This window comes from Meles meles, chromosome 1 (assembly GCF_922984935.1).
Source record: "Meles meles chromosome 1, mMelMel3.1 paternal haplotype, whole genome shotgun sequence".
NCBI lineage: Eukaryota > Metazoa > Chordata > Mammalia > Carnivora > Mustelidae > Meles > Meles meles.
In genome coordinates, this window is record NC_060066.1 from 85,855,659 (window position 1) to 86,398,533 (window position 542,875).

Here is a 542,875-nt window from a genome sequence, read left to right on the forward strand (position 1 = left end):
ATAGTCTTTCTCTGAAGGTGCACTGAAGAGGGGGGTGCATGATCCTTCAGCTCTGGGACTGGAGATTGGGGTGGCACCATTTTTTTTTTTTTTTAGTTTTTTTGTTCATCCTATAAAGCAACAGGAAAAGACAAATAGAGAAATCCAAATGAGTTTACACTGAACCTGGCCCCTGGCAAGGAATGGTGCAATTCCACCCAGGCAAAGACACACGAGAATCAGTGCAACAGCCCTCTTCCCCAGAAGACCAGCAGAATCCTCAGGGGAATACCAAATTAATAGATCCTCAAAACTGAGAAACTCTTGTGCTAGGGGAAAATAGTATATAGAATTGGGGTTTTGGCATGAGTCTTTAATCTTTCAGTTTAAGATTTTTCTTTTTCCTTTTCAACTAGTTTTTTATTTTATCAACTCTTTGTTTTTAAGTCTTTTTTAAATTCCATTTTTCCATTTCACTTTATAGATATATAATTCATTGTTGGCTTCCTTTCACTGTATACAATTTTATTTTTGTGATATATAAATTTTGCTTTCTTTACAGTTCTGAGATTTAGCGTCTTCTAACAAACAGGACAAAATACACACAGGGCAAGTGGATTACCCTGTTTTGTCCACCTGTGTATACCTCACCTGTGAGATTATATTCTTTCTTTTCTACTTTTTTTCTTTTTCTTTTTTCTTTTTTTTTTTCCTGACCTCTTCAGATTCATATAGTGTGTATTTCACTTGATATTTTTTATTTTATTTTCCCACTCATCCTTTCTTCTCTGGGCAAAATCACTAGAAGAAAGAAACCACAACAAAAGAAAGAACCAGAGGTAATACTTTCTGCCACAGATCTTATCAATATGGACATAAGTGAAATGTCAGAGCTGGTATTAAAGATATCAGTTATAAAGTTACTAGCTCTCTTGAAAAAAAACTTAAAAGACTTTAGAGAATCTCTTAGTGCAGAAATAAAATCTAATCAGGCAGAAATTTTTAAATGCTTTAACTGAGATGCAGTCTAAAACTGCTGCTCTAATAGGGTAAATGAGGCAGAAGAGAGAGTCAGTGACTTAGGAGACAAGACAGTTGAAAGGATGGCAGCTGAGGAAGAGAGAGAAAAACAATTAATGGACCATAAAGGGAGACTTTGAGAAATCAATGATATCATAAAGTGCAACAATTTTAGAATTATTGGGGTCCCAGAGGAAAAAGAAAGAGAGAGAGACAGAAGGTATATTTGAGCAAATCATAGCTGAGAACTTCCCTAATCTGGGGAAGGAAATGGGCATTCAAGTTCAAGAAGTAAACGAAATGTCCCCTAAAATCAATAAAAATAGATCAACACCATGCCATGTAATAGTGAAGCTTGCAAATTTCAGAGATAAAGAGAAAATCCTGAAAGAAGCTCAAGGCTGGAGCTCCTTAAACTACAATAGTGGAAATATTAGACTGGCAACAGTCCAATTCACAGAGACCTGGTAGACCAGAAAGGGCTAGCATAATATATTCAGAGTACTAAATGATAAAAAACATGCAGCCATGAATACTTCATCTATCAAGGCTGTCATTCGGAATGGAAGGAGAGATGAAGAGTTTCCAGGACAAAGAGAAACTAAAACAATTGTGATCATTAAACCAGCCCTGCAAGAAAGATTGAAGAGGATCCTGTAAGTGAAGAGAGAACCCAAAGTAGCATAGACCAGAAAGAAACAGAGATAACCTACAGGGACTTTATAGGTAATACAATGGCAATAAATTCATTTCTGTCAGTAGTTACTCTGAATATAAGTAGGCTAAATGTTCCAATCAAAAGGCAGAGGATATCAGATTGAATAAAAAAGCAAGAACCATCCATATTCTGTGTACAAGAGACTCATTTTAGACCTAAAACTCCACAAGATTGAAAGTGAGGGGGTGGGGAACCATTTATCATGCTAATGAATGTTAAAAGAAAGCTGAAGTAGGAATCCTTATATCAGACAGGTTAGGTTTTAAACCACAGATGATAATAGAAGATGAGGAAGGACAGTATATCATACTATCCAACAAGAAGATCTAACAATTATAAATATTTATACTCCTAATTTGGAAACAGCCAATTACATAAACCGATTAATAACCAAATTAAAGCAACATATTGATAATTATACAATAATAATAGGGGACTTCAAATCCCCACTCACAGCAATGGACAATCATCTAAGCAGAAGATCAACAAGGAAACAAGGGCTTTGAATGACAATGACACACTGGACCAGGTGGACTTCCTGGATATATACAGAGCATTCAATCCTAAAACAACAGAAAACACATTCTTCTTGAGTGCACATGGATCATTTTTCAGAACAGACAACATACTGGTTCACAAATAAGGTCTCAATGGGTACCAAAAGATTGGGATTATTCCCAGTAATTTTCGTACTACAATCCTTTAGAACTTGAACTCAATCACAGGAGGAGATTTGGAAAAAACTTAAACACTTGGAGGTTAAAGAACATCTTACTAAAGAATGAATGGGTCAACTAGGAAATTGAAGAAGAATTTTAAAAATTCATGGAAACAAATGAAAATGAAAATACAACTGTTCAAAACCTTTGGCACACAGGATAGGTGGTCCTAAGGGGGAAATATATAACCATCCAAGCCTTTCTCAAAAAATTAGATAAGTCTCAAATACACAATCTAACCTTATACCTAAAGAAACTGGAGAAAAAAAACAACAAATAAAACTTAAACTAAGCAGAAGAGAAATAACAAAGATTAGAGCAGAAATCAATGAAACAGAAACAAAAAGAAGAGTAGAACATATCAATAAACCTAGAAGCCAGTTCCTTGAAAGAATTAATAGGATCAATAAACCCCTAACCAGATTTACTTAAAAGAAAAGAGAAAGAACACAAATTAATGAATTGAAAATTAATAAACTGAAAAATGAAAGAGGAGAGATCACGATCAACATCAAGCTAATACAAACAATTATAAGAACATATTTTGAGTTACTATATGCCAACAAATTAAACAACCTGGGAGAAATAGATACATTCCTGGAGACTTATATACTACCGGAACTCTAAGAGGAAGAAATAGAAAACCTGAACAAACCCTCGCCAGCAAGGAAATTGAAGCAGTGATAAAAAAACATCTCCCAACACTTGAGTCCAGGTCTGGATGGCTTTCCAGGGATATTGGACAGCCACATGCAGAAAAATGAAATTGGACCACTTCCTTACACCACACACGAAAATAGACTCCAAATGGATGAAGGACCTCAATGTGAGAAAGGAATCCATCAAAATCCTTGAGGAGAATGCAGGCAGCAACCTCTTCGACCTCAGCCGCAGCCAAACATTTAAAGAAGAACTAATATCTACTCTTCTGAACCTGTTCCAAAAAATAGAAACAGAAAGAAAACGTCCAAACTCTTTCTATGAGGCCAACATTACCTTGATCCCAAATCCAAAGAACTCACCAAAAAGAATTACAGACCAACATCCCTGATGAGCATGGGTGCCAAAATTCTCACCAAGATATTAGTAAGGTCCAACAAATACATTAAAAGGATTATTCACCATGACCAAGTGGAGTTTATTCCTGGGCTGCAAGGGTGTTTCAACATTTACAAATCAAACATGACATATCACTTTAATAAAACTAAAGACAAGAAACATATGATCCTCTCAATTGATGCAGAAAAAGCATTTGACTAAATATACCATTCTTTCTTAATTAAAACTCTCCACAGTATAGGGATAGAGGTAACATACTTCAATATTATAAAAATCTATCTACAAAAAGCCCACAGCAAATATTATTCTCAATGGGCCAAAACTGAGAGCTTTTCCCTTAAGGTCAGGGACACAACATACTTCAATATTATAAAATCTATCTACAAAAAGCCCACAGCAAATATTATTCTCAATGGGCCAAAACAGAGCTTTTCCCTTAAGGTCAGGGACACAACAATGGATGCCCACTCTCAACCACTGTTGTTCAACACAGTACTAGAAGTCCTAGCCTCAGCCATCAGACAACAAAAGGAAATAAAAATAATTCAAATTGGCAAGAGGTGAAACTCTCACTCTTCACAGATGACATATCCAAAAAACTCCACCCCAATTTAAATTCCTTACTCTATTTTTTGCATATCTATCACCAGTTTTTTATTTGTAGTTATTGTTAGATTTGTATATAACATCTGCATATAGCAGCAGTCCATACTAAGTTGATAGTTGCTTATGTTTGAACCCATTTTCCCCCTCTCCTTCCCAAGTTTTATGCATATGGTATCTTACTTTACATCTTTTTATTTTGTGAATTCCTTGACTGGTTTTTGTAATTATAATTAATTTTACCACTTTCTGCTTTCTACTTTTCTTGCTCCTTCTTATGGTCTTTCCTTTCCATTCAGAGTCCCTGGTACCATTTTTTTGTAGGATTTCTTTGGTGTTGATGAATTCCTCTAATTTCTTTTTTGTCTGTGAAACTTTTAATCTCCCCTTTTATTCTGAAGGATAGCCCTGATGTATAGAGTATTCTTGTTTGCAGAGGTTTTTGTTAGCACATTTAATATATCGTGACACTCCCATTTGGCCTGCAAAGTTTCTGTTGAAAAATCAGCTGATAACCTTATGGGATTTCCTTGTATGTAACTGTTTTCTTTTCTCTTGCTGCTTTTAAAATTCTCCTTTTGCCATTTTAATTAATATATGTCTTGGTGTAGACTTCCTTGGGTTGATTTCATTGGGTTTCTCTGTGCTTCCTGGATCTGGGTATTTGTTCCCACCCCAGATTCAGGGAAGTTTTCAGCTATTATTTCTTCAAATAATTTTTCTGCCCACTTTCCTCTCTGTTCTTTTGGGATCCCTATAATGTGAATGTTATTATGCTGAATGTATCACTAAATTCCCTTTGTTTCTTTTCTTTTCTTTCTTTTTCTTTTTCTTTCTTTCTTTTTTTTTTTTTTTTTGGTTATTTTTTTCTCTGTGTCACCCCACTTCATTGTTTTCCATTACTCGTTCTCCAGGTTGCTGATCTGTTCTGCTTTCTCTTGTCTACTATTTATTTCCCCTAGTTTATTTTTAATATCCATTACTGATTTCTTCATCTTTGATTGGCTCTTTTTTATGTTTTCTATCTATTAAAGGTCTCACTGAGGTCCTCCACTCTTAAGTCAAGTATCTTTTTGACCATCACTTAAAGTTATCTCTCAGGCATATTACATATCTTTATTTTATTTAGCTTTCTCGCTGTGATTTTGTCCTGTTCTTTCATTTGGGACATATTTTTCTGCCTCATTTTTTCTAACTACCTGTGTCTTTTTTTTTATACTAGAAACATCAGCTTCATTTGGGACATATTTTTCTTCCTCATTTTTTCTAACTACCTGTGTCTGTTTTTTTATACTAGAAACATCAGCTACATCCTTTGCTCTTGCAAGTAGTGGCCTTATGACCAAGAGGTCTTGTAATACCCTGCAGTGCCATGTCTCCTGTTCCCTAGGACCTGGTACTTCAAGGAGTGACTCCTGTGTGTGTTGTGTGTGTCCTGTTTTGTTCTGGACACTTTTTCCTTCAGTCCTTTTGGCTTCAGTGACTCTCTTGCCCATAGTGAGCAGTGTTTGGTCCATAGCTGACATAGAGTGGGTTTTAACAAGGTACATGCCCATCTACTTGCTCAGTGAGACCTGGAGCCCCTGCTTCAGGACTGGGCTGACCTAGCAGAAGTGTGGAGAGTGCATGGGCTGTCACTTCCAGGAAAGAGGATTCCACAAAAGGCAGGGGTTGTGTTGCTGTGAAAATTTGCACTGTTCTTCTAGGGGCATGAACTGGCAGCATCAGGACTGAGGCAAGTGTGACTGGGAAAGGTTTATCTGCTGAAGTGACGGGGGCAGGGCTTGGTCCAAACATGTTAAGTAGGGAGTGTGGGCACTGATCTGGTTTCTGCAGATGGCAGTGTGTTTATGCTAGGAGCTGGGGGCAGGGAGGAGGGGAAGGAGAGAGGAATGGTGCCTATCAGTTCCTTTGATCCTGGAGGAGTCTCTGTGAGATCCTTGTATCTCTAGGACATGCCCTGTGATGAGTAAACCACTCTCCCTCCAGTCTTTCCCTGGTGGTTTTTCAAATTGCTGGTTCTATGTTCTATCTGCTAAGGTTTCTTGGCATGCTATCTCTTCAAGGCTGGGGACTCAACTTTCTAACATGTTCAGGGTTCTCCTAGAGCTGAGCTTACTGACATTTAGAATTCTATCCAGGTAATAACTAGGCCAAGCTTTAAGGCTGCTTGTTATTAAGAACTTGTGAAATGTGTCCCCTCTCACCTTCAAAGCCAAATGTTACGGGTTTGTCTTACCCTTGCAGTTTCCTCTGTGTGACAGTCTGTTTCTCACCCTTCTCAGCACCCCTGGATCCTTCCTCTCCACAAGTAGCCATGATCTATTTAGGCTTCAAATCACCTCTCCACCTTTCCTACCTTCTTCAAGGTGGCCTCTCCTTGCCAGTCTTTGGGTGGTTTCCTGGGCTATTAACCTGATGTGAGTGTTATCTGATTGTGTCTGTGGGACAAGGCCAGCTTAGGTTCCTCCTACTCCACCACCTTCCCAGTCTCCTATGTATGTATATACGTATTGGTTTAAAATAGGATGACCACTGGAGCTTTGCAAAACAAGCACTTGCCAATATTGGTTATAATGTTACTTGGCAGGACAGGGAGGGAGGAAATAGAGGTTGAAACCTATGCCTATGGGTGTGCTTTTTGACTGTGCCCAGCCCATGCATCAGACATTTGAGCTATGAAGTCATCAGAATGTCTCTAGCCCAGCCCCTCTCTGCCTATACTACAGGAGACATCCTCAGTGAAAAATACTTAACTGAGTCCCGTCTATCCTCAGGTCTATGAGAGATCATAACAATAAATGATTCTTGCTGTAGGACGCTAATTTTGGGGTAGCTAGCTTACAGAAATAGGCAACTGAAACAGGTAGTAACCACTACCATTACTCTTTACTTTTATATATTTTACTTTTATATTTTTCCTAATAGATGGAACTTTAATATTTACTTGGGTTATTTAACTAATTTAGATTTTTTTTTTTACTTCATCTATGGCAGAAATAACTTTTGACCCAAAGGCTTTACCTTTGTCTTATGGATTAGTTGAACATATTTTGATCTTTTAAAAACTCTGCTTCTGGAAACATTCTGACTAACACTGTGATCTTTCACAAGTCACCTATACAAAAGTCTAGAGAAAAAAACACTCCTTGGAAATAACTTTTTATTTCCAAAGCCATGGGTGGCTCAGTGGGTTAGAGCCTCTGCCTTCTGCTCAGGTCATGATCCCAGGGTCCTGGGATCAAATCCCATGTCAGGGTCTATGCTCAGCAGGGAGCCTGCTTCTTCCTCTCTCTCCACTTACCTCTCTGCCTATTTGTGATCTCTGTCTGTCAAATAAATAAAATAAAATCTTTAAAACAAAACAAAACACAAACCAAAGTTTGCACAACATCTATACAAAAGAATAAAAGAAATACACCAGTAGGATAAAATGAAGGCATATTATAGCAATCTTATAATAGTAAAAAATTTGTTTTTTATTGCTTAATGTTATTCACTTAGTTGACCGTTTCTTCTGTTTAGTAAAGCATTAAAAATAGAACCTGCCTTCTATATACTCTGTTGAGTAGATCTTTTGCTTTGTCCCTTCCTCTGTTCAGACATGATACAATTAACTTCTTCAAATTGAAAATAGCTTTCAAATGTCATTATCCTTTTCTAATTTTCATGGGCACTTAAAAGAATGCTAATTAAGTTCAACTTAAAATTTTCATATTTTTTCATTAGTTGATGGAGCTGCATTATTTTGAAGAGAGAACCTCTTTAACAATATTGTCATAAATATTTTTTGAGAACTCTACATTATAAAATGATGAACACTATTTCAGTGAAGTACAGAGGTTTTATAACAGTAATGTCTGAATATACATCCATCAAATTTTGATTCATTGCCAGTTTTGGGGTTCCTAGTGATCTGTGCTAGAGGTCATTGCACATCCTCTCATCATTCATCTCCCAACTATATATAAAGAATTTTTAAAATAACATATCTGTCAGTTGTTGCCACAATAATTCTGCTCACCAGCTACCCTAAAATTCTGTGACACTTTACAATAAGCATCTGTTTCTCAGTCATGTATCTGAGATTCAGCATGGGTGGCTCTGTTCCATGTGTCTCTTCTGAGGCCATGTGTTTCATTCTATTCTCATGAGAATGGCAGAAGAATAAGAAGCCTTAAAGTACAAGCATATTTCAAGCCTCCTCTCTTTAACATTGAACATTACATTGGCCAGAGCAGTCACATGACCTGAAGTCAAGGGGCAGAAAGATGAGGCCATGGCAACTGCATAGATGTCTAACTCTATTACAACAGAGTTACACATCAGAACCAAAAGGTCATTTGTCATAAATGGTAGATGAGGACAGGTATGCTTCCTTAAACCCTGAATCCTATACCTGGACCACCAGGATACACATCTAGACCCAAACCCTAAAGACCAGCCAGGTTAGTTCTTCAGCATTTGCTCTACTTCTTGTTCAGGTCTCATTCCAGGTCAAAAGTCAATTTTCCTCCTTGTCCAGACTGATTCCAAAATGTACTAGTAGTGTGATTGTCATGACACTATCCTCATGTCATGCCACTATATTCTAAAGGAGTGGCCTAATATGAACTTTTTCCAGGACAACATACTGAAATATTTTAAGGAAATATAAAAGCCATAATTTTGAAATGACAAAAGCTTTAGTAACTGCCATCATTTATTGATGGCTTAATATATGACCAGTATTGTGCTGAGTACTTTACAGAATTATTTCACAAGATAGGATATATCCATAAGGAGTTACCCTAAAACATGAACTATCCATCTCATGAATGGGGGTTTTGAGAAGCCAAGTTTTTAATCCACTGCCAAAGCCTAACTGAAGGTGGTAAATATTATGGTTTTTGCTGCCTAGCATCTATTATCACCATTATTATGGTAAAAGAATTGATGAATTTATCAAGACAAAATGATTTGTCCTTCTTAGCCTGACTATTTATTTCCTCAGATTTTACAGTTATAGGAGAGAGACAAAGAGAGGGAAAAATTGTGGAGCTGATTTATCAAAATTATAGATTAGTCCCTGCTATGGGATGCCCAGAGCATCCCATCTTCCTATCCTTTCTAGCCTAGGTCCTCAGCAGCTGTTTTATTTGGTGAACCATGACAGATCCTTCCACAAGTTATCATTTTCCATTCAGATCCAGTTTTTCTTGCTTTTCACCAAAAGACTTAACTGTTCTCCCACGTGAGTGAGCTAAGTAGAATCATGTAAATTGTCAACATTTATTAAATAGCTCAGGTCCTTGAGTGTGGAAAGACATTTTTCATCTATATATATTTTGTGTCTAAAACAAATTCCTGAGACATAACATAATATATACTGAATGTGTGTGTTCTCCCACAAATTCATATCCCCAGTGTGCTGGCATTTGGAGGCAGGGTGTTGTGAGGTGCCTAGATCATGAGGGTGGAGTCCACATAAATGGAATCAGTACTTATATAAAAGAGACTCCAGAGAGACCTCTGGCCCCTTCCATCATGTGAGAACACAGAGACAAGACAGCTGTCTACAAAGTAGGAAGTAGATCCTCACCAGATCTGCTAGCGCCTTGATCTTGGATTTCCCAGCTTCCAGAAGGATGAGAAGTAAATTCTGTTTTTTATAAGGCACCCGGTCTATGGCAGTTTATTATAGGAGCCTGAAAGTACTAAGACAATACATAATTTATTTTTTCCAGATTTCCATGCAGAGTTCTGACTCTTCTTATTTAAAGATGACACCTAGCTGTCTCCTCCATCCTACCCCTGTGTTTCAACTTCTCTAATTCCAGCAAGTTTTAACGAGTGAAGATCAAGGATCTCAAATTGTTTATAAGCAAATATTCAATAATCAAAACTACTCTGTGAGAGTTTATGTTAAATATAGTGCTTCATATTAAAAATATGCATACAACTACTTATGAAGTGTTATTCCAAAAGAAAAATATGTGTCATAGTTCTCTTAGTCTGGGATGGAAATCTGCATGGAATGATAAATGTACCCCACAATACATTGACATAGCTAAGGAAAACAAGGTTTTATTAAATATGTTAGCTTCAGAGAAAATAAGAAGATTATTCTGAAACCATTGTGGGTATTGTCAGTGACCAAAATAGTTTGGACAAGATTTAGGAATAAGTATTTCTTTAAGAAAATATATTCCTTATCTGCAAAATAAGATTCAGATATAACATTAAAAGACTAAAATTTCAACACCAAAAATAAGGAAAGAATTTGGTTATACTATTTTGGAGAATTAAGAACAATTTTGTAACCCTTATGGGTCATGGTGGGGGGATTCTATTTATAACTATTATGTATATCATAGAAAAATGGAAAATACAGAAAGATACTAAGAAAAAAACCCATAATTTATAACTGTTAGGAATCTTTGTACTCTTTGTAACATGAACACCCAGTTAAATTTGCTTAAACAAAAGGGGGATCTATTGGTTCGTAGTACTGAAAACAGCAGGGATTGAACTAGCTTCAGTTACCAGTTGACTTGACGTCAAAGGATGTTATGAAGACTAGATTTCCGTCTCACCATCTCTGGCTTTGCCATGCATGAGGCTGACTTCATTCTCAGGTGGGCTACCTCTTGAAGGCTGCAGCATGGTTATGCTCCAACTACTCTAAAGTTCCAAATCTATGGGAAAAGAAAGAATTGCAATCCTAAAGGCTGAAACCAAAGCTTCAGATTTGAGATGGCTCCAAATGGTCCTGGCTTTGAATCCCTCACAAGGTCAGCCGTGACTAACTCAGGGAACCATGGATGAAGCCCTCTTCCAGAGTACAAGGCCTGCAGTAGTGGAGAGCTTGACACTCTAATGAGACCTGGGGCCCATGATTGAAGGTGAAGGAATGGGAATGAGAAATGTCTGCTATTATGCTGCCATCACTTAAAGATAATAACCATTAAAATTTGTTATATGTGTGTGCACACTCATGCACACACATATAAGAAATTAAAGCGTTTAAGAATTGATTTCTAGCGGTGCCTGAGTGGCTCAGCTGGTTAAGCATCTGCTTTCTGCTCAGATAATGCTCTCAGGGTCCTAGAATTGAGTCCCACATCAGGCTGGCTCCCTGCTTAGCGAGGAGTCTGCTTCTTCCTCTCTCACTCTCTCTCTGTGCTCTCTCTCAAATGAATAAACAAAATCTTCTTAAAAATGATTTCTAGAAACCAGGGAGCAAAATTAAAATTCTGTATTTTTCCATTTATGTGAAACTCTTAAAAAATAAATCTAAAACAAGGTTAGTGGGTGCCTGGAGCTGGAGGTGGGAAGATGATGGATATGTTTTATGTCTTGATTATCGTAGTATTTATGACCATACATTGAAATTTTTCTCAGCCAAAACAACTTTAATATAATAATACCATACTTGTCGGGAACCAGAGTAACTGATACCAAGTATAGCATGAACAGAGTTGGTTAGAAAAGTCAGGTTCACATTTACAGGACAATGTAACAAATAAATGCACAGCACAGACAGAGTTGGTTAGAAAAGTCAGGTTCACATTTACATGACAATGTAGCAAATAAATATACATCTGCTTCAGATTTATTAAGAACAAAATATGTGGCATAAGAGAAAGTTTCTACCAATGGCACTAACTGTTCATATTTGATTTCATTTTTCATTTCATAATTGCTAAACTGCATTTATTACTTAGAAGGTCTCAGTACTCTTTACTACAATCCCCTCTTTTAACTGAATTTTGTGATCCTATACCTCAGGGCATATAACACTCAAAAGATGCTACAGTGAGATATACTGGACACAAACATGAGAAGTGTGCTCTGTGATCAAAGAACAACAAGATCTGTTTCTTCCATGTATTGCAGTAAAGGTCATTTCTCAACTGTGTATCCTTGGGAACAGGGCTATGTTTATTGTTGGTGGTACAAAGTATTTATGTGACATTTGAAAGGATCAAAAGCCTCCAAACAACTTTTACATGCTATGTCTCTCAATGGCTTGACTACATAGAGGGTCATTTTAATATACACTTTAGAGGTGGAGGGTCTAAGTCAGCATCAATGGCTATCTCAAAAAAATAGAGGGCCTTGACTCCAGAACAAGGAATTATTAATGATTATTCATAATTCCTTCTAAAAGATAGAAAACTCATCATGGACTTGGAATGAGACAGAGTTTTCAGTAGAAATGTTTCTCTCTTTAAGAAAGATAACTTTGACAGAGTGGCAGAATGGATTTGTGTGCAGGGACAAAAATAAAAGATGAAGAAAACAGTTGGGGTATATTCCAATAGGTCAGGCTTGAGGTGACAAGGGCCAGAACAAGGACTTAGCATTTCCAAGTGTAGGTGTAGATAATAATGGTGAAGAAGAGTCTGATCTGAATGCATCAGTACATACAAAGGTTTTACTCTATACTCCTTGTTCACTGAGTCTGGCAAAAGTTACAACTGAAGTGGGACAAAGCAATGGCATCACCACGGGAAAGCCAAGTTTCAGTTATAGGAAAGGGAAAGAAGGTAGAGAGCATGAATGCATTCTTTCAGAAGGTTGGACAAAACAGAAAATTTCAGGTCTGGAGCTAGAAATACCCATTTGGTGGCCAGACCCACTTTCTAAAAGGTTCAGAATTTTAGGTAGTTGGATTACAGAGAATGTGATGACAGCCAGTGGATGGAAATCTAAGTTGGGAAGGTGACATCAGCATGGTTGAAGAAAGTAAAAATTGTTGTCAGAATTAAACCCAAAAGGTGAATGTGGGAGCCAGTCACATGTGGAGATCCAACTAGCAGTCCACAAGGCAGATGTGAAGCCTGATGGGGCGGGATCTATTCTACGTGACCAGCACACTTGACAAGTATTTGACACAGGAGTTTCAGCAAGAGGAACAGGGCCCAAGTTACTGGAACTAGAAGGCAAAAAAGTGTAAAGTTGGTTAGTGCTCAACTATGAAAATTAAGACACAAAATCAGAGTGGGGTTGAATCAATGCTAAAACATTTGAATATTGAAGAAAAAAGGACTGGCCACAGAGTCTGGAGCCAGTGGTCAGGTGGTCCTTTCCATGGATAGAGAAGGAATATAAAGGCAAAGAGATACTAGATTGCTTTCTGAAGTATTTCAAGGAGTAATTGAGATCAAGGGGTAGTTTGTTCAAAATGGAAAGGGGCTTCTAAAGGCATGATGAAAGAATTAGATGCAACAACTGTCTAAAGTCTAATTTAAGATGAAAATATAATTTTCTCAGTTATATTTGAATATAACTTAATAATTGAAAAGAAACAACTCCTTTCTCTTCACCCATAACATTATAATAGGAAGGAAGGAGGGAAGGAGGGAGAGAGTGCAGGAGAGAGAGAGAGGAAGCATGGAGAGGGAAGAGAAAGGGAAGGGAAAGTGTAAGGGAAGAGGCCTTCTTTCAAGAAAGAGGCTAAAGGAATTGCATTCATGATGCTGTTGCTGTTACTATTGTATTATTGGTATCACATGACTTCTCTTTATCATAAGGACCACCCAGTGTTTTAATCATACAATTTTTGTCAAGTATAATTAATTCTCTTCTTGAAGACATCTTGAAAATTTTTCCATTTGAATTTGAATCAACATAGCTTCTCAGCCTTTTGGCTAAGATCAAGTGAATTTGAATCGACAATTTCCAGATTTCTGCATAGTATTCATTCATCATTCTAGATTCCCTTTTGTTATACTTCCAGATTATCCCCATTATTTTGGGTCCTTGTCTTTCTTTTTCATGTATACTTGGGTTTTTTTTTTTCATTTTTCCAGTACTTAAAGTAGTTGTGTCAGTAACAAATTTACAAAATATTCCAAATCTAAAACTGTTTCACTCTGCCCTCATTATTTTTTTAATAATTTTTAAATAAACATATAATGTGTTATTAGCCCCAGGAGTACAGGTCTGTGAATCGCCAGGTTTACACACTTTGCAGCACTCACCATAGCACATACCCTCCCCAATGTCCATAACCCCACCACTCTCTCCGTATACCCCTCCCCCTGGCAAGCCCCAGTTTGTTTTGTGAGATTGAGAGTCTCTTATGGTTTGTCTCCCTCCCAATCCCATCTTGTTTCATTTATTCTTTTCCTACCCCCCAAACCCTCCACATTGCATCTCCACTTCCTCATATCAAGGAGATTATATGATAGTTGTCTTTCTCGGACTGACTTATTTCACTAAGCATGATACCCTCTAGTTCCATCCACCTTGTCGCAAATGGAAAGATTTCATTTATTTTGATGGCTGTATAGTACTCCACTGCACATCTTCTTTTTCCATTCATCTGTTGATGGACATCTAGGCTCTTTCCATAGTTTGGCTATTGTGGACATTGCTGCTATAAACATTCAGGTGCATGTGCCCCTTCGTATCACTACATTTGTATCCTTAGAGCAAATACCCAGTAGTGCAATTGCTGGGTGGTAAGGTAGCTCTATTTTCAACTTTTAAAGGAACCTCCATGCTGTTTTCCAGAGTGGCTGCACCAGCTTGCATTCCCACCAACAGTGTAGGAGGGTTCCCCTTGCTCTGCATCCTCACCAGCATCTGTCATTTCCTGACTTATTAATTTTAGTCATTCTGACTGGTGTGAGGTGATATCTCATTGTGGTTTTGACTTGTATTTCCCTGATGCTGAGTGATCTGGAGCACTTTTTCATGTGTCTGTTGGCCATCTGGATGTCTTCTCTAGAGAAATGTCTGTTCATGGCCTCTGCCCATTTCTTGATTGGATTATTTGTTCTTTGGGTGTTGAGTTTGCTAAGCTCTTTATAGATTTTGGATACTAGCCATTTATCTGATATGTCATTTACAAATATCTTCTCCCATTCTGTCAGTTGTCTTTTGGTTTTGTTAACTGTTTCTTTTGCTATGCAAAAGCGTTTGATCTTGGTGAAGTCCCAATAGTTCATTTTTGCCCTTGCTTCCCTTGCCTTTGGCAATGTTCCTAGGAAGAAGTTGCTGTGGCTGAACTTTGCCCTCATTCTTAATTGGTGATGTGATTAGGGTCAAAATATAGTATTAAAGTAATTTTTCCTTGAAACTTGTATGACATCATTACTGTCCCAGTATTGTTGGTTCTCACCAGCAGATCTCACTTTGAAGGTACTGCTCCATTTTCTTTAGAATCTAGTGACACTGATGACAAATTTGATGCTGATTGATATCACATTATAGTGTAAATAACCTGCCTTTTGCTCCCAAGTCCTTTTAGATGTTAGCATTATCCTTAAGGTACTGGAATTTTGCAAGAGTGGAACTGAGTGTGGATCCTTTTTAAATTATTATTCATTCTTCTTGATGTTCAGTGAGTCCTTTCAACAATAATATGGATTTTTCTGGGGCGCCTGGGTTAAGCGACTAACTCAGCTCAGGTCATGATCCTGGAGTCCTGGGATCCAGTGCCACATCAGGCTCCCAGCTCCATGCGGAGTCTTCTTCTCCCTCTGACCTTCTCCCTTCTCTTGCTCTCTCTCACTCTCTTTGTCTGTCAAATAAATAAATAAATAATCTTTTTTTAATCTATTTTTCAAAAGATTATTTATTTATTTATTTGACAGACAGAGATCACTTGTAGGCAGAGAGGCAGGCAGAGAGAGAGGAGGGGAAGCAGGCTCCCTGCTGAGCAGAGAGTCTGACTGGGGCTCAATCCCAGGACCCTGGGATCATGACCTGAGCTGAAGAGAGAAGCTTAACCCACTGAACCACCCAGGCACCCCAGTTAATAAAAAATCTTTTAAAAAATTATATGGGGCTTTCTTTATCTCTGGGAACACATCTTCCTATAATTTCTTTGAATATTCTCTACTCATTCTTTCAAACATACACAGCTCTGTATGGACTAGGCTTAACCTCTTTTCTCATCTTTTGTGTATTGGCTCATACCTCTTGGTCATTTTGCACTAAATTCTGAGATTTCCTAGATCTTTTCTTACAGATTTCCTGTTGATTTTTTTAAAAATTGCAGCAATTTGTATCTTTCTTAACTTTCTCTTTAGAAGTAACTTCAAACTTATAGAAAAATTTGCAAAAGCAGTATAATAAACAACTACATGTCCTTTACCAAGGACATGTCCTTTAGTAAGTCCTTTACCTTTGGTAAAGATCCTTTACCAAATTCACCAGTTGCTAACATTTTGCCCCATTGGCTTAGTCATTTCCATGTATGTACACATAGTATCTCTGTGTGTATGTATGTATGTATGTATGTATGTATGTATGTATGTATAAACCAAGGAGAAAGGCCTGGGACAGATTCTTCTCCTACAGCACTCAAAAGAAACCAACCTTGCCAGGGTGCCTGGGTGGCTCACTGGGTTAAGCCTCTGCTTTCAGCTCAGGTCATGATCTCAGGGTCCTGAAATTGAGCCCTACACCAGGCTCTCTGCTCAGTAGGGAGCCTGCTTCAGCCTGCCTCTATGCCCACTTATGATGTCTCTCTCTATCAAATAAATAAAGTCTTAAAAAAGAAAGAAAGAAAGAAAGAAAGAAAGAAAGAAAGAAAGAAAGAAAGAAACCAACCTTGCCAACACCTTGATTTGGACTTTCAGCCTCCAGAACTATGAGACAGTAAATTTCTGTTGTTTAAACCTCCTAGCTTCTGTTATTTTTTCTAGCCAACTAATAGAGCACTCAATGTCCATTTGCCTCTCAACTGTGATGTTAGTTTTGATGATCCAGTGAAGATGTTGTTATTTCTTCACTGTATAGTCACTGTTTCTCTCTAGCAATTAATAATCTGTAGGATTATTAAGACCACATAAATATCCTTCCTCTCAAAAATGTTACCTTCTCCGATTCAGCATCTATTCATGATTATTGTCTGAATCAATCTACCATTTTGGTCCCAAACAATAATTTTCCTGTTCTAGTACTTTCTCTACATTTACTGGTTGGAAGGCATTGTACTATAAATAAGAGTTCTCTTTCCTTCTGCATGTTTTTATTTATCTATGTAGAAAGGATACATACAATCTTATTTTTTTAATCTAGAATTCATTACAGTCTTCATTAGTTTAATGACCAAATTTTCCACATTTCATCAGTTGGAGCACCTTTATGTGTGTTGAATCTTGTGTCCTCTTAACATGTCTCCAGCATTTAAAAAAAATGTTTTCTTGCTTCTGGCTTAACAAGACATTCTATTAATTCTGTACTTTCCTTTCCCTTGCTGTGGAACCAACTGCTTCTCTGAGGAGCCCCAGTACTTTTAGTGGGGAATGGTATTACAGAGCAAGATCTGAGTACTAGAGGTAACTGTTACTATTGGAATGTCTCTGTTTCTGGGATCTTTCAGCAGATAAAGCTGAACACACACACACACACACATGTGCATGCACATATATGTACATGCACACATACACATACATATACATATTTTAGAATTCATGAACTTGCATCAACATCCCCATTCTAGTTTGTCTCCTTAAGGATCTTCCTTGCCTTCTCTCTTTCCAAACACATGTGACCTTTCTTCCTGGCTCCCAGAAACATCAACATATTTAGTTATTTGCTTGATTCTATAATTTAGCCAAAATAGATAAAGAATTACTTCACCCACCCTACTATAAAAAATAATCCTAATAAAAGTAATTTTGTATTTCCTTGTCATTTTCACACCATCTCCACCACCATGAGGGGACATGGTCAGACACTGTGTTCATAAATGACTGAAATATATGTAGACTAATTCTTGTTTTATAGATCATTATCTTTCCAATCTCTCAGAGCATATTAACAACATTTCTTTTAAATCTCTCTTCTGATCTCTCAGTTGTCTGTTTTATCTAAGATCAGTTCTCTTTTTCTTTTGTATCTTTAATGTCCTTGAAAACGAATGATTGTTAATTGTCTATTCTCATTCATGGATAAAGGGCTGAGTTGTTAATGTGCTATACAGCATGGATGTTCTGAATATGTACATTCTAATTTTCCTAGTAACTCCCTCACCTGAATGGGACCTTTAACTCTAGTCTCCATGTGCATGAATGCTTCCTTTCAATTGGCAAGAAAGAATACCCCACCAAACTCCCATCCCCACCAAACAGCAACAGAAAGGACTTTACTTTGGAGTGCCTATATCTAAGCTCAGGTACCTAGCTCTTCCCCACACAGATCAGCTGACATTTTTAGAGATCATTGTTACCATTTTATTTTAGAAACTATCAGAATATATTGAGGACATGATGGCGAGTGATGGGGGTGATAGCCCCAGATCAAAATATTTCTTTTGATAACTCTTTAATAAGTCACCAACCCATTCTGTCTTCCTCCTTACCAGCTCTTGGTCTGTAGTTCATTCTCTTTCTTTCTTTCTTTCTTTCTTTCTTTCTTTCTTTCTTTCTTTCTCTATCATTTTCCCATGACTATGGCACTAGCTGTTACCTCTATCATAGACATTTACCTAATATTCTTTTGAAATTTAGTTTCTGCTCTAGTTAGTTTTTTAATATCACCGCTTTGGTTTTGCATCTTTAAGAAACTGTTTTGGTGTTTTTTTTTAATTAAAAATTGAAGTATACCTACTCAAAGGGTCTGTCCAACAAGAATATCTAACAATTTTAAATATCTATGCCCCTAATGTGGGAGCAGCCAACTATATAAACCAATTAACAAAATCAAAGAAACACATCAATAATAATACAATAATGGTAGGGGACTTTAACACTCCCCTCACTGAAATGGACAGATCATCCAAGCAAAAGATCAACAAGGAAATAAAGGCCTTAAATGACACACTGGACCAGATGGATATCACAGATATATTCAGAACATTTCATCCCAAAGGAACAGAATACACATTCTTCTGTAGTGCACATGGAACCTTCTCCAGAATGGATCACATCCTGGGTCACAAATCAGGTCTCAACTGCTATCAAAAGATTAGGATCATTCCCTGCATATTTTCAGACCATAATGCTCTGAAGCTAGAACTTAATCACAAGAGGAAAGCTGGAAAGAACCCAAATACATGGAGACTAAACAGCATCCTTCTAAAGAATGAATGGGTCAACCAGGAAATTAAAGAAGAATTGAAAAAATTCATGGAAACAAATGATAATGAGAACACAACCGTTCAAAATCTGTGGGACACAGCAAAGGCAGTCCTGAGAGGAAAATATATAGCAGTACAAGCCTTTCTCAAGAAACAAGAAAGGTCTCAAGTACACTACCTAACCCTACATGTAAAGGAGCTGGAGAAAGAACAAGAAAGAAACCCTAAACCCAGCAGGAGAAGAGAAATCATAAAGATCAGAGCAGAAATCAATGAAATAGAAACCAAAAAAAACAATAGAAAAAAATCAATGAAACTAGGAGCTGGTTCTTTGAAAGAATCAATAAGATTGATAAACACCTGGCCAGACTCATCAAAAAGAAAAGAAAAAGGACCCAAATCAATAAAATCATGAATGAAAGAGGAGAGATCACAACTAACACCAAAGAAATACAGACAATTATAAGAACATACTAGGAGCAACTCTACGCCAATAAATTTGACAATCTGGAAGAAATGGATGCATTCCTAGAGACATATAAACTACCACAACTGAACCAGGAAGAAATAGAAAACCTGAACAGGCCCATAACCAGTAAGGAGATTGAAACAGTCATCAAAAATCTCCAAACAAACAAAAACCCAGGGCCAGACGGCTTCCCAGGGGAATTCTACCAAACATTTAAAGAAGAACTCATTCCTATTCTCCTGAAACTCTTCCAAAAAATAGAAATGGAAGGAAAACTTCCAAACTCATTTTATGAGGCCAGCATCACCTTGATCCCAAAACCAGATAAGGATCCCACCAAAAAAGAGAACTACAGACCAATATCCTTGATGAACACAGATGCAAAAATTCTCGCCAAAATACTAGACAATAGGATTCAACAGTACATTAAAAGGAGACAAACCATAAATGACTCTTAATCTCACAAAACAAACTGGGGGTTGCTGGGGGGAGGTGGGATTGGGAGAGGGGGAGGGGGCTATGGACATTGGGGAGGGTGAGTGCTATCGTGAGTGCTGTGAAGTGTGTGGACCTGGCGATTCACAGACCTGTACCCCTGGGGATAAAAATACATTATATGTTTATTAAAAAAAAAAAATTGGAAGGGGAGGCGAACCATAAGAGACTATGGACTCTGAAAACAACCTGAGGGTTTTGAAGGGTCAGGGGTGGGAGGTTGGGGGAACAGGTGGTGGGTAATGGGGAGGGCACGTTTTGCATGGAACACTGGGTGTTGTGCAAAAAGAATGAATACTGTTACGCTGAAAAAAATGAATAAAATGAAAAAAAAAAAAAAAGGATTATTCACCACGACCAAGTGGGATTTATTCCAGGGCTGCAGGGTTGGTTCAACATCCGCAAATCAATCAATGTGATACAACACATTAATAAAAGAAAGAACAAGAACCATATGATACTCTCAATAGATGCTGAAAAAGCATTTGACAAAGTACACCATCCCTTCCTGATCAAAACTCTTCAAAGTGTAGGGATAGAGGGCACATACCTCAATATTATCAAAGCCATCTATGAAAAATCCACCGCAAATATCATTCTCAATGGAGAAAAACTGAAAGCTCTTCCGCTAAGGTCAGGAACATGGCAGGGATGTCCATTATCACCATTGCTATTTAACATAGTACTAGAAGTCCTAGCCTCAGCAATCAGACAACAAAAAGAAATTAAAGGCATCCAAATTGGCAAAGAAGAAGTCAAACTATCACTCTTCACAGATGATATGATACTATATGTGGAGAACCCAAAAGACTCCACTCCAAAACTGCTAGAACTTGTACAGGAATTCAGTAAAGTGTCAGGATATAAAATCAATGCACAGAAATCAGTTGCATTTCTATACACCAACAACAAGACAGAAGAAAGAGAAATTAAGGAGTCAATACCATTTACCATGGCACCCAAAATTATAAGATGCCTAGGAATAAACCTAAACAAAGAGGCTAAAAATCTATACGCAGAAAATTATAAAGTACTCATGAAAGAAATTGAGGAAGACACAAAGAAATGGAAAAATGTTCCATGCTCCTCGATTGGAAGAATAAATATTGTGAAAATGTCTATGCTACCTAAAGCAATCTACACATTTAATGCAATCCCTATCAAAATACCATCCATTTTTTTCAAAGAAATGGAACAAATAATCCTCAAATTTATATGGAACCAGAAAAGACCTCGAATAGCCAAAGGAATATTGAAAAAGAAAGCCAAAGTTGGTGGCATCACAATTCCGGACTTCAAGCTCAATTACAAAGCTGTCATCATCAAGATAGCATGGTACTGGCACAAAAACAGACACATAGATCAGTGGAACAGAATAGAGAGCCCAGAAATAGACCCTCAACTCGATGGTCAACTAATCTTCGACAAAGCAGGAAAGAATGTCCAATGGAAAAAAGACAGCCTCTTCAACAAATGGTGTTGGGAAAATTGGACAGCCACATGAAGAAAAATGAAATTGGACCACTTCCTTACACCACACATGAAAATAGACTCAAAATGGATGAAGGACCTCAATGTGAGAAAGGAATCCATCAAAATCCTTGAGGAGAATGCAGGCAGCAACCTCTTCAACCTCAGCCTCAGCAACATCTTCCTAGGAACAACGGCAAAGGCAAGGGAAGCAAGGGCAAAAATGAACTATTGGGATTTCATCAAGATCAAAAGCTTTTGCACAGCAAAGGAAACCGTTAACAAAACCAAAAGACAACTGACAGAATGGGAGAAGATATTTGCAAATGACACATCAGATAAAGGTCTAGTATCCAAAATCTATAAGGAACTTAGCAAACTCAACACCCAAAGAACAAACAATCCAATCAAGAAATGGGCAGAGGAAATGAACAGACATTTCTGTAAAGAAGACATCCAGAAGGCCAACAGACACATGAAAAAGTACTCCACGTCACTCGGCATCAGGGAAATACAAATCAAAACCACAATGAGATATCACCTCACACCAGTCAGAATGGCTAAAATTAACAAGTCAGGAAATGACAGATGCTGGTGAGGATGTGGAGAAAGGGGAACCCTCCTCCACTGTTGGTGGGAATGCAAGCTGGTGCAACCACTCTGGAAAACAGCATGGAGGTTCCTCTAAAAGTTGAAAATAGAGCTACCTTACCACCCAGCAATTGCACTACTGGGTATTTACCCTAAAGATACAAACAGTGATCCGAAGGGGCACGTGTACCCGAATGTTTATAGCAGCAATGTCTACAATAGCCAAACTATGGAAAGAACCTAGATGTCCATCAACAGATGAATGGATAAAGAAGAGGTGGTATATGTACACAATGGAATACTATGAAGCCATCAAAAGAAATGAAATCTTGCCATTTACGACGACGTGGATGGAACTAGAGGGTATCATGCTTAGTGAAATAAGTCAATCAGAGAAAGACAACTATCATATGATCTCCCTGATATGAGGACATGGAGAAGCAACATGGGGGGTTAGGGGGATAGGAGAAGACTAAATGAAACAAGATGGGATTGGGAGGGAGACAAACCATAAATGACTCTTAATCTCACAAAACAAACTGGGGGTTGCTGGGGGGAGGTGGGTTTGGGAGAGGGAGAGGGGTTATGGACATTGGGGAGGGTATGTGCTATTGTGAGTTCTGTGAAGTGTGTAAACCTGGCGATTCACAGACCTGTACCCCTGGGGATAAAAATACATTATATGTTTATAAAAAAAAAATTGGAAGGGGAGGCGAACCATAAGAGACTATGGACTCTGAAAAACAACCTGAGGGTTTTGAAGGGTCAGGGGTGGGAGTTTGGGGGAACCGGTGGTGGGTAATAGGGAGGGCACATATTGCATGGAGCACTGGGTGTTGTGCAAAAACAATGAATACTGTTACGCTGAAAAAATAAATAAATTAAAAAAAATTGAAGTATAGTTGACCTACAATGTTAGGTTAGGTTCCAGTTCACAACATAGTGAATCAATACTTGTACACACTGCACCATGCTCACTGTGTTAAGTGTAGCTGATCTCTGATCTTTGGTTGTTCTCTCCTCTCCTCTCAGGACCATCATGAATTAATTCTAACTTAAATTTCCTTATAGTCATTTCAGTATAATATATAGAGGGGAGAGAGGTCAATGTAAATATTTGGTTGAATAAGATTGTGTAATTTTCTTTCTTGAGCGTAAATAGCACCATGAAGTGTGCATGGGTGATGTAGAGTGAGATCGTCCTACTTACACAAGTGTTAGTTGTACTTGAGGGTTTATACCTTGAGTAGGAAATGTGGCTCATAGGAAACCTGTTCTAAGTTCTGCTGCAGGCTGTCAGCACAAGTCATTGAAGGTAGAAGAGCTAATGGAGTAAAAGATGTGCTTGGTTTGTTGTCCTGGTCGGTGCAGAGATTCCTAGTGGAATGTTTTGCTTTTTCAGTAAGCTCTTCCCTTTGTGTATCACAACATGCAATTCCATCATCCTAGAACTTAATAAAGGGGTTGTATGGTGATACAATCATAAGTAGATACCAGAATTTCATTCCTAGTCTTCCCACTTTTTTTTTTTTTAGATTTTATTTATTTATTTGACAGACAGAGATCACAAGCAAGCAGAGAGGCAGGCAGAGACAGAGAGGAGGAAGCAGGCTCCCCACTGAGCAGAGAGCCCAATGTGGGGCTCGATCCCAGAACCCTGGGACCATGACCTGAGCCGAAGGCAGAGACTTTAATCCACTGAGCCACCCAGGTGCCCCCCTACTCTTCCCACTTTCTAACACTGCTATACATCAAGGAACCTAAAAACTCTGTTCATCTCGCTATACCAACAATACCCATCTTCCATACTAGATTATATTAGATACAAAAGAGAGTTTCTTGGACTGAATCAACCTCAGGATTCAACTACAAAGGAAAACCAAACTGCTTTTCCTATTTATATATTACTTCTGCACACTGCCATTTTATAACAGTAGCAGTAATACTCCATTTTTAAATATCTTTATTAGATTAAGGAGAATGTTGAATATTTCTCAAAGACCATTCATGATAATGGCGTTCTACTTTTTGAACTAAACTTTAAGGATTTCCTGAGTATCACTTCAATTTTTAACATTAGGTGTTAAAACTGAAAGATCCTAGAAAATAAAAGCTATTTTTCTTCATAGGCACAGGGAGAGGGAATTTTAACATTTGGTAATGACCAAAACTCATTTAATTGCCAAATGATTCTGCATTCATTGTACAGCAAGAACTGGAAAGACTTGAGCTCTGCTCAGTTTCTCCTATAGCATTTTTATCTCTGCATGTTTCTTTATGCCTGCTGCAATGATTAATCAGCAATATTATCCATTCTCCATTGCATATTTCCTTTTTAAAAATCCCTGTATGAAGTTCCTAAATATTCATTTCTTTATTTTTTCATTTGTTCTTGAGCCCGGCTTTCTACTGCTTTGTAGATTTTTCATTAATGATCACAGTGGTGGTGGGTATTATGGAGGGCACATATTTCATGGAGCACTGGGTGTGGTGCATAAACAATGAATTTTGGAATACCAAAAAATAAAATAAAATAAATTTTTAAGTTGATGAGAAAAAAATGATCACACATAAAAGTTTGCTGCAAGGAAACTAAAACTCAAATTAGGAATAATTTTTTTAAAGAATCTGACTCCCATTATCCTTATTCAATGTCTTTTGTGAGGTTTCTTTGTGTTTCTTTTATTTGCTTTTGATTTGCAATGTGACATATATTAACTTGGATTCACATTCATAGAAAAAAGATTTGTCACTATCATAATCATACTTTCAAAAAAGTATGCTGAGGAAAGAATCTCAAGCATGAGTTGCTAATTGTCATCTAAAATTCTGTCTGATTTGTCATCTCTTTCTTTTTCTTTTTCTTACCTATTTACCTGTCACTTAGCATGCTTTAAGGGTAAGAGTTTCAAAAAGACCAAAAGAACAGATAAGGCAGATATGAAGTTGATGGGAGCTTGCCAGACTCCAGTGAATTCTTCAATATGAATAGAATTTAGAGAAAAGTGGAATTTAGAATTTTGAAATTTAAAAATGTAATAACCTTCTGACTCAAATAACCTTCTGTAATGTTCTATGATGACTACTTGGATGTAGCACAGCCCACTCATTCTATTATGTATGAAATTTTACAGAAATGTGGTCAAAAACATGGATTTTATAGTCAGAGAGTCCAGGGTTCAACATCATCTCTAACAGTTATATGTTATGATTTGTAGTATGTTACTTAATATTTATGAACTTCATTTTTCTAAGGTGTAAAATGGGGGTGATAATAGTAGTAATAATAATACTTATTTCATGGAGTTGTTACAAGGATTGAATTAGATAATGTATGCAAAGTGCTTAGCAGAGTGTGATGCATAGTAAGTGCATAGTAAGTGCAGTAAAATGTTAATAAATGCAAAGAAATAGCTTTTGAATATTATTTCTATACTATTTTTTAAAAGTTTGTGAAATTGCTTCCCTTATTTGTTATTCCGTTATATTTTATAACTGGAATTGTTACCTTCTAGATATAACTTCTAAAAATACTTAATAAAATATATTTTTAAAATTCTTGGGTGGCTTAGTGGGTTAAAGCCTCTGTCTTTGGCTCTGGTCATGGTCCCAGGGTCCTGGGATCAAGCCCCGCATCAGGCTCTCTGTTCAGCAGGGAGTCTGCTTCCCTTCCTCTCTCTCTGCCTGCCTCTCTGCCTACTTGTGATCTTTGTCTGTTAAATAAATAAATAAAATCTTAAAAAAAAATCTATTCTGACACCCTATAAAGGGGCACCTGGGTGGCTCAGTGGGTTAAGCCTCTGCCTTTGGCTCAGGTCATGATCTCAGGGTCCTGGGATCAAGCCCCGCATCAGGCTCTCTGCTCAGCAGGGAGCCTGCTTCCTCCACTCTCTCTGCCTGCCTCTCTGCCTACTTGTGATCTCTCTGTCAAATGAATAAATAAATCCTTTAAAAAAATAAATAAAATAAAAAAAATTAAAAAAAACAAAATTCTTTTAGAATATTAAATAAGCCTGTGAGGAAATGTGGGGAAATTAAAAAAAAAAACAAAAACATATAGATGAGGGAGCATGAGATGAGAGAAGAGAATGAGCACCGACTCTGTGAGATGCTTAGGAGCAACCCCCATCTTAAAGCCTGGAGCTTTAGGGTGCAAGTGCGGCTGGGGACAAAGTCTTGGACCTTTGTAGAGGAGGGAGCTGGATCAAAGGTCATTGACTTAAGGTCAGGATTCTGGAAGAAATAGACTCCAATGAACAAGACAAACTAGGAGAAAAAATAAAATGGGCAAAATAACCATTACAGAAGATTTTTGACACATCTCCCATATTGGATAGAACAAGTAGTTTTTGTTTTGTTTTGTTTTGTTTTTTTAGCATATAATGTATTATTAGCTCCAGGGGTACAGGTCTGTGAATCGGCAGGTTTACACACTTCGCAGCACTCACCATAGCACATACCCTCCCCAATGTCCATAATTCAACCACCCTCTCCCTACCCCCCTCCCCCCGGGCAGCCCTCAGTTTGTTTTGTGAGATTAAGAGTCTTTAATGGTTTGTCTCCCTCCCCATCCCATCTTGTTTCATTTCTTCTTTTCCTACCCCCCAAGCCCCCCATTTGCTTCTCAACTTCCTTATATCAGGGAGATCATATGATAGTGAACAAGCAGATTTTTAAAATAGGTAAAAAATTAATCATGAATGTCAGGATTAACCAGCTTGATCTAATGGGAATACATAGAACCCTAAACAAAAATTGGAGAATACCATTTTCCTCACATATGGAAGATTTCTGGAAACTTCTACATCTTGAATTATGAGGTTTCCACAGAAACACTGCTCTGCAGGATTCTATGGTTTCTATCAGTTTGCTGAGTTTTTTCTGCTACTCTGTGGACTGAAATGCCAGGGGCCAACCTGGTGCAATCCAACTTGTTCAATATTTTTCAAACAGTCATGCATATTATTTAATCTCCCTCAGTCCCTGATGTTCTCACAGATACTGAACAAAGTTTTCCTCTGCCCTTCCTTTCATAAAGCTCCTCTTGAGAGAAAGCTAAAATTGCCCATTTTAAGTAGATTCCCAGGAAGTCTAAGAAGCGTTATCCCTCAGTCATAGTAGATGCATCTAGAACATGTATACTTGCTCTTAAAATCACTTCAATTCCCCACCCTGCAAATTCAATGAAAACCAAATTGAAAGATGATTTTCTGTTTAGTAATTTGCTCTTCATGCTGACTCTAAAATTTTTATAAGCAACAAATGTGTTTTTCTTTTTAAAAAATCTTCAAATACCTAATCATGTAGTACATAAAAAAATAGTTTTGAATGATACAAAATGTCTATATAGTATCTGATGCCAAAACCCTCCTAGGGATCATGCCATCTGCCTATGTGTATCAGAGTTCCATGGTCAAAGAGGTGATGAGGAAAAGGACTTATGATAAAATAACAAGGTTGAACTTCATCTGAGCCCTGTGTTTTTGAGTGCAGCAACAGGTGAGAAACTTCCCTATCCCTTTGTAATTCTTTGTTTGAGAAGTGACAAAATGGCTAACAGCTAACCAGTTAACTGCAAAAGACCACCATGCCCCTTCATACTCTGAATTAAGACTCTTCCTAAAGGACTCTTGTGTTTTATAAAATCTCCGATTTTGTCCATCTTCTTTAAGATATTTATCATAATGAGTGTTCTCTCTGTTGCAATGGCTTGAATAAAATGATTTCCATAACTATCTGGAACATTTTGTCTTTAGGATTTGGTGCTCCGACCCAGGTAGTATTTGTCCCTGCCTCAGGATCCTATTTACTCCTACCAGGTAATGAGACCCCTTCAGAGCTCTTGTGCTTCATTCCTGTGTGATGATTCAGGGACCCAAAAGTGAGCTCAGTTCCTAATCCTGTGTTCTGGACTCCTGTCCATTCATAGCATGATAAAGATTTGATTTGATACCTTTTGAGTACTTGCTCCATATATGGTGCCAGATTCTTCTGGTTTCATGGTCTGATCATTTTTGTGATTCCTGTAAATGTATCAGTGGTTTATAGAGATCTTGTTTTTTTGGCTGAAAGACAACCACCAATCTGGTGTTAGTCGTTTCTGTTTATCTTTTTCCCTGTCTTGAGCTAAAAACAGCTAGGAATTTGTACCCACTACTAATAAAACCCTATTTAGACCAGTGATATTTTGTTTCTGTGTTTATGCTTGACTCATGACTGAATTTTTTACAATAAAGTTATAAGCTCTCCATTTATGTCTGTTTGTATGTTTATATATTTGTAACTCAGAAAGGTCTTTACATCTCATTGTGTAAGTATATAATATTTTCCTACCCTTCATGGTATTAATAAATTAGATCATAAAATCTCTTATAGGAGCCCTACTCTGATTGACTTAGTGATAAAAAGCACTTAAGCAAGCTGAATATTTCTAAAATTTCCAGATACTAAGGAAATTAAACCTCATATATTTTCAAAGTTAAAAAAAGAGGGACACCTGGGTGGCTGAGTGGCTTAAAGCCTCTGCCTTCAGCTCAGGTCAAGATCCCAAGGTCCTGGTATTGAGCCCCACATCAGGCTCTCAGCTTGGCAGGGAACCTGCTTCCCTTCCTCTCTCTCTGCCTGCCTCTCTGCCTACTTGTGGTCTCTGTCTGTTAAATAAATAAATAAAATCTTAAAAAAAAAAAAGAGGTATCCTTATAGAAATGAACCCAGAAATGTTTTAAGAATTCAAGTGCACATAATTTAGGTAAATCCTTGGCAATTAAGATTTGTTTTGATTTAATTAAAAGCAGTTACCTATTTTCTATTAGAGCAAAGTTAAGTATAATATGCATAGAGTCTTTTTTCTATTTTGGTAAGGTTTTCCTAAATATACACATTAACTATTAAAAAAAGATAAGTCTTCTACTAAATGTTTAAGATTATGAAAAATATGAATATGCTTAACCAAAATTGAATCATAATTTTGACAAATTTTATTTCAACAGTGTTTTAGACCCTCTTGCAAAGAAAAGACGGACATCCACCCAAAATGTGGTTCAGATTGGAGACTGATGTTGCTACAGGAAAACCAAGAAGGTAGGACTATTACTCACATTAGGGCCTTTCTGGAGAGATCAGGGCAGGCCTACCAAACAGGTCCAAAGTGTCCTGACAGAGAAAAAGGAGACTGGCATGGGTCTTTTATGGTGGTTTGGGGGAGGGGCTGGAGTGAAGTTTCCTTCATGAGGGCAGGGACTTGGCATGGTTTGAACTTCCCACCAGTAGCAAAGGAGGAAGCACTTGGTCTTTCCTATCAACTTGCCTAGAGTAGTCAAACATCAACTTAGTCAGACTCCTAATTAAAAATAGTATCAGTGTTTTGTAATATGTCAACTTGAAGATAATTTCTAAGATTTTTAGGTAATTTAAACCCTTCTATTGATATTAAATTGAGTTAATCAATCAATATTTACTAGATGCCTAGATCATTTCTAAGTAAGACAGAATACTGAAACATTAATTACTAAGCATAATTTTGTTTATAATTTTGCCTCTTATTTCTACGGTATAGAGAGAGTATGTATTTGGGTCCATTAACATGTTCATTTTTGCTACTTTGAGAAGCTATGCTATAAGGGATGTGTTTGTGTTAAGGAGATGAGAGTAGTTTTGCCTTAAGGTAAAATGACTTTCTAGAATAAGAGGAAAATGTAGGACAAAACCCAAATGAATACAGATAACTGTGGAAAGTGTTCTGGAATTTTTTTTTTCTTTTTGTAATGGTCAAAGCTGACTAAGTTTGATGGGTGTATTAGTTTCCTTTTGCTTCTATAAAAAATTACCACAATGAAGTAGCTTAAAACAGTTCAGAAAAGTCCAAAATGGGTCTCACTGGGCTAAATCAAGACAGCAGGCTGAGTTCCTCCTGGAAGTTCTAGGAGAGAATCCATTTTCTTTCCTTTTCACCCTTGTAGAGTCTTCCTAGAATCCTTGATTCACAGCCCACTTCCATCTTCAAAGCCAGCAATAACCAGTTGGTCTTTCTCACATTATATCATTCTCACACTGACTCCTCTGTCTCTCTCTTCTACATTTAAATAGCCATTGTGATTATGTTGGGTCTACCAGATAATCTGGCATAATCCTGTTACTTTAAGGTCAGATGATTGGTAACCTTAATTCCTTCTACAATGGAATAATTCCCTCTTGTCCTGTAACATAACATATTCAGTTCTCAGGAATTAGGAAGTGAGCATCTTTGAGGGGCCATTTCCCCACCTACCACAATTAATTAATTATACAATTTTCAAAAAGTTTCATAACAGAGGCACCTGGGTGGTTCAGTCAGTTAAGCATCTAACTTTTGATTTCGGCTTAGGTCATCATCTCAGGGTGGTGAGATGGAACCCCGTGCTGGGTTCCATACTCAGTGGGGATTCTGCTTGAGATTCTCTTTCTCCCTTTCCCTCTCCCCCCCATGCACTCTCACTCTCTCTCTCAAATGATAGGTAAATAAATCTTTTTTTAAAAAAAGATTTCTAATAAATGTTGTATTGGTACAAAGACAGAATTTGGTCTTTTTGGTTAATGTGGAAAATTTTTCTTGTATTATTGGCCTGCTCTAAGAAGCAGTTGTAAAAGATTATTCTGATTCTATGTAATCTGTCTAGATTACTGCCCAGATCCCTATTAGGATTCTAGGTTGTCTGTCAGCTGGCCCTTTCCCTCAAATTATGATAAAGCCCTGTGAGCTGCAGCCCAAGGACTTCATATAAACCTCATAGCACTCAACACCACAGCAGACATGGGTCAGAGTTCCTTATGAATGTCTGGGCCACTAAGTTCTCTCCCTCTTCTTTGAGACATTCATTGATGAACATTCTCCCTAGTGCAATAGCCTAGGTAAAACATTTCCTTAATTGTCTAGTACATTCTTTCACAAAAGCAAAACAACATCCTTAAATTACCTGTTTTCCAAGCTGACTTTTGCTTCACCTGAAACTCTTGCTCTGAAGGAGAAATATAGCTTGATCAGTTGTTCAGAGCATGGAGTCTGGAGCAAGTCTCAAATTTTGGCTCTGCCATTCATACTGTATGACCACGGGCAAGGGACTTGATCTTCCTGTGCCTCAATGTACCTATCCATAAATGGGGATGAGGAGGGGAATGATCATGGTGGTGATAGTGATTGGAATGTTGATGGGGACGATGATGATGATGATGATAGTGATGAGGAGGAGAAGGAGGAGGAAGATGGTGATGGTGACGATAATGATGGAACCTACCTCCCAAGGATATTATGAAAGGAGCTCAGATGGCTATACATACATCTGCTATTCTCATTTGAGGAACCTCTAAGGTTAATCATGTCCTAATATTGAGGAAATATTCTGAGGAAAGTTTATCCATTCTAATGAACTGAAATTTCATGCTCACCTTTAACCTCAGGGCTTACATGACACGTACATTGTAAAAGAATAATAAATGTTGAGTAAGTTAATGGAAGATGGTGAATGGGTGGATTTGGGGAGGAAGGAAAGAACTATGGGTGAGGAGGAAGGTATTATTATAACCAAAGATGCCTGTAATATTTCTTTACAGTTAAATGAGCAATTTGAATTCTAAACTCTATCTTACAGATGTGTCATTTACTCTCAGAAATCAAATTAAATACATTTCTTCAAGGAAGTGTGTGCTACACAGGCAGCTGATAGGATCAAGACCACTGCACTCCATGTTCTGGGGTCAAGGCGTGTAAGGCAGTTTGACCTAACTGCAATTAATGACAGCTGTCTCTGGAAACCTGGTTTCTTTCCTAAGGTAGAGAGTATAAATTAAAGTCTAGCCATATTGAAATGCATCACTGCTCAAATGAGTACAGAAACTTGAATTCACACTTTGTCAGGAAGACAGAAATGCTTTCAACATATAATCAACCCCATCATTCTTCCACCAAATGGAAATACACAGACTTATCTAGGCACCTAATGTGGGAAATCTTTTTAAACTTTAAAACAGACAGTAGAACTGTATGTCATTTTTAAAAATTAAGCTGTAATATGATATTCAGGTATGTTCTCTGAAACAAATCAATATTCCAGGCAATCAGCCATAACGCTTGCTATATTCTGCCCTCTAGTGGATTCCTTTAAGAATAATGTTCCTCAGAACATTATTTCAAATAACCTATGCATAAGTTTTCTTTTCAATGGGATATTAGATCTTTGACATAAACTTTAAAAATGCATTTGAAAATACTAAATGATAATCCTCAAAACTATTTTTTAAAAATCACCTTGTTTAAAATTATCTGATGTCAAGGTAAAGTACTTATTTATTTCCCCCAGAGCTTGGCTCCACTTTAGGAGTTTGCTATAGTATTGGTTTATTTCTGTTTTGGCCCATGTTTTTAGCAGTCCCTCAGCCTACTACTACTTCTGAATTCACTCTGGGCAAAAGAGGGTTGGCTTTATACTTGTCAGAAGAAGCTCACATAGCTCCTTTAAACACTGCCTTGACATTACGGGGCAAGCAACCATTTCTTCTCATTTTACAAACAAAAGTCGCAAATCAATGCTAAAGTGGAGAGTAATACTGAGATGCTCCCATTTCTGGTGCTCCCAAATGTGTGAAGTTCTGATAACTGGAAAGTCACACGACATCCAGCATACTGTGATTTGACTTGTTCCATCCGAATTTGGTTTGAGGTGTCTGCCTTCTGCTTGGGTCGTGATCCCAGGGCCCTAGGATGGAGCTTTGTGATGGGCTTCCTGCAGCAGGGAGTCTGCTTCTCCCTTTGCCCCTCTCCCCATCCCCGACCCTGCTTAGGCTCTCTCCCTCACTCTCTCTCTTTCTCAAATTAGAAAATAAAATCTTAAAAAGAATTTAGTTTGATGAAATATTACCTGTCTTTTCGTTGCTACCCAATTTCCTACTGCCTCCATTTCTGTAACATTTTCTGTTGTCTTAAAAAAAAAAAAACTCACAGTACAGCTGTTACTCATAAGGTAATTTTCTTCCTCATTTTTTGGTGAACATTACACAGCAAACATTGTGCAAAATTGGGAACTTAATGTATGAGATTTTTGGGGGGGGCAGGAAATTATGAATACTAACTAAATAACAGGACTCTCACAGGTTACTAATTATGTGGAAAAGAAAATGACCAGAAGGAGCTTTCTGGAAGAAAATTATTGTTTTTTTTCTCTTTAAAGTAAGCATGACTAAAGCTAAGCTCAATTTAGTCCTCTAAATATACACATAAAATATGAAATCATTCAGCAGAAACTAGCCTCCTTCTAGCTGGTAAAAGACTTCTTTAGAAGTGGGATTCAAAAATATTGCTCTAGCAGTTATTCATCACCAGATTGATGAATACTGGAAATATGTTTGCAGTCTAATGAAATTTTGAGATAACACAGCACTTCAAGTCATGCTATTTGAGTTTATTTTGAATGCATTTCTATATTCTATTTGCTTATCAATATAGTCCTTCAATCTTCACAATAATGAGTATAGTCAATTGTCTGGTTAGCCTATATTAATATCCTCAATTACATTTTAAATATGCTATAACCAAACTTTGAGATAAAACTCTTTACAGAGAGGGGAGTCAAGATGGCAGGGAAGTAGGAAGAGGTGCCATTTCAACCTGTACCCTAAAGTGAGCTGATTACCTACCAAAGAACTCTGATCACCCATGAAATCAGCCTGAGATTCAGAATTATACATGTCTGAATCTCTACAGGAGCAGAAGATGCCAGTGGGCAGGTAAAGCGGAGTGGGAATGTTGGACTGATATCGGAAGATAAACAAAAGTGGGAGGGACCCACCAGAGGTGACCGATTGGAAAGTAATACCCCAATACAAGAGTGCCCTGCATCTGAGGACCAGCATTAGCTTGGAGTCTGGTTGAAAGCACTCAAAAAAAGAGCAAAGGATCACGGGGGGGGGGGGGGGGGAATTGTGGGAATTGGGGCAGTTAGGGACAGGGGCTTAAGTCCTAGGACCCAGGACAGCCTCCCCTGGCACTGAGCCAGAGAGTGTGCAGCGGAGAAACCAGGTCTTGGTCCCTGAACTGCCAGCGCACCTGAGCCACCAGCGTGCCTGAGAACGCATGGGGTCTGGCTCCCATGAGGGGCTGGGAGCCTCACCACAGGGCGTTCCTGAAACACGCAGGCCCCACACCCTCTCTGAGAGAGGTGTGGGCAGGCATTAGCCTGGTGCTCTTAGACACCACCACAGAGGGATCAGAGCCTGAGGCACGCACCCCACACCCTCCCCTGGGAGAGGTGCTCACAGGTGCTAGCCGGGAGCTCTGGCACAAGGAAAAACCAGGCACTCCCAGCCCAGGCCAGCGGGAAAATCTCAGTGTGCGATTGCTGCTTGGAACCTCTCTGGCAGTCTGGAGCTGCCCAGACAGCTGCCGCTGCCCTGGTTTTGGGTACAAGGAGGAGATCCTGCATCCCCAGGGACCATGACTCGGAACGTACTCTGCCAGCAGCTCTGCAGAGCATTCTGAGGCCTCTCTCTGAGAGGGAGGTCTAGGTGCAGTTTGCTCTCCTCTAAAACTCCAAAAACCATCAAAAGCTGTCAAGGCGAGAGAAAACAGATGAACGAACATAAAAACCTCCAGAGAACAAAAGTCTGAAAAAAACGGTTTCCTCAGAGCCCACCCCCTTGAGGGGGGCGGGAGGACCTAACTCAGGGAACATCATTGACTGAAAACCCACGTGGCAGGCCCCTCCCCCAGAAAACCAACCAGAAAGGAAGAAAAAAAAAAATGACGACAAGAGAACAACCACCGCTACTTCATAAATGCAACTTTTATTTTTAACTCTTTACCACTATTCTGGTTCATTATTTTTATACATATAGATAATTTTTTAACCTATTTACCATCACAGTGAGATGTCCAGAGCATCAAATTCCTTAATAACCTTCTAACCTGAACTTTTTGATACATACACCTGTGTTTTTCTTTTGCTTTTCTATTTTTTAAATTTTTTTAAATTTTAATTTGTTTAGTTTATTCTTTTTTAATTTTTATTTTCTAATATACATATAGAGTTAAACTTCAAGGTAATCCCCTTTCCCCAATCAATGCTACCCCTATAGGCAAACCAATTTTTAATGCCACTTTATCTTAGGAAAGTTGAGTCCCTTAACAAAGACATCACAGGAAGAATCAAAATAACCTTCCTCGCCCACACTGAGAATTTATAACCACTCTCCCATCTTTTCCTTCTGCCAGTGTTTCTGTGTATTTGTGTTCGTCCTGATAGTATATAAATCTTATACTTGGGGTTCTTTTTGACGAGGTTCTTCCTTTTTTTGCTTTTATATATATATTTTTTTCTCTTGTCATATACTTTTATCAGTCTTTTTGTTTGTCTGTTTTTGTTTGTATACTTCATCAATCTTACCTTGAGGCCCATTTGGGCTGAGCCTTCTCTTTTATCTTCTCTTTTTTTCCTCTCTCTCTCTCTCTCCCTCTCTTTTTTTCCTTTTTTCCCCCCTCTATTTCTTTTTCTTTTCTTTTCCCTCTCATTTGGGTGGGGAATCCTGATTGCACAGAAGTGTTCCAGGGTGCACCTTGACTGCACCACAGTTGATACATCCAGCTGCATCCGTTCAGTCATCTCTCACCAAAATGACTTGGAGGAGGAATGCCCAACAGAAAAAAAACACAGAGGATGGACCTTCTGCAACAGAGCTAATGGCTATCAACATAGACAATATGTCGGAAAAGGAATTCAGGCTAACAATTATCCAGGCAATAGCTAGGTTGGAGAAAGCCATGGATGACCAAACAGAATTGATTAGGGCAGAACTGAAAGCCACCAGGGATGATGTTCACAATGTTAGGGCAGAACTGAAAGCCAACAGGGATGATGTTCAAAATGCTCTCAATGAATTCCAATCTAATCTAAATTCTCTAAAAGCTAGGGTAACTGAGACAGAAGATAGAATTAGTGATCTGGAGGACAAACAGATAGAAAGGATCAGGAGGAAGCCTGGAACAAACAGCTCAGAAGCCATGAAAACAGAATCAGGGAAATAAATGATGCCATGAAACGTTCCAACATCAGAATTATTGGAATCCCTGAAGGGGAGGAAAAAGAAAGAAGTCTAGAAGATATAGTGGAACAAGTTGTCTATGAAAATTTTCCCAATCTCACGAATGGAAACAACATTCATGTACTAGAGGCAAAGCAGTTTTCCCCCAAGATTTTAGATTCTCAAAAGTCCTCGCAACACCTGATAGTTAAAATGAAGAATTACAATCCTCGGTAGACCCTCTTAAAAGCAGCTAGGACAAAGAAGCTCCTTACGTACAGAGGAAAGCCCATTAGAATAATGTCAGACCTCAAAGTATAGGGATAGAGAGAACATTCCTGAACTTCATAAAATCTATCTATGAAAGATGCACAGCAAATATCATCCTCAATAGGAAAAAGCTTGCAGACTTCCCGTTGAGATCAGGAACACGACAAGGATGCCCACTCTCACCACTCTTGTTCAACATAGTATTAGAAGTCCTAGCAACGGCAATCAGGCAACAAAGAGAAATCAAAGGTATCCAAATTGGCAAGGAAGAAGTCAAACTCTCTCTCTTCGCAGATGACATGATTCTTTATATGGAAAACTGCAAAGACTCCACCCCAAACTACTAGAACTCATACAGCAATTCAGTAACGTGGCAGGATACAAAGTCAATGTACAGAAATTAGTTGCTTCTTATACACTAACAATGAAAATACAGAAAGGGAAATTAGAGAATCGATTCCATTTACTATAGCACCAAGAACCATAAGATACCTGGGAATAAACCTAACCAAAGAAGTAAAGGATCTGTACTCAAGGAACTACAGAACACTCATGAAAGAAACTGAAGAAGACACAAAAAGATGGAAGACCATTCCATGCTCTTGGATCAGAAGAATAAACATTGTTGAAATGTCTATACTGCCTAGAGCAATCTATACTTTTAATGCCATTCCGATCAAAATTCCATCGGTATTTTTCAAAGAGCTGGAGCAAATAATCATAAAATTTGTATGGACTCAGAAGGGACCCCTAATTGCTAAGGAAATGTTGAAAAACAAAAACAAACTGGCGGCATCACGTTATCTGATTTCAAGCTTTACTACAAAGCTGTGATCACCAAGACAGCGTGGTACTGGCATAAAAACAGACACATAGACCAGTGGAACAAAGTAGAGAGCCCAGATATGGACCCTCAACTCTATGGTCAAATAATCTTCGACAAAACAGAAAAAAAAAATACAATGGAAAAAAGACAGTCTCTTCAATAAATGGTTCTGGGAAAACTGGACAGCTATATGTAGAAGAATGAAACGCGACCATTCTCTTACACCGTACACAAAGATAAACTCAAAATGGATAAAAGACCTCAACGTGAGACAGAAATCCATCAGAATCCTAGAGGAGAACATAGGCAGTAACCTCTTCGATATCAGCCATAGCAACTCCTTTCAAGATATGTCTCCAAAGGCCAAGGAAACAAAAGCGAAAATGAACTTTTGGGACTTCATCAAGATCAAAAGCTTCTGCACAGCAAAGGAAACAGTCAACAAAACAAAAACAACAAAACAAAAAGGCAACCCACAGAATGGGAGAAGATATTGCAAATGACAGTACAGACAAAAGGTTGATATCCAGGATCTATAAAGAACTCCTCAAACTCAACACACACAAAACAGACAATCATATAAAAAAGGGTAGAAAATATGAACAGACACTTCTCCAATGAGGACATACAAATGGCTATCAGACACATGAAAAAAATGCTCATCATCACTAGCCATCAGGGAGATTCAAATTAAAACCACATTGAGATACCACCTGACACCAGTTAGAATGGCCAAAATTAGCAAGACAGGAAACAACGTGTGTTGGAGAGGATGTGGAGAAAGGGGAACCCTCTTACACTGTTGGTGGGAATGCAAGTTGGTGCAGCCACTTTGGAGAACAGTGTGGAGATTCCTCAAGAAATTTAAAGATAGAGCTTCCCTATGACCCTGCAATTGCACTACTGGGTATTTACCCCAAAGATACAGATGTAGTGAAAAGAAGAGCCATCTGTACCCCAATGTTTATAGCAGCAATGGCCATGGTCGCCAAACTGTGGAAAGAACCAAGATGCCCTTCAACGGATGAATGGATAAGGAAGATGTGGTCCATATACACGATGGAGTATTATGCCTCCATCAGAAAGGATGAATAACCAACTTTTGTAGCAACATGGAAGGGACTGGAAGAGATTATGCTGAGCGAAATAAGTCAAGCAGAGAGCATCAAGTATCATATGGTCTCACTTATTTGTGGAGCATAACAAAGAACACGGAGGACATGGGGAGATGGGGAGGAGAGGGAGTTGAGGGAAACTGGAAGGGGAGATGAACCATGAGAGACTATGGACTCTGAAAAACAGCCTGAGGGTTTTGAAGGGGCGGGGGGTGGGAGGTTGGGGAACCAGGTGGTGGGTAATAGGGAGGGCACATATTGCATGGAGCACTGGGTGTGGTGCAAAAACAATGAATACTGTTTCGCTGAAAATAAAAAAAGAAAGAAAGAAATATTACAGTATAAAAAAAAACTCTTTACAGAATGCTTTAACAAAAAAGATTAAGAGATAAAGAGGAGCTCTTGAAATTGACTAAATTTGACTCTAGTGTAATTTGATATATTCATCATTTAGTTATTCACTCTCTTGCTCAAAAAATATTCATTGAGCATCTACTATATACCAGAATGTAAAATGCAGAGTGTTCAAACATGATCAGGAAGGTCCTGCCAAGGAGGAGTTCAACATTTAGTGGACAAGTCAGATGGGTAAATAGATTAATTAAAATACAATATAGTTCAATATTGTAATAGACAAATGCATGGGTTATTATGGGATATTTTACAGAAGGAGATTATTTTCATTTTAAAAATAAGTGAGTTTGTTGGGTACACAGTCTGCAGAGAGCCTACTCAAAATGCAAAAGTAGCCAGGCACCAAAAAGTCTGGCTTGTGCAAGAAACTACATATTGTTCCATTTGGCCTGTGTTAAGGCAGCCTGGAAGGAAAGGGGGAGTTTTTTGGGTGGGTGGAGGTCTTCACATATTTCAACAGGTACTTTGAAAAGTTTGTGGAAACAGTTGAAGAATTTTAAGCATAATAATGATATGATCAAATTTAAATTTTAGAAGGTGTACCCTGATGGAGGAAAAATGTGAGGGACGTTTCATTAGCAGCAGGCAAACATGTTAAGAGGATTGGGGGTATTCCAAATATGAGATGATGAGAAATGCAAAGCCAAAAAGACCATAAATCTAATGAAATGCATCTTAAGAAACTTAACATTTATTTTCAAGATTTACAAATTCTGTAAAGTGAGTGTTTTATAAATCATATCAAATCCTTTCTCAGGTGAAAAATGTATAGAGTAAAATTTCTAATTGGAAATATAGCTACATATTATTAATACAAAAGGTGTTATTCATATTTGCTTATTTATTCTTTCATATTAGGTATCATTCTCTATACCTTTTTGTTTCTTATTTGTCCAATATGTAATCAGACCTGAATTTTGCCTTCTCAAATACATCCTGTCCCTTTCTAGGCTATTTTGGTCATTTAAAAAGCATTTTTCATGGACCATTAGAAATCACTGACATAAAATCAGTGGGTGGAAGGAGTTAATAAGAGAAAGATGACAAGGAACACTGCTAGACACCTAGGATACAACACTGGCATGCCACAATGATGGAAGACAGTCTAGAACACAATGCACCGACCCTTAATTAGACAGAGCTAATCTAAGAATCATATAAGGCACCTAAATCCTGGGTTGAAAATAGAATAAATATGAGCCCAATTTCAATGGTTAAATGAACTTATACTGGGGGAAAAATAAGCAAAACTCTTTATATTCTTTATGAAGCTGAACTCAATTTTAGTAGGGAAAAATTAAGAGAGCTTAGTTTAAAGGGAAAAAAAGCAAATTTATGTGCGTTGTCATGAGTCAGGTACCCTGGAGCCTTCACTCCAGACTGGATGCAGAAGGCTCTTGGTTCAGAGCCCTCTAGGTGCCAAGTGCTACATAGTCACCTGCTGGCTGTGAGTCCTTGGACACATTTCTTAGCCTGTCTAGGCAGAGTTTCTTCATCTATAACAGGGTGTGATGGCACTGTTGACATTTTTAGGCCAGATAATTTTTTGTTGCAGGGGACTCTCTCAAACATAATCCCAAGCTGTTTACCCAGGAGATTATGAGCGAATTTCATCCAGTATGAGGTGAATTTCCTGCCTGTGTACAGCTTCGTTTCCCTATAGGTGACTGCTTACACACACATCTCCACATTGCGAGTCCCATACACCCAAGCTAAATCTTTGAGAAGAACAATATTTCCCAAAGAATTAAAATCTACAAAAATGGCACACTGGCTAAAAACGGAAGGAGTTCACATTATCAAGTAAACATACAGGTTTTTAATCTTACACGTCTGCATTTTAATCACTTTACAATTTTCCTTAAGAATCATGGAGTGAATTATTAATATTTGGATAAATAATCTGTTATTTTTCATAAAAACACAGGAACAGTCTGAATTCAAGTTTTTCTTTCTTGCTAGATAGAAATCATTTGCAGGCACATTTGAAGTCAGAATTTGCTCCAATTTCTACCATCAACAGAATGTTATGTTCATTTAGTTCATTGGTTGATTTTAGGAACTGAGTTCTAATTAGGGCCTCTTGCTACAAATATGAATTTCACACTTTTCTGTTTCTTTTAAAATTTTGACTGCTAATTTTAGCTTCTTTTTATTTTTTTATTAAAGATTTTATTTATTTATTTATTTATTTGAGAGATTGAGATTGAGAAAGATCACAGAGGGAGAGGGAGTAGCAGACTTGCTTCTGAGCAGGGAGCCCCATATGGGACTTGATCCCAGGACCCTGAGATCATGACCTGAGCCAAAAGCTCATGACTAACCCACTGAGCCACTCAGGTGCCCCTGTTTTTGTTTTTCTTTTTTTTTTTAAATTTTTAATTTATTTTTTAATAAACATATAATGTATTTTTATCCCCAGGGGTACAGGTCTGTGAATCGCCAGGTTTACACACTTCACAGCACTCACCATAGCACATACCCTTCCCAATATCCATAGCCCCACTCCCCCTCTGCCAAGCCCCCTCCCCCCAGCAACCCTTAGTTTGTTTTGTGAGATTAAGAGTCACTTATGGTTTGTCTCCCTCCCGATCCCATCTTGTTTCATTTATTCTTCTCCTACCCCCTTAACCCCCCATGTTGCATCTCCATGTCCTCATATCAGGGAGATAATATGACGGTTGTCTTTCTCTGATTGACTTATTTCACTAAGCATGATACCCTCTACTTCTATCCACGTCGTCGCAAATGGCAAGATTTCATTTCTTTTGATGGCTGCATACTATTCCATTGTGTATATATACCACCTCTTCTTTATCCATTCATCTGTTGATGGACATCTAGGTTCTTTCCATAGTTTGGCTATTGTAGACATTGCTGCTATAAACATTTGGGTGCACGTACCCCTTTGGATCACTACGTTTGTATCTTTAGGGTAAATACCCAGTAGTGCAATTGCTGGGTGGTAAGGTAGCTCTATTTTCAACTTTTAGAGGAACCTCCATGCTGTTTTCCAGAGTGGTTGCACCAGCTTGCATTCCCACCAACAGTGGAGGAGGGTTCCCCTTTCTCCACATCCTCGCCAGCATCTGTCATTTCCTGACTTGTTAATTTTAGCCATTCTGACTGGTGTGAGGTGATATCTCATTGTGGTTTTGATTTGTATTTCCCTGATGCCGAGTGACGTGGAGTACTTTTTCATGTGTCTGTTGGCCATCTGGATGTCTTCTTTACAGAAATGTCTGTTCATGTCTTCTGCCCATTTCTTGATTGGATTATTTGTTCTTTGGGTGTTGAGTTTGCTAAGTTCCTTATAGATTTTGGACACTAGCCCTTTATCTGATATGTCATTTGCAAATATCTTCTCCCATTCTGTCAGTTGTCTTTTGGTTTTGTTAACTGTTTTCTTTGCTGTGCAAAAGCTTTTGATCTTGATGAAATCCCAATAGTTCATTTTGCCCTTGCTTCCCTTGCCTTTGCCGATGTTCCTAAGAAGATGTTGCTGCGGCTGAGGTCAAAAAGGTTGCTGCCTGCATTCTCCTCAAGTATTTTGATGGATTCGTTTCTCACATTGAGGTCCTTCATCCATTTTGAGTCTATTTTTGTGTGTGGTGTAAGGAAATGGTCCAATTTCATTTTTCTGCATGTGGCTATCCAATTTTCCCAGCACCATTTATTGAAAAGGCTGTCTTTTTTCCATTGGACATTCTTTCCTGCATTATCTAAGATTAGTTGACCATCGAGTTGAGGGTCTATTTCTGGGCTCTCTATTCTGTTCCATTGATCTATGTGTCTGTTTTTGTGCCAGGATCATGTTGTCTTGATGATGACAGCTTTGTAATAGAGCTTGAGGTCCAGAATTGTGATGCCACCCACTTTGGCTTTCTTTTTCAATATTCCTTTGGCTATTCGAGGTCTTTTCTGATTCCATATAAATTTTAGGATTATTTGTTCCATTTCTTTGAAAAAATGGATGGTATTTTGATAGAGATTGCATTAAATGTGTAGATTGCTTTAAGTAGCATAGACATTTTCACAATATTTATTCTTTCAATCCAGGAGCATGGAACATTTTTCCTAGCTCCTTTTTAAAAGATTTTATTTATTTATTTGACAGAGAGAGAAAGTGAGAGAGAGAACACAAGCAGGGGGTTGGGAGAGGGAGAAACATGTTTCCCACCAAGCAGGGAGCTGATGCAGGCCTTGATCCCAGGACCCTGGGATCAGTGCCCGAGCCAAAGGCAGTTGCCTAATGACTGAGCCACCAATGCACCCTATCTTTTTTTTTAATTTTATAAGTTACAGAGCCACATCTGATGGTCCATTTAATGTAAGAAAGTTCTAGACTTCACTGTTAGAGGATTTCCTTTTCTTCTCATAGTCACACTTGCCATCTTCAAAACATCTTGAACTTATCTTTTATTGACACATCTTCTCTATCATTACTTGCCCTGGATCAATAGTTGGGCTTCCAGAGCTAAACGATGGGATAAAAAGACATGTAGAAAGGGATGCCTGGATGGCTCAGTTGCCTTAAGTATCCAACTCTTGGTTTTGGCTCAGGTCTTGGTCTCAGGTTCCTGAGAACCTGAGGTGCTGAGTACTGAGAACTGGGTACTGAGACCCACATGGGGCTCTGCTCTCAGTGCCATGGAGTCTGCTGAAGATTATCTTCTTCTCCCTCTGCTCCTCCCACTGCTCTTTCTCTCTCACCCTTTCTCTAAAATAAATGAATAAGATCTTTTAGAAAAAAAGACACGCAGAGGGAGAGAGTTACATACGAGATAAACATGGAGGATTTTATGGTTTTTTAATATTCAGCAGCACTTTTAGTTTCTAAAACAGATTTTTAAATAAAAAAACGTGGAATTTAAAGTACAAAATTAAACATGAGTTGTGTGGCCTAAGATGTAGCTGAGGGATTCCAAAACTACCCCCAAAATGGGATCTGCAATCAGCTATTAGTTCTCCAGCCATTGCTTCAAGAATTGAGGATAGAGAAATCACCCCTGACCTCACTTACAGAGAGCAGAAGTCCTGTAGGAAGCAGAGGAGGGCATTTAAATATCTTTTGTGACTTCTGTCATTTCTCTAAGCAGACCACTTTGAACATCTCCACGTGGTATGATCAGAGGCAGAAGTGGAAAACTCTTAGAGCGGAATAGCTACTCCTCTTTCTGCTCGCATTAAAAATAATAGTATTAACAATTATAATCCAGGGTCCACTCCAAATTTCATGTAATATTTTGATAGTCTCAGCAGGCTAAATGACCCTTGCATAGTTACTTATCCGTATAATAACATGCTATTTTTGCAAATTAGAAATGCTTAGCTTCCAGCAAATCTAACCAGGTGCGACTTCTGTATGTGGGGAGTCACCACCAACATGGTGTGAGTTTATGGGTACAAAGAAAAATCTTCCCAAATACCTCTGGAACCCTTTTCTCAGGCATTTGGGCTTCATGTCTTTGAGACAAGAGTTTGCTTCATCGGCAAAGTGGGAGTAATTGTCAGTATTCAGCTCTTTTAACAAGATAGTAAAATGTGATACACCTGGCAGGAGCCTAATGTGCTGGGCACTGCCATGGGAGGGAAGAAGGAAACTTAAAAAGGAAGGTGGGCAAATGTTGAAGGCAAACTTGCTCATGACACAATTTTTCCAAGGCCCACTCCATTCCAGTTCCCATGATTGCCCTCTTCTCTTCTCACTTATTAAAGTTAGAATTGTAGGATATAAAAGGTCTTCTTGGGCAAGTTCCCAGGCCACTCAACCAAACTGACAATGTTCTACTGATAAGGTCTTTTGCTAACTCCAGAATTCATTGCTTGAAAGGAATAATTAAAACAATTTTATAGCCACCAGCCGCACTGAGAATTTCAGTATTCTGCAAAAGCAAGTAAGTCACCTGGAACTGCCTAAAGCTTGAAGTGTTTATAACACCCCAGTAAGTTTCCAAAATGTCATTAATTATTATTATTTCTCTGCAAGGGAATATATGAGCAAAAAAATCATTTTATAAGGACAATAACACTTTCTCTTAGCATTTGGTTCAAGATCTATTTCACAAGCTTGATTCAGAGACAAATAGTACTTCCTAAAGTTTCGGGTAACACAATTCCAAACTATTATCTTTACAACCAAAATCTGAAATAACATTATCTCTGGGAGATAAAAGACCCTAAGTCAATAAAAAAGAGGATGTTAATATTACTGTGTATTATTACTGCACATGTACCAAGTGCTTAGCCCATTTTATCCCATCTGGGGCAGAGGCTCTGTCATCCCGTACAGTCACAATAGCTTTCTAACATACTATTAGTAATAAAGATAAACATTTTTCAAGTTTTTATTTTCATTCCAGTTAATTAACATACAGTCATATTAATTTCAGGTGTAAAATCTAGTGATCCAACACTTCCATACATCACCTAGTGCCCGTCACAACAAGTGCCCTCCTTAGTCCCCATCCCCTAGTTACATTCAAAGTAATGCTTGATAGATATATATTCAGTAGTGCCATTTTATTACTTGTTTTGTTGTTGTTTCTGGATAGTTTCTCTGATCCTTCCTTGTCTTTCATGTTTTGCTGATTTGGTTTTCTTTAGTGATGTATTTGGCTTTCTTTCTCTTTATTCTTTGCATATTCTTTAGTGGTTTGGGATACATGGTTATCATTAGGTTTGTATATAACCTCTTTGAATATAGCAGTCAATAAAAGTTGATCAGTGAAGTTTGAGCCCAGTTCTTTTCTCTTCCCCTCCCTGTACTTTAGGCATCTTTTATTATATTGTATGCCCTCTTTTGGTAAGTCTCTTGACCGATATTTTTAAGAGAAATCTTTATTTTTTCTGTGTTTGTGTTCTTGAGCTCTATAGTGTCACTTTGGGTCTCTCTTTCCATTCAACAAGTCCCCTTTAGTATCTCTTGCAGGTCTGGTTTACTGGTCATAAACTCCTTAGTTTTTGTTTGTCTGGGAAGCTCTTTATCTCTCCTTTTTTTGAATGGTAGTCCTGCTGGATAGAGTATTTTCAGCTGCACATTCTTCCCATTCAGCATTTTGGATGTATCACACCACTCTATTTTGGCTTATAAGGTTTCTATGAAAAATCTCCTGCTAACCTTATGAGGCTGTCCCTTGTAAGTTACTGACTTCTTTTGTCTCGATGCTTTTAAAATGTTTTCTTTATCACTCTATTTTGCCAACTTAATTATGATATGTTCTGGTATGGACCTGTTTTTGTTGATTTTGATAGGACTTCTCTGTACCTCCTGGATCTGGATATCTGTTTCCTTCCCCAGATTGGGGAAGTTTTCACCTATATTTTCTTCAGATAAATTTCCTGTCCATTTTTCTCTCTTCTTCTAGAACTCCTATAATACAAATGCTATTATGTTTGAAGCCACTGAGTTCTCTAAATCCATTCTCATTTTGTATAATTCTTCTTTCTCTTTTTTGTTCACTTTGACTACTTTCCATTACCCTGTCATCTAGGTCACTAACTCATTCTTCTTCTTCTTCCAACCTGCTATTCATCCCATCAAGTGTTTCTCATTTTATTTCTCATTTTATTGAGAAATTTATCTCTGCTACATCATGCTTCATTTCTGTGGTAAGGGTCTGACTTATGTGTTCTACTCTTTTCTCAAGTCCAGTGAATATCCTCATGATCCTTGCTTTAAATTCTCTATCAGGTATGTACTTATATCTGTTTCACTTCAATCTCTAGCCATGGCCTTGTCCTGTTCTTTCATTTGAAATACATTTTCTCTGTCTCCTCATTCTATCTGCCTCTCTGTGTCTGTTTCTATGTGTGAAGAAAGTCAGCTATGGCTTCTGCTCTTGCAAGTATGAAAAGGAGGTTCTGGAGGGCCCTGCAATGTCCTATTCCTCAGAGCCTGGGACTTCAAGAGGGGACCCTGTGTGTTATGCTTACACTCTACTGTTGTGTCTGAGTCAGTTGTCCTTTCAGTGGGTTGTCTTCCCTGACTCTCTGCCTGTTGTGGGCTGTGCTTGTTCTCTGTGGTGTTAGTGGGACACAGACAGGCCAGTTCTGAGCCATTGTGCCCTCTGGGGAACTTGGGAGTAGAGCACCTGTGTTATCAAATTTGTGTTGGGCCACTAGTCCTATGCCCGATCCCCCAAAGCCCTTGATGGCTGGGGGCTGCATGTTAGGTCAGTCAGAGGCATGAGGCTGGGGGCAGCAAATGACAGTGGTTGGGGGCACAAGGCTAGGCATGGGGTGTGGCAGCAGCTGCACCCAATAGCCCTGTGAGGTGTGCACACAGCTTTAACAGAGTTTACCCTGAGCTCTGGATGGAGTCTAGGAGGCTTGGAGTAGGCAAGTTCCTCAGGACACTTTGTGAGTATGGTCCACTGCTTGCAGATTAGGTAGCAAGTGTCTGTGCAGCCTTGCCTCCTGCAGGTAGCTCTGTGTTTATGTTTTGGGATGGGGGAGGAAAATGGCCCCTGCCAGATCCCTCATTTTTAGAGAAGTCCCCCAATGTGCTCTGAAATCAGTATGAACAGATCTATCTTCCATTTGCCCCGGGCAGTGTGTAAACTGCTGTTTTTATTGCCTGTTCATGCAGGCTGTTGTCTCTTTGAGGGTGGTGTCCCAGCTATCCCTGCCTTCCCAGCTCGCGAAGCGCTGAGTCAGCTAACTTTTAAAGCTTCAGGCTCTAACTCCCACTGATTTTACACACACATGTAAATCAACCCCTCTGGGTTTTAAAGCCAAATGCTCTGGTGATTAGTTTTCCCTGTGTGAGCTCCCCGGTGCCAGGGCTCATTTCTCAGTCCTCTCTGCCTACACAGCTTCTTGTTCCTGCCGGCAGCCTCCCTCTCCTTTTCTGACCTTCCTAATCTTTCAGATCCAGCTTCTTCTCTATGTTTCATTGTGGAGTTTGTTCTGCCAGTCTTTGGATCACGCTCCAGCTTATTGACTTGGATGCTGATGACACCTAGTTATAAACATGACACAGGGCAAGCTCAGGGTCCTCCTACTCTGCCGTCTTTCCAAGCTTTGAGTTAAAAATGTTGAGATCATAACTGCCTAGCTGATGGCTGCAATTTTAAAGATGACACTTGCATCAAAAGTGTGAAAATATGTCTAATTTCCAGACAAGGGGGCATGAGTGGAATGATGTGCACAGCTTCCAGGTCTTGTCCTTAAAGGAAAGGACACACTGATTACTTCCCTTTCGCCCAGCTCCCACTGCTGGGATGTGGGAATAGGCATCTTAGAGCACTACTGAGTACTAAATATTGATAAATGTTAAGCAACAGGGTAGGAGCCTGGATTCTGAGGATCAGACAGCTGCAACCCAAGCCTGAACTGTGTATTGAGACTTTTGCATTATAGAGAAATAAACGTCCATCTTGTTTAATCAACTGTTATTTTGGATCCGTCATTAGCACCAAAGCAACTCCCTGATAAATCATTCCATTTTCACAAAATCCTAAAAAGGAAGGGTTATTATCTCCATCTTACAAATGAGGAAATTATAAAAACAAAACAAAACAAAAACCTACCAAGTTTCCAGAACCAGTAAGTAGCAAACCTAAGTCTAAAACTCAAACCCAGGGGTGCCTGTGTGCCTCAGGCAGTTAAGCATCCAATTTTTAGTTTTGGCTTAGGTCATGATCTCAGGGTCCTTGGATTGAGCCCCACATTTGGCTCTGTGCTCAGCCGGGAGTCTGCTTGAGATTCTCTCCCTCTATTCCTCTCCCTACATGTGCACTCTCTCTCCACCCCTCTCTCTGTCTCAACCTCTCTCAAAATAAATAAATTTTTAAAAATCCTTAAGACCCAAATCCAGCTTTCTACTGTATCACTAAAACTGCTAACACAGTTTTATGCTAGATCTGGCTTTTTATGGCCTTGGAATTGTCCTCCCTACCCCATTTCAGCCTCAATTGAGTTGTTGTGAAGATTAAATTAACATAAAAATATGTAAAATATTTAGACAGTGACTGACACATGGTATTATATAGGTTATCTATTATAACTGTTATCATTATCATCATTAAGCTTCTTCTAATCCCAAAATCCTCCAATATTTATTCCTGGGAAACATAGGTAACCGACTTCAAATTCAAACAAACTGAGCTAAAAGTACAGAATTTTAGAGACACGTGTACCTTCAGTTTAAGAAATTGCAAGAATAGTCACCGAGCAACCTCTGATATTAGCTGTGTGAGGACCCTTTGACTGTTGGAGCAGGCAGGTCTGTGATGTATCTCTTCTGCTGAGATTTCTAAGATCCTCTTAAAATTTACTGAGATTTCTGGTTGATTTTTTTTGCTATAATAGTATAGAAGGGGCTGAGGTTTTTTTTCCCTCCAATAAATGTTCTCTATGTCTCTTAGAGATCGATTGTCTGATTCTTTGGCTAGCTGTATGCTAGAGATCGATTGTCTGATTCTTTGGCTAGCTGTATGCTGACCGGAAGAAACACGGCATTTCAGCCTCCTTGCAGCTAGGATGAACATGGTCATGAACAGAAATGAAACCTCACTTTACCATTAAACAGAAGGCTGTACCTTCTCCTTCCTCTTCCCTTTTTTCTGTCTATGGTATGCTTCTTCCCACTAAAACCACCTTACAAAAGTCAACTATTAAACATTCAAGAATCTAGCAAGCCAGTTATTAAACTGTTGGTAGTTTAATATCAGCCATGAGAGAAGTGTTTACGAGATGCAAATCCATAAATCCAATCAGAGCCAATGTCCTCCAGCTGGGGACTTTTTTTTTCTTTACAGAATAAGTTTATCAGCACCGTTTTCCTTGCTCTCTTAGAATAAGGATACTTGAGTAAGATCCGTGGGCCTGTATGATGAGGGCAGATCCCAGAGATGACAAAACAAGGAGGAGTCTGAGGTGCTAATGTGGAACAAAGCCATTGTGCCCGCTTAGGCTCTCTGGGTGAGTCACACATTTATTTCTAGCTCAGTGATTCTCAGTAGGGGACAACTTGGCCCCCCTGATCCCCAGAGGATGTTTAGGAGATATTTTTGGCTGTCATTAACTGGGACAGTGTGGTTATTTCTGGCATCTGTGGGTAGAACGTAGTGATGTGGCTAAACATCCTACAACACACAAGAAAGCTCCCATTTCCAAGAATTATATAGTCTAAAATGTCAACAGTGCCAAAGTTCGGAAATCCTGATCTAGTGTAAGCCACTATTTTGTTGGATTTCTATTATTGCCAGAAAACCTGTAGCCTAGCTAATAATACAAATATACAACTAAAAGCCCCAATATCCTTTTGTATAAATACAAATGCATACATACACTCATATATAAATATATATGCACATGCCCTTATATAAGAAACACTTTTTTTAAATTTATTTTTTTCAGCGTAACAGTATTCATTGTTTTTGCACAACACCCAGTGCTCCATGCAATACGTGCCCTCCCTATTACCCACCACCTGGTTCCCCCAACCTCCCACCCCCGCCCCTTCAAAACCCTCAGGTTGTTTTTCAGACTCCATAGTCTCTTATGGTTCACCTCCCCTTATAATTTTTTTTTGATAAACATGTAATGTATTTTTATCCCCAGGGGTACAGGTCTGTGAATCGCCAGGTTTACACACTTTTTAAAATAAAATTTGAAGGAAACCACTTATATATTGGGTTTCTTAGCATTTTTCTACTTTTGAAGCATTCAGTCCTTGAGATCTCTGAGCACTGTTCTGGACAACCGAAGAGGTAATTTACCAAGTGACTGGAGAGGTCTAAAAGAGTTAATCCTTCTTCAGAAAATGAGTAACTCACTCTTACCCAGAATCTTATATGGGGAGCAAGAGGTGAGTGTGTTAATATTTCCCTTCCAAGAAAGTGGTAAACCTGAGGTGCTCTCTGGAATTTCCTCCTGAAATTACACCAAGGATGTTATTGAATTTGACCAATAGAGTTCCTGGGATCACATAGAAGTAAAAATGGATTCTGCAGAAATGTCCACTGGGGAAATAAAAATGTTGACAAAGATAAAGAAATAGAAATTTAAGCTATCCATAGATGTTCTGTTGAAATAAAACTGAAAATGTATATTCTGTAAGACCAGAATGAACCTGAGGAAGAAAAAGCAATAAGTACTTTCCAGTCATTATGTAAGGGGAAAAGGGACAGAGTTCTGATTTCTCCAAAGCAAAGAGATTCTTTTTGGAATTAAGTATTAAAAGTTATATCATTTATATCATGTGAATTGTATATCTATAATGTAAATTATATAGGTGTGTATGTATGTGTATATGTGCATGTAAACTAAACTGATGAGTTCTAAAATTTCAAACATAATTATAATAAAAATCAGTTTAACCTGATTTTATCACTCATATTTTACCTAATCAAGGAATCATACTTCTTCAAATAACAGTAACCATTTTTCCTGTCATTCCAGACCCACCCTCTGATTTCTACTCCTTAACCCCAGCTGACTTTTTTCTTTCTAACTTTCTTTGTCTAAAATTCATCCTAGTCTGTCATTTCATCTATCCCTTCTTCTATCCCCATTTCACCTTCTTGAGGAAAATTAACTGGTGCTCAAAATTGTCAAGTATACTGTCTCCCAACAATGTCTAATATTCACTATCATTATCATTTATAATCGAGGTACTTCCTTCCCAGCCTCTCAATTCAAATCTTTTACTGATTTATCAAGTTTTAAGGTTTTTATTAATCTCATCACCACCAGACATATATTTATTGAATAGCTTCTATGTGCTAATGTTCTGGAGGAAACAAAAATGAATCAGAAAGGCCCTTCTCTACAGAAACTTACAGTCTTATTAAGGAAGTTCAGACATTTTAAAGAAATTATATTTCATTACATCATGTTTGAAGAGGACGTTGTTATGGCTTAATGAATCAGCATTATATTAAAGTGACCCATAGTGCTTTATGTTTATATATTCTTGAGTTTTTATGCTTAATAATTAACTCTCTTTAGGATGCTTGCTTCTTCAAAGAAAGATTAATATTTAATTTTAAAGAATCTCTAATTCCTCTTCATAATTTTCTATACAGTAATTATGACTATTGGTTTCCCCCATGTGTGTACAAATTCAGCCTTATAAATGTTAACATATATGTGTAAAGAGCAAACAAAACTGCAGCCTGCATTCCACTTCTGACTCAGAGATTGCAAACTGGCACCTAAGTCACTTCTAAGCCCATCTATGGTTGAGGACATACTATCATGTTTTTTAAAAAGTATTATTTTCCATGCTATAGGCAATTTATCATGCACATTATTAGTTTTGTACCTTTTCTTCTGTTGTTCCCCTGATGTTCAGGTTTGGGCCATTGCCTCTGCTTGGCTCTTTCAGATATGCAGATTCTTCCCATTCTTCAAAACCTGGAGACCCAAGCACTGCTATAAAGCTTTTCTCAGTTGCACCAGTTCTCCATGATCTGACTCTCCTCCCTTTCTGTTATCCATATTATTTATTTATACATCCTCTTTTTATATATGAGGTCATTCATTGAAAGATTCATTCATTCTTCAACTCTAGAAGTTGCTTCTCCTGCAGAGACAAACTGACCAAACTCATAAAACCATATACACACATATGGTACCTGAAATAGCAACAGGTACGATATCTGGGTGACACCCCTGTCATGTATTAGTATAGGAAATTTACAACACAAATGGTGCACTAAGACATTTTTTCTGTCATGCATAATTTTAATTATTAGCATTATTTATGGTACAGTTTGTTGATTCTTTATACACAATGCATCACTATAATTCCGAATAATTCTAGAGGTCTTGCTCCATTTGTATTCTTAATTTTCTGAACTAATACGTGACTTGGATATCACCCAGATATCATATCTGTTGTTAATTCAGGTACTACATATGTGTGTATGGTTTTGTGAATAAAAAAAACATGATCAGAATAATTTTTCTTGACATAAAAAATGATAATATTTGTTTCATTCAAGCTTTCCTATAAGAAATTAAACTAAATGATCCCCAGTTGAAGGCATTACCAAAAATATTCTTTTTAAAAAAGATTTATTTCTTTATTTAAGAAAGAGGGGGAGAGAGAGATTGCCCTCAGGTGGTGTAGGAGCAGAGGGAAAGAAAGAGGGGAAGCAGACCCCCACAGAGGGTAAGAAAGAGGGAAGCCTGACATAGGGTTCCACCTCCAGACCCTGAGATCATGACCTGAGCCGAAATCAGGAGTCTGATGTCTAACCAACTGAGCCACCCAGGCACCCTAACAAAAATATTCTTAACATTCTTTCACATATCCCTTCAGTACTCAGATAAAGGAAAACTTACCTGGATGAAAGAATAAGAATGACCATCCTTACACTGGGTTTACTTAGGTATGTGGAGAAAAAATAAATCCATTTAGGTTAGACAAAATAGCAAATGAACTTTCCTGTTCCATACAGGTGATGGAAATCCCACTGATGTATTTAAAATTTCTAAGAGCTCTCAAGACCTAGGGATCACTTTGCTGCAATTATAGAACAACCATAGGTATTCCCATAATTCATTGCCTTTTCCCTCAACTATTTTGCAACTAAAAGACAAAAATGGAAGCAAAATACAATTTCCCTACTTTCATGTCAGTCTCTTGGCATTCTTATTATGGGAGCTGATTTCAAAAGAGGGATACCTAACCCATGGCATGTAGGAGCCCATTACCAAACTTCTTGTGAATGTAAATACCACATTGCCAGAAGACGTTGAAATTTACTGTTTTGAAACATACATGCTAGACTTACTAATATGCCTATAAATGGCTATGAAACAACATGAATCATTTTTTCAGTCATATGCCCAACACACAGGAAAACTGTAATAAACTATTTACACATGAATAATTTTAATTATTAACATTATTTATGGTGAAATTTGCTAATTCTTTACATAAAATACATCATTATTATTCCTAAATAATTCCTTAACATAAATGCAAATTTATGATGGATATATATAATAATATATATTATAATATATGTAATATAGGATATATAATGGATTGATATATATATAATATTATATATATATATAATATAAACATTTGATGTAGAACCAAGAAAAAAAAGAATGAAACTAAACAACCTCACCTCCTCAAAAATAAAATGAAACCTAATCCCTAGTCGCATTTTAGATTAGAATTTTTATTGAAGGATTTTCATTTTGTTTTTATTGTTTTTAATTAAGCTTACTTCTTCCTAAGTAATATATTTGTAAATCTTTCTCAGGAGGACAATCACCCATATTGACAAAGTGCATTATGCTAACTACAGCATGAAAGGTATGCTCTATGACAAATGCTCTGATTTAACATTGATAAACCAGCTAGGTCAGGCAGCAACAGAGAGACCAGATTCCATAGGCATTTAGGCTCTCTTTTTTAAAGTAAAGAGTTGAGGTGGAGAGGCAGGTGTGCAGAAGACTCTGTAGATATACACAGAGTAGGTGTGACTTTGTGGTAAGATCTTATCCATGAATGTACACTAGTACCAACCAGGGGTGGTTCTATACTGCCTGTTCCTTCTCCAGCAGCTAGAGGAAGACTGAAGACCATGTGGGATGTTGGGACCTCAAAATTGGAAGAGCTTCAGTGCCTGAATCATCACCTGGAAAAAGCTCTTCCTGACTATGAACACAAACCCTCACTTTTATAGGAGCAAAAACATTCATTTTGCTTGGCCACTAGATTTTGGTTTTGTTGTTGTTGTTTTGATATAGAAAATATAGTTAACTAAGCTGTAGACCCCCCCCTTTTAGACAGCAACTGGTCAACTATAATAGCAATAATGTTCATACTATTGGATTATGTTATAAAGTCATGACTTTCAGTGAGCCTGGGTGGCTCAGTTGGTTGAGCATCTGATTCTTGGTTTCAGTTCAGGTCATCTCATGGGTCGTGAGATTAAGTCCTGTCTCAGGCTTCCTGGTGAATGGGGAGTCTGCTTGAAATTTCTCTCCCTCTGTACCTCCCCACAACTTGCTCTCTCTCAAACAAATAACTAAATCTTTAGAAATAAATAAATAAACTCATGACTTTCAATGAACATTACTATTATTCATGATATTGGTCAATTACAACAGAAGTTTTTATTAAACTAAAAAGTGACTTACCGTTGTGAAAACTCATCGTTCTCTAGTTATTTAGTATATAATTTAGATATGCACAAATGAATGTTTTAGTATCTCTGATGCGAAGAGTTCTGTTTTCTTCCTATGTCTTCTCATTTGAAATATACTGAGCATATAATTCAAAGAATCAATTTTTTAAAAGATTATATATTTATAATCTTATTTTTATATTTATAATCTTACATGTAAGATTATATATAAATAAAATAAAGATTTTATTTATTTATTTGAGAGAGAGAGCATGAGAGAGAGCATGAGAGGGGAGAAGGTCAGAGGGAGAAGCAGACTCCTCATGGAGCTGGGAGCCTGATGTGGGACTCGATTCTGGGACTCTGCAGGTAGCCACCTTGTGGGACTTCTCAGCTTGCACAGCTGTGTAAAACAGTACATCATAGTCAATAAACAAACAAACAAATGCACACTTCTGAACTGCTTCTCCAAAGAACCCTAACAAAATGATTTTTTCTTTCTTACATTTGTTCAAATGAATTGAAAACAAAATATCATCAGATATTTTAGAAATACATTTCACTAAATAATATATTTTTAAAATTGGATGTAATGCTTAACTAGTTTTTTATGTCACAGGGGAAAAATAATGTCAATAATCATATCAAAGTTACCCTTAAAACAGTCATTTTATAAAGTTTTAAGTTACCAAATTATAGAGAATATATTTTTCTCTAAGTACTATATAATTCTTATTTTTTATTCCAACATAATATTCATTTTTTGTATAAGACTCATAGTTTTACTCAGTAGTTCAATTTTTAAGTTTCCAAACACAGATGAATTAGGAACAAATTTTAACAGATTAAATAAATTACAGAATAAAGATAACATTTAAATTAGTGTTCTCTGAATATTCCTATGTATTAACAAGTGACACTAGTGATCAATGACTTACTAAAAGTTTATCTTTCTCAGTCACTTCTCTAAACCTTGTTATGGATTTAATCGGTCTCCTTGAGTGTCCTGAAAACATTTCTTTGACATTGCTTCCAGAAGTCTCTGAAATGGTTCAAGATATTATTTCAGTGATATTTACTCCAAGGCCACACCAAGTAAAAGCTCATGTTTCCTAAAGCTGTATGTGCCTCGGAATCATCTAAAGTATTTATAAATGGTTTTATCCTCATATGTTCTGGCTTAGTAGATTCAGGAAAGTATCCACTATTTTGTTAATCTCAAACAAGTAATGCTGAGACACAAAGAATAGGGTCTAGAATCACAGTTCCCCAATATATACTCAGATGGTACAATGGGGAGAATATCATTGTGGGGTTCATTATGCCAGTAGGTGGTTCAAGCCACACACATGCAAATAGTGCACAATGAAGGACTGCCTACCAGTGGGATGAGTCATCTAAATGGTGTATCACTGTACTTGCTGAAGAGGCTACCTTCTTTACTTCTAGAATCACTCCCATTCTATTTCCCAATTTATATGAGGAATCATGTCTTCATCCCAAATTAGGCATATCCCCTTACAATGAGCTAAACGTTTGTGTCTTCCCAAAATGCCATGTTGAAACCTTAACTCCCAATGTGATGGCATTTGGAGGTCAGTTTTTGGGAGGTAGTTAGGTTTGGATGAAGTCATGAGGGTGGAGAAGGGATATGGCTTACAAGAAGGGATATGGCTAATTTACTCCTCTCTGCCATGTGAGGATATACAAAGGCAAAGCTGTTTGCAAGTCAGGAAGAGGACTCTCACCAGATCCCGACAACCCTAGCACCCTGATCTGCTCCCGCTAACATTCCAAACTCCATTGTTTTGCTCTATTTTTTTCTGTAACATTCATTGCCCTCTACCATATTTCAGAATTCACTTACTTTTACATGTATTAGTCTCACAAATTTAACTTCATGAAAGCAGAAATATTTGTCTCGTTTTAATTTAAATCCAACTTAATTAACACATACTGTATTATTAGTTTCAGAGGTTGAATTCAGTGATTCATCAGTTGTATATAACAGCCAGTGCTCATTACTTCAAGTGCCCTTCTTAATGCCCATCACCCAGTTACTGCACGTTCGCACCTATCTACCCTCCAGCAGCTCTCAGTTTGTTCCCTATAGTTAAAAGGCTCTTGTGCTTTACTTCCTTCTTTGTTTTCTTCTTACTTAATTTTTCCTTCCCTTCCCCTATGTTCATCTGTTTTGTTTCTTAAATTACACATGTATTAAATTACACATATGTGTGAGAGCATATGGTATTTGTCTTTCTCTGACTGACTTATTTCACTTAGCATACTCTCTAGTTCTATCCATGTCATTGCAAATGGCGAGATTCCATTCTTTTGGATGGCTGAGTAATAGTCCAGTGTGTGTGTGCATGTGTGTGCATGTACCACAGCCTCCTTATCCATCCATCTGTTGATAGACATCTGGTCTCTTTTCTGTATTTTAGCAATTATGGACATTGCTATCCCCTATAAACATTGGGAGGCATGTGCTCCTTCAATCACTATGTTTGTATCCTTTGACTAAATACCTAGTAGTGCAACTGCTGTTGCAGTGTGGATCTATTTTCAACTTCTGAGGAGCCTCCATCCTGTTTTCTGGACTGCCTGCACTGCCTTGCATTCCCACCAACAGTGTAAGGAGGGTTCCCCTTTCTCCGCATCCTCACCAACATCTGTTGTTTAGTGAGTTGTTAATTTTAGCCTTTCTGACAATCCGAGCCCATTATGACCTCCTCCTCAAAGCCAGAAGACTTTTTGGACTAGAATCTCTATCATTAATTTAACTGTTTGATAGTTTTTTTAATACAATTTTTTTTGTCTTCCCAACTTTAGTATGTATAAACAAAAATGACAATTTTTAGGTAAAATACTCAGTTCTAAAAGAGAAATCATATCACCCAGGAAATACTTTAGCCAATCCCTCTCTAGTCATAGCCACACAAAAGAATCTTCCGAGGAAAACTGACCAGTGAGACAGTTACACTTGTGCTCTCAGCTATAAAGAATTAAATTTAAAATGCATTCACTCTTTCATCTTCTAATGAAACATAACCTATTCTCAGTAACAGTGTGAGCACTGTTATGGTAGTCTAACTCCTAAATGAAAATATGAGCTGAGATACAGTTTAAAAATTATCTCCCTGCCTTACCATATATAACTATCATGAAAATAAAATACTATAACTTTCTCATCGATTAAAGTAAGGTCTCTGAGTTGCCTTATAAGCTCAGCTTTTCATGTTTGGAAAATCAGTGGCATCAAAATATTCTGGGCCATAGGCACAACTGTTATGGGATCTTGGATGCCCACCCCATGTCATTCTCAGATGTTTCCCAGCCTTGACTCTCTGTAAACTAAAGATAGCAATGCATTGCAAGACTCCTTGGAAATGTCCCAACCTATAATTAGGACATCACCTTGTGCTTGGGAAGCTTTCATATGACCCTTCCTATCTAAGAGTGACATGTGGGGAATAGGTAGCATAGGAAAGTAGCATCATTCGTACCACCGGGACCTGCCTCATCTGACCAAATCTGTCATGACATTCCCAGGTGCCAAATTCACCTAGAGACTACAATGGCTTAAGGTCCAAAGTCTCAAAGAAAAATAAAATGTTTCCCTGTGCATAGGGACGTTCTCCTGGTCCTGGCGATTAATGTATGGGTGTCCTCTGTCCCTTTTGAATCTACTAGCACACTGAGTAGCCAGGGGAAATGCAGGGTGTTCAGCATATTGGCTATTTCACTCTTCCCGCACACCTGTCTTTACCTTGGAGTTGTGACTAACACTTATTACTGCACAGCTTACAAGAGTTGAATTGAATGAAGGTGAGAATAGGAAATATTAGCTAAAATGGAATGTGAGATTATCTTGAAATTCCAGTAATGTGTGCTTTTCCTCTCCCGTTTGCTTTGGTTTTGATTTTTACTCTGTTTGATTACTACTGGTGCAAAATTGTGTACAACTGGTAAGAAGACAAAAAAACTTAACCACTAAGATCCTCATATTATTGCCTCCAAGACAACACCAAAACCTTATTTCAGTTTTGAAATAACAAACAGATCTCTTCTCTTCCCTGGTTATGATCTCTCTGCTGTGAATGCCAGTTAGCACACCATCTTGTTCTGGGGTAAAGCTTCAATGACGCTTGTGCTCATCCCCAATGCCCTTTCACCTCTTGCCCTTATCATGCACTTCACCAGCCCCCAGAAATATGTAACCTAGAAGCCACTGAATTTCTATTTTCTAATTTTCCTGCAGTCAAAAATAAGCCAAAGCCATTGCCCAAAGATAACGATCTGAAACTGAGTCCTATGCCCTCTGCTAGGGATAGATCCAGGGCATTCTAAACAATCCAAATGGTTTCATGCAATATCAGTGTATAAAAATTGCATAACCAAAGATTAAAGAAATATGAGGGGCCTCCTGGTATTTAAAACAAAAACAAAAACCTGCCCCCTGGTATTAAAAACACCAAAGGACTCCCATACAGCTGAATTTAATAAACCACTTTTCAATGTATGCTTCATAAGAGACATTTCCAGTGTGTGTCTCACGCTATAATGCTCAACAGCTGCAACTGTATCCCTCAATGTGTTCCATATGGGGCTGTGGTTATAATCGGCTCTTTCTGTGAAAGGCTCTCTTGGACTTCTTCTGTAATTAGGATTAAAATGTGCTGAGGGCACACAGGAGATGTGAAAGAGGCCTTTTATTTCAGTCATTATCATTTCTCTCAGGCAAGATCACCTTTCAGAAAAAAGCTGTGTAGAGTCTGTCTCTAACCTTCACCAAAAGAGGTCCAGCCTGTTAAACTAAATTCCTTCCTCTTCTTCTTCTCCTGTTTTTTTTCTTTTTTTCAATCTGAAAATGATTTTGAGGCAGCAAGCTTTAGCAGAGTAACAATTGTTCATTGCTCCTCAAAACAATGCTGCTAGGACAATAGGGAGTTGGGGAATTTTAAGAAAATTGATAAATGTGAGCCTCATTGAGAAGAACAGACAGAGGAACCTTAGAAAACTGACAGGACATGACACTGGATCCCAGGATCCAGGGATCATGACCGGAGCTGAAGGCAAATGCTTAACTGACCAAGCCACCCAGGCAGCCCAAAACAATTTTTTTTTTAAAAAAGAAGCACTTCTGAGGAATTTTCTTCAAAAGACGTGCTTTGAGGAACTAAAAAAAAGAAGTACTTCCAATGCGATAAGGATGTCAGGAAGAAAGATTAGAAGGAAAGCAAATTGTTAAGAAATTTTTGAAGGAAAATTTGACAATATTTTAAAAAGATAAAATTTTACCTATCTCCTTATTGAAGGAATGTGACTGCTGACTGAACTATGAGCTGGACCCAAGCAACTGGAGACCCCTCACCATCTCCTATGTCCTTGCAGTGTACATTCTGCCCACCGTTTCCATTGCACAAGCCAGTTTCAAGGATGAAAACTCAAGAGAGCAGTGTGGTGTTGAGACCATCTGGACTAAGATAAATGACTGAACCTAGGTAAGGTCTTTATATAAAGTTTTAAGATCTGGCAGGTGGGTGTGGAGATCTACTTATCTTATGGCACCCAAGATGAGCCTCATATGTAAGTTCCCTTGCTTATTGAAACTGCCAGCTACCAATCTGGTTTCTTCAGTCTCTCTTTGCCCTCCATGTGCTGGGCCAGTTTCAGATTTCATTCGGGAAATTCACACATTTACAAACCAACATTCTTTGACCCAGCAATTCCACAGCTAGGAATTTTTTACCTTTAATTTGAAGTTTAATACTGAAATTTGCATAGCTGATATTTAAATCTTTTTATGTTTATAACTTAATGCATTATTAGCATTTTAATAAATGACATTCATGTTCATTTAAATGGATTCAAAACACCTAGACTGTCAATTTCTTAATACAATGTCCATATTTTCTTGAAAATAATATGAAAAAGGAAAAAATTACCTCATAATATTTCTCCACCTGATCCTGTTCTCACTGTCAGGTACTTTCCATTTCTTCCCTGCTAAGGACTCTGCTTTGTTATCATCAAGGCAAGGAAAGACAGCATGATAGTGGCCCAAATATTAGGTGATTTGAGTTAGCACCTGACACTGCTTCTTACTACCTGTGCATCTGGGGCAGTTGTGCTAGCCAAAGTTGACCAACTTTGGTTTCCTTATCTGGCCACTTGGGAATAATTATCAAATCTATGTGCTAGGACAGGTACAAGGATTACATGAGATACCATCCTGATCATTTAGCACAACCTGCCTTAGACTGGACACCTAATGAAGGGTAGTTCTTTTATAAAATATGTATAAGTAAATATTATGCATTTTATATGTTGCTGACATTGATGCCTTAAATGTGGTGTACTAAAATACCATTGCTAATATAATATTGACATTCTGGTCCATCACAAATAAAAATTTCCCTGTCTCATTTCTCTATTGAATAGTAATATGGAAAATTGCCCATAACAGTGAAATTTGAAAAACAATATTAAGTTCCTACAAGATAGAATTCATTAAATAAACTATTATATCTATATATGTAGTCAACACTATGCACCTATGTTACAGACAAGTCTTAAATGCATTTAATGGATGTTTCTAGGTGCTTGTTTTCTCATCTGTGAAACCAGACAATGAGAGATGATTCTTCATCACTTTGAGCTATTTTCTTCCATTTTCGCTATAAATTTTCATTGTCATTTAATTTTTAGTTTGCTACCAGAGTGGATTTGAAGATCTTTTACTCACACTGAAAGATAATAGGTGAGAGTGAATAGGCGAGGTCATAACAATAACTAGATTTTCAGGAAATAGTGAAGAACGTTCCACATGGAGTACAGCAGCAATGTGGATGACGCCTTGGAGTTGTGCAGTATGGCAACTCTATGGTGACTCCCTTGCTTTAGGTAGGAGAGGCTCTTCCCCAGTACTTGCACCTAATGCTGGGACAGATGGGTCCAGTCAAAATGGCATCAACAATCCGAAGCCTGTTCCAGCAACCAGCAGCAGAAACTCTATAGGATTTCCCTATCTAGCAGAAAAGAAAATAATTTGTTTTAGAAATATGTATTGAATCTTGCCAGTATCTGGAAAATCATGTAAAAAAAATACAGAAAAAAAAAACCAGATGATCTTGTAATAACCACCTCAAAATTCAGAAAATGATACCAAACAAACCAAATAAATACCATATAGTTAACATTGGTTTCCTCTTCAACTGTAGAAAGTGCATCCTGAGTGGGCATCCAGTCCCTTCTTCCTGGATCTCTTTCCCTCTTTTAGCTCTTTTCTTTCTTTTTTTTTTAATTTTATTATTTTTTTATTTGTTTATTTACAGCATAACACTGTTCATTGTTTTGGCATCACACCCAGTGCTCCATGCAGTACGTGCCCTCCCTATTACCCACCACCTGGTTCCTCAACCTCCCACCACCCCCCCCCCCGCCCCTTCAAAACCCTCTGGTTGTTTTTCAGAGTCCATAGTCTCTCATGGTTCATCAGCTCTTTTCTTTTATCTGGCCCGTAGGTCCCAGACTCATCCTCCCACAGCCCCCTGTGGTGAAGGCAGAGGAATGTCCTAGCTCTGGGGAGAGAAAGCAACATCTGTAAAGCCAGGCAGTTCAGAGCAGTCAAACCTTTCTAGAGAAAAGTCTGAATTAAAAATTTAAGATAAATTCTGGAATGGGTCCTGGAATATGCGTTTTCACAAGCCCTCCATGTGATTCTGTTGCCCTTAAATTTTGAGAACTACCGATTTATTCCATCTGTTTCTTTGCTACATCTTTGGCTCAGTCAAAACAGGTACCTTCACAAGGATGTCATCTCAAGAGCATCCTTTGAAAGTCTCCCTACTCAAAAGAAAAAGAAAAGAAAAGAAAAAAGAAAGCCTCCCTACTCATTTTTCTCTTTTATCTCTGCTTATGAGAGGCTATCCTCACCTGAATAATTTAAGGTATTAAATTAGACAGTGACATTTATTCTGCCACTGTTGTATGTGTATGTGTGTTTCTGTTTTACTCAGACAGAGGGAGTGAACTAAAAACCCGAAGATTGAGATTTTAAATATGCCTTCTTTTTTAGTGTTTTGAGTGTCTGATTAAGAGATAGAGTACTTACTTGGCATTAACATGTTCTGTTTCCTTCCTAAAGCTCATTCCAGCAGTTCACCCCTCATTTCCGTGTTGTAGTTCCTACAATAATTAATTCAGAATCTATTTCATTATACCTCACTCCAAGAGTACATTAAATGCATTCTCATAATTCAGTATTGATCTCTCCCTTCTTTACCTGGTTAGTGCCAGTGAAACCCAGGTGTGATCTCCTAACAATGAAGGACCCCAAGGTGTGCTTTATTTTTAAGAAACTAGTAACTAAAAGTCAGAGAGGGAAATAATCCTTGGGTTTTTGACCCACTGTTGTGGCATTTGCTAACACGTTCCATTATTACATTTGTGTATGCCATCATCTTAGATGTCCTGGTCACACTTTAAGGTACTTTGTTTGCTCAGGGGTAGGAAGAGAAACATTTAATACTTTAGTGATAGCTTTAGTGAGAGTTGACACATTTACCACAGGAGCTAACACCAGACTGATACAACGGAGTACTGAAGCCTGATTTATTAAGTGAATGCCAAACAGTGTTTGCAATTAGGTTCACAGAAAGAATTTATCCATAGGGATTTTCTTCCCTTCTGATGGCATTCTGTCTAGAAAGCAATCTCCAGTTAAGTCCCATGGCAGGTTGCAAGGAATGACATAATGCACACTCTGCCCTCAATGAAGTACACACTGCTTCTTCACCCTGGGAATCATTTTCCATTTCAATCTAGGAGCAAAACATATGGCTCTGCATGCTTTCCTCTCCAGATCACTAAAACCTAGAAGTACAGGGCTGCTTTCTGGCTTTTACATCAAGAACTAATATATTGGGGGGCTCCTGGGGGGCTCAGTGGGTTAAAGCCTCTGCCTTTGGCTCAGGTCATGATCCCAGGGTCCTGGGATCGAGCCCCGCATCGGGCTCTCTGCTCGGCGGGAAGCCTGCTTCCTCCTCTCTCTCTCTCTGCCTGCCTCTTTGCCTACTTGTGATCTCTGTCTGTCAAATAGATAAATAAAATCTTAAAAAAAAATTTAAAAAGAACTAATATATTGGGCTTAAACAACTCTCCATGGAAATATATGCTTTATAGGTTGCTCATAATTATGATTAGGAGGCTGAATAGCCTGACTCAATTTCACAAATATCTAAGGCGAGGGAGCAGCTTCCAGGCCCGCCAACAGACGGTGGTTCAGCGAATTTCACTGCTACCTGGCATCATTTATCGGTTAAATTAATGTGCCCCGTGGATTAGAATGTAGGGCTTTTGCTCTCTATCTCCAGAGTCACCTACTTCCCCTCACCCCAGTTTTCTGCTACCATCTCCCTAAGCCTCATGGTAGAATTTCACAGATCACAAGATCAATGGAGAGGGAGCATACCAGAAGCTTGTTCTCTGCCATGTTTAAGGACAGCTGGCAATTTTCAATGTGTTCTATCATGCAGCCTTTTCACCCTACCTTTGCCAACCACATAGTCACATAGCAAACACATGGATTTGACCCCAGGACTTCAAATTCACAAAAAAACAGATGGTAAGAATACCCATGCTGGTGTATGACCTAAGTGTAGCTTTTTCTTATACTTGAAGTAAGTGGACTTCAGAGGTGACAATTTTTTTTTTTATATTTTATTTATTTGACAGAGAGAAATCACAACTAGGCAGAGAGGCAGGCAGAGAGAGAGGAGGAAGCAGGCTCCCTGTGGAGCAGAGAGCCCGATGTGGGGCTCGATCCCAGGACCCTGGGATCATGACCTGAGCCGAAGGCAGAGGCTTTAACCCACTGAGCCACCCAGGTGCCCCCAGAGGTGACAATTTTATGTAGTATCATTTTATCTCTGCTTTCAGTGTATATTAAAGTACCCTCCATGACTTTTTTCATACCTTTTTCACACGAGGAGAAATAAGAGGTGGGGGAGGGCAGCCCAGCCCACCTCCTCAAAGCCATCCAAGGGCCAGCCATCTGTCCTACCATCTTGCCTGCCACCTTAGTCACTTCATTTGAATATATACAAGCACAGACACCAGCTGTCGTCATCTTCTATGCCTTTCTGACCAACTATACCCTAAAACAAAACTTGGCAAAAACAAAACCAAGAGAAGATAAAACTGTGAAGCTGATAAAGGCTTCCTTGGTTGCCTTTTTTCACTTTGCATTTCAGTGGGAAATTCTGCATTTCCTGCATTTCCTCCTTCCATCCAGGTCACCCACACCTTGCCAACCCACTCTGCCCTCACGTTATTTCCAATAGCTGAAGGTGGCCACTGGGGGATCCCATCTGGACTGTCCTTCCTGAAGGACAGGTAATATGAATAACCTTCCGAGTTATATGGATAAGAAAGGTTATCTCTTCTCACACGTGCAATCAAATAGTATGCATTATATTTCATTTGTATCTCTTAGAACCCTGATATCTTCTTGTTTCTCTGGCAAAAACAGTAATCCAATTAATTGGACAAATGCATTAATATTACCTTTCTTGGAAAATAGCATCTTTTATTTTCCTTACTTAACTTACACATTAAGTAGTTACTGTGACACAGCTCCATGCTACAAACAGGAATAAAATGTGTTTTCTGCATTTAAGAAGCTTGCATTCTAGCTAGGAGGAAGGGTACATACCTAAACACTATTTACACACAAAAAAAACAAAACACAGTGTCATTAAGTACAATGATAGAAATGTGCAAAAACTCTTATGGAGACATTGGACAGAAAAAAGAATTGAGCACAAGAATGGACAAGAACATCTGGAACTGAAGCTAAAAATAATGGCTAAAGGCCAGTGATGAAAATTCCATGTTGTCCGAACAAGTTAGGGCCTTCTTTCTGACTATAAGGGGAAAATCTGAAAATTATTTTCTGAATATAACCTGACCCAGTGAAGCAACTGTAAATGGAAGGTTTCAGGTACTCCCCCATGGATGATATGCTTTAGGTCCTGTAAGTTTTTCAGAGTTACCACTGCCTACCATAGCCTTGACCCTCCACTGTCCTGACACTGTATTTGGGAAGTAGTTTTTAAGGTATCATTTTAAAACATCTTCCTGTCTGTATAACCCTGTCTTCTCAGAAGATTTTGGAAAAAAAAAAAAAAAGACATTTATACTTCCGATAGAATGAAGTACAATGTTATCTAAATGGAAAGGTTTAGGAGAACAATATTCTTACTTGTTTGGAAACAGCAAAATCCATCAAAGATAGCACTAAAAGAAAGTATATGATTTAAATTTAATTAACAGATTATCAACAGAAGTCAGATGAAATAGAGTAGAAGTGCCTGGAATAAAAAGTATATGATAAAAACTATGGTTTAGAAATCAGCAACGAGCTTTGCGCAGTGGCAGTATCGTAGCCAATGAGGTTTATCCGAGGCGCGATTATTGCTAATAGAAATCAGCAGCGAGTCTTTTGTTTCTTTAATATGATGCTTGGAAAACCAGCATGTAAATGTGACAAAACATAGCATTTAACATTATCCATCTCCTTGTGAATTTTTAAAACACCAACACATGATTTTGACAACCACAGCTATGTACTATGGGAAAGTCAAAGCCAAAAAACACAGGAATTGGAGCCAGTGAGTGAAAGGAGGGAGCATGAGATTGATGTATGGTAAGCTTACAAAGAAAAAAATTCAGGACTTTCCAAAAGCACAGAACTAAAGTCAGTCCCATAGCTACATAAAGAAACTCTTAACTAAAATAGATATGTTATTCAGTGTTCTGAAATTATAATTGGCCTTCTAGCATTATTTTACATGGAATTAGTCTCCTCTATTAATCCAGAAATACCAGCCCCAACCAGTGCATCTCCCCGTACCCCTAAAATTTGATAAAGATCATTACTTTCTTTAGTATACATGAATTTCTCATTTCTGCTGAATGATTTCTTAAACTACATCCTAAACAGGATTACAGACATTGGCACAGAGGAATGCTAATGAGGAGCTACAGGCATTTCCCAATTTAAAACTTGATTGCATTCCAAAAATGTATCAGAAAGTTTGACTAACTGGAACTCAGAATGTATCTTCTTGTGGAAATAAATGGTAGATAATTTCCTGAACTGACCCAAGCCAGGCCATGAGATACCTGAGCCATCATTTCCAACAGCACAACCTAAATTCTGGGTCCAGCCAACAGGATCTTTTGGGGAGAGTAGGAGGAAAGGCAATACAGTGAGGTTTGCTCCTCTTTTACTTAGAATTACTGTTATTATACCTTAAATAGGTTAAACGTGTCTTGGCTATTCTCTCTCCTCCCCCTTTAATACCCCTTTAATACCACTTCAGCCCTCCTATCCCTGCTAGTGAAATGCTCCAAGCTCCAAATGTATCTTCCCTACGTCTGCCCCAACCCTACCCCACAGTCTTCATGTCAAGAGTTCAACAGAATGGGAGGAAGTGATAGAAAGACATATTGAGATCTGCCACTTACAAGCTTCCTCACTGGCCAGAATTACACTGGTAGCAGCAGTTCCTCTAATTGCTTGTTCTGGCTTTTGGGAACTCAAATTGTCATTAAGAAAAAAAGAAATCAATAACTTTTCAGATGTTCTATTCTTGGCAGGAAAAGAGCCTTGGGAAATGTCCATATAGCAGAAGTCCCTGCTGCCATCAATTCTTGCTCCTGTGCCAGTTTTGAATCGATTTAAGAAAAGCTATCTATGGCTTATGTCTCTCCTTTTCTCTTTCCTTGAATCTTCAGCACAGTTTCTCTAAACATTCAGTGCTCCCTTCAAGGGAGATCTTTGTCTTTTGGAGCAGGTATATTTTCCACTGCCCTATTCTGGTCATGAATATCCTTACTCAAGACCACATGTCTTTGCATCCAGTGTGAACTTGGATCATGAGGCAGCAGGTGAGGAAAGGCATGGCAGGGAAGGTTTGGCTCAATGCAAATGGCATTGGCAGGGAAGGTTTGACTCAATGCAAACTCTAATGATCAATGAGGGCTGCCTGGAAAGTGGCGAATGGCGGCTGGCAGAAAGAGAAGGATTCCAGGGAGATCCCAGCTCCAGAGCAAGAGGGTCATAGTTGATTGTTGACTCTGGCAAGAGTACTGGCCAGAGGACAATGAGGGAACCCACACACTTACACTCTCAATCCTTGGCAGTATGGAGTCAGGATGATTCAGATTCATATCTGATTTTTCCATTTGGTAGCTATGTGGCATTGGGCAATTTACTTTGTTTCTTCTTTTGAAAACTTGAGATAAAAACCTACATCAAAGAATCCTTGTGATAAAGTTAACATTTCTAAAGCTACAAAAACACCAAAATATTAATTCTTATCCCCTTCACTCACACTGCCTGCCATTCTTTTAATCGACTGGATTAATAAATATAGGTCTTGGCCCTCTTTAGACATTTTCTCTTAAATTATTGAGTTTTTCTGTTATTGAAAAAAATTTTTTAAAGATTTATTTAATTATTTATTTATTTGACAAAGGGAGAGAGATCACTAGTATGCAGAGAGGCAGGCAGAGAGAGAGGGGGAAGCAGGATCCCTGCTGAGCAGAGAGCCCGATGCAGGGTTCGATCCCAGGACCCTGAGATCATGACCTGAGCTGAAGACAGAAGCTTAACCCACTGAACCAGGCACCCCTTGTTATTGAAAAAAATTCTTTTTATCCACAATGATTACTTGGAGCAGATCATATGTCTTTCTTCCACATAATCCCTCACTTCTAACATGGCATTAATTGTATGATGTCTTGCATCAGGTTTATAAAATAGCTTTTTGATGGGGGTGGGGTGTTACACATTCTAGATTAAATGCTCATTTCATCCTTTAAGTCAAAAATTCCTAATTTTTTAAAGGTCAAAATTAAGATTTCTAAACATTGAGTAAATAAGGTAGATTCCCCTCTATTTTGTTATCTATCAAAAAACAATTCATATAAAGTAGTGCAATGTTGGCCAAGGTCTATTTTCTTCAAGGTGGTTAGGTATAGCTGGCACAAATTCCCTTGAATTTATGCAAATACCCAAGTGGTCACTTTCTCGTAGTGCTGTCTACAGCCCGAGCACCAACATGCTTGAGCTATGTCTGTTCTGTCCCTCTTTGACTGCAATGTGAGCATAACAGGGCAGGAAGACCCAAAGGGCTCCATACCCCAAAGTATGCAGAAGCAACCTGGACACACCACAGCTTTCCTGGGGGAGTCATAAATGGAGTCAATAGGCACCCCATATCTCACCGCTCTTCAAACATTGGTTAGTCATCCACTACGGCAAAGTTTCACTGTCCCTTCCACTCATCCTAGACTTTGTCTTAACAGCTCCACACCCTTACTCTTATTCTTCCTGTCTCTTTATCCTTTCCAAGAGCAACACAGAAGAATTCCTGCCCAGTTTTAGAAGAGCTACATCCACTCTTCCGTGAACTATTGTTCCTGCCAATACTAGGAAATTCTCTGCCCCCTGCATTTACCAAGACCTCCAAAAAAAGAATTTTTTCTTATGAAGAATCCTCCTCTTCCCATCACCTTCTAAAAAGAGGAAGTGGCTAACAAGGACTACCTTCTAGAGGAAGCCCCAGATAACTGGAGAGGTGAACAGAACAACTACCTCTACAAGTCTTTCAACCAGAAGGCATATCCTACTAAGATATTTCCCCATCTTTGAAATACAGTTATGGAAATTGTTCAGAGAGAGAGGAAAGTCAGGTTGAAATTTTCTAAAACAAAACAAAACAAAAACCAAACTTATAATTTTTAGTTTTTTAAAAATAGTACTAAAAATTATTTCACTTCTTCATATATCCTAGAAATTAGGAAGCTACGCCTACATTGCTATTTAAGATAAAATACATGTGGTGTAGTAGAAATGATGTAGATACAGCCAAACCTATGTTGAACCCTGGTTTTGCCATTTAACAAGTGATTCTGTGCCCATACTTTTTACTATTTCCCTTTAAAAAATTATTCTGAGGGGCACCTGGGTGGCTGAGTGGGTTAAGCCTCTGCCTTCAGCTCAGGTCATGATCTCAGGGTCCTGGGATAGAGCCCTGCATCAGGCTCTCTGCTCAGCAGGGAGCCTGCTTCCTCCTCTCTCTCTGCCTGCCTCTCTGCCAACTTGTGATCTCTCTCTGTCAAACAAATAAATAAAAATCTTAAAAAAATTATTCTGAGCCTTGAATGGATATAATAAATCTTGCTTCAAATGGGTTTTTTTCCTAGTGTTTTTTAAAATACTTTTTTCTAGTATTTTTTTAGTTGGAGAATGTTAATTCTCTTCTTTGTCTTTCTTCTTAAGTTGTGTATTGTGTTTTCCTCTATGCACTGCGTATAATACCATTGGCGATTTCTGTCTCTAAGGCCTAAAATGAAGCAATTACTATTTTCTGTTTTTAAAAAAGTAACAAAATCAGGATTAAGTGAAAGATGACAGGTTTAGAAGCTCAATAGACATGAGATCCAAAAGTAATCCCCAAAAGTTAGTCTTTCCATCAGTTAGCTCCTCTGCACATGGGGGGCTAACACCCATCTGACAAGGCTGTTGTAAGGAAGAGAGAGGCTGATGCAGAGTCGGTCATATAGGTAACGTACAGTGAGTGAGATCTTGGCATGGGGTGTACTGGTCCCAAACTCATATCCTAACACCTCACATAGGATGCCATCCCACTCAACCCTGTTCTCCACATAGGGACAGTCACATGGAAGTTGGTGGAGAGCTCACACCCTTTCGAGGGACATTTTGGCTTTGCCTGGTAAAGCACCACTGTAATGGCCTCAGAGGGTGGCCTCAGAAATAGCTGGCCCTATCAGGGAGATTCAAATTAAAACAACATTGAGATACCACCTGACACCAGTTAGAATGGCCAAAATTAGCAAGACAGGAAACAACGTGTGTTGGAGAGGATGTGGAGAAAGGGGAACCCTCTTACACTGTTGGTGGGAATGCAAGTTAGTGCAGCCACTTTGGAGAACAGTGTGGAGATTCCTGAAGAAATTAAGAATAGAGCTTCCCTATGACCCTACAATTGCACTGCTGGGTATTTACCCCAAAGATACAGATGTAGTGAAAAGAAAGGCCATCTGTACCCCAATGTTTATTGCAGCAATGGGTATGGTCGCCAAACTGTGGAAAGAACCAAGATGCCCTTCAACGGATGAATGGATAAGGAAGATGTGGTCCATATACACAATGGAGTATTATGCCTCCATCAGAAAGGATGAATACCCAACTTTTGTAGCAACATGGATGGGACTGGAAGAGATTATGCTGAGTGAAATAAGTCAAGCAGAGAGTATCCAGTATCGTATGGTCTCACTTATTTGTGGAGCATAACAAATAACATGGAGGACATGGGGAGATGGAGAGGAGAGGGAGTTGAGGGAAACTGGAAGGGGAGATGAACCATGAGAGACTATGGACTCTGAAAAACAACCAGAGGGTTTTGAAGGGGCGGGGGTGGTGGGAGGTTGAGGAACCAGGTGGTGGGTAATAGGGAGGGCACGTACTGCATGGAGCACTGGGTGTGATGCCAAAACAATGAACACTGTTATGCTGTAAATAAACAAACAAAAAAAAAACCATAAAAAAAAAGAAATAGCTACAGTACCCACTTCCACCTAAGACTTCCATCCCCCCGAAAACGAGTTCCTGTCTGCAGCCCTAAACATACGTCCTATGAAGTAGGGTAATGGGTTTTAAGAACCTCTACAGATGCGAAGCATTGACCCAGTTTGTATGACATCAGAGCATAGTGTCACCCTTTCTGGATGCAAGAACCCAGAGCTCCAACAAGACCTGAGAGTATGGTGTGATGACGGAGCTCTTTCACTTTGAATTTAGTCACCAGACACCAAAGATGGGGTTAACACAGACACTCAGTAAATTTGTTGGTGATAAATTCATGGCACAAATGCCACATACATTCCTGGGCCCAGGAGTGCCAAAATGTTCATGCAGTGAAGCAATGATGCAGTCAGTAATTAGAATACCAAAAAATGTTAACATCGTACTTAATCAAATCCAGAAGTTCTACCTTATTTAGTTCTATTATAGCAATCAACTATTTGATTATTTCTACCTCAGGCTTAAACTCCCAGGCAAGTTATCCAGCTTACCATTGCCTAGACTTAAGATTCAAATGAATATAGTATTGGCAGTCACTTTTAGGGTTAGTAAGTTTTCTTCACTTCTGATACTTAAGATTAAAGATATTAAATTACCAATTTCCTGGTTGTTACCAGGTCCTATAGTACCTACCCTGTAATTATAGATACAGGTCAAAGATAGCCAAGTGAGAGTTAGCAGCAGCATATCGACTTTTACTTAATAATTTTAATGTCATGCACCCAAATCCGAATAAAATAAAAGGCCAAAATGATATTTGTTACTCTAAAGTTTAACACATTAATGACAGCCAGAATTTCTCATATTGTCTGTCCCCAAAGTCTCTAATATAATTTTATTTCCTGATACTAAAGCATGCACTTTATTCAATGTAAAGGCATGAGTGTGTCATTTTTGTCACTAGAGGGCAGGAAATTAAAGTACATTATTTCCAAAACCTTTTAAACATACATGTCATATTTAGAGAATCTTAATGATTTTCTGAAAGGAGAAAATAATCTGCTAAATACATATTTCCCTAGCAAATAATTCATAAACACTAATAAATATAATAAATAATAAGCTCAATTATTTTTGTTTTAATCATTTTTATAAGAATGAAATAACTATTTCTATTGGATAATAATATCAAGAATGAACATTTCCCCTAACATAATATGTCTTCTGTTTAATAGTTTCCATTTGATGTAAAAAAAAAAAAATCCTTCCTTTCTGCTGTGACTATTCATATATTCAATGTGTTTCTTTTCTCAGAAGTTTATTTAATCTTGTTAAATGTTCACGATTTGTCTCCCCCTCTGATTTCCCCCAACTCACTTCTGAGATACTGTAGACTCTGAGAAACAAACTGAGGGTGTTGGAGGGGAGGGGAGTGGGGGGTTGGGTGAGCCTGGTGGTGGGTATTAAGGAGGGCACATATTGCATGGAGCACTGGGTGGGGTGCATAAACAATGAATTTTGGAACACACATACACACACAAAATTTAATTTAATTTAATTTTTAAAAAAAGAATATATACACATAGATGTAGCATCAACTAATTCAGATTCTTTTGAAAATTTGGCCTGAAGCCAATAAGAGTTTAATTCATATGAAAGAACAGGTCTATTAAGAATATTTATGTTATAATCAGGGGGAGGAGTCAAGATGGTGGAGAAGTAGCAGCCTGAGACTACATCAGGTAGCAGGAGATCAGCTCGATAGCTTATCTAAACATTGCAAACACCTACAAATCCAGTGGGAGAGCGAAGAGAAGAACAGCAACTCTAGAAACAGAAAATCAACCACTTTCTGAAAGGTAGGACTGGCGGAGAAGTGAATCTAAAACGACGGGAAGATAGACCGCGGGGGAGGTGCCGGCTCCCGGCAAGCGGCGGAGCAACGGAGCACAAAATCAGGACTTTTAAAAGTCTGTTCCACTGAGGGACATTGCTCCAGAGGCTAAACCAGGGTGAAGCCCACGCGGGGTCAGCGTGGCCCCAGGCCCCGCAGGGTCATAGAAGGATCGGGGGTGTCAGAGTGTCGGAGAGCTCACAGGTATTAGAACAGAGAAGCCGGCTGCAGAGACAGAGCCGAGGACTGAACTCTCAGCTCGGGGTTACCTTGAACCGGTCGCGGGCTGGGTAAGCTCGGAGCGCGGCTAGAGGCTGGGGATACGGGAGTGATTGGGTGCTGTCCTCTGGGGGCACACTGAGGAGGGGGGCCCCAGGCTCTCGGCTCCTCCGGGCCGGAGACTGGGAGGCCGCCATTTTCATTCCCGTCCTCCGGAACACTACGGAAAGCGTTCAGGGAACAGAAGCTCCCAAAAGCGAACCCGAGCCGATTACTTAGTCCGGCCGCCGGTAAGGGCGGTGCAATCCCGCCTCGGGCAAAGACACTTGAGAGTCACTACAACAGGCCCCTCCCCCAGAAGATCAACAAAATATCCAGCCAGGATGAAGTTCATCTATCAAGGAGAAAGCAGGTTCAATTCCTAAGACAGCAGAGCAATTCCAGAGGAGGAGAAAGCAAAGCACGGAACTCATGGCTTTCTCCCCATGATTCTTTAGTCTTGTGGCTACTTCAATTTTTTTTTTCTTTTTTCAATTTTTTTTCTTTTTTCTTTTTTCTTCTTCTGCTAAATTTTTTAAAACTTTTACCCTTTTCTTTTTTAACGTTTTTTGACTAGTTCATCTAAATATATATATTTTTTCTTTCTTTTTTATATTTTTTTATTTGTTTTATTTTTTAAATTTTTTTCTTTTTTTTTCCTTTTTTTTTTCAGAACCTGTTTTTATCCCCTTTCTCCCCCCCACAATTAGGGGTGTCTTCTGATTTGGTTACAGCGCATTTTTCTGGGGTCTTTGCCACCCTTTTAGTAGTTTATTTGCTCCTTCATATCCTCTTACCTGGACAAAATGACAAGGCAGAAAAAATCACCACAAACAAAAGAACAAGAGACAGTACCGAAGGCTAGGGACCTAATCAACACAGACATTGGTAATATGTTAGATCAAGAGTTCAGAATGATGATTCTGAACATTCTAGCCGGGCTCGAAAAAGGCATGGAAGATATTAGAGAAACCCTCTCTGGAGATATTAAAGCCCTTTCTGGAGAAATTAAAGAACTAAAATCTAACCAAGTTGAAATCAAAAAAGCTATTAATGAGGTGCAATCAAAAATGGAGGCTCTCACTGCTAGGATAAATGAAGCAGAAGAAAGAATTAGTGATAGAGAAGACCAAATGACAGAGAATAAGGAAGCCGAGCAAAAGAGAGACAAACAGCTACTGGACCATAAGGGGAGAATTCGAGAGATAAGTGACACCATAAGACGAAACAACTTTAGAATAATTGGGATTCCAGAAGAAGAAGAAACAGAGAGGGGAGCAGAAGGTCTATTGGAGAGAATCATTGGAGAGAATTTCCCTAATATAGCAAAGGGAACAAGCATCAAAATCCAGGAGATGCAGAGAATCCCCCTCAAAGTCAACAAGAATAGGTCCACACCCCGTCACCTAATAGTAAAATTCACAAGTCTTAGTGACAAAGAGAAAATCCTGAAAGCAGCCCGAGAAAAGAAGTCTGTAACATACAATGGTAAAAATATTAGATTGGCGGCAGACTTATCCACAGAGACCTGGCAGGCCAGAAAGAGCTGGCATGATATATTCAGAGCACTAAACGAGAAAAACATGCAACCAAGAATAATCTATCCAGCTAGGCTATCATTGAAAATAGAAGGAGAGATAAAAATCTTCCAGGACAAACAAAAACTGAAAGAATTTGCAAACACCAAACCAGCTCTCCAGGAAATATTGAAAGGGGTCCTCTAAGCAAAGAGAGAGCCTAAAAGTAGTAGATCAGAAAGGTACAGAGACAATATACAGGAACAGTCCCATTACAGGCTACTAATGGCACTAAATTCATATCTCTCAATAGTTACCCTGCATGTTAATGGGCTAAATGCCCCAATCAAAAGACACAGGGTATCAGAATGGATAAAAAAACAAAACCCATCAGTATGTTGCCTACAAGAAACTCATTTTAGACGCGAAGACACCTCCAGATTTAAAGTGAGGGGGTGGAAAACAATTTACCATGCTAATGGGCATCAAAAGAAAGCTGGGGTGGCAATCCTTATATCAGATCAATTAGATTTCAAGCCAAAGACTATAATAAGAGATGAGGAAGGACACTATATCCTACTCAAAGGGTCTGTCCAACAAGAAGATCTAACAATTTTAAATATCTATGCCCCTAACGTGAGAGCAGCCAACTCTATCAACCAATTAATAACAAAATCAAAGAAACACATCAATAATAATACAATAATAGTAGGGGACTTTAACACTCCCCTCACTGAAATGGACAGATCATCCAAGCCAAAGATCAACAAGGAAATAAAGGCCTTAAATGACACACTGGACCAGATGGACATCACAGATATATTCAGAACATTTCATCCCAAAGCAACAGAATACACATTCTTCTCTAGTGCACATGGAACCTTCTCCAGAATAGATCACATCCTGGGTCACAAATCAGGTCTCAACCAGTATCAAAAGATTAGGATCATTCCCTGCATATTTTCAGACCACAATGCTCTGAAGCTAGAACTCAATCACAAGAGGAAAGCTGGAAAGAACCCAAATACATGGAGACTAAACAGCATCCTTCTAAAGAATGAATGGGTCAACCAGGAAATTAAAGAAGAATTGAAAAAATTCATGGAAACAAATGATAATGAGAACACAACAGTTCAAAATCTGTGGGACACAGCAAAGGCAGTCCTGAGAGGAAAATATATAGTGGTACAAGCCTTTCTCAAGAAACAAGAAAGGTCTCAAGTACACAACCTAACCCTACACGTAAAGGAGCTGGAGAAAGAACAAGAAAGAAACCCTAAACCCAGCAGGAGAAGAGAAATCATAAAGATCAGAGCAGAAATCAATGAAATAGAAACAAAAAAAAAAATAGAAAAAATCAATGAAACTAGGAGCTGGTTCTTTGAAAGAATCAATAAGATTGATAAACCCCTTGCCAGACTCATCAAAAAGAAAAGAGAAAGGACCCAAATAAATAAAATCATGAATGAAAGAGGAGAGATCACAACTAACACCAAAGAAATACAGACAATTATAAGAACATACTATGAGCAACTCTACGCCAACAAATTGGACAATCTGGAAGAAATGGATGCATTCCTAGAGACATATAAACTACCACAACTGAACCAGGAAGAAATAGAAAACCTGAACAGGCCCATAACCAGTAAGGAGATTGAAACAGTCATCAAAAATCTCCAAACAAACAAAAGCCCAGGGCCAGACGGCTTCCCAGGGGAATTCTACCAAACATTTAAAGAAGAACTAATTCCTATTCTCCTGAAACTGTTCCAAAAAATAGAAATGGAAGGAAAACTTCCAAACTCATTTTATGAGGCCAGCCTCACCTTGATCCCAAAACCAGACAAGGATCCCACCAAAAAAGAGAACTACAGACCAATATCCTTGATGAACACAGACGCAAAGATTCTCGCCAAAATACTAGCCAATAGGATTCAACAGTACATTAAAAGGATTATTCACCACGATCAAGTGGGATTTATTCCAGGGCTGCAGGGTTGGTTCAACATCCGCAAATCAATCAATGTGATAGAACACATTAATAAAAGAAAGAACAAGAACCATATGATACTCTCAATAGATGCTGAAAAAGCATTTGACAAAGTACAGCATCCCTTCCTGATCAAAACTCTTCAAAGTGTGGGGATAGAGGGCACATACCTCAATATTATCAAAGCCATCTATGAAAAACCCACCGCAAATATCATTCTCAATGGAGAAAAACTGAAAGCTTTTCCGCTAAGGTCAGGAACACGGCAGGGATATCCATTATCACCACTGCTATTCAACATAGTACTAGAAGTCCTAGCCTCAGCAATCAGACAACAAAAAGAAATTAAAGGCATCCAAATTGGTAAAGAAGAAGTCAAACTATCACTCTTCGCAGATGATATGATACTATATGTGGAAAACCCAAAAGACTCCACTCCAAAACTGCTAGAACTTGTACAGGAATTCAGTAAAGTGTCAGGATATAAAATCAATGTACAGAAGTCAGTTGCATTTCTGTACACCAACAACAAGACTGAAGAAAGAGAAATTAAGGAGTCAATCCCATTTACAATTGTACCCAAAACTATAAGATACCTAGGAATAAACCTAACCAAAGAGACTAAGAATCTATACACAGAAAATTATAAAGTACTCATGAAAGAAATTGAGGAAGACAAAAAAAAATGGAAAAATGTTCCATGCTCCTGGATTGGAAGAATAAATAATGTGAAAATGTCTATGCTACCTAAAGCAATCTACACATTTAATGCAATCCCTATCAAAATACCATCCATTTTTTTCAAAGAAATGGAACAAATAATCCTAAAATTTATATGGAACCAGAAAAGACCTCGAATAGCCAAAGGAATATTGAAAAAGAAAGCCAAAGTGGGTGGCATCACAATTCCGGACTTCAAGCTCTATTACAAAGCTGTCATCATCAAGACAGCATGGTACTGGCACAAAAACAGACACATAGATCAGTGGAACAGAATAGAGAGCCCAGAAATCGACCCTCAACTCCATGGTCAACTAATCTTCGACAAAGCAGGAAAGAATGTCCAATGGAAAAAAGACAGCCTCTTCAATAAATGGTGCTGGGAAACTTGGACAGCCACATGCAGAAAAATGAAATTGGACCACTTCCTTACACCACACACGAAAATAGACTCCAAATGGATGAAGGACCTCAATGTGAGAAAGGAATCCATCAAAATCCTTGAGGAGAATGCAGGCAGCAACCTCTTTGACCTCAGCTGTAGCAACATCTTCCTAGGAACAACGGCAAAGGCAAGGGAAGCAAGGGCGAAAATGAACTATTGGGATTTCATCAAGATCAAAAGCTTTTGCACAGCAAAGCAAACAGTTCACAAAACCAAAAGACAACTGACAGAATGGGAGAAGATATTTGCAAACGACATATCAGATAAAGGGCTAGTATCCAAAATCTATAAGGAACTTAGCAAACTCAACACCCAAAGAACAAACAATCCAATCAAGAAATGGGCAGAGGACATGAACAGACATTTCTGCAAAGAAGACATCCAGATGGCCAACAGACACATGAAAAAGTACTCCACGTCACTCGGCATCAGGGAAATACAAATCAAAACCACAATGAGATATCACCTCACACCAGTCAGAATGGCTAAAATTAACAAGTCAGGAAATGACAGATGCTGGAGAGGATGTGGAGAAAGGGGAACCCTCCTCCACTGTTGGTGGGAATGCAAGCTGGTGCAACCACTCTGGAAAACAGCATGGAGGTTCCTCAAAATGTTGAAAATAGAACTACCCTATGACCCAGCAATTGCACTACTGGGTATTTACCCTAAAGATACAAACATAGTGATCCGAAGGGGCACGTGTACCCGAATGTTTATAGCAGCAATGTCTACAATAGCCAAACTATGGAAAGAACCTCGATGTCCATCAACAGATGAATGGATAAAGAAGATGTGGTATATATACACAATGGAATACTATGCAGCCATCAAAAGAAATGAAATCATGCCATTTGCGACAACATGGATGGATCTAGAGCGTATCATGCTTAATGAAATAAGTCAATCGGAGAAAGACAACTATCCTATGATCTCCCTGATATGAGGACATGGAGAAGCAACATGGGGGGTAGGGGGATAGGAGAAGAATAAATGAAACAAGATGGGATTGGGAGGGAGACAAACCATAAATGACTCTTTATCTCACAAAACAAACTGGGGGTTGCTGGGGGGAGGTGGGATTGGGAGAGGGGGAGGGGGCTATTGACATTGGGGAGGGTAAGTGCTATCGTGAGTGCTGTGAAGTGTGTAAACCTGGCGATTCACAGACCTGTACCCCTGGGGATAAAAATACATTATATGTTTATTAAAAAAAAAATTTGGAAGGGGAGGCGAACCATAAGAGACTATGGACTCTGAAAAACAACCTGAGGGTTTTGAAGGGTCAGGGGTGGGAGGTTGGGGGAACAGGTGGTGGGTAATGGGTAGGACACGTTTTGCATGGAGCACTGGGTGTTGTGCAAAAAGAATGAATACTGTTACGCTGAAAAAATAAATAAAAAGGGGGAAAAAAAGAATATTTATGTTATAATCAAACAAATGTTTAAGCTATCTAGCACTCAGCTGGACTTTTGAGTCTGAAATTCAAGGGAGATGTCTATTTTAAAAGTACGAATATTGAAGTTATCAATATATGGCAGCTAGGGAGTTGTAAAAATCATGAGTGGCAATGATTCCCACAAAGATTATGTAGAATAAAAAGAAATAAGAATCTCAGGTTAAACCTTTGAGCACACAGTATTAGAGCCATGGAGAGAAAAAAGAACCCACAAAGAGACCAGAAAAGGAAAGTCAGGGGTAGAGTGTGGAGTAACCAAAGCAAAGAGAGAAGAGAGAGTCCAGAAAAAGGAAATCGCTAGCAGTAAGGTGAACCTACAACATGTCCTCGAGTCCAGCATTTAGGAAGCCATTGGTGATGGCACTCCCCGTAGCACAGGCGACGTCGAAGCAAGTTACAGAGAAATGAGGAGTATATAGCACATGATGAAATAAAGAGAGTGAGATTTCTTCCTTCAGAGGAAGATAACATTTTCATGTCTTACCAGGAAATGGTGTCTTGCCTGTTTCATTAAAACTAAAGTTTACTGAGCACCTGCTTAATGCAATACTGTGATAAAGGGAACTATGGAGAAGACAAAGATACATGAAGATGTAGGGTTTCTCTTAAAAGACATATAATTGAAATACAAAATAATGCATAATAAAAACAATTAAAAAAGTTATGAAATTATTGCATAGCACATTTTCAATGTGCTATGCAATAATTTCATAACTTTTTTAATCTTTATAACCATTAATGGGCATGATTATGAGCCTTGGTTTTTGTTTTGTTTTGTTTTGTTTTTTCAGGTGAAGAAACTGAAGCACAGAAAAGTTATGTAACTTGCCCAAGGTCACTACATAGTGAATATTCACATAAGAATTCACCTCTGGGAGATATGGCTTCAGAATGTGTGTACTTAACTATTATGGACCACAACTATGAGGAAATGTCAAACAAAATAAGAGTCAGGAAGAGAGGAAGCAGGAAGCACTTCAGGGGTTCAGAAGAGAGTATAACTTTTGCTTGGAACCAGGAAGAAGTCCATGAGGATGTGGGCATTTGGGTAAGCCTTAATGGACACATGAGGCATGGTGTGATGACAACAAGAGCCACTGAGCTAAAGAAGGTTGGTGATCAAATGTCCGGAGGTGGAGATGGGTTGCATGTGGGATGCACAGTACAGAGGTATGCCTGATTTGGTGTAAAAAGACAAAAAGGAGCAGTATGGTTAAAAAGGAAGTGTGGTCAGAATGTAGAGGAAACTAATTAGGCTTTTTAAAAACCATCCCTCCACCAAAAATCATCATCATCATCATCATCTACAGATGATTTTGGAAAAGGTTAGGAATATGATTGGTATTATATTTTTAGAGGGATTAATTCAGTAGCAGTGCTTAGGGAGAGCTAAAATATCATCTCTTTTTAATCCCATGAACCTCCCCGAATTGTCTTAGAAGCTATCCAAGAATTTGTATTATTCTTTTATGACTGTGATAACAAAGTACAAAACTTGGCTTAAACAATGTACATCTATTCTTTTATAGTTCTGGAGACCATAAATCCAAAATGGGTTCCACTGGCCTGAAAGTGTTAACAAGACCATGCTTCCTCTAGAAACCCTAGGAGAGAATATGTTTCCTTGATTTCCCAGTTTCTAGTGCTGCATTTCTCACATTCTTTGACTTGTGGCTGCTACCATCTTCAAAGCCAATAGTGTAGCATCTTGCTTCAGTGGTCACATTGCCCTCCTTCTCGGTGTTATATCTCCCTAAGATGTTATGCCTCCTTCTTGTAAGAATACTTGTGATTGCATTTAGGGCCCACCTGGATAATCCAGGATCATCTTCTCCTAGAACACTTAGTTTAATTACATCTGTGATATCCTTTTTTGCCTTAAGAGGTAACACTCACAGGTTCTAGAGATTAAGACTTGGTTATCTTTGGAGGCCATTATCCGGCCTAGAACAACATCGTTTAGAAAAACAATTCCAAATCCTTTGGCCTCTTTTTCATTCTTGTCCTTGAGTGACTGAATGGTGACAAAAACATAATCATTCAATTGGAAGATTGGTTTGGAATTGGCAGTGGGATATGGAGAATATGCCAATCCCTCTATCCACCCCTGTGGTGTTGAAGGAAGGAAAGAAGGATGGAAGGAAGGAAGGAAGGAGATACTAAAACACCATTTGACCAAGAGATTAGTGAGATGCCCACTACAGTTCATGTGGGCAAAGTGTGTGATTTACTTACAAAAGATGTATTCTTTTCATGGAATGGTGGATGAGACCAGCATGCAGGTATACTGGAGTAAACACTGCCATCACTTAGGATTAACCTGGCTGAAGACATGGAGGAAAAATCAGCGAGGAAGAGCTAATACTAGGACATGAGTCAGTTATAAGGACCAAGTGCAGAGCCCCTCGTTGCAGCTGAGGTACATGGAAAGGAGAGGAGACCTAAGCTGAAGAAAGTCCTGAACTTGGATATAATGAAGAATGGATTTACAAAGGAGAGGTTGGCTCAGCCTCTGTCATAATGATCAGAAATTCTAAATGTAAAATAACCAGTTCCTGAAATTTTACAACATCATCAGCTCATCTTTTGCTCTATTACAGTTTTCTACAAAATTTGGATTTTTATCTTCTTTTTATATTGTTCTATGCAACATACGTACACATTGTGTAATAATCAAATAGGCAATTAAGTTGTATTAAGGAATGTTTATTAGTGAAAAAGTATTATTAAAGGATATAAACCTTTAGGGATTGAATTACAATGATCTTCCATAAGACATTCATTTCATCTGGGCCAGAATAAAAACTGGAAATAAAATAGTGGCTTTTTATAAATACATGATTAAAAATCTAAAGAAATTATTTTAAGCTGATAAGCATCAGATGTTACCATATTGATAAATCTCCAGAATGGAAATGGGAGTTATCTACTTTGGAAATCCATGGTAAGATATTACTATGAAGATGTTTGCATACTACATGTTTCCATCAGGGTCCTGGAATTGGACAGACAACACCATCAGTTGGTATGTTTGTGGAAGCCTTTTTGCTGAGGAATTGTTTGCAGTGGTGTAGACAAGGTTAAGGAAACCAACAGGAGGTGTTGAAGCATGCTTGAGGACTAGCAGCAGCTGAAAACCATTACTACCCAACAGGCCTGAAGGGGAAGAAGAGGAAGGCTTTCCTAGACCCAGACCTGGCCAAGGCCTTGGGAGACAAAGAATAATCATCACACCAGACAATAGCATATACTTTGGTAAGACTGGGAAACTTCAAGAACTAAAGTGTAAGCAACTCTACCCCTTCTCCCACCAGTCACAGCATGTAAGATCTTGCCCTGACGTGTAAGAGTTGGCCACAATCCAGAATAAAGATAATCTTTTTTGGAAGAGTTGGCTACAATCCAGAATAAAGATAATCTTTTTTGGAGATCGCTTTTGAAAGATTGAGTGTATCCTCAATTTCAGGCAAACGAGGAACTAAGGTGCCTCTTAGCAGTCTTTTGTTTCTCAGAGCTCTGATTGGTTTGACACAGACTGGAGATTAGAATAGCCTGAAGCATGGAGCATGGACTGTTCCATCTTGCCATCAATGCTGTATGAAATACAGAGCCTTACTCAGGCCCTAAGCCACAGTTTTAACTTCACCTAAGAGAGGAAGAGAATGGACCTTGTTTCTCATTTACATAACCCCGTGTAGGGGAAACTCAATACTGAGCATGGCTTACAGTGAACCTTGACTACAGAAGCTGGGAGGAGCATGCTCTTCCCTCAGGGCAGAAAACGATTCCTGTAGGACTTGACCCCCACATAGATATCCCTAGAAGGCAATATAAAAGCTTTGAACAGGAAACACTCTTGCTAAAGGATTCCATACTTTCTAAATGAGAAATGTCAAGACTGGAATATTATTTTGAGTGTCATTATTATCATTTTTGCTGGAACAAACAAATCATCGCATATGGACTTTACAGCTGAACAGTATTTTCCAGCTTTTTAGTTCCTCTGTCAGTACTGAAATAGGTAATTACGGAAGCAAATGAAACCCTTCATACAATCCAAAGGTTTGGAGGGAGCCATCACCACCTACGCACTGGGCAGCAGGTCCTATGGGAAACATTCATTGTGAGCCACATGTGAATCAAAGTAGAAACTGACAGCTTTAATTCTGGCTTTGGAACATATGGTGCGGTAAATTATCAGCAGGCAGTCTATAATTAAGGACACAGTTTCTCGATAATAACGCCTAAATGTGCATGTACTCAGCTGCACATTACCTTCTGAAATGGAGTCAGATATGGTCAAGCTTTGGTCTGAGGAAACACTGATGCTTTGGGGAGTGTAATGAACAGTCCTGAATTATAAACGCCTTCCTCACCAACCCTCCCCCACCCCAGCCTCCAAGCATCCAGCAGAACTTTCTCACCCACATGTTTCATATCTTGTATTGTGTGACCCATCATCTTGGCCACAAGCAAATGGGATCAGGGCCTGGGGTCTGCGCCAACACCCGTGATCAGCAGCCAATGGTCCAGTTTAGCCTGAGAACCCCACAGAGGCACGCTGCACTCAAGAGTGTCAACGCAGTCCAATAACATATTCTCTCCAGAAGTCTCAATGGAAGCAGAAGCCAGGCAGCAGAAGCATCCAGGAGCAGACACAAACTGTGCTATAGAATGCAAGAGAACAGTGAAGAAGGCAGTAGGAGGTGACAGAGAAGCTGTAGGTTGGCATAAAGCAGAGCAATAGAAACTGAGGGTCCAGAATAGCGGTATAATTAAAATAGAGAGCAGGGAGGGGAGGGGGATGGAGGCCTGGTGTTGGTACAGCTCCTGCAGTGGCCCGAACAGCCAGGAGTGACACTTCACTTCCTTAGGTGCCTGGCTGTGAAATTGCAGGTGTCATTTCCCTAGGTATCCCTACAAAAATTCCTACCCCTGATGATGTTTTTGTGAGATCACTGAGCAGGTGCTGTCTCTGAGTGTGTCTCTGTGCCTTGGAACTTGAAAACAAAACAAAACAAGACAAAACAAAACACAGGTTCTGTGTTGAAACCGCATTGGTACAAAGGAAGGTCATCCCCATCAGGGACGTTCTTTTTGCACATATAGGATAATGACAGAGGGATATAGGGCCTGGAGAAAATTCAAACACCAAAGCAGCATTCCATTTCAGCTCTGCCAAACCAACTAAATACGGACCATGTGTCAGAATTGTGCTAAGACAAAATTGGTCACAATTTGGGAAAATCATTGCAGGTAACTTTTAAGAAACAGGAATGCTTATAGATTTTAATTCCTGCTGAGCGTAGCACTACAATATTTGCATCAACACAACCTTGAGCACCAGAAATGCATTAGTGATCTTCGTACTTATATAGGGCCTTACAGGCTTATTGGACTCTGTGACGCTGATCACCACTTCTTAAGTCTAGGTTGTCAAGGTGCCTGGTCTGGCCTTTATGTAGATGCACACTTGGAACTGCATTGTCTTAGATTTATAGTTTTGTGTGATTTCCCCACCTGTAAATCAGTGAACTAACCAAAAGTAATCTCTTTTGACTATAATTGTTAACAAATACCTCATTATGAAGAACAAGCAAAAGATAACTACCAATTCCTAGGTAGAAACACCCTGTAGTTTGCAATGGAAGCAATTCTCACTTCCCAGGAGAAGGCCAGCTAGTCGACCAGTCACTCACAAAATGGCAGCAAGTGGTGAATTCCCCACAGGGCAAGGTTGGGCCTCAGATTTGCAGACTCACATAGATGAACATCCGAGGTAGAATGCTGGCAGGGGAGATGAACCTTGAGAGACTATGGACTCTGAAAAACAACCAGAGGGTTTTGAAGGGGCGGGGGGTGGGAGGTTGAGGAACCAGGTGGTGGGTAATAGGGAGGGCACGTACTGCATGGAGCACTGGGTGTGATGCCAAAACAATGAACACTGTTATGCTGTAAATAAACAAACAAACAAACAAAAAAGAATGCTGGCTTCAAATAATTTACATTAACAATGTCACCACCAGGTGGCAGGCAATTCACATCTGTTTGAGAGAGGTCTCCCAAGAGGCAGGGTGCATGAAAGGCCATATTCCAAGTGGTTCTTCATTTGGACAGATCAAAGGAGAAGGGGTAAAGTGTCCATTTTAAAATTCGTGGCATCAGACTGTGTTACCTCACGACATCCATCTCTAGCATGGGCAGGTTTCTGCCTGGATATGGTCCCTTTCACTGGCCTGACAGGACACACTCTCTTCTAAACAGGGTTAGTATGAGCCCCATCACCTAGTTCTGGCCTTCCGCATACCTTTTTTATGTTACTGGTCTGAAATTATTAACTTTGTTGGCCCCCAACTCCTTTGGCCATCTGACAAAGACCATGAATCCCTTCTTAGAATAGTAATTTTAAATGCCTACAACAACACATAGGATTATAAATGAAACCATTATAATGAAACATAGTTCAGTCCACTCAAGTTAAGATCCCCTGCAACCTGACCAATTCATATAGTCTGTCTCCAAATCTGGTATAATAAATTTGACTAGATTTCCCCTTGCTAAAGTAAATTCCTATTTCTGCCTGGCCTCTTAATTATTGCTTCGATTGCCTTAGTTAGAGTTTGGTAAATTTCCAACTCTTTTGTTCTCGTGCTGCACAATCACACACCATTTCCTGGTCGTGTCAGCACATGGCTCAACACATGGCTGACAAAATCCACCATTTCTTCCATCTCTAAGTCCTTGAGATTTAGAGTGATAATGAGGAAGCCTCAGTATCCTCCTGAGTAATAATACAAAGATGAGAACTAGTAAGAAGCAATGCAGTATAGTGAGACAGCCTAGAGATGGAATCCCCTAATTGTAGCTTGCCTTATATATACCAAGCACTTACTATGTTTCAAATTCTACACAAAGACCCACTCTCTGCTCTACTGTAAGTCTGGAGTCAGAAAACTTGTTTTGCAATTCAGTTTCATCTCCCAAGCAGCTCTGGGCAAATCACCTAACCCTCTGGGGTTCAATTTCCTCATGTGTAAACTATGTAAATAACAGCGATAGTTTGTGTTTTTTTTGTTTTTGTTTTTGTTTTTAACAGGTTTCTGGGTGTTTTGTTTTGTTTTTTATAGATTTCTGTTTTGGTTTTACAGATTTCCTTATCAGAACGTCTGGAACAATCTATCTGCACTTGCTCTATAGGACTGCTGTTAGGGTTTTCCTTCCGAGTCATCCTTTCAAATTGCCTCCCTACTTCATCTCCAGGTCATGGATGGGTTACAAGCTACACTCACATGTAAAAGGAAAGGCACAATGACCCAGGACTTCTTTCTCTAAACATGCCAAACAGGGATGCCTGGGTGGCTCAGTGGGTAAAAGCCTCTGCCTTCAGCTCAGGTCATGATCCCAGGGTCCTGTGATCGAGCCCCACGTCAGGCTCTCTGCTCCGCAGGGAGTCTGCTTCCTCCACTCTCTCTGCCTGCCTCTCTGCCTAGTTGTGATTTCTCTCTGTCAAATAAATAAAATATTTTAAAAAATAAATAAACCTGCCAAACACATACCAACTATGTAGAACTTTGTCACTGAAGTCTAAACCCTGCTAATATTAGAAAGGACCTCCAGCTCTTTTTCCTGTGCTCACCATATCAAAATTCTTTTGAGGAGTGAAGAGGGAGCACAAGAGAAATATTTTTTTATTTTTCTTTCGCTCTCTGAAATACGAGAGAAGCCCTGTTATTAGCCCTCATAGACATATGACAACCTTTCTACAGTCGTCACCACTGTCTTATTCAGAGTGAGGAAAATTCTCTCCTATTTGACATCAGTTCACAGGAAATAAATTCTGCTAGCTACATCCGACTCCCAGAAACTACACATTTCCTAGAAATCTCGTTTAAAGTCAGAAAATGTTCTTGTCTCAAAACTTGGAATACACCAGAGTAACTTTTATGTCATGGAGCAGAGACACCTGTTCCCACATCAGCATTTCCACCATGTTTATCATTGGACTCCTATCCCCCTGTGTCACAGCGTTTACCTCTGCAGCAGGTGTGTTTGAAGTTAGAGCAGGCCATACGAGGATGAGTGAGACAAAGTCCTTGCCCTCTAAGAATTTACGATCTTGGTACGGGTTTTAATACTGGCATCATCACACATCAGTTATAAAGTAATTTCTTACCATCAATGGTACCATTACTGACCTACTAAAGAGAGTGGATAATTTCCTTTCTTTTTATAAATTAGACCACATTTAAAGTCATCCCTATAGTTGTATGTGGATTATCCCGATTTGCTTTCTTGAGTGAGATAGAAATGGGTAGAGTTACAGTGACATTCAGATTATACACAAGGGATATGCAAACATCACATTTCACAGAAAGAAAGAGGGTGCTGAGAACAGCTGCCTTGGTACATGCAATGATGTGTTGACTTTGATAATTACAAGAAAGTTAAGACATGGCTCCTGGACTCAAGGAGCTTATAATTAGCAGTATCTATCAAATAACCATATGGATAAGATATAATTAAGAGCTAAATTATGGAGTTTAGACAATGGACCTCGGGGAGAGCAGGACCCAGGGAGGAATGACTTCATATCAGTCTTGGAACATTTTGTAGAAGTGGGGCAGTTCAGTGTTGAGGAGGTTTTGACAGGTGAAAGTCATAGAGACAAGCATATCAGAGAGAGGAGGCTTCTCCAAAGTGAGACTGACTGATTGCTGTTCCTGGTGTCTTCAAGAGTCTTCCTACATCCCTGTGAATGTACTCAGAGCTACAGCTCTCATCAGGAGGAACTTCAAATCCACCCACTTCTCTGCATCCCTACCCACCTCCACCTTAACTCAGAACCTCATCAGAGCTCACCCTTATTTCTGCTACAGCCAGCAAATCGCTCTCCCAGCCTCCACTATTGCCTTTCTTGAATCCATCCTCCACAGAATGACCCTCTCCATATTAAATTGACCAGATACTAACTCCTCTGCTTAAAATCATTCAGTGACTCACCTGCTACCTCCAGGAAGAAGCCCAACCATGGGATACAAGACCTTTTATAGTATAGTTGTCACTTAGTCTTCAGCCTTATGTCTTGCCTTTTCCCCGCTTCCATCCTTCTCCCCAGCTATTAAATTACTTGTCTCAGTGGAGTCAGGTTGCCACAACAAAATACCATAGGCTGGGTGGCTGAAACAACAGAATTTTTTTCTCACACTTCTAGGGACTGGAAATCCGAGATCAAGGTGCTAACGGGATCAGTGTCTGGTGAGAGCTCTCCTTGGGTTGTAGATGGTGGACTTCTTACTATGACTTCACATGACCTTTCCTTGGCACACAAGCATAGAGAGTGAGAAAGAGATGAGTAAGCTTTCTTATGTCTCTTCTTGTAAGGACAGTAATCCGATTGCATCTGGGCTCTACCCTTATGACTTAATCTATCCTTAATTACCTCCCAAAGGCCCTATCTCCAGATACTCCAATATTGTAGTATCTGGAGATAGGGCCTTATTCAATATGTGAATAAGGGAAGGAACACAACTTTGAATCCATATGGTTGCTATTCCCTGAGCACACCATATTTTCCCACGTAACCCAATGCCTTTGGACCCAAAGCTGTTCCCTCTACCTGGTATGCCCATCTCTGAGCCACTCCCTAACACCCTTATCTTCCACCCCCTCTACCTCTTATCTTTGTTTTGATAATTCCTTTTTCCTCTTGAGGCTCAGTTCAGGCTGGGCTATGTTTTCTAGGGTAGGCTCCAGTGGGGGTCTCTGTGCCTCCATTGGAAATGAAATATAGTTAACTAATGCAGGACTGTGAATTCCTTCAGGGAGAAACTATGTCTTATCCTTATCTATCATTGTATCCCTCATGCTTAGCATAGTGGCTGGCACATGCTTGTTGCACGCAGGCAACAATGTGAATAAATGAATTAATGAATGAATGATGAATGCTAAGTAAGGCAAGGCCATGTTTTGCAAAAAAATGAGGCAAAAAATTTAGGCTAGGTTAAATAAGTAGTGTGAAGGCCTTATATTCCTTTCATCATAAAAATATGATTCAAGTGGTTTTAGAAGGATGATTGGGAAGGTTTATTCAAGAAGGCTAGAGGATGGGTAAGGAAACCACCTAGGAGAGTATCATAATAATCTTATAGTAATATAATGATACTAGAAATAGTAATGGTAACAATTATATCTAACATTTATTTAATCCTATATGCCAGGCCATGGTTTTTTTGTTTTCTTTCATTTTCAGTTTTTTGGTTTTTTTTAATTGAAGGATAGTTGACCCACAGTGTTACCTTAAGCTTAAAGTGTACAACATAGTGATTCCACCAGTTTATACATTATGCTATGCTCACCACAAGTACAGCTACCATCTGTCACCATACACCACTTTGACTATATTCCCTATGCTGTATCTTTTATCTCCATGACTTTTTCATTCCATAACCAAAAGTGCCAGGCACTGTTTTTTAAGTGTTTCAAATATATTAACTTGTTCTCACAAGAACCCCAGACTAAGGGATTAAAAAGGATATATGTAGAGTCAAGATGGCGGGGAAGTAGGAGGAGGCACTATTTCAACCTGTACCCTAAAGTGAGCTGATTACCTACCAAAGAACTCTGACCACCCATGAAATCAGCCTGAGATCATATTTATACACGTCTGGATCTCTACTGGAGCAGAAGACGCCAGTGGCAGGTAAAGCAGACTGGGAGCATCGGACTGATATGGGAAGATAAACAAAAGGGGGAGGGAGCCACCAGAGGTGACCAATTGGAAAGTAACACCCCAACACGAGAGTGCTCTGCGTCTGGGGACCAGCATTAACTTGGAGTCTGGTTGAAAGCACTCAAAAAACAAACAGCAAAGGATCGCGGGGGGGGGGGGGGTAATAGTGGGAACCTGGGCAGTTAGGGTCAGGGACCTAAGTCCCCGGACCCAGGACAGCCTCCCCTGGCGCGGAGCCAGAGAGAGTGCGGTGGAGAAATCAGGTCTCCGTCCCTGAGCCGCCAGTGTGCCTGAATGCCAGCGCGCCCGAGAACGAGTGGGGTCTGGCTCCCCTGAGGGGCTGGGAGCCTGGCCAGACAGCAATCCTGAAACGCGCGCGTCCCACACCCTCCCTTGGGATAGGTGCTCATAGGCACTAGCCTGGAGCTCTGGCAGCAGGAAAAACCAGACATTCCCAGCCCGGGACAGCGGGAAAATCTCAGTGTGCGATCTCTGCTCGGAACCTCTCTGGCGGTCTGGAGCTGCCTAGACAGCCACCACTGCCCTGGTTTTGGGCACAACGAGGAGATCCTGCATCCCCAGGGACAGTGACTCAGAACCAACTCTGCCAGCAGCTTTTGCAAAACAGTCTGAGGCATCTCTTTGAGAGGGAGGTTGGGGTGCTGTTTGCTCTCCTCAAAACCTCCAAAAACCATCAAAAGCTGTCAAGGCGAGAGAAAGCAGATGAAAGAACATAAAAACCCCCAGAGAACAAAAGGCTGAAAAAAAAACAGTTTCCTGAAAAAAAAAGAGCTCACCCCCTTGAGGGGAGCGGGAGGACCTAACTCAGGGAACATCATTGTCTGAAAACCCACGTGGCAGGCCCCTCCCCCAGAAAACCAACCAGGAAGGAAGAAAAAAAAAAAAAAGACTACAAGAGAACAACCACCACTACTTCATAAATACAACTTTTATTTTTAACTCTTTACCAATATTCTGGTTCTTTTTTTTTATACATACAGATAATTTTTTAACCTATTTACCATCACACTGAGATGTCCAGTACATCAAATTCTTTAATAACCTTCTAACCTGAACTTTTTGATACATACACCCGTGTTTTTCTTTTGTTTTTCTATTTTTTTAATTCTTTTTTAATTTTAACTTAGTCTAGTTTATTCTTTTTTTAATTTTTATTTTCTACTATACATATAGAGTTAAACTTCAAGGTAATCCCCTTTCCCCAGTCAATGCTACCCCTATAGGCAAACCAGTTTCTAATCCCCCTGTAACTTAGGAAAGTTGAGTCCCTTAACAAAAACATCAAGATACCTTCAGGAAGAATCAAAATAACCTTCCTCACCCACACTGAGAATCTATAACCATTCTCCCAATTTTTCCTTCTGTCAGTGTTTCTGTGAATTTGTGTCTGTCCTGATAATATATAAATCTTATACTTGGGGTTCTTTCTGAGGAGGTTTTCCCCTTTTTTTTTGCTTATATATACATATTTTTTTCTCTTGTCATATACTTTTATCACTCTTTTTGTCTGTCTGTTTTTGTTTGTATACTCCACAAATCTTACCTTGTGGCCCATTTGGGCTGAGCCTTCTCTTGTATCTTCCCTTTTTTTCCTATCTCTCTCTCTCCTTTTTTTCCTTTTTTCTTTCCCCCCTTTTTTTTTTCTTTCTTCTTCTCTATTTCTTTTTCTTTTCTTTTTTCTCTCATTTGGGTGGGGAATCCTGATTGCACAGAAGCGTTCCAGGGTGCACATTGACTGCACCACAATCGATAAGTCCAGCTGCATCTGTTTAGTCATCTCTTACCAAAATGACTAGGAGGAGGAATACCCAACAGAAGAAAAATACAGAGGATGGGCCTTCTGCAACAGAACAAATGGCTATCGACATAGACAATATGTCAGAAAAGGAATTCAGACTAACAATTATCCAGGCAATAGCTAGGTTGGAGAAAGCCATGGATGACCAAACAGAATTGATTAGGGCAGAACCGAAAGCCACCAGGGATGATGTTCACAATGTTAGGGCAGAACTGAAAGCCACCAGGGATGATGTTCAAAATGCTCTCAATGAGTTCCAATCCAATCTAAATTCTCTAAAAGCTAGGGTAACTGAGACAGAAGATAGAATTAGTGATCTGGAGGACAAACAGATAGAGAGAAAGGATCAGGAGGAAGCCTGGAACAAACAGCTCAGAAGCCATGAAAACAGAATCAGGGAAATAAATGATGCCATGAAACGTTCCAACGTCAGAATTATTGGAATCCCTGAAGGGGACGAAAAAGAAAGAAGTCTAGAAGATATAGTGGAAGAAGTTGTCTATGAAAATTTTCCCAATCTCACGAATGGAAACAATGTTCATGTACTAGAGGCAGAAAGATTTCCTCCCAAGATTTTAGATTCTCGAAATTCCTCATGGCACCTTATAGTTAAAATGGGGAATTATGTTTCAAGAGAGACCCTCTTAAAAGCAGCTAGGACAAAGAAGCTTCTTACATACAGAGGAAAGTCCATTAGAATAACGTCAGACCTTTCCACAGAGACCTGGAAAGCCAGGAAGGGCTGGCAAAATATATTCAGAGTACTAAATGAGAAGAACATGCAACCAAGAATACTCTATCCAGCAAGACTGACATTTAAAATGGATGGAGAGATAAAGAGTTTCCAAGACCGGCAAGGCTTAAAAGACTATGCAACCACCAAGCCGACACTGCAGGAAATATTAAGAGGGGTCCTATAAAAGAGAAAAAATCCTAAGAATATCATTGAACAGAAATATAGAAACAATCTACAGACAGAAAGACTTCAAAGGCAACACAATGTCAATAAAAACCTATCTCTCAATAATCACTCTCAATGTGAATGGCCTAAATGCGCCCATAAAATGACACAGGGTTGCAGATTGGATAAAACGACAGGACCCCCCTGGTTTAGGGGGGTCCTGTCGTTTTATCCAATCTGGGGGTTCCTGGGGGGAGGTGGGATTGGGAGAGGGGGAGCGGGCTATGGACATTGGGGAGGGGAGGCGAACCATAAGAGACTATGGACTCTGAAAAACAACCTGAGGGTTTTGAAGGGTCAGGGGTGGGAGGTTGGGGCAACCTGAGGGTTTTGAAGGGTCAAGGGTGGGAGGTTGGGGAACAGGTGGTGGGTAATGGGGAGGGCACGTTTTGCATGGAGCACTGGGTGTTGTGCAAAAAGAATGAATACTGTTACGCTGAAAAAATAAATAAAATGGAAAAACAAAACAAAACAAAAAAAAAAACGACAGGACCCATCCATATGTTGTCTACAAGAGACCCATTTTGAACCTAAGGATACACCCAGACTGAAAGTGAAGGGATGGAGAAGCATCTTTCATGCCAATGGGCCTCAAAAGAAGGCCAGAGTAGCGATTCTCATATCAGATAAATTAGATTTTAAACTAAAGACTGTAGTCAGAGATACAGAAGGACACTACATCATTCTTAAAGGGACTATCCGACAAGACGATCTAACAATTGTGAATATCTATGCCCCCAATATGGGAGCACCCAATTACGTAAGAAAACTATTAATCAAGATAAAGAGTCATATTGATATGAATACAATAATAGTAGGAGATCTTAATACGCCTCTCTCAGAAATAGACAGATCATCGAAGCAGAAAATTAATAAAGAAATAAGAGCATTGAATGAAACATTGGACCAGATGGACCTCATAGACATATACAGAACATTCCACCCTAAAACAACAGAATATTCATTCTTCTCAAGTGCACATGGAACCTTCTCCAGAATAGACCACATACTGGGTCACAAAGCAGGACTCAACCAATACCAAAAGACTGACATTATTCCCTGCATATTCTCTGATCACAATGCTTTGAAACTGGAACTCAATCACAAGGAAAAGTTCAGAAGGAACTCAAACACCTGGAAGCTCAAGACCACCTTGCTTAAGAATGCTTGGATCAACCAAGAGATCAAAGACGAACTTAAACAATTCATGGAAACCAATGAGAATGAAGACACCTCGGTCCAAAACCTATGGGATACAGCAAAGGCGGTTCTAAGGAGGAAATACATAGCCATCCAAGCCTCCCTCAAAAACATTGAAAAATCCAGAATACACCAGCTGTCTCTACACCTTAAAGAACTGGAGAATCAACAACAAATCAAACCAACTCCACACGCAAGAAGGGAAATAATCAAGATTAGAGCAGAGATCAATGAGGTAGAAACCAGAGATACAGTAGAACGTATCAATGAAACTAGAAGCTGGTTTTTTGAAAGAATCAATAAGATCGATAAACCATTGGCCACACTAATCCAAAAGAAAAGAGAGAAAGCCCAAATTAATAAAATTATGAATGAAAAGGGAGAGATCACAACGAACACCAAGGAAATAGAAACAATCATCAGAAATTATTACCAACAGTTATATGCCAATAAGCTAGATGAAATGGATGCATTCCTGGAAAGCTACAAACTCCCAAAATTGAACCAGGAAGAAATTGACAACCTGAATAGACCGATAGCTAGTAGTGAGATTGAAGCAGTGATCAAAAACCTTCCAAAAAACAAGAGCCCAGGACCTGACGGATTCCCTGGGGAATTCTACCAAACTTTCAAAGAAGAAATAACCCAATTCTCCTGAAGCTGTTCCAAAAAATTGAAGCAGAAGGAAAACTTCCAGACTCTTTTTATGAAGCCAGCATTACCCTGATCCCCAAACCAGGCAAAGACCCTACCAAAAAGGAGAATTTCAGACCAATATCACTGATGAATATGGATGCAAAGATTCTCAACAAGATCCTAGCAAACAGGATCCAGCAGCACATTCAAAAGATTATCCACCATGACCAGGTGGGATTCATCTCTGGGCTGCAAGGTTGGTTCAACATTCGCAAATCAATCAATGTGATAGAACAAATCAATAAGAGAAGAGAGAAGAACCACATGGTCCTCTCAATTGATGCAGAAAAAGCATTTGACAAAATCCAGCATCCGTTCCTGATGAAAACGCTTCAAAGTATAGGGATAGAGGGAACATTCCTGAACTTCATAAAATCTATCTATGAAAGACCCACAGCAAATATCATCCTCAATGGGAAAAAGCTTGCAGCCTTCCCGTTGAGATCAGGAACACAACAAGGATGTCCACTCTCACCACTCTTGTTCAACATAGTATTAGAAGTTCTAGCAACGGCAATCAGACAACAAAGAGAAATCAAAGGTATCCAAATTGGCAAGGAAGAAGTCAAACTCTCTCTCTTCGCAGATGACATGATTGTTTATATGGAAAACCCCAAAGACTCCACCCCCAAACTACTAGAACTCATACAGCAATTCAGTAACGTGGCAGGATACAAAGTCAATGTACAGAAATCAGTGGCTTTCTTATACACTAACAATGAAAATACAGAAAGGGAAATTAGAGAATCGATTCCATTTACTATAGCACCAAGAACCATAAGATACCTGGGCATAAACCTAACCAAAGAAGTAAAGGACCTGTACTTGAGGAACTACAGAACACTCATGAAAGAAAATGAAGAAGACACAAAAAGATGGAAGACTGTTCCATGCTCTTGGATTGGAAGAATAAACATTGTTAAAACGTCTATACTGCCTAGAGCAATCTATACTTTTAATGCCATTCCGATCAAAATTCCACCGATATTTTTCAAAGAGCTGGAGCAAATAATCCTAAAATTTGTATGGAGCCAGAAGAGACCCCGAATTGCTAAGGAAATGTTGAAAAACAAAAACAAAACTGGCGGCATCACGTCACCCGATTTCAAGCTTTACTACAAAGCTGTGATCACCAAGACAGCGTGGTACTGGCATAAAAACAGACACATAGACCAGTGGAACAGAGTGGAGAGCCCAGATATGGACCCTCAACTCTATGGTGAAATAATCTTCGACAAAACAGGAAAAAATATTCAATGGAAAAAAGACAGTCTCTTCAATAAATGGTGCTGGGAAAACTGGACAGCGATATGTAGAAGAATGAAACTCGACCATTCTCTTACACCGTTCACAAAGATAAACTCGAAATGGATAAAAGACCTCAACGTGAGACAGGAATCTATCAGAATCCTAGAGGAGAACATAGGCAGTAACCTCTTCAATATCAGCCACAGCAACTTCTTTCAAGATATGTCTCCAAAGGCCAAGGAAACAAAAGCAAAAATGAACTTTTGGGACTTCATCAAGATCAAAAGCTTCTACACAGCAAAGGAAACAGTCAACAAAACAAAGAGGCAACCCACGGAATGGGAGAAGATATTTGCAAATGACAGTACAGACAAAAGGTTGATATCCAGGATCTATAAAGAACTCCTCAAACTCAACACACACAAAACAGATAATCATATTAAAAAATGGGCAGAAGATATGAACAGACACTTCTCCAATGAAGACATACAAATGGCTATCAGACACATGAAAAAATGTTCATCATCACTAGCCATCAGGGAGATTCAAATTAAAACAACATTGAGATACCACCTAACACCAGTTAGAATGGCCAAAATTAACAAGACAGGAAACAACGTTTGCTGGAGAGGATGTGGAGAAAGGGGAACCCTCTTACACTGTTGGTGGGAATGCAAGTTAGTGCAGCCACTTTGGAGAACAGTGTGGAGATTCCTGAAGAAATTAAGAATAGAGCTTCCCTATGACCCTGCAATTGCACTGCTGGGTATTTACCCCAAAGATACAGATGTAGTGAAAAGAAGGGCCATTTGTACCCCAATGTTTATTGCAGCAATGGCTACGGTCGCCAAACTGTGGAAAGAACCAAGATGCCCTTCAACGGATGAATGGATAAGGAAGATGTGGTCCATATACACAATGGAGTATTATGCCTCCATCAGAAAGGATGAATACCCAACTTTTGTAGCAACATGGACAGGACTGGAAGAAATTATGCTGAGCGAAATAAGTCAAGCAGAGAGAGTCAAGTATCATATGGTCTCACTTATTTGTGGAGCATAACAAATAACATGGAGGACATGGGGAGATGGAGAGGAGAGGGAGTTGAGGGAAACTGGAAGGGGAGATGAACCATGAGAGACTATGGACTCTGAAAAACAACCAGAGGGTTTTGAAGGGGTGGCGGGGGGTGGGGGGTGGGAGGTTGAGGAACCAGGTGGTGGGTAATAGGGAGGGCACGTACTGCATGGAGCACTGGGTGTGATGCCAAAACAATGAACACTGTTATGCTGTAAATAAGCAAATAAAAATAAATAAATAAATTTAAAAAAAATGTAAAAAAAAAAGGATATATGTAAAACACACATTATTTTTATCCCATTTCACACATAAGGAAGCTGAAATAGAGAGAATTGGGTAATTTATCCAAGGTCATAAAGCTAGGAAGTGACAGAGATTAAAGGAAAACTATGAGATATTTCAAAGGGAAAAAGAAACACAGCTTGATAAAAGTCAAGATATAATGGGATGGGAGAGGCAAAGGCCTTTAGGTTTCTCACCCAGGAAAAGAGAAAACTGAAGAAGTCAGGGTAAGAAGTCAGTTTGTTAAGAGATGTTATGGTTGTTGGGGACAAATAAACCTTGATGTCATGACTGGACATCTCCATAAATATTCATAGCAATCCTGCATAGACCTACTGAAAGTCTACTGTAACCGACTTGTCTAGGTTTAAGGAGTTGCAAACACGGATTTTATAGGATTTTATAGGGACTTTATATTCTGTTGGCAAAGGGGAATCAGCATTGTAAACAGCAGGTAAATGTGGTTTTAGTTCATTTAAGAAACCAAGTAAGTGAAAGCTGGAATTGAGAAGGACTTAATGAAGTCAGGGACACAGGTTAAGAGTTAAAGGGTTTCTACACTTAAAAATGATTGAAGTGGTAAATATAATATTACATATATTTTTCCACAATAAAAAAGTTAAGAAGCTGTTTTAGGAGTCCAGGTAAGAGATGATAAAGGCATCATCTGGGGAAGGGTCGGGGGAAATGTAATAAGGAAGATTTACTGAGTCATCCATCCCCCCAGTTATTCTAGCTAGACTCATAGTAGTTATTTATTATTTAACATTTATTGACCTGGTACTAAATGCCAGGCACTGTGCTGGGGCACAAAGATGAATAACAATCGCTATCTTCAACTGAATAATGCACTCAATTGTCTAGTGAGATAAACAGTACATATGCAACATTCATAATACAACATATCAGGGCAGCATTGGAGACAAGTCAAAGGCATTATGGAAGCACAGAGGAGGGCAACCTATTGGTTGTGGCAAACAGGGAGGAGTTCTGAGACATGGTGGCTCCTGAGTTGGGTCTTAAGACAATAAAGAAGATTTTGCCAGGTGAAGGAAAATTGGAGGGAGGAAGGGCATTCTTTTTTTTTTAATTAATTTATTTATTTTCAGCGTAACAGTATTCATTGTTTTTGCACCATACCCAGTGCTCCATGCAATATGTGCCCTCCCTATTACCCACCACCTGGTTCCCCAACCTCCCACCACCTGCCCCTTCAAAACCCTCAGGTTGTTTTGCAGAGTCCATAGTCTCTCATGGTTCATCTCCCCTTCCAATTTCCCTCAACTACCTTCTCCTCTCCATCTCCCCATGTCCTCCATGTTCTTTGTTATGCTCCACAAATAAATGAAACCATATGATACTTGATGCTCTCTGCTTGACTTATTTCTCTCAGCATAATCTCTTCCAGTCCCGTCCATGTTGCTACAAAAGTTGGATATTCATCCTTTCTGATGGAGGCATAATACTCCATCGTGTATATGTACCACATGAGGAAGGGCATTCTGAAAAGAACACATGAGGTGTTGTTGAAATATTTGCTGGGATGCAGAGAGGCACAAAGGAAGGGACTGAGAGGCCCTGGCACTCAAGGGACCCATGTAACTCCAGCACACCCACTCCTACCTTGACAGGACCCCATTCCCTTTGCCCATAAATGGTAGTGGAGCCCAGAATCCCAACCACCCCAGGTGGGAAGAGCAGCCCTATCAGCAAGGCAGACAGCCTAATGCCTTTGGAGGCAGTGGGAGACAGCCCCTATGAAGTTCCTAGGTCCCACTCCAGAAGGCAAAGCAGTGGAGAGGGTCTTTCAGAAGATTTGGAGGACAGCGTAAACCTCAGGAATGGTGTAGTTATCACCAAGAGAAGATTATGAGTGGGGAAATGGAAGATTCTTCGGGTTAACTTTAGAATTTTATTAATGAGTGCTCATGGGACACAGCTTAGAGATTCCCAGAATAACTATGGTAGTCACCTGAGGGGAAACGAACTTCCAGGGGTATCTCTAACAGTGGCTAAAAGCAGAAAAAATGCATTGTGTATTGGATAAAAGCAGCCCTCTAAGTCAAGCATACTTGCTTTAAAATTTGCTCTACCAGCTAATAACTATCTGAACTTTTGTTAAGCTTTCTGAGCCTCTACTACTTTTTCTATAAAATAAATAATATCTGCTACATGATGCTTCCATGACAACTAATAATAAGAACACCCCTGTTCTTTGCATAGTCCCTAACACACGGTAAGTAAGGTTAGTCACTACAACCATTAGTACAGTCAGAAGAATGAGACATATAGAAATGGGGAGATCAGTGGTAACATTTTCATATTTATCAGGTAAATCAGCTATCTTTTTAAAAGAGTTAGTTTTCTAGATGTTTCCCTCCCATGGAGTGAAGGATACCTATGTAATTAGTCTTTTTAATGACTAAATACCTATTTATGAAGCAAAAATTGGGGGAAGTTATAGGTTATTGAGAAATTGCTTTCAGTTTACTGGAAATACAAAATAAAATATGCCAACTATGTCTCAACATTAAATTTGGAGTGAACTAATTGACGATAATTTTCTATTTCTGTTCTTATTTTCATAGTTTCCTTGTTTAGTAAAAACCAAGTGGTCCAGTTAATGAAGTTTGTTCCATAAATGAAGTTGACGTCCTCAGAGATTCTTGCAGGGGAAGGGCTGATGTTTCACAAACAGGGTAAAGGAGCACACAGCAGCTATTTCTGGAGCTGAAAAAGGGAACATCAACACATTTCAGTTTTTCCCCTTGGGAAATTGTGCCAGGTACACATTTTACATTTTCACATATTAGGAAGCTAAATATCTTAAAATATAGGAACTAATTCAGTTCCAGTGCTATATATTAACAATCCTAAATCACTCTTATCCTGTAAACCCAAAAGTTAAGTGAAATGAAGCTATTTTTTTTATAAAAAGAAAAATAAAGCCAAGGAGGGAAATGATGCCTGCCTTCTTAGAAGTAGAATTCTAAAGAATAAAAATAAAATTTATAGGGAAAAACATAAAATTCATCTATGTGAAACTCAATCTTGTATTCATTTTGGAAAATAATAAAACAATTTTCATTTGGAAAATAAAACTGTTGCCTTAAAAAAATTGAGAGTACATGGGGTGGCTCAGTTGGTTGATCGTCCAACTCTTAATCTCAGCTCAGGGCTTGATCTCAGGGTTGTGACTTCAAGCTCTGCATTGGGCTCCATTCCCAGCCTGGAACCTACTTGAAAATTAAATACATACATTCATACATACACACTGGGGGTACAAAATTATCTGACAATGTTAAAAATTTCTGCCTTGTCCATTGAGAGAAAAGATCTTCAAAGCATGCAAACAAGTCAAATATAGTTAAGAGGAAACTGAATTCCAAGATATGGAGAAGCGTGAAAGACCACTGTTTATCGGTCACAATAAAGACTACCATACTTTCAGACCAAGATATATCACAGGATACAAAAGGAATGTGCAGGTGCAGTCAAGGACCCAGATAGATTATTATTGAGAAATCATACAGAAATAAAGCATCTTAAGATTTGAGAAAAAAAGACACCTCTCTCTTCCAAAAGGTTAGCCCATGAAACTACTGACAAATAAACTTTGTATCTATACCTAACAAAATCCTAAAATTATCTATGACTTGCCAATACTTCAGACACAAAAAAGTGGTCACAATGACTGACAGAGACCAGATGGGTTCACTAAAGGAAAGAATTGCTCAACTAAGCAGCTGTTAAGGAATTTCACAGATACCAAATACCAGGATTTTAGCAATGCAGTTTAAAAGCTTCTCAAAAACCCTCATGAACTAAGGACATATTCACATGCTTAATGTAGGTGAATTCATAGGTGGTTGAATAATGTTAAAGATGAATGAGAATCTACTTAGAGGCTTAAGGAGTTTTGATCTGGTCTAGTTCTTTTCTGTAATGATGGTGAAAGGACACCAAGAAGGCACATAAATCTCAACTGCATGATTATTTCATTGAATTAGAAAATAAAAAGACCTTTTTAAGTTTTAGAATAAATACTTCTATAGAGGCAAATAGATCTTTGCCTTTTTTCCAAGACTGGTGAAAAATTGGGTCCAAAATAAGTAAAGTGAAATTTATGAAATATAAATAGAGAATTTTACCTACCAATTCAGAAGGCAAATATGTAAAGCGTTACTAACCTTATCTTTAGAACGACCCTGTGAGGTAGGTATTATATTGGTCATGTTGTAGATGGTACAACCAAGGTTTGCTGAATTAGTAATTTTCCCAAGTCATATTACAATTTCTTCCATTGTCACATCTCCATTTATTCAGTCTGACTTCCTCTTACCAGGAATCTTGTGATTACATTGGGCCTACCCAGGTAATCCAGGATGATCTCCTCATCTCAAAATCTCTAATTTAATCCTATCTGCAGAGTCTCTTTACATATGTATAAAGGAACATTCACAGCTTCCAGAGATCCAGACAGGGACACATTTGAGGAATATTGTTCAGCCTAACCAAACTGTGCATAGTGAGCAAGGTGAGGAGTGGTTGGATGTGACTAAGAACTAAATTACATGGGCCTTGAAAGCCGTCATAAGAATCTTGGGTTTTACCATATATTAAATGGAGAGCTATGCAGAGCAGTGACACAGCTGAACTTGTGTCTTTAGAGGATCACTGCAGTGGCTGTATCGAGAAGAGATACAGGGACACATGATGCAAGAACAGTGAGAAGGTGCTTGCGGTGGTCTAGGAGACAGAGGTGGCAACTCATACCAGGCTGGTAACACTGAAAGTGGTCAGAAGTGGTTGGATTCCGGAGATAACTTTGAAGAATAGATCCAACATGACAGGTTCAATGTGCTCAGAGAAAGAGTTGTCCAAGGATTATTTCATTTCATTCTGAGCAACTTGAATTGCCATCAACTCGAATGGAAACTTCTGTAAAAGGACTAGTTTTGGAGGGGTGGTTGGAATAGAACCACACATTCTGCTTTTTAGTCAGTATTATTATGACTATTAGACATCTAAGTCGAGATAGTGAATGAAGAATTGTATTTAGGAATCTGCAAATTAGAAGAAAATTCAGAGTTACAAATATCAATATGGGCATATAGGAATTGTCAGCTCATAGGTAATGTTTTCAGCCATAAGACTAGATGAGATCATCAAAGGGGTAAGTGTAAGATAAGTAAGAAATGATCAAGGATACATCTGGAGCACATCCTCATAAGGAGGATGAGAAGAAGGGAAGCCATAAACAGGGGCTAAGAGAAAATGACAGTGCAAATGCAGTTTCCTAGAAGACAAGTAAAAGAATATGTATCTTAAGGATGATGAATTATTAAATGTGACCTGTGAGCTGAACTGTGAGTACTGGATTGACCAACCCACGTAATCTGGGATAATTTGATAATTCAGAGTGGTAATGGCCAAGACTCTGAACAGATATATCGATAAATCACTTAGAGCAATCGCTGCATTTTTGGAATCAATCACTTAAGAATCTATTTAAAATAGTGATACCTAGGCACCCCCCCCCAAAAAACCCCACACCACTCTGATTAGCATTTTGTAAGCTCTCCAGCTGAATCTAATGGGCAGCAAAGTTTGATACACACTAGTTTAGAACAATGCCAGCATCTAGAAAACTTTTTTGGTATGATTAAGTTGAGGAAGCTTGGTGGGAAGGGACAGGGTTTGTGTGGGAAAGAGAGTGGAAATTATTGTGCAATTGACAAATTGTAAATTTATTGCTCATTATCCAAGGGTTACCTTGGCAAGTATAATTACATCATGTTTTCCTCATTCAGCGCACCAAAACTTTTGGTTCTTATACCAAAATTGAGTAGACACTTAGCTCTGCTCAGCAAATGTTGGACAAAGGCAAAGAAAATGTGTCTAAGAGTGAGACTATACCTCCAAATAGTGGGCAAAGCCAGAATGCAAAGACTAAGTAAGAGCCAATGAAGAGTCACCTTCAGCCCCAGTGACAATTTGTAGTGACACTTTCTAAAGAGCTCTGAAAACAGTTTATACCACCACTTCAGACTGCCTGAAGAATTAAGATCACAGATAAGTTTTATTTCTTCTGTAGCTGATGTAAACCTATCCAAACTATTTTTTCTCCCTCCTAGAAATCTTGCAGCTGTGAGTTTTAGGCCAAGTCGCATGTTTCAAATAAAGTTCAATAAAGAAGTCCTAATTCAGATAACAAGAGAGTCTCTGAGATTCTTTATACACCAGCTGTTAACTTTTGTGTTGAAATGCTGGTTGGATATTTGATGCTTCCCTTTAATTCAGAAAAGCACTTAAAGCACTTAGGGAAGCACTGGATTGATTTTCAATTTGGGAATCCCATGTGTGCAGAGCAACTCAGAAATAGTTCAATAAAATTTTGTGAGTAAGGTTTCTGCTCTAGCAAGCAGGTAAAATGGAGTTAAATGCATTCTGGAAAGACAAAATTTGCTTATGATGCAGTAAGAAGTTCACACAGAAAGAAACGTGCATGCAATCAGGAAGGAAATCGATGCAAGCCCCCCAGAAGGAGGATTCCAAGGTTACTCGAGGGAGTCAAAGATTAAAAGTTGGGGTGACAATTTAAAAGAAAAAGGAAAAAGGAATGAGAGAGATCCTTAATCAGACAGAACAGGTAGATAAAAGAATAAAGAACTAATGATTAGGAATAGGAGAGACAAGAAATGAAAGAAACAGACAAAAATGAGAGTCCCCAAACTAGAGAAGAGGCATAAGAAGGTCAATTAACATGGCAAACTTTGCTTCAGGGAAAGGAAAAGGGAGTGTACCTGGAACTAAAAGGGACAGTGGTTATGCCAGCAGCTGGGAGAAAGCCACTCATATCCTGTTTTGAAGGAGGAAAGAAGGTCAAACTCCCTATTTTCTGTCATTGCTGATGACTTTTCAAACTGTTATCCCTACAGCAAAAAAGCATCAGAGTAAAACAAAACTATCTGCAGATGACAGAAATTAAAACAGTTGCGGCTAACTTATTCCTGATCATTTTCAAATGTGAAAGGTCTGGTGAAAGTTCTTAACAAGAGTGGTGTACTTGACAAGCAAATTTGACTTATATGTGGCATGAAAAACAAGACAATAACGTCCTTTCAAGACGCTTCAATAAATGTCTATAAGGACCACGCATAAGCCTATTTGCAAAGAAGTCGGTGGATGTTGTATCTGATTTGTAAAATTAAATGAAGATACGGAAGAAATACTTTTGAGATAGAATAATCCTGAGACATAACACACATACCAACAGTATGCAAATAGTATGTTAAGAATATCCTAAGATTATCGAGTAAAGAGATCTAGTAAGTCTGGAGTACACCATAGAACTTAAAGCATGAATCTGATGTACATCCTCAACTGAGAGTCACTGGCCTAGAAGATATTAGATCCAAATGAAGCATGCTTATAGCCAATAAGAATTTTAAATGATAACTGAAATCTATGAGTAATAACACTTTAGCATTTAGTTTCATGTCTAATATCATCAGACAAAATAGCACCAAGCAGAAACATGTCATGGATAGCAAGAGCATTGACCCTAGGAACTTCATATACAGGATGCATTTTCTGAATTATTTATAGTAACAATATTTTGTTTATAAAAAAAGTTACCTTGGGGAGAATAAACATCTCTTTTGATTCAACAACTCTTCTCATGTAACACATTGATAGGAATACAGATTTATTTTTAAACCTAATCATTTCTAGTATTTTTTACAAGGTGAATGAACAAGTCTTTGTGATTTTTCAGTGACTCCCCTGGGAAATCACAAATAAAGTTTTAGGTGCAAAAGATATCCTGTAAGTTTTACTTTTTTTTTTCCCCATACTGAGAGCTTGGTTTGGGGAAGAAAAAATGAATATTATTGGAGAAGATTTGGACTTGATTAAGATAAGATCATGGGTGCCTGTGAATAATACTAGCTACCTATTTAACTGAAGTGACAAAAGAATTTTGAAATACACATAGAATGTAACATAATTGTAAAAATATGAACTCTTTCAAAAGTGAAACTTCTTTGTTCTTCTCTTTTTTTTTATTGTTTTTAAAAATAATACCGGATGTAATAAAGTCAACATAAGGCACAGAAAGTTACTCTGATAAGACAATCTTTGTTATGTAAGCAAATAACACAGAAAGATTAACCCTTCATATCATAATGAAAGCAATAAACAGTAAACCAAGGAATCAATCGCATCAACACTGAGCAAATTCTGCCAAGCTATTAAGGCATTCCATAGCTTTTCAGGCTCAGTTATTATAAACCAAGGCAAATAAAATTTACATTCCAATCTTTGCCTTTCATTGTGCTTTTTAGTATTCTACAACGCACTGGGACTTTAGGACAAATCTTGCAAGACCATGAGAACTAATTTTATAAGAAACAGAATACGAAGCTTTCACCATTACTACCTTCAAATGAACCAATAAATAAGCATTTTTAAAAGTTCTCCATTTTAATTGCCAATACAGTTAAAAATCAGTAGACATAACCCACATGAACAAACTCTTTGGTGTCCTTGATAAATCTTCAAGGTGTAAATGGATCTGAAGAACCAAAAAAAAAAAAAAAAAAAAAGAGGAAAAGGAACAAAGCAGGACTGTGTTAGGGAAAAAATTATTATTTCCCTTGAAAATAGAAGTACATATATTGTTATATTTTCTGTTACTATTACTCCTAGTAGTCTCAATCAAAAACTAATGATAGTTTTTTTTTTCAGTGTTCCAAGATTCATTGTTTATGCACTACACCCAGTCTTCCATGCAATATGTGCACTCCTTAATACCCACCACAAGGCTCACCTGTCCCCCCATCCCTCTCCCCTCCAAGACCCTCAGTTTGTTTCTCAGGGTCCACAGTCTCTCATGGTTTGTCTCCCCCTCTGATTTCCTCCAACTCACTTCTTCTCTCCATCTCCCAATGTCCTCTGTGTTATTCCTTATGCTCCACAAGTATGAAGTGAAACCATATGATAATTGACTCTCTCTCTCTGCTTGACTTATTTCACTCAGCATAATATCTTCCAATCCCGTCCATGTTGATACAAAACTTGGGTATTCAACCTTTCTGATGGCTGTATAATATTCCATTGTATATATGCACCATATCTTCTTTATCCATTTGTCTGTTGAAGGGCATCTTTGGAGAAAGGGGAACCATCTTACACTGTTGGTGGGAATGCAAGTTGGTGCAGCCACTTTGGAAAACTGTGTGGAGAGTCCTCAAAAAATTAAAAATAGAGCTATCCTATGACCCTGCAATTACACTCCTGGGTATTTACCCCAAAGATACAGACAAAGATACAAAGTACAGTTATGACCCAAAGAAGGGTCATATGTACCCCAATATTCATAGCAGCAATGGCCACAATTGCAAAAATGTGGAAAGAACTAATGATTTTTTTTTCCAAAAGAAGCCTTTAATTTTTTTTTCAGTGTTCAAAAGTTCATTGTTTATGCACCACACCCAGTGCTCTATGCAATATATGCCCTCCATAATACCCACCACCAGGCTCACCCAACCTCCCACCCTCTTCCCTCCAAAATCCTCAGGTTTTTTTTTTTTTTCTCAGAGTCCACAGTCTCTCATGGTTTGTCTCTCCCCCTCCTATTTCCCCCAGCTCACCTCTCCTCTCCATGTCCCAACGTCCTCTGTGTTATCCCTTATGCTCCACAAGTAAGTGAAACCGTATGGAAATTGACTCTCTCTGCTTGACTTATTTCACTCAGCATAATCTCTTCCAGTCCCGTCCATGTTGATACAAAAGTTGGGTATTCATCCTTTCTGATGGAGGCATAATACCCCATTGTATATATGGACCATAACTTCTTTATCCATTCATCTGTTGAAGGGCATCTTGGTTCTTTCCAGTTTGGCAACTGTGGCCATTGCTGCTATGAACATTGGGATACAGATGGCCCTTCTTTTCACCACATCAGTGTCTTTGGGATAAATACCCAGTAGTGCAATTGCAGGGTCATAGGGAAGCTCTATGTTTAATTTCTTAAGGAATCTCCACACTGTTTTTCAAAGGGGCTGCACCCACTTGCACCCACCAACAGTGTAAAAGGGTTCCCCTTTCTCCACATCCTCTCCAACACTTGCTGTTTACTGTCTTGTTGATTTTGGCCATTCTAACTGGTGTAAGGTGGTGTATCTCAATGTGGTTTTGATTTGAATCTCCCTGATAGCCAATGATGATGAAAATTTTTCATGTGTCTATTAGCCATTTGTATGTCTTCTTTGGAGAATTGTCTGTTCATGTCTTCTGCCCATTTTTTGACGTGATTATCTGTTTTGTGTGTGTTGAGTTTGAGGAGTTCTTTACAGATCTTGGATATGAGCCCTTTGTCTGTAGTGTCATTTGCGGTTCTCCTCTCCCATTCTGTGGGTTGCCTCTTTGTTTTGTTGACTGTTTCCTTTGCTGAGCAGAAGCTTTTGATTTTGATGAAGTCCCAAAGTTCACTTTTGCTTCTGTTTCCTTTGCCTTTGGGGACATGTCTTGAAAGAAGTTGCTGTGGCTGTTAATGATAACTTTTAACCTAAGTAACTGACTTCTATTTCACAGAGAAAATTTGGTTGTGGATAATGGAGAACAGTCTGCCACAAATCAGCACTTTAGCCACAAGCAGAACTCATAAGTATACATAACACAACTTTCTTTTTTTTTAAAGATTTTATTTATTTATTTGACAGAGAGAGAGAGATCACAAGCAGGCAGAGAGGCAGGCAGAGAGAGAGGAGGAAGCAGGCTCACCGCAGAGCAGAGAGCCCTATGCAGGGCTCGATCCCAGGACCCTGAGATCATGACCTGAGCCGAAGGCAGCGGCTTAATCCACTGAGCCACCCAGGCGCCCCACATAACACAACTTTCTATAGACACATGCTTGCTACAGCCTTAAACACATTCTAAAAGTGGCAGAACGTAACCAAAGATAAAGCCTATCTGTAGCATATTAAAAGCAAAAGCATATAAACATAAAAGTGTGCTCAGTCATCAATGTTTCTGTGTTCTTACTCAGAAATGATTTAGGTATCCAGGATTATTCACTAATTAGCTCATTTTAATTAATCTAAGGTTTCAAGTTCCCATTTAACATATACAATTTCCCAGAATTTCCCATTTAACATGTACAATTCAGTCGGTTTTGGTATATTTGCAAGATTGTACAACCATCACCATTAACCAATTCCAGAATATTTTCATCACTCCCAAAGAAAACCCCATCCCATTTCCCCCACTCTCAGTGATTGCTAATATATTTATTGTATGTCTATATGTTTTACCTATCCTGTACATTTCATATAAATGGAATCCTACAACATATGACCTTTTGTTTCTGGCTCCTTTCAGTCAGCATGATGTTTTCAAGGTTCATCCATGGTACCATATATATCAGTATTTCCTTCCTTTTTATGGCCAAATAATATTCCATTGTATGAATATACCACATTACGTATACCTCCATCAGTTGATGGATATATGGGTTTTTTTATACTTTGGGCTATTAATAACACTGCTATGAATGTATGTGTACAAGTCTTGATATGAACATATGATTGGATTTTCTGGAATGGAACGTAGGAGTTGGAGTTTCTAGATCGTATGATAGCTCTACATTTAATTGTTGAAGAAAAACAAAACTATTTTCCACAGCAGCTGCATTATTTTGCATTCGTATTAGCAATGTCTGAGAGTTCCTATTTTTCTACATTGTCACAAATGGTCATTATTATGTGCCTTTGATTATAGCCACCTCAATGTTTGTGAAGTGGTATTTTATTGTGGTTTTTAATTGCAATCCCTTAGTGACTAATGATGGTAAGCATCTTTTTCATGTACTTACTGGTCATTTGTATATATTTATTAAATGTCTATTCACATCCCTTGCCCATTTTTCAATTCATTATTTGTCTTTTTATTGTTAAGTTCCCTAAAGAGCTTAGAAATTCAAGCTGGCATACTAGAAAACACGATTCCTATGGAAATAAGGTGTTTTAAGATAGTGTGTTGAATGTTAATGAATTTTAAATATACGAAATCACATTTTTATAACCAATCTGTATAAGTTTACAGAAAGCATACCCAAATAGAATTTATCAAAAGCACTTTTATATTATATTTAACATTAGTAAAGTAAATATCGCTGTTGTTTATCATACCAAAATTACTCAACTAGTCATATTTGCCAAAATTTTACCTTAATTATATGAACTTGGATTCTTAAAATGTTTCTTAGTTTCTGTATGAGCATCTTAAAAAATTATAGCACATTGGAAGTTATTCAAATTCTGTATATTCTTGGAATTTGGGGGATATCCAAATTACACATTTCTCTCTATAAGTTCATTGGAATAGAGCTCTTTTATTTTTCTATTTACTCTTTCTCTCTGTCTTTTAGCATCAGGAGCACATTCTCCTCCTTCTGCCTTTATGAGTAGTCTGACCATGAAACATTGCTGCCTGCCTGACTTCCCTCATTCCTCACAGCTTTTCTTTCTTAGGACAGGTTCCATCCCCTATTTTCCTGATCTTTGGTGTATCAGAAACTCCCCCTCTACCTAGTCTTTTTTTTTTAAGTTGTTTATATCTGAGCCTTTTCTGTCATTACTTTGTTTCCATGCTTACTTGTTTTGTCTTTTTTCACCTCCCACTGCCATAGGCAAATGGATGGAAGGATAGGTCTTCAATCATTTGCTTAAACATTGCTTTAGACTTTATTCTAATCAAACTTTCTTAATCTCACTTTCATGCTCCATCTGTCTCAAATTTCTCTTAATTTTCATTAAAACAATGTTAAAAATGGTATAACACAAACATCCATTCTCTGTCATTTGAAATAATATTTAAAGTATTTTTTATTTACTATTTTTCCCTACCTTCTTTCTTCATGAGAGCCTTGGAGACCGGTATCAGGAAGGAAGGGGAGCCAGGAGGGAGAAGAGAAGGGAAGGAGGGAGAGAAAAGAACAAAATGACAAAGAGAAGGAAAAAGAAGGGAAGTCTCTTCCGCTGTTTGGAATCAGCAGACCAAACTCCTTGTTCCCACCTTCCTGAATTAAAATACTTTGACTTTGCTCCATAAATTTTGTAAAACATCTTTGTGACATAGTTACAAGTGTTTAAAAATGTAATAATAGGTTTGTCCATCAATAAAGCTTGCTCCTCAAATTGTTCTTTCATCTGAGTGGGCAAGATTCTCTTTGTGAGAGACCTAGCCAAGGACAAGGGTTAAGTCTGGATTTCTAGAAAAGGGCTCCCCTGATAGCTGAAAGGTCCCATGAGTACTGGGCTGAAAGGCAAGCCAACAGCTTTGTTGTTAATGGATGTTAATTGTGGACCGAACAGAACTCTAGACACTATGGACCATGAAGATGTACACAATAGAGTGCCTGCCCTTGAGCAGTTTATAGTAAATGGTGCTACTGAATTAAGTGTCAATACACACTAGAACATAAGGGTATACAAGAATGAATGTATCAGTGCCGGGAAGGTGAGGACTGTGGACAGAAGTGGGATTGGAACAGTTTCATATATGAGACTGACTTGAACGGTGTCTGGAAGGGATGGAAGGATTGGAAGGATTGGCTGGATTGAGGACATGAAGGCTGGAGAGAAGTGGTCATTATTATCAAAGAAATATAAACCAACCCAGAGGAAGGAAAAGATAATACAGAGTATTAAGGAAATATTGAAGAAGATAAAAGTGGAAACGTTCTCAAGGGCCTTGAATGCCAGACTGAGGACGCTGAATGTCCCTCTCTTTATCCTGTCTTGACATAAAGAAGGACACTGATTTCTGAACAGGACTTCTTTGTCTAAGCTCCAGCCTGAGCTGCAATGGTCTTGTTCCTACCCATACTCCCCCCACCACCCTTTTCTTGCTACAGCTGTTTCCTTCTCATATTTGCTTTAAATGTCCACTTCCTCATAACACCCTGTATGTGTAATCTACTCCCCTTTAATATTTTATCATAGCATCTCTGACTTGTTTGCATATAATTAATTCAACCACCAAGTGCAACTCTATGTTTATTTATTGGCCCAGCCCCTCTGGCAGTAGTACCAAGTGTCACAAACTCAAGGTCCACACCCTCTGTATTTGCTTCAATGTTTTCTTGATAATATGGGCCACCTTTCTCCAACCCTTCTTATCTCAGTCCAGCCAAATCTTTCCTTCCCTTCCAGACCCAGCTCAAGCCATTCTCATCCACAAAATTGTTCCAGCCCATTTCTGTCCATGGTACATCAAGAACAGGAGAAGGCCAACACTGCCATGAAACATCAACTTTGTAAGCAGTCAAAAAATAGGAAGTAACCCTAGGAAAGAAAGGAATAGGAGAAACAGTGTCCCCAGTCACAGAAAGAAGAGTTTCAAACAGGGGGTGATAAATAGCCTTAGAAAACATACAAATACAGAGTGACAACAGAGGGCTTCTCACTTAGAAATAACCATGGATCTTTAAGAGACTGTTTCATTGGGGTGGTAGGGATGGAAAACATATTGTCAGGGTTAAGAGTGTGCTTTTGAGAAGCCTGAAAAAAGAAAGGGGTCAGCTTGCATTTAAGGAAGAGAGGAATATGGAGAGTTAAGATTAAAAACATGGGATCAAGAAGAGATGGCTGATGGTGCTGAAAAAGACAGTTGTGAGGAAATCATTAGCAATGCATTGTTAAAGGAGGCTTTAGAACATTCCTCACAGAATTGCCAAGACTGCATAAGGCAGCAACCTGACATCACATTTGCTAATTCCTCACATGTTGGAACAATAGCAAAAGGCCATAAAAGAGACCTGACAAGCAATAGGTCTATGTTAATAAGACATTGAAGAATGAGCATGAATCTGCAATGGGAGGGTTTTCTGTATCACAAAGCCCAGCTGTACCCATTTATCTTCTTCTCCAGATATCTTTACAAAGATAAATCTACATGGCTCTCATTCACATACATAAGAAAAGGTTTTGCGCAATCTTTCCCTACAACATCATATAATTTCAGACATGGAAGGTACATTAAAAATATCTAATCTACAATTCAATAAAAAACCCCTGAAGAATCCAATTTAAAAATGGGCAGAAGATCTGAATAGACATTTCTTCAAAGAAGGCATATAGATGACCAAGAGACACAAGAAAAGATGCTCACCATCATTAACCACGAGGAAAATGCACATCCAAACCGCAATGAGATGGCACCTTACACCAGTCAGAAGGGCTATTATCAGGGCACCTGGGTGGCTCAGTGGGTTAAAGCCTCTGCCTTCGGCTCAGGTCATGATCCCAGGGATCTGGGATCGAGCCCCGCATCCGGCTCTCTGCTCAGCAGGGAGCCTGCTTCTCCCTCTCTCTGCCTCTCTGCCTACTTGTGATCTCTGTCTCTCAAATAAATAAATAAAAATCTTTAAAAAAAAAAGAAGGGCTATTATCAAAAACACAAGAAATGACAAGTGTTGGCAAGCATGTGGCAAAAAGGGAACGCTCATAGTATTGGTGGGAATATAAATTGATACAGCCACTGTGGAAAAGAGTATGGATGTTCTTCAAAAAATTAAAAATAGAACTACTCTATGACCCAGTTATTGCACTGCTAGGTATATAGCCCCCAAATACAAAAACACAAATTCAGAGGGATATCTGCACCACTATGTTTATTGCAGCATTATTTACAACAACCAAACCATGGAAGCTGTCCAAGGGCCCCTCAATAGATGAATGGATAAAGAAGATGTGAGCCTGGATATCAACCTTTTGTCTGTACTGTCATTTACAAATATCTTCTCCCATTCCGTGGGTTGCCTCTTTGTTTTGTTGACTGTTTCCTTTGCTGTGCAGAAGCTTTTGATCTTGATGAAGTCCCAAAAGTTCATTTTTGCTTTTGTTTCCTTGGCCTTTGGAGACTTATCTTGAAAGAAGTTGCTGTGGCTGATATCGAAGAGGTTACTGCCTATGTTCTCCTCTAGGATTCTGATAGATTCCTGTCTCACGTTGAGGTCTTTTATCCATTTCGAGTTTATCTTTGTGAACGGTGTAAGAGAATGGTCGAGTTTCATTCTTCTACATATCGCTGTCCAGTTTTCCCAGCACCATTTATTGAAGAGACTGTCTTTTTTCCATCCAGGATCTACAAAGAACTTCTCAAACTCAACACACACAAAACAGATAATCATATCAAAAAATGGGCAGAAGATATGAACAGACACTTCTCCAACGAAGACATACAAATGGCTATCAGACACATGAAAAAATGTTCATCATCACTAGCCATCAGGGAGATTCAAATTAAAACAACATTGAGATACCACCTAACACCAGTTAGAATGGCCAAAATTAGCAAGACAGGAAACAACGTGTGCTGGAGAGGATGTGGAGAAAGGGGAACCCTCTTACACTGTTGGTGGGAATGCAAGTTAGTGCAGCCACTTTGGAGAACAGTGTGGAGATTCCTGAAGAAATTAAAAATAGAGCTTCCCTATGACCCTGCAATTGCACTGCTGGGTATTTACCCCAAAGATACAGATGTAGTGAAAAGAAGGGCCATTTGTACCCCAATGTTTATTGCAGCAATGGCTACGGTCGCCAAACTGTGGAAAGAACCAAGATGCCCTTCAACGGATGAATGGATAAGGAAGATGTGGTCCATATACACAATGGAGTATTATGCCTCCATCAGAAAGGACGAATACCCAACTTTTGTAGCAACATGGACGGGACTGGAAGAAATTATGCTGAGCGAAATAAGTCAAGCAGAGAGAGTCAAGTATCATATGGTCTCACTTATTTGTGGAGCATAACAAATAACATGGAGGACATGGGGAGATGGAGAGGAGAGGGAGTTGAGGGAAACTGGAAGGGGAGATGAACCATGAGAGACTATGGACTCTGAAAAACAACCAGAGGGTTATGAAGGGGCGGTGGGAGGGGGTGGGGTGGGGTGGGAGGTTGAGGAACCAGGTGGTGGGTAATAGGGAGGGCACGTACTGCATGGAGCACTGGGTGTGATGCCAAAACAATGAACACTGTTATGCTGTAAATAAGCAAATAAAAATAAATAAATTAATTAAATAAAAAAAAAAAAGAAGATGTGAGCCATAAAAGGAATGAAATCTTGCCATTTGCAACGACGTGGATGGAGCTAGAGAGCATTATGCTAAGTGAAATAAGTCAGTCAGAGAAAGACAGATACCATATGATCTCATTCATATGTGGAATTTAAGAGACAAAACAAACAAGCAAAGGAAAAAGAGAGACAGACCAAGAAACAGAGGGGAGGTGGACCGGGGAACAAGGGAAGTAGGGGATGGGGATTAAAGCGTGTACTTTGATGAGCACTAAATAATTGTATAGAATTATTGAATCACTATATTGTACACCTGAAACTAACATAACACTGTATGTTAGCTATACTGGAATTAAAATAAAAATAAGAAAAAAAAATGAAAACACTAAGTCGAAAAGGTATGTATACCCCTATGTTCATTGTAGCATTATTTACAATAGCTGTGATATAGAAGCAACCAAGGTGTCCATTGATAGATGAATGAATAAAGAATATGTGGATATATATCCAACAGTAATAACTTGAGCACAAAAAATAATGAAATCTGGGCACCTGGGTGGCTCAGTTGGTTAAACAACTGCCTTCGGCTCAGGTCATGAACTCGGAATCCCAGGATCCAGTCTCACAGTGGGCTCCCAGCTCCCCGGGGAGTCTGCTTCTCCCTCTGACCTTCTCCCCTCTCATGCTTTCTCTCACTCTCTCTCACTCAAATGAATAAATACAATCTTTTTAAAAAATGAAATCTTGCCATTTGTGACATTAATGAACCTAGAGGGTATCATGCTCAGTGAAATAAGTCAGACAGAGAAAGACAAATGCTGTACGACTTCACTTATATGTCGATTCTAAAAAACAAACAAAACAAACAAACAAAACCAGACTCAGATAAACAGAACAGACTGATGGTTTCCAGAGGAGTGGAGGATTTGGTGGCGGAGGGAGGGGGAGTGAAATAGGTGAAGGGGATCAAGAGGTACAATCTTGTAGTTATAAAATAAATAAGCCATGGGGATATAAGGTACAACAGATGGAATATAGTCAATAATATCATATTAGCTTTGTATGGTGACAGATGGTAACGACTAATTGTGGTGATCATTTCATAATATATATGAATGTTGAATCACTATATTATACATAGGAAACTAATACAATATTGTATATCAACTATACTTCAATAAAAATTTATCTATTCATGGACAACAATGGACCCAAATCAAGATGACATTTTCCTTTCCCAATTGTAGTTTCCTTTTGTTTCTCTGCAGGGAATAATAATTTCTTTTTAAAAAGTTCACACTTCAACTAAAATATGACAAAGGCATAGTTGATAAATAGAAATTCTCATCTTTCCATCTTTAAATCTTCCACTGGTTTAATAATTCACTCCTTCTCAGTGCCTTAAAAATGGGACTTTTATCTTCGAATCCATCTGTAAAGCCATTCTCTTCTCCTCCCACTTACTAAATGGACTCCATTTATCACTCATTTTATGGGAATTTATCTACTCCAGGAGAAGTTTGATCAGATAACCTGGTCCTTAGAAAACCAGAGGAAGATTGTTAGGAATGACTTCTATTGTTTGAGAACAACTCTTTAATCTGAAATGTTGAGGGAGGCTATAGGATGTCCCCTGGGTCTCTTGTGTTTTTGATAGTCCAGGAAATGATTACCCTGATCTCAGAGTCTGGAGAGCCTTTGCTGAACATGCTCATTGGATCCCACTCTTCAGAATGATTTGAGGATGAGCTTCATCCCCAGCCAGAGACTGAACATTCCTAGTTTAATGTTGTGATAGAATATGACAGATTTATACATTATTCTGACATAATAAAATGCAAAGAGATGAAGTGTTTTATTTACACAGTAACCTCTTATTTTAACAGTTCAGTCATGGTTACATAGGCTTTCTTGGCCTCAGGAAATGGCCTTCAGAAATGGCCTCAGGAGGCATGGCCATGCCTTGCAGAGCAGCCTCACCCCTTCAAAGACAGGAGATCCAAGCCATAAAGTCATGAAGGAAAAGAACGACAACACAAACAGGAAACAAAACCAGGAGACCTGGGACCGTCCACTGCTCTAGGGCTTCCATCTTCCTCTGTTTGGATACAGAAGTCATAGAATAAATGTTGAATGAACCCCTTTTCAGGTTCATCATTCACTCAACAAACATGGCTGATCATTGCTTCAGCAAATATTGTGTTCCTTCTAGGAGATATAAGGAAGTGACATAAAGGTGAAAGGGGGTGCTGTTCTGCTCTCAAGGATAAGGCAGCCTTGGGAGGGAACCACACAAATACTTAAATTCAATGGGCTATGACCTTCAGTTGACAACACACTGGTTATTAGAGAGGGGGACACAGAGAAGAGATTAAACTAACCTTGGGTAGTCAAGAAAGCTTTAGAGAATCATTTTAACTGAAAATCATTACGGCTCTCTTACACCAAACTTATGACTTCACTAGAGAAGATAAGGAAAAATATGGTACTTTCTCTTCTAACCAGTTTTCTGGACATAATATTGGAGGGCACAGAATCCTTGGCTATGAATCTTTGGGAAATTTGAAAACTGTGTGAGCATATAGAGAGATGCTGGCTCCCACACTCTTCCAGAATAGGACCAGGCCTTGGCATGGGGCGAAATGGGAGTCACCCTAGATAACGCCATTCTTATTTATTAGAGCAAAGTGTATCCTTCCAGATGGGTTTTCTGGTGTAACTGGATAGGAGCACGTAGATGAAAAAAACATCTTCTTCATCATCAACATGGAGAAAATGAGGAGATGGTTTGCTCCAAGGCTTTTTACCCACTCCCCCTCCAGTTTTGAGAGAAAGGAGAAAAAGCAGACCTCATTCTAAAGTAAAGCCTCACTACTCAACCTGTGACTGATGCACCAGCAGCATGAGCATCACCTGGAAGCTAGTTAGAAATGCAGAATCTTGGGACATCTGGGTGTCTCAGTTGTTAAATGTCTGCCTTCATCTCGGGTCATGATCCCAGGGTCCTAGGATCCAGCACCACATCGGGCTCCCTGCTAGGCAGGAAGCCTGCTTCTTCCCTCTGCCCCTGCTTGTGTTCCCTCTCTCATGGTGTCTCTCTCTGTCAAATAAATAAAATCTTTAAAAAAGAAAGGAAGGTTAAATACCCAGTAGTGCAATTTCTGGGTCATAGGGTAGCTCTAGTTTCAACATTTTGAGGAACCTCCATGTTGTTTTCCAGAGTGGTTGCACCAGCTTGCATTCCCACCAACAGTGGAGGAGGGTTCCCCTTTCTCCGCATCCTCGCCAGCATCTGTCATTTCCTGACTTGTTAATTTTAGCCATTCTGACTGGTGTGAGGTGATATCTCATTGTGGTTTTGATTTGTATTTCCCTGATGCCGAGTGACCTGGAGCACTTTTTCATGTGTCTGTTGGCCATCTGGATGTCTTCTTTGCAGAAATGTCTGTTCATGTCCTCTGCCCATTTCTTGATTGGATTGTTTGTTCCTTGGGTGTTGAGTTTGCTAAGTTCCTTATAGATTTTGGATACTAGCCCTTTATCTGATATGTCATTTGCAAATATCTTCTCCCATTCTGTCAGTTGTCTTTTGGTTTTGTTAACTGTTTGCTTTGCTGTGCAAAAGCTTTTGATCTTGATGAAATCCCAATAGTTCATTTTTGCCCTTGCTTCCCTTGCTTCCCTTGCCTTTGCTGGTGTTCCTAGGAAGATGTTGCTATGGCTGAGGTCGAAGAGGTTGCTGCCTGTGTTCTCCTCAAGGATTTTGATGGATTCCTTTCTCACACTGAGGTCCAACGCAGTGATCCGAAGGGGCACGTGTACCCAAATGTTTATAGCAGCAATGTCTACAATAGCCAAACTATGGAAAGAACCTAGATGTCCATCAACAGATGAATGGATAAAGAAGATGTGGTATATATACACAATGGAATACTATGCAGCCATCAAAAGAAATGAAATCTTGCCATTTGCGACGACGTGGATGGAACTAGAGGGTATCATGCTTAGTGAAATAAGTCAATCAGAGAAAGACAACTATCATATGATCTCCCTGATATGAGGACATGGAGAAGCAACATGGGGGGTTAGGGGGATAGGAGAAGAATAAATGAAACAAGATGGGATTGGGAGAGAGACAAACCATAAATGACTCTTAATCTCACAAAACAAACTGGGGGTTGCTGGGGGGAGTTGGGGTTGGGAGAGGGGGAGGGGGTTATGGACATTGGGGAGGGTATGTGCTATCGTGAGTGCTGTGAAGTGTGTAAACCTGGTGATTCACAGACCTGTACCCCTGGGGATAAAAATACATTATATGTTTATAAAAAAAAAAAAAATTGGAAGGGGGGGGCGAGCCATAAGAGACTATGGACTCTGAAAAACAACCTGAGGGTTTTGAAGGGTCGGGGGTGGGAGGTTGGGGGAACAGGTGGTGGGTAATAGGGAGGGCACATATTGCATGGAGCACTGGGTGTTGTGCAAAAACAATGAATACTGTTACGCTGAAAAAATAAATAAATTTAAATTAGAAAAAAAAAAGAAAGGAAGGAAGGAGGGAAGGAAAGGAGAAAAAGAAAAGAAAGAAAAAGAAATGCAAAATCTTGGGCCCCAGCCCCAAATGACTTCATCAGAAGGGTGGGAATGACTCCATCAGAAGGGGCTGCTTAACAGGATGCATAGGTGATTAGATTTGTACGCGTGTTAAAGTTTGAGAAGCCCCACTCTAGACCAGCATGGTGGCTGAACATTGGAATCACCTCAATATCCTTTTAAAGCACTGATCCCACCCCCAGGAATTCTGATTTAAATGGTCTGGCTTCCTAAGTGATTCCAAATGTGAATGAAGGTAGTAAAGCACACGGGAGCCTCTTGTTCCCTATAAGAACCTCTGAAATCGCAGAGGGTCTGGGTGTTGCTGACATGGAATGGATATGGAGAGCTCCTGGAAATCCGGTGAACCTCCTGCCCCTTCTCTGTACAGGTAGGAGCTGGGACCAAGCCGGCTCTTCAGAGTCAGGGGCCTGACCTTATCCTTGCTCCTAGACTCATGAAGGCTACTCACCATACATCTCAGTATGTGGAATCCATGTAGAAATTCGTTATGGTAGCTTAGAACCTTAAGCCCAGAATGTTCTATGTATGCCTAAGTGTTTTGCTCATCCTCAAGCAAATCATTTGTGTTCAGGATAGGGTCCTGTGCTGTAGAACGTAATAAAAGGAGAAAGGTTGTCCAAGAAAGTTAGGGGCCTAAAGTCGTAAAGCAAGAAATGAACAACAACAACAAAAAAAAACAAAAGAAGTTATCCAAAGGAAGCAGCACCCAGTGAACCCCAGCCATGAGTCAGCACAGGGGAGGCTCAGCCCCTTCTAGGGCAGCCTGATTAAGGATCAGGCTCAGCTGCTGGGCTGGGCTGTGTGTGCTGCTGCTTCTCGTCCCAAGACAAAGTTTTAATAGCAACTTCCCTTCTTCGGCTGCTTAAATTTTTTTTTCCCTCCCTGTGGCTGGAAAGAAGTGTCACATTTTACTCACTCCCCAGCCTTTGTCCCCACCCCCTCCCAGAGAAGGTTTGCACATGTGGAGGGAGCCCTGTGAGCCACCTCCAGCCTAGGGCGACTGCTGTAAGGGAACTTTCAGCTCCTCTCCTTGCAACACTATGAAGTTCCTCGGGAAGCCCAGGACTCGGACAGCTGCTTTTCTGCCTCTTTGCCTGCTTTTTTTGAAGATTCTGCAAGCAGGGCATGGCCACCTTTATAACAACAGCTATGCTGGGTGAGTGAGTGACTTTCGTTTCCTGTGTGACTTTTAGTTGGATAAGGGGACTGGTTTGCTCTTGAGTCTACCTCAGATTTTTTTTTTCTCATCTGTGATTTTTGTGTGAATCTGTCCACTTCGCCCTCACCTAAAGTAAAGCATGTGTGCAGTTCCCAGCTCTTAGGTAGAGCTCACTGAGAGAACGCGGAGGTCGCAAGTCTAGCTTTTCACACTTTTTATAGTGTGCCACCCTCCACTGTGGACCAGTGTTGAATGAGATTCTGTCCTTGGAGTGGCCAGCATTTACAGTATCTGCGTAAAAAGGATGCTGTTGTGCCACGTGAATTATGACCTGAAAACTAGAGCTTCTCCTTCAGGATTGTAGACAGAAAGGGTTGAAATTCACCAGTGATTAAGACCGGAGGGGGTGGGGGTGGGTGGCTGTGTGTGTGTGTGTGTGTGTGTGTGTGTGTGTGTGTGTGTTAGCCTGCATAGTGGTTATTAGAAAGATTTTAAAATCTGAGCCATGCAAATGAGCCAGCTCAAAATAAGCCGAATAAAAGTAGTCAACAGTAAAACTGGGTGTTTTTTTTCGGAAGGGAAGAATGTAGAAGGGGAAAAAACAATAAGCTCCCCCACCCCACCCCACCCCACCCGTGTCTGTAGCTTAGGGTACCTTTCTTAAGGAGGCACAGGACTGCATACGAAGCAGTGTGCAACTCTGCACCTTTTTTCCCAAAGGCTTGTTGTGGACGCTACAACACTTGTTTTACTCAGATTTGCAGGATGTCATTCTTTGAATCTGGAAATTACGACATTACTGCATTTTAAATCAGGAAGAATCTTAAATAGCTCATCTAATTCAATTGCTTTTTATAGAGGAGGAAAACCAGGGTCTTAAATCTTTATCTTTCTGTAACTATCAATTGAGGAAAACTTTCCCCTAGGTGTGTCCAGTGTGTTAAGGCACAGTTGTTCTTACTAGGAATAATGTAAAGAAGAACTTGTAAGTATGACCCTGGAAAGAGAAATACTTCCCTTTTGTCTCCTAAAGAATTTAGTGCTGGGGCGCCTGGGTGGCTCAGTGGGCTGGGCCTCTGCCTTCGGCTCAGGTCATGATCTCAGGGTCATGCTTCCTCCACCTCCTTTGCCTGCCTCTCTGCCTACTTGTGATCTCTCTCTGTCCAATAAATAAAATTTAAAAAAATAATAAAGAATCTAGGCCCTCCCTTTACTGTTTCTCCTGAATATGGTGCTTACAGGGAAAACTTAAACAAAACAATACAAAAAAACCTGTCCTCAGTTTTGGGGACAATAAGATGGGGGAGGAGGCATTGGTGGAGATGAGGGCTATAAACGGTAATACAATCTTGATTTTTCCACTCCTGTGTTCCAGGGAGAAAGAGAAAGGGGCGAACATCAGAAAGGTTGCTTATCAGTCTCCTAAACACACAGGGTTCAGGCTTCACATCCTGTTGTTCGTCATGCCTTTGGAGATCTGGACAAAGGAGCCATGTTTCATGACTGGTATTGACCCCACTGTGGACTTTACGGACTCTCCTGTCTGGTGTCAGGCCACGTGATAATCATAGATCACAGGTTTAGACACACCGTGTGACCTAGGACCACACTGCTCCACTCGGCTGGGGCCCTGTTCTTAATTATTTCAGTGTGTGGTGCTTGATGATGACCAAGTTAGCAGACCTGCTTCAGCGGAGCAGGTGCAGGCACTTAGCTAAGCAGCACGTAGAGGAAACGCAGCCAATGGCAGTAAATTTTTCCTTCTAGAATTTGTTGCAACTGGAACTTTTCTGGAGGAAGCTGCACTATTTTTCTGTTCTGCAATGAAAGCATTAATTGCTGTTTTCCCTTTGGCTGCGACATAATAAGTCAGTCCCAAATGTATGAATTAGCGGATATCTGAAAGTTGGAGAAAAAAGTTGAAACATTTGAGAAACTGAAGATCGCTTTACCTGTCCATCACTGTAGAAGCCTAGAGCATCTTTAAAACCGGAAGTGTCTGGGCACATTCCCACCAGAAATGGGGGATTTTAACTTCATCTTACTAAAAAGGCCATTCTCTCATCACGAAAGACAGAAATGCTGCTTATGTTTGGGATTCCTTTGCTTGCCTCCCTCAGGAACTACTTTCTGCCTGTCTCGTTCTTGAGTGAGTAAGAACCTGATGGCATGACATGGTGGCATAGTTACTTCGTGTGATCTTTGTTGCCAATTCAAGATTAAAATTCTAGACCACCTCACTTTTTCTCCATTAATAGGTTTAGGCTTTGTTAATTATGGAGCGGTCCCATTTCTTGCATTTTGGTAAAAACAATTTTGTAGGTCTTTATCAACAATATAATGCAGTTTTGGGTATCCCCATTTTACAGTTAAGCTAAATGAAGTACAACTGGGTAATCCAACTTCAGAGCTAACTAACCCAAGGTCATTGTAAGGGCACAGTTGGGATTCTAACCTGGCTCTGCTTGACTGGACAAGCTACTTCCTATTCCATCACTCCTTTAAGATACAGAAGATAATTGGTCTTAAGGAAAACTGAAGGTTTAATCTTGTTTGGGGAACTGATAGTTTCAGGGATTATGTAGCTAAAAGTCTAATTGTGGTTCCCTTCTCTAGGTGATGAGTCATTGATGGTGAATCTTATTAGAAAAGCAGGCAGACAACACAAGGGATGGAAAGTGGAAGATGAGTAAAAACAAAGTAGCACAGGAACTGGCCATGGGTGTTTGCCTTCATTCATTCAAGAAGTAATATTACTCTGTGCCAAGAACATTAACCAACAGAGTCCATGCCCTCTGATAGCTTGGTTTAGTAAATAACCCCACACATAACATTAGTAGAAATGTATAAATGTTGTGTGGAATGAAGAGACCATGAGGATTGATTAGTGAGCTCTGAACCAAGAAGGGAGGAGTGGAAATCTATTCTAGGCTTCGCCTGTTCTGATCACTCAGCCCTGCTATAGCTCAGCTGGGGAGGAATGTGAACATGCTTCCTGACACTAGGGTTCCTTGTTGGACTTGAGCCCAGTGGTACTGGATGTGCCTGCTGAGTACTGGAACACTCCTTCCTCACTCAGCCCAGCACATGCTGAAGACTCCTTTCCTGTCACTGTGTGGTCATTTCTCCTTTCAGGGGAGCAACTCTAAGGACTGCCTTTGTCCCATGACCATAGGTATGTATGTGCAAGGCTGGTTATGGCCCACTGGACAGCTGGTGTATGCTGAATAGTCAGTGTCCATGCAGTATCCACACCCCCATCCTTAACCCTGTTGCCCCCAACACCCCATACCCCCACCTTGGTTTACTAGTCCTTCATGGAAAACGATATGGAGAATTAGGAATGGAAGGAAACAGGGTTTGCTTTTTAAGAAGGCAGTTTGGTCCTTGAAACCGTTAAGCAAAGAGACCCCAAATCAGGATGTGACCTATTGAAAAGCAGACAACTATGAGAAATACGGTAACTCAGAACAGCTTGAACTTCAGGGACATCATATTTGTTTTCCAGCTTACCACTCTGGCTCTCAACAACAGCTTTTTATTTTCATCCTCCAATGGTAGCTTCCTTTTAGAGTCTAACTTTTAGAAACCCAGAGCTAGAGTTCAAGAGCACAGGGTGGTCATTGGAATCTGAGTTGTCTTCTATGGTGGTAGTTAAAACCCCTTTCAGGTAAGATGGCTCGAAATCCCTGTTTGCCTGAGACTGGCGCTGTTCTCACCTGCTCTTCTGGCCTAGTAATTGGCAATACCCCATTTCAGTCTGAACAGAGTCCTGATTTAGATGGTAAATCATGGATTCAGCCTTATTCACTGTGTTTCCTTCTTTAATAAGCATTGTTTCAAGTTTTCAGCTCCCTTCTTATTTCAAGACTGCAAATTTAGTTCCTTACTATCTTCCTGTAGAAAGTCTCCTCCTTGTCCTCTCTCTCTTCTCCCTTGCCATAGCCACCAGTCATATTCAGTATTTCCTTATCGTAGCCCAAATTAAGGTGGCTTTCTCCTAACTGCTCTACCTCTCTACTCCATTCTCATTCTAATGATCTTACTAAAATAAGCCTTTGCACGTGTTACTCCCTTGCTCAAAAATCTACTTTGGCTTCCTATTGCTAATTACATCAAATCCAGAATCCTTTGCCTGGCTTTCAAGGGCTCTATAATCAGACTCTCTGGTTCTCCTGTCTCTATTTCACTCCTCTTCAGCCTTGAGACTCCTCTGTAGTCCAGAGAAAAGGGAGTGCTTCAGCCTTGATCCATCTTTAACAAAAGAAGGCAGGCCCCATTCATCATAAGGGCCTAAAGCAAGAATGAGCCATCTCAGATCATGAATGATAGATTGGAATGTGTGAGCTATAGGGGCATTGGGGAATTATGAAAGATGTACAGTAGGTTTTAAGTTTGGTTTTTGAACTCATTCTTCACAAGTCATTGTGGTTTATAGAATAGTTCTTCAGTGTTCTCTGGAAAGTTCCTTTGAGCTCTTGGCCCTTATTAATGGGAGAATAACTTAAGTTTTCCTTATGCACTAGCTCAAAGGGCAACTCCTAAGTGCTGATTATCAGGTGTTTATTCCAAAAGCTTTATTCCCCACAGTCTGTTCTGTGTGTTGAGGCCTCCTGCTTTGCTTGGTAAAAGCATACGATGCTGTAGGTCTCTATTTCCTCTGACCTGAACTCCCAGGCAGGCATAGGGATCAGCATTCCCTCTGCCACTGAGCTAGTAAAAAGAGGAGTGTTTTATGTGCTTCTGGGCCACTTCTTGGATCCCAGTCTGATAATGAAGACTTTATTTTATGGCACCAGGATACATTCTGGGTAATACCGTTAAGCATGATCACTTCCACTTCCTGAAAAGTAGTGAAGGATGTTACTATTCCATAATTTTATATTGTGAAAGCTACAAAAGCATAAGTCTTTTAGTCTGTGTAAATGGAACTGCTGATCAGAAAAGGAAGTTGTCTTGTGAACTATTCTAGTCTTCACTACAATCCCTCAGTACATAACTGGTTCATAGGATTAGAATTTGCTTTGCCAAACAAATACCTTTTCCAGTCTGCCTCTGGTCGTTAGTTTCTTCATAATAAAGTGAATGTAGAATATGAAGTTTTCAAGTAGCTTGTTCTGGGTAGTATAGTAAATGTCATTAATTATTTTATTAAAGGTTCAAGCAAGCTTTAAAATGACTTCAACAAAATTACCATCTTCCCAGTGTATTTGAAAATAATAAAATATTAGTATTTTTTACTAAGAATACTGTTGGGTTGTGGGTTTGCTGGTTTGTTTTTGTTTGTTCTTTTTCTACAACAACCCCAAATCTCAATGGTTTGAACAAGAATTTCTTTCTCATGTAGAAATACAAGCAGGTATAGTTGGTAGTGCCAGAGGAATGGACTCTGTCCTGTGTCTCTGCCATGCTCAACACTCAGCTCCCAAATGTGGTTCAGTGAGTCTAGCTCTTGAGGTCCAGCCAGCAGGACCATGGAAAGTGTTGGTCCCTCTCCTTTAAGGGAACAATCCTTCGCCATCACTCCCTACTGGCCAGAGTTAGACAGATTTAGCTGCATGGGAGGCTATGAAATAATGGCTGGGAATGGTGAGTATGGCTTGGGGGAAACATACTAGGAAATAACTAGCAGCTTCTCTCAGTGGTCACTCTGACATTTAATGATTACCAATCTACTTTCCCTTCTATTTCATTCTCCTATAGAAGCAATCCATCCAAATGGGCTTTTAGAATTGTGTACTTGACACAGATTCAAAATGTGCATTTTTATTTTGTAAATGGTATTTAAGTCATAGAATCAGAAAAGAAAGACCACAAAATTAGAGCTTAGTCCCTTTCTTTAATACACGAGGAAGCAGAACTCAAAAAAAAAAAAAAAATTTGCAGAGCTGGTGGAGTGGGACTAAAACCCAGGTCAGGTGAGTTTGAAGTAGTCCTTATAGTTAACAACACTGTTTGGTGAATCCAGAAATCTTACTCTGTCTTATTCCTTAGGGTTATTGGGGATGAAGTAAAATGACTTCTCAGCCTTGGCAAATCTGAGAAGTGTTTAATGAGGGAGGATTTAATTTCATTTCTATAAATATTTGTAGCATATCTGGCCCTCTGCTAGTCTGGGACTACAGATAAAAGAGCAGTCCATGTGCATAGTGTAATGAGTAACTTGGGTAAGTAAACAATTTCAACTCTGGGATCACTGTGCCCACAGACAAAACTCTTGGTGCCGAGTGAGTGCAAGAGAAAGGATCACTTAATCTAGACCTCTGAAAGGTCAAAAAAGGCTTTTTCATTGTGAGAAGAGTCTTTAAAAGACAGAAATCTGAGTGAATTATTAAATATGCAAAGTATTTTACATTTTTCTTCTGAATGTTTGGGACTCCGAGAACATGGTCCTCATCTCAGGCATAAAGAACAAATAGAAATTAAGTGAAGGCTTTCCAGACACAGGGATATATTGCCTGTGCAAAGAACAACAGGTGAGAACTTGGTCAAATCTAGAAAATGAGAGCAATTAAGTATGAACAAAATAAGGTATTTCTCTTGGTAGGAGAGGTGAGGTAAGCCTTCAAGGTCATGAACTCTTTTATGTCCCATAACATGAAGTTCTGGTTTCTCCCAAGGGTGATTAGATGCTAGTCAAGAATTTTACAAAAAAAAGAAAAGAAAAGAAAAAAAGAAAGAAGAAAGAAAAAAAAATCTAGATTACTTTCTTCCCCTGCCCCCCAAGGAAAATTCCCTTTCCCATCATTGAGAAGGGAAGACTTAAAGGCTAATAATTGGGGACAAAAGACTGGGATATTATAGTGATCATGGTAATAACATGGTAGAGCCTTGTTTCTGGCAGTAACAATCAAAGAGAAAGGATGGAACCAATTAAAGAAATACTTAACAGGTAGAATTTTCACAATTGGGTAACTGAAGAGGAGACGAAGGAGGAAATAGTGTAAAATGATTCTTAGGATTAATAGAACTGAGCTCTTTGCAGAGAGGGTAAGTACTACTTCAGCTCTGTGTAGTTTGAGGGATTTATAAAGTACCCAACTGGATAGATGGCTCTGAAGCTCAAGATATCTAGACTGTGGAATTGATTCCAGGAACTGATGTATGCCTTCTTAAAACCATCAAGTATAGGATGGGGCATCTAGGAAGCACTCATTACATTAAAAATAAAGAACTCAAACCAAGATAGAACAATGAGGGGAAGGAAGAGCCAGAGAAACTAGTAGAAAGTACTAGAACAAAACCCAGGAGAGTAAGATCCAAGAAAGGTGAGGCCAGTCACATTAAATATGACAAAGTGATATCCATTGGCTTGGCCATTCAAGATCTCAGTTGTATTATCATCAGAGGTGCTTTTAGTGAAATGGTGAGGGAAATCCAGAGCACGGTCAGCTGAAGACAAATGGGATGTGAGGACATTAGCGGTGAGTGTAGACCATAATTTAAAGAAGCTTATCCATGAAGTCAGAGTGGAGAGTTGATAAATATTTGAAAGGGTTTTGTTCTTGTTTTTACTACTTAAGATAAGGGAGTATGACCATGTTTTATGCCAGGTGGCAAGAATAAGAGTAATAGGGGCACCTGAGTGGCTCAGTGGGTAAAAGCCTCTGCCTTCGGCTCGGGTCATGTTCTCAGGATCCTGGAATCGAGCCCCACATCAGGCTCTCTGCTCGGTGGGGAGCCTGCTTCCTCCTCTCAATCTCTCTCTCTCTCTCTCTCTCTCTGCCTGCATACCTGTGATCTCTGTCTGTCAAATAAATAAATAAAATCTTAAAAAAAATAAGAGTAAGACTATAGTTAAGAAATAGAGTTAGGTGTCTGAAGAGATAGGAAGCTAGCTGGCCTCTTTCCTAAAAAACAAACAAAAAACAAAACAAAACAAAAACAAAAAAAACCTAGCCCTATGAAGACATAGTAGATAGAGGACCTGATAAAAGATGATTTTTCAGGGGCACCTGGGTGGCTCAGTGGGTTAAAGCCTCTGCCTTTCGCTCAGGTCATGATCCCAGGGTCCTGGGATCGAACCCCGCATCGGGCTCTCTGCTGGGCAGGGAGCCTGCTTCCTCCTTTCTCTCTCTCTCTCTGCCTGCCTCTCTCCCTACTTGTGATCTCTATCTGTCAAATAAATAAATAAAATCTTAAAAAAAAAAGAGTCTCTTTAAAAAAAAAAAGATGATTTTTCAGTTTTCTTTTTTTTTAAGATTTTATTTGTTTATTTGACAGACAGAGATCACGAGTAGGCAGAGAGGCAGGCAGAGAGAGAGGAAGGGAACCAGGCTCCCTGCTGAGCAGAGAGCCCAATGCAGGGCTCAATCCCAGGACCCTGGGTCAAGACCTGAGCAGAAGGCAGAGGCTTTAACCCACTGAGCACCCCAGGCACCCCTCAGTTTTGTTTTCTTAAACTTAAATTTTAAATTTACTGTACAGAGGATTCCTATACCTTGCTTCCTCTAATGTTAACAAATTTCTCACAAAATTTATAAATTGGAATATAATATAGGTGTTAAGTGTATTATTATGTCTAATATTAGTTGGAAAGTCTCTCATGTAGATAACCTATTACAAAACTGATTACCTTTCATCTTCCTGGGAAATTAAAAGTTCTGTTAAAATGTCTTCATGTTGTCTTAGCCAAATGAATGGGCTTCCCTTTTCCCTCCTCCTGTCAATTCCCTCCGGACTGGAGGTACACCATCCTCTCCATCTTTCCAGTCCCGTCTTCCCTCATCATACCACACTTACCAAGTACCAGCCAAACCAACGTATGCCTTACCACCAATCCTATGTTCCAGGAAGGGTTAGGAATCTCCAAAGCAGAGAGCAGAAGAGTCTCTGCCTCTTGAGGGCATTTTTTTTTTACTCTTTAAAATTCAATTTAGTTAACATACTATATTAGTTTCAGGGATGGAATCTTATGATTCACCAATTGCATTTAACACCCAGTGCTCTTTATGTCAAGGGCTCTGTTTAATACCCATCATCCAATTATCCTTTCCCTCCAGCAACCTTGAGGGCTTTGATCTTAATTCAGTGATCTAAACTGGGGCAGGGGAGAAGGGGAGAATGAAAATGCAACTGCATTAGATCAACAACCCTCTTCCTACTCTTGACTTTTGACACACAGAGTGTGTATTTGTATAGCATTTCAGTCTTAGATTGAGTGTTGCTAAATGTTACAACTAGGGTATCACATTTTATCACCAGATGAGCTTATTTTTGCACTTAAAGAATCTGTGACAACCTATACAGGTGACCTCATTTGCCATATTTTCACATCCCTCTTCTATCTTTTAGATTTCCGTCTTAATGGGACTAATTTATGAATCCTCTAAATGTCTAAGTTCCTATTTGTGATTTTTGTGAATATAATGAAGACACAAGGTTTCTAGTAAGAGACTATAATAGGACTGACCATATCAATCATGTTTCCGTGGAAGGTATATAATGTGTGTATGATGTAGTAGCAATACATTTGGCATCAAAATTGCCAAACATATGGAAGGTTAGAGGGATTTGGGACAACCCTGTATAGCAGGCTGTTCGGAGTAAAAATTTGCTGCTGGAAACTGTATTCTATGCCCTTGACTTACAGGGTAGAAAGGAGGACACAGGAAGAACTGGGCTCCCCCATAGGAGTTTTAAGGCCTCTGTGTGTCAGGAAAAGGGAATGACTGCAAGTGACAAGTAGGAAATCCTCTTAATATAATACCAGATAGAAAGACTACTTCTGCATTTCAGAGAGAATTATAGTCTGACTGGCTTTTCCTCTGCCCTAAATGAGGGTGTTTATTCCCTTAGAATATAGCTGGCCTTTACAGAAGCTGTTCTGAAACTCTGCAGTTACTTAAAGCTCTTACTGTACCTCACTCTCCCTCCCTACTACCCCTGACCCCAAACTTTTTACTAATAAAACCAAAGATGTGTGTCCTTAAGATGGAGTCAATGTGGTGTATGGCCTGAGTTATCTTGTCTTCCATCCTCTCTGACTCAATCTATGAGTCCCAGGCCCACCTCTCTTTCCAAGACAATATCTCCTTTATCAAGTCAACACTAATTTTTTCCCCAAAGTATAGCTGATGGTTACATTAGTTTCAGGTGTACAACATAGCGATTTGACAAGTTTATACCTTATGCTAAGTTCACCACAAGTGTAGCTGCCATCTGTCATCACAAAATCTATTACAATATCATTGACTATTACCCTATGCCGTTCCTGTCACCCCCGTGACTTACTCATTCCGTAACCGGAAGTCCATATCTCCCACTCCCTTTCTCTCCTTATGCCCTTCCCCTACCCGTCTCTGCTCTGGCAACCATCTGTGCATTGTCTGTATTTGAGTCTGTTTCTGTTGGTTTTATTTTTTAGATTCCACATATAAATGAAATCATATGGTCTTTCTCTAACTTAATTCTCTTAGCATAATAACCTTTAGGTCTATCCAAGTTGTTGTAAATGGCAGGATCTCCTCCCTTTTTTACAATTGAATAATATCTGTGTGTGTGTGTGTGTGTGTGTGTGTGTGTGTGTGTGTGTACAACATCTTTATTCATCTATTGGTAGACACCTGGGTTGTTTCCATATTTTGCCTATTGTAAATAATGCTGTAATAACATAGGGATGCCTATATATTTTCAAATTAGTGTGTTTGTTTTCTTTGAGTAGGTCTCTAGTAGAATTACTGGATCTTATGGTTAATTAAGTTAATTAACTTAATTTTTATTAACTTTTTGAGAAACCTCGATTGTGGCTGCACCAGTCTACATTCCCACCAATAGTGCAAGAGGGTTCCCTTTTCTCCACATTGTCACCGACACGTGTTTTACCTTTTTGATTTTAGACAATGTGACACATATTAGGGGGTATCTCACTGTGGTTTTGATTTGCATTTCCCTGATTAGTGATGTTGAACATCTTTTCATGTGTCTATTGGCCACCTGCTGTCATCTTTGGAAAATGTGTATTCGGGTTCTTTGCCTATTTCTAATCAGATCACTGGATTTTTTTGGTTTTTTGTTTGTTTGTTTGTTTGTTTGTTTTGATAAGTTGTATTCTTAGTGGGTTACTATTTAAACTATGTAATCGGAGTTATCCTGTACAAGTTTCTCCTCCCATTCAGTAGGTTGCCTTTTCATTTAGTGTTTCCTTTGCTGTGCTAAGCTCTTTATTTTGGTGTAGTCCTGATAGTTTATTTTGCTTTTGTTTCCCTTGCCTTAGGAGACCTATCTAGAAAAATATTGCTAAGGCTGATATCAAAGAAATTACCGCCTACATTTTCTCGTAGGATTTTTACGGCTGCAGGTCTCACATTTAGGTCTTCCATCCATTTAAGTTTATTTCTGTGTATAAGAAGGTGGCCCATTTCATTCTTTTACATGTAGAGGATCAGTTTTTCCAGTACTGTTTGAAGACATTGTCTGTTTCCCATTGCATATGCTTTTCTCCTTTGTCCTAGACTAATTGACCATATAAGTGTGGGTTTATTTCTGTGTTCTGTTTTGTTCCATTGATCTTGTGTCTATTTTTATGCCACTGTCATACTGTTTTGATCACTATAGTTTTGTATCATATCTTGAAAACTGAGATTGTAGTATCTCTAGTTTTGTTCAAGATTGCATTGGCTTTTGGGGGTCTTTTGTGGTTCTACAAACTTTAGTATGCAAATTCTGTGAAAAAATGTTGTTGGCATGTTAACAGGGCTGAATCTGTAGATTGCTTTGGGTAATATAGACACTTTAACAGTATTTTTCCAATATTGTCTTTGGTTTCTTCAGTGTCTTACAGTTTTCAGAGTATAGGTCTTTCACCTCAATTAAACTTATTCCTAGGCATTTTATTCTTTGGGGCAAGTCAACACTATTTGAGTGCCTACCATGTGCCCAATGGTATTTTAAAGTCTAGAAACGCAGAAATTTAGGTGCTAGGAATTACAGCACTGCTTAAAGCAACAAAACTGTCCTTCATGGGATTTATATCTTAATGGGTGATAAAAAAAAATTACCATAGTGTTAAGATATGATAGGGGTTATGAAGGTACAGCATAGACCAGGAATAAAGAGTGTCAGGAGACAAAATGAGAAGAACAAACTGAGGCCAGGAGCCATGTGACTATCTGGGGGTAGAAATTTCCAGGCAGAAGAAATAGCAAGTGGGATGGGAGCTTGTTGGCCATATCTCTGGACAGGGGTTCTCAGACCAGAAGCACCAGCATCACCTGGGAATGTCACAGAAATGCAGACTCTCAGGCTACACATGTTCCTCCCCACAACCCCCTCTGCATAAAGAACTCCAGGGGTGGACCTAGCAAGAAAGGATTTAACAAGCCTTTCAGGTAATGTGAGCTTAAAGTTTGAGATCCCTGTGGTTCTCATGACATGGCTGCAGCTGAGCCATTGAAGGGCATAGTTACTCTCTTTTTGCCCCTCCCCTGCAGAAAAAAAAAGAAAAAAAATCCTTTATTTCCTTTTTCTTTACAGTGCATAACATCCCCCAAATCCCCTCCACCTCCTTCTGTGGGCCTTTGTCTCTGTGGCATGCATTTCTGGGGAATCCCTCCTTCTCCCTCTCTGAAGCCTGCCTGCCTTTCATGAGCTAGTTCAAACATCACTCCTCAGAAAGGAGTTCCCTGATGCCAGCAACAGCTGTGACTGCTCCCCACTCTGTGATCCCATAGTACTCTATCTGTCCTTTTTTACAATCACCACCGACTGCTGGGTATTAATAGCTTTTTGTGGCTGTCCTATCTTTGCTTTTCCAGGAAGAAAGTTGTTTTACAAGCAAATTGAGAGTAAGGTGCTAGATCTTCCTCTTCTTTTATATTCTCCCAGTGTCCAGATAGTATTTGGGAGATTTGGTAAAAGTTTAGAAGGATGTGAGGGAAGGGCGGGAGAAGGCAGGCAAGGGAGGAAATGAATACATTAGGAATCAAACTTCTGACATTTGCAGGCAGTTTCGCCAGACTAGATTTCATAAAAATAAAGATGGTAGTGAGAACTAGAGGCCATTTGCCCCTCAGGCCTGCAGGGAGGATGTGGGGAATATTGAAAGCTACCACCTGTATGTACCTATGTGCAATCTATCCTACCCTCGTGTCACTTTCTCCCTGCTCAATGCATTTCATGTATCACTCCAATGATTACCCAATTCTGGTCTCAGATACTTTCCTTCTCATGCTCTTAGGACTGCTTTGAACAGTATTGTACCTCATTATGGGCCCAACAACTGGTAGGTCAGTTCTTTCTAAAAAAGGGAACCTTATAAGAAAAAGATGGATGGTAAAGTGGAATTATTACCAATTCAACCATCTCCCCCCAAATTAAATACTTCTAAACCAACTACTGTAAAGATGCAAAATGTGTATAGCATTCTCATTTCTAGAACAACAAGATACCTAAAAGGATTGAGAATGGAAAATATTTAACCAAGGTTTTTATATTTACACATATGGCTTGCTTATAAGTTATTCACAGCTTCTGGTTAAAAAAAAGTACATCTTTAAATAATACTCCTAAAATTGTTCTCTTCATTCATACTGTAATGGAAGCCAGTTCTTCACTTTACCCAATCTGAAAGTGTTAACTTCAAAAAAAGAGAAACGGCCAAAGTGGGGCCCATGAAAATAGTACACCCTAAATGGTGAGACCTGTAAACTCTCATTAACTACTATGACCGTTAAAGGACAACATAGTCCTTAGTTTTCTTAGTTCAAGTGGCAAGTCATAGCTCCCAAACTTTGTGGAGCACCTTATATACTTAACCAATTGGTTTAAATCCGATTCTGCGAAACTTCTGGGGATGCCCATATAATACTTTGACTAAGGCTTGTATGCCTGCCTTTTTTGCCACTAACAGAAGCAAATGATTTTCCATGTTTATTTTCCAGAACATAACTTACCTTCTTCCAAAGCTCTCAGAATGCTTTCCTGTAGCACTTACCACTTTGCAATGTAGGTATTTAATTGTGTTTTCTTCCTGACTAACATGTATATTCACGGGGGATAAAGAACCTCTTCCACTTCAAGTCCAATCTCTACTCAAACTAATACCTGTTTTATTATTGTTATCCTTCCACCCACAGAAGTTGAGCCACACTAAGTTGCCAATATTAAATGTTTTCTCTAAAATAACAGCAGTTTCATATGCTTCAACCTCATAAAAGCTTTAACTAACTGAAAAATGACTTTTTTTTCATGCTGTGGAAATACTAGCAGTTTATATGCAGATTTTCCATTGAAATACCAAGATCTATCAAGTTTACAGTGTATTGCCAGAGCTTCTGGAGTTTTAATGTACAAAGGAATCACCAGGGGATCTTGTTAACATGCAGATTCTGCTTCAGGAGGGTTGGGGTGGGACCTGACATTCTGCATTTCTAACAAGCTCCCAGGTGGGGCTGATGCTGTGGTTCATGGGCCACCTTTGGAATAACAAGTGTTTGGACTGCAGGATGAGGAGTCAAGATGTAAAACCTAGATCTGCCACCAGCGATTTGACTTTGTCGCTTAATCTTTCTAGGCCTTACTTTCTGTAGCGTCCAGGGGTTCAAGTAGGTGGTCTATTACTTCCAAGTCTAATGTGGATGACCTGCGAAGGTCATGTTTACCTAAGTGATTAGAGAGTCCCTACAGCACAGGGGTCAGGAGCACCAGCTCCAGCCTCAAATCTCCTGGGGTAGCATCCCAGCTTTTCCACTTACCCTATGACCTTAAAGAGTTAATCTCTCTGTGCTTCAATTTTCTCCCTTTGTAAAATTGAACTAATACTAAATGCATATATGTAAAGTGCTGAGGACAGACCCTAACACACATAAACTCCAACATAAGCTATTTCCAACACTAATATTCTCGGCAGTTTAATTTCTTAAGAAGCGTTCCTAAGGGAATTATATGAAGTGTGGGCAAAGCCTTAAAGTAGATGGAAAGATGTTTATCACCAATTTTATAAAAATGTGGAACACTACATCTATGTTCAACAAGAAAGGTTACTTATATATTATGAAATCTGTGCCCATTATAAATGCCTAATATATTAGTGCTCAAGATACAATATGAAATGTTAAGAAAACCAGACACCAAACTGTATTAACAGCTTATGTTCATGATTCCTTACAAATGATATGGTTAGCTATCTGGTGGGGGGAAATGCTCTAAAATATTAAGTGATTATTATGACTAAGAGACAGCATCAGGGGGTCCTGTTTTCTTCCTACATTATTTACTAATTCTACATGAGGGATGAACAACTTTTGTATTCAGAGAAATTTTTAACCTGTGTAAATCCCATGGTATCCCCCCTTCCAAAAGTCAACACTATTGCAAGGATTTCAGCTTCTGTTATGCCAAAAGTGTTCTAGAAGCATTGCAAATACGAATCAGAAGCCAGTAAATTTAATAATACAGCACTCAATACCAAACAAATGACTGAAAAGAAAAACAAACGCACTCATCTTTTTTAGTTCAGAGCAAAATTTGAGATTGAGTACTCTAATGAAGCATTAAATGGCCAAAGCGGCTGCCTTGCTGTGTGTCCCATAGATACCAAGGAAACTAGAAAACACTGGAGCAGGGTTTATGACTTTGCAGGTTGGCAAAATACCAGGCACAACCAGCATCATGCTATTGTGTTGTTTAAGTAGATTTTCAAATAGAAATTCTGTGGTTGCCATACCATACTACAAATAAATTTGTATTTTGATCTTTTTCATTTGAAAGTTAATACAATGAGTCAGGACATGCATTTGAAATGACTAGAGGGAGACTCCATTATGCTTTTAGTCTGTTCCTCTATTACATGTATTTTTCTGAGACTGAGCTAACCCATTATGTCTTGAAGAAATTCAAGAAAAACATTTGCTAGCAGTTTTCTACACCATCAATTTCTTTCTAAAGCTTCCATAGTAGTGATAATCACAGCCTAGTCCAGGTTGAACATTAAGGGTTATTTCATCTTGTCTCTGTGGGGCATGGGTTGAAAGGAAAGTTTGTCTGCATAAATTTTCTGCTGCTATTCCACTGTCTGATAAAATTCCACATTCCTATTTTTATTTGACTTCTCAGTACTTTGAACTTCTCACTTTTTGAGTAGACCTCACCTCTGATCTATGAATGCTTGATTATCTCCCTCACCAGTAACTTCAACCTGGAAACTAGAAAAAGAACGTCTGAATAAAACCACTATTCAATCACCTGCAAATCATTTTTCTTTGCCCCTCTCTCATACATTCTAGAACCTTGACTAAAGAGACCTCTGCCTTTAAACACAAGCTTTTTCTTAAAGAATATTGCAAAAGATTAGCTTTGCAGCTAACTTTGTGACTGATTGTCCTGTAACTCTGCATAACTGTCACCCAGAAAAAAAAATGTTATAACAGATCTCAAACATTTTCTCATCCTTTAATTTTGTGTATGTTTTGTAATATAATATAGGATAATAAATAGAACTGTAGATAACTCAAATGCTGGAGTCCACCTTACGTGTTAGGGTTTGTTCCAAGGCCCCCAGTGGAGGCCTGAAACTACAGATAGCACCGAACCCATTATATATATGTATACCGTGATAAATTTGGATATATGTTAGGCACAATAAGAGGTAAACAATAACAAAGAAAAATTATATATAGTATATTATGACAAGTTAGGTGAGTGTGGTCTCTCAAAATGTTGTGTACTGTACTCCCTCTTCTTGTGATGTGAGATGACATCCCTACATGATACCTTGAAGTGGGGTCAATGACCTAGGCATTGTGGAGGCAGCACTAGAATATTACTGACTTATCTGATGATTTGGTGGGAGGATTATCTGCTTCAAGACCTGTTGACTGTAGGTAACTGGAATCATGAAGAAGGGTCGGGGCAGGGCGGAGGGGGTGGGGGAGGGCTACTGTATGTAGAAACCAGGAGTGCTCACAACAGTCAATCATGGAGCTTTGATAATGGAAGGTGGCAATCTCAGAGTTCCATTAAGTCAGTCAACAACAGCCTATAAAGAGACTAATATTCATTTATCATATTCTCATTGAGCACCTATATGTCCCAAGTTCCAGGTGTTAAGAATATAAAGGACTAGAAATAAGGAAGGCAAAGCACTTATTCCTGTGAAGCCCATATTTTCATAAGGGAGATAGATAATGTATAAGTGAACAAACAGTAACAATTAGATTCTTACAGTGGGTATGATATAAAATGCTGTGACTTTCATTTCAAATGTTTGTCTATGCACCTAGCATAGTGCTAAGTATTCCACAAGAAATGTGGTTCGTGCTTTCAGTGAGTTTGCGCTGAAGTCCAGGCGGCAGACATTAATTAGAGCTGTAATTGTTATAAAGGAGAAGTAGCACAGAGTGCTACTTACTCAGGAAAAACTATTAAGGCAGAGAGGTCTTTCTGAGGATGTTGTTCAAGGCAGGACTTTGAATGATGCCGATTTCCTAGAAGCAGCTATTCTAGCAAATGGCAGCTGGTGAGAAACGTGCTGTCTCCAGGTAGGGGATAAGGAACAAGGGGTATGTGATGCTTCTTCTGATCAGATTATTTTTAACCAGTTTTAAAGGAAAATCTAGCCCGATAGGTTACTGTCGAGTACCTGAGACTTTACAGAGTACTTTCTCATGAACTCTCTCAGGTGTTCCTCACCTACAGTAACTTACAAGGAAGTGCTTTAAATTCTGCTGTAAATAAAACAAGACATGAGCCTTTCCTAAAATCGGGTTCTAAACTGTAGAACTGGATGTGATTCTCCCATTATAGGGTCCATCTGAGATTGTGAATGGTACTCAGTAGAGCTCTTTGCCTGGTACACAGAATTTTCTGAATATTAGCTATTGACTTTAAAAGGCAGCTGAACTGCTGTGAGTTTGCTACAGTGCTGCAGAGGGAAGGCTGGAAGGAAGACAAAAGGAAACAAGATGTGATCAGCATGTGAGGCTTACTTACCAAAGGCAACACTCCCACCTGAGGAAATCAGACCCAAATGCCAAGAGACTCTATAGGCAGAGAACAGATGGCTATGGGAGAACCTTGTATAGGAGGAAATGCACCTCCTATTCAATAATCTGATGTAAACATGTACTTTGTCTTTGCTTCAAACACAAGAATCTTCAAAACGGAGTGGAAAAAATATCACTGCTTTTTTTTTCTTTTGTCTCTGTATTCATTTTTTGAGAGAACCATATTCAGGGATATTAATCCTTTACTAAAGTCTGTCATGTATATGATATAATTTATTTGTCTTTTGACTTTTTCTGTCAGGCAAAAGACAATGTAAACAATTTTAATGGTTATAAATTCAACTTTACCTTAATTTTTCCTCCTTTGTTGCAGTTTGAGATTTATCTTGTTTAAAATGTCAAGTAGCTCTTCCACTCAATTAGACAATGTTCATTTTTTTTTGTTTTTTTGTTTTGTTTTGTTTTGTTTTTTTTGCCCCTTTCTGCTTTGCTGTCCTTGGACTTTACATGGAATTTTCTTTGTACATGGTGTGAGGAGGAACATTATTTTATCCTAGAGGGCCATTTAGAGAAAAGGGCATACAAAGAGCCAATATACACAAAAAGTTATAGTTCACTCCCAGAGAAATGCAAATTAAAGCAACGAAAAGCCATTTTTCAAACAGAAGATTGAACAGTTTTCAATTTTTTGGAGTTTCACTAATGTTGATGAGGCTGTGGAAAAATCCAACTCACAGTGCTGATGGAAATGTGAAATTGCTACTAACTCCTCAGAAAATAATCCCGCAGAATCTAGTAAGAGTTCTGATTCTTGCACCTTTGCACAAATCAATCTTTTTTTTTAATTTTCAGCATAACAGTATTCATTGTTTTTGCACCACACCCAGTGCTCCATGCAGCACGTGCCCTCCCTATTACCCACCACCTGGTTCCTCAACCTCCCACCCCCCGCCCCTTCAAAACCTTCTGGTTGTTTTTCAGAGTCCATAGTCTCTCATGGTTCATCTCCCCTTCCAGTTTCCCTCAACTCCCTTCTCCTCTCCATCTCCCCATGTCCTCCATGTTCTTTGTTATGCTCCACAAATAAGTGAGACCATATGATACTTGACTCTCTCTGTTTGACTTATTTCGCTCAGCATAATCTCTTCCAGTCCCATCCATGTTGCTACAAAATTCATAGAAATCATCTGTCCAAAAAGTTAGCATGCGTAAGGGCCTGGTTAGCCAGAGGAAGCCATTTTGTTGTAAGCTTGGATTGACCCTGCCCCTCCTGGAGGAACTTACTCGCAAACCCCAGATATAGGGGTGGGCCAGGCCGGATGGAGACATCCAATCAGAGGGCGTGCATATATTTGCTATGGTGAATTGGAATTCAATTGGCCACCCCTAGTGTTAACCGAGCTTGACTCTGCAGTTTTCCCTGTGTGTTATAGTCTCATTGGCCACCTGTGTGGGGGCTGGGCTCAACCACCTCTATAAAGGTTAGTCTGTGAGGCGGGGGGAGTAGTCGTTGGGGTCGGTGTCCTGGTTGTCATCGCCTCTTTGTAAGAGATGGTCCCAACTGGTCGGTTTGATTTTCGATGCTTGGCGTGAAATAAAGCTTTGCTCGATTTTTGCTTTGCATCAGTCTCGTTCCTTTGATCACAGACCCTAACAGCGTGTATTAGAATACTTGTTGCAGCATTGATGTAGGGATTAAAAACAAACTGAGAACTGGAAGTCCATCAGTAAATCCATTGGAAAAATCAAGATCTAAATCAGGAGAAGTCTATAGTATGGAATATTATGAAGCTATTATAAAGAATGAGTTATGGACACATACTGACCTAAAGGAATATGTATGATAGATTAAATGAAAATAGAAAGCTTTAGAGTCATATGCATGATGTTTTAAAGTTAGCTTTTGCACTGTAGGGCTGTTTCTCTGGGATGTTAATTCTTAGGAGGTAGGGAGGAGATGATGGCATTTTGAGAGAGATTATCTTCTTCGTATCCCACTAAAATGATATCAACATGGGAGATTTAATTTGACCACCTAATTATGTATTTCATAGTAACTGGACTAGGAAAGAAGAAATCCAGGTTCTGTTTTGACTTATATGCCATGGATATATTATTGGATTCCTAATCTTTTCTAACACCTGTTGAGGAAATCAAATGCTCCAAGGTGCTCCTAGGACAAGATAATGTTTCCTCTGCACTTCTTACATTTTGCTGTAGTTATATACCAAGATTTAGAAGGTCATAAATTAGTATGTCAGCTATGGCCCCCTAAAAAAGGGCCATCAATCTTCACTTGAGAAGGTTCAGTGCATTTATGCCCATACTTAGCATATGGAAAATATACACTCAGTCTGGAACACAGCCTACTTTTCATAGAATCTCCCAGTCATAGAACAATACATCTAGGAAGAAATGAGCAGACTTTAAACATGATTACTCATCAGAATTACCTGCAAATCGAATAAATGCAGATATACCCTATGCATACTCTGGAATGTACAGGATCAGATATCCAGAAACTAAGCCCGGAGTCTTAGATAGCCAAGGGATTCTGAGCCATCTCCTCTGTACACTAGTGTTTGTTGTGGACTACAGATGAAGTTTATCGTATAAGGTCGAGCTGCCTGTCAACAGGCAGGGAGGACAACAAACATTTGTAAAGTCCCTACAGAGGAAATACCTCTTAGTGCTAAGCCCTCCTGCACAGCTAGCAAGATGTATGAAATTTAAACAAGTTTGTAGAGTTTCATTTTTCACAGACTAGGATCCGTGATAAGGAACTTTTGCTTAAGAAACATACAAGACTTGCCATAAAGGGTTACCCTGAGCCACTTTAATTTTCAACTGATTCTCTGTGTCCTGATAGGCTGTGTCCTAATCTTTAGTCAAAGGGCATATACTTTGTGCAAAAACTCCATCATCGGGTGGATCCCTCTCTTTAAAACTTTGTTAAAGCTAATGGTCAAATTGTAGTTGTATAGTCCCTCTTAAAAAAAAGTCTATTAACACCAGACCTTCAATGTCTGAAACCCTTGAAGAATATTACCACTAACAGAAAGACCAAGTGGAAAGGGAACTGTTTAGAAACACTGAAACAAAGCAAATGGCATGCATGGTATTTCTTTTTAGCTCTAAGGCAGTAAAGTACCAGATGTCATGCAACAAAGTCTGAGGGGACCATGGAACCTCATGGGCGTAGCCAGAGTGCTAGCTTTAAAAAGCTCTTGTGCTTATAAAAACAAGCAACTTGGCACCATTAACTCCATATGTTAGACTTAAGACTTTTTCCAGCCTGCATTTGATTTACTTAAACACTTGTAATGCTTACCTTTTGCATTAAAAGGGAGAATCTTGGTGAATAAGGGGTTTGTCCAGCCCCTATTATGGGTCTTTCACATAGTAGGTTTCTTAGTAGGTATCCGGTGGCTCTGTTAGCCTCTATCTTCTAATTGTGCCGAAGGAAAAGGAAAGGTCAACTGAAGTTCTCTCTCAAGTTGAAATAAGCTACACAACATAAACACTGACTTCATTATCTAATGGGGATGGCAGGAAATGGTGAGTTTGAAAATCGGCAGCAGAACTGTAGAGTACAAAGTCTCTAATTCCACAATCTTAAAATGAGCCTTGGTTAATTTCAGGATACACAATGCATAGATATAGTTATAAAATTACCAATGACCACTCCTTCAAGTTCTATTTCCTAGAAATCTATGGAATTATCCAAATACGATGTTGCTCACACCTGTCTGACCACTGCTCCTTTGTCTCCATTGACGGATCCCGTCCCTACTTCAACCCCATTTGCTGCTCACATTATCTCTCAGAACGGTCTCTGCAAGCTCTCTATTCTCTGCTCCAAACATGCTGATTGTTTTTCAGGGCACTAGTTCTATTATCTGTGTTCTGATGAGTTTTAGGCCTTTATTTCCTGCTCTGGCTTCTTCACGTTTCCAGTCCCATATGTTCATGATGGCTACTGGACATTTCTATGTAGATGCCAACTTCTTTGAAACTGTTTATCCTTTAACACTCGTCCTCTTCCTATCCTCACTCAGGTTGGAGAAATCTAACCACCCAAGGTCAAAACTGCTCATTTTTTTCTTCCCCACTATCATTACTCACTGAATCTTAGCACTCCTTTTCCCCAGCAACAATGTCTTCCCTCCATTTCATTTCTCTCAATCTGTTTTCATTATATCATTCTCATGTGGCCATAATAACCTCCTAACTTCTAGTTCCCTGCCTCCATGAGTTCTATGCATCGGTACCAAATTAATCCTCCTCAAGCACATTTATGTCACGTAGCTCTGCTGATCCAGAACACTTCTGTAGACCATGACTTCTCAAGAATGCTGTCCAAACTCATTTGTCTGACGTCCAAAACCCTCTGCAATGGTTTCCCTTTCCCCTCTGTTCTTGTCTGAGGAGTCTGCCATTTCACCAGATATGATCACAGCTCGCTCCTACTCTATCCACTCCATTCTTAGCACCTAGGATGCTGTCCTGTGCTCTGTCCTCCCATATGAAAGGTCCCTTCCCTTCAACCTCTAGATTTATGTTTCATCTCTAGCGTGACCAAACAAAGCCACAGAGACCACCTCTAACAGCTTTTTTGTTAGCCCTAGGCACCTTTAGTACAGAGCCTGTATCTTCAACTACTTTTTATGCTTCCCCTAGTATTTCATAAATAGTAAATGCTCAAAAGATTTATTTTGATTAGATTTAGAAACTGGCCTATTGCCTTGTTTATGATTCTCCATCCAACTTGCCCAAAACAATGAAAGAAAAAAGAACCCAAAGAAAATACTGGCAGCTAGGCTAAGTACCCCTCCTCCAAGGTTCAAACAAAGTTCTGTGAATAGAATTCAGGCTTTTCTGAGCCTGAATAATAATAATGCATGTCTCCTAAGACTGGGAAATCTGTACTTGGGGAAAGGTACCAGTCCAGATGGAGATGTGGAGGATGACTCATGCCATAGGAAATTTTCTAACTTCCAGTTTGAAAAAATTCCTTTAGGGGGATTTTATGATATACATGTGTGTCCCTCACCATAACCAGCAACTGGTTCTTGTTTATGTGGAGAGGCAATTAGCATAGACCTGGGTGGTTTCCCTAAGATTTTGCAAATTCTGTGTTTCTGACCCTTAGAATAGGTCATGATTTTACCTAGCTGAATTTTCTTTAACCAAACTACCTTTTAAAAATACTAAAAACATAATTCTTCTTTCCAGCCACAAATTTTTATTTCTTCAAATATTCATAGTACAAATACATAATTCTTAAAACCCTGGTATGAGTATCCAGATAGATTTATTTTTCTAAGATCTTACTCATTTTAGAGCAAGTGAGCACACAAGTGGGGTGGGGTCAAAAGAGAGGGAGACAGAATCTGAAGCAGATTCTGCACTGAGTGGGGGCTTGATCCTACAACTGCGAGATCATGACTTGAGCTGAACCCAAGAGATGCTCAACTGACTGAGCCACCCAGGCACCCCAGATACATTACTTTCTTAATTATGCTAACTGGGATTGATGAAGTCTTAATATATTTTGCTTTGAAGAATTGGCTAATCCTAAGAATAGATTACATATTCTAGAAAATGATGGACCCAGGGACTGAACCAAAGTATGCTAGGTTGGAGGATATAAATGTAAGTCTTCAGGAAAGAAAAAAAAAAAAAAAAGATGCACACCCATCTCTTTGTCTTCTAGTGTGAGAGATTTGGTCCCAAAGCCTGCTTCTAATAGTACACCAATGAGGCTGAAATCAAAGTGTCAATAGGGCAACATTTCCTCTGACAGCCAGAGGGGAGAATCTGTCCATTCCCTCTAGATTTGGTGACTGTGGCTACCTCATTCCAAACTTTCTCCATGGTCACACTGCCTTGTCAAATCTCTTGCTTCTCTAAGGACATGTGTGATTGCATTTTTAGGCTCTTTCAGATAACCCAGTGCAATCTCTTGTCTTGATATTCTTAATAAATTTGCAATGCTCTCTTTTCTTTTTTGTCATACAAGGGAATACACATTCTAGGGATTAGAACATGGATGTATTTTGTGAGCCGTTATTCAGCCTACCAGAATGATGATGATTATTCTGCATATATAAAAAACTTAAGGGGCACCTGGGTGGCTCAGTGGATTAAGTCTCTGCCTTCGGCTCAGGTCATGATCCCAGGGTCCTGGGATTGAGCCCAGCATTGGGCTCTCTGCTCAGCAGGGAGCCTGCTTCCCCCCCTCTCTCTGCCTGCCTCTTTTTTTCCCCCTAATATTACTGTGCATTTGAGACTGTTCACTCTTCTATAAAGAAGATGTAACTGATATGTCTGTATTGAGGGATAAAATGATAAGGATTAAAGTGCAAAATTCCAGCCATATGAAAGCAAAATGATGCCCTAACTGGGTATCTTTCTCCTTCATTTCATGGCACTTTTTTCCAGCATGCCCCTCCCTTGTCCTTTTGCAGCTGCTCTTTCACTCATCTGTGCAACTTGGATTGAAAACACACTTGAGGCAATTAAATCCAAACTCGGATTTGCTTGGCTTCAAAGTCCCTGCTGTTCCCTCTGTTGCAGGCTGTTTCTCTGAATTTCTCCCTTCAAAGACCAAAGAAAGAACTTTCCAGAAGAAAGGGGACAAGGAGAAGAATTGGACGGAATAGGGATTTTTTTTTTTTTTTGACCTGTGTTCTGAGATGTCTTTGTTTTGTGTGTGTTTTCCTCTCCTCAACAAAGGCTGCAGTGTCCTGTGTGGGGATCAATCAAGCCTTACCCTTCACGTCCCAAACTCTACCAGTTGTGGAAGGTTTCTTTGCTATGCTGCTGACTTAGTATCATTTGTCCACTTTCTCAATTTGGATTCTTGGAGCAGTTGCTATCTTTTAGGCAAGGATAGTAGGAGAATGCCGTAAGAAGTCCAATTTCCCTTCAATCTGCTGCCAGAGCCCAGTTCCACAGATTTAAGATACATAGATCTCATTGGTGACTAGTAACTTCCCCTATTGCTCTCCTCTAACATCAAGTTTCTTTACAAATCCCTCAGAAAGATCAAAGTGTCCACTGGTCTGAGCAAACTAAGCATTTGGAATTACAAAGCAATGTCCTTTCCCTAGAAACAAGACTTCATCACATTAAAGAACAAATCTGGAAACCCATCTTCTTTTCTATAGATATCTTAAAGAATTAGTCACTGTTGCATTGTATCTACTTGGCCCTACCTTGCATTTTTTTGCATGACAGAAGACATTTTCTATTGTTTTGGTGAAATAACCAACTGTTTTAACATGTATATGCAATCAGGCATTTAATTAAATCAACTTAGTTTATCACTAGGTGCATTTATTGTACTGTCTAATCACGGAGGTAAACACAGCTGCTATGGGCATGTGGGGAGAATACTCTGGGAAAAGGGGGCGTGGTGGGAAATCTGTTTAAAAGCTGCCAATTTATCTTTCCTTTACTCGAAATTTTGCAGAGAGGGGCTAGTTTTCACTGTCAACAAGGGCAGCAGACAAGTAGATACTTTTTAAAGAGATGAAGAAATCTAGATTTCATAGAAATGAATCATGGGAAACGTGTATAACCAAGCTTCCCAAAACTGATGTGCATAGAAATCACCTGGAATCTTGTGAAAATGCAGATTCCAATTTGGTGGGGCTGGGCTGGGGGCCCGAGATTTTAAAAAAGGCACTTCTGGTATGTCCACCCCCACCCCCAGTGGTGCTGATGCTGCTGGAGTTGGTCCAAGAGAAGAGCAAGATTGAGAGGAGTCCGTCAAATGATTCAAGGTCACTATCTTTTTGAAATCAAGAAAACATCCACATCTTTTGTTTTTAGGGGCCAAAATGTAGTGTCCTTTTTTGATGAATTAAAGAAGCTCTAATCCAGAGGAGTACCTTTCTGATATTCTAAGCCTGCAATAATAGCTCCTTAGTTCTTTCAGTGGCTTGGTTTACTCTGGGCTTTAAAAATGTACATATTTTTAAATTTCCAAATGCTACCATACTCATTGAGAGTAGAAACAGGATCCTGACAGTGCTGGATGCATATTAAATATTTAACATATGTGTCACTAATTGAGTAAGACTCTTCTGTTTCTATAAGGTAATTCCAGTAACCCCTGTCAGTGAATTGCCCCTTTTGCCAATTAAACAATTGAGAGAGCTTGGGAAGACACTGGGTCTAAGCTTTAAATGTGAACAGGGATTAAAGGCGGGTTTTAGGTTAAGGCTTACTATTAGATTTCAAAGAAATACTCTGAGATCTAGCTGTCACCACCTTAAAGCACTGTCCTTCCCATCAAGAGTGCTGTGCCAACACCCTTGACATTGCTCCTCATTCAAAGCAAGCCTTCTTTTTCAATTATTTTCCCTTCTGTTTTTGTATGAACATAACACTTTGTCAGTGGGATAATCCTGTGTATCTTTGAGAGGTTGGAGGTGGGTAAAAAGATCATGGACAACATGTATGTCCCAGCACCTATCATGACACATCTCATTTATGTATAATTGGGTGTACTTATGATCAGAATTCAAACTTAAGGATATTGTGAATATGACCATTTCCTAAAGCATTTCTAGACAAAACTTTAGTTTCGAAATTTTGAAAATACTTTTGAAATCTGTTACTTTAATTTAGGGTTTGTATAAAATCAGGATTAAAATTCATTTGTGGGTCGCATCTAACAATTATTAGAGCGTTTGAACTTCAGCCTTGTTTTGTGCTAGGAGAGAGAAGCGGGCAGTAAATAGCAACCAAATGCAGCTGTAAATTGGAAACGCATACAGAAGTTAATTTAATATAGAAGGCTAAAGTAGCCTTCCACTAGCCGGGATACTGTAAAATCAGTCTTCTCTCAGAAATAAAGAATAACTGAATGAAGCCATTAGGAGAGTAGGAAGCACTTTCAAAATGCTCATTGTGTCAAATGCTTATGATGGAAACTGCAATTATAAATCTGGGTGATTTAGAAATAGTAGATAAAATATTCTCAAGCTGCCTATAAACTTGCCAGAGCCCTTACTGTCTATATATTGTTAGACACAATATATTATTTGCCAAGTTCCACAAACCTAATTGCTAGAGCAGAGGCTCCTGGCCACCCCCTCCCCCCCCCCCCCTTTTTTTTTGGAGCAGAGTCATGAACTGATTACATGGAGGAGATGACTCATTAGGGTCCCGCATACATACTTGAAATAAGAAAATATGGCTAAGTGTCCTCTGCAGACAGGCTACTTAACCAGTTTTCTCTATTCAGACTTTATTCACTTACCAAACCAAACTTTAGATCACATTTGTCTATTAAAATCCTCACCATCCTACTGGAAAGTGAATTGTGCCTAGTGAAGGAACTAATCTTTAAAACGAGCTTACTTTTTTGGGAGAAGGCTTTGAACATCCTTAACCTCTCCTTTCATTGTCTGCAAGGGCTGAAACCTCTCTCTGGCCTTCTAGAAGAAATTTTCATAGCCTTGTGAGGGTTTGTACTCCTCAGTTTGTTTCCCAAAACAAATCTTAATGGATCTTTATCTTGCTTCTTGTATTTAAGATACTGTCCTACACTGGCACATCTGTTCTGTGTGTTTCTCTGTGCTTTGTGACATGGAAAGCTGTGTTGATTTACATGCTGATTTTAGTCTCTGACAAAATTCTCCCTGCTACCGCAGTGACAGGGCTGGCAGTCAGCTGTGGGTAGATATGTAGGTCTCCTAAATCAAACTGATGGCTCTTCCAAGGCTGCCAGACCCTGTAGGACATGAAACTGCAGCCCAGTTGTTAAACTGTGCTGTTTGTCTCTACAAGCTGCTCCAAAGCCTGGGTGGGGTAGCTTGGTTCCTACTGCATCCCTGTTTCTTCCCTGGATGATGTGGTTTCCTGTGGCTGAGCCATCTTCAGAAGGGTGGAGCTAGGATTATCAATCACTTACACCCTATCCAGGTGGTAGCTGAACAAGAGTGGGTTGCTATAGACTCATCAGACCAAAGGGACTCCGATGAGATTGAGATTTGGAATCCCTCCCAGTACAAGTCAACTTGGAGTGCAAGTACTACACAGCTCTGTGACTCTGTCCACTGTTGCCTCTCCATGGGATAACCATGTTACAGGGCTGTTGAGTGGGGTATCACCAGACTGTTTTATTCCTCAACCACCCCTTCCCATCTGATATTTAGGACTCGGCACTGCCTGACTCCGATGTCCTCTCACTATCTCTTGAGTTCTCTCCAGAGTCTCTGACATCCCTCGCTGAGAAATGGCTTATGTAAGATATGCCATACCCCATCTTTCAGACAAGTATGGTGTGTGTGCATGTGTGTGTGTGTGTGTGTGTGTGTGTGTGTGTGTGTGTATACATACGTACATACTCCCACTGGGGACGGGGTTCAGATAGCACTCCACCCCAAACTGGAAGCCTTCTTCGGCTTGTGTCAAAGAGCTGATAGAAATAGATACTTAAGAGAGGTGGTACCCAGTTCCAAACACTGGATTTATCGGAGTCTGATCACCAGCCCAAACAGAGCCCCTGCTCCTACATCCTGGAGCCCGGGAAATGAGAGCTGTCACAAGTTTCTTTCAAATTCTCCATAGAAACCCTAATCTGGATTTTCTAACCAATTAGCATTTCAGCTGTTGTGTATTCAAGTGTCTATTGTTTGTAAGTAACAGAAACCAATTTGAGATACTTTAGAATAAAAAGGGGAATTTATTGCAAGGCCTCAGACTGGGCTCTGGGGACTTGAAGGTGAAATCATGGACCTTTCTCAAAAGCCCTGGTCTCACCAGACCTCCTACAGTCTCTCAGTATCACAGTACCTGAATTCTGAAGAGAAAGAAGTGGCTATCCATGTTTCAACTAACAAAGGCCAGGGACACAATTTTAGGTAACTCAAACCAAAAACCTGGTGCCAAGCCCTATAGACAAGGTACAGAGCTAGGGATCTCTGTGGCCCAGGCTCCAAAAAGTACCCACTACAGAAAGTAATTCATTTTTTTTAAACATTAAGACAATAGTAGTGATCAAATTTTTATATCTCCTAAATCTGTACTTCATACAAGCCTACTTAAAATGTTCTCAGAAGGGTTGAAGATAAACCCAGTAGTTCTGAGCTTGGGTTTCCTGGACCTACAAAGATCCATGCTAGGATTCTGAACATTCTTCAGCCACTCCAGTGTTCTGAGAAGCCTTCACTTACTTACCAGGATAAAGCTGCACAGGATCACTAGCCCCTTGAGTTTCTTGGATTTTTAGCTAAAATGTTATTAAGTTGATGTGGTAATGTTCTGTGTCCTCATGGTAGAGGTTCATTATATGTATCTTTATTTAATCATGGAGAAGTTAAACTCAGAAGCAGACACAGTACTAATAGCAAACACTCACGCGTCTTCTGTGTATCTGCGCTCTTCCAATACTGCAGACGTGATCTTTCCAAAGCTGCAGTTCATCGACAAGGGGGTTCATAGAAGGAGATATTTAAGTGCCAAAGAAGACTGGGAGCCACCCAACCAAGTCTTCAGTTAGAGTTCAGCGTCAGCGGTGATCCTCATGCAGAGGTAGAAACATTTTGCTCTTAACAGGGAGTTAGTAATTCCCAGAACAAACTTCATAACTGAGTCTTCTTTGGCTTGCCACCCCTGAGTTTGATTCTAGAAACAGTTTCACACATTCCTAAGCTGTAGTTTTGGTCTGTGTTCACAGTAACCCTTCAGCGCTCTTGCATTTGTTACTGTGCTGGACATCAGGGGTTAGACTGTTTAGCAAGATAAAATATCCTCATTAGACTATAGAATACTTTGAAACCACATAGGGCTGTTGTCCTCTTTCAAGAATTTGACATGTGTTCTCTGATCTGCCACATGGCTTGTCTATCACTTCAAAACCACAAAGTAGCTATTTAATAACAATCCAGATCTAAGTGCTACTTTGTTAGATAATGAACCAGATACCTTTTCATAAATATTCATGGCAACACTCAGAGATGAATGATATCCCCTCCTTTACAGATAAGGCAACTGAGGCTTGACAAATAGCTTGATAAAAAGTACTCCAAAGCACCCCAGGAGTGGAAGCTATAACATTCTAGGCAGCAGAGACTCTACCTGTTTCGTGTTGTATTGTCAGTCCCCAGCACAAAATGGGTCCATAATAAATACACAAGTAAGAAATAAATGAAAGACTCTCACTTGGAAGTCCATGCTCCTTTCTGCTATATTGTTTTTTTTAAGATTACCCTGGCATACATTTTGTGCCTAAGTGAAGAATTAACTTATCAGCACTAATAGGAGAAAAATATTCTATTGTCATCGAATAAATGTATACTTCTACCCATTGGCTTGTCTTTTTGTGTTGATGACTTGAAGGTTAGTTGCAGTATATAGAAATAAATCACAATAAGAAAACCGATCACCAAAAATTCATACTTGAGCAAAGGGGCAGTCATAATTTTTTTTGAATGCTGGTACAATATGTGAGCTACCAAAATTCACCTAATTCTGGGATCTTTTTTCCCCAGATAACAATATATCAAAGGTAATTCCATTGAAATAATCTTGTCAGTATGTTTAGTTGATGTTTTATAGCAGTAAAAATGTACTTAACTGCATATGTCTCCAAAGGCCAAGGAAACAAAAGCGAAAATGAACTTTTGGTACTTCATCAAGATCAAAAGCTTCTGCACAGCAAAGGAAACAGTCAACAAAACAAAGAGGCAACCCACGGAATGGGAGAAGATATTTGCAAATGACAGTACAGACAAAAGGTTGATATCCAGGATCTATAAAGAACTCCTCAAACTCAACACACACAAAACAGATTATCATATCAAAAAATGGGCAGAAGATATGAACAGACACTTCTCCAATGAAGACATACAAATGGCTATCAGACACATGAAAAAATGTTCATTATCACTAGCCATCAGGGAGATTCAAATTAAAACCACATTGAGATACCACCTGACACCAGTTAGAATGGCCAAAATTAGCAAGACAGGAAACAACGTGTGTTGGAGAGGATGTGGAGAAAGGGGAACCCTCTTACACTGTTGGTGGGAATGCAAGTTGGTGCAGCCACTTTGGAGAACAGTGTGGAGATTCCTGAAGAAATTAAGAATAGAGCTTCCCTATGACCCTGCAATTGCACTGCTGGGTATTTACCCCAAAGATACAGATGTAGTGAAAAGAAGGGCCATCTGTACCCCAATGTTTATTGCAGCAATGGCCACGGCCGCCAAACTGTGGAAAGAACCAAGATGTCCTTCAACGGATGAATGGATAAGGAAGATGTAGTACATATACACAATGGAGTATTATGCCTCCATCAGAAAGGATGAATACCCAACTTTTGTAGCAACATGGATGGGACTGGAAGAGATTATGCTGAGCAAAATAGGTCAAGCACAGAGCGTCAAGTATCATATGGTCTCACTTATTTGTGGAGCATAACAAAGAACACGGAGGACATGGGGAGATGGAGAGGAGAGGGAGTTGAGGGAAACTGGAAGGGGAGATGAACCATGAGAGACCATGGACTCTGAAAAACAACCAGTGGGTTTTGAAGGGGCGGGGTGGGTGGGAGGTTGAGGAACCAGGTGGTGGGTAATAGGGAGGGCATGTACTGCATGGAGCACTGGGTGTGGTGCAAAAACAATGAACACTGTTACACTGAAAATAAACAAATAAAAAAAATGTACTTAACTGCAAACCTCAAAGTTACTGGAAGGAAAGATAAATACACGGGTGACCTGTGTTATGAAAATCATAAGGCAAAATTGCTCTAACTTTACTCTTACATCTGTTGATCATACCACATTGCTTTAAACATTTGAATTCCAGTTCTAAGTATTCATTGGGCTGAAAGAAATACTGTATGAATTATAACATTTACTTGTAGTCCTTAAAAAAATAAGGAGGGGGTATGCAGAAGACTTTCTTTGTCTAGGGAAATGCTGCCCAATGTTTGCTGGAGAAAATGGCTATATTGATTCAGGACAATGGTTTATATTATCTTAGCAAATATAGTTTGAGGTCAATTACCAGAAATGCTAGTTCTTCACTGAGTTTATAAACTTCCTGGTATTTATAAAACTGAAAGAATGTGTGCTGTTCAACTTGTTACCATGATTATTCAGTGGACCACTTTAAGTAAATATATAAACGTCTGGTTCCAAGAGACCAGCAAAGACCTCACAGCTTCAGATCTGTAAAGAGTGCCTCTCTATTAAAGCTCCTATATTAGTGTTTGAAAAAAACTAAATGGTGTTCAGGGGAATGAATATATAAGGCCAATATTAGTTTTGTAAGCTTCATGATTATATGACCCAAAATAGATTATTTAGACCAGAGAGGGATAAATTCCTTTTTGGTTGTGGATCCTTTTGTGATGCTGATGACCCCAAAATGGACAGAATATTACATACGGCTTTAGAAGATTCTCTGATCTGAAGTTCATCACTCTACATTAAGAATATAACTATCACTTCAATTTTTAGGCACAGGTGTACATGAATTTAAAACTACATAATAGCCTATTTTTCTCTTTAAACTCTTCATTATATTCATGTGGCTCTAAGTGCCCCAAACCATAATGATACAAATGAGAGAAAAGTTATTCTAGCAAAGTGGTATCTGACACTGTGCTGTTTATCCAGGCCTTCCCCTTTCTCTTGTCCACTATGCAGTAGCTTATATTCCTTAACCTTATGTGGAGTGGCCTGCTCTGAGTTTCTGGTTGTTCAAGTGTAGGATTTTCTCTGGAAACTTTTTATAAGTCATATTCAGGAAATGGGAGAAAACTGAACCTGGAACATAATAAACTTCGAGCATCATGCTTCCCTTTTCCAGCTAATTCCATGGTGGTGTTACTCAGCTAAAATCTGTATATCAATACCTTTGCCTTCCTTAAGTATCAGTTATGAAGTTTCTGTCTGAAATAGACATCTGTCTCCAGGATCTTACAAATCCAATTGGAGAGAAGAGGCTATACACGGAACAAGAAAATAGTGAATTATTCAGTATTGATACAAAATTGTAAATATTGATAGGGGATAATGGATGCTAAGAGCAAGTCTACAATTAGATCATTATAAACATAATGAGTATTAGTGTGTTCCCAAGCTTATTCGAGCCTAAATCCTATTTTATAACACAGATTAAAATCCAAAACAAACTAAGGAACTATTATCTAGAATTATCATAAAAATTTTCCTGAGGCTGAGGGAAGCCCTTGAGAAATAGACAGGATGTGAGTTTGGTTTGGTCCAGAATCACCAGGGATTATTTGTTAAAAAAAAAAAAAAATTCATTACTGGGCACTACCTCTGTCCTATGAAATCATAATTTTTTTAATTAATTTATTTTTTTTTCAGCGTAACAGTATTCATTGTTTTTGCACAACACCCAGTGCTCCATGCAATACGTGCCCTCCCTATTACCCACCACCTGGTTCCCCCAACCTCCCACCCCCACCCCTTCAAAACCCTCAGGTTGCTTTTCAGAGTCCATAGTCTCTTATGGTTTGCCTCCCCTTCAAATTTTTTTTTAATAAACATATAATGTATTCTTATCCCCAGGGGTACAGGTCTGTGAATCGCCAGGCCTACATACTTCACAGCACTCACGATAGCACATACCCTCCCCAGTGTCCACAACCCCCTCCCCCTCTCCCAAGCCCACCTCCCCCCAGCAACCCCCAGTTTGTTTTGTGAGATTAAGAGTCATTTATGATTTGTCTCCCTCCCAATCCCATCTTGTCTCATTTATTCTTCTCCTATCCCCCCAACCCCCCATGTTGCATCTCCATGTCCTCACATCAGGGAGATCACATGATAGTTGTCTTTCTCTGATTGACTCACTTCACTAAGCATGATACCCTCTAGTTCCATTTTTGATGTTGTGGCCTTGGATCTCCACATTTTAATACCATCTCTGCTTGCCTTTATGAAGAGTCAGGCATGAGAACCCCCTTATGGACATGTGTGATGAAGAGGAAAGGTGTCCATACCATGTAGACAAATAATGTTCAATGGTAAAATGCTTTGAGCTCTTTGAATCTAACCTCAAAACTTGAGAACTTAAAAGATTTTGTAAATAGTGACCTCTTCCAGGCTATCATTTGCTGGACCTAATAAAATGAACGTCTCCTATTGCTAAAATAGTCCTTTCGGATTTCCATTTTAGCACATAGTTTCAAATATTTACTTCCTGCCAAAAAATTCAAATAATGCAAGTTTGTGTACATGTAAGTCACAAACACATCTGCATAATTTCTCTTGATTTTTTATGGGAGCATGTGGAGGCACTGATAGCCTTATATGGCAAACTTCATGGAAGTAAAGCAAGGGAAGAAAATAATTACAGAGTAAAAGGAGTTTCATGCACTTTTTTTCTTCACGACTGTGAGATCCTGGATAAAATTTGCGGGTCCACTAAGTCTGATGCCCAGAAGGGCTTCTGATAGAAAATTCCTATTTTTCCTCAGCGAAAAACACTTTAAAAAAAAGTCTAAATCCTTATTAAATGGTGGGGCTGGATGTTTTTCTCTTAGGAACTAAAAAGGAAGGGAATATAAAAGTATTTTACTTTTTAAAAAATAATTTACTTTTACTGAGGCTCTACTAAGGATCAGGTCCTTTATTTCACTTACTGCCCCTTCAACATCTAACACAACTCCGTAAAGGAGGTGGTATGTCTTTAAGTCCTTTTCATGGATTAAGAAACTGAAGCTGTAAGAAGTTGCATGGCCTGCTTAAGGTCTTAAGGACTGATAAGTGCCAAAACCAGAGTTTTAACTCTCTTCTCTTTTCTGTGCTTGTTTTCCTGTAGCACATTTCCCGAGAGCAGCAGGATCTCTAAACATTGTGCCTTTAGCCCAGGACACCCCTCACTTCCTGGTGGCAGACCATTTCTGTAGAGGGGATCTGCTGATCATGGAAACTTCCACCAGCATCACAAGGTCCCCAGTGTCTCCTCCACTCCAACAAGCAGAGTAGAGCAGTGATTACCAGTGTGGACTTGGGTTTAATAATGACTAGCTTTTTAGCATTAAGTGAGTTACCCAGCCTCTGAGACTCTGCCCTCAGTTGCACAATGGGAGTGATCTCTGCCTACAGAGCTGTATGGGTTTAACAGCTTTAGTGGGGTGTCATTTACATATTCTAAAATCAATTTGAGTATAAATTTCATTGAATTTGGTAAGCTTCTTTAGTTGGGAAACTGCCACCACAACCTAGTTTTAGGACTTTTGCATCACCCCATAAAGGAAAGGGCCTTTTTCAATCCCTAATGCCTACCATTCCTTGGTCCCAGAAACCATTTGACTGTTTTCCGTTCCAACAGTTTCACTTTTTCCAGAATATCACGTGAATGGAAACAATATGTAGTCTTTTGTTTTAGTGTTTTTCACTTAGCATATTGTTTTGTGGTGCATGCATTTTTTTGTACCTTGTATCAGTAGTTCACCCCTTTTATTGCTGAAAAGTATTCCATTGTATAACCTACCACATCTTATTTATGTTTGGGTGGTATCTATTTGGGGTTACTATGGACAATGCTGCTACAAATAATCATATAAATATTTCTGTGGCCATAGGTTTTTTTTCTTGGATAGATACCTAGAAGTAGAATTGCTGAGCCAAGTAAGTATATGTTTAATATTATAAGATGCTATCAGACTTTTCAAAGTGGCTCTACCATTTTGCATTCCCACCTACAGTACATAGTGTTTCGGTTCCTCCACATCCTCAACAACACTTGGTATTGTTCAACTTTCCAACGTGAATTATTCAGTGGGCATGGAATGGTGTCTCAATGTGGGCTTAATTTAATTCCCTTAATGATGTTGAGCTTCTTTGTGTCTTGTAGGCCATTTGTATATTTTCTGTGGGGTATCTGTTCAACTTATATACCTTCTTTTGTGTAGTGTTTATTCATAAAGAAAACTTTGTATCTTTTGTGTAAGGTGTGTTCAAATATTTTTCCCAATTTAAAATTAAGTTGTATGGTTACTAATATAACATAAAAAATATTCTTACTATGTATTTTAAGTACTTTTTATATTTTTTGGAAACAAATTTTTCATTAGATATTTCTGCAGATATTTTCTCAGTCTTTAACTTTTCATTTCCTTGCTGGTATACCTCAAAGACCAAAGTACTTCTAATAAAAGCTGACTTACTAATTTTTTTCATTTATGACACAATAAACATAAGCCAGAAAATAAGATGCTTTGGGTGTCACATCTCAGAAATCTTGCTTAACCCAAAGTCATGAATTTTTTTCCTAGGTTTTCTTCTAGAATTTTTAGTTTTAAAATAAGTTCTCATTTAGAGAAAGGGGAACCCTCTTACACCTTTGATGGGAATGCAAGCTGGTGTAGCCACTCTGGAAAACCACATAGAGGTTCTTCAAAAAGTTGACCCAGCAATCGCACAACTGGGTATTTACCCTAAAGATAGAGATATAGTGATCCAAGCGGCATGTGCACCTGAATGTTTATAACAGCAATGTCCACAATAGTCAAACTATAGAAAGAACCTAGATATCCATCTACTGTTGATAAATGGATAAAGAAGAAGTGGTATATATATACAATGGAATATTATGCAGCCATCAAAAGAAATGAAATCTTGTCATTTGCAACATGGATGAAACTAGAGGGTATTATGTTGAGTGAAATAAGTCAATCAGAGAAAGATAATTATATGATCTCCTTAGTATGAGGAATTTGAGAGGCAAAGTAGGGGACTTGGGGGTGAGGAAGGAAAAAATGAAACAAGATGGGATCAGGAGGGAGACAAACCATAAAAGACTCTTAATCTCACAAAACAAACAGGGTTGCTGGGGGGAGGTGGATATGGAGAGGGAGGATGGGTTATGGACTTTGGGGAGGGTATGTGCTACAGTGAGTACTGTGAAGTGCGTAAGCCTGATGATTCACAGACCTGTACCCCTGGGGCAAAAATACATTATATGTTGATAAAAAAGTTTTTAAAAAATGTTTGGTATTCTAGACATTCTTACCAATTTCTCATAAAAACACACTAGGATTTTGTTTGAAATTGCATTGATTGAAACTTACATTTCAATTTGGGGAGAGTTAATAAGTTTCCATGAACCCAGTATATATTTCCATTTTTTCTTTTTAGGTCCTGTTTAATTTCTCTCTGTGATATTCTAGTCTTGCGAATTTTGCCTATGCATATTTTGTTACATTTATTCCTGAATCCATCTTTGATGTTATTATTAATGGAATTGTATCACTTTTAGAATTTTCACTATCAGTGTATAGAAATAAAATTTTCATATTGATCTTTGTGTCACTTTCCTATTCCATTGTAACAAATCACCATAAGCTTAGTGGTTTAACACAACACAAATCTATTCTTTTACAGTTCTGGAGTTCAGAAACCAGTTTCACTGGGATGAGTTCAAGGTGTGGGCAAGGTTGGCTTCTTCTGGAGGCTCTGAAGAAGAGAAGCCCATTCTTTGCCTTTTTCAGCTTTTGGTAGCCACTTGTTTTCCTTGACTTATGGCCCTTTCCTTCATCTTCAAAACCTGTATTTATCGTATCACCTTCTCTCCTATTGTCAAATATCTTTAAGCTTTCCTCTTATTAAGAACATTTGTGACTTAAGATATCCCAGGATAATCTTGCTATTTCAAGATCCTTAATTTAATCACACTTGCAAAGTCTCTTCTTCCTTATCAGTAAAATTCACAGGTTCCAGATTTTAGAACCTGGATACCCTTGGTAGTCATTACTCAGCCAACCCTTATAACCTTTTGAAATTCACTTATTCTAGTCAGTTTTATGTATAGTCTTTAGGATTTTAATTTGAACAATTGTAGGTCAGGAAAGAAGGTTTACTTCCTTTCCAATTTTTATGCTTTTTATATAGATTTTGAATATACCATTCTAATATCTGTGGTCTTCATTGTTTCTAATGAGAAGCTAGCCATTACTCCTGTCCTTATTCCCCTGAATGTGATGAGTCATTTTTCTCTTCTTGGTGTCAAGATTTTATCATTGCTTTTTAAAAATTTCACTTCCATATGTTCAGGTTGTTTCCTTTGTTTTATCCTACTTTGGAATGGAGTTTCTTGGTTTGTAAGTTTATGTTTTTCATTATGTTAGGGTAGAGTTGAGCCATTTTTCCTCCATTTTTTTCCTGATCTTTTCCTTTCCTGTTATTTTATTACTTAACATTTTGCAATGGTTTTTAAGTTTTTATTTTAATCCCAGTTAACTTAGTGTCATTTTAGTTTTTGGTGTAGAATATAGTAATTCAACAATTCCATAGATCATAAAGTGCTCATATGACAAGTTCACTCCTTAATCCTCACCACCTGTCTCACCCATTCCTCCACTCACCTCCCTGCAGGTAACCATCAGTTCTTTAAAATTAAATCTGTTTCCTAATTTCTTTCTCTTTACTTTGCTGATCCTTCTTAAATTCCACATGAGTGAAATCATATGCTATTTGTCTCTGTCTTATTTCACTTACATTATACTCCTTAGCTCTGTCCATGTCATTACAAATGGCAAGATTTCATTCTTATTGCTGAGAAATATTCCATTGTGTGTATATATATATATGCCACATCTTTATCCATTCATCAATCAGTGGACACTTGGGCTGCTTCCATATCTGGGCTATTGCAAATAATGCTGTTATAAACCATACAGGTACATGTATCACTTTGAATTGCATTTTTGTATTTTTTGTTTAAATGCCCAATTATGCGATTGCTGGATCATAGAATGGTTCTATTAACTTTTTGAGGCATCTCCTTACTGTTTTCTAGAGCGACAGTACCAGTTTGCATTCCCACTGACAGTGCAAGTAGGTTCCTTTTTCTCCACATCCTTGCCAACACCTGTTTCTTGTGTTGTTGATTTTAGGTATTCTGACAGGAGTGAGGTGATGTCGTCTTGTAGCTTTGACCTGGGTTTCCCTGATGGTGATGATGAGTACTTTTCATGTTTGTTGGACATGTAGAAGCCTTCTTTGGGGAAACGTCTGTTCATGGCTTCTGCACATTTTTTAATGGGATTATTTGTTTTTGGGGGGATGCTGAGTTTTAGAAGTTCTTCATAAGGTTTTGAGTACTAACTTATCAGATATGTCATCTGCCAATATCTTCTCCCATCCCATAGGTTGCCTTTTAGCTTTGTTGATTGTTTCCTTTGCTGGGAAGAAGCTTTTTATTTTGATGCAGTCCCAACTCTGCTGATGTCAGAGAAATTACTGCCTGTGCTCTCTTCGAGGATTGTATGGATTCAGGTCTCACATTTAGGTATTCAATTTTTTGAGGTTTTGGTGTATAGTATAAGAAAGTGGTCTGAGGAGGAGGAGTCAAGATGGCGGAGAAGTAGCAGGCTGAGACTACATCAGGTGGCAGAAGATCAGCTCGATAGCTTATCTAAACATTGCAAACACCTACAAATCCAATGGGAGATCGAAGAGAAGAAGAACAGCAATTCTAGAAACAGAAAATCAACCACTTTCTGAAAGGTAGGATTGGCGGAGAAATGAATCCAAAATGACGGAAGGGAGACCGCGGGGGGAGGGGCCGGCTATTGGCAAGCGGCGGCAGAGCAACGGAGCACAAAATCAGGACTTTTAAAAGTCTGTTCCACTGAGGGACTTTGCTCCACAGGCTAAACTGGGGTGAAGCCCATGCAGGGTCAGCATGGCCCCAGGTCCTGCAGAGTCACAGAAGGATGGGGGGTGCCGGAGTGTCACAGAGCTTGCAGGTGTTAGAATGCAGAAGCTGGTTACAGAGACAGAGCCAAGGACTGAACTCTCAGCTTGAGGTTACCTTGAACCAGTGGCGGGCTGGGTGAGCTCAGAGCACCCAATCAAATGGGTGCTGTCCTCTGGGGTCGCACTGAGGAGTGGGGCCCCCTGGCTCTCGGCTTCTCCAGGCCAGAGACTAGGAGGCTGCCATTTTCATTCCCATCCTCTGGAACTCTATGGAAAGCGTTCAGGGAACAGAAGCTCCCAAAAGTGAACCCTAGAGGATTAATTAGTCCAGCCCCCAGTAAGGGCGGTGCAATTCCGCCTTGGGCAAAGACATTGAGAGTCATTACAACAGGCCCCTCCCCCAGAAGATCAACAAAATATACAGCCAGGACGAAGTTCATCTATCAAGGAAAGCAGGTTCAATACCTAGGACAGCAGCGGAATTCCAGAGGAGGAGAAAGCAAAGCACGGAACTCATGGCTTTCTCCCCATGATTCTTTAGTCTTGCAGTTAATTCAATTTTTTTTCCAATTTTTTTCTTTCTTTTTTCTTCTTCTGCTAAATTTTTTAAAACTTTTACCCTTTTCTTTTTTAACGTTTTTTGACTAGTTTATCTAAAATATATTTTTTTCTTTCTTTTTTATATTTTTTCTTTATTTGTTTCATTTTTTTTAATTTTTTTCTTCTTTTTTTTCTGAACCTCTTTTTAGCCCCTTTCTCCCCCCGCCCACACTTTGGGGTCTCTTCTTATTTGGTTACAGCACATTTTTCTGGGGTCTTTGCCACCCTTTTAGTTTTTTATTTGATCCTTCTTATTCTCTTATCTGGACAAAATGACAAGGCAGAAAAAATCACCACAAACAAAAGAACAAGAGGCAGTACCAAAGGCTAGGGACCTAATCAACACAGACATTGGTAATATGTCAGATCAAGAGTTCAGAATGACGATTCTGAAGGTTCTAGCCGGGCTCAAAAAAGGCATGGAAGATATTAGAGAAACCCTCTCTGGAAATATAAAAGCCCTTTCTGGAGAAATAAAAGAAATAAAATCTAACCAAGTTGAAATCAAAAAAGCTATTAATGAGGTGCAATCAAAAATGGAGGCTCTCACTGCTAGGATAAATGAGGCAGAAGAAAGGATTAGTGATATAGAAGACCAAATGACAGAGAATAAAGAAGCCGAGCAAAAGAGGGACAAACATCTACTGGACCATGAAGGGAGAATTCGAGAGATAAGTGAACTATATAAGATGAAACAACATTAGAATAATTGGGATTCCAGAAGAAGAAGAAAGAGAGAGGGGAGCTGAAGGTCTATTGGAGAAAATTATTGGAGAGAATTTCCCTAATATGGCAAAGGGAACAAGCATCAAAATCCAGGAGGTGGGGGCGCCTGGGTGGCTCAGTGGATTAAGCTGCTGCCTTCGGCTCGGGTCATGATCTCAGGGTCCTGGGATCGGGCCCCAATTTGGGCTCTTTGCTCCATGGGGAGCCTGATTCCTCCTCTCTCTCTGCCTCTCTCTGTGCCTGCCTCACTGCCTACTTGTGATCTCTCTCTCTGTCAAATAAATAAATAAAAATCTTACCAAAAAAATTAAAAAAAAATCCAGGAGGTGCAGAGAACCCCCCTCAAAGTCAACAAGAATAGGTCCACACCCTGTCACCTAATAGTAAAATTTACAAGTCTTAGTGACAAAGAGAAAATCCTGAAAGCAGCCCAGCAAAAGAAGTCTGTAATATACAATGGTAAAAATATTAGATTGGCAGCGGACTTATCCACAGAGACCTGGCAGGCCAGAAAGAGCTGGCATGATATATTCAGAGCACTAAATGAGAAAAACATGCAGCCAAGAATACCATATCCAGCTAGGCTATCATTGAAAATAGAAGGAGATAAAAAGCTTCCAGGACAAGCAAAAACTGAAAGAATTTGCAAACACCAAACCAGCTCTACAGGAAATATTGAAAGGGGTCCTCTAAGCAAAGAGAGAGCCTAAAAGTAGTAGATCAGAAAGGTACAGAGACAATATACAGAAACAGTCACCTTACTGGCTAATAATGGCACTAAATTCATATCTCTCAATAGTTACCCTGAATGTTAATGGCCTAATGCCCCAATCAAAAGACACAGGGTATCAGAATGGATAAAAAAAAAAAAAAAATCTATATGTTGCCTACAAGAAACTCATTTTAGACATGAAGACAGCTCCAGATTTAAAGTGAGGGGGTGGAAAACAATTTACCATGCTAATGGGCATCAGAAGAAAGCTGGGGTGGCAATCCTTATATCAGATCAATTAGATTTTAAGCCAAAGATGATAATAAGTGATGAGGAAGGACACTATATCATACTCAAAGGGTCTGTCGAACAAGAAGCTCTAACAATTTTAAATATGTATGCCCCTAACGTGGGAGCAGCCAACTATATACACCAATTAATAACAAAATCAAAGAAACACATCAATAATAATACAATAATAGTAGGGGACTTTAACACTCCCCTCACTGAAATGGACAGATCATCCAAGCAAAAGATCAACAAGGAAATAAAGGCCTTAAATGACACACTGGACCAGATGGACATCACAGATATATTCAGATCATTTCATCCCAAAGCAACAGAATACACATTCTTCTCTAGTGCACATGGAACATTCTCCAGAATAGATCACATCCTGGGTCACAAATCAGGTCTCAACCGCTATCAAAAGGTTAGGATAATTCCCTGCATATTTTCAGACCACAATGCTCTGAAGCTAGAACTCAATCACAAGAAGAAATTTGGAAAGAACCCAAATACATGGAGAAGAAACAGCATCCTTCTAAAGAATGAATGGGTCAACCAGGAAATTAAAGAAGAATTGAAAAAATTCATGGAAACAAATGATAATGAGAACACAACTGTTCAAAATCTGTGGGACACATTAAAGGCAATCCTGAGAGGAAAATATATAGCAGTACAAGCCTTTCTCAAGAAACAAGAAAGGTCTCAAGTACACAACCTAACCCTACACCTAAAGGAGCTGGAGAAAGAACAAGAAAGAAACCCTAAACCCAGCGGGAGAAGAAAAATCATAAAGATCAGAGCAGAAATCAATGAAATAGAAACCAAAAAAAAAAACAATAGAACAAATCAACAAAACTAGGAGCTGGTTCTTTAAAAGAATAAATAAGATTGATAAACCCCTGGCCAGACTTATCAAAAAGAAAAGGGAAAGGACCCAAATAAATAAAATCATGAATGAAAGAGGATAGATCACAACTAACACCAAAGAAATACAGACAATTATAAGAACATACTATGAGCAACTCTACGCCAACAAATTTGACAATCTGGAAGAAATGGATGCATTCCTAGAGACTTATAAACTACCTCAACTGAACCAGGAAGAAATAGAAAACCTGAACAGGCCCATAACCAGTAAGGAGATTGAAACAGTCATGAAAAATCTCCAAACAAACAAAAGCCCAGGGCCAGACGGCTTCCCAGGGGAATTCTACCAAACATTTAAAGAAGAACTAATTCCTATTCTCCTGAAACTGTTCCAAAAAATAGAAATGGAAGGAAAACTTCCAAACTCATTTTATGAGGCCAGCATCACCTTGATCCCAAAACCAGATAAAGATCCCACCAAAAAAGAGAACCAGAGACCAATATCCTTGATGAACACAGATGCAAAAATTCTCACCAAAATACTAGCCAGTAGGATTCAACTGTACATTAAAAGGATTATTCACCATGACCAAGTGGGATTTATTCTAGAGCTGCAAGGTTGGTTCAACATCTGCAAATCAATCAATGTGATAGAACACATTAATAAAAGAAAGAACAAGACCCATATGATACTCTCAATAGAAGCTGAAAAAGCATTTGACAAAGTACAGTATCCCTTCCTGATCAAAACTCTTCAGAGTGTAAGGATAGAGGGCACATACCTCAATATTATCAAAGCCATCTATGAAAAACCCACCACAAAGATCATTCTCAATGGAGAAAAACTGAAAGCTTTCCCGTTAAGGTCAGGAACATGGCAGGGATGTCCATTATCACCACTGCTATTCAACATAGCACTAGAAGTCCTAGCCTCAGCAATCAGACAACAAAAGGAAATTAATGGCATCCAAATCGGCAAAGAAGAAGTCAAACTATCACTCTTCGCAGATGATATGATACTATATGTGGAAAACCCAAAAGACTCCACTCCAAAATGCTAGAACTTGTACAGGAATCCAATAAAGTGTCAGGATATAAAATCAATGCACAGAAATCAGTTCCATTTCTATACACCAACAATAAGACAGAAGAAAGAGAAATTAAGGAGTCAATCCCATTTAAAATTGCTATAAGATACCTAGGAATATACCAAAACTATAAGATACCTAGGAATAAACCTAACCAAAGAGGCTAAAAATCTATACTCAGAAAACTATAAAGTACTCATGACAGAAATTGAGGAAGACACAAAGAAATGGAAAAATATTCCATGCTCCTGGATTGGAAGAGTAAATATTGTGAAAATGTCTATGCTACCTAAAGCAATCTACACATTTAATGCAATCCCTATCAAAATCTCAATCCATTTTTTTCAAAGAAATGGAACAAATAATCCTAAAATTTATATGGAACCAGAAAAGACCTCGAATAGCCAAAGGAATATTGAAAAAGAAATCCAAAGTGGATGGCATCACAATTCCAGACTTCAAGCTCTATTAAAAAGCTGTCATCATCAAGACAGCATGGTACTGGCATAAAAACAGACACATAGATCAATGGAACAGAATAGAGAGCCCAGAAATAGACCCTCAACTCTATGGTCAACTAATCTTCAACAAAACAGGAAAGAATGTCCAATGGAAAAAAAACAGCCTCTTCAACAAATGGTGCTGGGAAAGTTGGACAGCCACATGCAGAAAAATGAAATTGGACCATTTCCTTATGCCACACACGAAAATAGATTCAAAATGAATGAAGGACCTCAATGTGAGAAAGGAATCCATCAAAATCCTTGAGAACACAGGCAGCAACCTCTTCAACCTCAGCCGCATCAACTTCTTCCTAGGAACATCGCCAAAGGCAAGGGAAGCAAGGGCAAAAATGAACTATTGGGATTTCATCAAGATTAAAAGCTTTTGCACAGCAAAGGAAACAGTTAACAAAACCAAAAGACAACTGACAGAATGGGAGAAGATATTTGCAAATGACATATCAGATAAAGGGCTAGTATCTAAAACCTATAAGTAACTTAGCAAATTCAACACCCAAAGAACAAACAATCCAATCAGGAAATGGGCAGAGGACATGAACAGACATTTCTGCAAAGAAGACATCCAGATGGCCAACAGACACATGAAAAAGTGCTCCACGTCACTCGGCATCAGGGAAATACAAATCAAAACCACAATGAGATATCACCTCACACCAGTCAGAATGGCCAAAATTAACATGTCAGGAAATGACAGATGCTGGCGAGGATGTGGAGAAAGGGGAACCCTCCTCCACTGTTGGTGGGAATGCAAGCTGGTGCAACCACTCTGGAAAACAGCATGGAGGGTCCTCAAAATGTTGAAAATAGAACTACCCTATGACCCAGCAATTGCACTACTGGGTATCTACCCTAAAGATACAACGTAGTGATTCGAAGGGGCACGTGTACCCGAATGTTTATAGCAGCAATGTCTACAATATCCAAACTATGGAAAGAACCTAGATGTCCATCAATAGATGAATGGATAAAGAAGAGGTGGTATATATACTGGAATACTATGGAATGGTATGGAATACTATGCAGCCATCAAAAGAAATGAAATCTTGCCATTTGTGACAACGTGGATAGAACTAGAGGATATCATGCTTAGTGAAATAAGTCAATCAGAGAAAGACAACTATCATATGATCTCCCTGATATGAGGACGTGGAGATGCAACATGGGGGGTTAAGGGGGTAGGAGAAGAATAAATGAAACAAGATGGGATTGGGAGGGAGCAAACCAAAAGTGACTCTTAATCTCACAAAACAAACTGAGGGTTGCTGGGTGGAGGGGGGATTGGGAGAGTGGGATTGGGGTTATGGACATTGGGGAGGGTATGTGCTTTGGTGAGTGCTGTGAAGTGTGTAAACCTGGCAATTCACAGACCTGTACCCCTGGGGATAAAAATATATTATATGATTATAAAAAAATAAGAAATGAAATACAGTGTAATAATTAGTTTCAGGTGTACAATGTAAAAAAAAGAATATAAAATAAAATAAAATGGAATAAAATTTTAAAAAGTGATCCACTTTCATTCTCTTATATGTGGCTGTCCAGTTTTCTCAACACCACTTATTGAAGAGACTGTTCTTTCCCATTAGATATTCTTTACTGCTGTGTAGAAGATTGACCATATAATTGTATGTTTATTTGTGGGTTTTCTATTCAGTTCTGTTGATTTATGTGTCTATTTTTGTGCCAGTACCATAGTTGTTTGATTACTACAGCTAATATAACTTAAAGTCTAGAATTGTGATGTCTCCAGATATGCTTTTTTTTTCCCAAGATTGCTTTGGCTATTTGAGGTCTTCTGTGATTCCATACAAATTTTAGGGTCATTTTTTTCTAGTTCTGTGAAAAATGCTATTAATATTTTGATAGAGATTTCATTTTTTTTCATTAAATATGTAGATGTCTTTGGGTAGTATAGACGTTTTGACAATAATCTTGAGCATGTAATGTCTTTCCATTTCTTTGTGTCATCTTCAGTTTCTTTCATCAGTGTTTTATGGTTTTCAGAGTACAGGTCTTTCCCCTCTTTGATTAGGTTTATTCCTAGGTATCTTACTGTTTTTGTGCAATTGTAAAGAGATTGATAATTTCTCTTTCTACTACTACATTATTGGTATATAGAAATGCAACAGGTTTCTATACATTGGTTTTTGTATCTTATGATTTTACTGAATTTGAGAATCAGTTCTAGCACTCTTTTGGTGGAGTCTTTTGGGTTTTCTATATATACTACCATGTCATTAGCAAATAGTGAAAGTTTTCCTTCTCCCTCACTGAATTTGGATGCCTTTTATTTTTCATTGTCTGATTGCCACGTCTAAGACTTTTTACTACTATGGTGAGTAAAAGTGGTGACAGTGGACATCCTTGTTTCGTTCCTGACCTTAGGGGAAAAAATCTGTTTTTCCTCACTGAGGATGATGCTTGCTGTGGATTTTTCACATATGGACTTTATTATGTTGAGGTGTGTTCCTTATAAACCTATTTTGTTGATGGCTTTTTTTGTTGTTGTTTAAAGATTTTATTTATTTATTTGACAGAGAGAGAGAGAGAGATCACAAGTAAGTAGAGAGGCAAGCAGAGAAAGAGAGAGAGAGAGAGAGAGAAGCAGGCTCCCCGCTGAGCAGAAAGCCTGATGTGGGTTTTGAATCCCGGACATTGGGATCATGACCTGAGCAGAAGGCAGAGGCTTTAACACTCTGAGTCACCCAGGCACCCCTTGTTGATGGCTTTTATCATAAATGATTGTTGTACTTTGTCAAATGCTTTTTCTGCATCTATTGAAATGATCATATGATTCATATCCCTTCTCTTATTGATGAGCTGTATCTTGTTTGTTAATAGTGAACCATCCTTGTAACCCAGGAATAAATCCCACTTGATCATGGTGAATGATTTTTTAAAAAATATATGTTTCTAGGAACTTATTCATTTCTTTAAGGTTGTCCAATTTGTTGGCATATGGGTTTTAATAATTTTCTCTTAGAATTGTTTATATTTCTGTGGTGTTGGTTGTTGTTTCTCCTCACTTGTGATTTTGAGCTCCTTCTCTTTTTTCTTAATAAGTCTATCTAGAGGTTTATCAATTTTATTAATTTTTTTTTCAAGGAAACATTTCTTGGTTTCATTGATCTATTTAACTTTTAAAATTTCTATTTTATTTCTGTTCTACTCCTTATTTCTTTCCTTCTGCTGCCTTTAGGCTTTGTTTTCCCTTTTATATACATGTAAGGTGAGGTTGTTTGAGATTTTTCTTGCTTCTTGAAATATACTGTATTGCTATATAGTTGCTTCTTAGAATTGTTTTTACTGCATCCAAAGATTTTGGACCATTGTGTTTTCTTTTTCATTTGTTTCCATGTACTTTATTTCTGATTTTATTTCCTGGGTGACCTATTCATTGTTCAGTAAAGCATGTTAAACTCCATGTATTTGTGTTCTTTGCAGATTTTTTTCTTGTGGTTAACTTCTAGCTTCATAGCATTGTGGTCAGTAAAAGATGCATGGTAGGACTTGGATCTTCCTGAATTTGTTGAAGCTTGTTTTGTGAACCAGCATGTGATCTGTTCTGGAGGATGCTCTGTGTGGTACACTTGAAAAGAATGTGTTTTCTTTTAAGATAGATCTATTTGACAGATATATTCAAAATATCCTATTCCAGTGTGTCATTCAAAGCCATTGTTTCCTTGATTTTCCATTTATATGATCTGACCATTCTGTAAATGGTGTATTTAAAGCCCTCTATTATTATTAGCTCCTTTGTTATTGTTTTATATATTAGAGTGTTCCCATGTTTGGCACATAAATATTTATAACTTATAACTTCTTTTTGGAATGTCCCTTTTATGATTATATAGTATTATTCTTTATCTCTTATTATAGTCATTGATTTAAGGTATTTTATCTGGTGGTATCTGAGTGAATTAGTTGGTGGAGCATCTGAATCTTGATTTCAATTCAGGTCATGATTTTGCAGTGGTGGGACTGAGCCCCACATCAGGCTCTGCACTCAGTGGGGAGACCACTTGAGATCCTCTCCCTTTACCCATCCCCTTCTCACACATGCTCTCTCTATAAAATAAAACTTTAAGGTCTATTTTATCTGAAATAAGTATTGCTACTCCAACTTCCTTTGACATCCATTTGTATGATAAATGTTTCTCCATACCCTTTCAATCTGCAGGTGTCTAGGCCTAAAACGAGTCTCCTATAGACAGTATATAGATGGGTCTTTTTTTCTTTTTTCCCCAATCCATTTTATTTTTTTTTTCAATCTTCTATGACTTTTGATTGGAACATTTAGTCCACTTACATTCAAAATAATTATTGATATTTATTTATTGCCATTTTATTACTTGTTATATTTTTTGAAGTTTTTCTCTAATCCTCTTTTTCATGATTTTTGGCTTTTTTTTAGTGATATTATATCCTCTTCTACATATAGCTTTCTATATTAAGTTGATTGTCATTTAACTTTGTGACCATTCTTTGCTCCTTACCTCCCCACATCTTAGGTGTATGTTGATATTTTATATCCTTTTATTCTGTGAGTTCTTTGACTCTGTGGTTTTTTGTTTTGTTTTGTTTTTTTAAGAGGAAAGAATCATTTTTACTACTTTTGTGTTTCCTACCTCTGTATTGTCACTTTTGGGGTTTCCTTTCCACTCAACGAATCCCCTTTAATATTTCTTGCAGGAGTGGTTTAGTGGTCATGAACTCCTAGTTTTTGTTGGGGAAACTCCTTATCCCTCCTTCTATTCTGAATGGTAGTCCTGCTGGATAGAGTATTCTTGGCTGCGGATTTTTCCCACTCAGCATTTTGGATATATCATGCCATTCTACTCTGGCTTGCAAAATTTGTTGAAAAATCTCCTGCTAGCCTTATGAGTTTTCGTTTGTAAGTTACTGACTTCTTTTATCTTATTACTTTTAAAATATTGTCTTTATCATTATATTTTGCCAGTTTAATATATGTTCTGGTGTAGGTCTGCTTTTGCTGGTTAGATAGGACTTTTTTTGTGCCCCCTGGATCTAGATATGTTTCCCTCACCAGATTAGGGAAGTTTTCAGCTATTATTTCTTCAAATAAATTTTCTTCTCCTTACTCCCTTTTTCCTGGAACTCTTATAATACAAATGTCATGTTTGAAATCACCGAGTTCCTTAAATGTATTGTTTTGTGTAATTCCTATTTCTTTTCTTCAGTTTACTTCCCATTCTGTCTTCTAGGTCACTAAATTTTTCTGCTGCTTCTATCCTGGTGTTCATTCCATCAAGAACATTTCTCATTTTGTTTATTGAGCCCTTTATCTCTTCTATGTCATGCCTTATCTCTGTGTTAAGGGTTTCATTCATGTCCTCCACTCTTGTCTAAAGTCCACTGAGTATCCTCCTGATCATTGCCTTAAATTCTCTATCAGGTATATTACTTATATCTGTTTCACTTAGATCTCTAGCCATGGCTTTGTCCTGTTCTTACATTTGGGATAAATTTCTCTGTCTCCTCATTTTGTCTGCATTTCTGTGTCTATTTCAATGTGTTGAGAAAATCAGCTATGCCTTCTGCTCTTGAAAAGAGTTACTTTATAAAAAAAAGAGGTCTTGGAATGCCCTGCAATACAGTGTCCCCTGTTCACCGAATCTGGCATTTCAAAAGAGTATCCTGTGTGTGATGCCTATACTCTGCTGTTGTGTCTGAGTCACTTTTCCTTTCAGTGCACTTGTCTGCACTGACATTCTGCCTATTGTGTATACTGTGCTTGTTCTCTGTAGTGTTAGTGGGACCCAGGCACACCAGCTCTGAGGGAGCATGCCCACCAGGGAACTTGGGAGTGGGCAGCAGTATTAGCAAAATTTCCATTGGGCCGCAAATCCTATCTTGAAATGCTATAGTGGCTGGGGGCAATGCATGAGCAGTTGGAGGCACAAGGTGTGGGGCATAGTATGCAGCAATGGCTGGGCAAGGTACATGTGCAGCCTTAACAAAATTTACCTTGAGGTCATGGCTGAGCTATATTTTGCAGAGCTTGATATTGACCCACAGATCTTCAAGTTTGCTTATTTTTAATTTTTTTGTTCTGTTTTTAGATCGTGATCTACTGATTTTTCATTCATTGTTTTCTTCTTCACGATTTCAAATCTGTTTGAGTATATACAATATATTTTTCATTTCCATTAATATGCTTTTCTTCTTTACAATAGCCATTGGATTCTTTTAGTTTCATTCTCTTAGTATTTACTATTTGTTCATTATTTTAATATTCCTTGAACAGGATTTCCTTTAATTTTTTAAATCCAACCTCTGAGCCCACTCAACGTCAAATTCTAATGGCTGCCTTTTTCCCTAGATATGGGTCTTTCCTGTTCCTTTTCACATCTCATATTTTTTGGTCAAAAATTAGGAATAAGTATTTGTACTTGTACTCACAGTGAATCTGAAATCGGTTTTGTTCTTTGGAGGGATTTAGACTTTAACATGCCTGGAGTCAAACTGAAATCTCCAACCACAGATTTTTTTTCTTTTGCCCAGTTCTCTAAGGAGTCCCTCTGCACCTGCATAGTTCAGAGGCCAAATGGTAATGGGTAGAGATTGTATTCAGAGACTTCAAGTTAGTAAAGCTTTCATCGTCTTCTGTTGTGTATAGATTTCACGGTGCATTCAGATGTGTGGCAAATTCACATGCTTTCTTTTAATTTTTGTTAGGTTCCCTGGCGTATCCAACAAGCATGCATGGTTTAGCAGTTAGCCAGGTATATATGGAAAGCCTATTGTATCTGCTGCTCTATAGTTTTCTCACATCCAAAATCTCCCTCTGAAATTTCTAACTGCTTTGCTGCCTGCTCCTGAGTCTGTCACCTCCAGCTGATAAAGCTGGATTTTCACTGCCTGTGTTTGGTAGTTGGTGGAGCTTGGGAATGCTCCCAGACCCCCACCTCCCCTCCAAAAGTTGATTCTTAGTTATTACTCAATGCAGTAGCAGTTTCACACAAGTTAGTATTTCCCAAGTTGTTGCCTACCTTTGGTTATTTTCCAGTGCCCTGAAATGATTGTCATAAATGGTTTTGTCCAGTGTATGGTCATTTTCTATGGAGCAGTCATCTGACCTTCTCATGCTGTCATTACCAAAAGTAGAGTCCCTAGATTACTTTAAGGATAAAAAGAAATAGTGTGCATTAAGTGTTGGGTATAGTTGCTGGCATATGGTAAGTACTCAGTGGGTGATAGAATCTGTTAAATAATATCAGCAATAGCTAGATCCCTCAGTGAACTCTCAGTATTATTCATCTTTTCTGGAACATAGCTTCCAAACTATGTGCTGAAGGATCCATCTCATCAGCCCTCAGGTTTCCTGTCATCTCCACCTTATGCAGGATTCCAAAATCCTCCATTTAACCACAGTTTCATGTAAATACTATCATTTTCTGTGTGTGTCATGATGTAGAAAGGCTTAGGAAGCATTACTCTTAGAGGACAGCCCAGAGCAGGATCCCTGTTGGGTCTTCTAGATCTGCTTTCCAACAAGTTCATGGGAACAAGTCTTTTAAGGTACTTTTAAAAGATGAAATAGGAACTCCCTTACATATAAGACTATCCATTCAGTAAATAATTTTGATGACTTGCAATGTGCCAGGCCCCCTTTCCCACCTTCTCTTAATTCCAGGAGTAAACCAGAGGTCCTGACTCCAGTGTGGCCCATGGTATTCTCTACACTACCCTAAGGGATTGAAAGGCCCTAATTAGATGTGTTGGCTTGGCAAAGACATCTGGGTGTGTGCATGCATGCATACCTGACAGGAGATAGCTCCAGTAATAGCTCTGAGTATCCTGTCATTTGTCTTCTAAGAGTGCTGCAGAATAAGGTAATGGTGATCTTGGGTCACACAGTTTACAGTGCTGCATGGGAAATAGGCAGAACTTCATTTCAGTTATTTTCTTGTTTGGGGACAGTCTGTTCAGTCACCAACACACTGTTACTGTTGCAGCCATCAGCTTTACTAGCTAGAGATGGACAATAATGTTGGTGCTCTAAGTCGTTGTTGGAATTTTCAAGTTTCTGTTCCTGTTTGTGTGAACTAACCCTCACTAGAGTTCTTTGTGCCCTAGGCTTACGGGTTTATGTTAATTGGTATAACTTAGTGAATATATATCTACTTTCACAACTCTAGCCTATTAACTAATAAAGATTACATTGGAACTACCTTGGGTATTACTTTGTACTGATTATCTGTGCCCCAGTTTGACTCAAAGAGGTTAACACTTTTATGGAGACCTATGATTTTTTTTAATATTTCAGGGGATGTTTTGTCTTTTTTTTTAATTTTACTTATTTATTTGACAGAGATATAGAGGGAGAGAGGTCATGTAGGCAGAGCAGCAGGCAGGGGGAGAGGGAGAAGCAGGCTCTCTAAAGAGAAAGGAGCCTGATGCGGTTCTTGATCCCAGGACACTGACATCATGACCTGAGCAGAAGGCAGCCACTTAACTGACTGAGCCACCTGGGAGCCCCTAGAGACCTATGATTTAATGGCAAAGGACACAAACTTCCCACTAATGGATCATGTTTTGCTGTTGCCACTTAATAAACCTATTATGTAACTGTCAGCATTTCTGTGTGATACTAGCTTCAGTAAAAATAGCCTATGATGCCCCGTTTTGAAGTAATATAAATAAGGAAGACATGATTTACACATAATAAATTATGGCAAGAAAAATAAGCTTCACTATTAAAACAAACAAACAAACAAACAAAAAAAAAAAAACACCTTCCCAGGGAAAGGTTTACTGTTGGTCATTAAAATGCTTTACAGAAATGTTTCACTAAAAATAGTACAATGGTGAATTGTATTATTAGACTTACAAATCAAAACCCGAATGAGATACCACCTCACACCAGTCAGAATGGCTAAAATTAACAAGATAGGAAACAACAAATGTTGGCAAGGATGTGGAGGCAGGGGAACCCACTTACACTCTGGGTGGGAATGCAAGCTGGTACAGCCACTCTGGAAAGTGGTATGGAGAGTATGGAGGCTCTTCAAGATGGTAAAAATAGAGCTACCCTATGACATAGTAAATTGCAGTACTAGGTAATTACCCCAGAGGTATAAATGTAGTGATCCAAAGGGGCACCTGTGCCTCAATGTTCATAGCAGCAATGTCCACAATAGCCAAACTGTAGTAAGAGTCTCGATGTCCATTGACAGATGAATGGATAAAGATGTAGTACATATATACAATGAAATATACACAATATTTACTCAGCCATTAGAAAGGATAAATACCACTTACACTGGTGTGGATAGAATTGGAGGGTATTATGCTGATGGAAATAAGTCAGTCAGAAAGACAATTATCATATGGTTTCAATTTTATGTGGAATAAAACAGCATAGAGGGATCATAAGGGAAGGGAGGGAAAACAAAATGGGAAGTCATCAGAGAGGGAGAAAAAACTATGAGAGATTCTTAGCTATAGGAAACAGGGTTGCTGGAGGGGAGGTGGGTAGGGGGATGGGGTAATTGGGTGATGGGCATTAAGAAAGGATCATGATGTGATGAGCAATGGGTGTTATATGCAACAGATAAGTTATTGAACACTACATCTGAAACTAATGATGTACTGTAAGTTGGCTAATTGAATTGAAATAAAGAATAACATAAATATTTTTCAAGCAGCTGCCAGCGCACAGTTCACACTGTGACAAGGGAAACATGCCTTCATCACACTCAAGTTGCAACAACCTCTTGTTCTTTAAATCTGTTTTTCATCCCTGGACAAGCAACTGCTAGTACAGAAAGATGTGTTAATTAACTCCAGCATAGTTCATAAGGGAATTATTTTCTATCAACAAGAGAAGTTTTGAAGTCAGTGCCCAAGGTTTATCTGAGGTTTTGTTTTAATTTAATCAGTTCATGGTTGGGCCCCTGCAATTAGTATTCTTCTTCTAAAATGATCCTGTACTTTATAATACTTGGTTATTTTCACTAGAAGCCAGTATCCTGAAATCTATTTACCATTTCAAAGTTCTGTAGGTAAAATACTAGATAAATTTAAAAATAACAAGTCTGTGAGGTAACTTGGTAAAGTATTGAACCAAGATATTTAAGTCTTGAAATTAAATATCACAACTGTAGTTGCAGAAGTATGTAGGAAACATGAAAGATTTGTTGCTCATGACTCAATTGGTAGGCTAACGATGCTGTATTCCACAGTCATTGAGGGATCCAAGCTCTTTTAATCTCTTTTCAGTCTTGCAGTGGGTTCTCGCACCCCTCATCACATGAGGAAAGTGAAGGCGAAGATGATTTCAAGTGAAGTTTCAGGGGCCAGGTTTGAAAGAGCTACATATTACTCCTTCCCTCATGCCATTGACCAGACTAGTCCCTCAGGGCCACCTAGATGTAAAGGAACTGAAGAAATAGACCGTGATATGCTAAATAAAAAGATAAAAATAAAGAGATGGAGCACCACTAATCTTGATCACAAACATAGAGCTATACACTTACATAAATACATAACATGAGCTCGGAACAGATGTATGAGGCCAATAAGCCTTACTTTTAAAAACTTAAATATTTGGTTATTATGTGAACTTCCCCTCATTTTGTTTTTATAAGATTCCCTTTTATATCAAGAGAAAAATGACAAATATAGTTCTCAGAATGTAATTTTCAAGTTCATGTACAAAGTTTCATTCAGGGAATACCATGTGCTTAGACATGAGTCACTCGCTCTAAACTGTTTTATTAAAATATTTGTACAGTAAGCCTATTGTAGATAAACTTGTACTATACCAACTATATAATACAATTATATTTTCCATCTCATTTGTATTCATAAGCATTTTATTTTCTCTTGAAATATCTTTTGTAGATAAAACATTAAAAATATGATATGTAATTGACATATTCCCCGCAACATATCCAAAACTTAAATATATACAGAAGAAAAAAAATTTTTTTTAAAAATCTGTTGCTCTGCTATGGTATTTTCTGACTTATATTTTTAACTCCTAAGTATAGAAGGCAATTCTTAACCTGTTCTAAAGTACTTCTTCAATACTAATATTGTTTCACATGCACTTTGAGTTTAAAATAACATAACTTTGAATAAGCACTGATGTGGTTCTTTAGATATAAGACTATAAGGATCAATGCCTCCATAAGATTACTAGAACCAAATTTCTTGGCTTAAGTTTATCTGACATAATTACAAGTATTCTAAACTTCTAATTTTTGGTAGTAGTTACTAATTATGTTACTCTAAATCTGCCACCATTGAAAACTTTAAATATATTAACCTCTAATATATCACCAATTAATAACATGAGAATATTCTACCAAGATCAGTCCCGTCTTTCCCAAATGAAATGTTAGGAAATGTTATCAGCATTGAGTATCAATGAGCTATGAAGATGAATAAAAATAATTCCTATACTTTAGCTTCCATTTAAGTTCTGAGTGGGCATGAGAGCTATTATGTGAATATGTGCGTGTCTATAACCAGAGACCTAGACATGAGAGTACCTTCCCAAAACGGACAAATGGAAAAGTGTCACTGAGTCTTTGGTGATTTTTAGTGGATGACATTTTTGGAATGTTTCAGAAGATATTAAGTACAAGACCTTTAAAAAACTGAGTTGGATTACAACAAATGGTGGGATGTTATATTTAAATCTGAGGAATCTGTAGTAGCATGTAGGGGCTTACTATATTTTTTATATCTGTAATGTCCAGCACAGTGTAAGGATCATAAGAGTTCAAAGTGGATTAGTGGATGTGTAGATAGATCATTTATTTTTATTCATCCAAACAAAAACCAAAAGTAGTCCAAAACTATATAATATCATTTAGAATGATTAGAAATGAATGAATGTTAGAATGTTAGAATGAATGTTAGAATCATTTATTTTTATTCATCCAAACAAAAACCAAAAGTAGTCCAAAACTATATAATATCATAGAAGAAAAGAGAGGCAAGAATTTCAAGAATGGGTCATACTCCAAAGATGATATCACAAATATTTTCTTCCACACAGACCTCAGAGTTAAGGATATAGCTTGTAGTTAACACATGCATAACAAGTTCATAGTAAGGTAGCTAGAACTTTGAGGTAGTTCATTTCTAGGCTTTAAATCTTGGGTTAATGAGCCTGTGAGTTGATGGCTCTTAAGGAATAAAGAGTACCACTGTGTATTTGCCCTAAAATCTTTCTTTCAAGAAGCATGGAGTATTCTCTTTGTGGGGAACTGGCAAAAAAAAAATCTAGAGTTAACTTTCTCAAGTCATTATTTCTAGAATTGAGTCATTGTCTGGTTATCCTACATCTTTTCTGTCTCCTTGGCTGTTGGATTGCCTTTCTCTAGGCCCTCTTCAAATTTGTTTTGTCTTTCTTTTTGTCTTTATTTGGGGTATTTTTGGGATACTTTAAGGCTCATTTTTTTTTGGTTTATTTATTGAAGTATAGCTGGTCACATAAAGTTATGCTAGTTTCATTTGTACAACATAGTGATTCGAATCTAGACCTTAGTTTATGCTCACAAGTGTAATTATCATGTGTCACCAACAAATCCTATTACAGTATCATTGCCTATATTCTCTATATCCTACCTTTTATCCCTATGACTCTTTCCATAACCAGAAAACTGCACCTCCCTTCCCCTTCACCCATTTTACTCATCCCACAGCCTCCTGCCCTCTAGCAACCACAAGTTTTTTCTCTGTATTTATGGGGAATTTATTTATTCATTTGAGACAGAGAGAGAGCATGAGCAGGTGGAGAGGGAGAAGCAGCCTCCTGCTCATCCAGGAGCCCAACATGGGACTTGATCCCAGGACCCCGGGATCATGACCTGAGAGGAAGGTAGATGCTTACCTGACTGAGCCACCCAAGCATCCCTGCATCTGCTTCTGATTTGTTTTTTAGATTTCATGCACAGGTGAAATCCTACAACATTTGTCCTTCATTGTCTTATTCCACTGAGCATAATAGTCCTTAGGTCCATCCATGTTGTTGTAAATGGCAAGAGCTCATTATTTATGGATGAGTATTATTTTATTTTGTGTGTGTGTGTATACACACACACCTAAACATATTTTCATCTACTCATAGATCAGTGGACTTTTGAGTTGTTCCATGTCTTGGCTATTATAAATGATAATGCAATGAACATTGGGGATGCAAATATCTTTTCAAACTCCTGTTCTCAATTTTGAGGATGAATACCCAACAATAGAATTACTAAATTAATGGTATTTCCATTTTTAATTTTTTGAGGAAACTCCATACTGTTTACCATAGTGGTTGTACCCATTTATATTCCCACCACCTATGCATGAGGGTTCTTTTTTTCTCCATAGCCTTACCAACACTTGTTATTTTTTGTTGATAGTAGCCATTCTGACAGTTAAAAGGAGATCTCATTGTGGTTTTGATGTATATTTCCCTGGTTAGTGATGGAGAGCAGTTTTTCATGTGTCTGTTGGTCACCTGTAGGTCATCTTTGGAAAAATGTATATTCGGTTCCCTGCCCATTTTATCAGATTTTTTTGTGTATTTGTTGAGTAGTGTAAGTTCTTTACATATTAATTATCCAAATTAATATTTTGGATACTAACCCCTTATCAAATACATCACTTGCAAATATCTTCTCCCATTCAATAGGTTGCCTTTTCATTTTGTTTATCATTTCCTTTGCTGTGCTAAATATTTTTATTTTGGTGTAGCCCCAATAGTTTATTTTCGCTTTTGTGTCCCTTGCCTCAGGAGACCTATCTAGAAATATGTTGCTATAGCCACCCTCAAACAGATTAGTGCTTATGTTTTCCTCTAGGAGTTTTATGGTTTCAAGTCTGACATTTAGGTTCACTAATCCATTTTGAGATTATTTTATATGTGGTGTAAGAAAGTGGTCCAGTTTCATTCTTTTGCACGTAGCTGTCTAGTTTTCCCAGTAGCATTTATTGAAGAGACTGTCTTTTCCCTATTGTATATCCTTGCCTCCCTGTAATAGATTGATTGACCATACAAGTGTGAATTTATTTTTGGGCTCTCCTATTGTGTGTCATTGATCTGTGTGTTGATTTATGTGCCATTACCATAATTTTTTGATTTGCAGCTTTGCAATATAATCTTGAAATATCTGGTATTTTGATACCTCAGTCTTTGCTCTTTCTCAAGTTTGTGTTAGCTATTCAGGATTTTTGTAGTTCCATAAAAATTTTAGGATTATTCCAGTTTTGTGAAAAATGCTGTTGGTATTTTCACAGGAATTGGTTTGAATCTGTAGATTGCTCTGGGTGGAGTGAACATTTTACCAATAGTATTCTAATCCATGAACATAGTATCTTCCATTTGTTCATGTACTTTTCCATTTCATCAGTGTTTTACAGCTTTCAGGGTACATCTTTTTCTTAGTTTATTCCTAAGATACCACCTGACACCAGTTAGAATGGCCAAAATTAGCAAAACAGGAAACAACGTGTGTTGGAGAGGATGTAGAGAAAGGGGAACCCTCCTACTCTGTTGGTGGGAATGCAAGTGAATGCAGCCACTTTGGAGAACAGTGTGGAGATTCCTCAAGAAATTAAGAATAGAGCTTCCCTATGACCCTACAATTGCACTGCTGGGTATTTACCCCAAAGATACAGATGTAGTGAAAAGAAGAACCATCTGTACTCCAATGTTTATTGCAGCAATGGCCATGGTCGCCAAACTGTGGAAAGAACCAAGATGCCCCTCAACGGATGAATGGATAAGGAAGATGTGGTCCATATACACGATGGAGTATTATGCCTCCATCATAAAGAATGAATACCCAACTTTTGTAGCAACATGGACGGGACTGGAAGTGATTATGCTGAGCGAAATAAGTCAAGCAGAGAGAGTCAAGTATCATATGGTCTCACTTATTTGTAGAGCATAACAAATAACATGGAGGACATGGGGAGATGGAGAGGAGAGGGAGTTGAGGGAAACTGGAAGGGGAGATGAACCATGAGAGACTATGGACTCTGAAAAACAACCAGAGGGTTGGAGGGAGGAGTCAAGATGGCGGAGAAGTAGCAGGCTGAGACTACATCAGGTAGCAGGAGATCAGCTAGATAGCTTATCTAAACATTGCAAACACCTACAAGTCCAACGGGAGATTGAAGAGAAGAAGAACAGCAATTCTAGAAACAGAAAATCAACCACTTTCTGAAAGGTAGGACTGGAGGAGAAGTGAATCTAAAATGACGGGAAGATAGACCGCGGGGGGAGGGGCCGGCTCCCGGCAAGTGGCAGAGGAACAGAGCACAAAATCAGGACTTTTAAAAGTCTGTTCCACTGAGGGACATTGCTCCAGAGGCTAAATCAGGGTGAAGCCCACGCGGCGTCAGCGTGGCCCCAGGTCCCACAGGGTCACAGAAGGATCGGGGGTGCCTGAGTGTCATAGAGCTCGCAGGTATTAGAACAAAGAAGCCGGCTACAGAGACAAAGCCGAGGACTGAACTCTCAGCTCGGGGTTACCTTGAAATGGTCACGGGCTGGCTGAGCTCGGAGCGCGGCTAGAGGCTGGGGATACGGGAGTGATTGGGTGCTATCCTCTGGGAGCACACTGAGGAGTGGGGCCCTGGGCTCTCAGCTCTGGGCCGGAGACTAGGTGGCCACCATTTTCATTCCTGTCCTGCGGAACTCTACAGAAAGCGTTCAGGGAACAGAAGCTCCCAAAAACGAACCTGAGCGGATTACTTAGTCCAGCCCCCGGTAAGGGTAGTGCAATTCCGCCTTGGGCAAAGACACTTGAGAGTCACTACAACAGGCCCCTCCCCCCAGAAGATCAACAAAATATCCAGCCAGGACGAAGTTCAACTATCAAGGAAAGCAGGTTCAATTCCTAAGACCGCATCGCAATTCCAGAGGAGGAGAAAGCAAAGCACGGAACTCATGGCTTTCTCCCCATGATTCTTTAGTCTTGCGGCTAATTCAATTTTTTCTTCTTTTTTCAATTTTTTTTTTCTTTTTTCTTCTTCTGCTAAATTTTTTAAAACTTTAATCCTTTTCTTTTTTAACGTTTTTTGACTAGTTTATCTAAATATATATATTTTTCTTTCTTTTTTATATTTTTTCTTTATTTTTTTATTTTTTAAATTTTTTTCTTTTTTTTCTGAACCTCTTTTTATCCCCTTTCTCCCCCCCACAATTTGGGGTCTCTTCTGATTTGGTTACAGCGCATTTTTCTAGGGTCTTTGCCACACTTTTACTATTTTATTTGATCCTTCATATCCTCTTAGCTGGACAAAATGACAAGGCGGAAAAAATCACCACAAACAAAAGAACAAGAGACAGTACCAAAGGCTAGGGACCTAATCAACACAGACATTGGTAATATGTCAGATCTAGAGTTCAGAATGATGATTCTGAACGTTCTAGCCAGGCTCGAAAAAGGCATGGAAGATATTAGAGAAACCCTCTCTGGAGATATAAAAGCCCTTTCTGGAGAAATAAAAGAAATAAAATCTAACCAAGTTGAAATCAAAAAAGCTATTAATGAGGTGCAATCAAAAATGGAGGCTCTCATGGCTAGGATCAATGAGGCAGAAGAAAGAATTAGTGATATAGAAGACCAAATGATAGAGAATAAAGAAGCCGAGCAAAAGAGAGACAAACAGCTACTGGACCACGAGGGGAGAATTCGAGAGATAAGTGACACCATAAGACGAAACAACATTAGAATAATTGGGATTCCAGAAGAAGAAGAAAGAGAGAGGGGAGCAGAAGGTCTATTGGAGAGAATTATTGGAGAGAATTTCCCTAATATGGCAAAGGGAACAAGCATCAAAATCCAGGAGATGCAGAGAACCCCCCTCAAAGTCAACAAGAATAGGTCCACACCCCGTCACCTAAGAGTAAAATTTACAAGTCTTAGTGACAAAGAGAAAATCCTGAAAGCAGCCCGGGAAAAGACGTCTATAACATACAATGGTAAGAATATTAGATTGGCATCAGACTTATCCACAGAGACCTGGCAGGCCAGAAAGAGCTGGCATGATATATTCAGAGCACTAAACGAGAAAAACATGCAGCCAAGAATACTCTATCCAGCTAGGCTATCATTGAAAATAGAAGGAGAGATAAAAATCTTCCAGGACAAACAAAAACTGAAAGAATTTGCAAACACCAAACCAGCTCTACAGGAAATATTGAAAGGGGTCCTCTAAGCAAAGAGAGAGCCTAAAAGTAGTAGATCAGAAAGGTACAGAGACAATATACAGGAACAGTCATCTCACAGCCTAATAATGGCACTAAATTCATATCTCTCAATAGTTACCCTGAATGTTAATGGGCTAAATGCCCCAATCAAAAGACACAGGGTATCAGAATGGATAAAAAAACAAAACCCATCAGTATGTTGCCTACAAGAAACTCATTTTAGACGCGAAGACACCTGCAGATTTAAAGTGAAGGGGTGGAAAACAATTTACCATGCTAATGGGCATCAGAAGAAAGCTGTGGTGGCAATCCTTATATCAGATCAATTAGATTTTAAGCCAAAGACTATAATAAGAGATGAGGAAGGACACTAAATCATACTCAAAGGGTCTGTCCAACAAGAAACTCTAACAATTTTAAATATGTATGCCCCTAATGTGGGAGCAGCCAACTATATCAACCAATTAATAACAAAATCAAAGAAACACATCAATAATAATACAATAATAGTAGGGGACTTTAACACTCCCCTCACTGAAATGGACAGATTATCCAAGCAAAAGATCAACAGGGAAACAAAAACCTTAAATGACACACTGGACTAGATGGTCATCACAGATATATTCAGAACATTTCATCCCAAAGAAACAGAATACACATTCTTCTCTAGTGCACATGGAACCTTCTCCAGAATAGATCACTTCCTGGGTCCTAAATCAGGTCTCAACCGGTATCAAAAAATTAGGATCATTCCCTGCATATTTTAAGACCACAATGCTCTGAAGCTAGAACTCAATCACAAGAGGAAATTTGGAAAGAACCCAAATACATGGAGAAGAAACAGCATCCTTCTAAAGAATGAATGGGTCAACCAGGAAATTAAAGAAGAATTGAAAAAATTCATGGAAACAAATGATAATGAGAACACAATGGTTCAAAATCTGTGGGACACAGCAAAGGCAGTCCTGAGAGGAAAATATATAGCGGTACAAGCCTTTCTCAAGAAACAAGAAAGGTCTCAAGTACACAACCTAACCCTACACGTAAAGGAGCTGGAGAAAGAACAAGAAAGAAACCCTAAACCCAGCAGGAGAAGAGAAATCATAAAGATCAGAGCAGAAATCAATGAAATAGAAACCAAAAAAACGATAGAAAAAATCAATGAAACTGGGAGCTCGTTCTTTGAAAGAATCAATAAGTTTGATAAACACCTGGCCAGACTCATCAAAAAGAAAAGAGAAAGGACCCAAATAAATAAAATCATGAATGAAAGAGGAGAGATCACAACTAACACCAAAGAAATACAGACAATTATAAGAACATACTATGAACAACTCTGCGCCAACAAATTTGACAATCTGGAAGAAATGGATGCATTCCTAGAAACATATAAACTACCACAACTGAACCAGGAAGAAATAGAAAACATGAACAGGCCCATTACCAGTAAGGAGATTGAAACAGTCATGAAAAATCTCCAAACAAACAAAAGCCCAGGGCCAGACGGCTTCCCAGGGGAATTCTACCAAACATTTAAAGAAGAACTAATTCCTATTCTCCTGAAACTGTTCCAAAAAATAGAAATGGAAGGAAAACTTCCAAACTCATTTTATGAGGCCAGCATCACCTTGATCCCAAAACCAGATAAAGATCCCACCAAAAAAGAGAACTACAGACCAATATCCTTGATGAACACAGATGCAAAAATTCTCGCCAAAATACTAGCCAATAGGATTCAACAGTACACTAAAAGGATTATTCACCATGACCAAGTGGGATTTATTCCAGGGCTGCAGGGTTGGTTCAACATCCGCAAATCAATCAATGTGATACAACACATTAATAAAAGAAAGAACAAGAACCATATGATACTCTCAATAGATGCTGAAAAAGCATTTGACAAAGTACAGCATCCCTTCCTGATCAAAACTCTGCAAAGTGTAGGGATAGAGGGCACATACCTCAATATTATCAAAGCCATCTATGAAAAACCCACCGCAAATATCATTCTCAATGGAGAAAAACTGAAAGCTTTTCCGCTAAGGTCAGGAACACGGCAGGGATATCCATTATCACCACTGCTATTCAACATAGTACTAGAAGTCCTAGCCTCAGCAATCAGACAACAAAAAGAAATTAAAGGCATCAAAATTGGCAAAGAAGAAGTCAAACTATCACTCTTCACAGATGATATGATACTATATGTGGAGAACCCAAAAGACTCCACTCCAAAACTGCTAGAACTTGTACAGGAATTCAGTAAAGTGTCAGGATATAAAATCAATGCACAGAAGTCAGTTGCATTTCTGTACACCAACAACAAGACAGAAGAAAGAGAAATTAAGGAGTCAATCCCATTTACAACTGCACCCAAAACTATAAGATACCTAGGAATAAACCTAACCAAGGAGGCTAAGAATCTATACACAGAAAATTATAAAGTACTCATGACAGAAATTGAGGAAGACACAAAGAAATGGAAAAATGTTCCATGCTCCTGGATTGGAAGAATAAATATTGTGAAAATGTCTATGCTACCTAAAGCAATCTACACATTTAATGCAATCCCTATCAAAATACCATCCATTTTTTTCAAAGAAATGGAACAAATAATCCTAAAATTTATATGGAACCAGAAAAGACCTCGAATAGCCAAAGGAATATTGAAAAAGAAAGCCAAAGTGGGTGGCATCACAATTCCGGACTTCAAGCTCTATTACAAAGCTGTCATCATCAAGACAGCATGGTACTGGCACAAAAACAGACACATAGATCAGTGGAACAGAATAGAGAGCCCAGAAATCGACCCTCAACTCTATGGTCAACTAATCTTCGACAAAGCAGGAAAGAATGTCCAATGGAAAAAAGCCTCTTCAACAAATGGTGCTGGGAAAATTGGACAGCCACATGCAGAAAAATGAAATTGGACCACTTCCTTACACCACACATGAAAATAGACTCAAAATGGATGAAGGACCTCAATGTGAGAAAGGAATCCATCAAAATCCTTGAGGAGAATGCAGGCAGCAACCTCTTCGACCTCAGCCGCAGCAACATATTCCTAGGAACAACGGCAAAGGCAAGGGAAGCAAGGGCAAAAATGAACTATTGGGATTTCATCAAGATCAAAAGCTTTTGCACAGCAAAGGAAACAGTTCACAAAACCAAAAGACAACTGACAGAATGGGAGAAGATATTTGCAAATGACATATCAGATAAAGGGCTAGTATCCAAAATCTATAAGGAACTTAGCAAACTCAACACCCGAAGAACCAGCAATCCAATTAAGAAATGGGTAGAGGACATGAACAGACATTTCTGCAAAGAAGACATCCAGATGGCCAACAGACACATGAAAAAGTGCTTCACGTCACTCGGCATCAGGGAAATACAAATCAAAACCACAGTGAGATACCACCTCACACCAGTCAGAATGGCTAAAATTAACAAGTCAGGAAATGACAGATGCTGGCGAGGATGTGGAGAAAGGGGAACCCTCCTCCACTGTTGGTGGGAATGCAAGCTGGTGCAACCACTCTGGAAAACAGCATGGAGGGTCCTCAAAATGTTGAAAATAGAACTACCCTATGACCCAGCAATTGCTCTACTGGGTATTTACCCTAAAGATACAAACATAGTGATCCGAAGGGGCACGTGTACCCGAATGTTTATAGCAGCAATGTCTACAATAGCCAAACTATGGAAAGAACCTAGATGTCCATCAACAGATGAATGGATAAAGAAGATGTGGTATATATACACAATGGAATACTATGCAGCCATCAAAAGAAATGAAATCTTGCCATTTGCGACGACGTGGATGGAACTAGAGGGCATCATGCTTAGTGAAATAAGTCAATCAGAGAAAGACAACTATCATATGATCTCCCTGATATGAGGACATGGAGAAGCAACATGGGGGGTTAGTGCGATAGGAGAAGAATAAATGAAACAAGATGGGATTGGGAAGGAGACAAACCATAAATGACTCTTAATCTCACAAAACAAACTGGGGGTTGCTGGGGGGAGTTGGGGTTGGGAGAGGGGGAGGGGGTTATGGACATTGGGGAGGGTATGTGCTATCGTGAGTGCTGTGAAGTGTGTAAACCTGGCGATTCATAGACCTGTACCCCTGGGGATAAAAATACATTATATGTTTATAAAAAAAAAATTGGAAGGGGAGGTGAACCATAAGAGACTATGGACTCTGAAAAACAACCTGAGGGTTTTGAAGGGTCAGGGGTGGGAGGTTGGTGGAACAGGTGGTGGGTAATAGGGAGGGCACGTTTTGCATGGAGCACTGGGTTTTGTGCAAAAACAATGAATACTGTTATGCTGAAAAAATAAATATATATATATATATTAAAAAAAAACAACCAGAGTGTTTTGAAGGGGCGGGGGGGAGGTTGAGGAAACAGGTGGTGGGTAATAGGGAGGGCATGTACTGCATGAAGCACTGGCTGTGGTGCAAAAACAATGAACACTGTTACGCTGAAAATAAACAAATAAAAAAAATTTTTTAAAAAGTTTATTCCTAAGTATTTTATTCTTTTTTGTGTCACTTTAAATGGAGTCTTTTAAAATTTTGTTTCCTGCTACTTTTTTTGGTGGAGTCTTCAGGGATTTTATTTATGGTATCATGTCATCTGCAAATAGTGACAGTTTTACTTCTTCTTTACCAATTTGGATGGCTTTTATTTCTTATTTGATTGTTGTGGTTAGAACTTCAGGTTATGCTGAATATAAAAGGTGAGAGTGGAATCCTTGTCTTGCTCTTGCTCTTAGAGGAAAATCTATTTTTAACCATTAAGTGTTCTATTACCTGTGGGTTTTTCCATAAGTGGCCTTTATTATGTTTGAGGTATGTGTTCTATGTAATCCCACTTTTGAGTTTGTATCATGAACAGATGTTAAGTTTTGTTATGACTTTTCCACATCAATTGAGATACCATTTTTATGGTATCTTTTTATGGTATGAAGATACCTTCATTTTATTAATGTCGTATCAATTGATTTTGTAAATATTGAACCATTCTTATACTCCCAGATTAAGTCTCGCTTGATTGTGGTAAATGATTGTTTTACCATATTGTTAAATGTGTTTTTTTTTTTTTCAAGAATTCTGGCATCTGTATTCTTTACTGATATTGGCCTGTAATCTCTCCTTCCTCCTGCTCCTCTTTGTAGTGTTTCTGTCTCATTTTGTTATCAGGGTAATGCTAGCCTCATAGAATGAATTTAGAAGCTTTCCTTCCTCTTCTACTTTTTGAAATAGTTTGAGAATAGATATTATCTCTTTTTTAAAATATTCTAGAACTTGTGAATATGTCTAGTCTTGGACTTTTGTTTCTTGAGTTTCTTGATGACCAATTCAATTTTATCACCAATCATATGTTCATTATTTTCTATTTCTATTTACTTTTGGAAGATTGTATGCTTCTAGAAATTTATCCATTTCTTCTGAATTGTCTAATTTGTTAACATATAATTTTTGATAATCTCTAATCTGTATTTCTGTGGTGTTGATTGTTATTTCTCCTCTTCCTGATTTCAGTTGGGTACTCTTTATTTTTCTTCGTGAGTCTTGTTAAAAGTTTATCATTTTGTTTATATTTTCAAAGAAAGCTCTTGATTTTACTGATATTTTCTATTTTGGTAATTTTTTAGTGCCTATTTCATCTCTTTCTGCTCTGATCTTTATTTCCTCTCTTGTACTAACTTTTGGCTTTGGGTTTTGTTTGTTGTTCTTTATCTAGTTTCTTTAGATGTAAGGATCAATTGTTTATGTTAGATTTCTGTTGTTTCTTGAGGTAGATTTTTCTCGCTATAAATTTCTCTTAGGATGGTATTGTGTCTCAAGGGTTTTGGACCACTATGTTTTCACATTTGTCTCCATGTATTTTATTTTTTCTTTGATTTTTTTCACTGACTCATTGGTAGTTTAGTAGCATGTTGTTTAGCCTACATGTCTTTATTTCCAGTTTTTTTTCTTTTGTAATTGATTTCTAATTTCATACCATTGTGGCCAGAAAAAAATGTTTGATATGATCTCCATTTCAAATTTATTGATACTTGTTTTGCAGTCTACCGTATGATCTATGCTGGGGAATGTTCCATGTGCACTTGAAAAAAAAAATGTATATTCTATTTTGGGTGTTCTGTTTATATAAGTGTATCTGATTTAATGTGTTATTCAAAAACATTGTTTTCTTACTGCCTTTTTCCCCCCTGCCTGGATGACCTATCGACTGATGTAAATGGGGTGTCAAAGTCCCTTACTGTTACTATATTACTGTCACTTTCCTCCTTTATGTCAATATTTGCTTTGAGTTTAGGTACTCCAATGCTGGGTGCATAGATATTTATAAGTGTTATATCCTTTTGTTGGATTAATCCCTTTTTCATTATGCAGTGCCCTTTGTGTCTTATTATAGTCCTTGTTTAAAGTTTATTGTGTCTAAGTATTGCTACTCAGCTTTTTTCTTTTTCATTTCAATTTGCATGGAGTAACTTATTTTATCCTTCACTGTTAGTCTGTATGTGTCTTTAAGTCTGTAGTGTCTTATATGCAGCATATAGATGGGTCTTAGGTGTTTTGTTTTTTTTTTCCCTTTTTATTTATTTTTTTTTTCAGCGTAACAGTATTCATTCTTTTTGCACAACACCCAGTGCTCCATGCAAAACGTGCCCTCCCCATCACCCACCACCTGTTCCCCCAACCTCCCACCCCTGACCCTTCAAAACCCTCAGGTTGTTTTTCAGAGTCCATAGTCTCTTATGGTTCGCCTCCCCTCCCCAATGTCCATAGCCCCTGATATGAGGACATGGAGAAGCAACATGGGGGGGTAGGGGGATAGGAGAAGAATAAATGAAACAAGATGGGATTGGGAGGGAGACAAACCATAAATGACTCTTAATCTTAGGTGTTTTTTTACCATTCAGTCACCTTATATCTTTTAGAGTATTTAGGCCATTTACACTAAAATAATTGATTTGTATTTGCCATTTTGTTAATTGCTTTCTGATTATTTTTGTAATTCTCTTGCCCTTATCGATGAGTTTTAGTGCTCTGCTTGATTTCATTTCTCTTCACTTTTTGTGCATCTGTTGTAAGTTTTTGGTTTGTGATTACCATAAGGTTCATATATATAACATCCTAAGTCAATCTATATTAAATTATCTTCACTGAAGTTTGAATACAGCTAAGGAAGTTTCATTCTTCCTACTTCCATGTTTTTTATATATACTGTCCTATATTATATCTTTTTATTTTTCCAGTCCCTGCAACTAGTAATATCTTATTACTTTTGTCTCTTAATCTCTATACTAGCTTTATAAGTGGTTGTTCTACCACCTTTAGTGTATGTTTGCATTACTGGTGAAATTTTTTCTTTCATGATTTTCTTTTTTTTTTTTAAGATTTTATTTATTTATTTGACAGAGAGAGATCACAAGCAGGCAGAGAGAGAGGAGGAAGCAGGCTCCCTGCTGAGCAGAGAGCCCGATGTGGGACTCGATCCCAGGAAACTGAGATCATGACCTGAGCTGAAGGCAGCGGCTTAACCCACTGAGCCACCCAGGTGCCCTCATGATTTTCTTATAATTATGGTCTTTCTTCTTAAAATATGCTTAACATTTTTTATGAGACCAGGTTAGTAGTGATAAACTCAACTTTTGTTCATCTAAGAAACTTTCTCCTTCAATTTTGAATGATAATCTTGCCAAGTAGAGTATCCTCAGTTGTAGGATTTTGTTTTGTTTTGTTTTGTTTTACCTTCCAGTGCTTTGTGGGCCAGAAGGGAGTGGCATGATACAGGCAGTTTCTGACAAAAGTCATCTGATGTTGTTATTAGGAGGTTTCCCTTGTATGTAACTGGTTGTTTCTTGATACTATTAAAATTGTCTTGATGCTTAATATTTGCCATCTTATTTCTTAAAGATTTATTTTAGAGATTAAGCATGCAGTGGGGGAGGGCCTGAGGGAGAGGTAGAGAGAAACTGTAAGCAGACCCTGTGTTTAGTGTGGATCCCCATGTGGGGCTGGATCTCTGACTCTGAGACCATGACCTGAGCCTAAACCAAGAGGTGGACACTCAACAGACTGTGCCACTCAGGTGCCCCTAATCTTTACCATTTTAATTATTATGTGTCTTGATGTGAACTTCAGTGGCTTTTTCTTGTTTGGTACTTTCTGTCCTTCCTGAACTCAATGTCTATTTCTATCCCCAGGTTAGGTAAGTTTTCTGCTATCATTTCTTCAAGTCAGTTTGCTGCCCCACCTCTCTTCTCCTCCTGGGACTACTATAATACAAATGTTTGTTTGATATTATCAAAATATCACTTACCCTAACCTCATTTAATATTTGTTTCTTTTTGCTGTTGAGCTTAGGTACTTTCCATTATCCAGTATTGCAGGTCACCTATCCATTCTATATCCTCTGATTTCCCAAAGCTTACCTTTCATTTCAGTTATTTTTCAACTCTGGTAATTTATATTTATTTTCTAGATCTTGTTGAAGTACTCATTAAGTTCATCCACTCTTCTCTCAGTCCAGTAAGCACTTTTATGATCAGTACTTTGAACTCTTTATCAGATAGATTACTTATCTGTTTTGTTCTTTTTCTGACGTTTTGTTTCTTTTAGAGAATATTCTTCTTAATTTTCTGGGTATATTTCTATGAATTAGGTGTAAAAGCTACTTCTCCTAAACTTAGAGAAATAGTCTTGTGTGTGGCCATCACCAGTGTACACTTGTGTGCCTGGTGACTTTGGGTGGCTGACTAGAGCTGTGGCTGGTGGGGGTGTCCTGTGTCATTCTTTGCTGGGGCCACCCTGGTGGGATTGTTGGAGCTAAAGTGTGCACAGACTGGTATGGTCCTGGGGATTTCTTTTAGACAGTACCTTGGCAGGGTTGCTGAAGCTGAAGTGGGTACAAGCTGGAAGGTCCCAGGGCTTTCTATGTAGAGGACATGCTTTTTCAGGACAACTGAAGCTGAAGTAGATGACAGCCATGGTACCATGGGGCACTCTGTATAGAGGGTGCACTGGCAGGGTGGCTGGAGCTGAGGTGATGTGGGCTGCAGGGTCCCAGAACATTCCACATTAGGGGGTGTCCTGGTTGGGCAACTGGGGCTGAGCTGGCACCAAATTGCGGGGGGGGGGAGGGGGGAGGTCCCTGTGTGTTTTGCTTAGGGGTGTTCTGTGAGTTGTCTGAATCTAAAGCAGTTACAGGCTGAGAGGTCCTGAGGTGCTCTGCACTGGGGGTGTTCCTAAAATTCTGGTGCTGAAGTGGTGTAGTGATTTGTGCCTGTGCCATTTTGGAAAAATGACTAGAGCTAAGGGAGCACTGCCAAGGGATATCCCAGTATACACTGTACTGAGACTACCTTGGTGGGACAGCTGGAGATGGTGTGCAGTAGAACCCCAGTCCTCCCTGAAGCAGCAGGCCAATATGGTGCTCAGATCCTCTCCCCATCTGTACTCTCAAAGTGGAAGGGTAACATAAAGTATTGTGCTTGCCAGCCCCTAGATCCAGGGAGCATTCTAGCAGTTCCCCTGACATTTGGCAGGGCTTCAGGGCTCGTTCCTTTGAAAGGGCAACTAGAATTTAAAATAGTAGCTTCTCCTTCCCCACCACCATGTTTCCCAGGGCAGAAAAATCTGTTCCTGGTCCTTCAGTACTGTCCCTTCCTATGGCAGTGTGCAACATCAGGGTTGGGGGGTCTCCTTCATTACTGTATCTCCATCTCTCTTGCCATTCTTCATTGTGCAGAAGCTGTTCGATCAGGCCTCAGTTCTTCAGAAGGAATTGCTCTATAAGAAGGTATAGATTTGGTTTGTTTGCAGAGGAGTCGAGTTCAAGATTTTCCTACATTGCCATCTTGGATGCTTGTTTTGTCTTTCTTGAGGTTTAATAACTAGCACCACATGCAATATGCCAACTGACTTTTTAAATAACTCAGTTATTTTACACTTTTAAATAAGTGTAACTACTGTCATCCATTTCATTTCAGGAGGTCCAGTCCTTCATTCAGCACCGACACAGTAGCAGATCTTGAATCTTTGCATTTGAATCCGGCTTTACAACATACATTTCTCTTAACCTACATTTTCTCATTTGATTTTATAATAATCTTCCAGTACAAGGATGAGTTCTATAGTTATCTTCACATTACAGGTAAGAAAACCGAGGTCTAGGGCAGTGAAAAGTCTTGACCAAGGTCACAATAATAGATAATGAAAGAGCCTGAACCTTTGATTCTAAGGGCCATGATAATGATGAGGATGAAGAGTAGGAGATACCATCTACTGCAGCTTATTAAAAATATACACAACTAATGAATCATTGAACACCACATCAAAAACTAATGATGAACTAATAATAAATACATAGAGATACTTAATGCTAGGCACCACACTAAGTAACTTCCTATTTCTGTGTTACAAGCAGTCCTACTAGCAGAAGGTCACAATTGTTAAGGGATTTGCAAAAGCTCGCAGGGCTAGTAAACAGCAAAACATAGTATCTAGGCAAGAAGATGTCTGCCAGATACAAAAGCTCATTATCTGTTATAGACCCTAAGACCCAGTCCATTGTTTTGTTCTTGGTACATTAGGCAATGACTTCACAAAACCAAACAAATAGTTTTGGGTCTGATCTGATAACTTGGGGTTTGTTAATCTATAGACAGATATCTGTAAGGGTGACAGCCATCCCAGTTTGCCCAGGACTCCATGGTTTCCCTGATTGTTGAATTTTCGTCCTAAAACTGAAAAGTCTTGGACAAACCAGAATGACTTGCTCACTGTAATTATCTGGCACTCCTGTATCCTTTAATGTATCTTGTTGGAAATTCCTGTTTTTTTATCCTAGTTTGCTATCTTGTTTCCTAGAAGAGGTAATTTATCACTGGAGTTAAGATATCAACTTTAACAAAGAAGAAAAGGAGGAATTTGAGCCCTGACAGGTAGAGGTAACTTTGAGTAATCCATGAGATTCTTTGGCCTCTGAAGGCCTAAAGCAAAGTAAGACTATATGTAGGTAACTATTATATACCAAAATGTAGTTTAATTGAATTGTTTTTCAAAATTATTTTTCTGAACTCTCCCACACTTAAGTAAAAAGTCAATTCTATGTATTTTTCCATTCCCTAAATGCTTAAATTTTACGATTTCTTAGAAGCCACTCCCAACCTCTCCCCTTGTGTATTTAACTTGTGTCTATAAATTTATTCTTTAGCTGACATGTTCCCTAAGAACAACATCAGCATATAAACCGTTCCTTCATATGGTTTGAGATTGTGAAATCCTTGCTTGGAATACAACCATTAAACGTGAATAAAGTTCTGTTTTGTTTTATTAGAGTTTTGAGAGTTTATATCTTAAAGCAAAGGCTCCGACAGCTTTCTTTTGCAATATAAAGTGGGTTTGTGGTCAGCCAGGGCAGAGTGGTTAGGCCCCCAAAACTCATAATTCCTGTTATCACCACTTCCTTTTTGGCTACACATATCTATGTACATTAAAAGATTTTTTTTTTAACACTAGTGTGTGTTGGACTGGGTTTTGTATAAGAGTTGAGGAATTAAATGACAAATGGTTGGGTAGTAGTAGCCTAGGCTAAGGGGGAAATGTGATCCAAAAAAATATCCTAATGACTTGATTTTCTGTCATGGAGATATATCACAGATAGTTGAGCTGAGCCATTCATGTTGGCTACTCATGTGAGTACTGCTTGATGAGAGAAGTCAGAGACAAAAGGAAGGAGGAGGTCATGTAATGCTCTGTCAGCACCAAAATGATTAGGTGTTGACCAGAACATGAATTTTGCCTTAGAGTCTAAATGAGAACATGACCAAAGCAAAATGGGTTCTTCCCTTTCATTCAAATGCTTTGTTGAGCATTTACTACATGCTACGTATTATTCTAAGCATATAGACTCCACCTATATTATGATGGAGAAGAGAAGAACAAAGGAATAAATGTATCAAGTGGCTATAAGCATTATAATGAAACCCAACAAGATAAGAAGATAGAAAGTGAGGAAGTTGCCTCCAATAAAACGGTGACCGATTAGAGCTATGACTGAAGTGAAAGTGACCCATGCCTATGTCTGGTGGAAGAAAATTCCAGGCTGAAAAAATGTTAAAAAGAGATCAATCAGTACCCTTGGATCACTTCCTACGTCAAGGAAATGGTGGCATATACCGCAAATTAGAAAAAGGCTAGTTAGTAGCAATGAGAATGACCTTTTGCAGGCACCATGGTCTTTATATCCTGGTAGTTAGCAACTCTGTTCTTTAAATGTGAGCCAGAGTACAAAAAAAGGAAAAGCCACTGGGCTATCTACACTATAAGGGTGGCTGGGAATCTCAAAATATAAGGAGAAGATTCTCTTTAGGGTACTGGGAATTGTTTGACATATCTGGATACCCAACAAAAAAGACCCTGCTTTTTGAATGCCCATAACTCCTGAGAGAGTGGACAAAACCTCTACTTCTCTAAGATGAAAGATGACTGGGACCCTTACTAGAACACAGATTTACCAAGCATCAGGAGAGCCTTGTGCTGTGGAGAGACTGAGGTGTCTCATTTTTTGTTTGGCATTAAGTTGTTCTGTTGGCATTCCTCACCCTGTTGCAGAATCCTCCACATATGAGCTAATAATTTTTTTCCTGAAGGGGAAATAGTAAAGGAGGTAAGAACTTAAAAGGAAGCGTTCTTACAACCTATCACCTTGAAGCTTTGCAGAGCTGACAGGTTATCAGAGATAAGAAACTTATATTGACATTTTTAGCAAAAGAATATGAACAGCACAGAGATTGACCATGAAATATTACACTCCTAGAGGACACAGTGATGAGCTTAAGCATGAAGGTAATGGTGTATAAGACAAGCTTCTGATGTCAGGAGATGTATCATCTAGTGAGGGAAAAATCAGACTTGCCTATCAAAAATTATTTTTTTTAAAGATTTTATTTATTTATTTGACAGAGAGAGATCACAAGTAGGCAGAGAGGCAGGCAGAGAGAGAGAGAGAGAAGCAGGCTCCCTGCTGAGCAGAGAGCCCAATGCGGGACTCGATCCCAGGATCCCGAGATCATGACCTGAGCCGAAGGCAGCGGCTTAACCCACTGAGCCACCCAGGTGCCCCAAAAATTAATTTTTAAGAATGAAAAGAACCTGAACTTCTAAGCCTTGTTCTGAAAAGTTACTAGGAAAATTGTCAAAAAACCTATTAAATTACCATCTGGTAGGCAAGGCAATAGTTTTAGGCAGTAAAAACAAAAAAAAAATACACATAGAAACATCATGGAGTAAGGTCTTAAAGGATCTAAAAAGAAAGTGAAACTTAAACACTTTCTTGAAAAATGGGTAGAACTTGAATAGGCATAAAGAAGAGTGTTCTTCATGGGGAGCATATCCTAACAAGACAAAGAGAGTGATGTGTACAAACAACGTTGGGAAGCCCTGTTTAGTTCAGCCTGGTTGGAATAATGAAAAGTAAGTTTTGAAAGTTAAATGGAGGTCAGACTGTGGAGGATCTTGCATGCTAGACTAGAAATTGGGATTGCATCCTAAAGCCAAAGGGAAACGTCACTGGTTTTGAAGAAAGTCATGGTACATTAAAATTATTGTGACTGAGTTAAAGTGAATGAATTGCAAGTAGTAGAGACTGAGAATAGGGAACATTGTTAGAAAAATTACAGTAGTCAAATAGTTCACGTGTCAGATGATATGCTGTGACCTATTAGGTGAGTTGTACAAAGATTGGCACAAGAAGTTTAAAAAGCCATAACAACTTCTACACTTGACCAAGATGGAGTAGCAAGGATTGGATATAACCTCCTTCCTGAAACAACTAAGTAAAACAAAGTATATGAAACAAGGTTTTTAGATCTTCAACATTAAAGATGACAGGACAGTGATCAGAGGTTGGAAACAAAGTCAGCACAAGATCGGAGGTTGTGAAACTCCAGTTTACTGAGTAGAGAGAGGAAGGGAGCAGGATATAGAGGGAGAATCCTGATGGAGTCTAGCAGTCTCTCCCATGAGTTGAGATGATCTTCTGGGAGTTCACAGCAAAAGCTTATAGGGAGGAGTATGAAAAGGAGTGGGGAGTGAGAATACTAATAAATACTAATACTAATAAAAAAATGAGTGAACCACCAAAGCCTGAGGGAATCACCAACAAGATATTAGAGAACAATTCCTATATCTCAGAGCAAAAATAGTTTCTCTTCTTGAAGGCTAGAGTAGAAAACGCTAGTAATTCATAGGATATCAGAAGACTACTCAGGAAGATCTACCATCAGTAGTGAAACAAAACTGTCTATGAATCAAGCCTGCTCTAATCCTGACATTTTAAAGGAAGTTATAGAAGAATCCAATTGTTTCCATGTAATTTGACAGTGTCAAAGAATAAACTTCAAAAATATTCATAAGAACAAAAAAAATAGTCAACATGGAAACAACCTTAAGTGTCAATTGATGGATGAATGGAAAAAGATATGAGACACACATCCATGCATATATATACTATCCACACACATGCACAAATACTACTCAGCCATAAAAGGAATAAAATCTTGCCATTTGTAACAACATGAAGGACCTCAAGGGTATCATTCTAAGTAAAATAAGTCAGAGAAAGACAAATACCATATGATATAATTGGCATGTAAAATCTAAAAAACAAAGATGAACAAACAAAACTCATGAATACAAAGAACAGAGGGATGGTTACCAGTGGAGAAAGGGCCTGGTGGGCAGGCAAAATGGATGAATGGGAAGGTACAGATTTCCAGTTGTGAAATGAATAGGAATGTGGTGAGAGCCTGGTGATTATGGTCCAATGGTATTGCATGTTAGAAGGTTCCCAGGAGACTGGATCCTCAAGATTTGCATTACAAGAACAAAGTTTGTACCTTTTATGGTAATTGATGATGACTAGACTTACTGTGGTAATCATTTCACAGTATAAGCATTGAATCATATTGTATGCCTGAAACTAATGTTTCATGTCAACTGTAACTTAAAAACAATTATGTCCAGAACCCAACAAGGTAACCCAATGTCATCCAATCAAATATACCAGCCATGCAAAAGAGTAGGAAAGTAAGTCATGATGAGGAGAAAAATTAATCAATAGAAACAGACCCACAAAGGCTGCCAGTGATAGAATATGCAGGCAAGAACATTTTTTTTCATTTTAATTTTTATTATTATTTTTTAATTTTTAAAAATTTTTTATAAACATATAATGTATTATTAGCCCCAGGAGTACATGTCTGTGAATCGCCAGGTTTACATACTTCACAGCACTCACTGTAGCACATACCTTCCCCAGTGTCCATAACCCCACCACCCTCTCCCTACCCCACTCCCCCCAGCCACCCTCAGTTTGTTTTGTGACATTAAGAGTCTCTTATGGTTTGTCTCCCTCCCGAGCCCATCTTGTTTCATTTATTCTTTTCCTACCCCCCAAACCACCCACATTCCATTTCTACTTCCTTATATCAGGGAGATCACGTGAAAGTTGTCTTTCTCCGACTGACTTATTTCACTAAGCATAATACCCTCTAGTTCCATCCACATTGTTGCAAATGGCAAGATTTCATTTCTTTTGATGGCTGCATAGTATTCCATTGTATATATATATACTACCTCTTCTTTTTTTTTAAATTAATTAATTTATTTTTTCAGCAAAACAGTATTCATTGTTTTTGCACAACACCCAGTGCTCCATGCAATACGTGCCCTCCCTACTATCCACCGCCTGGTTCCCCCAACCTCCCACCCCTGCCCCTTCAAAACGCTCAGGTGGTTTTTCAGAGTCCATTGTCTCTTATGGTTCGCCTCCCCTTCCAATTTCCCTCAACTTCCTTCTCCTCTCCATCTCCCAATGTCCTCCATGTCATTTGTTATGCTCCACAAATAAGTGAAACCATATGATACTTGACTCTCTCTGCTTGACTTATTTCACTCAGCATAATCACTTCCAGTCCCGTCCAGGTTGCTACAAAAGTTGGGTATTCATCCTTTCTTCCTTTTTTTTTTTTTAAATAAACATATAATGTATTTTTATCCCCAGGGGTACAGGTCTGTGAATCACTAGGTTTACACGCTTCACAGCACTCACGATTGGGGAGGGTATGTGCTATCGTGAATGCTATACTACCTCTTCTTTATCCATTCATCTGTTGATGGACATCTAGGTTCTTTCCATAGTTTGGCTATTGTGGACATTGCCGCTATAAACATTCCGGTGCATGTGCCCCTTCAGATCACTACCTTTGTATCTTTAGGGTAAATACCCAGTAGTACAATTGCTGAGTCATAAGGTAGCTCTATTTTCAACTTTTTGAGGAACCTCCATGCTGTTTTCCAGAGTGGCTGCACAGCTTGCATTCCCACCAACAGTGGAGGGGGTTTCCCCTTTCTCCACATCCTCACCAGCATCTGTCATTTCCTGATGTTAATTTTAGCCATTCTGACTGGTGTGAGGTGGTATCTCATTGTGGTTTTGATTTGTATTTCCCTGATGCCGAGTGATGTTGAGCACTTTTTCATGTGTCTGTTGGCCATCTGGATGTCTTCTGTGCAGAAATGTCTCTTCATGTCTTCTGCCCATTTCTTGATTGGATTATTTGTTCTCTGGGTGTTGAGTTTGCTAAGCTCTTTATAGATTTTGGATACTAGCCCTTTATCTGATATGTCATTTGCAAATATCTTCTCCCATTCTGCCCGTTGTCTTGGTGTTGTTAACTGTTTTCCTTTGCTGTGCAAAAGCTTTTGATCTTGATGAAATCCCAATAGTTCATTTTTGCCCTTGCTTCCCTTGCCTTTGGCAATGTTCCTAGGAAGAAGTTGCTGCAGCTGAGGTTGAAGAGGTTGCTGCCTGTGTTCTCCTCAAGGATTTTAATGGATTCCTTTCTCCGTTGAGGTCCTTCATCCATTTTGAGTCCATTTTCATGTGTGGTATAAGGAAATGGTCCAATGTCATTTTTCTACATGTGCCTGTCCAATTTTCCCAACACCATTTGTTGAAGAGGCTGTCTTTTTTCCATCAGACATTCTTTCCTGCTTTGTTGAAGATTAGTTGACCATAGAGTTGAGGGTCTATTTCTAGGCTCTCTATTCTGTTCCACTGATCTATGTGTCTGCTTTTGTGCCAGTACCATACTGGGCAAGAATGTTTTTTAACAGTCATTTTATAAGAGGGTAGATAAGATAGAGCATGTAAGTGGAGATAGAAAACATGAAAGACACAAATTAAAATTCTAGAGGTAGAACTGTCTAAATATACACTGGATGAGTGAATAATAAATTGGACAAGGAAGAAGAATTTAAAGAAGACATTGAAATACAAACTAAATGAAGTGCAGAAACAACTGTTTAAAATCCAGACTAGGGACACCTGGGTGGCTCAGTTGGTTAAGCAGCTGCCTTCAGCCCAGGTCATGATCCTAGCATCCTGGGATCGAGTCCCACATTGGGCTCCTTGCTCGGCAGGGAGCCTGCTTCGCCCTCTGCCTCTGCCTGCCATTCTGTCTGCCTGTGCTCTCTCTCTCTCTCTCTCTGACTAATAAATAAATAAAATCTTTTAAAAAAAATCAAATCCAGACTAAATGAAAAAATATCAAGCAGCCAAATAAAATATTTTAAAAATAATTGACAAAAACTTAGAAATTGGATCAAAACTTACAGATCCAAGAAGATTAATGAAACTGGAGCACAAAAAAGCAAAAAAACAAAAACAAAAACAATAAAGTCCAAAATAATCAAGTTGCTTAAAACAAATTTCTTTTAGTACAAGGAACAAAGTAAGTCCTTTTTTCCCCTCCAAATTGATCTAAAGATTCAATGCAATCCTAATCAAAATACCAGCAAATATTTTTTTAGAAATTCATCTGTTTCTAAATTCAATGGAAATGACCTAAAAAATATTTTAAAAAGTTAAAAAAGTTGAAGGACTTAATGATACATGGTTTCAGGACTTTAAAAACAAAGCAAAACATTGTAGTAATCAAGACAGTATGATTATTGGCAAGGTTACTAGAACAATGGCACATTATAAATAATTCAGTTAGAACCACCTGTATACTGTCCACTGATTTTTCACAAAGGTGCAAAGAAAATGAAGGAGATCTGTACAACAAATGGCACTGGATAGCCCTATATGAAAAAATTTAAAAATCCATGTATTATACCACTTAAAGTCAAAATAGATTATACGCCTAAATGTAAAATTGGAACTATAGAACTTCTAAAAGAAAATGTAGGAGGAAATATCTATGATCCTTAGGTTATGCAAAAATTTCTTAGATCCTATACCGAGAAGCACAATCTATTAGAAGAGCTTTCAAGAGCAGAAGTTTTTAATTTTAATGAAAAAAAATACTGTTAAATAAAATACAAGACACAGACTGAGAGAAGATATTTACAAAGCATATATTTGATAAAGGACTTGTATCTAGAATATATAAAGGACGCTTGAAACTCAAGAAAACAACTCAGCAATAGACAAAATATTTGAACACATCACCCAAAAAGATGTACAAATGGCCAAATTCACATATGAAAAATAGTTTGTAATTAGCCACTAGGCGAATGTGAATTAAAACTACAATCATGGTAAAAGGTGACTTCAAACTTTGGACCTTGAGTAACTGGAATATTTATGGTATGCATTATTATTAATATAGAAAAGCTAGTTAGAACTGGAAATAAGGGATTGAATTTTAGACATGATCCTTTTGAGGTAATAGAGGAACATTCTGAGTGGAAATAGTTGTCAGACAGATGAAGATCTAGAACTAGAACTTGGAAGACACGTGATGTCCAGATATAAAATTAAAAAAAAATAGAACCATGTAATCTATACCTAAAGGATTTTTTTCTTGATGGTAGAGTGTTCTGTGTATGTTTTGTGTATGCTCATGTGTGTAGTCATGTGAAAAGCTTATGTTTCATTGCTTGGAAGTAGCAAGCACTCAAATGTCTAAATTAAATTACATTTGGTTAAATGGGAAACAGCATACTCAACCCTTACCTATTCCTCTGTTCAGAGTGACATGAAGTTAGGAACCCTGGGAAAATGCATTTTAATACTAATCTTTAGAAAAGATCAATGAATAGCTTTAAGTCTAATCCTGCATGCAAGTCATTTTTTATATGTATGCCTCATCCTCCATGTCTACCGTCAAAAACAATACACAGTCCCTAGCACACCTCACCTCCAAGTCTGTGTTAGGAACACAGTTAACAATTATAGCCAAGTAGTAACATGCTGCATCACTTATGGAGGAAATGAGATAATTAAGTCTTAACATACTTGGATTTAAGCCTAATATTAGATTGAACTATGTAAAGAAGAGAGCCATTTACACAAGAACAAATAAAACTCGGTGGCATGTTGCTGAATTTGGTGAGGGTGTTGGCTAAGACGTTCTTGCTTGTAGCTTCCTATCCATTGAAAGCATGACCACTTATGGATATCCCTGGGTATTTTTCAGCTTGACTACTTTATGTAGACAAAGAAATTTCCATTCTGGCTCCCAAATATCAAGCTGATTAGCATAAGCATTTGTTGATCTTTTAGTAGTAAAAACATAGTAGTATTCAAGTCAATGATATGAAATTGAAAATGTTTAGCTTAGCACATTATCAATAAAATGACTTTTAGAGGCATTGAAATCCATTCAAAACAGATGCCTCGAAGCATTTTGTCTCAAGAGTATTTTCTCTTCCAAATATCAAGTAAGGTTTTTAACACAGAGACATATGTTTGAGCAAAAATGCCCTTTCTGTAAAAAGCAGGATAACACCAAGCAGTGTTTTAATCAATAAGCTTTCATGAATAGAATACCTATAAAATTCTTTTTGTTTTGGGGGTATTAAGGGTGTTCTTTTAATGTGAACTTTTACTGGCCTCATATACAAGAATAACACACAAAACAATATGCACAAATGATACATGTTCAGTTGAATGACTTTCCAGAAAGTGAACACACCTATGTATTTGATAACCAAAGACTGAAAATTAACCAGCACCTAGAATCTCTCTTGAGTTCCTCTCAGTCCTTGCTTCTCTCCCCAGGAATAACCACCATTGTAACTTTTAACACTGTTGCTTAGTTTTACCTGTGTCTGAATTTTATGTAAATGGAATCATACTCTTTAGGTCTGGGATTCTTTCAGTCAACATTGTGTTCAGGAGAGGTGTCAATGTTTGTGCATGTAATTTTAAGTTCTCCCATTCTCTTATCTCAATGTATCCATTCTGTTGATAGACATTGAGTTCTCAGTTTGGGGCTATGACAAGTATTACTACTATAAATATTCCTTTATGTCTTCTGGTAAACTTAGGGATATAGTCCTGTTGGGTATATGGTAGAACTTACTGAGACATTGGGTAGCTTTAGTGGGTTGATACTATTAATTTCTCCCAAGAAGTTGCAGTGTACATTTTCATCACCAAGCATTGTAGTTGTTGCATAACTTAGCTAATACAGTTGATCCTTAAAAACTTGGGTTTGAACTGCTCAAGTCCACTTCTATACTGGATTTTTTTTTTACAGTACTGTAAATATATTTTCCCTAAGGATTTCTTAACATTTTCTTCAGCATGCTTTGTTGGAAGAATACAATATATAACACATGTAACATACAAAATGTGTTAACTGACTTTATGTTATCAGTAGGGCTTCCAGTCAACAATAGTTAGGTTTTGGGGGAGTCAAAAGTTACACATGGATTTTCAAATACGCAGGTGTCAGTGCCCCTAACCTCTGTGCTATTCAAGAGTCAACTGTACATGGTATTATTTGCCTTTCATTTGAGCCATCCCAGTGATGGTACTGCACTGAGTTTTAATTTGCATTACTCTGATGATTACTGATGAGCCATTGGTGTGTTTGGCCATTTTCAATGTCTTTTTCCATAAAGTGCCTATTCAAGTCCTTTGTTCATATTTCTACTGGATTACCCTTGAGTTGTAGGAGTCCTTTATGTATTTTGGATATGACATCTTATTGGATATATATGGTAGTCATAATTACAATTTGCAAAAAAAATTGTAAATATCCTCTCCCATTCTGTGGTACCTTTTGATAAATAGAATTTCTTCATTTTAAAGTAGTCTAATTCATCAGATTTTTTTGTCTAGCACTTTTCTGTGTTTTTTGTTTTGTTTTGTTTTGTTTTGGAAATCTTTGCCTATACTGAAGGTTTGAAGACATTCTCTCTTTTTTTTTTTCCAAAAAATCTTGGCTTCTCATTTATAACTACAATCCTCATGGAATTTTTGTATATTGTGTGAAATAGTCAAGATTTATTTTTTTCTATGTGGTTATCCACTTTTGCCTAGGTATTCATCACCTTGGGCATTTGATTATTTCTTCCTAGTGGAACAAGGACAATAACTCCCAAAGAATAGCATATATACATATATATGCACATGCTACATAGACATACATATATTGAGGTACATACTGTGATCCAAAAATTCACTTATGAGTTGGCTTTTTTTAATGTTTCTACATACATTCTGTGTTATTGATAGATTTCCAAGACAGCTTATAAAATGTTCCTTGGTACCTACTATACCAGTATAGTGGAAAATGTATTCATATTCCATTTCTGGACGCTAGGACATCTTCCCTTTCACTCACAGCAAGATAAAATGGTGATTTGAGAGTGAATAAAGAGATGGACTTCAATAGGAGTGATATGAAGGAGTAAGTAAAATAGCTGCCATTGAATAATAATAATTCTCATAACTCATGGATAACAAAGTCTTAATCTCTTCCAAGATATTCTGAATTGAGAAACAGTAAGTACTTCCCATGCTAAGGCAAGAATTGTATTGGCAGATTCCAAGCTGTCAGTGTAAAAACAGAAGATTGTATTCTACAGATCTCCTGGGAATGGGTCAACATAATACCCCTCAAAGTGAATGGTACCCCTAGAGTTGTGCAGTTCAGTACTGTGGCCCTGTTGGGATGGAGATATATATGAATAATAGATATGTCACATACATTTCCAAGGTATCAAGGAGGAATTGTTGCTAGAATTGGAATGTCAAATTTGCTGATATATTATCCTTAATAATAGTTATGAGTAAGGACTTATGCATTCTAAGGTTTTCGTACTAGATACATTTTAAGCAGCAGTATGCTATAACAAAATAGTTTACACTATACTGGAATTTTCAAGCAACACAAACTTCTTCCTTTTCCTATTTCTAGTGCTAAAGTTCAGTGTTGTAAAGGAAAGTCCACTATGCATGTAGAAGCCTGTCCAGGGAAAGGAATCCAAGTGAACTTATTATAACCAGTGCTGGTTATTTCTGTGAAATTAATCTATAAAAGTTTTATAACATAGCTGGGTGTCCAAGTTGAAAGGTGAAGGGCAATGAAGTAACACTTTTCCCAAAGTTGTCTGACATAAGCCAAACCTTTTGAAGTTACTGTCATCAGCTTAAAAAATAAAATACCTGATGTGTCCAAATAGCCACAGGGAATAAAGACTAAGGTTTTAAAAAAGATGTAGACTTGCCTGAGCTTGGTATTTTAGTAGATGAGATCTGATTTCTTCTAAACATCTGAGCAAGAGTTAAACTTGATAAAGGTAGACTCTGGATGTCACTTGGTGGGAAGTGAAAATACAGCTGCCCCTCTATATTTATGAACTGTCGAAAAGAACCATATTCATGCAGACTAAATAATAATGTTATCCCATCCCCTCTACTAACACTCTTACAGCCCTATTAAGAGACAAAAGTCCAAGAAAATACTCGTGTAGTGATAGAATTGACAGAGTGTGTGTCTCACCCATTTCTAGAAGCCCTCTAACTTAGGAATGTGGCTCTTAGCAGAAAAATGAGATTTTGCTGATCTTAAAATGAACAAGACCTTGATCTCTGCCGAAGAACAAATGTGTTTCAGAGCAAAGCTGCCCTGTAGCATCAAGGTTATAGGTAGGCAATGGATTAGTGGTGTGATTTGAGAGCTTGCATGAAGCCCCCCCAATCCCAGTCCTACAAAGGGCTCTTACATCAAATTAGACTGTCACTGAAAAATAAATAAAATTTAAAATCTCAGTGGTTTGAAAGATTGTCTTCTTCTAAGACAGATGCCCAAGAGAAGGGTCCCATGGAAACAGAGTTACTTAGGCAATCAGGTCTCAGAGAATTATAGGCCAATTAGTCAGTTTTGATGGAATAGGGAGGAGGTGAAAGGACAAGGGATCATGGTGGTAAGAACTAAATTAGAAGAACTTCACTAACATATAAACTGTGAGGTAGTAGAATGAGTAGAAAGAGGGGCAACGAGCAGCATAGGTTTCCAGAATTGCAAGCAGGCATCTCCTCGGTTGTGGGGTGAGGGGAAGTCCCATTAGGATCAAGGAAAGCACCCCATCAGTGATGGGCAGACTATGTTTGGTGGGAAAACTGTACCCAAAGCCAGGACCACCTTAGGTGTGTCTTGGTCCGGAAGCTTTTAAACTTCTAGTAAATCTGCAAAGAGTATCAGCTGTATTGTCTCTATCTATATTCAGAGGACTTTAACTAGAGTCAGATTCCTGCTATGGATATGATGGTGGGCAAGAATAGTTTTTTAATTGAAATCCTAGAGCAAATAACTGATTTCCCTTAATTCCATCTCTGGGACTTTAGCATTAAAGCATAGTTTTGGAGATTTAGCATAATCTTGCATCCAAAGGAGGCATCTTCTCCACACTGTGGAAAATGTTCAATTACCCTCTGTAATACAGCCTGCTTCCTAAGCCTGAACCATGAAATCAGATAAATTTCCATTCAAATCCTAGCTCTACCACTCACTAGCTATGACATTGAGTTTAAACCCTCTGAGGGTCATATTTCACAACAATATGGTAGAATTCATAGTCTCACATCATAGGATTGTTCTAAGAATTAAATAAAATCATACCTATAATATAGCATAGAACATAGCATATACTAAGTTCAATAAATTCTAGCTGTTATTACTGTTTACTTGAATATCCTCCCTTTATCTACCTCTACCTCATAAAGCAGCCCTTGATAGAAAGTTTTATATATAACAATTTTATTAAAAGCTTCTCAAGAATGGGGTGCCTGAATGGCTCAGTTAGGTGACTGACTCTTGAGTTCAGCTCAGGTCATGATCTCAGGGTCTTTTTTTTTTTTTTTTAAGATTTTATTTATTTACTTGACAGAAAGGGATCACAAGTAGGCAGAGAGGCAGGCAGAGAGAGAGAGGGAAGCAGGCCCCCTGCTGAGCAGAGAGCCCAATGCGGGACTCGATCCCAGGACCCTGAGATCATGACCTGAGCCGAAGGCAGCAGCTTAACCCACTGAGACACCCAGGTGCCCTCAGGGTCTTGAGATCGAGCCCATGTCAGGCTCCATGCTCAACAGAGCATCTGGTTGAGATGCAGGAAGTCTGGTTGAGATTCTCTCCTTCTCCCTTTCACTCTGCCCCCACCCGGACCTGCTCCTGGTCTTGCTCTATAAAATAAATCTTAAAAAAACAAAACTTCTCAAGGAAAAGGACATTTGTGTCTTTGGTCAACCCCAGACTCCTAAAGCCTGGTGCATAAGAGGTACTTAACTTGTCTTTGTTAAATGAATTTTTCTGAATTAAATCTTCTCCATTCCATGAAAATACGAAATGTTATGTTTTAAGAGTAAAAAAACAAAAATCAGTTGAAAGCGATTGTTCAAAGTTGTATTGTTTTTATTTTGCGTTTAAATTCAAATTTAAACTGTTTTGCAAAAAATAAAACTGTTTTACATGCTAGTCAGAAAATTTGAATATCCTTTATTTTGCCCATTGAGAATCTGGTTTTAATCCTCCCCAAATAAAATCAGAGAAATAGAAGAAAAACAAGACCAAACAATTCAGACCTAGCATGGTACAGCTGTTTTCTTCATTGAACAGAAGTTTTTGTGTTTCCTTTTTTCTTTTCACAGTTCGTCTTTTTATATTTCTTGCTGGACTGCGTTTGATTTGCTGCCCAGTGTACTTATACCCTCAAATCACATCTGGTTGCATTGTTCCTTACTGCAGAATTTGATATAGCTTCCAAGTTGCTATCATCTACAACTTTTGAAACACACTTTGTTACATTAAAATTTTTTTTAATTTTTTTGAAGCTAAGTGAAATACCTTCCTCAGTAGTGCCTATGGCATCCTATAAACTTAAAGCAAATGAGGCAATTAGGACTTACTTGTTTAGAGAAGACTCTGATCTGGCATTTCATCAATTTTGAGCAAAACCTCATTTCATGGAACTTAGAATAAAGTATCGTGGTTGTGTGCTGAGCAGGGCTTCAGTTGTGTTTGGTGCCTGTGTGAGTGGCATTTTAACTATGATGTTTTCTAAATAAAATATAAGTTGCTTCAGATTTTTCCTCTATATGCTTTTGTTTGACCACAGCTCCCTGACAAATTTCCTCTTAAGAATTCTGGTTAGGGGGCGCCTGGGTGGCTCAGTGGGTTAAGCCGCTGCCTTCAGCTCAGGTCATGATCTCGGGGTCCTGGGATCGAGTCCCGCATCGGGCTCTCTGCTCAGCAGGGAGCCTGCTTCCCTCTCTCTCTCTCTCTCTCTCTCTCTCTGCCTGCCTCTCTACCTACTTGTGATCTCTGTCTGTCAAATAAATAAATAAATAAATCTTTAAAAAAAATTCTGGTTAGACCTCTTCCAGGTGCTGGAGAGACTTGGAGAGATTTGGTTTGATATGGGAGGTGGAGTGAAAAAAGGACTTGATGACTGGGGTAAGTGAGGAAGATAAAAGAATGATTTCTACATTACTGGCTTGTGGTTCTGGGTAGAAGTGATACCATTTAGTGAGATTGGGTCAAAATGCAAAATAAACTGCCTTGGGTTGCACAGAAGTATAAAAGGATGAATCAGAAGTTTTGCAGGTTGGAGAAAATTTGGCACAATAAATGGGATAAAAATAGTTCATAGAGAAAAAAGTGATGTAAAATTTCCCACTACTAAATGGTGTTTAGGTTCCTCTTGGTACATTTAAAAGTATGGTGTATTTTTTTAATACCAATATTTACAACACACTGAAAATCTGTATCCACTGTAGCTAACCAACCATGTAACCATGCCAACTTTAAAATCTGTGAGGAAATAAGGCTTGAAAATTCTTTTAGGGTGTAGGTAAGAAAGAATCATTGCAGACCACTGCAGAAGTGAATGTAGGTAATACTCTAGCCTACACAGCAAAAGCTCTAATATCAAGTGGTTTTCTTAGCAATGGAAAAGTAAAAGCTCTTTCGAAAGTTTCCTGCTCCTGCAGCAAACTACACACTGGTGGGTTTTAGATTCAACGACATCATGTCCTTTAGTCAATTGGCATATAAACACAAATATATAAATATAAGATATTTATAAAATACATATATTTGTATAAAATATGAGGCCAGAATGAAGACCTATAAGGAGGTAGCAGCAGTTTATTTTGTTTCATATATATTTATATTCAGATATCACAACCTGATTTTTTTTCTTTTTTAAAGATTTTATTTATTTATTTGACAGAGATCACAAGTTGGCAGAAAGGCAGAGAGAGAGAGAGAGAGAGAAAAAGAGAGAGGGGAGGAAGCATGCTCCCTGCTTCCTGCCATGCTCCCTGCCGAGCAGAGAGCCCGATGTGGGGCTCGATCCCAGGACTCTGGGATCATGACCTGAGCCAAAGGCAGAGGCTTTAACCCACTGAGCCACCCAGGCACCCCATCACAACATGATTCTTAATCATTTCCATTAACCTCACCAATGAAACCTACAGAACACCTGCTGACATTAAGGAGCCAAAACATCATCCCTGCTAGTTTTAGAGAGAGGTGTACTACAATGTGATACCACTAAGAAGAACCTTCATGAAAAGCCGGTCCTGCTAAGAGAGCTGCAGTGAGGAGAGAGAGGGAGCATGATGAAGGAAGATTAAGGATGTTGGGGAACCCAAGGCCTAGGACAGTGGAAGAGGTATAAAGTTAGACAACTGAAAGACAAAAGGGCAGGCAAATTTTGATTCCCAAAAAATGCTTAAGGAACACCTGTCACAAACTGGACACCACTGTGAGCTTGTAAGCAAGATGGAGATGATTGCTTTCAAAGCTGACAACACAATAATTACTTAAAACAACTCTGGGCTCACAGTAACTGCAATGCCCACTCAGAATAAGAACTCACATCAACATATAGGAAAAGTACTAATTTCTTACCAAATAAAACTGAAGATACCTTCTGAGCCATCACCTTGCCTTAAAAAAGGGACAAAGGTGGTAAAACCTGCTAGTTTTTGTGTATATAGGTGAATGAACATACAAGTGTTTCCTTTCTCAGAACATTCGGATGCATGATAGTGATGTAGATAACATGTATATATTAAGATTGGTATAATGTTTCATTTCCAGTATTCCTTACTGGACTCTACTGGATTACTTTCAACCCACAAAGCAGTTCAGGTATAATGTGAAGAAAACAGTGGGTAGTAAAGACATACTTAATTTGCTTCCCTATAAACACACTTCGTGTATGTGTGTTGTGTGTGAGTGTGTGTTCACATACTATTCCTAGTAGGCAAAGTAATACCATGGACTATTAGGAGATAATGTAATTTTCATTGGTTTTTCAATGTTTTTGTAAACTTGCATTTTCTTTTACTGTCTTGGGCTGTTCCTCTTGGGCTCCCTGATCTCAGGAAATGCTGTTATGAGGAGGGTGAGGTTTGCCTAGGCCAGCAATAAATGGCTTATCTAATCTGTAGACAATCTCCATTTTACTTTGCTAATAAGCATGTAATTTGTGACTTATGTGGGTAATTGAAGGGACTTCTTAGACCCTTCAAAGAAATAGACTAGTTTTCCAGGAGCTGAGAACAACATAAACATCAACATTTTTATTTTAATGATTTTAGTAGGCAATCATTCTAAAATGTAACATGTCCTAATTGAACACAAGGTTAAAATTTAATCTTTTATGACCAAGCATGATTATAATCACTAGTTATTAGAGACACCTAAATGCTGAGGTTTCATGTTTTCCATGTTATATGGGTCCCACATATGGTTTTCTTTTCTTTAGAGCTGTGTTTGTATTTCCTTTCTGCTCTTCCTTAAACTAATACAAGCAAGAAGCATCAAATATCTATGGTCAATTCTTCAATCCCTTTTGAATGCCTGTCCTTTTGTTACTCTAGCGCAGTGATAGGAAATGATAGCTGTTCAACAGGGAAAGAAGAAAGGGACAGAAGGAAGTTATTTGTGGAGAAACTAGACTACTGAACTATTAGAATTACTTCTAAGTTAAATGCAAGTAAATTCCTGAAGAATTCTATTACCTCAATACAGATTCTGTGATCTTGCCCTTGATAGCTTGGAAATGATTTTTGTAACTTATTCCTGGAATGGGTTGTAGAAATATTCTATATGTCTATATATAACATGTAGATATATAACATGATGAAATGAAACATCTTTTTTTTTTAATTCACTCTGCCCTTATTCTCCTTACTTCATATTTAAAGTACCTTCAAATGATCAGTTGTCTATATGGTGTTAAATAATATTGTCCACACTTAAGAACAGTCATATTGGTAAAGGACTACTTTCAGCTTCTAGAAATAAGTGTACTCAATTAGTAATCTGAAGGTGTAAATAGCTGATTTGCAATTGGCACTGGAATAAATCAGATACCCAAGGTATCTTTTCAAGTGATTTGCTAGATGACTTTGGCAGTAGATCTTTGGCTAATGGGAAGAAAGCTGATGGATAACTGTACTGGTTCTTGAGGACCTGCCACCAATGCATCCTTTCACTGATGCTGGAGTAATCTTTCATGACCACACTGACCTACAGCTGTCCCCTTCCTTTAGCTATCTACAGGCAACCAGCCCCCATTGTTCTAGCTCAAACACTCTCGTTTAACACATGTTCCTCCCAGAAAGAATTGGGTGCTATTTTCTCCTTTGTTCCCATGGTATTCCAAACACCTCCATTTTAGCAAATGTAACTGTAAATTTGCATGTCAGTTTCCTCTTAATTATGTGCTTCATTGTTACATTGTTACAATAAAAAAGTGTAATACATTTTTTTATTAACATATAATGTATTATTTTTCCCCAGGGTACATGTCTGTGAATCATCAGTCTTACACAATTCACAGCACTCACCATTGCACAAGCACTCACCATTGCACATAACCTCTCCAATGTCCATAACCCAGCCCCCATCACTTCCCTCCCACCCCCCAGCAACTCTCAGTTTGTTTCCTGGGATTAAGAGTCTCTTATGATTTGTCTCCCTCCCCAGCCCCATTGGTTTCATTTTCTTCCCTCCCAACCCCTGATGACTCCCGGCCCTGCCTCTCAAATTTCTCATATCAGAGATATCATATGATAATTGTCTTTCTCTGATTGACTTATTTTCCTTAGCATAATACCCTCTAGTTCCACCCACATCATTCAAATGGCAAGATTTCAGGATTTTTGATGGCTGCATAGTATTCCATGGTATGTATGTATGTATGCATGTATGTATGTGTAAGTGTGTGTGTGTGTGTGTATACACATATATGTATATACATATATATACATACATATGTATATATATGTATATATACATATACACATATATGTGTGTGTGTATATATATATATATGTATATATATATATATATATATATATATCTCACATCTTCTTTATCCATTCATCTCTTGATGGGCATTTAGAATCTTTCTATAGTTTAGTTATTGTGCAATTCCTGCTAAAAACATTGGGGTGCATGTGTCCCTTTGTATCACTATCTTTGTGTCTTTAGGGTAAATACCCAATAGTACAATTGCTGGGTGGTAAGGTAGCTCTATTTTCAACTTTTTGAGGAAACTCCATGCTGTTTTCCAGAGTGGTTGCACAGCTTGCATTCCCACCAACAGTGGAGGAGGGTTCCCCTTTCTCCACATCCTCGCCAGCATCTGTCATTTCCTGACTTGTTAATTTTAGCCATTCTGACTGGTGTGAGGTGTTATCTCATTGTAGTTTTGATTTGTATTTCCCTGATGCTGAGTGATGTGGAGCAATTTTTCATGTGTCTGTTGGCCATCTGGATGTCTTCTGTGCAGAAATGTCTGTTCATGTCTTCTGCCCATTTCTTGATTGTATTATTTGTTCTTTGGGTGTTGAGTTTGCTAAGCTCTTTATAGATTTTGGATACTATCCCTTTATCTTATATGTCGTTTGCAAATATCTTCTCCCATTCTGTCCATTCTCTTTTGGTTTTGTTGACTGTTTCCTTTGCTGTGCAAAGGCTTTTGATCTTGATGAAGTCCCAATTGTTCAGTTTTGCCCTTGCTTCCCTTGCCTTTGATGAGGTTTCCAGGAAGAAGTTGCAGCAGCTGAGGTTGAAGAGGTTCCTACCTGTGTTCTCAAGGATTTTGATGGATTCCTGTCACACATTAAGGTCTTTCATCCATTTGGAGTCTATTTTTCTGTGTGTTATAAAGAAATGGTCCAGTTTCATTCTTCTGCATGTGGCTATCCCAATTTTCCCAACGTCGTTTGTTGAAAGATACTGTCTTTTTTCCATAGGACATTTTTCCTGCCTTGTCAAAGATTAGTTGACCATTGAGTTGAGGATCCATTTCTGCATTCTCTGTTCTGTTTCATTGATCTATGTGTCTGTTTTCGTGCCAGTATCATACTGTCTTAATGATGACAATTTATAATAGAGCTTAAAGTCTGGAATTGTGATGCGACCAAATTTCGTTTTCTTTTTCAACATTCCTATGGTTATTCAGGGTCTTTTCTGGTTCTGTATAAGTTTTAGGATTATTGGGGTGCCTGGGTGGCTCAGTGGGTTAAACCTCTGCCTTCATCTCAGGTCATGATTCCAGAGTCCTGGGATTGAGCCCCACATCGGGCTCTCTGCTCAGCAGGGAGCCTGCTTCCCCTCTCTGCCTGCCCCTCCACCTACTTGTGATCTCTCTGTGTCAAATAAATAAAATCTTTTTAAAAAATTTTAGGATTATTGGAGGGAGTCAAGATGGCAGGGAAGTAGCAGGAGGCACCGTTTCAACCTGTACCCTAAAGTGAGCTGATTACCTACCAAAGAATTCCAACCACCCATGAAATCAGCCTGAGATCAGAATGATACACGTCTGGATCTCTACAGGAGCAGAAGACGCCAGTGGCAGTGTTTCTGTGAAATTGTGTTTGTCCTGATAATATATAAATCTTATACTTGGGGTTCTTTCTGATGAGGTTCTTCCCTCTTTTTTTTTTTTTTTTTTTTTTGCTATATATATATTTTTTTCTCTTGTCATATACTTTTATCAGTCTTTTTCTTTGTCTGTTTTTGTTTGTATACTTTATAAATCTTACCTTGTGGCCCATTTGGGCTGAGCCTTCTGTTTTATCTTCCCTTTTTTTCCTATCTCTCTCTCTCTCTTTTTTTCCTTTTTTCTTTTCCCTTTTTTTTTCTTTCTTCTTCTCTATTTCTTTTTCTTTTCTTTTTTCTCTCATTTGGGTGGGGAAACCTGATTGCACAGAAGCGTGCCAGGGTACACATTGACTGCACCACAATCAATAAGTCCAGCTGCATCTGTTCAGTCATCTCTTACCAAAATGACTAGGATGAATACCAACAGAAGAAAAATACAGAGGATGGGCCTTCTGCAACAGAGCTAATGGCTATCGACATAGACAATATGTCAGAAAAGGAATTCAGACTAACAATTATCCAGGCAATAGCTAGGTTGGAGAAAGCCATGGATGACCAAACAGAATTGATTAGGGCAGAACTGAAAGCCACCAGGGATGATGTTCACAATGTTAGGACAGAACTGAAAGCCACCAGGGATGATGTTCAAAATGCTCTCAATGAGTTCCAATCTAATCTAAATTCTCTAAAAGCTAGGGTAACTGAGACAGAAGACAGAATTAGTGATCTGGAGGACAAACAGATAGAGAGAAAGGATCAGGAGGAAGCCTGGAACAAATAGCTCAGAAGCCATGAAAACAGAATCAGGGAAATAAATGATGCCATGAAATGTTCCAATGTCAGAATTATTGGAATCCCTAAAGGGGAGGAAAAAAAAAGAAGTCTAGAAGATACAGTGGAAGAAGTTGTCTATGAAAATTTTCCCAATCTCACGAATGAAAACAACGTTCATGTACTAGAGGCAGAGAGATTTCCTCCCAAGATTTTAGATTCTCGAAATTCCTCACAGCACCTTATAGTTAGAATGAGGAATTATGTTTCACGACAGACCCTCTTAAAAGCAGCTAGGACAAAGAAGCTCCTTACATACAGAGGAAAGCCCATTAGAATAACGTCAGACCTTTCCACAGAGACCTGGCAAGCCAGGAAGGGCTGGCAAAATATATTCAGAGTACTAAATGAGAAGAATATGCAACCAAGAATACTCTATCCAGCAAGACTGACATTTAAAATGGATGGAGAGATAAAGAGTTTCCAAGACCGGCAAGGCTTAAAAGACTATGCAACCACCAAGCTGACACTGAAGGAAATATTAAGGGGGGGTCCTATAAAAGAGAAAAAATCCCAAGAATATCATTGAACAGAAATATAGAAAGAATCTACAGAAAGAAAGACTTCAAAGGCAACACGATGTCAATAAAAACCTATCTCTCAATAATCACTCTCAATGTGAATGGCCTAAATGCGCCCATAAAATGACACAGGGTTGCAGATTGGATAAAATGACAGGACCCATCCATATGTTGTCTACAAGAGACCCATTTTGAACCTAAGGATACACCCAGACTGAAAGTGAAGGGATGGAAAAGCATCTTTCATGCCAATGGGCCTCAAAAGAAGGCCGGGGTAGCGATTCTCATATCAGATAAATTAGATTTTAAACTAAAGACTGTAGTCAGAGATACAGAAGGACACTCCATAATTCTTAAAGGGACTATCCGCCAAGATGATCTGACAATTGTGAATATCTATGCCCCCAATATGGGAGCACCCAATTACATAAGAAAACTATTAATCAAGATAAAGAGTCATATTGATATGAATACAATAATAGTAGGAGATCTTAATACGCCTCTCTCAGAAATAGACAGATCATCGAAGCAGAAAATTAATAAAGAAATAAGAGCATTGAATGAGACATTGGACCAGATGGACCTCATAGACATATACAGAACATTCCACCCTAAAACAACAGAATACTCATTCTTCTCAAGTGCACATGGAACCTTCTCCAGAATAGACCACATACTGGGTCGCAAAGCAGGACTCAACCGATACCAAAAGACTGACATTATTCCCTGCATATTCTCAGATCACCATGCTTTGAAACTGGAACTCAATCACAAGGAAAAGTTCAGAAGGAACTCAAACACCTGGAAGCTCAAGACCACCTTGCTTAAGAATGCTTGGATCAACCAGGAGATCAAAGATGAACTTAAACAATTCATGGAAACCAATGAGAATGAAGACACTTTGGTCCAAAACCTATGGGATGCAGCAAAGGCGGTTCTAAGGGGGAAATACATAGCCATCCAAGCCTCCCTCAAAAACATTGAAAAAATCCAGAATACACCAGCTGTCTCTACACCTTAAAGAACTGGAGAATCAACAACAAATCAAACCAACTCCTCACGCAAGAAGGGAAATAATCAAGATTAGAGCAGAGATCAATGAGGTAGAAACCAGAGATACAGTAGAACGTATCAATGAAACTAGAAGCTGGTGTTTTGAAAGAATCAATAAGATCGATACACCATTGGCCACACTAATCCAAAAGAAAAGAGAGAAAGCCCAAATTAATAAAATTATGAATGAAAAGGGAGAGATCACAACGAACACCAAGGAAATAGAAACAATCATCAGAAATTATTACCAACAGTTATATGCCAATAAGCTAAGCAACCTAGATGAAATGGATGCATTCCTGGAAAACTACAAACTCCCAAAATTGAACCAGGAAGAAATTGACAACCTGAATAGACCGAGGTCTAGTAACGAGATTGAAGCAGTGATCAAAAACCTCCCAAAAAACAAGAGCCCAGGACCTGACGGATTCCCTGGGGAATTCTACCAAACTTTCAAAGAAGAAATAACCCCAATTCTCCTGAAGCTGTTCCAAAAAATTGAAGCAGAAGGAAATCTTCCAGACTCTTTTTATGAAGCCAGCATTACCCTGACCCCCAAACCAGGCAAAGACCCTACCAAAAAGGAGAATTTCAGACCAATATCACTGATGAATATGGATGCAAAGATTCTCAACAAGATCCTAGCAAACAGGATCCAGCAGCACATTCAAAAGATTATCCACCATGACCAGGTGGGATTCATCCCTGGGTTGCAAGGTTGGTTCAACATTCGCAAATCAATCAATGTGATAGAACAAATCAATAAGAGAAGAGAGAAGAACCACATGGTCCTCTCAATGGATGCAGAAAAAGCATTGGACAAAATCCAGCATCCGTTCCTGATGAAAACGCTTCAAAGTATAGGGATAGAGGGAACATTCCTGAACTTCATAAAATCCATCTATGAAAGACCCACAGGAAATATCATCCTCAATGGGAAAAAGCTTGCAGCCTTCCCGTTGAGATCAGGAACACGACAAGGATGCCCACTCTCACTCTTGTTCAACATAGTATTAGAAGTTCTAGCAACGGCAATCAGACAACAAAGAGAAATCAAAGGTATCCATATTGGCAAGGAAGAAGTCAAATTCTCTCTCTTCGCAGATGACATGATTCTTTATATGGAAAACTCCAAAGACTCCACCCCCAAACTACTAGAACTCATACAGCAATTCAGTAACGTGGCAGGATACAAAGTCAATGTACAGAAATCAGTGGCTTTCTTATACACTAACAATGAAAATACAGAAGGGGAAATTAGAGAATCGATTCCATTTACTATAGTACCAAGAACTATAAGATACCTGGGAATAAACCTAACCAAAGAGGTAAAGGGCCTGTACTCGAGGAACTACAGAACACTCATGAAAGAAATTGAAGAAGACACAAAAAGATTTAAGACTGTTCCATGCTCTTGGATTGGAAGAATAAACATTGTTAAAATGTCTATACTGCCTAGAGTAATCTATACTTTTAATGCCATTCCGATCAAAATTCCACCGGTATTTTTCAAAGAGCTGGAGCAAATAATCCTAAAATTTGTATGGAATCAGAAGAGACCCCGCATTGCTAAGGAAATGTTGAAAAACAAAAACAAAACTGGCGGCATCATGTTACCCGATTTCAAGCTTTACTACAAAGCTGTGATCACCAAGACAGCGTGGTCCTGGCATAAAAACAGACACATAGACCAGTGGAACAGAGTGGAGAGCCCAGATATGGACCCTCAACTCTATGGTCAAATAATCTTCGACAAAACAGGAAAAAATATTCAATGGAAAAAAGACAGTCTCTTCAATAAATGGTGCTGGGAAAACTGGACAGCGATATGTAGAAGAATGAAACTCGACCATTCTCTTACACCATACACAAAGATAAACTCGAAATGGATAAAAGACCTCAATGTGAGACAGGAATCCATCAGAATCCTAGAGGAGAACATAGGGAGTAACCTCTTCGATATCAGCCACAGCAACTTCTTTCAAGATATGTCTCCAAAGACCAAGGAAACAAAAGCAAAAATGAACTTTTGGGACTTCATCAAGATCAAAAGCTTCTGCACAGCAAAGGAAACAGTCAACAAAACAAAAAGGCTACCCACGGAATGGGAGAAGATATTTGCAAATGACAGTACAGACAAAAGGTTGATATCCAGGATCTATAAAGAACTCCTCAAACTCAACACACACAAAACAGATAATCATATCAAAAAATGGGCAGAAGATATGAACAGACACTTCTCCAATGAAGACATACAAATAGCTATCAGACACATGAAAAAATGCTCATCATCACTAGCCATCAGGGAGATTCAAATTAAAACCACATTGAGATGCCACCTGACACCAGTTAGAATGGCCAAAATTAGCAAGACAGGAAACAATGTGTGTTGGAGAGGATGTGGAGAAAGGGGAACCCTCTTACACTGTTGGTGGGAATGCAAGTTAGTGCAGCCACTTTGGAGAACAGTGTGGAGATTCCTGAAGAAATTAAGAATAGAGCTTCCCTATGACCCTGCAATTACCCCAAAGATACAGATGTAGTGAAAAGAAGGGCCATCTGTACCCCAATGTTGATTGCAGCAATGGCTACAGTCGCCAAACTGTGGAAAGAACCAAGATGCCCTTCAACAGATGAATGGATAAGGAAGATGTTGTCCATATACACAATGGAGTATTACGCCTCCATCAGAAAGGATGAATACCCAACTTTTGTAGCAACATGGACGGGACTAGAAGAGATTATGCTGAGCGAAATAAGTCAAGCAGAGAGAGTCAAGTATCATATGGTCTCACTTATTTGTGGAACATAACAAATAACATGGAGGACATGGGGAGATGGAGAGGAGAGGGGGTTGAGGGAGACTGGAAGGGGAGATGAACCATGAGAATCTATGGACTCTGAAAAACAACCAGATGGTTTTGAAGGGGCGGGGGGGGGGGGAGGTTGAGGAACCAGGTGGTGGGTAATAGGGAGGGCACGTACTGCATGGAGCACTGGGTGTGATGCCAAAACAATGAACACTGTTATGCTGTAAATAAACAAATAAAAAAAATAGCCTCTAAAAAAAATTTAGGATTATTTATTCCATTTCCTTGAAAAATTGGTGATATTTTGATAGGGATTGCATTAAATGTGTAGGTTGCTTTAGGTATCATTGACATTTTCACAATATTTGTTCTTCTAATCCATGACCATGGAACATTTTTCCATTTCTTTGTGTCTTCCTCAATTTCTTTCATGAGTACTTTATAGTTTTTTGAGTATAGATTCTTTGTCTCTTTGATTAGGTTTATTCCTAGGTATTTTGTGGTTCTAGGTGCAATTGTAAATGGGATCAACTCCTTAATTTCTCTTTCTTCTGTCTTGCTGTTGGTGTTAAGAAATGTGACAGATTTCTGTGCATTGATTTTATATCCTGACACCTTACTGAATTCCCGTATGAGTTCTAGCAGTTTTGGAGTGGAGTCTTTTGGGTTTTCCACATAAAGTATCCTATCATCTGCAAAGAGTGAGGGTTTGACTTCTTTGCCAATTCAGATGTCTTTCATTTCTTTTTGTTTTCTGATTGCCGATGCTAGGACTTCTAGTACTATGTTTAATAGCAGTAGTGATAATGGATATCCCTGCTGTGTTCCCGACCTTAGCGGAAAAGCTTTCAGTTTTTTCCCATTGAGGATGATATTTGTTGTGGGTCTTTCATAGATGGCTTTGATGATATTGAGGTATGTCCCCTCTATCCCTACAGTTTGAAGAGTTTTGATCAGGAAAGGATGCTGTACTTTGTCAAATGTTTTTTCAGCATCTATTGAGAGTATCATATGATTCTTGTTTTTCCTTTTATTAATGTATTGTGTCACATTAACTGATTTGTGGATGTTGAAACAACCTTGCAGCTGTAAAATAAATCCCACTTGGTCCTGGTGAGTAATATTTTTAATGTAGTGTTGGATCTCATTGGCTGGTATTTTATTGAGAATTTTCACATCCATGTTTATCAAGGATATTGGTCTGTAGTTCTCTTTTTTGATGGGGTCTTCATCTGGTTTTGGGATCAAGGTAATGTTGGCCTCATAAAATGAGTTTGGAAGTTTTTCTTCCATTTCTACTTTTTGGAACAGTTTCAGGAGAATAGGAATTAATTCTTCCTTAAATGCTTGGTAGAATTCCCCTGGGAAGCTGTCTGGCCCTGGTTCTTGTTTGTTTGGAGATTTTTGATGACTGCTTCAATCTCCTTACTGGTTAAAGGCCTGTTCAGGTCTTCTATTTCTTCCTGGTTCATTTTTGGTAGTTTTTATGTCTCTAGAAAGGCATTAATTTCTTCCAGATTGTCAAATTTGCTGGTGTGTGTTTGCTCCTAGTATGTTCTTATAATTGTTTGTATTTCTTTGGTGTTGGTTGTGATCTCCCCTCTTTCATTTATGACTTTGTTAATTGGGGTTCTTTCTCTTTTCTTTTTGAAAGATCTGGCCAGGGGTTTATTGATCTTATTAATTCTTTCAAAGAACCAACTCCTAGTTTCGTTGATTTGTTTTACTGTTTTTTTTGGTCTCTATTTCATTGATTTCTGCTCTGATGTTTATTATTTCTCTTCGCCTGCTGGGCTTAGCTTTCTTTGCTGTTCTTTCTACAGCTCCTTTAGGTGTAGGGTGTAGGGTTAGGTTGTGTATTTGAGACCTTTCTTGTTTCTTGAGAAAGGCTTTGTATTGCTGTATATTTTCCTTTCAGGACTGCCTTTGCTGTGTCCCACAGATTTTCAATGGTTGTGTTTTCATTATCATTTGTTTCGAGTTTTTTCAATTCTTCTTTAACTTCCTGGTTCACCATTCATTCTTTAGTAGAATGCTCTTTAGCCTGCATGTATTTGAGTTCTTTCCATCTTCTCTCTTGTGGTTGAGTTCTAGTTTCAAAGCACTGTGGTCTGAAAATATGCAGGGAATGATCCCAGTCTTTTGCTACGGGTTGAGACCTGATTTGTGACCCAGGATGTGATCTATTCTGGAGAAGGTTCCATGTACACTAGAGAAGAACGTGTATTCTGTTGTTTGGGGATGGAATGTATATCTGTGATGTCCATCTGGTCCATTGTGTCATTTCAAGACTTTATTTTCTTGTTGATCTTTTGCTTAGAAGATCTGTCAATTTCAGTGAGGAGGGTGTTAAAGTCCCCTCTATTACTATATTATTGTTGATGTGTTTCTTTGATTTTGTTATTAAATGGTTTATATAATTGGCTGCACCCATATTAGGCATAGATATTTCAATTGTTTTATCTTCTTGTGGGACAGACCCTTTATGATATAGTGTCCTTCCTCATCTCTTATTGTACTCTTTGTGTTAAAAATCTAATTTATCTCATATAAGGATTACCACCACAGCTTTCTTTTGATGTCCATTAGCATGGTAACTTGTTTTCCACCCCCTCACTTTAAATCTGGAGGTGTCTTTGGGTCTAAAATTAGTTTCTTGAAGACATCATATCAATGGGTCTTGTTTTTTTTATCCATTCTGAAGCCCTGTGTCTTTTGATTGGGGCATTTAGCCTATTTACATTCAGGGTAACTATTGAAAGATATGAGTTTAGTGCTTCTTTGTATTGCCTGTAAGGTGACTGTTAATGTATATTGTCTCTGGTCTGTTACTTTTAGGCTCTCTCTTTGCTTAGAGGACCCCTTTCAGTATTTCCCCTAGGACTGATTTTGTGTTTGCAAATTCTTTTAATTTCAGTTTGTCTTGGAAGCTTTTTATCTCTCTTATAGTCAGTGACAGCTTAGCTGGATATAGTATTCTTGGCTGTGTATTTTTCTTATTTAGTGCTCTGAATATATCATGCCAGTTCTTTCTGGCCTGCCAGGTCTCTGTGGATAGGTCTTCTGCCAATCTAATATTTCTATCATTGTATGTTACAGACCTCTTGTCCCAAGCTGATTTCAGGATTTTCTGTTTGCCACTGGGACTTGTAAGCCTTACTATTAGATGATGGGGTGTGGACCTATTTTATTGATTTTGGGGGGGTTATCTGTGCCTCTTGGATTTTGATGCTTGTCCTTTTCCCCAAATAAGGAAATTCTCTGCTATAATTTGCTCCAATATACCTCTGGGATCCCAGTTATTCTAATATTGTTTTGTCTTATGGTATCACTTATCTCTCAAATTCTCCCTTTGTGGTCTAGTAGTTGTTTATCTCTTTATCTCAGCTTCTTTATTCTCTATCATTTGTTCTTCTTTATCACTAATTCTCTCTTCTGTCTCATTTATCCTAGCAATAAGAGCCTACATTTTTTATTGCACCTCATTAATAGCCTTTTTAATTCTAACTTGGTTAGATTTTAGTTCTTTTATTTCTCCAGAAAGGGATTCATTTCTCCAGAAAGGGATTCTCTAATGTCTTCCATGCTTTTTTTGAGCCCATTTAGGACCTTGATAATCATTATTCTGAACTCTAGATTTGGCATCTTACTAATGTCTGTATTGATTAAGTCCCTAGCCATGGTACTGTCTCTTTTTCTTTTCTTTGAGGTGAGTTTTTCCACCTTGTTATTTTATCCAGATAAGAATACTTGAATGAGAGAAAAAAATACTAAAAGGGTAGCAACAACCCCAGAAAAATATACACTAACCAAATTGGAGGAGACCCAAAACTGGGATAAGAAAAGAGGAATAAAAAAATACATACATACATAGATACATCTATGTATGTATATATATTAGATTGGTGAATAGAACAAAGCAACAGACTTGATTTTGAGGGTATTTTGGTCTATTAGAAGAAGCTGCCCCCCAAATTTTGAAGAAATATATATATGTATGTATTATATATATATTTATATATGTGTGTATACATATATACAAGATGGAATATGACTATAAAGATGAAAATTAGATTCTAAAAAACGAATCGATAAGAAGTTGGTTGAGAAAACAATAAAGAAAAACCAAAAAAAAGGAATGAATGTGATCAGGCTGAACACTGGAACAAAGCCATGCAATAGATTTAGGGTATATTTTGATCTGTTGGAACAAACTGTATCCCAAAATTTGAAACTAAGTAGAACCTATATGTATAGAAAAAATAAGGCTAAATACAATGAAGGGGTAGAATATTGTTATAACAATGAAAATTTTAAAAGATTTTTAAAAAGGTATTGATAAGATAAAATAGTTAAAAATGTTAAAATATGAAAGTGGAAAAGTTAAAAAAATAGAATAAGAAAAAAATAAAATGTATAAAGTTAACTTCGAATGACTAAAGGATCATGGGGGGAAAGCTATGAATTCTATGTGTTGCGTTCCCCTAGCTCTGGAGTTCCACAGTTCTCATTGATTAATAAACTTGACCTTGGCTGGTTGTTCTTGTTGATATTCTGGGGGAGGGGCTTGTTGTCATGATTCTCAAATGTCTTTGTCTAAGGTGGAATTGCACCGCCCTTGCCAGGGGCCAGGCTATTAATCTGCTTGGGTTTGGTCTCGGGAAATTTTGTTCCCAGAACACTTTCTATATAGCCTAGGAGGACGGGAATGAAAATGGTGGCCTCCCAGTCTCCAGCCCCAGAGTACCTGAGAGCTGAGGGCCCCATTCCTCATTGCAGCCTCAGAGAAAAGCAGTCAGTCCCTCTTTTCTCCCTGGTCTCCAGCCAGAGTCCATGCTCACCCAGCCTGTGACCAAGCATTTCTATCTCTGGCACACAGCCGCGTTTGGAGTCTTCAAACCCAGCAGATTCCTGCAGCATGCTCCCGTGCCACTCCTTCTGGAGGAGGAAGGATGGGGTGTTCCCTGATATGCCATTTGTAGTGTCCCTGCTCAAAAATCAGTGGCCTCACAGTGCCTTGGATCCCGGTTTAAGGTAAACCTGAAGTCAGAGTCACTCCTCAGCTCCATTTCTTAAGCTGGCTTCCCTGCTGTGATACTGGGGAGCTCTGCCACACTCCAATACCCCTGGCCTTTTTGTGACCACGTGGGTCCCAAGACCACACTGTCCCTGCAAGGGCTCCATGCCACTTTGCTTCTGGAGAGACGTCCCTCAGTGGAACAGACTTCTAAAGTCTGATTTTGTGCTCCACTGCTCTACTGCTTGCTGGGAGCCTACCCCTCCACTCATGGTCTGTCTTCCCGTATATTGCCTTGGAGTCACTTCTCTGCACATCCTACCTTCCAGAAAGTGGTCACTTTTCTGTTCTGAGAATTGCTATTCTTTTTCTCTTTGCGCTCCTGTTGAGTATGTAGGTGTTCAGAATGGTTGGATAACTATCAAGCTGAACTCCTGGGACCTGATTATATTCGTTCTCCTACTCCTATGCCATATTGCTCCTCCTCCCTCCCTTAATACATGGTTGAATGCTGGGTGCCCAGTAGACATTTAGAAATATTTTTTGAGTATCAGGGGATTTTGTTATCATAAACCTCCAGATGAATGAATGAAAAAAATTGATATCACACCTTCAAACAGGTATCCATTTTTCCTAGTAGAGCATATTTTCTGTGGGATATGCTATATATCACTGAGCTATATTAATTTTGAGATAAGTAACTGGAGAACAGCTACTATAATAAGAATAAAAGAGCTAGCTCTGCATTTATAAAATCCTATCATAACTTAGAGAAGTTAGCTCATTTCAATTAGAGCAGTTCTTTTGATTTGTGGTCACAACAATGGCTGCTGGCTGGACATGTTCTTACTTGAGAAGCTCATGTCTTCCCAGCAGCCTGAAAGTCTGGACCATCCATGTCCATCTTCTTTTTTTTTTTTTTTAAGATTTTACTTATTTATTTGACAGACAGAGATCACAAGTAGGCAGAGAGGCAGGCAGCGAGAGTGGAGGAAGCAGGCTCCCTGCCAAGCAGAGAGTCCGATGCGGGGCTCAATCCCAGGACCCTGAGATCATGACCTGAGCCAAAGGCAGAGGCTTTAACCCAATGAGCCACCCAGGCGCCACCCCCACCCCTTTTATTAAGGGAGAACACAAATGGGATGGCGGAGGGGAAGTGGGAGAAGGAGAGAGAATCTCAAGCAGGCTCCATGCCCAGCACAGGAGCCCAAGGCAGGGCTCAATCTCTCAAAGGAGATCACGACCTGAGCTGAAATCAAGAGTGAGATACTTTACCAGCTGAACCACCCAGATGAACCTTGTCCATCTTTCTATTGCTAGTGCCTAATACCTACAGAGTTCTCCTAAGAGTGAGCAGCCCCTTTAGCCGTGGGGGTTCTGGGTATACAGCAGTGAACTTCATTCCAAGCTGTATCACATCACTTGAAGCTGAAGTATATCTTGTCTTCCTATGGGTTTTAACAGATTTCAGATTCTCATAGCAAAAGAAATTGGATGGGGAGTCAGGGTACCAGAAATAAAATCCCAACTTCACTTCTAACTCTGAGATTCACCTTCAAATGAGTCACCTAACCTTGCTGAGCTTCCCTTTTTAAGCATGTAAAATGAGAGGAAATGTAAAAGTTGACCCAATGTCTGCTAAGGCCTTATACGGTTTAAAATTCCTTTATAACTTTTTTGTGAGGAAATTTAAATAAGATTTGAACCCAGGTATCCTAACTCCACAGGTTGGGAGTTAGGACACCTGGGTCCTGGTTCTACCCCTAATAATAGTTTTGTGACACTGGCCTATATGGCCTGTTTTGAGAGGACTTAGGGGTTTCCGGGTGGGTTCTGAGGTCCTTTCCAGATCTAAGAATCAAAAATTAGTCACCAAGCCACCTGTGACATTGAACACAAAGACCTCACTCTTGATCTGAAATACTGGGCACCATACTTTGCACTCTGAACTAATGGTTTCTTTTGCAGAGGTCATCAGAGTGGAAATGGAAACCCATCATTAAGTTTCAGTGTTTAAAATCTCTCATCAGTTGGATGCCTGGGTGGTTCAGTCGGTTAAGCATCTGCCTTTAATTCAGATCATAATCCTAGGGCCCTGGAATCGAGTCCTGCATTGGGCTCCCTGCTCAGCAAGGAGCCTGCCTCTCCCTCTGCCTGCTGCTCTCCTTGCTTGTGCTCTCTCAGTCTCTCTTGCGCTCTCTCTCTCTGGCAAGTAAATAAATAAAATCTTTTTAAGAAATAAAAAATGAAGTGCCTCATCAGAAACCATATAAACTAAAGTTACAAATTCTTTTCTTGGCAATGAAGTGAGATAATTGATTAGCTCATATATCATGATTATCTCATGGTGAATGGCTACCTCAGGCTTTTAAGAAAATTTGTTTAGCAATAAGATATGCCTAACAGAAACAGGAAACAGATTGCTAATAATTATAGTCTAGGAGACCACAATTTCCAAAATATGATTTTCTTGAAAGGAAAGCATATATAGGGTCTTTAGTAGTGAAAAGGTGATTACAAGGCAAAGTCATTACAGAATAGCTCTTGTATAGGAAAGTTACATGAATCAAGAACCTGTTTAGGTGCCAGATAGGTTTTTGATTCCAGATAACTACACATTCATTGAACATCTTCTGTAAGCCATGCTCATGTTGGCATTAGTGATAGTAATAACCATGTACCTGGTTCAAAGGACCTACAGTCTAAAGGGAATGGAAATATAGACTTGTAAACTTACAAGTCTAACTTACAATACTGTGTAACTTACAATACTGTGTATAGCAGGTGTTCGCTCGGGCTCTGCTATTCTGCAAAGACCAAAAACTAACATTTTCTAAGGCCTAAGGCCCCAAACAAATGTTTGGAGGACTCAAGAATAATCAGGTGTTTCAACTACTCTGAGAAACCTGTGGTTCCCAGACAAGGCTGCAGTGTTTACCCGGGCCACTATGTCACAAGCTTGGGTCGTAGTCATAGCCTCATGTAGTGCCTGTCCCCAGCCAGGGCTGCACAGAGCCTTCAACACCAGGTCATGCTGTTGCTCTGGGTTCTGGAATTAGAAAAAAAAAAAGAAAGAAAGAAAAAGAAAAAAAACTTTCCCTAAGAAGCCCTCTAAAATCTACCTTTCATTGGACCCTTAACCCTACATGCTTGCTGCTTCCCATCCTCAATAACAAGGAGGAAGCAAGGAGGACTTTCTGTCCAGATGGTAGGGCTGTGAGTTCACAGACCTGGCCTCCCTTCTGTCCAGCTTCACTGACTGCCACCAGGGCCCTCCACTGGAAAGAATGATTCTCTTTAGCCTTCTCTCACCAATATCTGAGGTCTCCTTGGTTTTCCTGAGGAAATGGGTAACACTCGGCTTTGGAGAACTTGCTGAAAATCTTCTTGCCCATTTCTGTGACTCTTCTTACCAACCAAAGTCTTAGATTCTCTACTGGGGAAGTGTGGCAGAGAAGAATGGATAGAAGTAGCAGTGCCTTGCGTCTGAGAAAGGGGGAAAACTCTTGAAGTGGTCATATCTCATTTTGGTTCTTTAAAGGAAAGTACAAGTCAACCATCCTACACAGAGAGAATAGTACAGCATGTTTACAAAACTCTAAGCAGTTCAGTAGCTCTGAAGTGAAATCTATAAGACTGAGAACAGCAAGAGATGAACCTATGGGGGTGAGCACAAACCCTAAGAGAATCAGTTGATTTTTAACTACCCATGGAAGGGATATATATAAACTTCTCATGTAAAGTTGATGCACAATGTTACATTAGGTTCAGGTGTATAACATAGTGATTCAACTATTTTATCCCTTATGCTATGTTCCCCATAAATGAAGCTACCATCTGTTACCATACAAAAGGTCATCAAAGTATTATTACTATATTCCTCCTGCTGTGTTAGGAAGCCTGTCTCTCCCACTCCCCTTCACCCATTATCCATTTGTCTATCAGTGGACACTTAGGTTGCTTCCATACCTTGGCTTTTGTAAATAATACTGCAATAAACTTGGGGTTACATACATCTTTTCAAATTAATGTTTGTGCTTTCTTTGGGTAAATAGCCAATGGTGGAATTATTGGATCATATAGTGCTTTATTTAATTTTTTGAGGAAACTCCATACTCTTTTCCACAGTGGCCATGCCAGTTTAAATTCTCACCAACAACTTATAAACCTTCCTTTTTATTCTACGTCCTAATACTTGTTATTTCTTGTCTTTTTAAATTTTAGCCATTCTAACAGATGTAAGGTGATATCTCACTGGTTTTGATTTGCATTTCCCTGACAAGTGATGTTAAACATCACCTATGGAAGTTTTAACTCTTGCCAAGCACTGCCCTAAGAGTTTATCTGTATTCAACTATCTATATCAAAATCCAATGAAATAAGCACAATTTTTATCCCCATTTTATAGATGAGGAAACTGGATATTAGCAGAGATAACTTGTCTAGAACCACACAATTTGTCAGTGGCAGAACTGGAACTCAGACTAGAGTTTTTTTTATTCTGAAACTTATACTCAAACTAAATTTTTTGCACCCTTGAGAATTCTTGATGTCACAAACGGGGGCCCACTGGAAGCCCTAGGATAAGAGGAATGGTGGGGCAGGGAGTGGAACAGAACCATAGAAACAAAACCATAGTATTGTGTACATAGGAGGATAGAAAAAAGCAAGACCAGACGGAGGAAAATTTCAGTGAATTTGGACTTGATGGTTTAGGCAATGAAAAATCCCAGGTATATGTGATTAATCTAAATAGATAATCTATATTTTTTAAAGATTATTTTATTTATTTGATAGAGAGAGATCACAAGTAGAGAGAGAGGCCGGCAGAGAGAGAGAGAGGGAAGCAGGCTCCCCGCCGAGCAGAGAGCCCGATGCGGGACTCGATCCCAGGACCCCGAGATCATGACCTGAGCCGAAGGCAGCAGCTTAACCCACTGAGCCACCCAGGCGCCCCGATAATCTATATTTTTTAAATGACTTTCAAAATAGTTGTGTACAAACTACTTTCCATCTGCTGTTTTCAGTCTTTATTGTTGGAGATATTCACTGTTTCTTGAAAGATATGATCCTATGTCCTTTTTTTCTTTTGGTGTCACACTGTTCAATTTCAGCAGTGGAAATTGAGGTCAGAAAATAGGAAATTACAATATCATGTAGAGAATCACTCATGCAAGGTTCTGATGATCTTGGTTGCTCACAGATATGCTTATTAAGGAACCCAAGAGAGGAAGGTAATGGAATAAAACTTTAGCACAGTTTTAATCTGAACTATTTTCAGGTGTTGCAGTATTTTATTTCTTTTTCTGTCCTAAGAGAAGAAATAGAAATTTTGTATAACAAAGCCACAAGATTGGCCTCAATAGTTTATTTGACCTGTAGAAGTGAGACCTTTGCTGATCTTTTGGGGGAGGGCAGAATAAGCAGTTTTAACTTCAGAAGTAAGAAGATAAATTGCTTATATCATTTGTGTTACTGTGACCATTTTCTGTTTTCTCCATTCCTAGGTGGTACCTAGGAAATTTTTATCTCTTTTGATTTAGTGTGCAGTAAACTAAGTGTTTGAGTATGATGTTCCTTTTCTATTCTTTAAGGCACTTAACTAGACTTCTAATAGGATGAACCATAAATATACTAATAGAACCAGAATAATCATTTTTCCTAGTATTACAATCAACTACGTGAGTGACAGGGATCAATGCCCTGGGCATCATACTCTGTTCCTTCTCCTCCTGCAGCCCCATTCTACTCAAAGTGTGCCATCCTTTGACTGTGTGGGAATCCAGGGCCCTGGAATCCACCCCTGAAAGCCTCAAACCCACATCTAGGACCCACATGAGCCTTGCAGCCATAGGCCCAACTGATGTGATGGGGCAGCTGTATGTTTGGGCTATATTTGAAGTTCGGATATACAGACTAGAGTATCCAAAGCCAGGAGTAGAATGTAACAAATGGGTAGCAGTTTAGGGGCCAACTGTCTCTGCTGCTATGCTACACTTGGGTGCAGTACTGCCATTAGATCCAAGAATTCTAAGTTCGAATCTAAGTCAATCCTGGACTTCCAGGATGTTAGAAAGGTATGCTTGTCAAGGTAAAAAAAAAAAAAAAAAAAAAAAAAAAGGAAAGAACATTTTATCTTTATTACCTTGATTTGTAACTTCTAACTAACATTTACACATTTAGGATTTTTTTTAACTTTTTGCTTAAATTCCATTTAGTTAACATACGAGGCAATATCTGTATTAGGTATACAATAGGGTGATTCAACATTTCCATACAATGCCCAGCGCTCATCACAGCAAGCACACTCCTTAATCCCCATCACCTATATTACTGCCCCCCCCCCCCACTGCCTTCCCTCTGGTAACCATCAGTTTGTTCGCTATAATTAAGAATCTTTTTCCTGGAATTTTTCCATTTACACTTTAACTCGGGTACCACAAATGTTAGGGATAGGTCTGGAATGACATCTCACCCAAAACCATTGAATCAGATTTTCTCACCTTGGAATGTGGAATTGGTGTTGGTTTCTGCTGGTCACTTGAACTGGGAACATCCAAACTTCTAAGATGAGTCCCGACAGGTGTAGGACAATCCATTATAGTCTATTAGCTTTTGGAATAAGAACTTTAGAGGTGGCCTGATTCCTGTTCTATCCAAGACTTGGTTGCTGACCTTTTTCTTAACTTTTATACCATACCACACTATCCTTCCCATAATGTCCCTGTCCTGCTACCTTGTTTTCAAATGGGTGTTCATTACCTGCTTTTTATAATCTGTGTTTCCACCTAGACCATGAGGATTAACAAATGCATTATTTAATAATCTAAGACATTATGTTGGAGCCTTTCAAAATCTTTCATAAAAGTTGTATCTGTTGTATCAGTCACTTCAAAGAGTTTTGTTGGAAGACTCTCCTAACTGGCTAATAACAGGCTAAAAGTGTTATACGGGCTTAACCAAATCTACTACACCTACATGTTGTAACTGAAAAATGATCTTTACTGGTTTTCAATTATCCCTTCATCTCTGTTTTATATTTGCCTTGAGATCCAGAGGTGTTTTTTTTTTTTCTAAGACAGTGCAGTATATACATTTGGTTTTTATTGTTCAGGTTCTGAATAGAGAATTCTTCACAGAAAGGACCAGCTATAGGAAGATGCAACCTCTTCTGAAGAGGTGTTAAGGGATAGGTTCTGTCACCAACAGCGGCCATCAGCCTCACAAGCCCATTTCTCAGAGGAAAATCTTCCAAACAAATCAGCTCTTTGTTTTCTCTCCCACATTTTTCGGTCTCTTCTCACCTCAGTGTGACTCCACTCTAGTTAAGACTGTCAAGAAAACTTCTTTTTCCTGAGGATGAGAGATGTACCTCTATATTACTGACACCAAATAACTTTCCAAGGTGCTTACTGCATAGCATTTTGTCCCCTTAACACGTACATTAAAATAATAGTTTTATCATAAAAACAAATAAGCAATGAATTATGAGGGGCAGGAGTAATATTTCCTCCCTTAGAAACAGTATGTAGTCTCTCTCTCTCTCTCTCTCTCTCTCTCTCTCAGAGCTTTATCACAAGTTATTGTTCCACAAAACTCAAAGATTAGTGCTGGGACCTGAAATGGAGACAGAATTGGAATGGACTGCCCCAGAAGGCTATGGGTTTCTGGTTACTCCATGAATTCTTTCTAGATTACCCACATGTACTACAAGAAGAAACTGAAGCCAAGAGGAGCTAATCATCTCACATGTCACTCTCTAACTCTAAACTTACATACAGTGCCAGTCATCCTGGACTCCTTCTATCTCAGTGTAACTTTTCTTTTCTCCACTTTTAGCTCCCTGCCTCTTCCAGGACCCTCCCCAAAATCATTGTCTGAGGAAGTTGTGGTAACCTGAATGGATGAAGGAATGTTCAAGGTGGTGATGCTGGGCTGAAGTAGTAGACTTTAGAAGAGCTTAAGTATATCCATACTATAGACGATTATTCAGCCTTTAAAAAATGAATTTCTGACACATGCTGCAAACTAGGTAAATTTGAAAATTTACCTAAAATACACTTTTGCTAAGTGAAATAAACAGAAAAAGAAAAATGATTCTCTTTAAATGAAATTCCTAAAGTAGAGTCATAGAAAGTAAAATCGTAGTTTTTAGGGGCTGTAGGGAGGGGTATGTGGTTAGTTGATGTTTATTCTCTCCACCCCTGCTTGCTTCTTCTGATTTTCCATTTCTTAGACATGCTAGAGCATATTCCACATCCTACATAACTGACTCTTACCCCAGAATCTCTTAGACTGTGATAGAACAATTTCTACATTAAGATGGACTGTAGTGACCCAAATTTTGCAGGGGACCCAAAAGGCCCCCTGGAGCTTGAGTTTTGAAGGGACCAGTGGTGGGACCAGACCTCTAGGTGGGTTGCAGAAACTATAGGAGCAAGAGATTATCTGCTGCATGAAAAGGATAAACAAATTCCTTTATTCCACTCAGATCACACATATCTACACTTAAAAACCTCTGGTGACTTTCCTTCTCCCTTGCATTAAAAACAAGAGTCCTGGCTCCAGAGCTCAGGGGTTAGAGCACTGGTTTTGTAAAAACCAGAGTCCTAATGCCTTCAAGGCCCTGCTTCTGATGCCTCCCCCTGTTCTTTCCCTGGCTCACTCGTCACCAGCCACACTGCCTCTTCATTATTCCTCAGACATCAACACACTCCTGCATCTCGGTCCTTGCTCTTGTTCTTCCCCCTGCCTAAAACGTTTCTTCCCCAAAGGCCCTTGTGGCTTTTTCATTCATCTCCCTCATGTCTTTATGCAAGTGTCACCTCAATTATACCCCCTTAGGCCACCATATTTAAAATTAGAAGAATTAAAATTAAGAATTAGAATTCCCTGCCTTCTAGTCTCCATGGTGTTCCTCACCATCTTGCAGAATATATGATTTACTTACGTGTTATGTATGTGTATTGTCTCCCTGACAGATGTCAAGGATTTTATATTTTTGATCATTTCTGTTTCCTCTTTGCTTAGAATGGTGTGTAGTCCATATTCAACAAATACTTAAGTTACTAAATACAAAAATGAACTAGTGTTTGCTTCATAGAATGGTTAGAAATTCTAGAGCTAAGGGGCGCCTGGGTGGCTCAGTGGGTTAAAGCCTCTGCTTTCGGCTCAGGTCGTGATCCCAGGGTCCTGGGATCAAGCCCCGCATCGGGCTCTCTGCTCAGCAGGGAGCCTGCTTCCTCCTCTCTCTGCCTGCCTCTCTGCCTACTTGTGATCTCTGTCTGTCAAATAAATAAATAAAATCTTTTTTAAAAAAAAGGAATTCTAGAGCTAAACAGAAAGTCTTTCCCTTTCGAATGGAACTACAAATGGAAGCTGTATAGGTCCACAATAATCCCAGAACTCTAGGATAACTCTAAAGGATGTTAATCTATATATTGTTGGCAATAGTAGTAATGCCAATGTCACTAAACTCTCAAGTGAACCATGATAAAATAAACCTATCTTTTCCAGAAAACCCACATCCTTTAGGAAATCAGTGGAATTAATCACCGTATTAACTGCAGCAACTCAGCGATATGAATACCAAAGGCATCTTGTAGCATTCTCCCTTGTGAATAAGATCAAGAGAAGATAGAGAACTTTACATCATTACAATTCATGAAAGTTGCAGTTTTTAACCCCTGCCACATGTCAAACACTACACTGGTAGTTAAGTTCACTTCAACTCACCAACCTTCTAGTAGATGTAACATTATTCGGAGAAAACTGAGCGTCAGAAAAGTTATTTTTCCAAATTTATGCTCCCAAGTGATTCAAACTTAGGTTTTCTGAACCCCAAATCCAAAGCTATTATATTATGCTATGCTGCATACGTAAGCAATAAAAATCGGACCAGTTGGGGTTTGTTTTTGCTGACACTAAACTAGATTTGAAATTACCAACCTTCTATAACTACTTTTTATCTGGATTATTAAAAACACTGACTACAGTGATGAAACTTTTCCACAGTAAAGAAAAATAATAACTTAAAGGTTGCTATCTTTTCTAATTCATTTTTTTGAAAATCATCTTGGCTTATCACTGGGGAAGATCTCTAAGCAATAAAAGAAATGCAATGAAAAGGCAATGTATCATAAAATGTGTTTTGCATGTTGATAACCTGGAATTCATTCATTGCTTATGATAAGTGTGAAAACTGTTTTTGGTGAAATTCATGAATAGGACAGTTTTAGTCAGGTGAAGTCCTTAACCGTTAAGCTGGTTGAGTACATTGTTGAAATGTACAACAGGACCTTGGGGCAGTTTTCCAAACATAATTAGGTTTGTAGTTTATTAAAGTATGGATTTGAAGTTCTCTCGTATTTATAATATATTTTCAGTGATCAAGACCTGAGAAAGTGTTTGGAAAGAGATTTGGAAGAAAGTGACAATATGTTAGTGAGCATCAGAGGAAAAGACTTATCTTAGAACAGCCATTATCACTTAATCTATTCTATTTTTTCTCCCAAGATAAACTATACCTTAAATGATTCCAGCTACTTTTAACTGAAATAAATAAGTTAGTATATTCCTTTCCCACCTTAGGTACTGCTCAGTTACACATATATTCTATTGCTTTGTCTCTCAATTAGCAATTTTGGCCATTTGAATGATTACTGGCAGCCATAATTTAATCAGAGAATATCTGCATTCCCTGGTAACTGGTATAATCTGAATTTGAATTCTGTTATGTGTCTGTTTCCATTTGGTAGGAAGACTTCTGGGCTGTATGTCTACAGCATAAAAAGTGAGAAGTGCAAGAAAAAAACTGGAGAGGAAGGCAGGGGCCCACTGGCATAGAGTTTTGCAGGTTATGCTAAGAACTTGAATAATTTTATCTTTTCATAAATGGAAAGATACTGAATAGTTTTAAGGAGGAGGGACAGGATGCTATTTACATTATTTTTTCCCCAAAGATAGCTTGCCTGCATTGTGCAGTACAGATTGAAGGGGGCAGGATGGTATCAGAGAGTATATGTGCTGCCAAAGCGAGCACAGGATGGTATCAGAGAGAACAGTTAGGAGGCTCAGTAGTAGATGAGAAAAGAGAGAGCAGAGGAAAAGCACTGATGATGAAGAAAGACTCAAGGTCAGAACTAGAGGTCAAATGAATTAGATTTGGCAATGAACTGGATGTTTGAATGAGAAAGAAAGATCTTTCAAAGACACAACCCTGATTTCTGGCTTGAAGGTATCTGGATTTGGGGTAGCACTTAAAACTGAGAAGTGGTGGATTTGAGGAAAAGATAATTTTATTGTTGGATATTACGCTTGATGTTTCTGGGATATATTCAGGAAGACATAACTAGTTATATAGTAAGGTATCTGAGCAGGAACTTGGAAAAGAGGTTTTAGAGATAAATTTTGGGGTGTTAGCAAGGTATAGATGCATCAGGTAAGAGGATGACATTGGGAAATGGAGAGGAGAAGTGAGTTGGGGGAAATTGGAGGAGGAGACAAACCATGAGAGACTGTGGACTCTAAGAAGCAAACTGAGGGTTTTGGAGGGGGGCTGTGAGGGGCTGGGTGAGCATGGTGGTAGATATTGTGGAGGGCATGTATTGCATGGAGCACTAGGTGTGGTGCATAAACAATGAATTCTGGAATATGGAAAAGAAAAAAAAGTAAGAGTTGAGATTGCCAAGGAAATATCTCTGGAATGAGAAGAAGAGTCCCTAAAAAATAACATTTAGAAGTATAGGAGACAGACACACAGTTACACCTATGTTGCTCTACAAACGTGTGTTACACACCTTATATGGAGCTGCGCATGCCAAGATGCTCAGGGAGCTTGCACTGCAGGGAGGAAGATAGCAATGGGAAGAAAGCATTACCATCCAGTGCTGTATTTACGACCTGTGTATTACACTTGTGTAATATGCAAGCAAGGACTAGAGTGCTGTTGTGGCCCTATGACATACAATGTACAATGCTGCCTTCCATCTGGATTAGAAAGAGATCCGAGGAACCTCTACAGAAAAGCTACCTAGCTCCATGTTAGAGGATAAAGGGAACACTTCATATGAACAAGATGGGGAAAAGGGTTTTCATTGCAGAAGGAACAAAGACAAGAAGGGATGAGTCAGCACACCACTCTCGGGAAATAAAAGGGACTATGGTAGGGCTGAGAAGCCAGCATGTGGGTTGGGTAAGGAAGGCAGGAGAGGAGGCTGACTAGCACCTAATTCCATACATGATGGAAAGTTGCTGAGGGAGAAACTTCAGAACCTACAGTAGTGACTGGCAGGAGCAGGACTTCAGTAAATATTGACTGAATGCATCATCAGATTTATATTTCACAGAGACCCTACTAGTAGCAACAGAGAATATATTGGCTTGAGGAGAGGGGCAAGTCGGAAGTCCAGTTGGAGTCCCCAACAGATCCAGCTGTCATTAGACCTGGAGGGAGACCAGGCAGGTGTATGGAAAAGCTGCTGAGCTATTACCATTATTCTGCCAGACACAGAGAGACGTGGGCCAGGGCGACACACACAGCCAAAGAGACAAGACACTCAGAGCCAGAGCCAGAGAGACACACGCAGCCACACACAGAGACAGAAAAAGAGACCTACACACAGAGCCAAAGCAACACACACATAGAACCAGAGCCGGAGAGAGACAGACAGATGGGCAGAGGGAGGCACAGATAGGGGAGACAAACACGTACACATACATACACAAATACCCACACTTAAGACCCTCCAAGGTTTAAGGAAACCGATTCAACGAATATTTGTTGAATGCCTACCAGAGGCAGAGCTGGTTGTTGAAGATTCCAGGGAACACAAAACCTCACATGGAACAGACCTACCCTTCGCAAGGAAGAACAGTGGAGAGTTATCTTTGCTGTTGACTTAGAAAACCAGCTTTTCTGAAATTTCTTACCTTTTAGAGAAAGGAAAGGATATTTTTTAAATTTCTAGGTATATTATGTAGATGTTTTGTTTGGCTGGCTTTTTTTTCTTTGTACTATTTAAGAATTATCTGGTTAGGGGCGCCTGGGTGGCTCAGTGGGTTAAGCCGCTGCCTTCGGCTCAGGTCATGATCTCAGGGTCCTGGGATCGAGTCCCGCATCGGGCTCTCTGCTCGGTGGAGAGCCTGCTTCCCTCTCTCTCTCTCTGCCTGCCTCTCTGTCTACTTGTGGTCTCTCTCTATCAAATAAAAAAAAAGAATTATCTGGTTATATTTATTCTCCAGCAACATGGAATTATTTTCCAGGGGTACACAACGGTTGATTTCAGCACAATCACAAGACTGTTATCACAAAGAACTTGATTTTTTTTTTAACCACTGTGACTTCCTATCATTAAGTGTCTTTAAAATTTGCCTTTTCAATTTATTTTAGTATTCTTTCTGGAGGGAAATAGATGAAGAGACCTGTATTTTGGGGCTCTCTTTATCCCCAAATCCTTCCCCTATCTGTATCCTCCTCACTCCAGTCCAGATTTGCAATTGTGATCTTGTTAGCCAGCATTTCAGCTCCTCCTTTACTGAATCTGAAGACACCATGTATTTAAGCAAAAGAAATCCAATGATAAGAGTGGGGATATAGGAGGTAGGTATAGATGATGGGGTAGTATTTTTCAATTTTTGGTTTTATATTTGAGAAGAAGGAAGAGATAGCATCATATTAGCTCCATTTCCCCAGCTCCATCAGTCTTTGATGTCAAACTACTTAGAAATATTTTGGATAGACCCAAAGGTTTAGACATAGGGTCATATCCATTAGTCTCTGGCTCTCTATTCTGGACCAATAAGGGAACTCCACCAAACTTGTAAAGACCATCTTCAAAATCCCAATGGCTGAAGGCCCAGACGGAATCTCACTTGTATATGGTATTTGACTGTCTTATGAAGAAACTTCATTTCCATTCTCATTCCACCCTTCTAAGGCTCTGTTACACAAGTGAGGTTTCACCATTCTGTAAGAAGCAGGCATGAGGGAAATTAAACCATTGATCCAAGCTTTGAAACCCATTTCAATAACCTGAACTCCAATACTCCTTCCACTCAACATGGGTGGCATAAAGTCAGGTTTACAACTGGACATCACACTGTGATAGCACATCACCAGGAGTCCTCTGAATTCTTTGTCATATGTGCTACATAACTGATGAGTCATAAATGACCTGTGTTTGGGGCTAACCAGTAATTGCTATACCAATCCATGTTTCCTGTTATGTGGCCCTTGTGGGGCTATTTGGAGGGAAAAGAATGGGATCCTGGGAGTAGAAATGTCTCAAACAGAAACTACTTCAAACAAGCAGGGTCTAGGGTTATGGAATTTAGACCTCTGATCAGCTTGGGCCAGGAAAGGGCATCCCTGCAGCACTCTCCTCCAGACTCCTTTTCTCACCCAACTCCATTTATAGCCTGACCAATGCAGGCAAAACTGAAGAAATAGTAGTAATAAGAACTCCTCCAGTTGCCTTCCCAGTTTGCTTCTCTGCTTCCACCAAGACTAGGAAGATTCCAGCACACAATGAAACTTATATAAACCTGGTGAAAATATTAGTGGCAAGTATTTTATATCCAAGAAAGGGATGGATAAGAAAAACCTCAGAGAAAACGGAGCCGAGGAAAAACTAAAGGAAAGATTCTTTGTAATGAGTTTTTTTTTTTTTTAATCCTTTACAGATACTTCATCTTTACTACCATGAGCTCCTCAGTGCTGAGTCTTTTCACCTTCTGATTCACACAATAGTGGCTGCTTGAAAGTCAGGGATTGCTTGAAAGTCAGAGATTAAACACTCCTTTTTAATAATGCCATTACAGAGTCACATGAGGGGTCTCTCTGTCATATTCAGCTGAGTGCATCCTCTTCTTTCAGGAACTTCTGAACAGGCATCAAAGCCAGTCTGTGTGATCTCCTGCAAGATTAGGTTGAGAGGAGGTTCACTTTCTTTTCTTCATAGATCTTGATTAATGCAGAACAGAAGAATTCAAACAAAATAGAATCTTATTTTAAAGCAGTTTAGAGTAAAGATTTTGAATGTTTTTCATGGTCAACTGCAAAGGGGTTTTAGAGTTAAGCTGAAGAGGGACATATATCCTTCCATCTTTCCATCAAAATCCATTTCTCCTGCCTCTTAATAGTTATGTATCTCACAGTGGGCATTCTCTTTCTTCAGCTCATTAGAGCGGGTAAAATCACAGAAACCACACTAATGGTAAAGTCGGATCCCTGTTATTAGAGATTGAATTGTAGTTCTACCTGGATGGCAACAGCCAAAACACTTGCATATATTATTTTCCAGTATCTAACTTTATAGAGTAGAAGCATCTTTGTGCTCTGTTTTTCTAGAATGGCCGAATTGTATCGTTCTGCAATTAGAATTACTATTAAAAAAAATTTTCAGGCATGTTGAAAGAACATACTGATGCAACACTCCAGACCACTTTTGGTGTTTGAGAGATTAATAGTTCTCTATAATTATGTCATGTTATAATGCCCATGTGTTCCCTAGTTGATCCTATTGATGGTGTTGTAATGAATGAGCTTCGTTATTCATCACTTACAGAGATCACAAAGGTGGAATCTTTGGCCTCAAGTCTCACAGCTAGTAAGAGAAAGTCAGGACTAGAATCCAAAGTGCAAAACCAGAAAATTTAGATGGATCTGGCCACCTATCATTCCTAGCCTTTGAGGCCTGGGGCCATGTAGAAAAAATACAAACCTCTTTAGATGAGTCAGAATAATTTCATGATACACACAGAACTATTTCCAGCCTCACGGGACCTTGCCACGGAGATTGTATAGACAGGCACTCTATACACTCTATCTACTCTATACCCTACAAAAGGCTCTTCATCAGTTGCCTTCAATTCTGATCCAGCTCCTACAACAAAAGGAAGAATTGTGTGGAGTGGATCAGGAGGGGACTCAGTACGAGGGTTGAGGTTTCTGCTTTTTGCCCTCAGAAGTCCTAGCTTTTTTTCACACCCCATGTTGCACACTACAAATAAAGCCATTCATATTCTGGAAATCTCCTAGCATTCCAGACTTCTAAAATCTTGTAACATTCTAAATCTGTTTTTCTTCCCAGCATCTGGCACCCATACATCAAAAAGTCTACATTCACTTAGACTTTATTCGTCAAATGGGGAAAATTAAGTACTTAGTAATAAGACACTAAAAAATGCAGCCTGAAGAAGGTATTGAAGAGTAAAAGTCCTTATGTAATTACAAAGCCATTAAGCTTCATATAAATTCATTTGGGGATAGAAGAAAAGAAATAGATTTTAGTTTTTGCCTTTGAACATAGCTGACAATTCTTTGACTCTTCCACTTCTGCGTAGTTAATTTTAGACTGCTAATAATAACCTCCCCTTCCTGATTATTCTTAATTAAACTCAATCCTGGGCTATTATTAAATGCCAAAACTCTGCATCCTCAGAATATTCTTCCAGAAGGCTTTGACTTATAGGAATCCAACAAGATTATTCTCCACTCCCATCCCTGCAGGTTGCCTTGTACATTAAATGCCCTGTACATTACCCCCGGCAGACATTCCAGCAAACCTCTGTGCAATTTGGAAAAGAAAATTGGACAATAGCATTGAGAGCAAGTGCACATGGATTCATGTTGTGGTTTCTGTGTGTGAACATTGAGGTTGTCCTCATGGTGCAGCGGATTGTTGTGAGAGCCTCTGTTAGCAACACCACCTCCCCTGCTGCAGGACTGAGGCTTAAGCAGGAACCAATGAGCATACAGCATTCTTCCAGCACTGTCATTGGTTCAAGGGTAGACTCTGCATCTTGCTTGATCCAGCATTAGTGAAGTTAAGGACATTGTTTTCAATAGCTGGAAAAGAAAACTACTCCCCAATCCCGATTTTTTCTTTTTTTTTTTTTTTTGGGACAACGTGGTACATGAATGTAAGACCCAGCACTGCTGCAGCCATTCTGTAATCCTAATGGAAGTTGCGTAGGGTGAACAGATGAATGTTGAGTGGTGAAAATTGTAGAGAAATCAAGTGGTACCCTGACCAAATTTTGCTGACCTATTGCTAGACTTTTCATTTACAAGCAAATAATTTCCCATGATGGCTCAGTGCAATCTGAAGTGGGTTTTCTGTTCATTTGGAACCCAAAACCTCCTAACCAATGTGGTAATTACAGAATAATATACCTTAACCCCTGGCAGAAGTGTTCCAGAATTGGTTAAACTTATGGATACAGACAGTCCTACCACTAAAAAAGAAAACTCTCAGGGCGCCTGGGTGGCTCAGTGGGTTAAAGCCTCTGCTTTCAGCTCAGGTCATGATCCCAGAGTCCCGGGATCGAGCCCACATTGGGCTCTCTGCTCGCTGGGGAGTCTGCCTCCTCTTCTCTGCCTGCCTCTCTGCCTACTTGTGATCTCTGTCTGTCAAATAAATAAGTAAAATCTTTTTAAAAAAAAGAAAAGAAAGAAAAGAAAACTCTTTTCCTCCAGGAAAGCACAGGCTTAAACTGACCAGTCTCATACAGAGAGTTGCCATATACATTTAGTAGAGGAAATTTTAAAAGGCAGATCCAGGGCTTCTGGATTCTGTTGGTTCTTCAGTCACATGGGAAATGACAAAACCTGGCTGCCTCACTCTCTACTTATTGTCCTCATTTCACTTTATCTGGTGCTCTTCTTTCTCAATGGGTGGTGTGCAGTTTTGCCACTTTGCTTCGCCATTCCCTTGAGTTTTTACAGTGTTCACCACCATTGTCATTCAAGATTTTTGTCAGATTGAGTGAGCTTAAGCTTCAATGTGGTTCCTGTTTTCTAGAAATTTTCAGATTCAAGGAACAAGTTGCAGGTGATTAATCTATTCAATTCTCATGCCAACCATTACTTATAGACCTAATAAATAGTTTTGGACAAACTACTGACAAAGTACTCTTCCTAACATACCAAATAATGATTGGTAAGATTTAACTCTAATTCTCAATGCTCTGTGAATATACCAATAATCATTGCCTTGGTCTACCATCTCCTCAATTCTTAAAAGATAGAAATAATCAAATATTCTACCTTAAATTTAGCCAGTTACTAAAAACTCAAGATGATCAAGTAAGAATATATGTAAAGCACTTTTAAAAACTTGGTAATAGGGTGCCTGGGTGGTTAAGCATCTGACTTTGGCTTAAGTCATGATCCCAGAGTCCTGGGATGGAGCCCAGTGACATCTCCCTGCTCAGTGGGGAGTCGGCTTATCCACTCTCCCACTCTCTACTTGTGTTCTCTTTCTCCCTCAAATAAATAAATAAAATATTTTTTTAAAAAGGCTTGGTAATAATAAACTTAGATCTAATCTATTGGGTAAGTTTTAAATTTATTGTTAGGATTTAAGTAAATAAATCAAACTTTACAGTCACAGATTAATCAATTTAGGCAATTACTATATACTAATTATTCTTCACAAGACCAGATATTCACATGGCATTCAGAGGTCTCCAATACTATTTTTAGTAAGTTCTAGATATCCTTGTTGACATCCCAAAAAATTTCAGGGAGAGAAAATACAGGAATTTATTACAGCTATTAGTTTTATACGCCTATCTTACTCTTCCTGAAAAAAATTTTCAGCCTTTTTTTGTTGAAGTAAAACTGACGTAAAATAGTTTCAGGTATATAACATAGTGATTTGACAGTTATATACTTCACAAAATGCTCCTCTCAGTAAGTATAGTTACCTTTTGTCACCATACAAAATTAATGTTATAACTGTTATAAATGTATTCTCTATACTTATTTTCACAAAAGAAAGTTTGTACTTCTTAATCTCCTTCACCTATTGTACCCATCCTACTACCCACTGACCTCTGGCAACCATGACTTTCTTCTCTGTTTTTGAGTATATTTCAGTTTTTGTTCATCTGTTTTGTCATTTAGATTCCACATAAAAGTGAAATCACATGGTGTGCTTCTTTCTGACTAATTTAATTTAGCATAATATTCCCTCCAGATCCATCCATATTGTCACGAACAGCAAGATTTTATTCTTACAGATAATCCATTGTTTATGTACCACATCTTCTTTATCTATCAGTTAATACTTGGGTTGTTTCTGTATCTTGGCTATTGTTAATAATGCTGCAATACACATAGAGGGGCAATAATCTTTTCAAATTAGTGTTTTCATTTTCTTCATGGTTTTGCACAGTGTGCAAATTGCACCAATTTACATTCCCACCAACAATACATGAGGGTCTTTTTTTCTTCACATCCTTGCTAATACTTGTTATTTCTTATCTTTTTGATACTACCATTCTGATAGATATGAGCTGATATCTCATTATGGTTTTGTTTTGCATTTCCCTGATGATTAGTGATGTTGAGCATCTTTTTATGTATCTCTTGCCCAATTTATTTCTTCTTCGGAAAAGGGCCTATTCAGGTCCTCTGTGCATTTTCTAATTAGATCATTTTTTATTGCTGAGTTATGGAAGAATACACCACACACACACACACACACACACACACACACACATATATATGCTGGATATTAATTCCTAATTAGGTACATGATTTACAAATAACTTCTCCCTTTCAGTAGGGTACCTTTTTGTCTCCTTCACTGTACAAAGGCTTTTTATTTTGCTATAGTCCTAATAATTTATTTTTTCTTTTGTTTCCTTTGAAGAGACCAAGAAAAATAGTCCTAAAGCAAATGTCTGAGAGATTACTGCCTACATTTACTATGTAGTTTTAAGGTTCCAGGTCTTATAGTTAGGTCTTTGACTGATTTTGAGTTTATTTTTGTGTTGGGTAAAAGAAAGTCATCCAGTTTCATTCTTTTAGATGTAGCTGTCCAGTTTTCACAACAGAATTTCTTGAAGAAAATGTCTTTCCCCTATTATATATTCTTGTCTTCCTTGTTGTAGATTAATGACCATGTGAGCATGGGTTTATTTCTGAGCTCTCTATTCTGGTCCATTGATCTATGTGTCTATCTTTGTGGCCATGTCATACAGTTTCAATACCATGGCTTTATAGTATAGTTTGAAAGCTGAGAGAGAGAAATCAGAGAGGGAGATGAACCATGAGAGACCATGCATCCCAGGAAACAAACTGAAAGTTTCAGAGGGGAGGGGGAGGGAGTGGGGGAAGGGGTAACAGAGTGATGGGTATTAAGGTGGGCATGTGTTGTGATGAGCACTGGGTGTTATACCTAACTGAAGAATCATGGAACACTACATCAAAAACTAATGATGTACTATACAATTGCTTACTGAACATAATTTTAAAAAGATGAGATTATGATAGCTTCAACTTTGTTCCTAGGATCATTTTGGTAATTTGCGATTGTTTCTGGTTGCATACAAATTCCGAGATTCTGTTCTAGTTCTGTGAAAAATGTTGTTGGTATTTTCATAGGGACTGCATTGAATCTGTACATTGCTTTAGGTAGTATAAGCATTTGAATCTTCTAATCTATGAGCACAGCATATCTTTCCATTTATTTATGTTGTCTTCATTTCTTTCATCAATATCTTATAATTTTTAGTATATATGTCTTTCACCTCTTGGTTAAATTTATTCCTAGTTACTTTGTTCTTTTTGATGCAATTGTAAATGTATTATTCTCTTGATTTCATTTTCTGCTACTTTGTTTATACAAACCCACACATCTCTGTATATTAATTTTTTATTCTGAATCAATACTAAATTTATTCTAATGTTTTGATGGACTTTTTTTAGGGTTTTCTATATAATTATCTGTGAAGAGTGACAGTTTTACCTCTTCCTTACCTTTGGATGCCTTTAACTTCTTGGGGTTTTCTTGTTTGTTTGTTTTTTTTTTTTTTTTGGTCTGATTGCTACACCTAGGACATTCAGTCCTATGTTGACTAAAAATGGTGAAAGTGGACATCCTTGTCTTATTCCTGGTATTAGAGGAAAAGATTTCAGCTTTCACCAATGAGTATGATGTTAAATGTTGGTTTGTTATATATGGACCTTATTATATTGAGGTATATTCCCTTTAAACCTACTTCATTGACAGGTCTTATCATACATGATTTTTTCATAAATGGTTGTACTTTGTCAAATGCTTTTTCTATTGGAAAAGAAAACAAACACTGCCCTGGGCACCTGCTTGCCAGCATCCATCTCACTGGAGGTGGTGTTGAAGGAATCCTCTCCTCCCCAGTGGTCTTTTCACTGACCATTGAGCTGGATGCCATGTTCCAGGCAATCGAGCTCCCAACAAGCATTGCCATTCTGGACACCAGCCTGGCCACAATAAATGGAGATGCTTTCAGGCATAGTTGCTGTTTTGTAGTTGCCAAGCAGATGGTGGAAAGGAGGTGGAGAGATTTTTGATTCTAACAGTATAACTCTTAGGCCATCACTGTAAGATAACTTTTTTAAAATCTTTAATTTTTGACATTTTAATTATTATATATCTGGCATGGCCCTGTTTGGGCTCATCTTGTTCCTGGCTCTCTGTTTCCTCCATCTGGATTTCTGTTTCCTTTTCCAAGTTAGGGAAGTTTTCAGCTATTATTTCTTCCAATAAGTTTTCTGCCATTTTGTGTCTCTCTTCTTTTTCCAGGATCCCTATAATGTGAATGTTAGTATGCTTGTGTTCTAGAGGTCCCTTAACAAATCTTTTAAGATTTTTTGTACTGTTCAGGTTTATTGCTTTCCATTACCCTGTCTTCCAGATCACTGATCCATTTGTCAACATTCTCTAGTCTGCTATTGACTCTCTAGGGTACTTCATTTCAGTTATAGCATTCTTCAACTTTAATTCATTCTTTTTTAATATTTTCTTTCTTGAAGTTCTGAGTTCATCTACTCTTTCCAGTCTATGAGCATCTTTGAGACCATGACTTTGAACTCTTTATCAAATAGATTGCTTATCTGTTTCATGTAGGGGTTTTTGTGAAGGTTTCTCTTATTTCATGTGGAACATATTCCTCTGCCTCCTCATTTTGTTTGATTTTTTTTTGTGTTTGCCTAAGAATTGGGCAAAATACCTACCTCTCCCAGTCTTGAAGGAGTGATCTTTTATAGGAACATCCTCGTGTAGACTGTGTGCCCAGGGCTTTTGCTGGCTACCTAAAACAGATAAGACATAGGCTGGGGTACTAGGGCACTCTGCATTGGGGTCTACCCTGGCAAGGTGGATGAAGCCGGAGTGGGTGCAGGAGATGGGGGTCCCAAGTGCACTGTTCTGGGACTGCCCTAACAACATGGGTAGAGATATAGCAGGTGCAAGCTGAGAGTGTTCTATGTACACCACACCATGTCAGCCTTAGTAGAATGCCAGGAGCTGCGGTGTACAGAGTTGGGAGGGGCCGCTGTGGGGAACTGAGGGCCCAGGGCTTTCTTAGGCAACAGGCTGGCTAGAACATTCAACCTTTGTTCCCTTCTATGTTATCAGGATGGAAGTGGGACAAAAACACTGGCACTCCATAGCACCTCCAGCCTGAAAAAGAGTTTCCGTAGTTTTCCCACCGTTTGGCAGATGCACTGGGGCTAGTAAATGCGTTTCTTTCAAGTATTGTCATGTTGCCCTTTAAACTTCTGGGGCTTTCTGGTGTACCCCAGGGTAAGTATATCTGTGCATAGGTACCTCAGTGGTATCGCTCCCCACTATAGTTCATAGGTTGTTTGTGGGGTTCCGATTGACTGTGTCTCTGTCTCTCTCAATATTTTGAATGTAATCCCTCCATCTTTTGTCATGTAGAAGCTGTTTAACCAGCCCTCCATTGCTCTTCAGGAGGAATTGCTCTATATGCAGTTGTAGATTTGGTGTCCATGGGAGGAGATGAGTTTAGTCTTTCTACATTACCATCTTGAACCCTTCTTCTAGCTTTATTGAAATAAAATTGACATATAACATCGTCTAAGTTTAAGGTGTACAATTTGATGATTTGCTACCCTTACATAATGTGAAATATTTACCACAATAAGGTTAGGTAACACCTTCACCTCAATAATTACTATCTTGTTGTGGTGAGAACATTAAAACTCTACCTTCATAGAAATTTTCAAATATAAAAGAGTATTGTTAACCATAGTTATGCTGCACATTAGATCATCAGAATTTATTCATCTTACAATTGGAAGTTTATATCCTTTGACCAACATTTCCCCATTGTTCCCACCACTGAACCTCTGGCAACCATCATTCTACTGTTTCTTGAGTTTGGCTTTTTTAGATTCCAGTGACAAGTAATAGCACACCATATTTGTCTTTTTCTGACATATTTCACTTAGAATGCTGCACTCAAGTTCCATTCATATTGTCAAATGTGGCAGGATTTCCCTTTTTTGGCTGAATAATATTACTCTGTATGTGTGTATCACTTCTTTTTATTCATCTGTTGATGGACAATGAAATTTTTTCCATGTCTTGGCTATTGTGACTAATACTGCAATGAACATGGGAGCTTGCACTTGCAATTTTGCATTCTGTTAATTGTACATCCCTCATATGGTGTAAAACACAGTAATGTGTGAAGGCATAAAGACCATTCACATACCACTATAAGTATGCTTACCAATTAAAAAATTTTTCTTCCCAAGCAAATTAAAATCAAAAAAGAAAATCTCCAAACTAAGCAACACATTTGGCAAGAATGTTTGTTTGTCAGATTCATTGATTATATCCCCCAGTTCTGTTTTTTTTTAAGATTTTATTTATTTATTTGACAGATCACAAGTAGGCAGAGAGGCAGGCAGAGAGAGAGGGGGAAGCAGGCTCCCTGCTGAGCACAGAGCCCGATGCAGGGCTTGATCCCAGGACTGTGAGTCCATGACCTAAGCAAAGGCAGAGGCCTAACCCACTGAGCCACCCAGGTGTCCCTCCCAGTTCTGTTTTTACTGTCAATTCACCAGCTCTTATTTTTGGTTAACAATTAAGAGGCTGATTTAGAAAGCTGGATAGCAGTTTCCAAGGACTTTTCCATAGGGTTCTATAGCTGTTTCTTCCCTTTAACATACCAGAAGAAAAAAATTCGGCATAGAAAAATTCTAATAAATATTCTTCAAATGTTTTATAGAATTAAATCCTTGTTAAAAGCCAGTACCCACACTTTTCTTACCAGTGGGGGATCTACAGGATTGGCTCATTAACCATCCATTCCAAACTCCTTCTAAGGTAACTTTCTGGCCAGCAAAGGCTACAAAAACCCTAGATTCCTTAAAGTGAGTGTTCCAGATGTGACTTAGGTTCCACTTGATCAAGACTCAAATTTGGAACTAAGTGGAGAGAGACACTGTAATGCCAAAACATTCTATGTATGAGGTATTTCTAATGACATGGCATCAATCCTATTCTCTAACTCTTCAGTGCCTCATATGATTTATATTGAAAACTGCAATCCTAATTTTATAAACAGAATGAAGGAATAACTAAGAAAAGGGAAACTCTGGCAAGCAACTTCTCAAAGATCCGAATTCCATTTATTTTCATCTGTTCTCTACAGTTTATGCAGTACATAGGATATACAAGCCAAATGAGTATCATGGTGTTAAGTACTAACCATATGTGAATGACCCTCAGTTTATATCTTTGGTCCTAACTTTTCTGATAAGCCCCAAGTTTGTGTGTTCAACTGTCTGCTTAACATTATCATACTGATGTCCACTAGCATTTCAAACATAGCATGTCCAGAAAGAAAGAGGAGCTTGAAATCTCCTGTGAAATCTGCTTCTAGCTTTCTCAATCTCAGTTAACAGTTAAAATGCAGCAGTCATCTGTCCTCCTAACTCTCTATCAATTGTGTAAATTCAGGAATGGATCTTATGGGCTCTACTTGAAATATATCCTCATTCTAGCCTCTCTCCCACTTCTTTAGCCACTTCTGTCCTATACCATGGCAATCAACTAGTCACTTTTCTCTTCTTTCTCCCATGGTCCATTCTCTACAAAGCAGCCAGAGTGAGCATTTAAAAACAATTATCAGATATAATTCTCTTGATTTAAAATGCTTTAAGATCTTTCATTGTACTGAGTATAAAAGCCACACTCCCTAGGGTGCCTAAAAGGCTTCACCACACCATCTGTCTTTGCCTCCCTCCCCAACTTGGCCCCCTTCCACTTGCCCCTTTGTTCTTTCAGCTGCTGCAGAAGCACTGACGGTCTTCCTGTCCTCAAACAGACCAAGCATGTTCCAACTCTGGGCCTTTGCACTTGTGATTTCTGTGTGTAGAGCATTCTTCCACTGAATTATCCCCTGCTGGCTCATTATGCACATTTTAATCCAAAAGTTGAATCAGAGGCCCTTCTTTGACCACACAATCTGGAATAGCACTCTCCCTCTAGTTACTCTCAAATTACCTCTTATTTATAGTTTTCTTCACTATCTGAAGTGGTATTAATTTATTCACTCTTTTAGTCCCCTTCCCCACTATAATGTAAACTAAATGATAACAGAAAAGTTCTCACCGTATTCACTACTGTCTCTCTAGCGCCTAGAAAAATGCAAGTTGAATGAGCAAATATTTTGCTTCACCCAATAGATCAAATAGTAATAGTTTTAAATAGAAGCTCAGAGCTCCTCTCTCACCTTCAACCAGAACATGTTTTTGCCCTCTCCTGGTTTTCTCCTGACAACTCCACAACACCTCCTCAGAGTCTTGCTCTGTCAGGCATTACCATCTTCTCAGCGAATGGAAAACCAGCCCAGACACCTAAGAAAGCCCTACCCCAAATTCTTGACTCATGCCCCCCCCCAAATAATCCTGGAAAATAGTACCATGACTCATTTTTGTTTAACCTGATATCCTCAAAAACTTGGAAAAATTGAAACATTAACTTCATTACATCTATGTCAATACAACACAATAGTATTTGGCAAAAAGGTGTTGTGTATTTCAATAATTTTCTCTACACCTTGAAGCTGCAGATAGAACTCATTTACAAAACAATGTACTATATCACCTAATTGATAAAGGCAAACTTCATTGTCAAACCACTCAGCTAAATCAGACTTAGTTTCTATCAGAAAAGTTGGCCTTTATCTTCGGTTAATACTTCTGTGTGTATACATAGCCCCTTCACAACACTTTTCCTTGTTAAAGTGAATTCTAGGATATATGAGTAGGTAAGACAAAAGCTCAACCAAAAGTATGTTGCCTGGATGAAGTATGTGCTTTCATTTTCCTTCACTTGCCTTTGTGTGTTTTACCAGAGCTCTCTTTGTTTACTGCGTGGGCATTCATCTTTAGGAGCAATACATTTGGTTGTTAACAGTTGATAGAAGAAGTGAGGTTGCTAGATGTAAATTGTCATTACCCCTTCTCCTCCCTCTATGATGTATCCGAATATAGACTTTGCCATCTATTTTTAATGTTCTACTTACCGTAATGATGTGATAGATAATAGGACATGACAAGGAAAGGCATGGCATCTTACCATGGGCTTATGATGTCTTGTTTAATTATTTTATCTGATAGCCTTAGAATGTTTCAATCTTAACAGCAATGGACTATAGTAATATATAGAATGAATAAAGTTTAGTGTTTATTCTGAAAAGCAGAGATGTGTGACTGTGAAAGATGGTAGGGTATGAAGGGAGAAATAGAATGGCAACACAGTAGGTGCATTCTCAAGCAGATCTGTTTCAGGAAAGCATACATATGAACATTAAAGAGTTAGAAATTCATTCTCTTGAAAATATCAACTGATTTATTCCCCTTGGAAAGTCTTTGTATACCCCTAAGAGTTTGAGTGCTCCAGATTGAAAGTAGATGTACAAGAAGCCCTGTTCTTTTGGGCTATTGTTGCCATCACTGCCACACAGTATTACCCCTGACATGTGTGATACGACAATATTCTGTCCCCTTGTTCACTACTAGTTGATTTGGGCCAAAAACACCCCTGAAGCCTAGATGTCCTCACAGTCTATAATCTCTCTTCAAGTTCTGACACAGACACCTGAATTTGGGCATATCTAGCAACAGAAACAAGATTATAAGAACTCTGCCTGTGCAAACTCTTGGGAGTTGTGCAAGCTCACGTACATTACCTGCCATTTATTTCTCCACAGCTTTGCTTGCAACACCGAGGTGGCTGTTTTGGAATGGATTTACAATAGCAGCCATGCTGTTCTCAAAATACCACCCCTTCTCTCAATCTGCATCTTGATAAGGAGAGTGAATGATGTCATTTTCACTCAGAATATTAAACCAACCCATTGCTCTTTCTGGATCGGTATTAGTTCCCTCAGTTTAGAAAGTCCTCTTATTCTAAGCCAGTATAAGTGTGGTATATAGATTTGTCTGCTTTAGAATCACCTGGGATGCTCATCAGATCTGCTGAGCCAAAATTTATGGTGACAGGGCCCAAAAATCTACATTTCATAACAATAACCCCAGGTTAATCTCTCTTTGATGAAATATCATATGTAAAAGAGAGTAAGATTGATAGAGAAACAGAGAAAGATCGCTTAACAAATAATTTTATTTGTTATAATAAAGAGTCAATTATCATATGGTTTCACTTACTTGTGGAGCATAAGGAATAAATGGAGGACATTGGGAGATGGAGAGGAGAAGTGAGTTGCAGGAAATCAGAGCGGGAGACAAACCATGAGAGACTGTGGACTCTGAGAAACAAACTGAAGGTTTGGGAGGGGACAGGAGTGGGAGGTTGGGTGGGCCCAGTGGTGGGTATTATGGAGGGTATTATGAATTTTGAAACACTGAAAAAAATAAAATAAAATAATTATAAAACCTTTGTCTACCACCTGATATAAAATATAAAACATTGGCAATGCATTTGAATCCTCCCATGCATATACCTCTTCCTGATAACACCCCTTTTCCATCTCCTCTTCCTTCTGAGGTTATAGAAGGAACCTTAGTTTTTAGTCCTTTGCTTTACACATGTACATGTACTGTTAAAATAAAACTTTACAGTCACATTTAGAAAATATATTAAAAATTCTACATTAAGTATTCCTTTGTGGATTGCATTTCTCACTCAATATTATATTTTGTAAGATCCATCCATATTGATATATGTAGTTGTATTTAATCTATTTTTTAGTGAAGCATACCTGAAAATGTTACATTAATTTCATGTGTACAATAGCAATTCAACATCTCTATACCTTATGCTATATTTACTACTAGTGTAGTTGTAATATTATTACAATATCATTGACTATTCCCTATGCTTTACCTCTGTCACCCAGACTTATTCATTCCATTACTGGAAGCATGTACTTTTCACTCCTCTTCATCAATTTTGCCTATCCCTCCCATGACCATCAACTGTGGCAACCAGTTCTCTGTATTTAAGGGTTTATTTCTGTTTTTCTGGGGTTTTTTCCTTTCATATTCCATGTATCTGTTAGATCATGTGTATTTGTCTGACTTACTTCACTTACTATAATACCTTTAGGTCGATCCATGTTGTCAAAAAATGGCAAGATCTCATTTCTTTTTCATGGCTGAGTAATATTCCATTGAATATATGCTCTATCTTCTATATCCATAATCTCTCTATGGACACTTAAGTTGTTTCTGTATCTTGGCTATTGAAAAATAGAGGTTCATATATCTTTTCAAATCAGTGTTTTCATTTTCCTTATGTAAACATCTGTGGTGGAATTATTGGCTTATTTGGTATTTCTGTTTTTAATTTTTGAGGAACCTCCACTCTGCTTCCACAGTGTTGCCTCAATTTACATTTCCACCAACAGTGCATGAGGGTTCCTTTTTCTCTACAACCTCACCAACACTTATTATTTATTGTCTTTAATACTAGCCAACCAACTGATGTGAGGTAATATCTCATCATGGTTCTGATTTGCACTTCTCAAATGTTTAGTGATGTTTAGCATCTTATCGTGTGTCTGTTGACCATCTGTTTGTCTTCTTTGGAAAAATGTCTATTCAAGTCCTCCATCCATTTTTAATTGGATGATTTGTTATCTTGGTGGTAGTATATAAGTTCTTTATATATATTGGATATTAACCCTTTATCAGATACATCATTTGCAAATATCTTTGCCAATTCAGGAAGTTGTCTTTTCATTTTGTTGATAGTTTCCTTCACTATACAAAAGTGTTTTATTGTGTAGTCCCAGTAGTTCTGATTATGTTTACCTTGGTTAGGAGACATATCTAAAAAAAGTTGCTGAGCTCAACGTCCAAGATTACTGCCCTTGTTTTCTTTTAGGAGTTTTATGGTTTCAGGTCTCACATGTACATCTTTAATCCATTTTGAGTTTATTTTCGTGTATGGTGTAGGAAAGTGTCCAGTTTTCCCAACACCATTTATTGAAGAGACCCTTTTGCCCATTGCATATTGTTGCTTTCTTTGTCATAGATTAATTGACCATGTAAGCATGGGTTTATTTCTAGGCTCTCTTCTTCCACTGATCTTGGGCCTATTTTTGTGCCAGTACCATATTGTTTTGATTACTGTAGATTTGTTGCATAGTTTGAAATCTGGGATTATGATTCCTTCAGTTTTGTTCTTTTTTCATAACATCGCTTTGGCTGTTCAAGGACTTAGGCAGTTTCATCCATACATTAGGATTTTTTGTTCTACTTCTTTGAAAAATGCCGTGGGAATTTTGATAGGGAATATATTGAATCTACAGGTGGCTTTGGGCAGTATGGACATTTTAACAATACTCTTCCAATCCATGAGCATGATGTATCTTTCCAATTTTTTGTCATCTTCAATTTTTTTTGATTTAATAAAGTTTTATTTCCCAAAATGTACAGTTGGTGGATCTTGTTCATGCATCTTCACCAGCAGCTGGGGCATCTCCACCCTTGGTGTTTCTGGTGTGAATTACTTGATTCTGTGCTTTGAAACCAGTTCCATAAGTCCTTTAATAAGGAGCTCCTGAAGGGCTGCCCTGGCCAGGGAACCTCAAATCTTCAGTCTCTCAGAGACAACAGCTGGAGTTATAAACTTATAGTTGGGAACTTCTTTACAGAGTTTGTCATATGTCGCTTTGTCAAACAAGACCAAATTATTCAGCTTGCCCCAAACTTTGCCTTTGGACCACTTCTTCTTTTTGGCCTTGCCACCAGATTTGTTCACTGGGTCTTTGTCTTTTTTGGCCGATTTTCCGGCATCTTTCTTCTTCTTGTCATCCTTGGGCGGCATAGCGAAGCTGGGAGAGCAGCGTCCACCCCTGCAGCCTCACTAAGATGTAAGACCTTCAATTATTTTTTAAATCAGTGCCCTATAGTTTTCAGAGTATAGGTCTTTCACTTACTTGAGTAAGTTTATTCTTAGATATATTTTTTAAATTTTATTTTTAACTCCACTGTAAGTAGCATGTAGTGTTATATTAGTTTCACATGTACAATATAGTGATTCAGCAATTCTATACATTACTCAGTGCTCATCATGACAACTGAACTGGTAATCCTCTTCACCTATTTCACCTATCTCCCTACTTACCACCTCTCTCGTAATCACCAGTTCTCTATATTTAAGAGTCTGGGTTTTGGGGAAATGGGGTTTTTTGTTGTTTGTTTTTGTTTTTTTTCTTTTTTGCTCATTTGTTTTATTTCTTAAATTCCACATATGAGTGAAATCATGGGTATTTGTCTTTCTCTGACTTATTTCACTTAGCATTATACCCTCTAGATCCATCCATATTGCTGCAAATGGCAAGACTTCATTCTTTTTATGGACAAGTAATAGTCCATTGTGTGCAAACACACACAATGGACTTTATCCATTCATCTCTCAATGGATGTTTGGGTTGCTTCCATATTTTAGCTAATGTAAATAAGGTACAATGAACAAAGAGATGCATATATCTTTTTGAATTAGTGTTTTCATAATCTTCAGGTAAATATCCAGTAATTGAATTACTGGACATATGGTAATTCTATTTTTAATTTTTTGAGGAACCTCCATACTGTTTTCCACAGTGGCTCCACCAGTTTGCATTCCCACCAACAATACCAATCTTTCTCCACATCCTTGCCAACACTTATTGTTTCTTGTGTTTTTCAATTAGCTGACAGGTGTGAAGTGATTTCTCGTTGTGGTTTTGATTTGCATTTCCCTGCTGATGAGTGATGTTCAACATCTTTTCATGTGTCTGTTGGCTATCTGTAGTTCTTCTTTGGAGAAAAATCTGTTCATTCCTTCTGTCCATTTTATTTTTTTTATTTAAATTCAATAAGCCAACTTAGAGTACATCATTAGTTTCAGATGTGGTGTTCAACAGTTTATTATTTTTGTTTTTGTTTACACCCAGTGCTTGTCACATCATGTGTCCTCCTCAATGCCCATTACCCAATTACCCCCTCTTCCTACCCATCTCCCCTCTAGCAACCCTCAGTTTGTTTTCTGTAGTTAAGAGCCTCTCACAGTTTTTCTCCCTCTCTAATGACTTCCCCTTCTGTTTTCACTCCCTTACCCTAAGGTCCTCTGCCCTGTTTCTTATGTTCAGCTCTCTCTTCACAGATGACATGATAATTTATGTGGAAAACCCAAAAGACTCCACCCCAAAATTACTAGAACTCATACAGCAATTCAGCAACATAGCAGGATATAAAATCAATGCAGAAAAGTCAGTTGCATTTCCATACACTAACAATGAGGCAGAAAAGAAATTAAGGAATCGATCTCATTTATAATTGCACCAAAGCCATAAGATACCTAGAAATAAACTTAATCAAAGAGGTAAAGGATCTGTACTCCAAAAACTACCAAATGCTTATGAAAGAAATTGAGGAAAACTCAAAGAAATGGAAAAACAGTCCATGCTCATGTATCGGAAGAATAAATATTGTTAAAATGTCCATGCTACCCAGAGCAATCTACACATTCAATGCAATCCCTTTCCAAATACCTTCAAAATTTTTCACAGAGCTGGAACAAATAATCCTAAAATTTGTATGGAGCCAGGAAAGACCTCGAACAGCCAGAGGAATTTTGATAAATAAAATCTTCTATTTTAGTTGAATTATTTCTTTTTTGTGTGTTGAGCTTTATAAGTTCTTTATATATTTTGGATACTAACCTCTTACCAGATATGTCATTTGCAAATACCTTCTCCCATTCAGTAAGTTGTCTTTTTGTTTTGTTGATTGTTTCCTTTGCTTTGCAGAAGCTTCTTATTTTGATGTGGTCCCAATACCTTATTTTTGCTTTTGTGTTCTTTGCTGCAGGAGACAGACATATCCAGAGAAACATTGCTGTAGCCAGTATCCATGATATTATTGCTTCTGATCTCTTTTAGGATTTTTATGGTTTCAAGTCTCATATTTATGTCTCTAATCCATTTTGAGTTAATTTTTTGGGTATGGTATAAGAAATTGGTCCAGTTTTATTCTTTGCATGTAGTTGTCCAGTTTTCCTAACACCATTTGAAAAGACCGTCTTTTTCCCATTGCATATTCTTCCATCCTTTGTTATAGAGTAATTGACCATATAATTGTAGGTTTATTCCTGGACTCTTTATTCTGTTCCATTGATCAACCTGTCTTTTTTATGCCAGTACTCTTGTGGTTTGATTACTATAGCTAGTAATCAAAATTGAAATCTCAGATTGTGATACTTTCAATTTTCTTCTTTTTCAAGATATCTTAGGCTATTCAGGTTCTTTTATGATTCCATACACATTTTAGGATTGTTCTATTTCTGTTAAAAATGCTATTGGTATATTGGTAGGGATTGCATTAAATCTGTAGATTGCTTTGAATAGAATGGACATTTTAACAATATCTGTTCTCCCAATTCATGAGCATGGGATATCTTTCTATTTGTGTTGTCTTCAGTTTCTTTCATCATTGTTTTATAATTTTTGGAATACAGGTATTTCACCTCTATGGTTAAGTTTATTTTTAGACATTTTATTATATTTGGAACAATTATAAATTAGATTGTTAATTTTGCTTTCCACTACTTTGTTATTTGTGTGTAGCAATGCAATGGATTTCTGTATATTGATTTTTAAATCCTGTAATCTTACTGAATTTATATATCTGTTCTAGTCATTTTCTGGTAGTCTTTAGGGTTTTCTACATATAGCATAATGTCATCTGCAAAGGGTGAAAATTTTACTTTTCCTTACGAATTTGGATGCCTTTTTATTTCTTGTCTAATTGATGTAGCTAGGATGCCCAGTACTATGTTCAATAAAAGTGGTGAGAGTCCATATTCTTGTCATCTTCCAGATCTTAGAGGAAAAGCTTTCAGTTTTCACCATTGAGTACAATATTAATTGTGTGTTTTTCATAATAGCCTTTATTATGTTGAGATATGTTCTCTCTAAAGCCACTTCATTGACAGTCTTTATCATGAATGATTTTATCATGAGAGGTTGTACTTTGTCAAATACTTTTTCTATTGACATGATATATGGTTTTTGTCCTTTTTCTTGTTAATATGATGATTAATCTCTACACTCTTTGGTTTTTTTTTTCTGAGGCTTTGTCCTGTTCCTTCCTTTGGATCATATTCTTCTGCCTCACATTTTGTTTGACTTTCTCTGTTTCTGTGAATTAGACAGAACAGCTATGTCTCTTAAACTTGAAGGAATGGCCTTGTTTTTAGATGCCCCCAGTGTTAACTGTGTGTGGTTCATGTCACTGGATGGCTAGTGGCTAGAACTGTAGCTGGCATGGGAAAAGGGTCTGGGCCACCTTGTGCTGGGCCACTTTGATGAGAAAGCCAGAACTGAAGTATGTACAGGCTTGGGGGGGTGTCCCAGTGTTCTTCACACAGGGTGTGTCCTTAGAGGACAGCTGAAGCTGAAGTGGGTTCAAGTCAGGGAATCCTGGGTAAGTCTGTGAAGGGGTACTTTCACAGTCTGGCTGGAGCCAAAGCAGGTGGAAGCCAGGGATAGTGGTGTATTTTTCTGGGGTATAGAGATCTGAGGTGGGTGTTGAGGGTTCTGTAGTGCTCTACTCAGGAAACACACTGCTGGGATGACTGGGACCATGGCAGGCATAGGCCAGGCAATCCTGGGTGCTCTGCACAGGGAGGTCCTGATGGGACAACTGGAGCTAAAGTGGGAGTAGACTGGGAGGTTCTGGAGTGCTCTATGCCATTGGTATCCTGGAGAGTCATTTGAAGCTGAAGTAATGAAGACCTAGAGTGTTCTATGGTGCTTTGTGCCTATGTTGTCTTAGTGAGATGACTGGAGCTACAGCAAGTGGTTTCTAGGTGTGTCTTGGTGTGTACCACAGTGGGGCCAACTTAGGATCTGGAACTGGTGTCTGGAACTTGGTGAGAGACAAACCTGGCCCCTGCTCATTATGAAGTTGAAAGGGGGATCCAATCCATGGCATGGCCACCCTTTGACCCAGAAGAGTTCCAGAGTTTGGTGAAGGGCTGGTTCCTTTATATAGTACTTGCACTTTTAAATGGTAGCTTTTTTTCTTTGCCCCAGGGGAGACAAATCTCAGTGCCTCAGTTCTTTCCCCTCTTGTCCCAATGCAGTTCTCAACATCAAGGGTAGGTATTCCAGTATTACAGTGTCTCAATCTTTCTGTTCCTCTCTATGTAGTCCCTCTGTCCTCTGGTGTGCAGAAGCTCTTCAGACAGTCCTCAGGTCTTCTTCAGAAGGAATTCTTAATATATAGGTATAGATTTGGTGTGTTCATGGAGAAGGAGAGTTTAGGGTCTTCCTCAGTCACCCTCATGAATTCTCCTTGTAATTTAGCTATATTTTTATTTGTTTATTTACAGCATAACAGTGTTCATTGTTTTGGCATCACACCCAGTGCTCCATGCAGTACGAGCCCTCCCTATTACCCACCACCTGGTTTCTCAACCTCCCACCCCCCACCACCCCTTCAAAACCCTCTGGTTGTTTTTCAGAGTCCATAGTCTCTCATGGTTCACCTCCCCTTCCAGTTTCCCTCAACTCCCTCTCCTCTCCATCTCCCCATGTCCTCCATATTATTTGTTATGCTCCACAAATAAGTGAGGCCATATGATACTTGACTCTCTCTGCTTGACTTATTTCACTCAGCATAATCTCTTCCAGTCCTGTCCATGTTGCTACAAAAGTTGGGTATTCATCCTTTCTGATGGAGGCATAATACTCCATTGTGTACATGGACCACATCTTCCTTATCCATTCATCCGTTGAAGGGCATCTTGGTTCTTTCCACAGTTTGGCGACCATAGCCATTGCTGCAATCAACATTGGGGTACATGTACAGATGGCCCTTCTTTTCACTACATCTGTATCTTTGGGGTAAATACCCAGCAGTGCAACTGCAGGGTCATAGGGAAGCTCTATTCTTAACTTTTTCAGGAATCTCCACACTGTTCTCCAAAGTGGCTGCACTAACTTGCATTCCCACCAACAGTGTAAGAGGGTTCCCCTTTCTCCACATCCTCTCCAACACACGTTGTTTCCTGTCTTGCTAATTTTGGCCATTCTAACTGGTGTCAAGTGGTATCTCAATGTGGTTTTAATTTGAATCTCCCTAATGGCTAGTGATGATGAACATTTTTTCATGTGTCTGATAGCCATTTGTATGTCTTCATTGGAGAAGTGTCTGTTCATATCTTCTGCCCATTTTTTGATATGATTATCTGTTTTATGTGTGTTGAGTTTGAGGAGTTCTTTATAGATCCTGGATATCAACCTTTTGTCTGTACTGTCATTTGCAAATATCTTCTCCCATTCTGTGGGTTGCCTTTCTGTTTTGTTGACTGTTTCCTTTGCTGTGCAGAAGCTTTTGATCTTGATAAAGTCCCAAAAGTTCATTTTTGCTTTTGTTTCCTTGGACTTTGGAGACATATCTTGAAAGAAGTTGCTGTGGCTGATATCGAAGAGGATACTGCCTATGTTCTCCTCTAGGATTCTGATGGATTCCTGTCTCACATTGAGGTCTTTTATCCATTTCAAGTTTATCTTTGTGTACGGTGTAAGAGAATGGTCGAGTTTCATTCTTCTACATATCGCTGTCCAGTTTTCCCAGCACCATTTATTGAAGAGACTGTCTTTTTTCCATTGAATATTTTTTCCTGTTTTGTCGAAGATTATTTGACCATAGAGTTGAGGGTCCATATCTGGGCTCTCCACTCTGTTCCACTGGTCTATGTGTCTGTTTTTATGCCAGGACCACGCTGTCTTGGTGATCACAACTTTGTAGTAAAGCTTGAAATCGGGTAACGTGATGCCGCCAGTTTTGTTTCTGTTTTTCTACATTTCCTTAGCAATTCGGGGTCTCTTCTGATTCCATACAAATTTTAGGATTATTGGCTCCAGCTCTTTGAAAAATACCGGTGGAATTTTGATCGGAATGGCATTAAAAGTATAGATTGCTCTAGGCAGTATAGACATTTTAACAATGTTTATTCTTCCAATCCAAGAGCATGGAACAGTCTTCCATCTTTTTGTGTCTTCTTCAATTTCTTTCATGAGTGTTCTGTAGTTCCTCAAGTACAGGTCCTTTACCTCTTTGGTTAGGTTTATTCCCAGGTATCTTATGGTTCTTGGTGCTATAGTAAATGGAATCAATTCTCTAATTTCCCTTTCTGTATTTTCATTGTTAGTGTATAAGAAAGCCACTGATTTCTGTACATTGACTTTGTATCCTGCCACATTACTGAATTGCTGTATGAGTTCTAGTAGTTTGGGGGTGGAGTCTTTGGGGTTTTCCATATAAACAATCATGTCATCTGCGAAGAGAGAGAGTTTGACTTCTTCCTTGCCAATTTGGATACCTTTGATTTCTCTTTGTTGTCTGATTGCCGTTGCTAGGACTTCTAATACTATGTTGAACAAGAGTGGTGAGAGTGGGCATCCTTGTCGTGTTCCTGATCTCAACGGGAAGGCTACAAGCTTTTTCCCATTGAGGATGATATTTGCTGTGGGTCTTTCATAGATGGATTTTATGAAGTTCAGGAATGTTCCCTCTATCCCTATACTTTGAAGCGTTTTCATCAGGAACGGATGCTGGATTTTGTCCAATGCTTTTTCTGCATCCATTGAGAGGACCATGTGGTTCTTCTCTCTTCTCTTATTGATTTGTTCTATCACATTGATTGATTTGCGAATGTTGAACCAACCTTGCAACCCAGGGATGAATCCCACCTGGTCATGGTGGATAATCTTTTGAATGTGCTGCTGGATCCTGTTTGCTAGGATCTTGTTGAGAATCTTTGCATCCATATTCATCAGTGATATTGGTCTGAAATTCTCCTTTTTGGTAGGGTCTTTGCCTGGTTTGGGGATCAGGGTAATGCTGGCTTCATAAAAAGAGTCTGGAAGATTTCCTTCTGATTCAATTTTTTGGAACAGCTTCAGGAGAATTGGGGTTATTTCTTCTTTGAAAGTTTGGTAGAATTCCCCAGGGAATCCGTCAGGTCCTGGGCTCTTGTTTTTTGGGAGGTTTTTGATCACTGCTTCAATCTCGTTACTAGACCTCGGTCTATTCAGGTTGTCAATTTCTTCCTGGTTCAATTTTGGGAGTTTGTAGTTTTCCAGGAATGCATCCATTTCATCTAGGTTGCTTAGCTTATTGGCATATAACTGTTGGTAATAATTTCTGATGATTGTTTCTATTTCCTTGGTGTTCGTTGTGATCTCTCCCTTTTCATTCATAATTTTATTAATTTGGGCTTTCTCTCTTTTCTTTTGGATTAGTGTGGCCAATGGTGTATCGATCTTATTGATTCTTTCAAAACACCAGCTTCTAGTTTCATTGATACGTTCTACTGTATCTCTGGTTTCTACCTCATTGATCTCTGCTCTAATCTTGATTATTTCCCTTCTTGCGTGTGGAGTTGGTTTGATTTGTTGTTGATTCTCCAGTTCTTTAAGGTGTAGAGACAGCTGGTGTATTCTGGATTTTTCAATGTTTTTGAGGGAGGCTTGGATGGCTATGTATTTCCCCCTTAGAACCGCCTTTGCTGCATCCCATAGGTTTTGGACCAAAGTGTCTTCATTCTCATTGGTTTCCATGAATTGTTTAAGTTCATCTTTGATCTCCTGGTTGATCCAAGCATTCTTAAGCAAGGTGGTCTTGAGCTTCCAGGTGTTTGAGTTCCTTCTGAACTTTTCCTTGTGATTGAGTTCCAGTTTCAAAGCATGGTGATCTGAGAATATGCAGGGAATAATGTCAGTCTTTTGGTATCGGTTGAGTCCTGCTTTGTGACCCAGTATGTGGTCTATTCTGGAGAAGGTTCCATGTGCACTTGAGAAGAATGAGTATTCTGTTGTTTTAGGGTGGAATGTTCTGTATATGTCTATGAGGTCCATCTGGTCCAATGTCTCATTCAATGCTCTTATTTCTTTATTAATTTTCTGCTTCGAAGATCTGTCTATTTCTGAGAGAGGTGTATTAAGATCTCCTACTATTATTGTATTCATATCAATATGACTCTTTATCTTGATTAATAGTTTTCTTATGTAATTGGGTGCTCCCATATTGGGGGCATAGATATTCACAATTGTTAGATCATCTTGGCGGATAGTCCCTTTAAGAATTATGGAGTGTCGACACAAAAAGATGGAAGACTGTTCCATGCTCTTGGATTGGAAGAATAAACATTGTTAAAATGTCTATACTGCCTAGAGCAATCTATACTTTTAATGCCATTCCGATCAAAATTCCACCGATATTTTTCAAAGAGCTGGAGCAAATAATCCTAAAATTTGTATGGAGCCAGAAGAGACCCCGAATTGCTAAGGAAATGTTGAAAAACAAAAACAAAACTGGCGGCATCACGTTACCCGATTTCAAGCTTTACTACAAAGCTGTGATCACCAAGACAGAGTGGTACTGGCATAAAAACAGACACATAAACCAGTGGAACAGAGTGGAGAGCCCAGATATGGACCCTCAACTCTATGGTCAAATAATCTTCGACAAAACAGGAAAAAATATTCAATGGAAAAAAGACAGTCTCTTCAATAAATGGTGCTGGGAAAACTGGACAGCGATATGTAGAAGAATGAAACTCGACCATTCTCTTACACCGTACACAAAGATAAACTCGAAATGGATAAAAGACCTCAATGTGAGACAGGAATCTATCAGAATCCTAGAGGAGAACATAGGCAGTAACCTATTCGATATCAGCCACAGCAACTTCTTTCAAGATATGTCTCCAAAGGCCAAGGAAACAAAAGCGAAAATGAACATTTGGGACTTCATCAAGATCAAAAGCTTCTGCACAGCAAAGGAAACAGTCAACAACACAAAGAGGCAACCCATGGAATGGGAGAAGATATTTGCAAATGACAGTACAGACAAAAGGTTGATATCCAGGATCTATAAAGAACTTCTCAAACTCAACACACACAAAACAGATAATCATAAGAGGGTTTTTTGCCTTTTTCTGAGCTCTGTGAGGAAACAAAGAGAAGGGAACAATGCAGTTTGTCCTTCCCCAGAGTGTAAGTCTCAGCAGGACAGTCCCAGCTCTGAAAGGACCAAGAAGACTGTGAGCTCCAGCCACAGATAACCAGAATCAGATGGCAGGGACGGGGAAAGGCCAGTCCTCGCTCCCACGGAGAGGCGGCAACGTGGCGTCGTGGGATGAGTACGAGTTTCTGAATCAGTCGGACCTGAGTTCAAAACTCGACTATGTACTCTCCGTGTGTCTGGGGAGGTTATTTAAGGTCTCTGAGCCTAATCTATAAAGTACAGATAATGCCTAAAAAAAAAAAAAAAAAAAAAAAAAAATGGGCAGAAGATATGAACAGACACTTCTCCAATGAAGACATACAAATGGCTATCAGACACATGAAAAAATGTTCATTATCACTAGCCATCAGGGAGATTCAAATTAAAACCACATTGAGATACCACCTGACACCAGTTAGAATGGCCAAAATTAGCAAGACAGGAAACAACGTGTGTTGGAGAGGATGTGGAGAAAGGGGAACCCTCTTACACTGTTGGTGGGAATGCAAGTTAGTGCAGCCACTTTGGAGAACAGTGTGGAGATTCCTGAAGAAATTAAAAATAGAGCTTCCCTATGACCCTGCAATTGCACTGCTGGGTATTTACCCCAAAGATACAGATGTAGTGAAAAGAAGGGCTATTTGTACCCCAATGTTTATTGCAGCAATGGCTATGGTCGCCAAACTGTGGAAAGAACCAAGATGCCCTTCAATGGATGAATGGATAAGGAAGATGTGGTCCATATACACAATGGAGTATTATGCCTCCATCAGAAAGGACGAATACCCAACTTTTGTAGCAACATGGACGGGACTGGAAGAAATTATGCTGAGCGAAATAAGTCAAGCAGAGAGAGTCAAGTATCATATGGTCTCACTTATTTGTGGAGCATAACAAATAACATGGAGGACATGGGGAGATGGAGAGGAGAGGGAGTTGAGGGAAACTGGAAGGGGAGATGAACCATGAGAGACTATGGACTCTGAAAAACAACCAGAGGGTTATGAAGGGGCGGCAGGGGGGTGGGGGGGGTGGGAAGTTGAGGAACCAGGTGGTGGGTAATAGGGAGGGCACATACTGCATGGGGCACTGGGTGTGATGCCAAAACAATGAACACTCTTATGCTGTAAATAAACAAATAAAAATAAATATTTAAAAAAAAAGAATTATGGAGTGTCCTTCTGTATCTCTGACTACAGTCTTTAGTTTAAAATCTAATTTATCTGATATGAGAATCGCTACCCCCGGCCTTCTTTTGAGGCCCATTGGCATGAAAGATGCTTCTCCATCCCTTCACTTTCAGTCTGGGTGTATCCTTAGGTTCAAAATGGGTCTCTTGTAGACAACATATGGATGGGTCCTGTCGTTTTATCCAATCTGCAACCCTGTGTCGTTTTATGGGCGCATTTAGGCCATTCACATTGAGAGTGATTATTGAGAGATAGGTTTTTATTGACATCGTGTTGCCTTTGAAGTCTTTCTTTCTGTAGATTCTTTCTATATTTCTGTTCAATGATATTCTTGGGATTTTTTTCTCTTTTATAGGACCCCCCCCCCCTTAATATTTCCTTCAGTGTCAGCTTGGTGGTTGCATAGTCTTTTAAGCCTTGCCGGTCTTGGAAACTCTTTATCTCTCCATCCATTTTAAATGTCAGTCTTGCTGGATAGAGTATTCTTGGTTGCATGTTCTTCTCATTTAGTACTCTGAATATATTTTGCCAGCCCTTCCTGGCTTGCCAGGTCTCTGTGGAAAGGTCTGACGTTATTCTAATGGGCTTTCCTCTGTATGTAAGGAGCTTCTTTGTCCTAGCTGCTTTTAAGAGGGTCTGTCGTGAAACATAATTCCTCATTCTAACTATAAGGTGTCGTGAGGACTTTCGAGAATCTAAAATCTTGGGAGGAAATCTCTCTGCCTCTGGTACATGAACGTTGTTTCCATTCGTGAGATTGGGAAAATTTTCATAGACAACTTCTTCCACTATATCTTCTAGACTTCTTTCTTTTTCCTCCCCTTCAGGGATTCCAATAATTCTGACGTTGGAACGTTTCATGGCATCATTTATTTCCCTGATTCTGTTTTCGTGGCTTCTGAGCTGTTTGTTCCAGGCTTCCTCCTGATCCTTTCTCTCTATCTGTTTGTCCTCCAGATCACTAATTCTGTCTTCTGTCTCAGTTACCCTAGCTTTTAGAGAATTTAGATTAGATTGGAACTCATTGAGAGCACTTTGAACATCATCCCTGGTAGCTTGCAGTTCTGCGCTAACATTATGAACATCATCCCTGGTTGTTTCAGTTCTGCCCTAATCAATTCTGTTTGGTCATCCATGGCTTTCTCCAACCTAGCTATTGCCTGGATAATTGTTAGTCTGAATTCCTTTTCTGCCATATTGTCTATGTCGATAGCCATTAACTCTGTTGCAGAAGGCCCATCCTCTGTATTTTCCTTCTGTTGGGTATTCCTCCTCCTAGTCATTTTGGTAAGAGATGACTGAACAGATGCAGCTGGACTTATAGATTGTGGTGCAGTCAAGGTGCACCCTGGAAAGCTTCTGTGCAATCAGGATTCCCCACCCAAATGAGAGAAAAAAGAAAAGAAAAAGAAATAGAGAAGGAGAAAGAAAAAAATGGAAAAGAAAAAAGGAGAGGAAAGAAAAAAGAGAGAGAGAGAGATAGGAAAAAAAGGGAAGATAAAAGAGAAGGCTCAGCTCAAATGGGCCACAAGGTAAGATTTGTGAAGTTTACAAACAAAAGCAGACAAACAAAAAGACTGATAAAAGTATATGACAAGAGAAAATATATATATATATATACAAAAAAAAGGGGGGGGAGAACCTCATCAGAAAGAACCCCAAGTATAAGATTTATATATTATCAGGACAAACACAAATTCACAGAAACACTGACAGAAGGAAAAATTGGGAGAATGGTTATAGATTCTCAGTGTGGGTGAGGAAGGTTATTTTGATTCTTCCCAAATGTATCTTGATGTTTTTGTTAAGGGACTCAACTTTCCTAAGTTACAGGGGGATTAGAAACTGGTTTGCCTATAGGGGTATCATTGATTGGGGAAAGGGGATTACCTTGAAGTTAAACTCTATATGTATAGTAGAAAATAAAAATTTAAAAAGAATAAACTAAGTTAAAATTTTAAAAGAATTTAAAAAATAGAAAAGCAAAAGAAAAACACGGGTGTATGTATCAAAAAGTTCAGGTTAGAAGGTTATTAAAGAATTTGATGTACTGGACATCTCAGTGTGGTGGTAAATAGGTTAAAAAATTATCTGTATGTATAAAGAAAAAAGAACCAGAATATTGGTAAAGAGTTAAAAATAAAAGTTGTATTTATGAAGTAGTGGTGGTTGCTCTCTTGAGTCTTTTTTTTTCTTCATTCCTGGTTGGTTTTCTGGGGGAGGGGCCTGCCACGTGGGTTTTCAGACAATGATGTTCCCTGAGCTAGGTCCTCCCACTCCCCTCAAGGGGGTGGGCTCTGAGGAAACTGTTTTTTTTCAGGCTTTTGTTCTGTGGGGGTTTTTATGTTCTTTCATCTGCTTTCTCTCGCCTTGACAGCTTTTGATGGTTTTTGGAGGTTTAGAGGAGAGCAAACTGCACCCCGACCTTCCTCTCAGAGAGAAGCCTCAGAATGTTTTGCAAGAGCTGCTGGCAGAGTCGGTTCTGAGTCACTGTCCCTGGGGATGCAGGAGCTCCTCGTTGTACCCAAAACCAGGGCAGCGGTGGCTGTCTGGGCAGCTCCAGACCGCTAGAGAGGTTCTGAGCAGAGATCACACACTGAGATTTTCCCGCTGTCCTGGGCTGGGAATGTCTGGTTTTTCCCAATGCCAGAGCTCCAGGCTAGCACCTATGAGCACCTATCCCAAGGGAGGGTGTGGGACATGCGTGTTTCCGGATTGCCGTCTGGCCAGGCTCCCAGCCCCTCAGGGGAGCCAGACCCCACTCATTCTCGGGCGCGCTGGAGTTCAGGCACACTGGCGGCTCAGGGACGGAGACCTGATTTCTCCGCCACACTCTCTCTGGCTCAGTGCCAGGGGAGGCTGTCCTGGGTCCAGGGACTTAGGTCCCTGACCCTAACCGCCCAGGTTCCCACTATTTCCCCACACTATCCTTTGCTCTTTGTTTTTTGAGTGCTTTCAACCAGACTCCAAGTTAATGCTGGTCCCCAGACGCAGGGCACTCTCGTATTAGGGTATTACTTTCCAATCGGTCACCTCTGGTGGCTCCCTCCCCCTTTTGTTTATCTTCCCATATCAGTCCGATGCTCCCAGTCTGCTTTACCTGCCACTGGCGTCTTCTGCACCTGTAGAGATCCAGACGTGTATAATTCTGATCTCAGGCTGATTTCATGGGTGGTCGGAGTACTTTGGTAGGTAATCAGCTCACTTTAGGGTACAGGTTGAAACGGTGCCTCCTCCTACTTCCCCGCCATCTTTGAAACTCCAGTTACAGGATTTTATTCAGAAATATAGCATGGTTCTCTGCAGTTAATGGCTGATGGTTGTCTGCAGCAAGCCCTTCCTTGACAAAGGACTAGACAACTCATCTCTATGTCTACCTCATTCAAGTAACATGTGGTTAGAACTAGGATTGGAACCAAATATGCTGAGTCCAAGTTCAGTGTTTACTTGATTCACGTTGAGGTCTTTTATCCATTTTGAGTTTATCTTTGTATACGGTGTAAGAGAATGGTCGAGTTTCATTCTTCTACATATCGCTGTCCAGTTTTCCCAGCACCATTTATTGAAGAGACTGTCTTTTTTCCATTGTATATTTTTTCCTGTTTTGTCGAAGATTATTTGACCTTAGAGTTGAGGGTCCATCTCTGGGCTCTCCGTTCTGTTCCACTGGTCTATGTGTCTGTTTTTACGCCAGTACCATGCTGTCTTGGTGATCACAGCTTTGTAGTAAAGCTTGAAATTGGGTAACGTGATGCCGCCAGTTTTGTTTTTGTTTTTCAACATTTCCTTAGCAATTCAGGGTCTCTTCTGAGTCCATATAAATCTTAGGATTATTGGCTCCAGCTCTTTGAAAAATACTCGTGGAATTTTGATCGGAATGGCATTAAAAGTATAGATTGCTCTAGGCAGTATAGACCAACTCCACACACAAGAAGGGAAATAATCAAGATTAGAGCAGAGATCAATGAGGTAGAAACCAGAGATACAGTAGAACGTATCAATGAAACTAGAAGCTGGTGTTTTGAAAGAATAAATAAGATCGATACACCATTGGCCACACTAATCCAAAAGAAAAGAGAGAAAGCCCAAATTAATAAAATTATGAATGAAAAGGGAGAGATCACAACGAACACCAAGGAAATAGAAACAATCATCAGAAATTATTACCAACAGTTATATGCCAATAAGCTAAGCAACCTAGATGAAATGGATGCATTCCTGGAAAACTACAAACTCCCAAAATTGAACCAGGAAGAAATTGACAACCTGAATAGACCGAGGTCTAGTAACGAGATTGAAGCAGTGATCAAAAACCTCCCAAAAAACAAGAGCCCAGGACCTGATGGATTCCCTGGGGAATTCTACCAAACTTTCAAAGAAGAAATAACCCCAATTCTCCTGAAGCTGTTCCAAAAAATTGAAGCAGAAGGAAATCTTCCAGACTCTTTTTATGAAGCCAGCATTACCCTGATCCCCAAACCAGGCAAAGACCCTACCAAAAAGGAGAATTTCAGACCAATATCACTGATGAATATGGATGCAAAGATTCTCAACAAGATCCTAGCAAACAGGATCCAGCAGCACATTCAAAAGATTATCCACCATGACCAGGTGGGATTCATCCCTGGGTTGCAAGGTTGGTTCAACATTCGCAAATCAATCAATGTGATAGAACAAATCAATAAGAGAAGAGAGAAGAACCACATGGTCCTCTCAATGGATGCAGAAAAAGCATTTGACAAAATCCAGCATCTGTTCCTGATGAAAACGCTTCAAAGTATAGGGATAGAGGGAACATTCCTGAACTTCATAAAATCCATCTATGAAAGACCCACAGCAAATATCATCCTCAATGGGAAAAAGCTTGCAGCCTTCCCGTTGAGATCAGGAACACGACAAGGATGCCCACTCTCACCACTCTTTTTTTTTTTTTTTTAGATTTTATTTATTTATTTGACAGAGAGAGATCACAAGTAGGCAGAGAGGCAGGCAGAGAGAGAGGAGGAAGCAGGCTCCCCACGGAGCAGAGAGCCTGATGCGGGGCTCGATCCCAGGACCCTGAGATCATGACCTGAGCCGAAGGCAGAGGCTTAATCCACTGAGCCACCCAGGCGCCCCCACTCTCACCACTCTTGTTCAACATAGTATTAGAAGTCCTAGCAACGGCAATCAGACAACAAAGAGAAATCAAAGGTATCCAAATTGGCAAGGAAGAAGTCAAACTCTCTCTCATCGCAGATGACATGATTCTTTATATGGAAAACCCCAAAGACTCCACCCCCAAACTACTAGAACTCATACAGCAATTCAGTAACGTGGCAGGATACAAAGTCAATGTACAGAAATCAGTGGCTTTCTTATACACTAACAATGAAAATACACAAAGGCAAATTAGAGAATCGATTCCATTTATTGTAGCACTAAGAACCATAAGATACCTGGAATAAACCTAACCAAAGAGGTAAAGTACCTGTACTCGAGGAACTACAGAACACTCATGAAAGAAATTGAAGAAGACAATGGAAGACCATTCCATGCTCTTGGGTGGGAAGAATAATTCATCTATTTTTCATCTGATGTTTAAAGCTCCATTTTTGTGGAGACCTACAACTTATCATTTCTACTCTTGGTGGAATGTCGCATTTTTCCTAGTTCTGTGTTATGGAATAAATCTGTGTTGAACACTCCTGTGTGATTCTCCTGGTGCACATGTGCATGAGTGTTTTCCATTTACTAGTAAACACCAAACTGTTTTCTTTCAAGGTGCTACACCAATTTATATTCAACTGAGCAAAGAGGGAAGTTTCAACAGCAATTTTCCTGCTACTGTCAAAATTGAAGAACTAGTAGTTGTGAAACGGTGTCTTAGTTTGGTTTTAATTTCTACTTCCCTGTTTACAAATGATACTGATCATCTCTTCATATTTTTATCATTTATTTCTTTTGAAATACATGTTCATATCTTTTGCCCATTTTCATAAATATGCACTCTGTTTTCATGTTGATACTAATCTTCTGATTGATGCTTACATATCTTCTTTCTATGTGTGACTTGACTTGTGACTTTTTCTACAGTATATTTTGATGAAAAGTTCCTAAATTAAATAGAACTGAATTAATCAAATTTATTATTTCTGCATCTTGTTTGACAAATCCCTTCTTACCCTGAGGCCATGAAGTTATTTTGTCAACAAAGTCTTCTAAGGTTTCATGTTTCAGTTCTTTTTTTTTTTTTTTTTCAGAAAACATTCTTTTTTTGTTTGTTTGTTTATTTTCAGCGTAACAGTGTTCATTGTTTTTGCACCACACCCAGTGCTCCATGCAGTACAGGCCCTCCATATTACCTACCACCTGGTTCCTCAACCTCCCACCCTGCCCCCCGCCCCTTCAAAACCCTCTGGTTGTTTTTTAGAGTCCATAGTCTCTCATGGTTCATCTCCCCTTCCAGTTTCCCTCAACTCCCTCTCCTCTCCATCTCCCCATGTCCTCCGTGTTCTTTGTTATGCTCCACAAATAAGTGAGACCATATGATACTTGACTCTCTCTGCTTGACTTATCTCACTCAGCATAATCTCTTCCAGTCCCATCCATGTTGCTACAAAAGTTGGTTATTCATCCTTTCTGAAGGAGGCATAATACTCCATTGTGTATATGGACCACATCTTCCTTATCCATACATCCGTTGAAGGGCATCTTGGTTCTTTCCACAGTTTGGTGACCGTGGCCATTGCTGCAATAAACATTGGGGTACAGATGGCTCTTCTTTTCACTACATCTGTATCTTTGGACCTGTACTCGAGGAACTAAAGAACACTCATGAAAGAAATTGAAGAAGACAGAAAAAGATGGAAGACTCTTCCATGCTCTTGGATTGGAAGAATAAACATTGTTAAAATGTCTATACTGCCTAGAGCAATCTATACTTTTAATGCCATTCCGATCAAAATTCCACCGGTATTTTTCAAAGAGCTGGAGCCAATAATCCTAAAATTTGTATGGAATCAGAAGAGACCCCGAATTGCTAAGGAAATGTTGAAAAACAAAAACAAAACTGGCGGCATCACGTTACCCGATTTCAAGCTTTACTACAAAGCTGTGATCACCAAGACAGCATGGTACTGGCATAAAAACAGACACATAAACCAGTGGAACAGAGTGGAGAGCCCAGAGATGGACCCTCAACTCTAAGGTCAAATAATCTTCGACAAAACAGGAAAAAATATACAATGGAAAAAAGACAGTGTCTTCAATAAATGGTGCTGGGAAAACCGGACAGCGATATGTAGAAGAATGAAACTCAACCATTCTCTTACACCGTACACAAAGATAAACTCGAAATGGATAAAAGACCTCAATATGAGACAGGAATCCATCAGAATCCTAGAGGAGAACATAGGCAGTAACCTCTTCGATATCAGCCACAGCAACTCCTTTCAAGATATGTCTCCAAAGGCCAAGGAAACAAAAGCAAAAATGAACTTTTGGGACTTCATCCAGATCAAAAGCTTCTGCACAGCAAAGGAAACAGTCAACAAAACAAAGAGGCAACCCACGGAATGGGAGAAGATATTTGCAAATGACAGTACAGACAAAAGGTTGATATCCAGGATCTATAAAGAACTCCTCAAACTCAACACACATAAAACAGATAATCATATCAAAAAATGGGCAGAAGATATGAACAGACACTTCTCCAACGAAGACATACAAATGGCTATTAGACACATGAAAAAATGTTCATCATCACTAGCCATCAGGGAGATTCAAATTAAAACCACATTGAGATACCACCTGACACCAGTTAGAATGGCCAAAATTAGCAAGACAGGAAACAACGTGTGTTGGAGAGGATGTGGAGAAAGGGGAACCCTCTTACACTGTTGGTGGGAATGCAAGTTAGTGCAGCCACTTTGGAGAACAGTGTGGAGATTCCTGAAGAAATTAAGAACAGAGCTTCCCTATGACCCTGCAGTTGCACTGCTGGGTATTTACCCCAAAGATACAGATGTAGTGAAAAGAAGAGTCATGTTTCAGTTCTTAATCCAACTCAAATTGTATAAGGGCCCAAGTTAATTTTCTTCCCATGTGAATAACCAGTTGTCCCAGTTATATTTATTAAATAATGCATCTTTTCCCTACTGACCTGCAACACTACATCTGTCAATGATCAAGTTTCTCTTTAAGAATCTACTGCTGACCTAATTGTCTGTCCTCATGCCAATTCCACAATCTTAATTACTATAGCTTTATAATAACTCTTGATATTTGTTATGACAAGTCACTCTACTTCTTCTTTAGGAGTACTTGCCTCTTCCTCACCATTTGCTATATCAGTATTGTTCAGATTCGAATTATCCAATTTTAACACGAAAGTCAAAATTTTGATTGAAATTAAATATGTTGTGTTTCTGTTTGTCACCTTTAATTTCTTTTCATAACATTTTTATCATTTCCTCTTTAAATAATTTGTGTATCTTTTGTTATATATGTGTTGCTAAGTACCTTATAATTTTGTGGATGATATATTTTTGCATAATATTTTATGTTTTGATAATTTATAGAAATTCATATGACTTTTTGAATTTTAATTACATAGCAGTTGACCATGCTAAATTCTCTCACTAGTTGTATAACTATAGATTTTCCAAAGTTTTCTATGTGGTTAATCATATCAACTATGAAAAATGGCATTTTTCTTTTTAATTCCCCTACCCTTTGTGTCTTGTTCATATTGCACTAATTCTGTTGAATAAAAATGATGACCATAGCCATCCTCATTCTTGATTTCAAAGAAAAAAGTTTTGAGTACTTTATTGCTGAGTGATGTGTGTAGATCAGAAACAGAATAGGTTGTCTCACACTATGTTACATGACTCTTAGCTGCTTTATATTTTGTAACTGTTTCTTTATGTTTTCAATAATTTCTTGGATGTACTTTCTGTATTCCCTCCTTTTACCACCTTATATCATATTCTTTATCTCAGAGGTTATACTATATCCAGCTCTCCACCTGTTTTAGTCAATAGTATTGTACTAAAACATAGTCATATCTACTTGTTTCATATCATCTAGGTTGCTTGAACCATACAATGTCAGAATTGAATAACTGCAACAGAGACTGCATGGCCTACAAGCCTAAAATATTTACCATCGGGACCTTGGCAGGAAAACTTTTCCAAACATTACTCTCCCTGATCATATCAACATCAGCAAGCTGTACAGGTCTAATTCTGCTCTTAGTTGTTTCTTCTGACTTTTGCTCATGGTGGCTTATTTCCTGGTATGTTTAAGAAGTATTGATAGTGAGTTCATATTTTGGAACTTCATCTGTGGGAATTCTTTGAAAGATTTGCATTTTCTGCTAGGAACCTAGAGGCAGGTCATGTCATAGACCAAGGTTCCCCAGGGAATGAACTCTGCATGGAAAATTTTTGTGGAAGCACTTCACTGAGGAGTACTCTCACAAATGAAAAGCTATAAGGGAATGAAGGAAGCAAGAATTAGAAGGAAACTTGAACTGCTATGCAGTTAAAACATTTCACATAGAACAGTAAAGCAGGGCTGGCCCTTCAACAACATTTCAAATTAAGACAAGGGGCACAAGACTTTGTGCCTCAGCATAATTTAGTGTGTACATTTGGGCTACCCCTGGGAAGGAATCTTAATCTTAGGTGGAGCTCCCTTAGCTGTACCATTTCCTTAAGTTGGACTCAGCTGCAAGCCAAGTAGACAATGCTTTACAGGTAGGAGAACTAAATGTATAGATTTTTGGATCACAGAGGTTGTTTGAATTTCATTGCTAATGCTATTCCAGTAGTTAGCTTTCACTTTTATTTTTTATCATTGAAGTTGACACACAATATTATATTTGCTTTATGTGTACAACAGTGATTTAACAATTCTTTTCATTATTCAGTTCCCACTGTGATAATTGTAGTCAACATCTATTACCATATATTCTTACAGTACTATTCTAATACTACATCCTCTGTGCTGCATTTTTCACCTCTGTGACTTATTTTATAATGAAGTTTATACCTCTTAATCCTCTTCACCTGTTTTATCCATCTCCCACCCTCTCCCCTCTGGTAATCACCATTATGTTCTCTGTATTTATGAGTCTGTTTCTGTTTTTTATTTTCCATATATAAGTGAAATCATATGTTATTTGTCTTTCTCTGACTTATTTTACTCAACACAATATTTTCTAGGTCTATCCATGTTGCTGCAAATGGCAAGATATGGTTCTTTTTATGGTTGACTAATATTCTCTGTGTGTGTGTGTGTGTGTGTGTGTGTGTGTGTGTGTGTGTATAAAATACATCTTTTTTGTCCATTATCTATCCATGGACTTAGGTTATTTCCATGTCATGGTTATTTTCTATAATGCTACAGCAAATGTAGGGGTGCATGTATATTCTAAAATTAGTGTTTTCATTTTGGGGGATATTATATAGTAGTGGAATTACTAGATCATACAGTATTCCTATTTTTAATTTTTTTAGTAACTTCCATACTGTTTTCCATAGTGGTTGCTCCAATTTACCTTCCTACCAACAGTACACATAGGTTCCCTTTTCTCCATATCATTGCCAACACTTGTTATTTCTTGTCTTGTTGATACTAGTCATTTTGACTAGGGTCAAGGTGATATCTCATTGTGGTTTTGGTATACCACATTTGACCCTTTCTTCTTGTGTCTGTTGGCTGTCATATCTTTTTTGGAAAAATGTCTATTCAGGTTCCCTGCCCATTTTTAATCAGATTATTTTATTTGGGTTTTTTTTTTTGGGGGGGGTGTACAGTTCTTCATACATCTGGTAAGGAGTTAATATCAAAAATATATCATTTACAAATACCTTTTCCTATTCAGTAGCTTGCCTTTTCATTTTACTGATGCTTTCCGTCACTGTGAAAAGCTTTATATTTTTGTGTAGTCCCAGTAGTTCATTGTGGCTTTTGTTTTCCTTATCAGTGGAGAAATATCCATCAATATTTTGGAAAGGCCAAAGTCCAAAGATTACTGCTTTTGTTTTCTTCTAGAAGTTTTATTGTTTCAGGTCTCATATTTAGGTTGAATCCATTCTGAGTTTATAGAAGTAGTTCAGTTGCATTAATTGCCTGCAACTGTCCAGCTTATCCAACACTATTCATTAAAGATTGTTTTTTCCCCCAGAATTAAATGTATAGATTTTTGCCTCCTTTGTCACAGATTAATTGATCATATAAATATGGGTCAATATCTGGACACTCTATCCTGTTCCATTGCTCTGTGTGTATCTTTGTGCCAGTATCTTACTCTTTTGATTTCTATAGCTTTATAATGTATCTTAACCAATCTGATACCCTATGTCTTTTGATTGGAGCATTTAGTCCATTTACATTCAGAGTAATTAATGAAAAATATGAATTTAGTGCCATTGTATTAAACTGTAAAGTCACAGTGTCTGTAGATTATCTGTTCCTTTCTGTTATTTGTTACTTTTGGGTTTTATCTTTACTTAAAAGATCCCCTTTAATAGTTCTTGCAGAGCTGGTTTAATGTTTGTGAATTCCTTTGTCCAGGAAACTCTTTGTCTCTCCTATTCTGAATGACAGCCTTGCTGGATAAAGTATTCTTGGCTGCATATTTTTTCCCCATTTAGCACCTTGAATATATCATGCTAGTCCTTTCTGGTTGGCCAGGTCTCTGTGGGCCTGTCTGCTGCCAGACTTATGTTTCTGCCTTTATAGGTTAAGAACCTCCTGTCCCAAGCTGCTTTCAGGATTTTCTCTTTATCTCTGAAATTTTCAAGCTTCACTATTATATGTCAAGGTGTTGACCTATTTTTATTAATTTTGAGGGGAATTCTCTTTGACTCCTGGACTTGAATGTCTGTTTCTTTCCCTAGATTAGGGAATTTCTCAGGTATAATTTGTTCAAATAAAACTTTTGCCCCCAACTCTCTCTCTCTTTATCTTCTGGAACTCCTATTATCCAGATATTATTTTGCTTAATGGAATTGCTGAGTTCTCAGAGTTTCCTTTCATGATCCAATAGTTGTCTTTCTCTATTCATTTCCTTATTTTCCATTATTTTGTCTTCTGCATCACTGAATCTCTTCTGCCTCATTTATCCCCACTATTAAACCCTCCATTTGTGACTGCATTTCAGTAATAGCAATTTTTAAATTTTGACCTGATTAGATTTTAGTTCTTTTATTTCTCCAGTAAGGGATTCTCTAGTATCTTCTATGCTTTTTTCAAGACCAGCTAGTATCTTCAGAATTGCCGTTTTAAGTTCTAGTTCAGACATCTTACTTATATCCATATTGATTAAATCCCTGGTAGTGAGTACTACCTCCTATTATTTCTTTTGGGGTGAATTTCTCCATCTCATTATATCAAAGAGAGAGAGAGAGGACAAGAATAACAACAATAGGGGGGAAAACCCACAAGAATTCAGAAGAAAACAAAACAAGAGAAAATCAAATAAGCAAAACAGAACAAAACAAAACAAAACAAACAAACAAAAAACACTAGATCCTGGTGTATTTTGGCTTGTTAAAAAAAACTAGATCCCAAAATAGGAAGGAAAGAAAGAAAAACATATATACACAAAAATAAAATATAGAATGAAAGGAAACCCAAACTAACATATTACATATATACATGTTTTATATATATATAATATACATATATATATATATATATATATAAAAGAATGGAAAAAATAAGAAAATAGCTGAAAAGAATACAACTGAAATACTAAAGAATTTTTTAAAAATGCAAGTACTATATATATTGTTTTCCCCAAGAGCTGAAGATTTTAAAGTTTTCAATAATTGGTAAACTTGGCGGTAGCCAGTTGTTCCTGCCAGTCTTCTGGGACAGAGGCCTGTTGAACAGATTTTCAGGTGCCCTTGCACATATGGAAATATGCCTTTCTTGCCAGGGCCGAGTTCAGTGTAAGTGGCTCTGGACTCCGCTATGTGGTGCTTTTTGCTCCCTGAAGGCTTTCTGCAGTGATGAGGGGGATGAAAATGATGGTGCTGCTCTCTAGCCCCAGAGCTGAATGTTTCCACCACCACCCCCCAACTCTTCAGTGAGCCCTCACTGGAAAGTAGTCAATTACTTTTGTCCCCTGGTTTCTGTCCCAACTCTGTGTTCACCAAGTCTGTGACCGAGCATTTATCTCAGGCATGTGACTGATTTTCAAGTCTCCAAATTTTAGAGACTTTTGCAGAACGGACCCATGCTGTCCCTTCTGAGGAAGGGAGGGGGATATCCCCATGTTTCTGCCTGCCTGGGCACCTTCTAGGAGAATGGTCCTGCGACCATGCAGTGATTCACCGTTTATGGCAACCCCAAGCACAAAGCTGGTGCCTAGACTTTCTGTCTGTGGCTGGCTTCCCCCATCTGATACCTAGGAACTCTACAGCATCAGGCACCTACCCCACATCCTTCTTATGACCCCAGGGATCCTGAGACCATGCTGTCCCACCTGGGATTCTACCCTGCTTCACCACCAAGCACCTTTAGGCCAGAGATATCCCCCACTGTAGCAAACTTCTAAAACTTCAGATTTTGTGTTTTGCTGCTTATAGTAATTTGCCATAGTCTCCTTAAGCCAGCTTCCTCCCCACTCCCATATCCTCTGATACATCACACTACCTACCTTCCAAAAACTAGTCACTTTTCTGTTGTAGAATTGCAGCATTTCTTTTCTCAGATCTCCACTTGTTTTCACAGATGTTCATAATGATTTGATAACTAGCTGAATTCCAGGGACCAGACAAACTTAGGGTCCCCTACTCCCCTGCCATCTTAATCCTTCCTCCTGGTAATACATCTTAAAATGTAGGATTGTGATACCTCTAGCTTCATTCTTTCTCAAGATTGCTTTGGTTATTCAGGATCTTTTGTGGTTCCACACAAATTTTAGGATTATTTGTTCTATGAAAAGTGCTGTTGGTATTTTGATTAAATCTGTAGATTGGATTTAGTGATGGACATTTTAATAAAATCAATTCTTCCAATCCATGAGCATGGAATATCTTTACACTTATATCATCTTCAGTTTCTTTCATCGGTGTTTTGTAGTTTTCAGAGAATAGGTCTTTTACCTCCACAGTTAAGTTTATTCCTAAGTCTTTTGTTATCTTTGGTGCAACCTGAATTAAATTGTTTTCCTTATTCTTTTCTTTTTAAATCAGGCTCCATGCCCAGTGTGGAGCCCAAGGCAGGACTTGAACTCATAACCCTGAGATCAAGACTTGAACTGAGATCAACAGCTAGACCCTCAAACAACTAAGCCACTCAGGCATCCCTGGAATTATTTTCTTAATTTCTCCTTCTGTTACTTCATTATCAGTGTATAAAAACACTGCCAATTTCTGGGTGTTAATTCTGTATCCTACAACTTTACTGAATTTACTTATCAGTTCTTACAATTTTTTAATAGATTCTTTGGAGTTTTCTATGTATAATATCATCTGTAGATAGTAACGGTTTAACTTCTTTACCAATATAAATGTTTATCTTGTGTGATTTCTGCAGCTAAAACTTCTAGTACTATAGTGAATAAAAATGGTGAAACACATCCTTGTCTTGTTCCTGATCTTAGGGGAAAACTGTTTTCACCATTTAGTATAATGTTAGCTGTGGGTTTTTCATGTATGGTCTTTATAATGTCGAAGTATGTGGCCCTGTGCACATTTTGTTTTTTATCATTTAAAGATGGTATATTTAGTTAGATTTTTTTTCTGAATCTATTGAGATAATTATATGGTTTTTATATTTCCTCTTCTTAATGACACATCACATTTTTATATCAAATATTAATTCATCTCTGGAATAAATCTCACTGATTCTTTTGTATTGTGAATTCAGTTTTCTAATATCTTCTTGCATGTTTTTGCATCTATATTCATCAGAGATATTGACCTGCAGTTTTCTTTCTTTCTTTCTTTCTTTCTTTTTTTAGTGTGGTTGCCTAGTTTGGGGTACAGGGTAATTCTGGCCTCATAGAATGAATTTGGAAGTTTTCCTTCCTCTTCCAATTTTTGGAACAGTTTGAGAAGAATAGGTATTAACTTTTCTTTAAATGTTTGATAGAATTAATCTGTGAAGCTATCTGGTCCTGGACATTTGTTTTGAGTTTTTGGATTACTGATTGATTCCCCCCCCACCCGCTTTTTTTCCCTAGTAATCAGTCTGTTCAGATTTTCTCTTTCTTCCCAATTCAGTTCTGGAAGATTGTATGTTTCATGGAATCTATCCATTTCTTCTAGGTTTTCCACTTTGTTGGCATATTATTTTTCATAGTATTTTATAATCCTTTGTATTTCTGTGGTGTTGGTGCTTATTCCTCTTACATTTCTGATTTTTTTTTAGAATACATCTTTCAATTAACATCTCTTTAAAAAAATTTTATTTTTAATTTTTTTAATTTTTTAATTTTTTAAATTTCTTTTCAGCATAACAGTGTTCATTGTTTTTGCACCACACCCAGTGCTCCATGCAACATGTGCCCTCACTAATACCCACCACCTTTTTCCCCCAACCTCCCACCCCTCGCCCCTTCTAGACCCTCAGGTTGTTTTTCAGAGTCCGTAGTCTCTCATGGTTCACCTCCGCTTCCAATATTATTTTTACTAGTTTATGACTGTAGCCCAATCTTGTTTAGAATTCCTTACTATTCATAGCTCCAAAAGTTAAGTTTTCTCTGTCCTGTCAATTCCTCATTGTTTTCTTAAAAAAAAATTTATTTAAATTCAATTTAGTTAACATTTACTGCATTATTAGTTTCAGGGGTAGAATTTAACGATTTGTCAGTTGTCATTTCTGATTTTGAGTTGTCTCTCTTTTTTTCTTCATGAGTCTGGCTATAGGTTAACTAATTTATTTATTTATTTTTAATCTTTCCAAAGAATCACCTCTTAGTTTCAGTGATCTTTTCTCTTGGGGTTTTTTGTTTGTTTTTTTTTTTTTTTGCTTATTTACTATCTCATTCATTTCTACTCTAATATGTATTATTTCTTTCCTTCTAGTTCCTTTAGTTATAAGACTAAATTTTTCATTTCAAATTGTCTTGTTCCTTAACGTAGGCCTAGATTACTATAAACTTCACTGTTAGAACTGCTTTTTCTGTGTCCCAGAGTTTGGACCATTGTGTTTCCGATTTTATTTGCCTCCGTATATTTTTAAAATTTCTTGCTTGGATTTCATTCACTCATTTGTTGTTTAATAGTATGTTTAGCCTTCATATGTTTGTGTTTTTTCCAATTTTCTTCTTGTAATTAATTTTTAGTTTTATATCATTGTGGTTGAAAAAGGTGCTTGATATAATTTCAATATTCATCAATTGTTTTGTGGCCTAATACATAATCTATCTTGGAGAATGGTCATATACACTTGAAAAGAATGCATAGTCTGTTCTTGGATAGAATGTTTTGTATATATCTGTTAAGTCCATATGGTCTAATGTGTCATTCAAAGCTACTATTTTCTTATCAACTCCTGCCTGGCTGATCTATCCATTGTTGTAAATGGGGTGTTCAATCCCCTACTATTATTGTATCTGTCAACATCTCCCTTTATTCTATTAATGTTTGCTTTATATATTTTGGTACTCCTATTTTGGATGCATAGATATTTACAAATGTTATATCATCTTGTTGAATTGATTCCATTATCATAATGCCTTCTTTCTTTCTTGTTAGAGACTTTAAGTTCTATTTCTGCTGTTCTAATTATTGCTACTTCAATTTTTTGGTTTTTTTGTTTGTTTGTTTCCATTTGCATGAAATGTCTTTTTTCATTCCTTCACTTTTAGTCTGTATATGTCTACATTTAAAGTAATTTTTGAGAGGTCTGTATGTCTTGTTATTTTGTTTATTGTTTAGAGAGTGTTTTGTAGTTCTTTATTCCTTCCTTTCTTGCTTTCTTCCCCTGTATTTTGATGACTTTCTTTAGTGTTAACTTGGCTTCTTTCATCTTTTTAAAATGTATCTATTATAGGTTTTTGATTCACGGTCACCATGGGATTCACGTATAACACCATATGTTATTGCATATAGCAGTCCATATTAAGTTGGTTTACTTAAGTTTGAATCCACTCTAAAAGCACTACATTTTTACTACCCCCATCATATTTTATGTTTGTAATGTCATAATTTACATCTTATTGTGTATCTTTTGTAGATATATTTGATTTCCTACTTTTGTGTTTTAACCGTCATACTGGCTTTATAAGTGAGAAATCTATGTTTACTATATGCTATATGGTAGGTGTTCAACCTCTTGAAAAAATGTCTGTTATAAAGTGAATACATCAGTAAGGCTTTTTGAAGGTGGTGTGTTTCTTTTCTCTGCTGTTAAAATACTGCAGCAACCAAAAAAGAAGAAGAAAGTCATCACTTCCATTTAATCCAAAAGTGAAGTCTAAATCTTTATGTCCTAAGCAAACTGCCACAGGGAGCTTCTTGATGTTCTGAGTACTTTATATTGCAACTATAAACCATGACCAAAGAAAGGAAGAATCCATTTAGCTCTCTAAAGTATTCTCTGCCAAGTTGTCTCTTATTTATTGCTTTTTAATGAAATTTTTCATGTGCATCAAAATAATCTTTCAACAAAGAAAATGCAGCCCTGAGACCCAAGCACTTTATAATATAGAATCTACATGTGAACATTAATTTCTCTAGGTGGAATTATCTAATGGATTTCTTTGTGCTCAGCATGAGATTTTTTTTTAAGTGAACATCCTATTATTAACTCTTCCACAAATTTTCAGAAAATTCAGCAAATATTTTAAACTGTCCTATTTTTCTTGTGAATAGGAGATGAGTTTTCGCTACTGATTATTATCCTAGTTTTCCCTTCTGAAAGCACACATGGAGTAGCCATGAAAATCAAAGGGGTATTTTAGAGAACGGTGTTCAGGGAGGAGAGAAAGAACATGGATGTGTTTTTCCACCTGTGAGGACTGATTTAACAGTGAATTTAGTTATTCCATAGTTTCCTTATCTCATTCCTTAAAAATAACTAAGTAAAATCACCATTATTGTTCAGGATCCTTTTGGTTACAAGTGGGACAGCTGACTCAAACGGACTCAAACTGGTCTATACAGTAAAAATTTTATATTACAAAACAGGAGGTCCAGAGGTAGGACTGGCTTAATTGCTTGATTCAACAAGATTACTGAAGACCCAGGTTCTTTCTTTCCCCCCACTCAACAGTCCACAAAATCTGCTTCACTCTACAGCTCATTCCCTTCCTAATTACAGGCTTCCAGTGGCAAACAGTTATTCATTTCCTTGTTTACATTTGACAGGAAAATGACTGCCCCCTCACCATGAAATAATAATCCTTCCCTTAAATTTGATTTGGCCAATTCATAACACATGTTAATCTCCACACTAACAAAGTTTCCTGGGCACTGATTGCTCTGATTGGCTGATCAAGACCCATTCCTAATGAAGGTGTGGAGTGAATATCAGAGCAAACCCCTTCTGCTAGGGCTTAAGAAGGGGAAAATAGATTTGGAGGAGCAGCCAACAGCTTCCACAACAGTCATCTAGTCTTATACCTCTGAAGAAGAGCATTAGATATCCTTTTCTACAGCTGGGTAAATTGTGCCTTTAAAAGTATAGAAACTGTGTAGCTTGTACCAATAGAGAGAATGTCTATACAGAACTTATTCTGAAATTTTCCATTTTTATTTTATATAAAGTGTCCTATTTGTCAGTAGCTGTTGTAGAAAATACCATCTAATGTGTGTGATAAAGAGATGCCAGCCTGAGAAGAGAGGAAATAGTTCCAAATTAAGAAACGGATCAATGATTAGATTCAAATACCCATGGAAAGGTCAAGAAACAAAAACACCAGGAACAACAACAAAAAAAAAGGTTAACTAGATCCATAATAAAATAGTGTTTTATTGTTTCTAAGGTTTAGAGTGGAACATACTTGGAGAAGCATCTGCTCTCAGCTCTTGAAGTTCTACAGGAGGAGAATATACTTTTCCTGTAGACATAATAACAGAAGTTACTATGCATTGAGAGTCTCTAACAAGTTAAGCATTTCACAGAGAATATCTCATTGGTACCCTGAGTGTAAGCCCATCACTGGCAGAAACTGCTATATCCCTAGCACCTATTGCCATACCAGGCATAAATGTAATTTTAAAAATGTGTCTGAATTAAATAAATCTCACAAAAATCTTATGCAACAATATATTGCTGTTTCCTCAGTTTAAGGATTAGGAATCATTGGCTCTAAATGTTTAAGCAATTAGGTCAAGTGATAGAGCATGTATTAAAATCCAGCCTTACTCTCTTTTTTCCCCCTACCTGAAGAGGAAATAGATAGGAGAAGATAAATCCAGTGACTTGGAGATCAGATTTTTTTTTATTGTTTAAATATTCTTAGCACTAGTACATTTGTTGGGTTTTAAAAAAAAGACATACTCCAGATACACCAGATGATAGCAGTTTATTATAGGAATCACAGGAATGGAGACTATTTCCAAACCTGCCTCTGGAGCCTAAAAGATCATTTACAAAGGACAGTGTGTCCAGTGCCTATGATCCCTGCTTGAGAACCTTGCCATGGTGGTAATGGAGCTATTACCTGTGTCTACTGCCTTTGCTCCTGATACTGAAAAATGATTTTTTTTGTTGTTGTTTCAAGTGTAAACTCCCCAAGATCTGACTAGATCAGCAGTTAGTCACTGTCAAGTGGAGTGAGCCCAACTGGGCAGGACTCACTTGTCATTCCACCTGATCATCCACTGGCTGCCTTTAAGTTCGATGTCAAATTCAGTATGGTTTCAGGGGAAGGAGTTACAAGATACCAGGCAAATGATAGTCAAGGAAGACTGTGGACAAGTCAGACATTCTTAAGATATCCAGGATGTCTGCTACAAGTAGTTTCCTCTTAAAAGAATCTTACGCATTTTATTCAATGTATTAGAGTCTAATAGAACATAGAAGACAGAGTTGTTATAGTCAGGAACCCTAAGGTATAAATATTGGATAAAGTGAAAATACACAAAAAATTCAAAAACTTCATAGGATCAAACATCTATATAACCTTTAGTCTGTATTAGGTATTATTCTAAGCACTGAACATGTGTCCTCCTTTAATCCTCACAATAATCTATGAACTAAGTACCAGGAACCCCAGTCTATAGATAGAGGGGCTGAGGCACAGAGAGGTGAAAAGCATTGCCTGAAGTCCCCCCAGCTAGTGCCGGCAACTTGTCTCCAGAGTACGGGCTTTCACCACCCTCTCATTTGTTTTATTAGGTAATTGAACTTTGTAGGAGAATAGGAAAATTTCCAGATGCCAAACATTTGGAGGCAAAAAGCATCAGCTAACATGCAAAGAAAAAGCTGATACTCTGTAGTTCTGGGGTCAGGACTATGAAAAGGGACTACCAAGTCTGAGGCTGGGATTCCAATGCCTATAACAGGAAGATATGGAGAGCTTACAAGCAAGTTTTTAAAAAGAAAGGGAACTTCAAAGTGTGGTGAAAAACTCCCTATAGCTGGAGAAATGGAGGGAGGTTTTAGTCCACTTGAGTTTTGGGTGATGGGAGATCACTGAAAAGTAGACACCCCAGGTCTCTACTATGTATGGGTGTGCTCTCCTAATTTACACTCTGTGTGATAGAGAAATTGCAATTAAGAGCTACCCTACAACCCAGCAGTCTCACTACTGGGTATTTACCTTAAAGATGCAAATGTAGTTATCTGAAGGGGCACGTGCACCCAAGTGTTTATAGCAGCAATGTCCACTATAGCCAAACTATGGAAAGAACCTAGATATGTCCGTCAACAGATGAATTGATAAAGAAGATGTGAGATATATATATAATGGAATACTATGCAGCCATCAGAAGAAATGAAATCTTGCCATTTGCAATGACATGGATTAACTACAGGGTATTACGCTGAGCGAAATAAGTCAATCAGAGAAAGTCAATTACCATATGATCTCCATGAGGAATTTGAGAGGCAGAGTGGGGGTGTTGGGGGATAGGGAAGGAAAAAAATGAAACAAGATGGGATCAGGAGGGAGACAAACCATAAGAGACTCTTAATCTCACAAAACAAACTGAGGGTTGCTGGGGGGAAGAGGTATGTGGAGAGGGTGGTTGGGTTATGGACATTGGGGAAGGTATGTGCTATGGTGAGTGCTGTGAAATGTGTAAAAGCCTGACAATTCACAAACCTGTACCCCTGGGGCAAATAATACATTATATGTTAATAAAAACAATTAATAAAAGAGAAAAAAAAACATAAACCTATCTGTAGACTCCTCAAGACAATCTAAGCTTCAGACCACTCTATAGAGACACTTTCACATGACTCCCACAGAATAAACGAAAATGTATTGAGTTCTTGTTCATACAGAGTTTAGAGCTTACTAAGAAATAAGTCACTAAACAAATTACAGTGAGTGCAATAAGTGTGGTGATAGTTAATGTATGCAGTGATGGGAGAATTTAGAAACGAAGTGACTAAAGTCATTCAAATATCAAGGGATGATAGGAACATATTTTCTCACAGTTCTGGCACTGGAAGTCCGAGAGCATGATGTCAGCACAGTTGATTTCTTCTCAGGCCTTTCTTCTTAGTTTGCAGATGGCCATCTTCTCCTTGTATCTTCATGGTGTTTTCCCTTTGTGCAGTTTTGTGCCCCAATTCCCTCCTTTTGTAAGGATACAAGTCCAGCAGGATTAGGGGTCAACCCAATGACCTCATTTTAACTTAATTACCTCTTTAAAGACCTTATCTCCAAATATATTCACATTCAGAGTTACTGAAGTTTAGGACTTCAACATATGATTTTTTAATTAACATATAATGTATTATTTATTTCAGGGGTACAGGTCTGTGATTCTTCAGTCTTACACAATTCACAGCACTCACCATAGCACATACAACATATGAATTTTGAAGGAACCCAATTCAGATAACCACTTAGATATAATGTACAACAGAAAATCTAGGTGATTTTAAGAAAACATGGAACAAAAAAGAAAAACATGGGAGGAGGGCTGAAAAAAAATATATCTTGTTCAAGGGGGAAAATACAAAGACTTAATTCTAGACATGAATTACGTTAAAATAAGTTTGCAAAACTTGTAAGAATTCACTAAAAAAATAGACGTAAGATGTATAGCCATCTACTAGGTAAAAATTGGCAGAGAATTGACTCCAAGAAAGAAGGAAAGGAGAAAAGGCAAGAACCCATAACAAATAAAAAATAAAAACCACACATGTATACATGTTCTAATGCTAGATAATGTATGTGCCTTACATTTTTATGCATATTAAGTTTACATTATAAAAAAGAGGGACACGTGGGTGACTCATTTGGTTGAACATCCAACTCTTGATTTTGGCTTGGGTCACGATCTCAGGGTCATGGACTGAACCCCGAATGGGGCTCTATGATGATGGTGGAGCCTGCTTGAGATTCTCTGTCTGCCACCCTCTGGGCCCCCATTCCACCCTGCTTGTGCTAGCTAAAAAAAACCACCAAAAACAAAAACCACACATATTAGGTAATATAACTAATGTGAATAAGTAAAATTCTCTAGTTAAAAGTGAGAAAAATCTTATTAAATTTTAAAAAATTTAATCTAGCCTTATGATGTTTCCAAGAAACTCACCTGTTAAAAAAAAAAAAGGAAAGAAAGAAAGAAAAAAAAGAAGAAAAGAAAAAAACATTAACAAAGTCCTAGGCAAAACTGTCCCAGCCAATCATTTGGCAAAAATGGAATTTAAACAGCATTAAATGAGCTATAGAAGTATTTTTATAGAAACATTTTAAGGTAAAAGCTTTAGTCCATCCAGAAGATACACTAGTCATGAACTTACATATATCTACAAATCATCAAAATATGTGAATTAAGAGTTTTTAAATTAAACTGACAAATCCCAAATCACACAAGGTAAATTAAAATTCTATAAAAAATTGTCAAATTTGGGCACCTGGGTGGCTCGTGGGCCTCTGCCTTCGGCTCAGGTCATGATCTCCATCCCTGGATCAAGACCCGCATCAGGCTCTCTGCTCAGCAGGGAGTCTTCTCCCCTCTCTGTCTCTCTGCCTGCTTGTGACCTCTCTCTCCATCAAATAAATAAATAAAATCTTTAAAAAAAAATCGTCAGGGGTACCTGGGTGGCTCAGTGGGTTAAAGCCTCTGCCTTTGGCTCAGGTCATGATCCCAGGGTCCTGGGATCGAGCCCCACATCAGACTCTCTGCTCGGCCAGGAGCCTGCTTCCCTTCCTCTCTCTCTGCTGCCTCTCTGCCTACTTGTGATCTCTCTGTCACACAAATAAATAAATAAAATCTTTTTAAAAAATCGTCAAATTTGACAATAAGGATAGAAGATCTAAATAGCATAATTAAACATACTAAAAGGAATATGTAGAATTTAACATTCCTCAAAATAACTCTTCACTACGGAGAAACTAAAAATAACAATTATCCCATTTGCAATTGCACCAAAAATAATAAAATGCCTATAAATCAAGTTAACCAAAGAGGTGAAAGGTATATATAGAAAACTATAAGACATTAATGAAAGAATTTGAATAAGACACAAATAAGTGGAAAAACATTCCATGTTGATGGATTGGAAGGTTTAATATTGTCAAAATGTCCATACTTCCCAAAACCAGCTACAGATTCAGTGCAATCCCTATCAAAATACCAATGGCATTTTTTACAGAAATAGAATTAAAAAAAAATCTAAACATTATATGAACTGAGACCTCAAAGAGCTAAAGTAATTTCAAGAAATAAGAACAAAGCTGGAGGCATCAGACTTCCTGATTTCAAAGTGTGCCACAAAGCTGTAGTAATCAAAACAGCATGGTATTGGCATAAAAACAGACATCTACATCAAAGGGACAAAACAGAGCACCCAGAAATAACCTACACATATATGTCAATCAATAATGAGAAAATAACCAAGAATATACAATGAGGAAAGGGCCATCTCTTCCATAAACAGTGTAAGGAAAATTGGACAACCATATGCAAAAGAATAAAACTAGACCATTACCTTACACTATACATGAAAATTAACTCAAATGAATTAAAGATGTAAATGTAGGTCCTGAAATCCTAAGATTCCTGAAAGGAAACATAGACAATAAGACTTTTGACATAGGTCTTGCTGATAATTTTTTTAAATCTGATCCGAAAAGCAAAAACAAAGAAGGGTTACATCAAATGGAGCTTCTGCACAGTAAAGAAAATCATCAACAAAATGAAAAGTCAATCTACCAAGTGGGAGAAATATATTTGCAAACCACCTGTCCCATGAGTAGCTAGTATGCAAACCATAAAAAAATTCAACATTTCAGTGGCCAAACACTAAAAATGGGCAGAAATTCTAGATACATTTTCCAAAGAAGATATACAGATAGCCAACAAGCACATGAAAAGTGCTTAACATCATTAATCATCAGGGTAATGCAAATCAAAACCAACATGATATTTCACCCCCTTTCTGTTAGAATGACTTTTATCAAAAAGTCTTGGCAAGGATGTGGAAGGAAGCCCTTGTGTGCTATTTGGGGAGTATAAATTGATACAAGCACTATGGGAAATAGTATGGAGGTTCTTCTAAAAAGTATAGCTACCATATGATCCAGCAATTCCACTTCTGAGTGTTTATCAAGAGAAAAAACACTAACTGAAAAAGATATCTGCATTCCATGTTTACTACAGCGTTATTTATATGCAATAACCAAAATATTAAACAACCCAGGGACCATCAATGAATGAATGGATGATCTTGCTCTTTGTGATGAGAATGAAGCCTGAGGGCTTTGTATTAAGTGAAATAAGTCATAGAAAGACAAACACTTTAATCTTACTCATATATAAAGCCTAAAAAAAAAAACTTACAGAGAACAGATTGGTGGTTATCAGAGAAAAGGGATGGGGTGTGGGAGAAATGGGTGACTTTTTTTAAATTTAAGTAAGTTGAATTACAAAACCCTGAAATCACCTGATTTCAAATCACTAGCTCTGAATATCAATAAAAATATTCCCTATTAAAACATGAGTAACAAAGTAGGTCTAAAGAAGTACATAATTCATAAAGATAGAATTAGAAATTATGATATATATATATACACACACACACAAATATAACATCAAAAAAAGCAATGAGGTTTTTAAAATTTTCTTATTTTTTAAATTTCTTTCGGTGTACCAGAATTCATTGTTTATGCACCACACCCAGTGCTCCATGCAATATGTGTCCTCCATGATACCCACCACCAGGCTCACCCAACTTCCCCCCCCCCCCAAAACCCTCAGATTGTTTTTTCAGAGTCCATAATCTCTCATGGTTCATCTCCCCCTCCAATTTCCCCCAACTTCCTTCTCTCCATCTCCCCTTGTCCTCTGTGTTATTTCCTATGCTCCACAAATAAATGAAACCATATGATAATTGACTCTCTCTGCTTGACTTATTTCACTCAGCTAATCTCTTCCAGTCCTGTCCACGATGATACAAAAGTTGGGTATTCATACTTTCTGATGGAGGCATAATACTCCATAGTGTATATGGACCACATCTTCCTATCCATTCATCCATTGAAGGGCATCTTGGTTCTTTCCACAGTTTGGTGACCATGGCCATTGCTAAAAGCAATGAGTTTTAAAAATCAAAAATGTCACTGGAAAGTCTGAATAAAGAATTTATATTTAAAATCACAAATAACATTAGGGCATAAAAGGGGGGGCAAAGATACAGATAAAGGTAAGATGTTTTAAATTATAAGACATTTCAATTGCTATAATTTTTATAAAAAATGGATGGCTTTCCAGGAAGTGTAAATTACCAAAATTAACTCCAAAAGCCTGGAAGAAAACTGAATAGACCACAAAGTAATTTAGAAGGTAGATATATAACCCCAACTGCAAAAAAAAGTGAAGAGTTCATCGCACCTTGAATAATTTTATGGATGTAGTCTACAAAACAATCAGGGACATGGTTTCTGTGTCATTCAATTTGTTGAGGCATATTACAAAGGTGGGAAATTTCAAATTCCACAAAGATAGCTTAATACAGATATCAAAATCAAACAAGGGTGATTCAAAAAACTATTTTTTGGTTTATAAAAAGTTTATTTTTTAAAATGTCTCTCTTATGAATATAGGCATAAACTCCAAAATAAGACATTGGCAAATGGAAATCCAGCCATTTATTTTAAAAAGTGTTTTAAAATTTAACATATTGCAGGGTCATAGGGAAGCTCTATTTTTAATTTCTTGAGGAATCTCCACACTGTTCTCCAAAGTGGCTGCCCTAACTTGCATTCTCACCAACAGTGTAAGAGGGCTCCCTTTCTTCACATCCTCTCCAACACATGTTGTTTCCTGTCTTGCTAATTTTGGCCATTCTAGCTGGTGTCAGGTGGTATCTCAATGTAGTTTTAATTTGAATCTCCCTGATGGCTAGTGATGATGAACATTTTTTCATGTGTCTGATATCCATTTGTATGTCTTCATTGGAGAAGTGTCTGTTCATATCTTCTGCCCATTTTTTTTGATATGATTATCTGTTTTGTGTGTGTTGAGTTTGAGGAGTTCTTTATAGATCCTGGATATCAACCTTTTGTCTGTACTCTCATTTGCAAATATCTTCTCCCATTCCGTGGGTTGCCTTGTTGTTTTGTTGACTGTTTCCTTTGCTGTGCAGAAGCTTTTGATCTTGATGAAGTCCCAAAAGTTCATTTTCGCTTTTGTTTCCTTGGCCTTTGGAGACATATCCTGAAAGAAGTTGCTGTGGCTGATATCAAAGAGGTTACGCCTATGTTCTCCTCTAGGATTCTGATGGATTCCTGTCTCACGTTGAGGTCTTTTATCCATTTCGAGTTTATCTTTGTGTACGGTGTAAGAGAATGGTCGAGTTTCATTCTTCTACATATCGCTGTCCAGTTTTCCCAGCACCATTTATTGAAGAGACTGTCTTTTTTCCATTGTATATTTTTTCCTGTTTTGTCGAAGATTATTTCACCATAGAGTTGAAGGTCCATATCTGGGCTCTCCACTCTGTTCCACTGGTCTATGTGTCTGTTTTTATGCCAGTATCACGCTGTCTTGGTGATCACAGCTTTGTAGTAAAGCTTGAAATCGGGTAACATGATGCCGCCAGTTTTGTTTTTGTTTTTCAACATTTCCTTAGCAATTCGGGGTCTCTTCTGATTCCATACAAATTTTAGGATTATTTGCTCCAGCTCTTTGAAAAATACCAGTGGAATTTTGATCGTATGGCATTAAAAGTATAGACTGCTCTAGGCAGTATAGACATTTTAACAATGTTTATTCTTCCAATCCAAGAGCATGGAAGAGTCTTCCATCTTTTTCTGTCTTCTTCAATTTCTTTCATGAGTGTTCTGTAGTTCCTCGAGTACAGGTCCAAAGATGCAGATGTAGTGAAAAGAAGAGCCATCTGTACCCCAATGTTTATTGCAGCAATGGCCACGGTCACCAAACTGTGGAAAGAACCAAGATGCCCTTCAATGGATGAATGGATAAGGAAGATGTGGTCCATATACACAATGGAGTATTATGCCTCCTTCAGAAAGGATGAATAACCAACTTTTGTAGCAACATGGATGGGACTGGAAGAGATTATGCTGAGCGAGATAAGTCAAGCAGAGAGAGTCAAGTATCATATGGTCTCACTTATTTGTGGAGCATAACAAAGAACACGGAGGACATGGGGAGATGGAGAGGAGAGGGAGTTGAGGGAAACTGGAAGGGGAGATGAACCATGAGAGACTATGGACTCTGAAAAACAACCAGAGGGTTTTGAAGGGGGGGGGGTGGGAGGTTGAGGAACCAGGTGGTGGGTAATAGGGAGGGCCTGTACTGCATGGAGCACTGGGTGTGGTGCAAAAACAATGAACACTGTTACGCTGAAAATAAATTTTAAAAAGTGGGAAAAAAGTTAACATGTTAAGTAAAAAATAAAAGCAAATTAGTATTACAAAATGCTGTGAAACCATCGTGTAAGTGTGCCCATGTGTAAATGCAAAAGAGTCAGGAATGGGTCACAAAAACTAAACAATGGCCACTAGAGGACAGTGGGAGGTTTGGTGTGAAAGTGAACTGGGAGGGGAACTTTATTTTGTATCTCCAGTAATATTTTCATTTTTACAAGCATAGATTTATAAACTGGTTCTGTAATTTACAAAGAAATTTAGAATTTAATAATGGAATCAAATAGTGAAAGTTCATGCCAAGCCCCAGAAGGCAAAATCTGGAAGTTCAGATCTTTGTCTTTCCAAAGAAGTCTGAGGATTCTCCAGTTGTCCATAAAACACATTCTTCCATAGGTGTTGCAGTCAAGACATAGCAATAAATATGGCAGGCATCAGCTTTGAGCAGCAAAGAACTTTAAAATGCAAAGGCAACAGAGTTAATTTATTGCCCATTCCTTTGATGAGGAAACTGAAGCCCAGACAGATTGTAAAAGGTTAGAGAAGGCACTTTCTTGCCAAATATTCTTCTCTGGGTGCATATGTTCTCCTTATGCATTTAACAATACTCTTTAAATTGATTGAACGTGTTTAATAGGGAATTCATGTGGTTGCTACCATGCATTGGGATCAGTAATCAACTTGAAACCCAGTGCTAGCATTATAGCAACATAACCTTAATTGTCCTGTAAGGCAAGAGGATAAAATTTAAGTTTATCATGAGTGAATACAGAATTACTGGATGATTAGTTATCTGGAATATTCTTCATTTTTATAACATCCTTAAATTGTGATTTAAAATATCTATGCTCCCTATGAAAATGTTACATAGGTTCCCATAGAAATATCTGATTTACAAAAACATACACATTTGAGTAGCTGCTTGCTGTTAGCTCCCTAAACTTAACCACTATGCAGATCTTTGATTCTCTCAACTTAATCCCAAAGGGTAGCAAAAGGGCCTTAAATTGATGTTGCCACCTAGCATTTGAAAAAAATGCATCATGTATTAGGAATGCCTCTCCATTCACCTTTGATGTGCGTAGCTAATTTATCTCCGAGTTCCAGGAGCTGCTATACTTGCTGAAACCTTCCTGTTCATAGTACTGAATTACTGTTCGCCACTTCAAAAAAAAAAAAAAAAAAAAAAAAAAGACTAGCTATCAGGTCTAGGGAGAGCAAGCTTTCTGTTTGATAAAACAAATGGGGCATTTGGAGGGTATTTGGTTTTGCATGCTGAATAGGGTACTCTTATTGGTTTTGGTTACTGGTTAGTCTAATAAAATTTATGGATTTACCAAATACATTACATGGGTTTTCCTAAATAACTTTCCTTATTCTCTGCTCTCTGATAAGGAATCAAACATTAATAAACACATTTCTCAAGTCATACCTGAGAATTTCTACAAGTTGTGATGAAGTGAACTTTTTGTGATAAAAGTGAGAAACATGGGCTTGAGTAATCACTTTCAGAGGTAAATTATCCTAGGCATGGTCACCTTTTATCATATACTCATAGAAGAGGAACTAATTGCCAGGTTGAATTATCCATCATTAAAAAAAAAAAAAAGATCTTCCTATGACTGAAACAGCTACAGATTGCATTCTTTGCACTCTTGAGGAGCTGATAGGGTCCCAGATGGAGGTTTTTTCAGCAAGCTGTCAAGTGATCCATCCCTCAGAAACAACCGTATCACCCAGCGTAGTTGCCTTTCTCTGCCAAGAATTATATTGGGTCAGGTGGGAGAGGCCAGGATATGATGAATCCAGGAAAAATAAAGGACAGAGAACTGTGTACCAGAAATGAAAAAGAAAAAAGGTATAAATTACATTTAGATTCTAAAGGTCATATTTGGAGTTCTTTCACAGTGATTTGATGATTTTGTTCCTTGCCACTACTTTCTTTTATTCTTTCTGGAAAAATAGACTTCAAGGCATTGATGCTGAGGGGTGCTTTTGTGTGATTTTGAGGAAACTAAAATGATATATTAGGATAGTAATGCCTGAAGCATACTAAATTATCAACAAGCCAAGGGCCTTTAAATGCATAGGTAAAGAAGATAAAACAGGATCATTTGAAAGAACAAAGTTAAAGTGACTGGAAATGAATGCACAGCCTTAACCAATAATTTACAACAAATCCGGAAGTCTCCCTTGGGATTCAATGACTTTCATATTAATCTTACCTAGCCTTGGACACTGCTATTCATCTAAGTAGTAAAACCATGGAAAAGTATGCATATTCCATTCTTACTCCAGTATACCTTTGAGGTTGAAGAGATAAGTTGTGGGTTAACTGCTAGAGTTTTTGTGGGTGCTCTGTGTGTGTGCGTTTCTGTGTGTAGTATTAATAATCTATTTTGTCTTCAGTCATTGTAAAATGCTGTAGAGTGTTATGAAAAATATCCCTGTTCCACTCTATTTAGTACAGGGAACTCTTACATTTCCTCAAGAAACCAATTATCCTCAATGATCTCCTTTATACCTATCTATTAATAAATAATAACTACACTCTATGCAAAACATATTAGGATATTAATCCTACACTCTATGCAAAGCACATTGAACCACTTTTGCTTATTCTGTACTAGAGCTTTCTTTCCAACCTGTCCATCATGACATAACTACAAAAAATAACTGCTATCTAACACACCTTTGGGGGAAGTCACCCCTATAGAGAACTCTCTGGCAGATAGCACGACTCATCCAGTCTTCTTAAACAATCCAAGATCTTTACTGAAATAAATTTTAGAATGTTCAGATATGATTTCAGCTGTGGTACAATTTTAAATGGTAAAAAAATTTAAATTTTTATCACTTAAAAATTTTTATAGCCATTGATATCTTGTGGGACACATGAAACTGTTGGTGGCCCTCCAGTTTGGTCCCATATGCACTTGGGAAGCTCTGTACTACAGAAATAAGATGGCCAATAGAGATGACCTTATCTTTACTGTTCTCGGTGTAGGAAGAATCCGAACCAGCACTTTTCCATAGTATATAGATTTCATATGGTCTCTTATTGAAAGTCACATTCCTTTTAAGCATTTTTTTTGTTTTTTTTTTAAAGATTTTATTCATTTATTTGAGGGAGAGAGAGAGGGAGAACATGAGAGGGGAGACAATCAGAGGAAGAAGCAGACTCCCCATGGACCTGGGAGCCCAATGTGGGACTCGATCCCAGGACTCTGGGATCATGACCTGAGCTGAAGGCAGTCGCCCAACCAAGTGAGCCACCCAGGCACCTCTTCATCATTAAGTTTTTAAAAAGAGTGTGTTAACTCTTATCATCAGAAATTTCTTATTTGGTATCTGCTCTGAGTTATTCATAAAAGTCCTTGTCCCTGTTACCATTGTTCCTGTGTTTTTGGCCTTTCTCTGTTTAAGTTTGAATATTTAATCTTTAAAAACTGATGGAAAAACCAATAATCTTAAGGCAGGGGAAAAAAGACCAATGTGGGGCTCCTGGGTGGCTCAGTCAGTTAAGCCTCCGACTCTTGATTTCAGCTCAGGTCTTGATCTCGGGATCATGAGATCAGGCTCCATGATCAATAGGAAGTCTGCTTGAGATACTCTCCCTCTCCCTACTCCCTTCCCCCTTTCTTTCTCTCAACTAAATAAATGAATCTTATAAAACAACAACAAAAATATGAGCTGAGAATAAAAATAACTGGTTAAAATACCTGGTGGTCCAAGTATTGCTAGTATTGGTTCAGTCCATTGTTGCTATTACTCTTCCTAACTGCAAAGTTAGTTTTTAAAAGGTAAGCATATAAAGCTGACTAAATCCTTCCTTTTGAAAGGTAAATAACACCATTTTCCCCCTATCTTACAGTGATAAGGTGATTAGACTTACTCCCAATACAGAAGAAGAAGCAAATGCACTGAAGAAAATATACCACCAACTTAAGGTAAGGGAGCCTCCACTCACTTATCCCTTATGCCTATAGTGTGTTTACAGGGCTTTGCTGATGGGAGTTGAATAAGTGGAATTAATTAGCCAAGGGGGAAAAATGCTAAGCGATAACTTGAAAGAGCTTTTAAAAGATAAGTTAAAGTTACTCAAAAGATGATGTATCTTACCCATTATCTATTTATGACTTCATTTATTTTAATGAATGAAGTAGTAGCATGTAAGCTTAGTAGCATGTAAGCTTCATGACAGAGCTTTTTGTATACTTCTCTCATTGCTGTGATGGCAGTGTCAGGAATATCCTATAAGTTCGGTAAATGTTTTTTGCTGTTTTTAATGAATTAGTGTATTTTGTTTACAATTTTCCAGAGTTCACTTTTCCTTCTTAAAATTTTCCTGATGATCATCTATACTTCCATTCTAATGAAATTCAAGCAGAAGTGAATTGAGGAAAAGAAAAGAAATTCAAGTTAATTAATTTTTGTATGTCTCAGTGGGTCTGATAAGAAAATTCTGTTGGCAGAGGTTGAAGGGCTCTGATTATCCAATCTTGGGTGAATTTTGTGGATTTTAGAGATAGAGAATTTCTTATCTCCCTAATACTGCATATACTTGACTGTTAGCTTTAGCTAGAAACTTATGATGAAAGGTGTAGTGATGGGCTCTTTTCTAGGCCTACAAAGAACAGAGGCAGGGCCATAAAATATGGGTGGTTTAGCTTCTTTTTAATGGTTAGCAAAACAGATTACCAAGAAGGCCTCCTGAAACTCCAAAATGGGATAGAAAAACATGTGTCCTAAATGTCTGTAGGACAGTCCTACCTAGAGAAGATGTTAGGAGGAAAAGAGAGGAGGGATAGTCTCAGTGGCTTCTGGAGATATTTGTGATTATCAGATTTTTGGTCTTTTATTGTTGTCTTGATTTTTCTCTTTGACATCTTTCCTTCAAATATTGAATGTCCTTATCAATGAAGTATTGAACTTGGAATTTATTCATTTCCTTTCTTTCTCCTTATTCCTAGCTTTTACACATGCCATACACACTGTCCAATTTAAGCTTGGGTCTCTACACAAGGGCCCAAAGTGAAAATGCAGGAGGACCTCACCCCAAATCCTGATTGTATTTAGTACCAGAGAGGCTGCTCACCAGACATTTCCTAAACCTCTTCTTATCAAAGGAATCTCTGCTTCAGGATACTGACATGAACTTTCCTATGATCATTAACCCTAGCATAGTCTTTTCAGCAGCAACATCTGCAACTATGTATACAGCCCATCAGGGACTCAACATTTGCAAAGAAACAAAGCAATTTTCAGGTAGAAGCTCCCATCTCCATTAAAATTGTTTTTTTAGATACAGCGTTGGAAAAAAAAAAAATAGCTACTTTATACCATGAGGTCCAGTATCTCAGGAAACAAATATGCTTAACCAAGTACTGGGGAAAAAATATTTGTGAAAGAATGCCCCCCCTAAAACACACACACCATTTGTAAACATATTTACATGGTAGGTCTTACAAAGTCATAAAAATAAAATAGCATAGTTCTATATGTGATAAGTACTCATAATTAGCAAAAGTAATAAAATTTCATCAGTGAAGACTGGGAGGGTTACTAAAAAAACTCTTCTAAATCATAGTAGATGGAACAAAAATGACATTGAGCATAGAAAGGACTGTGGACACTGAGGAGAACACATTATATTGTGCCCTTTTCTGTACACACTTCTGTATACACTTAAAAATCCTGCATATTTTCATTTAGTTGTTGACGAAAGTTAGTAATCTGAGGGGAGGAAATGGTTTGAATGTGAAGGAGTTTAGAGGACAACTATGTGAAGACAAGGAAAGGGGACTGATGAGGAAGAGGGGAGAAGAGTGAAGGCAAGCAAGGGGGTTAGTATCAGAATGTTGACAATGTTCTAGTGGTTTCACACCACTCTGAGTCACTCTGAGTGCTTCCTATAAATTGTTTCCTTTTAACAACTCTATGAGGTGGGTACAGTTATTGCTATTTCACAGATGAAGAAATTAGGAGAAACAGAATTTAAGTAACTTGCCCTGGGTCACAGTGTGGCATTGGAGCACACATTGGACACAGCTCCAAACCCTCTAGAAGCCACGTGAAGTCTGCCTTCTGCCTCCAGTCTGTTTACTCTGATCATTCTCCCACTGGAGAGGAATAAGGCCAAGTTTGCTGGGTGGTGGAGCCTAGACTCCATGTGTACATTGTTATGTTCTCATTTACTTTACTTGAGTCACCAATACCACCTCCAGGTTCCGAGATTTGCAAGACTCACAGTTCAGCCGAAAATCCTACTCACAGTTTTGATTTATAATAGCAAGCCGATACAAAGCAAAACCAGCAATGAGAAAAACCAATGGCATGAAGTCCAGGAGAAACCCAGGCACAGGCTTCCAAGAACTGTTTTCCTGTGGAATTACCACAGGATGGTCCCAACAAGGAGTCATGGTAACGCCAGGGAAGCTCATTATAGACTTAGTGCCCAGGTTTTTTATTGGGGCCTAGTCATGTAGGCCCCCTCTGCCAAGCACATACCAAAATTCCAGAGTCTCCAAGGGAAAGCAGGTGTTCAGCATGAGCTATCTTGTTTGCACAGTTTAGGTGTGCAGTGGAACCACCCTTCTCAGATTTCAGGAAGGATCCTCTCACGCTAAGTTTCCAGATGCCAGCTAATGGCCACACTTGCAAGTAGGGCTTTCTAAGAACAGGAGTCTCAGCCCTGCTGTGTTGACTTTTTTGCACGTTTCTTCATTTCTTTTTACCAAAGAAATAGTGTTATTGGTTGAATTTGAAGCACTGAGCTTAAATACATTTCTGTCTAAAAGCATCATGTTAACTGGATGTCATTTTAAATTCAAATGATTTCATCGAGTGATCCACATGTACCACTGAAAGCAGCGATTCTGGCCAGGCAGAGAAAGCAGCCTGCAGAGAAGAAAGAAGATGACTGTCTATCATCTTAAGCCCTGTGGAGCTGATGAGATAGAATTGGCACTGTTGTTAACAGCTCCTTTGCACACCCCATGCACTGCCTGCAAGGGAAAGGGAGCTTTTAGTTGCCCCCTTTCCCTAAAGCACAGTGTGGTAGACAGAATTCTAAGATGGCGCCAAAATTTCTGCCCCCTGGTGTATACGCCCTGCATAATCTGTCTTCCGAGTCTGGCCAGGGCCTATGAATATGATAGAATAGTCATTTCCTTGATAGATTACATTATGTGACAGAAGGGAGATATCCTGGGGTGGGCCTCACCTGATCAGATGAGCCATTTAAAAGTAGAGCACTGGGTTGCCTGGGTGGGTCAGTGTGTTAAGCCTCTACCTTCGGCTCAGGTCATGATCTCAGGCTCCTGGGATTGAGCCCTGCATCAGGCTCTCTGCTCAGCAGGGAGCCTGCTTCCCCCTCTTTCTTGCTGCCTGCCTCTCTGACTACTTGTGATCTCTGTCAAATAAATAAATAAAATCCTAAAAAAAAAGGGGGGGGGGCAGAGCATTTCTGGGTTGCCTGAGTGGCCTAGTCAGTCAAATGTCTGACTCTTGATTTTGGCTCAGGTCATGATCTCCAGGGTCATGAGATCTAACACTGCACTGGGCTCCACACTCAGCAGGGAGTCTGCTTGGGATTCTCACTCCCTTTGTTCCTTCTCTCTTTCTCTGAAATAAATAAATCTTAAAAAAAAAAAAAAGTATTTCCTCCAGCTGTTGACAGAGAAGGAGTCAAAGAAGTGCTCCTCCTGGCAGTCAAAGAAGAATCAAACTGCCATGTTGTGAACTGTCCATAGGAGCCATGTGATAAGAAATGCTGTTGGGCTTGAGAAGGTTAGAGCCACCCTCAGCTGATAAGTGGCAAAGATATGGGGATGTCAGCTCTACAATTATAAGGAATTGAATTCTGCCACAACCATCTGAACTTGAAAAATGACCCTGAGGTCTAAATGAAATCATAGCCCAGCTGGTGTCTTGATTTTAGCTCAGTGAGTCCCTGAAGAGAAAATCAAGGCAACTGTGCCTGGACTTGTGCCCATCAGAACTATGAGATGGTAAATGTCTGCTCAGTTTGTGGTAATTTTCTCTGTAGTGATAGAAAAGCAACAGAAATACGACAGAAATAGAAAAGCAATAGGAAAATCATACACATGGTAACAACCCTTCATCCTGGTCTTTTAATGGCTCTTAGTTTAATAGCATATACGGATACTTTCAGTTAATTTTTCTGACTTGTTTGGCTATAACTAAGCATCTTTGGAAAAGCGAAAAGTGAGTGGGATACATACTTTGGCTCTAAATTCACAATGTCTTCTCTGAAACAGGAAGAAATGCAAAATGTCTATGCATTATTGAGTGAAATCTGAGAAGGTACAGTCACAGCATAGCTAATTAGACCTAGAACCACTGTTACAAAGCTGGTTACTTTCCTAATTAAATTTTATGGTTTTGCTGAAGAATTAAAACAAGAAAGTTAAACAGAAAACCATGCCTCCAGAGAAATGGGTTGAGAAAGCACCAACCAATTAAATTGTTAATTAAAAGCATAGCCATGATTTAAATAAAGTTATGATGGAAGGGAGACAGTTTGCAGGTGAGTAAAATTAGGGTCTGAACACCGCGCTCTGCCTACAGTTCTTCATAAATTTTTTGTGCTCTGAAGTAATACAGATGCTTTATGTAAGATCACAAAATTCTATGTAGAATTTACAGATTCTGTTAAAAGAAAAATTAATGATGTTTCTGTTTCTAGTTTTTTCATTCAGAGAGCTATCAGATTAAAAACTGTCCTGTATCCAAAAGACTGACATTTTTCAAACTAAAACACAGCCTCAAAAATTAGTTGGGTTTATCAAATACCATTGAGTGGGATGTCAAGAATTATGAAATTCCATGGGGAAAAACTGCACCATCCCTTCTCTTTCTCTTGTATGTGATATTCACAGCGCCTTTCCCATGTGTGACCCTCCCTCCTCAGTACTGTGGTGAAGCTGGCAGTTCTCTAATCTTTGGTACTCACACAGATCATACACTTGAATCTACAGGAGCTTTGGAATACTTGGGATCCTTGTACCTTTAAAAGGTCTAACATCCAACTGGGCAGTTTATTGATTGGGAAACTTGTGAGAAAGAAGATGGGTGATAGAAGTCATGCTATTGGAGTCATTTGTCCCCATTTTCATTAGGAACTGATGGTGCCTTTATATCTCTTAATCATGGTTATGGTGGGCAGAATTCTGAGATGGCCCTCAGGATTCTTGACCCTGGTATATACACACCTTCTCACAGGGATCCTATCAAACACTAATCTAGGTACTGTTGTAAAAGCATTTTGCGGATGTAAGGAAGTAAGGAAGGTCCCAAATCATTTGACATTTTAACAGGGAGATTGTCCAGGTGGGCCTGACCTAATCGTGGAGAAATAATGTTTTCTCTAGCTGGTTGCAAAAGAGGAAATCAGAGAAATGCACTCTTGCTGCCCTGGGAGGAAATGAAACATCCCTGCTGAGAACTGCCATGTAGCAAGAAATTGCAGGGGGCTCTAGTTGCTGAGAGCTGTTCCCGGGTGACTAGAGAAAAGCAGGGGCAGACCTCAGTCTATAGCCTCAACGAAACAAATTTCACTGGCACTGGGGAGAATGTAAAAAGATCCTGAGTCCCAAATGAGACCACAGTCTGAGCTGACACCTTGATTTCTGCCCTTTGGCACACTGAACAAAAAAACCACTCCCAGGGAAATGGTGAAATAATAAAACAGAGAGGCTAAATTTGTGGTAATTAAGCAATAAAATCTAATGAGATGGGCTTCAACAGCCAGCGAGTTGGTGAGCTACCTGAACACAGAGGAGCCCTATAAATTATATTGAAAGATAAAAGTGAAGAAACCAAAATTTAAATCTGTCAGTATGTTTGGGATAGGAAATAGCATTTCCATCTTTTTTGTTGAAGTCTTTGTAAAATAATAAAGCAACATTACTTTTGCTTTCTCTAGCATGATTTTTTTAGAATGGTTATTTAATTGTTTTATTTATGATATAAAGAAGAGTGAAGAGTGAAATCATTTTTTTAAATTTCTAGCATGATTTTTGAAGGAGAGAAAATGTTTCTCATAATCCAGGCAGATGTCCAAATGCAGTTCTGGATTAAATTTCAGGAACATAAATTTCAGATGTGGCATATAGTTTTCTCTGTGTGACTATTGGTAATTAGTAAATTCAATAACAAAACATTAAGAGAAACAATGCAATATGTGGAAAAAACAGGAATACATTAAAAACATTCTTTCAAAATAAAAAACAAACAAACAAACAAAAACCTATGGCATTATCATGATGATTGATTACCTTAATGATTCTTTATTTACTCAACTAGGTAAACAACATGACCATGGGCCAATGCCATCAAAACATAATGACTATGTTTCTTTTGTTTGTATGACTTTCCAGTTTTAGTGTTTAAACAACCTCGTTTGAGACTAGCCTTTTAATTTTATTTGTGTGTGTGTGTGTGTGTGTCCCAAAATTCATTGTTTATACATCTCATCCAGTGCTCCATGCAATACGTCCCCTCCTTAATACCCACCACCAGGCTCATCCAATCTCCCATTCCCCCTCCCCTCCAAAACCCTCAGTTTGTTTCTCAGAGTCCATAGTCTCTCATGGTTCATCTCCCCCTCAGATTTCCCCAACTCACTTCTCCTCTCCATCTCCCAATGTCCTCTGTGTTATTCCTTATGCTCCACAAGTAAGTGAAACCATATGATAATTGACTCTCTCTGCTTGACTTATTTCACTCAGCATAATCTCTTCCAGTCCCATCCATGTTGCTACAAAAGTTGGGTATTCATCCTTTCTGATGGAGGCATAATACTCCATTGTGTATATGGACCATATCTTCTTTATCCATTCATCTGTTGAAGGGCATCTTGGTTCTTTCCAGTTTGGCAACTGTGGCCATTGCTGCTATGAACATTGGGATACAGATGGCCCTTCTTTTCACCACATCAGTATCTTTGGGGTAAATACCCAGTAGAGCAATTACAGGGTCATAAGGTAGCTCTATGTTTAATTTCTTAAGGAATCTCCACACTGTTTTCCAAAGTGACTCTACCAACTTGCATTCCCACCAACAGTGTAAGAGGGTTCCCCTTTCTCCACATCCTCTCCAGCACTTGTGGTTTACTGAGACTAGCTTTTAAACTTTAAAGTAGTCCGTCACTCTTAATGGATGAAACTAACTGCTGTAATTAAAGTTCTTATGACTGGACAATTTAAGAAGTCAGATTCAGCACAGTCTCCCATAGAAGTTGATCTTAGCCAAGATTGTTCATGCATCTGCCATCACATGTCATTGCCTCACTCATTTCTAGTGGCTGGCAGGCAGTGAGCTGGGATGACAGGACAAGTAGACCATGTGTCTCTCATCATCTAGATGGCTGCTGGGGTTTATTAACTCAGGGATCACAGGGATCAAAGACTAAGAGAAAACTGACAAAGTTCCTAGAATCAAAGTTTGGAACTCCAATTATAACACTTCCGCCACTTTCTACCAGCCAAGGGAAGTCACAGGGCTAGACCAGATTCAAGGGATGGATGCGATGATTGCAAGTTGTGAAAACATGGGAAGAAACTGTGGTCATTTTTGTAATCCACCCCATCCTTCTTCAACCACATATGCATTTTAGTCTGTTGTCAGCTCCAAGGTGGAAGATGGCAACAACTCACTTCTGGGCTTTCTTACTGCCACAGTTCTGGCATCTTCCATTTGAATCACACCAATTTCCCAAATTGCTTTTATGTCACCTCTCATATGACTCCTGTTTATTCTCCATACTGTAGCCAAGGTGATCTTTGTGAAATAAAAAAATTGATCATATTACATCTTTACTTAAAACATTTTAAGTGTCTCCATTGTCAACAGTAGTAATTCCCATCCCAGACTGCTCATCAAATCACCTAGGAAGATTATACTTGGCCACACTGCCAGAGATTGACTAGATCCCTCAGGTGAAGTTGGTTATTAGTATATTTTTAAAACCTCTCTAGGTGAAATTCCATATGTAGCCAGGGAAATAAATCACTGGCCTGGGCTACAGACTTCAAACTCTTTGCAATGACCCATAGGGCCCTTCAAAACCATACCCAACCTGTCTCTCAAATATTTCTCAGCTCCACCACTATTCTTGACTCAGTGTTTATTACCCTGGCCACACTAAACTGATTGTAGTTTCTTTTTCAAGCTATTCCTCTTCTCTGGAATGTTCTTTTCTTAGTCTACTTGGCAACTACCTTTTAAAGATTAGGTTAAGGCATCCACTTCTCCCTGAATTCTTTGACCCTCAGCAAATTCTATGGAATGTTGTATCTTAGCATTTATGTCACTTTACGTTTACAGTGCTTTTCTCCTCCATTTCATCCCCACTAAAATGACTTTTTTGCAGATCTGAGACTTAATGGATCTCTGAATTGTGTATGGTGAATACAGAGGCATTGATGGAAGAGAAGAGTGACTCCAGCTAGTGCGAAAATAATTATGTGCACAGTCAGGTCCCCAGGAACATAGTCCAGCTGAGACAATTACTCCTTGACCCACCCCTTGGGTTTCCTTTTTTTTTTGTCCTGTCCTTTACAGATCGCCCTTTGCATTTGTTCTTGTGATTTCACATGGAAAAATTAACAAGGTTTGAGTGTCTGGTTTGTGCTTTGTCAAATGTGAATTTCTCACCGTTTCCACTTTAAAGGGCTTTACCACATGATCCAAGATCATAAGATGTTTGTACTCAAATATATTTTCTCAGTTTCAGATCCTCAGCTATTTTATTAAGTGGAAAATACTGAGCTAAAACAGTTCAAGAAAAATAATCTTGCATTTCCTTATGTCTCAGGAAACACTTTTTATGGTAATGTCAGATTGTCTCTGAACAAACTAACTTTTTTAGACATTGATAAATCTTGTTTTCTTTGTGTGATATTTTGTACAAGAACACTTCAGGTGTATTATTAGATGTGACTGATTTTAACAAATACTATTAGATTTGTATCAACTAGTTACATCTTTAGAAAAAAGAGGGGGACAGGGGAGCCCATGGGTGGCTCAGTCAGTTAGGCATCTACCTTCAGCTCAGGTCATGATCTCGGGGTCCCGGGATCGAGCCCCAAGTTTGGCTCCCACTCAGTGGAAAGTCTTCCTGTTCCTCTGCCTCTTCCCCTTCCCCCTGCTCATGCTCTCTCTCTATCTCTCAAATAAATAAAATCTAAAAATTGTTTTTAAAAATCTCCCCTATACTCCTTACTTTATTTGGACTTCACTGGTTTTTCATTTCTGTCTTTTTTCTTTTTCTTTTTTTTTTGTTTATTTGTTTATTTACAGCATAACAGTGTTCATTGTTTTGGCATCACACCCAGTGGTCCATGCAGTACATGCCCTCCCTATTACCCACCACCTGGTTCCTCAACCTCCCACCCCCCTGCCCCTTCAAAACCCTCTGGTTGTTTTTCAGAGTCCATGGTCTCTCATGGTTCATCTCCCCTTCCAGTTTCCCTCAACTCCCTCTCCTCTCCATCTCCCCATGTCCTCCCTGTTATTTGTTATGCTCCACAAATAAGTGAGACCATATGATACTTGACTCTCTCTGCTTGACTTATTTCGCTCAGCATAATCTCTTCCAGCCCCGTCCATGTTGCTACAAAAGTTGGGTATTCATCCTTTCTGATGGAGGCATAATACTCCATTGTGTATATCTACCACATCTTCCTTATCCATTCATCCGTTGAAGGGCATCTTGGTTCTTTCCACAGTTTGGCGACCGTAACCATTGCTGCAATACACATTGGGGTACAGATGGCCCTTCTTTTCACTACATCTGTATGTTTGGGGTAAATACCCAGCAGTGCAATTGCAGGGTCATAGGGAAGCTCTATTCTTAATTTCTTCAGGAATCTCCACACTGTTCTCCAAAGTGGCTTCACTAACTTGCATTCCCACCAAAAGTGTAAGAGGGTTCCCCTTTCTCCACATCCTCTCCAACACACGTTGTTTCCTGTCTTGCTAATTTTGGCCATTCTAACTGGTGTCAGGTGGTATCTCAATGTGGTTTTAATTTGAATCTCCCTGATGGCTAGTGATGATGAACATTTTTCATGTGTCTGATAGCCACTGTATGTCTTCGTTGGAGAAGTGTCTGTTCATACCTTCTGCCCATTTTTTGAAATGATTATCTGTTTTGTGTGTGTTGAGTTTGAGAAGTTCTTTATAGATCCTGGATATCAATCTTTTGTCTGTACTGTCATTTGCAAATATCTTCTCCCATTCCGTGGGTTGCCTTTTTGTTTTGTTGACTGTTTTCTTTGCTGTGCAGAAGCTTTTGATCTTGATGAAGTCCCAAAAGTTCATTTTCGCTTTTGTTTCCTTGGCCTTTGGAGACATATCTTGAAAGAAGTTGCTGTGGTTGATATCGAAGAGGTTACTGCCTATGTTCTCCTCTAGGATTCTGATGGATTCCTGTCTCACATTGAGGTCTTTTATCCATTTCGAGTTTATCTTTGAGTACGGTGAAAGAGAATGGTCGAGTTTCATTCTTCTACATATCACTGTCCAGTTTTCCCAGCACCATTTATTGAAGAGACTGTCTTTTTTCCATTGAATATTTTTTCCTGTTTTGTAGAAGATTATTTCACCATAGAGTTGAGGGTCCATCTCTGGGCTCTCCACTCTGTTCCACTGGTCTATGTGTCTGTTTTTATGCCAAAACCACGCTGTCTTGGTGATCACAGCTTTGTAGTAAAGCTTGAAATCGGGTAACGTGATGCCGCCAGTTTTGTTTCTGTTTTTCTACATTTCCTTAGCAATTCGGGGTCTCTTCTGATTCCATACAAATTTTAGGATTATTGGCTCCAGCTCTTTGAAAAATACCGGTGGAATTTTGATCGGAATGGCATTAAAAGTATAGATTGCTCTAGGCAGTATAGACATTTTAACAATGTTTATTCTTCCAATCCAAGAGCATGGAACAGTCTTCCATCTTTTTGTGTCTTCTTCAATTTCTTTCATGAGTGTTCTGTAGTTCCTCAAGTACAGGTCCTTTACCTCTTTGGTTAGGTTTATTCCCAGGTATCTTATGGTTCTTGGTGCTATAGTAAATGGAATCAATTCTCTAATTTCCCTTTCTGTATTTTCATTGTTAGTGTATAAGAAAGCCACTGATTTCCTGTACATTGACTTTGTATCCTGCCACATTACTGAATTGCTGTATGAGTTCTAGTAGTTTGGGGGTGGAGTCTTTGGGGTTTTCCATATAAACAATCATGTCATCTGCGAAGAGAGAGAGTTTGACTTCTTCCTTGCCAATTTGGATACCTTTGATTTCTCTTTGTTGTCTGATTGCCGTTGCTAGGACTTCTAATACTATGTTGAACAAGAGTGGTGAGAGTGGGCATCCTTGTCGTGTTCCTGATCTCAACGGGAAGGCTACAAGCTTTTTCCCATTGAGGATGATATTTGCTGTGGGTCTTTCATAGATGGATTTTATGAAGTTCAGGAATGTTCCCTCTATCCCTATACTTTGAAGCGTTTTCATCAGGAACGGATGCTGGATTTTGTCCAATGCTTTTTCTGCATCCATTGAGAGGACCATGTGGTTCTTCTCTCTTCTCTTATTGATTTGTTCTATCACATTGATTGATTTGCGAATGTTGAACCAACCTTGCAACCCAGGGATGAATCCCACCTGGTCATGGTGGATAATCTTTTGAATGTGCTGCTGGATCCTGTTTGCTAGGATCTTGTTGAGAATCTTTGCATCCATATTCATCAGTGATATTGGTCTGAAATTCTCCTTTTTGGTAGGGTCTTTGCCTGGTTTGGGGATCAGGGTAATGCTGGCTTCATAAAAAGAGTCTGGAAGATTTCCTTCTGATTCAATTTTTTGGAACAGCTTCAGGAGAATTGGGGTTATTTCTTCTTTGAAAGTTTGGTAGAATTCCCCAGGGAATCCGTCAGGTCCTGGGCTCTTGTTTTTTGGGAGGTTTTTGATCACTGCTTCAATCTCGTTACTAGACCTCGGTCTATTCAGGTTGTCAATTTCTTCCTGGTTCAATTTTGGGAGTTTGTAGTTTTCCAGGAATGCATCCATTTCATCTAGGTTGCTTAGCTTATTGGCATATAACTGTTGGTAATAATTTCTGATGATTGTTTCTATTTCCTTGGTGTTCGTTGTGATCTCTCCCTTTTCATTCATAATTTTATTAATTTGGGCTTTCTCTCTTTTCTTTTGGATTAGTGTGGCCAATGGTGTATCGATCTTATTGATTCTTTCAAAACACCAGCTTCTAGTTTCATTGATACGTTCTACTGTATCTCTGGTTTCTACCTCATTGATCTCTGCTCTAATCTTGATTATTTCCCTTCTTGCGTGTGGAGTTGGTTTGATTTGTTGTTGATTCTCCAGTTCTTTAAGGTGTAGAGACAGCTGGTGTATTCTGGATTTTTCAATGTTTTTGAGGGAGGCTTGGATGGCTATGTATTTCCCCCTTAGAACCGCCTTTGCTGCATCCCATAGGTTTTGGACCAAAGTGTCTTCATTCTCATTGGTTTCCATGAATTGTTTAAGTTCATCTTTGATCTCCTGGTTGATCCAAGCATTCTTAAGCAAGGTGGTCTTGAGCTTCCAGGTGTTTGAGTTCCTTCTGAACTTTTCCTTGTGATTGAGTTCCAGTTTCAAAGCATGGTGATCTGAGAATATGCAGGGAATAATGTCAGTCTTTTGGTATCGGTTGAGTCCTGCTTTGTGACCCAGTATGTGGTCTATTCTGGAGAAGGTTCCATGTGCACTTGAGAAGAATGAGTATTCTGTTGTTTTAGGGTGGAATGTTCTGTATATGTCTATGAGGTCCATCTGGTCCAATGTCTCATTCAATGCTCTTATTTCTTTATTAATTTTCTGCTTCGAAGATCTGTCTATTTCTGAGAGAGGTGTATTAAGATCTCCTACTATTATTGTATTCATATCAATATGACTCTTTATCTTGATTAATAGTTTTCTTATGTAATTGGGTGCTCCCATATTGGGGGCATAGATATTCACAATTGTTAGATCATCTTGGCGGATAGTCCCTTTAAGAATTATGGAGTGTCCTTCTGTATCTCTGACTACAGTCTTTAGTTTAAAATCTAATTTATCTGATATGAGAATCGCTACCCCCGGCCTTCTTTTGAGGCCCATTGGCATGAAAGATGCTTCTCCATCCCTTCACTTTCAGTCTGGGTGTATCCTTAGGTTCAAAATGGGTCTCTTGTAGACAACATGTGGATGGGTCCTGTCGTTTTATCCAATCTGCAACCCTGTGTCGTTTTATGGGCGCATTTAGGCCATTCACATTGAGAGTGATTATTGAGAGATAGGTTTTTATTGACATCGTGTTGCCTTTGAAGTCTTTCTTTCTGTAGATTCTTTCTATATTTCTTTTTTTTTTTTTTTTTTTTTTTTTTTTTCTCATTTTATTTATTTTTTCAGCGTAACAGTATTCATTCTTTTTGCACAACACCCAGTGCTCCATGCAAAACGTGCCCTCTCCATTACCCACCACCTGTTCCCCCAACCTCCCACCCCTGACCCTTCAAAACCCTCAGGTTGCCCCAACCTCCCACCCCTGACCCTTCAAAACCCTCAGGTTGTTTTTCAGAGTCCATAGTCTCTTATGGTTCGCTTCCCCGCCCCAATGTCCATAGCCCGCTCCCCCTCCCCCAATCCCACCTCCCCGCAGCAACCCCCAGTTTGTTTTGTGAGATTAAGAGTCATTTATGGTTTGTCTCCCTCCCAATCCCATCTTGTTTCATTTATTCTTCTCCTATCTCCTACCCCCCCATGTTGCTTCTCCATGTCCTCATATCAGGGAGATCATATGATAGTTGTCTTTCTCCGATTGACTTATTTCACTAAGCATGATACGCTCTAGTTCCATCCACGTCGTCGCAAATGGCAAGATTTCATTTCTTTTGATGGCTGCATAGTATTCCATTGTGTATATATACCACATCTTCTTGATCCATTCATCTGTTGATGGACATCTAGGTTCTTTCCATAGTCTGGCTATTGTAGACATTGCTGCTATAAACATTCGGGTACACGTGCCCCTTCGGATCACTATGTTTGTATCTTTAGGGTAAATACCCAGTAGTGCAATTGCTGGGTCATAGGGTAGTTCTATTTTCAACATTTTGAGGAACCTCCATGCTGTTTTCCAGAGTGGTTGCACCAGCTTGCATTCCCACCAACAGTGGAGGAGGGTTCCCCTTTCTCCACATCCTCTCCAGCATCTGTCATTTCCTGACTTGTTCATTTTAGCCATTCTGACTGGTGTGAGGTGATATCTCATTGTGGTTTTGATTTGTATTTCCCTGATGGCGAGTGACGTGGAGCACTTTTTCATGTGTCTGTTGGCCATCTGGATGTCTTCTTTGCAGAAATGTCTGTTCATGTCCTCTGCCCATTTCTTGACATATCAGATAAAGGGCTAGTATCCAAAATCTATAAGGAACTTAGCAAACTCTTTCTATATTTCTGTTCAATGATATTCTTGGGATTTTTTTCTCTTTTATAGGACCCCCCCCCCCTTAATATTTCCTTCAGTGTCAGCTTGGTGGTTGCATAGTCTTTTAAGCCTTGCCGGTCTTGGAAACTCTTTATCTCTCCATCCATTTTAAATGTCAGTCTTGCTGGATAGAGTATTCTTGGTTGCATGTTCTTCTCATTTAGTACTCTGAATATATTTTGCCAGCCCTTCCTGGCTTGCCAGGTCTCTGTGGAAAGGTCTGACGTTATTCTAATGGGCTTTCCTCTGTATGTAAGGAGCTTCTTTGTCCTAGCTGCTTTTAAGAGGGTCTGTTGTGAAACATAATTCCTCATTCTAACTATAAGGTGTCGTGAGGACTTTCGAGAATCTAAAATCTTGGGAGGAAATCTCTCTGCCTCTAGTACATGAACGTCTAACTTGGATTCTAATCAAGAGCATAAATAGGGCTGAATAAATATTCAGAAGATCAAAACAATGAAAATATAAGTAGAAAGAATTACTGTAGAACAATGGGTTTAAGGGTTCAAGGAATAGTAGGGGTGAGAGTTAGGGGGAAATTATCCATCTCTCTTCAATTACTAAAGTTTTATGGAGGAAGTAGGATTTCTGTAAGAGCCTGATAAGTTTCTTGAGAGAACCATCTCTGAGATACACCATCTTGTGTTAGAGCTTCACGTAACTTTCAGATTTTGCCTTGGGATGTTGACTAATTCAATGAATACAATAATGTTAATTATCAGAAATATTTTAACTTGAAAATCAGAGCTCAGGTATTCTGCCTAGGAGTCATTTTGGTTTTTTATATAATCAGAAATATCTGTATCTCTTTAAGCCTCTGATACACTTGACTAACAAATCAATTCCTTTCTTTTAACCTAAAAACAGCTATTAGAGATGACTATATGGCAGTTTTCTTTGCCCTTAAAAAATTCAGAGCAGCTTTTGCATATTCATCAGCCACAGCCACAAAGACTTTGCTTGATTAAAGAGGTTTCCTGTTTTCTAACATTTTATTTTTCTAGCTGTATAAATGTAAAATGATTAAAATTCCCATGGTCCCACAAATATATTTCTTAGATCTTTTCCTGATAGTTGCATTTGCTTTGAGGCTATCTGATCATGAGTATTCTATTCTTTCACATTTCAGTCACATTTTGAAAATGGACTATGATCTAAGAATCAGTATTCTGGTTTTGAGAAAAGAGAAGGTACAGAGCATGGAACATAATCTAGCAGGGGTAAAACATGGTCCTAATATAGGGACTGGCGATCTTTGATAGTGGACAAATTTGCTGGATGCCAGCAGGTTAGAGTTGGTCTAGAAGAAACTGCTCATTATTCTTGATTAATAATATGTTTTAACTAACCAAGCATGTTTTATCTTAGTATATGTAAATAATTGAAAACAAACCTTAAAAAGTTTTCTAATATGAAAATTTGAATAATGGATATGATGCTAAGAGATTGGAGAACTATTGGCAATGACTACAACATTTCTATTTTAACAAATCTAAGGTTGATCTACAAATCACAGATTCTATCTATCATATGTTTTTTTTTTAAATACTGGGGAAAACACTTTACCAATTATAAAGAAAACACAGCAGTGATTTTAGAATAACTAAATCTTAGTGTTGCCTAATTACTTTCAGGAGTCTAAGAGCTCTAAATGGTCAAGAGATCAATTGATCAAGGTTGGTCAAGATAAATGATACATACTGAATGTTGAGCTTCACAAGACTCAGAATATTGCCTAGAAAAATTTATTCCTTAATAAATTTTACAAATAAGTTATGAATCCTACAATCACTAGTGTATTTAATCTCAGGTGAGGAATATTAAAGACATGAGCAATAAAAGTTAATTCTCTCACCAGTAATATTTAGCATCTTTGTCTTCATCAAACCTATGAATAAGGGTCCCTAGAGAATGTCCATTAAGCCAAAAAATGGCATCAATGGATGAGAAGGGAGCATTGATTTGAGAGGGTTATAATCAGAGTTCTAGGTAATTTCAATAAAACAGAAGGTTCAGACTACTCCTGAGTGACATGGGGCCAGCCTCACTGGACTTGTTCTTTGTGCCTCTGTGCCTTCTCAATCTCCCCTCCCTTCCCCTGTCAAGCCCCGATCCTGATGCTCTAGAGATGTCATCTGCATGGACTTTTCTTCTGTTTGTTTCAGCGCACTAGAGTGCTGTGCAGACGTATTTACTTTCCTCTTGCTTGAGCTCTGGTTGGTGTGAATTAACTCCTTAAAAGCAGGGAAAGTCATTCTCATCTCTATTCCCTGGGGTGTCCACAGGAGTACACATTCAGATGTTTATAGCCTGGTGGAGTGGAAGCAGAGAAAACCAACCAGTGGAGTACAGAGGGTAGATATGGAGAATACATTCCAAGCATTTGGAAACAGCTGAAAATGACCCATGCTCATTTTCACAGTTTTGAGTCTCTAACTGAATTGTTAAATTTGCCTTTTCTTTGTCCTGTACAATGTCTACCATACCATGGGTCATTAGGCAAGGTATAAATACTTAAATCTGAGGTACCCAAGGAGCCATGGCAAGCCACACTAAAGATGTGATTTGGGGAAACTAAATATAAACTAGAGATTAATGATAATGCCAACCATTAACTACTTTATTTCTATAGCAGAATCTTTTTTTTTTCTGTGTGTGGTATTAATATGTGTGTGATTTAGTGGTGGGAAAACTTGAAAATTCCAAATTACTTGCTATCTTTTTTTTAAATATTTTATTTATTTATTTGACAGAGAGAGAGGTCACAAGTAGGCAGAGAGGCAGGCAGAGAGAGAGGGAGAAACAGGCTCCCCACTGAGCAGAGAGCCCGATGCGGGGCTCGATCCCAGGACCCTGAGATCATGACCTGAGCCAAAGGCAGAGGCTTAAACCACTGAGCCACCCAGGCGCCCCCCAAATTACTTGCTATCTTTATGAGAGGCTGGTTGAGTAGGTTGTGTGTATGGGGGCATGTGTATGTGTGTATGTGAGAGGTGTGTTTTTTACATTATTTTGAAAGATAATAGTCTGTTATGTGGATGTATATTAGTTACACCCAAATTGGATGTTTCCATTTGGCAAGGAAGGTGGGATTTCTGAAACTCAGGCCTTAACCAGTAGGTTGGAAGACAAGACCAATTAAAGCGTTATGAAATGTGATTTGTTGCTTCTGTCCTGCCTTGGGTTCATTGTCTTATTCTTCAATGATTTTTTACAATCTTATGCCTAAAATTTTATTTTGCATAATTATGAAGTAGAGGTACACATTTACATTTATGTAAAATATTTGCTGTGTAAAGTTTTTTTTTTTTTTTTTGGTTTATTCTCTTAAAGATCACTCTATTTTTTAAAAAAGTCAGCAATACAAAAGAAAAAAAAAAGAAGGTTCAGAAACACAGAAATTAAAGTTATCTTAAGGAAAAGCACAGAATAATGCTTGTCAATTTTTTAGACTGTTAGTCACACAGAAAGGAAACATCAGAGATTATGGGGAAATGTGACCTTACCACAAATAAAGAGTTCAAAACCCACATCTGTAACTTGGTGTACCTATTAGGATGTAAGTACTCTGGACTTTCAGAGATTCCTGCAGTGACCTTTCTATGGTAGACTGTTATACAACAAAATTGTGTTTTGTCTCCCAGGGCACTATATGCCCAACCTCCCCTTCAGTTAAGTATGTCCATACAACTGGGCATATCCATTGGAATATACACAAAAGTGACATGGACCTTCTTGGGCCAAGACTCTGTAGAAGGAAGTTTTCCCTCCAAACATTTTCTCTTCTGCCTGAATGGCATTAATAATAGGGCCCAAGAGGATGAAGCCATGACATGGAAAATTTCTGGATCCCTGAGACAAAGAAAAAGCTGTCTACTCTCAAATACCGCATTTGTTATATGACCAAGGAACAAACTTCTCTTGCATTTGAGTCATGATATTATATTTGAGCATTGTAAGGGAGAAAACGTAATTTTCTCTCTACTCTTCTGAGTTCTTAGCTGAGACCCTTTGTAATTAAAAAAAAATTAACAAAAAAACTCCAGAAGTTTATTAACATGTATACTGGATTTACTCTCCTGTAAGAGGCCTATATTCATTCTTCCCTTTCTCTATTAAAATGTCATTCAAATCTAAATTGTAAGCTATCCTGAAGTTACTTTTTCCTGGGCATCTCCAATGAATGGGTCTTTCAAAGGTAGATGGGAGGTATGATGGTTTGTGACAAGGTTTATCTGTGTGTGGTACCACCTTCTAGTCTCTCCTGTGATAAATCCCTTGTTGATGAAACTCCTGGTGAGGGGATTTATGACACATCCTTTTAGAGGATGGGTTTTAGGCTGATAAAAGAAGTAAAGAAAAAGTCACTCTCTTTCTTTGCTATTTTAAAGTGCCTACAACTCAAAAAAATCAGTATACCAAAGGTGTATACTGAGGTGGCATGTTCTAAATTCTTACAATCATATTTTGGGGTGGTGTATTCTGCTACCTTTTAGCATTATCACAACTAATACTGAAGATGGTGTATCAGAGTGCTACCTTAACAAAAACAAAAATATATGGCATTAGCTTAGCATTTGGGAAGTAGGTGGAAGGAACATAGATATCACAGTCTGGAAAGAAAAGGCCAGTATTATGCAATAACAAAACATTTGGTAACATTTGGCAAAACTATCAACTATACTTGGAAGACAAAGAAAATACCTATTTCTTCTATAGCTCTGAGAAGAGTCATTGCAAATACCCAGAACATTAGCACCTGTTGGTTCTTCTCTTGTTTATAGAAAGATATTATAAGAAAGACCTAAGTTCAGGCAAGAAGTGACCAGTTTATAAGCGGAAGTGAAAATAAATTGGGAGTACAAAAGGGTAAGGAAAAAAAAAAAAACACTTCTAGATCCGAAAAAAAAAGAAAATAAGACCAAAAGGGTTGTGGACAAAAAAGGTCCGTTAAGATTCTCTCAGGTTTAGGGGCACCTGGGTGGCTCAGTGGGTTAAAGTCTCTGCCTTCAGCTCGGATCATGATCTCAGGGTGCTGGGATGAGCCCTACATCCAGCTCTCTGCTCAGCGGGGAGCCTGCTTCCTCCTCTCTCTCTGCCTGCCTCTCTGCCTACTTGTGATCTCTGTCAAACAAATAAATAAAATCTTTAAAAAAAAAAAAGATTCTCTCAGGTTTGCAAAGGGACTTAGATTTAGGGAGTTCCTTCTCTACCTTTCCATTGCAGCTTCATCCCTAAATCCCCACATGTCAGAAAGCCACCCACCAGCAAGGAACAGCTGTCTCTGAAATAAGAAAAAAACTATTGAATTTGAGCCAGGCCACACCCTGGGTCTATTTGTTGCCAAAGCTGGTGTTACTTTAACAGAGCTAATACTTCTAAGATTGACCAATCTCTGGGACTCCTAACCATAAACTCTATGGACTCACTGAATATCACAGTCTAAAAAAGCTAGCATAGTTTGATATGTGTGAATGACCCTATGTGTGAATCACACTCTGGGCTATGGGGATACATCAGTGAATAGAAACTGAACCTTCAGACCAAGGAGCTCAGAGGTCATTAGGTCATTCAGAGTGGGGAGAAAACTCTACAAATTTATTCCAAATTTATCACTTACACATATTTATACAGCCAAACTTCCTTATCCACTATTCCCCAAATATGTCCCATATGTCTCAGTCTCTAAGCCTTGTTTATACAGGTGTATAAATGTATTCCAAAATGTGTATTAAGTGACTACCATGTGGTAGGCATTGTTCTGGATGCTGAGGGCTACATCAATAAACAAAAATCAATAATCCCTGTCCTCATGAAACTTGTATTCTAATGAAGGGAGATAGGCTAAAATAAATAAATAAATAAATAATACAGCCCATCAAACGGTCAAAGTTGCAGAGGAAAAAGTAGGGAAGAGGTTGAGGGACATGAAATGTAATTTTAAATAAAATGATCAGGGGGGCACCTGGGTGACTCAGTGGGTCAAAAGCCTCTGCCTTCGGCTCAGGTCGTGATCCCAGGGTTCTGGGATCGAGCCTCGCATCGGGCTCTCTGCTCAGCAGGGAGCCTGCTTCTCCCTCTTTCTGCCTCTCTGCCTACTTGTGATCTCTGTCTCTCAAATAAATAAATAAAAATCTTTTTTAAAAAATGATCAGGGAAGACATCATTGAAAAGATGGCATTTGAGCAAAGGTTTAAAGGAGGTGAGGGTAAGCTATTAATTCCCTACTTCTGACAATGTTTGCTGTCAAAAGGGCCAGTCTCTGATGTTAGCTTGTCAGAAGTTTTTACCAACTGCTATAACTCGATGTGTTTATTGAGCACTGGACGAACTTTGTTATTCTCTTGCACAGTCTGTTCTCAGATTCTGGTTTTCTTACTCAAGCACATGTCCTCATTCACTTGTGAGTTTTAGGGAACCACAAACCAATTTGATAAGGATAACCCATGTTTAATAAATTGCAGCATGCTCTCAACTCCACACAACCTTCATTACTGCCCAACATTCTAATATCAAAAATTGACATTTTCTCAACATCTTTTTACTCTTTTCAGCCAAAATGCCACTTATACACCCTTTCACATAGAAATTCTACCTTTCATGCTTCATACATAAAGGATACATTTTCTTTGAAGATGTATAGCACATCCTTAATCCAAAAGATGAAAAGTGTTAATGACACCCATAGACTTAATTGAGTCAAGGGGGCAGGGTGGTGTAGAAACAAAAAGACAGAGACCTGTGAGATAGTTTGGAGGAAAAGGAAAAACAAAGCCAAACGATTACAGGATTTAGATTCAGTTTGATCTGGGGTTAGAAGAGCGGCTTTAGAGATAACTTAACACTTAGTGATTCAACTTATGTACCTTGGTTATTCTCAAAAGGAGGGTGGAAAGAAAAACATGATTTGCCTAGGAATCTTTTTCAGGCTGCATCACTGAAAATATACCACAACCCCAGGTTATCTTACAGAGGAACTTAGCAAACATTGATTAAAGATCTAAATGTTCCCATTACTCTTCAAAGAACCTACAATTAAGATTTTTTTTTTTAACAAAAAATGCATGGACATGCTTTAGTGACTCACTTTCATTTGCTATCCATTTAAAATTTATGGATCCTTTCTTCCTTTTAGTAACATCCTTCATTCCTCTTGGAAAACCATAATCCTAAAAGAAGTATAATAAAACACACAACTCTTTCATGAGTAAATGTGTTCATAATTTAATAAGTTAAATGAATTTCTGAATTTTTCTCCTCAAAGAATTTAAGAAGAATTGCTTAAATTAAAACAGTCTGTGTGGAAAGAACCAAGATGCCCTTCAGTGGATGAATGGATAAGGAAGATGTGGTACATATACACAATGGAGTATTATGCCTCCATCAGAAAGGATGAATACCCAACTTTTGTAGCAACATGGACGGGGCTGGAAGAGATTATGCTGAGCGAAATAAGTCAAGCAGAGAGAGTCAAGTATCATATGGTTTCACTTATTTGTGGAACATAACAAATAACAGGGAGGACATGGGGAGATGGAGAGGAGAGGGAGTTGAGGGAAACTGGAAGGGGAGATGAACCATGAGAGACTATGGACTCTGAAAAACAACCAGAGGGTTTTGAAGGGGCGGGGGGGGGAGGTTGAGGAACCAGGTGGTGGGTAATAGGGAGGGCACGTACTGCATGGAGCACTGGGTGTGATGCCAAAACAATGAACACTGTTATGCTGTAAATAAACAAATAAACGAATAAAAAAAATTAAAACAGTTTGGAACAAATTCTGCACCCATCTCAACTTGGGAGGTAAAGAGTACATGTGTGTAATTGCAAGCTCAAAATGACCCTCTATACTTGATTTGTAAACACTTCAAATGCCGCCTTCTTAGCCCAGTGGGCAGCATGTCAGTCTCATAATCATAAACACTTCAACAATGCAAGTCCTTAAAGTTTAGAAGGATAATCCATAAAAACAAAATGATCCTTGGATCTAAAAGCATTTTGTTTGAGGATATAATGCACAGAACCCAGATTAAACATAAAAAATAGGAACTTGCCTCCTTCCAGTATAGTCACCCAAAGATCAGTTTTGTATCAACTTACTTTCTCATTTGTAGTGAAACTATTGGCTTTTCTTTTTTTTTTTTTTAAGAAAGATAAAGAAAGCCCAGGATTATAAAATTCTTATGTAACACTTTCCTATCAAGGGATTCTAAACTTTTAATAAAATGTTAGTTTATGTAATTCTCTCAGCTCCCAAGCAGGTAAAGAAATGACAAGTGGTATTTGCAGTGGGCTTTATCTCATTTTCTGCTAAGGGATGAGTCACAGTTACTCTTGAAGCTGAAATGAAGCTATAATTTAACACCTGACTGAGGTGCTGCTGGCCTGACCTCATTCCACTTCTCTCTGAGTTAAGCTGTTATGTTTCAATTTTTATCTTCTAAGGTTTGGCAGTAAACTGACATCATTCATACCTTCATGTAGAACTCCATGAGATGAGGAAAATGAGAGATTCCTTTGACTTGATAGCAACTTTTGTTTCCATTTTAAAGGAAATAAATATGTAGGGTGTTGGGTCTCAGTACATCAGGGTTATTCTGCTAATGAGTAATTCCTTTTTGTCTTGTAATCTGTAGGGCTCAGATGGACTTAAGAAAAGTGGGATGTGTTTATTTTTTAATAACTAATACAGTACATTGATAATGTTCAAAATTCAAAATGTTTAGAGGATATATAGTAAAAAAAATCTCCATCCCATTTCTGTCCTGTAGTCACCATTCCCCCACAGAGGATGCCATTCCCCCACCATTCCCCAACAGAGGATATTACCAGATTCTTATAGAAATATTAGCTACAAATCCAAGGAGGGAGGAAGGAAGGAAAGAAACTCATAACATATAGATATATATAGATAAATCTCTATGTTATTTTTCATTAATTATAACAAACTGTCTACACTGTTCAGCTATTTGCTTTCTTCATTTAAAATATCTTGGCAATTATTCCATAACAAAACACAAAAATTTTGTCATTCCTTTATATAGCTGCATAGTCCTCCATTGCATTCCATTCCATAGACTTCCATTTAGTCAGTCTCCTGATAATATTAAGATTCCTTCCAATCTCACACTGTTACTGTTGAAATGAAGAACTTGATTGAAAAGTCATTTTATATATGCACAAGTAGGATAAGTTCTCAGAATGGAATTCCTGGGTCAAAGAGGATACGTACTTTGATTTACAGATATTTTCCAAATTGCCCTCCAAAGAGTCTACTAATTCTACAGAAATGTACGAGAATTGCTATTTCTCTATATCCTTGTCAACATAGTGTACAAACTATTTAACTCATTGAGACTTAATGAATTTTTAAAAATTTTGTTGATGTAATCTTACTCTTTTTTAAAATATATAACTGACCTATAACATTACCTTCAGATATGTATGATTCAGTATTGGTATACACTGCAAAATGAACATAATAAGTATAGTTAACACCCATTATTACACAGTTTATTTCATGTAATGAGAACTTTTAAGATCTACTGTCATAATTTTCAAAAATACAGTACAGAATCTGAAAAACATATTGGAGCTTCTTGTACTGTGATTTAGTCACTTTCAAGAAAATGTGGAAATATAAAGTAAAAAGTAGAAAATAGTATTTTAAATGTGGTATTTAAATTATATATCCATAAAGCATTTGACAGGTTTTCATTCATAATAAAAGCCCTCAACAAAGTAGATTTAGAGGGAACATACCTCAACTTAATAAAGGCCTTATATGAAAAACCCATATCCTACTCAATGGGGGAAAACCCCTAAGGTCAGGAACAAGACAAAGATGACCACTCTCACCACTGTTATTCATAGTACTGGAATTCCTAGCCACAGCAATCAGACAAGAAAAGGAAAAGGCATCTAAATTGGTAAAGAAGAAAAACTTTCACTATTTGCAGCTGACATACTATATATAGAAAACCCAAAAGACTCCACCAAAAAACTACTAGAACTGATCAATTAATTCAATAAAATCACAGGTTACAAAATCAATGTGCAGAAATGTTTCATTTCTGTACACTAACAACGAAGTAGTAGAAAAAGATATTAAGAAAATAATTCTGTTTACAACTGCACCGAAAATAATATGATACCTAGGAATAAACTTAACCGAAGACTTGACCTGTACTCTGAAAACATTTACTGCTGATGAAAGAAATTGAAGAAATTGAAGAAAGAAATTGAAGACAACACAAAGAAATGAAAAGACATTCTACCCTCATGGATTGGAAGAAACAATATCATTAAAATGTTTATACTAGGGCGTCTGGGTGGCTCAGTGGGTAAAGCCTCTGCCTTTGGCCCAGGTCATGGTCTCAGGGTCCTGGGATCGAGCCCCATGTCGGGCTCCCTGCTCAACAGAGAGCCTGCTTTCCCCTCTCTCTCTCTCTCTGCCCACTGCTCTGCCTACTTGTGATCTCTCTGTCAAATAAATAAATAAAATCTTTTTTAAAAAATGTCTATACTATCCAATGCAATCTACACATTTAATGCAATCCCTATCACAATACCAATAGCATTTTTCTCAGAACTAAAAAAGCCTAAAATTTACATGGGACCACAAAAGACCCCAGTAGCCAAAGCAATCTTGAAAAACAAAGCTGAGAGTATCACAATTCAGAATTCAAGTTATATTACAAGGCTGTATTCATCATAGCAGTATGGCTCTGGCATAAAAATAGACACATAGATCAATGGAACAGAATAGAAAACCCAGAAGTAAAATCACAATTATGCAGTCAATTAATGTTTGACAAAACAGGAAAGAATGTCCCATGGGAAAATGTCTCTTCAATAAATGGTGTTGGGAAAATTAGATAGCTACATTTGAAAGAGTGAAACTGCATGATTTTCTCACACTGTACACAAAAATAAACTCAATATAGAATAGAGACCTCAATGTAAGACCTGAAACCATAATAATCCTAGAAAAGAACATAGGCAGTGATGTCTCCAACATCAGCTGTAACAACATTTTTCTAAGTATCTCTCCTGAGACCAGGGAAATAAAAGCAAAAATAAGCTGTTAGGACTATATCAAAATAACTTCTGCACAGCAAAGGAAACAAGCTAAAAGGCAAACTACAGAATAGGAAAAGATATCTAGAAATGACATAGCCAATAAAGGGTTAATATACAAAATTTAGAAATAACTGATACAACTCAACACACACACACACACACAGACACACACACACAGAGACACACACACACACACACAAATCATCCAATTAAAAAGTGGGCAGATAGTATGAACAGACATTTTTCCAAAGAAGGCATCCGGATGGCCAAGAGACACATGAAAAGATGCTGAACATCACTCATTATCAGGGAAATCATTATCATATCAGGGAAATGCAAATCAAAAATACAATGAGATATCATCTCCTACTTGTCAGAAGGGCTAAAATTAAAAAAAAAAACACAAGAAATAACAAATGTTGGCAAGGATGTGGAAAAAAAAATAACCCTATTTTATTGCTGGTGAGAATGCCAACTTGTGTGGCCACTGTAGAAAACAGTATCAAGAGTCCTCAAAAGTTAAAAATAGAACTACCTTGCAGTTTTATAATCACACTGAGGTATTTATCAAAAAAATAAAAATACTAAAAGAGAAACATGCACCCATTATGGTTACTGGAGCATTATTTACAATAACCAAATTATTGAAGCAGCCAAGTGTACATTGATAGAGGAATGGATAAAGAAGATGCAGAATAGATGTACAAAGGAATATTATTCAGCCATAAAAAAGAATGAGATCTTGCCATTTGCCATGACACAGAGTTAGAGACTGTAATGCTAGCAAAATAAGTTAGAGAAAGACAAATACCATATGATTTCACTCATATGTGGAATTTAAGAAGCAAATTATCAAAGGAAAAAAATAGAGACAAGTGAAGAAATAGACTCTTAACATAGAGAAGAAACTGTTGGTTACCAGAGGGGAGGTGGTTGTCAGGGGTAATGAGTTAAATATGTGATGGGAATTAAGGAGTGTATTTATTGTGATGAGCACCAGGTGGTGTATGGAAGTGTTAAATCCCCATATTATACACCTGAAATGAATATAATACTTATATTAAGTAACTATACTAGAATTAAAATTTTAAAAACAAAAACGTAAATATATTTCCATAGCAGGGGTAGGCATTTCAAAAATACATATGGGTTGATGTTTGTAATATTATCAGTTGAACTACAGAGAAGTTCTGCTGAGAAATTCGTTTTTATGAGATGTTTAAATGTATGTTACATATGCCAGCAAAGCCAGTCTACTACACATTATTTATATAGCATTTGCAAAAGTGTGATTGGGACATCTGATATTACAAATGAGAACTCATACTTAACTATAAATTATGACACAGATATCTTGTCATAGTTCTTTCCATTTATAAAAATTCAGGAAATTCTCAAGATTTTATTACAAACGTGTGTATATGTATGCCCAAGACTCACTGTTCTCCTTAAAGACTGGTGTTCTCAAAACAAACTGGGGGTTGCTGGGGGGAGGTGGGATTGGGAGAGGGGGAGCAGGCTATGGACATTGGGGAGGGGAGGCGAACCATAAGAGACTATGGACTCTGAAAAACAACCTGAGGGTTTTGAAGGGTCAGGGGTGGGAGGTTGGGGGAACAGGTGGTGGGTAATGGGGAGGGCACGTTTTGCATGGAGCACTGGGTGTTGTGCAAAAAGAATGAATACTGTTATGCTGAAAAAATAAATAAAATGGAAAAAAAAAAAGACTGGTGTTCTGATAGAATTCTAAACTATTAGACTTTGTTCTGCTATATAAAAAATAATACCATAATATCAGCAAGAGTTTAATATTTCTTGTATTTCCTCTTGAAATTCTTTGTTCTTATAAAATGTGGCTCCCTGAGGAAACATTCTTTTTGGTTATATTAAACTGGAAAGATTAAACATATCTGAATTAGTATTAGTAGATGTCCATATGGCATAAACATTCCCTCTGCCTCATACTCTTATAACACCAAACACTTTGGACACCAGTTGAACTGACAACTAAGAGAAAATGGTTCTTTGATGCTCATAAGGAAGTGTCCCTAAAAATATTGCTTTGTATCATTACTAATTTCATTTCAGTTAGCCAGGGTTTGATAACTATTGTGATCAAAGTGTGATTAAAAAAAGATACATGGTTTCTACTACTTCTTTGAAGTCAATCTTTTAAACCTATAATTAATACTTGTTCTTGACATAATATTTTATATAACAACATGACTACAAATTATAATTTTCCAGCAGAATTTTGCAAAGGCACTTCCCTCTAGACTAACATTTCTCAACTATGAGAACCTCCAAAATGCCATCATGGTGCCTTCAAGATTGCAAGTCCTCCAATATGGTAATGGTATCTATTAATGGTTCTACCACTAAAATAAAATAAACATTAAAACATTTTTCACTTCTGTTGGAATGTTTGACTTTTTCAGAACAGTTTTATTTAGGGACAAATCAGTATTGGCTCACAATTATTTAAATAGGTTTTATTATTAAAACCAATAGATCAGCAAACAAATATGATTGAAAAGATGAGTTTATTATACTCTTAGGTCCTGAGACTGTACATGTTACACTACGGAGTGGTGGGGATATGTAGAGAACCCCCCGGGTCAGCATGGCTGAGAGCAGGGTGGTAAATAGGCAACTGCCTTTGCTGCACTTCTGCAGTAGGGTAAGAGAGGTAAACCAATTTAGGGTTGGCTTATTTGGATAATTTCAGCATACTCTGGGCATAAAGGCTATTCCTGGTTGTACAGTACCTGAGTCTGGGGTAATTATGACAAGTGTAAGGTGGTCTAGAATTTGAGAGCCCAGGAAGGGACATGGTTAGGGGGTGTAGACTCCAGGTTGGTTGGTTTGTACTAGGGTAGGACTTCTCCAGAAGAGGTGGGGGTGTTGGGTACAACAACAAAGGAGACAGAAGGTCAAGGCATGGTGACTCAAACATATTAACACATGTCCAGAACGAGGTGCATTCAGCATATGCATGCAGAGCAGACATTAAAGCCTCAGGTTTACTGAAACTTGGCAAAAGCACCAAGTTTATAGAACATTGTTAATGTGCCTGTTGTAGTCACTTTTAGCTGCATGCCACCAGCTCTTTGCTATGGTGGTTTGACCATCATGGCACTTACCAATTACTCTTGGTATTTTTTACATATAATTCTATATGTATATGTAGTTATATATGCATATGTAATACAAAAAATTACATTTTAAAATAAATTCTTAGTCAACATGACTAGCATCAAATACACTGATGTTAAAATATCACAATATAATATGGACAATTATGATGCTATCAGATAAATCAGATAAATATTTGCAATATTTTCACCAAATTCATAAATTGCAAATGTTTGAATTTTTAAAAATGGTATGTAATCTTTCATATGATCTCCCTGATATGATGAATATGGAGATGCAACGTGGGGGGTTAGGGGGATAAGAGAAGAATAAATGAAACAAGATGGGATTAGGAGGGAGACAAACCATAAATGACTCTTAATCTCACAGAACAAACTGGGGATTGCTGGGGGGAGGTGGGTTTGGGGGGGGGTTATGGACATTGGGGAGGGTATGTGCTATCGAGAGTGCTGTGAAGTGTGTAAACCTGGTGATTCACAGACCTGTACTCCTGGGGATAAAAATACATTATATGTTTATAAAAAAAGAAAAATGGAAGGGGAGGCGAACCATAAGAGACTATGGACTCTGAAAAACAACCTGAGGGTTTTGAAGGGTCAGGGGTGGGAGGTTGGGGGAACAGGTGGTGGGTAATAGGGAGGGCACGTATTGCATGGAGCACTGGGTGTTGTGCAAAAACAATGAATACTCTTACGCTGAAAAAAAATAAATTTTAAAAAATGGTATGTAATACTTGATAATGGTTCTAGTACTCAAAGAGATTTTTCTTTTTCTTTTTTGGCAATTTAAGTTTTCCATACATATAGTGTGTTAAACATAGTAAAGAGCTTATAGAGAGTAGGAATCATTGAAAGAAAAATATATAGATTTAGAAAAATAAGGTGAAAACAGAGGGAGATAAACTGTAAGAGTCTATAGGAAACAAAGTAGGGATTGCTGGAGGGGAGGGTGGGGGAGAATGGGTAACTGAATGATTACTTAATGGGCAGGATGAGCTCTACATGTTAAATGTAACTAATAAACCACTAAATTCTACCTCTGAAACAAATAATACACTATATGTTAATTAAATTGAATTTAAATAAAAATGATTTAAAATGTTTATTTAGAAACAAATTATTTTTAAAAAGTAAATCATGTATATGAGCCTCTTAATGTATTATTAAATTCAGTTGCTAATATTCTCTTTGTGTGGTGTCTTTGGTTTTGGTATCAAGGTAATGCTGGCCTCAAAATGAATTTTGAAGTGTTCCCTCCTCATCTATTCTTTGGGAAAGTTTGAGAAGAATAGGCATTCGTGGTTCTTTTTTTTTTTTTTAAAGATTTTATTTATTTATTTGGCAGACAGAGATCACAAGTAGGCAGAGAGGCAGGCAGAGAGAGAGAGAGGAGGAAGCAGTCTCCCCGCCAAGCAGAGAGCCCGACGCGGGGCTCGAACCCAGGACCCCGAGACCATGACCCAAGCGGAAGGCAGAGGCTTTAACCCACTGAGCCACCCAGGTGCCCCCATTCGTGGTTCTTTAAATACTTGGTAGAAGTTAATAGTGAAGCCATCTGGTTGTGAACTTTTTTCCTTGGGCAGCTTTTGATTACTGGTTCTACATCCTTTGCTAGTAATTATTCTGTTCAGGTTTTCTGTTTATTCATGATTCATTTTGGGTGGGTTGTATGTTTCTAGGAATTTATCAGTTACTTCTAGGTTGTCCAATTTTTTTGGTGTGTAATTGTTCATAGCAGTGTTCTATGATCCTTTCTATTTCTGTGATATCAGCTGTAACATTTCCTCTTTCATTTCTGCTAACATCCATCTTCTCATATAAATAAAAGAAAAATTATTTTCCTTTTGATGAGGACTCATAAGGTGTAGTCTCAACAACTCGATCTATCATACAGCAGTGTTAGTTGTAGCTAATATGTTGTACATATAACATGTACTTATAACTAGTACATATAACCTGAAGTTTGTCTTTTCATTGCATTCCTCTAATTTCCTTTCCATGCTCCACACCTCTGGTAGCTACTAGTCTAATCTCTTTTTCTATGAGTTTGGTTTTGTTTTAGATCCCACATAGAATTGACATGATACAGTATTTGTCTTTCTGTGTCTGATTTATTTTACTTAGCATTGTCTTTAAGATCCATCCATGTTGTTGCAAATGGTAGAATTTCCTAGCTTTTTATGGCTGAATAATATTCCATTGTATAAATATGTCACAATTTCTTTATCCATTCATACAATGATAAACACTTAAGTTGTTTCCATTTCTTGGCTATTATAATAATGCTGTTGTGAATATGTGGTTGCAGATATCTTTTGGGGTTATTGTTCTTGTTTCCTTTGGATGTATTCCTAGTGTAGAATTGCTGTATCATATGATAGTTCTATTTTTAATGTTTTTAAGAATACACCATACTGTTTGCCATAGTGGCTCCACCAATTGACAACCCCCCCAACAGTGCACAAGTGTTGTCTTTACTCCACATCCATTGCAGAATTTGTTATCCCTTGTCTTTAGGTGGTAGTCATTCTAATAGGCATGAAATGATATCTCAGTTTTAATTTGTTTTCCCATAATGCCTAGTGATGTTGAGCATATTTTCATGTACCTGTTGGCCTTTCATATATGTTCTTTGGAGAAATGGCTGTTCAGATGTTTTGTCCATTTTTTGATTGGGTTATTTTTGTGTTACAAAGTTGTAAAAGTTCTTTATATATTTTGGATACTAACCTCTAATCAGATATATGGATGGCAAATATTTTTCCCATTTCATAGACTTTCTTTTCACTTTGTTGATGGGTTTTTATTTGTTTTTGTTGTGTAGAAACTTTTTTTCCCAGTATTTAAATTTATTTATTTTTTCAGTGTAACAGTATTCATTGTTTTTGCACAACACCCAGTGTTCCATGCAATATGTGCCCTCCCTATTACCTACCACCTGTTCCCGCAACCTCCCACCCCCCGACCCTTCAATACCCTCTGGTTGTTTTTCAGAGTCCATAGTCTCTTATGATTCGCCTCCCATTCCAATTTTTTTTTATAAACATATAATGTATTTTTATCCCCAGGGGTACAGGTCTGTGAATCGCCAGGTTTACACACTTCACAGCACTCACGATAGCACATACGCTCCCCAATGTCCATAACCCCCCTCCCACTCTCCCAAAACCACCTCCCCCCAGCAACGCCCAGTTTGTTTTGTGAGATTAAGAGTCACTTATGATTTGTCTCCCTCCCAATCCCATCTTGTTTCACTTATTCTTCTCCTGTCCCCCTAACCCCCCATGTTGCATCTCCATGTCCTCATATCAGGGAGAGCATATGATAGTTGTCTTTCTCCGATTGACTTACTTCACTAAGCATGATACCCTCTAGTTCCATCCACGTCATCGCAAATAGCAAGATTTCATTTATTTTGATGGCTGCATAGTATTCCATTGTGTATATATACTACCTCTTCTTTATCCATTCATCTGTTGATGGACATCTAGGTTCTTTCCATAGTTTGGCTATTGTAGACATTGCTGCTATAAACGTTCGGGTACACATGCCCCTTCGGATCACTGCATTTGTATCTTTAGGGTAAATACCCAGTAGTGCAATTGCTGGGTCATAGGGTAGTTCTATTTTCAACATTTTGAGGAACCGCCATGCTGTTTTCCAGAGTGGTTGCACCAGCTTGCATTCCCACCAACAGTGGAGGAGGGTTCCCCTTTCTCCACATCCTCGCCAGCATCTGTCATTTCCTGACTTGTTAATTTTAGCCATGCTGACTGGTGTGAGGTGGTATCTCATTGTGGTTTTGATTTGTATTTCCCTGATGCCGAGTGACCTGGAGCACTTTTTCATGTGTCTGTTGGCCATCTGGATGCCTTCTTTGCAGAAATGTCTGTTCATGTCCTCTGCCCATTTCTTGATTGGATTGTTTATTCTTTGGGTCTTGAGTTTGTTAAGTTCCTTATAGATTTTGGACACTAGCCCTTTATCTGATATGTCGTTTGCAAATATCTTCTCCCATTCTGTCAGTTGTCTTTTGGTTTTGTTCCTTTGCTGTGCAAAAGCTTTTGATTTTGATGAAATCCCAATAGTTTATTTTTGCCCTTGTTTCCCTTGCCTTTGCCGATGTTCCTAGGAAGATGTTGCTACGGCTGAGGTCGAAGAGGTTGCTGCCTGCATTCTCCTCAAGGATTTTGATGGATTCCTTTCTCACATTGAGGTCCTTCATCCATTTTGAGTCTATTTTCATGTGTGGTGTAAGGAAGTGGTCCAATTTCATTTTTCTGCATGTGGCTGTCCAACTTTCCCAGCACCATTTATTGAAGAGGCTGTCTTTTTTCCACTGGACATTCTTTCCTGCTTTGTCGAAGATTAGTTGACCATCGAGTTGAGGGTCTATTTCTGGGCTCTCTATTCTGTTCCATTGATCTATGTGTCTGTTTTTGTGCCAGTACCGTGCTGTCTTGATGATGACAGCTTTGTAATAGAGCTTGAAGTCCAGAATTGTGATGCCACCCACTTTGGCTTTCTTTTTCAATATTCCTTTGGCTATTCGAGGTCTTTTCTGGTTCCATACAAATTTTAGGATTATTTGTTCCATTTCTTTGAAAAAAAATGGATGGTATTTTGATAGGGATTGCATTAAATGTGTAGATTGCTTTAGGTAGCATAGACATTTTCACAATATTTATTCTTCCAATCCAGGAGCATGGAACATTTTTCCATTTCTTTGTGTCTTCCTCAATTTCTTTCATGAGTACTTTATAGTTTTCTGCATATAGATTCTTAGCCTCTTTCATTAGGTTTATTCCTAGGTATCTTATAGTTTTGGGTGCAGTTGTAAATGGGATTGACTCCTTAATTTCTCTTTCTTCTGTCTTGTTGTTGGTGTACAGAAATGCAACTGATTTCTGTGCATTGCTTTTATATCCTGACACTTTTCTGGATTCCTGTACAAGTTCTAGCAGACTTGGAGTAGAGTCTTTTGGGTTTTCCACATATAGTATCATATCATCTGCAAAGAGTGGTAGTTTGACTTCTCCTTTGCTGATTTGGATGCCTTTAATTTCTTTTTGTTGTCTGATTGCTGAGGCTAGGACTTCTAGTACTATGTTGAATAGCAGTGGTGATAATGGACATCCCTGCCGTGTTCCTGACCTTAACGGGAAAGCTTTCAGTTTTTCTCCATTGAGAATGATATTGGCGGTTGGTTTTTCATAGATGGCTTTGATAATATTGAGGTATGTGCCCCCTATCCCTACACTTTGAAGAGTTTTGATCAGGAAGGGATGCTGTACTTTGTCAAATGCTTTTTCAGCATCTATTGAGAGTATCATATGGTTCTTGTTCTTTCTTTTATTAATGTGTTCTATCACATTGATTGATTTGCGGATGTTGAACTAACCCTGCAGCCCTGGAATAAATCCCACTTGATCGTGGTGAATAATCCTTTTAATGTACTGTTGAATCCTATTGGCTAGTATTTTGGCGAGAATTTTTTTTTAACAATTCTAAATTTATTTATTTTTTCAGCGTAACAGTATTCATTGTTTTTGCACAACACTCAGTGCTCCATGCAAAATGTGCCCTCCTTTGGCAAGAATTTTTACGTCTGTGTTCATCAAGGATATTGGTCTGTAGTTCTCTTTTTTGGTGGGATCCTTGTCTGGTTTTGGAATCAAGGTGATGCTGGCCTCATAAAATGAGTTTGGAAGTTTTCCTTCCATTTCTATTTTTTGGAAGAGTTTCAGGAGAATAGGAATTAGTTCTTCTTTAAATGTTTGGTAGAATTCCCCTGGGAAGCCATCTGGCCCTGGGCTCTTGTTTGTTTGGAGATTTTTGATGACGGTTTCAATCTCCTTACTGGTTATGGGCCTGTTCAGGTTTTCTATTTCTTCCTGGTTCAGTTGTGGTAGTTTATATGGCTCTAGGAATGCATCCATTTCTTCCAGATTGTCAAATTTGTTGGCGTAGAGTTGCTCATCATATGTCCTTATAATTGTCTGTATTTCTTTGGTGTTAGTTGTGATCTCTCCTCTTTCATTCATGATTTTATTTATTTGGGTCCTTTCTCGTTTCTTTTTGATGAGTCTGGCCAGGGATTTATCAATCTTACTGATTCTTTCAAAGAACCAGCTCTTAGTTTCATTGATTTTTTTCTCTTGTTTTTTTGGTTTCTATTTCATTGATTTCTGCTCTGAATCTTTATGATTTCTCTTCTCCTGCTGGGTTTAGGGTTTCTTTCTTGTTCTTTCTCCAGCTCCTTTAGGTGTAGGGTTAGGTTGTGTACTTGAGACCTTTCTTGTTTCTTGAGAAAGGCTTGTGCCGCTATATATTTTCCTCTCAGGACTGCCTTTGCTGTGTCCCACAGATTTTGAACCGTTGTGTTTTCTTTATCATTTGTTTCCATGAATTTTTTCAATTCTTCTTTAATTTCCTAGTTGACCCATTCATTCTTTAGAAGGATGTTGTTTAGTCTCCATGTATTTGGGTTCTTTCCAGGTTTTCTCTTGTGATTGAGTTCTAGCTTCAGAGCATTGTGGTCTGAAAATATGCAGGGAATGATCCTAATCTTTTGATACTGGTTGAGACCTGATTTGTGACCCAGGATGTGATCTATTCTGGAGAAGGTTCCATGTGCACTAGAGAAGAATGTGTATTCTGTTGCTTTGGGATGAAAAGTTCTGAATATCGCTGTGATGTCCATCTGGTCCAGTGTGTCATTTAAGGCCTTTATTTCCTTGTTGATCTTTTGCTTGGATGATCTGTCCATTTCAGTGAGGGGAGTGTTAAAGTCCCCTACTATTATTGTATTATTATTGATGTGTTTCTTTGATTTTGTTATTAATTGGTTGATATAGTTGGCTGCTCCCACGTTAGGGGCATAGATATTTAAAATGGTTAGATCTTCTTGTTGGACAGACCCTTTGAGTAGGATATAGTGTCCTTCCTCATCTCTTATTATAGTCTTTGGGTTAAAATCTAGTTGATCTGATATAAGGATTGCCACCCCAGCTTTCTTCTGATGCCCATTAGCATGGTAAATTGTTTTCCACCCCCTCACTTTAAATCTGGAGGTGTCTTCACGTCTAAAATGAGTTTCTTGTAGGCAACATACTGATGGGTTTTGTTTTTTTATCCATTCTGATACCCTGTGTCTTTTGATTGGGGCATTTAGCCCATTAACATTCAGGGTAACTATTGAGAGATATGAATTTAGTGCCATTATTAGCCTGTAAGGTGACTGTTACTGTATATTGTCTCTGTACCTTTCAGATCTACTACTTTTAGGCTCTCTCTTTGCTTAGAGGACCCCTTTCAATATTTCCTATAGAGCTGGTTTGGTGTTTGCAAATTCTTTCAGTTTTTGTTTGTCCTGGAAGCTTTTTATCTCTCCTTCTATTTTCAATGATAGCCTAGCTGGATAGAGTATTCTTGGCTGCATGTTTTTCTCGTTTAGTGCTCTGAATATATCATTCCAGCTCTTTCTGGCCTGCCAGGTCTCTGTGGATAAGTCTGCTGCCAATCTAATATTCTTACCATTGTATGTAATAGACTTCTTTCCCGGGCTGCTTTCAGGATTTTCTCTTTGTCACTAAGACTTGTAAATTTTACTATTAGGTGATGGGGTGTGGACCTATTCTTGTTGACTTTGAGGGGGGTTCTCTGCATCTTCTGGATTTTGATGCTTGTTCCCTTTGCCATATTAGGGAAATTCTCTCCAATAATTCTCTCCAATAGACCTTCTGCTCCCCTCTCTGTTTCTTCTTCTTCTGGAATCCCAATTATTCTAATGTTGTTTCGTCTTATGGTGTCACTTATCTCTCGAATTCTCCCCTCATGGTCCAGTAGCTGTTTGTCCCTCTTTTGCTCGGCTTCTTTATTCTCTGTCATTTGGTCTTCTATATCACTAATTCTTTCTTCTGCCTCATTTATCCTAGCAGTGAGAGCCTCCATTTTTGTTTGCACCTCATTAATAGCTTTTTTGATTTCTACTTAGTTAGATTTTAGTTCTTTAATTTCTCCAGAAAGGGCTTTTATATCTCCAGAGAGGGTTTCTCTAATATCTTCCATGCCTTTTTCGAGCCCAGCTAGAATGTTCAGAATCGTCATTCTGAACTCTAGATCTGACATATTACCAATGTCTGTGTTGATTAGGTCCCTAGCCTTTGGTACTGTCTCTTGTTCTTTTGTTTGTGGTGATTTTTTCCACCTTGTCATTTTGTCCAGATAAGAGAATATGAAGGATCAAATAAAATACTAAAAGGGTGGCAAAGACCCCAGAAAAATGTGCTGCAACCAAATCAGAAGAGACCCCAAATTGTGGGGGGGAGAAGGGATAAAAAGAGGTTCAGGAAAAAAAGAAAAAAATTTAAAAAATAAAACAAATAAAGAAAAAATATAAAAAAGAAAGAAGAAATATATATATTTAGATAAACTAGTCAAAAAACATTAAAAAAGAAAAGGGTAAAAGTTTTAAAAAAATTTAGCAGAAGAAGAAAAAAGAAAGAAAAAATTGAAAAAAGAAAAAAAATTGAATTAACCGCAAGACTAAAGAATTATGGGGAGAAAGCCATGAGTTCCGTGCTTTGCTTTCTCCTCCTCTGGAATTCCGCTGCTGTCTTAGGAATTGAACCTGCTTTCCTTGATAGATGAACTTTGTCCTGGCTGGATATTTTGTTGATCTTCTGGGGGAGGGGCCTGTTGTAGTGACTCTCAAGTGTCTTTGCCCGAGGCGGGATTGCACCGCCCTTACCAGGGGCCGGACTAAGTAATTGGCTCGGGTTCGCTTTTGGGAGCTTCTGTTCCCTGAACGCTTTCCATAGAGTTCAGGAGGACGGGAATGAAAATGGCGGCCTCCTAGTCTCCGGCCCCGAGGAGCCAAGAGCCCGGGGCCCCACTCCTCAGTGCGCCCCCAGAGGACAGCACCCAATCACTCCCGTATCCCCAGCCTCTAGCCGCGCTCCGAGCTCACCCAGCCCGCGACCAGTTCAAGGTAACCCCGAGCTGAGAGTTCAGTCCTCGACTCTGTCTCTGTAGCCAGCTTCTCTGTTCTAATACCTGCGAGCTCTGTGACACTCCAACACCCCCGATCCTTCTGTGACCCTGCGGGACCTGGGGCCACGCTGACTCCGCGTGGGCTTCACCCCAGTTTAGCCTCTGGAACAATGTCCCTCAGTGGAACAGACTTTTAAAAGTCCAGATTTTGTGCTCCGTTGCTCCGCAGCTTGCCAGGAGCTGGCCCCTCCCCCGCGGTCTATCTTCCCGTCGTTTTAGATTCACTTCTCCGCCAGTCCTACCTTTCCGAAAGTGGTTGATTTTCTGTTTCTAGAATTGCTGTTCTTCTCTTCAATCTCCCGTTGGATTTGAAGGTGTTTGCAATGTTTAGATAAGCTATCGAGCTGATCTCCTGCTACCTGATGTAGTCTCAGCCTGCTACTTCTCCGCCATCTTGACTCCTCCTAATCGAAACTTTTTAGTTTGATGTAGTCTCACTTATTTTTAAAATTTTGTTGGTATATGCTTGATGTGTCATATCCAAAAAATGTTTACCAATGTCATGTTAAGAAAGTTTGTTTCAGTGTTTTCTTCTAGGAGTTTCATGATTTCAGATCTCACATTTAAATCCTTAATCTATTTTGTATTAATTTTCATGAGTGGTATAAGATACAGCTCCAGTTGCATTGTTTTATGTATGAATACCCAGTTATCCCAGCATCATTTATTGAAAAGACTATCTTTCTTCATTGAATATTCTTAGCTACCTTTTAAATATTGGTTGATTATATACAATTGGCTTTATTTCTGGGCCCTCAATTCTGTTTAATTCATCTATTTGTCTATTTTTATGCTGGTACTGTACTGTTTTGATGACTACAGCTTTACTCTAGAGCTTGAAATAAGGAAGTGTGATGCCTTCTTCTTTGTTTTTTCTTAAGATTTCTCTGGCTAATCAGTGTCTTCTCCCATATAAATTTTAGAAATGTTTTCTCTACTTCTGTAAAAATGCAATTGGAATCTTGATAGAGATTACATTGAATCTATAGATAGCTTTTGGTAGTCTTGATATTTTAACATTATTCTAGTCCATTAACATATGATAACCTTCTATTTCTTTGTGTCTTCTTTGATTTCTTTCATCATCAATGCCTTGTAGTTTACAAAGTAGAGATCTCTCACCTCCTGAAATGTATTCCTAAGTATTTTGGGTTTTGATGCTTTTGTAAATGAGATTGATTTCTTTATTTCATTTTTATAAAAAAAATAAATTAGTATATAGGATTTGGAATATTCTGTTGAACAAGAGTGGTAAGAGAGGGTAACCAGTATTGTTCCTGATCTTAGAAGAAAAGTTTTCAACCTTTCACCATTGACTGTGATGTTGTGGTCTTGTCATATATAGTCTTTATTATTCTGAGATGTGTTCCTTCTATACCTAAATAAAGATTTTTGATCATGGATAAATGTTGAAATTTGTCAAATGCTTTTTCTGCATCCATTGAAATGATCATGTGATTCTTTTTTCTCATTCTATTAATGTGATGTATCACACTGATATATTTGCATGTATTGAAACATTCTTATGTCCCAGGGATAAATGCCTCTTGACTGTGGTGTATAATATTTTTAATGGGCTGTTGATTTCAGTGCGCTTGTGTTTTATTGAGAATTTTTCATCTACATTCTCAGGGATATTGGCCCATAGGCCAATATTTCTTTTCTTATAGTATCCTTTTTTGTTTTGGTATCAGGACAATGCTGGCACTGTAAAATGAGTTTGGGAGTGTTACTTCTTCTTAGATTTTTTTGAAAGAGTTTCAGAAGGACTGGTGTTAATTCTTAAATTCTTAGTAAATTCACCAGTGAAGCCATCAGCTCTAGGCTTTTATTTGTTGTGAGATTTTTTATTAATAATTCAATCTTCGTATTAGTAATGGTGTTTTCCAGATATTCTATTTCATTTGATTCAATTTTGGTAAGTTATATGTTTCTAGGAATTTTTCCATTTCTTGTCCAATTGGTATATAGTTGGTATATAATTATTCATAGTAACCTCTGATGATCCTTTGAATTTCTGTGGTATGAGTTGCAATGTCTCCTTTTTCATTAATTTGTTGATTTGGATTTTTCCCATGGTTACTTTTGCTGAGGGTTTGTCCATCTTTTTTTCTTCCTTCTAATTTTTGTTTAAATTCTAGTTAGTCAAGACTCAGTGCAGTATTGGTTTCAGGAGTGGAATTCTGAATTCATCACTTACAGCACTCAACGCTCATCACAACAGGTGCCTTCCTTAATACCCATCACCCCTCTAGCCCATCCCCTGCCCACTTTCATCAACCCCTGGTTTGTTTTATATCTTTAAGAGTCTCTTATGGTTTGTTTCCCTCTTTCTTTTTCCGCCCTCCCATATGTTCATCTGATTTGTTTCTTAAATTCCACATTTAAGTGAAATCATATAGTATTTATCTTTCTCTGACTGGTTTAGCTTAGCATAATACACTCACTCCATATCATTGAGAATGGCAAGATTTCATTCTTTTTGACGGCTGAATAATATTCTTTTTTTTTTTTTTTTTTTTTTTGCTGAGTAATATTCTTGTGTATTTATACCACATCTTCTTTATCCATTCATCAGTTTATGGACATTTGGGTTCTCTCCATAGTTTGGCTATTGTTGATAATGCTACTATAAACATTGGGGTTCATATACCCCCTTTGAATCTATATTTTTGCATCTTTCTGTAAATACCTAGTTGTATAATTGCTGAGTCCTAGGGTAGTTCTATTTTTTAACTTTTTGAGGAACCTCCATACTGTTTTCCAGAATGGCTGTACCAGTTTGCATTCCCACCAACAGTGCAAGAGGTCCCCCCTTCTCTGCATCCTTGCCAACAGTGGTTCCTGTATATGTCTACAGATTCATTTGGTATACAGTTATTCAAATCTACTCTTTCTATATTGGATTTATGTCTGGATAATCTATCCATTGTTGACAATGAGATATTAAATTTCCCAATTATTATTTCATTGTATTTATTATCCTTTTAGATCTGTTAATGTTTGCTTTATTTATCTAGGTGCTCTAATACTGGGCACATAAATATTTATAATTGTTATATTTTCTTGATGTATTGACTCTTTATATAACGATCTTCTCTGTCTCTTTTAACATTTTTAGTGTAAAGTCTGATGTGAGTATAGGTACTCCAGCCTTTTTTTGGCTACCAATTGTTTGAAATGTCTTTTTCCATCCCTTCAATTTCAGGTTCTGTTTTTCTTTAAGGTTAAAGTGAATCTCTATAGGTGGCATATGGTTAGATTTTTTTTATTCATTCAGGAATTATGTCTTTTAGTTGAAAAATTTGATCAAATTAACATTTAAAATAATAATTGATAGGTAAGGACTTACTGTTTTCATTTTAATTGTTCTCTTGTTTATAGAGTTGCTGTTTCTTATCCTGTATTTTTTGTTTTGATCTCTTCTCATATCAGAATGCTTTGACTTCTTTCTCATGTTCATGTATTACTACAGGATTTTCTATTACAGATTCCATGAGGCTTACATAAAGTCTTTTACACTTACATACCCATTTTAAATTGATAAAAACTTAACTTTGATAGAATTTGTAAACTATACCCTTGTAATCCACCTCTACCTAACATTTGAGGTTACTGTTCTTAAACTTTGCATGTTATTTTTATTTATTTGTTTATTTATAATTCCAGTATGATTAAAATGCAATATTAGTTTCAGGTATATAATATAGTGACTCAACAATTTTATATATTCTTCAATGTTCATCACAATCAATATACTCTTAATGCCCTTTAACTATTTTAGCCATCCCCCCACCGACCACTCCTCTGATAATCATTGCTTTGTTGTCTATGTTGAGAGTCTGGTTTTTGGTCTGTTTTTTTCCTTTTTTCATTTGTTTTGTTTCCACATATGAGTTAAATCATATGGTATTTGTCTTTCTCTGATTGATTTCACTTAACATTATATATTCTCTAGCCCCACCCATGTTGTTGCAAATGGCAAGATATCATTCTTTTTATGGCTCAGTAATATTCCATTGTATATATACCATTTCTTCTTTATACATTCATCCATCAGTAGACATTTGGGTTGCTTCTATAATTTGGCTATTGTAAATAATTCCACCATAAACAGGGGGCCATATATCTTTCTGAATTAGTGTTTTCATATTCTTTGTGAAAATGCCCAGTAAATACCCAGAATTATCAGATCATATTGCAGTTCTTTTTTTAATTTTTTAGAAAACTTCCATACTGTTTTTCACAATGGTTGCATCAGTTTGCATTCCCACCAAAAGTGCAGGAGGTTCCTTTTTCTCCACATGCTTGCCAACACTTACTGCTTTTTGTGTTTTTTAATTAGCCATTCTGACAAGTGTGAGGTGATGTCTCATTCTGCTTTTGATTTGTATTTCCCTACTGATGAGTAATGTTGAGCATCTTTTCATGTGTCTGTTTGCCATCTGAAAGTTTTCTTTAAAGAAATGTCTGTTCATGACTTCTGCCCATTTTTTAATTGTATGATTTAGGTTTGGGGTATTGAGATGTACAATTACTTTATACCATTTTGGCTACTAATGCCTTATCAGATAACCCATTTGCAAATATTGTCTCCCATTCCATATGTTTCCTTTAGTTTTATTGTTTGTTTCCTTTGCTGTGCAGAAGTTTTTATTTGGATGTATTCCCAATAGTTTATTTTTGTTTCTGTTTCCCTTGCCTCAAAAGACATATCTAGAGAAACATTTCTATGACCAGTGTCAAAGACATTACTACCTGTGCTCTCTTCTAGGATTTTTATGGTTTCAGGTCTCATATTTAAATCTCTAATCCATTTTGAGTTGATTTTTATGGGTTATTTGAGAAAGTGGTCCAGTTTTATTCTTTTGCAAGTAATTGTCCAGTTTTTCCAACACAACTTACTAAAAAGACTATCTTTTCCCATTGCACATTCTTTCCTACTTTCTCAGTGATTAATTAATCATATAATTGTGGGTTTATTTCTAGGCTCTCAGTTCTGTACCATTGATCTGTTTGTCTATTTTTGTGCCAGTTCCATACTGTCTTGATTATTACAGCTTTGTAGGATATCTTGAATTCTGAAATTGTGATACCTCCAATTTTACAAGCTCACTGGATATAAAGTCAATATACAGAAATTGTTGCATTTCTATTCATTAATAATAAAGGAGGAGACAGAGAAATTAAAACAATCTCATTTACAGCTACACCAAAAATAATAAAATACCTAAGAATAAACCTAACCATGGAGGTAAAAGACCTGTCCTCTGAAAACTATAAAGCACTGACAAAGAAACTGAAGAGAACACAAAGAAATGGAAAGAAAGGTAGTCATGGATTGTGAGAACATATATTGTTAAAAACATCCACACTACCCAAAGCACTCTACACATTTAATGGAATCACTATCAAAATACCAACAACATTTTTCACAGAACTAGAACAAATCATCCTAAAATTTGTATGGAACCACAAAAGACCCTGAATAGCCAAAGCAATCTTGAAAAAGAACAAAAAAACTGGAGGTATCACAATCTCAGACTTGAAAGATAACCTACAAAGCTTTAATCATCAAAATAGTATGGTACTGGCACAAAATCAGACACAAAGATCAATGGAACAGAATAGAAAACCTAGAAATAAACCCATGACTATATGGTCAATTAATCTATAACAAAGGAGTTGACCATATGCAATGAGAAAAAAATAGTCTTTTCCACAGATGGTTTTGGGGCAACTGGACAGCTATATGCAAAAGAAAGAAATGGACCACTTTTTCACACCATACACAAAATAAACTCAAAATGGATTAAAGACTTCAGTGTGAAACTTGAAACCTTAAAAGTCCTAGAAGAGAACACAGGCAGTAATTTCTCTGACATCAGCCATAGCAACATTTTTCTAGGTTTGCCTCCTAAGTTAGCAAAGGAAATAAAGTAAATTAGGACTACATCAAAATAAAAAGCTTCTGCAAACCAAAGCATAAAGCAGCAAACCAAAAGACACCATACTGAATGGGAGAAGACATTTTTCTTTTTTTTTACATTTTTATTTATTTATTTTTAATTTCAATGGTCCAGAATTCATTGTTTATGCACCACACCCAGGACTCTATATGATACGTGCTCTCCATAATACCCACCACCAGGCTCACCCAACCTCCCAGTCCCCTCCCCTCCAAAACTGTGTTTGTTTCTCAGAGTCCACAGTCTCTCATGGTTTGTCTCCCCCTCCAATTTCCCCCAACTCACTTCTCCTCTCCATCTCCCCATGTCCTCTGTGTTATTCCTTATGGGAGAAGACATTTTCAAATGAGGTATACACTAAGTGATTAGTATATAAAATTTATAAAGTACATAGACCATGAGAGACTATGGACTCTGAAAAACAATCTGAGGGTTTAACACTGTACATTAAGTATACTGGAATTTAAAATATTTTAATAAAAAAATGAAGCATTATGAGGTAATTAGGTGTCATGTCGTGCAAATTAAGATTCCAAAGCAGAGTTTGAAAAGGTAAGGAATGATATTCACCTTGAAATATAGTGAAACCAGAAAAAACAACAAAATACTTCAAAAGGAGGAAGGCAGCAGCAAAAATAGAGTGGGAAACGTAATCTAGTTCCATTTAGTGGAGCAATAAGATTAATAGATTATTTCTCAGTAGAAGCAATGTAAGCAAGAAGTCATTGAGATTGTAGATTTCAATTGTCAAATAATCAGAACAACTAATACACACTGTCAAATGTCAAAACTAAAACTGTTCAGTAGCAAGTTTGATGTCTTTGTTTCTAAGGGAAGATCAGTGGATTAAAGGAGTGTGATGTTTCACACACAATGGGGTGCTTTCCTGGGGCATTTTGGGCAAGAGCAAGTTTTATAGAGCATTAGAAGAGGCTATGTGGAAATAGTATGCTTGGCTTGGAGGTCGGAGATTTTCTTACTAGGCTAGCAGGACCTCTTTTCCTGGGTAAGGTGAGCTAGCTAAGGCTCAGTTGGAGGAGTATGATTGGTGTGTGTTAGTTTTCCTTTAAAGTATTTCAAGTAAGCACAGACTGAGGTTTAGATTTTTGATATGGGCTAGACCACTGGAGCACATTCCATTTTGTGGGTCCCAACACAAAAATTAACATTTTGAAGCCAACCTCCAAATATTTACCCAGCAAAAATATCGAGAAAAGGGATAGAATGTGTCAAAACTGGAAGAATTCATCAGCAACACTCACTAAAGGAAATGTTAAAGGGTCTTCTTCAGAAGAAGGTATAATTTTCTAATGGAGGGGGAAAAATAGAACCTAAAAAGTCAGTCCCCAGAGTGACAAGAATATCAAGAAAAAGCATCAAAGAATAGGTGAGATAATTAAAAAGCACTTGGTAGGTGATTAAAAGAAAAAAACTCTGAAGTAAAAAATAACAGAAAAGACTGTTCTAAAAAGCAAGAATTGTTTTTAAGGGCGCTAGCAGCTTTTGTTTCTTAATCTAAATGTGGCTACATGGATTTTCACTTTGTCATAATTCTTAAACTGTATGCTTCTTTGGGCATTATATGTTCTAGCAAATGCTTTTTAATTGACTTTCTCTGCTTGACTTATTTCACTCAGCATAGTCTCCAGTCCCATCCATGTTGATGCAAAAGTTGGGTGTTCATCCTTTCTGATGGCTGAGTAATATTCCATTGTGTATATGAACCACATCTTCTTTATCCATTTGTCTGTTGAAGGGCATATCAGCTCTTTCCACAGTTTGGCTATTGTGGACATTGCTGCTATAAACATTAGGGTGTACAAGGCCCTTCTTTTCACTGCATCTGTATCTTTGGGGGTATTAAGGAGGGCATGTATTGCCTGGAGCACTGGGTGCTGTACATAAACAATGAATCTTGGAACACTGCATCAAAAACTAATGATGTGGGGCACCTGGGTGGCTCAGTGGGTTAAGCCGCTGCCTTCGGCTCAGGTCATGATCTCAGGGTCCTGGGATCGAGTCCCGCATCGGGCTCTCTGCTCAGCAGGGAGCCTGCTTCCCTCTCTCTCTCTGCCTGCCTCTCTGCCTACTTGTGATCTCTCTCTGTCAAATCAATAAATAAAATATTAAAAAAAAAAACTAATGATGTATTTTATGGTGACTAAAATAACACAAATGTTTTTATTTTTTTTTTCTTTTGTTCTCATTTTATTTTTTTCAGCGTAATAGTATTCATTCTTTTTGCACAACACCCAGTGCTCCATGCAAAACGTGCCCTCTCCATTACCCACCACCTGTTCCCCCAACCTCCCACCCCTGACCCTTCAAAACCCTCAGGTTGCCCCAACCTCCCACCCCTGACCCTTCAAAACCCTCAGGTTGTTTTTCAGAGTCCATAGTCTCTTATGGTTCGCTTCCCCTCCCCAATGTCCATAGCCCGCTCCCCCTCCCCCAATCCCACCTCCCCGCAGCAACCCCCAGTTTGTTTTGTGAGATTAAGAGTCATTTATGGTTTGTCTCCCTCCCAATCCCATCTTGTTTCATTTATTCTTCTCCTAAACACAAATGTTTTTAAAACTTAACAACATTATGTAAGCCTCTTCTTATCGTATACCACATATAGATGATGAAATGGCCCCTCAGACTCCTGAAGAATCTCAGGAGGTTAGGGAGGTTTAGGTGCCAGAAAAAGTTTAGAAAAGCTCCTACCCAGCCCTCATTAAAGATCTTACTGTGCCCTTCCAGGCAGCTGCTTTCAGGGATTCATAAGATCTGATTTTCTGTAAACTATAGCCCCCACAGGCCTGCCTTTGATATTAAATTACTCTCTGTTTCCCCTTCTCCACCATGCTCTATACAGCCCACAAGCCTTTGTTGCCCACTTTCACAAAGGTATATTGTTCATTAGCAAGGATATAATTTCATCCACAGAAAGTCCTTCTGGAATGAGGGTACTGTGCTGCTTAGAACTGGTTTTGATCAAATCCTTTTTCAAAAAGAGACTTTTTAAAAAAGATTTTATTTATTTATTTGTCAGAGAGAGAAAGAGAGCCCAAGCAGGGGGAGTGGCAGACAGAGGGAGAAGCAGGCTCCCTGCTAAGCAAGGAGCCCAATGCAGGGCTCAATCCCAGGACCCTGGGATCATGACCTGAGTGGAAGGCAGATGCTTAATTGACTGAGCCACCCAGGCATCCCCAAAATAGGCTTTTTCATTTTATTTTTTTAAGAGGATTCGATCAAAACTATCTCAATAATTTAAGAGTAGATCTTAAATGTTCTCACCATATGCACGCACATGCATACACATATACATGTTAAAAAAAAACAAAATAAGTAAAATTGGCTTACAGAAATTTTGAAATAGGCTAAAAAATGTTCAAAACATTATAAAACCACATTTTTAGCTACCATACATGAAGATTCTCTGGACATTTCCAGTAATCATGGCACCTCTAAGTAGTTACCTCTAAGGTAACTCTGACTTCTACTCTGTCACTCAGTCTTAAAAAACAAATCACACTTTGGGGCTGAGCCAAAGTGAAAACTCAAAAAGTAAAAAGCATTTGACATTCAGAATCCACAGACTGCTCTGATTTTTGTTTGGAAATAATATTCTACTTAAAGGATCATTTTGAGTTTCCCACTCATTGATCATTTCTCTTTTTTAAATATAGCTATTTTAAAAATATTATTAAACAATGGAGAGGCTTTAGGATTCCTGCCTTGATTTCAGTTTGATAATGATGAATTACAGGTACTATAATCCTCAGGCTTATTTTTCCTTTCCACACAAATTTCCCTCTCCTATGCTTTGCTGCTTCTCTATTTCAAGTACATTTCTTTAGTTTTAAGAGATTAGATTTTCTGGAATATGATAAATGGACCCCAAATAATTGTGTAGAGTAGTTCAACAATTCTTTTCATGAGGTTCCTGAAAGGCAAGGGCAACCAAAAGTTCAGAACTTTCTTTGTCCTCACCTAAATGACAATAGGGCTTTGTTATGACTTGACTTCTGGTCCAGAATGCTGCAGCAATATAGTGTGTGAGGAAAGCTTTTGTCTAAATTGTAAACTATGAATCAAATACATATGTAGGATGCATATTAAAACATATATCCAAATATTATATGTTTGTAATGATATGACAAGAAAGGCATGTTACAACTTTAAGCTTAAACTGGGGGGTTGAGATGCTGCCCAGAGACAGACTTAGCTGAAATACTTGGAACCATCTGTCAAGGCAAGAAGAGGCAAAATACACAGAAGATGGGTGAACAAGACTACAGGAAGCAGCTCCTGAGCACTTCCTCCTGAAAACTATGAGAACCGCCCCCACAGCTCTGTGGCTGCCAAGGAAATCTGCTGTGGGTAGTTAAGGGGGATGTATGGGACAGGGGGCACATTTCTGTCGTTACACCAAAAAAATGTGTTCTGCTCTTTCCCTTCCCTTCTTTCCTATCTTCAGATTTTACTGTTTGCTGTTCTCTGGGTAAAGAGAGGAGAGAGGATGATAAACAACCTTTTTAGAAAAAAAAACTCTTCACTTAAAAGAGCTTTTAAAAGAAGTTTTTGCCCATAATCCCCAAATAACCATTAGGCAAAATGTTCTGCTACAGTGATCCTTTATTTGGGTACTTTATTTTGGAGCCTTTATTCAAGCACAACTTGACTTGTATTTTCTTAAGAAAAAAAAAAAAACTGGAGGGGCAATCAGAGATAGAAGTGCCAGCAAATTTTTTGCAAATTTGGTATATATTTTAGGTTTGGCGGCCATATGGTCTCTGTCTTAAGCATTCAACCTGACATCTAACCTGAGAGCAGCCATAGACAGTAAATGAATGAAGGTAGCAAGCAGTGTTCCTATAAAATTTTATTTATGGATGCTGAAATATTCTATTTGTCTGTTTTCTTCTTCCAACCATTTAAACATGTAAAAAAACATTATTAGTTTGAGGCCATATCAAAGCAAACCAGATTTGGCACTAGGCTGTATAGAGTTTGCTGACCCTTGACTTAAAAGGTAAGTTCTCTTACCCCAGGAAGTTTTAAAGTTAAGGATTAATGAGGATAATGAGATCCATATGACCTATACTTGGAGAATTAAGCTTAGGTATAGGTTTTATTATAGTCATTGAGACAATCTGTATGTATTTGATATTTATCACACTTGTAATGTTGAAGAGAATCTGACATGATAGAGATAATCTGATGGATCGGGGGTTTTCAATTACAATGTAAAATTGATTACAGATGTGATTTTTAAGTTGGAAGAAAATTTACCTACCCTTATAAACAATAATGGAATATTTGGAAGAACTTGAGAGTCTTTATAATAAGTTTAATAATTTATAAGTTTATGTTGTTCAGGTGTGTAGAAAGGATTTACTTGTCTATACAGTAAATTTGCCTGGTCAGGAATTAGAAGTAAAATTCACTGCATAAATTTATAAATGGAATGTAAAATGCTTAAGTGAATTGATAAACTGATTATTTGAGGATATTTACCCTGTTCAATTTAAATGAATCAAGCATTAATCAAAGAAGGGAAGGTAAAATTTTTATTTTAAATACAGGTTTATAAATGGAATAAGATTTGTATGTTGTACTTTTAAAAAGTTAATGAAAAGGATGTTTTAAATTATGTACCCTTGCCAAATTGATGTTTCTTTAAAATACAAGTAACTGGGACTAAGCCTTTCTGTGCAAAAGCCTTTTTTGGACTTCAACATTCATAATAATTAGAGGAATCCATAGGGAGCACAATGACAAGGGGACAGTAGGTGCAGAAGCCAGAGTGGCCAGTCCTTCTTGACAGTAAAGGTGCTGCCTCTTTGGCTGCTAGTGATGATGTACCACATTCTGTGTAGCCATGATGCTGCATTGGTACTATGTCTTAATGATATACACTCTTGATCGAAATTGTGTGTGTGTGTGTGTGTATGTATAGACACACACACTCTTGATCCAAAGCAATAGCCAAGTCAATCCAAACCACTAATAGCCAATCAAAATTCATGGGTAGAGAGGGTCACAATATTGCTTTGAGTGCTTTGAGGAAGGAAATTTACAATTGTGTTTTAGATCTACAGCATGATGCCTACCAAATGGCTGATACACAGCATTACCTATAATCTGAGAAACACCCTCTGCACAGAAATGTAGAACAGAAAAGTAGTGTCCATCAAAAACTTTCATCCGATAAATCCTGAATCTTTTCTGAGCGTATTCGGAACCAAGACCAGCAAACTATAGTCTGCAGCAAAACCTGGCCTGCCACCTGTTTTGTATAGCCTTCAAACTTAAAATGGTTTTCACATTTTTAAGAGTTAAATTCAAAACAAGAATAATATTTTGTGACACATGAAATTACATACAAATCAAATCTCAGCATCCACAATAACGTTTTATGGGAATGTAGCCATGCCTACTCACTGGCATGCTGTCTACTTCTGCCCTAAGTAGGGCAGAGTTGTGTAGTTGCAACAGACACCTTACAGCCCGCAAAACCTCAACGATTTACTCTTTGGTCCTTTACACAGAAAGTTTGCCACCCATGTTCTCAGCAGAACAACATCATCTCCAGTGATTTAATATACTGGGTGGACAATTCATGGCTGCAACACATTTTTTTTAATCCCAGGAGGCCTAAGATGACTTGGTGGCCAGAGTTTGAAGATGAGGATGCAGCCCCTTGGGCTGCAAACACGCAGAGTCATGCTGGTACCCAGGTATTCCTCATCCATATTATCTGAGTGGGATTGGTTTCACATAAGGTTGTTGCTATCTTGAGAGAGTTAACAACAGCTTACAACTAGTTTCTTGCTTACCCTTTGCCCTCCAAAAAAATTTTAGTATTTCATCTGACTCAAAAGATACTTTAATCCTAACTCTTCAGATCTTGAATACCTCATACATCCTGTCGTCTTCAAAGAGTATAAGGAAGATGCCTGTTCTTCATTTAGTATATGGGAGTAGCCTATCCTCCCTATTAGGAACCTCCAGATTCCTAGTCAAGCTAGTCAAGCCTTGAGCTTTAGGGCTCCAGATTCCTAGTCAAGCTAGTCAAGCCTTGAGCTTTAGGGCTCCAGATTCCTAGTCAAGGCTAGTCAAGCCTTGAGCTTTAGGGCCTCTCACCCAAACAGGACCCTTCATATGTTCACATACTTATTGTATTAGAAAAGTAAGATGTTTAACTATAATCTTTTGAGATGTGTGCCTCATCCCACTTAGACTTTCTCTGTACCACTCATTTTCTCTCATCTTTGAAGAGGCCATAGATATTTGAGCAATCTAATACTGTAAGGAAGTGAAATTTTGAATATATTTAGTTTGAGTTACATGGGATTGTATTCATGTGACTACTAGCTGCTTCTACCCACTCTGCCAACACAATGACTTTGCAGAAAGGGCAATGTAAAATGATATAAACTCCCCCTATGGAACCCAAGACCAGAAGTAGTGTTAAAGGAACAAGATTTGAAGTGTATAAAACCAGAAGCCATGCTATAGAATATTCTACATATCATCAAATGTGTATAATTATAAGTAAACAGTTTGTTTCTTGTCACCATCTAGTCGAAACAGACATTTGCTGCTGTCAGGAATATGCTTCATCATGAAGCATATACAAGTAGATATTTTATATATATAATTAATGGAAATTATGTGAAGTAAAACATTTATGTTTTTAGAGTTCATTTTTCAAAACATAAACCGGTAGCACTTCCACAAGCATATATGGGTGAAAGGCCATGTGTTTTATTCATCCCAATATATTCTATCAAATCTTAGTGTGTACCTAGTACATTTCCCAGACAAGATGGCTTGCAAAACTGCCACAGACTCAGTTAAGTGGCATGAAGAAACCAATGTTTCTGTGACAAAACTCTATGTATTCACCAATAAGTCAATGTCTGCCATAGAAGAGTAACCTGATTACACACTTACGTAGCTCGGGACGAAGCACGAGCAATTTTTAAGTATATTTGAATTGCTTTTGTGACTGCGTTAATTTTGTATTTTTTTTAAAAGGACACCTCAAAATTGTATGAGTTTCAGGTCCCATAGGACCTGGATCTGCCCTGGACAGGCCCACCCACCTGATCCCCAGTATGAAAGAGGAGTTGCTCTTGTTCATCCATTCTCTCTACCCTATTGTCCAAATAATAAATAATAGCACATATTTATGAAGAAAGAGGTGGCGAGGAGAGAAACTCTACTGTTACTATGATTCTTACTCTCTACACATCTGCTCCTCTTTCAGTCTCTTTCAGATGCCAACTGATAAATTATTGCCACCCATGTATCAGATTACCAGTGCAGGAGGTCTTACCTTTTCATGCCAGGCCACCATATAGGTTATTGAGTAGTCTATGCAATGGTCAACCTTCTATTCCAAACAATAGCCATTCTTATGTATAGAATGACCTTATGCCTCCCCAGCATTTTTTGATATCTTAATATCTCTAGTACATGAGTAGGAAAGATGCTTGACAAACAGCAGTTAAGTGTCCTGCTGAGATTAGAGATCATGCAGTGGGACCCATCTACCCATTCCCTGCATTTCTCCAGCAGCTCTGGCTCTCTAGGTGTAAGGATGAAGAAGGTAAATTGAACCATTGGTTTAGGGCTAGGGTTTGGTGGTGACGGTGCAAGAGCATGCAGTTATATGGTGAGATTATTGTAAATTCTAACAACCACGCTGTCCAGTTTGGGTTAAGAAAGAACAAGTGCTGAAAGGGAGCTGGAAGTCTGGAGAAAGCAGAGGGATCTAGGGACTAGATATCTAAATTAAATTAAAACTCAGACTGGTGAAAGTATGGCTAAGAATCTGTGGTGCAAGAGTGAGATATTGAAATTTAAGATTTTGGAGATGTTGGGGCACCTGGGTGGATCAGTGGGTTAAAGCCTTTGCCTTCAGCTCAGGTAATGATCCTAGGGTCCTGGGATTGAGCTCCACATCGGGCTCTCTGATCAGCAGGGAGCCTTCTTCCTCCTCTCTCTCTCTCTCTCTCTCTGCCTGCCTCTCTGCCTACTTGTGATCTCTGTGAAATAAATAAATAAAATCTTTAAAAGAGAATTAAAAAATAAAAAATAGAAAAAAAAGATTTTGGAGATTAGAAGGTGTGATCCTTAAAGTGGATATCTGCCATGAGTGGAGACTTGGATCATGAGATTTGAGAAGGTAGAGGCTTTGTGGTCAGATATGGACATTGACAGGGTGTTGCCTGCAGGTGAGGTGTTGACTGCAGACTAGAAGAGGTGTCCCATCTCAGCGCATGAGGGAAAGTGACTGCAAGTTCAGTACTGGACACAGTAAATCAGGGCAAATGGTGATATATCCAAATAGCATTACCTTTGGAGGAAGATGCTCTCCTTCCACAGGAAAACTAAAGAGTAGTAGTATTGAAGCAACAGTGAGGAGTAGGGAGAATGCCAAGCAGCAAATCTGTGTAAGATTGGTTCTTCTCTCCCTTGAGATGTGAGCTCTTAATCCAGAGGTGAGAATTTGCTTTTGCCCTGGAAGGCTCTTCAAAATCCATTTGGGTGTCTGGCAAAGAAATGACAATCATGAATCAATTTTAACCATACATGAGTGGAAGTCTATCTGAAAATTTAATTTTGTCTTGGCAACAACAAAGGAAAGGTTCACTTGTCATGGTGACCCTTCTTATCCAAGTATTTGCAGAAGGCATTCTCCAAAGTGGCAGAGGAGGAGGCTGATTTTCTCTGAAAACTCTACAAAAATGAAGATGATATTTCAGAGACATATCTCCCTGAGAGTCCAGTTGCCTGAGACAAGCCTGCATTAGAAGTCAAACCACATTTGTAGAGTAGACTCCCAGGTAGTTTGATCAATACTCACGAATGATGTGGTCCTCCTGTTTTCCGCTGGAAAACACTGATAGCAATTTGGCAAGTAACCACCATTAAATGTGCAGCTCTAAATGTCTTTTTCAAAGCAGTTCCTCCTTTGAAAACAAAAAAGAGTCATATTTTTGTATAGGACTGTGGTTTCTTACCCATTAGTTGCTCTGTTGCTCTGTTTCTAGTGTGTTACCCTAGCCGTGTTCCCTCATATACAGTACAAGGTGCTTGCTTTGATCTATCAAGTCAGCAGTAAGGGAGGCCCTTAGCCTAATAGAGGTCTGACTAAAAAGACAGACTTCAAAGTGAGTGTCGTTTTCAGAAATAAGCACACTCCACCAGATCTGTATGGGGTTTTTCTAATCACACGCTGACAGAACATTCCTCATCATTTTTGTTTTTCTGTGTCCCATTATTCTTCCAGTCTTTCCCCTTTTGAAGTGTTTACACATGATCACTACATCTGGGTTTAGAGGTGGGATTTTGCAGTAGTTTACAGTATACCTAAGAGAGCAAGATCCTTTAAAAAAAAAAAAAAGGCATTGTCCCAGATCTTCTAATTGTCTTTCACCTGCTCTCCATTATCCAATATATTTAATATATATTAGAGTCATGCTGACGAGATATCCATCTCTAGCTTTAATTCATATTGTGTGGCTGATCTGATCAAATATTATATACTAGATGGTTTAGAAGACCACAGTGTGATTCTCAATTCATTTCTCAGTAAATGTTTTTTGACATTGAGTCAAATAATCCTTATGAAATTCTTTTAAAGGACAGCATTACCTTGTTGTTTGCGGTGATTGTTTTGATCATGTTTAATTAGGATGGGCATATTGCCACATTATGGATCTTTTTACATTACATAACAGAATTGGCCATCTTAATTGCCAATTAAAATACATTGGGATCATACCTAATGTGTAAAATGAGCTGAATTAAGCCTTAAATTTGGAAATTCATTTAATGGAAGACTAGTGGTTGGAAACAGACATATCTCTTCTAACAGATTATGGGTATAATTGTTTTACTTGTATGATGACTACAAGAACTTTCTATGCATTTGATCCAGTTCTGTGAGCTCTTCTTCTGACCTTGAGAACTCACTCATGTAAGAAAAGAATTCAGTTTTGTAAAAAGATATATTCTTGAGGCACAAGTGGGAAGCCTCAATATATAGACTAATACCTCAAATGCAGTCCTTTATCTCTAAAGCATCAAAAAAAATAGCTTTAATAGCCACTATTCATCTTGCATCCCAACAAAATCTTTGGGAGAGTAATGGGAGACTAATAGGCTAAAAATAGAGAAATCTGGTTTTAACCACTATAGGTTTCAACAAGCTTTACTTCTGAGTCAGAGACCAGTTGCATGGTTCTTTCTGTTTTCTACATGAACATTTTGTGTTGTCAACCAGATAAACTCTTCTGGGGCAGTCATGTCATTTTTTCAACATTAAGCACCTAAAAGGTGTAGCAGGCGCTCTTCTGAGTATTGGAGTTGCAGCTGTGAACAATTTATGTAATGCCCCTTCCCTGGGACCTCCTAACTTACATTCAACATAAGTAATCTGAGCCAGTAAAACACTATAAAATGTACTTCCATACTGAGAGTATTGGAGTGGCTCACCAATGAGGTCCCCAACCCCCAAAATATGGAATAGCTTTTCACCCCAAGATGACTGCTTCATTCAAGGAAGGGGAAGTAGATAAATCATTCTAATTGTGCCTCAGAAAATGCAGCGGAAATCAGTTAAAGTTAGCACCAAAGATTGTCCTGAAAGACATGGGTTAAACACACAGAATTGCAGTTTTAGGGAGAAGGTATGGAAACAGAAGATGGAAAAAAGCAGCTTTACACCTATTGGACAGAAGTGAAATTTTAAGGCTGAGTCTCAGATCTTTTCGTACCCACTCACTCACTCTGAGCTCCACAGCCTACCTTGTGTAATGGTAATCAGGAAAAGGAACTGATACAAAATGATTTCTTCTTATCTGAAGCCTGAATGGGCTCGTCCAGTAGGTTCCGGAGCTGAAGCATCTTAAAGACTAAGAATGACCTCCCTGAAAGAATTTTAGAGCTATGCATTCCCATTTTCTATCCAAAATTTTTAGGAAAAATTAATCATAACAGTAACCTCTCTTGAGTTGTTCTTATTTGCCTGGCACTCTTGTTTTTTGTGGGTTTTTTTTTTTTACATATATGATCTTAATAATGCAAAAATGTTTGGTGTCAAATGCGACTAATAATTCCAGGATTACAAAGCTGGGAACCAGCAGAACAATGATCCAAATGCAACCCAGGCAGCTGGGCCCAGGCCTATGTTTTCAGACACCAGGGTTAATTTGCACAGGGACAGTTGCTTAGTGCTTTAGCTAACACCAAAGCATCTATTTCTACAGCTCCTGTTTTAAACTAAGGAAAGCATTATTTCACACCCTGTTCAGCACTGGGTTTTTAGTTTGTTGTCATTTAATTTTTGACTCAGTTCAGTTCTGTAAACATTCATTGAGCAACTACTCTGTGTTCATCACAGTGATCATTGCTCTGAGAACACAGCATCTGCCCCAGATGAGCAAAAACATTGTGGGTAAAACACAATGTATAGAGAGGAAAGAGACAGTTAAACACTTGCAGTATATTACATCAGCAAATACTAGAAGACATAATACCAGCTACATGTAGAACTCAAGAACACACATTGAAAAGTAGTGTTGACTGCTGGGTATTTACCCCAAAGATACAGATGTAGTGAAAAGAAGAGCCATCTGTACCCCAATGTTTATTGCAGCGATGGCCACGGTCACCAAACTGTGGAAAGAACCAAGATGCCCTTCAACGGATGAATGGATAAGGAAGATGTGGTACCTATACACAACGGAGTATTATGCCTCCATCAGAAAGGATGAATACCCAACTTTTGTAGCAACATGGACGGGACTGGAACTGGAAGAGATTATGCTGAGCGAAATAAGTCAAGCAGAGAGAGTCAAGTATCATATGGTCTCACTTATTTGTGGAGCATAACAAAGAACACGGAGGACATGGGGAGATGGAGAGGAGAGGGAGTTGAGGGAAACTGGAAGGGGAGATGAACCATGAGAGACTATGGACTCTGAAAAACAACCAGAGGGTTTTGAAGGGGCGGGGTGGTTGGGAGGTTGAGGAACCAGGTGGTGGGTAATAGGGAGGGCATGTACTGCATGGAGCACTGGGTGTGGTGCAAAAACAATGAACACTGTTACGCTGAAAATAAACAAATAAAAATTTAAAAAAAAAGAAAAGTAAAAAGAAAAAAAATAATTAAAAAAAAAAAAAAGAAAAGTGTTGATCTAAGGACAACTTATTGAGAAGTCTTTTTACTCTCAGCCATCGGCACTTGGAATGGTGCTTGGATGAGACATGCTCTTAGGCCTGGCTGGAAAAGGCACAAATCTTGAACAAGGCCTGAACAAAGTAAAGAGCTTTGAGTGCTTGAGCAGAATGTGCAAAGAGGAAGGGACAGAGACACAGAGAAGAAAGAATAGAGGAGCAGAGGAGAAAAGAAACCGTAAGAAGCAAAAAAACAAAAACAAAAACAAAAACAAAACAGTCTATCTACTTGTTTCTACTGATAAGGTTAGAAAGGCCAACTTACGGCTCTCCTTCATGGAACCATAGCAACTTTCAGTTTTCCTAATCTACTGACACCGTTACCATCTCTCTGTCAGATAAGGCATCTCAAAGCAGTCTTTAACCTTCTAGAGATTACTCTGGCATCTAATTTATTGTTTTAAACCTGTAGAATTTACCCTAACAAACTCTCATTTGCCCACATCCTTCTCTTCCAACAGCCATCCCTTTACTTTCATCTGGACTATTGTCAATAGCTTTCTAACTGATCCACCTCTTCTCAGGGTCACTCCTAACCAATTCCAATCCCTTCTATACAACACAAACAGACCACCTTCTCTAACACATAGATCCCATCATCACTGTTAGGACACCTCCAACATCATCCTTGCAAGCACTACTGTGTGTTTGCACTATGCTGAGTCCTTTACGTGCATCATTTCATTAATTTTCAAACACATATACATCAGCTTTATTCTTATTTTATAGATGATGAAACTGAGACTCGCATAGTCAAAAGTCACAGAGCTTGGGGTGCCTGGGTGGCTCAGTGGGTTAAAGCCTTCGGCTCTGGTCATGATCCCAGAGTCCTGGGATAGAGCCCATATCCGGCTCTCTGCTGGGTGGGGAGCCTGCTTCCTCCTCTCTCTCTCTGCCTGCCTCTCTTGCCTACTTGTGATCTCTGTCTTCAAATAAATAAAAGAAAATCTTAAAAAAAAAAAGTCACATAGCGTGTTAAAGACAAAACCAGCATTTGAATCCTGGTTTAACTCCAGTGCCCACCTTAGCTACTTTTCTACTTCCTACTTCCCTGTTCAAAAACTTAGTTTGTAAGACAATAGGGAAACACTCACTGCTCCTTTTTACATGAAAAGCTTTCCTTTTAGACCTCTCTACCTATCTAAATTCTCCCTAAATTCCATCTCTTCCATAAAGACTTTTCTAAGCATGAAGTATGCTTAATACCTCTGTGCCCAACCAGATGGTAGTAACATCTGCTCCAAGAAGAGAAACAGAATAGTACAAGGGAGAGTATGTTTTTCTAATTGCTTTTTTTTATTTTGAAACAATCTTAAATTTGCAGAAAACTTGGAAGTATAGCACAAAGGGTTTTTTCCCTGAACCATTTGAAAGTAAGTCCGTTATCCTCAGCTTTACAGTATATTTCCTCTAAACAGGGGCATTGCCCTAAAAACCACAATAGGACCCTCCTGGTCAGAAATTAATGTTGATACCACCATTGAATCTTCAGACCCCGTTCAACTTGCTTTCCCCCAATAACACTGGGCATAGTAAAAGCACCTAGGACAGAATCACACAACTGGATTAAGTTGTCATTTCTCTTTAGTTTCCTCAGTTTGAAATAAGCCTTTCCTTGACTTCCATGATCTGATACTTTTGAAGATTTTACACCCATTATTATGTAGAAATGTTCTCAGTTTGGGTTTGTCTGATATTTCCTCATGACTAGAATCTGGGTGTGCTGCTTGGGCAAGGAGCATCAGAGAAGGCTACTGTGTTCTCAATGTTTCCTCTCACAAGAGGCACAATTTTCAATGTGTCCTGTGGCTGATGATGTTCACTACGATTACCTGATTGAGAAGGTGTCTGCCAGGCATCTTTTCTCTTCAAGTGCTTTGTAGGGAGGCACTTTGAAACTTGATTATATCCCATTCCTCAAAAAACTTTTATTTGTATAGCTACTTATTTATATTAATATAGATTCATGGTTTCCCATTTTTATTCAACAGATTGACTATTATTACATGTTTATGTCAATGCTAACTTTGTCCTATATTTGGCCAATGGAGGCCCCTTTAAGTTGACTTCTGTGCTTTTTGACATGTTCCACTCATTTAAAAAAAAGTTGTTTATTCATGAGAGACAGAGAGAGAGAGAGAGAAGCAGAGGGAGAAGCAGGAGCCCCCAGGAGCAGGGAGTCTGATGCGAGACGTGATCCCAGAACCCCGGGATCATGAATTGAGCTGAAGACAGATGTTTAACCGACTGAGCCACCCAGGCACCCCCCATTCATTTTTTTGAACTACTTTATGTCACAAGAGGAATTTACCAACTCATCTTGTATTTCCCTTTTCCCAGCCCTGGAATTAGCTATTTTTCCAAAAAGTCCTGGTTCCTCTTAGTGGAAAATGGCATTTAGAAGCCAAGGTATAGGTACTAGGTGAGCTCACTAGTACCAGAGCTAGGAAATATATGCATGCATACACATATATGTATACATTCTGATATTTAGATGAATATTTTTGTATCTACTTTTACATTGAAAACCACAGTTTTATATTAATGCCTATTTTAATTTGGTTTTATTTTTGTCCTTTTCCTTGTTTTAAGTCCCTTCTTTGACACTGAGAAACCAGCCTCCCATTATTCGAAATACATTTTCTTACTTGACTAATGTCTAGTATGGAACTCATTCCCATAAAATCCTGCTTTTACACACACACACACACACACACACACACACACACACACATCAAAGGACCTTCTCGCCCTATGTAGGCTCTAAAACCCTGTGCCAAGCCACTATGACCCCACGTTGAAATACTTCTTAATATGCTCAAGCTCTAACACCTAAGACAAGCTCTGAGTACCCATCCATAGGGTACTCTTCTCACTGCACATGGGTTCTAATACCAATCACCTGGCCCTCCTTGTGGACATCCTCAATGGCCCTGTCCTTGTTCTGGATTTCCACACCCCATTCCCAAATAAAGACTCCTACCTCACTCTACCCAACTTCTTTACTTTAGGGCTGAACAGTTCAGGAAGGGAAAGGAAGAAGAGAAAGAGGAAAAGGAAGCAGGTATATACTTTGAAGCAAAATAAATCTGTCAGTCCTTAATGCTGCTTAAGAGCTTCATGAATTCTGACAAGATACTTTCTCTGAGCTCTTTTTCCTAAGAAGCCACATGGCATAATCCAAAAAAAAAAAAAGAGGACTTTGGGGTTAGTTAGACCTGGGTTTGAAACTTGGTTCTGCCACTCTCTCAGGCTATTTAGGCTGCTATCCCAAAATACCACAGACTGGGTAACTTGTAAATAGAAGAAATTTGTTATCTCACCGTTCTGGAGACTTGGAGTCCAGGATCATGGTCACATTCTCATTAAGGACCTCTTCTGAGTTGTAGACTGCCCACCTCTTACTTATCCCCACGTGGTGGAAAGGATCTAAAGAGCTTTTATAAAGGTACTAATCCCCTTACTGAGAGCTACTCTCCCTTGGTCTTATCATTTCCCACAGGCCAAATACCATCACATGGGTGTTGGGATTCCAACATGTATATTTGGGACAGGGACACAAACATTCAGACAATAGCTGCTGCTAACTAATTCTGTGACCTCTGGCAAATCACTGACACTCATTTATAAGATAAAAGTTGTTGTGGGGATGAAGTGTGATCATGTATACAAAGCACCTGTCACTGGTAGGAATTTGGCTCTTAATATTGCTATCTGTAATGGAGATACCAAGGTGTCTGTTACAGGGTTGTTGTGAGGATTCATGATAAGAGAGGTAAACTACCTGGCATGCAATAAAGGCTTAGTATAATCGCTGTTATGTGCCACAAAGGAGATATGCATAATATTTCTGCCTTGTAGTTATTTTTTTACATATATTTTCTCAATTAGGTTGTATTTTTTGAAAGCAGAAATCTTATTCTCATTTTGTATCTTCAGCAATGCCTGGTGGATTTCTTGGCATGTATTTTTTCACTAAATTAACAGAGAGCTTTAAATCACCAAGATTAAAATTTGGGAGTCTTGTTCTGCAGGCAATTTGTGGTAATTATATATTTGAGGGTATGGTAGAGACATCAAAAGTGTTGTTAAAAAATTAATTGGATAGTTCTGTATAAGATGAATTAGAATAGGAATTGAAAGTGGAGATTTAGAAATTGTTTATTTGATCAACTATATAGAATCTTCCACTTTTGCATGTTTGTTATATTTGCTGCCAAAGCGAGCACAGAATTTCTTTTTTTCACATTTGCATGTTTATAATGTGGTTTCAAAGAATCGGGGTTTGGTGTAGCAAGTACTAGTTGTTTTAAACATGGGTGGAAAAATGTTTTTGTTTGTAATGTCTGGGTGAACAGGGGCATGGGGACTGGTACTGAGCAGAGAGTAGCATAAAATCACTGAGTTATAAAACAGGTGGACAAGGGGATCTAGCAAGAAAATAAGAAGTGTCCTAGCAATCCATTTCCATTTGGTCTAAGGACCTGGTGTGAGAGGGTCACTTAGGATGTCAACACCCAAGTAAAAAATGCAAACAGCTGAAAAGCTAGCAAAACTCCTTCCTCCAGTTCAACCCTTTTTCCCCCTGTATGAGCCTCTTCTTGTAGAAGAAAGGAGAGAGAATGAGAATGAATGAGCAGTGACTCTAAGGCTCCTGGCCCTTGAGCCTCTTCTCTCCACCGATTACTAATTTAGTTTATTGCATTATACAAAGACTGTCCCTGTCCACAGGGGCCATTCCTCTGTACCCCTTGAGAGATCAAAGGCCTTGCAGAGTACTGTTAATTCATCTCCAGCTTGTGAAACTTTGTATTGCTTCCTAGCACATACTGCACTAGAGGTTGGGAAGTCTGAGAAATTCGAGTTTGAGAACATGTAGCTTTGTCCCTCTGAGGGACACTATAAATCAGGTTAATGATACCAAACGTCATAAATGATGGAGTCTAGCAAGCACTGTCAAACAAGCATCATTTCTTTTATAATTATAGTGTTCTCTCCATTTCACTGTGCTATGGTTTAGAACCAGAGCCTTGCCAAAGTACATCTGGGAATGAATATTTTTTTGGTCCAAATCATCAGCAATAGAGAAAGCCCTAGTGTAGAGACCTGTGTTTATGAGACTACAAATATCCTATTTTGTGACTTCCTCTAAATGACTCAGAACATGATGTCTGTGGTTGTGAAGGATTTATACTAAAATTTGTCTAGGCCTTAGAAATATAAACAGAGCAGAATACATAAGCTTGCTTGTATCTCCACACTTGGAAAATTTGAATGACTTGGGATACTGACAGTGGAGAAAGTCCGTTCTACTGATCCTGTAAAATGATAATGATGGAACATGACCAGAAATCTGAAGACTGCACATTTATAAATCTAAATCCTCTGCCTTAGAAGGGCATGATTGTAGGATATTATGGTCATGAAGCAGTGGGGGTTTTTGGGTAGGCTGGTATCATCATCCTGAGACTGAATTTACAGATGAGACTTATCTAGTTCATTTCTTCTACCCAGTTACCTATGTGTGCTTGAGGGGAGAGGAAATAAATGCTTTCAGCAGGAGAAGTATAAAACTTGGATAATCTATCAGTTGGGAAATCACTGCCTGGATAATTAGATAAAATTTCTTATTGATCTTAGGTCATATGTATGTAAACATGAAATGGTTTAGAAACAGGTATCATTGACAAAAGCTATGGTGCAAGAAGACCATACCAACATGGGGGCAAAAAGAAATTTCAGCAGACCTTTAATGTGATATGATTTTCCAAAAGTGTAATGTGTTAAATCAGGCCTGAATATTGATTTTATGACACTATAGTAGTCAAGCCTCTGAGGCAGGGGGACCTCACATACATTTAGAAAAGGTGTGTCAATGTTAAGCAATATGGTAAAACTTCTTAGGCCACTATAATTTGAAAAAATTTTCATCAATTTCACTGACTTACACTTTGCCTTAAAGTTTTGCTTGCTTAACAATATTGTACCTTTTTCCTTTTGAGCCAGTGTGCAGGGCATGTTTAATGACACCTTTAGGCTCATGATGAAGTGTGACCTTCGGGATGAACAGCCATAAGTGTTCAAGACTTGCAATATGTATTGCTAGGATCAAACACACTGGTAGAACAATTTGCAATAGCTCCTCTTCAGTCTGACAGAGTCTTGCTTCAAAACTATGCTTAACCTCCTTGCTGTCGATCTTTTTCCAAGATGACTTACTGTCATGACTTAGCACATGATTGGTCCATCCTATGAAGAGAGTTGGCCATTTGCTCTGAGTAGGCATAGAAGAATAAACATTTTGTATTTAGGTATTTTGAGTTTCTGGGTTCCTCTGAAGTATAAAAGTAATCAATTTGCATCTATTTACATATTTTAGTACCAAAAGCTTAATTTATTTTTTATTTAGTAGATAGTTAAAGATGTAGGGTATTCAACATTCCAATTGTGGAGAAGAAAATAGGAAAATGAAGAAGTAAAAAGTTAAAGATTGTAGTAAATGCTGTAAAAGAAATAAATATGATTAAATAGAATGGGATTCTTTGAAAGTTCAGGAAAGGTCACTTCATAAGATAATAAGACTATACCCTATCATGCAAAGGTCTCAAGAAAATGTTCAAGGCAATGATCGTCATAAGGACAAAGGCAGATTTACCTAGCTGTGCTTAGTTGTTTGGAGAGGAATAAAGCTAGTATGGCTAGATTATAGAGTAAGTAGAAGGGAGAGCAGTAAGATATGAGGTCTGAGAGATGCCAACCCTGGGAAAGTTCATACAAGGCCTTGAGGAAAAGATGAAAGTTTGGAGTTTTATGCTGAGGACAGTAGGAAGCCACTAAACGTCTGTAAGAGATATGTGATCTAAAGAAAAGCTGATTAGCATCTATTTTGTATGTTATATGTATTAGATACTGTATTCTTACAATAAAGTAAACTACAAAAAAGAATGTTAAGAAATTCATAAGAGAAAATGCATTCACAGTACTGTAGAGTCTTTATGAAAAAAGAAAAGACTGCATATGAGTAAAGCCACACAGTTCAGAACTGTGTTGTTCAAGGGTCAACTGTCCCAGACTTTAGAAGCTTGCAGGAAGGCTCTTCCAGAGCCAGAATTCAGACCTCTGAGAAAGGGCCCTCCTTGGCTGATCCTGGCATCCCAGGAACTTTGAGCAGACACCGTACAGAGCTGAGATCAAACCCATGAGGATGAAGGGATTTGCTACCAGATGGTGCTGGGCACTCTGAAGTTGCACAATAGTACTGATAGGGTAGGAAAACCTGCAGATCGAATCCAACTGCTGCTACTAGAAACTACTGATGCAGTCACAGACCTAAGGAGCAGCAGCTCCATTTAGTAAGGAGTGAAATGAAAGCTGCAACTATCTCTTCCACTCACATCCTATTGGTCTAACAGGTATAAACAGGTTTAAGAATAAATATGACTGGGGCGCCTGGGTGGCTCAGTGGGTTAAGCCTCTGCCTTCAGCTCAGGTCATGATCTCAGGGTCCTGGGATCGAGCCTTGCGTCGGGCACTCTGCTCAGCAGGGAGCCTGCTTCCCCCTCTCTCTCTGCCTGTTTTCTGTCTACTTGTAATCTCTGTCAAATAAATAAATAAAATCTTTAAAAAAAAGAATAAATATGACTAATTCTTGGTTAGTTGCAATTCAGCTGGTGGGAGTAGAGATGCACCAATACTATTTAAAGATTACCTATAGACTTCTACCACCCAAGACGTCTTGGGCACTACCTTCCTTTCCAGAGAATAGGGAGACTGCCCATTAATCTGGCAGCTGATTAACTGCAGTACAGTTAAGTTCTTTTAGGATACTCTGCTGGCTGCACCTGAGTTTCACCACTTATCCCTACCTCCAAAAGCAAAGAATACTGTTATGGGTCAAAGATAAAATGTAGCTCTCAAAGAGTTACAAATGTAAAGGGGCAGATAAGGAACCATAAGTGGGACTTCACAGGAGCAAAAGTTCTTTTAATTATCCTGTCTTTTCCCACACTTGCAGGATCTGGCAGGACGAGGGGAAGGATATATGGAGAAAGGTGGCTTAGTAAAGTTCAGCTTCAGGCCTTAGCAGGAAAGGGTCTTATTCTCCTTCCATGGTCCAAGTTTTAATCTCAAGGTCCAGGATCAGATATGGTCCTGCAACAGAGAGCCTAAGCAACATACCATTGACCTTGTTTTCATCTGGGTCTTGTGCTAAAGAAAGCAAAAGGAGTTTGACGTTCAAAAATGGTCCCTCTCAGTTTGCCAAAGCCTGAGTCCAGGTAAGAATCTGAGAAGAGACCTCTAGCTTATAGTAGAGCACGATTTTTTTTTCCTAGAGTGTGTTCATAGCAGTGGCACTTTTGTATGTGTCAGTGTCACTAAGCTGGGACTATACTTCCCAGAATTCCATCCAGTTCTGAGTTAGGATTGGCCAAAGAAATTGTTGAACATAAGACAGAGGTAAAGCAGGAGCCAGCCTGCTCTGAGGTCCAAGTTGGGGGCCAGCACCTGCAGCAGTTCACCCTCACTGGATCCGTGGGGCACCAGTCTGCCGGAAGCTTCTCTAGTCCCTTGAATCTCCTCCCTCACCTTCTTCAAGTTCCGTGCAGGTGCACCTGCAATTCTGTAGCCCAGGACGTTGGCTCCTTCTACAGATTCCCACATAGTGGCGGTCAGAGACAGCAGCTGACAGGCAGATTCCATTTTACCTCTCGCTCTCACCCTGCTGACCTGTAGTGGCTCCAGGCTCACCAGGCAGTCAGAGGCAACACCCTGTGATAGACTTATCCTCCAGTTCCCACAACTGCATAAGGTCTAGCTGCCATAATAAATCCCCTTTTCCATAGCACTTGAATTTAAATGCAATAAATTAGGTTGTGCTGTGGAGACAAGTTTTACCTAAACCTTAACAACCAGGTTTATTTCTTGATCATGGCTCATCCATAGCTGCATTGGACAACATCCTGCATTGTCTTTATAATGGGACCCAGGCTGAAGGAGACAGCCTTTGTTTAGAACATGGCTGGTCATCTTGATAGGTGGAAGAGAGGGAGCCAAACACTGCACTTAAGGATCTGCCTAGCAGGGACCACTTCCCCTCGCACTTCCTTAGCCAAAGCAATTCCAACAGAAATGTCTGAATTGAACAGGAAAATGGGCGAACATAATGTAATATGTCCGTGGGTTTTATCCCTGGCACCAAACACATGTCATGCTCCCAATTCAGTTCACCAATTCTCCAACATCAACTGGGTGTCCAAGAGTTCAATTCTGACACTTCCAGAGTTACTACAGATTTTAAGGTTAAGGACTCAGTGCCACAAGATTGGCCCAACTTCAGCTACTAGTGGAGTTCCCAGGCTGCCCACACTTCTGCCCAGTCAACTACAAATTCAAGTGTTCTGTGACCCCTTCCTTGGCTTGACAATTTGCTAGAATGACCCATAGAACTCAGGGAAGTTCTTGACTTAAGTTACCAGGCTATTATAAAGGATGCAACTGGGAACAGCCAAGCGTATTAGGGTATGAGCAATGTAGCCCTTCCATGCCGTCTCAGAGCACACCACCCTCCCAGCACCTCACTATGTTTACCAGCTTGGAAACTCTCCAAACCCCATCATCTGGGGGTTTCTATGGAGATTTCTTTACATAGGTATGATTGATTAAATCATTGGCCCTTAGGGATTGAATTCAATCTCCAAGCTCCTCTCTGTTCGGTAAAGGTCAGGGAGTGAGGCTGAAACCTCCAATCATGTGGTTGGTTTTTCTGGCAACCAGTCCCTATCCTGAAGCTATTTACACCCCCGCCCCCAGCTCCAGCCATGAGTCCTCATCAGTACACAAAAGGTAGTATTCTCCAAGGGTTTTAGGAACTTTGTGGCAGGAGCCAAAGACAAAGGCCACATACCTCTGCCACAATATGTCACATTATGTCACAATAAGTATATGTGCGCACACACACACACACACACACCTCTTCAGGAACCTAGCATAGTCTGCAGAACATCAAGGATTCAGGTTTGCAGATCACCATGGTGTCTCTCTCTCTCTCTCTCTCTATCTCTCACTCAGATGATTGTATTGTTCACTCAGCAACGTTTTAGGGACCTGAACTGAGCACAAGCCCTGTATTTGGAGTTATTTTAAGACCGAGTCATTATTTTTATTTTTAGTCGTTCTCCTGAGGGACTAAAATGCTACATTTTACTTCAACAGCAAGATGATAAAATATTTGAGGAATGAATGTGTTGACTATTGGGTCACTTCTGAATCTTGATATTCAAGAGGAAATGATTTTTTTCCCACTCTAATATCTCAAAAAATAGGCAAACTTTAAAGTGACTGTGAGGGGTTGATGTTGCAAGTGCTTGAGAAATAAATTAAAGGACTTTTACAGGTTATTCCCCATATGCTCATAAAACAAGTTGTAGTTTTTAGCTATGGTATAATCAATATCCCTTATAAAATGATGGTATCAGAAGGTTTCTCCTTGTGTTTCAAACAAAATTAACTAGAGAACTTATAAGATCATTACTCTTTTTTTTTCCTATTTTATTTATTTTTTTCAGCATAACAGTATTCATTGTTTTTGCACAACACCCAGTGCTCCATGCAAAACGTGCCCTCCCTATTACCCACCACCTGTTCCCCCAACCTCCCACCCCTGACCCTTCAAAACCCTCAGGTTGTTTTTCAGAGTCCATAGTCTCTTATGGTTCGCCTCCCCTCCCCAATGTCCATAGCCCCCTCCCCCTCTCCCAATCCCACCTCCCCCCAGCAACCCCCAGTTTGTTTTGTGAGATTAAGAGTCATTTACCTGTGAAATTGTTTACTTTTCTCCTACTTGGCTTTAAACTTATTGAGTACATGAACTGTATCTTTTTCATTTCTGTATGCCCAGTAGTTTTCATGGTGCCTACATAGAGTAGATGATCAATAAATGCTTATTTTATTACTATATTTTACCAATTTTAAGATGCACATATTTTCGCATTTTATCATCTCTGGAATTGGGATGCATCTTACAATTGATAATGGTGTAAGTTATGGTCAGCCAGGTTTGAAAATCTTCAACTGATACCTCCTGGTACAATCAAGAAAGCATCAAACTCACAACACATTAGATTTAACAAAGTATGGGCAACTAATAAATTATTAAAAGATTACCTTCCTCAAGTTGTTTATTATACTATTGATTCAAACATATTTTATAAAGGATCATCATGAGTATAACCTTAAATATCCTTTTACAGTTTTACAGCCTCATAAATTATATAGTTTAATTCAATTTACTATCAGCTTTTATTACTTGTAAGTTCAAATAAAAATGGAATTTATCATTTTAGCCACATTAATTAGCATTATTCTGCCATGTAATTGAGAAACAAGTCCTTCAGATTTTGCTGTCCTTCCAATTCTCTCTTTTGTAATTTTCTCAGAAGTGTTAAGACATGTTTCACATTAATCATTGTTTTTATATTTACCTAATTATATACTGAGTATGCATAGTAACATATTCTGCTAAAAGCCATGGAGATAGAGTGATATGTCTATCCCTGTGCCATCTGAGACCCTGAAGCCATAGGCAAAACCTCTACTAAGCAATTAACATTTGTTTACCTTGTAACCAACCCCAGTCTTCCAAGCCTTAGTAAATATTCTGCTTCTATTCTGTTTATGAATTTCAATTTACTTACATATATGTGCTGCCTTGTTTGGTCCAATTTGCCACTTAAAAACATGGTTGTTTTAATAGCGGGGGGGGGGGGGTGGGATTTCTTTATAAACCACAGGACAATATTTGTTTAATTTGAAAGGATTTGGAAAAAGGAAAGAGGCATTTTGTTTAAAAACTGTTTTTGTATTTTGTGATCGAGGTATGCAGATGAAAGGAATAAAGTCTGATTTTTAAAGCAACAGTCTGCTTCTTACAGCAGATCAGAAATGCCAACTGAAATTCTTCACTGGACCATTTCATCATCTGCAGCATGACAGACTTTCACATAATCCCAGTGGTCTGCAGATGTGTATAAAGGCAACTCCTTATACATAAAAAGAATATTTCAATGTACCTACTCTTTCCCAATTTTTTTAAAGATTTTATTTATTTATTTATTTATTTGACAGACAGAGATTACAGGTAGGCAGAGAGGCAGGCCGAGAGAGAGGAAGGGAAGCAGGCTCCCTGCTGAGCAGAGAGCCCAATGCGGGGCTTGATCCCAGGACCCTGGGATCACGACCTGAGCCGAAGGCAGAGGCTTTAACCCACTGAGCCACCCAGGCGCCCTTTCCCAATTTTTTAAATGAAAGTTTATTATAGAGACACCTGGGTGGCTCTGTTGGTTAAGCATCAGAATCTTGATTTCTGCTCAGGTCATGATTTCAGAGTCATGAGATTGAACCCTGCATTGGGCTCTGTGCTCAGCAGCGACACTATTTAAGATTCCCTCTCTCCCTCTCCCTCTGTCTCTCTTTCTCTCACACACTCTCTCTTTCTCCCTCAAATAAATAAATCTTTAAAGAAAAAAAAAGGTTACATGCTGTATGCCAAATATGGGAATAGAAGTTATTTTTAGATAAGGGTAAAGTGGTCTTTTATGAGTATTTGATATTGCACTCTTAGATACTTATTCTAGGGAAATGAAAATTTATGTCTATACAAAAGGCTGTACAGGGGTGTCTGGGTGGCTCAGGAGATTGAGCTCCCGACTCTTGTTTTCAGCTCAGGTCATGATCTCAGGGTCATGAAATCAAGCCCCTTGTGTGACTCCATGCTGGGTATGGCCCCTGCTTTAGATTCTCTCTCTCCCTCTCCTCCTCGCCCTTCTTTGCCCTCTCTCTCTCTCTCTCTTTCTCAAAAAAAGGAGGGACACACCTGAGTGGCTCTGTTGGTTGAGTATCTAGCTCTTGGTTTTGGCTCAGTTCATGATCTCAGGGTCCTGGGATCAGGCCAGTATCACGCTCTGCAGGGAATCTGCCTGAGGATTCCCTCCCTCTAGTTCTCCCCCAACACATACACACACACACATACACACACACACATGCACGCACTCTCTTTCTCTCTATCTCAAATCTATTTTTAAAAAAAGACTGTCCATAAATGCTAATAGAAGCTTTATTTATAATAGCCCAAAACTGGAAAAAGCTCAGTGTCTTAAGTAGGTGAACACTTAAACAAATTGTAATACATCCATGCCATGGGGAGCTACACAGCAATAAAAAAGAACTAACTACTGATACAAGTAATTACTTGATTATATCTCAAGGGAATTGTGCTGAGTGAAAGAAGCCAATTCCAAAAGGTTACATACTATATTATCCCATTTATGTAATATTCTTTAAATAACAGAATTATAGAGGCAGAGAACAGATTTGTGATTTCCAAGGGTTAGGGATAATGGAGGTAATGTGGTGGGTGTGGCTATAAAGAGTCAGCAAGACAAAGCCCAGTGGTGAAACAAGAGTTCTATATCCTAATTGTGATAAGAGTTACACAGATCTGCATCTCTGATAAAGTTGCATAGAACTACATACATACACACACACACACACACACACACACACTCACCACCTAAAAACTGGTGAAATATCGTGATTATAATATTGTACTAAGTAAAGGATACATAGGACCTCCCTGTCCATTTTTTCCCAAATTCTTGTGAATTTATAATTATTTCAAAATAAAAATCTTCAAAAAGTTAATCTGCATAGACAGGTAGAGCCATATCAAACCAAAAATCTGCAAAGCAATAGAATCAACAAAGTGAAAAGGCAACCTACGCAATGGAAGAAGATGTCCGCAAACTATATGTCTGACAAGGGATTAATATCTAAAGTATAAGGAACTCCTATAACTCAATAGGAAAAAAAATTTAAAAACGAGTAAGAAACTAGACATTTCTCCAATGACGCTAATCATCAGGTAAATGCAAATCAAAACCACAATGAGACATCACTTCACACCTGTTAGGATGACCATTATCAAAATAACAACATAGCAAGTGTTTGGTGAGAATGTGGAGAAATTGGAATTCTTGTACACTAATGGTGAGAATGTAAATTGGTGTAAGCACCATGGAAAACAGTATGAAGTTTCCTCAAAAAACTAACATTAGAACTAATATCATCCAGCTTCCCACTTCTGGGTATATATCCAAAGGAACTGAAATCAAGATCTTGAAGAGATATCTGTACGTCCATGCTCATTACAGCATTATTCACAACAGCCAAGAAGTGGAGACCACCTAAATGTCCCATGATGGATGAATGGATTAAAAAAATGTGATTAGTGCATACAATGGAATGTCATTCAGCCATAAAAAGAATATCGTGCCATTTACAACAACATGGATGATTCTGAAAGACATTATGCTAAGTAAAATAGGCTAGTCACAGAAGGGTAATACTGCATGATTCCACTTACATAGGAGACTTTTAAAATGGTCAGCTTCATGGGAACAGAGTAGAATGGTGGTTGCCAGAGGCTGGGAGGAGAAATAAGGGAATTGCTGTTTAATCAATATAGAGTTTCAGTCATACAAGATGGAAATGTATAATATTGCATTTTTACTTAAAAGTAAATTGCCCAGGGATGCCTGGGTGGCTGAGTTTGTTAAGCGTCTGCCTTCAGCTCAGGTCACCATCCCAGGGTCCTGGGATTGAGTTCCACATCAGGCTCCTTGTTTAGTGGGCAGTCTGCTTCTCCCTCTGCCTGGGACTTATGTTCTCTCTCTTGCGCTCTCTCTCTCTCTCTCTGACAAATAAATAAATAAAATCTTTTTCAAAGGATAAAAAATAAATTTCCCAGATGTAGCCCTCTGCAGATATTTCTGAGAATTCCCAAGGAAGTTTGCCTGCCTCATGCCCCCTCTCCAACTAAACTGACTTATCCGTAAATATTTTTGGTCATTGTCACCACATTTCCATGATGCAAAATTGTACAAGTCAATTCTCTGGTTCTATTTTAAGATTGCCATAAGGGAATTATAATTCAGAAAAGGAAATTTTAATTTGATCAAATTTGTGGAGCTTATCCCAAGTCCTTTGGATTCACTTTGCCACAGGACTACTTTACCATTTACTACTATCAGTCTCTCCCAGCAATAATGTCATTAAACCCCAGTCTATAACTGGTCTGTTCCAGAGTCTGCTCCAGAACAGGGAAAGGGAAGGGAAGCTTTGATTCTTTTCACTGACTTCTATACTCTCCTAAGACTTTGCCCAAACCAACATAAAGAAGAAATATCTTACCCATAGGGTATTCTGTTTTACAAACCAGATGTGACCAACCTCTCTATTACTATTAAAGTTGAAATTAAATTGTTAGAATAATTTTCTTAAAATTTCTGTTCCAGATCATGGGCCCCAACAGTAAGTTAGGGTCTATGGTCTTTCTAAATCTTACCTGTAAATTTCCAATTCTAATACCAATGCCAAGTCCCATCCCAAGGGGACACCCAGAGCACTAGGCAATGGTGCCCATTTCTCATCCTCCAGGACCTACTGAAGCTCCACACATAGACACACACAACATATTGTTCCAGTCGTTAATCCCTTGTAATCTCAGGTCTTCAGGCAAGTAGAAAGCATTAACTCCTGGTGTAGTAAGTGGTAATTCTTTCTTGAAATGTTACTATAAAATTGCCTGGGCTTCTTCAAAGTCTTTTTTTTTTTTTTTACTTCTCCCTCTCTCCTTCTTCTTTCCTGTTTTCTCCCTTTTACTCAGGAAACATCTAAATCCTTAGATAAATAAAAGCAGTGTATTCCTGATTATTTTCTGTAGGTACAGGTACTGCTCTAAATTTTTTTTTCAGATTTTATTTATTTATTTGACACAGAGAGAGAGATCACAAGTAGGCAGAGGCAGGCAGGGAGAAAGGGGGAGGGAAGCAGGCTCCCTGCTGAGCAGAGAGCCTGATGCGGGGCTCTATCCCATGACCCTGAGATCATGACTTGAGCCAAAGGCCAAAGCTTAACCCACTGAACCACCCAGGTGCCCCAAGTACTGCTCTAAATTTTTATTTTTATTTTTTTAATTTATTTGAGAGAGAAAGATCGTAAGTAGGCAGAGAGGAAGGCAGAGAGATAGGGGGAAGCAGACTCCCTGCTGAGCAGAGAACCCGATGCGGGGCTCGATCCCAGGACCTGAGATCATGACCTGGGCCGAAGGCAGAGGCTTAACCCACTGAGCCACCCAGGCGCCCCTGCTCTAAATTTTTAAAAGCTTTTTCTTGTTGAGCAAATTTCTTGTTGAAAAATTCTTTTGTTACTTATAAAATTTTCTTAACGTTGTGCTCCGCTCTGCCTCCCCTCTGTCATTTGTCTTCACTTTTCCAAATTTAATCTCAGTATCACCGTATACATCTTAAACACCATGGAATTTAATATTAAATATTTTTATTCACTATATAGAACATGTTTTAATATTAAAATCTCATGGCTATAATTTTAATCAAGTACCATCTTATAGTCTCTTTTTTTATTCTTTTGTTATCTTGGCAATAAGAAAAATAATATGCCCTGATCTAGATTAAGAATCTAGTAAAATTTGGTGTTAAACATTTCTCTAAGTATTATATAAAATACGTAATTTAAGGAACAGTCTGAATCTTCAAAATTCTGTTTATTTTTTTCTTTTTAAAATGCAATTGAAGAGTACAAAGACCACATATTACTCAATATTGTTAGTACCTTAATTATTAATGGAGAAGTCAATTTTTAAAGATATGTATATAAGACTATAATTTGTTATTGCAAAAAGTATAGAAAGTTAAAATTTTATAATATGCTTAACTATTTTTCTATTTAATATACATATTTAGGCACCTACCATGAACCAGGAATGTGCTTAGAGTGAATGGGGTGTAGCTGCTGTGGAACTTGGCCATGGGCATCACCAGGGAACTCATTAAAAATGTAAATCTTAGACCCCACCCCCAGGCTACCGAGTCAGGAACTCTGGGAGTGAGATTAATAAACTCTTCAAGCTGATTCTGATCTATGCTAAATTTGAGGACACTGATTCACATGAAACAATCAATACTATGTAGTGTAGAAAGTATCACATTAAATCTGTCTACAAAATACTCTAGACAAAAGAAGAAACATCAAATAACTGGGGAAGTTCAGGAAAACTGTAGAAAAGTAACATCTGAGCCAACTTTGGAGCTGAGTAGGATTTTACTCTGGCGCCTGGGTGGCTCAGTGGGTTAAAGCCTCTGCCTTTGGCTCAGGTCATGATCCCAGAGGCCTGGGATCCAGCCCCGCATTGGCTCTCTGCTCTGCGGGGAGCCTGCTTCCTCCTCTCTCTCTGCCTGCCTCTCTGCCTAGTTGTGATTTCTCTCTGTCAAATAAATAAAAAATATTAAAAAAAAAAGAATGCTTTAAACAATTTTTTGTACAGTACATACTATCTTAGTCACTCTGCCAGACTGAGAAAGTTTAATAAACAATAGTTCAATAAGTCATTGAGCAATAACTCAGAGGCAGATTTACCAGGAAACTAACAAAGCTGAAGCTTCAGGCTTCCTCACTTGTCTAGGACTCTTTCAATGCCCCATCTCTACTTTGTAAGTATACAAAATTAGGAGAATGCATAATTTTGACTCTTTTTCTTACATTGGGCCCCCCAAATCGTATAAGTCTCACAGCACACCCCCCCCAAAAAGAAATCTACCTTCAAAAATCACATTTGCTATGCTTGGAGGAACAAAGGAGATAGTAAGGAAGCAAGTCAGAACCTTCCAGCAAAGGAAACCACATATGTCAGGGGTTGGAAGCAGAGAGTGTTAAGTCTGTCAGTATGCCTGGAGCAGGGGTAAATGAGGGGGAAGTGATGCTGACAAGATGCATTACCACAGGCCTTGGATGTACTGCCAAGGGGTTTGGACTTTATCCCCTACACAATAAATTATGTTAGCAATTTCTCAGTAGGTACCTGAATTTAACAAAGGTAACTGTAGGGACTAAGGAAGCAAACAGATTGAAGAAGGGAGAGACTAGAGCCAGGGATATCAGTCAGGAACATAATGAAATAGACCAAGAAGGAAATGTTGAAGGTGTAGGTGCAGGTAATGGGAGTGAATTTGAGGGAGATACTTGCGAGAGAATCTACTTAGGGACCATTTGAAAGATAGACCAGGAAGAGATATTAAAGGTGACTTAGATTTATACTTTGGGTGATTTTGGATGCATTATAATGTGAATAATAAACCTCTCAGCTCAAAAAATATATGGAGGAGCAGTGGGTTTTATGGAGAAAATAATGTGCTCCATTTCAGTAAGTTGTTTTTCTACAGTTATTTGTCTATCATTCTGAAATACATATATATCATTCTAAATAACTGCTTTTTGAAAAAAGCTACATAGTGAAAGAAAAATTACTTATACACAGCCTAGTGCTTTATAAATTAATTAATATCATTATTCTAAAAATTATATTCTATAGTCATTAATTAAATCACTATTTCTTTCTAAAAAAAAACCATGGAATGGGATTTAAAAGCCTCTCTTGCTGATAAAATATGGAACCAACCAGACTAAAATAACACCATCTTTGGCTAGAAAAACGGTCCTCAAACATCCACAAATAGCTTCTAGGATGAAAAGGTCAGAAGACTCCCCAGCTATTTCATTAAATAGAAGGTAGCAGAATAGGTAAGGAGGAGAAGGAACAGTACACTCTTGCTTGGGTCCAGGTGGAGGATGGGGATTCATGGAAGAAAGTCTGAAGTTCCGTGTCAGAGATAAACATGACAGGAGCAGTGAGTTATATCCGCAATCCACATCAAAGAACACTAACCAGATTTGATGCCTTGATATAATTATACAGATTAGACATTTAGCAAAGCATAAAGCAGCATGATGTCTCAAGAAGCAGTCATCTAAATATCCCTAAAGGATTATTCACCGAGATTGTTCAGAAAGAGAAAACTCTCCAAGGACGAGGGACATCTGTTTTAGTTGCATGAGCTTTGCAGTGCTGTTAGACTTCATGACTTGCTCATTGCCATTTAATAGGAAAGCCGTTGCCAAGGCACCCCACCCGTCATTGAGAACTCTGCTTGCTGGGCCATGGCACTGCTAACCACAACAGAAAGAAGCAGTGGATGCCCCAGAGTTGCCAGTTCTCAGGCCATCTCAATATCCACCAGAGTTCCTTGTTGGGACTTATGAGCTGATACACCTGGGACTCCGACAGTACATCCTGACAACTTTTCTACACTTAGGACTGAGAATATTTCTCTCTTTCCCTGGATTTATCTCATGCCTGGTGGAAGTTAATTCCCCTGTCTCCATATTTTTTATGACTCTGCAAACTAAAGTTGATTTTAGATATTAACACTCTTCGCCCCATGTTTAATTGGCAAATGGTCAGGAATTTTACACAGTGATAGTAGAGGCAGGGGAGGAAAATTGTTTAATGAGTATAGATGAGTGTTGGAGATCTGTTTCACAATAATGTGAATATATTTAACATATATATATGTGTTATATTTATATATGTGTGTTATATTTACTGAACTATACACTTAAAAATGGTTAAGGTTGTTTAAAAATTCTCATTATATATTATGCCACAAGAAACTCCAGGTCCCTAATGGGTACCTTAGGTCTTCAAGATCCCTCTAACTTGTTTTTGTATTATTTCTGGGCTTGGTTCTTGGTCTTTAACTGTATAATTGTCAAACAGAAATTGAGCAGCATATTCAACTGACAGGCATACTGTTTGAAGCTGAGTTAAAAGAATTGTGTATCTGCCACTTTACCAAGTTAGGTAATTCATAAACCAAACCCCTTGACGTGGTGCAGGAAAGCAATACTTAATGATTTCGAACCCAAAGCCAGTACCTGTCCATTCTTCAGTATTCCTCATCATGAAGAAAAACAAAAACATAAATGACTTCAAAGAGCAGGTAGATGAGCATTTCTGTTTTGCTTCAGAACATAGGTGTTTTTTCTCTAATGCAATACATGTATTCCAGAACATTTTGCATTCTACAAAATTATGCTACACATGACAGGGCTTGTGAGAAACTTTGGATTTACCACATACCATGCAAACCTATGCAACTTTATATACAGAATGCTAACAACAAAAACTAATACATAGTTTAAAAGTTATGTTAAATCCCTAATGAATAACCACTGTCATTGATATAAGGATTTGTTGCAGGAAATAACAGTAGCTTGATGGAAAGTGGTGACAGGAGGGTTGAGACCACTGAGCTTTGTAGCAAAAGGGCTACATTTTAAAGGATCAGCAAAAACAAGGGTATTTCCAACAAAGGCCAGTGACCAAACAGAGCCAAGAGTGGAAACATGGGATGAATGGGATTTTGAATATTCCTGAGTTCCTTTGTGCCTTGCTGTGCTCCTCTGCAGTATTACACTTTATGTTCAGCTCCTGATGCTTGGGAGCATCAAAGGTTAATGCACTGGGGAAAGCTTGGATAAAACAAGGCAAATTTGGTATTATTTTGACATTACCCTGCATGACCACTATAGACTGAATGTTTGTATCCCTCCAAAATTTGTATGTTAAAATTTAATCTTCAAGATAATAGTATTAAGGGGCGCCTGGGTGGCTCAGTGGGTTAAAGCCTCTGCCTTCGGCTCAGGTCATGGTCTCAGGGTCCTGGGATCGAGCCCCGCATCAGGCTCTCTGCTCCGCGGGGAACCTGCCTCCTTCTCTCTCTCTGCCTGCCTCTCTGTCTAGTTGTGATTTCTCTCTGTCAAATAAATAAAATATTAAAAAAAAAAAAAAAGATAATAGTATTAAGAGGTAGGGCTGTGGGAATGTTGGTTAAGTGATGAGGGTAGAGGTCTCATAAATGGGATTTAGTGACCTTATAAAAGAAACCTTAGAGAGCTCTTCTGCATCTTCTGCCATGTGAGGACACAACAAAAAGTTGGCATTATAAAGCAGGAAGTAGGGCTCTCACCAGACATCTAATCCACTGGCACTTTGATCTTTGACTTCCTAGCTTCCAGAATTATGTCAAATTTCTCTTGTTTATAAACCACCTAGTCTATGGTATTCTGTTATAACAGCCTTAACAGATTAAGACAATTACCAATCATGCTGAAGCAATGTTGAATTATTGAAATGCACATTATCCCAGAACAGAGTTGTCCGCATTTGAATATTTTCTAAAAGTTCATATAATGTGTATGTTTGATTCAGATTTGACAAATTGGGAATGAACTTGGTTCCTATCCCTGCATCAACACCTATATACATTTTTGCAGCCATATGAGTTTTCCTCTAAAACTTTCTCCAAGAGTCACTGAAAATGAGTATTTGATTAAATACTGCTAAGGGTTTCTTGATGTGCAAAGTAATAGAAAATTTCATTATCTTCAAAACTATCATTACATTTGTTATTATCATTAATGACTATTTGAAAGAGCAGTCCCTAAATGCAGAGGACTTTCATAAAGCATAGTCATCAGACCAACTACTTCAGAAGTACCCAGTGAACTTCTTAAGAAGATAAATTCCCCTGTGCCAACCAAAGACTCCTGAAATCAGCATTTCTGCCAAAAGGTCCCAAGAACCTTTATTTCATCAAAACATTCAGTTAAGTCTGATGCTCTTTAAAGTTTGGAAAAGAGTAATGTCATGGTTTCTTGCTACATAGTACAAGTGGACATAGTGCAGATAGTTGTCTAAGAATGTATCTTTCAAAGCCTGTGCTACTAAGAATCTGACACAATCTCATGACAGGCACTGAGGCAGGAAAAGCATTGGAAGAAGAGACAGGCAGATGCTACCTGATACTGTTAGGGTATATTACGCCCAAGACATTGATTTTCCATGTGCATCTATTCCCTGACAGGGCACTGAGGCCTTCTGTTCAAGTCTTTAATCCATTTTGAGTTGATATTTTACTAATGGTGTAGGATAGAGGTCCAGTTTCATTCTTTTGTATGTAGCTATCTATCCAGCACCATTTCCTGAAGAGACTGTCTTTTCTGCATTGTATATTCTTGGGCCCTTTGATGTTAATTAATTGACCATATATGCATGGGTTCATTTCTGAGCTCTCTGTCCTGTTACATTGATCTATCAGTCTATTTTTATGCCCGTACCATTCTGTTACAGCTCTGTGATATAGTTTGAAATAAGGGAGTGTGATACCTTCAGTTTTGTTTGTCTTTCTCAAGATTGCCTTAACTTGGAAATGTTTTGTGGTTCCAGACAAATTTTAAGATTGTCTGTTCTTTTTCTGTGAAAAATGTCATTGGAATGTTAAAGATTACACTGTATCTGTAGATGGCTTTGTGTAGTATGGACCTTTTAACAATACCTTAATCCACGAACACAGAATGTGTTTCCATTTATTTGTGTCATCTTCAATTTCTTTCATCATTGTCATAGTTTTCACTGTGCAAGTCTTTTACCTCTTTGCTTAAATTTATCTCTAAGTATTTTATTCTTTTTGATACAAGTGTAAATAAGATTTTCTTAATTTCTCTGATAGTTACTAGTATATAGAAATACAACTTTTTTGCATATTAATTGTATATCCTGAAATTTTACTGAATTTATTTAACAGTTTTTTTGGTGAAGTCTTCAGGGATTTCCATGCATAATAGCATGTCATATGCAAATGGAGAGTTATGCTGCTGCTTTTCTGATTTGTATGATTTTATTTCCTTTTCTTAGCTAAATATAACTTTTTAATAGTGCTCAGGGGTTAAAGACATACAAATGAAACTAGCACAGGAATGAATATTCTTGTTGGTTTAAAAATCTTAATCAGCTGAACATTTCAAAATTTTTAATTCTTCAATTAATAGTTCCTTAAGTCTGAAATAACCACAGTTGGCCATCAGCATGACCAATCTTTCTAGTTCTTTGCCTTCTCACTGCTACACCCATTTTCTTGTCCCAGGTAGATGATTTACTCTAAGAGGGGTGGAAGTGAGGTTGTAAGGGCAAGCTGTCATTCATACCTCCAGTCCCATGAAGAATGCACAAAATTACATGACTAGGTGTTTTTTGTTCCAGTTGAACTAGAAATAAGAGTAATAAAGATACCATTTCTATTATTACCTAAAGAAAATCTTACCTGAATGAAGCCCAGTTCCTATTAAACCTAGAATAAGTCATTATTTAGCTAGAAAGAGCACCCAGGAAGGCAAGCACTCAGATTTACCAATATACATCTAAAACATCTATTAACTCCATTGTGTTCAGTCTCAAAAACTTCCAAATGTCCCTGTGCTGTGTTCCTATAAACATCCATCTCTCCTCAGTCACGACATTTTAAAAAAGATCAATAAAAGAAGAATTTCATGGTACCCATTTGACCACCAGAAATAGAAAGGCAGACAATAAATAATGAATATAATGACAATCCTCTGGAGCCCAGGCCAGCTGATAGGAGCATACATTTATTTAAAGGGATGAAAAGGAGACACATTCACAATTCCAAAGCCAGTGAGCTCAAAGAGTATTTAACACAAGGTTCTTTAACTTGTCAGTTGATACCAACAAAGCCCAGTATCCCTTTGTTAATTATGGACTAGGCCACCAGAACATGGAATTCATTTCAGCTTTAGAAGGCTGGTAGGTTATATTGATGTGTGTTTATCACTGTTGGTTTTTCCTGGACTTTAGAGATTATCCAGAGTGTGGGAAAGATCGAGTAGGATGTCAACAACAATAAAGTAAAAAACAGAACCAGGGCCATACCACTTTGGAAAGCCTCCCATTATACACTGGAAATATATATGGTTTATTCAAATGCAGAGTACCTTGGATGCAAAACAGAATAGATGCAACAGCTTGGTCATTTAACAAGAAAGGCAGCGTAGAAGAGACGTCTAATTCGGTACCCAACTACCTACTGTGGAAAAACCAGAATACCAGAAATACACCATCTCTTCAAGCCTGTGTCCTTCAAATTCGGAAGAGTTTCAGGGATATAAGAAAAACATGCTGCAAATAAATCTGTCTTCAGATATTACCGAGAGTACATGAACTGTGTTTTTGAAAAATTTTTCTAAGGATCCAAATTCATCAATAAATGATCAGTGTCCACACGCAGTGGAATAGATCTACGTGTATTTACTTGAAAAATATCCTTGATACATAACCTAGTGAAAAAAAAAATCAAATACCTAACAGTTCTGCTTATTAAGTAGTTAGGTCTGAAAAACTTAATAGTGGTATTCTCAAGGCATTTCTCCCATGGTGCCCCATGGCACCAACTGTTTAGGAAATACAGCATGGGATATATACCTGGGAGTAAAATTGATGTGTTGAAAAATACATGTTTATTTTTTATAAGAAATTGTCGGGTGCTCTCCAAAACGTTTCTATCAATGTGCTCCTGGAGCAGTGTAAGAAATTTCACATCACTTCACCCTCCAGACTTCATTTGGTGTTGTCAGACTCTTTAATGTTTGTAACTCTCAGGTCTATGTGCTACTATTTTATTTTGACTTAATGTATATTTCACTGATTACAAAGGAGATTAAGCCCATCTTCTTATGATGTTACCAGTTGCCTGTCCCTGGAGGGCAAGCACTTTTCAAACCAGAATAATATTAATATAATAAAAATCATTATATAATATATATAATATAAATGAAACATTAGTTATAAATATAAATAAATAATATAAATATATAGTAAAATACACAAGAGTTGAGAGGAATAAGGAGGTGGCAAAAACTTTGTTAATGAAAAAGGTAGTATTCTCTGCCAGTAATCAACATTGTCTCATAGAATTCAAATGGTCTTTCTTAAATTATTGCTCTTTTTCCTCCCACTTAGTTTTGTGTTCTCCCAATTTGTTTATGTACATAAGGATACACATGTTTTTGCAAAAACGACATCGTACTATACCCACAATTCTTTTTATTTTCAGCTTTATTGAGATACTATTGATATACAGGCATGTACAAGTTTAAGGTATACAACAGGTTGATATGATACACTTACATACTTCAAAATGATTACCACGATAGCATTAGCTAACACCTCCATCACATTACATAATTACCATTTCATTCTGGAGATGAAAACATTTAAGATCTAGTGTCTTAGGGGCACCTGGGTGGCTCAGTGGGTTAAAGCCTCTGCCTTCGGCTCAGGTCATGATCCCAGGGTCCTGGGATCGAGCCCCACATCGGGCTCTCTGCTCAGTAGGGAGCCTGCTTCCTCCTCTCTCTCTCTGCCTACCTCTCCGCCCACTTGTAATTTCTGCCTTTCAAATAAATAAATTTTAAAAAAATCTTTTAAAGATCTAGTGTCTTAGCAACTTTGAAGTATAGGCTACTGTAGTGTTAAGTGTAATCAAAATGCTGTACATTAGATCCCCAGAACTTATTCATCTTATAACTGAAAATTTGTATCCTTTGACCACATCTCTAAATTTCTCTCACCCCAAACCCCTGATAACCACCACTCTACTCACTGTTTCTATAAAATTAGCTGTTTTAGGTTCCACGTGTAAGTGATATCATACATTTTTCTTCTTCTGTCTTAGTTTGCCTAGCATAATATCTTCCACATTCATCCATTGTCCCAAATGACAGGATTTCCTTCTTTCTCATGGCTGAATAATACTTGCTATATATATTCTCTGTCACTTAAGTGACATACCATATTATATCAATTTCAGGTATAAAATCCAATGATTCAGTACTTCACAGTGTTGTGAAATGGTTGCCATAATAAAACTACTCACCATCCATCACCATAAAAAGTTACAAAAAAAATTTTTTTTCTTATGATGGGAACTTTCAAGATCTGCTCTCTTGGCAATCTTCAAATACACACTACAATACCATTCACTACAGACACCATGCTACACACCACAGTCCCCATGAGCTATTCACTTCCCAGCTGGAAGTCTGTACTTTCCATTCCCCCACCCTCTCTTTTGCCCAGCCCCAACGCCTCTTCCTCCTGGCAACCACCACTCTGTTCTCTATATCCATGCATTTTTTTATGTTTGTTAGTTTTTAAGATTCCACATATAATTGAAATCATATGGTATTTGTCTTTGTCTATCTGACTTACTTTACTTAGATCAAGTGCATCCACGTTGTCACAAATGGCAAGATTTCATTCTTTTTTTAATGGTAAAGTAGTATTCCATTGTGTATATATGCCAAATCTTTATCCATTCGCACATCAACACACGCTAAGGTTGTTTCCATATCTTGGCTGTTGTAAATAATGCTGCAGTAAACATAGAGGTGTGTATATCCCTTTAAGTTAGTGTTTTTGTTTTATTTAGTTAAATACCCAGAAGTAGAAATACTGGATCCTACGGCAGTTCTATTTTTAATGTTTTGGGAAACCTCCATACCGTTTTCTACAGTGACTCCACTTGCACGCCCACCAACAGCCTGCAAGCGCTCCCTTTTCTCCACATCCTTACCCAAACTTGTTATTGTCTTTTTGATAATAGCCATTCTAACTGGTAGGAGGTGATACCTCATTGTGGTTTTGATTTGCATTTCCTTGATGATTAGGGGGGTTTAGCATCTTTTCATCTGCCTGTTGGCCATCTGTATTCTTCTTTGGAAAAATGTCAACTGAGGTCCTCTTCCTATTTTTAAAGTGGATTGTTTGATTTGTTCTTGTTCAGCTGAGTATGTATGTCCTCAGTATATTTTGTATATTAACCCCTTATTGGATATATTATTTGTAAATAGTTTCTTCCACCTAGTAGATTGCCTCTTTGTTTTGTCGATTGTTTCTTTGCTATGCAGAAACTTTTAAGTTTTATGTAGTTCATTTGTTTATTTTTATTTTTGTTGCTTTTGGAATATCTTGGTATCAGAGCCAAGATAACATTATCAAGACCAATGTCAGTGTTTACCACCTATATTTTGTCCTAGAATTTAATCCATTTTATATGCCATAAAACAATAATCCAGTTTTTTTCTTGCCTCTGGCTCTCCGGCTTTCCCAAAATCATTTATTAAAAAGACTGCCCTTTCCCTATTGTCTACTCTTGCCTCCTTCATCATAAATTAATTGACCATATACACATAGTTTATTTCTGGACTTTCTATTCTATCCCATTTGATCTATGTGTCTGCTTTTATCCCAATACCATACTACTTTGGTTGCCATAACTTTGTAATATAGATTGAATTCAGGGAGTATGATACTTCCAGCTTTGTTCTTCTTTCTCAAGACTGCTTTGGCTATTCAGGGTGTTTTGTGGTTCCATACAAATTTTGGGATTTTTTTATCTATTTCTACGGAAAATACCATTGGGATTTTGATTGGGAGTGCATTGGATCTATAGATCTTCGGGTAGTATGGACATTTTAAAATATCAGTACCCCCAATCCATGAGCATGCATTGTCTTTCCATTTATTTGTGTCTTCTTCAATTTCTTTTATCACTGTATTATGGTTTTCAGTGTAGAAATATTTCACTTCCTTGGTTAAATTTATTCTAGGTATTTCTTTCTTTTATCTTCTTATTTAATCCCCATCCACTATCTCCCCCAAACTCCCACCTCACCCTCACCTAGTAACCATCAGTTTGTTCTCTACAGTTAAGAGTCTATTTCTTAGTCTGTCTTCTTTTTCTTTTGCTCATTTATTTTGTTTCTTAAATCCCACATATGAGTGAATCATATTTATCTTTCTCTGACTGACTGATTTGCTGAGGTTTATACTCTCTAGCTCTGTCCTTGGTGTTGCAAATGGCAAGATTTTATTCTTTTGGGGGACTCTGTAATATTCCATTGTGTTGATATATCACATCTTCTTTACCCATTCATCTATCAATGGGCACTTGGGTTGCTTCCATAGTTTGGCTATTGTAAATAATCCTGAAATAAACATAAGAGTGCATGTATCCCTTTGAATTAGTGTTTTTGTATTTTGGGGGGAGGAGGGGAGATTCAATACCTGGTAGTATGATTACTGGATCATAGGGTAGATCCATTTTTAACTTTTTGAAGAAGTTCCATACTGTTTTCCTCAGTGGCTGCACAAGTTTGCATTCCTACCAACATTGCACAAATGTTCCTTTTTCTCCACGTCCTCACCAACATTTGCTTCTTGTATTTGTGATTTTAGCCATTCTGACAGGTATGAGGATGATGTCTCACTGTAGTTTTGATTTGCATCTCCGTGACAACAAGTGATGTTCATCTTTTCCTGTGTCTATTGGCTATCTGGATGTTTCCTTTGGAGAAATGTCTATTCATGTCATCTGCCCATATTTTAATTGGATTATTTTTCTTTTGGGTATTGAGTTGTATCAGTTCTTTATAGATTTTGGATACTAACCTTTTATCAGATATGTCATTTGCATATATCTTCTCCTGTTTAGCAGATTGTTTTGGTTTTGTTGATTGTTTTCCTTGATGTGTACTTTTTATTTCAATGTAGTCTCAATAATTTATCACTTTTGTTTCCCTTGCCTCAAGAGACATATCTAGAAAATGTTGCTATAGCCAATGTCAGAGAGATTACTGCCTGTGTTCTCTTTGAGGATTTTTATGATTTCAGGTCTCACATTTAGGTTTCAATCCATTTTGAGTTTATTTTTGTGTATGGTGAAAGAAAGTGGTCCAGTTTCATTTGCATGTGGTTGTTTAGTTTTCCCAGCACCATTTGTTGAAAAGACAGTCTTTTTCCCATTGTGTATTCATTCCTCCTTTGTCAAAGATTAATTGACCATCTAACTGTGTGTTTATTTCTGGGTTTTCTGTTCTATTCCATTGATCCATGTGTCTATTTTTATGCCAGTACCATACTATTTTAATTATTACTTCTTTGTAATATAACCTTAAGTCTGGAATTGTATTACTTCCAGTTTTGTTTTTCTTTTTCAAGAATGTTTTCATTATTCAAGGTCCTTGTGGTTCCATACAAATTTTAGGATTGTTTGTTCTAGTTCTGTGAAAAATTCTGTTTGTATTTTGATAGCAATTGCGTTAAATTGTAGATTGCTTTGGGTAGTACAGACAATATTTGTTCTTCTAACCTATAATCATGAAATGTCTTTCCATTTTTTTGCATCATCTTGAATTTATTTCATCAGTGTTTTATAGTTTTCAGAATACAGGTCTTCCACCTCCTTGGTTAAGTTTATTCCTAGATATTTTATTGTTTTGGGTGTAATATAAATGGAGTTGTTTTCTTAATTTCATTTTCTGCTTCATTATTAGTGTATAGGAATGCAACAGATTTCTGTATGTTGACTTTGTATCCTACAACTTTACCGCATTCATTTATTAGTTCTAGTAGTTCTTTTGGTGGACTCTTTAAGGTTTTCTATATCTAATATCATGTCATCTGCAAATAGTGAGAGTTTTACTTCTTCCTTACCAATTTGGATGACTTTTGTTTCTTTATGTTGTCCCTAGGACTTCCAGTATTGTGTTGAATAAAGTAGCCAGAATGGACATCCTTGTCTTATTCCTAACCTAAGGGAAAAGCTCTGCTTTTTACCATTGAGTATGATGTTGGCTGTGAGTTTTTCATATAAGGTCTTTATAGACATACTTTGTAAAGGGTTTTTTATCTTGAGTGGATGTCATGCTTTGTCAAGTACTTGTCTGCCTCTACTGAGGTGACCATATGATTTTATAATATGATGTATATTGTTGATTGTTTTGTGAATATTGAACCACACTTGCATGCCAGGAATAAATCCCTCTTTATTGTAATGAATGATTTTTTTAATGTATTGTTGGACTTGGTTTGCTGATATTTTGTTGAAAGTTTTTGCATCTATATTCATGAGAGATAGTGGCCTGTAGTTTCCTTTTTTTCATGTTTTTATCCCAGTTTTGGTATCAGGGTGATACCACCCTCACAGAATGAATTTGAAGTTTTCCTTCTGCTTGTATTTTTTGGAATAGTTTGAGAAGATAGGTATTGACTTTTCTTTAAGTTTTTGATAGAATTCACCTGTGAAGCTATCTAGCCCTGGACTTTGGTTTGGGTAGTTTTATTATTATTATTATTATTATTATTATTATTATTATTACTGATTCAATTGCATTGTTGGTAATTGGTCTGTTCAAATTTTCTCTTTCTTCCTGCTTTAGTTTTGGTAAGTTACATGTTTCCAAGAATTTCTCCATTTCTTCTAAGCTGTCCAATTTGTTGGCATCTAGGTTTTCATAATATTGTTTCAATTGTTTGCAATTGGCAATAAAATTGTTCTCTTAAATTCTTTCTGATAGTGTGATGTTATTGTATAGAAACACAAGAGTTTTTTGTGTGTTTATTTTGTATTATGTATCTTTCCTGAGTTTATTAGTTCCAACAGGGTTTTTTTTTAAGTCTTTAGGGTTTTCCATATATAAAATCATGTCTGCTGCAAATAATAGTAGTTTTGCTTCTTCCCTTGCAATGTGGATGCCTTTTATTTCTCTTTCTTGTCTAATTGATTAGAACTTGCAATACTGTGTTAAATAAAAGTGGTGAAAGTGGACATCCTTATTTTATTCCTGATCTTACAGGAAAACCTTTTAGCCTTTTTCATTGACTATCATGTTATCTGTGGGTTTGTCATTTATGGCCTTTATCATATTGAGGTACATTCCCTCTATACCTATGTTCTTGAGAGTTCTTATCAAATGTTTCCCTGCATCTATTGATGTGATCATATTATTTTTATTCTTTATTAATGTAATTAATTACATTGATTGATTTGGAGATGTTGAACCATCTTTACATCCCTGAAATAAGTACCACTTTATTGTGGTGTGTCCTTTTTTAAATGTATTGTTGAATTCAGTTTGCTAATATTTTGTTGAGAAATTTGACATTCATATATATATCAGAAATATTGACTGGTAATTTTTTTTACAATGTCTTTATCTCATTTTGCTATCTTGGTAGTTAATTAAAGTGAGTTATGAAGTGTTCCTAACTCTTCAGATTTTTGGAATTTCTGGAGAAGGATATGCAGTAAATCTTCTTTAAATGTTTGATAAAATTCATCAGTGAAGCTGTCTGGTCCTAGACTTTGGTTTGTTGGAAGGTTTTTGATAAATGATTTAATCTCACTATGAGTAATACGTCAATTTGTATTTTATTTTTCTTCATGATTCAATAACATAGACTGTTTCTAGAATTTTATATACTTCTTCTAGATTTTTGGTGTGTAATTATTTGTAGTAGTCTCATGATCTTTTGTATTTCTATGGTATATGTTATAATCTCTCCTTTCTCATTTCTGACTTTATTTGAGCCTTCATTTTTTTATTCCTGGTGAGTCTAACTAAAGTTTTGTCAGTTTTATCTTTTCAAGGACCAGCTCTTAGCTTCATTGATTTTTTTTTCTATTTTCCTTTTATTCTCTATTTCCACTTTAATCTTTGTTATTTCCTTCCCTTCTAACTTTGGACTTTGTTCTTTTTTCTAGTGCCTTTAGGTATAAAGTTAGATTGAGATGTTTGTTGGTTCTAAAAGAGGTTCTTAAAGTATTGCTATGAACTTCTTTCTTAGAACTGCTTCTGCAGCATTCCATCAATTTTGGTAAATTGTGTTTCCATTTTCATATCTCAAGATAGATTTTTATTTCTCCTTTGATTTCTTTATTGACCCATTAGTTGTTTGGTACCATGTTTTTTAATCTCTACATATTTGTAATTTTTCCAGTTCTCTTTTTTCAGTGGCTTTCTAGGTTCATACTATGTGATCAGGAAAAAATGCTTGATATAATTACAATCTTCTTAAATTTACAGTTTTTTAGTGACATATAAAAATGACAACATATGTTATATATATTATATATTGATTCTGGCCTAATGTGTCATTTATAGCCAATGTTTCCTTGCTGGTTTTCTGTCTGGGTGATCTATTTATTCATTGATGTAAATGTAGTATTAAAGTCCCCCATTATTATTGTATTGCTGTCAATTTCTCCCTTTTGGTCTGTTAATATTTGATTTATATATTTAGACATTTTAAATTTGGATACAAAAATATTTACAAATGTTACATCCTTTGTTAAACTGACCTCTTTATCATTATGCAATGTCTTTTGTCTTTTATTACAGTCTTTGTTTTAAGTTTTATTTTGTCTGGTATAAGTTTATCAGCTCTCCTTTGGTTTCCATTTGTGTGGAACATCTTATTCCGTTCTTTCACTTTCAGGCTTTGTGTTTCATTACATTTAAAGTGGGTTTCTTTTATGCAGTATATAGATGGGTCTCCTTGTTTTATCCTTTTAGCCACTCTAGGTTTTTTGATTATAGAATTTAGTCCATTTACATTTGAAGTAATTTTACTAATAGGTGTGTACTTATTGCCTTTTTTGTTAACTGTTTTTTGGGATGTTTGGTTCCTCTTTGTTTCTTCTTCTCTTGTTCTCTTCCTTTGTAGTTTAATGACTTTCTTAAATGTTATGCTTAAATTCTTTCTTATCTTTTGTTTCTACTATAGGTTTTTGTTTTGTGGTTGTCATGAGGCTCACACATAACAGCCTAATATGTAACATTCTATTTTAAGTTGATAGCAAGTTAATTTGAAAGCATTCAAAAACTAAATTTTCTCCCCTCAACATAGTACTTTTTTTTTTTTAAAGGCAATCTTCATTTTTTTTTAAAATTTTTTTTTAAAGATTTTATTTATTTATTTGACAGAGAGAGAGATCACAAGTAGGCAGAGAGGCAGGGAGAGAGAGAGGGGGAAGCAGTCTCCCTGCAGAGCAGAGAGCCCGATGCGGGGCTCGATCCCAGGACCCTGAGATCATGACCTGAGCCGAAGGCAGCGGCTTAATCCACTGAGCCACCCAGGCGCCCCAACATAGTATGTTTTAATGTCACATTTTCTTTTCTTTTTTTTTTCCTTTTTAAGTTTTTATTTAAATTCTAGGTAACATACAGTGTAATATTAGTTTCAGGTATAGAATGTAATGATTCATCACTCACATACAACACCCACTGCTCATGACAACAAATCTTCTTAATGCCAATCCCCTATTTAACCTATCCCCCTACCCACCTCCCCTCCAGTAACCATCAGTTTTTTCTCTATACTTTAGTCTTTCCTGATTTGTCAAAGATAAGTTGACCACATAGTTGAGGGTCCATTTCTGGGTTTGCTGTTCTCTTCCATTGATCTATGTGACTGTTTTTGTGCCAATACCATGCTGTCTTGGTGATCACAGCTTTGTAATATAGCATGAAGTCAGGCAATGTGATGCCCCTAGCTTTGTTTTTCTTTTTCAACATTCCCTTGGCGATTCAGAGTCTTTTCTGGTTCCATACAAAATTTAGGATTGTTTGTTCCAGATCTTTGAAAAATGCCAATGGTATTTTAATATGGATGACAATGAAAGTGTAGATTGCTCTAGGCAGTGTTAGATATTTTAACAATGTTTATTCTTCCAATCCATGGAGCATGGGACATTTTTCCATCTTTTTGTCTCTTCCTCAATTTCTTTCATAAGTATTCTGTAGTTTCTAGAATATAGATCGTTTACCTCTTTGGTAGTTTTATTCTTGGGTATCTTATGGTTTTTGGTGCTATTGTAAATGGAATCAATTCTCTAATTTCTACATCTACATTGTTAGCATATAGAAAAGCAACTGATTTCTGTGCATTGGTTGTAACTGTATTTTTAATTTTTTGAGGAACCTTTACTCTGTTTTCCAAAGTGGCTGTACCAATTTGCATTCCCACCAGCAGTGTAAAAGGGTTCCCATTTCTCCACAACCTCTCCAACACTTCTTGTTTCTTGCCTTGTCAATTTTTGCCATTTTAACTGGTGTCAGGTGGTATCTCAATGTGGTTTTTGTTTGTTTATTTTGTTTTGTTCCATTTTATTTTTTTTTCAGTGTTCCAACATTCATTGTTTATGCACCACACCCAGAGCTCCATGCAATACATGCCCTCCATAATACCCACCACCAGGCTCACCCAACCCCCCACTCCCCTCCCCTCTAAAACCCTCAGTTTGTTTCTTAGAGTCCATAGTCTCTTATGGTTTGTCTCCCCTCCAATTTTCCCCGACTCACTTCTCTGCTCCATCTCCCAATATCCTCTGTGTTATTCCTTATGCTCCACAAGCAAGTGAAACCATATGATAATTGACTCTCTCTGCTTGACTTATTTCACTCAGCATAATCTCCTCCAGTCCCATCCATGTTGATACAAAAGTTGGGTATTCATCCTTTCCTATGAAGGCATAATACTCCATTGTATATATAGACCATATCTTCTTTATCCATTCATCCATTGAAGGGCATCTTGGTTCTTTCCACAGTTTGGCAACTGTGGCCATTCCTGCTATAAACACTGGGGTAGAGATGCCCCTTCTTTTCACTACATCAGTGTCCTTGGGGTAAATACCCAGTAGTGCAATTGCAGGGTCATAGGGAAGCTCTATTTTTAATTTCTTAAGGAATCTCCACATTGTTTTCCATAGTGGCTGTACCAACTTGCATTCCCACCAACAGTGTAATAGGGTTCCCCTTTCTCCACATCCTCTCTAATACATTTTGTTTACTGTCTTGTTGATTTTGGCCATTCTAACTGGTGTAAGGTGGTGTATCTCAGTGTGGTTTTGATTTGAATCTCCTTGATGCCTAATGATAATGAACATTTTTTCATGTGTCTGCTGGCCATTTGTATGTCTTTGGAGAAGTGTCTGTTCATGTCTTCCACCCATTTTTTGACTTGATTATCTGTCTTTTGGGTGTTGAGTTGGGACATTCTTTATAGATCTTGGATGTTAGCCCTTTGTCTGTAGTGTCACTTGCAAACATCTTCCATTCCATGGGTTGCCTGTTTGTTTTGTTGACTCTTTCCTTTGCTATGTAGATCTTTTTATCTTGATGAAGTCCCAAAAGTTCATTTTTGCTTTTGTTTCCCTTGCCTCTGGAGATGTGTCTTAAAAGAAATTGCTGTGGCCGATTTTGAAGAGGTTGCTGCCCATGTTCTCCTCTAGGATCTTAATGGATTCCTGTCTCACACTGAGGTCTTTCATCCATTTAGGGTTTATCTTCATGTATGGTATAAGAGAATGGTCCAGTTTCATTCTTCTAAGGAACCTTTCTTTAGTACTTCTAAGTTTTCAAATGTTCACTTAGAGGGCACAAATTAAGTAGTATCAACTCTTTTACATGAGAAAGGTGGTACTATGCGGTACTACAAAGATGCAGGGTACCAGGATCAGTGTCGTTGAGTTCCTAATTTCTCCTGGATAGACCATCACAAAGCTACTTCCTTCACTCCATAACCCCAACACCCTATCACTCAAATTACCTTCAAGCCATTCTGGCTAGATATTGCAGGGAGCGCCCACCCCTCATTTGTCATTCCATTAGTTATCACATGACTTCAGTAAAATAGTGGTCATCCTGAGATGAGGAAAATCAGCTCTGGCAGCCAGGCCCAGCTTGGCAGTAACAGCAAAAGCTTGATGTTCTCCTGTTAGACTACTTTACAGAGTACCAACACCAGTCAAGACCATTCTGTGTTCTTCATGAAATAAGATAAAAACAAGACCACTCTGATCATGTCTAAACAAAGACCAAAAAAAAAAAAAAAAGTCCAAACCAGAAAAATGACAAAACCTCCCTCCCCACCTTTTTTTTTTCTGATACGACTATTGCTTCTTCATCACTTATAGCCCCAATTATTTCTTTCACCTTCTAGATAAAATTATCAGGATATCCAGTGATGGATTTCCCCTCATTCTGATAATATTCAACCAGAGAAAAATCTCGTTTCCTTATCCCTATCCAAAATCACCTAACACAAGCCCAAATCTCATTAGTTCTTTCTAACACCATCTTTCTGAGATTGCCCCTTCTTGAAAAAGCAAATAAATTAAATCTTTTTTCAGCATGCTTATTTCATATTTTATTGGACTGATGTACATTTCATCATTTCTGAGAAATAAAGCTAACATAGGACTAATGTAGAATAGGGAAGGGGGAGAAGCCATCCACAAATTTTAGTAAACTAGAAAAGTACATAAATCATTGGGTTGGAATGGAAGGAAAACAGAGCTGAAAGAAGGTTTCTAAAAAAAAAAATAGACTTTGTTCTACTTATTGAGTCTGTGCTTTAGGGAAGTAATAACTTAGCATTTTGTGAGAGAGAAAGGATGAAGCTAGGTAAAATGAGTCCCAGAATTTTAACAACCCACCAAGTGCCTTTGGTTTGTAAGGGATCATATTCTCTGGCTAAGTTCCTCTCCAGCATTCCCCTGGTATCTGAAATGTTAGTAAGTTATAAGAAGTAGAACAAAGACAATAATAACCATAAAATATAAGCATTTCTTTAACTGTGTTGCTAAAATGGCCACTCCAGTCATCAGAAAAGTATGTAGTACTGTGACCTAAGAAGCAGCATATTCTAAGATTAAACTTAATGAAAATTTAAAATTTAAAGACCTGTGAGTTAGGAGTACCTAGGTTGCTCAGTCGGTTAAAAGTCTGCCTTCACCTCAGGTCATAATCTCAGAGTCCTGGGATTGACTCCTGCATTGAGCTCCCTGCTTAGCAGGGAATCTGCTTCTCCCTCTGCTCCTCATGATCTCTCTCTTTCTCTCTCTCTCTCTCTCTCAGATAAGTAAATAAAATCTTTTTAAAAAACTAAACACTTGTGAGTCAAGAAATGGGATGAGTGGACAAAATTGAAGTAGACTACCTTATCAATTTCTGGGTAAGAGGAACTAGAATTAGAATCCAGAAATACTATGGAGCAGTTTTAGAGAGAGCACATATCTGAAAAAAATGGAAGACAAAAATGGATTATTTCAGGGCACCTGGGTGGCTCAGGGGTTGAGCCTCTGCCTTCAGTTCAGGTCATGATCTCAGGGACCTGGGATCAAGCCCCACATCGGGCTCTCTGCTCAGCAGGGAGCCTGCTCCCCCCCCCTTTCTCTCTGCCTGCCTCTCTGCCTACTTGTGATCTCTCTCTGTCAAATAAATAAATAAAATCTTTTAAAAAAATGGATTATTTAATTTATTCCATCTACAGAATATTTAGTGCCTTCTGTAGCATGCATGTTTTAAGCACTGGAGGTATGGGCAGAAGGGGAGAATTTTACAGTTTCTGTTCTCATGAAGATAATAGGAAAATGGATATTGATATGACAATTGCAATAGGGTGAATCGTAGTCCCCCAAAATGTATGCCTATTCCTAACCCCTAGAAATTGTGAACATGGCCTAATTTGAAAAAAGAATTTTTAAATGCACTTAAGGATCTCAGATAAGAACATCCAGAATTATCCAAATATCTCCTAAATCCAAAGACAAGTATCCTGAGAAGTTATGGAAGAGAAGATACAGACACAGATGAGAAGACCATGTAAAGATGGAAATGGATATTGGGGAGACGTGGCCACAAACCAAGGAATGCCTGGAACCACCAGAAGCTGGAAGATGCAAGGAAGGACCTCCCCTGGATGCTTCAGAGAGAGTATTGCCTGTCAATATCTAGATCTTGGACTTCTGGCCTCCAGAACTGTGTGAGACTATATCTCTGCTGTTTTAACCCATTTGAGATGTTGAAATTCATTGTATCAGCCCTAGAAAACTAATATAATATCTATAAGAATAAGATGTAATTAAAAGTTCCATGAAAGCAGATAACAACAGTACTTGACCTTGAGTGTCAGAAAATCTTCTCAAGAGGTTAGAGACAAAAATCCTAAAAGAAGACATAAGGTTAAATGGATTCAGACCAAAAACACAATCTCAAGGGTAAATAAGAGAGGATATTTTTCTGTGCATTAAGATTGTATGGGTGTTAATATGTAATTAATATGATTATGTAAATTAAACCCTAGTTGACTACAAACTTGATATGGAGGTTTCATACTTAAAAACCTATTACGTGACACATTAAGTGCTCAATACTTTTCCAAACCAACAAAACGTAGAGTAAATATAGAGTAGGACTCTCCTCTCTTGTGCTTCTGCATTACTTTAAGTGGCTGGGAGGCAGACCATCTGTTCCCAAGCTGAAGAAACACCAGATGTCTTCCCATATCCACATGAAAGACTCACTCTGAAACTGTTGGGGGACACTGACTGCACCTCCACAAATATCTGCACCGGGTATGTAATCAGCCATGGGCCTAAAAGACAGGTGGACCATGAAGCCTGGACCAAGCCAATAAGTAAACACAGTACAAGGACCAGAACAGCCATGAAAGTAGTGCCAGACTAAAATATGACAGTTTTTCATTGCAAATAAAGTACTTTTGAATTTTGAATCATTTACCATTTAACAAATGACCCCTGTTCACCAGGTGCTGTTTAAAGCATTTTACAGGGGTGTCTGGGTGGTTCAGTCAGTTTGGCTCAGATCATGATCCCACAGTCCTGGGAGTCCTGTATCACACCCCCTGATGAGCGGGAGCCTGCTTCTGCCTCTACCCACCCCACCCCCCACCACTGCTTGTGAGCTCTCCCTCCCTTTCATATAAACAAATAAAATCTTTAAAAAATAATAAAGCATTTTATATGTATTGATTATTTTAAGCCTAACAAATCTATAAAATATATGGTATTTATAGCTCCATTTTATAAGTGAGGAGACAAGCACAGAGAGCTAAAGTAACTTGCCCAGAGTCACACAGGTAATAAGCAGCAGAACTGGGATCCAGACTCATCCTGTCTTGAGTTTCAAAATTTATGCTCTTAATGATTATATTTATTGTAGTCTCTATTATCCCATAATAGTAACAATCAAGAAGTGCAATTATCATCTTCATTTTACAGATGAAGAAAGTGAGGCCCAACGAGATGAAGGAACTCATCCTACATTACACAGATGCTAACTGTAGAGAGCTTGAATATAATTGTAGGAAGTCAGACTCTAGAGTCCAGGGAATTAACCAGCAGGTTATTGTGGCTTCAAATCCAGCTGTTTGCCCTTGTGTTAGGAAACATTCCAGCCTTGCTCATATTCTTGGTTTATTTATTGCTTCTTCTCCTCCTTAAAGTTGTCTATATGTTTTAATGTTTGAATAAGGGAATCATCTCCTCATTGTCTTCATTTTACCCAGAAACACTCAAAGTAAAACTTTATCTTTACTACTTCTAGCTTTTTTTAGATATACTTCTCAAAAAGAAAAAAATAGCTAATATTTTTTAAGATTTCACTGTATGCCAGACTCTCTGCTGTGTGTTTTACTTCTATTTTTTCCAACTCATCCTACAGAAAAGACTGTAGGTAGGTTTTTTTATTATCTTCATAGTACAAATGAGAAATTTGAGGCTCAGAAATGTTAAAAGCTCCCCTGAAGTCACACAGCCAATACTACCAAAGCTCGCATTCCATTTCAGGACCTTCAGATTCCAAAGTCCATACTCATACTCTTGATCACACACTAAATTGCCTCCACCTCTCTCTTTCTCTCTCCCCACTCCCCCCGCCCCGACTTTTTTTTAAAGTAAGCTCCACGGCTAATGTGGAGCCCAACATGGGCTTGAACTCACAACCCTGATATCAAGACCTGAAGTCAAGATTCAAGATGGTTAACTGATTGAGCCACCCTGGTGCCCATAAATTGCTTCCACCTCTTAAACAGATCTGACCATATGTGACTAGTAATCCTTTGAGGAAAGGAAAACGGGAACACCACCAGGTTTCAGGGCAAGAAGTTTCTGGAAAGGAGCCTCCTTTCCTTGGAGTATCAGATGGCTCTTTACAACCAAGACCTGCAGTAGTTAGCACACAACCTGAGGCCATCCTGACAAGACTACTAATCCTTTGTTGTCATCATCGTAAACCCTCACCTAGCTTTGCCATTCAAAGATAGTTTATCACTTCATCTGGATGTGATCAGGCCCTAAGGAAATGATGGTAACCTTCCCAGAGTAAACTGATCTCAACTTTGAAATACCTGCATATTAATTTATAGGGTCAATAACCCCTGACAGGAAAGATTAGAGTAGGAGACCTGCAAACCAAACCTCAAACACTAAGTCAAGAACTTGGAAGTTGCTGACTTCCTCAGAAGACCCTAAACACACTTACCATACAGGCACTGGAGCTAAGCACTTCCCATGTCACCATTTTGGAACTCTGCATTCTTGGAAAATTGACTTTGCTTCTATGAGTCTGAGTCTTTTCATTTTTTTTTTTTTTTAGATTTTATTTATTTGCAATAAAGAGAGAGCTTGAGAGAGAGAGAGATCACAAGAAGGGGGAGTGGGAGAGGGAGAAGCAAACTCCCTACCCATCAGGGAGCCCAATGTGGGACTCGATCCTAGGACTCTGGGACCATGACCTGAGCTGCAGGCAGCTGCTTAACCCACTGAGCCACCCAGGCGCCCTCGTTCTTTAAATGTCTCTACCATTAACTCCTACCTGAAGGCATTATTGAAAAGATCAGAAATACCTATAAAGTAGGGGCACTTTACAAATGTCACATGAGTATTACTGTCCCCTGTATCTTGATATGGGCATTTGCCTGCCACCCAGATTAAAATACCCATGTTACGTATCCAAATATCCTTTCCCCAAAATTTTACTGGAGAAAAGCTGATAATTCATTTTAACTTCCTTTCCTAATATCACAACAGAACACAATTCCCGATTTTGCAAATTGCTTTTGTTAGTTTCCTATAGACCAACTGCTTAGTCTGATGGCCTGTTTCCTAGGAAGCCCTCTCCAGGTCAGGCTGTGGGGCGTGTCATTTCCACAGAACTCCCTACAGGGAAGCAACTTTCTTCTGCAGGACAGGATTCTTATTTTAGCATGCACCCTAGAAAATGACATATAAAGGCATTTGCCAGAGTGGCTATTCATATTATTTTAGGTTCTTATGGCTCTCTACCCTCCAAATACAGCACTATTTCCTCATCTTCACTGGCATTAAGGGATGGCTGCAAAACTTAATATCAAAAAACTGTCTCTGTAATGGGTTTAGAGGCAGGTCTCAAAGATGATTAAGGGATCAGAAAACCTAATGTGTAGCAAAAAGTGAAAGACACCAATGTACTTTATCTAACGGAGGCAAGAAACCAGACGTCCCCTACTGAAAAATGGAATAAGAGAAAATGAAGCTGTGCTGCAGTGTGAGGGATGGGGAGAAAGATCTGCAGTCTTTTTTTTTTCTTAAAGATTTTATTTATTTATTTGACAGACAGAGATCACAAGTAGGCAGAAAGGCAGGCAGAGAGAGAGAGGAGGAAGCAGGCTGTCCGCAGAGCAGAGAGCCCAATGTGGGGCTCGATCCCAGAACCCTGGGATCATGACCTGAGCTGAAGGCAGAGACCTTAACCCACTGAGCCACCCAGGTGCCCCAGATCTGCAGTCTTCTTAAATGTGGCTATCAGTTATGTTAGAATGTTGTCAGCACTCCTCTTTTGGAGACTTAAAAGATGTGGTCTGGATGCATCTACTAGGGACAGGTTTGTTCCAAACCTTGCCCAAGGGCTGACAGATGGATCAAATGACCTCTCAGCATCCCTTCCAGCCCACACTTCTGTTTTTCTATGATCGTTGGACTGGTATGAGAGCTGAGTCAGATTTGCCCTTGCAATTTTGAAGAGGAGTCAGCTGCTTAAAAAAAAAGGTAGACTATTTGTCCTCAAAACAAATGCCTCTCTACCCTGTTCAAGATTAAATTATACCACCAGAGGTGTTATTTTCTTGAGCCACAAAGCATTTTTGGTCTTCTAGAGTTCCCTACCAGAATGCAGACACTGACACCTAAGTGAGGATCAAGTAACTAAATCTTATCAGATCAGAGATCAAGGCCCTGTGACAGAAGAAGGCTGGAAATACAGGAAGAGGAGAGTCCCAAACATAGAGAAGACAGACTGTAAAGGCAAATTGGGTCTAATCGAAAATTGTAGCCTGAGTCTACTCCAGAAGGGAGGATAGGGCCCTCTTCCCTTCCAGCTAAGTTCAGTAATTCCTTCAAAGAATGCAGAGCACTAGCTACTGGATGTGAAGCACCAGACAAGGCACTGGGAACACTGCAGTAAGACAAACACACTGCTGGCTCCTGCTTTCCTGCAAAACACTGAACAATGGGTGAACGTAGAGTAAATATTACATGGGGTCTCCACATATGCAACGGTGAGTTGCTGATGTACACGAGGCACTCTTCTGGGCATTTGGAATGGGTGGTGACCAAATGGAGCTTACATTCTAAAAGATGAAACTAGGGAATGAAAGAAGCATGCGTTGCTCTAAGAACTCTGACAGAGAGACGAGCCTCGCTGTCAGTCCAACCTGAGAAAGGGATGCTTCTATCACCATGTGAAGCTTGAGTAAGGACTGGTAAAAGGTATGCGTTGGGGAAGGAGGAAATACCTGGAGAGTGTTCCGTTTCAAGTTACCAAATGTTGCCAAGCTACCACAGTTTGTTGTATAGTAAAATAAAAGGTAATTTATATCTTTCTCTCTCTTATTCAAGTATTTGTGTAATAATTTTTAAGCATATCAAAGTCATACTTAAAACTGCTTTATCTAATTTTTACCTCGTGGCTTTAATATATATTGGTCTTTAAACCATTACTTGTCAATTATGATCAAATTCTATTACAGATATGATATAATTTAGAGACCTAAATCAAAATCAAGTAAGAGATTTACCCTGTTGATAAAAGCATTGAGTTTAAATCCAAAATGTGTTTGTATTTCTGAATGTAAACAAGATGACATGTTTCACCTTGTGACATAGATCTTTCCCCACCTGCACGGAATATGAATTATAGGTTGGTTCCTGCACTACAGGTGGACCTGTGGCAGCCCAGCAGTATCTCCTATGTATCAAAAGGAGCAGTTACTGATGTCCATATTCCCCAAAATGGTTCCCAAGCCCTGTTAGCGTTCTTACAGGAAGCCAACATCCAGTACAAGTAAGCATTCTTTTTCACTTGCTTAATTCATGAGTACTAAATTGAACTGAATGAGAGGTATATTCAGGTTATTTACTGAGTGCCTACAACAGCGTTTCAGGCACTGTTTTTCACACTGCAAAAACAGACACAAATGTAACACAGTTATAGTCACCTTTGATGTGCTTACTAGTGTAATGAAGGAGGGGAGAGGAACCACACTGGCCTATCATTTCACCCTTAACACTAGGTGGCCAGTGTAAACAGAGATCTTCTTTGTGCGATGAAAGGAGAGCAGCCTAACAATGCCCAGAAACTGGGTAGGAATGCAGGGGGAGATAAAGCTTTCTGCAGGAGCAATGACACCTAAGCACAGGATGAGCCTCGGGACTTGCAGGCAGAGGGGACAGTGCAAGCAGAGGGAAGAAGCAGTATGCTACCTGTTTAGGGAACTGAAGTGTTTGAGTGTTATCAGTGTACAAACTGGGAGTAGAAACAAAAGATGCTGGAGATGTTGAGGGAAGACCAGGTTGTGGGAAGTCTGATGTATACAGGGCTAGGATGTATGTGTGTGATGCTGCACACTGGGATGATGGAAGTAAGGGAGCCAGATAGAAGTGGGGTGGAAAGGCAACAGGGGACTACAATAATAGTCCAAGTAAGAGGTTGTGAGTCATTGAGTCAGGACCAGAGTAGTGTGATCAGGAGAGTATTTTTTAAAAAAAATAGTTAATAGGTAAAACCCCCTGGACTCTGCACTTTGCAGGATGTGAGAAGGACAGCCCCAAATCTTCTAGCTTGGGCGATGGAGTAGATAGATTAAAATAGATCAGGTTATCTTGAGGTATTTGGTTTGGGTTGTTTGCATTTTTTTAAAGGAATAGTTACATAATAAGAATGAAGCAAACAGAAGATAGGCACAGGAGTCAAAGAAGAAACGGGAGACTTTCAAGAGGGAGAAACATTAGTGGTGCCAAATATGCAGTAATATCCAGCAAGAAAAGGACTGACCAGTTTCCTCTGGATTTGGCAATGTAAATTGTGTTGGTAACTCTCGTGGTGGAATGTGGGATTAAATTGTCAGGAGCAGAAGACAGAGAAGGACAGAAGTGAATAGAAGATGGGAACATGGAGAAGCAGAGCAGAATACTGCTCTTAGAAATTAAAATAAGGAGAGAGGTAGAGAATAAGGAATGACTATAAGGAGATGCAGCATCAATGACCGCTTGAAATTTGGAATTTTAGGGGGTAGGGAGCAATTTTGGTATGTCTGCAGGCTGAATGGAGGAACGAGTCAGGGAAGGAGACATTGATGGTACAAGATAGAATGCACCAATGGAAGAATGGGTTTGAGCACTAGGAAGGATACCTTATCCAGTAAGACCGAAGAGGTAAATGTAAGTCTAGTTAGGATTATAAAGAGGAGAGTCAAAAACTTGAAAGAAGAAATAACTAATGGAATATGGAATTTTCCTATAATTTTCCATAATTCCTATATGGAATAGGAAGCAAAATTATCTACCAAAAGGGAAGAAATGGGGATGAAGAAATTTACCAAGAGAAAAACTGGGGTAAGAACTAGTAACTGATTGTTGAAAAGAAGGGGATGGTAGTGCTCATACAGAGTTGAGGTTTTGTTGGGTTAGGACCATGGAAAGATTAGGATGGCAAGGAAGTTGAGTTCCTAGTGAGATACTAGCTCAAGTATTCATCCATGGTGTCAAATCTGGAGAGGAAAGGAAAAGAGTGTAGGAGGAATGATGGAGTCAAATGGAAGAATCAAGAAGGGTATAAGGATCATTATATGGAACGCAGATATAGCATAACTGAGGGCAACAAGGAAATGGAAGGAAGAAAATTTTGACAAAATGTAGGCTGAGATTAAGAGTCCCGGTATAGAACATTTATGGCTGGTGACAAAAGTCAGGGTGTAGTCATGGAAGATTTGGCTAAAGTGGAGTGTAAATCACCAAGACTGATGTGGTTGAGAATGAATGGACTAAATCACCAGAGAATCAATACAGCAGTTTTGAATTTCCTTGGGTGTTGGCAAGATTAGAGATAAAGAGAGAGAATGTGCCCCTGGGACAGTAATTTCAGAGATTACACAGGAGTTAGAGGAAGAAACAAGGAATGGCACAATGCCATAGGCCAAGTTAGCTTTTTCTAGAAGTATGATTGATAGGAAAGGAGAAATGCAGGTTTGAGAGGATGCTGAACTTCTTCCCTTCGGGTCCCATGATAGGGGGATTGGCAGAAGAGAAAGCCACAAAAGAATCTATCCTTGAAAGAGTCCAATTTCTGTCAGGGCAAGAATATGAGAGGAGAGAGTTCTCTGAAGAGGTAAGAATGTAGGAAGTCTATTTGCAGTGAAAACAGGCTTCCAGCAGGCACAACATAAAACGAAGTGGTGGAGTGATGAAGAGTCAATGCAGGATGTTGGGGAGAAGGGCAGTAGAGTGAATTAATGACATGGGAAGGAGTGACATACCTTTCATTTGGGAACCTAGGATTTCGGGGCTGAGAGGCATGATATTAAGTGACTAACCTGAATTGCTCCAACTTTTCAGCAAATTGTTGTACTGTTAAAACTGTCAGGAAGATCACTGATGATGTCTGGTAAGGCCTAGGCTAGGCTCATGGCTCTGTGAGTCAATAGTAAAAGCCTTAGTCTCTGGAAAGCTGAGCCACAGGGTGCAAAGTAGCAGTGACATTCCTACCTCGTCCACACAAATACTTCCCTGCCAGAAAGATAATTACACCCTTATTAAAGTACTGATATGCTTTTTACAGAAAGGTATTTTATCGTGCTTCTAGAACAGGGTAGAGTCACAGCTGTGCATGAAACTACTGTTCATACTGAACACATTTTAGTCATCACTATAACTTCGAAGGCGTGCTTTGATTCTCTGAATGCCTGGAAGGAAGGAGCTTGGTAATTATATCTATAGGTGCTCAGCAACAACTCACATGCTTCATTAATTATAATTCAATAGAAGGGAATATACCAGTTATTTTAACAAGTCTCTATTTCTTGCCATTAAATATAGGTCATGTGGAACTGATATACAATAAAATATCACACTTTTTGTCACAGAGAATGGAATCTAAAAAAAATGAATGTCTTAAATCAGTTGTCTCCTCATGGAGGACAATCATTTAGAATTATTCATTTTGTTGGTCTCAAGATAATAACACATAAGAGTCGATTAAATTCCACAGAGCAGTAGGTAGAGATCATTTTTAATTGACTTTTATCATTGTAGCCTAAGGTATTTTCAAAAGATTATCATTAACTCTGTACAACTCCACATAATATATAGCCGTAGTCATCTTCAAGGCAGAGATAATGTGACCCCATGAGTCTGGCCCCTGGGTAATCAGTCCCTTTCAATGACATGACAGATGAGATGACTCATTCTGTTATAAAAAATTCAATCGTTTTATAAATTAAATACCTGTAAAAATTGGCAGTGGAATTTCAAGTTTTGAGCCCCCCTGACCCACCCTAGAAGCTTTGGGGCAGGGGTTTTATACTGAGTGTTGACATCATTTGAAAAGTTCTCAATAACTCTGGTCACTATCCTAGGAGTGTATGCAACTAGGGTAGGAATAATAATCAGCCATAAAGGACCTAGAAAATACAGCACTTATAAATGCTATTTTGGGCTCCTTCTCATCAATCTGTGGTGTTGACTACTTAACAAGAAAAATAGGGCTAGAACTGTCACAAAACAATTATTTTAATTTTCAGATTGGTCTTTTAGGGCCTGTATTAAGATACTGTCCAGTTATTGAACAGAGAACTGTACTAGTTTTCTAGGACTGTCATAACAAATACCACAGACTGACTGGTTTAAAAGGCAAAAATTTATTGTCTCATGATTCTTGAGGCTAGAAGACTGAGATCAAGGTGTGGGCAGAGTTGGTTCCTTCTGAGGGCCTTGAGGGAAGGATCTGTCCCAGGCTTCTTTCTATGGTTTGTAGACAGCCATTTTTGCCTCTTCATATCTTCCCTCTATGTGTGTCTTTGTGTCCTGATTTCCCCAGTATATGCAACATAAAATGTACCATTTTAACCATTTTAAATATACAATTCAGTGACACTAAGTACATTCACATTACACAACCATCAGCACATGCATCTCTAGAACTTTCTCATCTTCCCAAACTGAATTTCCTCTTTCTATAAAAACATCAGTCATATTGGATGAGAGTGTGTCCTGGTGACCAAAGTTTAATTGCATCTGCAATAATCCTTGTCCCAAATAAGGTCACATTTTGAGACGCTGGGGGTTAGGACTTCAACATATGAACTGGGGGAGATGGGGACATAATTCAACCCATAACAGATCCCCAAACACAGTAGCTTCAATCAAATAGAATTTACTTTTCCTTCATGGAATGGTCCAAAGGTCCAGATGCTGTGACTGCACTACTCCAACCACCACTGTTGTTACCATAACTGCCTTTCACCCTATAAATCTGGTGACTAGACACTGGAGTGCTGAGTCCAGCAACGCTGACTGCCTCTCAACAGTCATATCTCTGTGGCCTTGACATGGCCACAGCAACAACAGGAGATGGCCTCTGCCTTATTCTTAACTTCCTGTCTTACCAGCGTTTACAAATTTGTACCCAGAATCAAGGCTGCAAGAGAGTCAGGAAAAAGTAGGTTTTGGCTTCCCAGCCCCTGCAGACAGGAAGTCCATAAGGAGAGTAGACAATTGACCATGTCCAGTACAGACACTCAGAAGAGGAAAAAGGAAAAAGGGTCAGCCATATTCTACGATTCTCTTCGTTTGCATTTAATATGGAACTTGAGAGGACCGATACCAGTGATTTTCTAGATTTAATGAACCTGAATTAATGGTTTCCAGATTGTTAGCCTAAATTTGATCCCCACAGTATATTTAAAATAACTTTGGTGAGCTTTCAAAAAGGACTGATACCGGGGCGCCTGGGTGGCTCAGTGGGTTAAAGCCTCTGCCTTTGGCTCAGGTCATGATCCCAGTGTTCTGGGATCGAGCCCCACATTGGGCTCTCTGCTCTGCGGGGAGCCTGCTTCCTCCTCTCTCTCTGCCTGCCTCTCTGCCTAGTTGTGATTTCTCTCTGTCAGGTAAATGGGATATTAAAAAAAAAAAAAAAAAGACTGATACTTATTCATAAATATTCTTATCTAGGTAGGGCCCAGTGTGGAATATTTTTAAAGTTGTTTTTTATTTTTAAGTGATCTCCACACCCAACGTGGTACCCCAGGTCACAACTCTGAGATCCAGAGTCACACACTCTTCCAACTGAGCCAGTCTGGTGCCCCAGTGTGGCATATTTTTTTAAAGCTCACAGGTAACTTTAAACCAATGCAGCTTAAGAATCACTAGCCTAAATGGATAGGCAAATACTAAGGAATCCAAAAACTAGTTCTATTTAGGGCACTTGGAGACTTTAAAAGAAAACTGAAACGCTTAAGAGTTTATTCATCAAAGAAGTTAATATCCATCTAGAATGATCCCATACAACTTGAAACTGAAAAACTATAATTTTCCTACTTTGGTGAAAACACTAGTAAACTTGACTAGAAAATATGAAGATTAATCCGTTGTAGGAGCAATTCTCCATTAGAATTATTTTGACAATTCTCTGAATGGACATTTCATGATGTGACTGGTAATATGTCATGTCATTTATCAATTGATAATGATAAATGATAAAGAATCTAAGCAATTAAGAGGCAAAGCTTTTTGTACTGAAACTCCTGGGAAAATATAGTCTTTCTAATGGGAACAATGGTAGTTCTATCAGGAGCTGCCAAACAAACAGATGTATCAGCATCAGAGCTTCGTAACTTTCTGGTGATAAATGCAGGGAATTGCTCTTACCTTGAGTGGGAACAATTTGCACTTGTTTGTATTTAGGTCTGTCCACTTTGGAAATAATGCAATGACAATATACCATGGCTCAATTTTATAAACATTCAAACATTTTTTGAACTTTTGAAAACTTTTCTTGTGGATGTGTTGTTTTGGGGTTCATAATATCACACTGGACTCAGAGTCTAAAGACTAGAATTCAGGTTCACATTCCAAGTTCAAATTCTGGCTCTGTACTCCCTAGCAGAGTGATGTTGGCAGGTTCTTAACCTTTTGGGGCTCATTTTTCCCTGTCTGTAAAACGGAAGTAACAAAAAAATCTACCTTATAGGGTGTACATGAAGTACGCTCGTGTACATGAAGTACGCAGCATGGTATCGAAATAGGTACTCAATAAATGCTCAGTAAATGTCATACCCATCATTCAGTTCTTGTAGCTGTTCAGTCAGTGGTAGTAATTATTATTTGAGAACATCTACCTATAATTTTACCTTTTATGTTCTTTACCCAATTTAATAGTTTCTATTTCCCAAAAGAGAACATTTTCCCAACATTTGATATTTTTAGAGATGTCAATATTTGCTATCCTCTTTTTCATAGATGCATAATTTTCTTTTCAAATTTTATGTGCTCTCCATTTAGTTTGCATCATATCTATCATTTCAAATCCAGGGTCCTCATAGAAGATCTTCAGAACACACTGGAAAAGGCAAGCAGTTTGCGAACCCAGAGAAATCGAAGATACCTCTCTGGATATAATTATGAAGTTTATCACTCCTTAGAAGATGTATGTAATCAGAGGAGCTTTTGTTTTGTTTTGTTTTGTTTTGTTTTAACAAATACATCTTTATCATCTAGGTCTGATGGCTGGGAGAAAATCATAAAGATAGAGGCAGGGGCCATATGAAGAATATATAAAGTTCTTATATGGCCCAGCCAGCTCAGTGCATCATCTCTTCCATTATTAAGCCTTTATAAGAAATAGTGAAATAAGTTGGATTTCATTTGCTTTACCCAAACCACCCCTCCAAAATACATGGGAAGGGCAATGGAAAAGTGAGGTAATGCTACTATAATTGCAGTTGTGAAAACCTTAACTAAAAAGCCATGGAAGGTAGATCTAGTCAGAGTTTGAGGGCAGTGATTTGGATGGGGGTGGAGTGAACATTGATGCTTGCCACATAGCTTCTGCACAAGTTGAGACCTCCCAAAGGCCAAGCCTTATTTGCAGAATCTTAGGGCCTTTAAACATGTTGTTATTTATTCTTCCTATTATTTATTCTACAACAACCTCATTGCTACCACTATATCCTTTACTGGTCACTTAGACAATACCTAGTTACTCTTTGAATCTCAGCCCAAGCAAAAAGATGGCTGTTTCTACTCTCGAAGATGGAATTAGAACTCCTCACCTCCAACCCCAGCATATTATATGCACCCACAGCACATGGATATGATATCTGTCATAGTTTTTATGTATGTAATTGTACAACCACTTGATTAATGCTTTTCTCTCCTCATAAGCTTCAAGTTCAATGAGGGCAGGCCATTTCTTTCTTGTTCACCACTATATCCCCAGTGGCAAGCAAATAGGAACCTCCAAGTAGGTAGTAGAGATGACAGAATAAATAAATGAAGAAGTACATAGGTTTTCCAGCTTCCCCTGAATTGAGCAAAGGAATGTCAGGCATAAAATTAATGTGATCCAAAAAAAATTAATGTGATCCTGTTATATTCTAAGGAGAATATTTGGTTATCTTGATAATGACTTTTTTTTCAAAATTATTTTCATATATTTCATGTTCCAACATATGTTTTAGAAGCTTGAAATTAGAAGCAATGGGAAGGTTTTAGCTAGCTTGGCACATGGAAGTGTTATAAAATGCACTAGAAAAAAATTTTAAATATATCTATAGATATGTACATACATATGCATACATATATACACATAAGATATATGTATAATATACACACATATGTATATGTGTGTATGCTCATTAGACTAAATAAGAATAGAAAGAAAAGAAAGCTTGGGTACTTCTCAAAATCTAAATTTTTCAGCACAGACTGTCTTGCACACCATGGATTAAAGGGACACTTTTGTGTGACTTCCTTACTTCTTGTAAAGCTTTTAAGTCAGAAATGTCATTCATATTTCTAAGTGCCTTATTCATCCATTTCAAATATACCTTCTTCTGATGACAGATAAGTATGTGTGACTGGATCAATGCAAATGTATCACCGTTACTGGGGAAATTATTCAGAGTATGCCCTCTGATGTGTGACTTGAATAACCTTTAAATGCAGAAGACAATGCCTTTTTCTTAGCATCTTCTTTTCAGTGGCAAATTACAATATATGGGACTTTAATAGACCCTTTCAAGTAGTTTGCATAGTTTTCATGAACCTGATTTCTTCTCCTCTTAAGTACTTGGGAGGGAAATGGAAATAACTTCTTTCAAAAAGAACCCAGAACACATGGATTAATTTTCTACAAAGCCCTGCCATCAAGATACTACTGATAAATGGTAGTAGAAGGTATGCATTAAAAAGGGGACAATATAAAGACATGAAGCTACTATTTGTAAAGACAGAAAATAAAATATAATTTTAAGTATCTTAAGGAAAATTAAATCACCAAACTGATTTTTGTTCAGTTTTATACTCATGCATGCTCTTTGAGCCTGAGACTTATTGCTGCCTTTTGTTACCTTTTGTTCTCTGAAAGCTCCATAACTGGGAGAGTCTGACATGGTTTTCATTTATTTGTTTTAGATTCAAAATTGGATGCGTCATCTAAATAAAACTCATTCAGGTCTCATTCACATGTTCTCTATTGGAAAATCATATGAGGGAAGGTCTCTATATGTTTTAAAGGTAATAATAATTTTTTTAATTTAGTAAGCATAAAAACACTTATTTATTTAGTAAACAGTCATCTTTTTCAAGTTTGACTTATGGGAAAAAATGAAATGGTCTTTTGCAGCATCTCATATTTAATATCATCTGATAATTTCCCTTAGATTTTGGGGCCATATTTAATTTTTGCCATTGAGTATTCCAGGGAATGCTATTTCTAACATAGAGTTGTTGATGCACTTAAAAATAATGGCATTCAAAATTATTGTGAGCTGGTGCTACTTAAGGTGAACCAGTGCAAAACTACATAAATGTATAAGAAAGTATATGCCCTTCCCAGTCTTTTACCCTACATTCTCTCCTAGCTACTTACCCAGAGCTTTCTATCTCTTCTCAGCCAAACCTATGAAAAGATTTCCTTATATCACTGTTTCTATTTCCTTACCTCCCATTCAGACCTTGACTCAATGGCCTTCACCCCCATGGCTCTTCTAAAATGTCTCTTGCTGAGACCAACAATGACTCCTAGTTGGTTCTCCTCCTTTGTCTCTGACCATACCCTCCTGTCTCACTCACTGGCTCCTCTCCCCATGCCCTTCCCATGGGTTCTGATCATCCCAGAACTTTCTGCTCAGACTCTATACTCTCCTTCTACCATCCTCTCTAGATGGACATATCCACCCCCATGGTTTCAACAATCATTCTGGAAATTTCTATTTAGTTGGGGTCTGCTCTCTGGAGCTTTACATTCGTATGTCATTACCTACTTGATCTTCTCATCTCAATTTTCACAAAAGCACCTCGGACTCAGAATGGCACCATTCTGTGACTGCAGTCAAGAAGCATGAAATCATCTTAAATTCCTCTTCTTTATTTTTACCACTTCCTTTAAATCTAGCACTGAGAACTAACTATTCTTTCTTCTAAATATCTTTTGGATCTGCTCCAGTTCCTTCTCTTGTCTTCCCTTCTCTTGCCCTAACTTATCTCTGGATCTCTTCTCCATGGAGTAATGCAATAAAGCATTTGGTCCGGAGTTCCCTTCAAGTTCCTGTCCTTGCCCCTCTCATACTCTAATCCGTCACTACTGTCAGCATGGCCTTGTGTCCACTCGTGCCTTTGTCTCTCCATCTCATAGACATACCCCTCTCCCATGAAATACACGATGAAGCCTTTTCTCTTTTACATAAGATCCAGAGATTTCACGTGTTCTCTGCCTCTGTGTCCCATTTCATCTGCCATTTCTTCTTCATACCCCAAAAACAGTTCTTCAAAGAGGATGTGCCCAGATTCTCTTCCAAGCTTGAGATCCCTTCTTCCAACTTGTCTGCTGAGCAAGCTTCAAGTCTTACCCAACTACTCAAGTGTTCCTCCCCTGAAAAGCCTTATTTTATTCTCTGGGAAAATTAGACATTACACCCCATGCTCCTTAAGCAACTTATGCATGTCCTTATCACAATGATTGATTGTTCCCATGTCTGCCCTCCCTATTAGCATATAAACTCTTTGTCTTTTCATCTTTGAATCTTCAGTGTCAAGCACAGTATCAAAAAAGAATTTCCTGAAGTATTACTTGAGTGAAGTAATGAATGAAAACTAGGTCCCCTATGAATACAATGTTAATAGCTACCTATTTGTTATTGAGTTAAAAAAAAAACCCCATTTAAGTAATATTGATATAATGAGATTATAAAGAAAACTGTGTCACTTGATTTTACAAATCAGTTTGCTTTGCTTTCCCATTTTGTGTTGTAATAAAATTTGACTTTGTACAGCAATAAAAATTATTGCTGGGCTGCCTGGTGGCTCAGTCAGTTAAGTGTCTGCCTTCAGCTCTGGTCATGATTCCAGGGTCCTGGGATCGAGCCCTGCGTTGTGCTCATTGGGGAGTCTGCTTCTCTCTCTACCCCTCCCCCTGCTCCTGCTCGCTCTCTCTCTCTTTCTCAAATAAATAAAATCCTTTTAAAAAATTTAGAAAACATAATTATTGCTTTAAGAAATACTCTTTGTGATTCTGATTCTCTTGGAGGAGGGGGTTAGGAGGAAGAGGAATTTAGCTTTTTACTTAACAATCACATATGATATTGAAGGAGAAGCAAACTTGGGGCACCTGGGTGCCTCAACCCATTAAGCATCCAGCTCTTGATTTCAGCTTAGGTCATGGTCTTGGGGTCATGAGATCAAGCCCTAAATCAGACTCTGTGCTCAGTGTGGAATCTGCCTGGGATTCTCTCTCTCTCCCTCTTCCTCAGCCCCTCTTCCTGCTCACACAAGTGCTCTTGCTTTAAATAAATAAAATCTTTTAAAAAGAGAAAGAGAAACAAGCTTATTTAAGGGATTGCCCTTTTTTGCCTATTTTCCTGTTAGATTTGTAACTAAGGCAATAAATTTATTATTTCTGCATAATCAGGCCTGGACTTCAGAAATAGATAGGAAATTTCTGTATCTTTTTTGTGGGTTATCTAATGACTCAAACTATAGTGAAGAACTGCACTGAACTCTTATTAAATTATGCTGATCAATGACTTTAAAAATAAAAGCCTGAGTTGCTTACTATGAATGCTCTTGTTTTCAGCTGGGAAGAAGATCACGAACTTACAAAAGAGCTGTCTGGATAGACTGTGGTATTCATGCAAGAGAATGGATTGGTCCTGCTTTTTGCCAGTGGTTTGTGAAAGAAGTAAGTTAAACCCTTTATACAATGTCCATTTCAACTAACTGTTGCTTCCCATGTGTTTTTATTCTGCTCAAGAAGCAAAACTAGGAACTTAAAGCCAGCAATAACTGATTGAATGATAGCACCTTGATTTTGGTGGGTTACTTTCATGGTTCTGAAGATCCCTCATTACTCTGGCTCAGTTTATCCTCGCCTCTGTCCTCAGAGGTTGGAGTTACCAGCCCTCATTAAAAGAAAGGATCAGAGTTTCAGAGCATTTATTAGTTTGTGGACAAATTAGGAACCAACCAGACAGCTGATTTATGGTAAAAGGTTAAATATCTAATTTATGGTGCTCCAGAGCAGTTTCTCATATAATATCCAACTTGGAAAATTCTGTACCACTTATCACAATGATCTCATATATGCTATAACAATAAAGGGATGAGAAAACAATTGCATTTTGCTTTCCTGCTATAGATCTGTAATGTAATACCAAAGCTTTGCGTCTATGGATTTTACATTCTCAGTTTTACTATTTTTCAGTAATTCTAATGGTTGAAGATTCATTGTGATTTCTTATCAGAGGTTTCATTTAAATTATAAGTCTTCTGAGGCTAGTGTATCAAGTGGGTCCCTATTGCAAGCATGGGTCAATGGAGGGAACCTCATGGACCAACATCTTAATATGTTTTGATATTTTGTATTCATAATCCAGAATGCAATGATTTCCATGGTTATTTTTAAATGTATTTGGGTTTTTTTTGAAGATTCTTAAAATCAACCACTAGTACTGGTAATGAAAGTGAAGAAGTCTAAGGATATGAAGTTTCAAAGCCAGAAAATAACCCTACAAATTTCTTCAGTCTTATATTTATAGGGAACCATTAAGAGCACAAAAGATCTTTAAATATTTTAGTTCTATTTCACTGTGTTTTGTGGGAAAATTAGGCCCTGCTGAGGTTTGTGATTTTGAGAGCACTCTTACTCTTGGGAAAATATACCGCATAAGTGTCAAAAATATATTAAATTTGCAAAATCTGCCTCCTGCCACTACAATACCCACATACATATCTTCAATTTTATAAATATGATGTAACAATAAAAATTTTTAAATCATTCCCACTCAGTGCATTAAGGAATTTATATTCTCTTAAAATAAAATTTCATCCTGGTAGGACAAATGCAAAATCTAATAAGAAATCAATTCTAGGAGCATCTGGGTGATGCTCAGTTGAGCGCGAAACTCCTGATTTCAGCTCAGGTCTGATCACAGGGTCATGAAATCAAGCGCTGTGTCAGACTCTGCGCTCTGTATGGAGTCTGCTTGTCCCTCTCCTTCTGTCCTTCCCCTCTGCCCCTCTTCCTGCTCATGCAAGCACTCTTTCTCTAAAATAAATAAAATCTTTAAGAAAAAGAAATTATTACCTTGTGTTAAATATCTGTTGTTATACATACAACATATTGCCTGCTTTCTTAAGTTTCAAAAAGAAAAGAAGAAAAATGGATAAGTATAGAACATCTGTCGTTAATAAACTGTGGTCTTATGTTAAAGGATGTAGGAATGTATGTCCCAAACATTTTACCTCACTCTCACATGTGCAACTTCTTTACAACACCTAAACTTACTTTACTGGTTCATGTGGTTGTCTGTCTCTTCCTGTACCAATGCCAAGGGCAGATACTATCCTGTTCATTGTTAAATCCTCAGAACCTACAACAATACGAGGTATTTAACCAATCTTCAAATATAAGTTAATGAATGGGAATAATGAGAATCCAGTGATAATGATGTGGAAAGATTTCTGGGAGATGACTTGTCCAATCATCTCATAGGAAATAAATGGTACTACCTGGACTTTTACAATGCACAATCTGTACAGCCATATATGGCAACCCTATACCCAAGCTAAGTTTCCAAGAAAGAGGATAACACAGTATAAAATGATGAGGCAGGGCGCCTGGGTGGCTCAGTGGGTTAAAGCCTCTGCCTTCAGCTCAAGTCATGATCTCAGGGTCCTGGGATCAAGTCCCGCATTGGGCTCTCTGCTCAGCAGGGAGCCTGCTTCCTCCTCTCTCTCTCTCTGCCTGCCTCTCTGCCTACTTGTAAAATAAATAAAATATTTTTTAAAAAAGAAGAAAAAAAGAAAAAGGGTGACGCATATATAATGACTGTCAATCAAGGGTTGTTGATTTTAGAGGAAGAAAAAGAAGCATCGATTAAGATTAGGCTCCATTTCGCCCAAGAAGAAAAAGGACTCATTCCTCTTTCACCAGGCCATCTTCAAGCATGCACATGACTCTGGCCGTTTCCATGTCTCTGCTACTTTTTCAACATCCCTCTCACTTTTGTGTTTCAGGCTATCCATGTGCTCCTCCACTTAATCACTTAAATTTCACCTCTGAGTCAGGGCAGCAACCAGAAATTGGGAAAAGAAGCCATAGAGGTCACTAGTATCTGTGTCCTTGTGGAAGCACAGGGGCTGCCAAGGGGGTAGAAGTGACTGCAGTGGTTGGATATTGACACTTGACAGGCTTGTAAGAGATGTTCTAATCTTGCTTCTTTGAAGGCCCCTTCCCATTCATGGTGGTCCTGGGGACAAGGAGAAAAGGAAGGTCCATGATTTCAATAAGTTTAAACCTGCCAAGCATTAGAACACCATCTCTTCTACACTAATTCATCTCTTATTAATCCTCAGTCTCCCAAAGCAGACAAGAGGCATCTGGTCCAAGAGGGGTTCCAGGCAGTGTCCCTTCCACAGGCCATCTCCCCTCTAGCCCAGAAGTCCAATGACCAGGTCTCAGGCTTTCAACTCATCTAATTTCTGTGCCTTCTCTAGGGGCCCCAGAGAACTTCTGGGCTCTTTCTCTGCCTTCGAGGAGGCTCTGTGGGGCTGGGTCTAGTGCTCTCAGCCGACGGGGACCACACTGCCAGTTGTCACCTCCTGCATTTGCCACCTATCGGCATGGGAGGATCAAGTGAGGGCATGTCCTCTCACAGAGATACATGGCAAACAGAATCAAGGTCCTCTTTCTTCCACTGTTTACCCTCATCTCTCAGTAGTTTCTACCATCTCTTGATTTTCCTGGAATTTCAACCCCAGGAGAGGGGGGTGGGTCAGAAGCCTAACATTTGGCTTCACACTTCTGTTTTACTTAAATGTTTCCCCCAAACCAAAGGACCTAAACAACATTTATAACCTGATATGGTTTCTGCGGGCCAGCCATCCAGGTGCAACTAGCCAGGTACCTGTGGCTTGGGATCTCTCACAAGACTGCGGTGAAGATGTCGTCTGGATCTTCAGTCATCTCCAGGCTTGTTGGGGGAAAATGTGCTGTTGAGCTCACTCAGGTGGCTGTGAGAAGCCAGAGGTCCTCCAATGCTGTAAGCAGGAAATATTCATTCCTTGCCACATGGGCCTCTCCATAATACAGCCCACAAGGAGCAGCCGGCTTCCATAGGAACAGAGGAGGAAGGGAGGGAGGGAGAGAGAAAGAGCCAGCTCAAGAGGAGACCAGTCTCTTTGTAAACTAACCTCAGAAGTGACATCCTATCACTTTGGCCATATTCTGTCCTTTAGAAGTGAGTCAGTAGTTCCTAACTACATTCAAGAGGTAGAGTATGGAACACAAAACGTTGTGTACCCAAGATGGGAATCATTGGAGACCCTTAAAGGCTGCCCTCCCTACTTTGGCCGGACTTGACCTCAGCTAGCCACCACTATAATCTTTGCATCCTTACTAGAACGTGAACTAGGAGAACATTTTATCAAGCCCTTCTGGGATCCTTACAGCAGCTTGCCTAGAAGTTCCTTGCAAAAGGGTGCCTGTGTGGCTCCGCCAGTTCAGCGTCTGACTCTTGATTTTGGTTCAGGTCGTGATCACATGATCTGTGAAATCCAGCCCAACGTCTGGTTCTGCACTTGAGTGGGAAGCCTGTCTAGGAATCTCTCTCTCTCTGTCCCTCCCCACTTGCATGTGTCTGTGCCTTCTCCCTTTCTCTCTCTCAAAAAAAGAAGAACAAGAAGTAGTAGCAGTTGGGGCGCCTGGGTGGCTCAGTGGGTTAAGCCGCTGCCTTCAGCTCAGGTCATGATCTCAGGGTCCTGGGATCGAGTCCCGCATCGGGCTCTCTGCTCAGCAGCGAGCCTGCTTCCCTCTCTCTCTCTCTCTGCCTGCCTCTCTGTCTACTTGTGATCTCTCTCTCTCTGTCAAATATATATATATATATATATATATATATATATAAAAGAAACCATCTTTCTCTTTCTAAAAAAAAAAGTAGTAGCAGTAGTAGTAGTAGTCGTAGTAGAAGTTATTTGCACAGCAGTTGATAATTAGACAACCCTGGTTTGGAACGGGAGCTCTAAAATTCACTAGCTGTGTGATCTTGGGCCAAGTTTTTTCCCCTCTCTGAACCTCAGTCATATATGACACACTGGGTTATTGGGACAATTAAGTGATAAATAAAATACACTTAAAACCCTTTTCCTTTGGCTTATAATCCCTTAATAAAATCAATTCTCAGTACCAGTAGTATCAGCAATTTGATTTTTTTTTTATGGTTAACATTGAAAGATACTCTGTCACACTCATACTGCTATAAGGAATTTCAGTAAGAACTATGTAGCATTCATTAAATAATGTGGTGGATCTCAAGTAAAAGGAGCAATGGGTAGGGCTTAAGGGGTAAGCACAGTAGCTTTGGTGCTCTGGTTGTGAGTGTTAGTGGCTACTGCGAAAGGGAATCAGACCTGTAGGGGACCCGAGAACTTGGAGTCTGGCCAGTGCACCCTTGCTCCCTTTTCTTGGGCTTCTGGGATTTCAGGGGAGCCTTTGGCTCTTGAGGGTATTTGGAGGCTGTGCCCGGAACTGCAGGAGCAGGAGCAGGAGGCTCCCTGGAGACAGGCTGGACCTTGGGCCCAGAGTTGGCCAGCTTCTGCCTGAGGCAATGGTTTTGGGCCTGGAGCCTTTGGAACTCCCTCTCTGTCCACAGACCAGCCTTCTGGCCCTCCTCACTTCTGTTCTCCACCGGGAGGCGCTCCCGGTCATGCAAGGAGGAGATTTTCTGCCATTCTCGGTGCAGGTCGGTGGCCAGGTTCCTGTAGAGTCCCAAATGCCAGTGGGCAGCATCCGCCTTCCTGCGCACCTTGGCAAGTTTGTTCTTCACTTGCAGGCAGCGTGCCTTCTCCTCCATCATCTTCCTCTCCAGGTGTCTGAGGTGCTCTTTGCACAGCTTAGGCTCTGCCTCGAGCTTCAGGCACAACTTCTGAATCTCACTGTCCAGGAGGGTGTTCCGAAGGTGAAAAGATACTTGCTCAGCTTGGTGGATTGTTGGGTTTCTTGGGAGCTCTTCATTCCTCTGACGTGCCTTCTTCAGTGCCCTGGACGGCTTTCCTTGGTTCACGGGGCTCCCGCCTGAGGGCACGTGGTCAGGGGAGGAGGAGCCAGTCTCCACCTGCCTCCTTGAGCCCCCACCTTCCAGATGATCTCCAAGCAGCTCTAGCACATGCATCCCCTTCAGGAGGATCTGGCTGAGGGTGTGCTGTTGGCTCTGGCCCTCACCGCTGGCCTGCCGCTGCACTCCTCCTTCAGGAAGCTCTGGCCTGCCTGCCTGCCCTGCCTCTTCCTGCACTCTCTGTCCACAGCTGCCAATCTCCTGAACCAGTGGGTCTGCACTTCCCTGCAGATCAGGGCTGTCCTTGAAGCCTTCTGGTATTTTCCTCTCCAGGGGTTCTCCATCTTCCTGGGCTGCTCCACAGATGGGATTTTCATGAGGCAGCTGGTGAGGGCTCTTCAACAATGTTTCCCGAACTCCCTTCAGCAGTTGCGTGGTGTTTTCCACTGACCAATACCCAGCATCTTGATTCAGGGCAGCCAGAGCAAGAATCTGTAACAGGACAGGACTGGCCTTCTGCTCTGATGATGCGATGGCTCCACGGGCTTGTGTGTCCAGTTCGGTCTTCTCCATGCCTTTTCCAGATACTTTATCATTCTGGACACAATGCCCCTTTCTTCTTCTGAAGCAGAGTCCACTCTTTGCTATGAACACAACCACTGCAGTGCACACCAGGATCTCCCAGCGAAACCCAGAGACTCGTGGCACATGTGGCAACTGTTCGTATATCACCAACCCAGCAGTCCACAGCAGCTCCAGGACAGCCCACAGCAGCTCCAGAACTGTGTGTGGAGACATTTGGATGGCCACCAGCTGGCTCCAAAGAGCTTTGTGGCTTTGTCTCCGATCACCAGTGAGTGTCCTATGGGCCAGTAGTAACTGCTTGGAACCCCTGGGAGGGTTCTGTCTCCAAAGCAAACTAGTGCCTGGCAACAGGAGCTGAGGGTAGTTGGGGTGGGGGAGGGGTACTTGAATTCTAGCCATTGCTAGTCTTACATGCCCAGAGTTATGCATAACACTTATTTTATGCCTCCAATAATTCTACATTGCAGGGGCAAATTTTGCCAGCATTTTATTCATAGAATGTTTAGAAAATGACTGGGGAAATATTTGATTTCCAAGTAAGAATGGCTTTCCCAAGCATAAAAGCAAAGGAGAAAGTCATAAAGTAAATGACTGACAGCTCTGACTTAATGAAATTATTATAGAGGAGTATTTAATGATAAGGAAAACTGTCCATGACATATTTTATCTTTTATTATAATCTTCTCATTTATTATTATTTATCAAAAAAATAAAAGACCAGCATGAATGTTATAATTTTCAATACGGTAAAAATTTGTATCTGAAATATATACATATGAGAAATATGCTAAATACTAAAAGAATTATGAGTGATTTTTATTTTCTTCATACTTTTCTGAATTTTCCAAATTTTCTATATTAAGCAGAACTCTAAAACAAATTTAACCCACCCAACACTGAATGCATTTCATTCTCGAATTCATTTATGAGTTCATATATTCCTACAGGTATTCTAGAATTAGTGGTTGAATTCTACTTAACTCAGTGGCATACCAAAGATAAAATGAAAATTTGTGATGATCCAGGGGAAAATTGAGACAAAAATAGTCGGAAATTGAAAGTTCTTCCAGACTTTGAAGAACTATGATATAGGTGAATCTAATTTGATTCTCTCAGAGAAAGATAGAAGTACACATAAAAAAATTTTTAAAGAAAAATCTTCTTAGTTTCCCAGGTAAGTCACTATATTCATCTGCTCCTACCTAATTTGAAAACTCACCCTTCCAGGTCCAGCCCATTACACTGGAAAACTACCTCCATTACACATTCCCACCCATCTATACTCGGCACCAGTGATGGCTAATCCTGGTCCCAAAATCTGGCATGTGATTCAGAAGTTTTAAGTAGATTATCTAAATAGCCAAAGCTAGGAGTGGAGACTTTCAGGGAAGGGGTTATTTCTAAGAACAGATGATGATTCTGAGCGTGGTAAATAGAACTATTTGGAGAGTATGGTGGGTTATGGGTATAGAATGGAGCTTTACAGAAGACTTGGTAGTTGTGTAAGAAGTCTTCCAACCAGGAAGCTTTCCAGAATGTGAAGGCTCTTTGTCCCAGGATCCAAAAGCATTCTAAGGAATACATCTTTGGATAAGCATCTCTTTCAGTCTCTTTACGTCTTCCAGGTTGCTAAAGGTAAAAATAAATTCCCTCTAATGTAAGTGTGAAACTCAGTTTTGGTTCAAAAATGAACCACTAAAAATAAGCCTTTTAAAGATAGCTTATATTGTATGCATAAAATGTCCAAAACTATGGAATAAATAAGTAATTGAGACAGCTATTAAGTCTATTTTTTTAATTTAAAATTTAGGTAGCTAAAATACAGTGCAATATTGGTTCTGGAGAAGTCAGTGACTCATCACTTACATACAACACCCAGTGCTCATCATAACAAATGTCCTCCTTAACACCCATCACCCATCTAGCCCATCCCCCACCCACCTCCCTCCATCAACCCCATTTTTTCTCTATTGTTAAAAGTCTCTTATGGCTTGTTTCCCTCTCTCCTTTTTTTCTTTCTCCCTTCCCTCTTGTTCATCTGTTTTCTTTCTTAAATTCTACATATGAGTGAGATAATTTGGCAGTTGTCTTTCTTGACTGACTTATTTCACTTAACATAATACACTCTAGCTCCATCCATGTCATTGCAAATGGTAAGATTTCATTCTTTTTTGATGGCTGGGTAATATTCTGTGTGTGTGTGTGTGTGTGTGTGTGTGTGTGTGTGTGTGTATGCTGCTTCTCTTTTATCCATTCATCAGTTGATGGGCAATTAGGCTCTCTCCATAGTTTGGCTATTGTTGATAATGCTGCTATAAACATCAAGGTACATGTACCCCTTCAAATCTGTATTTGTATATCTTTTGGGTAAATACCTAGTAGTGCAATTCCTGGATCATAGGGTACTTCTATTTTTTAGCTTTTTAAGAAACCTCCATACTATTCTCCAGAGTAGCTGCACCAGTTTGTGTTCCCACCAACAATCCAAGAGGATTCCCCTTTCTCCATATCCTTACCAACACCTGGGGTTTTATTTGTGGTGTTAATTTTAGTCATTCTGACAGGTGTGAGATGCTACCTCATCATGGTTCTGATTTGTATTTTCCTGATGATGAGTGATGTTGAGCACCTTTTCATGTGTTTGTAAGTCATTTGGATGTCTTCTTTGCAAAAATGTCTATTTATGAAAAAAATGTCTATTTATGTCTTCTGCGCATTTCTTAACTGGATTATTTGTTTTTTGGATGTTGAGTTTGATAACTTCTTGGTAGATTTTGAATAGTAACCCTTTATCAGATATGTCATTTGTAAATATCTTCTCCCATTCTGTAAATTGCCTTTTAGTTTTGCTGACTATTTCCTTCACTGTGCAGAAGCTTATCTTGATGAAGTCCCAATAGTTTATTTTTGCTTTTATTTTCCTTGTCTCCAGAGATGTATCTAGTAAAAAGTTCATAGCCATGGTCAATGTCAAAGATGTTTCTACCTGTGTTTTTCTCTGAAATGTTGATGCCTTCCTGTCTCACATTTAGTTCTTTTATCCATTTTGAATTTATTTTTGTGTGATGTAAGAAAGTTGTCCAATTTCATTGTTCTCCATGTTGCTATCTGGTTTTCTTAACACCATTTGTTAAAAAGACTGTCTTCTTTCCATCGGATATCCTTTCCTACAAACTAATCCAACGATTAGTTGACCATATAGTTATGGGTCCATTTCTCCATTCTCTATTCTGTTCCATTGATCTATGTATCTGTTTTTGTTATAGTACCATACTGTCTTGATGACTACAGGTTTGTAATATAGCTTAAAATCCAGAATCATGACCCCTCCAGTTTCTTCTTTTTTAGAATCGCTTTTTCTATTTCGGGCCTTCTGTGATTCCATATAAATTTGAGGATTGTTTGTTCTAGCTCTGTGAAAAATGCTGGTGATATTTTGATAGGGATTGCATTAAATGTATAAATTGCCTTGGGTCATGTAGACATTTTGGTCATGTTTGTTCTTCTAATCCATGAGCATGAAATGCTTTTCCATTTCTTTGTTTCTTCTTCAATTTCTTTCATGAGTAGATTCCATAGTTTTCAGAGTATAGATCTTTTTACTTCTTTAGTTATATTTATTTCTAGGTATCTTATTGTTTTGTGGTGCTATTGCAAATGGGATCAATTTTTTTATTTCTTTTTCTGCTGCTTCATTATTGGTTAAAGAATATCCTACCAAAGAATAAATGGGTTAACTGGGAAATTAAAGAAGATTTTAAAAATACATGAAGCAAATGAAAATGAAAGTGTGACATCCCAAAATCCTTGGGATGCCGCAAAAGCAGTCCTAAGAGGGAAGTGTATTGCAGTGTATACATACCTCAAGAAGCATGAAAAGTTTCAAATAAGCAACTTAACTTTACACAAAAAGGAGTTAGAAAAGGAACAGCAAATAAAATCTAAAGCCAGCAATAGAAGGGAAATAATAAAGATTAAAGTAGAAATAAATGATATGGAAACAAACAACAACAACAAAAAAAAACAACGGTAGAATGGAGGGGTGTCTGGGCGGCTCACTCACTTAAACATCTGCCTTCAGCTCAGGTCACAATCTCAGGGTCCTGGAATCAAGCCCACTTTTCCCTCTCCCTCTGCCTGCTACTCCCCCCTGCTATGTTTACTCTCTCTCCCTCCCTCCCTCTCTCTCTCTGTGAAATAAATAAAATCTTAAAAAAAACAGTAGAATGGATTAATTAAACTAAGAGTTAGTTCTTGGAAAGAATTAATAAATTGATAAGCCCCTAGCCAGACTTATCAACAAGAAAAGAGAAAGGACCCAAATACATAAAACCATGAATGATAGAGGAGAGAGCACAACCAACACCACGGAAATACAAACAATTATAAGAGAATACTATGAAAAATTATATGCCAACAAACCGGGCAACCTAGAAGAAATGGACAAAGTCCTAGAAACTTAACAAACTACTGAAACTGAAATGGGAAGAAAGAGAAAATTTGAATAGACCCAGAAGCAGCAAAGACATTGAATCAATAATCAAAAATCTCACAACAAACAAAAGTCCTAGGCCGACTGGCTTCCCAGAGAAATTCTACCAGACATTTAAAGAAGACTTAAAACCTATTCTTCTCAAACTGTTCCCAAAAAACAGAAATGTAAGGAAATCTTCCAAACTCATTCTATGAAGCCAGCATTTCCTTGATTCCAAAACCAGACAAAGACCCACTAAAAAGAATTACAGGCCAATATTACTGATGAACATGGATTCAAAAATTCTCAATAAAATACTAGCAAGTCAAATTCAACAGTACATTAAAAGAATTATTTGTCATGATCCGGTGAGATTTATTCCTGGACTGCAGGGGTGGTTCAATACTCCCAAATCATCAATGTGATATACCGTATTAATAAAAGAAAGGTAAGAACCCTATAATCCTCTCAATAAATGCAGAAAAGGCATTTGACAAAATACTGTATCCTTTCCTGACAAAAACCCTCAACAAGATAGGGTTAGATGGAATGTACTTCATTCAACATCATAAAGGCCACATACAAAAGATCCATAGTTAATATCATCCTCAATGGAGAAAAATTGAGAGCCTTTCCTCTGTGATTAGGAACAAGACAGGGATGTCCACTCTTACTATTTAACACAGTACTGGAAGTCTTAACCTCAGCAGTGAGACAACAAAAAGAAAGAAAAGGCATCCAAGTTGGCAAGGAAGAAGTAAAAATTTACTCTACGCAAACAACATGATACTCTATGTAGAAAACCCTAAAGACTGTGCCAAAAATTGCTAGAACTCATACATCAGTTCAGCAAAGTCACAGGATATAAAATCAATGTGCAGAAATCTGTTGCATTTCTATACACCTAGATCAAATATTTAATGAATTGGGTAAGCAAGTCTTTGTTCTTAATTGCATAATAAAAAAAAAAAAGTTCACCTTCTAAAAATGACCTGCATTTTTAAGTCGTCTGACTTTGTTCATTACCACTCTAGGTAATTACAATATTTTGTTTTCTACCCGTCTTTTAGTACTTTTAACTTACCATATTCTCCCATCCTCTCATCCTCTCCAATCTTCTCTTTAATCTTCTGCATCTTCCAACCTAGCTCTCTCACTCTTATATTCAATTTTTTTTAAGATTTTATTTATTTATTTGACAGAGAACACAAATAGGCAGAGAGAGGCAGGCAGAGAGAGAGAGGAGGAAGCAGGCTCCCTGTTGAGCAGAAAGCCCGATGCGGGGCTCAATCCCAGAACACTGGGACCATGACCTGAGCCAAAGGCAGAGGCCTTAACCCACTGAGCCACCCAGGTACCCCGCTTATATTCAATTTATAATGTCTTAATGCATAGCAGGGAATATATTAATGTTTGTTCTATTTAATTAAATTTAAATCCATTCCATCCATTTTACTTCACTATCCAGCATTTGAGAAGTTCTGGGCACTGTTTCTACAGTCAGTTCTTGCTTTTCTTGCAAGTAGTACAGAACTGTAAAAGTGGCCATTCATGGATAAGGAAGATGTGGTACATATACACAATGGAGTATTATGCCTCCATCAGAAAGGATGAATACCCAACTTTTGTAGCAACATGGACGGGGCTGGAAGAGATTATGCTGAGCGAAATAAGTCAAGCAGAGCGAGTCAAGTATCATATGGTCTCACTTATTTGTGGAGCATAACAAATAACATGGAGGACATGGGGAGATGGAGAGGAGAGGGAGTTGAGGGAAACTGGAAGGGGAGATGAACCATGAGAGACTATGGACTCTGAAAAACAACCAGAGGGTTTTGAAGGGGCGGGGGGTGGGAGGTTGAGGAACCAGGTGGTGGAGAATAGGGAGGGCACGTACTGCATGGAGCACTGGGTGTGATGCCAAAACAATGAACACCGTTATGCTGTAAATAAACAAATTTTTTTTTAAAAAGTGGCCATTCATGCTGAAGCCACAAAAATATTTTTTTATTAACATATGATGTATTTTTAGCCCCAAGGTACAGGTCTGTGAATCGCCAGGTTTACACACTTCACAGCACTCACCATAGCACATACCTTCCCCAGTGTCCATAATCCAACCCCCCTCTCCCTACTCCCCAACCCCCAAGCAACCCTCAGTTTTGATATTAAGAGTCTCTTATGGTTTACCTCCCTCCCAATCCCATCTTGTTTCATTTATTCCTTTCCTACCCCCCAAGCCCCGCACGTTGCCTCTCAACTTCCTCATATCAGGGAGATCATATGCTATCTTAAAAATCAATGAGAAAAATTGTGTTTGTTCTGTGACTTTATCTATGTTTTTCAAAAGATTAAAAACTTTCTTGCTTTGTTATAAATATGTAGGGAAATTATCAAGAAATAGTAAAACTAATATTTATTACAGAATAATTTAACACATTAAAAATATTCCTATTTCTTTGTCAAAAAAAAAGAGCTATTGTAGGTAATCTGGAAAGTGCTTGCCTTGTCATTAAACTTACATGATGTTAGCATATTTTTTTATGCTGTGGCAAATGGCCATATTCCTTTCTTCATTCGTATTAGCTTCCCATATTTTTTTCCTTTTCACTTTCAACATCATAAAATATCTATGAGAGTTCCTTTAATGTGAAATGTTTACAGCATCTTTTCTTGTGGGACATTTTCCCCTTTTCATCACAGCCACTTTTCTCATTTATGTCTACAAGTTTGTCTTCATTATGTTCCTCTGGCTGCATATCCAGAGTTGAATGGTGGCAGTGTCAACATTCCAGTTGTCAGCTAGTTCATCTATAACTCTATTTTTACATTTGATTTAAATTTCACCTCTACATTATCATTTTCCATTCTTCTGCTGCACTCTAATCTTTGTTGGTGTTAGGGTCCGTGATCAAAGAAATGAGACTGATGCAAAGCGAAGGTCAAGCAAAGCTTTATCTCATGCCAAGCATTGAAAATCAAACCAACCAGTAGGGCTGTCTCTTACAAAGAGGCAACGACTACCAGGACACTGACCCTGATGACTCCCCTAGCCAACGGTGGCGCTGCTACCCCGATGACTCCCCTACCTGGTGAAGGCCGCTCCCCGACAACGCTGCTCACTATGCTCCCAATGACCACAACAAACCTGAGGACTACTGCTTCCCAGCCTCACAGACTAACTTTTATAGAGGTGGGGTTGAGCCCGGCCCACACACAGGTGGCCAATGAGATTGCAATACACAGGGAAAACTGCACAGTCATGCTAGGTTGGCAATACAGTTGACCAATTGAATTTCAATTTACCATAGTAAATATATGCACGCCCCACTGATTGGATGTCTCCATCTGGCCTGGCCCGCCCCTATATCTGGGGTTTGCAAGTAAGTTCCTCTGGGAGTAGTGGGGTCAATCTAAGTTTACAACCAAAGGGCTCCCTCTGGCTAACCAGGCCCCTACAGTTAGCCCATCCCCTCCTACCATTTTCATTTTTGTAAAATGCCACATACAGGGAAACAAGAGGGCAACATAGCTACATTCCTTGCTGTCTATGTGTGAGTTGAAAATCAGATGCACAGTGACCAGTCACCCACTGACAGACTTTAAAAGTGATCCGAAGGGGCACGTGTACCCGAATGTTTATAGCAGCAATGTCTACAATAGCCAGACTATGGAAAGAACCTAGATGTCCATCAACAGATGAATGGATCAAGAAGAGGTGGTATATATACACAATGGAATACTATGCAGCCATCAAAAGAAATGAAATCTTGCCATTTGCGACGACGTGGATGGAACTAGAGCGTATCATGCTTAGTGAAATAAGTCAATCGGAGAAAGACAACTCTCATATGATCTCCCTGATATGAGGACATGGAGAAGCAACATGGGGGGGTAGGGGGATAGGAGAAGAATAAATGAAACAAGATGGGATTGGGAGGGAGACAAACCATAAATGACTCTTAATCTCACAAAACAAACTGGGGGTTGCTGGGGGGAGGTGGGATTGGGAGAGGGGGAGCGGGCTATGGACATTGGGGAGGGGAGGCGAACCATAAGAGACTATGGATTCTGAAAAACAACCTGAGGGTTTTGAAGGGTCAGGGGTGGGAGGTTGGGGGAACAGGTGGTGGGTGATGGGGAGGGCACGTTTTGCATGGAGCACTGGGTGTTGTGCAAAAAGAATGAATACTGTTACGCTGAAAAAAAAAAAGTCACAATTGTTGATGCCCATCTGTTATTTACATAATGATTTGGAAATGAAAGATCTAATGCTGGACACTAAAATTTGAACTGCACTTGTTGGAGGACTAACATTATTTAACTAAACTGTGATAACTGAAATTTGTGTATACTGGAACCTCACAAACTAAGGATACCTGTACTTTCTCTTAGTAGGTCTAAGAATATTATATAGAAGATTTTACTAATGCCACAAAGTTGATCCTGGTCTCTACTCTGTTGTTCCTGAGTAAATACCACCAACAATTGTTATTAGACAATCTCAGTATAAAAGTTCTACAAATGAGATGTGGTATTATGAAAGAGTAAAATGGACATGCACCAGATACTGTAATCCTGCCAGTGACACAAAACATTTCAAATATTTATATTTTATTAGAAAATGTAGATTTTTCAATCATCACCTTTCCTGTTAGATCCATCTCTGGGCAGTTCTAAGTATATGTTCATATGAAAGTAACTAAAATTTGAAGGATTACCATATGATTTTCCAGTTTTCCATCCTTCATTCAGAGAACATTTCTGCTTGTGTTGCTTTCAAACTATTATTTAGTTACCATTTTGTATTTAATGAGCTTCTCACAGCAAGACATCAAATATCTTTATAGATCAACCTCCCTCTTGAAATTCTCTCTAGAAATTATCTTGCTCTAATTAATTTTCCTAGTATTAAATTTTAGGGACTTCCTTTGTGTTGAGATGTACCTCCTTTGGTACTACAACTCTCTTCTAACCAAAACAGTTTTACTTCAATCCAAGTAAGGATATTCTTCAGTTTGACTGATGACTGTGCTCTTCCTTTGGCCTCAGCTGTAACATGTCTTCTTCTCCCCGTGTGCCCTTTATTGAAGATGGTTATTATTCTTACATCCTCTATAGTAAGTCTAGAACAAAAACAAAGAATTTAAATGCTATCTCTTTTAAACCCAGTTACACCAATTCTTTAAAAAAAAAAAAAAAACTCTAACATTTCAGGTTGTAGTAGGGGTCTAAGAAACAATTTTTGATCAAATCCAAAAACAGTGAAAAGGAGGGAAACACTTTAGCATAACTTTGTAAACATTACACAAAGACTTTAGTGATTGTAAAATTTGCCTTCAAATTTAACAAGCATTTATTTGGTGAATTTGGGTATATGACAAGTATTTAAGGAGAAATCAAAATAGTCTTAGCCGGTGATGAATATCAAATAGATACATTCTTTGTCTCTCTTCAGAAATTCCCTAACCTAATGCCAAACTTATTTTCCTAACAAGATAATATTCAGGTCTTCTTTGATTTTTTTTTTTTGCGAAGTATTTTTAAATAAATGGATGAGGTTTTGTTGACTGTTTCCTTTGCTGTGAAGAAGCTTTTGATCTTGATGAAGTCCCAAAAGTTCATTTTTGCTTTTGTTTCCTTTGCCTTTGGAGACATATCTTGAAAGAAGTTGCTGTGGCTGATACCAAAGAGGTTACTGCCTATGTTCTCCTCTAGGATTCTGATGAATTCTGTCTCACTTTGAGGTCTTTTATCCATTTCAAGTTTATCTTTGTGTACGGTGTAAGAGAATGGTCAAGTTTCATTCTTCTACACATCGCTGTCCAGTTTTCCAGCACCATTTATTGAAGAGACTGTCTTTTTCCATTGTATATTTTTTCCTGTTTTGTCGAAGATTATTTGACCATAGAGTTGAGGGTCCATATCTGGGCTCTCCACTCTGTTACACTGGTCTATTTGTCTGTTTTATACCAGTACCACGCTGTCTTGGTGATCACAGCTTTGTAGTAAAGCTTGAAATTGGGTAACGTGATGCCACCAGTTTTGTTTTTGTTTTTCAACATTTCCTTAGCAATTCGGGGTCTCTTCTGATTCCATACAAATTTTAGGATTATTTGCTCCAGCTCTTTGAAAAATACTGGTGGAATTTTGATCAGAATGGCATTAAAAGGGAGAAGATATTTGCAAATGAGGGAGAAGATATTTGCAAATGACAGTACAGACAAAAGGTTGATATCCAGGATCTATAAAGAACTCCTCAAACTCAACACACACAAAACAGATAATCATATCAAAAAAAATGGGCAGAAGATATGAACAGACACTTCTCCAATGAAGACATACAAGTGGCTATCAGACACATGAAAAAATGTTCATCATCACTAGCCATCAGGGAGATTCAAATTAAAACCACATTGAGATACCACCTGACACCAGTTAGAATGGCCAAAATTAGCAAGACAGGAAACAACATGTGTTGGAGAGGATGTGGAGAAAGGGGAACCCTCTTACACTGTTAGTGGGAATGCAAGTTGGTGCAGCCACTCTGGAGAACAGTGTGGAGATTCCTGAAGAAATTAAGAATAGAGCTTCCCTATGACCCTGCAATTGCACTGCTGGGTATTTACCCCAAAGATACAGATGTAGTGAAAAGAAGAGCCATCTGTACCCCAATGTTTATTGCAGCAATGGCCACGGTCACCAAATTGTGGAAAGAACCAAGATGCCCTTCAACGGATGAATGGATAAGGAAGATGTGGTCCCTATACACAATGGAGTATTATGCCTCCATCAGAAAGGACGAATACCCAACTTTTGTAGCAACATGGATGGGACTGGAAGAGATTATGCTGAGCGAAATAAGTCAAGCAGAGAGAGTCAAGTATCATATGGTTTCACTTATTTGTGGAACATAACAAATAACAGGGAGGACATGGGGAGATGGAGAGGAGAGGGAGTTGAGGGAAACTGGAAGGGGAGATGAACCATGAGAGACTATGGACTCTGAAAAACAACCAGAAGGTTTTGAAGGGGCAGGGGGTGGGAGGTTGAGGAACCAGGTGGTGGAGAATAGGGAGGCCACGTACTGCATGGAGCACTGGGTGTGGTGCAAAAACAATGAATACTGTTACGCTGAAAATTTAAAAAAATCAAAATAAAAAAATAAATGGATGAGGTAAGTGTAGTACCTAAAGGCTGCCACACTGAGGCATGGGATGCCCTAGTCTTCCTCTTAAGGAAAGATAGTAGCCTAGAAATTAAACTCATAAAGCCCTGATGGAACTTGATGAGTAGGCATCTCCTTTCCTGTGTGTTTAGGTGGTATAAATCGATTGCTAAAAAGAGTCCCACACATTAGAAGGAAAGCACACCCGCTACTTTATGGTTATCATATGTTAGAATAATAGTCCCATAGTCATCTTTTTTCTAGAAACGTTTCCTAAACTACAAAAGAGAAATGATCTGTCCTATTACTTAAAGCCATTCAAGCAATGAGAACTCTCAATTGTCCTATTCAGGATTGAACAGTCATTACATTGTGATTATTCTCCCTTTGTCTGACCAGATGGGGAATGGCTACAATTCTTAGAGAGTTATAAAAATCACAAATAAAGCATATGCAATACAATGACACCCTGTTTGTCAGAGAAAGAACATGTTCTGGCAAGTCCTGGAAATTAAATCCACTCCAGAATAGTATACTAGAAAACAATTTTCTAATTTAATACGTAATTTGACTATAAAAAGCTTTAAAATGAGTCTATGTTAATGACCACAAAACAAATAAAACAAAATTTGACAAAATTATAAGAAAAAAATAACAAATCTAAAATTATGTTTTTTTAACACAATTCTCAGTGATTAAGAAAACGGGCAAATATTTATCAAGAATATGGTTGATATAAGAAATAGACAAACTTAGTCTAGTAAACACAGTTAGAATCCATAGCCAATAATTAGAGAATGCATATTCTTTTCAAGACCAATTGAAACATTTACAAAATTGACTATATACTAGACCACAAAGCAAGTTCAAGAAATACTAAAGAGCCTATATCATATAGACCAAATTTTCTGACTGTAATGCAGTTGTTAGAAAGTATTTATGAAAATGTGACTTAAAGAAAATTCACATTTTAAAATTAAAAATATAACATGTTTAAAGAAATGAAGGAAAATGTTCAATATTTACAATGAAGTGGAAATAAAACTATTGTATATCAAAACATATGGAATGTAGCTAAGGTAGTACTGAAGAAGAATTTGTAGTTTCAAATAAATATATTGCAAAAGAATAAGACCTCCAAATTAATGAGCTAAGCTTTCAACTCAAATTAGAACAGGAAAAAGAGAATTAGCAAAAACAACACAGGCAGAAACCAACAAAACAGAAAAGATATAATCTTTCCTATTATATCTTCATTTTATATTTAATTTCTGCTCTAGGCCTAGACGGTTTGCTCCCCAAATAATGAGTAATATAACCTTGATACCAAAACCAGACAAAGACAAAATAAGAAAGGAAATTACAGGTCTATCTCAGGAATATAGATGTAAATATTAACGACCTGAATCCAGCTAATATAACAAGAATACATATCATAACCAAAGGAGCTTATTCAAGGAATACAAGGATGATTTAACAATAGAAAATTACAAATTAAAATTGACTATAACAAATATATGATTGTGTTAATGTGTGAAGAAAGATTACATGCTAAAACTCAACATCCATTAATGACAAAAATAACCTAGCATAATAAAAGACATCTTGAGTATGTTCAACCTTAATTTTTTAAAATGTGAAAGGAGACTGATCAGAAATAGCCAAGGCAATTTTGAAGTAGAACAACATGAAGAGGCACATCCTACCAAACTGAACAGATGCTATATAAACCATAGGGTGGTTTTTGTAAATGGACATAAACCAGGGTGCATTAGACCAATTCCATACACACAAGAAAACTTGACATTGTACAAAGGTGGCGTGTGAACTCACTGGAGAGATAAACCATCCAAATGAGTACAGTGGCATAGTTAGTTTTCCATAGCAGAAAAATAAATAAATCCCAACCTCACATCATGTAAAAAAAAATATTACTATATCAGGATCTCATTTGCATGAAATTTCAAAGCATACACAATATTATATATTGTTCCTGAGTCCATGTACATATAAGAAAACATAAAATCATGCATGGGAATGAAAGATGATGCAAAAGTTAGGGTAGTGATTACCTTGGTAGAGAAGAGGAAAACAGATCAGGGTGTACTAAAAAAGGGAGCTTTGTTTTATCTGTAATGTCTCAATTTCTCTGTAAAAGATTTAATAAATATGGCAAGAGGTAGTTGGTGGGCACATAGATGTAATATTGTCTGCTCTTCTATTTGCTTCAAATATATTGTGATTTTTTAAAAGGAAGTTAGTAATATTCTTTTAAATACAAAAGCATGGTGGTCACTTGCATTGGAGGAGGAACAGGCAGGATAAGATGAGAAAGTTTCCCAGCAGATCTCTAGCATAGTCTGGTGCTTAAGTGCTAACATGATCCATGCTTGGAAAAGGTGAGACTTCCCAAGTTTGGACTGAAATAAATGAGCTGTGGTTAGGTAAGAGGGAGGAAGAGAAATTACCATGACTTTTCCCTGCCCTTTCTTGCCCTGTTGCCTCAGCTCTGTTTCCTTCCATCTCCTCTTTCTCCCTCACTAGCATGGCACAGAAAGCCACATCTGCCTAACTTTATGGAAGAAATGTAGCTAACCATATAACTCTGTCTTTCCCATCCCCAGCAGACTTCCTCCAGGCATTGGGGAACCTCCATTAATTAGAGGAAATCAAAACTCTACAATATGTACACTCACATACCAGGAATTTTCCTCTCATTTGGGGCATTAGAAATTCAATAGTATGAAAATTCCAAAGAAGCTATGTGGCCAAAAAATTATTATTGAGCCTTGAAGTAAGAGAGAATTGTATTAACATTTATTAACTTATGCTAATCTCCTAGATATTTAAATTAGATTCAGTAAAGTTGTATTTAACTCTTATATTCTTGAGCATTTCCCTATATTTTCATTATTTCTAATATAATGATAGTTTCTAACATATTATTGGATTGCTCTCTGTGAACAGCATTCTCATCATGTAAATGCCAATGCTGTTTATCATGGGTTCAGAGATCCTACTTAACTATATGTAAAAGAAGATTGAAGTTTTAAGTATTAAATTTTCCAAAGCAATATATATGTGATTTAAGAATTTTCTTTATTTTGAATAAAGAAAATTTCTTTATTTTTTTTAATATAGTAAAAATTCAGACAATCCAAAGGGATATAAAGGTATTATACTAAAGGTAACACTCTTTCCTGTACATTGTCCCATGAGTTCCTTCCCCAGAGGCAGCCATTTTCAATTTCCTATTTCTCTAAGATACCTTATCTGTGGACAAATAGGCATCAAAATAATTGTTTTAATAGTCCATTCCATAGGAATCGTATTTCAAAATGTCTGTATTCTTAACACATTCAGTGCTTCTCTGTTTGAGGCCAAATGTGTAGTGCAGAAATCTTCAGGCTTAGGGTCAGACATAATATAAGTAAAACCCAATCACTAGAGCAAGATTTTGAAGCCAGCCATGATAAAAGTGAGAGAGATGTTATAATGTTTATTAAGCCCTTTATAAAAAAAATCAGGAGAGAACAGTATCAATGCAGTAAGTTCCAAGATTTGAGTCTGGTACCAGTTAGACATAAACAATTAAGTGGCATCTATAACTACCTTGCGTTATCCTATAAGGATACCAAACTATATGGGTAATTATTTTGTCTAAAATTGAATGTAATCTTTAAAAAAACTGATTATACTGAAGTGTATCTAAATAATTTCTTTCTTAAGCAGTCTAATATTTAGCCAGTTCTGAAATACTGTCAGAGGCTACCCAATTAGTCTGTTTTTCTACCTCTGCTAAAATGTATACCTAACAAAAAGTTTGCAATAAAAATCCCAAGAACGAATGTATGATGTGGGTGGAGGGTGGGTTAAATAGGTGATGGGGATTAAGGAATACACTTGCTATGATGAGCACCAGGTATTGTATGGAAGTGTTGAATCACTAACATTACACTGTATGTTAGTTAATTGGAATTTAAATAAAAACTTTAAAATAATCTTAAAAATTTTTATTTTAAAAAAGTATGTGATGTCAAAGAGTATTATTCATATTAGCTTGTTACTCTTCAACACAATATATTTGGTATTTCCCATGGATGGAAAGGGTTTTCATGTATTTTTTTCTAAACCTATATTTGGGATCCATTTGTAAGAAAAATGTCACCTTTGTCTTTTAGGCTCTACTAACATATAGGAGTGACCCAACCATGAGAAAAATGTTGAGTCATCTGTATTTCTATATCATGCCTGTGTTTAACGTTGATGGATACCATTTTAGCTGGACCACTGTAAGTCACTTTGCCTATCCAATTGAAAAGAGAGACTAAATAAATAGAAAACAGCCATAGAACAGGAAGGAAACCTGGTGGGCAGAAAGCCTAGTGATTCCAGAACCTCAAAAGAGACCTCCACTCCCTATCCCATCATAGCAGCAAACTTGTGTTTATATGTTTGGCTTTGCTTGAGATTCCATATAAGTCAAGATTTCTCCTTCCAAAGAAATTGTGAAAAGTCACTAGTCTAGCCCAACTTACTCAATTTTGCCCAAGAAGAAATAAGGCCAAGAGAAGCTAAGAGAGTAAGTGTATGGCAGAAATTAGAGCATGACCTTGGGTCTCTGCTCCTTATCCATTTCTCTTTCTACTCCTTAGATTTGTCTGTTCATGGAGGAACTCTCTCTGTAGTGCTGTGATTCATTCAGCAGTTGTGCTATTAAAATGCATGTGAATAACTTTTGAATATTTTTTCTACACCTATTTTCTCAATTACACTTAGGATCGATTTTGGAGAAAAACAAGGTCAAGGAACTCAAGGTTTCGCTGCCGTGGAGTTGATGCCAATCGTAACTGGAAAGTGAAATGGTGTGGTAAGTTGGAAACTAACTGGAATTTGGATCCAGAAGTTTCCACAGCTTTCACTCTCAAAAATGATGAGCCCATTAGGACTCCAGTATAAGACTTATGTTTTCCTGTGTGTGGAAACTTAACAGAGAAAAACAGATATGTACATTGTAGCTATAATTTGTAAAAGAAAATGAAAGGAATTTTTATTTTTTTTAATATTTTTATTTATTTGACAGAGAGAAATCACAACTAGGCAGAGAGGCAGGCAGAGAGAGAGGAGGAAGCAGGCTTCCCGCTGAGCAGAGAGCCCGACGCGGGGCTCGATCCCAGGACCCTGGGATCATGACCTGAGCCGAAGGCAGAGGCTTTAACCCACTGAGCCACCCAGGCGCCCCGAAAGGAATTTTTAATATGGAAATATCAAAGATTTACATCTGTCAACCCAATCTTGAAAATTGAAAATTTAAACAGATGTAAAAGCAGAAAACTAAGGAATATTCGACATTCAGAAACTAAAACAGAATTGTGGTTTGAGGTATAAATCTGGTTAAATATTTTCATCCTTTCGTTGAGAAAGTGAACATAATTCTGATCCTGTTTTCATCTGTCTATGACAATCAAAAGTACTAAATCCTTGTCTATAATCTATCTATCTAAGGTCTCATGCATTAACTGACCACTTACATGGCAAGTATATTTCTGCTACATTGCATCCATCTAACGATTAATACCTTTCAAGTGAAGAGAGGATTTTTTTTTTGAGAGGATGTCATTTTAAGAAGCTCTTTTCAAAATAAAGAAGCAGCTAGGTACTAGAGAAGGGAAGGTGGAGAGAAGGGAGAAAATTAGCCATAGCTAGTATACAGGGGGCAAAACTTAATCTCTACCCACCTTGGTTTTTCAGCTAAAGCTCTTAAAAAGGCAGATTGGCAAGAGAAAAAGAGTTTATTAACATGTGCAGCACATGTCACATGGGAGAAACCTCGTGAAAAGTAACTCAGAGTGGCAACTTAGAACTCTGGTTTATATCGCATCTTCAAGGAAATTGTAGAGAAATGACAGGACAAAGGAAAGTAGTTTTGGGATAAAATAACTAAAATAAATATATGAGGGGCAACTAATGGAGGCAGGTTTGTTTGCAGATTCCTGGGGTGCTGTCTCTAGGATAATAAAGTCTGTCTCCAGTAAAAGAATTTATATCCTCTCTTTAGGCAGAAAAGGGAAAGGTAGAGAGAGGTTTTTCTACATTTGCTGCTGCTTAATTGCCTTCAGCACAAAATAATTTTCACATCTAAGAGGCATATTTTGGGGTGACATATTCTGGTGTCCTTCACTAGTATACTTGGCAATAGAAGGGAGGGTACAAAAGGTATTATCAAAAGGCAGTTGTAAGGAGCTCCCCTTTCAGAGTCCTTTCTTAGCTCCCTCCAAATATAAACCATTGTGTAATAGAAGGTCTTCTGTCCATCCCTTAGAAACGAGGCCTATTCCCAAATCACTCATCCTATGATGCATTAGACACCACTCCCATCCTACCCACATCAGACAGAGCAGCTGGGCATGGATTTAGACTCCCTCCACACATCCTCTCCAGGCAACCTCCCTTAATCAGTTAGAATTCACAAATAAGAATATGTGTCTAGAATATAACAGATATGGTTTGATTCTACCATTATTAGCTCGGTGATTTGGGTTTATTTTTCCCCATCAATTTATAAAAATAACACCTATCTCATAGCATTCTTTTTTTTTTAATTTATTTATTTTTTCAGCGTAACAGTATTCATTGTTTTTGCACAACACCCAGTGCTCCATGCAAAACGTGCCCTCCCTATTACCCACCACCTGTTCCCCCAACCTCCCACCCCTGACCCTTCAAAACCCTCAGGTTGTTTTTCAGAGTCCATAGTCTCTTATGGTTCGCCTCCCCTTCCAATTTTTTTTTTATAAACATATAATGTATTTTTATCCTCAAGGGTACAGGTCTGCGAATTGCCAGGTTTACACACTTCACAGCACTCACGATAGCACATACCCTCCCCAATGTCCATAACCCCCTCCCCCTCTCCCAACCCCACCTCCCCCCAGCAACCCCCAGTTTGTTTTGTGAGATTAAGAGTCATTTATGGTTTGTCTTCCTCCCAATCCCATCTTGTTTCATTTATTCTTCTCCTATGCCCCTAACCCCCCATGTTGCTTCTCCATGTCCTCATATCAGGGAGATCATATGACAGTTGTCTTTCTCCGATTGACTTATTTCACTAAGCATGATACCCTCTAGTTCCATCCACGTCGTCGCAAATGGCAAGATTTCATTTCTTTTGATGGCTGCATAGTATTCCATTGTGTATATATACCACCTCTTCTTTATCCATTCATCTGTGGATGGATATCTAGGTTCTTTCCATAGTTTGGCAATTGTAGACATTGCTGCTATAAACATTCGAGTACACGTGCCCCTTCGGATCACTATGTTTGTATCTTTAGGGTAAATACCCAGTAGTGCAATTGCTGGGTCATAGGGTAGTTCTATTTTCAACATTTTGAGGAACCTCCATGCTGTTTTCCAGAGTGGTTGCACCAGCTTGCATTCCCACCAACAGTGGAGGAGGGTTCCCCTTTCTCCACATCCTCGCCAACATCTGTCATTTCCTGACTTGTTAATTTTAGCCATTCTGACTGGTGTGAGGTGATATCTCATTGTGGTTTTGATTTGTATTTCCCTGATGCCGAGTGACCTGGAGCACTTTTTCATGTGTCTGTTGGCCATCTGGATGTCTTCTTTGCAGAAATGTCTGTTCATGTCCTCTGCCCATTTCTTGATTGGATTGTTTGTTCTTTGGGTGTTGAGTTTGCTGAGTTCCTTATAGATTTTGGATACTAGCCCTTTATCTGATATGTCATTTGCAAATATCTTCTCCCATTCTGTCAGTTATCTTTTGGTTTTGGTTTTGCTGTGCAAAAGCTTTTGATCTTGATGAAATCCCAATAGTTCATTTTTGCCCTTGCTTCCCTTGCCTTTGCCGTTGTTCCTAGGAAGATGTTGCTGCAGCTGAGGTCGAAGAGGTTGCTGCCTGCATTCTCCTCAAGGATTTTGATGGATTCCTTTCTCACATTGAGGTCCTTCATCCATTTTGAGTCTATTTTCGTGTGTGGTGTAAGGAAGTGGTCCAATTTCATTTTTCTGCATGTGGCTGTCCAATTTTCCCAGCACCATTTATTGAAGAGAATGTCCAATGGAAAAAAGACAGTCTCATAGCATTCTTAAGGGAATTAAAGGAATTTACATATGTTTAATGCCTAATTCAGTCCTAGTTCCAAACAGAGATCTAAATGTCAGTGATCTCTCCCTTCTCCCCCAAGCTGCAGAACAGTCAATTGATCTCTGAGCCTCAGGTCCACTGTTACAGTACTTCTTTCCTTCAGGAGAGTGTTGTGATGATAAATAAGCCTTAAGGTAAACTTAAAAGGGTTTGCATTTGTGAGAGAAGAAAAGCATCACATAGATACTATAAATTGCTGTTAATGATGGCTGTTTATATTTTAAAATTTTTTCTTCAGGGCACCTGGGTAACTCAGTTGGTTAAGCATCTGACTTGATTTCACTTCAGGTCATGATTTGAGGGTCATGAGATCAAGCCCGGTATTGGGCTCTACATTCAGCAGGAAGTCTGCCTAAGATTGCCTCTCCCTCTCCCTCTGTGCCTCCCACCCTCTTGCTTTCCATCGTTCTTTTTCCTTACCTGGCTTGTTTCCTTCATACATTGTTCATTGTTTTCTTAGTTTCATCTGCAGTCCTCACTAGAATTCCTTTAATCCTTTAATCCTTCGGATTTCTGAATCATTCAGATTCTTCCTGTGAGTCTGTACTCAAGATGTACAAGGAGATTATGTCAAATGTCAGTGGCAAAATGACCTTGGTAGACTGTTGTAAGTGATGTGGAAATGCAGGCAGCCTGGCTGGGCTCATCTCTACCCACAAGGTGTCCCGAGGGGATGCAGATGATCTGACAGGTAGGCAGATGTGGACTTCCTCCCCCACAGCATCATCTCCCCACAGCTATTGGCTTGGTCCAGGGGACAGTGAACCTCACTGAGGGAACCACTCTGAGGTCAAGGGCCCAGAAATAATTGTAGTCTCTAAGTGAGGCTCCAAATAAACAACCATAGTATAAATGACACAGAAATGCCCAGGAATGCCCAGGACCATTGAAAACACTATAGAATCAACATTGAACTGACAAAAACAGGTATTTCTTTCTCTTAAATGAGTCTCAAACTCAAAGAGTAGAACATGAAACTCTTTTTTATCATGAAAAATCCGTGGATTCCCACATAACAGTGTTATACTTCAGTGCACTTAATGTGGAGTAGACAGACAGCCTAGAACATAGTTCCTAGCTCCCCCTAGGGGTCTTCAGGCCATGAAATGAATATCATTGCTCAAAAGTGGATCCAACAGGGAGTAAACAAGTCAGAGTAGTAGTGGGAACCAAGAATAAATATACTAATTATATTCATTAATTTGCCATAGTTAATTAAGTACATACTCTCTGCTAGGCACTGTGGGTTGTTGTTACTTTTTTTGTTTGTTTGTTTGTTTCCTTCTTCTATGTACTCTTTTTGGAGAACGTCATGAGTGCTGCTTCTTCCAAACTGGAACAAATCCAGGAGAGAGGCAAAGAGTTTGGATGATATCCATGTTTAAATTTTAATCCTTAAGTAACTTAAGTGTTGCCTAAAAATAAGTTATTATTAGGACAACCTACAGAATGGAAGAATTTGCAAATGACATGTCTAATAAGAGGCTTTTATTTAGAATATTAAAATAACTCTTACAACTCAACAATAAAAAACAACTCAATTTAAAATGGGCAAATGATTCAAACAGACACTTCTTTAAAGATTTACAAATGGGAATAAGCACATTGAAAAAAAAATGCTCGACATCATTAGCCATTAGGGAAATGCACTTCAAGATACCACATCACACCCACTAAGATGGCTATAATAAAAAAGACAGACAATAACAAGTGTTGGTAAAGGTGTGGAGAAGCTGGAACTCTCATACTTGCTGGTGGACATGTAAAATGATGTGGTCATTTTGGAAAACTGTTTAATGGTCACTCAAAACGTTAAACATAGAGTTACCATATGACCTAGCAATTTTACTCCTACATATATATCTAAGAAAAATGAAAACATTTGTCCATACAATGCATGTACACAAATGTTCATAGCAGCGTTATTTATAATAGCCAAAAATTGGAAATTGTTCAAATGTCTGTCAACCAAGGAATAGATAAGCATGGTATATCCAAATAATGGAATAGTATTTTGCCATAAAAAGAATACATACTGATACAACATAGATGCAACATAGATGAAACATTATCCTAAGTGAAATAAGCCAGTCATAAAATAATATTGTAGATTCCATTTATATGAAATGTCCAGAATAGGCAAATCCATAGGGACAGATAATAGATCAGTGGTTGCTCAGGGCCAGGGAGGGGTGGGGGGGAATGTGACTGAGGAAGGGGTTTCTCTTTGGGATGATAATGTTGTTGGGATTAGATTGTAGTGATGATTGTGAATATACTAAAATTCATCTAATTGTACACGTCAAAAAAGCTAATTTTATTACCATTTAAGAGCATGTTGGGCATTTAATGAAATATAACTCTTCTTTTTTAGAATACTCCATTATCTAATATTATAAATTAGGTATAGTGTGGAGAAAACCATTTTTTAGCAGTGTAATCACAAATGCCTCTCTACAGATACCCTTCTCCTACCAACACCCCCTCACCCTATCAAAAAAAGGGGGGGCCTGTTTTGATTTGGCAAATGTTTCAATAAGTCACCTGAAATGAAAGGGGAGCTACTATGTACTGATTGTTTGCAGCCAATACCTGTGAAAGAGCAATGGATGGTCACTGGCCTGCTTGTTAAGAGGGTGAGTTCTAGCTGAAAGTCTTTTGCTTTAAACCTGAACTGAATTGCTATAAAAACATATAGAGAAAAAAGGAGAATTTCAGACCAATATCACTGATGAATATGGATGCAAAGATTCTCAAGAAGATCCTAGCAAACAGGATCCAGCAGCACATTCAAAAGATTATCCACCATGACCAGGTGGGATTCATCCCTGGGTTGCAAGGTTGGTTCAACATTCGCAAATCAATCAATGTGATAGAACAAATCAATAAGAGAAGAGAGAAGAACCACATGGTCCTCTCAATTGATGCAGAAAAAGCATTGGACAAAATCCAGCATCCGTTCCTGATGAAAACGCTTCAAAGTATAGGGATAGAGGGAACATTCCTGAACTTCATAAAATCTATCTATGAAAGCCCACAGCAAATATCATCCTCAATGGGAAAAAGCTTGCAGCCTTCCCGTTGAGATCAGGAACACGACAAGGATGCCCACTCTCACCACTCTTGTTCAACATAGTATTAGAAGTTCTAGCAACGGCAATCAGACAACAAAGAGAAATCAAAGGTTTCCAAATTGGCAAGGAAGAAGTCAAACTCTCTCTCTTCGCAGATGACATGATTCTTTATATGGAAAACCCCAAAGACTCCACCCCCAAACTACTAGAACTCATACAGCAATTCAGTAACGTGGCAGGATACAAAGTCAATGTACAGAAATCAGTGGCTTTCTTATACACTAACAATGAAAATACAGAAGGGGAAATTAGAGAATCGATTCCATTTACTATAGCACCAAGAACCATAAAATACCTGGGAATAAACCTAACCAAAGAGGTAAAGGACCTGTACTCGAGGAACTACAGAACACTCATGAAAGAAATTGAAGAAGACACAAAGAGATGGAAGACTGTTCCATGCTCTTGGAATGGAAGAATAAACATTGTTAAAATGTCTATACTGCCTAGAGCAATCTATACTTTTAATGCCATTCCGATCAAAATTCCACTGGTATTTTTCAAAGAGCTGGAGCAAATAATCCTAAAATTTGTATGGAATCAGAAGAGACCCCGAATTGCTAAGGAAATGTTGAAAAACAAAAACAAAACTGGCGGCATCACGTTACCCGATTTCAAGCTTTACTACAAAGCTGTGATCACCAAGACAGCGTGTACTGGCATAAAAACAGACACATAGACCAGTGGAACAGAGTGGAGAGCCCAGATATGGACCCTCAACTCTATGGTGAAATAATCTTCGACAAAACAGGAAAAAATATTCAATGGAAAAAAGACAGTCTCTTCAATAAATGGTGCTGGGAAAACTGGACAGCGATATGTAGAAGAATGAAACTCGACCATTCTCTTACACCGTACACAAAGATAAACTCGAAATGGATAAAAGACCTCAACGTGAGACAGGAATCTATCAGAATCCTAGAGGAGAACATAGGCAGTAACCTCTTCGATATCAGCCACAGCAACTTCTTTCAAGATATGTCTCCAAAGGCCAAGGAAACAAAAGCGAAAATGAACTTTTGGGACTTCATCAAGATCAAAAGCTTCTGCACAGCAAAGGAAACAGTCAACAAAACAAAAAGGCAACCCACGGAATGGGAGAAGATATTTGCAAATGACAGTACAGACAAAAGGTTGATATCCAGGATCTATAAAGAACTTCTCAAACTCAACACACACAAAACAGATAATCATATTAAAAAATGGGCAGAAGATATGAACAGACACTTCTCCAACAAAGACATACAAATGGCTATCAGACACATGAAAAAATGTTCATTATCACTAGCCATCAGGGAGATTCAAATTAAAACCACATTGAGATACCACCTGACACCAGTTAGAATGGCCAAAATTAGCAAGACAGGAAACAACGTGTGTTGGAGAGGATGTGGAGAAAGGGGAACCCTCTTACACTGTTGGTGGAAATGCAAGTTGGTGCAGCCACTCTGGAGAACAGTGTGGAGATTCCTGAAGAAATTAAGAATAGAGCTTCCCTATGACCCTGCAATTGCACTGCTGGGTATTTACCCCAAAGATACAGATGTAGTGAAAAGAAGAGCCATCTGTACCCCAATGTTTACTGCAGCAATGGCCATGGTCGCCAAACAGTGGAAAGAACCAAGATGCCCTTCAATGGATGAATGGATAAGGAAGATGTGGTACATATACACAATGGAGTATTATGCCTCCATCAGAAAGGATGAATACCCAACTTTTGTAGCAACATGGACGGGACTGGAAGAGATTATGCTGAGCGAAATAAGTCAAGCAGAGCGAGTCAAGTATCATATGGTCTCACTTATTTGTGGAGCATAACAAATAACATGGAGGACATGGGGAGATGGAGAGGAGAGGGAGTTGAGGGAAACTGGAAGGGGAGATGGACCATGAGAGACTATGGACTCTGAAAAACAACCAGAGGGTTTTGAAGGGGCTGGGGGGTGGGAGGTTGAGGAACCAGGTGGTGGGTAATAGGGAGGGCATGTACTGCATGGAGCACTGGGTGTGATGCCAAAACAATGAAACATAAAACTGTTATGCTGTAAATAAACAAATAAAAAAAATAAAAAATAAATTTAAAAAATTTTAAAAAAACATATAGAGAATTTCAGAGACAAAATTTGGGACAAGGAGAGGAAGAACAGGGAGAAGTGACACTGCTGGAATATCTAGAAAGGGAATTCTTGGAAGTCAAAGATGTTTAGTGAGAATTTTAATTAAACTTTCCTGTGAAGTATGCAAATTCTCTTCAGTATTCCATAACCAGCACTGGTAATATTCAGTACACTCTCTTTCACTTATTAAGGCTTTGTGGAATGGGATATGCTATTTGGGAATGTGAGGAAGTGCTGAGTCTATCTTCCAAGTAAGCTCAGGGGGAGAACAAATTCACATCAAATTTTCAGAGGTATGGAATCCATAACAAGAATACACTAACTTATAAGACAAGAATTGGCTAACATCTGCTAAGAATGATGCATAGATGGGATTAAACATCAACCGGGTAGTCAAACTGGACTCTTAAGATGCCCAACATATATTGATTCCAACAATATTAATCCAATTTTAAATCAAAACAAATATATTGAACACCTGATAAAATGAGAGGTGTTGTAAATTGTCTCAGAAAGTCTTGAATGATTTAATGAGTCCTTATCTAACTCCTAAGGAATTATTTGGGATTCTGAAGAAATATAAAAGGAAAATCTGTTAACTTATCTTATTATCTTTAAAACCAAGTTAGTGTAAAAAGATGTATTAGTCACCTGAAATCTTCAACAGAAGTTGGTAGAGAAATTTAAAAATTAGGTAATTCAATGAGTTAATTATTATGCTTAGTTGTGCTTTTTATAAAGAAAGTAAAGGCTAAAGAATCCTGGAGTTTTAGAAATTTAGATCAAATGGAGTTTTCTCACTGATGTTGTTTGTGTATTTATTATATAATTGTTATAATTTATATTTATTATGCCTAATATTTATTAAGGATTCACTATGTGTCAAGCATGAGATAAGTATGCAAGATTATTCTTTCATTGGTAGATGCTATTATTATCCCTACATAATTGATAAAGAAACTAAAATTCCAAGAAATTAGGAAACTTGCTTCAGATTACACACAAACTGAGCCACAGTGAGAAGCCAAGTCTGCCTGACTCCAACAACCCTTTTTCAAGCCATTATATCTGACATTTTAGGGATCAGCTTGCAACGAATGGTCATTCCACTTTGTTAAAAAGTTAATGTATGCTTGCAAAGGAGTAGTTTAAGTATCAAAATAATAATAAGATGGACAGTGTTTTATTCAAAATTATTAAACATAGACAACAAGGAGGTTGGGAATGTATGATAAGAGAGGAGAGGAAGGTTTCCAGGTGCTATTTTTGGGGGGAGGTTGTTTGGAGTTTTATTTTTGTTTGTTTTTAGAAAGAGAGTGTGAGCGAGCCAGGAAGGACAGAGGGAGAGAGAAAGAATCTTAAGCAGGCTCCACACACTGTGCAGAGCCCAATGCAGGGCTCGATCTCAAAACCCTGAGATCATGACCTGAGCCAAAATCAAGAGTTGGTTGCTTAAAGGAAACAGTCAACAAAACAAAGAGGCAACCCACGGAATGGGAGAAGATATTTGCAAATGACAGTACAGACAAAAGGTTGATATCCAGGATCTATAAAGAACTTCTCAAACTCAACACACACAAAACACATAATCATTTCAAAAAATGGGCAGAAGATATGAACAGACACTTCTCCAATGAAGACATACAAATGGCTATCAGACACATGAAAAAATGTTCATCATCACTAGCCATCAGGGAGATTCAAATTAAAACCACATTGAGATACCACCTGACACCAGTTAGAATGGCCAAAATTAGCAAGACAGGAAACAACGTGTGTTGGAGAGGATGTGGAGAAAGGGGAACCCTCTTACACTGTTGGTGGGAATGCAAGTTAGTGTAGCCACTTTGGAGAACAGTGTGGAGATTCCTGAAGAAATTAAGAATAGAGCTTCCCTATGACCCTGCAATTGCACTGCTGGGTATTTACCCCAAAGATACAGATGGAGTGAAAAGAAGGGCCATCTGTACCCCAATGTTTATTGCAGCAATGGCTACAGTCGCCAAACTGTGGAAAGAACCAAGATGCCCTTCAACGGATGAATGGATAAGGAAGATGTGGTCCCTATACACAATGGAGTATTATGCCTCCATCAGAAAGGACGAATACCCAACTTTTGTAGCAACATGGACGGGACTGGAAGAGATTATGCTGAGCGAAATAAGTCAAGCAGAGAGAGTCAAGTATCATATGGTCTCACTTATTTGTGGAGCATAACAAATAACATGGAGGACATGGGGAGATGGAGAGGAGAGGGAGTTGAGGGAAACTGGAAGGGGAGATGAACCATGAGAGACTATGGACTCTGAAAAACAACCAGAGGGTTATGAAGGGGCGGCGGGGGGTGGGGGGGGGGGTGGGGGGGGGGTGGGAGGTTGAGGAACCTGGTGGTGGGTAATAGGGAGGGCACGTACTGCATGGAGCACTGGGGGGGATGCCAAAACAATGAACACTGTTATGCTGTAAATAAACAAATAAAAATAAATAAATTAATTAATTTTTAAAAAAAAAGAGTTGGTTGCTTAACTGACTGAGTCACTCGGGCACCCCTCCAGTACTATTTTTGAAATTGGGCCACTTCATACCATGCAGGTAGTTTGAATTTACATGTGATATCAGGGGTATGACTATGAATTCTCCATAGAGACATTTTCCTCCCAGCAGGACTTCATATCTTCCCAGAGAGGCAGATTTTTTTTTTTTTTGCAGCTTTCATTTAAAGTAGCACTCTTTGAGGGTCTCACGTATATGCCTGGGTCTTATTCCCCCTTCCTATATATTGAAGACCCAAATCCTGATGCCCTGCCTCCAACACATGCAGTCACTAAAACAAGATTGAGCCAGCAAACACCCCAAGAATGGCTACAACTTTTGCTTCAGCTATTCTCGTTCCAACTCCCTCTTCATGACTGTTCCCTTGGGAACGTTTTTGAGAATTCTGATGTGTATTTAAATCACTTCATTGAGCATTCAGAGAGGTTTATAGCAAGAGATTTTATCACCGAGAGATGGTACAATTCCATCATATTGCCAGAAAACCCGAACTATCATTTCAGACAATTGGAATTAGTTTAGGCCTCAATTCTTGATGATCATATTTTTTTTATTTTTAAATATTTTATTTATTTATTCAAGAGAGAGATGGAGGGACCCCAAGCAAAGGGAGGAAGAGAGGAAGGGGCAGAGGAAGAGGGAGAAGCAGACTTCCCACAAAGCACCAAGCCTGATGTGGGGCCCAATCCCAGGACCCTGAGATATGACCTGAGCCAAAGTCAGACGCTTAACCAACTGAGCCACCCAGGCTCCCAAAAGATCATTTTACACTAATAGGAACTCTTTTAGAACTCAGGAAAAGAGTGAATATTTCCCAAAACATTTTATGGAGCTAAATAAAACCTTGATTGCAAAACCAAGTGAGAACAGCATGTACAAGAAAATTATCTGAAAATCTCCTTTGTGAATATAAATGTATAAATTATTTTTTAAATTATTAATAAACCAAATAAAATTATAATATATAATAAACAATTTTGGTCTGACAGAAATCTGAGAGTGGTTTAATACTTGATGATGGTTTTTAAGACCTTCTATCATTACTCTGTCTACAGTAAAACTGACCACTTCCAGGCAAATTTCCTTCTTATTTGCTGACTCCTACAAGTAATACCACAAGAGCGTTACTATCACAGTTTCAAAATGGAAGTTTCAAAATAAAGTATGTAGCTTTAAGATATTGGTACTTCTTTTCCCAACTATTGTCTTTTAAATCTTTCTGTAGTTGTTCCTTTGGTATCTGGAGAGAGCTGACAATGAATGCTGAAACCTTGGAAGAACTAAATTACTGAATTATCTGGTTTTGTTGGATTTTTGTTTTGTTTTTATGTTTCCTTTCAAATGCCACCACGTTAGTAAACTCTTTGGGAGGGGGGTAGTGTAGTGGATGTGTAACATTATGCTAATTTCATGTGTAAAACATAGTGATTCAACATTTATATACATTACAAAGTGATCACCATAATCTAGCCACCATCTTGTCACCATACAAGATTGTTACAGCACTTTGACTATATTCCCTACGCTGTACATGACAGCCCTGTGACTTATTTGTTTTATAACTGGAAGTTGGTACCTTTTAAACCTCTTCACCTCTTTCACCCATTTCCCTCCCAACTCCCACTCTCCACTCCTCTGTCAACCACCAGATTGCAATAACAAATCTATTTCGGCTTTGTTTGTTTGTGCACGTGTTTTGTTTTCCAGATTCCAAATGGAAGTGAAATCCCACAGTATTTGTTTTTCTCTGACTTATTTCATTTAGCATAATTCTCTCCAGCTCCATTCATGTTCTCACAAAGGGCAAGATTTCATTCTTATTTATGGTTGAGTAATAGTCCATTGAATATATATATACTACATCTTTATCCATTCATCTATCAATGGACACTTAGATTACTTCTGCATCTTACATATTGTAAATAATGCTGCAGGGAAAATAAGGGCCTATACATCTTTTCAAATTACTGTTTTCATTTTCTTCAGATAAATTCCCAGAATCAGAATTGCTGCATAATATGGTTATTAATTGGTTATTCAAATCCTTAAATTTTTTTTTGAGGACTCCTATACCATTTTCCACATTGGCTATACTGATTTGCATTCCCACCAGCAGGGCACAAGGTTTCTATTTTTTTCTATACATTCTGGCCAACACGTTATTTCCTATCTTTTTGACAACAGCCATTCTGACTGATATGAAGTCATATCTCATTGTGGTTTTGATTTCCATTTCACTGATGATGAGTGATGTTGAATATCTTTTCATGTGCCTGTTTTCCATCTGTATTTCTTCTTCAGAAAAATGTCTATTCGGGTTCTCTGCCCATTTTTCAATCAGATTTTTTTTGTATTGAGTTGTATGAGTTCTTTGTAGATATTTGGATATTGGCCTCCTATCAGATATATCTACAAGTATCTTCTCTCATTCAGTAGGTTGCCTTTTCATTTTGTTTATGGCTTTCTTCACTGTGCAAAAGAATTTTAGCTTGCTATAGTCCCATTTGCTAACATTTGTTTTTTTTTTACCCTTGCCTACAGAGACAAATCCAAAAAATATTTCTGAGACTAATGTCAAAGACCGTACTGCCTGTGTTTTCTTATTAGGAGTCTTGTGGTTACCAGTCTTACATTTATGACTTTAATCTCTTTTGGAAGACAGCTACATTTTGGCCTCCTCTGTCAAATATTAATTGATCATATAAGCATGGTTTTTTTCTGAACTCTCCATTCAGTTCATTTAATCTATATATATATATATATCTATTTTTGTGCCAGTACCATACTGTTTTGATTACCATAGCTTTGTGGTATAGCTTGAAATCAGGGAGCATAATACTTCCAGCTTTGTTCTTCATTCTCAAGATTCTTTTAGCTAGGGGCACCTGGGTGGTTCAGTAGGTTAAAGCCTCTGCCTTTGGCTCAGGTCATGATCTCAGGGTCCTGGGATGGAGCCCTGCATTGGGCTCTCTGTTCAGCAGGGAGCCTGCTTCTTCCCTCTCTCTCTGCCTGCCTCTCTGCCTACGTGTGACATCCATGTCTATCAAATAAATAAAATATTTTTTTAAAAAAAGATTCTTTTAGCTATGCAGGGTCTTTTATGTTTCTATACAATTTTTTAAATTAACATATAATTTATTATTTGCCCCTGGGGTATAGGTCTGTGAATCATAAGACTTACACATTTCATAGCACTCACCATAGTGCATATGCTCCCAATATCCATAACCCAGCCACACCATCCCTACCTTCCCCCAAGCAACTCTCAATTTGTTTCATGAGATTGAGAGTCTCTTATTGTTTGTGTCCCTCCCAGTTGCACCTTGTTTCATTTTTCCTTCCCTACCCCCCACAATCCCCTGTCCTGCCTCTCAAATTCCTCATATCAGAGAGATCATATGATAATTGTCTTTCTCTGATTGACTTATTTCACTCAGCATAATACCCTCTAGTTCCATCCATGTCATTGCAAATAGCAAGATTTTGGGGGTTTTTGATGGCTGCATAGTGTGTGTGTATATATATATATATATGATTATATATATATAATCAATCACATCACCTCTTCTTTATCCATTCATCTGTTGAGGGACATCTAGATTCCTTCCATAGGTTGGTTATTGTGGACATTGCTGCTAAAACATTTGGGTGCACCTGACCTTTCAGATCACTACATCTGTACTTTAGGGTAAATATACAGTAGTGCAATTGCTTCATAGTGTAGCTCTCTTTTCAACTTTTTGAGAAACCTCAATGCTGTTTTCTAGAGTAGCTACACCAGCTTGCATTCCCACCAACAGTATAGGAGGTTTCCCCTTTCTCCACATCCTTGCCAACATCCACCATTTCCTGACTTATTAATTGTAGTCATTCTGATTGGTGTGAGGTGGTATCTTGCTGTGGTTTTGATTTGTATTTCCCTGATGCCGAGTGACGTGGAGCACTTTTTCATGTGTCTGTTGGCCATCTGGATGTCTTCTTTGCAGAAATGTCTGTTCATGTCTTCTACCCATTTCTTGATTGGATTCTTTGTTCTTTGGGTGTTGAGTTTGATAAGTTCTTTATAGATTTGGGATACTAGCCCTTTATCTGATATGTCATTTGCAAATATCTTCTCTCATTCTGTCAGTTGTCTGTTGGTTTTGTTGACTGCTGTGCAAAAGCTTTTGATCTTGAAGAAGTCCCTATAGTTCATTTTTGCCCTTGCTTCCCTTGCCTTTGCCAGTGTTTATAGGAAGAATTTGCCGTGGCTGAGGTCGAAGAGATTGCTGCCTGTGTTCTTCTCAAGGATTTTGATAGATTCCTGTCTCACATTGAGGTCTTTCATCCATTTGAGTCTATTTTTGTGTGTAGTGTAAGGAAATGGTCCGGTTTCATTCTTCTGCATGTGGCTGTCCAATTTTCCCAACCCATTTGTTGAAGAGACTGTCAGTTTTCCATTGGACATTCTTTCCAGTTGCCCATAGAGTTGAGGGTCTATTTCTGGGCTCTCTATTCTGTTCCATTGATTTACGTGTCTGTTTTTGTGCCAGTACCACACTGTCTTGATGATGACAGCTTTGTAACAGAACTTCAAGTCTGGAATTGTGATGTCACCAACTTTGGCTTTCTTTTCAACATTCCTCTGGCTATTAAGGTTCTTTTCTGGTTCTATATAAATTTTAGGATTATTTGTTCCATTTATTTGAAAAAAATTAATAGTTTTTTTTAAGATTTTATTTATTTACTTGACAGAGAGAGATACAGTGAAAGAGGGAACACAAGCAGGGGGAGTCAGAGAGGGAGAAACAGGCTAGCTACTGACCAGGGAGCCCAATGTGGGGCTCGAACCCAAGACCCAGGGTTCATGCCCTGAGCTGAAGGCAGACTTTTTTTTTTTTTTTTTTGAAGGCAGACTTTTAATGACCGAGCCACCCTGGCACCCCAATTGATGGTATTTTGATGGGATTATGTTAAATGTGGAGATTGCTTTGGGTAGAATAGACATTTTCACAGTATTTGTTCTTCTAATCCATGACCATGGAATGTTTTTCCATTTCTTTGTATCTTCCTCAATTTCTTTCATGAGTATTTTATAGTTTCCTGAGTATAGATTCTTTGCCTCTTTGGTTAGGTTTATTCCTAAGTATCTTATGGTTTGGGGTGCAAGTGTAAATGGGATCAACTCCTTAATTTCTCTTTCTTCTGTCTTATTGTTGGTGTATAGAAATGCAATGGATTTCTGTGCATTGATTTTATATCCTGACACTTTACTGAATTCCTGTATGAATTCTAGCAGTTTTGGAGTGGAGTCTTTGGGTTTTCCACATAAAGTATCATATCATTTGCAAAGAGTGAGAGTTTGACTTCTTCTTTGCCAATTTAGATGCCTTTAATTTCTTTTTCTTGTCTGATTGCTGAGGCTAGGACTATGTTGAATGGCAGTGGTGATAGTGAACAGCCCTACCATGTTCCTGACCTCAGGAGAAAAGCTCTCAGGTTTTCCCCATTGAGAATGATATTCACTGTGGGTTTTTCATAGATGGTTTTGATGATATTGAGGTACATACCCTCTATCCCTACACTGTGAAGAGTTTTGATCAAGAAAGGATGATGTACTTTGTCAAATGCTTTTTCAGCATCTATTGAGAGTATCATATGGTTCTTGTTCTTTCTTTAGTTAATGCATTTTATCACATTAATTGATTTGTGGATGTTGAAACAACCTTGTAGCTGTAAAATAAATCCCACTTTGTCCTGGTGAGTAATCCTTTTAATGTACTGTTGGATCATATTGGCTAGTATTATGGGGAGAATTTTTGCATCTGTGTTCATCAAGGATATTAATCTGTAATTCTTTTTGATGGGGTCTTTGTCTGACTTTGGGATCAAGGTAATGCTAACCTCATAAAATGAGTTTGGAAGTTTTCCTCCCATTTCTATTTTTTGGAACAGTGTCAGGGGAATAGGTATTAATTCTTCTTTAAATGTTTGGTAGAATTCCCCTGGGAAGCCATCTGGCCCTGGGCTCTTGTTTGTTTGGAGATTTTTGATGACTGCTTCAATCTCCTTACTGGTTATGGGTCTGTTCAGGTTTTCTATATCTTCCTGGTTCAGTTTTGGTAGTTTATATGTCTCTAGGAATGCATCCATTTCTTCCAGATTGTCAAATTTGCTCATGTATAGTTGCTCCCAATATGTTCTTATAATTGTTTGTATTTCTTTGGTGTTGGTTGTGATCTCTCCTCTTTCATTCATGACATAATTAATGGGGGTCCTTTCTCTTTTTGGTGAGTCTGGCCAGGGGTTTATCAATCTTATTAATTCTTTCAAAGAACCAGCTCCAAGTTTCGTTTATTTGTTCTATTTTTTTGTTTGTTTGTTTCTATTTCATTGATTTCTGCTCTGATCTTTATTATTTCTCTTCTCCTACTAGGTTTAGGCTTTCTTTGCTGTTCTTTTTTTTTGTTTTTTCTTTAGGTATAGGGTTAGGTTTTGTACGTGAGACCTTTCTTGTTTCTTGAGGAAGGCTTGTGTTGCTATATACTTTCTTCTCAGGACCACCTTTGCTGCATCCCAAAGATTTTGAACAGTTGTGTTTTCATTTTCATTTGTTTCCATGAGTTTTTTCAATTCTTCTTTAATTTCCTGGTTGACCCATTCATTCTTTAGTAGGATGCTCTTTAGCCTCCATGTATTTGATTCTTTCTAATTCTCCTTTTGTGATTGAGTTCTAGTTTCAGACCATTGTGGTCTGAAAATATGCAGGGAATGATCTCAATCTTTTGGTACCAGTTGAGACCTGATTTGTGACCCAGGATGTGATCTGTTCTGGAGAATGTTCCATGTGCCCTAGAGAAGAATATGTATTCAGTTGCTTTGGGATGGAGTGTTCTGAATACATCTGTGATGCTCATCCAGGCCATTGTGTCATTTAAAGCCTTTATTTCCTTGTTACTCTTGCTTAGATGATCTGTCCATTTCAGTGAGGGGGTGTTAAAGTCCCCTACTATTATTGTATTACTGTTGATGAGTTTCTTTTTGTTATTAACTGGCTTATATAGTTGGCTGTTCCCGTGTTAGGGGCATAGATATTTAAAACTGTTAGATCTTCTTGTTGGAGAGACCCTTTAAGTGTGATATAGGTTCCTTCCTCATCTCTTATTGTAGTCTTTGGCTTAAAATATAATTTATCTGATATAAGGATTGCCACCCCAGCTTTCTTTTGAGGTCCATTAGCATGGTAAATTGTTTTCCACCCTCTTACTTTAAATCTGGAGATGTCTTTGGATCTAAAATGAGTTTTTTGTAGATGGCATATCAATGAGTCTTGTTTTTTTATACATTCTGATACCCTATTTCTTTTGATTGGGGCATTTTGCCCATTTACATTCAGGGTAACTATTGAAATTGTGAATTTAGTGCCATTGTATGGTCTGTAAGGTGAATGTTAGTGTATATTGTTTCTGTTCCTTTCTGGTCTGTTACTTTTAGGCTCTCTCTTTCCTTAAAGGACTCTTTCAATATTTCCTGTAGACTGGTTTGGTGTTTACAAATTCTTTCAGTTTTTGTTTGTCCTGGAAGCTTTTTGTCTCCCCTTCTATTTTCAATGACAGCCTAGATGAATATAGTATTCTTGGCTGCTCTGACTTTATCATGCCAGTCCTTTCTGGCCTGCCAGGTCTCTGTGGATAGATCTGTTGCCAAACTAATATTTCTACCATTGTAATTTACAGACCTCTTGCCCCAAGTTGCTTTCAGGATTTTCTCTTTGTCACTAAGACATGTAAGTTTTACTATTAGATGATGGGGTGGGGACCTATTTTTATTGATTTTGAGGGGAGTTCTCCATGCCTCCTGGATTTTGATGCTTGTTCCCATTGCCATGTTACAGAAATTCTCTATTATAATTTGCTCTAATATACCTTCTGCTCCCCTCTCTTTCTTCTTCTTCTGGGATCCCAATTATTCTAACATTGTTTCATCTTATGGTGTCACTTATCTCTTGAATTCTCCCCTCATGGTCCAGTCATTGTTTGACTCCCTTTTGCTCGGCTTCTTTATTCTCTGTCATTTGGTCTTCTATATAACCAATTTTCTCTTCTGCCTCATTTATCTTAGCAGTAAGAGCCTCCATTTTTTATTGCACCTCATTAATAGCTTTTTTATTTCAGCTTGGTTAGATTTTAGTTCTTTTATTTCTCCAGAGGACTCTCTAGAATCTTCCATGCTTTTTTTCGAGCATGTCAGTTAAGCTTGATAATCATCATTCTGTACTCTAGTTCTGATATATTACTAATGTTGATACTGATTAGGTCCCCAGGCTGTTGGTGCTACCTCTTGTTCTTTTTTTTTGTGGTGAGTTTTTCCACCTTGTCATTTTATCCAGGTAAGAATAGATGAATGAGAGAACAAAATACTAAAAGGGTAGCAAAGATCCCAGAAAAATATATGCTAACCAAATCAGAAGAGACCCAAAACCAGGGGGAGAAGAAAGAGGGGGATAGAAAAACAAAAATATATATGTGTGTGTGTGTGTATGTGTGTGTGTGTGTGTGTGTGTGTATTAGACTCATGAACAGAACAGAGCCACCCACTTGATTTTGGGTGTACTCTGGTCTCTTCGAAGAAGCACCCTCCCAAAATTTTAAAGAAAGAAAAACTTATATGTATGCAAAAATGAGGGTAAATATGATGAAGGGATGGAATATGACTGTAAAGATGAAAATTAAGAAAGATCCTAAAAAGGGAATTGATAAGATAAGAAGTTGGTTGGGGGAAAAAAAAGAGGAAAGAATGTGATCAGGCTGGAGACTAGAGCAAAGCCATGTGCTAGATTTAGGGTATAGTTTGATCTATTAGAAGAAATTGTATCCTAAAATTAAAAAAAAAAACCCTATATGTATACAAAAAACAAGGTTAAATACAATGAAGGGATTAAATAGCAATATAAGAATGAAATTTTTAAAATATTTTTAACAAGATATTCATAAGATAAATAAGAAAGAGGAAAAGTAAAAAAATGGAATAACAAAAGAATAAAATTTTAAAAAGTTAACTTTGAAAGACTAAAGGATCTTGGGGAAAAGCCATGAATTCTATGTGTTGTTTTCCCCTAGCTCTGGACTTCTACAGTTCTCATTTATCGGTGAATTTTTTCTTGGCTTGATGTTCTTGCTGATCTTCTGAGGGAGGGGCCTCTTGCAGTGATTCTCAAATGTCTTTGCTCAAGGTGGAATTGCACTGCCCTTGCCAGGGACCAGGCTAAGTTATTTGCTCGGGCTCTCTGTAGCTTTTGTTCCATGAATGCTTTCTGTACAGCTTTGGAGGACAAGAGTAAGGGTGGTGGCCTCCAAATCTCCAGTCCTGGAGGAGTCAAGAGCTCAGGGCCCCACTCCTCAGTATGCCCTCAGAGAAAAGCAGTCAATTCCTCCCATCTCCCTGGTCTCTGGCTGGGGTCTGTGCTCACCTGGCCTGTGACCAAGTGTTTCTATCTCTGGCTCATGTCCCCATTTGGAGTCTCCAAACCCAATAGATCCCTGCAGCATGCTCCCACACCACTCCTCCCAAAGGAGGAAGGAGGAGGTCTCTCCTGATCTCTCACTTGTGGGGTCCTTGCTCCGAGAGCAGTTGCTCGTGACTTGGATCACAGTTTAAGGTAACCCCGAGCTGAGAACGCACCCCTCAGCTCCTGTCTCTGTAGTCGGCTTCCCTGCTCAGATATCTGAGAGCTCTGCCACACTCGGGCTCCCCTCACTCCCCCTCCCCCAGTCTTTCTGTGACTCCACTGGTCCTGAAACTGCACTGTCCCCATGAGGGCACCATCCCCTGCTTAACTTCTGGAGAAATGTCCCTCAGAGGAGCAGCGTTCTAAAAGTTCCAATTTTGTGCTACGCTGCTCTCTCACTTGCCATGAGCCAGCCCCTCCCCCCCCACAGTCTATCTTCCCATCTCTTTGGATTCACTTCTCTGCACATCCTACCTTCTGGAAAGTGGTCAATTTTCTGTTCCTAGAATTGCTGCTTTTGTTCTCTTCTATCTCCTGTTGAGTTTGTAGGTGTTCAGAATAGCTTGATAACTATCTAGTTGAACTCCTGGGACCTGACGATATTTCAGTATTTTACTCCTCCACCATCTTGCTTCCTGCTGGTTCCATACAAATTTTTAAATTATTGTTCTAGGTCTACAAAAAAAAAGTCCTTTGAATTTTGATAGGGATTCCATTGAATGTGTACATTGCCTTGAAAGGAATGGACATTTTACCTGAGTTAATTCTTCCAATCCATGAGCATGGATTATCTTTCCACTTATTTGTGGTGTTTTCAATATTTCATTAGCGTCTTTATAGTTTTCAGTATGCAGGTCTTTTACTTCCTTGATTAAATTTATTCCTAGGTATTTTACTCTTTTTGATACAGTTGTAAATGGGATCATTTCTTAATTTATCTTTCTAATTGTTCATTATTAATGTACAGAAATGCCATATTTATGTAGATTTTTTATACTACAACTTTACTGAATTCATTTTTTCTAATCATGTCTTGAAGATTTTAGGGTTTTCTAAACATAAGATTGTGGAATCTACAAATATACTGACTTTTTCTTCTTCTTTTCCAATTTGGATGAGTTTTCTTCCTTTTATTTGTTAGATTGTTGTAGCTAGAATTTCCGCTCTTTTTTTAAATAAAAGTGGTGAAAGTGGGCATTCTTGTTTTGTTCCTGACCTTAGATGTAAAGCTTTTAGTTTTTAACCATTAAATATGATGTTAGCTCTGGGTTTGTCATGTATTAATTTTATGGTGTTGAGGTATGTTGCCCCTGTACCTACTTTGCTGATTTTTTTTAAATCATCACTGTTTATCAAATGGGTTTTCTGCATCTATTGAGAGAACCATGATTTTTATTCATTTTGTTAATGTGGTGCATCATGTTAATTGATTTGTGGATATTGAAAATCCTTTCATCCTTGAAATAAATCCCACCTGAACATGGTGTATGATCCTCTTAATGAATTGTTGAATCTGGCTTGCTAATATTTTGTTGAGAATTTTTTCATCTGTGCTCATCAGCGTTATTGGCCTATAGTTTCCTCTTTTGTCCTGTATTTGTCTGATTTTGGTATCAGGGAAAAGCCAGCCTCATAGAATGAGTTTGAAACCATCCCTTCATCTTCAATTTTGTGCAATAGTTTGAGACTACGTTTTAACTTTTCTTTAAAATTTGGTAGAATTCATCTGGTAGATGCTGTCTGGTCTTAGACTTTTGTTTGTTGGAAGGGTTTTTAACTAGTGATTCAATTTCATTACTAGTAATCCATTTGTTAACATTTCCTTTTTCTTCCTGCTCCATTCTTGGAACATTGTATTTTTAGGAATTGTACGTTTTTATATATTAATTCTAGATTGTTCCACTTGTTGGTGTATAATTATTCTATAACCTCTTACGATCCTTTTTGATTCTTCTTTCCTTTTCAATTTTATTTATTTGTTCCCTCTTTCCTTTTTTTATATGTCAGGGTAAAGATTTATCCATTTTGTTTATCTTTTCAAAAAACTAGCTCTTACTTTCATTGATTTTTTTTCCTATTTTTTCAGTCTCTGTTTCATTTATTTCTACTCTACTAAATTTGAGCTTTGTTTCTTCTTTTTTTTTAGTTCTTTTAGGTGTAAATTTGGATTATTTATTTGAGATTGTTCTTATGCCTTGGAGTGAACCTGTATCACTATAAATTTCTGTCATAGATTTGCTTTTGTTGTATCCCATAGATTTTGGAACACTGTGTTTCTATTTTCATTTGTCTGTATTTTCTATTTTCTCTGTGATTCCTTTACTGACCCATTAGTTGTTTAGTAGCATGTTGGTTAGCCTCCGCATTTTTGTGGGTTTTTCCAGTATTCTTCTTGTAAATGATTTCTATTTTCACACTGTTGTGATCAGAAAAGAGTTTGATATGACTTTAATCTTCTTAAATTCATTGAGACCTGTTTTGTGGCCTAATGTGAACTATCCTGGAGAGTGTTCTATGTGCACTTGAGAATAATGTGTATTTCACTGGTTTTGGATAGGATGTTCTCCGTGTGTGTGTGTGTGTGTATTCATATACCCATCTGGCCTAATGTGTCATGTAAAACCAATTTTGCTTATTGATTTTCTGTCTGAATGATATATCCACTGATGCACATAGAGCATTAAAGTTCACTGCTATTATGTATTACTGTCATTTTCTCCTTCTATTTCTGTTACTGCTTGCTTTATGTATCTTGGTGCCCCTATGTTGGGTATATAGATATTTGGAAGTGTTATCTCCTCTTGTTGAATTAATCCTTTTATCATTATGTAATGCCCTTGTTTGGCACTTGTTACAGGCTTTGTTTTTAAGTTTATTTTGTCTGATATAAGTATTGCTTTTCCACCCTTTCACTTTCATTCTCTATGTTTCTATAGGTCTGATGTGAGTCTCTTGTAGAAAGACCAGAAATGAGTCTTGTTTATCCATTCAGTTACTATATGTCTTTGATTGGACTATTTAGTACATTTAAATTTTGATAGATGTGTACTTACTGCCATTTTGTTGCTTTCTTTCTAGTTGTTTCTGTAGTTCTTCTCTATTTCTCTCTTTTTTTTCTTCTTCTCTTTCCTCGTAATTTGATGACTCTCTTTAATGCTATGCTTGGATTCTTTTCTGTTTACTTTTTGTGTACCTGTTACAGTTTTTTGGCTTGTGGTTACCATGAGATTCTTACATAACATCCTCAGTCTCTAGTAGTCTATTTGAAGCTGATGGTCACTTAAATTCAAACACATTCTAAAAGCACAAAATTTTTATTCCCCTTCCACATTTTATGTATATAACATCACATTTTATACCTTTTTGGGTATCTCTTAACTGATTATTTTAGATATAACCGATTTTACTAATTTTGTCTTTTAACCTCCATACTAGCTTTTTTTTTTTTTTCTTTTTGAGACAGAAAGAAAGTAAGAGCAGGGGCAGTCAGAGGGAGAAGAAGAAAGAGAATCTTAAGCAGGTTCTGTGCCCAGCACAGAGCCCAGTGTAGGACTTGATCTCATGATCCTGAGAACATGACCTGAGCTGTACTCAAGAGTCAGATGCTTAACTGACAGAGCCACCCAGGCACTTCCATACTAGTTTTATAAGTGATCTACTACCTTTACTATTTGCTTTTTCTAGGGAAATTTTTCCTTTCATAATTTTCTTATTTCTAGTTATGGGTTGTTTTTTGTTTGTTTGTTTGTTTGTTTTCCATTTAGAGAAGTCCCTGTAACATTGCTTATAAGGCTGGTTTTAATGGTAAGCAACTCCTTCAATTTTTGCTTGTCTGGGAAACTATCTCTCCTTCAATTCTGAGTGATAATCTTGTTGAGTATAGCAGTCTCAGTTTTAAGTTTTTTCCTTTCAGCACTTTGAATATATTGAGTCACTCCCTACTGGTCTCCAAAGTTTCTGCTGAAAAATCAGCTTATAATCTTGTGGTGTTTTCCTTCTATATACCTAGTTGTTTTTCTTTTGCTGCTTTTATAATTTCTTAATATTAGACATTTTGATGATAATATGTCTTGGTATGGGTCTCTTTGAGCTCATTTCATGTGGGACTACCTGTACTTCCTAGATTTGTATGTCTACTTTCTTTGCCATGGTAGTGAAGTTTTCAGCTATTGTCTCTTCAACCAGATTTTCTATCCCTCTTTCTCTCTCTTCTTTTGGGATCCTTATAATACAAACATTATTATACTTGCTATTATCCCATAGGTCCCTTAAATTATCATTTTTAATTATTTTTTCTTTTTGCTGTGCCAGTTGGATAACTTCCCCTACTCTGTCTTTCAAATAACTGATCCATTCTACATCATCTAATCTGCTGTTGATTCCCTTTCATTTAATATTTTTCATACTTTTCATTTCAGTTACCGTTTTCATATTTCGTATTTTTCATTTCAGTTACTGTTTTCTTTAGTGCTGATTTGTTGGGGTTTTTTGGTTGTTTTTTGTCTTTTATCTCTTTGTTGAAATTTTCATTGTATTCATCGATTCTTCTCCTGAGTTTGGTAGACATCTTTATAACAGTTACTTTGAACTCTTTATCTGGTAGATAGTTTTACTCCATTTTGGTCTTTTTCTCTTGTTTGAAACACATTCCTTTATCTCCCCATTTTGCCAAACTCTGTTTTTGGTTATGTTTTAGGTATATCCAATTACAGCTCCCAAGCATGAAGGAATGGCTCTAGATAGAAGATGTCCTATAAGGCCCAGTTGTGCAAACCCCCAAGTCACTTAAGTCAAGTACTTCAAAGGTGTCCCCTGCTAGGTTGCATGTACCCTCCTGTTGTTGCTGGGCTGTAGTTGGTACAAATTTGGTGTGTAGAGCTGTCCTCCAGCATGGCTGTCTGTGACGCCTGTTTACAATGGTTGCAGGTGCACTGGCATGTATGGTTGGCCCTCAGTGCAGCTGGCTGTGAGGCTAGGCTGCCACAGCTATAGGTGCATTGGTGGGTGGGACAAACCTCTGGCTATGAGGTTGCAAGATATGATCAGAATTTTTGCAGGTGCTCTAGTGTATAGGGACTAGTCCCCATGATGGGGGCTATGTAGGAGGGGTGCCAGTACTGACAAAGGCTGCCTGCTGGATGTGGCACAGCAGAGAGCCTCTTAGGAGATCACTGACCAGGCAGGTTGGGCAGGGTGAGTCCCACTGAAAATGGGTGGGGTGAGTGGTGCCACTATGGTAGATGGAGAGTGTTAGTACCTACCAGCACCAGGACAGCTAGGTAGAGGGGGGTGGGGAAAAAATGGCATCCACCAGCACATTCTTCCCTGAAGAAAATCCCAACAGATCTCTGCCCCTCCAGGACACAGAAAATGAATCCCCTTTACATGTAAAGCAAGAGATTTTCAAACTGCCACCCCTGTGCTTGGCCTTGGAGTGAGATTTTGCATATGACCTTTTAGAGAAAAATCCTGATTTCTTACTCTCCTTTGCCTCTCCTGGAAATAAATCTCCCTGGTTTCCAAAGCTAGATATTATGGGGGCTCATCTTCCTAATGCTGGTCCTCCAGGCTAGGAAGCCTAATGTGAGGCTCAGACCGACCCCCACTTTCTCCTCCCATTCCTTAGTGAGGGCCTCTACAGTTGTGATAGCCCTCCCATTTACAAACTGCTAAGTCAGGAGTATGGTTTCCAACTTGTCTGCATCTCTACCCCTCCTACCCATCTCAATGTTGATTTTCCTTTATACACTTAGTTGTGTAAAATATGTTCTTCCAGGCCTCAGGTCATTCTCAGAGAGGGATTGTTTTATATGTAGTTGTAGTTTTTGTGTTTCCATGGGAGAAGATTAGCTTTTCCTACTCCACCATCTTGATCCAGCTCTCTGGTGTAGGTGTAGATGTTTCCTAAGTTTCTCTTATAATGATTTCTTTAGTGCATGTCATGGATAGGCACTCTCCATCCATTCCAACCTCCTCCTAGAGCCTTCCTGCACTGGTGAGGCCAAAAAGATAACATCTGCATTTCCTAGACTCACTTATAGCTAGGGATCAGAGTATTTTGGGTTCTACCCTTTTGGTGCCTTGGTGTGAAACTTAGAATATGAAAAATAAGATAGAGGTCATTTTTCTGTGGTTTCTATTGTCCCTGCCGTCTTGCACCATTGTGGAGGTATGTGGTTTATCTGAGGCAGCCTCCCCATCTTGACTCTTTCCTGAATGTACTACTTCCTCATCTTAGAAAAGGGAGGAGCCCTCCTTATAACCTGCATCATGACTCTTGAAGTCATCCAGGTTATCTCAAGCTAGAGTTTCTTTCCTGATGATTCTAAAAATCATTTAACAACTTATTTTTTTAAATCCCCTTTGTTTAAAAGGGGTTAAAACCACAGTGGATTCTGTGCCCTTTCATGAAACCCTGGCCAGCACAGTCTCTCATAAACATTTCATTTTCCAGTCCACATCTATTACTTTGACCAAGAAGTCTATTATTTCATAAGCTTTTTCTGACATTCAGTTCAATTTTCCTTGTCCTTTGTTTTCATAATTAATTGGTACTATCCCACCTTGTCATAATCATTTGCCATTCATACTATTTTGGTCTCTTAAAATAATGTACCTAATAAATGTATTAGTAGGCTGTTATTTTGATTTCTTTAGTATTACTTAGCTCAAGAATATACTGTCAATTCCTTTCAGTGCTCCTTTAACTCATCAACCTTAAATATGTTTTTGCAAACTTCCTCCTTTCTAAGATAGAGGACCACAACACTAAACTGAACATCCTTCTAAGATTTAAAGAAAATACAAAAAGCCATTATTTTCCTCTCTTGCTATCTAACATATATTTTCCAGTTAACTCACCACTAAAAAGATTTTATCATTTGTTACTTACGCTTAAATTCTTTTTTTCTCTAATCCAGATACTGTTTATATGCAAAACCACACCTCCCCATTTTACCCTTCTCTCTCCTTATACAAAATATAGCCAAATGCTTTTTAAAAGAGCTTCTTGTAACTACAGATTAAATAATGTTTAGTACTGATAGTGTGTATACACAAAATGATATGTTTTTGTTTCATTTCTGATCATTCTTGTAGATAAGTATATAAGAATTATCATGTAAGAGACAATATCTCAGTTTATTTATAACATCTATTCCAACATAATGAATAAGTATCTTTGTTGAAGTTTTTAAAATGATGTTACAATCAACATTCAAAAACATTTTACCCCTGGGGATAAAAATACATTATATGTTTATTAAAAAAAAAAAATTTGGAAGGGGAGGCGAACCATAAGAGACTATGGACTCTGAAAAACAACCTGAGGGTTTTGAAGGGTCAGGGGTGGGAGGTTGGGGGAACAGGTGGTGGGTAATGGGGAGGACACGTTTTGCATGGAGCACTGAGTGTTGTGCAAAAAGAATGAATACTGTTACGCTGAAAAAATAAATAAAATGGGAAAAAAAAACATTTTACAAATAACTTATTTTCTTGAAATTCACTGAAGTAAGTAGCATGTAAAACTGACATTTTTTTTAAAGATTTTATTTATTTGACACAGAGAGATCATAAGTAGGCAGAGAGGCAGGCAGAGAGAGAGTGAGAGGGAAGCAGGCTCTCTCTGCGAGCAGAGAGCCCGATGTGGGACTCGATACCAGGACCCTGAGATCATGAGCTGAGCCGAAGGCAGCGGCTTAAACCACTGAGCCACCCAGGCACCCCTAAAACTGACATTTTTAAAGTGAGGCATAATGGAGGTGGCAGAATCACTTCCTCAGCTCCTGGGACACTGAGCTACTGATTTTTCTCTTGTACTGATTTTAAGTCCAGTAATTTTATTGCATCTGTTTCAGCAGGTAACCCTCCCATGCTGTTCAATCTTTAGCAGGCCTCTAGTCTTGCCTTGGGCATATGAGAAATATTATAAAGCTTTTATCTACTAATTATTTTTCTACTATACTGGTTGCTTTTCAGCATTATTTAATTCCTGAGTTCACCAAAAACAAACTACGTCTCTCTGATAATTTTCCTCCAGCTGTATCATTTGCATTTGGCAAGTGATGTTATTTTTTTTCTATAAATTTCATTTATATCTAACTGCTTTGAATTTTTGAGAACTTGCTACTGTTTTTAACATCTTAGAAGCATTATAGCATTGTGCTCTTTATGGGTCACTAATGTTGTTAAGTATCTTCCTTATTATCAGATTCCCAATTCCGTTTTAATCCATATGCTTATTTTTAATCCAAACTCCTTTTCAAGTAATTTTGTTATTAAAACAATCTATTTTTATATACTTTTTTATTAGTAACATATAATGTATTATTTGTTTTGGGGTATAGGTCTGTGATTCATCAGTCTTACACAACACACAGCACTCACCATAGCCCATACCCTTCCCAATGTCCATCACCCAGCCATCCCACCCCTCCCACACTCCTTCACTCCAGCAACCCTCAGTTTGTTTCCTGAGATTAAGAGTTTCTCACAGTTTGTCCCCCCCCCCAATCTGGTTTATTCTTGTTTCATCTTTTCCTCTCTTTCCCTATGATCCTCTGCCTTATTTCTCAAATTCCATATATCAGTGAGATCATACGATAACTGTCTTTCACTGATTGATTAATTTTGCTTAGCATAATACCTTCTAGTTCCATCCACGTCATTGCAAATGGCAAGGTTTCCATTTTTGATGGCTGCATATTATTCCATTGTACATATATACCACATTTCTTTATCCACTCATCTATTGACTGACATCTGGGCTCTTTCCATAGTTTGGCTATTGTGGACATTGCTGCTATAAACATTGGGGTGCAGGTGCCCCTTTGGATCACTGCATTTGTATCTTTGGGTAAATACCCCACTAGTGCAATTGCTAGGTCATAGGATAGCTCTATTTTCAACTTTTTGAGGAACCTCCATACTGTTTTCCAGAGTGACTGCACCAGCTTGCATTCCCACCAACAGCATAGGAGGGTTTCCCTTTCTCCACATCCTCACCAATATCTGTGGTTTCCTGACAAAAACAATCTCTTTTAAGGAAAAAAAAAATTTTTTTAAGGGACCTGTGTGGCTCAGTTGGTTAAGTACCTGACTCTTGGTTTTGGCTCCAGTCATGATCTCAGGGTGGTGAGATGGAGACTGGCAGTGGGTTCTAGGCTCTACACTGAGCATGGAGCCTGCTTAAGATTATCTCTCCCTCTCCCTCTGCCCCTCCCCAACTCACATATATGCACTCTCTGTCTCTAAAAAAAAAAATTAAACAATTCCTTTTAAATGTTATTTTACAAGCAGAATAGAGAAACAATGATATTCTTTTTATCTACCATTTTTTGTAATTGTTTTAAAAGCCATGATATGCCAAATGGTGATGGGGGATGCATGGGTAATCACCTTGCCTCTATACTATCTTCCAAAACAGAATTTCCCAAACCACACACAATCCTAGTGAACTGTAGAACCCTAACAGTCCAGGAGAAGTTGTTAGGTGCCTGGAAAATAACCATCTTAGTCTCTTTGAGCTGCTATAACAAAACACCAAAGACGATATGTCTTATAAAATATAAACATTCATTTCTCACAGTCGAAGACTGGGAAGTCTAGGATATGGTTCTAGATTTTGTGTTTGGTGAGTCTTCCTAGTTCATAGATAACACCTTCTCACCATGTTCTCATATAGTGGAAGGTGTTAACGGGCTCTCTGGGATCTCTTTTTTAAATTCACCAATCCCATTCATGAGGGCTCCACCCTTGTGACTTAATTACCTCCAAAAGACCCCACTCTCTAATATCATTACATTGGGCTTTAGGATTTCAACGTATGAATTTGAGGAAGACACAAAAATTCAAAGTGTAACAATAACTGATACTAATCGTGGTAGTATTTTTAAGTTGAAAGAAAAAAGGATTTTTATAATGTCAGAAAAAAACACCAAATACATCTTACATAGTTATCTCAAAAGTTATCAGATGCATGACTAGATTCTTTCACTCATTTATTCAATTACTATTTACTGAGCTGATTATTGGGAAAACTGCAATAAAGAAAACAAACTCAGGTTGTTATACATGCTTTGAAACAATAGATAGTACCACAAAAGTAATAGAGAGTGGCTGGGGTGAGGATGGGTTAGGTGTTTTTAGGAGGCATAGGGAAGACCATTCTGATAATATGAAACTTAAGATAAGGAGTGCTGGATGGCTGGAGCTGAGCAAGATAGGAAAGAGGAGTAGGAGATGAAGTCAGAAAAGTTGTCAAAGGCAAAGTGTTACAGGTCCAGTATTAGGAAGAAATTTGGATTTTGCTTGAAATGGATGAGAAACCACTGGAGAATTTTGAGTTGAGAGGTGACATGATCGAACTTTTTAAGATAATTATTCTGGCTACTTTTTAATCAAATGGATTGTTGAGGACAAATATTGTTATTCAAATTATACCTTCCCATTTGAAAGGACTGCTTTCAAAATATAAAAATTCTAACCTTAGAATATTATTAACCACATCTTTAGACAATCATTGTATAAACCACAATAAATTCTAAATGTAAATATATCTCTATTGCATAAGGAATTAAGTGTTTTTTTTTTACTTAATTCATCTTTTATTCTTTTGGCAAACATCAGATAATATGAGCAAAACTATATTGCTTACTACAGTTACATACATTCTTTCTTGCTTTTCTTGCTTTATATAAGCCATTAAACATATGTAAGTGGATAAAATTCTTGGCTAAAGACGTATTCCAAAACTCTGACATATACTTTTCTAAGTTAGGAGAAAAGAAAGCTTAAAAGAAAGCTTATAAAACTTCCATTAGACCATAATCATACAGCAAACTAAATTAGTATATGCTGTTTTTAAATTAACATCTGCCATTTTTTAAAGACTTCAATTTTTGGTTACAGCTAAAATGATTTTTATCTGAAGGTTTATGAAAGAACAGAAGCTGACCACACAAATCCTACTCATAACCATATTGTTCATTTAAAAATAAATAATAAAAATAAATCTGTAATCAGAAAATTCCACTTATTAGAAAAAAAAACTACAAAGTTATTTTAAATATAGATGGCACTTATAACAACTAGACTTCATGATATCTGTTTTATTACTTCTTTTTAAAAATTTCTTATTTTAGAGCCTGTGCAAGCAGCGGGAGGGGCAGAGGAAGAGAATCTCAAGCAGACTCACTGCTGAGCATGAAGCCCCACATGGGGCTCCATCTCACAACCCTCAGATCAAGACCTGAGACAAAATCAAGAGTCAGAACTTTAGCCTCCCAGGTGCCCCTTGTTTTATTACTTTGTAATGCTTATCTTTTAATTCTAAAGATTACTAAAGATTACTTACTAAAGATTACTTCATAATAAAACCAAGCCATTAAGCTTTTTATAATTTAATTTTTTTAGTAAATTTCAGGCCCCAAAGTATCTGATCAAGGATTGCAGAACAGTCAGCCTTCAGAATATATTTTGTCTGGCAGACAGAATGGTTTTTCATCTTCTGAATTGGAGTACCTTCATGCAATACCTACTTGCCCTAGCTGACCACAGTCCCTACCAGCTTCCCACATCATTACCAGCTGGATATAAGAAACTGACAGCCATTTTTAATTGTAAAACCCAACATTTACTTACAAACATTAGTTGCATTCATGAAGCAAAAGTTCAAATATTATAAACTTGATGCTAAATCTTAATACATGCTCCTAATTTGGGAAAAATAGATCAAACCAAAAGGTCTAATTTTCATTTTCATAATACGTGGAACTAAGTGTTTTTTAAAAGGAACCAAAATAAAGATAAGCAGTCATGCAAGAAAAATGTTTTCAGTAAATATAGCAGAAAAGTTTTACTACTGTTTTTATATAAACACTTCAGAATCAAACATTATAGAAGAAAAATAACTTTTTTAATTTGAAGATTAGTTGGCTTTATTAAACAATTCATGAATCAGGAAGCATCCAAATCATAATAGGGAAGAGGTCTCAATAAAAATAATTCTTAAGAGTATATATAAAATGTCAAGAAAAATTCCAAGACTCCAGAAGTTAACATTTTTAGAAAAGTCATAATTCATGAAAATAAACCAACATGATAAAATGGGGAAACTCCTAGTAATCAAAAATAATATTAAAATAAAACAAGATAACATTTCATCTGTTAAATTATTCCCCCAAATGCTTAATGTGATATCCTAAACTGGAAGAAATGGCAAAATTGGGATGGCATGTGTCTCTGGGGGCATTAAAAAGCAACGTGATCAGACACTTCAACATCACAATTCCTTCCAGCATTCATTAAAAAAAAAAAAAAAGGAATGTATGACATGGATTCTATTTCCCACTCTGTGATAGGCACTTGGGAAGCAGAGACAGATCCAACAGATTCTGTCCTCATCAGATTTAAAATCATTAAGGTTAGAGAAGGGAGAAAGGAAAAAAGAGTGGAGGAGAAAGGAAGGGAAAGGAAAAAATGGAAAAAATTTAAAAGTACTATATAGAAATACATATGGTACAGATAGACATAAATAGTATAGTGGAGATACAAAGGGAGAAGGAACCAGTTCTACTTGGTAAAGTCAGAAAAGTCTTCACAGAAGAAATAACAGAAGATTGGAATATTAAAAACATATTGGTCATCAAATAGACCAAACTGTAGGGCAGAAAATAAGTAGAGCAAAGGATTCAGAGTCAAGACAGCATTCCAGGTAGGGGAAACAGGTATGTCCCTGGGACAAACATGCAGCATGAAACAGAACAGGGTGCCATGAGGATGGCAGGTGGCCCTGTGTGGCTGGAACAAAGGATGACTGGAAGGACTGGAGAGAGAAGAGGCTGAGTATTTCTCCTTTTAGGAATTTATCCTATTGTTATACTCACATGTGTGGAATAAAACATATGTACAGAGATATTCATTGCAACACTCTTTATAATAATGAGATATTAGGAGCATCCCAAATGTCCATCAACAAACAGCTAGTAAATTAGGCTACAATTATACAGTGAAATAGACAGAAATAGTCAAAATCAGATGGCTATTTTGCGTACAGGATTACACACACACACACACACACACAGTTAAACAAAGCAAGGTTTTAGATTATTATATATGAGGATCCTATTTGTATAAAAAAATAATAAAACTTTTTTTTGCTTATAAATGCATAGACCAACCCTGGAATAATACAAGGAGGTAGTAAAAGTTAATACTTCTGGGGAAAAGAAATAGATGGCTAGACAGATGGAGGGAGCAATTTACATGGCATTATCGTGAACATCCATTGGCCATTCTAAAAAATTAAAAGCAGTAAAAATAAGTCAACATTCTTTTCTTAAAAAACTAAAAATTGTAACTAAAATCAGAATGCACTACCACCATTCAGAGCACTTTGCCTCCTTTCCTATTATTTAGCTTTTTTATTTAGCTTAGGTATAATTTAGTAAAACATGAGGGAGTAAAGTCTTACTTCTCTACCATCCTTCCTCACTGGCCTCAGTCACTACTCCCACCAAATGGGGTAGGGTGGAAAATGTCAAGAGTTCCCACTTAATCACACTTTGCCTAATCTAATAGACACCAAATGCACTGCCCCCTATCCCTCTGGTCTCCCCATCCCCTCTCTTGATACTCTCTTAGAGGTGTTGATTGTGAAATTGAGAGAAAACCTCAAGTCTTACAGTGGTGCAAGCATTTTACGGAAATTGTTTTGTTATGTAGAGAGATAAAAAGTGTACATCAACAAAAATATTTTAGTATGACGTTTCATTAAAACCCAGTATCTGTTTCCTTATACTGGCACTTATGTGGAATGAGGTCGTGGCATGCCTCTCTAGCCTGTGTAATTCTGAAAGAGAGATTCCACAGTAGCCTTCCAGCAAGTTCCACAATAAAAAAATGGCACTCATTCATCTCACTTGCCTCCCCAGATTGGGAAGTTACCTTGGCAACAATCAAAGACAAAGCAGTAATATGATACAAACCTACGGATTCCCTTTTCATTTGTTTGCATTCTCAGGTGTAATTCTTATGCTCAGGTGCATATTTGCACGTATTTTAAGAAAATCAGAGAATGACATTGTTGGTCAGGCTCTTGTGCAATCTCTTAGCTTTTATTATAACCTTAAATTAGAATAAAACTGACCTTAAAATGTAAAGCACAAATGGAATTTTGATGTGCTAGACTGAGAAGGACCTTACTATAGGGCAGGTTGATTCACTAAATGAACATTTATTGAACCCCTGCTATGAGCAAAGCACAATGCCAGGCAAATACTCGGTTCTTGTTTTGTGGGAGCTAGCATCCAGTGAGGGAGACCGCATGTCAACAACCGGCTGTGATTTGAGGCCTGAGTGTCACATTAACAGAGGAGAGAGGAAAAGAGAAATTCTGGCTGGGGTCAGAGTGGCAATGTTGCAGACAAGTGCCTTTTTCCCCACATATCTGGTTGCCACTTTACCAGTTACCAGAACTTGGTGGCTTAAAACAACACAAATTTATTTTCTTACAGTTCTGGAGGTCAGACATCCAAAATGGACTTCACCAGGCTAAAGATGTGACAAGACTACATTCCATCAGCAGACCTGAGGGGAGAATCCATTTCCTTGCCTTGTAGCTACTAGAAGCCACCTGTTTCCCTAATCTTGTGACCTCTTCCTCCACCTTCAAAGCCAGTGGCTCAGAGGATTCCCTCTCTGAATCAGCTTTTCTTTGTTTCCCTCACATAGCCTTCTCTTCTGTCTGTAACCAGATTTCCTTCTCATATAATGCTTATGATTGCATTTAAGTTCTGCCTGGATAATTCAGGATAATCTCCCCATTTCAGGATCTTGATCACAACCACAGAGGCCCTTTTCCATATAAGGTAACATTCACAGATTCAATGAACAAGGACCTGGCAATCTTTGGGGGCTATCATGCAGCCTACCACAAGGTGTTTAGAGGGAAGGAGCCTAATCCAGCCCCTTTATCCTGAAGGCTGTGGTGAGCCACTGGAAAGTTTCAAGCATGAGAATTACATGGTAAGATGGGTATTTCAGTAAAATTAATTCAGGACTTCTGAGGATGTAGATGAAAGAAGAGCCTGAGGTCAGCAAACCCCTCCAATAATCCAGCACAATTTTGACAAGACAATGGTAATTAGGTTGAATGCACTGGTGAGAAATTAACACAGTGAGATCAACAGCTGTTTGCAGACTGTTGGACACTGTAAATGATTTCTGAATTGGGCATTCACATGCCATACACCATGATTTGTAATACAAGAGGGGAAGCAGATTTGGAAGGGGGTTGGAGGACCTTTAGACAGGGAGGGACATTTTTATCAAAGAAAAAATTTGTTCTGAGAGTGAAATAATTTCCTTGCAAACTAAAGTTTTAAATTGCAATCCATTCTTGGAGACTGCCTCTAAGAAGAAAGAAACTGAGTAACACAACTTTTAGTACTAAATTTTACTCTCACATCCTTAGAAAAGAATCTAATGACATTCAGGAAAAGTAATTATATAATTACATTAGGATCTGTTTTCATCTGGACTGGAACCATAAACTAGCACTGCTGTGAAGAGTCTTAGCAAGCTTCCTAATCCAATAGTTCTCAGCCTCTTTTTCCCCAGTACCACACACCCAGCTTGTGGTGACAGCACACTCCAGTGGTTGATTCCAAACACACCTACCCACTCTAATTTACCACTCTCTCCCCCATTACAAGAGTATTTTTAGTTCATTCATTTTGTAGCTTATAACTAGCCGCTGTGAGATAACCACCACAACTGAGAGCAACATATTGTCACACATCCCATGAGAACCATGGAGTAAGATCCTTAATAACCACCCAGGACAAATGCTACCAGAGCAGTGACATGCCTGCCCCTGAGCTCATTGGTAGTATAGCTTTAACTGGAGACCTGTCTTGTGATTTTCTCCTCCTTCTCCATTCCCTCTCTAAAGACTATCTTCCACCTCATTTTACCATCAAGAAGGACTAAGGTTCATGGAAGCAACAAAGCCTTTTTTTTTTTTTGTCCTTTGTTTATTTATGTAAAATTGTATTTTTTTGGAGTTCCATCCACCTTGAGTCCCACTGAGTCTCTGCCATTAGAGTCTCCTCAGGGCTTCTAATCCTGCTCTCCCTCCCTCCTCTGTGTTCCTGTGCACAGTCTGCACTGCACACTTTATGATGGTATTATATCCTACATTGCCTTGTCCTATAATTTCTTTATATGTGCACATCTTGTCTCCTCTCAAGATTTATGACGTTCTTTTAGAGTTTTGCATCTTAATACTCAACAACTAAAGAGGTGATGTATGGTATGGAAGTTAAATTGCTGAAGTGTTCAGAACAGAGCTGTGTGTTGTTTTACTGGACAAGACTAGAATCTCTTCATTCTGCACTGCAGAAATCTGTTATATATATTCTGCAGTTGTTCTGCATGTGAAGATGGAGAAAGAGAACTTTGTCTCAGCTTCAGAAAAAATATATTGGCTCCTGTAAACTAAGGGAAAACTAATAACCTTTGGATTCTCATGCTTCTAAAAACTAAAGAGTGATGGGTTTGATGCTTCTTGTTCCTTCCCCCTAGAAATGTTTTCCATGGTTTCCTGGCTATTAAATCATTTTTTGGTGTTTTTTACTTGTTTCTTTGAAATACTGTGTCCTGGTACTTTAGCTTTCTGCTCTCTTGATCTTTTTTGTACATCAGATACTTTTGATCAGAATCTGTGTAATTGAAGCTAGATCTGGACAGCACTTTTCAAATTGTGTATCCAGCACAGCTACTTAAAATCCCAAAGAGACTTATGGTTCAATAATATTTGTGAGCTGTTTCTTTGCATTTTAGTAAAGCCTGGATAGTGCCCCCCAAAGGCTGTAAATAAAATTAGATTGTTTTAGTGGTTTTCTTTCCACCTGACTTAATTTATTTCTATCTTAAAGGCCTCGCTATTCAGGATTCTGATTTTATTTTTTAAAGATGGTGTCAGTATAAGAGATGAGCAAGGCAAAAATTCACACAGAAACGCTGGCATAAAGAATTTTGAATGTGATATTCCATTCTGCTGCTGAATCAATACTACAATACTACAATCAATACTACAATACTTAGTATGTAGTAAATAACATTGGCAAAATGCCAATCCATAAAATAAACCATAAAGTGCTATAGAATATTTCAGTGTCTAATGTGCTTCTCAGGCAAACAGCATTAAAGTATAGCCCTTTAAAAGCATTGGGGTATAGCCCTTCTTACTATTATACAGTTTAGCTCCTGTATGATAATTATTAAATAAAATAGTTTTTTTTCTGTACTCACTATTGGCCAAACATTGTGCAGGGCCAGTTCAGTAGGGAAATGGGTAAGCATAAATTTTAACACACAATATTAAGTTTGATGACAAATGCAGATAAAGAAGGGTGTTATGGGCACCTAACCCAGTTCAGGGACATTGGAGAAGATGCCAAGAGGAGGTGGTAACTGTGTTAAGCTCTGAAGGACAAATAAAATCAGACTGTGAAGTAAAGAAAAGCTTCAAAAGAAGAGAACAACATGTACAGTCATAAAGGCAAGGGAGCATAAAACCTTGAGAAAACGACCAATATCTGAGTAGGAATAAAGCTAGAAGGTTTAAGGCAGACTGATAGAAGGTAAAAATTTTAAGTCGGTCAACCAGAAACAAATCAGGAAGGAACTTACTCCATAAGCATTTGGTAGAGAGCATGACTCTCTGAATTCCAAGGAAGGAGAGAACTGTGCAACTTTCAAACCAATACAAAGCCATGAAAAGTACATGAAATTATCTAGTCAGTGACAAAATACCAACCACAGGCCTATCTATACAGCAATAGGGCAAAAATCACCAACTTTTTAAGACAGGAAGAACACACAAGATAAACTATAGTATCTACCTCTACCAAACTCAAACCTTTTGATCACACTACCTCTTTGCCTTTAAGTACGATTTTGGAAGTTTATCCGGAAGGCACCACTGAAGGATTTTAAGCAGCAAATCAGATTTCTGTTTTTAGAATAAATAAGATAGTCTTATTTATGTTATAAGGACATTGAGAAGGCTGAATTCAAGGTAGGCCAGACTGAAGGCAAGGAACTGTTCTCATAATTTAGGGGAATAATTACAAGAGCCTGAACTTTGTCAGTGGAAGTGGTCAGAGAGAGACTTAGCAAATACAATCAACAGAATTTTTGCCTGCATAAGGAGTAATTTACCTGAAGAAAAACTGAGGGCTGACTAAAGATTATCTGCCCCACAATGGAGAGACAGAGACATAATAATGGCAAGAACCCTAGCCCCAAGGCTGTGGACAGCAGAGAGGGATATCACTGACAGGCCCCACCTGTGGATTCACCCAACTGGAACAGCAACAAAACAGTTTAAAGGGCAACAAGACATAAATGAAGGAAACCCATTTTCTAGGCCAAACCATAACAGAACTGCTTAAATCCTTTCTGACGTCAGAGGTGCTGGCTAGTACCACTGTTTACATTTCCTCTCCACCTAGATGGTACAAATTGGTGCAAGATCTTGGTGCCCTGGCTAGCCTGCCACTGTATCAAGCCCTAGTCCACACCACCTCCAGCCATCCCCCCGAATGTTGCTCCCATAGCCACACCCATCCCAGTTCCAACCATTCCACCAAAGCTACTCTGGCCTGTTGCCACCCAAGCTATAGCCATCCCCTTGGGGCAGCCCTGGTCCAGAGCATTCTGGGCCCCACCAGCCACACATGGCAACCAATGTGGAAACCCACATATGTGGAGCACCCAGGACACCCCAAAACAAGCCTGCTCCAGCTATCCTGCCTACAACACCAAGCACACACAGGTGACACAGGGGATGTTCCCACACAAGACTACAACTTCAAGTCTGGGAGAGGTGCCTGTTTGGCCTAATTCATACAAACAACCACAGAATGTCAAATAAAGTGAAACAGTGGAACATGCTCCAGATGAAAGAACAAGACAAAACTTCAGAGAATGAACCAAGTGAAATGGAGATAAACAATTTACCTGATTAGGAGATCAAAATAATGATCATAAAGATGTTCCCCAGGCTTAAGAGTGGATTAACTCAGTGAGAACTTCAATAAAGAGATAGAAAATATAAAAACCAGAGTTGAGGAATATAATAACTGAACTGAGAAATATGCTAGAGGGAATCAACAGCAGATAAGAGGAAGCAAAAGAATGTATCAGTGGTCTGGAAGATGGGGTAATGGAAAGCACTCAAGCTGAACAGCAAAAAGTAAGAAATTTTAAAAATGAGGATAGGTTGAAGGACCTCTAGGACAACATCCAGCATTGCTACATTTGCATTATAGGAATCCCAGAAGGATAAGAGAGAGAAAAGGGGGCTGAAAATTCATTTAAAGAAACAGTATCTGAAAACTTCCCTAACCTGGGGAAGGAAAGAGACACCCAGGTCCAGGAAACACAGAGAACCCCAAACAAGGCCCAAACAGGTTAACCCAAGACACATAACTAAAATGTCAAAAATTAAAATTAGAATCTTAAAACCAAAATAGAAAACCAACTACTTATCTACAAGGAAAACCCTATAAGACTACCACCTGATTTTTTGACAGAAACTTTGCAGGCCAGAAGAAAGCAGCAGGTTATATTCAGAGAGCTCAAAGGAAAGGAACCTACAACAAGGAATACTCTACCTAACAAGGTTATCATTCAGAACTAAAGAAGCAATAGTTTCCCGGATGAAAGTTAAAGGAGTTCATCAGCATTAAGCTGGCCTTAACATTTCTTATGTGAAAGGACTTACAGCAGAAAAGACTATGACTAGATGTAGGAAAACTATTAGAAGATAAAATTTACCAGTAAAAGCAATATAAAGGTAGAAAATCAATCACTTAAAAGCCATATGCAGGTTAAAAGACAAAAGTAGTAAAGTCAATTATATCTAATAAATTAGTTAAGGGATTCAAGAAATAGAAGATATAAAATATGATGTCATATACATAAAACATAGAGAGGTAGGAGTAAAACTGTAGTGCTTTTAGAATGTGTTCGAACTCAAAACCACCAACTTAATATAGACTGTTATATACTTGGGATGTTATATATGATCCTCATGGTGACCATAAAACCAAACACCTGTAATAGATACACAAAAAGAAAAAAATCCAAGCATAAGACTAAGGAACTGACTAATCACAAGGGAAGAGTAGAAGAGAAGAAAGAAAGAGAGAACTACAAAAACAAGAAAATAATTAACAAAATGGTAATAAATATATATCTAGCAGTAATTACTTTAAGTGTAAATGGTCTAAATGCTCTAATCAAAGGGCATAAGGTAACTGAATGGATTAAAAATTTAAAAAACCAGAATGGATTAAAAATTTTTAAAAAAGACCCATCTATATGCTGTCTACAAGAGACTCACTTCAAACCTCAAGATACATGCAGACTTAAAGTTAGAAGGTAGAAAAAGTACCACGCAAAAGAAAGCCAGAAAAAAAGTCTGGGGTAGCAGTACTTACATCAGACAAAATAGACAAAATAACACAAAGGCTGTAACGAAAGACAAAGACGGACGTTACATAACGATCAAGGGATCACTCCAACAAGATTATATAACACTTATAAATATCTATACACCCAACATACAAGCATCCTTATTATATACAAAGCAAATGTTAAGAGACATAAAGGGAGAAATTGACAAAATAGCATAAGAGTAGGGGAGTTTAACACCCCACTTATATCAATCAGTAGATCATGCTGAAAGAAAATAAATAAGAAACAGTCACTTTGAGTTACACATTAATCCATGTGGATTTAACAAATACATACAGAACATTCCATCCAAATACAGCAGAATATGCATTCTTTTCAAACGCACTTGGAACAATTAAGGTAATAGACACTATGGAAGAAGAGTATGGAGGCTCCCCCAAAACTAAAAGTAGAAATACCATATGACCCAGCATTTCCACTTCCAGATATTTCCAATGAAAATAGAAATGCTAATTCGAAAAGATATATGCCCTACGTTTACTGTAGATAGAAAGTGTTGGTGGAGGATGGGCAAAATAGGTGAAGGAAATTAAAAGATACAAACTTCCAGTTATGAAATAAATAAGTCACCAAGGTGTAATTTACAGCATAGCAAGAACAGTAGGTAATATTGTAATAATTTTGTATGGGGATCAATGATAACTATACTATACTATACTATAATGTATATAATGGTCGATTCAATATGCTGTACACTAATATAATTTATATTATATTTGCAATATAATTTAAATAATTTTTAAACCTATAAATAAAATGTAAGAATAGTAAATAAGTACCCATACATGTATATAAATACACTTTGGAAATACTACTCTAGTGTTGTTAATAAAAAGGTGTGAATCTAGGGGCGCCTGAGTAGCTCAGTGGGTTGAAGCCTCTGCTTTCGGCTCAGTCATGATTCCAGGGTCCTGGGATCAAGCCCCACATCAGGCTCTCTGCTCAGCAGGAAGCCTGCTTCCCCCTCTCTCTCTGCCTGCCTCTCTGCAACACTTGTGATCTCTGTCAAATAAATAAATAAAATCTTTAAAAAAAAAAAAGGTGTGAATCTAATCCTTGTTCCTTATAGATGACCTGTTGCTTTCTCTCTGGAATTATTTCCTTTTCTTAAATTTCACCTTACAGTGTTAAAGCATTGACAGATTTCCCCTTTATCTCATTTTGTACATAATAAGTCCATTCAATCTTTCCTTAATTGTGGAAAATTTTCAATTAGCAGTTCTCAAATATTTAACTTTTATTTCTTTATGTTAATCAGATGTTGACACTTACTCTATTTGTCACACTGCTTTTTTTTTTTTTTCATTTTTCCAGTTGTTTGTCTCTTTTTGATGCCTTCTGGGAGTGTTTCAAAACATATTCTATCTCATTAATTCACTCATCAACTGTATTCTTTCAACCCATGAATTAAGTTTTTTATTTCTATCATATCTGACTGGTGCTTTTTTTATAACTTCTTGTCCCTGATTAATGTTTTCAATGCCCTTCTGTATGCCCTTGAGAATGTTTATCAGGATTATTGTAAATCCTTCTTTCTTTGGCTCATTAGTTCTGCTCCTCCTGGAATTAGTTGTTCAGTCTGTGATCTCTCCTTTCTGGTGCTTTACATCTGTGATCTTCAAATGTCTCTTTATTTGTCCTATTCCTTTCAGAATATCAGCTATCTGAGTTCCATCCATATCCCACTTACTTCTAAGTCATGTCCAGAATTAGACTCAAAGGAGGAAAACCACAATTGCTGTAAATTCCACATTTTAACTCACCTATAACACAAACTAGATTTAATGTCCTCAAGCTTTAGCCTGATTTGACTTGGTTATCTTTTCATATTGGTGGAATTGGACTATGTCACAGAATCACCAAACATTTTCCATTTGCTTATGGAAAGAGACAGTTTTCTAGGGCTGTTGGGAGGGCTAATAATGGCCTATGGCAAATAACTATAGAAAATGTAATTATTTATTGATGGAAAAATGTCTTGGAACCTTAATACTTTGTGATTGCTATTGTGAATGTTATTTTCCTTCCTCCCCTTCATAGACCTATAGGTTATAAAGTTTTTAATTCAAAAATTATTAAAATTTAGTTTTGAGGATTTCTTAACTGAATTCTTACTGACCCCCAAGATAACAAGAGAAGCCTCTTGGGTTTTACAAAACCAGTTTGAATATTGCTTATCTAAAAACAGAAATTATTTTGGCATCTTTTGTGGAATTGTTTCTGTCTTGCCTTCATGGTCTTGATGTATCAGTATTTTTATCTTACCAGACACCTGTGCAGATGTCTAGCCTTTTCTTTTGAGCTGACATTCACTTTTTAACAGATATTTGTTGAACACTTGGCATACTATTGTTCTAGTTGCCAGGTGCCCAGCAAGAAAGGCACAGTCCCTGCTTTCACAGAACATTAGAGTTTAACAAAGAATCCAGACTGAATATGTATACTAGAGCAGGGAGTTTTTTCTGTGTTGTCTTTCTTTGTATACCAGGCACCTAGAACAGTGTAAATATTGGTTGAATGTTAAGCAGGTAAATACTGGGCACTAATTACAGGTGTGGTAAATGTTATGGAGGAAAAATGGAGGCATCATGGGGTATAGGAGCCTTACCTGATCTGGGGGATCATATAGAATTAGGTCTCCCCAGCATGGTACTGGCATAAAGACAGACACATAGACCAGTGGAACAGAGTGGAGAGCCCAGATATGGACCCTCAACTCTATGGTGAAATAATCTTCGACAAAACAGGAAAAAATATTCAATGGAAAAAAGACAGTCTCTTCAATAAATGGTGCTGGGAAAACTGGACAGCGATATGTAGAAGAATGAAACTCGACCATTCTCTTACACCGTACACAAAGATAAACTCGAAATGGATAAAAGACCTCAACGTGAGACAGGAATCTATCAGAATCCTAGAGGAGAACATAGGCAGTAACCTCTTCGATATCAGCCACAGCAACTTCTTTCAAGATATGTCTCCAAAGGCCAAGGAAACAAAAGCAAAAATGAACTTTTGGGACTTCATCAAGATCAAAAGCTTCTGCACAGCAAAGGAAACAGTCAACAAAACAAAAAGGCAACCCACGGAATGGGAGAAGATATTTGCAAATGACAGTACAGACAAAAGGTTGATATCCAGCATCTATAAAGAACTTCTCAAACTCAACACACACAAAACAGATAATCATATCAAAAAATGGGCAGAAGATATGAACAGACACTTCTCCAACGAAGACATACAAATGGCTATCAGACACATGAAAAAATGTTCATCATCACTAGCCATCAGGGAGATTCAAATTAAAACCACATTGAGATACCACCTGACACCAGTTAGAATGGCCAAAATTAGCAAGACAGGAAACAACGTGTGTTGGAGAGGATGTGGAGAAAGGGGAACCCTCTTACACTGTTGGTGGGAATGCAAGTTAGTGCAGCCACTTTGGAGAACAGTGTGGAGATTCCTGAAGAAATTAAGAATAGAGCTTCCCTATGACCCTGCAATTGCACTGCTGGGTATTTACTCCAAAGATACAGATGTAGTGAAAAGAAGAGCCATCTGTACCCCAATGTTTATTGCAGCAATGGCCACGGTCGCCAAACTGTGGAAAGAACCAAGATGCCCTTCAACGGATGAATGGATAAGGAAGATGTGGTCCATATACACAATGGAGTATTATGCCTCCATCAGAAAGGATGAATACCCAACTTTTGTAGCAACATGGACGGGACTGGAAGAGATTATGCTGAGCGAAATAAGTCAAGCAGAGAGAGTCAAGTATCATATGGTCTCATTTGTGGAGCAAAACAAATAACATGGAGGACATGGGGAGATGGAGAGGAGAGGGAGTTGAGGGAAACTGGAAGGGGAGATGAACCATGAGAGACTATGGACTCTGAAAAACAACCAGAGGGTTTTGAAAGGGCGGGGGGGGTGGGAGGTTGAGGAACCAGGTGGTGGGTAATAGGGAGGGCACGTACTGCATGGGGCACTGGGTGTGATGCCAAAACAATGAACACTGTTATGCTGTAAATAAACAACAACAAAAAAAATAAATAAAAAATAAAATTTAAAAAAAAAACAAATAAAAAAATTAAAAAAATTTAAAAATAAAGAATTAGGTCTCCCACTGATAAAGCCATCGTTTTCCAAGTGGTTTATGCAGGTTCATTTCAACAATCAGTGCCTAGTTCCTATTCAGGGCACCCTCCTATTGTGCATGGTGGTTTGAATCACCTTGGATTTTTCAGTATTGGTTTCTGTAAATGAGAAGTGAGATGAATTGCTTAATAATACCGTATGCTTATAGAAACTAAAGAAAAAATCAGTTTAAGAAAGCTGATTCGTGTTTCTTGCTTCTTGCCTATCCATTCCATCACCGCTTTTTCTCTTCTATCTTGTAGATGAAGGAGCTTCTATGCACCCTTGTGATGATACATACTGTGGACCTTTCCCAGAATCTGAGCCAGAAGTGAAAGCTGTAGCCACTTTCCTCCGAAAACACAGGAAGCACATTAGAGCTTACCTCTCCTTTCACGCATATGCTCAGATGTTGCTCTATCCCTATTCTTACAAATATGCAACAATCCCCAACTTCAGCTGTGTGGTAAGTATTTGCACTTGTACATGCATGTCATGCTTTATGCTTCTTTTCTAAAGCTAAAAGGGGTCTGAGTAGTAATGGTAATAGCAAACACGTATTGTATTTATTCTAATAAGCATCTTTTATGTATCAACTCATTTATTTTCCATAAACATGTGAGATAGGTAACTATTATTGTCCCCATTTAACAGATGAGGAAACTGAAACATAGGGAAATAAAGTAATTAGACATAGAACGCACAGCTACTAAGTGCCCTGGCCAGGCTTCAGCCCCCAGTCTAGCTCTGGCCTTGTCACTTTGAACCGCTGCGCTACGCTGCTTCTCAAATGCAGTCATTTCAAACCAATTTACATTCTTAGCACAGGTTACACAGAAAGTTGTCAGGATGGATGTGATTAGTATTATAGCTTCGGTCACATATGCAGGACTATAATTAATTTTATTGAGTAAATAATTGTTCATAAATTATGGTCTGACTCCCATTAATTAAAAGCAAGATTTAATTTATGAGCACTATTTGCTTAATGGTACTAAGTCTCTGGGCATGTATCTGACAAGTTGGTGCTGAGAATGAACAGCCCTTCAGGCATAAGATTACTTGGCAGTGAAAAAGCAGTTTCTTTCTTCCTCATCTCAGAAACCCAACAAGCTATCCACTGTAGGGCAAAATGCCTTGTAAAGGGAGTCTGATTCAGAGCCTCTAGCATCTGAAGGACTGTAAAATTCAAAACCAGGTCAAACTAATATACAGTGTTAGAAATGAGGGAGAGGAAGGGAACAGTGACTGGGAGGACGTATAAGAAGGAAAGCTTTTGGGTTTTGCTGTTGATGTTCTGTCCTTTGGCCTGGACGATGGTTACATGAGTGTGTGTAATTTGTGATCATTCATTGAGTTATGAACTGAAAATGCATATATTCTTCTGTATGTATAATTCTTCTTGAATTAAAAGCTTTGATAAAAGAGAAGCATCCCCTTTCTTCCTACACCTTGAACTCTAAATCCTTCACCAGTTGGTTGGAGTGGCAGGAATTCCTGACCCAAATGTCTAGGACCTGGAAGGAATGGAGAACATGAGGAGGTCTGAGGAAGGCCTGAGGGAAGGCTTCTATTCTGTCCAAAGAGGAACTTTGTTCTTGGCATAACCAAGAAAAAACTCTGAGCAAATTCTCTTGAGAAATTTTGTAAAGGTAGTAGTTCTATTTAAGAGTGCAATTCGTGGGGTGTCTGGGTGGCTCAGTGGGTTAAAACCTCTACCTTCGGCTCAGGTCATGATCCCAGGGTCATGATCCCAGGGATTGAGCCCCAGATTGGGCTCTCTGCTCAGAGGGAGCCTGCTTCCTCCTCTCTCTCTCTCTGCCTGCTTCTCTGCTTACTTGTGATCTTCAGAAGAGACAAGATGGTGGGGAAGTAGGAGGAGGCGCTGTTTCAACCTGTACCCTAAAGTGAGCTGATTACCTACCAAAGAACTCTGATCACCCATACTCGTGATCTCCATCTGTCAAATAAATGAATAAAATCTTTAAAAAAAAAAAAGTGCAATTTGTCAACTACTGTGTGAGTCAAATAGGCTTGTTGTTGTTGTTGTTGTTGTTGTTGTTGTTGTTGTTGTTTTTAACCTGACTGTTAACCTGTTTTTAACTACCCTGTATCACACAATCCTTCTCTAGGTTTATATTCAGCCCTTTCTAAATTGGGCACAGTGTCTATTTATATTCTCACAACAGACTAAATGGAGGATGCAATATATTAAAACTATTACATGAGTTAAGCTTATTTTCATTTTGTCTTGGATCGGATTTTGTCTTTGTCTTGGATGTGGTATAAAGAGTAGACCAGTGATTCACAATCAAGGATGACTTTGCTTCCCAGAGACACTGAACGATGTTGAAGACATTTTGATTATCACAAGGCTGGAGGATGTTATTGGCAGCTAGTGAATAGAGGTCAAGGATGCTGCTAAACATCCTACAATGTACAAGACAGCCTCCTGCAGCAAAGAATTATTCAGTCCAGACTGTCAATAGTACCACTGTTGAGAAATCCTGTTACCAGGTTACATATAATCTAAGTTGCTAATGTCACAATTAAAATTCTCAAAAAGTAGGTAGTCTCTGAATGTTAACCAGAAACCCTTCAATTCTAATAAGTTGTTCAAAAACATTCCATCAGAGACGGCTGGGTGACTCCATCATTAAGTGTCTGCCTTTGGCTCAGGTCCTGGGATCGAGCCCCGCATCGGGCTCCCTGCTCAGCAAGAAGCCTGCTTCTCCCTCTCCCACTGCCCCGGCTTGTGTTTCCTCTCTTGCTGTCTCTCCCTCTGTGAAATATATAAATAAAAAATCTTAAAAAAAAAAAAAGTTAAAAAAATTCCATCAATATAGGAGTCTGTGTTTCACTAACATTTTTAGGTCATTCATTAACTTGCTTTAAATATGGAACTATTTGAATAAAAAATATATTCCTGGCTTAGTTGAGGTTCAGTAAGTGGGGCCTGGGTCCTTTTGAACAATTGAAAAGAGGAAGCTATAAAGAAAGGAGGAATTGCATAAACTCTTTCAAATAGGTGTCCGGCTACACCACCCTGGAAAATAATTCCTAGAGAATTTTATGAAGTTTTCACTTTTTGTGGACTGATCATATCCAACCATCTTATCAGCCTCCACCTGCACTTGAGCGACAGAAGTGTCATGAGCTCAAAATACTAAAACTGCATATATTTTGTGTAAATAAGCCAAGTGGTTGTATTATTTTTCTTAAGAGATTTTTGGGGGTAGTTTAGTCATCTGAAATAATGAGGAACAAAATTCTCCTCACCAGCAGAACACAGTAATCTTCTAAATGTAGAAATATCTGCCTTTGCCATGGAATATTGCTGAAACCATTGGAGAAGATGTTAAAATCTCAGAACATTCTCCATAAAAATATCTTATTATGGTGTTTAGATTCCTTTTCTGTTGGCTTCTGAGAGGAGAATGTCATCCTCAGTGAGATGAATAATAAATTGTCTGCCAGGTTCTGGAGGCTGGTCCCTTAATATCCACCAAGAGTGGCATTTGCTGAAAATGCTGCCTTATGCATCCCTGAGGTGAATGAGGACAGCAAGCTGAAGCTGGGTCCAACACACAGCGCCATGTTACCCAGAGAACTTCAACCGGTATAATAAATTATTTATAGGCAAATTGAAACAGGAGAGCTGTATACCGGTTTCACCATACTTCTTTTCCTCTCACTGGTCATACAATACTTCTCTAACCCCTTATCGAAACTAATGCTGTTACACCATTTGAAAATGTTTTGAAATGTAGTCAATATCACTTTAGTTTATGTTAGAACATTCGCCTTTTAGTATTTTTACTGTGTTGTTCATTTTTCCTGATTTGGGGCATTGATAGGTAGCGTTCCGCCTCAGAATTTCTCCATCTTAGCAGTACCTGAACTCTGTCAGAGGTGTATGTAACTCGAGAAGTCATGGAGCATTCCACAATTGTTCTTCCTATTCCCGCAGGGATAAATGAATAGCATAAGAGAAGACACTTCCTGAACTAAAGGGTTTCTAATTGATCCAAGGTGTTTTAAATACCTTGTACATAGCCACTGAAGTATGTACTTAAGGATCAATAAGATTATCTTGATACCGTTACAGAGCTGTGCTTATTCAACATTCATGCAAGAAATATCGACTAAGCTTCTGTTATACAGGCACATTGCTAAATAATGCATATATAGCTATGAAGAAGACTGGCATGGGCTCTGCCCTGTCAAGCATTTTGTAATTCATAGAAACAGGTGTCTCTGAATGAAAGTGAAGAGGACAGAACACTAAATCAGCCTCAGAAGATATGGGCACTTACCTCGACCACTCCTTGTTATGCAACCCCAGCCTGCCCATTGAACCTTGCTGAGGCTTTCCTTTCTTGTCTGTAAAATGGAAATATTACTGATCACTGGCTTGGTGTAAGGATCAATCAAAGGACATAATGTGTTCTAAAATATAAACTGCAGCACGTGACAAGGAATATTATTACCATTATTATTAAATATACCTATTACCTAATGTGCCCAACCTTGCTCTCCAAATTGAAGACTGATAAGGCTCAAACAACATGCCAGTGTTTCTAAGGGTTTCAATGCAGTGATGTAAAGTGATATCAGCTCTCCCTTTTCCCTCACAGGAATCTGCAGCTTATAAAGCTGTGAATGCACTCCGGTCAGTATATGGGGTACAGTATAGATATGGACCTGCCTCCAGCACGTTGTGTAAGTTTCCTGTGTATTTTGTGTTAGAATCGTCTCTTGAACCAAGATCCTGTAAAATGACTTCCTTTAAAAAAACAACAGAACCCGCTCCCCCTCTCCCAATCCCACCTCCCCCCAGCAACCCCCAGTTTGTTTTGTGAGATTAAGAGTCATTTATGGTTTGTCTCCCTCCCAATCCCATCTTGTTTCATTTATTCTTCTCCTATGGACATTGGGGAGGGGAGGCGAACCATAAGAGACTATGGACTCTGAAAAACAACCTGAGGGTTTTGAAGGGTCAGGGGTGGGAGGTTGGGGGAACAGGTGGTGGGTGATGGGGAGGGCACGTTTTGCATGGAGCACTGGGTGTTGTGCAAAAAGAATGAATACTGTTACGCTGAAAAAAATAAATAAATAAAAAGGGGAAAAAAAAATAAAAAAAAAAAAGAAAGGTACTGCAATGTGAAAAAAAAAACAAAAAACAAAAAAAAAAAAACCAACAGAAGTGTGTTCCCCCTTAATGAGAAATTTTTGACAACCAAATTAGCCAAGGAAGAGGGAGGGAGTTTATATTTGATTAGTTTTACACTGCTTGGCATAAATCACTGTACCAATTGAAATAAATTCTAAGCAGAGACTATTCTAAGCATGTAGTAATGACTACAAAGTTTAAATGAGATCTTATGACAGTAGAAAGTACCCAAATGGGCTCCTTAAACAATTGTAACTTCTGTAAGGGTGGAAATGAGCCTTAAGAATATAATGAAGTAATGTCTCAGCCCTAAAAGAGCTTTCCTTTTATTCCTTTCCTCCACCATTCTTGCTATGAAATTGTATTTCTTATGTAATGGCTTTAGCTGAATTTCCCCTTAAAAGGTGATTTAAAATTTTTTTTCTTTTTCAAATAAATTTATTATTTGAATTTTAGGTAGTTAACATACAGTACAATATTGGTTTCTGGAATAGAATTCAATGATTCATCACTTATATACAGCACCCAGTGCTCATCACAACAAGGGCCCTCCTTAATAATATCCATCACCCATCTAGCCCATCTGCCACCGACCTCCCTCCATCAACTCTGTTTGTTCTCTACTGTTAAAAGCCTCTTATGGCTTCTTTCCCTCTCACCTTTTTTTCTTTTTCTCCTGTCCCATATGTTCTTCTCTTGTCTTTCTTAAATTCCACATATGAATGAGATCATGTGGTATTTGTCTTTCACTGACTGACTTATTTCACTTAGCATAATACACTCCATCCACAGCATTCCAAATGTCAAGATTTCATTCTTTTTGATGGCTAATATTCCATTTGTGTGTGTGTACCACTTCTTTATCCATTCACAGTTGATGGACAGTTGAGTTCTCTCCATAGTTTGGCTATTGTTGATAATGCTGCTATAAACATCACGGTGCATGTATTCCTTCAAGTATGTATTTTTGTATCTTTTTGGTAAATACTTGGTTGTATAACTGCTGGATCATGGGACACTTCTATTTTTAACTTTTTGAGGAACCTCCATACTGTTCTCCAGAGTGGCTGCACCAGTGTGCATTCCCACCAACAGTGCAAGAGGGCTCCCCTTTCTCTGCATCCTCACCAACACGTATTGTTTCCTGTGTTGTTAACTTTAGCCATTCTAACAGGTGTGAAGTGGTATCTTATCATGGCTCTGATTTGTATTTCTCTGACAATGAGTGATGTTGAGCATCTTTTCATGTGTCTGTAACCCATCTGGATATCTTCTTTGGAAAAATGTCTATTCATATCTTCTGCCCGTTTCTTAACTGGGTTATTTGTTTTTGGGGTGCTAAGTTGGTAAGTTCTTTGTAGGTTTTGGATACTAACCCTTCATCAGATAGGTAATTTGCAAATATATTCTCCCATTCTGTAAACTGACTTTTAGTTTTGTTGACTGTGTACTTCACTGTGGAGAAATTTCTTATGTTGATGAAGTCCAAATAGTTCATTTTTGCTTTTGTTTTCCTTGCCTGTGGTGACATGTCTAGTAAGAAAATTGTTAAAGCTGAGGTCAAAGAAGTTTCTATGTTCCCCTCTAGGATGCTGTTGGTTTCTGGTCTCACATTTAGGTCTTTCATCCATTTTTAATTTGTTTTTGTGTGTGGTGTAAGAAAGTGATCCAGTTTCTTTGTTCTGCGTGCTGCTGTGTGGTTTTCCCAACACCATTTGTGAAGAGGCTATTTTTTTCCATTGGACATTCTTTCCTGCAAACAAATCCAAAGATTAGTTGACCATATAGTTGTGGGTCCATTTCTGGGTTCTCTATTCTATTCCATTGATCTATGTGTCTGCGTTTGTTATAGTACCATGCAGTCTTGATGACTACAGCTTTGTTATATAGCTCAAAATCTGGAATTGTAATGCCTCCAGTTTTGTTTTTCTTTTTCAGAATTACTTTGGCTATTTGGGGTCTTCTGTGGTTCCATATAAATTTGAGGATGGTTCATTCTAGCTCTGTGAAAAGTGCTGGTGATATTTTGATAGAGATTGCATTAAATGTGTAGATTGCTTTGAATAGTATAGATATTTTGACAATGTTTGTTCCTTCAGTCCAAGAGCATGGAAAATGTTTTTCGTTTTTTGTGTCCTCTTTAATTGCTTTCGTAAGTGTTCTATAGTTTCCAGAGTACACACCTTTTACTTTTTTACGTATTCTTTGGTATCTTACTGGTTTTGGTGCAGTTACAAATGAGATCAATTTCTTGATTTCTTTTTCTGCTGCTTTGTTATTGGTATATAGAAATGCCACAGATTTCTGCACATTGATTTTACATCCTGCAACTTTGCTGAATTCATGTATGAATTCTAGCAGTTTTCAGTGGAGTCTTTAGGGTTTTCTACATAGAGTATCATGTTGTCTGCATAGAGTAGATTTTCACTTCTTCCTTGTCAATTTGGATGTCTTTATTTCTTTTTGTTGTCTCATTGCTGAGGCTAAGACTTCCAATAAGGATCCAGGAAAGGATGCTGTATTTTGTCAAATGCTTTTCCAGCATCTATTGACAGGATCATACAGTTCTTATCCTTTTTTTTATTAATATGGTGTATCATGTTGATTGACTTGCAAATATTGAACCACCCTGCAGTCCAGGAATAAATCCCACTGGATCATGGTGAATAATTCCCTTCATGTACTGCTGAATGTGATTTGCTAATATTTCATTGAAATAAAGAGCAACTGGGTATATGGAAAGAACTGAACAAAAGACCAGAAGACGGGGATTCTAGCCCTGATTTTAGCACTAATCAGGATATAATCCTGGCCAGGATATTAATCCTGGGCTTCAGTTTCCACAACTGTTAAGTAAGGAATTGGACTACATCATCTCTCATGGCCTCTCAAACTCTAAAATTTTTCAACTATATGAGTTGGAAAATCTATCAAGAAAAAAAAAGAATGAAAAGGAAATGGGGGAACCAGGTGGTGGGTTATAGGGAGGGCACGTATTGCATGGAGCACTGGGTGTTGTGCAAAAACAATGAATACTGTTACGCTGAAAAAATAAATAAATAAAAATTTTTTAAAAAATCATATATATCTGAATGTCTATGTATGCATACACATAGGTTGTATGTATATGTATAGTTACTGACATCTAATTTTGCTTTCAGTGAAGTACCAAATTTCTCCTTGATTTCTTTAACCTACCAATTATTATACTCTTAACCACTCGCTTTCTTCAGCCTTCACAGAAAAGTTTGGTTTGCCAATTAACATTGTTTATCAAATAAGTTTATCCTAATAATGAATGTCTTAAGTATCGGAATTTTTTTCAAATCTATGATCATTGGTCTCATGTTGACCTTTTTAGAACTGTTTTTCAGGGACACCTGGGTGGCTCAATCAGTTAAGTGTCTGACATCAGGTCAAGTCACAACCCCAGAGTCCTGGGATCGAGCCCCACATCAGGTCCCTGTTCAGGGGAAGACTCGTTCTCCCTCTCCTTCTCCCTCTGCCCCTACCCAATTTGTGCGCTCTCTCTCTCTCTCTCTCTCTCTGTAAAATAAATAAATAAAATCTTAAAAAAAAAACCAAAACCATACTTTTAAAAAAAAGTTTTTCAGTAGTGTCATCCTGAAAGTATTTCTTAAAATCATATTCTTAATTATTACCAATATAATATATATTAGGTTTAAACATTAATTTTTAAATAATCTTACAGTTTACCTTTTCAGCATGATATCAAACCACAGTCGTAGTATTATATTTACCAAGAACAACCTGTTACCATAGAAATGAGGCTGTCATATCACGATGATGTAACTGTTGGCACACGCTGACTCTGACTTTGGCTTCTATGACTACTATTTGTAATTCCAGTGTACTCTAACCCAGAGGGACAATGAAGCCACAGCCTACCTTCTGTCCTTAACCAAACCAAAGGGAGACTGAGAAACAGCAGATTGTTTTAATTGTCATCTTAACACAATTTATCTCTAACTTGTCCTGGCAAAAATAGGATAAAAAGGATATTATTCAAGCAGATGAACATACTCTGAAAAATTTTTAATAATAACAGAGTTAGGTCAGTCTGGATCATATTAATTTCAAGAAAAAAGTTTGTAAAGATTCTTCTTTTTTAATTTTTTTAAAGATTCTCTTTATTTACTTGAGCAAGAGACAGAAAGAGAGAGAGAGCACAGAGGGAGAGGGACAAGCAGACTCCCTGCTTAGCAGGGAGCTGACATGGGACTCAATCCCAGGACCCTGAGCCGAAGGCAGATGTTTAACCAACTGAGCCCCCAGTTGTCCCTATAAAGATTCTTCCATAAAAGTTTTATTTATAATTATTAAGAGCCTGTTACGCTAAAAACTACATACAAGGCACTTTGGGGTGTAAAGATGCAAAATAATAAGGGCTTATGTATCCTATCACATTATTTTGTTTAATTTCCACAATGACACTCTGCAGTAGGTATTATCATCCCTTTTTTTAAAGGGAAGATTGAGGCTCAGACAAGTCACAATAAGTGGTGGGATCTGATACAGCCCAAACCCTTCATCTGCTTCTAGTGCCTGTACTTTCAACCTGTGCTGAAAAGCTGGAGCATGTGAGGTCACAGGAGCCAGAAAGAGAGAACTTCCAATGAATTACCAGTTACACTAAAGGTTGTTGAGAGGTTGAAAGTGGGGTCTGCCGGGGGGAAAGCAAAGCAAGAAAGGAGATTAGGCCTGCTATCTCTGGTGACCTTCAAGAACAAAGTTTTTGTAAACAGGCAGAGGCAAGAACCAGACTGAAAGTGGTTGAGGATATAGAGGCAACATGTATGGATTCTCTTTATGTTCTAAAGCAAAGGACAAAGAAAAAAAAGGATGGCATATAGTATGAGAAGGAAATGTCATATGAAAATGGTGCTTGAATATTTTGGTCAATGCAGATACAAGAGAAGGTGGTGTAATTAATGAAACTATGTCCCAAAGAAGGGACCCTCTGACTACCAAGGGAGACAATGATGAATGGAATCAAAAGATGACCCTTATAGAAAAAAACAAACAAACAAAAAACCACGCAAGGGCTCCCCCTCTGAGCTAAAAGGAGGACAGCTGGAGGGCCGTGATGTCAGTAGAGGAGGCTGTGGGATGATTACCTTTTATGGGCATGGGGAATATGGTTCAGTGAGGAACAGGCCTACAAGAGCCTGAGAAATACTTGGTAAGTGAAGTTCTAGAAAAAGGAGACTGGAGCAGCATTGAGAACAGAGGACATCAGTGACTAGTGTGATTTTACAGCAAAGACTTTCTCCAGCTCCCTCTCAAAGAGTGAAAACAGAGAAATTGGGCCAGGGATTAGGTTGTTTATGGGTGACTGAAGCGAGGGTGGAGATAAATATTACTGGAATTGAGGCTGAGAAATTTTGAGGTCATCACACTGGAAAAGCATTACTACCTAGTCTAGATCCTCCAAGATGATGGCAGGTCGGATTCTTAAGCTCCATTAGCTTGACTCCAAGGAACTACTGTTAAATCATTCTTGCTGAAACAGTGTTTAATTAGAAGGATTTCAGATAGCCTAGTAAGCAAGTACTATAGATGAACTTTGAAAATTATGCAGACTTTTCAGCGAGGTTCTATTTTTTTTTTTTTTTTTAACTTTTAGATGTGAGCTCTGGTAGCTCAATGGATTGGGCCTACAAAAACGGAATACCCTACACATTTGCTTTTGAACTTCGTGACACTGGACATTTTGGATTTTTACTTCCAGAGGTGCTCATCAAACCAACCTGTACAGAGACCATGCTGGCTGTGAAGAATATCACAATGCACCTCCTAAATAAATGTCCCTGAGACCCAAGGGTCGGGTCAACCACCAGATGGCTGGTTCTTTGCAAGAGCTACTTGTCAGTGGGGGGAAATTGTTTTCAAAAAGAAGGGCAACTTCTTAGAAAGAACATATCTGTGGACTTTAAAAGGACTGGCTTTATGCAATTCAAGTTTCTGTGGCAATACAAAATTGGTTAACAGAATCTGAGCATAGCCTAGTTTGCTGTAAGAGAAATCCTCCATTTTATATCATTTTGAGTCATATTTGATGAAGGGGAAGAGGGGGTATTTTCAAGCTCTATTGTCTCAAGAAATGTACAAATTAAGGATTTCACTACAATAAATCTCCTTTTCTTAATTAAGATTTAGGCTACTAATGTTGTTCAATCCCTTTGTTTTCATTTGCGGTGGAAACTTTTGAAACAGAGACAACTATATTTCTTAATAAATACACAACTTATCAAGACCTTAGATTCTTTACATTTTCATAACCTGGCATTAGTGCATCATAGATCTATAAAAATATATCAAGATAGAGCATTCATGTTTAGACTCTGAGAATACCAGTTACAAAAACAGAAGTAAACATTAATTGAGGTCCCAAACATAGCGTTAAGAGCTTTACACTAATAACCTCATGTATTGTTCAAATACTATGAGGTAGATACTCCTATTAATCTCATTTTTTCAGATGAGGAAATTGGGACTTAGAAAAGTGATACAGGCTTCCATTTCCAGAAATATGACAAGATAGGTGTCTGAACTGTTGGAAATAATTACAACTTCTGGACAAAATGTAATTTTTTGAATCATCTTTAAAACATCAAACAAAAAAAGTAGGAAAATCTGGAGCAAGGCAGGAACCTGGAGAGCTAAGTCATGCACTGTTATCCTGAAAGCATTTTTTTTTTAAGATTTTATTTATTTATCTGACACGTAGAGATCACAAGTAGACAGAGAGGCAGGCAGAGAGAGGAGGAAGCAGGCTCCCTGCTGAGCAGAGAGCCTGATGCGGGGCTCGATCCCAGGACCCTGAGATCATGACCTGAGCTGAAGGCAGAGGCTTTAACCCACTGAGCCACCCAGGTGCCCTCTGAGAGCATTTGTTAAGCCAAGTGAATGCAGACTTTGATTTTCACAGCATATTGAAGAAAGGGAGCAAAGAACAGAACCCAAGGTTCTTCCAGGGTGGGAAGTCTATTAGCAGATTCTCCTCCCACCAGAATTCTAGGATTCCCAAGGCCTGTACCATCAGGGCAAGGGTAAATTACAAATAAACTCCAAACTGTCTTCAATGGAAAATTGACTTTTTCAGTTTTGGCAAGAGTAGAGAGCGGAGACACTGCAGCTGAATCACAGGTCATCTCTCTCTGGTTTGTGGCCCAAATTCAGACTGTATAAATGGTATGATAAACATCTAGCCAAGAATTTAATCCAGACTAATCCCAGACTGATTATACCCCTCAAGTATTTGGTGGAAGGAAATGCAAATCCCTTTGGAGGATTTATCTGACCGAGACACATCATGAACACTAGGATGAAAAGATGAGCCTAAAAACTTCCAGAAGGGGGAAGAAAAAAACAATCATGAAGGAATGAGGACTAGAGTAACAGCACTAGTGAAGCTTGAAGACAATGGAGAAATGCCTTCAGAGTTTTCAGGGGAAATTCTATCCTAAAAATCTTCACCCAGGGAAATGATCAATGAAATGTGAGGATAGAATACAAACACTTTCATAAAATTGAGCTCCTAAATTATTAACCTTTCTCAGGAACTTCCTGAAGGATATGCTGTACCAAATTGAGGGAGTAAATTTAAAAAAAGATGTAGGATCTCAGAAAATAGGAATTCCCACATAGGAAATAGGGATGGAAAAAAAAAAATCTCAAGATAATGGTGAAGGGGAAAGTCCCAGTAACAGCTATATACCAGGCTTAGAGAACCACCAAATTGGAATAGAAAAAAGGAGAGCTGAAGACTCAGATGAAGTTCTCCAAGATAAACACAAAACAGAACATATGTTCAGAGGCAATTTTTACTTATATCAGAAAATCTGGTATATAAAATATATAATAAAAGCACAGAAACCAAGCAAGCAACAGCAAAATGCAGTTGTTAACTTTGGTGAAAACACTGAGCTATAGAAGAGAAGAAATATAATCATGGCATACTCTATGACTTAGCTATATTTATATAGTTAAAATAATATTAGCCCTAAATATTTATTTAACCAAAAACTATGATTAAAAAAAAAGTATTTGAAGGGGAGGAAGAAGTAACATATGTGAGCAGAGGGGTATAGCAGAGCTAAATCTTCATCTGCCATAGCAGGAAGTCAATAAACATCTAAACCTGAAAGAAAAAGAAATCAAGTAATATCAGGATATGCATGTTATTTAGACATAAGAAAGTGAATTCAAGAAGAAATAATTTAGAAGATTAAGAATTATTGGACTAAGGAAAGGGAATTGGGAGCAAGGAAGGGTGGGGCTGAGGACTGCTGTTTTTAATATAAGCCTTGTCATATTATTTGACTGGTTTTGCTTTTTTTAATTATGAAAACATCACACAAAGTGTATTCCTTTTAAAGAAAGTGTTTTTTAAAGTGCACTCCCAACTATTTACCACCAAGTCTTTTTGATGTTTTTAAAATGTACCTTTCAGTTAAAAAATTAAATTTAAATTTAAAAGAAATATTAAATGAGATTATATGTAGAATGCTTAGCAGAGAGCCTCGAGTGTAGTAGATAATCAGGAAATACAAATTTTCTCTATGCTTTACAAATCTAATATATCTTTTTATCTTGTAGTTTCAGTTACATATTTGTAGGAAGGGATCTCAGGCAGATTTGAGGCTCTTAAGCCTGTGAAGAAATAGTACATCTGGGAATTTAAACTTCAATTCATCCCATCTGCCAGTAAGTGCTCAAAAATTACCTGGATTTGGGGATTGTTTTATACTAGTTTTTTCTGCCCTTAGAACAAGCAAAAACCCAAGTGTTCAGAATAACCAGAAGGGCCAGAGGCTTATGAAGACGCTCAAGGATGGAAAGGTGCTGCTTCTCAAAGGACCTGACAAAGATGCACACAGTCACCTGTGTGGACCCCTGACTCCAGGAAACTCTTCCCTTTGACTGAGTGCGTACTGTGTAACTCTTGCTGTCTGTCGTAGCTGTCTCTGTCCACAACATTTGCTGGTGTCGGTTGATGCCTTTCTGTCAAACATTATCATCCCTGCAACAACGAAACAGTAAACAACACTTGCCTATTCAGGGAGGGGAAAGAATTGACAGATAACCCCCCAAATTCATCTTTTATTATATTTTTAATTTCCATCTATTCCATACCCTATATAATCAGATCAACTAGCAAATTAATACCAAGAACTTACATTTATATTATTTTATTTTATTATTTTATTTTCCCCGGCCCTTCACATAGTGTAGGTACAGAGTATTTTTTCAAAGTCAAAATGTGGGCAACAGAAAATATACAGTATGAATACCACAAACTAAATGGGTATATAGTTTCTTTATTATCCACTTATTAATTCAGAATGAAATTTTGCCTTCATGAACCTCATGTAAATTCTTTTCAGTGATTGCTCTCACATTTCTGTAGCACTATATATATTTTACAGCTCAAATTCTGTAAGTGGGTATTTTAATGTTTATAGGCTACTTTCATTTTTAATCTTTTAAAACTAAGTCACAAAATGTACTGCTAGATGTATGTTCAAGGCACTCTGCTAGGTGCTATGTGTGAGGAGGGGTGCTGAGAACAAAAAGTGTTTTATTTAAAAATATAAATACTTGCTTAGGAATGTAAACATTAACTTCGAACTAAAAAGAGGACCTGCATTTTTTAAAATAGTTTAGCAAGAGAGTCACCCTCCCCCACTACTATTAAAAGCAATTTTATAGGTTCTGGTTATGTTGAGTTATAGCTCTCAGATAGTTTTAGTGACTATATTAGTTTCATAGGACTGCCATAACAAATTTCCACAGATTGGGTGGCTTAAAACAATAGAAATTTATTGTCTCAGTTCTAGAGATGGGAAGTCCAAAATCAAGGTCATGGCCATGCCCCCCGCCCAAACCTGTAGGAAATCACTCCTTGCCTCTTCCTAGTTTCTGACTGATTGCCCGCAATCTTTAATGTTCTTTGGGTTGCAGCTACATATTTTAAACTCAGCCTTCCTCTCACATGGCCTTCTCCCTGTGTGTCTTCTGTCCTCACGTGGCCATGTTTTCGGAAGGACAGCAGCCATATTGGATTAGGGGCCCAACCTACTTCAGTATGACCTCATCTTAACAAATTACATCTTAAATGACCCAGTTTCCAATAAGGTCACATTCTGAGGTATAGGCAATTAGAACTTCAACATATCTTTTTGGGAGGAAACAAAACTCTACCCGTAACAGTAGACAAATATCATGAGATACTTAGTTAATGAGCCTATTTACAAAGCTAAAAAGTGGTGAATCTTGCTTGATATTAATCTTTTGTTCTCAAGCCTAATTGTTAGGGAATACCTATAACAATAAATCATATTTTTTAAAGTTCTAACACTCCCTCATGAGATTATTTTAATAGGCTATTAATGGAAACATAATAATCTATTCTTTATATTAATTTTTCAAATAATAAAATTATAGTTCAAATTATGATTTACTTTTCTTAACACAGAAAATGTGTTAGTTTTAGGTAGTGTTATATATTCCCTTTGCTCTCAATAATTATTTTGAGCTGCTGCATCATAAAAAGTATTTACAACTAAGTTATATTAGATCAAATCTAATTGATTAAATCAGAATTCTGTGCAATGTTAATTAAAGTACGCTTTAGATTAAGCAAAGTAATTACATGAGAGATTGCATTTAATGGAATATTTTCATGAATAAGAATATTGCATAATAAACCTGAAAACAGCCACACTGAATGCCTAATATATTTCACAAAACAAATTGCACTGAGAACTGCTAAGACATCTGAATAATTCACATGAAAATAAAAGCAACTCGAAGATCTTCTAAAGCAGACTCTAACTCCTCATTTCCAATGTGCTGCCAGTTCCCCCGATGTGTTTCTGTAGTTATGCCTTCTAGGACTGCTTCCTCTATCCCCAGGGGATGCCCTAAAGAAGTGCCTGCCTAGGGTATCCACCCTTGTTCCACCAGCCCGGGGCTCAGGGAGAGAAGCATATCAAATGATAACTCAAGACATAATAGTGTCTAGGCTCTGAAGTACTATTCGCCTTATAATTTAGCTATGAGTTAAACTAAGAGAATAGCTCCCCACATAACACTGAAACAGTGTGTCCTAGGTTTCAAACAGACTCAAAAGTAAATGCTTCCCCAGTGGGGAACACCCAGCTCTTCCATGGAAGTGAGCCAAAGTCCAGCATACATGCTCTGAAAGAAATAATTTGCAAAAACCAATGACTGGCATTAGGTTCAGATATTGAATTTCAATTACAGCTATACTGTTGGAAGAAGCACAGATCCCTGCTACCCTAGCTAGAATTCTCTAGTAATTTAAAGCTATATTCAGTATTCTAAGAGAGACTGATATCTGCTAAGCAGAAATTCTGTTGCTGGATGTGTTTAGATCCAGCTGTCTATCTCAAGCAATATTGGTCTGAAATATTGAATAAGGTTTTCATTTGATAGAGCAGCAAACATGAATAGACAATCTAATGGCTTTGTGCCAGGGTCAACAGAATTTCATTAAAGAATGAACATTTGAAAAAAGTGTCACTGCACCTGTCATAGACTATCATGGGAAATGCATAAGGATGTCCTAAAGAGGTAGCACTGAGATAACCAGGAATGGTCAATAATTGACTAATTATTTGTGACAATAATAATAACTCTGACTGGAATTTACCACACACTCCCCAAATTAATTTTGTCCTGGGAACTCGAAATCAAGATAATATTCTTTTTAGACTCATAAATACGAATGCTAGCTTTTATCTTCCCTTTAAAATACTTGAGAGTCTATTCCCTATTGTTTTTTATCTTTAGCTAAACTGCCTTCATTTCATCCTTTCTAGGATGCCTGGGTGGCTCTGTCACTTAAAACATCTGACTCTTGGTTTTGGCTCAGGTCATAATCTCAGAGTTGCAGGATTAAGCCCCATGACAGGCTCTACACTCAGCTCAGTCTGCTGGAGATTCTCTCTCTCCCTCCCCCTCTCTTCTCTCCCTGCTCATGATCTCTCTAAAATCAAACAATCAATCAATCAATAAAACCTTTAAAAAAGAAAAAAAGACACCTTGAATCACATTCAACATTTCAACCACTTACAGCAATCTTATAGCAACCAATTAATAACAAAATCAAAGAAACACATCAATAATAATACAATAATAGTAGGGGACTTTAACACTCCCCTCACTGAAATGGACAGATCATCCAAGCAAAAGATCAACAAGGAAATAAAGGCCTTAAATGACACACTGGACCAGATGGACATCACAGATATATTCAGAACATTTCATCCCAAAGCAACAGAATACACATTCTTCTCTAGTGCACATGGAACCTTCTCCAGAATAGATCACATCCTGGGTCACAAATCAGGTCTCAACCGGTATCAAAAGATTAAGATTATTCCCTGCATATTTTCAGACCACAATGCTCTGATGCAATCTACCTATTTTGTTAAAACCAGTTACTTATTTCAAGGAGTTCCCAAATAATAGTAGTAAAAGTGTCCCTCCTATGACTGGATACAAATTTTTGGTACAAAACTGTCTTCTCCCCTTCCCTGAAGGCCTAAAGATAATTCTGATTTTGCCTCAACTCCTCAGGAAATCCCACTACTACCATCACTCTCCCCAGCCGAAGCACTCTTCTCTGGCCTGCCTTTCCAAATACAGTTGATTGTTGAACAACTTAGGTTTAAACTGTGTGGGTCCCCTTATATTTTTTACTGTATAGTGCTGTAAATATTTTCTCTTATGATTTTCCCATTTTTTCCTCTAGCTTACTTTATTGTAAGAATACAGTATATAATACATATAACATACAAAATGTGTTAATGGACTATGTTATTGGCAAGGCTTCCAGTCAACAGTAGGTTATTAGTAGTTAAGTTTTAGGGGAGCTAAAAGTTATTTGAGGATTTTTTACTTTGAGAGGGGCCAGTGCCCCAAATCACCATGTTGTTGTTCAAGGGTCAACTATAAGTCTCAGACTCCAGATTCCTCTCCATAGGAAGTACTTTCATCTGGCCATGGGAGGGTGTGTTAGTCTGCTCAAGCGCCATAACAAAGTATCACAGACTGGGTGGCTTAAACAACAGACATTTATGTTCTCACCGTTCTGGAGGCTGGAAGTCCGATCGGGCTTCTAGACAATTCAGTTCTTAATAAGCCTTCACCTCCTGGTTTGCCTTTCATTGACCAGATGGGGGAGGTAATAGGTGGGGAGGGAGAATACAGTGAGGGGGAGGAAAGATACAGAGAGAGAGAGAGAAAGAGAGAACACAAGTGCCCTAGTGTCTCTTCCCATAGGGCAGTAATCCTACTGTATGGAGCCCCACAATTACGGTCTCATGTAACCGTAATGGCTTCCACAGAGGCCCCATCTCCAAATCCATCTATACAGAGGGTTAGGGCTTCAACATATAAATGAGGAGAGGATGCAAACATTCAGTCCCCATAACAGAGAAAATACTGTTAAATACACACTATGAAAGAATTTTGACCCTCTTTTCACAGAATGCAGAGAGTAATTGCTTGTGGCAAGGACTGTTTAATAACTACAGGAAAAAATTTCCAATAATTCAGGAGGCCAAGTGCACCCTGCGCTGTTCATATAGCGCCTATGTCCACACTACACCACTGAGTGCAGGCACATTCTCATCATAGCTTGCACCTGTTCCTGCATCTTCAGTGCCAGTCAGTGGGGCTCAGTTTACCATCCCATTGATGGCTAGATGTGCAGTCACACACTCCTGTCCCCAGACTTTCAGGCCAGGGCCCATTTCTGGACCTGAACCATACCCATGGCTTTAAGTTCACAAATAAGGAGGACATCATCTCCCCTGTTCTAGATGGGGAACAAAGCCATGCCTGGATTGCATTCCAAAGTTTCTCAGCTGCTCATGCTCGTGCACACAGGGCACCAGACACAAAAGCTTGCATGTTCTTGACCTTTAAGTTTTCCTCCTGTATTTACCTGCCTTTTAGGGAATCAATCACAAAAGTGTCCAAATTAAATTATTTTACCTTGTTAGTAGATACAGATGGCATTTAGAAATCTTAAAGATTTGCTTTTTCTTTGGAAACACGAAAGAGTCAAGATGTGCAACTTTTTTTTTTTTTTTTTGTCCGTCCTATTCCAGTGTAGGAGTCTGAGCCTCTCTGCTCTCTCAGCAGATACCTAACCTAAATAACTCTTCTTCAACACACATGAAAAAGAAAAGTCTTTGGGAACCTTCATTTACCACGGACATGTGCTCCAAGTATTTGTACTCAAAGAATTTCCAAAATAGACTTTGTGACAATAATACCTGAAAACTGGTTTTAGTTGTTTTAAGTGCATTATATTTTCCAGTAATCTGACAATATCCCTGGGAATTTAGATAGTAACATGAGTGCTACCTATACAGTAAGCCTAGCCCAATTATTTCTTGCTAATTGCTATCCAATCATTTGTAAAAAATTAAGGCACAGAATATTTAAGTGATCTGAATATTATTTCTTATCTAATTAGTGGCAAAGCTGAGAATATAAGCCAAGTCCTGAGATTTTTTTTAACTTATTTCAGAAATTTTTTAACCATACTGCAAAGGAGGAAAGTAGTGTAGTAACATAAACCCCATGCTCCTAACAGCCAATTTCAACAAATTATCAACATCTTATTTTGCCAAACTTATTTCATCTTTCCTCTTTTTCCTGTTGCAATATTTTTTCTTTTTATTTGACAGAGAGAGAGCACAAGCAGGCAGAGAGGCAGGCAGAGAGAGAGGGGGAGGCAGGCTCCCTGCTGAGCAGAGAGCCTGTTGCAGGGCTTGATCCCAGGACATTGAGATCATGACCTGAGCCAAAGGAAGAGGCTTAATTCACTGAGCCATCCAGGAACCCCTGTTCAATTTTTTTTTTAAAGATTTATTTATCTATTTATTTGAGAGAGAGATAGTGCAGGAGGAAGGGGAGAGGGAAAGAGAGAATCTCAAGCAGACTGTATTAAGTATGGAACCCAACACAGGACTCTATCCCACAACCCTGAGATCAGGACGTGAGCCAAAAACCAATATTCAGATGCTTAACTGACAGAACCACCCAGACGCCCCTCTTGATGCAGTATTTTAAAGAAAATTCTAGATATCCTATCATTTCACCTATATATACTACAGTATATATCTCTGTTAAGGTATTTCTTACATTTTACATCTATTTATGGTAGACCAATATTTCCTAACAGTGGCCAAAGGATTCAGACAAATCTTCTGGGTTTTTTCCAGATAAATCTTCTTTTATTTTTTCCCTATGTATTTCTCTCTCTCAAAAAAGGAAAAAATAAAAATGGAAATTGGAAATTCTATTTGGAATTTCACATTTGGAAATTGTGGTGGTGTTTAATAAAATATAAATAAATTCATGAGGGTCTCACCTTGTTGAATATTTATTTGGCATCTAATTTAGCAAAGGTTCTCTGATGTTCCTATTTAATGACCTTATCAAAAATTTTTTTTTAGATTTTATTTATTTATTTGACAGAGAGAGAGATCACAAGTAGGCAGAAAGGCAGGCAGAGAGAGAGGAGGAAGCAGGCTCCCTGCGGAGCAGAGAGTCCGATGCGGGGCTCGATCCCAGGACCCTGAGATCATGACCTGAGCCGAAGGCAGCAGCTTAATCCACTGAGCCACCCAGGCGCCCCCTTTATCAAAATTTTAATTCTATTCTAATTTTAATATGGAATTTTAATGTCACACACATTAAAAGGCAATCTGTTCACAACAGAGGCACTTAACCTACAGAGTGGCTATCAAGTCTGGCAACATAGGCAACTACATACAATAAATGATTTATTGATATTACATGACAATACATGATATGTTTGATGTGTTGCCCCTTGTTAATGAAGCACAGCTTAGTGTGCTGGACAGAAAGGCAATGAATAGCATACCTTCACATAGTATTTTTAGCAATCTTTACGCATACATCTGTAATGTATTGCCTCCAGTCAGTTCTCAGATGAGATCCCTGGAATCAGCAATGCCTGGGAGGTTAAAAATGTCCAGTTTCATGCCCTCACCCCAGACCTAGTCAATCAGAAAGTTGGGCTCAGTAGTCTGTTTCATCAGGCTCTGCAGGTGATTCAAATGCAAGCTGAAGTTTGAGAAACATGTGCTCAGATTTTGTGTGTCTCAGATTTTCACTGAAAATAAACTGACAAACAAAAAAACCTTTTCCTTTCAGCATACCCCAAGCATAGAGTTGCCAGACTTAATAAATAAAAATATAGGATGCCAGTTAAATTTGAATTTCAGATTTAAATAAGTTTTTAATCTAATTATGTCCTTTGCAGTTATGTCCTGTGTGTGTGTGAGTGTGTGTCTATATACGACATTTATGAAAGGGATACATATAAGTACCCCATGCATAATTATACTAAAAGACTATTTGTTGCTTGTCTGATATCCAAACTGAATTTTTCATCCTGTGCCCTGGGTTTTTCTGGCATCCGTACTCAAGAGTGTTTTGATCTGGCCAGCATTTGGCATACTCCACAGGGCTATGTCACCTCACCCAGTTTTAGAAATTATCACCCTACCTGTCTCTCACCACTCTGGGGTCATGTGGTGTTTGGTCTCTGAGTGAGTTGCCCTTGTCTGTCAAGAACATGCACTAACTGGCATTCACTTGACGTGAACAAGCAGGGCAAAGGGTCACCTATATTTGTGGCTACCTATAGGTGGAAATATTGGGTGTTGGCTAAAGACAAAAGCTAAAGAAAAGTGTACCAAATCTCATCTAACTAATATGAATTCATGAAATGTAAAAACAATTTTCCTCTCTGTTCAAAGAACTTTGTTTCATACCAGATTCTGAATTGCTAATAAGAAATAATAATGGATAAAAATGTTTGTATATGCCTTCACAGACCTGTATGTTACTGATGAGTTCTTTCCTTTAACTGCCCCTACCTAGGTCAGAAATTTTGCCAAAAAAGTTTGAAATGTAAATCTTACCTGAATTAGTTTTAAAGATTTTTTTTTAATTTATTTATTTGACAGAGAGGGATCACAAGTAGGCAGAGAGGCAGGCAGAGAGAGACGGGGAAGCAAGCTGAACAGAGAGTCCAATGTCCTGGCTCGATCCCAGGACGCTGAGATCATGACCTGAGCTGAAGGCAGAGGCTTAACCCACTGAGCCACCCAGGCACCCCCTGAATTAGTTTTATACAGTCATTTCTTTTCCATTTTGAGCTGCCATCCTATATTTTTTTAATTTACATAAAATAAGGTACACAGATTTTATTTTATTTTTTTTTATTTATTTATTTGACAGCGAGAGAGACCACAAGTAGGCAGAGAGGCAGGCAGAGAGAGAAAGGGAAGCAGGCTCCCTGCTGAGCAGAGAGCCCGATGTGGGACTCGATCCCAGGACCCTGAGATCATGACCTGAGCCGAAGGCAGTGGCTTAACCCACTGAGCCACCCAGGCACCCGGTGCACAGATTTTAAATAAGCAGTTCAATGAGTTTTGACAAATAACCCCACCCCAGCAAGATTTAGAACATTTCCTTCACTCTAATAAACATCCTTTATCCCCTATCCAATTTCCCCTTCAGAGGCAACTACTGTTCTGAATTTTGTCACTGTAGTTTTGATCATTCTAGAACTTCATGTACATGAAGTTGTGTTCATTTTCACATATTCAAAATGCATCTTGCTATAGTACCACGTATTTTTTTTTTATTTGTTTATTTACAGCATAACAGTGTTCATTGTTTTGGCATCACACCCAGTGCTCCATGCAGTACGTGCCCTCCCTATTACCCACCACCTGGTTCCTCAACCTCCCAACCACCCTCCCCTTCAAAACCCTCTGGTTGTTTTTCAGAGTCCATAGACTCTCATGGTTCATCTCCCCTTCCAGTTTCCCTCAACTCCCTCTCCTCTCCATCTCCCCATGTCCTCCATGTTATTTGTTATGTTCCACAAATAAGTGAGACCATATGATACTTGACTCTCTCTGCTTGACTTATTTCGCTCAGCATAATCTCTTCCAGTCCCGTCCATGTTGCTACAAAAGTTGGGTATTCATCCTTTACCCCAAAGATACAGATGTAGTGAAAAGAAGGGCCATCTGTACCCCAATGTTTATTGCAGCAATGGCCACGGTCACCAAACTGTGGAAAGAACCAAGATGCCCTTCAACAGATGAATGGATAAGGAATATGTGGTACATAGTACCACGTATTTTTATTTACTTCCTCTGAAATCACTGTAAAGTCCTAAAGATAGTACCCCATCCCCTACCCTCAAAGAGGGGACAAGGATACTGCATGTGGATCTGGTCTACGGGGAGGCGTTGTCAGAACCTGAGGAAGTAACTAAAAGAAGGGACATGAAACGAAGCTTTAGGTCATGGACCCTGGGTCTTCAGGTCAAGAAGATTTAGGCCAGCGGGCTCAGGAAGGGACGGTTGGGAGGGGCACCTCAAGAGCATCTGGGTAGAGTGCCAGGTAAAAATCAATTCTAGCAACTCAACAGGTCACATAAGGCAGCCCACCCTTTCCTTCATGGAAAAGCCCACCACCAGGCCTCTAGTCATTTAGGGACTCAGGTTATGCCACTGTCCATATGTTCCAACATATCTGCAGAGAAGCATCCTAGGACCCTCCCTTCAGGTGGGAAGGAGCTCCTGTTTTTGTACTTTGGAGACAGACTAGACTTTACCAGTACACCCTTAAGTAAGGGCCGGGGAGTGTAGATACCCCTGTTCCAGTAATGTAAGTTAAATATTCAAGTTATTTAATATTTTAGTGCTTTTCAAAGTACCCACTGGAGTAGCATCTAATTATCATTTTAAAAGTCTACTACCATTTTAAAAGTCTACAGGACATAAAATTTTAAATGCCAACAGTAGGTAATCTAATATTATCCTTTATGGGAAAAAAATATCTCTATGATGTTCTCTTTTGCTCACATTACTGGGGGATCCAGGGATGAATTCTGTGTAAATCCAAATAGACATATTACGAGTATGGTTCATGTACATAGGTATATACAAACATTACCATTTGAGATGAATTTAGAAAAACTCATACAAAGAATAAAATGTATTTTATTTTAAAAGAATTTTTATTTATTTATTTGACAGAGAGAGAGATCACAAGTAGACAGACAGGCAGGCACAGAGAGAGGGGGAAGCAGGCTCCCCACTGAGCAGATAGCCCGATGTGGGGCTCGATCCCAGGACCCTGAGATCATGACCCGAGCTGAAGGCAGAGGCTTAACCCACTGAGCCACCCTGGCGCCCCAAGAATAAAATGTATTTTAAATGTGCCCCCAAATGTTGATGCTCATCACAAATCTTCACTTCCCCTGAGCTCTTCTCAGACTTCCAGAATTTTTCAAAGGCAAACTTCCTGCCAGATCCTTCTGTGAAGATTCCAAAGTCGTTCTTGATCAGTATATGTAAAATCAGGGCCAATCAGGTCTCAAAGACCCTCACCACTTTGGTGTCTGAGAAAAAGCCTTGCGATACTACTTGGAACCCAATGCCTTCCTGTTTGTCTGCCTGGAGGTTGGGTCCTCCAGGAGCCAATTCTATTTCAGTGTTTGAGGAGCAAGATATTTATTAAGGATCAACTCCCGTGAAACAAAGGAGACAGAAGCAGGGCTGGATTGAGGAAGCAACTAAACCACAGCGCAGATACAACGCATGTAACTGGGAGCTCTGGGGCCAGTACTGTCCAGGAGAATGTCCCCAGCCAGGCCAGACGGCTATGCCTCTATATTCTGGTCTCACCCAGCCACCAGAGGCAGGCAGCTCCACGAAGGGCACAACCTGGGCCACGGCGGATCTCAGGAGCTGGGGCACACTCGTAAGAGCTCACCATTGCAGACTGTCTTCTGACCACGCATTCCATGACTGGACATCAAGTTCTTCCCTGAAGGGACATGTAAGTACCTAGCACAACTATTCTCCAAGTGTGTCTGCAAGAGCCATATGGATTTCTCTCCGTTCCCCCAAAGCACCGTGCTCACCCCTTGCAGTGGATCCCTGTGCCTGAACATTTTCCCCACCCTCTGCACTTGGCAAACTCCTTTCCTTTCCTCAGATCTATCTCATCCTTAGTGAGGCCTTCTCTCACCCACCCCTTCATAATACTCATTGGACTCATAATTTGCTTAATGCCTTTATTCCCAGCTTGTACACCCTCTGTGAGAGCAGGGACCATGTCAGACTTGTTTGTGCTGTATTTTCAGTGTTAGGCAATGTTCTATCCACAGAGTAAATCTTCAGTGTATATTTTATGAGTGGATTAATTTGATATACCTGGTATTTCAGTTTGGGTTCCCCCAGAAGGAGACCCTAAGGCAAGGATTCAAATGCAAGCACATTATTTGGGAAGTGATTCTAGGAAACACTGCTGGGAATGTAAGAAAGTACACAGGAAAGGAAAGGCAGCCAGTCAGTTACTCATTACAACTGTGGGGCAAGAGTTTAATCCTGCTGGGGAAATCTGAGAACCAGCATTGAACGTGTGCCTTGAAGTTATCCATCCAAAAGTGAGTGACCACATATTGTGTGATTCCATTTATAGGAAATGTCTATAATAAGCCAATTCACAGAGACAGCAAGTAGATTGGTGGGTTCCAGAGGGTGGGGGAAGGGAGGATCAGGAGAAACTATCAACAGATATGGGTTTCTCTGTGTTAAGGGTAGAAATGTTCAGAATTGGTAGTGATGGTTATACAATATTGTGAATATGTAAAAAAAATGAATTTTATACTAAGTTTTATGTTACGTGAATTATATTTCAACAAAGCAAATTACAAGAATCAACTGAGAGAACCAGAATATTTATACACAAGCTCCATTCATGAGTCAGGGCTGATGGGGGCCGGGGGGTGGGAGGCCGGGAAAGTAGTTAATTTCCAGCCTGTCCTGAGCAGATGAAACAGGCTCCGAGACTAGGGCGATTTTCAGGCAAAGAGGTGCGGATACCGGCACTTTGCAGTTTGGAGTCATGATGCACTGAAATGGGAAGGTTAAGGAGGTGTGGGTGGGGCCTAGAAAGGGCCTGCTGTACATCAAGAGAAATAAAGCTAACAAACCCACCTAATGTATTCAGAGATTAACTATTCTGTGGAGGAGAAGGATTCACTCAGAAGCCTCTAAGACCAATAACTTATTTTTCTAAACTTATTCTATAACATATTGATATATATGACATGGATGACATGTTTAGGGAGCCCAATTATCTCAGTTGTGATCCCTAATCAATTAAATCTGTGGAAGGAGAAAAGAACAGTGCCTTCAGTGGAAAATGGGATTGAGTAGGTTGAATAATGACCTCCCCAAATATGTCTACATTCTAATCCCGAGACGCTGTTTTAAGGCAAAAGGGACTCTGCAGATGTAATTAGGTTCAAGATTTGGAAATGGGGAAATTATGGTGAATTACCCAGCTGAGCCCAATGTAATCACGTAGTCCTCATTTGAGGGAAGAAGGTGGCTCAGAATCAGAGGGGGAGGTGTATGTAACAAGAAGAGCAGATGTAAAGGTGATACGCTTTGAAGATGAAGAGGGGAACCACAAGCCAAGGAGTACAGGCACCACTCGAAGAGTCAAAAAAAGGTAACAACAGCGGTCCTCCCCCTCAGAGTTTCCAGAAGGAACCAACATGGCAGTAATACTGCCATCTTGACTTTTTACCCCAGTGAAAATTATTGCAGATTTCAGGTCTCTACAACTATAGTAGAAGAAATCTGTGTTGTATTAAACCACTTAATTTGTAGTAATTTGTTAGTGCTAACAGGAAACTAATACACTTTCCCAGACAGGGCGAAAAAAATAATCATCATTACTTCTTCTCCAGAATACATTATAACATTGGAAGGGTCTTAAAAATCACAATGAAAATAAAATACTTTATATCTTCGTTTTATGTTCAGTGTGGTTGCATATTTTTAATATATTAAAATAGCATACTTATACTTGTCTTATGACTTTTTTTAGGATAAGCAAATACTATTTCAAATAGAGTACTCGGTGAGAATTTTTTTCATTTTTACAAATTGAATGTTTTACTTTTTACACTTTGGATTTATAAATTACATTCTGCCAAGTAAAAATTCTTACTAGAATATTGACATGAAAAAAGGAAAAACAGTGAATGAATTCCCAGGAAATAACATGTTTACAACTCTGAAAGTATTGTAAAATTCAGTGAATTAAATAGAAATATTCCAACAGCAAATTTCTGAACATATTCAATGTGAGTTGAAGGGAGCTAACTGCCAGATATGAAAGTGAGTAGGTGAGCTTAAAGGTGAGAATAGGACACGGGGTAGAATAAAGTAGCAAAACTCTAGGAAAAGAGGGGGAAGCTGAAGGTGGGATAAAGGACCTAAAAGACATGAACTATTCCAGAGTTTTTGATAAAAGGTGCATGTAACTTCTCTCCGATTTCAGTCCATGCTCCACATTATCACTAGGTAATAGAAAATAAAATTCAATCATGTCATACCTCGGCTTAAAATGCTCTGAAATTTGTTAGGTTAAAATAAAATGAAAACCCATGCTCCACAATCTTAATGGCAAATCCCTCAATGTCTGAATGCCAGCCTACTTATATAGCCTTATCACCACCATCACAATCATGCCAGACTCTCCATCGTTCTTGAAACATCTCTGCGTCTCTCAGGTCTCACAGCCTTGGCAAATAATGTTCTCACTAACTAGAATGAGTCCTTCTTGTCCTCACCAAATATCTATTCATCCCAGCCTACACATCCTCTTCTCAGTGAAGTTTCTACTGGAAGAAATAATCCACATTGGGCCTTGAGCTCCATCCCTCCACCTTCTTGCCAAGGATGCTAGAAATGCAAAGCCCTGACTACTCTTTATCCTGGCCATTTCTCAGTGTTGTATTTGCAGAAAGCAGTCTTGAGGGCTAGAGTAGCATCCTGTTTGCCTTCACTTTAAAAATGGTAAATTTCTTAAACTCTGGATTCCTCTCTTGCAACACAACTGGTAGGATATGCAGACATTCATCTAGGCCCACCTGAATGTCCGACGTGGATTGGGGGGGGGGGGGGAGCATGGGGACTGGGGCTGATATCACACTGGTGCTGCTCACTGTGCCATGAGTGTTACATCATTTGTCTCTGACCCAGGAGTCCCCTGTCTTCCATCAGAATCCACGCAACAGTACCAGACTCACTTGTGAGCTTGTAAATAGGGTAAAATCCCAGATTTTGCACAGTCCTTGATAGTTCCCCATCTCTCCAGACAGGGTTTGTGCCTTCTTATATCTGTGATCCTGCAATATTTCCTCAAATAGAATGTGTTATTACATGAGGCCATGGGTTATGGCATGTAACTGTTCAGAAAAATGTTTGTCAAAAAACGAAATATTTCCAGTTCAGCAAAGGTGTCTGCTCTGATAACTGTTTCATTTTTTTCCTAACCAAAGCTGGACCCATTTAAATAGAACAGATAAAATGAGACCGTTTTTTCGTTGTCAGAAGAAAGTGTTCTTGAAATAATGCTCTAATGATCTGGGAGAATCTGAATGACAATATTAGTCTGGTCCAGCCTTTCTTCATGTCACTTAATTTGGCCACATGATCCTGATAACAATTCATAAACTTAAAAAAAATCCATTTTTAAAGCGTTTTTTCACCTAGATAATTCATTTTCTGTTCATAAGGATTAAAGGTTAAGTCCACATTTCAAGATTTTTGAATATGATTTTTATCTGAATTTTGTACGCTGGAGGGAATAAGCCTTCATTAATTATCAAATGTTTTTCTCAGTGATTTTATCATTTTTTGCAGCCAGGAGGCATAGCAGTACATTAAAAAGCTGAAAACAAATGAATAAATAGAATCTTACTTGGTCTATCTCGAAGAGAAATTGAGAAAATGCTACGTAGCAAATAGAAGTAACTGTTAGCCCTAGAAGCATTATAAAACAATAGCCAAAGGCAACAGGTTGGCTTTAACAAGATGAAAACCAGAACTACCCCACTAATAAGCTACACAAGAAACACCCACTTCACTCAATTCAAAACAAGTCAAATGTTTGTATTTAAATTGAGAACTGAAAACTCACAGCCTTAAATTTTTGAGGTCAGATTTCGATTGATGAAACTTGCATCCTGTCTTTCAGATACGCTGTGGGCAGGGCTGAATTCCTGCTAGAAAAGGACCCTTGCTAAAGGGAGGAGACAGATCCAGTCTTGGTCCCTGTGAGGTCACACCGAGGTCACAGCAATACAGGTTTGTGCCCCCCAAAAATACCATTCACCATACACTCTGGCACCTGGGCTCTGTCTGTGTGGAAAGTCCAAAAACAAACAAACAAACAAACAAACAAAAAACAACAACAAAGCCAAACCAAAAGCCAGATACTTTGCTGAAACATTCCTAAATTTGCAATGGCTTGAGAGAACATTGCACATTTTATCCAATCTTAATCTACTTTCCTTAATTTTATTTTACATTTGAAAGTGGGAAACTAGCCCCATAGAAACAGCATTAAAGAAACATGGAGAGGGAAGCTGAGTCTCCTAACATGTGAAGAAAAGGATAATATATATATCCTCCTAATTTTGTCAGCCAAATGGTACTTTATTGTGCCTCAAACCAGAATGCTTGATCTGGACCATGGGGCTCTGGGAGCAGGGTCGCTAATCCCGAGGAGCTTTACCACAGGTTCCGTGCTGCTTCTGCTACTGCGGGCTGTGTGGAAATAACCAATGGCACCCACCTGCCCTTTTTACTACAAAGCTAGAATAGCATGGTGCCTTCTACTTTAAAGTTTCTTGTATCAATTATAACTCACTTCACCAACACCTTTCATGATAGCTCAGGGACCAGGAGAAATGAAACTGTGTTGAACCATTAGCTTTAATAATTAGAGAACTCTGGATTCAGCTGTGGCTGAAAGGGAGGAAATGCTGCTACTAAGAAACAAAAACAACTCGGTGGGGGGGGGGGGACCACCTATCTCATCACTCCCCTTCCCCCTCCACCTTCCCCGTTCTGCAGGGCAGGGTCCTTTGCCCAAAGCTCCAAACTCTGCTCACCCTGGAAGGCTCTTACTGACAGCTCCAGCAGGGAATATGAGTAGGACTCCAGACTGTCAAGGATGTGTTTTGATATGTTCTGTTCTGCAAACTGGCCTAGTGGTATGTATGCCAATGAAATCCTCTCCTGTGCCCTCTTGTGTACCTGGGTAATAAGATGAGGACCACTAACAAAGCCATCATCACAGGGACCCCAAGAAAATCTGGGGCTCCTGACTCTGGTTTATGCATCATAAGAAAAGCCTTTTTTTTAAATGGAGTCACTCAGGTTTGTGCTTAGGTCCACTAAGTTATGGGTTTGGGTTTTTCTGGGAATATGCCTTTTTGCCTCTTCAAATTGGGGAAATAACTAAAGAAAAGGTTTTTGCTTTTTGTTGTTGTTTTTTTTAACTTCCTTATTTGCAGTAAAAGAAATAATAGGGCTCTGGGGCACCTGGGTGGCTCAGTGGGTTAAAATGTCTACCTTCGGCTCAGGTCATGATCCCAGGGTCCTGGGATGGAGCCCCGCATCGGGCTCTCTGCTCTGCGGGGAGTCTGCTTCCCTCTCTCTCTCTCTGCCTGCCTCTCTGCCTACTTGTGATCTCTGTCTAATAAATAACATCTTTTAAAAAAAAGAAATAATAGGGCTCAAAAATGAGTCACATAGTTACCATTCTACTTAAAGGTTACCTACTAGAGTCAGCTACTGCTATGGTCTGTATGGTATTTGCATAATCCCCACCCAAGGGTAGAAAGGCAAGGGCCCCAGAAACAACCTAATAGGCCTGTGTGTCAGGAGAATGAGACTTATTAGAATCCCTAGACTGGCAAGTAGTTGAGAACCATCTCCACTTTCCAGAATTCTTCTTAAGGTCTATCTATAATGGTTGGGAATACTTTTATATTAATGGGTTCTACAGGAAATTGCAGGTAAATTCACTGTTACAAACAAAACTGCATGGCAAGGGAGTTATGGAGCACCAGATGGCTCAGTTGATTGAACATGCAACTATGATCTCAGGATGGTAAATTAGAGCCCCACACTGGGTGTAGAGATTATTTCATAATAAAATCTTAAATTAAAAAAATAACAAAACCTCGGAGTTACATATGAAATGCTAAAAGGCCAAAAAAGACTGAATTGCTATATTGGGCAATATTTACTTTCCCCAGGTATTTAGTAGAATGATAAGAATATTCTGAAAAACATCACTAATCTTGGCTAATTTGTAACTACCATTAAAACTCAATTACCCTGATCATGAGATCAAACCCCATGACGAGCCCTACATTGTACATGGGACCTGCTTAGGATTCTCTCCCTCTGCCCCTCCCCCACTTGCATGGGCACAGGCTTACCCAGAGCCCACTCTCTCTCACTCTAAAAAACTTATGAATGAATGAATTTTAAAACCCTCAATTACCCAGAGCCACATTTCTCATGTAATCCCACATAGCTGTCATTCCTGCTCTCCCAGTTCTGTTAATGGCACCAATATTCTTCTGTTCACCAGGCGTAAAACATCAAGCCTATCTTTGGTTCCTTTTCAGGACATTCCTTCTCCATCCAATCAAGTGCCAAATCCTGTATTTTCTTAATAAAATGGCCCCTAATCTCCCTTTCTACTGATGCCCCATTTCTGATTCTAGTTCTGGCCTGAAATGTTCTCCCAGTTCCCAGCCTCTCCTCCCTCCGACCAATTTTACAAATGGCAGTTTGATTAACCTGCCTGTATCATCACTTTGGTTAGAGGATCCATCTCTTTAAAGGTTTTTCAGGACTTCCAACTGCCTGCACCAATGGCTTGCATCTGGTTAGACACAACACTCTGTTCCTCTACCTTGCTTGCTTTTGCAAACATACAACCACCTTCTGATCAATAGGCAAAATTCCATTTTGCCAAGATTAAAACTTTTAACAGTAATTTCTGTCAGAGTGCTGATCTGAGCAACTTATGGCTGTTAAGTAGAATGCAACTTGCTACAAATAAGAGGGAAGAGACTTAGAGTCCCATCAAGCATATGCTAAGGGAACTACCTTGTGTTTATTGGAACTTGTTCAGCACATTGCCTCCCAAGATTCACAGCTGTTATGTCCGGTAGTAAACAGCTCTATTCAAAAAAAAAAAAAAAAGTGAAGGTGCTGAGGGTCAACCTAGCAGATAGTAAGGTAACTATGGCTGCTTTCATAGACATACCATGAGACTCGCTATACTGTTGTTCGTATTATAATTGCTGCTGGCTTGTTTGGTGTTTCCAGATGCTTGATCCTTTCTGTGTCCTGCTAAAAATCCTGGTATTTGAAGGTATGTCACAATACCAAATGTTTGAAAAATCACTGAAGACTTAAGTCCAGATTTCTTACCACAACCTACCAACTCCTTTTCATTTTGACCCCAACCTTCCTCTTTAGCCTTAACTTCTAGTTCTGGCCCCTTGAGTCACATGGGACCGCATATTGCTCTTTGACTAAATCAGATTTTTCATGTCTGTGGGGTTTCATATGCAGAAGAAACATCATGTTCTTGTTTTTTCTGCATTCAGTTATCAAGGCCTAGTTACAATATTATTTCTTTACTAGTATTTTCCCTAACTCACCCAGTGAGAGGTCATTGTTCCCATAGTCCTTCGCACATGTCTTCTTCATTGCTTGTACCCTCATGTTTTCTAATCCCCGCCTTCCCCAAGTCATCAGGGATGGCGTATCTGAGCTCCTGAAGGCAAGGACTTCATTCATCTTTGAATTCCAATGCTTGAGATGTTACAAGCCCTCAGTAAATGTTTGTGGAATTGCCTGTTTGGGCCAAGATTAGGCCCCTATGACTTATTGCTAATTAATCTTTCAGAAACTATCTCCCACAACTCTGCTGTATGTACTTGATACTCAAACCAATATAGACTACTTTCTGTTCCTGAAATAGGACTGACACTTTCCCACCTCTACAAATGTACTCATGTGGTTCAAAGTATTCTTTTGTTTGGGACACTCACCCTCTGTCTATGATAGCCCCCCGCCAAACTTCTACCTGTCCCTATAACCAAGCTCACAGCCATGTTCTCCCAATAAGTCCTCTCTCATCCCCAAATTAAGCATTTTCTCTGAACTTTTTAATCCTTGGTTATACAGTTCTCCAGCTCCTTAGCACAAAGTAGTGTGGACTGTAGTCACTTGTGTCTATTTTACCTCCCTCACTACATTCTAAAAATCTCCCTGAAGCAAGATACCTTATTAGTTTTTGTTTTCTCATTAGTACCTGTGCAATATCTTGCACATAAAAGGTAGATTTTCAAATGAATGAATGAAATAAGTGATGCATATGTCTACTGCATTGTATTATTCACTGTATTCTATTTACATAGGCTATCATACAATTACGGTTTATTAAAGGAGCCATTTCAACATTTCCTTGGTACATTAGGCAATTGTTATCATGTGTAGCAAAAATTCTTGTATCACACTCTCCACACTATTGCAAGTCAGTTTCCTTACTGAGATAAATTTTTAAAACTCTACCCAGGATGGAGGTGTTAACTAACCCTACTGTGGTAATCATTTTGCAATATACAATATACATGTGTATGAAATCATCACATTTTACATCCTACATATGTTAGATAATATCTCAAACCGTGGGGTGGGGGAGACCCTACATAGATGTTCTCCTCTTACTCTGGAATCTGAAAATTCTAGTTTATAACACAGAGATTAAAAAGTCCTAATAAAAATGAATTCCAATTCTCCTTTAAGCATAATTAGTCTCTATCTACCCTTTGTTTCAATTCACACATATGTAATAGCAATTATTTCTACTGCTTTGTATTTTATGTTTTCATCTTTATCTCCCCCACTAGATTTTGAGCTTCTCAAGGCTAATAACCTTGTCTTATCTCTCTACTGATCAACCTATAATAATTAGTTAACCTATATAAATATATTTTATTTACTTTATATAGTTGATCCTTAAACAACATGGGGATTAGGGGCATCAACACCCACATAGTTGAAAGTCTGCATGTAACTTTTGATTCCCAAAAAAATTAACTACTAATATCCTATGATTGACCAAAAGCCTTACCAATAACTTAATGATTGATCAATAACTTATGATAATAACTAATAACTAATGATTACCAATAACTTAATTAATTGATTAATACATACTTTATGTGTTACAGGTATTATATACTGTATTCTTATATTCAAGTAAGCTTGAAAAGAAAAGAAGATATTAAGAAATCATAAGAGAAAGTATGTTATGTACTGCACAAATGTTTGTTGAAAAAAACGCACATATAAGTGGACCCCACAGTTCAAACCTATGTTGTTCAAGAGTCAACTGTATATAAACATTATGTAAATATTTTAAATATTTATACATAAATATAAAAAGTACATATAAATTATATAATTATTATGACTGGCAATATGTTCTGTTCAATAAATATTATTGAAATAATGGACAATTTTTTTTACTAAAGTTTAGTTGACACACAATGAATTAGTTTTGGGTATATGAAATAGTGATTTGATAACTTTATACATTATACAGTGCTTATCATGATAAGTGTAGTTACAATCTATTACCATACCAGGTTATTACAATATTATTGACTATATTCTCTATGCTGTACTTTTTATACCTGCAACTTCTTTGTTTTATAACCAGAGGTTTGTGCTTCTTAATCACCTTGACTTATTTTGTCCATTGCCCCACCACCCCCATCTGGCAACCACAACTCTGTTCTCTGTATATGAATATGAGTCTTTCCGGATTTGTTTGTTCATTTTTTTTTTATATTCTGCATGTAAGAGAAATCACATAGTATTTGTCTTTCTCTGTCTGACTCTTTTCACTACCATAATACTGTCTAAGTCCATTGGGTTGTCACAAATAGCAAAATTTCATTCCTTTTTATGGCTGAGTAATACTCAGATGTGTATATAGACCACATCTTTATCAGTTCAAGCTCTAAGTTACTTTCATGCCTTGACTGCTATAAATAATGCTTCAATGAACAAAGAGGCACATACATCCTTTCAAGTTAGTGTTTTCTTTTCTTTCGCTGAATACCCAGGAATGAAATTGCTGGATTATATCCAGTAGTTCTATTTTTAATTTTTTGAGAAACCTCCATACTGTTTTCCATATCTGCTGCAGCAATCAACATTCCAACCAGCAATGTGTGAGAGTTTCCTTCTCTCTGCATCCTCACCAACACTTGTTATTTATAGTCTTTTTGATACTAGCAATTCTGACAGGTGTGGGGTGATCTCTCATTGTGGTCTTAATTTGCATTTCACTAATGAGTAGCGATGTTGAGCATTCATTCACGTGTCTGTTGGCCACCTGGATGTCTTTTTTAGGAAAGCTTTTATTCAGATCGTCTACCCATTTTCAATCAGATTGGTTTTTTTGGTGTTGGCTTGTATGAGTTCTTTATATATTCTGGAATTTAACCCCTAATCAAATATATCACTTAAAAATATCTTCCCATTCAGTAGGTTGTCTTTTTGTTTTGTTAATGGTTTCTTTTACTTGCAAAAGAATTTTAGTTTGATGGAAACAATAGTTTATTTTTGCTTTTGTCTCCCTTGCCTCAGGAAACATTCAGAAAAATGTTGCTAAGGTCAGTGTATGAGAGAGTACTGCCTGTGTTAGTTTTTGTTTTGTTTTTTAGGAGTGTCCTCGTTTTAGGTCACACATTTAGGTCTTTAATCCATTTTGAGTTTTTTTCTGTATAGGGCAAGTGGTTTCAGTTTCATTCTTTTGCATGTAGCCATTCAGTTCTCTGAACATCATTTATGGAAGAAACTGTATTTTCTCCATTGTGTATTTTGTCTTTTTTGTCTTAGATTACTTGACCATGTAAGTGTGGGTTTATTTCTGGGCTCTCTGTTCTGCTCTATTGATCTATGTGTCTATTTTTGTGCCAGTACCATACTGTTTTGATTACTATAACTTTGTGGTATAGTTTGAAACCCAGGATTATAATACCTCCAGCTTTGTTTGTTTTTTTTTTTTCCTCAAGATTGCTTTGGCTATTAGAGATCTTTTTGGATGCCCTCAAATTTTAGAGTTATTTGTTCTATTCTGTGAAAGATACTACTGTATTTTGGTAGGGATTGCATTGAATCTGTAATTTGGGGAGGCAATATGGACATTTAGCAATATTCTTCCATTCATGAGCATGGTATGTATTTAATGGTGCCATCTTCAATTTCTCTCACCAATGTCTTATAATTTTCAGAGTATAGCTCTTTTACGTCCTTAGTTTAATTTATTCCTAGGTATTTTTATCTTTTTGATGTAACTGTAAATGAGATTATTTTCCTAATTTCTCTTTCTGCTTCTGTTATTAGTATATAGAAATGTAACAGATTTCTGTATATTAATTTTACATCCTATGACTTTACTGAATTCATTTATTCTATTAGCGTTCTGGTGGAATTTTTAATGTTTTCTTTATATTGTATCATGTCATCGGCAGATACTGACAGTTTTATTTTTTCCTTACCAATTTGGATTCCCTTTATTTCTTCTCTGATTGCTGTGGCTAGGACTTCTAGTTCTATACTGAATAAAAGTGGCAAGGGTGGATACCTTTGTCTTATTCTTGATCTTAAAGGAAAAGCTCTCCATTTTTTATGATGGGGTATCAGGTAAGCTGTGGGTTTGTCATGTATGGCCTTTATTATGTTGAGGTATGTGCCTGCTAAACCCACCTTGTTGAGAGTTTTTATTACAAATGGATACTGAATTTTGACATGTGCTTTCTCTGGATCTATTGAGATGACCATGTGATTTTTGTCCTTTATTTTGTTAATATGGTATAGGATGTTGATTTTGCATATATTGTACCATCCTTGTATCCTTGGAGTAAATCCCACTTGATTGTGGTGAATGACCCTTTTAATGTAGTGTTGAGTTCAATTTGCTAATATTTAGTTGAGGATTTTTGTATCTATGTTCATCAAGGTTATTGGCCTGTATTTTTTTTTTTTTTGTAGTGTCTTTGTCTAGCTTTAGTTCCAATGTAATGTTGGCCTTATGGGATGAAATTTAAAAGTTTTCCTTCCTCTATTTTTGGGGGGCAGTTTGAGAAGAATAGGTATTAACTCTTATAAATGTTTGGTAGGATTCACCTGTGAAATCTTCTGGTCCTGGACCAGATGGGCAGTCATTTTTTTGTTTTTGTTTTCTTTATCATTTCAGTTTTGTTACTAGTAATTAGTCTGTTCCAATCATCTATTTCTTCCTGATTCAGTCTTAGACGATTGTGTGTTTCTAGGAACATATCCTTTTTTTCTAGATTGTCCAATTTGTTAACACACAATTTTTTTGTAGTAGTCTCTTCTAATCCTTTGTATATCTGTGTTGTCAGTAGTTACTACTTTTTCATTTCAGATTGTATTTAAGTCCTCTCTCCTTTTTTCTTTCTAGTCTGGCAAAAGGTTTATCAATGTTATCTTTTCAAAGAACCAGCTCTTGGTGTCCTTGGCTTTTTTTTTTTTTTTTAACTCTATTTCATTTAGTTCCACTCTCATCTTTATCATTTCCTTCTTTCTTACTTTGGGATTTAGTTTTCTTCCAGTTCCTTTAAGTGTAGGTTTGAACTGTTTATTTGACTTTTTGTTTTTGTTTCATGACTTTGGCCTGTATCACTATTAATTTCCCTCCTGTGAATGCTTTTGTTCCAAAAATTATAGACTACTGTGTCTTCATTTCTATTAATCTCCATGTATTTTTTTTAATTTCTTCTGACTTCTTCATTGATGCATTAGTTGTTTAGTAGCATGTTGTTTACTCTCCAAATGTTTGTGTGTTGTGGGTATCACCCAAGACTCCCTGAGACAGCAGGCTGGCTAGAGCACCCAGATCTTACTCTTGTCTGAGCATACACAATGGCACTTGCCAGCATCTCCAACCATTTGGTAGATGCTGTAGAGTGAGTTCACTTATAGTTGAGTTGCCCTTTAAACTGTATTAAATGTTAAAAATAGACATTTTAAATGGTTGATGCTTTTCTTATTTTATTATCTTATTACCTTATTTTAACTGTAGTTAACATATAGTGTTATATTAGTTTCAGGTGTACAATATAGAGATTCAACAATTCCATATAGTAAATGGTCAAGGTTTTTTATCACTAACAAATTGTTTTCAAATCTACTAGGAGAAGAAATAAATGAAAAGATACTAAGATACTAAGACTCATTGCTCTGAAAGCAGTAATTGAAGATGAATACACAACACCTGTGAGTGAATAGTAATAAGCCAATAGTCAAACATGATTCAATTTTCACAGAACTTTCTAGTTTAATATTATGAGTCCAGAGTTTGATACTATTTAGTCATGAGTAATATTGCCCTTCCATTACACTTTATAACTGTGTTTCTCAAACTTGAGTAATGAACAGACCTCTTTTTTTGTTTTGTTTTGTTTTTGTTTGTTTGTTTTTTGTTTATTTGTTTATTTACAGCATAACAGTGTTCATTGTTTTGGCATCACACCCAGTGCTCCATGCAGTAAGTGCCCTCCCTATTACGCACCACCTGGTTCCTCAACCTCCCACCCCCCAGCCCCTTCAAAACCCTCTGGTTGTTTTTCAGAGTCCATAGTCTCTCATGGTTCATCTCCCCTTCCAGTTTCCCTCAACTCCCTCTCCTCTCCATCTCCCCATGTCCTCCATGTTATTTGTTATGCTCCACAAATAAGTGAGACCATATGATACTTGACTCTCTCTGCTTAACTTATTTCGCTCAGCATAATTTCTTCCAGTCCCGTCCATGTTGCTACAAAAGTTGGGTATTCGTCCTTTCTGATGGAGGCATAATACTCCATTGTGTATATGGACCACATCTTCCTTATCCATTCATCCATTGAAGGGCATCTTGGTTCTTTCCACAGTTTGGCGACCGTGGCCATTGCTGCAATAAACATTGGGGTACAGATGGCCCTTCTTTTCACTACATCTGTATCTTTGGGGTAAATACCCAGCAGTGCAATTGCAGGGTCATAGGGAAGCTCTATTCTTAATTTCTTCAGGAATCTCCACACTGTTCTCCAAAGTGGCTGCACTAACTTGCATTCCCACCAACAGTGCACAAGAGGGTTCACCTTTCTCCACATCCTCTCCAACACACGTTGTTTCCTGTCTTGCTAATTTTGGCCATTCTAACTGGTGTCAGGTGGTATCTCAATGTGGTTTTAATTTGAATCTTCCTGATGGCTAGTGATGATGAACATTTTTTCATGTGTCTGATAGGCATTTGTATGTCTTCGTTGGAGAAGTGTCTGTTCATATCTTCTGCCCATTTTTTGATATGATTATCTGTTTTGTGTGTGTTGAGTTTGAGAAGTTCTTTATAGATCCTGGATATCAACCTTTTGTCTGTACTGTCATTTGCAAATATCTTCTCCCATTCCGTGGGTTGCCTTTTTGTTTTGTTGACTGTATCCTTTGCTGTGCAGAAGCTTTTGATCTTGATGAAGTCCCAAAAGTTCATTTTTGCTTTTGTTTCCTTGGCCTTTGGAGACATATCTTGAAAGAAGTTGCTGTGGCTGATATCGAAGAGGTTACTGCCTATGTTCTCCTCTAGGATTCTGATAGATTCCTGTCTCACGTTGAGGTCTTTTATCCATTTCAAGTTTATCTTTGTGTACCGTGTAAGAGAATGGTCGAGTTTCATTCTTCTACATATCGCTATGAACAGACCTCTTTTTAAAAAAAGGGACCCTTACCTTACAGGCAATACAATGGCACTAAATTCATATCTCTCAATAGTTACCCTGAATGTAAATGGGCTAAAAGCCCCAATCAAAAGACACAGGGTATCAGAATGAATAAAAAAAACCAAAACCCATCAATATGCTGCCTACAAGAAACTCATTTTAGACCCAATGACACCTCCAGATTTAAAGTAAGGGGGTGAAAAACAATTTACCATGCTAATGGACATCAGAAGAAAGCAGGGGTGGCAATCCTTATATCAGATCAATTAAATTTTAAGCCAAAGACTATAATAAGAGATGAGGAAGGACACTAGATCATACTCAAAGAGTCTGTCCAACAGAAGATCTAACAATTTTAAATATCTATGCCCCTAACGTGGGAGCAGCCAACTATATCAACCAATTAATAACAAAATCAAAGAAACACATCAATAATAATACAATAACAGTAGGGACTTTAACACTCCCCTCACTGAAATGGACAGATCATCCAAGCAAAAGATCAACAGGAAATAAAGGCCTTAAATGACACTGGACCAGATGGACATCACAGATATATTCAGAACATTCCATCCCAAAGCAACAGAATACACATTCTTCTCTAGTGCATATGGAACATTCTCCAGAATAGGTCACATCCTGGGTCATAAATCAGGTCTCAACCTGTATCAAAAATTGGGATCATTCCCTGCATATTTTCAGACCGCAATGCTCTGAAGCTAGAACTCAATCACAAGAGGAAATTTGGGAAGAACTCAAATACATGGAGACTAAACAGCATCCTTCTAAAGAATGAATGGGTCAACCAGGAAATTAAAGAAGAATTGAAAAAATTCATGGAAACAAATGATAATGAAAACACAACAGTTCAAAATCTGTGGGACACAGCAAAGGCAGTCCTGAGAGGAAAATATATAGCAATACAAGCCTTTCTCAAGAAACAAGAAAGGTCTCAAATATACACTCTAACCCTACACCCTACACCTGAAGGAGCTGGAGAAAGAACAACAAAGAAAGCCTAAACCCAGCAGGAGAAGAGAAATCATAAAGATCAGAGCAGAAATCAATGAAATAGAAACCAAAAAACAGTAGAACAAATCAACAAAACTAGGAGCTGCTTCTTTGAAAGAATTAATAATATTGATAAACGCCTGGCAGACTTATCAAAAAGAAAAGAGAAAGGACCCAAATAAATAAAATCATGAATGAAAGAGGAGAGATCACAACCAACATCAAAGAAATACAAACAATTATAAGAACATATTATGAACAACTCTACGCCAACAAATTTGACAATCTGGAAGAAATGGATGCATTCCCAGAGACATATAAACTACCACAACCGAACCAAGAAGAAATATAAAACCTGAACAGACCCATAACCAGTGAGGAGATTGAAACAGTCATCAAAAATCTCCAAACAAACAAAAACCCAGGGACAGATGGCTTCCTAGGGGAATTCTACGAAACATTTAAAGAATTAATTCCTATTCTCCTGAAACTGTTCCAAAAAATAGAAATGGAAGGAAAACGTCCAAACTCATTTTATGAGGCAACATCACCTTGATTCCAAAACCAGACAAGGATCCCATCTAAAAAGAGAATTATAGACCAATATCCTTGAGGAACACAGATGCGAAAACTCTCACAAAAATACTAGCCAATAGGATACAACAGTACATTAAAAGGATTATTCACCACGACCAAGTGGGATTTATTCCAGTGCTGCAAGTTTGGTTCAACATCCACAAATCAATCAATGTGATACAATACATTAATAAAAGAACAAGAACCATATGATACTCTCAATAGATGCTGAAAAAGCATTTGGCAAAGTATAGCATCCCTTCCTGATCAAAACTCTTCAAAGTGTAGGGATAGAGGACACATACCTCAATATTATCAAAGCCATCTATGAAAAACCCACTGCAAATATCATTCTCAATGGAGAAAAACGGAGAGCTTTTCCGCTAAGGTCAGGAACACAGCAGGGATGTCCATTATCACCACTGCTATTCAACATAGTACTAGAAGTCCTAGCCTCAGCAATCAGACAACAAAAAGAAATTAAAGGCATCCAAATTGGCAAAGAAGAAGTCAAACTACCACTCTTTGCAGATGATATGATACTATATGTGGAAAACCCAAAAGACTCTACTCCAAGTCTGCTAGAACTTGTACAGGAATTCAGTAAAGTGTCAGGATATAAAATCAATGCACAGAAATCAGTTGCATTTCTCTACACCAACAACAAGACAGAAGAAAGAGAAATTAAGGAGTTGATCCCATTTACAATTGCACCCAAAACCATAAGATACCTAGGAATCAACCTAACCAAAGAGCAAAGAATCTATACTCAGAAAAATATTCCATGCTCCTGGATTGGAAGAATAAATATTGTGAAAATGTCTATGCTACCTAAAGCAATCTACACATTTAATGCAATCCCTAACAAAGTCCCATCCATTTTTTTCAAAGAAACGGAACAAATAATCCTAAAATTTATATGGAACCAGAAAAGACCTCGAATAGCCAAAGGAATATTAAAAAAGAAAACCAAAGTTGTTGGCATCACAATTCCAGACTTCAAGCTCTATTGCAAAGATGTCATCATCAAGACAGTATGGTACTGACACAAAAACAGACACATAGATCAATGTAACAAAATAGAGAGCCCAGAAATAAACCCTCAACTCTATGGTCAACTAATCTTCAACAAAGCAGGAAAGAATGTTCAATGGAAAAAAGACAGCCTCTTCAACAAATGGTGGTAGGAAAGTTGGATAGCCACAGGCAGAAAAATGAAATTGGACCATTTCCTTACACCACGCATGAAAATAGACTCAAAATGGATGAAGGACCTCATTGTGAGAAAGGAATCCATCAAAATCCTTGAGGAGAACACAGGCGGCAACCTCTTCCTAGGAACATCGCCAAAGGCAAGGGAAGCAAGGGCAAAAAGGAACTATTGGGACTTCATCAAGATCAAAAGCTTTTGCACAGCAAAGGAAACAGTTAACAAAACCAACTGACAGAATGGGAGAAGATATTTGCAAAGGACATATCAGATAAAGGGCTAGTATCCAAAATATATAAAGAGCTAAGCAAACTCAACACTCAAAGAACAAATAATCCAATCAAGAAATGGGCAGAGGACATGAACAAACATTTCTGCAAAGAAGACATCCAGATGGCCAACAGACACATGAAAAAGTGCTCCATATCACTCAGCATCAGGGAAATACAAATCAAAACCACAATGAGATATCACCTCACACCAGTCAGAATGGCTAAAATTAACAAGTCAGGAAATGAGAGATGCTGTGAGGATGTGGAGAAAGGGGAACCCTCCTACACTGTTGGTGGGAATGCAAGCTGGTGCAACCACTCTGGAAAACAGCATGGAGGTTCCTCAAAATGTTGAAAATAGAACTACCCTATGACCCAGCAATTGCACTACTGGGTATTTACTCTAAAGATACAAATGTAGTGATCTGAAGAGGCATATGCCCCCGAATGTTTATAGCAGCAATGTCTACAATAGCCAAACTATGGAAAGAACCTAGATGTCCATCAACAGATGAACGGATAAAGAAGAGGTGGTATATATACACAATGGAATACTATGCAGCCATCAAAAGAAATGAAATCTTTCCATTTGCGATGACATGGACAGAACTAGAGGGTATTATGCTTAGTGAAATAAGTCAATCAGAGAAAGACAACTATCATATGATCTCCCTGATATGAGGAAGTGGAGATGCAACATGTGGGGTTTGGGGGGTAGGAAAAGAATAAATGAAACAAGATGGAATGGGGAGGGAGACAAACCATAAGAGACTCTTAATGTCACAAAACAAACTGAGAGTGGCTGTGGGGAGGAGGAGAGGGAGAGGGTGGTGGGGTTATGGACATTGGGGAGGGTATGTGCTATGGTGAATTCTGTGAAGTGTGTAAACCTGGCGATTCACAGACCTGTACCCCTGGGGCTAATAATACATTATATGTTTATTAACAAATTTAAAAAAATTTTTAAAAAGACCCTTTACATGTATAGAATTTTTAAATCACTATATTGTACACTCGAAACTAATATAACACTGCATTGTAACTAATTGGAATTACAGTTAAAGCTTTGAAAAATAAATATAATGAATTTTAAAATTAAAATAAGACTCCTTCAGACTCAGACTTGCCCTAATTTTTGTTTTTACTATGCTATTATTTAAACATATATAAACTTAAATTACAAATACCTTATACTTTTGGGCTTCATATAATTTTAAATCCAAAATAAACTGACAAATTCAAATAAAACAAGGAAAATGAATACAACTCAAATTAACAATGTAATCAAGTATCCCTTTTGTTGAAACCAAATTACCATTTGCAATGAGATGGCTGTGCCCACATCTAAGATTGGCTCTCTTGGGTTCATGTGCCCCTAGTTATCTAAATGTATCTTCCCTCAATATGTTCTCTAACTACATTTCTCTGGCCAGACATTATTCTTCTTACAAGCACAGAATAATTCATTTGGCCTTTACCTGGCATAAATATGTTATTTATTACTTTAACCACTACTCTTATCATTAATTAGCCCATGAGAATTAGAGTAACTCAGTGCCATTTACACCTACCCAATAGTAAAAATTGCCATGAAATTAGTAGATAATATTCTGTTATAGTCATCTAGTGATTCATAATATGCATATGTAAAAAATTTCAAAAGGTTATCATCAAATAGAAACCATCAAATTTGACCCAAGTACCCACCTTCCTCAAGAATATAGGGTTCAAACCCCAGTTTAACAAATGCTATCCCAAGAAATTTCCCCTGTTGTGAGTTTCTGTTCCAGTCCCATTCACAGCAGTACAAGGGACCTCAAAGGTTCTGTGTAAATTAGCATGTTTAAAAGCAGTGATATATGTTAGCACCCTCAATATGAGCCTATTTCTTCCACTTACTGTAGTTTTTCCTCTCTCCCCTCTCTTCCTCCACTGCCAAATTCATCCTTCCTTCTTTATTTACCCACATGTTAATCGACTCTCTTCCACCTTTATTATTCCATTTTTCGACGTTATACAAAATTGCAGTGTACTTCCAAATTACTTCTGATGTTCCCTTTACCTTTGGTTTTATAAGGATTGGTAGCCACAAACAGGAAAAAAAAAAAAAAGTTTTTCCATCCTTGGTGGCATAGTAAGATGCACAGAATCTGACGTGAAGATTATGTGATTTGTGCTCTATCCTCAGCTTCCCAATTTCAACAAATATTTCTCAGAGAAGACTAGCTTATTTTAATTACATACAAAATAAGAACAGATACCCTTTCTTCTTTTACATGCAGCAAAGTTTAGACGAAATGACTGAACTCTCCATTTACATGTTACTGAACATCCTTATCTTGTTGAAGACTAAATATTTCCACTTAAGATAAGCTTGCCTCTTTCCTGCCAGCAACTCTTTCTGAACTTCCACATGTCATCTAGGCTCAATGGCCGACAAAACTAAGCTCTGTCAGAGAAAGGTCTGTAAATTCCCAGATATATCCTTCCTTTCTCTACAAACCACAAAGAAATGGGAGAGGCCAACCTATTCTGGGCTCCAGACAACATTTCTCCCTTGGGAGAAATAAATGTTTATCTGCTTGAACTGACCAGTGGGCAGTATACTAAAACTAAGTGTGACGATAATGAAAAGGAGGTGATTATCCTGTGACTCAGACAGGGTATCTAGAGGCGATTCCTAAAATATTTTGATTACCAACCATTTCATCAGAAATGAAAAGTCTCCTAAGCAGCAGATTTCTTTGAATGATGATTCTGGTAGGGGTGTTGCTTGTGCATGTGTGTGCGTGTGTGTGTGTGTGTGTGTGTGTGTGTGTTGATAAGACTTGGATTAAATACCACCACTTTGAAAAGGTTTCTTCGATTTTTCTTGTCAAATTTCATTTTTTAGTTTCCATAAATGTACCTCTTGAATATGTCATTCTAATTCATATTGTAATTAGTTGATTAAAAATTATTTTATTGGATGCTTCTTGAAAACAACAGTTAACTTTAATCATATTGCTCAGGTTCTGTGCTGGTGCCTACAAACAGAAGGTATTTGGTGCTGACTGGACTAAAAACTGTTAAGGTTTTGCTCTGATCATAAACAATTACAAGGTTAGCAAGTCTGTCACCTGGTCTTTAAAACTAGCTCTGGCTGCTGAGAAGTTAGTCTTCACGAGATAATAAATGCTGTGTATTATTATTATTATTATTATTATTATTTTACATACTTACCATCTAAAGTTTAAGGACATCTTTGGTAATACTGTATCTATGATATATGTGAAATGGCTTTGGCAACCATAAAACTTTATAAAAATGTTAGTGGTGATGGTTAGATTCTGAGATAAAACAAGGGTATGGCATTTCTGTAGCTAGGTAGCTTAGTAATGTAGTTTTTGTTAAAAAGAGTTTTTTAAGGAGCACCTGGGTGGCTCAGTCAGTTAAACACCTGCTTTCAGCTCAGGTCATGATCCTGAAGTCCTGAAATGGAGCACTGCATCGAATAGGGCTCCCTGCTCAGCAGGAAGCCTGCATTTCCCCTCTAACTCTGCCTGGTTCTTCCTCTCCCTCTTCTTGCCACTCCCTCTGCCTTTGCTCTCTCTCTCTCTGTCAAATAAGTAAATAAAATCTTTAAAAAAGAAAAAGAAATGAACAAGAAAAATAACCTTCAGTTTTTACAAGTATTTAAGTCAAAAACCTGATTACATTCACAACAATCTATTGTAAAACATGATTTGAAATGTAAAATTTAAAAGATTCCTTTGAAATTAACAAAGGGAGTTCAGAAAGACCAAGATTGCCGAAAACTTAACCCCACGCTGCTACAGTCAGAAAATCAAATACTGGTCTGTGGACCTTTGGGTGTGCTCCTATTATTGAATAGCTAATATTTGAGGGATTTCAAACATCACCCAACTGTGTAAACATTGAACAAAAGAAGCCTAGTATTATGCAATACTTGCAGAGGGAAAATAGAGGAAAAACTCATTAACGGCAACAGGAGCTCAGATATATTCCAATGAGTTGTAGTCACCCCCTTTTCATATAGATTTTATTGAAAATTTTAAGTGGGACAATGATAGAAATATTTTCTAACCCCAATTTAAAAAATAAAGCAAGGCAACAGTCAGAAGCACTCTCTAAAATTGGCACTCAAGTGGGGAAAAAACTTCACATTGGGCCTGAAAAAATGTATGATCAAAGATAATGACACATACAGGAAAAAGAGAAATACTATGAACTTTAATTTTAAGGAATAATATCTGTGATCACACTTTTAGTCTTTCCTTATAAATTTTATGGAATAACATTTGAAATGTGCTACACACTCTTCATGTTTTGAAGTCAGCTATAAATATAATTCTTGGTAAATGAAAAAGCCACATTACTACATTTAAATGTTTTCTCTGTCAGGCCATATTCTAATCTTCTGTCTCATGAACTGATTTTTATCTGCCTTTTTTTTTTTTATTACTCCAGTAGAAAAACTGGAAGATATAGGTAAGCAAAAATGAAAAGAAAACAATTTATACTGTCACCACCCAGGGATAAATAATATAACCATTTTTGGTTTTCAGACTTATTAAAGCTCTATGTGTTCACTGTACTGTAACCTAATTGTTTTCCCCAGTTACTATAATGTGGACATCTTTCTGTGTCAACAATAGACATGTCACTCTTTTAGGGCTTCATAATATTCCATTGTAAGTATATATCATAATTTAACCAATCCTGCATCAATATGATGCAGGTTGGCTGGGTCCAAGGACCCAGAGGGAATTCCTACAGGACCAACCAAGAGGGTCCTTGGCATTACGCAGGGCAGAAATCAAATGCGAGCCAAGAGGAAGTAAGAGCAGAGAAAGAATGCAAATACATAGTGTCTGGGAGACTTGAAAAGGAATGGAGAGTGAGTCTCATCTTCGCTTGGGGTCTGGGATTTTTACTGAGGGTTGTGGTCCAGTGCTCATGTCTTCTCAGGCATCCAGGAACAAAGACAAGTGTTTAGGCATCCCCTGAAAGTCACATATGCCCAGGAGCCAGGGCTCTTGGCGAGTCAGTTGTCTTGGAAAATGTTCAGTTCATGAGGACCCTGTCTGGTCACTTCTTAGATGTTATCTTTTTTTTTTTTTTTTAATTTATTGATTTGACAGAAAGAGAAACACAGTGAGACAGTGGAACACATGCAGGGACAGTGGGAGAGGGAGAAGCAGGTTTCCCACTGAGCAGGGAGCCCGATTCGGGGCTCGATCCCAGGACCCTGGGATTATGATCAGAGTTAAAGGCAGACGATTAATGACTGAGCCACGTAGGGGCCCCTAGATGTTATCTATTGCGCTGAAAGATTTCCAAAGAAATCTTTCATGATTGGAATCATGATTTCCAAAGAAATCATGAACTCCTTGACCTTTACAAGGACGATATACACTATCTCTTCTGTAAGGCACATGTGAGGTGGAGATGGAGGTCCCAGCAAGAATAGAGGCAGCAAAAAAGCAGTCTTTCATGGGGTCCTTCCAGCTTCCCTGTCTCAAATAAAAGTTTGGGGTTTTGGTTGTTTTCTTTTTTAAAGATTTTATTTATTTGACAGACAGAGATCACAAATAGGCAGAGAGGCAGGCAGAGAGAAAGAGGAGGAAGCAGGCTCCCCACTGAGCAGACAACCCAATGCAGGGCTCCATCTCAGGACCCTGAGATCATGACCTGAACAGAAGACAGAGGCTTTAATCCACTAAGCCACCCAGGTGCCCCTGGGGTGTTTTACTATAAAAAGATGATAAACAATCTATTCTCTATCATGTTCCTGGAATGACTTCTTACAATACAAATCAGATGAGTCACTCCCCTACTGATTACTACATTTTACTCTTGTTGAGGGAAAGACAAACTCTTCCCATGGTCTGTCAAACCCTCCCTAACTAAGCAGGGTCCTAGCTCCATTCAAGGCCCTCCCACCCTTCCTCTCATTTGTTCTGGCCTCACGTAATTTTCTCTCCAGTCAGACTGGCCAACAGTGTTTCTTTCTGCCTCAGGAACTTTGAACATAGCTCACCTGTAGCTAGACACGCTCTTGAGCAAGCTTCTCACCGTTTGGGCTTCTGCACCTGGTAAGGCTTTTTGTTACCACCTGCCCACACTGCCACTGTTTTTCAGTTAACTGCACTTCCTACTCTCTGAACACATATTTCATTCTTTGTGTTTTTTGTTTTGGTTTGGTTTGGTTTTGTATATTTTCTGTCACCCCGTCTAGGTTGTAGGTAAGTTCCTTATACGTTAACACAAGTACAGATACAGCCAGTCCCTCAGGAAGTATTTGCTGAATTGATCGGTTAATTCAGGACAGAAATGTAGCAAATACTCTTCTTCCTATCTCAGTGGTGTCTTCTGAGGCAGCATTGGGCGGAGAAGAGAACATTGGCTGGCCTAGGAGTAAACCAGCCTTTTCTAATCCTGGGCAAATTAAAAGTCATGAGAGGAAAACTTCCCTCAACTCTCACCCCTTTCTGCCACAGCCACGCCCTTCCAGATAATACTCAGCAATTTTCCTTTGTGGTATTTACCATAGTTGTTAATTATTCACATCATTGCTTGTCCTATGGAGGAGAAAGGTTTTGAACAAACTGTGCCAGGGCCAGGACTTTTCAATTCCCAGCTGGGTTCCCAGCTCTGGTAATAAGGTCTGGCATAAAATAAGCGCACAAAAAATTATTTGTTGAATAAAAGAAACATTAGTCTTCTCTGGGCTGAAAACACTGGAGTTTTAAAATGATAAAAATTTCAGCCCTCTATATTTTATCCTAAGAGCTGGCGATAGAATTCTAGGGAAATACCTGAGAGCCCATTTGGAAGAGGTGAGCACCCAAGGTCTGGAAGGTGCTGAAGGAAGAGAAGAAATGACTGACTGGTTCCGCATGATAGAATGAGAGGAATTTGTTTTGCTTCTAAGAGGGAGGAGGAGCCCAGTTGATGTTGACAGAAAACTGGGGCACCAGGTGAAGGAGGAGGGTGGTGCAGTGGAAATTCCCTTGGCAAGGTCTCCACTTCCATCTTTCCCTCCGTCTCAGTAAAGCCACCAGTCGTGCAGACCACCTTGTGAGATGAGAGGGGCAGATGGTGAGGGTGGGGAGGGCGGGGGACCGGGGTAGGGGTGAAAACTGGAAAAGAACCTGAATATGACATCCGAGTCAATGTGCTAATGAGCAGAAGCAAAATGTGTGACCCTGAAATAATCCATAAACTAAGAAAAAAGTGTGGAGCCAGAGGTGACTTTGAGACTATAAACTACCCAGGAATTCAGAGAAATCAGTCACAAGGCTTGGAACTGGGGGACTGATTTCATTTTATCTAGGCATCAGGGGACAGGGAGACCCCAGGCCACACCCAGATTAAAACAGCAAGGGACTCCTATGAGTGCCTGGGTGGCTCGGTTGGTTAAGCATCTGACTCCTGATTTGGTTCAGGTCATGATCTCAGAGTCCTGAGATAGAGCCTTGCCGATGGTCCTGGCTCCCTGCTCAGAGTCTGCTGGAGATTTCTTCTCTCCTTCTGCCACTCCCTCTCTCTCTCTGCCCTGCTGTGCTTCCGCACAAGCTCGCTCCCATGCTTGCATGCTCTCTCTCTCTCTCTCTCTCTCTCTCTCCCTCTCCCTCACCCCCCACCTCTCAAAGAAATAAATCTTAAGGAAGAAAAAAAAACAGCAAGGGGACTCCTATTATTTGTCACTCATACTGGTCTTAGTTGCCTCTCATCCTTACATCAGTTTGGAATTTGGGGGATGAGAAGAGGGGGGAAAGTTGGAATGAGAGACCCTCTCTCTTATCACCAGATAAGATAAACTTTACCAGAATGTCTCTTCTTGGGACACCTGGGTGGCTCAGTCAGTTAAGCCACTGCCTTCAGCTCAGGTCATGATCCCAGCGTCCTGGGATCGAGTCCTGCATTGGGCTCCTTGTCCAGCAGAGAGCCTGCTTCTCTCTCGGCCTCTGCCTACCACTCTGCCTGTTTGTGCTCTCTCTCTCTGACAAATAAATAAATAAAATCTTTTTTTTTTTTAAGTCTCTTCTTACCTGTCTTTCAAGCAATAACATAATACTTTAGTGATTTATAATCTTTGGGCAAAAGGTGGCCTATATATAAATAATATATCCTTTGCAGTTATAATTAAGTTACTCAAAGTAAACTCCAAATGGTTTTCTTGGTTTTACTGATGACTCAAACAGACATCGCCATTCTGAAATTTTTCAAGAATGAATTACTATACTGCTTTCAGCTCCCTACCTAGAGAACAGTGTGTGAGGACAATCCTGTAAAAATCTTTGGTGATGACTCATGAGTAACCTGCCGGCAGAAAAATATCTGATATCAAGAGTACTATTCTTTACATTCATGTAATCTTAGAACACTGCAGGAGAAAGGAAATAGTTGCCATTTAGACACAAATGATTAGAATATATAAATAATTTCTTTTTGTCAGAACTCCGTAGGCTGAGTATGAGTAATACAAGGTTGTGTTACAAGTGTGAACACATCCAGGTTTTACTACTGCCAACTGATCCTGTTTTCATTGGAACAATTCTGGTTCCTCCCAGGAAGAAAGTTTTAAAACTTCTGAGGCAAATTTGACCAACTCCTACGTCAGCATACTCTAATGCATTCAGTGCATTCACTCCACTTCTGCTGGCTTCTGAATGAAGAAAAAGGAACTAGGGGGTAGGGTGGGGGGCATCTTTATTGAATCTTCGTTAACCACTTATTATATTCAAAGTAGCTTTATTGATTATAAACCAGTAGAGAACGACTTACAAGTTATTCAGAAAACTGAAACCATGGTCTACAGTTATTCAGAAAACTCCATTCCCAGAAGAGACATTACTCCACTTTAAATGGGGGAACACTCTATTACATGTAGTACATATTTGCATATATGTGAACTTGACAAAGATTAGGAAATTATAATGTTTATGATTACTGGGGCACCTCAGTGGCTCAGTCAGTTAGGCAGCCAACTCTTGGTTTTGACTCAGATCTCATGGATTGTGAGATCGAGCCCCACATGGGCTCCGTGCTCAGCTGGGGAGTCTGCTTGAAAATTGTCTCTCTGCCCCTCCCCCCACTCCGGCTCTCTCACTCTCTCTCAAATAAATCTTTTTCAAAAAAAATGTTTATGATTACTGATTCTGAATAGAGATTACGAGTATGATAGAATAATGACACTCCGGGTGCCTGAGTGGCTCAGTTGGTTAAACAACTGCCTTTGGCTCAGGTCATGATCCTGGAGTACCAGATTAGAGTCCCGCATCGGGCTCCCAGGTCCACGGGGAGTATGCTTCTCCCTGTGGCCTTCTGTTCTCTCATGATCTCTCTCACTGTCTCTCTCTCTCAAATAAATAAAATCCTTAAAAAAAAAAAAAAGAGGAAGAATAACACTCCCTCACCTTCAAAGACATCCATGTCCTAATCCTTAGAATTGTGAATGTTGCTTGACATGGTAAGAGGAATTAAGTTTGCAGATGCTAATCGGTAAACAGATGATCCTTGATTACCCGGGTTATTCAGGTATTATACCCAGTATAATCACCAAGGTCCTTAAAACTGGAAGAGAGAGGCAGAAGAGAGTCAGAGGGAGCTGTGAGTGTGGATGAATGATCAGAGAGATGCTAAGTTGCTGGCTTTGAAGATGGAGGAAGAGGACCACAAGTCAGAGAATGGGGCTACCTTAATGAGTTGGACAAGGCACGACAATAGATTCTCCCCTAAAACCTCCAGAATGAACACAGCCCTGCTGACAGCTTAATTTTAGCTCTTTGAGACTTGGGTCAGATTTCTGATGTCCAAAACTATGCAATAACAAATTCAGTTGTTTTAAGGCACTACATCTGTAGAAATTAGTTACAGCAGCAGTTGGAAATGAATACAGTGAGTCTCATTATTATTTATTAGATTTTAAAAGAGCCGTATCTATGTAGTATATACATACTACCTTTATAATTAGGAAAACTTCATGTTTATTATTTTTCAAATCATACTGAAACAGTAATGAAGGCACTGGTAAAATTGAGCATTTAGACTCCAAACTGACCACACCCTCACTGTTCTTTAAAGTTCTTAATATCACTTCATGAGAAAATTGACTTATGAAGACTCACACAATAAAAAATGACAACTTTAATAGCTTATGAACAATTAAACCTCAATTTAATATTTATTGAGGACCTACAGAAGAGCAGGCAGCATCTAAATAAATCCATCAGCTGACTTGTATCTTTTCCACAGAATTCCTTAACAGGCAGAGCATGGCTTTCTCCACAGGATAGTGTGCAGCCGCTTTCCGGCATTGTTCCTTGCTTGCATTTCCCGTAAGGTGCTCTGAGGCTGTGGTGGTGACTGTGGCAGTCTGAACTGGTTGGGAGGGAGGTTGTCAGACAAGCTGAGGCGGAATTATCGGTGTCGCCACCACTGAAGAGGTAGTGGCACTGGTAAGAGAGGGATCTGAGTGGGTAGGAGCCATGGACTCTTTCACAATCAGTTACAACACTAGGGAGCCACAAAGTGTCCTTGTTGTTGCAACATGCTGGTTTTCTTATTCTCCTTTGGTAATTTTTGACCAGGTCAGGAGGACCAGAGAAAATGGCAATCTATCTGAAGGAGTGGTGAACTAGCCACTTTTTTCTTCCTTTGCTCCAAATTCCATGGCATGTTACATAAAACTGCCAGTGCTTTGTCTAACCTAAATTCCCACTCCTGTTTTCTCTCTCCAGGCAGTTTGCTGGAAGCACACCATCAACCCTGCATTCCCCATCTCACTCTTGAACCTCCAACTGTCAATTCACTATCTCCAGGCTATTCCCTCAGCTGGAATAATACCCTTCTTTTCATTTTATTTTTAAGATATTTTTTATTTATTTGACAGAGAGAGAGAGAGAGAGAGAGAGGTAATTAGTAGGCAGAGAAGCAGGCAGAGAGAGAGGGGGAAGCAGGCTCCCTGCTGAGCAGTGAGCCCGATGCGGGGCTCGATCCCAGGACCCTGGGATCCTGACCTGAGCCAAAGGCAGAGGCTTAACCCACTGAGCCACCCAGGTGCCCCCCCCCTTCTCTTCATTTTAAAGTGGTTTCTCCTTCAGAGCTCAACTCAAATGCCAAGTGCTTCTTGCAACAATAGGTGAAAACATGTGCCGAAGACTTTCAGATCTACTATTAAATCCGTCCCATCTGAGTCTTGCTTTCTCATCTTGAACAGTACCACTGGTGCTGCTGCCTAAGACCTCCCTTCAGTCAGGACCCTTGTTTGGTGACCCCTGGCTCTTCGCTCCCTTAGCTCTCTGCCTAAGTCTCTATATTATCACTTATTTCACCCTGCTTCACAGTTAATTAGTTACTGTTGTACATCTCCCCTTCTGACCCCCCCCCGTCAGTTTTTTGAAGACAAGTACGTTGTCTTATCCTCCTATGAGATGTAAACCCACAACCTGCAGCATGAGGAGCTTTGTAAAATAAAACATATACTAAGTTATGGAACAGGCATTTCTTCAGCTTCTCCTACCCATGAATATTGACAGTCTAAAGGTTTCAAAAAGTTGAGAAGTTTCTTTCCCCCATACCAGCAGTCTTAATGTCTAAAGTTCACACAGGTGTGTCACAGCCTGGAATTAGGAAATGCTACTAAAATTGCTGCTTGCTGCTATTATTTTTTTTTTAAGGTTTAACAAGCAGGACCTGTTGCTTAATGAATTGGAGTAATGAACCTTGTAGAAATGTCTCTAAGATTTCAAGGTGGATTGGTGGATGATAATATTGGAGAGGCAGTGCAGGGAAATAATCATCTCTTCAGCTAAGCAGAGACCACCGGTGCTGCTCCCAACTGAGCACACTTTTGTCTGCTAAAACATGGCGGGGATGGGAGGTGCCCGGAATGGACAGATCTGAGAGACTGGTTTAACCTGTTGGCAGGAATGCTCTGCTGAATGAGGCAATGGTAGTTCAAGCTGGATTTGAGACTCTTTGCAGGCAGTTATTGAAGAGTTTCAAAGCATGGATGTAAGTGAAAACTCAGAAAATTTCCCACAAACACTTTGGTTGTTTAAAGAATAAGCACATCTGATAATTCTCAGAGGACATAAACTGTTGATGCCTTCCAGGAATGACATCTCCCCAAATTATATTGCTAATTTGCCCTGGGTGAGGTAAAACTCTAGAAACTAGTACATGTTTATAAAATAAAGACCCTAATGTAAAAAATACAAAGAGATATCTCTTCTGTCAAAATCTGTTTCCATCACTAAGGATTATGTTCTATTCTTTGAAAGACTTCTGTGTGTATGTAAAAGTAAATACTTTTTCATTTATTTTACAAAACCACATACATACCTATTTAACTTGGAAAAACAAGAGAATATATTTGTCCAAAATAAAGCTTACTCATACCTTTTTTTTCCTTTATTTTTTTCTTTTTTTCTGAAACAAATATTTCCAGGAGCAAAGACTTCTTTTTCTGGAATACATTTTTCCATTTGCAAATGAGATGAAGGGATGAATTAAAAGAGCCATGACTGTCACTGGCGAGAGCAGAAAGTAGAAAAATATAATCATTTTTCCTGTACTCCCTCTCAGTGACCTTCTCTGTCAGGAAGGAATGGTTGCCAGCATCCCTCCCGCTCTCTGGTGGTAAGAAGAAAGAAACTCACAAAGGCCTCGTGCTGCATATTCTGGAACCAAACATACTTAATCTTCATCTAACAAAGTAGAAAAGAAAGGCAGTCACATACAAATACAATCATTTTTCTTTCCAAGTATGTCTCTGAAAGAAACACCCAGTTATAAAAATGTTAGCCAAAGAACATGTTTTAGATACCTGGGAATTTTTAAGGGGAGAGGAATGAGAGTCCAACTCATAAGCTCTAGAGTCTACTCACCATTTCCAAAGGCCCATTTTGTCCTGGCCATTTAGTGATTGTATTATAATTTAAAAGATCAGGGGTACCTGGGTGGCTCAGTTGGTTAAGCATCAGACTTTGGCTCAGGTCCGGATCCCAGGGCCCTGGAATAGAGTCCCACATCAGGCTCTTAGCTTAGTAGGGAGTCTGTGTTCTCTCCCCTCTCTCTGTCAAATAAATAAATAAAATCTTAAAAAAAAAATAGTGAAGTTTTCTAAGAGCATTGGTAGACCAGGATCCTCCTAGCTCTCATTTTAGAGAAAACGGGGGGGGGGGGGGGGGGCGTGGGGGGATGGAGGGGGAGGGAGGAGAGCAAAAATAGGAAATTTTCCAGACACATTCTTCAGGTTAATGTTTCTGACAGAACTGGGCTCCAAGTCACAGTTAACTAACCAAATCCTAATTCTATTTCATGGAGCAAATTTAACCCTCTGTGCCAGTAGTGCTCAAAATTTAGTCCATCCGAATAACCACGAGGTCTTGTTAAAACACAGATTGCTGGGCCCTACGCTCAGGGTCCCAGATTCAGGAGGTGTGATTTGGAGTGAGGTGTAAGCATTTTTGCCTTTCTGACAAGTTCCTAGGAGATGAAGATAGTATCATTAGTCCAGAGACCCCACTTTGAGAACCATGGTCCTATAGCAGTTATCCACAACCCTGACTGTGCATCCAAAGACACTTCTTTGGAAGTTTTATAAAATCCTGACACCTAGGCCCCACCCTAGATCCCCTGAGACAAAATCTCTGGGGCTGGTCTTTTACAAGATAAATAAATCTGGACACTAGTTAAAGCAGAAAGGGTAGATTTTATTCAGTATAACCATTTAGATATGGAAGAAGGTCCAGCATAAACTGAAATCAACTCTGTCAAAGCAAAAGTTAAGAAAGAGACTTTCTGAAGTTGAAGTGTGTTAAGGGAAAGGCATTGAGAAGTGGTAAGCTTCCATGGGACAGGCCATCTGGGTCTGTAACTGGCACTTATCCTGAGGAGAAACAAATTTCTATCTTCTTTAAAGAAGATTTTTACTTTTAGGTAATCTCTACAGCTAACATAGGGTTCAAACTCACAACCCTGAGATAAAGAGTCACATGTTCCACCAATGGAGCCGACTAGGTGCCCAGCTTTTCTTTACTTTACTTTTCTTTTTTTTAAATTTTATTTATTTGACAGAGAAACAGCGAGAGAGGGAACACAAGAAGGGGGAGCAGAAGAAGGAGAAGCAGGCTTCCTGCCGAGTGGGGCTCCATCCCAGGCCCTGGCCCTTAAGGACTTAATCATCCAGGAACCCCTGACTTCTCCCCTTATCCTATCTTTAAAGCTGAGGCAGTAGAGCAAATTAGAGCTTGCTGTGGCCCCTACCCCCCTATTGGGACTGGGAGATAGGGTAAGAGTTAGCTTTTTGAATATTTACGTTTCAAAGAAAGACTCTTGAGAGGACTACTCAGGTGGTAGAGATTTACATCTCAAACAGACAGAGAAAAGATTTATAGTCGCAAACTTTCTAAAGCATCTGCTCTAAAAGAGGGTTTTGAGATCCTATCTGCCTAATACCAGGTTTTTGGCTAGTAAACTCTCCTGGGCAGCTCTGAGCTTTCTCCAGCAGGAATCTAAGGGGGCTGCTGTTACCATCTCAGGGAAGCAGATTTGAGCTGTTAGAAACTATGCTAGTGTCTTGAAGACTCTTTGTGTGGAGGGTGGGATGAGAAGGCAGGGGAGTGGATGGAATAATTTACACAGACGGTCTGTGGGTTTTACAGGCCAAGGTTGAGGCCTGGTTGCGAAGACTCAAGGAACCTGAGTAGAATTTGATCTAGAATTTGGTCAAGAAACAGTCTGGCGGGGCACCTGGGTGGCTCAGTGGGATAAAGCCTCTGCCTTCAGCTCAGGTCATGATCCTCGTGTTGTGGGATCGATCCCCGCGTCGGGCTCTCTGCTCCACGGGGAGCCTGCTTCCTCCTCTCTCTGCCTGCCTCTCTGCCTAGTTGTGATTTCTCTCTGTCAAATAAATAAAATATTAAAAAAAAAAAAGAAAAAGAAACAGTCTGGCATCTGTATGCCAAAGCTTGTCCATAGATGATTCTAGTGACAAGGATTTAAAAAAATAAACAAAATAAAATCCTACAGTTAAGGAGATTTACAATACTTGCAAAAAGGCAGTTTGCTTAAATGTATTTCTAAGTTGTTCCTAATACACAACTGCAGAAGCAATTGGCAAACAGGAAAGATTTCTGCACTACTCTGTGGTATGGACACATAGCAATTCAGAGCAGTTGCAATTACCTTGTATTTCATAAAGAAGCATTTCATTCAAGTTCCAAGTCAAGGAAGATAAGGGACTGAGAAGTAACTGCAATGAACACTTAGAATACTTTTTTTTTTCTTCTTCAGTATTTAAAAATACACTTGCAGGGACATCTGACTATTGGCTATAAGAGACCTAGTGTAAGTCCTAACATCTCCATGTCCAGAGTTACCCCTGCACCCAGGGAAGATCATATCAAATGGCGTTCCCTGTCTGCAGCATTCCTGTTCAGGGGAATTCATGTTAAAATACATACCCAGTGCAGCATCGAATGGGGTAAGAATTAAAAAGAAAATGCAGCCTAACAGGGCAATTTCTCTGGTGGAACTAAACTGATTGTGAAATCTGCTATGGACTAAATGATGTCCCCCCAAAATTCATATGTTGAAAGCCTAACCTTCAACATGACTATTTGCAGATATAACTTTTAAGGTTAAATGAGGTCATAAGGGTGGGATCCTAATCTGATAGGACTGGTGGCCTTAAGAGAAGTGGGGAGTGGAGATCTCACATGCATGCACTGAGGAAAAGTCATGCCAAGACACAGGGAGAAGGCAGCCATCTGCAAGGAAGCTTCTGGAACTGAGAAATAGATTTCTGTTGTTTAAGCCACCCAGTCTATAGTATTTTTTTATGGCAACCCAAGTAGATGTAAGAATGAATGAATTGTTGGTTATTTTATTCATTCGTTCACTTATTCATTCATTCCTTCAATCAACAACTATCCCTCTTTTAGTATATGTGCTGCCGAAGCGAGCACCTATCCCTCTTTTAGGCACTGGAGATTTAGCAATAGTTAAAGTTCTAGCCTTTAAGGAACTTCTATTCTAGAGAGGAAAAAAACCAAGACAACAAATAAGTGTATGAGAAATGGCAGTCAGTTGTATGGGAAAAAACAAAACAGAGTGAGGGAGATAGAGGAGTGGGGAGTGGCTATTTTATGTAACGTGTCAGGGAAGGCCTCACTTACCAGATGACTCTTGAGCAGAGACCTGACGGAAGTGAGCCATAGATTATCTGAAAGAGGATCCTAGGAAGAGGGAACAAGTGTAAGGATCTAGAAGCAGAACACTTGACAAGTTCAGGAAATAACAAGGAGGTCAGTGTGACTGGGCTGAGCAAGCCTAGGAGAGCTTAGTTGAGTGACTGGGGGTAGGTGCATTCCATAGATCCTTGTAGTTTTGTGTGGGGACTCTGACTCCTGCTCTGAGTAAAAAGGAGAGCCACTGGAAAGTGTTTGAATGTAGGGGTGATATGAATTGACTTCTATTTCCGAAGAAAATCCCTGTTGCTATTGGCTAAATGGTGGTGAGAATGGGAAAGGCCAGAAGTGGGAAGACTTGATGAATCTTACCAAGAGCTTTAGTTTATTTTGGTTTGGCTTTTAAAACAACTAATGGATGTATCTTGGGGACAGGGAGGGCTTCCACTGATGATTTTGTTCGCATTGTTGGGCTGTTAACAGATGAAATAGGAAATAAATTGCATTTTTATTTACACCCAGGAGCTAGGATTTCCCTTTTGACCTTAGGTTCTGGATCTTTCTTCCTTTCTTTTTTCCTCCTTCCTTTCTTTTTCTTTCTTTCCTTCTCCCTCCCTCCCTCCCTCCCTCCCTTCCTCTTCCTTCCTCTCTTACTTTCTTTCAACTTTTATATTCTAGTTAATACGGGTTACAGAAGTAGAATTTAGTGATTTGTCACAGTTCTAGGATCTTTCTAAGTTTCTCTTTGGTTCATCAACAAACTTAGCCAGAGCCTGTTCAGTGACCTTTCTCTAATAACCCTGATAGACCACTGATTTACCTATCCTAGGGCTGTTGACACTGTCTCCATGCAACTCCACCCTGCCTTCTGGAGCAGTACTTCTTACATCTGAAGGTACACGTAAGTTCCCTTGGGGGGATTTTTGTTAAATCCCTGCTTCTGATTCGGTAGGTCAGCAATAGCGCACAAGGATTCTGCTTTTCTAGCCAGTTCCCAGTGCTACTGGTCTTTGGACAATACTTTGAATAGCAAGATATTAGGGTATTCAAAGGATCCTACGTACTTCAGAGTTTTTGTGTGAGGAAAACAAAAATTGCATCAAACACATACAACAAGAAACTTATTCTTCAGTGCATTTCTACTGAGTGAGACTATGGGGGACCAAAAAGGAAACTGAATTATTGTTTCTTCTTTATTCCAGGCAAATAACTTTTTTTTTTTTAACACATAGATACTTTGTTTTGAAGGCAAGGGGAATGATTTTTATTTTAATTGATTTTTATAATAGGCAATGCATTCACAGGATTCAAGATATAAATTGGTCACCAATAATGTCCCCTCTTCTCACCCTGAACACCCTGAACTCCCCACTTCTGTATTCTTCTAAAAATATACTTACTTAGACTAAGTAACTACATGAGTATGTTTGTGTATAAACTTTGCTGCATTTTTTCACAAATAAACTGCCTACTATTCTAAAGTTCACTATTTTTGTACTTAATAGAGATTTTATACCTAATAGATCATTTCATATCAGGACATTATTTTTTACAATGACTATAACATGCCATTAAATGGATGTACCTTAGTTTATTTAACTAGTCTCAAAAAATAATTTTAAATTAATATAATTGGAATGGACAACTCTAAAAACTGCATATGAAAACAAATTATAATCCAGTTTTGCAGCCATAGAGGAAACATATTTATACACAAGATTAAGACTAAATTGTTATCATTCCTATTATAAATTCATATTTTTCTTAAATATTTCAAAAATTAAAAGACTTAGCTACATTTCAGTGGTGATATTTAAAAAAGAAAACAATGTTGATGTCTTCAGGTATATAAAGGATTCCCTTGGAATTATGAGTGGAGTGTCAGGAAATTGCAGTAACTCATGTTAAAACAGTGGTGAATCACTAAAAAGCTTTGAGAGTATGTAAGTGTTCATGAGAATTCCAAAAAAAGTAACTTATTGCAGTGGAATTATTTATGTACTTAAGAGTCCTGCTTGCTTATATGTGAGCGGAGTCATGTGTAATGATTCAGAAAATTCCATTCATGGCATATCTATATGATACAGCCTCTTTACTAGCCAGACCTTCCCGAATAACACTTACATTTTTCTACTGCTTGATATAGCAAAACTATGCTTCTTTCCATTACCTATTCTACTTACCTAATTCTCCAGAATTAGTCATCTCTATCTTTTTTTTTTTTTAAATATTTTATTGATTTGACAGACAGAAATCACAAGCAGGCAGAGAGGCAGGCAGAGAGAGAGGAGGAAGCAGGCTCCCTGTGGAGCAGAGAGCCCGATGCGGGGCTTGATCCCAGGACCCTGAGATCATGACCTGAGCCGAAGGCAGAGGCTTTAACCCACTGAGCCACCCAAGCGCCCCAATCATCTCGATCTTGTATCCAGTGGGATCTTAATTCAGCCTCATAGAAGTAAAGTTGATATTTGGTGGTGTTAGAAGTAGAGGGTTTTATAAATTATAGAAAAGAAAAATTGACTTCTTCTTAACAATTATATGAATTTAAACACGTGTATGTATAGACTCATGTAACCACAACCATAATTAGGATACAAAACGTTTCTCCCACTTCCCCTAAAAATCCTCCCTCTCCCTACCCTTTTATAGACATCTCCTACCTCCCCATAAAACAGCTGATAACCACTGCTTTTTAATGTTGCCTTTTTAAGAATGTCACAGAAATGTGAAACATAGTATGAAACTTTTTGAAACTGCCTTCTTTCACTTAGCATAATGTCTTTGAGATCCATCGAAGTTCTTGCATGTATTAATAATTTGTTCTTTTGCATTGCAGAGGTCTTTTCCATTGTATAGATGTACCATTGTTTATCCACTTATTCAATGAAATCCCAGGAGTTGTTTTCAATTTTCAGTGAATATGAATAGAATTTCCATAAACATGTGTACAGGTTTTTGTGTGAACATAACTTTTAATTTCCCTAGTGTAAATATCTGGGGGTAGGATTGCTGAGCCACATGCTAAGTGTTTAACTTTGTAAGAAACTACCAAATGTTTCCTAGGAATTTCTGTACCATTTTGCACTTCTGCCAGCAGTGTGGGTTTAGATTATTCTGCATCCTCTCTGGCACTTGATATTATCAGCTTTTTAAATTTTGGTCACTCTAATATATGTATAATAATATCTCATTGTAGTTTTAATATGCATTTCCTTAATGGTTAATGAGATAAACATCTTTTCCCATGCTTATTTGCCACTGTATATCTTTAGTGAAATGTCCGAGTTTTTTACCATTTTTAAAACTAGATGGTTTTTTTAAATGAGTTTTAAGAATTTTTAAAATATGTATTCTGAATGTAAATTATCAGGTATGTGATTTCAAATATTTTCTTATTTTGTAGCTTATCTCTTTTTCTCTTAAGTGTCTTTCACAGAGCAAAATTTTAAATTCTGTGCAATCTAATTTATCAAATTTTTTTTCTTATGAATCACGGTTTTGAAGGTTTTATTTATTTGTTTGACAGAGAGAGAGAGACAGAACACACACAAGTAGGCAGAGGCAGGTAGAGGGGGAGAGGGAAGCAGGCTCCCTACCGAGCAGAGAGCCTGATGTGGGGCTTGATTCCAGGACCCTGAGATCATGACCTGAGCCAAAGGCAGAGAGGCTTAACCCACTGAGCCACCCAGGTGCTCCTGAATGTTTTGATGTCATGTCTAAGAACTTTGGCCTAACCCCAACTCATGAAGATTTATCCTAAAATTCTATAGGATTTTATCCTATCCTGTGAAAGTTTTATAGTTTGCACTTTATATTTAGATCCATACTATATTTTGAGTTCATTTTTGCATAGAGTATGACTTTTAGACTAAGGCTTTCTCTCCACATATGAGTGTTTAATTGTTTCAACATCATTTCTTGAAAAGACTATCCTTTTACACTGAATTGCCTTTGCACCTTTGTCAAAAATCTATTTTTATGAGTCGACATCTGGACTTTCATTTTCTTCTGTTATCTATATATCTATCCCTTTTTTAATACAAGTGTCTCAATTATCACAACTTTATATTAAGACTGGTGGGTATTATGATTCGTCCAATTTTTTTCTTCTTTTAAAAATTTGTTGGGGGAGGGGAGCAGTCCAATATGACAGTATAGAAAGAACCTGAACTCCCCTCCTCCCACAGATACCCTAAATCTACACGTACAGATGAAATAACTCCCTCACAAAAAGACCTGAAAACTAACTGTTGTGAAGGTGCAACATCTGGGTGTAAAAGAGCAACATCTGGGTCAGTACGAGAAGCAGAGATGCCTTCTCAACAAAAACCCAGCACCAGCACAGTGACCTGCAACTGGAAGGGATTGCACAGATCCAGGGCTTTTCCATAAGAATGTGGGATTTGTGCCTCATATCAGACACTCCAACTCTTGTGACCTGCAATGGAATGGCCAGTCCCCATAATGTCTAGCTTTGAAAGCAACAAGGCTCATATCCGAAGACCCAAGGGGCTAGGAAACTGAGATAGGACTCACTTGCCCCAGGACCAGCACAAAGGCAGAAGTTTGAAAAGTGCCTTCACAGAACATGAAGGATACTATTTGCTTATCTTAAAACATCAGGAGCCTATTCAGACTCTCTGGAGATGGAGGTTACATACTATTTTCATGCTCTCCCTCTACCTGAATAATGCAGGCAGATATACTTCTGCTTTGTGCTCTCCTGCCATATTGGTAAAGCCAGCAGACATTCCTTTGCCTTATGCTCTCCTATGGCCCTGTGAAAGCCAGTGGGTGCAACATAGGCACACCACAGCCCTGTGCTCTCCCATAGCTCTGCAGAAAGCCAGCATGCACACACAGTACACACAGAGGATGCTCCTAGATTGCCTTGCTCTGGTGGCCAAAGGGGCTTGCACTCCTGAGTATCACATGACTGTTACAATCAGACAAATTTCTTAGAAGGCCACCAAACCCAAGGAACTAGATAGATAGCAGACCAAATACCCAGTCTTCCTGTGAAAGAGCTCCTCTCAGAGAATGTAGGCTATCTTGGCATTCTCTCTTGGCCTCAATTCAGCTTGCTTGTCTCTCCCAGAAAGGATCTTATACACTCATTTGAAGCCTTAATTTTTCCAACTGTCACCCAGGAGACACCAACAGATTGTCTGGTCTGGAGACCAGCAGATTTTCTGATTGCAGTGCCATAGGATTATATACATTTGCATAGTTTAAAAGCTACTGGATGCTTCCAATCAGCCTAAAACTGGCTTCCAAATGACCTAAAACTAGCTGCTGATTGAAATCTTTACCTTTGGAACACTGACAAATCTTGGCACATCCTCAACAACTGGGAATAATCAAGAATAAGTCAGACCTTAGAAAATTACAAAGATTTGCAAGAAAACCAAGGTTAGGGCAAAGTTGAAAGATAAGGTCCATCTCCTATAAAAGACTCCTCCTTTATGACTGGGAGACATAGCTGTTTCACTTCATACAGAGAAACAGAGGCAAGCAGAAGGAGGAAAGAGAGGAATATGTTCCAAATATGGAACAAGATAAAACTTAGGGAGAAAACCTGGTCAAAAACATGCTCACCAAATTCATGAGAAGAATAGATGAGAACTTCAAAGAGACAGAAAATGTAAGAAAGTATCACACAGAAGTCACGGCACTTGAAGAAGACAATAATTGAACACCAGAATACACTAGAGAATTTCAACAGAAGACTAGATGAAGCAAAGGAAAGAATCAGTGATCTAGCAGAGAGGGCAGTGGAATTCACCCAAAGAGAATAGCAAAAAGAAAAAAGGATTTGAAAAGTAAAGACAGCTTAAGGCACCTAGAGCAGAATAACATTCGCATTACAGAGGTCCCAGAAGGAGAAGATAGAAGAGGCCAGAGAACTTACTTGAAAAAATAATGCCTGAAAATTTGCCTGATTTGGGGAAGGAAAAAGACATCCAGATCCAGGAATCCTTGAAAGTTCCAAATGAGATGAATCCAAAGAGATCTACAGGAAAACACACTGTAATGAAAAAGTTGAAAGTTAAAGAGAATCTTAAAAGCAGCAAGAGAAAAACAACTTTTTACATACAAGAGAAGCCTGATAAGATTTCCAGTGGATTCTTCAATAGAAACTTTGCATACCAGAAGAGAGCAGCACAATTCAAAGTGCTAGAATGAAGACCCTTCTACCCAGAACGATTATCTTTCAGATTAGAAGAAGAAATTAAGTTTTCCACACATGCAAAAGCCAAGGGAGTTTATCATCACTAAACTAGACTTACCAGAAATGTCAAAGGGACTTGTGTAACCTGAAAAGAAATGGCATTAATTAGTAACAAGAAAAGATATGAAAGTATAAATCTCAGGGATAAAGGTAAATATATAGTAAAGTTATGGGTTAATCACTTATAAAGCTAGTGTGAAGGTTAAAAGACAAAGGCAGGGGCGCCTGGGTGGCTCAGTGGGTTAAAGCCTCTGCCTTAGGCTCCGGTCATGGTCCCAGTGTCCTGGGATGGAGCTCCGCATCCGGCTCTCTGCTCAGCAGGGAGCCTGCTTCTCCCTCTCTCTCTCTCTGCCTGCCTCTCTGCCTACTTGTGATCTCTGTCTGTCAAATAAATAAAATCTTTAAAACAAATAAATAAATAAATAAATAAAGACAAAGGCAGTAAAAATAATTAATACAATCAGTTAAAGTAGACACAAAATAAAAAAGATGTAATATGTGACATCAAACATAAAACATGGGAGGGGAAGAGTAAAAATGTAGAGTCTTAGAATGTGTTCAAATTTAAGTTGCTATCAACTTAAAATACACTTATACATTAAAGGCTGCTATATGTGAGCCTTATGGTAGCCACAAAGCAAGAACCTATAATAGATACACAAAAGATAATAAGAAAAGAATTTAAGGGGCACCTGGGTGGCTCAGTGGGTTAAGCCTCTGCCTTCGACCCAGGTCATAATCTCAGGGTCCTAGAATCAAGACCCACATCAGGCTCTCTGCTCAGCGGGGAGCTGCTTCCCTCTCTCTCTCTGCCTGCTGCTCTGCCGACTTGTGATCTCTCTCCCTCTGTCAAATAAATAAATAAAATTTTTAAAAAATAAGAATTTCATCTTATCACTAAAGAAAGTCATCAAACCGCAAGGGAAGAAAGCAAGATAAGTAAAATGGAAATAAGAGGAATTGCAAAACAGTCAGAAAACAATGAACAAAAAGGAAGTAAGTACATACCTATCAATAATTATTTTAAACGCAAATGGACTATTTTCTAATCAAAAGACATAGAGCGGCTGAATGGATTAAAAAAAAAAAACCAAAAGGACCACCTAAATGCTTCCTATAAACAACACACTTCAGATGTAAGGATAGACAAGATTGAAAGTGAAGGTTTGGGGCACCCAGATGGCTCAGTTGTTAGCCTGCTTCTCCCTCTCCCACTCCTCCTGCTGTGCTCCCTCTCTCACTGTCTCTTTCTCTGTCAAATAAATAAAATGTTAAAAAAGGAAAAGAAAGTGAAGGTATGGGAAAAAATGTTCCACACAAATGGTAAATACGAAAAAAAAAAAAAAAACGAGAAGGAAACTGGGGTAGCTATACTTAGACAAAATAGGCTTTAAAACAAAGACTGTTATAAAATACAAAAAAAGATTGTTACACAATATAAAGGGGCCAATCCAGTAAGAGGACATAACATTTGTAAATATCTATGCACCCAACATAAAAGCACCTAAATATAAAAAGCAAATATTAACAGACATTAAGGGGAAAATTGACAGTGCACAGTAATAGGGGTCATTAATATCCCACTTATATCAATGGATAGGTCATCCAGACAGAAAACCAATAAGAAAAATCTGGCCTTAAATGATAATTAGACATACATCTGGTCTAACAGATATGGAACATTCTATCAAAAAGCAGCAGAATAAACATTTTTCTCAAGTGCACATGGAAGATTCTCCAGATAGATCATCTGTTAAGCTGTAAAACAAGTCTCAATAAATTTCAGAAGATTGAAATCATATAAGGCATTTTTTTCCAACAACAATGGTGTCAAATTAGAAGTCAATTATGAGACAAAAACTGTAAGAATCCTTCCTATAGAGAGATTAAACCACATGTTACTGAACAGCCAATGAATCAATGAAGAAGTCAAAGGAGAAATTAAAAAATACCTTAAGCAAATGAAAATGGAAGTACCACTTACCAAAACCTATGGGATGCAGCAAAAGCTAAGAGGAAAGTTCAGAGTGATACAGGCCTACCTCAGGAAACAAGAAAAACTGGGGCACCTGGGTGGCTCAGTCTGTTAAGCATCTGCCTTAGGCTCAA

General features: G+C 38.4%; 1 protein-coding gene and 2 pseudogenes across 1 annotated transcript; 2 read left to right on the top strand and 1 right to left on the bottom strand.

Annotated features, from left to right (window-relative positions):
* Positions 1–66,340: 66,340 nt before the first annotated feature.
* On the top strand, positions 66,341–66,528 carry LOC123927821 (annotated as a pseudogene).
* A 53,833-nt stretch (positions 66,529–120,361) lies between these two features.
* CPA6 (carboxypeptidase A6) lies at positions 120,362–486,508 on the top strand. Its single transcript, XM_046016779.1, has 11 exons — positions 120,362–120,693; positions 296,172–296,247; positions 396,010–396,134; positions 402,656–402,770; positions 404,759–404,860; positions 407,418–407,522; positions 429,302–429,412; positions 429,900–429,990; positions 475,535–475,737; positions 479,909–479,993; positions 486,092–486,508. Exons 1-11 carry the CDS (start codon positions 120,578–120,580, stop codon positions 486,277–486,279), a joined length of 1,317 nt encoding a protein of 438 aa, XP_045872735.1. The 5' UTR covers positions 120,362–120,577; the 3' UTR covers positions 486,280–486,508.
* On the bottom strand, positions 253,481–253,954 carry LOC123949369 (annotated as a pseudogene).
* Positions 486,509–542,875: the final 56,367 nt, after the last annotated feature.

Coding starts and splice junctions, on each gene's coding strand:
- CPA6 (XM_046016779.1), top strand. CDS start 120,578: ATGAAGTTCCTCGGGAAGCCCAGGACTCGGACAGCTGCTTTTCTGCCT. Junction 429,413..429,899: donor ACCATTTTAGCTGGACCACT/GTAAGTCACTTT, acceptor AATTACACTTAG/GATCGATTTTGGAGAAAAAC. Junction 479,994..486,091: donor ACCTGCCTCCAGCACGTTGT/GTAAGTTTCCTG, acceptor TTTAACTTTTAG/ATGTGAGCTCTGGTAGCTCA.